Raw genomic sequence first — 576,716 nt, 5'->3', positions numbered from 1 at the left:
CTTTGATGCCATAGGAATATAGAGACAAGGCAAGCATCTATGTACTGATTTAATACATTTGATGTGGAAATTTTTGTTCTTTTTCTTTTAACTTGCAAGCAGAGAGAGAGACAGAATGGGCACACCAGGACCTCCAGCTGCTGCAAATGAACTCCAGATGCATATGCCACTTTATGCATCTGGCTTCATGTGGGTACTGCAGAATCAGACTCCGGTTGTCAGCCTTTGCAGGCAAGCACCTTAACCACAGCTTACCTACTAAGCCATCTCTCCAGCCCTTAGCTATGTACTGATTATTCAGTGGGAATACAGCTGTGAGGAAAACACTTGCTTCTATTTGTAGTTCAACAGAGTTTGTGCTTAAAACAGAATGCAAAAAATTCTATGCAGGTTTGTCAACTTGAGACTTTGATCTCAAATTACAAGATTTGGAGAAAGAAAATAAAGATTGCAGAAGTCTTATTTAAAAATTTTCACATGGAGTTGGAATGGGATGCCTGCTGAGAAAGCCTTTGGGTGAGGACAAGGGCACTGCTTCTAGTCTTAGCTGTAATGCAATGCTTTCCTAGTTAGGATGAACTCCTTGCTGTGTAAAATTAGTTAATTTTCTGCTAGTTGATCCCATGGCTTTAGGGTTGTTTTTGTTTGTTTTGGGATAGAGTCCCATTATAGCACAAGCTAACCTGGAATTCAGTCTCAAGGTAGTCTCAAACTCATGGCAATCCTCATACCTCTGCCTCCCAAGTGCTGGAATTAAAAGCATGCACCACCACACTGGGATTTTGTTGTTGTTTTGTTTTTTAAGGTAGGGTCTGGCTGTATCCCAGGCTGACCTGGAATTCACTATGTAGACTCAGGCTGGCCTCAAACTCACAGTGATCCTCCTACCTTTTCCTCTGGAGTGCTGTGATTAAAGGCATGTGCCAACATTCCCAACAAGTTCTACTTTTAGACAAAAAATGTTATTTATTTGCAAACAGAGAGAGATAGTGAGAAGAGATACAGAAAGAAAATCGGCATACCAGCACCTCCAGCCTCTGCAAATGAACTCTAGATACCTACACCATTTTGTGTGTCTGGCTTTATGTGGGGTACTGGGAATTGAAACAAGGTTGTTAGGCTTTACAGGCAAGCACCTTGATTGCTGAGCCATCTCTCTGAAAGGACTAAGCTAATAATAAACTCCATTTTGTAAGCTGACCATAGGAACTCCATTTTGTTAAACATTCTCCATATTGTTCATGCACTTTTGTTAAAGGTATTTCTCTGTAGCTCAGCCAACCAATAAAACATCAGATCCCTTCTCTGAATACCCTCTATACTTGCCAACATCTTGAAACCAAAACCACCTAGTTCCTTAACTATAGTTACAAGGTCATAATGTATTTCTCTACCTGGAACTCACCAATCCCGTTAAAGGTCATCCCACTCCTCCCCTGGCTGTACATTGTTTGCCTAGTACCTGGTTGTGTTTCTCCTGGTTGTGATTTTTCTTTTAAAAGCCTGTAAGAAAAAAAAAAAAAAAGCCTGTAAGCAACTCCTTCAGGGTCGCAATTCCAGCCCTTCGTCCCTGATTGATCAGCTGTGTCATGCCTTTTTTTCTGGTTTTTGTTGAGCTCAAACAGTCTCTACCTCACTGTTTGTGCAAACTCCTGACCCAACACTCTCCAGCCCCAAGTTCTGCTTTTAGATATTTCATTTAATCATATTTAAGCAACTAAGTCACAGTCTTCTTTTTTGTAAATGCTATTTATTTATTTAATATGTGTGGACATGTCAGGGTCTCTTTTTTTAAAATGCTTTATTTATTTATTTACTTATTTGAAAGATAGAGAAAGGAGAGAGAGAATGGGCACACCAGGGCCTTTAACCACTGCAAATGAATTCCAGACGCAAGTGCTAGTGAAAGGCCCAAGAATTCAGAAGCCCAGAAATACTATCACGCTCCAAAGGGAGCTTAAGCGGGCCCCTGCATACCTCAAACTCCAGGCTTTACTCTCTGTTGGAAGCAAGTAAAGAATCCCTCTTCTCATTATATCAGAGCCCGCTCCTAATATAAAACTAGGTAAAAAGGGCATGAGATAGCCCTCAAGGATGGGAAATGAGTAATGAAGTGAACCACTTATTTGGTTTCTGTAAATAGCCTGCACCATAAGCCTTACACTATAAGCCTTAATAGCCCACACTGTTAGCCTTAGTAGCTCGCACCATAGGCTGTAGCAGCCTGCCTCAGACCACCAAGGTCATAGGAGGCTGATACCATACTCTGCTACCCCCACCTAAGGAATTGCGCAAATGCTGACCTCCAAGGTCATAGGAGACTGGTACCACACTCTGCTACTCCCACCCAAGGACCTGCGCAAATGCTGACCACCAAGGTCATAAGAGAATGATTGGTCCACGAGGGGTTTGAACAAATTAAACTAATTGGCTCAGAAACTATGGGGTGGCACAAACTGACTGGCTCGCACCCTGCGGGCTCCTGATATTAAAAAATGATTGGTCTAATGCACAGGCTTTGTTAGAAACCCTATAAAAGCTGTCCCGTTCCTGCATTCGGGGCTCTGCAGTCCTCTACCCCTGCGTGGTGTACAACTGTGGGCCCCAGCGCGCTTGGAATAAAATCCTCTTGCAGTTTGCATCAAGACCGCTTCTCGTGAGTGATTTGGGGTGTCGCCATATCCGGGCAGAGCGTGGGGTCCCCCTACTGGAGTTTCTACACTAGCTTGTGCATCTGGCCTATGTGGATACTGGGGAATTAAACCTGGATCCTTTGGCTTTGTAGGCAAGTACCTTAACTGCTAAACCATCTCATAAACCCCTGTTTGTTTGTTGATTTATTTATTTGTTTGTCTGTTTTGCTAGGTAGGGTTTCACTCTAGCCCAGGCTGACCTGGAATTCACTATGTAGTCTCAGGGTAGCCTTTAACTCACAAGGATCCTCCTACCTCTGCCTCCCAACTGCTGGGATTAAAGGCAAGCACCACCACGCCTGGCTTGTTTATTATTATTATTATTATTAATTTTTTGTTTATTTATTTATTTGAGAGCGACAGACAGAGAGAAAGAGGCAGATATAGAGAGAGAATGGGCGTGCCAGGGCCTCCAGCCACTGCAGACGAACTCCAGATGCGTGCACCCCCTTGTGCATCTGGCTAACGTGGGTCCTGGGGAATTGAGCCTTGAACTGAGGTCCTGAGGCTTCACAGGCAAGCGATTAACCGCTAAGCCATCTCTCCAGCCCTTGTTTATTATTTTTGACATACTGATTTAAACTGGGGTCATGCCAGGAATCATTCCAGGTGTAGTAGAGATTTAAAAAACATTTTTTGGGCTGGAGAAATCGTTTCGAGGCTCGATTTCCCAGGACCCACGTTAGCCAGATGCACAAGGGGGTGCATGCGTCTGGAGTTCTTCTGCAGTGGCTGGAGGCCCTGGCACCTCTCTCTCTCTGCCTTTCTCTGTCTATCGCTCTCAAATAATTAAAAAAAAAAACAAAACAAAGAAACAATAAAAAGATTAAATAGAAACTCTTAATTTTTTTTTCCCTTTCCCTTTTCTTTGCTAAACAGTGTTTTGCAAACACCTCAGATTCTAAACTAAAAGGAATTCAGGGGCTGGAGAGATGGCTTAGTGGATAAAGCCCTTGTCTGCAAAGCCTAAGAACCCAGGTTCAATTCACCAGTACCCATGTGTTGGGTCTTGAGAGGCCTTGGCGTGAGGCCCAGTGGGACTTCCTGAGCCTAGCTAACCTTTGGGGACCTGTCTCTGGCCAGCTAGGACTCAGCAGGACACCTAATGGCTTCTGGCCTGCTACTTCCACATAGGAGTTGGAATTCCCGCGCACGCGCATGGCACCAATCATTTCAAAAGTCGCAATATGCAATTGGCCCTCCACCTCATCCTTTCCTGAGATCCCCGCCTTCATTCTCAACATCACATAGGCACCCACCTGTAACAATAAAGCGAGTTTCTGCTTCGACAAGACTCCCGACTCAGTGTGGTTTTTCTCCCGTGACTAGGAGAGGTTCTGAGTCATCCGAAGTTCACCCTCTTCCTCAACCCCTTGGGAGGAACCAGGGGGCCTGGTCCTTCCTCAGCACTACCCACTGGGGGAGCCAGGCACCCATGTAAGCCAAATAAATACATGGAGTTTTTTTGTTTTTTGTTTTTTCTTCGAGGTAGGTCTCACTCAAGCCTGAGCTGACCTGGAAGTCACTCTGTAGTCTGAGGCTGGCCTCAAACTCACGGATAAAAGGTGTGCGCCACCATGCCCTGTGCTTCTGGAGTTCTTTTGCAGTGGCTGGATGCCTTGTTGCACTCATTCTTTTTCTTTGATATTTTGTTTTGTTTTGTTTTTTTCGAGGTAGGGTCTCACTCTAGCTCAGGCTGACCTGGAATTCACTATGGTCTCAGGGTGGCATTGAACTCATGGTGATCCTCCCTGAGTGCTGGGATAAAAGGCACGCACCGCCACGCCCTGCTCATTCTCTTTCTCTCTGTCTGCCTCTCTCTCTCAATAAATAAATAAATAAATAAAAAAACATGGAAAATGCTAATAAAAATTTTTTTAAAAGCCCTAGGAGTGGCTGACTAAATGTGTATATTATGCTCAACAAACTGCCCGGTAAGCACTCTCCAGCCACTGCAAACTCCAATTTTTTTTTAAATTTTTTTATTTGAGAGCGACAGACACAGAGAGAAAGACAGATAGAGGGAGAGAGAGAGAATGGGCGCTCCAGGGCTTCCAGCCTCTGCAAACGAACTCCAGACGCGTGCACCCCCCTTGTGCATCTGGCTAAGGTGGGACCTGGGGAACTGAGCCTCGAACCAGGGTCCTTAGGCTTCACAGGCAAGCACTTAACCGCTAAGCCATCTCTCCAGCCCTCCAATTTTTTTTAAATTTGTATTTATTTATTTGACAGAGAAAGCGATGGGGGGATGGGCATGCCAGGCCCTCCAGCCACTGCAAACTCCAGACGCATGCGCCCCCTTGTGCACCTGGCTAATGTGGGTCCTGGGGAATCGAACTTGAGTCCCTTGGCTTTGCAGGCAAACATCTTAACCACTAAGCCATTCCTCCAGTCCCTGGTAAGCACTCTCTTAATATCCCTACCCATGTATTAATACTACTCTCACTTTTGGTAGAGAACCTTCTCTTTTCATATAGCAGTGATCTTGGGATGACTCAGAAGGCATCATGATGCTGAGAAGAAGTGACAGAGGAGTGTTCAGCACTGCAATATCTCTATCACACCTTCTAAGGTCAGGCTCCATTGCAGAAGAGGTGGTGGAAAGAATGTGGGTAGAACTCTTTACAACATGCTCCCCCCAGACACAAAATGGCCTGGATATCAATGACCTCACAGTGTCTGACACTACCTACACAAGACCATCATAAGAGGAGGAAAAGATCATGACATAAAAATAAAAGACAAACTGATTGAGAGGGGAAAGTGGAGTTGCAAAGGGGAAAGTGAGGAGGAAATTCCCAGGGTTTATTGTCATAATTATGGAAGTTGTCAATAAAAAGCAAAACATATATAAATAAATAAGTTTGTTTTAAACTGGCCGTGTGGTTCACGCCTTTAATCCCAGCACTTGGGGGCTGAGGTAGAAAGATTACAAAGAGTTTAAGGCCACTTTGGGACTACAGAGAGAGTTCTAAGCACTGTGGGCTAGAGAAAGACCTTACTTCCAAACAAACAAAAAAAAAAAGGTAAACCTCTAAAAGTATGAGGAAAGACTAGACTAAAAATATTTTACAAAAATGAGAGATCTTTCATTAAACCACAAAATAATTGCCTAGATCACTGTCCAAGATTAACTGATTCAACATTTAACAAATATTGCCGTGCGTGGTGGCGCACGCCTTTAATCCCAGCACTTGGGAGGCAGAGGTAGGAGGATCACCGTGAGTTCAAGGCCACCCTGAGACTACAGAGTTAATTCCAGGACAGCCTGGACCAGAGTGAGACCCTACCTCGAAAAACCAAAAAAAAAAAAGTATTCTATATTTCCAAAGAAATGCTTACTATTGCAAATGAACTCCAAAATCTAGCCTTAAAATTTATAGCATGATATTTTGAAATCTTTTACATCTATCTTCAGTTTGATGAGATAGAAACTAGCACAATGAAGATTTTTCCAGCTGAGTCACAATTCCAGTTCTATTGAGGGTGATGCTTTTCTGGTGACTTTATATCACTGTATGACACATATTGAAAATATTTGGCTACAGTTCTCTGGAACAAACTCTATGGAAACTATTATGGTCGCTTGTTAAAATTTTCCAGCATATACATGCAAATACTGTGATTCATAATTGGCTTGGTTTACAGAACTGTTAAAAGAAATTTAATATTGTGTTCATTGCCAGTGATTGTTTGTTGTACCACTGAGTTTTACAAAGTTTTACTGTGCTATTAACTATAAGATTTTTTTTTAAACCAAAAGTATGTAATCATATTTATGGGGTTTCTTACAGACATCTTGCTGCATGTGGACAAAATTTGAAACTTTGAGACAGAATAAAGCTTATTTGTCACTTAGCTAGACAGATGTAAAGTACTATTACTTCTTTTTTGTTTGTTTTATTTTGTTTTTCTAGGAAGGGTGACCTGGAATTCACTATGTAGTCTCAGGATGGCCTCAAACTCATGGTGATCTTCTGACCTCTGCCTCCTGAGTGCTGGGATTACTAAAGATGTGTACTACCATACCAGGCTCCCCTGTTTTTTTTTTTTTTTTGGAAGCAGTATCTCACTGTAGCCTACTCTGACCTAGAACTCACTTTGTAGCCTGGGCTGGCTTCAAACTCACAATGATTGTTTTACCTCAGCCTCACAAAGGTTGGAATTAAACCATACCCAGCCCAAGCTTATTTAAACTTTTTTTTTGTGTGGGGGGTGGATTTCAAAGCAGTATCTCACTCTAGCCCAGTCTGATGTGGAATTCACTACATAGTCTCAGGGTGGCCTCAAATTCATAGCAATCCTCTTACCTCTGCCTCCCAAGTGCAATTTAAAGGCTTTTTTTATATTTAATTAATTTATTCATTTGAGAGAGACAAAGAGAGAAAGAGAGAGGGAGAGAGAGAGCGAGGCAGATAGAGGGAATGGGCACGCCAGGGCCCCTAGCCACAGCAAACTAACTCCAGACAAATGTGCCACCTTATGTACCGGCTTTACATTGGTGAATCAAACCTGGGTCCTTTGGCTTTGCTGGTAAGCACCCCAAACACTAAACCATCTCTCCAGCCTGAAACCTGAAACTGAGGCTTTTAAAGAGGGATTTGAGTAAAGCTGCATGCACATGGACATCTCACTTAAGTGAAACTGAGGCTTTTTAAAATTTATTCATTCAAGAGAGAGAGAGAGAGACAGGTAGAGAGAGAATGGGTGCACTAGGGCCTCTACCCACTGTAAATGAACTCCAGAAGCATACACCACCTTGGGCATCTGGCTGTACGTGGGTACTGGGGAATTGAAATGGGGACCTTAGGCTTTACAAGCAAATGCCCTAACTGCTAAGCCAAATCTCCAGCCTTTTTTGGGTCCAAAGAGAGAATCTGAAGGGAACTCTTGGCAGAAATGGAACTCTGTCTGATGGAGACTGATCTACAGCGCCCCTGCATGACTCATTCCTCCTATGAATCTCTTGACCTCTGCTTTGATACCTGCCTTCTCATTTTTTCCCTTAAGCCTTACTGTCTGTACTCTTCTCTAAAAACACATGGCATATGCTCCTAAATTCTACTTGCCACGTGCTAACAACTTTGCTTTTTCTCTAAAGCCCTAAAATTCTCTAAATGTGCCTTACAACTATGCAGAGTTTCCACAAGTTTCTTGCTTCCAGCATGTTTATGACTCTTCTAGCTCCCAATCTTTAAATAAGCCCCACAATTTGGCATTTCTCCCTAAATAAACTTAATAATTCACAACTTATCCTTCTTTTATTCTATTTATTTATTTGAGAGAGAGAGGGAGAAAGAGAATGGGTGCACCAGGGCCTCTTAGCCACTGCAAACAGACTCTAGATACATGCACCACTTTGTGCATCTGGCTTACATGGTTACCAGGGAATCAAACCAGGGTCCCTTGGCTTTGCTGGCAAGCTCCTTAACTGCTAAGTCATCTCTCCAGCCCCATGCCTGGCTTTTATTGGGCTCTGGGAATCTTATCTCAGGTCTTCATGCTTGTATGACAACCTCTTCTCCCATTGAGTCATCATTACCTGGCCCAAAATAGTTAGATTTTTTATTTTATTTTTGGTGGTGTTTTTTATTCTTTGCAAATTTTTTTATTAACAACTTCCATGGTTATAAAAAATATCCCATGGTAATACCCTCCCTGCCCCCACTTTCCCCCTTGAATCTCTATTCTCCATCGTATCTCCTCCCCCTCTCAATCAGTCTCTCTTATTTTAATGTCATGATCTTTTCCTCCTATTATGATGGTCTTGTGTAGGTAGTGTCAGGCACTGTGAGGTCATGGACATCCAGGCCATTTTGTGTCTGGAGGAGCATATAGTAAGGGGTCCTACCCTTCCTTTGGCTCTTACATTCTTTCTGCCACCTCTTCTGCAATAGACCCTGAGCCTTGGAAGGTGTGATAGAGATATTGCAGTGCTGAGCACTCCTGTCACTTCTTTCCAGCACCATGGTGCCTCCTGAGTCATCCAAAGGTCACTGACATCTGAAGAGAAGATTCTCTACCAAAAGTGAGAGTAGCATTAATATACGGGTATGAACATTAAGAGAAGTGCTTACTGGGCAGTTTGATAAGCATAGTATATACATTTAGCCAGACAGCAGCAGACATTACTAGGGCTCATGACTACCCCGTTTTAAGTGTTCAGTATTAGGGATGTATTCACTCCCATGAAGTGGGCCTCCAGTCCAATTAGAGGGCAGTTGGTTTTCCCCATAACAGATGTGCCACTATTGCACCTGTTGGCTCATTTGGCCTGGCTGGCCAAATATAAGGCTTGTAGTGTCCACTGTTGAGTATCTTCACTGGTGTTTTCTCTTTCCCCCATTGAACTGCATGCAGCGTGGCTTCTTCCAGCTTTCTGTCAGCTGGTTTACATGGAAGAGGTTATCAGCTCAGTTCCATGAGGATTTCTCAGTGACCTTGCAGCCCAAGTATGTGGAGTCTTCAGCAATAGGGTCTTACCGTCTATTGCAGTTGGGAAACCAAGGGCCTTGGCAATGGCCTATAATGTTTTGGGGGCATCAGGGACCTCCCTGTCCAATAACTCACTGGAAATTATTCCATACCTAGCACTGAAAATTTTCTAGCAACAATCTATGGCTCCTGCATGTTCCATTGTCCAAAAAAGTAGGTTTCCATATGATTTATTTATATCCTCTTAGATTTTGATTATCCCTCCCTCCACCTTTCCTTTATGTTTTTATTTTGTTTGTTTGTTTTTTGTTTTTTTTGGTAGGGTCTCACTATAGCCCAGACTGATCTGGCACTCAGTCTATAATCCCAGGCTGACCTCAGATTCACAGCAAGTAATCCTTCTACCTCTATCTCCTGAGTGCTGGAGGCCCAACTAGAAAATTTTAATTCACAGTCAGACATGGTGGTACACACCATTAATCTCAGAACTCAGGAGACCGAAGTGTTCAAGGCCAGACTGAGACTACACAGTGAATTCCAGGTCAGCCTGGGTTAGAGAAAGATGCTACCTCCCTACGTTGAAAAACCAAAAAAGGGCTGGAGAGATGGCTTAGCAGTTAAGCGCTTGCCTGTGAAGCCTAAGGACCCCGGTTCAAGGCTCGGTTCCCCAGGTCCCACGTTAGGCTGATGCACAAGGGGGCGCACGCGTCTGGAGTTTGTTTGCAGTGGCTGGAAGCCCTGGCGTGCCCATTCTCTCTCTCTCCCTCTTTCTGTCTTTCTCTCTATGTCTGTCGCTCTCAAATAAATAAATAAATAAATAATGAACAAAAAAATATTTATAAAAAGAAAAACCAAAAAACAAAAAGAAGAAGAAAATTTTAACACATAGACAATATTATCAAATGATCTAATGGACTGCCAACAAAACTGTAATTGAGGAATATTTCACTTATGCTGATAAATTTAGATTTTCTCTCCAATCATGAAGCACACCTTTAGATATTCAGAGACTAGGACTGAGCTGATACAAATTAGTGAATTTACTGAACTTGAGCTGGTATGGTTTTAGAACTGTTCATGCTCAGAAACCACACCCCAAAGAAAAGCCTCCTATTTTACCTTTAAATCTCCTCTAGGGCAAGACCTAGAAACTATAATTCCTTTTTCTCATGCAAAAGTTACAGAAAAGAGAAGCCCTTTTTTCCCAAAGCCAGCCATAAAACTTAAAAAATGTTCCTTTAACTGTCCCCTCCCTGTAAGAGCTGACTATAAAGAAATTCTTTAAGGGCTGGGAAAATGGCTAAACTGTTAAAGAAATTCTTTGATTTACCTTTGTTTAATAGTAGGTCATGATTCCACGAAGTCTTGCCTGTTCCTGGAGAACATTTCTGTTGCAACTTCAAAAAAAAGAAAAAAGCCTGGCCTGGTAGCCCACGCCTTTAATCTCAGCACTCTGGAGACAGAGATAGGAGGATCACTGTAAGTTCAAAGCCAGTTTGAGACTACATAGTGAATTTTAGGTCAGCCTGGGCTACAGCAAGACCCTACCTGGAACAATGACAACAACAACAAAAATGTTGCAGTTTGCCTGGTGTGGTGGCACATACCGTTAGTCTCAGCTACTGGAGAGGCAGAGGTTGGAGGCAGGATCATGAGTTCAAGGCCAGGCTGAGAATACACAGTGTATTCCAATTACTCTGGGCTACAGGGTGACTTTATCTCAAAAAACCAGAAAGAAAATAAAAAGTTTTAACTGAGAGACCAGGAAGAATTTGAATAGACAAGCCTAGGAAGGTTTCCCTTCTACAGTTACCAATATATATATGTGTATATATACATATATATTTAGAGAGAGAGAGGCGCAAGCCCAACAGACTGGCCTTTTTTATGTGAGGGAGTGAGAGGGAGAGAGAGAGAGAGAATTAGCATGCCAGGGCCTCCAGCCACTGCAGTTGAACATGTGTGACCTTGCTTGCTTTTGTCACTTTGTGCATCTGGCTTATGTGAGACCTGGAGAGTCGAACATGAGTCCTTAGGCTTCCTAGACAAGTGTCTTAACTGCTAAGCTCTCTCTAGCCCTCATACCCTTTTCTTGTTCAAAGCATGTTTATGCCAGTTGTAGTTAATTCATAGAACATAATTGTAAAAGTACATCATCAGCCAGGCAGGGCAGCACAGGCCTTTAATTCTAGTACTCCAGAGGCAGAGGTAGGAGAATTACTGTGAGTTTGAGGCCAGCCTGGGACTACATAGTGAATTCCAATTCAGCCTAGGATAGCCTGAGACCCTACCTCAAAAAAAGTGTTAAAGGCTGGGAATGATGGCACACACCTTTAATCCTAGCACTTAGGAGGCACAGGTAGTTGGATGGCCATAAGTTTGAGGCCACCCTGAGACTACATAGTGAATTCCAGGCCAGCCTGGACCAAAATGAGACCATACCTTGAAAAAACAAACAAACAAAAAGTACTAAAAATCAAATTCTAAATGGATTAAAGACCTCAAAAGCCAGGCTTGGTGGCATACACCTTTAATCCCAGCACTCTGGTGGCAGATGTAGAAATATCACCTTGAGTTAGAGGCTACCCTGAGAATACAGAGTGAATTCTAGGTCAGCCTGGGCTAGAGTGAGATCCTACCTCGGAAAAACAAAACAAAACAAAACAAAACAAAAAACACCTCAATTTAAGACCAGAAACTCTTAAACAACGGGAAGAAAAAGTAGTAGAAGAAATTATAGAGAGAACTCTCCACGATATGGAAGTGGGGAAAGACTTCCTGAACAAAAACTGGTAGCCCAGGAAATTAAATAATCACTCAACCAATAGGAACTCGTAAAGCTAAAAACCTTCTGCAAAATAAAATAAAATAAAATAAAAAAGGCTGAAGAGATGACTTAGCAGTTAAGGCACATGCCTACAAAGCCTAAGGACCCAGGTTTGATTCTCCACGTTCCACGGTGATGCATGTGTCTGGAGTTTGTTTGCAGTGGCTAGAGGCCCTGCCGTGCCCATTCTCAGTTTCTTTCTGTCTCTCTCTCCCTTTCTCTCTGTCTCTAATAAATAAATAAAAATAAATCTTATAGAGCCAGGCGTGGTGGTGCACGTCTTTAATCCCAGAACTCAGGAGGCAGAGGTAGGAGGATTTCTGTGAATTCAAGGCCACCCTGAGACTACATAGTGAATTCTAGGTCAGCCTGGGCTAGAGTGAAAAACCAAAAAAAGAAAAACAAAAAATAAAAATAAAATAAATCTTATAATCATGGAAGTTGTTAATAAAATTTTTTGAAAAAAATCTTAAAGATATGTATATTTTTTTAAAAAAAGGCTTTGCATAGACAAATGTACAAGAAAATCTTGGTCAGCTATATCACTGACAGAGGCCTAATATCTAGAATTTACAAAGAATTCAAAAAAACTAAGCAATATGGGCTGCAAAGTCACTGAGAAATCCAGCTGGAGCTGATCTGAAAATCTCCTCCCTGTAGACCAGCTGACAGAAAGCTGGAAAAAGCTATGCTGCAAGCAGCCCTATGGTAAAGAGAAGTCATCATCAATGAAAACAGTAGACACTGTAAGCCTTAAGTTTGGCCAGCCAGGACAAATGACCAATTGGGTACAGTAGTGGCATGTCTGTTATGGGGGAAAACAAACACACTAATTGGACTGGAGGCCTGCTCCACAGGAGGGAATGCATACCTGATACTGAAAATTTATGATGGGGAAAGTCCTGAGTCCTGTAATGCCAGCTGGTGTCTAGCTAAATGCATATATTATGTTCACCAAACTGCCCTGAAAGCACTACACTTACTGTTCATATTTATATATTAATGCTACTCCCACTTTTGGTTAGAGAAACTTCTCTTTTCAGGTGGCGGAAACCACTGCCATGATCCAAAAGGCACTGTAGTGCTGAGAAGAAGTGACAGAAGCATATTCATCACTGAAACATTTCTATCATTGCAGCATAGGCAGGACTGCTTACAATGCAATCATTCAGACAGAAATTGGCCAAAATATCCATGACCTCAAAGGGCTTAGCTCTTGAGAATAGGAGGGATATGATGGAGAGTGGATTTGTGAAGGGCAAAGTGGGGGAGGGGGAGGAACTATCATGGTTGTATATAATGATGGATGTTGTCAATAAAAATGTTTAAATAAACAGGGCGTAGTGGTGCACTTCTTTAATCCCAGCACTCTGAGGCAGAGATAGGAGGATCACGGTGAGTTCAAGGTCACTCTGAGATTACATAGTGAAATCCAGGTCAGCCTGGGCTACAGTGAGTCACTACCTCGAAAAAAAAAAAAAGTTTAAATAAAACTAAGCAATAAAAAATCAGGGGGCTAGCCAGGCAAAATGGCATATGCTTTTAATACCGGCACTTGGGAGGCAGAGGTAGGTGGTTCACTGTGAGTTCAAAACCACACTAAGACTACATAGTGAATTCCAAGCCAGCCTGGGCTACAGTGAGACTCTACCTCGACAAACAAAAACAAAACAAGACAAAACAAAAATCAGGGGGCTAGAGAAATGGCTTAGCAGTTAAGGTGTTTGCCTGCAAATCCAAAGGACCCAGGGTTCATTCCCCAGGACCCATGTAAGCCAGATGCACAAGGTAGTGCATGTGTCTGGAGATCATTTGCAGTGGCTGGAGGCCCTGGTACACCCATGCTCTCTCTCTATCTGCCTCTTTCTCTCTCTCTCTCAAATGAATAAATTAAAAAAGTAAAATAAAATCTTTTAAGAAAAGATCCACTCCCAGCCAGGCATGTTGGCACATGCCTTTAACTGTAGTACTCAGAGGGCAGAGGTAGGAGGATCACCATGAGTTCAAGGCCACCCTGAGACTACACAGTGAATTCCAGGTCAGCCTAAACTAGAGTGAAACCCTACTTTGGAAAAACAAACAAATAAGCAAAAAAGCCGGGTGTGGTGGTACATGCCTTTAATCCCAGCGCTCAGGAGGCAGAGGGAGGAAGATCGCCATGAGTTTGAGGCCACCGTGAGACTACATAGTGAATTACAGGTCAGCCTGGACTAGTGTGAGACTCCTACCTCGAGGAAAAAAAAAAAAAAGAAAATAGGTTAGTCTTGATCCTACCCTCTCCAGTGTCTTGTGGTTCAGGTGTTTCCTGTAAGGGTCTAGTGAAGGTTCTACATCTTCCCTTTCTCCCTCTCCCCCTCTCCCCTCTCTCTCTCTCCTCTCTAAGTCTTGTATATTAGTTATGTTTTTCCTCAATTTCTTAGTGGGCATTGACCTGTAACCCCCACTACCAGCTTGGGGCAACCATCCACAATGAACTTTTGATCAGAGAAACCTACAAGGTTTCCCAAAAGAATGACAGATTACTGTCAGAGTACTTGATGAGCCACCAAAGGCCAGTGGTAAGACCCTATTGCTGAAGACTCCATACGCAGCTGATACACAAAATGGAACGGCATGGCTGGAAGCCAGGAGAGAGTCAGTCCCCAGACAGTCAGTGTGTCTAGTGCCAGAAGGTGCTACATGGGCGACTGGAGGAAATGACCAATATCTGTCCAAGCAACTCATTGTCTAACCTAATTAGCAACAAATAACCTGATGTGATGCCCACACAAGTGCAATAGTGGCACACAGCCATGGTGGGGAACCAACTGCTCTTGATTTGGCTAACTGATCCCCTCAGTGGTACGAGACCCATAGCTGGAGCTGGGAAACAAGTCAGAACCATCCCCAAACACAAGCCCACTCTACAATATCAAGCTACCATCAATCATGGGCTACAAGAGGGCCTACACCCATCAAACTCTCTATCAAAAAAGTAATTGTTATCTCAATTTTCCAGGTGCTAACATACTCTCCGTTGGAGAATCTGCTTCTCTTTTTCAGATAGATGCAGATCCTAAGGAGAGAGCTGCCCCAACATACCTCAAAAGGGGCCCAACTGAAACTAAGGACAACTGGCGAAATAAGCAAGGGTGATGTTTTCCTGTGAACCGGATACCAGCACAAAGGGGAAGGAGACCAATGCAGAGAAAAATCAACTCCTACCAAATCAGAGAGCCAGAGCCTCAGAGGCCCCCAACACCTCAGCACTGAAGCAGACCAAAAATGAACCCAACATGGCTCATGGAAATTTTGCGGAAGAGGGGGCGGAAAGAATGTCAGAGTCACATGCTGGGTCATGATTTGCAGAGACATTTATTGTACCAATAACTGTGGGCTAACACCACAATGCACGACCCATTACAAGGAGGGTCCAATGGAGGGGGTAGATCATGGATGAGCCTAAACAAACTGCCTGTATTTGCTGAAAAGAAAACTAATAAATTAAACTAAAAAAAAAAAAAGAAAGAAGGAAAATATTTGAAGCCAGGCATGGTGGTGCACGCCCTTAACTCCAGCAGAGGTAGAAGGATCTTTGTGAGACCGCCCTAAGATCACATAGTGAGTTCCAGATCAGCCTGGGTTAGAAGAAAACTCTACCTTGAAAAATAAATAAGAAAGAAAATACTCAAACTGCGTGTGGTGACCACACCTTTAATCCCAGCATTTAGGGGGAAGAGGTAAGGGGATTACTATGAATTTGAAGCCACCCTGAGACTACATATTGAATTCCAGGTCAGCCTGGGCTAGAGTGAGACTGTGGTGGTTTGATTCAGGTGTCCCCCATAAACTGGTGTTCTGAATTCTTACATTCCCAGCTGATAGCAATTTGGGAATTAAATCCTCCTAGAGGCAGTGAATTGTTGGGGATGGGCTTATGGGTGTTATAGCCAGCTTCCTCTTGCCAGTGTTTAGCACACTCTCTTGTTGCTGTTGTCCACCTGATATTGGCCAAGAGGCCATGCGCACCCTCTGCTCATGTCATCATTTCCCCCTGCCAGCATGGAGCTTCTCCTCAAGTCTGTAAGACAAAATAAACCCTTTTTCCCACAGGCTGTTTGTGGTTGGGTGTTTTTTTTGCCAGCAATGCAAACCTGACTGCCATGGAGACCCTACGTGAAAAAAAAAGAAAAAAAGAAAATGCTGACACCCTTAACTAATGAGGTAAATGCAAATTAAAACAACCATGAGATTTAACAATGGCAATTATTAAAAAATGCAAACAATAATAAATGTTGGCAAGGATGTGGGGAAAGAGGGACCCTCATTTACTATTGGTAGGACTGCAAAGTTGTACAACCACTATGGAAATCAATATGGAGGCTCCTAAAAAAGATGAAAATAGGGTTTTGCAGGCAAGTGTCTTAAGTGCTAAGCAATCTCTCCAGCACTTCAATCATTTAAAAAAATATTTTATCTTATTATTTACGAGAGAGAAAGAGAGAGATAGAAAGGGAGAGGCAGGTAGAGAAAGAGAGAATGGGAGCACCAGGGCCTCTAGCCACTGTAAATGAACTACAGATGCTTATGTCCCCTTGTATATCTGCTTATGTGAGTACTGAGGAATCGAACCTGGGTCCTTAGACTTCACAGGCAAGTGCCTTAACTGCTAAGTCATCCCTCCAGCCTCCTTCAAGCATTTTTAAAATTTTTATTTATTTTTGAATTAATTTATTTTTATTAATAACTTCCATGATTGTAAACAATATCCTATGGTAATGCCCTCTCTCCCCCACTTTCCCCTTTTAAACTCCATTCTCCATCATATCCCCTTTCTGTCTCAACCACTCTCTCTTTTATTTTGATGTCATGATCTTTTTCCACCTATTATGATGGTCTTGTGTAGGTATTATCAGGCACTGTGAGGTCATGGATATCCAGGCCATTTTGTGTCTGGAGGAGCACATTGTAAGGAGTGCTACCCTTCCTTTGGCTCTTACATTCTTTCTGCCACCTCTTCTGCAGTAGACACTGAGCCATGGAAGGTATGATAGAGATATTGCAGTACTGAGCACTCCTATCATTTCTTTCCAGCACCATGATGCCTTCTGAAACCTGCCACCTGAAAAGAGGCAGGTTTTCTACCAAAAGTGAGAGTAGCATTAATATATGGGTATGAACATTAAGAGAAGTGCTAACTGGGCAGTTTGATGAGCATAGTATATACATTTAGCCAAACAGCAGCAGACATTATACTCTTAGGGCTCATGGCTACCTCTGTTGTAGGTTTTCAGTATCAGGTATATATTCCCTCCCATGGAACAGGCCTCCAGTCCAATTAGAGGGCACTTGGTTTCCACCATGACAGACATGTCACTATTGCACCTGTTGGCTCATTTAGCCTGGCTGGCCATCAACCATTTTTTATAGTTGCTCAATTCATAATAGCTAAGAACTGGAATTAGCTCAGGTGCCCATCATTGGACAAATGGATAATGAAGTTGTGGTACATATACACAATGCAATTCTACTCATCAGTATGAATAAATGATACAATGTGCCGGGCATGGTGGTGCATGCAATCTCAGCACTCACAAGGCAGAAGTAGGAGGATTTCTGTGAGTTCGAAGCCACCCTGAGACTCCATAGTGAATTCCAGGTCAGCCTGGGCTAGAGCAAGACCCTACCTCAAAAAAAAAAAAAAAAAAAGAATAAATGATACAATGCAATTTGTAGAAAAATAGATGGAGTTAGAACTCAGTAAACACAAGCACAGAAAGACAAATGCCACATGTTCTCCCTCATCTGTGGTTCCTAACCTGGAACAGCTTGAGTTACAGACATACATGACATGCAACTCTAGAGACGGATAATAGGCATGTAAGAGTTTGGGGGTAGGGGAATTGGAGGGTATGGAGAGATACTCGCAAAACTAAACCCTAAGTGAATGGGAACCATAGAAATCTTTCTCCTGGATCACAGACTTAAGGATATAACCCTTAACAGGAGTATACAGGAATTGTCTGGTAAGAAGAGCCCTGCAGAGGGTGGTATGAAGCCTAACACTAAAACATTTGGCTCTGGCTTATAATTCTCAATACCAGAAATTGGTTACAACCCACATAGAGTGGTTGATTGGAGATACTTACGAGGTCACCAAAACAAGAGGTGCTTCTGTCAAAGCACTTGATTACCCACCTGAGGTAAAAGATAAGACCCTATTGCTGAAGACACCACATGCTGCCAACACAGAACACCGAGAGATTTGGCTGGAATCTGGAAGGAAGCCAGTTCCCAGATGTTCTGTTCATATAGTGCTGCAAAGCACTACATGAACTTCTGGAGGAAAGTGGCCAACAATGTTGTGAGCAAGCAAGGGACATTGCTATACAAACACAACCAGCCTGACAAGATGTACACATCTGTGTAATGGTGGTACCCAGCTTTGGTGGGTAACCAATGGCTTTCTGATTGGCGATCCACTCAGTGGAAAGGAACTGGGAACCAAGTCAGAATCCTAATGATACCCAGATTATTGTCTCCAATGACAAGCTTACAGTAGTTTTTGGTCCAAAGAGGGCCTACGTCCAGAAAAATATCTCTAATATAACAATGCTCATCCCCTTTAACCTATGCTGACCTCACCCTCCATCAGAGAATGTTTTTCTTTTTCAGAAGGCAGCGAGAAGTGAGGACAACAAAAATCTATAAACAAGGCAAGAAAAGATAGCAGACTCCCTGGCAGGAGATGAAATACCTCTCGCATATCAACTTGAGCCTAGGTGAAACTACAGAGAAATTGATGAGATAAGCAAGAATGCTGCTTCCATGGTGATCCTGACAATCTGCACCAGGGTGATGGAGAAAGACACTGAGTATACTCAAAATGTATCTGTGTGGTTTGATTCAGGTGTCCTTCATAAATTTAGGTGTTCTGAATGCTAGGTTCCCAGCTGATGAAGATTTTGGAATTAACACCTCTTGGGGACAGAATGTTGTTGGAGGCGGGCTTATGGGTATTATAACCAGTTTTCCCTTGCCAGTGTTTGGCACATTCTCCTGTTGCTATTGTCCACCTTATGTTGGCCAAGGGATGATGTCTACCCTTTTCTCATTCCATCGTTTTCCCCTTCCATTGTGGAGATTCCTCTCAAGTCTGTAAGCCAAAATAATCTCCCACTTTTTCCCCCACAAGCTGCTCTTGGTTGGGTTATTTTTGCCAGCAATATGAACCTGACTGCAACAGTACCAAAGCAGAAATCCAGAAGTTTCCGAGGGCTCAACACAGCTTAAAACAACCACTGTAGGGCTGGAGAGATGGCTTACTGGTTAAGGCATTTGCCTGTGAAGCCAAAGGACCCAGGTTTGATTCCCCAGGACCCAGGTAAGCCAGATGCACAAGGTGGCACATGTGTTTGCAATTTGTTGGCAGCTGCTGAAGGTCCTGGCATGCTCATTCTATCTCTCTCTTTTTCTCTCAAACAAACAAACAAACAAAGAACACTATGCCTCAGGGAATTTCACAGAAGAGGGTGCAAAAAAACAACAAAAAAAGTGAAAAACAAATGGAAGAGAGGGTAGAAAGATTGTAAGAACCACAGGTTGGGAGGGAATATCCAGAGGCATTGTCTTCCCCCCACAATGACTGCCTGCTGCTCTCTCATCTCATAATCCATGACCCCATGGGGAATACCAGCAATCCCACTGAGGAGGGCCCTCATTGGAATGGGGGAAGGTAGGAGGGTAAAAGATGGTGCCAACACATGAGTCCATACAAAGTATATACTTAATAAAAATAAGTGCATAGTCCAGGGCTGGAGAGATGTTTCTGTAGTTAAAGGTGCTTGCTTGTGAAGTTTGCCAGCATAGGTTTGATTTCCCAGCATGCATGGAATGCCAGATACACAAAGTAGTGAATGGACATCTGGAATTTATTTGCAGTGGCAACATACCCTGGCAAGCCCAGTCTCTCCCTCTCTCTCCCTCTCCCTCTCCCTCTCCCTCTCCCTCTCTCTCTCTCTCTCCTTGAAAACAAATTAATATTTTTTTGCTTGATTTTTGGAGGTAGGGAATAGCCTAGCCAGACCTGACTATGTAGTCTCAGGCTGGTTTCAAACTCACAGCAATCCCTCAACCTCATAAAAACACTTTTCTATGCTATTTTGTTCATGCTTAAACATTTCCAGAATTTTTAATTTAATTTATTTTTTTATTGGAGAGAAAGAGAATGGGCATACCAGGGCCTCCAGCCACTGCAAAAACTCCAGATGTATGTGCCACTTTGTGCATCTGTCTTATGTGCATCCTGGGGAATCAAATCTGGGTTCTTTGGCTTTGTAGGCAAGTGCCTTAACTGCTAAGACATTTCTCCAGCCCCCAAAATATTTTTTTAAATTAGTGTATATTACAAACTAGGCCTTTAGCTCTTTAATCTGAAGGTGCCCATATCTCTGATCAGTTAAATTTGCTCTACTTTATTTATTTTCTTGCTATCCTTTCTTTTGTTATGAGGTGGTGACCATGAGCAGGAAAGAGATCATGTTTTTTTGTTTTGTTTTACTTTTATTTATTTATTTATTTGAGAGCAACAGGCCAAGAGAAAAAGAGGAAGAGAGAGAGAGAGAGAGAGAGAATGGATGCATCTGAGCCTCCAGCCACTGCAAAAAACTCCAGATGCATGCACCACTTTGTACATCTGGCTTACGTGGGTACTGGGGATTCGAGCCTCCAACTGGGATCCTTGGGCTTCATAGGCAAGCACTTAACTGCTAAGCCATCTCTCCAGCCCCGAGAACATCTTTTTTAAATATATTTTTTATTGATAACTTCTATAATTGTAAACAATATCCCATGGTAATTCCCTCCCTTCCCCCACTTTCTCCTTTTAAACTCCACTCTCCATCATATCCCCTCCCCCCTCAATCAGTCTCTCTGTTATTCTGACGTCATGATCTTTTCCTCCTATTATGATGGTCTTGTGTAGGGAGTATCAGGCACTGTGAGGTCATGGATATCCAGGCCATTTTGTGTCTGGAGGAGCATGTTGTAAAGAGTCCTATCCTTCCTTTAGCTCTTACATTTTTTCTGCCACCTCTTCTGTAATGGGCCCTGAGCCATGGAAGGTGTATTTGAGATATTTCAATGCTGAGCACTCCTCTGTCACTTCTTCTCAGCAACATAGTGACTTCTAAGTCATCCAAAGGTCACTGACATCTGAAAAGAGAAGGTTCTCCAACCAAAAGTGAGAGTAGCATTAATATATGGGAATGAACATTAAGAGAAGTGCTTACTAGGCAGTTTGGTGAGCATAGTATATACTTTTAGCAAGACAGCAGCAGACATCACACTCTTAGGGCTCATGACTGCCCCTGTTGTAGGTTTTCAGTATCAGGGATATATTCCCTCCCATGGAGCGGGCCTCCAGTCAAATTAGAGGGTGGTTGGTTTCCATCATAACAGATGTGCCACTATTATACCAGCTCTTTTGGCCTGGTTGGCCAAATATAAGGCTTGCAGTATCCACTGTTGTATATCTTCACTGGTGATTTCTCTCTCTTCCATTGAGCTGCATGCAGTGTGGCTTTTTCCAGGTTTCTGTCAGCTGGTCTACATGGAGGAGGTTTTCAGCTCAGCTCCAGCAGCGTTTCTCAATGACCTTGCAGCCCAAGTATGTGGAGTCTTCAGCAATAGGGTCTTACCATTTATTCCTGGTGAGAAACCAAGACCTTGGCAATGGCCTGTAATGTTTTGGGGGCATCAGATCCCTCCCTGGTCTACAACTCACTGGAAGATATCTCATCCCTGCACTAAAAATTTTCTAGTAACCATCTATGGCTCCTGTGTGTTCCATTGTCTAAAAAAGTAGGTTTCCATATAACTTATTTATATCCTCTTAGATTTTGATTAGCCTTCCCTCCACCTTTCCTTACTTAGTCTATTTCCCTGACCACACTTAGGCCTTTCATCTCCTATTAGGTCCTCCCTCCCCTCTTTCTATTCCTTTTATACCTCCTTTCTAGCTTACTGGCCTATGCTACTGAGTTTTCTTCCTACTCACACAGAAGTCCAGTCATATGTTGCTAGGATCCACTTATGAGAGAGAATATGCAACATTTGGTTTTCTGGGCCTGGGTTACCTCATTTAGTATAATCCTTTCCAGATTAATCCATTTTCCTGCAAATTTCATAACTTCATTTTTCTTTACCACTGAGTAGAACTCCATTGTATAAATGTGCCATATCTTCATTATCCACTCATCAATTGAGGGACATCTAGGCTGGTTCCATTTCCCAGCTATTGTGAATTGAGTGGCAATAAACATGGCTGAGCAAGTAGCTCTAAGGTAGTGAGACGAGTCCTTAGGATATATGCCTAGGAGTGCTATAGCTGGGGTCACATGGTAGATCTAATTTTAGCTATCTTAGGAACCTCCACACTGATTTCTACAATGGCTGGACCAGATTGCATTCCCACCAACAGTGTAGAAGGGTTCCTCTTTTTTTGCAGCCTCGTCAGCATTTATGGTCATTTGTTTTCATGATGGTAACCAATCTGACAGGAGTGAGATGGAATTTCAACGTAGTTTTAATCTGCATTTCCCTGATGACTAGGAATGTTGAACATTTTTTTTAGATATTCCGAGATCATCTTTTAATAATCCTGTTTTCCGTCCTACAGAATGAAGGACCTTTTCCTTCAAAGTCACATTAATTCTTTTAAAAAATAGCTATTTTTATAAATGAGGATGCAAATATTGAAGGAAATGATTTTAGCTGCTCAACTCAAGTATCCTTAGGATTTCAGAATCTGAAGAAAGATGGATAAAAGCAAACATTACACCTTTTGAGTTAGAACTCAGAAATGTGAGCAGATTCACCAATGAGCGATGGTGAGCAATTGTAACAAGGGAAGGCCTTTGACAGATGTTTTAAAATTAATTTATTTATTTTTATTAAAAACTTCCATGATTATAAAAAAATATCCCATGGTGAGCCGGGCATGGTGGCGCACGCCTTTAATCCCAGCACTCGGAGGCAGAGGTAGGAGGATTGCCATGAGTTCGGGGCCATCCTGAGACTCCATAGTGAATTCCAGGTCAGCCTGGGCTAGAGTGAGACCCTACCTTGAAAAAAAAAATATATATATATATATATCCCATGATAATACCCTCCCTCCCCCCACTTTCCCCTTTGAAACTCCATTCTTCCCATCCCCATCTCAATCAGTCTCTCTTTTATTTTGGTGTAATAATCTTTTCCTCCTATTATTATGGTCTTGTGTAGGTAATGTCAGGCACTGTGAGGTCATGGATATCCAGAGGGCCTTTGGCAGATTTAACATGATCTCATTAAGGGGATGTAACTATTTCTCCCTCCTCTTTAGTAAATCTCTCTGTGAGGCATGGTCTCTTGGTTAGATGGTCTATAGCTTAAATTGGATTAACTCTTAAGGGAAGGGACCATAATACTGCTTAGGTGTTTTTTGTTTGTGTTTTTATTTTTTCACTCTAGTCCAGACTGACCTGGAATTCAGTATGTATTCTCAGGGTGGCCTCCAACTCACAGCTATCCTCCTACCTCTGCCTCCTGAGTGTTGGGATCAAAGGGGCGTGCCGCCATGTCCAGTTTATTTATTTATTTTTCCTGAGGGAAGGTGTCACTCAGTTTGGCCTGGAACTCAAGGGCCTCTTCCTATATCAGCCACCTGAATGCTAGAATTGTAGGTGTGGGCCACCAAGCTAGACTTCATATGGTATTTTAGAATTAGAAGGGGTATTTTTAATATTTTATTTACTTGCAAGCAGAAAAAGAGGGAGGAGAATGGTGTATCAGGGCCTCCTACCTGTGCAAACAAACTCCAGATGCATGTGCCACCTTGTTCATCTGGCTTTATGTCAGTACTGGGGAATCAATCCCAGACCATAAAGCCCTGCAAGCAACCACCTTTAACCAGCCTCATGATATTTTAAATCGTATGGTAGAGAAATTGTGATGTATCCCTTTCTAATAGGAAACAGGAGGTTGGGTCTATCATTCAATGACCTCCAAGCATAATGTATGCCTCAACATCTATCATTGATTTTTTTTTTTGCATGTGTGTGTGTAGTGTGTGGGGTATTTGTGTGTGTTGATGCATGCACACGTATATACAGATGTGCCTTTGCTTGTGCATGTGTGCAGAGGCTAGAGCAGAATGGTGGGTGTCCCCCTCCATTGCTCATCCACGTATATCTTGGAGATGGAGCCTCTTCTCTGAACCCAGAGCTACTGTCTTCACAAGCCCCAGTGATTCTTGGGTCTCTGCTTGCCACAGAACTAGGGTTCTAGGCATACATGGCTATGTCCGGCTGTTCACAAAGATGCTGGGAATCTAAACTTTGTCATTATGGGCAGTTGCTCACAGATCTCTCTAAAATACTTCATTAATTGTTAATTGTTACATGTGCTGAAAGACTAATTAATATTTTGGATATATAATGAAAAAATAGTGTATATGAACATTATCTTCACTGTCTTTTTACTTTCTTTTTATACCCTTAATCTTAGCCAAAAGGCCATGAAGTACTTTGTTTTGTTTTGTTTTGTTTTCAGGGTAGGGTCTCATTCTAACCCAGGCTGACCTGGAATTTACTCTGTAGTCTGAGGCTGGTTGCAAACTCAACATTGATCCTCCTACTTCTGCCTTCCCAGTGCTGGGATTAAAGGCTTGTGCCACCATGTCTGGCTTATTTCTTCTTCTTTTCTTTAATGTGGCTACTAGAAAAAAAAATAAATTAGATGTACGTCTATGTTGGATCACATTGTTCTGCATCAGGCAATGCAAATGTACTTATTTGATAATACAACAGTGAAAGAGCATGGATATCATATCAATTTACTTTTAAAAATATTTTTATTTATTCATTTGAAAAGGAGAGAGAAAGAGGTACACAGGAAGTGAGTATGGATGTGTCAGGGCCTCTGCCACTGAAAATGAACTCCCAATGTATGCATCACTTTATTTTTTTTTTATTTTTTTGTTTTTCAAGGTAGGGTCTCGCTCTAGCCCAGGCTGACCTGGAATTCACTATGTAGTCTCAGGGTGGCCTTGAACTCATGGCGATCCTCCCACCTCTGCCTCCCCAGTGCTGGGATTAAAGGCGTGCGCCACCACGCCCGGCAATGTATGCATCACTTTATGTGAGCACTGGAAAATTGAGCCTGGGTTGTCAGGTTTTGCAAGCAAAAGCCTTTAAAGGCTTAGCTATCACTCCAATCTTCATGGAACACTTTTTTTTAAAGTACATTTTTTAATTTTTTTAATGTGACAGAGAGAGAGAGAGAGAGAGAGAGAGAGAATGGGTGTGCCAAGGCCACCAGCCATTGCAAACAAACTCCAGACACATGTGCCACCTTGTGCATCTGGCCTATGTGGGTCCTGGGGAATCGAATCTGTGTTTTTCTTTTCTTTGAAGTGTTACAGGCTTTTCATTCTGTGAAACATCCCTTATTTGCATTCGTCTGATGTTTCATCATGATTAGACTCATGGTGTGAATTTTAGCAAGATCACAGAATGGAGGTTGGATGCTAGGGGTCCATTTGACTAGTAATCATACTATTGCTTTGCTGTAATAGACGACTTTTGTTATTGTTGTTTGTTTTTCAAAGTAGGGTTTCACTTTAGCACAGACTGACCTGGAATTCACTATGTAGTCTTTCTTCAGGCTGGCATTGAACTCATAGAGATCCTCCTACCTCTGCCTCCCAGTGGCTGTAAGTAAAGGTGTGTTCCACCACGCCCCGCTTTAAGAGAGGGCTTTTAATTTTTTTTTCTCATTTAGCAAGCATTTTGCATTGCAGTAAAATTTCCTTTTATTATTTATTTATTTATTTGAGAGCGACAGACACAGAGAGAAAGACAGATAGAGGGAGAGAGAGAGAATGGGCACGCCAGGGCTTCCAGCCTCTGCAAACGAACTCCAGACGCGTGCGCCCCCTTGTGCATCTGGCTAACGTGGGACCTGGGGAACCGAGCCTCGAACCGGGGTCCTTAGGCTTCACAGGCAAGCGCTTAACCGCTAAGCCATCTCTCCAGCCCCATTTTTTCTTTTAAAAAAGTTTTGTACTTTATTTATTCGAAAGAAAGAGAATGGAACTCTAGATGCATGTGCCACCTTGTGCATCTGGCTTTCGTGGGTCCTGGGGAATCGAACCTGGGTCCTTTAACTTTGCAGGAAAATGCCTTAGCCACTAAGCCATCCTCCAGCACAAATCATTTTTTCTTTAAAAAAAAAAAGTTTTGTATTTTATTTATTTGAGAGAGAGAATGGAACTCCAGACGCATGTGCTACCTTGTACATCTGGCTTACGTGGGTCCTGGGGAATCGAACCTGGGCCCTTAGGCTTCTCAGTCAAATGCCTTAAACACTAAACCAACTCTCTAGCCCCCATTTTCTTTCTTTTTAGGATAAATATTATAATATGAAGCTTCTAAATCATAATTAAAAATTTTTGGAAGCTGGGCATGGTGGTGTACGCCTTTAATCCCAGCACTCGGGAGGCAAAGGCAGGAAGATTGCTGTGAGTTCAAGGCCACCCTGAGACTACAGAGTGAATTCCAGGTCAGCCTGGGCTAGAGTGAGACTGTACCTCAAAATTCAAAAAAAAAATTTTTTTTTTTTGAGACTGTATTTCTCTGTGTTGCCTTGCTGGCCTTGAATTCCAGGACCCAAGGGATCTGTCTGCCTTGGCCTCCCAAGTAGTTGACATTATAGCTGTGTACCATCAATTTGAGTTTTATGGGGGGCGTGTTCTGGTAACCTTTTTTGTGTTTTCTTTGAGGTAGTGTCTCCTACTAGCCCAGGCTGACCTGGAATTTACTATATAGTCTCCGGGTGACCTCAAACTCATGGCAATCCTTCTACCTCTACCTCCTGAGTGCTAGGTTTAAAGGTGTGCACCACCATGCCTGGCAACTTTTTTTTTTAAGTAAACAAGTTTAAAATAATATACATTTGTATTTACTTGTGGCATTTTTATTTTTATTTATTTGAGAGAAGGAGTGGGGAATGAAAGACTGTGGGTACAGTAGGGTCTCTTATTGCAAATGAATACCAGACACATGCACCACTTTGTGCATCCGGCTTTTATGTGGGTACTGAGAACTTGGACCTGGGGCCAGCAAGCCTTCCAAGCATGTACCTTTAACCGTTGAGCAATCTCTCCAGTCCACTTACTTGTGGTATTCTAATGTCATCAAGTATACTTTGAAACAAAATCTACTCTTTTCAGATAAAAGACACACATTAAAAAGTTTGAAAAATGAGCGGGTACTGGTGGTGCACGCCTTTAATCCCAGCCCTCAGGAGGCAGAGGTAGGAGGATCGCTGTGAGTTTGAGGCCACCCTGAGACTCCATAGTGAATTACAGGTCAGCCTGAGCTACAGTGAGACCCTACCTCGAAAAAAAAAAAATCAGGATGGCCTTGAACTCACAGCGATCCTCCTACCTCTGCCTCCTGAGGGATGGGATTAAAGGCGTGTGCCACCACGCCCGGCTGAAAAATGATATTTTAAATTATTTTAAAGCCCTGGAAATAATGAATACATTTTAAAGCATTAATGTTAACATATCTTTAAAGTGTAGGACTTCTGTGATTAACAATTTTACATGTCAGGCAACATACAATATTTCCAGAAAAGACTTATAGGGTATAGGAGAAAGAGTTGTCCTTTGTGTAGTTAATCCTAGTAGTAATTACATCAGGATTTTAGGCAGACTCTCAGGGCCTGGCAGAAGGAGTCATAGGACTGGTTGTGCCAAAGAGAAGAAGTTGAAAATGAAGCCAAAGAAAATTTTAAAGTAAGGGTTGTGTCAACATGCATACATTTTCTCACTTTGAAGGAGCTGCAATGGGATCCAAGAACAGGAAGAAGAATATTTATTGTTTTGACTTTGCATGCCAAAATATAATCTCTCTACCTTCTCCTTAAAACAATAATGGTTTACATGTACAATGAGTGTGTTTTATATGAAACATTCAATGCTCTTTTTTTTTTTTTTAGTTTTCGAAGAAGGGTTTCACTCTTTTGTTTCAAGAAGTTTTTTTTTCTTTTTTAATTAATTTATTCATTTATTTATTTGAGACAGAGAAAGAGGCAGAGAGAGAGGAAGAGAGAATGGCATGCCAGAGCCTCTACCATTGCAAATGAACTCCAGATTCATGTGCCACCTGGTGCATCTGGCTTTCATGGGTATTGGGGAATTGAACCTGGGTTCATAGATTTTGCAACTGTTGCAGTCAGGTTCACATTGCTGGCAGAAATCACCCAACCAAGAGCATCTTTGAGGAAAAGAGGAGTTATTTTACCTTACAGACTTGAGGGGAAGCTCCATGACAGCAGGGGAAAATGATGGCATGAGCAGAGAGTGGACATCACACCCTGGCCAACATAAGGTGGACAATAACAACAGGAGAGTGTGCCAAACACTGGCAAGGGGAAACTGGCTATAATACCCATACACAATACACTGATGCCAGGACGCATTAATTCCCAAATGTCCATGAGCTGGGAACCTAAGATTCTGAACACCTAAGTTTATGGGGGACACCTGAATCAAACCACTACAACAGCCAAGCACCTTAACCGCTAAGCAATTTCTCCAGCCATCTCTCTCTTTTTAATTTTTTTATCTATGTTTATTTGTTTATTCATTTATTTATTTGAGACATAGAGAGGGAGAGAAAGAAACAAAGAGAGAATGGGTGTGCCAGGGCGTCTAGCCACTGCAGACGAACTCCAGACACATGTGCTTCAATGTGCATATGTCTTACATGGGACCTGAAGAATCAAACCTGGGTCCTTAGGCTTTGCAGGCAAGTGCCTTAATCTCTAAGCTATCTCCCCAGCCTTCTCTCTCTCTCTCTCTCTCTCTCTCTCTCTTTCTAATAAATAAATAAAAATAATTTTTTGCTTGTTTTTGGATTTTTTGAGGTAGGATCTCACTGTAGCCCAGGCTGACCTAGAATTCACTATGTAGTCTCAGGGTAGCCTTGAATTCATGGTGGTCCTTCTACCTCTGCCTCCCAAGTGCTGGGATTAAAGGTGTGTGCCAGCATGCTAAGATATTTCTTTAACAAGCAAAGTACCTTGAAGATCTAATTGCCCACATTTTACTATCCTAACTGCAGCGTAAAGACAGCCATCAAGACTGGTTAGGAAATGTACTTTTTAAAAAATAAACTGGGTTTTAAAATTTTTTATTTATTTATTTGAAAGTGACAAAGAGAGAAAGGTAGATATATATATATAGAGAGAGAATGGGCGCACCAGTGCCTCCAGCCACTGCAAAGGAACTCCAGACGCGTGCGCCCCCTTGTGCATCTGGCTAACATGGGACCTGGGGAATTGAGCCTCGAACTGGAGTCCTTAGGCTTCACAGGCAAGTGCTTAACAGGTAAACCATCTCTCCAGCCCTGTACTTTTTTTTTTTTTTGGTGGTTTTTCAAGGTAGGGTCTCACTTTAGCCCAGGCTGACCTGGAATTCACTGTGGAGTTTCAGGGTGGCCTCGAACTCACGGTGATCCTCCTATCTCTGCCTCCCGAGTGCTGGGATTAAAGGCGTGCGCCACCACGCCCAGTATAGCCCTGTACTTTTTTTGTTGTTGTTGTTTTGTTTTGTTTTGTTTTTTCGAGGTAGGGTTTTACTCTTTTCACGCTAGTCCAGGCTGACCTGGAATTCACTATTTATTCTGAGGCTGGCCTCGAATTCTCAGCAATCCTCCTACTTGTGCCTCCCGAGTGCTGGGATTAAAGGCGTGTGCCACCACACCTGGCGGGAAATGTACTTTTTGCAGCCTTCAAACAGAAGCAAGAAGCCAATCACTGTGTAAGACAAAGCCATGCAGTATGGTTTAGAAAGGCTGAGTCTCTTTACCAAGTTTAGTTTACACACCTCAGTACTGCTAAATAAAAGAGAGAGAGAGGGAGAGAGAGAGGACACAGAACACATCTCTTGAAACACGGAGAAAGGATCGTTCTTTTGGGATATCACTGGGCTCCGGATCGGTGTGCCCCACTTCTGCTTCCATAACACCTGGGACAGAAGCAAGAGTTAAACTCTTTTTTGCCTTCCCTGCTGCCTCACTTCCAGCCTTGTTTTTGGTGTTGTTCCACAGGTCTGCTCTTCCAGGGGCTGTTCTGCGCTGGATTCACTACTGGCCACCCTGTATCCACAGGGCCCCCCCTTTCTCCAGCTAGATCTCCCCCATCCATAGCCCTCACTGCTACTGTACTCACCTCTGTGAGTACTTTTGCAGCTACCTCCTCATGTGTCGCTTCTTTATTCTTACCTTCTAAATTGCCATCTCCTACAATTTCTAAATCAACAGCCTCATTGGTGAAAGAGTCTTTATCCTTAAGATATTTTTTCCAGCATCTTCACAGTATGCCTGTTCAAAACACGTGGAGGCTTGTTTTCCTGAACTGTTCGGCAGCTAGCCTGCCGTTGTGGTTGTGGTCCACAGAGTGCAGATACCACTGCAGGAGCTGGTGCCGTGCAGCAATCGTCAGTCACAGGCCAGGCAATGTGCAGCTGCAATTTTTTTTTTTTTTGAAGTGCTCCTGCCCAGTCCCTTTGAATGGATCTGGTTTTGGTTTGGGGCTTTCTCTATCAATTCTTGATGGTGTTTATCAATTTTCTCATTCCCGTTCATGATATACTCCTGGAGAAGAAACTCCACTGTATTGTCAGGCAGCTAAAAATTATATATATTAGCCGGGCATGGTTGCACATGCCTTTAATCCCAGCACTCGGGAGGCAGAGGCAGGAGGAAAACCATGAGTTCAAGGCCACCCTGAGATGACATAGTGAATTCCAGCTCAGCCAGAGCTAGAGTGAAACCCTACCTCGGGAAAAACAGAAAAAAAAAAGTATGAAATAAAAATTATAGGGCTGGAGAGATGGCGTAGTGGTTAAGCGCTTGCCTGTGAAGCCTAAGGACCCGGGTTCGAGGCTCGGTTCCCCAGGTCCCACGTTAGCCAGATGCACAAGGGGTCGCCCACGTCTGGAGTTCGTTTGCGGTGGCTGGAGGCCCTGGCGCGCCCATTCTCTCTTTCTCTATCTGCCTCTTTCTCTCTCTGTCGCTTTCAAATAAATAAATTAAAAAAAAAAAAAAACCTTTAAAGCCAGGGGTGGTGGCACACGCCTTTTAATCCCAGCACTTGGGAGGCAAAGGAGGATCACTGAGAGTTCGAGGCCACTCTGAGACTACATAGTTAATTCCAGGTCAGCCTGGGCCAGACAGAGTGAGATCCTACCTCGAAAAACCAAAAAAAAAAAAAAAAAATATATATATATATATATATAGTTTTTCAAGGCAGGGTCTTACTGTAGTCCAGGCTGACCTGGAATTCATTATGTCGTCTCAGAGTGGCCTTGAACTCAAGGTTATCCTCCTACCTTCTGCCTCCCGAGTGCTGGGATTAAAGGCGTGCACCACCACCCCCAGTAAAATATTATTTATTTATTTATTTGACAGACAGAGAGAGAGAGAGAGAGAGAGAGAGAGAGAGAGAGAGAGAGAGAGAGAGAGAGAATGGGTATGCTAGGGTCTCCAGCCACTGCAAACAAACTCCAGATGCTTATGCCCCCTTGTGCATCTGGCTAATGTGGATCCTGGGGAATCGAACCCGGGTCCTTTGGCTTTGCAGGCCACTAAGCCATCCCTCCAGCCCAAAATATTTTTTAAAATCACAGATAGGGCTAGAGAGATGGCTTAGAGGTTAAGGCTTTTGCCTGCAAAGCCAAAGGACCTCGGTTTGATTCCCTAGGGCCCACATAAGCCAGATGCACAAGGTGGCACATGTATCTGGAGTTCATTTGCAGTGGCTGGATGCCCTGGTGTGCCCATTCTCTCTCTCTCTGCCTCTTTCTCTCTCTCAAATAAATAAATAAATATAAATAAAATATTTTTTTAAAGTCACAGATAAACAGGGCATGGTGGCACAGGTCTTTAATCTCAGCACTCCAGAGGCAGAGGTAGGAAGATCACTGGGAGTTTGAGGCCACCCTGAGACTACATAGTGGTGAATATCAGGTCAGCCTGGGCTAGAGCAAGACCCTACCTCAAAAACAGGGGGGTTGATAAAAAAAAAAAGTCACAGATACTGAATGCCTGCTGTAGCATGTTAAGTCCTGTGAACACAAAAGTAAAAAGGAGTCTAGATGCTTGGCGTGGTGGTACATGCCTTTAATCCCAGCACTGGGAGGCAGAAGTAGGAGGATCACCACCATGAGTTCAAGGCCACCCTGAGACTACATAGTGAATTCCAGGTCAGCCTGGCAAGAGGGAAACCATACCTCAAAACACCAATAAACAAAACAAAACAAAAAGCTAAATCCAGGGTTGGAGAGATGGCTTAGTGGTTAAGGTGCTTGCCTGCAAAACCAAAGGTTCTAGGTTCATTTCCCATGGACCCAGGTAAGCCAGATGCACAAGGTGGCGCATGCATCTGAAATTCATTTGCAGTGGCTGGAGGCCCTTGTGTGCTCATTCTCTCTCTTTCTCTCTCAAATAAATAAAGTATTTTTTAAAAAAAATATGGGGGTTGGAGAGATGGCTTAGTGGTTAAGGTGTTTGCCTGCAAAGCCTAAGGACCCGGGTTGGATTCCCCAGTACCCATGTAAGCCAGATGCACAAAGGGGGCACCTGCGTCTGGATTTGTTTGCAGTGGCTGGAGGCCCCGATGCACCCATTTTTTTTTCTCTTTCTCTCTCAAATAAATAAATAAATAAAAATAAAATACAAGGGCTGGACAAATGGCTTAGTTGTTAAGGCACTTGCCCATGAAGCAAAAGAACCCAGCTTCCATTCCCCAGGACCCATATACACAATGTGATGCATGCATTTGAAGTTTGCTTGCAGTGGCTGAAAGCCTTGGTACACCCATTCTCTCTCTGTCTCTCTCTACTTCCCTCTTTCTATCTCTCCCCATAATATAAATAAAATATAAAAGCCAGGTATGATGGTGCACACCTTTAATCCTGGCACTCAGGAGGCAGAGGCAGGAGGAACACTTTGAATTCAAGACCACCCTGAGACTACATAGTGAATTTCAGGTCAGCCTGAGCTAGAGTGAGATCCTACCTCAAAAAAACAAAAAACAAAACAAAAAAAATAAATAATAAAAAAAATAATATTTTTCCAATTTTTTATTAACAACTTCCATGATTATAAAAAACATCGTGTGGTAATGCCCTCCCATCCCTATATAAAATATTTTTTTTTTAAATTATGGGCTGGGGAGATAGTTTAGCAGTTAAGATACTTGCTTGCAAAACCTAAGGACCCAGGTTTGATACCCCAGTACCCTCATAAAGCCAGATGCTCAGGATGGTGTATTTATCTAGAGTTCACTCCCTATCTATCTGAATTTTTCTCTGTGTCACTCACAAATAAATAAATAAAAGTATTTAAATTTAAAAAGAAATTAGGGCTGGAGAGATGGCTTAGCGGTTAAGCGCTTGCCTGTGAAGCCTAAGGACCCCGGTTCGAGGCTCGGTTCCCCAGGTCCCACGTTAGCCAGATGCACAAGTGGGCGCATGCGTCTGGAGTTCGTTTGCAGAGGCTGGAAGCCCTGGCGCGCCCATTCTCTCTCTCTCCCTCTCTCTGTCCTTCTCTCTGTGTCTGTCGCTCTCAAATAAATAAATAAAAATTTAAAAAAAAATAAAAAAATAAAAAAAATAAAAATAAAAAGAAATTAAAAATTTGTATCAGGCTGGAGAGATGGCTTAGTGGTTAAGGCGTGTTGCCTGTAAAGCCAAAGGACCCAGGTTCAATTCCCCAGGACCCATGTAAACCAGATCCAGAAGGTGGCACATGTGTCTGGAGTTCTTTTGCAGTAGCTGAAGGCCCTTACACACCTATTCTCTTCCCCTTCCTCTCTCTTTCTACCTCTTTCTCTCTCTCTTAGATAAATTAAAAAAAGAAGATTGTGTCTGGTTACTTTCCCATTTGATTCCTTTTGGTCTCCATGGTCTCACCTATTCTGGACATATCATACACTAGAAATAGGATCATGCAATAGGTGTTTGTAACAGAGCTTTCGAGTTTCATTCTTTTATTTTTATTTTTATTTTTGGTTTTTGGTTTTTCAAGGTGGGGGTCTCAGTCTAGTCCAGGTTGACTATGTAATCTCAGGGTGGCCTTGATTTATCAGGACTTCATTCTTTTTTTGTTTTTAAGTTTGCCAAATTTTATTTATTTTTTTAAAATTTTTTAATTTTTATTTATTTATTTGAGAGTGACAGAGAGAGAAATTGAGAATGGGCACTCCAGGGCCTCCAACCACTGCACACAAACTCTGGACGCATGCGCCTCCTTGTGCATCTGGCTTACGTGGGACATGGGGAATCGAGCCTCGAACCAGGGTCCTTAAGATTCACAGACAAGCTGTTAACTACTAAGCCATCTCTCCAGCCCCCAAATTTTATTTAATGAATTTAAAATCCAAGGAACCCCTTGATCTCACCCAAAGTATCATAAATATGGACAGCAATACTTCATTCTTTTTAAAACATTTTAAAAACATTTTATTTTTATTTATTTGACAGAGAAAGAGAGAGAGAGAATGGGTGCACCAGGGCCTCCAGCCACTGAAAGCAGGCTCCAGATATGTGTGCTCCCCTGTGCATCTGGCTAATGTGGATCCTGGAGAATCGAACCTGGGTCCTATGGCTTTGCAGGCAAATGCCTTAACTGCTAAGACATCCCTCCAGCCCGACTTCATTCTTTTTTTATGTTCTATAGCATGAATACATCATATTTCATTTATGTATCATCTAGTCTTTAAAAAAATAATTTTTTTAAAAAATTTTTTATTTATTTATTTGAGAGCGACAGACACAGAGAGAAAGACAGATAGAGGGAGAGAGAGAGAATGGGCGTGCCAGGGCTTCCAGCCTCTGCAAACGAACTCCAGACGCGTGCGCCCCCTTGTGCATCTGGCTAACGTGGGACCTGGGGAACCGAGCCTCGAACCGGGGTCCTTAGGCTTCACAGGCAAGCGCTTAACCGCTAAGCCATCTCTCCAGCCCTAAAAAAATAATTTTTAATTTTTTTAGTTATTGGAGAGAGAGAGAGAGAGAAAGAGAGAGGAAAAGACAGATATATATAGAGAATAGGTGTGTCAGGGCCTCCAGCCACTACATATGAACTCCAGATGCATGTGCCACCTTGTGCATCAGGTTTACATGAGTCCTGGGGAATTGAACCTGGGTCCTTTGCCTTTGCAGGCAAGCTCCTAAACCACTAAGCCATCTCTCCTGAAACTCCCCCTGCTTTCTCTCTCTCTTTCTCTCTTTTTTTTTTTTTTTTTTTGATGTAGGGGCTCACTCTAGCTCAGGCTGACCTGGAATTCACTATGTAGTCTCAGGGTAGCCACCAACTTATTACCTCTGCTTCTCGAGTGCTAGGATTAAAGGTGTGTACCACCATGCCCATCACAGCAGTCTTCCTACCACCTCTGCATCACCATTATTTACTTTTGAAACAATCCTAAGGTACTGGCTGTACCTTGGGCTACCTCTGGGTGGTGCTAAGGTTAGGGGCCATGCAGCAGCGATGTATTTTAAAGTACCCTGGTGGTCCCAACTGTGCAGCTGAAATTGTCAATTCATTGTGTCAGAGATCCAAGCCACTTTCTCAGTTATACATTTTGATTACTTATTTTTATTTTATTTTTGACAGAGAGACAGAGAGAGGGAGAAAGAGGGAGAGAGAATGGGCGCACCAGGGCCTTTCAGCTACTGTGAATGAATGCCAGACACGAGCACCCCCTTGTGTGCACATGCAACATTGCACACTTGAGTCACTTCTGTTTCTGGCCATTCGTGGGACCTGGAGATCGGAACAAACGTTCTTAGGCTTCACAGGCAAGCACCTTAAATGCTAAGCCACATTTCCATCCCTTATTTATTTATTTAGATGAGAAAGAGGCAGAGAATCAGCCCACCAGGGCCTCTACCACTGCAAACGAACATGCACTGCCTTATACATGTGGCTTTATGTGGATACTGGGGAATTGAACCCTGCTCCTTTGGCTTAGCTGGTAAGCACCTTAACCATTAAACTATCTCTCCAGCGCCCCTACACACACACTTTATTTTGTTTTTTTGAGGTAGGGTTTCACTCTAGCCCAGAGTTACCTGGAATTCACTATAGTCTCAGGGTGGCCTTGAACTCATGGCGATCCTCCTACTTCTGTATCTGGAGTGCTGGTATTAAAGGTGTGTGCCACCATGCGCGGCTTCAGTTATTCATATTTATTTATTTATTTTCGTTTTATATATTTATTTGACAGAGAAAGAGGGAGGGGGGAGAGAGAGAATGGGCGTGCCAGGGGCTCCACCCGTTGCAAACGAACTCCAGACGCGTGTGCCCCCTTGTGCATCTGACTAACGTGGGTCCTGGGGAATCAAACCTGAGTCCTTTGGCTTTGCAGGCAAATGTCTTAACCACTACACCATCCCTTCAGCCCTTATTTTGGTTTTTGAGGTAGGGTCTCACTTTAGCTCAGGCTGACCTGGAATTCTCTATGTAGTCTCAGGGGGGCCTTGAACTCACAGTGATCCACCTACCTCTGCCTCCTGAGTGCTGGGAATAAAGGTGTGTGCTACCACATCCAGCTTTAGTTAAACATTTTTATATCAAAAATTTAAAAATTGTGTTTCAATAGCTGGGTGAGTCCCACATTTATGTGGAAAAATGGTGTGGGAGTGATCTAAATTTTTGACAACCATTCTAACCCTCATAGCCAATGCCAAGTTTTTTAAGAGAGGAAGTGATTTCACCACAGCTGCACACAGAAGGCAGGGAGGAGGAATGTCTCTATGGGTCCCAAGCAAAATGGTGAAAAAAAAAAAAAAGAACAAAAAGCAAATGACTTTGGCTGGAGCAGCTGCTAAGGGCTGACAGCTTCTCCTACTCGTACCCTATTACCCTTTATAAGGAATGGTTGAGACAACAGCATAATGGACAGCTTCCTGGTGGTTCTTAGAGCTTGTGGATGTTTTTAGTAAGCACACTAGCTTCCCCTCCACTGGCACCATCACCACCTTCTCTTTTTAAACAAAGGGGTGTTTTTCTGCTTCTGACTTCCTTCTTCTAAGCAGTTTCTGTTGCTTTCTGCAGGGCAGTGCAACTCTTCCTCTGAGTTTATAAAAACTGTGCCTAGCCAGGCGTGGTGGCGCATGCCTTTAATCTCAGCACCTGGGAGGCAGAGGTAGGAGGATTGCCAAGAGTTCAAGGCCAGCCTGAGACTACCTAGTGAATTCCAGGTCAGCCTGAGCTCGAGTAAGACCCTACCTTGGAAAACCAAAAAAAAAAAAAAAAACCAAAAAACAAAAAACCTGTGCCTAAATTGGGCATGGTGGCACATGCCTTTAATCCCAGCATTTGAGAGACAGAAGTAGGAGGATGGCCATGAGTTCAAGGCCACCCTGAGACTACAGGGTGAATTCCAGGTCAGCCTGGGCTAGAGTGAGATGCTACTACAAAAAAAAAAAAATGCCGGGCATGGTGGGGCATGCCTTTAATCCCAGCACTGGGGAGGCAGAGGTAGGAGTATCACTCTGAGTGATGAGGCCAGCCTGAGACTACATAGTGAATTCTAGGTTAGCCTGGGCTAGAGTGAGACCCTACTTCAAAAAAGAAAAAAAAAAAAAAAGAGAGAGAGTTTTGGAGTACAGTGATACCTAACACTAAGCAACATTTTGCTGAGCAGGTCTTCTGTTTTTGTTTTTTTTTTTCTTTCTTTCTTTTATATTTTTGAAGCAAAGTCTCCAACTAGCTCAAGCTCTGTAGCCCAGGCTGGCCTTGAAATGTTATCTGATTTTCACTCTAAATTGATTTGCTCCCTCCACCTTCCCAGGCAAGATCTTACTGTAGCCCAGACTGACCCTTCCTAGTGTTGGGATTAAAGGTGTGCACCATCATGCCTAGCCAACTCTTAATCTTTTTTTTATTTGTAAGCAGAGAGAGAGAGATAGAAGAGAGACAGAGAATAGGCACACCAGGGTCGTCTCTAGTCACTGCAAACGAACTCCAGACTCATGTGTCCCTTGTGCGTCTGGCTTACGTGGGTCCTGGGGAATTGAACCTGTGTCCTTTGGCTTCATAGGCAAATACATTAACCACTAAGCCATCTCTCCAGCCTTTTTTTTTTTTTTAAGTAGGGTTGCTCTTACTCTAGCCCAGGCTGACCTAGAATTCAATTCACTATGTAGTTTCAGGGTGACCTTGAACTCTGGGCAATCCTCCTCCTACTTCTGCCTCCTGAGGGCTAAGTTTTCTCCTCCTCCTTCCTTTTGGTTTTACAAGGTAGGGTCTAACTCTAACCCAAGCTGGCCTGGAAATTCACTATGTACTCTAAGAATGGCCATGGGACATCTAGTTTGTTAGTTTATTTATTTATTTATTTTGGTTTTTCCAGGTAGGGTCTCCCTCTAGCCCTGGCTGACCTGTAATTCACTATGTAGTCACAGGCTGGCCTTGAACTGAACTCAGAGCAAACCTATCTCTACCTCTTGAGTGGTGCTTGGATTAACGTCATGTACCACCATGCCCTGTTTTTTTTTTTTTTTTTTTTTTTTTTTGAGGTAGGGTCTCACTCTAGCGCAGGCTGACCTGGAATTCACTATGGAGTCTCAGGGTGGCCTTGAATTCACAACGGTCATACTACCTCTGCCTCCCAAGTGCTGGGATTAAAGGCATGTGCCCCCATGCCCTGCTATTTTTTTTAATAAAATGAAAAACTTTAGTTACAATTTTATATAAACCACTCCCATTACTTGTTGTAATTCCCCATCTTTCTCCATTGAACTTAACTCCCACTTTTTTGGTTTTGGTTTTTTGAGGTAGGGTTTCGCTCTAGCCCAGGCTGGCCTGGAATTCACTGTGTAGTCTCAGGGTGGCCTTGAGATCACAGTGATCCTCCTACCTTTGTGTCCCCAGTGAGTGCTGGGATTAAAAGCCTGTGTCAGGTGGTTTGGAAGAATAGCTAAGGAAGTCAAGCATTGCTTTGGGTTGGATGCTGCCAGGACAGGACTACTTTTGTTGTGGTAGAAGTGAGGAAACTGGGGCCAGACTTTATCTGGGGTTGGTAGAGAAGCAGCAGGCCCTTGCATCAACAGATTGGGGATGTATGATTACACTGGGATTTCAGATTGGTATTTCTGTGGTTTTTAAAAATATAATTTATTTATTTGAGTGAGAGAAAGAGGTAGAGAGAGAAAGAAAGAATGGATGCACCAGGGCCTCCAGCCACTGCAAAGGAACTCCAGATGCATGTGCCCCCTTGTGCATCTGGCTTACGTGGGTTCTGGAGAATTGAACCGGGATCCTTTGGCTTTGCAGATAAATACCTTAACCACTAAGCCATCTCTCCAGCCCCCTTCTGTGGTTTTTAGAGGTAGGGTCTTACTCTATACCAGGCTGGCCTGGAATTAACTATGTAGTCTTAGGCTGGCCTTGAACTCATATCAACCCTCCTACCTCTGCTTCCCAGTGCTAGGAATAAAAGTGTGTGCTAACATGCCTGGCTTTTTTTCCAAGTAGATCTCACTCTAACCTAGGCTGTCCTTGAGTTCACGATTATCCTCCTACCTCTGCCTCCACCTCTACTCTCCCAAGTGCTAGAATTAAAGGTGTGCACCACAACACCTGGTTAGGCTTCTTTGATTTCTTTGAACATACTTACAATCTATTTAAGTTTTATTTATTTATTTATTATTATTATTTTGGTTTTTCAAGGTAGGGTTTCATTCTGGCCCAGGCTAATTATCTTTTTAAAACCATTTGATTTATCTATTTATTTATTTTTTAAAACTTTTTTGTTGTTTATTTTTTTCTCAATTTTTATTAACATTTTCCATGATTATAAAAAATATCCCATGGTAATGCCCTCCCTCCCCCCCCATATTTATTTATTTATGAGAGAGACTGTGAAGGGTTAATAGCTCCCCCCCCCAAATCAGAAGGAACTAAAGAGTTAATAACTATCTCTAAGACTAGAAAGTCTTAAAGAAACATCTGAGGCATTCAGCCCCAGACAAGCCTGACACCTCCCCTGATTGATGTTCTCCTTTAAGTAACAGAAACCATCTGGGGTATCCTCTCTTAGACAATTCTTGCTAAAGAAGCTGATTCTGAGCAAGGACACAAGTAGCTACAAGTTCCTTATCTACTGTACCTTGGTACAGTCTATTTTTCTTAGGCTCCTCCTTATAAGCTTGAACCCCAGCCTCGCTCAGGGCTTCAGCCTTCATCCTGCAGAAGGGCTGGTGCCCCGCAGTGTACTTCAATCAACTGTCTGTACAGATCAAGTCCGGTGTTCATTTTCACTTTTCTCTTACACTTTACAGAGAGACTGAAAGAGGCAGACAGAAAAAAAAACAGGTGTGCCACGGTCTCTAACCACGGCAAATTAACTTCAGATGTATGTGCCACCTTGTGCATCTGGCTCACCTGGGTACTGGGGAATTGAACCTAGGTCCTTAGGCTTTGCAGGCAAGTGCCTTAACTAAGCAGTCTCTCAAGCCCAAATATTTTATTTATTTGGAGATAGAGAAAGAGGGAGGGAGGGAGGGAGAGAGGGAGAGAGGGAAGGAGAGAGAGAGAGAGAGAATGGGAATGGCAAGGCCTCTCTCTAGCCCCTGCAAATGAAGTCCAGATGCATGTGCCACCTTATGCATCTGGCTTATGTGGGTACTGGGTACTCCAGCCCTTACAACCATTCTTTTGAATTATCTGTCTGGCATTTCATCTAAATCAGTCAGTCTCAATGTTGGTCATTTCTTTTCTTCTTTTTTTTTAAAATTTTTTTGTTTGTTTATTTTTATTTATTTGAGAGCGACAGAGAGAGAGAGAGAGAGAGAGAGAGAGAGAGAAAGAGGCAGAGAGCGAGAGAGAGAGAATGGGCTCGCTAGGGCTTCCAGCCACTGCAAACGAACTCCAGACACATGTGCCCCCTTGTGCATCTGGCTAACATGAGTCCTAGGGAATCGAGCCTCGAACCTGGGTCCTTAGGCTTCACAGGCAAGCACTTAACCGCTAAGCCATCTCTCCAGCCCTCTTTTTTCTTTTTTTGAGGTAGGGTCTCACTCTAGCTCAGGATGACTTGGAATTTACTATGGAGTCTCAGGGTGTCCTCAAATTTATGGCGATCCTCCTACCTCTGCCTCCCAAGTGCTGGGATTAAGGGGTGCACCACCATGCCTGGCTTCTATTTATTTTGGTTTTTCAAGGTAGGGTTTCACTCTAGCCCAGGCTGACCTAAAATTCACTATGAAGTCCCAGGCTGGCCTGGAACTCACCATGATCCTACCTCAACCTCCTGGGTGCTGGGATTAAAGGCCTGAACCACCACACCTAGCAAAGATTTATTTATTTCTTTTTCGGAGGTAGGTTGACCAGGAATTCACTAAGTAGTCTCAGGTTGGTCTCAACCTCATAAGCAGTCCTTTAACCTCTGTCTCCAGAATGTTGGGATTAAATGCTTGCACCACCATGCCTAGTTTTTCTCTCTCCAAATAAATGAAATATTTGGGCTGGAGAAATTGAACCCAGGTCATTAGGCATTGCGGGCAAGTGCCTGAACTGCTGTTCCATCTCTCCAGCTGTGCCTCCTGAGTGCTGGGATTAAAGGCATGCGCCACCACGCCTGATTCACATTTTTGTTCTTTTTTTTAAGGTTTTGCTTTAGCTCAGGCTGAACTGTAAATCACTACATGTATTCTCAGGCTGACCTTGAACTCACAGCGATCCTCCTACCTCTGCTTCCTTAGTACTGGGATTAAAGGAGTGTGCCACCACATCGTACTAACTCCACTTTTTTAAGTTTTTTTTTTTTTTTTGGTAGGTAGGGTCTCATTGTAGCCCAGGGTGACCTGGAATTCACTATGTAGTCTCAGGGTGTATGTCACAGCGTGTAACACAGCGATTGATCCTCCTACTTCTGACTCCCCAGTGCTGAAATTAAAGGCCTATGCAACCACGCCCGGCTTTGTGTGTGTGTGTGTGTGTGTGTGTGTGTGTGTGTGTGTGAGAGAGAGAGAGAGAGAGAGAGAGAGAAAGAGAGAAAGAGAGAAAGAGAGAAAGAGAGAAAGAGAGAAAGGGGGGGGTATCTCTCTAGCCCAGACTGACGTGGGATTCGTCCTGTAGTCTCAGGGTGTATGTATGTTCTAAGTGCAGTTATGAAGGTGCATGTGTTCACAGACCTAAAATGAATATAGCCACTACAGCAATTCCTGCAGCTATGAGAGGCACAGAAGCCTACAGAATGGTGGAAGCATTTGCCTGGGAATATTGCCAGTGCAATAGAGGAAGCCTTTAGTCCAGACACTTTAGCTATCTCTGTTCTCATGTTGTTGAACACTATTAACTCAATGTCAAAAATACACATGAATAGAGGCACCATGGGGGGAGGAGTCATGGTGGAGGAGCTGCAAATCTGGAACTTCTTTTTCAGTTCAATCTTAGCGACAATGCTATCCTTCCTGTTTCTTACTTATTCTCCTCTCGTATTTTGCATGAAAAACATAGATTACTTAACCAAGGAGAGAGTACTCTAATCTGTTCTCAAATACTACTCGTTACTAATAGAAATGGTAAGAAAAATCCTCATGGGTTTTATTGTAGCATCGCAATAAAAAGGCAAGCCGTGCTTTCAGATTACAGGGGTGACATTTTATTTTTATTTTAGACTTGGCCACAAAGTACCAGGGGCTTTGGCTGGGGGGGACAGACATACAGGGAAGTGTCTAGGGTGCCCCCCCGGAAGTAGTTCTGCTCTGTTTAAACCAAAGGTGATCTAACGGATGGCGGGAGTGCAGGCCAGAATGTTAGTGCAGGGCGCGGCCATTGGTGACGCATGCTGGGGAGCACGGCGCCCACGTTTCCACCATTAGCGAGGCCTCACGCCCAACGCTCCAAGTTCGGGGCTGGAGGCGTCTCTGCTTCCTCCCTCCTGGAGGCGGGCCGGCCCCACCCCCGCTCCCCGGGTCGCTGCCGGCGGCCCCGCCCACCTCCTACTCTTGGCCTCCCCGGGCGCAGCGCACTCCCCGCCGGCCGCAGCCAGACACGCCGCGCGGTCCCCCAGTCTCCCGCGGTCGCCTCCCCCAGGCATGGCACAGGGCCTCGCCTCACTATGGCAGCAGCACGGCACAGCACGCTCGACTTCATGCTCGGCGCCAAAGGTGAGAGCGCTGGCCAACACCTGCCCGGCCGTGGCGCTACGGTCCCCGCCGCCCCGTCGACGGCGGCTGGGGCCCCCGGGCCAGGCGCCGGGGAACGCGCGGCGGACCGAACAATGCGGGCGACCGCGCGGCGCCTGCGTCCCCCGGGCAGCGGATCGGGGCGCGCTGCGGGGCCTCGTGCACCGGCGGCGGGCGGAGGCCGCGCTTCTAGCTCGCGCTGCGCCCCTATCCCTATCTCCGGTGCTCGATCTTGGCCACGGTACCGGGCCTGGAGGGACCGCGAGGGTGTCCGCCAGGAGCGCCGCCTCCCCCGGGCCTGGACCGTCGATCCGCTGGAGCTCCCTGCTCCCCACGCTCCACTGCGGTGCTGGGGGGTGGGGCGGGATCCCTTTCAGGCTGCTTGGCGCGGCCGATCCCCTTCTTGGGGCAGGAGCGTGGTGGAGTGGGCAAGGCATGACCCGTGAGGCTGGCCTGAGCTGGGCGTGCGCGGCGCGGGGCTGGCAATGCCACCTTTTCCTGTGATGGGGGCCTGCAGATTTCCCTCCTGGGGGTGGGGGTTTCCCCTCCAGGGGAGCTCGGGCTGGAGAAGCATCGTGGCTACGCAGCTCTTGCAGGATTCTGAGCCCACTGCGTAGCGGACCGATCCCCCGGAAAGGGAATAGGGTGGGGGGGAGGGAAAAGGAAGCGATTATTATTATTGGGGGTGGGGAGGGTTGAGATCTGGGCGCGGGAATTATAACTCCCCTAATCGGGGAAGCTTTGAAGACAGAGCAGGTCACACCACAGAAGGCTGGGAAAGTCCGGGCTGGGTGCAGGAATTTTGAAGGGGAGGGATTCTTTGCAGGCAGCTTTTCTTTGGGCGCCTCTAGTGTGGGATGATGGGACAGGAGGGATAGGGCCTTTAAACCTGTGACTGCAGTGGCCTGGACCTCTGCACTTCCCGTCCCTGCATTTACAGTGTGTTGCCAACACCTTTCATTTCCACTGTTTCTTCCAAGTAGATGGACCTTAACATTAACTTTATTTCTTCTAGAACTTCTGAGGACTCAGGTTGCATTTTTTCTTCAAACATCCAGGATCTCAGAAAGCATAAGATGGGTAATTAAAAAAAGAATTTAGGATTTGGAGCCACAACCTGGGTTTGAGTCGTGAGTTTTCTGCTTAGCTCTTCATGTGACCTTGCGTTTATCTCAATTTTTTTGGCCCTCAGCTTCCTTCTTGGAGGGGGGTGGAGTGAAACAAAAGGAAGGGACTGTGCACACCACTTAGGGCTTTTCCTGTATTACTGTGAACTATAGGGACATGTTAGGGTGACCTGAAGTGACTTGGAGAAAATGAAGCATCTTTCAGGTACCACGTATGGAATGTGAGATGAGGGAAGGGGAAAAGGTTATGGAGAATCTGGAGATAAAATGGGACTTGGATGGTGGAGCTAGGAGAAGTATAAAATCACCAAGTTTTGCTGACAATTACTTTGCCAGGCCTCGGGGCTGAATGGTGACTGAAAGTTCTAGCACACTAAATTTAGTGATGGGAGTATGAAGCCTTGTGGGTGAGTGGACCAAGGACACCAAACTGCTAAGTGCTAAGCCTGGGAAGTGTTCCTGGTGTAAGCACTAAGGGAACATTCTTTTTTTTAAAAAAATTTTTGTTTATTTTTATTTATTTATTTGAGAGTGATAGAGAGAGAGAGAGAGAGAGAATGGGCACGTCAGGGTCTGCAGCCACTGCAAAGGAACTCCAGACACATGCGCCCCCTTGTGCATGTGGCTTACGTGGGGACTGGAGAATCGAGCCTCGAACCAGGATCCTTAGGCTTCACAGGCAAGCCCTTAACTGCTAAGCCATCTCTCCAGACCCGGGAACATTCTTTTATTCATCATGTGTTTTCTTTTTCTTTTTCTTTTTCTTTTTCTTTTTCTTTTTCTTTTTCTTTTTCTTTTTCTTCTTCTTTTTCTTTTTCTTTTTTTTTTTTTTTCTTTTCTTTTTCCGAGGCGGGTCTGGCTCTAGCCCAGGCTGACTATAGTCTCAGTCTCAGGGTGCCTTCCAACTCTCAGAGATCCTGGTTCCTCTGCCTCCCCCAGCACTGGGATGAAAGGTGTGCACCACCATGCCCTACTTCGAAGAACTCGGGTACTGTCTTGTCACCCCTGTTACTTCATTTGGGGTAAAACATCACTCTTGCTATGCAATTTCACTTTTTTGTTTGTTTCTTTTTTCAAGGTAGGGTTTCACTCTAGCTCACGCTGACCTGTAATTCACTCTATTCTCAGGGTGGCCTTGAACTCACGGTGATCCTCCTACCTCAGCCTCCCGAGTGCTGGGATTAAAGGTATGTGCCACCACACCTGCTGCAATTCCACTTTTTGAAAATGAACAGATCTAACTAGAGGGATTTCCCAATTTATACACTTTTCAGCATGGGGTACTTGATGAGAATTCCATGTGTGAGGTCTCTAAACACATTTATCTTAATTGTTGATAATGAGTCAAAAGGCATTACTCTTGGCATGTGAGTATTGGATGTGACTCAAGAGTGAGTCAAATGCCTGTGGAGCCTGGATGCATGTTCTGTTTTCCCATTTGTCAGTAATCCTTTCTAATGCAGCAGTTCCATGATGTGATTTTCTTGGAATTAAACTTGAGCCACTTAGTTTGGGTACTATTTTGCAATTCCATATAACTTAGTTACCCATGCAAGCCCGCAGCAGCTGACACCAAGAGCAATCTTGGGTCTGGTGTTGATGTTTAGTGCTTTGGCTGATGAATTAACCCAGAAAACTATTTAAAATTTTGTTTGTTTTTCCAGGTAGGGTTTCACTTTAGCCCAGGCTAACCTGTAATTCAGTATGTAATCTCAGGGTGGCCTTGAACCCAGGGCAATTCTTCTACCTCTGCCTCTCGAGTGCTGGGATTAAAGGCATGTGTCACCATGCCTGGCTTTTTACAAAATTTTTATTTTTATTCATTTTGTTTTTTTTGAGGTAGGGTTTCACTGTAGCCAAGGCTGTCCTGGAATTCATTATGTAGTTAGTCTCAGGCTGGTCTTGAACTCATGATGATCTTCCTACCTCTGCCTCCCAAGTATGGCATGAGCCTCCATTCCTGGCCCAGAAAATTATTTTTGCTAAAACAGATCTTTTTGGTTATGCTGTAAGTGAAATATAGGACTATGAGGACTCTTGAGCCCAGAAAACATTATGTAATTTTTTTTTTTTCCAGCTTGAGGATAACAAGAATAAACTGGTCCCATGGTGATATACTTTCAGGGTATCTTGGGACTGGTTGAAAACACAAGTTGTTCCCAGTCCAGCACTTTAGTCAGGGTGCAGGCTATGTAGAATTGAGTGAGATGTTACTTCCTATCCACCCCTCCATCCTGTCTCTTTCTGTATACACACACACACACACACACACACACACACACACACACACACACGTGTATATTTGTTTTTTGAGGAAGGTTCTTGCTCAGGCTAGCCTGGAATTCACTATGTAGTCCCAGGGTGGCCTTAAATTCACAGTGATCCTCCTCCTATCTCTGCTTCCACCTCCCAAGTGATGGGATTAAATGCAAGTGCCTCCATGCCTGACTTGATTTTCTTTTTTTTTTTTGAGGGGGGGTTGAGGTAGGGTCTCACTGTAGCCCAGGCTGACATGGAATTCACTATGTACTGTCAGGGTGGCCTCGAACTCACAGCAATCCTCCTACCTCTGCCTCCCCAGTGCTGAGATTAAAGGCATGCACCACCACAACTGGCCTGACTTAAATATTTTTCAAAAATATATTTATTTGCAAGCATAGAAATAGAAGAGAGACAGACAGAATTGGGTGCCCCAGGGCCTCTAGCTATTGTAAACAGACTCCAGATGTGGGTACAGGGGATCAAACCAAGGTATTTAGGATTTGCACGCAAGCACCTTAACTGTTGAGCCATCTCCAGCCCTTATTTCCTGTCCTTGCCCTTGCCCTTTGGAGCAGATAGTGTCTGGCTGACCTGTTCTGGAAAGTTGTGGCAGTCTGGCTTTCTATGTTCTTCCTCCCACCACCTTGAGCAGGCTGGCATCCAGGATTTGTATGTTTTTCAAGGTAGGGTCTTGCTCTAGTCCAGGTTGCAGGCTGGCCTTGAACTCACAGTGCAGCCACTTTTTTTTTTTTTTTTTTTTTTGGTATTTTTGAGGTGGGAGCCACCACATCTGACACACAAATTAAATTTTGTTTTGTTCTTTTCAAGGTAGGGTTTCATTCTAGCACAGGCTGGCCTGGAATTGACTGTGTAGTCTCAGGGTGGCCTCAAACTCATGGCAATCCTCCTACCTCTGCCTCCCAAGTACTAGAATTAAAAGCATGCGCCACCATGTCCAGCTACAAATTATTTTTGCAGCAGAAATGTTGCTTAATTAAAACAAGACTGCTTGAGAAATATAGGCTTAGCTAAAAAGGTTTGCGTGGTCTTTTTGTATCATTGAAGCTCAGCAGGGAAAGTCTATGGATCACTTTCTTTTTATTTTCAAATCAGGATCTCACTCTAGTTCAGACTGACCTGGAACTCACTCTGTAGCCTTGGATGGGCTCAAATCCAGTGATCTTCCTCAGTATGGGGATTAAAGGTGTGAGCAGCCACACCTGATGATCACTTACTACTTATTTCCTGGTGCTAAGGATGGAATCTAGGCACTGAAGCCTGGTAAGTAAGCAGTGTTACACTGAGCCACATTTCCAGTACCTCCTGAATTTTTTTTTGTTTTTGTTTTTGGGTTTTGATGTAGGGTTTCACTTTAGCCCAGGCTGACCTGGAATTCACTATGTAGTCTCAGGGTGGCCTTGAAATAGTGGTCATCCTCCTACCTGTGCCTCCCTAGTGCTGGGATTATTAAAGGCATATGCCACCACGCCCGGCCCTCTGTTCTTTTTTAATATTTATTTATTTATTTAGTTTTTTTGAGGTAGAGTCTCATTCTAGCCCAGGTTGACTTGGAATTCACTATGCAGTCTCAGGGTGGCCTCAAACCTCCTACATCTGCCTCCCAAGTGCTGGGATTAAAGGCTTGTGTCACCATGCCTGGCTGAAGAATCTTTTTTTTTTTTTTTTTTTAAATTCTTTTTGCTTTTTCGAGGTAGGGTCTCATTCTAGCTCAGGCTGACCTGGAAATCACTCTGTAGTCTTAGGGTGGCCTCGAACTCATGGCAATCCTCCTACCTCTGCCTCCTGTGTGCTGGGACTAAAGGTGTGCGCCACCACGCCTGGGAGAATATTTTTTTTTTTTTTTTTTGGTTTTTCGAGGTAGGGTCTCCCTCTAGCCCAGGCTGACCTGAAATTCATTATGGAGTCTCAGGGTGGCCTCGAACTCACGGCAATCCTTCTACCTGTGCCTCCCGAGTGATGGGATTAAAGGCGTTGTGCCACCATGCCTGGCTTAAGGGAGAATCTATTTTTAAAGTATTTTATTTTTATTTGTTTATTTGACAGAGAAAGAGGGAAAGAGAGTAAGAAAGAGAATGGGCGTGCCAGGGCCTCCAGCCACTGCAGACGAACACCAGACATGTGCACCCCCTTGTGCATCTGTCTAACGTGGGTCCTGGAGAATTGAATCTGGGTCTTTTGGCTTTGCAGGCAAATGCCTTAACTGCTAAGCCATCCCTCCAGCCCAAGAATCTATTTTTAATTGACTATAAAGGCTTGTCTTTGTGCCACTATACCTGGATTTAGCCTTCTTGTTTTGAGCCAGATAATTGATAAGTAGTGTAATGTAGATTGGTCTTGTACTTGGATTGATGACTGGCACATTTAACCACCTCTCCTTGAGGTTTTTCAACATTTTTTTTGGTGGGGAGAGGGGTTTGAGGTAGGGTTTCGCTCCAGTCCAGGTTGACCTAGAATTCACTATGTAGTCTCAGGCATCACAGCACTTGGGAGGCAGAAGTAGGAGGATCAAGCCCGGTGTGGTGGCTGACCAATGCCTGTGATAACTGGCTGCCTAACAGCCGGTCACTGTAGTGAAAACTCTAAATGTCAAGAGCAACCTGGGTTTAAGTTGTAGCTAGGCATCTCAGTAAACTTGGTAGTAAACCATGAACAAAAGTTCCATGGTTGTTTTTGGAAGGATACCAGGGAGGGAAAATGGACCCTACCTTCCTCCAAGGTGTGAGGAGCTCAGGGTTTGGAATTAAGGTGATATGTAACGCATTCTTCATGATTTCCTGAGAGGCAGGTTTATCCAACTGAAAGGACTGCTTGTTCCTCACAATCACCCTTGTGTTTGGTGACCTGCTTGCTTTTCTTTTCTTTTTCTCAATTTTTATTAACATCTTCCATGTTTCTTTTCTTTTCTTTTCTTTTCTTTTCTTTTCTTTTCTTTTCTTTTCTTTTCTTTTCTTTTCTTTTCTTTTCTTTTCTTTTCTTTTCTTTTCTTTTCTTTTCTTTTCTTTTCTTTTCTTTTCTTTTCTCTTCTCTCCTCTCCTCTCCTCTCCTCTCCTCTCCTCTCCTCTCCTCTCCTCTCCTCTCCTCTCCTCTCCCCTCCCCTCCCCTCCCCTCCCCTCCCCTCCCCTCCCCTCCCCTCCCCTCCCCTCCCCTCCCCTCCCCTCCCCTCCTTTCTTTTCTTTTCTTTTCTTTTCTTTTTCAAGGTAGGGTCTCACTCTAGCCCATGCTGACCTGGAATTCACTCTCTAGTCTCAGGGTGGCCTCGAACTCATGGTGATCCTCCTACCTCTGCCTCCCCAGTGCTGGGATTAAAGGCGTGCGCCACCACGCCCGGCTGTCCTTTCCTTTTTTTTTTTTCTTTTTCTTTTCTTTCTTTTATTCTTTTTTGGTTTTTCATGGTAGAGTCTCACTCTAGACCAGGCTAACCTGGAATTCACTGTGTAGTCTCAGGGTGGCCTCAAACTCACAGAGATTCCACCTACCTCTGCCTTCCCAGTGCTGGGATTAAAGGCATGCACCACCATGCCTGGTATAAAAAAATACATATACATTTTATTTGAGGTGGGGGGCAGATAGGGAGAGAGAATGCATGGGCCTCCAGCTGCGGTAAACAGAGTCCAAGCACCTCCTTGTGATCTGGTTATGTGGGTATCAAACTTGGGCCCTTAGGCTTTTCAGGCAAGAGCCTTAACAACTAAGGCATCTCTCCAGTCCTGGTAAGCTGCTTTCTGAAGGGAACATGCCTTTGTGTGATTTATTTTATTTTATTTTTGATTTTTTGAAGGGTAGTGTCTCTAGCCCTGTCTGACCTGGAATTCACTATGTAAGTCTCAGGCTGGCCTTGAACTCACAGTGATCTGTCTACTTCCACCTCCCAAGTGTTGGGATTGAAGATTTGTGCCACACATTCTTTTGTTTTTTTGGGGTGGGTTATTTTCATTTATTTATATATATATTTTTATTTATATATATATTTTTAATTATTTATTTATTTATTTGAGAGCGACAGACACAGAGAGAAAGACAGATAGAGGGAGAGAGAGAGGATGGGTGCGCCAGGGCTTCCAGCCTCTGCAAATGAACTCCAGACGCGTGCGCCCCCTTGTGCATCTGGCTAACGTGGGACCTGGGGAACTGAGCCTCGAACCGGGGTCCTTAGGCTTCACAGGCAAGCGCTTAACCGCTAAGCCATCTCTCCAGCCCTTTTTTTTGTTTTTTTGAGGTAGGGTCTCACTATGTAGTCTCAGGTTGGCCTCGAACTCACAGCTATCCTCCCACCTCTGCCTCCCACTGCTCCCACTGCTGGGATTAAAGGTGTGGGCTACCACTCCTGGCATGCCACACATTCTTTATGTGATTTAAAGTATTTATTTATTTTTTTATTTGCGAGAGTGAAAGAGGCTAAGAGAGGGAGAGAGAGAATAGGCACACCAGGGCCTCTAGCCACTGCAAATGATATTCCAGATGCATGTGCCACCTTCTGCATCTGGCTTACGTGGGTCCTGGGGAATTGAACCAAGGTCCTTTGGCTTTGCAGGCAAACACCTTAACCACTAAGCCATCTCTCCAGCCCCTCTTTATGTGATTTAAATAGCTGTTATAGCTGTTATGAAGTACAAATCCTCAACCAGTTTTGATTGCGTTTAGTTTTTTTTTTTTTTTTTTTTTTGCCTTTAGGTTCTTTAGGCCTTCTGCATATTCATCATAAACAATGCTTGCAGGTGCTTAGTGGCTTTGACAATAGGATGTTTTGGAAACTCATGTCAGGAGACTATGTAATGTGAACTTCAGCCCCAGCCTACATTGACTGAGTCAAAGTTTGGGATGTGTATGCATTCAAATCACAAGGCAGTCTAGCATGGTGGAGCCTTTAATCCCAGCACTCTGGAGGCAGAGGTACAAGGATCACTGTAATTTTCAAGGCCACCCTAAGACTATGTAGTGAATTCCAGATCTGCCTAGGCTAGAGTTAGACTCTACCCTGAGGCAATATGAACAACAGAATCAACAACAACAAAAACCCTGAAAAGCTTTGAGAGGGGCATTTGCTGTTGAAAACAATTAGCACCTTTAATTGCAGCACTTGGGAGGTAGAGGTAGGAGGATCTCCGTGGGTTCGAGGCCACCCTGAGACTACACAGTGAATTCCAGGTCGGCCTGAGCTAGAGTGAGACCCTACCTGAGAAAACCAACAACAACAAAAAATAAAATTGATTCCATAGGTTAGGCACTGGCAGTGTCCCTGCTCTTGTTTAATCAAAGAGTCAACTTAAGTCTGTGTGAGCCATTAAGGAGAGGGACTTGCAGTTGAATTATTGTAAGGCAATTTTTTTGTTGTTCATTTTGAGGTAGGGTCTCATTCTAGCCCAGGCTGTCCTGGAACTCTCTGTCCCAGGAGGCCTTGAAAAAAGACTGTCCTGGCACTTTCTTTGTAGTCCCAGTTTGGCCTTGAACTCACAGTGATCCTCCTACTTCTGCCTCCCCAGTGTTGGGATTAAAGATGTGTGTCACTACCCCTTGCCCTTAGAAAACTTTTTGTGATTTGTTTCTTTTTCAAGGCAGGCTGTCATTCTAACCCAGGCTGACCTGTAACTCAATCTAGTTCAGTCTGGCCTTGAACTCAAGGCAGTCTTCTTGCCTTAGTTCCCAAGTGAGGAGTTTGGAGATATATATATATATATTTTTGGCATATATTTGAGAAAGAGAAAGAATGAATGGGCATGGCAGGGCCTTCAGCCATTGTACACGAACTCCACGTGCATGTGCCACCTTGTACATCTGGCTTACATGGGTCCTGGGGAATTAAACCTGGGTCCTTAGGTTTTGCAGGCAAGTGCCTTAACTGCTAAGCCATCTCTGCAGCCCGAGAATTTGGCTTCTGCATTGGAGGTGATAGCAATTTGGAACTCTCTAATCCCCTCTGTGTACTGTAAACTTGGCTCTATTTGAATTGGAGTCTGCAAGCCTTTTGCTGCCTTCTTAGGAGGTGAGAATGGATGCACCAAGGGATTCAATAGCTTTGAACCTCAGAGATTTTGGTTTTGGAACTGGTATCTGGAAGATTGAAATTAATTGTCTTTAGCATATATTTATTTATTAAAAAATTATTGATTTTTATTTTTGGGTTTGTCTCACTCTGGCCCAGGCTGACCTGCAATTCACTATGTAGTCTAAGGGTGGCCTCGAACTCATGGTGATCCTCCTACCTCTGCCTCTCTAGTGCTGGGATTAAAGGCGTGCACCACCAAGCCCGGCTGATTTTTAATCTTTACAAAACTTTTATTTGAGAGAGAGAAAGGCAGATAAAGTGAAGGAGAGAATTAATGGACTCACCAGGGCCTTGAGCCACTATAAATAAACTCTAGGCACATGTGCCACCTTGTGCATCTGGCTTACATGTGTCCTGGGGACTAAAACCTGGGTCCTTTGGCTGCTGCATCACAAGTTCTCATTAAGAGAAAAAAAAAAGTACTGGATTGTGGCTTACTGATTAAAAATGTATTCAGGGGCTGGAGAAATGGCTTAGCAGTTAAGGCACCTGCTAGCAAAGCCAAAAGGACCCAGGTTTGAATCCCCAGTACCCATGTAAGCCAGAGGCACAAAGTGACACATGTTTCTGGAGTTTGTTTGCAGTGGCTGGAGACCTTGGTGTGCCCATTCTCTCTATCTGCTGCTTTCTCGCTCCTTTGAAATAAATAAACTCTTTAAAAAATGTGTTCAGTACAGTTATTACTGAGTTTAGTTTCTGGAGCCAATTCTTATTCCAGGCATTTTATTTATTTAAATATTTTATTTATTTATTTATTTAAGAGAAAGAGGCAGAGAGAGACAGTGGGTACACCAGGGCCTCCAGCCACTGCAAACAAACTCCAGATGCATACGCTCCTGTGCCTCTGGCTTATGTGGGTCCTAGAGAATCTAACCAGGGTCCTTTGGCTTTGCAGGCAAATACCTTATCAGCTAATCCATCTCTCCAGCCCTCCAGGCATTTAAATCCACCATTTCACTGTGTTTGTAACCCAAACCTATTGGTGTGTCCTGCAGCTTCAGCCACCATTTGATAGTTTAATTCCAGGCTCCGTTCTATAGAAAAATGATGAAACCTCTTCATTTGACTCTGTAAATCAAGTATGTAAGTCATACGTAAATGCTCTTTTAAACTGTTTAACAACAAGGCTTTATTCCAGACCCCAGGACAAACAACTCTGCTGTGTATGTATATGTGTATGTGTGTAATGAGTCTGAATTTGATGAAATGGAGTGTCACCTGCAACCGTAGAACAGCCACTGAGGCATAGTGCCAGCAGCTTCTTCTAGATTCTTGAGCTGACTTGACTCTGGATAGTTTAGCATGCAGTGTAATTTCTTTCTCTTCTATGCAGGCACTAATGACATCAAAATCCCACACACTGTGTTCTTGGATGGGATGGCCAGTAAAATGTTTGGAACAGTGTCAAATACTACATAAAATACTGAACACTAATTGCAATACTTAGGGCTGAATACTTTGAAATTGTGCCAGTGGATAAAGATGCTCAGATACAAAGAGGTGCAAATTTAACTTACTGAAAGATTTGGAAAGTTGTGCTGGCAAGAGAAGATGTGAAAAAATGATGGGGTGCCTTGTGATTTATTTTATATAATTATTTTATTTTCCAAGGTAAGTTCTCACTCTATCTTGGCTGACCTGGATCTCCATGCCTGGCTGACTTGTGATTTGAATGCAGGGTTTTTTTTTTTTTTTTTTTTTTTTTTCTGAGGTAGGGTCTTGCTCTAGTTCAGGCTGACCTGGAATTAACTATGTAGTCTCAGAGTGGCCTTAAACTCAAGGCTATCCTCCTGCCTCCTAAGTGCTGGAATTAAAGGCATGTACCACCACGCCCAACCTTGTTTATATTTTTAAGTAGTTTTTAAATTACAAAAAAGTATTTATTTGGGAGAGAGAAAGAGACAGATAGAGAAGGGGTGCAGCAGGGCCTGTAGCCACTCTAAATGAACTCCAGACACATGAGTCGTCTTGTGCATTGGCTTACGTGTAGGTACTGGGCAACTGAAATTGGATCCTTTAGCTTCCAAGGCAAGCACCTTAACCGCTACGCCATCTCTGTAGCACCATATATTTTTATTTAAAAAACACTTTTTTTTCCCCCAGAGGTAGGGTCTTGCTCTAGCCCAGGCTACCTGGAACTCTGTAGTCTCAGGCTGGCATTGAACTCACAGAGATCCTCCTACCTCTGCCTCTGGGGTGCTAGAATTAAGGGCTTTTACCCCCCTCCCCCTTGAAACAGGATCTCCGTTTAGCCCAGGATGACCTAGATAGAACTCACTCTGTCATCCTTTTTGTTTATTTTTCGAGGTAGGGTCTCACTCTAGCCCAGGCTGACCTGGAATTCACTATGTAGTCTCAGGGTGGCCTCGAACTCACAGTGATCCTCTTTCCTCTGCCTTCCAAGTGCTGGGATTAAAGGCGTGTGATACCATGCCTGGCTAGACTTTTTTTGAATATTAGTTTCTTTTTTTTTTTCTTTTTGAATTTTTTTAAAATATTTCTTTTTGTTCATTTTTTATTTATTTATTTGAGAGTGACAGACACAGGGAGAAAGACAGATAGAGGGAGAGAGAGAGGATGGGTGCGCCAGGGCTTCCAGCCTCTGCAAACGAACTCCAGACGCGTGCACCCCCTTGTGCATCTGGCTAACGTGGGACCTGGGGAACCGAGCCTCGAACCAGGGTCCTTAGGCTTCACAGGCAAGCGCTTAACCGCTAAGCCCTCTTTTTGACTTTTTGAGGTAGGGTCTCACTTTGGCCCAGGCTGACCTGGAACTTACTATGTAGTTTCAGGGTGGCCTTGAACTCACAGCGATCCTCCTACCTCTGCCTCCTTAGTGCTGGGATTAAAGGTGTGTACCACCATGCCCAGATTGAATATTAGTTTCTTTTTTTTTTTAATATTAGTTTCTTGAAATACCTGTCACTTAAAGAAAATGCCTTTAATTTGAGGGAGGCAGAGGTAGGAGGATCGCTGTGAGTTGAGGTCACCCTGAGACTATATAGTGAATTCTGTATCAGCCTGGACTAGAGTGAGACCCTACCTTGAAAAACCAAGAAACCAAAAAGGAAAAAAAAAGTCTTCTTTCTGGAGAGATGGCTTGGCAGTTAAGGTGCTTGCCTGCAAAGCCTAAATAACTCAGGTTTGATTACCCAGGACCCACATAAGCCAGATGCACAAGGTGGCACATGCATCTGGAGTTCCTTTGAAGTGCCTGTTCTCTCTTTCTCTCCCTCTCATATAAGTTACTATACATAGTGAATTCCAGGTCAGCCTGGACTAGAGCGACACCCTACCTCAAAAATAAAAAAAAAACAACAACAACAACAAAAAAAAAACATGCTGGGCTTGGTGGCACATGCCTTTAATCCCAGCACTTGGGAGGCAGAGGTAGGAGGATCACTGTGAGTTTGAGGCCATCTTGAGACTCCATAGTGAATTCCAGGTCAGCCTGGGTTAGAGTGAGATCCTACCTCGAAAAACCAAAAAACCAACAAACAAACTAAATCTACAGAGTGATTTCCAGGTCAGTCTGGGCTGCAGCAAAACCTTACCTTGGGAAAACAAGCAAACAAACAAGAAAAAAAGAACCAGTTTTTTTTTTTTTTTGTTTTTGTTTTTCTTAGTCAGCCTGGGCTAGAGTGAGATACATAAAAACAAAATAAAGAAAAAAATAAATAAAAGAGTCCTTAGTTTCATACATTATTAGCTGTTGTTTTCTTTAATATTTGATTATTCTAGTCTTAAATTCAACAATATCACTTCTAGAAATCCAGGGTATAAAAATTAGAGCTTCATGTTCTTTTTGGTTAGGACTTTAGAGCTTGAAAAAGTCTAAAGTCCTAGGGGTCAGCAATCTAAAGTCATTGGGCCATGTTCTGCTTAGTTGGCCTGTTCTTACAGAACCACCATCTAAGCATTTTTAAAGGGCTGTAAAACACAGATCAAGTCACAGACAATAACCTAGGACCTGATTGGTCCACAAGGCCTCAATACTTTGTTTTCCTTTACAGAAAAAGTTTGACTACCTCGCAGCCATTAACTGTGGAAACCCAGTGAGGTTGGTTGCCTGCTTCTGAGTCATGTGGAAAATATTTTGAAGTACAGGTTCCCAGGCCGCTCCAATGGCCTTTTCCCCATCTGGAATCTGTCATAGCACATGGCCTTCTCCATGTTTAGATTGTTTTGACTTGTGTCTTTGTCTTTTATCTCTATTTAGTTCTCCTCTACCCTCCTAGTTTCTGAGAGCTCCTGGTGGAAGTCCCTTCTAGGAGGGTCCTTAGCTACCACTTTCCTTCATGTCTTCATCTCAGAGGAGTGGGCCAAAGATGCGGAATCAATTTCCTTCAGCTCCATCCAGAAAGGTCAACACTAAATGGAAGCACTGGCCATTTGACCTAGTGCAGACGCCCTTCTTTGAAGTCTTCTAACCTGACTCAGCTCTGTTCTTTTTTTTTTTTTTTTTCCTAAGGTAGGGTTTGTAAGGTTCAGGAGTGACCAGGACCACGGAGACCACTCTGAGGCAAAGATGAAAGATTTATTCAGGGTGGGGGGTGTGGGGGGGAAATACACGAGCTTCCAGGACTGAATCTCAAGAGCAGAGCAGTCAGCTTTGAGATCCGCAGATAGTGTCCTTTATACAGCTCTGTAATCGAGAGAAGGTGAGGAAGGGAAGGATTTTTTTTTTTTTGGTTGTTAGGGCAGTAAATCTCTGTTCTTTACATTAGCCATAGGGTGAGACCAGAAGTGACCAGGTGAGAGATAAGGAGGAGGCAGTAAATACAGACCTGGAGCGTTGTTAGTCAGAGTAGGAATAATGTCTGGGTAATTTCTTGAGGAATGTGGATGACCTACTTCCTTATCTCTGTGGCTCTCCTGCTGTAACTCCATTTTGTCCTGATTTACCAGGGTTACACTCTAGCCCTAGCCCAGGCTGACCTGGAATTCACTATTCACTGTGTAGTCTCAGGGTGGCCTGAAATTCATAGCAATCCTTCTACCTCTGCCTTCCAAGTGCTGGGATTAAAAGCATGTGGCATGGACTGCTGTGATTGCTTAGTGGTTAAGGCACTTGCCTACAAAGCCAAAGGACCCAGATTTGATTCCCCAGTACCCATTGAAAGTACAAGGTTTCAATCTAGTCCAGGCTGACCTAGAAATCACTCTAGTCACAAGCTGACCTCAAATTCACAGCAATCCTCCTACCTCTACTTCCAAAGTGCTGGGATTAAAGGTGTGTGCTGTCATGCCCTGTTTATGTACCCTGTTTTCTACGGCATCTGACTAGAGATGAGACTCTCCCATTGGTTAGATTGCAAGGGTGTGAGGCCAGGGTACAATCAGGATTATTTGATAACTATCAGCTTGCTGCCCTTTTGGTTCCAGATGAGCCCAGCCAGTAAGGGTAAACCTAGGCTTGTCTCTATTTTTAGGTTCCTTGTCTTAAGAAGAAAATGTACTTACTAGGAAGGAAAGGGTAGAATTTTGAGTTAGCATTTTGCTCCTAAATCAAAGAGGGCTTAGAAGTATATGCCATCAATCTTATTTTTATAAGATCTACTTTCATTTCACTCATGGAGAATCAAGATTGTTGTTTTGGGTTGGATAGATGGCTTAGCAGTTAAGGCTTAAGGACCCAGGTTCGATTCCCCAGTACCCAGGTAAGCCAGATGCACAAGGTGGTGAATATGTCCTGGTGAGTCCCTTTATCTCTTTCTCTAAGATAAATAAATGAATAAATAGGTAAAATACTTTTTAAAAGATAGATGGAGGGCTGGAGGACTGGCTTAGCGGTTAAGGCATTTGCTGCAAAGCCAAAGGATCCAGGTTCAGTTCCCCAGGACCCACATTAGCCAGATGCACAAGGGGGTACACGTGTCTGGAGTTATTTGCAGTGGGTGGAGGCCCTGGTGCGCCCATTCATTCTCTCTTTCTCTTACTCTCCCCCTCGTTCTCTGTCAAATTAAAAAATAAATAGAAATAAAATATTTAAAAATATTTGAGAGAGCACGAGAAAGAGAGAGGGGGGCAGACAGAGAAAGTGGGTGCGCCAGGGTCTTCAGCCACTGCAAACAAACTCCATTCACATTCATCTGGTTTACGTGGTCCTGGGAAGTCAAACTGAGGTCCTTTGGCTTTGCAGGAAAACATCTTAACCACTAAGCCATCTCTCCAGTCCCAAAGATAGGTGTTCTTTTAAAGTCCACCAAAAATCTCCTGCCTACCTTCAGGTAGGTTTTAGGATAGTGACAGGAACTAGCCCTATATATTGTTGGGAAATGTCCCTTTTAACTGCTTTTCCTTGTGGAAATGAGAAGGCAGTGTACTGAAATAATCTGTTATGATATAACTTAGTGTGTCTTGAGTTTTAAGAAACACTTATTGTGGTTTCTACTCTATAAACATTACCATCTGGCTTTTCTTAATGCATGTTTGCATGAAAAGAGCTTGGGTGTTATTTCTGTGTTGGTGTTGTATGCCTGTTGATCCAATTTCAGTCTGTCTCCCTCTCCATCTTTCCCCTTTTCTGCACTTATCTTTCCCAGTTTGGTTTCTCTTTGTGAACATCAGAAACCGTACTCTAAAAACAAGCCCTTCAGTCGGGCATGGTGGTGCACCTTTTAATCCCAGCACTGAGGAGGCAGAGGTAGGAGGATCACTGCGAGTTTGAGGCCATCCTGAGAATACATAGTAAATTCTAGGTCAGCCTGGACTAGAGTGAGACCCTACCTTGAATTGGAAAACTACAAATAGATAACAAACAAAAAAAAAGTCCTTTAAATTGCCTATCCCATTGTTCAGTGGTACAGTTTGCAGTCATACCTCAGTGCTGTGATTTGAACAGCGGCTTGAGACTGTGGCTGTAGGAGCTTTGGCAGGTTGCTGTATAACAACTGCTCACTGAGCTCCTTATAGCCTCCCATGAACATTAGGGAGGGTGCCTATGCACTGCAGCCATTTAGAAAAGATTGGGTGCGTTCAGGGTGCTATGGCTTTAGACACAGCAGCCATTTTAGACATTTACTATTGGGTGATGAGAAGGTACAGTAGAGAACCTGGTGTGTGCTGCATCTGTACCTGAGCCAGACGGGAGTTTGTAGAGGGCAGGAAGCCAATTTCTAGGACTTTCTCTGTCTTATGTTGTTAACTCTGAGTAAATGAGAATGTGAATGCCCAGTTTGTTTGTTTGCTTTTATTTGGACTGCTTTAATGAGTTATGAGTCACATTTTAACAAGCACTTAAAAGCTGCTTTTGCTTAAAGGCATTGACTCCTTGCTTGGATCCACGAGGTAATTAGGACTAAAGTGTGGCACCTCTGCTTTTGTTTTATGTCCATGGCCTTTACTTTGGGGTCAGATTCCTTCCTATGTGACTGCTTAGACATGATAATCACTAAGGAGTGTCTGTCGTCTTAACCTACCTCTTTCCCCTTTAAGGCTGGTAAGAGTCTTTATCCTAAGCCTATGGTCACCTTGGATTCCAGCAACAGCAAGGCCTCCCAGGCAGGACACAGCCACCCTCAAGATGAATACTATTATTTATGATGGAGAAGGGTAGCAGGCCATCTTATAGGAACCAGTTTGGTCCTTTTAGGCTGAGAATAGTGATTGGACGTCTTGCAGGACTACCTTTCAGGGCTTGAGCTGAGACAGCAAACCACACCTTGACCAGGGCTGCTTCATTGGGCATACATACCTCTTGCCCCTGCTCTTAATTCTTCCTCTATTCTGAAGCTCCTTTTAGTACACCAAGAGGAGCTTGGTCACCAGACAGCTTTATCTGATACCCATCCTAGTGCACATCTATTAAATCTCCTTTCTTTGCTTTCTACCCATCCTGATAACCTTTTTGTTTTCTTTTGTTGGTTCGAGGTAGGGTCAGGCTGACCTGGAATTCATTGTGTAGTCTCAGGCTGCTCTCAAACTCACAGTGATCCTCTTAGCTCTGCTTCCCTAGTGTTGGGACTCCTAGTTCCAGTTACAATCTAGACACTTCCTTGAGATTACAGTGCTTTTGAGTGCATTCACATATGTGTTACCATCAGCCCAATTCCTTCTGTTTCTTCATTTTCCATTTCTGCTCATTTCTCAGAATCTCTGTGGTCCTCCTTTGTACCTGACTTCTTTCTATTAGCATGTTTTCAATATTTGTCCATGTTGAATGTTGCAAATATAAGTACTTTTCTCCACTTAAGGCTGAAAACACAGTGTGTGGTATGGATATACCATACTTTGCTTATCCATTAATAACATGATTGGTTCTACTTTTTGGCTATTATGAGTCATGCTGCACTGAACGTTCATGTCCGCTCTGGTTTTGGGCAATCAGTCATCATGCAGCTGTTGTGTAAAAAAAAAAAAAAAAAAAAAAAAAGACTGGATTTGGAAATATGAAACCAAGCCTGTACTTGGCTGTAAGGCAGGACCAGGCACCACCTGCTTGACCTTCACTTTAATCCCTTGAAATTCATTAGGCCTTTGAATGTCTGAGAAGTTCCTGATAACCAAACTCCATGCCCCCCCCCCTTTGGGAGGTTTTTCGAGTTAGGGTCTTAACTGACATCACAGGCTGACCTGCATTTGGCTATGTAGTCTCAGGCTGGCCTTGAACTCAGTGATGAACCTCCTACCTCTGCATCCTGAGTGCTGGGATTAAGGGTAGCCACCACACATGGCTTCCTCCTCCTCCTCCTCCTCCTCCTCTTCTTCTTTGTTTATTTTTCTAGGTAGAGTTTCACTCTAGGCCAGGCTGACCAGAAACTCACTGTATAGTCTCTGGGTGGCATGGAATTTGTGGCAATCCTACCTCTGCCTCCCAGGTAGATTAAAGGTGTGTGCCACCATGCCTGGCCTGAACACATTTTGTCTTGTTTTATTTTTCAATGTAGGGTTTCACTGTAGCCCAGACTGGCCTGGAATTCAATATGTAGTCTCAGGGTGGCCTTGAACTCACAGCAATCCTCCTACCTCTACCTCCTCAGTGCTGGGATTAAAGGCATGTGCCAACACTCTCGACAATATTTTTTTATTTACGAGAGAGAGAGAGAGAGAGAGAGAGAGAGAGAGAGAGAGAGAGAAAGAAAGAAAGAGAAAGAGAGAGGGAGGGAAAGAATGGGCTCTTCAGGGCCTCCAGCCACTGCAAACCAACTCCAGATGCATGTGCCACCATATGCATGTGGCTTACATGGGGCCTGGAGAATTGAACCTGGGTCCTTAGGCTTTGTAGGCAAGTGCCTTATCCGATTAAGACATCTCTCCGGCCCCCGACAAATATTTTTATTTGAGAGAGAGTATGGGCATGCCAGGGCTTCTTGTTGTTGCAAATTAACTTTAATTCCAGATACTTTGTGCATCTAGCTTTACTGGATACTGGGGAATCAAACCTGGGTCCTTTAGCTTTGAAGGCAAACGCCTTAACTGCTAAGCCATCCCTTCAGCCCCCATGAGTGGATTTTTAAAGCAGCTATTTGAGAGATTTCAAACTGGGATTGCATTTTGATGTCCTTTGTCCTCTTTTAGGTTTAGAGCTCTGTCAAGAAAAATTCTGAAAGCTGCTTTATGTACAGCAGCCTGGCTCTTAGGTTCTCTAACAATAAAGTGAGTCTAGGATCTGGGGGAAAGTACTCCTGTGTTGGTACTTCTTGCAGGCAATTACAGATGCCTCTAAGTGTCAGGGCACAGAGCTTTGCAAATAGCAGAAACAGGACTGTGGAGTGACTGGGCCCTTATGTTGCTTGAGGAGTGGGCTTCTGTCTAAGGTTCATCACATCTGGTCTGACAGTGATGATGGGAATAATTAGCCATCCACTGGAGCTGTTAGGCAAAGCAGTGACTGGGGGATTAAGGGTGAGATTTCCAGACTTCATAATTAAAAATATTCCCAGCCAGAATTCAAATTCATTCTCTAATTTCAGAAGCCAGATGTTGCTGGAATGTGAGAGCCGGAAGGAATGTGGACCAAAAAAAAAAAAAAAAAATTCTGTTGCAGCCCTCTCCTTTCATGGAGGAGTTGTGGTCCATGACAAGGCACGTAGGCTGAGTTGGCCATGGAGGGCTCTGTCCAGAGGGTATCTGTTCACAAGACATTTGGGATTGTGTGCTTTTAGGAGCTGGGCATATCTGCCAGGGTGCCTGCAGCCATAGTTTTTCTAGCTGAGTTTTTTTTTTTTTTTTTTAAATCCATTTCTGAGTGTGTGAGAGAGTGTTTGTGCATACCAGGGAATCTTGTCACTGTAAAAAAAACGGTAGACACATGCACCACTCTTTTGGTTTTTAACTTTTTTTGTTTATTTTTATTTATTTATTTGAGAGTGACAGACAGAAAAAGAGGCAGAGAGAGAGAATGGGTGCGCCAGGGCCTCCAGCCACTGCAAATGAACTCCAGACACATGTGCCCCCTTGTGCATCTGGCTAACATGGGTCCTGAGGAATCAAGCCTTGAACTGGGGTCCTTAGGCTTCACAGGCAAGTGCTTAACCACTAAGCCATCTCTCCAACCTGGTTATTAATTTTTTTAAAATATTTATTTATTCAGAGAGAGGCAGATAGAGATAGAAAGAATGGTAATTGGTGTGCCAGGGCCCCCAGCTACTGCAGTTGAACCCGACACATGCATCTTCTTGTGCATCTGGCTTACGTGGGTCTTGGGGAATCAAACTGTGGTCTTGTGGCATTGCAGGCAAGCACCTTAATGGCTAAGCCATCTCTCCAGCCTTATTTATTTATTTATTTATTTATTTTTGTCTTTCAAGGTAGGGTCTCACTCTAACTCAGGCTGACCTGGAGTCTCAGGGTGGCCTCAAACTCACAGCGATCCTACCTATGCCTCCCAAGGGCTGGGGTTAAAGATGCCCACCACACACCTGGATCAAGCCATATTTATTTTTGAGGTAGGGTTTCACTCTAACCCAGGCTGACCTGGAATTCACCATGTAGTCTCAGTCTGGCCTTGAACACTCAGCAATCCTGCCTCTGCCTCCCTTGTGCTGGGATTAAAAGTGTGTACCACCACACCCAGCTTGTACTTGCATTTTGACAGTGATTCCTTATATAAGGTCTGATGTTGCTTATGGTATCTTGTGGGTACTCAAAAACCCTTGTTGCAGTAGTTTGTATTTCAGCCCTTCAGATTAGGGGGTCTTATCCTGTACAACCAGTGGAAGTAGAGATATCAAGAGCCCAATGGTGATTTCAGACTTGTGATGGAAGTTTGTGAGCAGCAGCATAGGAGGCGAGGTCCAGCTGCATGTACAGATCTGGGCTTTAGCTATCTATCTGGAGTTGATGCTTAAGGTCAGAGGAATGAGCTTCTCAGAGTTGGGCTTATAAATGGATCTTTGATATAGAAAACCAGACAGGAATATGACATTTAAGCCTTGATTCCTGTCTTCCTTTATTTTGGCAATAGTGTATTTAATGTGGACCAGTTAATTGTCAAACAAAGAAAGTGCTGAACTGGAAATGAGGACATTGTGTTGTTCTTTAAACAAAAGATAGATTTTATCCAGGGATAGGCCGCTGTGTTTGGGTGCCCTTTGGAAGGTTCTTGGTAACATATTGGTTATAATACATCTTTCTTGCCCAGCCATTGAAATGAGTTTTCTAAGAACGTCTGCCAAATAACATTTTACTGGCTTAGTTTGGATTGCTATGTCCACTTGAAAGTGGTGTATTTATCTCTGAGACTTTGAGTCTGCTTTCATATTTCTTCTGGTTTGTAGACATTTATGATGTTGTTCTCCTACCTTGTTACCCCAAATTTGGCCATACTCTGATCCCAGGCTCTTATTTACCATGGGGAGAGTATTTAGTAGCTCTCATGGGATTGTATTATCTTCCCTACTCTGTCCTTTCTGCCTTGGGCCAACTGAATATTTTGGTTTTATGAGGTAGGGTTTCATTCTAGCCCAAGTTGACCTGAAATTCATGATGTAGTCTTAGGCTGGCCTTGAACTCATGGCAAACTTCCTATCTCTACCTCCCAAATGCTGGGATAAAGGCATGCGCTACCACCCCCCCCTTTTTTTTTTTTTTTTACAAAGGGGTTCATCATAGTAGTAATGGCTGGGGCTGCTAAGGTCCTGAGAGAGACAGAACAGTCCTTCACACCACATTTACTGTCAATCTCACACCAACATTGACACTGCTAGAGCAAAATCAGTTTTTTTTTTTTTTTGTCTTTTTATGGATACAGGATTCCGTGTAACTCATTCTGGAGTGAAACTTTCCATGTATAAACTTATGATCCTTTTGGCTCCACCTCCTGAGTAATTGGGGTTATAGGCATGCACTGGCCATGTCCAGTTTATGTGGAGTTCAAACCCAGGGCTTTGTGCATGCTAGGCAAGCACTTTACCAACTGAGCTATACCACCAGCCAGTTTGTTTGAACATGTTTACATGCTATGGACTAGACAGGCATGAAAGTTGAAGCTTCCTATAATTTCAAAGCATTTTCTGGGACGTTTCATGGGTTACCAGTGGTTTCAATTAGTAAAGAATTTAGACTTGTTTTTTTCCAAATAGGGTCTCACTCTAGCTCAGGCTGACCTGGAATTCACTATGTAGTAAGTATCAGGGTGGCCTCGAGTTCACAGCAATCTACCTCTGCCTCCCGGGTGCTGGAATTAAAGGTGTGGGCCACCACGCCCAGCTAGACTTAATTTTTTTTAAATTTTATTTATTTATTTATTTATTTATTTATTTGAGAGCGACAGACACAGAGAGAAAGACAGATAGAGGGAGAGAGAGAGAATGGGCCAGGGCTTCCAGCCTCTGCAAACGAACTCCAGACGCGTGTGCCCCCTTGTGCATCTGGCTAACGTGGGACCTGGGGAACCGAGCCTCGAACCAGGGTCCTTAGGCTTCACAGGCAAGCGCTTAACCGCTAAGCCATCTCTCCAGCCCATGGCTCTTACATTCTTTCAGTCACCTCTTCCACAGTGGATCCTGAGTCCTGGAAGGTGTGATAGAGATGTTTAGGTGCTGAGCACTCCTCTGTCACTTCTCAGTACCATGGTGCCTTCTGAGTCATTCCAGAGGTCACCACCATCTGAAAAGAGAAGCTTCTCTAACTAAACGTGAGAGTAATATATGGGTATGAACATTAGGAGAAGTGCTTATCGGGCAGTTTGATGAGCACAGTAGTCAGACACCAGCAGATATTACACCATGACTTTCAGAATCAGGCATGTATTCCCTCTGATGGAGCAGACCTCCAGTCCAAGTAGAGAGTGGTTGTTTTCCCCCATAACAGACATGCCATTATTGCACCCATTGGCTCATTTGGCCTGGGTGGCCAAATTTAAGGCTTGTAGTATCTACTGTTGAGTATCTTCACTGGCAATTTCTCTCTCTCTCCCATTGGAATGCATGCAGCATAGCTTTTTCCAGTTTTCTTTCAGCTGGTAAATTTAGACTGTTTTTGAGGCCTCTTTCCTCGATCATTTTGGTATGGATTCCCCCCCCCCTCAGGTAGGGTTCCCCTGTACCTCAGGCTGACCTGGAATTCACTATGTAGTCTCAGAGTGGCCTTCTTAGTAGTGGGGATAATACCCAGGGCCTCACATATGGTACAGCCACACTTTAACACTGAGATACACCTCCAGCCCTTTTTTACACCCTCTGTTTGTGGTTTAGATCAGTTATACATTGGAATTTCTCTGGAAGTTTTTTGTTTGTTTGTTTGTTTTTGTTTTTGTTTTGAGGTAGAGTTTCACTGTAGCTCAGGCTGACCAATTCATTATGTAGTCTCGGTGGCCTTGAACTCATGGTGATACTCCTACCTCTGCCTCCTGGAGATATGGGATTAAAGGTATGCGCCACCACACTGGCTTTTTGGAATTTCTCTGAAAGTTTTTAAGCATATTGATGTGGGCTGGAGAGATGGCTCAGCTGTTAAAGACACTTGCATGTAAAGTTTGACAATCCAGGTTTGATTCCCCAGTACACATGCAAAGCCAGATGCACAAAGTGGCACATGCATCTGGAGTCCTCTTGCAGAGGCAGGAGGCCCTGGTGTGCCCATTTTCTCTCTTTGTCCCTCTCTCAAAAAAAAAAAAAAATTAAAAATACTGATGCCTGGGTCCTACCCCCAAGATTTTTAAGTAATTAGTCTAGCAATTGGCATTGGTATTTTTTTTTTTGACTCCCCAGGTGATTATAATGTATAACTTAAGGGTTTTTTTTTTTAATTTGTTTTTGAGGCAGGGTCTCAATGTAGCCAGGCTGATCTGGAACACATTCTGTAGTTGCAAGCTGGTTTTGAATTTACAGTGATCTGTTTTTAACAAAATATTTTTTGAATCATTTTTACTTATTTACTTGACAGTGACAGAGAGATAGAGAGAGACAAAGAGGCAGATAGATAGAGAGAATGGGCGTGCCAGGGCTTCCAGCCACTGCAAACAAACTCCAGGTGTGTGTGTGTCCACTTGTGCATCTGGCTAACGTGGTCCTGGGGAATTGAGCCTTGAACCGGAGTCCTTAGGATCACAGGCAAGCACTTAACCACTAAGCCATCTCTCCAGCCCTACGGTAATCTTTCTGTTTCAGCCTCCAAGTGCTAGGATTAAAGGTTTACACCTTTAATACCTTTAATATTTACTGTTTTAGATGTTCTGGAAACTATGCAAAGGGAGACTAGTAAGGATTATGAATTCAACTAAATTCTTACTAATCCTACACCGGAGATCAAGATGACTAAACAAGCACACTACCACTTTAAAAACCAGTAGAGGGCTGGAGAGATGGCTTAGCGGTTAAGCGCTTGCCTGTGAAGCCTAAGGACCCCGGTTCGAGGCTCGGTTTCCCAGGTCCCACGTTAGCCAGATGCACAAGGGGTCGCACGCGTCTGGAGTTTGTTTGCAGAGGCTGGAAGCCCTTGCGTGCCCATTCCCTCTTTCTCCCTCTATCTGTCTTTCTCTCTGTGTCTGTCGCTCTCAAATAAATAAATAAATAAATAAATTAAAAAATATATATGTATTAAAAAAAAAAACAAACAGTGGAGCAGGGTGTGGCACAAGCCTTTAATCCCAGCACTCTGGGAGGCAGAGGTAGGAAGATCACTGTGAGTTCAAGGTCAGCCTGAGACTACAGAGTAAATTTCAGGTCAGCCTGGTTTAGATAGAGAGCGAGACCTTACCTTGAAAAACTAAACAAAAACGCCCCCCCCACCATGAGGCTCAGAAGTTTCAGTTTTTTTACATTAAACCTCTGGTTCTGGCAAAGAGAGACCAGGGAGTTGGTTTACCTCCAGTCCTCATTTCTGGGGTGTTCAGAGCCAGGGAGGAGCAGGGGTGACAGGGGAGGCTTGAAGTCAGTAAGAAGTGAAGTGGCTGGTAAACAAAATGAAATGATTGCAATAGCTTCCTGAAGACACCTTCCTGGCAGGACTGGCCCACTCATACATGATCGGGGACCAGGCACCACACAAACACTGGTCATACAAGTGAGTGAAAAATCTGCTTGCCAGAAATTCATTCAGAGTTGCCAAGTTTTATTTACTGAATTGGTGGGGAGGGGTATGCCCACAGTGTAGAAACAAATAACACTTCAAATTGGATTTCTTTTCTACCTTTTGGTCTTTAGCTTGAAACCTGCCCAGAGGACTTCTTTTAGCCCATATGGTGCCTTTGTGCTAATTGTGCCAGTGAGAAAAAGAGGATGGCTGCCATGCTGAGCTTGGCCTGTAGTCAAGGTTTTTGTATGGTCCAAGTGGCTGAGTTACCCCCACACACAGCTCAGTTTCCCATGCCAGGTCCCTGGTCACTGCCTGGGTTGTTCCCTTCATCAGCAGGGTGGATTTGTGTTGTTTTGTGAGAGGAACCTGATGACAGCTACACTACAGAAACCCATTGGTGTTCTTTTGTAATGAGTCTACTCTTGAGAGATCATTTACTAGGAGTGATGATTTTATAAGCCCTCAAAACAGAAAACATCTGGTGTAGTGGGGAAGGACTACAATTACGCAGTGGTTTTCACATTTAGTGTAACTTTGGCTGTGCTGGGTGTACTTTTCTCTCCTGCCCTGTACTGTTTAGTTACCTGCACAGTAGTAGGCTGACCCATCAGGCTTTGGTACCAGGCACAGATCGATACACACAGGTAGTTCATTTTCTCAATTTTGAAAATGAGAAACACTTGCTAGGGAGGTGGATTTTCAATCTTAAAGGCTGTAGTTCCTGAGATGTAATTCAGGCCTTCCCTTGTTAATTTCCTGAAAGAATTTCAGAAAAGCAAACCAAGCTAGTTTATTTCTGCCATATGAATTTCCCAAAGGCCCTGTGTTGTTAGGAGTGAATGAGAATTCAATGATCCATTGGGCTGTTGCTTATATTCCTTCCTCCTTACGTTGGGATGTGGAGTCTGTGCCCAGGATGTTGCTCTAATGTGGGACTTTTGTTTGGAACTGGCCTTAGTTCTGTCACTTTGGCTAGCAAATCACCTCCCCTTCTCCCTACTTCTTCTCCTCTTCTGTCTCTTTTTTTCCAAAAGATATTATTATTATTATTTTTTTTTGTTTTGCTTTGTTTTTTGAAGGTAGGGACTCCCTGTACCCCAAGCTGACTTGGAATTCACTATGTAGTCTCCGGGTGGCCTGAAACTCAAAGTGATTAGGATTAGTGATTCTGACTCTGGGGTGCTGGGATTAAAGGTGGATGCTACCACACCCAATTTACTTTTTCTTTTTTTGTTTTTCAAGGTAGGAGTTCAGTCTAGTCCAGATTTTGTTTTATTTTATTAATTTATTTATTTTATAGATTTTATTTTATTTTATTTATTTATTTTGATTTTTCAAGATAGTGTTTCGTTCTCATCCAGGCTGACCTGCAATTGACTTATGTAGACTTAGGATGGCCTTGAACTCACGGTGATCTTCCTACCTCTGCCTCTTGATTAAAGGGATTAAAGGTGTGTGCCACCATACCCAGCATTGTTATTTTATTTTTAAAATAATTTAAAACATATTTATTTGAGAGAGAGAGAGAGGGAGAGAATGGGCATGCCATGGCCTTTGGCCACTGCCAATGAACTCCAAATACATGTGTCACCTTGTGCAACTGTGTTCTCTATTCAGTTTCATTTACCTATGTGTCTGTATTTGTGCCATCACCATGCTGTTTTTGTTACTGTGGCTTTGTAATATAGCTTAAAATTAGGTATGGTGATACCACCAACCTTATTTTTGTTGCTCAGTATTGTTTTGGCTATTTGAGGTTTTTTTGTGATTCCACGTGAGTTTTAGGATTGATTTTTTTTTTTTCTATTTCTGTGAAGAATGCCATTGGAATTTTGAATGGGATTGCATTAAATGTGTAGATTGCTTTTGGTGAGATTGCCATTTTCACAATATTGATCTTCCAATCCAAGAATGTGGGATGTCTTTCTATGTCTTAGTGTCTTCTATAATTTCTCTTTTGAGTGATTTAAAGTTTTCATTATAGAGATCCTTCACTTCCTTGATTATGTTTATTCCAGGGTACTTTATTTTTTGAGACAATTGTGAATGGAAATGATTCCCTGATTTCATCCTTGAACACATAGTGCTTGAACTCACAGTGATCCTCTTAGCTCTGCCTCCCGAATGCTGGGATTAAAGTCATGGGCCATCACTCCTGGCTGATTTTCTAACTTTCTTTTGTATCTGTTCCTTTCCTTTCCTTTCCTTTCCTTTCCTTTCCTTTCCTTTCCTTTCCTTTCCTTTCCTTTCCCTTTCCCTTTCCCTTTCCCTTTCCCTTTCCCTTTCCCTTTCCCTTTCCCTTTCCCTTTCCCTTTCCCTTTCCCTTTCCCTTTCCCTTTCCCTTTCCCTTTCCCTTTCCCTTTCCCTTTCCCTTTCCCTTTCCTCCCTCCCTCCCTTCCTTCCTTCTTTTTTTTTTTTTTCCGAGGTAGGGTCTCACTCTAGCCCAAGCTGCCCTGGAATTCGCTATGTAGTCTCAGGGTGGCCTAGAACTCACATCAGTCCTCCTACATTGCCTCCCGGGTGCTGGGATTTAAGGTGTGTGCCACCATGCCCTGCTTTCTTTTTTAAAAATATTTAATTTTAATTCATTTATTTGAGAGAGAGGGGGGTGGGCACACCAGGGCCTCTAGCAGCTGCAGATGAACTCCAGATGCATGCACTACCCTGTGCATCTTGTTTATGTGGGTCCTGGAGAATGGAACTTGGGTCCTTTGGCATTGTAGGTAAGCACCTTAATAGCTAAGCCATCTCTCTAGCCCTCTAATTTCTTTTTTTCTTTCTTTTTAATTTTTTAAAGCCTTCTAGTTTTTTAATTCGGGCCCTAAAGCTATGAATTTCTCTCTTAGGATTGCCTTCATTGTGCCAGAAAGGTTTTGATATATTGTGTTATTATCACTTGATTCTATGAATTTTTTGATTTCCCTTTTGATTTCTTCAATAACCCATTCATCATTCAGTAGTATACTGTTTAGTTTCTATGATTTTGTGTATGCTGTAGAGTTTTTCTTGCTGTTGATTTGTGGTTTCATCTCATTGTATCTGATAGAGTTTAAGGAATTATTTTAATTTTCCTGTATTTGTTAAGATTTGCTTTGTGTCCTAATATATGCTCTATTTTAGAGAATATTTCTTGTGTTCCTGAAAAGAATGTGTGTTCTGCAGCATTTTGATGGAATATTCTGTAGATATTTGTTAGGTCCATTTGTTCCATGACATCATTTAATCCAGGTATCGCTCAATATATATATATATTTTTTTTTGCATGGATGACCTGTCAATTGATGAGAGTGGGATATTGAAGTCACCCACTAAAATGTGCTTGGTGTTATCTGTGACCTTAAGTCTAATAGTGTCTTTGTGATGAAATTTGGAACCCCTTATGTTAGGTGCATATATGTTAATGTCATCCCTCCTGTTGAATGATTTCTTTATTCAATATGAATTGACCTTCTTTATCTTTCCTCACTAATGTTTAAAGTCTATCCTGTCAGATATTAGGATAACAATACCTGCTTGTTTCTTTTTTATTTATTTATTTAATTTTTATTAACATTTTCCATGATTATAAAATATATCCCCTGGTTGCTTGTTTCTTATACATACTTGCTTGGAATACCATTTTCCATCCTTTTACCCTAAGGTAGTGCCTGTCTTTAGTGGAGAGGTGCATTTATTAGAGGCAACAAACAGAAGGATCCTGCTAATTATTTATTTATTTTTATTTTTATTTATTTACTTTTTCCGAGGTAGGGTCTCACTATCTCAGGCTGACCTGGAATTCACTATATAGTCTCAGGGTGGCCTCGAACTCACAGTGATCTTCCTACCTCTGCCTCCCAAGTGCTGGGATTAAAGGTGTGTGCCACCATTCCTGGCTTGATCCTGCCTTTTAGTTCAGTCCACAAGCTAGTGTCTTGTTTGGGGCATTAAGGCCATTGATGTTAACAGTTATTATTGAAAGGTGTGTATTTATTTTTGCCATTCTTCTAGTTTTGTAGTGCTTCCTGTTTTTCCTTTACTCTGTTGTATTAACTATTATTTTGAATATGGTTTATTTTTCTTTCCTCATGTGTGTGCTTTGCTTTCTTTTCAGTGTGAAGGATCCCTTCAAGTATTTTCTGTAGAGCTAGCTTAGTGGTCATATGTTTCTTTAGCCTTTTTTGTTGTGGAATTTCCGTATTTCTCTGTCAATCTAAATAGTTAGCTTTGCTGGATAAAGTAATCTTGGTTGACAGTTGTTATCTTTCCAAACTTGGAATAAATCATTCCAAGCCCTTCTGACTTTTAAAGTTTGTGTTCAGTAATTTGCTGTTGTCTTGATGTGCTTGCCTTTATGTGACTTGTGACTAACAATTTTCTATATATTTTCTGTGGTTTGTGTGTTTAGTAGATTAATTATTATTATTTTTTTAAAATATTTTTTTATTTGTATTTAATTGACAGAGAAAGAGTCAGATAGATAGAGAATGGGCGCGCCAGGGCCTCCAGCCACTGCAAACAAACTCCAGATGCGTGTGCCCCCTTGTGCATCTGGCTAACGTGGGTCCTGGGGAATTGAACCTGGGTCCTTTGGATTTGTAGGCAAATGCCTTAACCACTAAGCCATCCCTGTAGCACTAGTAGATTAATTATAATATGTCTAGGAGAGGTTCTTTCCAGGTTTTGTCTGTTCTAAAAGCTTTCTATATCTACGTTGGCATCTCTTTCCCTCTTTGTTGGAAATTTTCTTCTATGGTTTTTTTGAAAACACCTAATATGTCTTTGGAGTAAAATTCTTCTAGGATACCCTGATTTTTTAAAAAAGTGTTTTATTTTTATTTATTTGACAGAGAGAGAGAGAGAGAGAGAGAGAGAGAGAGAGGGAGGGAGGGAGGGAGGGAGGGAGGGAGATAGAGAAAGAATGGGCACACCAGGGCCTCCAGGCACTGCAAACGAACTCCATATGCATGCACTGTGTTGTGCATCTGGCTAACATGGGTCCTGGGGAATTGAACCTGGGTCCTTTGGCTTTGCAGGCAAACGGCTTAACTGCTAAACCATCCCTCTAGCCCTATACCCTGAATTTTTAAAAATTCTTTTTTTTAAATTTTTTATTTATTTATTTGAGAGCGACAGACACAGAGAGAAAGACAGATAGAGGGAGAGAGAGAGAATGGGCGCGCCAGGGCTTCCAGCCTCTGCAAACGAACTCCAGACACGTGCGCCCCCTTGTGCATCTGGCTAACGTGGGACCTAGGGAACCGAGCCTCGAACCGGGGTTCTTAGGCTTCACAGGCAAGCGCTTCACTGCTAAGCCATCTCTCCAGCCCTAAAAATTCTTTTTAAGAGTTTGAGAGAGAGAGGTGGAGAGAAAAGAGAAAGGGCATGCCAGGGCCTTCAGCTTCTGCAAACAAACTGCAGACACATGAGCCCCCTTGGGTGCATATGTGATATTACATGCTTGTGTCATTGTGCATCTGATGTATGTTGGACCTGGATATTTGAACATGAGTTCTTAGGCTTTGCAAGCAAGCATCTTAACCACTAAGCTCTCTCTTTTGTCCTATACCCTTAATTTTTATGTTTGTTCTCTTCAGTGTCTGAATGTCTTGAAATTCCCATTCATACCTCCCTAAGTCTTCTTGTTGGATTGTATTAGAACTGCTAACTTGTCTTCTAGTTTAGATACTATATTTTCAGGCTGGAGAGATGGCTTAGTGGTTAGAATGTTTGCCTGCAAAGCCAAAGGACCCAGGTTTTATTCTCTAGCACCCACATAAGCCAGATGCACAAGGTGGTACATGGATCTGGAGTTCATTTACAGTGGCTAAAGGCCATGGTGCGCTCATTCTCTCTCTCTCTCTCTTTCCTCTCCCTCCCTCTCTTTCTATCTCTCAAATATATCTCAAATATCTCTCACCATTCTATTGGTAATATTTTCTAGGGTTTTGTTTGTTTGTTTATTTTTTGAGGTCGGGTCTCACTCTAGCTCAGGCTGACCTGGAATTTACTATATAGTTTCAGGGTGGCCTCCAACTCATGGTAATCCTCCTACCTCTGCTAAGATTAAAGGCGTGCGTCACCACACTCAGCCTCCACTGCTCGTATTTCTGATTGTTTTTTCTTCAGTATTTGTAAATCCTGACTCATGTTTTGTATTGATCTCCTTGTTTTATTAATTTGGTTTTCTGTGTTCTCCTTTAGGAGTTTGTTTTCTTTCTATCTATCTTTCTTTTTTTTTATTTTATTAACAACTTCCATGATTATAAAAAATACCCCATGGTAATACCCTCCCTTCCCCCAATTTCCCCATTGAGATCCCATTCTCCATCATACCCCCTCCCCATCCCAATCAGTCTCTCTTATACTTTTGATGTCATGATCTTTTCCTCCTCTTATGATGGTCTCATGCAGGTAGTGTCAGGCACTGTGAGGTCATGGATATCCAGGCCATTTTGTGTTTGGGGGGAGCACGTTGTAAGGAGTCTTACCCTTCCTTTGGCTCTCACATTCTTTCCGCCACCGCTTCCACAATGCACCCTGAGCTTTGGAAGGTGTGATAGAGATATTGCAGTGCTGAGCACTCCTGTCACTTCTTTCCAGCACCATGACGCCTTCTGAGACATCCCAAGGTCACTGCCATCTGAAAAGAGAAGAATCTCTACCCAAAGTGAAAGTAGCATTAATAAGGAGTTTGTTTCCTTGAGACTACAGAGTGAGTTCCATGTTAGCCTTGGCTAGACTGTGAGAGCCTGCCTTGAAACTGACCCACCCAGCAAACCAAACCAAAACAAACAAAAACAAATAAATGAAACAAAAATCCAAATATTCTGGCTTTCAAGTGAACTGTGAAAAGAAAAGCCTTTTTTTTTTTTTTTTTGAGAGGGTCGTATTTTAGCCCATGTTGGTCAGGAACTCATTATGTGTGGCTGAAGGTGGCTTTAAACTCAAGGCAATCTTCCTGCCCCAGTCTCCAGAGTGCTGGGATTATAATCATAACCTACCATGTTTGTCCAGTTAAAGACACCAAGAGTTCTACTTTGGAGGATAAGGTGTGAGGTGGGGTAGGGTGGGAAAGAAGAAATAATCACAATAGAGCAGTTTTCTTATCTAACATGATTTCCACTATTTAGAATTATGATTCTGAATGTATCCTTTAATTTCTTTTTTTCCCCTATTATATAAACAACATACCTTTTTATACCACATCTAAAAAATAATTTTTTAAAAATATTTCATTTATTTATGAGATGGAGGCCAGGGGAAGAATGGGTGTCCCAGGGCCTCTAGCTACTGCAAACAAACATCAAAGGCATGCACCACCTTGTGCATCTGACTTACGTGGGTACAGGGAAATTGAATTTTGGGTCCTTTGGCTTCACAGACCAGTGCCTTAACCACAAAGCCATCTCCCCAGCCTTTACAATGAATTTTATTTTTTTTATGTTTTTTGTTTTTGAGGTAGGGTCTTACTCTAGCTTGGAATTCACTATGTAGTCTCAAGGTGCTCTCGAACTCACACTGATCCTCCTACCTCTGCCTCCCGAATGCTGGGATTGAAGGTGTATTAGGTGATGAGGATAGAACCCAGGGCCTCAGTCATGCTTAGCAGACACTATTCTACTGAGCTCCAGTCCTTAGCTTTCCTTCTGAATGTTTTTTTTTTTTCTGATCATTTTGCCTTCTTTACTATCTTCTAGCTGATGGTGAAACCATTCTAAAAGGCCTCCAGTCCATTTTCCAGGAGCAAGGGATGACGGAATCGGTGTATACCTGGCAGGATCATGGCTATTTAGCAACCTACACGAACAAAAATGGAAGGTAAGGCAGCCTCAAGGACTCTTGCTCAGATTCAAGATCCTAAAGATGGGACAAAGTAGGGGCTACAGTGGTGTCCAAGCACTTTTTCCACTTTGGCCATCTTGTAGGAGGGTCTTCAACACTTCTTAACCATAGCTATATGTCAGAATCATCTGGTAGAACTTTCACAAAATACTCGTGCTTGATTATCTCTCAACCCCAGAGAATGAGACCAGTGGGCCTGGGCTTCTGTATTTCATTAAAGCCCCAGTGATTCTTCTTTGTGGCCAGGACACAGACCCCAAGCAGCATAAGCAATGTGAAATGCTTTTACATTCTAAGAGTTTCTGCTGCAGTAAATCTGGGACAGGGTCCCACCCCCTTGCATTTCTGATAAAGCACTTGGATGTTGTTGCTGCTGGTTGGAGCTGCTGGTTGGTTTTTCGATGCAGGGTCTCACTGTAGCTCAGGCTAACGTGGAATTCACTATGTAATCTCAGGGTGGTCTCAAACTCATGCTGATCCTCCTACCTCTGTCCCCCAAAGTGCTGGGATTAAAAGTGTGTTTCACCACACCTGGCTTTTAAAATATTTTTACTTGACTCTCTCTCTTTCTCCCTCCTTCTTTCTTTCTGTCAAATAAATAAAAATATTTTTAAAAATGTTTTATTTTAGAGTGAGAGAAAGGTAGATAGAGAGAATGGGTGTGCTAGGGGCCCCACTGCAAAATATCTCCAGATGCATGTGCCACCTTGTGCATCTACCTTACTGTCCAGCACTCAGCGGTGAAGGCACTTACCTCTGAAGCCTAAGTCCCCATGTTTGATTCCCCAGTACCCAAATAAGCCAGATGCACAAGGTGGCACATACACCTTGACTTTGCAGAGGCTGGAGGCCCTGGCGTGCCCATTCTCTCTCACTTTGTCTTCATTGTTCTCTCACTTTCAAATAAATAAAAAAAAAGATTTGTAGGGCTAGAGAGATTGCTTAGTGGTTAAGGCATTTGCCTGCAAAGCCAAAGGACCCAGGTGCGATTTCTCAGGACCCAAGTAAGCTAGTTTCATAAGATGGCACATGCATCTGGAGTTTGTTTGCAGTGGCTGAAGGCCCTGGCGCACCCATTCTCTCCCTTCCCTCTCTTTGTGTGTCTGCCTCTTTCTTTTTTCTCTCTCTCAAAAAATAAAATTAAATTAAAATTAAAAAGATTTGTATAGAGATGATTCTGGGCTGGAGAGATAGCTTAGTGGTTGAGGTGCTTGCCTATGAAGCTTGTAACATCCCGGGTTCAATTCCCCAGTACCCATGTAAGCCAGATGCACAAGGTGGCACACATCTCTGAACTTTGTTTGCAGAGGCCTTGTATGCCCATTCTCTCTCTCCTTCTCTCATAAATAAATAAAATGTTTAAAAAATAGAGAGATGATCTACTACTCTTAGAGCACAGTAAAAGGAAGAATGGAAATCAGCCCAACTCAGAAAAACAAATACTACATGTTGTCTCTCATATAAGAAACTCAAGTTTAAAAATTACATAAAACGAGCGCATTTATATATGTGTATAGGTCAGGGAACTAGAAATATGTGTTATTTATTTAAAATTGTGAACTACTAGGTTTTTTTTTTAAGATTTTATTTTTATTTATTTATTTATTTATTAGATACAGAGAGAAGGAGAGGTAGAGAGAGAGAGAATGGGCACGCCAGGCCCCTAGCCACTGCAAACGAACTCGAGATGCATGTGCTAACATGTGCATCTGGCTTATGTGGGACCTGGAGAATCGAATCAAGGTCCTTTAGACTTTGCAGGGCTGTGCCTTAACCGCTAAGCCATCTCTCCACTCCCTTCCCCCCATTTTTTGTTTGTTTGTTTTTTTGAGGTAGGTCTAGCTCAGGCTGACCTGAAATTCACTATGTAGTCTCTAGTCTCAGGTTGGCCTTGAACTCACAGCGATCCTCCTTCCTCTGTCTCCTGAGTACTGAGATTAAAGGCATGTGCCACCATGCTCGGCCTACTATTTTTGATGGCTTTTATTAAATTCTGCCAATTGGTACAACTTATGGTTCTAGTTGCTCTATTACAATACAAAGTGATCACTTCTGTGATCATCCAGAGTCATCGGTGACAAAATGTAGTGAGACAAGACTTGAGGTGTTCATTCTTTTTTTTAATTATTATTTTTAATTTTTATTAGCATTTTCCATGAGGTATTCATTCTTAATAGTTGGTATTGTTTTTTAAATGGTTTTTGGAGGTAGGGTCTCCCTTTAGCTCAGGCTGACCTAGCATTTGCTCTGTAGTCTCAGGCTGGCCTCAGCAGTGCTGAGATAAAGGTATGAACCACCATGCCCTGCATATTTTCTTTTCTTTTTTTTTTTTTTTTTTGGTTTTTCGAGGTAGGGTCTCACTCTGGTCCAGGCTGACCTGGAATTAACTCTGTCATCTCAGGGTGACCTTGAACTCATGGCGATCCTCCTACCTCTGCCTCCTGAGTGCTGGGATTAAAGGCGTGCACCACCACGCCTGGCTCGGTACTGGGGTATTGAATCTTGGGTCTCAACTGCTAAGCCCTCTCTTCAGCCCCCAAATAAGTTTTTAAACTAAACATATTCCATTGCTGGGGAGATAGCTCATTGGTAAAGTGCTTGCTGTGTTTGGATCCCTAGCATTTATGTAAAAAAATAGGAGTGGTGGTTTAAATCCCTGTAATCCCAGCACAGAGGAGGCAGAGACAGGAGAAATCCCAGGGTTTCCCAGCTAGCTTGTCTAGTCCTGTTGCTGAGCCCTGGGTATAGTGAGTGACTGAGTAAGACACCAGACATTAGATCGCTATACACTGCTGCATACACATATGCCCACATGCATATGAACACACACACAACATATAAACTGTTCTTTTTAAATTTTATTTGGAAGAAAGAAAGAGAGTTCCTCTGAGTAGGTTAGCACCACGAGTGAACTTCAGATGCATGTGGGACATTGTGTGTCTTGCTTTACATGGGTTACTGAGGAATTAAGTCCAGGCCATCGGGCTTTGCAGTCAAGTGCCTTTAACCACTAAACCATCTCTCCAGTCCCAAATGTTAAGTATTTTGAACCTTGAAGCAAGCAAGGATGACAGTGTTCTGGCTTGAATTTTGAAGGTTACTGGGAAGACCCCAGTTTTGACCTTCCCTCACTTTCCTTCCTCCTGGCTAACTAAACCTGACAGAGCCACTGTTGCAGTTAGTTCCATGTTACTTGCAGAAAACACCTGACCAAGAGCAGCTTGTGAGAGAAAAGGGTTTATTTTGGCTTACAAGCTCAAGTGGAAGCTCCACGATGGGAGGGGGGGGGACAATAGCATGAGCAGAGGGTGGACATCACCTCCTGGCCAACATCAGATAGACAACAACAACAGGAGAGTGTACCAAACACTGGCAAGCAGAAACTGGCTATAATAGCCATAAGCCAGCCTCCAACAATACACTGCCTCCATGAGGCTCCAATTAACATTGCCACCAGCTGAGGACCTAGCATTTAGAAGTTTATGGGGGACAGCTGAATCAAACCACCACAGCCACCTGGGGAAACTTTTTAAAAGTCAAGTGCTTACCTGGTGTGTGTGAAGCCTAGGTTCAGTTGCCATTGTGCCCCCCCTCCCCTAAAGCTAGATTCACAGAACTTCTGACTCAATTTCTGAGCCCAAGAACCAAGAAACAGTATTGAAAACCATAGTGCTTGATGTTGCCCTGTAATTCTTCCACAAGGGCACCCCACTCCACCCTACCTCCCACCCCGCTACGCCACCCTGCCCTGAAAAGAAAGCTAAAGAAAGAGTTAACTCTCACTGAAGGAAAAAACCAGGTCTCTTTTCTTTTTTTTAATTTTTATTTATTTATTTGAGAGCAACAAACAGAGAGAGAAAGAGCAGATAGAGAGAGAGAATGGACGCGCCAGGGCCTCCAGCCACTGCAAATGAACTCCAGATGCGTGCGCCGTCTTGTGCATCTGGCTAACGTGGGACCTGGGGAACCGAGCCTCGAACCGGAACCGGGGTTCTTAGGCTTCACAGGCAAGCGCTTAACTGCTAAGCCATCTCTCCAGCCCAGGTCTCTTTTTTTAATTGAACCTCTCTTTGAAGTACTGTGATAACAATTTCTAACCTTAAAATTATGATTTCTTTTGTAGCTTCGCCAACTTGAGAATTTATCCACATGGATTGGTGTTGCTGGACCTCCAGAGTTATGACAGTGACATACAAAGCAAAGAAGAGACTGACAGTGTGGGTTTTCACCTTTCACTTACCTTTTCAAACAGTTTTCAGTGGTATTTCCTCTTATGTAAGGATTGCACAGTCTGCTGAGCTGAATGATTGTTGACTTCCCAGTAACACTTGCCTCCATGCCTGGGAGCAGTTTTAGAAACCATTCCTTAATGGGCTTTGGAAACATGATTGTCAGCTTTCCCTTAAATTTTCTGGGTACAAGACGTTCTACTTACTGGATGGATTGTAGCACGTTTATCAGATTTGTACCTGCAGTATCCTTTAGTCTTCCCCTTCCTAACTTTTCTCCTGCTAACTCAGACTGAGCTTAGGGGAGTCCCTTGACAGCGTGGTTATTGTGGGAATGTGGAATCTGGCCAGGCCTGAAGGTCCCTGTAGGGATGGAAGGGGCAGGTTTATGAGCCAAAATCACACAGCTGTTAGCCTGGCCTAAGTTAAGCTGTTCTGTGAAATGTATAAGTACATTAATTTCTCTTCTTTTCATTGTAGCTTTTGAACAAAATAGAAGAAAAAATGAAAGAACTGAATCAGGACAGTGCTGGGCGGGTGAAGCGGTAAGTCCATTTACTCATGAATGCCCTCCTTAAAATATTTTACTTGTTTATTTATTTGTTTGAGAGAGTGAGAAAGAGGCAGACAGAGAGAGAGAATGGGCACACCAGGGCCTCTAGCCGCTTTCAATGAACTCCAGACACATGTGCCAGCTTCTGCATCTTGATTATGTGGGTACTGGAGAAGTGAACCTGCGTCCTTTGGCTTTGCAGGTGAGTGCCTTAACTGCTATCTGTCCAGCTCCTTATATTTGTTTAATTGTCAAAATAACCAGTATGGCTAAGATAAAATGTATAAAAACAGATGGGTGGGGAGAGGCTAGACACAGTGAAATAGAAAGGAACTGTGTGGAGCAGAAAGTGAGGCAGAGACAGACATGGAGGGAATTTACCAAGGTCAAGTGTCATCATGGATGATCATAAGACTGGTTTTTCTACTTCATGGTGCTGTTTGCAGAAGAGGGAATCCTTAACTGGCAAGGGATAGGATGTTTAAGTACTTAATGACTCACACTGCTTAGTTTGATCAGCCCATAGGAAAGCTCCAGGGCAGATGTAAGATAAATAATGATTTACCCTTTCATGGGTAGGTAGAAAGAGAAGTCCCAGAGTACTGGAAAGAACCCACCTGGCTGCAAAACTAGACCATTTTTTGAAATATGAGCACACCAGCATTTTTTTTTTTGTAAGGGAGGGTTTTGCTACAGCCCACCAACTTAACTTTTTGTAAGGTAGGGTCTCACTCTAGCTCAGGCTGACCTAGAATTCACTCTGTATTCTCAGGTGGCCTCAAACTCACGGCAGCCCTCCTACTTCTGCCGCCTTAGTGCTGGGATTAAGGGCGGACACTACCACGCCTGGCCAACTTTTTTTTTTTTTTTAACCCTTATCCAAGTTCATTTTTGGAGAACTTGGCTATGTTGCTTCTCCACAGTCACATCACTTTCTGGACACCTCATCTTTCTTTTCTGCTTGCAGCTTTTCTTTATCCATCTTGAACTGAACAAATTCTGTCTTTATAGGAAAATGAATTGGCTCACTCTGATTTTTATCAGAGCTACTTCTAGAAGTAAGTAGTATTTCAGGGCTTCTGCATTCATGAGAACTCTTTTATCTCTGGAATGTTGTAAGGGAGACTGGTTAAGATTTAACTTTTTTTTTGTTTTTTTTATAAACTGTGAGCCTTATTTTTTGCTTGCCAAAGGTCTTTCTACTCCTTTTTAAAAACTAAAGAAGAAATGAGTGATAATTTGGAAATAAATTGGTATAGGCCCTTTGTCTTTGATTTCCAATGGACAAGGATTGTACTTTTTGGCTTAGAGACTGACACTGTTAGAGATGAAATCAGATAACTTGGTAACATTTGAAATTGCTGTTCCCTTTTGGGTAATGGATATTCAAAGTGAAGGTTTGAATAAGAAGCCATGGAATTTATCTGGAAATTTATATTCTATATTAGAATGAAAAGAAACAAGAATAGAAACACAAATTCAATTTCAGTTTTTAAGAAAAAGTCTTACAGTTTGCACAGTGCACTTGAAGCACCAGATATATTCTACTTGACCTTCTGTGAGCTTTGGATCCGGGAAGGTCAAAAAGCATTTTGTAGCCCACTACAGGGAACTGCACTTGATGATGGCTTGAGCATTCCTTAAGGTAATAGCTGCCACATTCTGGTCGAGACCCTCCTTCTTTGTCAGTCTTTAAAATGTACTATGTTGCCGTGGAGAAGAGATTCCTTCAACAACCAAGGCACTGTTGACCAGGTTGAGAATCAGCATTGTTTATTTCCAGTTGTTTTCAGTGCCTCTTTAGTACTGCCTAGTATTATCTGGCTATCAATCAGGGAAATTCCTGTCCTGAAATTCTTGACTTTGTGTTCTGTATTTGTAAGGATTTATTTTGTATGTGAAGGAATTTTCTAAGTGAGATTATTTAAGTCACTTATGCCACAGGTGTCTGGATTCCCTCCCTTCCTGCTGTACTAGTTACCATTTACCAGGGGTAGAAGAGGCTTCCTTTGATCCTGTTTGTGTCCTGGGGCTGTTTAGACTGAGCCTTCACCTTGTATAAGAAATATCCCTGGTTTATTGGAAAGCTGACTTTGTGAAAGATGAAGTGGCTAAATCCAGTGAGGGTTTGTGGTAACTTTGTCATTCCCAATGCAGTTTAGAGATATTAGCTTTTACTCCAAGGAAGTCTAGTTGGCTTATTCTGAGGAGAGAAAAGCAAAGGTAGTGTGTTCCAACACTGTGGTGTCTACAGCTGTTATGTACAGTCATTTTACTGTTGAACACGACTGTGAATACAATTCACATACTCTTTTCTTTTGCTTCCTGTGCAGTGTGTACTTAATTTCTTTGTGTTTGAGTTATATTTACCAAGCCTCTTTTGGTCTGTTTTCTCCTGTCACTTAGTGTCCTCTGCTGGTAGATTTTAATATATTCACCAAGCATTCGAATCAGTGGTAGGAGGATTGCCTTGAGTTTGAGGCCACCCAAAGAATACATAGTGAATTCCAGATCAGCCTGAGCTAGAGTGAGACCCTACCTCAATGCCCTCCAAACCCCTCCCCAAACCAAAAATAAACAAACCTTGATTGGTCTGGAGAGATGGGTCAGTGGTGAAGGTGCTCGATTGCCATGCCTTGGGTTCAGTTCTCTAGTACCCACACAATGCCAAATGCAACAGGTGGTGCATGCATCTGGAGTTTGTTTGGCGTGGTTGGAGGCCCTGACACCCTATTCTCTCTCCCTCTCTTGTTTGCAAATAACTAAATAAGTATTTTAAAAAGCTATTTGTTGTTGGATAATAATGTTGTCATTTTGCCAAAGGATTTATTTATTTATTTATTTATTTATGTTTTTGAGGTAGGGTCTCCCTCTAGCCTACGCTGACCTCAAACTCCCAGTGATCCTCCTACCTCAGCCTCCTGAGTGCTAGGATTAAAGATATGTGCCATCATACCTGGATAAATTGTCATTTTTCAGTTACTGTTATAATAATTTAGGTAAGAAGTTTCTACATGTCCAAGGTACAGAATTGTTGATAATTACTGTTTCTGTGGATCAAAACCACAGCCTGCTTAGTGGTGGCAAAGTGTGAAGACTGATTTGCAAATGGACAGAGGCCCAGCAGATCTCCCTGTAGCCCAGTGACCACATACTTTACATAGGAGCACAGATTATTTTGTGTTCTGAAGGAACACGTGTACTGTATGCCAGCCTGACACATCATGAGATAAGGTACATCTGCATGAAGGATGCTTGCAGAATGCCTGATCTTTACTCTTTAGGGACATCAAAAACCCCACCAGAAAGCAAAAATAATATTCTAAGTGAGATGAAGGTAAAAGAAGAAAAAAATCAAGAAAAATGCAGTGCATGGTCCTTTATGCCAAAGAACAGTTTTAAATGTCATAGCTAGGGCATTTTTTTTTTTAAATGATTCTATACTAGATTATGGGATTGCGTACATGGGAATTTATGGAACTGTGATAGTGTCCCTGTTGTTATGTAGGTTGTTAGGGATAAGTATTTTGTACAGTGTACATTTGTTCCTTTTTTTTTTGGAGGGGGTTTCGAGGTAGTGTTTCACTCTAGCTCAGGCTGACCTGGAATTCAGTATGGAGTCTCAGGGTGGCCTCGAACTCATGGCGATCCTCCTACCTCTGCCTCCCGAGTGCTGGGATTAAAGTCGTGTGCCACCATGCCCGGCTCTTTTTTTTTTTTTTTTTTAAGGTAGGGTTTCACTCAAGCCCAGGCTGATCTGACATTCATTCTGAATTCCCAGGCTGGTCTTGAACTCAGTGATCTTTTTACTTCTGCCTCTCAAGTGCTAGGATTAAAGGAATGTACCACCACACCCTGCTCATTTTTTTTTTTGAGGTGGGGGGTCTTGCTCTAGCCCAGGTGGGCCTGGAATTAACTATGTAGTCTCAGGGTGGCCTTGAACTCACAGTGACCACCTACCTTAGCCTCCCGAGTGCTGGGATTAAAGGTGTGTGCCAACATGCCTGGCCTTAAATTTATATTTTTTTATTAGGGAAAATTGAAAACATACAAGAAAGGGTTTTACAAGTCATGGCCTGGGGAGATGGCTCAGTGGCTTGCTGCAAGGATGAGGTCCTGAGTTTGCATCTCCAGTACCCAAATAAATGCTGGATGTGGCAGCTTGTGTCTATAATCCTAGCTTTGGTAAAGCAGAGACAGGGAGTCCCTGAAGCTTACTGGCTAGCTAGACTAGCTCAATTGGTGAGCTCGCGGTTCAATGAGTATCCTATCTCATTCATGCTCACACACATGCATGTGGATCTTCATGCTAATATAACCAAATATGCATATACACAAATGCACATCACACAAACACATGTAAAAAGACCCGAAGTAAACTTCTATGTGTAACAGTTGCTAGGTAGTAACTGTGTAAAAATCAAAAGCCCCGATGTATGGGGAGATGGCTCAGTAAACATGCTGCCCTGAACTGGAGCCCCCCCCACACACACACATGTAAAGCCAGATGCAAAGTAGCACATGTTTCTGTTATTCCAATATGACTATGGCAACAAGAAGAAGAATCTCAAGGCTTGCAGGTCAGCTAGACTGACTTTCCGTGTGGCAAAACAAAAGAGATCCTCTCTCCTTTTTAATGGTTTTTTGAGATAGGGTTTCTCTCTAGCCCAGGCTGACCTGGACTTCATTATGTAGTCTTAGGCTGGCCTGGAACCCACAAAGATCCTCCTACCTCTGCCTCTCGAGTGCTGGGATTAAAGGCGCAGTGAGAGACCCTATCTCAAACACAGTGGGAGGTGAGGACCAGTACAATGCACTGTGGCATGTATGTACCCACACCCACCCACGCAAAGATATAGACAAATATATGTCATACATAAACACAAATAAATAAATTGATAAAAGCAAGTGCCCAAACTTAGGGTTTATTTCTTTTATTTTCCTCTTTCGGTTTTTTGAGGTAGAGTCTTGCTTTAGCCAAGGCTGACCTGGAAGTCACTATATAGTCTCAGGTTGGCCTTGAAGTCATGAAGATCCTCCTACCTCTGTCTCCTGAGTGCTGGTGCGCCACACCAATCTTCCTTGTGTGTGTGTTCCTAAGGAGTTTGCCTGTAGCACATGGTCTTCTTTTGCCCAATGTTCTTTAAAGGCTCATTGCTGTCTCCTTCTTTTTAGTTTACCACCCATTGTTCGAGGAGGGGCCATTGACAGATACTGGCCCACTGCTGATGGGCGCCTGGTTGAGTATGACATCGATGAAGTGGTGTATGATGAAGATTCCCCTTATCAGAACATTAAAATTCTACACTCCAAGCAATTTGGAAATATTCTCATTCTCAGTGGGGATGTTAGTAAGTATTCCACCCTGCCCTGATTATGTAACAAGATGGTGGTGTGCTGGAAGAAGCGTTTTTTTCCTGAGAAATACCGCTGTCATGGATTTAGCCCAGGCTGACCTGGAATTCACTATATAGTCTCAGGGTGCTCTTGAACTCACAGGTGCTGGGATTAAAGGTGTATGCCACCATGCCCAGCTTTCTTAAAAATTATTTTGAAGCAGCTCCCAGATGTCTTACCATTTCACCTCTAAGACTTTCACTTCTTTTATTATTTTTATTTATTTACTAGAGAGGGAGGAAAAGAGAAAGAGACAGATAAGTTGAGAATGGGAATGCCAGGGCCTTTGGCTGCTGCAAACAAACTCCAGATGCATGTGCCATCTTAGCATCTGGCTTATGTGTGTTTTTAGGAATTGAATCTGGGTTCATTGCTTTTCAGGCAACTTCTAAGCCATCTCTCCAGCCATCTTTTAAACACATTCCTAAAGACTGGATTTTCTTCTCACTAACTTAGGTCCATTTGTCCTATATGTCAGATGAGCAGTGTTCATGAAAATGCTGCAATCCAAACAAAGAACCCTGTACATTACGAGCAGGTTTAAAGTTTGAAACTTTCCTCTAGGTTGGTGATGTCAGGTGGTTTATGTATTTGGATAGTCACCACTTGAATCTTTTTTCCTTCCCAGATTTGGCAGAGAGTGACCTGGCATATACTCGGGCCATCATGGGCAGCGGGAAAGAAGATTATACCGGCAAAGATGTCCTGATTCTGGGAGGTGGAGATGGGGGCATATTATGTGAAATAGTCAAACTGAAACCAAAGATGGTCACTATGGTAGAAATATCCTTTGCTGTATGAGCACAAACTTATTTTAAGCTTCCTTCATTTAGTGTTTCAAGACTCAAGGTACACATGTATTACAGAATACCATGAACAAACATTTCAATATAGGCTTTGTATGTGGCCACCAGTGCAGGAACAGAGCTCATAAACATAGTCACAGATGAGAGAGCAAGTGGGTTTGGTGCCCTGTCTGCTACTGCTGCTCAGTGGTTGTCAGAATGTCTTCCATAGCATTTCATAAGAGAGAAAAAAAATCTCATTCCACTTGAATATCCTTAGTGTGAAAATAAAATCACCAACACAACTTTTTACTTATGGTACTCATGTTAGATTTACAAATTTGTCTTAATCTCTTATTATTAGAGAAGTGTTACTAAGGGGATGGAGGGATAGATTAGTGGCTTAAAGGCACTTGATTGCAAAGCCTCACCACTTGGGTTTGATTTCTCATTACCTTTGTCAAGCCAGATGCACATTCTTTTGCACATCTGTCTGGAGTTCATTTGCAGTAGCAAGAGTCCCTTGGCATGCGAACACTCTCTCTCAAATAAATGCATACATAATAAAAAAAAGAAAAGTTAAAAGAAGTGTCAGTAGTTTAGTATTGTTTGGTACTTTCAAATTCTTCTTAACTTGTTTCATACATTGACCAAATGGTGATTGATGGATGTAAGAAATACATGCGAAGAACATGTGGTGACGTCTTAGACAATCTAAAAGGAGACTGCTATCAGGTAATTATGTTTTCCTGGTAGGTATCATGTATATATATAGTTTTTTTGAGGTAGGATCTTGCTGTAGTTCAGGCTGACTTAGAATTAACTATGAAGTCTCAGGGTGGCCTCAAAATCATGACGATCCTCCTACCTCTGCTTCTCAAATGTTGACATTAAAGGTGTGAGCCACCACACCTCGCTCCGCTGTAACATTTAAAAAAAAATTTTAAAATACTTCACTTACTTAGTTATTTATTTGTGAGTAGAGAGAGAGAGACATAAAGAGAGAAAGAGGGAAAGAGAATGGGTATGCCAGAGAAATGAACTCCAGATGCATGTGCTACTTTGTGCATCTGGCTTTATGTGGGTACTGGGGAATCAAATTTAGGTCATTAGGCATTGTAAGCAAGCACCTTAACCACTGAATCATCTCTCTAGCCTTCCATACCATTTATTTTATTTTTTTATTGTCATATTTTCATTGACAACTTCCGTAATTGTAAACAACATCCCATGGTAATTGCCTCCCTTCCCCATTTTCCCCTTTGAAACTCCATTCTCTATCATATCCCCTCCCCCTCTCAATTAGTTTCTCTTTTATTTTGATGTCATCATTTTTTCTTCCTATTATGATGGTCTTGTGTAGATACTGTCAGGCACTGCGAGGTCATGGATATCCAGGCCATTTTGTGTCTGGAGGAGCATGTTGTAAGGAGCTCTACCCTTCCTTTGGCTCTTACATTCTTTATGCTATGTTTTCCGCAATGGACCCTGAGCCTAGGATGTTGTGGTAGAGATATTTCAGTGTGGAGCTCCTCTGCACTTCTCAGTACCATGGTATCTTCTGAGTCATTCCAGGGTCACTGCCATCTGAAAAGAGAAGCTTCTCTAACCAAAAGTGAGAGTAGCATTAACATTAGGGTATGAACATTAAGAGAAGTGCTTACTGGGCAGTTTGATAAGCATAGTATATACATTTTTCCAGACATTAGCAGACGTTACACCTCTAGGACTCATGACTACCCCTGTTTTAAGTTTTCAGTATCAGGATGCATTCCCTCCCATAGAGCAGGCCTCCCATCAAATGCGAGGGTGGTTGGTTTCCCCCATAACAAACATGCCACTATTGCACCCATTTAGCCTCCCATAACATTTTTTTTTTTTTTCCGCAGTAGGGTCTCACTTGGGTTCAGGCTGACCTGGAATTCACTATGTAATCTCAGAGTGGCCTCGAACTTAAGTCAACTGATAATATACTTACATAAATTATTGCTGGTCTTGGTGGTGCACACATTTCATCCCACTTAGGGGCAGAGGTAGGAGGATTCCTGTGGGTTCTATGCCACCCTGAGACTATTTAGTGAATTCCAGTTTAGCCTAGGCTAGAGTGAGACTCTACCTCGACCCCCTCCCCCCAAAAAATGATTGGAACTTTTCCCTTTTTTTGTTGGTTTAGTTTTATTTATTTATTTGATAGTGACAGAAGGAGAAAGAGGCAGAGAAAGAGAGAGAGAGAGAGAAAATGGTCATGCCATGGCCTCTAGCCACTGCAAACAAACTCCAGATGTGTGTGTGACCCCTTGTGCTTATAGCTAATGTGGGTCCTGGGGAATTGAGCCTTAGGCTTCACAGGCAAGCGCTTAACTGTGAAGCCATCTCTCCAGCCCCCCTTTTTGTTTTTTTGAGGTAGGGGGGCACTGTAGCCTAGGCTGACCTAAATTTGGAATTCACTGTGTAGTGTCTGTATTTTGCCTTTTAAAACAGTTTTTGGTGGGGTGGGGCGAGGGCAGAAAGATGGCTTAGCAGTTAGTGGTGCTTACTAGCAAAACCTGGCAGCTTGAGTTCAATTCTAAAGCCACTCATATAAGCCAGATGCAAATGAAGTGGTGCCTGTGGTGTATTTCTGACCGTAGGCCTTGGTGCATGCACCCAGAGACACATACAGAGCTTTTCATATAATTGGCTGAGAAAATGGTCTCTCTCTTTCTCTCTTTGTGGTTTTTCCATATATAGGGTGGCCTTGAACTCACAGTGATCCTCCTACCTCTGCCTCCAGAGTGCTGGGATTAAAGGTGTGCACCACCACGCCTGGCTTGTCTTTGGTCTTTTGAGCTATGATCTCCCAGCCCAAGGTGACCTGAAATTCACTCTGTAGGCTCAGGGTGGCCTCAGACCCACAGCTGACAGTAAAGGCATGTGCCAAAATGCCTGACTCGCTTTTTTTTTTTTTCTTTTTGGTTTTTGCTGCATAGGACTGGAGAGATGGCTTAGTGGTTAAGGTGCTTGCCTTTAAAACCCAAAGACACAGGTTTGACTCCCCAGAACCCACATAATCCAGCTGCACAAAAGGTGACCCCTGCACACAAGGTGACACAAGTGTTTGGAGTTTCATTACAGTGGCTAGAAGCCCTGTTGTGCCAAATGTCCCCACCCCCATAAAAAAGTGAAAAAAACCAAACAAATGATTTCATGGACTGTTTGGTTTTGTGAGGTAGGGTCTTACTCTAGCTCAGGCTGACCTGGAATTCACTATGTAGTCTCAGGCTGGCCTTGAACTCTCGGCGATCCTCATACCTCTGCCTTCTGAGTGCTGGGATTAAAGGCATGTGCCACCACACCCTCCATGTACTGTTTTATGATTTGCCATATATAGCCTTTTGTCTCTCCAACCTAAAAAATTTCTTGGAGTTTTGGTCTTTCAGAGAGAATACAGATATTAATTGATTGTTGTTCATTAAAATGTAGGTAGGAGCAGTTTCTTGTTGTAAATAAGCAATTTCTTTTCTATTCTAAATTGTACTGTGCTTAAAAGTTGACCTATTATTCTGATGTGTGGGGATCCATGTGTGGTCCTTTTCGGTAGGAGGACACGTTTATAGCAAGATACTCAAAACAAATCCTATTGGGACAGGATCTTAAATATGTATCTCCAGATTTAAAGGTAATTTAAATGAGTGCTTTACTATTTAACACCTCCTAAATTTAAGTTTGTGATTATGGTACATGCATGTTAATTTGGAAGAGGAATTCTGTCTACTTTTAAAGTAATTTATTTATTTATTTGAGAGACAGGGAGAGAGGGAGTAAGAGGCAGATAGAGAATGGGCACGCCTTGGCCTCCAGTCACTGCAAAATAACTTCAGATGCATGTGTCACCTTGTGCATCTGGCTTACATGTGTGTGGGGAATCGAACCTGGGTCTTGAGGCTTGCACAGGCAAGTGCTTAACCGCTAGATTATTTCTCCAGCCCCTCTGTCTACCTTTAAAATGCAGTTGTGTTTGTTTTTTTAGGCAAAAGGGAAGAGAGATTAAATTTAAGTGGAATTAGACTCTTCAGAACATTGGCTGAACTGTTGTACAGTGAATTAAAAATTACCATAGTTGGGCGGAGCGTGGTGGCACACACCTTTCTTTAATCCTAGCAGAGGTAGGAGGATTGCCATGAGTTTGAGGCCACTCTGAGACTCCATTAGTGAATTCCAGGTCAGCCTGGGCGAGAGTGAGACCCTAACTCAAAAAAGCTAAAAAAAAAAAAAAAAAAAAGTTACCATAGTTGGCAAACAAGGGTGAGCCCCACAAACAACCCCATGCCTGCTGTATGTTTAGTCCCCACACCTGGAACTAGTAATTAGTGTCTAATACATGAATGGAAATGAAGCTTAGAGACTTTAAATGGTTTTTATTCAAGGTTATAGGGACACTTTAGATGAATGTTGGGGGTGGGAGGTACGCTGAACTCCATCCTCCTGGCTTGTGTTTACCTGCCATTCTTAAATGGTTCTGGCAAAGACCAGATGCACAAACCTGGAACAGTGGTGCAAATTGTTGACTGCTGAAATTGGAGGATGGTCTATGGAGGAAGACTGACCAGTGGCCTGGAAAGCAGCCTGTTAACGTGAGGAGGGCCTGATGGTGACCAGGGTAGATATATGAGGCAAGGGTAAAAGACTTTTTATGACATTTCTCTCTCTTTATTTATTTATTTATTTATTTATTTATTTATTTATTTATTTATTTATTTATTTATTTATTTGCTGTAGGTTCTTACTCCAGCCCAGGCTGACCTGGAATTTACTATGTAGTCTCAGGCTGGCCTTGAATTCATGGCGATCCTCCTACCTCTGCCTCCTGCGTGCTGGGATTAAAGGCGTGTGCTATCATGCCCAGCTATGGCATTTCTTTTGGTGTATAATTAATACCTGTTGAAAAAAAATATGAATGATACTGGTAGATCTACGGTTTAGGAATGCAGTAATGACTCCTGAGGTTGTTGATGCTTATTTCAATAGCACAACCACCAGGGGGAGCCTGAAAACCTGTTCTGTGGATGAGAGTTCTGAAGCACTCCAGGAGTGGAGGGGGCTGTAGGACTTGTCTGCTGAAGAGAGACCTACCTAACCACCCTACCAGAGGCAAGCAAGCCTCTTGGTCACTAACCAGATAGAGGGTTATTTATATTATATTTTGTTTTATTTCTTGCTGTAGCCCAGACTTAACTTTGAATTCACTATGTACTCTCAGGGTAGGCTCAAACTCACAGTGTCTTACCTTGACCTGGGATTCAAACAGTATGCCACCATGCCTGGCTAGGTAGAGATTTTTGCAGCTATTTATCATTTGAAAAATATTTAGCATTTGTTTAGAAACTGTTATAAAGGACCGCACATTCCCTTTATAATGATATAATAACCTTAAACCTTCCTCCTAAAATCAAAATACTATTCTAAACAGGTCATGATGGTACATACCTTTAATCCCAGCACTCCTGAGACTGAGGTAGAATGATCACCACGAGTTTGGGACAAGTCTGGGGCTAGAGTGATTTCGCATTGCTGGTAGAATTCACCCAACCAAGAACAGCTTTTGGGATAAAGAGGTTTATTTTGGCTTACAGGCTCAAGGGGAAGCTCCACAATGGCAGAGGAAAATGATAGCATGAGCAGAGGGTAGACATCACCCCCTGGCCAACATAAGGTGGACAATAGCAACAGGAGAGTGTGCCAGACGCTGGCATGGGGAAACTGGCTAGAACACCCATAAGCCCGCCCCCAACAATACACTGCCTCCATGAGGTGTTAATTCCCAAATCTCCATCAGCTGGGAACGTAGCATTCAGAACACCTAAGTTTATGGGGGATACCTGAATCAAACCACCACATTCTGCCCCTGGCCCTCATAAACTGATAACCATATGTGATATAAAATGCAATCCATTCAGTACAACTTTAAACATCCCCATAGGTTTTATAAATTCAAATGATATTTATACATTCCCATAATGCAAGGTCTTTGGACTGAGCCATAATACCAAAAAGAAAACCTCCAAAAACCCATCATGGCACAGAATAAACATTCACACTGCAAAAGATATTTTTGGGCATAGCAAAGAAATATTTAACCAATATAAGATTTAAACAGGGCAAACATCAAACTCTTTAGCTCTCAGTCCAACAACTCTAGTCAATGACAAATCTCCAAGTCCTTGGGTAGGTGGTTTGGAGTTTTATTATGCTACTCACAATAGCACCCAGGTTAAAACCCAAGAATTCTTTAGTTTTGAGGTTTTGCATTGGATTTATTCAGATTGAGGTTGGCCAAGGATAACTGGACGCATGGATATTGGGTGTGTATAGGACCCTGATGAGACATCCAGCCCTTATCTGCTGTTCTCCATGCTTTGATGACTCTTCTAAGATGGAAACTAGTGTTGATAGCACTATTTGAATATTGAAAGCGTCCAGTGTTTAGTATAAAAGAAAAAAATGGTGGAAGAAAATAATGATTGGCTAGATTAGCCTTGGATCAAAGTTAAGAGAATGAACTTTAATTTTTCTAGAAAAATATTTGCAAGGGAGCGAGGGAGAGAGGAAGAGGGGGAGAGAGAGAGGGAGGGAGGGGGAGAGGGAGGGAGGGGACACAGGGCCTCCTGCTACAGCAAGTGAACAGCAGATGAGTTCACCAGTTTGTGCATCTGGATTTACATGGGTACCGGGGAAATTGAGCCAGAGCAGCAAGCTTTGTATGCAACTGCCCTTTAACTGTGAGACAGTTCTTCAGAACTCAGATTGTTTTTGGTGTCTGTCTCCCTTTCTGATTGGGTGCAGCCTTTTTTTTTGTTTGTTTTGTTTTTTTTTTTTGTTTGTTTTTTTGAGGTGTAGTGTTTCGCTCTAACCCAGACTGACCTATTCACTGTGTAGTCCCAGGCTGGCCTCAAACTCACAGTGATCCTCCTACCTCAGCCTCCTGAGCGCTGGAATTAAAGGCATTCACCACCACGCCCAACAAATCTCTTCTTTAAGTAAGGTTGTTTCCCCATTGGTGAAATGGGGGCAACTGATGAAATGAGAAAGGCCTACAAGACATATGTTGAATACTTACTTGCTTTGGATAGGGATGAAGGTATTTTTTGATTTTTCAATTAGGGTTTCACTCTGGCCCAGGCTGTCCTGGAATTTATTCTGTAGTTTCAGGGTGGCCTTGAATTCACAGAGGTCCTCCTACCTCTGTGCTGGGATTAAAGGTGTGCAACACCACACTCAGGCTGAAATTATCTTTTGTTGTGTGTGTTGCTGTGGCAAGTGCTATGGGTTTAAGCCCCAGCTTGTATTTTCCCTTCCTCTGTAAGTATGCTCATGTGTCTCGTCTGTTCTCTGTGAAAGGTCCTCATAGAAGACTGCATTCCAGTACTGAAGAGGTACGCCAAAGAAGGGAGAGAGTTTGATTATGTGATTAATGATTTGACCGCTGTCCCAATTTCTACATCTCCAGAAGAAGGTAAATTGTTTGTGATTTTAAAAAACTTTTATTTTATTTTACTTATTTGTTTGTGAGAGAGAGAGAGAGAGAGAGAGACAGGCAGGCAGGCAGGCAGGCAGATAGAGAAGGAGAAGGGGCATGCCAAAGCCTTCACCTGATGCAAATGAGCTCCAGACACATGTGCCACCTTGTGCATCTGGCTTACATGGGTCCTTTGGCTTCGCAGGCAAGCACTTAACTGTTAAGCCATCTTTCCAGTCCTGTTTACATACATACATACATATATACATACATACATACACACACACACACACACACACACACACACACACACACACACACACACATATATATTTGCAAGGAGGGAGGGAGAGAGGAGATAGAGTGAGGGTGAGAAAATGGGTGTGCCAAGGCTTCTAGCCCACTGCAAACTAATTCCAGATGAGTGCTCCACTTTGTGCATCTGGCTTTACATGGGTATTGGGGAATGAAACCCAGATTGTTAGGCTTTGCAATCAAGTGCTTTAGCCACTAAGCCACCTTTCCAACTTGTTTTTTCCTTTTTCTTTTTGTTTTCAAGGTTGGGTTTCACTCTAGCCCAGGCTGACCTGGAGTTTGAGAGTAGCCTCAAACTCATGGCAATCCTCCTACCTCAGCCTCCCAAGTGCTGGGATTAAAGGTGTGCACCACCACGCCTGGCTGGTTTTGTGCTTTTAAAAATTATTTTAAGTATTATTTTTGTTGTTATTGTTTTTTTCGAGGTAGGGTCTCACTCTAGCCCAGGCTGAACTGGAATTCACTATGTAGTCTCAGGGTGGCCTTGAGTTTACGCCTCCCAAGTGATGGGATTAAAAGTGTGCACCACCACACCCAGCTCTTAAATATTTAAATATTGGGTGTTTTGTGTCTTGTTTTTTTTTTCCAGGTAGGGTCTTGCTTAGCCCAGACTGACTTTGAATTCACTATGTTGTCTCAGGCTTGCCTCAACTCATGATGATCCTCCTACCTTGACCTCCTGAGTGCTGAGATTAAAGGTGTGGCCACGATGCCTGGCTCCAATTCTTTTTCTCTCTCTCTCTCTCTTTTTTTTTTTTTGTTTTTCAAGGAAGGGTTTCACTCTAGCTCAGGCTGACCTGGGATTCATGATGTAGTCTCAGGTTGTCCTCAAACTCACAGCAATTCTGCCTCTGCCTCTGCCTCCTGAGTGCTGAGATTAAAGGCATACACCACTATGCCTGGTGCTTTCTCGCTCTGTTTTGTTGGATTTTTGAGGTAGGGTCTCACCCTGGCCCAGGCTGAGCTGGAATTTACTATGTAGTCTCAGGGTGGCCTCAAGCTCGTAGCGATCCTCCTACCTCTACTTCCTGAGTTCTTGAATTAAAGGCACGTACCACCAAGCCTGGCTCATTTTTTAAAAATTTTATTTACTAGACACAGAAAGGTTGGGCGGGGAGGAGGAAGGGAGAGAAAGAGATTGAGAATGGGCACACCATGGCTTCTAGCCACTGCAGATAAACTCCAGACCCATGCACCACCATGTGAATCTGGTTTACATGGGATCTGGAGAATTGAACCTGAGTCCTTTGGTTTGCAGGTATGTGCCTTAACTGCTAAACCATCTCTCCAGCCCACTCTAATTTTTTTTAGAAGGAGTTGAATTGGTCCCCATGATGAGAAGATAGCTGGGTTTAAATTTGGCTTTAATCTCTTTCTGGCTGTTGACACAAAACTACAACTCTCATGTTAGAGGGGCTAAGTGTTTATTTATTGTGGAGCCCAAAACATAGTTTTAGGTTATCTCAAATACTGTGTTCCAACCCGAAGTTCCATGAAGTCTTTTTTTTTTTTTTTTCCCCCCCGAGGTAGGGTCTCACTCTAGCCCAGGCTGACCTGGAATTCACTATGTAGTCTCAGGGCGGCCTCGAACTCACGGCGATCCTCCTCCCTCTGCTGGGATTAAAGGCGTGCGCCACCACGCCCAGCTTCTATGAAGTTTTTATGTGAGAGAACAAAAATACTGTTTTCAAATATTGATCATGAAGTGGAGAATCTCTGCAATAAGCTTCAGATGATATTATCAGTCATTAGGTTTGTAGAATCTAGTAAATTCTAAAAGGATTTTCCTAATATTCACAGATGTTTGAAGTAGGCAAGGAAGGGTAAAGGTAAGCCAAGGTGCTTTGGCTCCAGACCTGCAGCATTCTTTTTTTTGATCCTAGGTAGGGTCTCACTAGCCCAGGCTGACCTCAGACTCACAGTGATCCTCCTGCCTGTGCCTCTCAAGTGCTGGGGTTAAGGCGTGCGCCGCCCCTCCCGGCAGACCTGCAGCATTCTACCTCTCCACCGACAATCAGAGTTCTCATCAGCCAGTCAGCCTTGTAGAATTTGGGAAGTTCAGATCATATTGCTATTAAATGAGTGGATTTACTCAGTCATTTGAAGCAAATTTATTATTATTATTATTATTATTATTATTATTATTATTATTATTATTGTTTCTTCATGGTAGAGTCTCACTCTAGTCCAGGTTGACTGGAATTGTGGCAATCTTTCTACATCTCTGCCTCCCCAGTGCTGGGATTAGAGGTGTGTGCCATCACCCTGGCAATGCTTTTCTTTCCCCTATGAACTTGACTTCCTGCTGTGCTTGCAGATGACCCTTGCTCTTTCCTTGGGGTTAGTGCTGCTCCCCCCCAAGCTGACTTCATTTGAATTTCTATCACAGCCTTTGTATTTTTTTTTCTGTGGAGGAGGGGTCTGGGGAATGGAACCCAGGACCCTTCTGCCTATAAACAAGTTCTTTCAACCTTCTATGTTAAATCTTTATTGGTGATGTGAAAACGCTGGATACATTTTTGATCTTCACTGAGGTGTTTGTGTTGGTCTGTGTATAGGACACCAGGCAAAATGTTCATTACTGTTCTTGAGTAAGCTTTTTTTTTTGAGGTAGGGTCTCACTCTGGTCCAGGCTGACCTGGAATTAACCCTGTAGTCTCAGGGTGGCCTTGAACTGACGGTGATCCTCCTACTTCTGCCTCCCAAGTGCTGGGATTAAGTGCGCCACCACGCCCGGCAAGCTTTTCAGCTCTGGTGGCGGCTCCTCCTCATTCTCTCCTCCCTCCACCCTAGCTCTGGGCTCCCCTCTTCCTTCTCCTTCTACCACTTCTCCGGTGGGTGTCTCCTCTTCCTCCCTCTCCCTCTCCCTCTCAAGTGCTGAGATTCCTTCTGTTCCTTCTCTTCCACACCTCCCACTTCCCAAGTGCTGGAATTACAGGAATGAAGTACCACATATCCATATTGTTTCATATTGTTGAATATATGTGAATATTTGATACATGGTTTGGATGCATGCAAACCCATATTTATAAAATTTTATATTTTTCACATCTAGATTCCACATGGGAGTTTCTCAGACTGATTCTTGACCTTTCAATGAAAGTATTGAAACAGGATGGAAAATATTTTACACAGGTAGGCTACAGAAAATTTTATTCTATCCCCCAAACTCTGTTTTGAAATTTGAATACATATTTGTGAAATATACATCTGTTAAGGAATAGAATAGCACCATTGGATTATAGTCTTTTAAACTGTAGGTTTCTAAACAGTTTAGCTACTGACCTATCATCACTTTGGAATTTAATGAGCTGGAAGCAAAATTACCCTGATTTATTCACCCTGACTGTAGTATGAGCTTTGGCCAGCAGATGGAGACATTGACCGTGTTTTTTTTCCCACAGCCTCTAGATGCTTTTTTTTTTTTTTAGGTAAGGTCTCTCTCTAACCCAGGGTGACCTGGAAATCACAATGTAGTTTGAGACTGACCTCTAACAGCAATCCCCCTACCTTTGCCTCCCTAGTGCTGGGATTAAAGGCATGTGCCACATCTGGCCAGAAGCTTCTTCATTGAAAAGCCCACTTGGGAGTACACACTTGATTAACAGCTTTGCCTGTAGTATTAACTGCTGCCACCAGATGGAAATATTTTCTTTTTATAGTTTTTCAACGATAGTATAAAAACATAATTTTGATATTTATATAAAACATGTATGTACAAAGCCTATCAAAATCCTTCATAAATTATTTGAGACAAAAAACCCATAATAATCCAATCTCCTTACTTGGTACAAAAATTCCTTAATTTAGGGCTGGAGAGATTGGCTTAGCAATTAAGGTGCTTGCCTGCGAAGTCTAATGACACAAGTTTGATTCGCCAGTACCCATGTAAGCCAGATGAACAAGGTGGTGCATGTGTCTGGAGTTTGTTTACAGTGGCTAGAAGCCCTGGTATGCCCATTCTCTATTTGCCTCTCCATCACTTAAATAAATAAAAATACAAAAGAAGTCAGGCATGGTGGTGCATGCCTTTAATACGAGCACTTGGGAGGCAGAGGTAGGAGGATTGCTGTGGGTTTGAGGCCAGCTTGAGAATATGTAGTGAATTCTAGGATGGCTTGGGCATGAGAGAGACCCTCCCTTGAAAAAGCAAAAAAACCAAACAATAACAACAAAAAATTCTTGACTGGTGTGGTGGCGTGCCCCTTTAATCTCAGCACTTGGAATGCAGAGGTAAGAGGACTACTGTGAGTTTGAGGCCACTCTGAGGCTACATAGTGAATTCTATGTCAGCTTGGACTAGAGCAAGACCCTACCTCGAAAAAATTAAAAAAAAAAATCAGCATGTAGGTAGTATTGCAGGATGGTTTCTAATTAATGCTGAGTTTACTACAGAATGTAATCCTTACCACATAATACTACATTTTTTTCAAAAATCTTTGAGGCAGGGTCTTACTCTTGTCCAGGCTGACCTGGAACTCTCTCTGAAGTTCTAGGGTGGCCTCAAACTCAGCGATCCTTCTACCTCTGCCAAGTGCTGAGAATAAAAGCATGCACCGCCACGCCCAGACTTTTTGCTGCTTTACCAACACACAATAAATACTGGTTGGGTCAAAAACTGTCATAAGCCTTAGTGTGTCCATAATCTCCATCACTTGAACTCTTATCGGTGGCCAACTTTACAACTAACAGTGTGTTGTAATTGGGTCTCAGAAATTCATTTCATTAAAATTAAAGTTAAAATTTTAACTTGAAATTATTTTCACTCATACAAAAATATGAAATTATAATATTCATGTGGTACCATGTAATGTTCACATACATGTGTACATTGTTAAAAGTTACATCTGGTTAAACATTTATCTCAAGCATTTATCACTTCTTTGTGCTTTGTGGAGAAAATATTTAGAGTTCTTTTTAAATTTTTTTTTTTTCATTTTGTTCTTTTGAGGTAAGGTTTCCCCTCTAGCTCAGGCTGACCTGGAATTCACTATGTAGTCTCAGGCTGGCTTTGAACTCATGGGGATCTTCCTACCACTGTGCCATCATGCCTGGCTATTTAATTTTTTTAAAGAAAAATCTTATTGTGTGTGTGGGAGAGAGAGAGAGGGAGAGGGAGAGGGAGAGGAAGGGAGGGGGGCCTCACCAGGACCTCTAGCCACTGCAAGTGAACTCCAGATGCATGTGAGTTTCTTGAGATTCTGGCTTAAATGGGTATTTGGGAACTAATTGTACCTAGATCCTTAGGGTTCCCAGACAAGCAGCTTAACTGTAAGCCATCACCCCAGCCCAAAATGTTTTTATCTGTCTGGAGAGAGAGAGAGGGAGAGAGAAAGTGTTCCAGGGTCCGCTTCCACTGCAAACAAACTCCAGATACATGTGCCACTTTGTGCATGTGGCTTTTTACATGGGTAATGGGAAATCATACCCCTGCTTTCATGCATTGCAAGCAAGCACCTTTAACCACTACGCAATCTCTCCAGCTCCTAGAAATGATTTTTTTTTCTTCTTTTACCAAGGTAGGGTGTCACCCTAGCCCAAGCCGACCTGGAATTCAGTCAGTAGTCTTAGGTTGGCCTTGACCTCATAGCCATCCTCCTACTTCTGCCTCCCAAGTGCTGGAATTAAATGTGGGTGCCACCAAGTCCAGCTAAAAATGATTTTTTAAACATATTTCAGACTTGATTCTGTTTAAAGCAGGGATCTGTACACTGTGGGCCAAATGTGGCTTCCTATTAATATTTTTATTATTGAGAACATTAATGTATGAATATCCAGTAATTCAATCTTGTTTCCTGCAGTTTTTGTAATTTGCTGGGTAAACAGCTACACCCTCACATTATGCATGGGTGGTCTGTGGCTGCTACTGTAGCAGTGAGGAGTACCAATGTAGGGGAAACCTTATGGTCTTCAAAGCCTAAAATATGATCTGTTCAACCTTTTACAGAAGAACTTTGCTGGCCACATGTTTTCTTTCTTTTTTTGGTGACATCTTCCATAATTGTAGACAATAAACCATGGTAATTCCCCTCCCCCACTTTACCTCACCCTTAGCAACTCCACTTTCTATTATATCCCCTTCCCCTCTCAGTCTCTCTTTTAATTTGATGTCATCTTTTCCTGCTATTATGATGGTCTTGTGCAGGTAGTGTCAGGCACTGAGAGGTCATGGATATCCAGGCCATTTTGTGTCTGGAGGAGCATGTTGTAAGGAGTTCCTTTTTTTTTTTTTTTTGAGGTAAGGTCTAACTCTAGCTCAGGCTGACCTGGAATTCACTATGTAGTCTCGGGATGGCTTCAAACTCATGGCAATCCCCCTTCCTCTGCCTCCCAAGTGCTGGGATTAATGGTGCTTGCTTACAAATCTTTGTCCCAGGTTTGATTTCCCCAATACCCACATAAAACCAGATGCACAGACTGGTACATGCATCTGAATGGAGTCCATTGCAGTGGCAGGTGTCACTAATTTCTCTCCCCCCCCCCGTTTGCAAATAAATAACAAAAATAAATATTTAAAAAATGCATTCTGAGGCTGGGAGATGGCTCAATGGCTAACATGCTTGCTTTGCACGCATCAATATGTAATTTTGGATCCCCAGAACCCATGTAAAGGGAGGACACTGGAATGGGATCATCTAACCTCAGTGTTAGATGGGGAATAAACAAGGCAGAAGAAAGAGAATACATTCAAATTAACCTCTATATGCACACTGCAGAATTTGTTGGGGGGGCTGGGCTCACACACTCACATGTACATGCACAAAGCAAAATTCATTCTGTACCCTTTTAAAAAATAGTTTTATTTGCGGGCCTGGAGGCAGAGGTAGGAGGATCACCCTGAGGCTACATAGTGAATTCCAGGTCACCCTGAGCTACAGTGAAAGCCTACCTGAAAAAACAAAAAAGAACAAAAAAAGTTTTATTTATTTGCTTGCTTATTGGAGAGAGAGGAGCAGATAGAAATAATGGGCATTCCAGGGTTTCCAGCTACTGCAAACAACCTCCAGATGCATTTGCCACCTTTTGCATCTGGCTTACGTGGGTACAGGGGAATGAAACCTGGGTCGTTTGGCTTTGCAGGCAAGCCCCTTAACTGCTAAGCCAACTTTCTAGCCTTTATGCCCCTTTAAAAAAATACAGAAACAATATATGGTAACTTAAGTTTCAAAATGGAAAATAGTACAGAAGTATATAAAAGAAAAAAGCAATTGTCGCCTACTTATATTTAACATGGGGCTAGAATTTTCTAGAACTGAAATTGCTGACCTGCAATTGGGCCCCCAATTATGCTCCCATTCCTTGTCCTAGCTTTCCTCCTCACCTTTAATGCATGGTTAATTCTTTGGTAGTAGAATTTTGTCCTTTTTAAATATATTTTTTTAATATTTACTATTTGCAAGTTGAAAGAAGAGGAGGGGAGGAGAGAGCAAGAGTGAAAGAATGGGCACACCAGGGCCTGTAGCCATTGTAAATGAACTCCAGATGCCTGCGCCCCCTTGTGCATTTGGCTTATGTGGGTATTGGGGAGTTGGTCCTTAGGCCATCCTTCTAGCTCTACATTTTTGTTTCTTAACTGAAAAGAGCTAGGAAGTTAGTTCAGTGGTTAAGTCTAGGGCCAGATGCCAAATTCCACTCATCAGAACCCATGTCAAATGCTGGGCATGGCCATGCAATGGAAGCTTGTAATCCCAGTCTACAGGAGGTGAAAATCAAAGAATTGCTGGGGCTTGCTGATGGACAGACAGCAGCTCTCCATTGAGGGTGAGATACTGTCCCAATTGATGAGTGCTAAGATGACCTTCAGTGTTCTTCTCTGGATTCCACCAGCACATTCATGGTACACATGTGCATGCACCACTCATTATACCTATCATAGCACACATGTGTGCAAGGGAAAAAATGTTCTATTTAAGTAGACAGGAAAGTGAAATATATCATGTTACTTTTTTCTGGGAGGGGGTAGGTCTCTATTTGTGGAGTTTCTTTCCATTTTTGCTTTTTAAAAGCTGTTTCTTGACAATGTTGGGAAAGAGCAAATTGAAACCTTCCCATTTCCTTACCACATTCTCTATAAGGAGGTCCGGTCCTCCCATATGTCCTCTATAAAGTGGCAACAGGGTGTCAGTTTTAAGATGGCAGACAATCATTGGTGGTGTTTCTGTTCTATATAGCTTCCCCAGTGGCGATGTGTTCTAAAAACAACTGCACAGTGTTTGCTATTTACGAATCGTAAATTACACGTGTGGTGTTTATATGCTCTCATGGTGAACTTGATGTTGAAATCAAATTATATACTGGATAAGGGCACTTTGACCAAATCCCACTGCAGCACGCTAGATGAAAGGTTATTAAACAGGCTGGCCCTGAAGGATGACATCATACTAAGCATTTGTGCTTTGTCAAAACCACCAAGACCAGCTCTTGGAATAGTTCTTATAAAAATTATTGACGGCTGTTGAAATGGTTTAATGGTTAAGGTGCTTGCCTGCAAAGCCAAAGGACTCAGGTTCAATTCTCCAGGACCCATGTAGGCCAGATGCACAAGGGGCCACATGCGTCTGGAGTTTGTTTGCAGTGGCTGGAGGCCGTGGTGCACCCATTCTCTCTCTCTCTCTCTCTCTCAAATAAATAAAAATAAAATATTAAAAAAATATTGAGAACTTTAATATGAATATAGCGTATTTGATTGAGTTTCTATCCCATCATCATCTTTGTTCTGTTCGCCTGTCCTCTGAGGACCCTTCTCCGTCATGGTGGTGCTTTCTCTGTTCTGTTGTTTCTGTGTGCTCCTGTCCATGGCTGACTGGCTGGTTGGTTATGAAATGACATTCTCAGAAGTTCTGCCACTATATATAGGCTGTCTATTTGAATAGTTTTTTCTTTCAAAATTTCTGTGTGCTTAGGTGTATGAGTTATATATATAGAGAGAGAATGGAAGGGAGGGAGAGGGAGAGAGATGTGTACCGTGATGTGTGTGTGGAGGTCAGAAGACAACTTTTGGGTCAGTTTTTACCTTCCTACCTTATTTGAGTGAGGCAGTGTTTCTCTCTGAATTTTACGTTCCTGTTTTTTGTTTTTTTTTTTTTTTTTCTTTTTTCGATGTAGGGTCTCACTCTAGTCCAGGCTGACCTGGAATTCACTAGTCTCAGGGTGGCCTCGAACTCATGAGGATGATCCTCCTACCTCTGTCACCTGAGTGCTAGGATTAAAGGTGTGTGTCACCATGCCTGGCTTCACTTTCCTGTTCTGTACTGTGCTGGTCATGAGCTTCTGGGAAATTCTGTCTCTGCCTCCTTTTTCACTGCCAGTATGCTAGGATTAGAAAAGCTGCCACAACTTCTGTCTTTTTACATGGTGTCTAGGAAAGATCAAATTTAGGTATTCAGGCTTGAGCAGTGAGTACTTTATCCACTTATCTTCCTTCCCCCTCCCCAGCCCATTTTTGGTTTTTAAAAATTATTTATGAGAGAGAAAGACAGAGAAGGAAGGAGGGAGAGAGAAACAGATACAGAGAGAATGGGCATACCTGGTCTTCTTGACACTGCAAACAAGCTCCATATGTATTTGACCCTACATGGATACTGGGGAATCAAATCTAGCAGGCTCAGCAGACTTTGCAGGCAAACACCCTTAACTGTTGAACTATCTCTCTAGCTTGGGTGTTTCTTCTTAAATATTTAATTTATTTGAGAGAGAGAGAAAGAGAGAGAGAGAGAGAGAGATATTAAGCTGGTGAACTTGGTATACCATGGCAGACAAACTCCAGATCCATGTGTCACTTTGTACATCTAACTTTATGTGGATATTGGGGAGTCGAACCCATTCCATCCATTGAGTTATCTCTCTAGCTCTAGGTTTGTTTTGTTTAAAATATATATTATTTTATTTTATTTTTTGGGGGGGTTGAGGTAGGGGCTCACTCTAGCTCAGGCTGTCCTGGAATTCACTGTGTAGTCTCAGGGTGGCCTTAAACTCACAAGGATCCTCCTACCTCTGCCTTCCAAGTGTTGGGATTAAAGGCATGTGCCACCACGCCTGGCTTATTTTATTTTTGAGAGAAAGGAGAAAGAGAGGGAGAGAGAGTGCCCCAGGGCCTTCCAGCTGCTATGAACAAATTCCAGACATTTGTGCCCCTTTGTGTTGCATGTGTGACATTGCACTCTGGTGTTGCTGCATTTAGCTTATGTGGGACCTGTAGATTGACACATGGGTTCTAACACTTTGCAGGCAAGTGCCTTAACTGCTAATCCATCTTTCCAGCCCTTGTTTGTAAAAATATTTTTATTTATTCTTAAGCATAGAGAGATAGAAGAGAGTCAGAGAGGATGGGTGCATAAGGGCCTCTAGCTGCTGCAAACGAAGTCCAGATGTATGCACTACTTGGTGCATCTGGCTTTATGTGGGTACTGGGAAATCATACCCACCTAGGTCGTTAGGCTTTACAGACAAGTGCTTTAACCACTGAGCCATATCTCCAGCCCTTGTTTTTTTTTTTTTTCTTTTGGTTTTTGAGGTAGTGTCTCACTCTAGCCCGCTGACTATGTAGCCTCAAGGAGGCCTCGAATTCCTGGTGATCCTCATACCTCTGCCTCCCGAGTGCTGGGATTAAAGACGTGTGCCACCACGCCCGGCTTCCTTGTTCTTTAAAAAAGATATTTTATTTATTTATTTATTTACTTGAGAGACAGAGGGAGAGGCAGAGAGAAAGAGAGAGAATGGGTGCTCCAGTGCCTCCAGCTACTGCAAATGAATTCCAGACACGTGCACCCCCTTGTGCATTTAGCTAATTGTGGGTCCTGGGGAATCGAACCTAGGTCCTTAGGTTTTGAGGTAGGGTCTTGCTGTAGCCCAGGCTGACCTGGAATTCACTCTGTATTCTCAGGATGGCCTCAAACTCATCACAAAACTCCTATCTCTGCTTCCCAAGTGCTGGGATTAAAGGCATTTGCCACCAACACCTGCCTCCCCCCCTTTTTAAGTGTCATATAGTTCTTGGCTGTTTTGAAGCAAATGAATAGTTCTTAGGTAGAAAAATTGGAATCAACACATGAATTCAGTAGTCTTTAGCGTGTTCCCTCTGACAGTTAAAAGGAAGTAGGTACAAGACTATGGAGCTGACTGACAAAGGAGAATTCCTTTGAGTTTGAGGCCAACCTCGGCTACATCGCAATACCAAAGTTAGCTTGGGCGACAGCAGAAATGTCCATATTTTCAATCGTGTAATATGGTGTTGTCATGTACAAATGGGTTGGTTCTCATTCATAGCTATCCTGGGACATATGAGACCTATAAGCTGCAGGCTGAATACATTTGGCACAGAGTATGAGACTCTGGCTCAAAAAAAAAAAAAAGGAAAAAGAAAAAAAAAGAGAGAGAGACTGTATTAAATAGCCACCTTGTTTTCTGACCCTACATGAGTACTTGGAAATCAAATGGGACTCTGAAATGAAAGCACCAAGGCAAATGCTGTTCCAAAATAATGATGAACCCTAACCCAGAATGGAATCCAGTATTTTTACAAGATTCCCTTTGATAAATATGAGAAACATTACTCTAGAGCTAGGCAGATTCTGTGCCCATTGAGCAGTTCCACAGTGTTCTGGAAGAATCTCTGATTCTCATTTACGCTTTCCCCCTCATGGTCACAGGATGGCTGCTAAAACTCCAAATGCCACATCCAGGTTGTAGGGCAGGTGCTGGCCACTCTCTCTTCTTGATAGTCAGAAGCTTTCCCAGCAGAATTCTGCTTTGTGTCATTGACTACCCCAGCTGCTGCAACAATGAAATTGAAATCAAGAGAAACTTTCTTCTTAAAATTATTTATCTATTTGAGAAAGACACACACACACACACACACAGAGGAAGATAGTGAGGGAGAATGGATATGCCACGGCCTCCAGCCACTGCCAACGAACTCCAGACATATGCGCCACCTTGTGCGTCTATCTGGCTTACATGGGTCCTGGTGAATTGAATATGGGTGCTTTGGCTTTACAGGCAAGTACCTTTCCATCCAAAAAATTGTTTTTACAAATATTTTATTTCTTTATTTTTTGAGAAGAGAGAGGGAGAAGCAGATAGAGACAATGGATGCGACAGGGCCTCTAGCCACTGAAAATGAACTCCAGATTCATGGGCTATCTTGTGCACCTGGCTATATGTGGGTAATGGGGAATCAAACATGTATCCTGAGACTTCATAGGCAAGTACTTTATCCCATAAACCATCTTTCCAGCCCTCAAGAGAAAGTTGTTTTTTTTTTAAATTTTTTTTTTTAATCCCGAAGTAGGGTCTCATTCTAGCTCAGCTGACCTAGAATTCACTATGGAGTCTCAGGGTGGCCTCAAACTCACCGTGATCCTCCTTCCTCTGCCTCCCGAGTGCTGGGATTAAAGGCGTGCGCCACCATGCCTGGTGATCTGTGGTTTTATATCCTGAGAAAGGTTTGATAAGACTACAACTAGGAGATAGCCTACATGTACACAAAACCCCTATCAACTTGTCTTAATTTTGGGGACCATATGATATGTGACTATATAGTTCTATGTCAGCATTTTGGAATCGTAGAACAGTTGGAATGTAAACCATTTTGCAAAGCAAGAACATTGTCTCTTTCTCATTTTTAACACAGTAGTGACCATTATTGGGAAAAAAAGAACTTTGAGTCGATTATATCTATGTGTCTTTGCTAAATTGCATGGTGTGGATACAGTGAACTGTGTCACTAATGAGAAATTGGTCTCACTGCATTCTATTGCTTCATACTCTAATAATTTGAAATGGCTTTGTAAATGAAGTAGGAGAATGAACTAATGAGTCTATAAATAGAATTCAATGCAATTTTTGAAAGTACAGAGGCCTTATCTCATTTTTCAAGATGGACTTTTATCTCAAGCTAGAATTGTTCTCCTTTATACGACCTTCAAATAAGTAGAACCTAAAAATCTCATTGTTTGCTTTTCTCTCTTTTGATTTAGGGGAACTGTGTTAATTTGACGGAAGCCCTATCACTTTATGAAGAACAGCTTGGGCGCCTGTATTGTCCTGTGGAATTTTCAAAGGAGATTGTCTGTGTCCCTTCATATTTGGAATTGTATCCTTTGGCCATGGCATCATGTGAGAACATACAAGCTCTGTAGCATATACAACCCTGATTTTCAAACTTAACTGGCTCTTTCCCAGGAACTTTAAACAATATGTGGTTTCTGGATAGTTCATGGTATGGTTACTACGGCTTCCCAGCCACTTTGTATTATCAAATGCTAAGGCCCACCAAAGCAGTAGTTCTCAAAGGCAGACCCAAGGCAGGCACTTCACCTGGGAACTAGTTAGCTATCCAGATTCTCAAGTTCCAATCACAAACACTAGTGTTGGGGCCCATTGACCTATTTCACTTTCTTAGAAGACCTCCATGTCCCTAAAACTCTTGAGAATAAACTCACAGGCTAAAATGTTGCCCCACCTATGACAGGTAGAAATTTCAGAGATACTCACCCGACTCACTAATATTGGTTTTTACACTTTACTTGATGCCAATTTATAGTGGAAGTCAAGGAGTGAAATCATTGTGGGGCTGGAAAGTCAGTGTTGATGTTACCCTAGTACTCCATTTAATCAGGTTAGACCAGGGAAGAAAAAAACAAAACAAAACACTGATTGACACCAAAAGAACATTGTTGTATTTTTTTTTTTTTACTTTCTTCCCTCATAAAAAGGTGGACTATAGTTTGCACTCAATAGCTTCTTTTTGTCTCCTACAGGTTGCCATGACAATATCATCCATCCCTCAGTCGCTGCTGGCCCACAGCAAGGCTAAATTCTGCTTGCAGGCAGGCAGCTGAGGCTAGAGCCTGGCAACAGAGAACTGTCTTGAGTCCTCTGCCTGAGGGAGGAGGAGGTTTTTCTGCTTGCTGAGCCACATGTCCTTCTCCAGCTTGGGAGAGATTTACCATGTCCCCTACCCCAACAGCCCCTCAGGTTTCTTGTATAAGCTTAGAGGATTGAGAACTAGGGATAATGTAGAAGCTTCTGGTCCTGGGTTCTTCTACCCTTGCCTCACTTTCCTTCCTCTTTTTCACAGCTACCCACCTGTCCCTCACTGCCTTCTCTGTTATTCTTTCTTTCTTATACTAACTTTTGGGAGGCCTTCAAAGCACAAGCTGTAGTAAGTCAGTCTGCTCCTTCTAACGTGTCAAGTAGTGGCTGTCCCAGGCTGCAGAGTGGCGTTGTTCAAAAGCCTTCCTTCCCATCCCCCTAAACATCGACCCTCTTCGCCTGTCTTCCAGTTTGTAGGCCAACATTCAAAGCTTAAGTGGCGCTGATTCTCCCTGCTGTATTCCTTGACTCACTAACCAGGTGGGTATTTTACACTGTCTGGAAGAAAGCTAAGCCCTGAAGATGAGCGTCCCCTAATCACCTGTGCTGCGAGCAGCCTTTCTGACCGCCTTACGCTGTACATGCCATCAAGACGAGTCAGGCAACTGATTGTGAATTCCTTCAAGTTTTTCTTTCTTTTTTAATTATTATTTTTAATTTAAAAAAGCCAATGGAAAATGTATATTTTGATGAACTAGGGTGTTAATTTTTTGAAAGTCAGCTGAAGGACAATTAGACAGCACAGCAAAGACTATGAAATGCACTGACCCGCCCCCCCCCCCAGAATGTGATTTTTATTACTTTTTATTTCTGTGTGGGTTTTTTTTTTTAATTTAGTTTTGTTTTGGTTTCACTTGACCTTCGAGTTAGACATTTGGAGGAATGAACATCATTGTTTTGTTCTGGAGGGAAGTGCTTGATGGTGTTTCTTCCCTTCCCTAAAATTTGATTTAGATTTTAAAATTTGGTGCTTTTATGACAGATAAAAAATGACTTAGCAGTACTTCAATTAAAATTACAAAAGAGACATTTGATGTGTTCTGTTGCTTTATTTCAGCCCAGTGCCCCCTTTCTTCCATTGGTGGCTTAAAACAAAGTTAGGTCCTAGGCTGTTTTTAGTCCTGTTTTAGCACTCTGTGTCATTTATCTCTTTATAATAGGATGGCCATGTGGCCAGGTGTTAAACAGTAGTAATGACTTCATTTACCGCTGTGGTGAGCAATCCACAGCCTATTTTACATTCACCACCTCTGAGGATAGCAGAAGATTTTGCCTGATTATAAAATAGAAAGTCATAAGCTTATTTCTGTTCCCATTCTTACTGGCATATTAGATGTAGACACAAATATCTTTATGGGTAGATGCTTTGAAACTTTGAGAAGATTCTAAGATGTGCAGATATAGGCTAGTCTATGGAGAGACCTGAAACAAAGTGCATGTGAGGGGCTGGGGAGATGACTCAGTTGATGGAGTATTTACCTTGCAAGCAGAGCAACCCAAGTTATATTACCAGAACTCACATAAAAACCTGGGTTTAGTGGTATGTACTTTTAATCCCAGCACTGGGGAGGTAGAGACAGACAGGTCCCTGGTGTTCACTGGCCAGCCAGTTTTGTCTACTTGATGAGCTCCAGGTCAGTGAGAGACCCTGATTCTAAAAAAGGTGGTGTTAATGTTGCCTGAGAAAAAAACATTTGAGGTTGTCCTCTGGCCTCCACGTGCTAACATGAGCACAAAAGGACGTGCATGTGAACATAAACTTGACATTTCATTGTGGATAACAACACATAATCCACTTGACTTGTTAGATATCACTGAGCTTTATAAAATCCTTTATAAAATATTTGTAGAATTGGTTCATCTATGGTAAATTTGCATTAAAAACATTGAAAATATTCAGTAAGATAATCTGTATCACAAAACATTCTTCCTCTCGGTTTAAAAGTATGATATAATACATGACAAATGTGTTTTACAAATGAGTGTAGACCTTTTCATTGGATTAGCATGGAAAAGGAAAGGATACAATAACATAGTAACAAGAGTCATGTTTGAATTAGATAGACTCTGTGTATGTGTAGTTTACAAACAGCATCAGTGAACATCCCATTGCTTATGTTTTTAAATATTTTTTGTTTATTTTTATTTATTTGTTTGAAAGAACAGACAGAAAGAGGCAGAGAGAGAGGAAAAAAAATGGGCATACCAGGGCCTCCAGCCACTGCAAACGATACTCCAGATGTATGTGCTACCTTGTGCATCTATCTGGCTTATGTGGGTACTGGGGAATTGAGCCTCAAACTGGAGTCCTTAGGCTTCACAGGCAAGAGCTTAACCACTAAGCCATCTCCATTGGTTGTTTTTTTCAAACTCTGCTGTAACACTCTGCAAATTCTCTTTGTGCAGTATATGATTTAGTTTGATTTTGCTGATTCTGACAGAATACTGGTTGGGGCCAGTTTTTTGGGGGGTGGATTTCGAGGTAGGGTCTCACTGTAGCCCAGGCTGACCTGGAACTCACTCTGTAGTCTCGGTGGCCTCAAACTCATGGTGATCCTCCTAATCTCAGGTCCTAGACTGCTGGGATTAAAGGTGTGCACCACCACTCCCGGCCTTAAAATTATTATTTTTTCTCTTTATTTCAAGGTAGGGTCTTTCTCTAGCCTAAGCTGACTTGGAATTCACTATATAATCTCAGGCTGGCCTCGAATAGTGGATCCTCCTACCTCAGCTTTCCGAGTGCTGGGATTAAAGGCGAATATCACCATGCCCATTATTATTATTATTATTAATTTTATTAAACAGGTTCTCACTCTACTCTAATCTGGAGGTTGCTTTGTAATCTAGGTTTGCCTGAAACTTTTTTTAATGCATCTGCCTACTGAAGACTGGGATTACACCACCATACAGATAAAGTGATATTGTATATCAGCTGTTCAGATATGGTATTGCTAATGTGCAGGCATGATGTGGTACTTGAAACTTATAAAATCTGGTACTGCAGGTCCCCTGAAACTGGGAGGTAGAGATGAAGAAATCAATTTGTGCAAGGCTACATACAGAAGATACCTTTGGGAGAAAATGAAGTGATATGGGGGTGGTGAGAAAGGACCTTTAAAAATGCACGTATGCATGCATATATTAAATATGTGTGTTTGTGCCTGTGTGAGGAGGTCAGAGGATAAACTCAAGGGTCATCCTGAAGATTTGTTTTTGGCATGGAGCTCATTTGTTTGGCTATAGTGTTTGGCCAAGGAGCTTCCAGTTTCCACTTCTCCAGTGCTAGGGATACAGGTGTGCATAGCACTTTATGTGGGTGCTGGGATCAAACTCAGGTCCTAATGCATGCAATGCAAGCACTTTACCAACTGAGCTATCTTCTCAGCATGGAAGAAAAGATTTTTATTTTGGATTATAATAGTGAATTCAGACTTGACTGGTTTCTCTGTATTGTATAAAAGATGGCATCTGATTGTTTTTGAATATCTTTGTTACTGTTTTTAAACAGAATCATGCAAAGTGAACTCTGCCAGCAAAGGAAAAAAAAAAAAAAAAGATAACCTCTGCTTTTCCTGCCTTTTAAAGAATTTGTTAAAGGTCTAGCTCTCTTGTTTTATTTTAATGGCTATACTGTCAGATAGTATTAAACAAGTTTCCTTTAATAGTGACGTATACAATAGTGTCCTGTGGCTGCTTTTTAATGAAAGACAAATAATTCAGCATGTCAGCAAATATTAAGAAGTGATTTATTAAAGCATGAAATGGTACTTTTTCTTGGAAATGTGATTGAATATTTATAAAAGTTGATTAATGGTGATCCAACTGGGCTGGTGGACGGGGAGGTTGGCAGCAGTTTTAATGGGCTAGAGCACTGTTGATGTCAAAATAAAAATGTGCTACTCCTTCCTGCGTAGCTTGAATAGTCATGTCTTTGTTTCCATTAACTCTTGTTGACACAAGAGTTTGCATTTCCCCCTGTCTGTCAATAAATTGATCAGTTACATTCTGTTCCCCTGACTACTGGGAGAGAGCAAGGAATTATGTGTGAACGTGTTGTGTTCTATGTCCTTGGCCTCCATTTGAGGCTTTTGCAGTGTAGCTCAAAGTGTGGTCCACCAGCCAGCTCTTTGTTTTCTAAGCGCTTTACTGCAGCTGAACTTTTCAAGGCAACAGCAGTGTACTCATTTTAACTGTGGCACAAACTCATTATCTTTGGACAGCATTTTGAGTCCACATTGCTCCAGAGGCCAGTTGGGCATTACTTTATACCTGGTTATCAGATATGACATGCTATGTGAACTTGAAGAAACACTTGCCCTTTGATCACTGTCTTGCCTACTCTGCTGCTAGATATCTTTATTCCCAGTAATCACTATGTTGTGAAAGAGATTTTCAAATTGAGTAGGCCATCAGTCAGAGAGAAATGTGCCCAAGGGTCCCATAGCCAATTTAGTGTATAGAAGCTTCTATCCATTTTTTGGTGATACTAGTACTGGATATTGTACCAAAGGACACATGTGTGCTGTGCAAATGCTCTACCATGAGACTATCCCTAGCCATCTTAACTTTTGTGGTTTTTTTGAGGTAGTCTCTTGATCTAGCGCAGGCTGACCTGGAATTCACTATGTAGTCTTAGGCTGGCTTTGAACTCACAGCTATTCTGCCTCCTCAGTGATGGGATTAAAGTCATGTGCTACCATGCCCGGTGCCTGACCCTTTTTTATTCTTTTTTTTTTTTTTTTTCGGTTTTTTTAGGCAGGGTCTTGCTGTGGTCCAGGCTGACCTGGAATTCACTATGTAGTCTCAGGGTGGCCTCGAACTCATGGCAATCCTCCTACCTCTGCCTCCCGAATGCTGGGATTAAAGGTGTGTGTCAGCATGCTTGGCTCCTTTTTTATTCTTTTATTTCTTTATTTATTTGAGAGAGAGAGAGAGAGAGACAGACAGACAGAGAGAATGGGTGCACCAGGGCCTCCTAGTCACTGCAAACAAACTCCACATGTATGTGCCACATTCTGCATCTGGCTTACATGGGTACTATGGAAATGAACCTGGGTAGTTAGGCTTTGTAGGAAAGCTTCTTGACTGCTAAGCCATCTTTCTAGCCCTAGTTCTTTTCAAATATTTTATTCTTGTTTACTTGAAAGAGAGAGAATGGGTGTGTCAGGGCCTGTAGCCACTACAAATGAACTCCAGATGTATGTGCAGCCACCTGGTGCATCTGGCTTGTGTGGCTACTGGGGAATCAAACCTGGGTACTTCGGCTTCCTAGGCAGTGCCTTAACTGCTCAGCCATCTCTCCAGCCCCTGGTTATTTTTTTATTTTTTCAAAGTAGGGTCTTACTCCAGCTCCCGCTGACCTGGAATTCACTATGTAGTCTCAGTGTGGCCTTGAACTCATGGTGATCCTCCTACCTCTGCCTCCTGAGTGCTGGGAATAAAGACGTGTAACACCACTCCTGGCTCCCTGTATTTTTTTTTTTTTTTGAGGCAGGGTCTTGCTGTAGCCCAAGCCGACCAGGAATTCACTATGTAGTCTCAGGATGGCCTCGAACTCATGGTGATCCTAACTCTATCTTCCAAGTGCTGGGATTAAAGGCACGCAACACTACACCTGGCTTCTTTTCCTGGGCAGCTTAATCTTTATTATTGCTTTGACTTTGGGAGCTGCCTAGAAAACTGAACTCTGTCAAAAACATTTTAAAATATTTAATAATTTTGTTGAGAAAGAGGCAGACAGAATGGGCACACCAGGGCCTCACGCTATGCAAAGTAACTCCAGGTGTACACACCACCATGTGACTCTAACTAACATGGGTACTGAGGAATCAAACCTGGGTCCTTAGGCTTCACAGGCAAGCACCTTAACTGCTAAGCCATTTCTCCAGCTCATCAAAACTTTTTTTTTTAAATGTATGAAGTAGATAAGATAACAAGGTGATCACTTATTTGTTTTCTTAACTTCTTACATAGGTGGGTCAAGTACTGTAATTTGGCCAGTAGCTTTAAGCAGAAATATTTATAAGATCTGTAGCAACTGAAATGCGATGAGGAGCCTAATTTCTCTTGCTCACAAAGCCATAGGAACTGCTAGTAATAATATGGTTTGTCTCTTACCTTCATGCTTAAGGGAAGTGCTAAACTTAGCGATAGGTTAGCAGAGAGCTTTGTCATTCAAGTTTATGGCTTCAGAAAATTAGGTCCAGACCCCAGGTAAGAGAATCCCTGTCCTTCATGCTTCCAACGTTTTATTGTGTCTGGGTGGTAGGGAAGGTAGGTGGGTTCTTTCACCCCTTTTTTTTTTTTTTGGAACAACAAATCAACTTTGACAGGTCAGTTTTCCACAGCCCGAACCATTTAAAATCTCAATTACCTGATGCAGCCATTCCACTGATTTCTGCTTTACTCATTATTTCAAAAATGAGAAGTAGAACATGAGCAAGAAATAGCCCAGTGCTTTTGGAAAGCTTTTTGAATAGTCTTGGTTGTGATTTCCCAGGGAAACAAGATGATTAATGTGACTGGACGGGTATACTTATCTCTTGTTACCTGGGGGTCCTGGGATGCTTAGGCTGACTCATTAATGCAGACAGTTTTCCCAGGCACTAACCAACTATGTGATCGTTTCAGTGAGCAATTCCTTCATGATGAAACATTAGGGAACAGGCCTCTCTGTCTGCAACTTGACTGAAGAATGTAAATGAGTCAGGCTCTCCTGGGGAAGGAGGCAGGCCAAACCAGCCTATTGACTGAAGGCCTCCATCCCATTTCCTAGAGATAGAAAACCCAACATAGTAAAGACTTGTAAAGGACAGGCCTCTGTACTGTTTGGTCTTAACCCCAGAGTTATTCTAATTAGAGGCTGTTTTCAGTCCCACCTACTAGGAAATGCATTTTTCTTGAGTTGGTTCTTTACATTTTGGTTAATGACTTTGGTGGAGCTTAGGTTCTTATTGATTCTGACTGCACACACAGCTCCACTACATTTCGTGTCTTCTACTTAATAGACATTCTGCCTTGGCTTCCTAAATTACTTAGCTGTCTATCCTCTCAATGCTAGACATATCTCATTCATTGCCTAGGCCCTCCACACTAAGCATTTCAAGTTTTCTCTACAGCCTCTTTTAAGACCATTTTTATTTACTTGAGAGAGAGAGAAAGAGATAATAGGTGTGCCAAGGCCTGCACCCACTGCAAATGAACTCCAGACCCAAGCACCACCATGTGCATCTGGCTTCCATCTTGGGAATCCAACCTGGGTCCTTAGGCTTTGCAGGCAAATGCCCTAACCATGAAACCATCTCTCTCTCTCCAGCCCTCGTTATATAATCTTAACATGTTGTATCTTTTGTTCATAGCTCCTTAAGTGTTTTATTCCTTCCATGACAGTGCCTTGTAGGAGGGTAAAGCAGATAGTTCAGGGCAAGTATTTGAGATGGAGTTGGCCCTGGGGACTGCTTTTTTTTTTTTTTTTTTTTTTTTGTCCCATTCTCTGTGCATGGAGTAGGTATGTACTTAGGAAATATTTCTGACATTGGGGGATGGATGAGACATTCTTTTTTTGTTTCGTTTTGTTTTTTGGGGGTAGGGTCTCACTCTAGCTGAAATTCACCACGTAATCTTAGGGTGGCCCTATAGCTATCCACCTACCTCTGCCTCCCAAGTGCTGGGATTAAAGGCGTGCACCACCACAGGCCAAACGTTCTTACAGTAGCTTTTTCCACGTAGAATGTGGAGGGAATAGGCTGGTGTGAAGTTACTCAGGGTTGGACTTGTTCAAGAAGCATGGGTTGGAGAGATGGCTCAATGGTTAAGGCGTTTTTCTGCAAAGCCTAATGATTCAGGTTTGATTTCCCAGCATCCACATAAAGCTAGATGCACAAAGTGGCACATGCATCTGGAGGTTGCTTGTAACTGTTAGAAGCCCTGGTGCACCCATTCTCTTCTCCGTCTCTTCTTGGGGGAAAAAAAAATTTTAAAAAAGAAGAGAAGGGCTAGAGAGATGGCTTAGCAGTTAAGTAAGGCACTTGCCTAAAAAGCCTAAGGACTCAGGTTTGATTGCCCAGGTCCCTCATAAGCCAGATGTACAAGGTGGTGCATGCCTCTGGAGTTTGCAGTGACTAGAGGCCCTGGTGCACACACTCTCCAATAAATAAATAAAATACTTTTAAAGAAGAAGAGCAGTCTCTGCTGTAGCCTGTAGCGAAGGTGGAGTCCTTAAACTGCTGAATGGAAACTTCAAAGCCTGTGCTTCACCTGCAGGTTTCCTTCTTGGTTCTTCTTTGGCTGAGAAGGATCAGAAACTCGAAAGGTGTGCAGGGGTAGACTGGAATTCTAGAGCAATGCATCAGGTATAAAGGCAGCCCTTTGAGCTGACAGCCACTTCTGTGACTGAGTCTTCTTCTTCTTCTTCTTCTTTTTTTTTTTTGCTTTTTTTTGTTGTTTGTTTGCTTTCCATTGGCCTTGCTCTTGACTATCACTATCCTCCCCCCATGTTGAGCTCCCATACCAGGTGTTCACCTGGGTCCTAGAAAGCTCGGGGAAGAATGTGATGACTCACGTGCCAATGCTAGCCAGGCTACAGAGACCATAGTAGAGGGTTCCACGGCTCATTCTGGCTCCCACTTAATGAACCCAGATATATAGTAGCAGATTATAAGCCATTCAAAAACGAAGTCTTGAGGGGTATGTGGACAATATAAAAGTAAAACGGACACAAGTACACTAATGGGTAAAGTTCTTTTGCAGAATGTGGAATATGAATTAAGGTGGATGAGTGTAAGGTGAAAAATTAGCATGTTATTGTTACTGGAAGACTGAGTCAGGCAAGAACCATCCATTGGTGTAAAATCCAGGGGGAAGTATTGACAATGTGAGCATATTTATGTAGCATTAAATGCTTCTATAGATTACCTATATGGCTTATGTTCAGTTTCCTGTTGCTCCTTTTGGCAAATTACTATAAATGAACTTTTCTAAAATAACAGTTCTGGAAGTCGAAAGTGTGTATGAAAATATACAATTTAATCACAATATCTCATGAAGAAAAATCTGAACGGAGTCTAATAAGGCTAAAACTATGGCAGAATTTCCCATTTAAGTGCACATGCATCTAACTTGAGGATCTTGTGGAAGACAACATTTGATTTGCTATGCCTGAGTTATGGCCCAACAGTCTCAACTTCTCACCACCAGGTGTATGCTCATAAGACAGCCAGGCTGGACTACTTTGTGTTTTCTTCGTCTTCAAAGTACGTTCTCCTTCTGGCTCAGGCTGACCTGGCACTCACTCTGTAGTTCCAGGCTGCCCTCGAACTCACAGCAATCCTCCCACCTCTGCCTCTGGAGTGCTGGGATTAAAGATGTGCTCAGTCTAGACTACTTTTTTGTACTGACTAATGGAAAATCTGATGGACCCTTTTGCTAAAAAAAAATAAAAAAAAGTGGAAAGTGGTATTCCGAGCCACTGCTGAATTCAAATGTTTCAAATGTCAATGTATTGTAATAAGTTGCCTTGAAAATAATAGGTGTTGGGCTGGAGAGATGGCTTAGCGGTTAAGCGCTTGCCTGTGAAGCCTAAGGACCCCGGTTCGAGGCTCGGTTCTCCAGGTCCCACGTTAGCCAGATGCACAAGGGGGTGCACGCGTCTGGAGTTCGTTTGCAGAGGCTGGAAGCCCTGGCGCGCCCATTCTCTCTCTCTCCCTCTACCTGTCTTTCTCTCTATGTCTGTCGCTCTCAAATAAATAAATAAATAAATAAATAAATAAATAAATAAATAAAAAGAAAATAATAGGTGTTGCTATGATTAGTAATGTTCTCATGGATATTAAAATATCAGGACTATGGGCGTGGTTAAATGGCAGAGTGCAGGCCAGCATGTGCAAGTACCTGGGTTCAATCTCCAGCACTAAAAAAGAAAGGCAATTTGATGAGCCACTAATATAGGACTTGCATATAAACTTGTAGTATTCCCCCCTAAAATACTGGTATTCCAAACATTTCAAATATTAACAAAATAGTGGTAGGTAGAGGCCCATTAGTGAAGACATTTTCAAGTTTGTTCAAATCTGAAAGAACACAGAAGCCTGTTCAGCATACAGTTATTGTACACTGAGAGTTCTGAGCACAGGATACGGGATTATACTCTTGACTCTCCTAAACATGTAATTTGCTGCAGCTTGGATGGTGCTTTGATTTCATGGGTTTAGGTGAGTTTATTTATTTCTGTGGAGAGTAAAAACTGGAACAAATTTCAATTTGTGCTCAGGCCTTTTGCAGGTTTATTGAAAATACAAAGAATAATAAGGGAAAAGATTAGAGGTTATGATTCCATTTTGATATTTGAGAACGGCTCTTAGGAGCACTTACTGGACCACTTCTGCTGGAACTTCTGTATAGGGGGTCAGGGGAGACAAGCTTTGAGATATAGTCAGGCAATGTGTAGAGGAAAGAACATGTGGGCAGCCTCTTCAGCAACAAAGAAAAAGAAGCATAAAGTACCATCCACAATAACAGGGCATTGGGAGGGCTACTGGAAATAGAAGCATGAAGGGGAAGTGTAGGCTTAATAAGGTGAAGGCTATACAGAAACCACATGCATTGTAGTTTAAGGGATGTGCACGGGTGGAAGGGATTTGATCTGCATGTCTAAAAAACAATCTTAATGTTTGGAAGTAAGAGTGATCCTAAGACACTTTAGCACACTATAGGAAAGTAAATCCTTTCCTAATTACCCAAGAGCTATCAAACCTTTCCAGTCTTTAAAAAAAAATTGTTATTTTTATTTATTTATTTGAGAGTGACAGACAGAGATAGAAAGAGACAGAGAGAGGGAGAAAGAATGGCCACGCTAGGGCCTCCAGCCACTGCAAATGAACTCCAGACACGTGCGCCCCCTTGTGCATCTGGCTAACGTGGGTCCTGGGGAATCGAGCCTTGAACTGGGGTCCTTAGGCTTCACAGGCAAGCACTTAACCACTAAGCCATCTCTCCAGCCCACCTTTCCAGTCTTATTTCAACCTCACTTCCAGAAATATCTGGGATGATGTTGTGAGTTGAATTGTGTTACCCCAAAAGATGTTAGTCCCAACTCCCAGCATCTTGGAAAGTGACTTTCTTCGGAAATTGTATATTGCTGGGTAATAAAATACAGTCCTTTTGGTGGATCTATTTTTTCTGGTATGTGTAATGTCCTTATAAAATCGGGGATTTCAACATAGAGGTTCTGTGAAGATGTGTGGAGAATGCCACTTGTAAGCCTAGGAATGCCCAAAGCCACTAGCAGCTGAGGGGCGTTGGACTGATTTTCTTCCCTTGGTGCCTTCAGAGGAAACCAGCCTTGTAATCACTTTGATTGTTCTAACTTCTCAAGCTGAGAAAATAAGTTGTGTAGGCCACCCAGTTCATGGTCCTTCCTTACATCATTCCTAGGAAATGAGTACAGTTGCCCTTCAGAATAATTAGTTTGGCATGGTTTGGATGCATGTGTTCCAAAGGTCCACATGTTGGACTTGGTCCACCGGGTGGCACTATTGTGAAGTGCCATGGATCTTTGAAAAGTGGGGCCTAGGGGCAGTTTTTAGGTTGTGGGTATGTACACTTAAATGGGTAGTTACCCCCCCCCCCTCGTTATCCTGCTCTCCGCTTCCTGGTTCATGATATAAGTGGTTTTACCTGCTATGTTATACCATGATGTGCCATCCTTTGCAGAAGCTCAGAGTTAGGGGGCACCAGATTGTGCTCTATGCCCTTCACATCAATGAGAGAGACCAAACAAACCTTTCTTTCATAAGTTAATTGCTTTGAGTATTTTGTTATTGTAATGTGAAGCTGACTAATAAAGAAGATTTGTATATCAAGAGGAATTACTGCTGTGACAATACTGCCCAGTAACGAAGTGTCAACAATATATGGCAACAAGTATTGGTTTCTTTCTTTCTTTTTTTTTTTTTGGTTTTTCGAGGTAGGGTCTCACTCTGGTCCAGGCTGACCTGTAATTAACTATGTAGTCTCAGGGTGGCCTCGAACTCATGGTGATCCTTCTACCTCTGCCTCCAGAGTGCTGGGATTAAAGGTATGTACCACCACGCCTGGCTAAGTATTGATTTCTTAACCATTTTTGGGTTAGTCTGGGGTTCAACTAAGGTGGGTTGGAATCTGCTCTAAGCTGTGTGTTGTGTCTACATTTTTTCCACATGTCCCTTCTCCTCAGACTCAATGTTATGCAGGTCTTTTGTAGGAAATGATAGTTACTGTGAGGCATAAACACAATGGCCAGTTCACAACCAGAAGACAATGCCTCAAAGCACTCTCCACTATCCTCTGGTTCCCATATTCCATTCACCCCTCCTCCCCAGTGGCCCCCAACTAGAGATGTGTTATTGAGTGCTGAGCAGTCATTCAGCACTCCCTTATTCTCAGTACTTTAATGAGTTTTGAGCTTCCCTAGTAGACCCTACCTTTGGAAAAAAGAAAAAAAGAAAAAAACACTTCATATGCAAGACAAGGTACTCATTACAAGCAACACCAATTCCTGTAAAGACTATTTATGGGATGCAGGATGTAAAAGTGGTTTTAAGCAAAGGCTCTTGACATAGACCACTGGCTCTGCCACTTCATACATAGGATCTTGGCCCACTGTGTGTATGTACAAGATAGGAATATCATAACAACAGCTCCATGTGGATTGTTGGGGTCAAATGCAATAATCTTTTTATTTATTTATTTATTTATTTTGTTTTTTGAGGTTGGGTCTCACTCTAGCCCAGGCTAACCTGGAATTCACTATGTAGTCTCAGAGTAGCCTTGAACTCATGACATTCCTCCTACATCTGCTCCCAAGTGCTGAGATTAAATGTGTGCGTCACTATGCCCAGCTTGTTTTTATTTATTTTTATCTTATTATTATTCGAGGTAAGGTCTCACTGTGGTCCAGGCTGACCTAGAATTCACAATGTAGTCTGAGGCTAGCCTTGATCTCACTTCCTGAGGGCTGGGATTAAAGGCAGGCGCCACCACACCCAGTTTATCTTAGTTTTTTTTTTTTTTAATTTTTATCTTTTAATTTTTTTTTTTTGTTGTTGTTGTTGTTTTTCGAGATAGGGTCTCCCTGTAGCCCAGGCTGACCTGGAATTCACTCTGTAGTCTCAGGTTGGCCTTGAAGTCATGGCAGGCCTTTTACTTCTGCCTCCTGAGTGCTGGGATTAAAGGTGTATGCCACTATGCCCAGCTTAACTTTTTAGTTTTTAAAAATATTGTGTATTTATTAGACAGAAAGAAGCAGGAGCATATGGGTGTGCCAGAGTATTCTGCCACTGCAAACAAATTCCAGATGGATTTGCCACTTTGTGTATCTGGCTTTACATGGGTATGGGGTAATCAAACCCAGGCCAACAACTACTATTTAAAATTTAAAAAAAAAGAATATTTGTTTGCAAGCAGAGAAAGAGAGAAGACAGAATAGGCACTTCAGGGCCTCCAGTCACTGCAAATGAACTCCAGGTGCATGCATCACTCTGTGCATCTGGATTTATGTGAGTACATTTTCTTTTAAGGTTGTGCCTCTTGCTCTAGTCTAGACTGACCTGGAATTCACTATGTAGTCTCAGGGTGGCCTTGAACTCATGGTGATCCTCCTACCTCTGTCTCCTGAGTGCAGGGATTAAAGGTGTGTGCCACCACACCCAGCTCTTCTTTAAAAAAAAATGTTGTTTATTTATTAGAGAAAGAGAGAGAGGGAGAGAGAGAGAGAGACTGAATGGGGGTGCTAGGGCCATTTTTCAAGGTAGGGTCTTACTCTAGCCCAGGCTGATCTGGAATTCACTCTGTATTCTCAGGGTGGCCTCAAAACTCATGGCGATCCTTCTACCTCTGCCTCCCGAGTGCTGGGATTAAAGGCGTGCGCCACCACGCCCGGCTTTTTGTTGTTTTTTTGAGGTAGGGTCTCACTCTAGCCCAGGCTGACCTGGAATTTACTATGTAGTCTCAGGGTGGTCTCAAACTCACGGCGATCCTCCCACCTCTGCCTCCCAAGTGCTGAGACATTTTTTAATTTTTTCAAAATAATTTACTTATTTGAGAGACAGAGTCACATAATGAGAGGGGTTGGGGAGAGAGAGAGAGAAAGAAAATGGGTGCCTCAGGGCCTAGTGCCACTGCAAACAAACTTCAGACACATGCGCTGCTTTGTGCCTCTGGCTTTATGTGGGTACTGGGAAATTGAACCCAGGCCTTCAGGCTTTGCTAGAAGGTGCCTTTAACCACTGAGCATCTCTCTAGCCCTTAAGGTTTGTGTTTTTTTTCTGTCATGTTGTAGAAACCTTACTAGCATGATTTTCCATCTATATTTTTTCAGTGTCTTAAATGTTTGCTTTTCATAATCAGGGTTTTCATTTATCATTATTCCTGTTTACTTATTTATTTATTTTTTCTGGTAGGCAACAGACAAAGATTTGGTTACTTTGGCATGCTACTTGCTACTTGTGAGCATCACTTGTCCCAGTAACTCTGGCCTTATTGTCTATTCATTCCCTAATGATTGAAATGCATTTGGTATTCTGTTTGTGGTCTTTTTTTTTTTTTTTCCAAGGCAGGGTCTCGCTATAGTCTAGGTTGACCTGAAATTCACTATGTAGTCTCAGGGTGGCCTCAAGCTCACAACAATCCTCCTACCTCTTCCTCCCAAGTGCGAGTGCATGCGCCACCACACCCGGTTAGATGCTTGGGGTTTCTAATTAACTGCAGTATTCTTAGATGTGTAAATCTTTCAGGTAGGAGCCTAAGGTGCCAGGTGTAGCTCTTAAATGATTCTCAGAGTAATGAGTGGCCCTTGGTGTTGGGTTTCCTGCTTTGCAAGTACTCTAGTAGGCTGAATGGAACAAAATACAGGCAAAATCTAAAATTCAACTGAAAAATACACAGATTCAATTAAAATCAGCATGGAGTATTTATGTAAGAGTGGGTGTTAAAACAAATAGATCATCTAACAAAGTTAAAGTCCCTAGAGATGTGTGTTGCCTCACATCCTTAATCCTGTTAGCCGGGAGGCTGTGATTTCTGGTCTGCAAAGCATTCCAGGTCAATCTGTAGCTCAGTGAGACCCTGCCCCCCACGAATGGCAGAAGAGACAAAGGCACTATAAATGAGGAAGCAAAAAATGGGCAACCCCATGCCGGGCATGGTGGCGCACGCCTTTCATCCCAGCACTCAAGGCAGAGGTAGGAGGATTGCCGTGAGTTCGAGGCCACCCTGAGACTCCATAGTGAATTCCAGGTCAGCCTGGGCCAGAGTGAGACCCTACCTTGAAAAACCAAAAAAAAAAAAAAAAAAAGGGCAACCCCAAAATATAGCTTATTTAAGAATGGCAAATAGGACCATCCATCAAGATTTAACACATATCAAATGGGAAAGTGGGGGTAGGGAGGGTATTACCATGGGATATATTTTTTATCATCATGGAAGTTAATAAAAATTTGAAAGAAAAAATAATTTAACACATAACTTGCTCTGACATAGGTGTGATTAACACTTCCAATGCAGGCCAATATATCAGGCTGTTTTGGTGGGTAGTAACCTGGTGAAAGTAGGCCCTGTTATCTTTTGGGATGGCTTTGGTCTCAGCTATGTGGCATGTCCGCTTGGGTCCCTCTTTACTGTGCTGTGGGCTCAGCAAGGCTGGCTGGGTCCGTGGGTCGCTGCTCTGATCAGTGATGCTGTGTGCTGTGTAGCTGAGTTCCCTTCCCCAGGTCTCCAGTCCTTATTGGCACTAGTGGTTGGGGAATGGGAGGCTGTGGAGGGTGCCTGAAGTTCTACCAGAGTTGCGTTGCTCTTCCCTGTGATCCTCTCCCTCATGAGCTGCTCAGTCGGTCCATTCTGTCTTCTTCAAGTTTCTTGAGTTTGCCAGTGTGCTAGTGTGAGTGGAAAATCCCTGAACCAGGTTTCTCCTGTGGCTCAGGCTGAGGCTGGTGGCCGCGTGGACCCACACAGTTGCTAGAGCTTCTTCTGCCTGCTTCTGTGGTCTCTGGAAGCTCTGGGTCTCTCCTACTTCTCTGCTGTGGTTGATAATTTCTTGTACACCTTCACTTTTTGGTAGAAGAGTGTATTTTGTTGTTTTTCTGCTTCTTTCCCCCCTAGGCTGTTTTTGAGTAGGTCTTACGCCACCATCTTACCCAGATGTTATCTGAATTTTTGATTCTCAGATTCCAAAATATATATAAGTGATACATTAATTCATTACCGTGATGGAACAGACTCAGACATTCTTTTTTGTTGTTGTTGTTGGCAACTTTATTTATTTTAATATTTTTTTATTGACAACTTCCATAATTGTAAACAATACCCCATGACAATACCCTCCCTCCCCCCACGTTCCCCTTTGAAACTCCATTCTCCATCATATCACCTCTTCATCTCAATCAGTCTTTCTTTTATTTTGATGTCATGATTTTTTCCTCCTCTTATGATGGTCTTGTGTAGGTAGTGTCAGGCACTGTGAGGTCATGGATATCCAGGCCATTTTGTGTCTGGAGGGAGCACGTTGTAAGGAGTCCTACCCTTCCTTTGGCTCTGACATTCTTTCCACTACCTCTTCTGCATTAGACCCTGAGCCTTGGAAGGTGTGATCGAGATGTTACTCAGTACTCCAGTCACTTCTTTCCAGCACCATGATACCTTCTGAGTCATCTCAAGGTCACTGCCATCTTAAAAGAGAAGAATTTCTACCCAAAGTGAGAGTAGCATTAATATAAGGGTATGAACATTAAGAGAAGTGCTTACTGGGCAGTTTGATAAGCATAGTATATACATTTAGCCAGACAGCAGCAGATGTTATACCCCTAGGGCTCATGACTACCTCTGTTTTAAGTTTTCAGTATCAGGGATGTATTCCCTCCCATGGAGCGGGCCTCCAGTCCAATTAGAGGGCAGTTGGTTTCCACCATGTCGGACTTGCCATTATTGCACCAGTTGGCTCATTTGGCCTGGCTGGCCAAATATAAGGCTTGCAGTGTCCACTGTTGAGTATCTTCACTGGTGATTTCTCTTTCTCCCATTGAACTGCATGCAGAATGGCTTCTTCCAGCTTTCTGTCAGCTGGTCTACATGGAGGAGGTTATCAGCTCAGTTCCAGCAGGATTTCTCAATGGCCTTGCAGCCCAAGTATGTGGGGTCTTCAGCAATAGGGTCTTACCATCTATTCCTGGTGGGAAACCAAGGGCCTTGGCAATGGCCTATAATGTTTTGGGGGCATCAGGGACCTCAGACTCAGACATTCTTTATGCCAGAATAACACTCAATACAAATTGAATATTCCTTATCCAAAATGCTTGGGATGAATTAGATTTTGGAATACTTGCATGTATTTGCATGAGACCAAAGCCTAAACATGAAATTTACTTTTGTTTCATACACATATTATGCACATAGCTTAAAGGTCACCTTTAAGCTCACTTGTCAATCTGACAGGATTTAGAATTGCTATGGAAATTGCTGGACATATTTGTGAGGGGTGGAAAGATCCACCCTAAATGTGGGTGGTGTCATTCCCATGGGCTGGGGTCCTAGACAGAATAAAAAGGAGAAAGGGATCTGAATACAGGCATTTTGTCTCTGCTTGCTAACTGTGGATTGAACATGATTAACTGCTTCATGCTCCTGTTGGAGAATTGATCCCAGGTCATTAGGGTATGAAGGCAAGCACCTTAAGTGCTGAGCCATCTCTCCAGTCCTAAAGTCCTAAAGGAGGTGGGGAGGAAGAGAAAGAGAGAGTGCAAGAGCGAGAACATGGGTGCCTCCGAGCCTCTTGCTACTTCATACAAACTCCAGACACATACTCCACTTTGTGCATCTGGCTTTACATAGGTACTAGGGAATCAAATTCATGCCATCAAGCTTTGCAAGCAAACACTTTACCTGGTGAGCCATTTCCTTGGCCCGGTGATTTGAATTTTGCAGCATTTTGGATTTCAGATATTTGAATTAGAGATGTTCAACCTGTATTACACAGTTCACAATGACCACAAGGTGATCATTTATTTATTAAGTAGCATCCATAGCCCTTTATGTTAGGCCTTGGGGTGTTTACTAAAGGAACCAAGGTGATTGAAAATCCTCAAAATATCTACCCCTACTTGGGGAGAGTGACTCAGTGGCCTGAAACTGTGGGCTGCTGTTTTATGATCCTGCATAGTTTGCCCATGGCTCTTTGAGTCTTGCTACCTTCTGAAAAAGAAAAGCAGATTCTCCAATGTAGAGTGAAGTAAGCATAGGTTAAATTGGGTAAGCATTATTGATTTAGAAAGTTTTTTTTTTAATTTTTCACTTTTTAAAATTTATTCATTTGAGCCGGGCGTGGTGGCGCACGCCTTTAATCCCAACACTCGGGAGGCAGAGTTAGGATTGCCATGAGTTCGAGGCCACCCTGAGACTCCATAGTGAATTCCAGGTCAGCCTGGGCTAGAGTGAGACCCTACCTTGAAAAATAAAAAAATAAAAATAAAAATAAATAAAAAATAAAATTTATTCATTTGAAAGAGAGAGAGAGTGAGAGAAGAGAGAGAGAGATTGGGTGCATCAGGGCCTCCAGCTGCTGCAAACAAACTCCAGACACATGCACCGCCTTGTGCATCTGGCTTACATGGGAAATCGAACCTGGGTCCTTTGGCTTTGCAGGCAAATGCCTTAACTGTGAAGCTATCTCTCCAGTCATAATTTAGGATGCTTAAGCTGGATGTAGACCCTCTCTTAGATAAAGACTAGTGGAAGCTTGACATCGGGGAGCATAATCTTTGTCTCCATAGGATTCATTCCTGGTTTTCAGTTCCACTAAGCAGATCTCTTAGTCAATTAGAAAGCCACTGGTTACCCACCAAGGCTATGTGCCACTGGTGTGTTCTTGTCAGGCTGATTGCTTCTTTCTAGTTTAGACCCCTGCTTGTTCATTTTCTTTCCTTTTTTTTATTATTATTAGTTATGTACATAGTATGTATACAGTCATGTTGGTAACATCATTAGCCTCCTCCGTAACCTCCCCCCTCCTAAGGAACCCTCCTTGTTGGGGAATGTGGGTCATGCATTGTGGGGTTAGCCATCAGTTATGGGGAAGAGGCAATGTCTCTGTGCATAATGTCCCAACATGTGGCTCTAACAATCTTTCCACCCACTCTTCTGTGAATTTCCCTGAGTCATGTTGGGTTCGTTTTAGTTCTACTTCAGTGATGAGGTCTTGGGAGCCTCTGTGTCTCTGGGTATCTAGTTTGGAAGCAGTTGAGTATTCTTTGTGTCTGTCTCCTTCATTCTTTTGCTGGTACCAGGTTCATGAAGAAAGCAGCATTCTTGCTCATTTCCCCACTTATTCCATGGTTTCAGCTGAGGCCCTGGTGAGGTGCAATGGGTTGAATCTCTCCTCAGGATCTGTGTCCAACTGAAAAAGAGAAGCAAATTCTCCAATGGAGAGTGAGGTCAGCAGTTTTTTTATTCATTATCATTTCAGATAGAAATGCTTAGGGGAAACAGTAGGGAAGGGCTTCCAGGAGCATAGCAATTTGGTTTACCAAGATCATTATATTTAGTACTTTAATGTCTAGCTTTTAACGTGGGGGGTGAGGGGTGTTGATTTTTTTTTTTTTTTTGAGGTAGGATCTCACTCTAGCCAAGGCTGACCAGGAGCTCTGTAGTTTCAGGCTGCAGGTTGGCCTTGAACTCAGTGATCCTCCTACCTCTGCCTCCCTAGTGCTGGGAGTAAAGGTGTGTGCTACCACACCCAGCTCAAGGGGTAGTGACTTTAAGAAAAAATAAAGTTATTTTTTTACAAAATGGATTATAGTAAGTATATCCATTATTTTCTTTTTATTTATTTATTTATGAGAGAGAGAGAGAGAGAGAGAGAGAGAGAGAGAGAGAGAGAGAGAGAGAGAGAGAGAGAGAGAATGGGCACACCAGGGTCTCTAGCCACTGCAAACAAACTCTGGATGCATGTGCCACCATGTGCATCTGGCTTACATGGGTGCTGGGGAATCGAACCTGAGTCCCTTGGCTTTGCAGGCAAGCATCCTAACCGCTAAGCCATCTCTTCAGTCCCCCAACAGTTCTTAATTATACTATGACATGGGTCTTTTTGTGCTAGCCTCAAAATCATAATACAGCCTTTCACCATTATAGGAGCATAGCTATTTAAATAAAATTGATCATCTGAATGGCTATGATTGGGAGTTATTACCATTAAATAATGCTAAGCTTTTGAGAGTTAACAGTAAACTCCGAATGGAATTCATGGCTAATATCAGTAAAGCAGTCTATTGTGTAATTCAGCATTTATCACCTCCCTAGAAAGACAAATGATCTTTTCTGTTTACATAATGTATTGTTTTTGAGATTCATATATCATCTGATATATTTTATATCATAGTAACACAATAAAATGTTCTGAGAATTTGACATGTTGAAAAACATTGTCTCCCTAAAGAAATGAGCTTGCATAAATTACTTTAAGAACTTATAACTGAGATCTTTTCTTTTTGCTTTAGTTGTCAAGGCTTTTGGTTACAATTGATCTCTGAAATTTGTTATCTATATTTCTCTGCTTAAAAATAATCTTATAGTTTAAATATATTTGGATAGGATTGATGGAAAAGGATTTACTATTGTGAGTTATGTGATAGGCAGCTACAGCTTTACTTTTAGTTCTAGGCAAGTGAGATCCTGCTCTTGGTCCTAGCTTCCAGGGGGCACCACGCTTGCCCTCCTTGCAAATGCTCCTTGTTATGGGATGAAGGATCTTCAATGCCAATAGGACATATTTCTGTGTCCTCTCTAAAACACAGTTTGTATCTTCAAGTCTTGAAATTTCCTGCCTAAACTTGTTCATAACAAACTTTTAAGGCCCACTGTAGTTTCTTTCTAAGTTTAGCATCCATCACCCTAAGAAAAGATTGCCTAGGCAGTGTGAGTTAAGAGAGGGGAAGTTGAAGACCAGAGCCAGCTCTAATACATTTCTGGCTACAACTCCATAGAATCTGACAATTCTTAGTTGAGGCTTCTGTTTCTGTTCTTGTCTGAGACCCCATGTAGTGATGGGCTTAAGGAGTTGTATTACTTTTTTTTTTTTTTGAGGTAGGGTCTCACTCTAGCCCAGGATGACCTGGAATTTACTGTGTTATCTGAGGGTGGCCTTGAACTCTTGCTGATCCTCCTATCCTCTGCCTCCCAAGTGCTGGGATTAAAGGCATGTGCCACCATGCCCAGCTGTATTATATTTTTAAAAACCATTTTTATTTATTTATCTGCAAGCAGAGAGAGATCGAAGAGAGACAGACAGAAAGAATGGGTATGCCAGGGCCTCCAGCCACTGCAAATGGACTCCAGCTGCATGCGCTACTTTGTGCATCAGACTTTATGTGGGTACTGAGGAATTGAGCTTGGCTCATTAGGGAGAGAGAGAGAGAGACAGAGTGAGAATGCCAGGGCCTTTAGCTGCTGCAAACGAACTCTAGATGAGTGTGCCACTTTGTGTATCTGGCTTTACATGGGTACTAGGTAATCAAATCTGTGTCATTAGGCTTTGCAGGGAAGCACCTTACTCATTGAGCCATCTCTCCAACTGCATACTTCTCTCTCTCTCTCTCTCCTTTTTTTTTTTGGTCTTCACAAGGTAGGGTCTCACTCTAGCTCAGGCTGACCTGGAACTCACTTTAGGCGCAGGCTGGTGATCCTTATACCTCTGCCACTGGAGTCAGTTCTGATATTGCCAAAAAATATGGCTGGTGAGTACTTACTAAGGTATGGCTGGAAGGCTAGTAGGAACTATTACATTGCATCAAACAAGTTCTTTTAGTGTTGGATACTTTCATATGTATTACTAAATGGAAACTATTGAGTTAAATCTTAGACATCTTATCTTAGTTTCTTTTCCCCATTTGTAAACATTACCTTATTTTATACTCATCCCTTTTTTTCTATCCAACTGAGTATTTTACTGGGAAAAAGTTCTAGAAAAAAGGAATACGTCTTGCTTTGACCAAAACCAGACTTGGTCAAGGGTAAATTATTAAAGAAACTCATGAGAGAAGTGAACAACACTGTGACTCCTATCCTGAAGGAAAGCATTTATGTTTATTTGTTTGAGAGAGAGGAAGAGTGATAGAGAGATATGGATAGAATGGGTGCTTCATGGCTTCTTGCCACTGCAAACAGACTCAAGACACATGGGCCACCTTGTGCATCTGAGTTACGTGGGAATCAAACCTGGGTCCTTAGGCTTCACAGGCAAGCGACTTAACTGCTAAGCCATCTCTCCAGCCCCATGAATTGAATCTTTAAAGATGCATGCAAGTTTCCTGAGGAAGTGGTTTTCCAGGCAAAAGATCTTTTCTAAGGACCCAACCTGGCAGAAGTCTGGTTGAGAATGAGGTTTTAACTACATCAGCCACAATCCAAAGAATGTTTGAAACTTGACTCCGATCTGCAATTCAGTTGGTTCTTTTTTTTTTTAAAATATTTTTAATTGTACTTTTTTAGTTTTATTATTTTAATATTTTTTTCAAATTTTATTAACAACTTCCATAATTGTAAACAATACCCCATGACAATACCCTCCCTCCCCCCACATTCCCCTTTGAAACTCCATTCTCCATCGTATTCCTTCTCCATCTCAATTAGTCTCTCTTTTATTTTAATGTCATGATCTTTTCCTCCTTTTATGATGGTCTTGTGTAGGTAGTGTCAGGCACTGTGAGGTCATGGATATGCAGGCCATTTTGTGTCTGGAGGGAGCACGTTGTAAGGAGTCCTGCCCTTCCTTTGGCTCTGACATTCTTTCTGCCACCTCTTCTGCAATAGACCCTGAGCCTTGGAAGGCATGATAGAGATATTGCAGTACTGCGGTCACTTCTTTCCAGCACCATGATGCCTTCTGAGTCATCCCAAGGTCACTGCCATCTGAAAAGAGAAGATTCTCTACCAAAAGTGAGAGTAGAATTAATAATATAAGGGTATGAACATTAAGAGAAGTGCTTACTGGGCAGCTTGATAAGCATAATATGTACATTTAGCCAGACAGTAGCAGACGTTACACCCTTAGGGGTCATAACTACCCCTGTTTTAAGTTTTTAGATTCAGGGATGTATTCCCTCCCATGGAGTGGGCTTCCAGTCCAATTGAAGGGCAGTTGGTTTCCACCATCATAGGTGCACCACTATTGCACCTGTTGGCTCATTTGGCCTGGTTGGCCAAATATAAAGTTTGCAGTGTCCACTGTTGAGTATCTTCACTGGTGATTTCTCTTTCTCCCATTGGACTACATGTAGAATGGCTTCTTCTAGCTTTTTGTCAGCTGGTCTACATGGAGGAGGTTATCAGCTCAGTTCCAGCAGGATTTCTCAATGGCCTTGCAGCCCAAGTATGTGGAGTCTTCAGCAATAGGGTCTTACCATCTATTCCCGGTGGGAAGCCAAGGGCCTCGACAATGGCCTATAATGTTTTGGGGGCATCAGGGACCTCCCTGGCCAACAACTCACTCCCATCCCTGGCACTGAAAATTTTCTAGCAACAATCTATGGCTCCTGAGAGTTCCATTGTCCAAAAAAAGTAGGATTCCATGTGATTTATTTATATCCTCTTAGATTTTGATTAGCCCTCCCTCCACCTTTACTCAATCTCTTCCCCTGACCTCACTTTGGGCCTTTTCACCCCCATTAATTTATTCTTCTACTTACATATATACAATAACATCTTATTAAGTGCCCCCTTTACTTTCTCTTCCTTTTATATCTCTTTTCTAGCTTACTGGCCTCTGCTACTAAGTATTTTCCTTCTCACGCAGAAGCCCAATCATCTGCAGCTAGGATCCACATACGAGAGAGAACATGCGACTCTTGGCTTTCTGGGCCTGGGTTACCTCACTTAGTATAATACTTTCCAGATCTGTTGGTTCTTACCAGTTAAGGAAGTGGAACCTCTAAGAGGTACAGCCTTGTGTGAGTTTTCTTCCCAGTCATTGGGGATTAGACCTTAGAATAGGATTTGGAATCCCAGTCATTTCCTGCCTCTGATTTCTGAGTCATAGCCTAGACAGTCTCATCTCATACTTCTGCAGCCATTGTTAAATACTGAAATGCTTCTTTACAAACTTGCTCTTAGAGCCTCATCATGCCAGCCCTTCTGGACCTCTCCATATCTATAATCTAAGAGGTAATGTTGGGCACAGTAGAAGCCACTGAAATTGGCCCCTGACCTTTGATATCTCAGTCAAGTTTCCATTTATATAATAAAATACCAGAGATATTAAACTTAAAAAGGGTAAAGGGGTTTAATTTGGTTCACAGTTTCAGGAATATAGACAATGATCAATTGGCTCTGTCACTTTGAACCTGTGGTGGGGCAGTAGTATGTCATGGTCCAGAGTTCATGATGAGACTGTTTACTTCATGGCTGGGATTCAAAATGAGTGACAGGAAAGTACTGAGATCTCAAATTCCACTCAATGGCCTAAACCCCAATGATTGTGACAATAAAAATACTCACATTAAGTCTCTGGTAGGTTTCACTTTCTTCCAGTAATGCCCTGGGCTGGGAACCAGGCCTTTAACACATGGTACTTGAGGGGACACATGCAAACCATAGCACCTGGTCCGTGGCAAGCCACACTGGTTGTTAGATATTTAGAATGGCATCATTGGGTTCACTACAGTAGCTCAGTGTTTAGTTTGGATGGATTTTAAGTTCAGTTTGCTACATTATTATAAAGTGATTTAATGGTTCTTCTAAGCCACTGGTTCCCCAAATGTGGCCTGCATACCAAGAGCATCAGCTGCATTTGGGAGGTGGTTAGAATGTGAATTTCAGCCCATCCTGGACTTACTGAATTAGAACCTCCAAGGCTGTAGCAATGTGTGTTTTAATCAGCCCTGTCAAAGATTGTGCCTACTCCAACTTCAGATCCACTTCTCTGGGCCTCTTGTTTCATAAACATTAAAATAAGATTTTTGAATAATTAGTTGTTATTTGTCAAAGCCATAATTTTTTTTTTTTAGGGGAGGGAGGGTATTACCATGGGATATTTTTGTTTATAATCATGGAAAATGTTAATAAAAATTGAGAAAAAAAACTTTTTAGGAAATGTAACTGAGAGGTCAGAGTGGCCCAATTCAGTACTAGTTGGATGAAAAGTTATTCCATTAAAAAAAGTCTAGTAAGAAATAAAAATAATCGGGTGTGGTGGTACACTTCTCTAATCCCAGCACTCAAGAGGCTGAGGTCCGATGATCGCTGCAAGTTCAAGTTCAGCCTGGGCAACAGTGAGACCCTACCTCAAAAAAAAAAAAAGAAAGATAAAGAAAAAAAAAAAAAAACAAGGGCTAGAGAGATGGCTCACCAGTTAAGGCTCTTCCTTGCAAAGCCTAACGACCAAGGTTCGATTCTCCAGTATCTGGGTAAAGCCAGCTGCACAAAGTGGCACCTGTGTCTGGATTTCATTTGCAGTAGCTAAATGCCCTGGCTTGCCCATTCTCAATGTCCTTGCAAATAAATAAATGAATAAATAAAACATTTAAAACAAACAGTTCTAAGAAGTACTATATAGTGGAATTCTTTGGGAAAGGTATAGGTTTGAGAACTGTATTATTGTGTTTATATATAATTTTTCTTTATGAGAGACAGAAGGGGGGAGAGAATGGGCACATGAGGGCCTGTAGCCACTGTAAACGAACTCCAGATGTGTGTGGCATGCACATCTGGCTTACGTGGTATGTGGGCAATTGAGCCTGGGTTCTTAGGTTTCACAGGCATTGCTTTAACTGCTAAGCCATTTCCCCAGCCCGTTTCCCCCCCACCCCCTGTATTTTATGATACTTGACATCTTAGGACCTTAAAATCTCTGTAGTGACTGTTCCTCCCACACTTAGCTATTTCCTGAAATGTTAAAAGGCTTGCCTGGGTCTTTGATACCTTTGATAGGACAATCTTGAGTTCATATTCCCATCTGTCTTCTTTCGTCAGGATCTCAAAGTTTGGAATACTATTCTTTTGCTCTCAGGCATCAAAGCGCTGGGTACTAACACACAAGAGACCATTCCCATGGACTGCAACCTGCTGAAATGATCCAAATGATCTAATCTTCAACGTGTTGAGCTGCTTGCACTGCCCCACTCATCTCTTTCCTTTGCCTGTGGTTTCCCTTCACCACTTCTGCCCTCTGGCTAAACTGGTTCATTCCCATGTGTTTGTGTGAGGCATGAATTGCCCTTCCTCTTGGAAACTAGAATAAACTTCTTTCAAAAGTTGACTCCAGCCAAGAGGCCCTTGCTGGCAGAGCCGGGCCCCGGGGGCCCCTCCAGCTCGGGCAGCCGCGCGCGCCCGCGCCCTTCCTCCTCCTCCTCGGCCACCGCCGCCTGGGTTGCCGCCGCCCGCGCCCTCTGCTCGCCGCTGAGCCCGCGCCGGGCCTTCCCACGCAGGCGACGCCAGCCCTGAGAGGGGCGCCCGGAGCCAGCCGAGCAGCGTGCACTGGGGGGTTGGTTTTGCCTCGTATGGGCCGTGCATGGTGGACCTGAGCTGGAACCAGAGCGTCTCCTTGGGCTGGTGGGCCACGTCCTAGGAGCCCTTCTCCTTTTATGGGGACATCATCGCTTTCCCTTTGCAAGATTACAGTGGAATCATGGCAGGGCTGGGCTCCGATCCCTGGTGGAAGAAAACCCTTTACTTGACCGGGAGCTTTGCTGGCCACAGCTGCGTATCTGTTCCATTAGGAAACAGCAAGAGCTTGACTCCAAAGATGTTATTATTTTACATCAGTTTGCAAGACCTAACAATGGTGTCCCCAGTTTATCTCCTTTTTGTTTGAAAATGGAAACTTATTTTCGGATGGCTGATTTACCATATCAGAACTATTTTGGTGGAAAGCTGTCTGCTCAAGGGAAAATGCCTTGGATTGAATATAATAATGAGACAGTGTCTGGCACAGAATTCATAATTGACTTTTTGGAAGAGAAACTGGGAGTGAACCTGAACAAGAACCTTGGCCCTCATGAGAGAGCTGTGTCACAAGCCGTGACCAAGATGGTGGAGGAGCACTTCTACTGGTGACAAGAAGTACATCATGGGACCCAAGCTTTCCACTCTTGGTGCCACCATCTTTGGACACCTGGCACAAGCAATGTGGACTTTACCATGGACAAGACCTGAGCGACTAATCAAAGGTGAACTGATTAACTTTGCCATGTACTGTGAGAGGATCAGGAGGAAATTCTGGCCCGAGTGGCACCTTGATGATGACAATACCATCTATGAGTCTGAAGAGAGCAGTGAATGCAGCAAGACCCACACACCCCTGCTGGATTTCAGCTTTTACTCAAGGACAGAGACCTTTGAAGACGAGGGAGCCGAGAACAGTTTTTCCAGAACCCCAGACACAGATTTCACTGGATACTCGCTCTTCGATTCTGATGTGGACATGGATGAATACACGGGCCATGAACAGTGCAAGTGACAATGGCCTCGCTGACCCTCTTCCTTGGGAGCTGCCACTCCCTGGGGTCAGTTCAGTTTCCCAGGTAGAAATCTATCTGAGATGGGAGGAGATCTTTGAGCTTGGCCCAGTTTTCTTATGCTAACTGGACTATAAACTGCCTTATTTCTTTTTTGTACAAATAAAACAGAACCATTCAGATGGCTACATTTAAAACAAGCAAAAAAAAAAGTCAGCATGGTTTCTGAAATCCATTTTTGTTTTCATTGGAAAACTTATACTGTGTGGTAGGGCAGGTAAATGAGTGAGTTGTGAACTGCCAGCATTTACGATTCTCTTTAGCTGAGGACTTAGTTGTGAGGTGAACATCCTTCTTCAACCAGGGATTGAAGTTCTGAGAGGTAAACATAGGAGATGAATGTCCTTTGGTGGGTGTTGTATTTTATGTGTGTGATTATATGTTGATATGAAGTTAAATAAAGTTGACAGATATTCCATGAAAAAAAAAAAGTTGACTCCAAGGCTGGGAAGATGGTTTAGCTATTAAAAAGTGTTCCCAGCACTCGGGGGGTAGAGGTAGGAGGATTTCCATGAGTTCGAGGCCACCCTGGGACTACCTAGTGAATTGCAAGTAATCCTGGGCTAGAGTGAGACCCTACCTTGGAAAAACCTAAACAAAAAGTGCTTGCAAACTTGTACAACCACTATGGAAATCAATATGGAGACTACTGAGAAAGATGAAAATTGAGCTACCAACTGACCCAGCCATTCCTCTACTGGGCATCTACCCTAAAGGCTCCACTCTGCAGAGATAATTGCTCAACCATGTTTAAAGCTGCTCAATTCACAATAGCTAAGATTTGGAATCAACCCAGATGTCCGTTGTTTGATGAATGGATAATGAAGATGTGATACACCTACACAATGGAATTCTACTCAGCAATAAGGAAAAATGATATAATGAAATTTGTAGTAAAATGGACAGATTTAGAACAGACCATATTCAGAGAACTCACACAAGTACAAAAAGGCAAACATTCCATGTGCTCCCTCATCTGTGTTTCCTAAACTGGAACAGTTTGAGTTACAGGCATACCTGACAGACAGCTAGAGAGACAGACAAGAGCGATGAAAGGGTTTAGGGGGTAAGGAATGAGAGAGAGGGGGAGATATACATAAAACCAAATTAAAAATGAATTTGTACCATAGAAACCTTCCTAGATAGTAGACAAAAAGATATAACCCTCAGTAGAAGTATGGAGGGATTTTCAGGTAAGAAGAGCCCTCAACAGTGTGGGATAAAGCCTTACCCTAAAACATTTGGCTCTGGCATGCAACTCCTAGTACAAGAAATTGGTTATAATCCATGTTGAGCTGTTGATTGGAGATATTTACAAGGTCCCCAGAACAAGACAGACTTCTGTCAGAGCACTTGATCAGCTACCTGAGGTAAAAGGTAAGACCCTATTGCTGAAGACACTGCACCCTGCCAATGCAGAACATTAGGAGATCCAGCTGAATCTGAAAGGAAGCCAGTTCCTACATGGTTGGCTCATATAGTGCTGTAAAGTGCTACATGAGCTGCTGGGAGGAAATGGCCAACAATGTCACGAGCAAGCAGGGGACACTGCTATATGAAAACAACCAACCTGACAAGATGTACACACCTGTGCAATAGTGGCACACAGCCTAGGTGGGCAACCAATGGTTAAAGATTGGCTATGAGTTCTGCTCAGTGGAATGGAACCCATAACTGGAACTAGGAACTAAATCAGAACCCTATGGAGACCAAGATAATGGACGCCAATAAGAAGCTCCCACTACCCTTTTTCCAAAAGTGAGGATATACCCATCAAAATCTTTCTAAAGTAGCCGGGCATGGTGGCGCATGCCTTTAATCCCAGCACTCGGGAGGCAGAGGTAGGAGGATCGCTGAGAGTTCGAGGCCACCCTGAGACTCCATAGTGAATTCCAGGACAGCTTGAGCTAGAGTGAGACCCTACCTTGAAAAACCAAAAAAAAAAAAAAAAAAAAAAAAAAATCTCTCTAAAGTAACAATGCTTACCCACTTTAACCTATTCTGATCACACTTCCTGTTGGAGAATCTGTTTTTATTTTTCAGAAAACAGTGAGAACCTAGGATAACCATAATCTGCCAACAAGACAAGAATAGAGAGCTGACTCCCTGACAGAAGATAAATTGCCCCTCACTAAACAGGAAGGGCCCAACTGAAACCACAGAGGAACTGGCAAGATGAGTAAGGGTGCTGTTTCCATGGTGAGCCTGATAACCTAATGGAGACAGACACTGAGGACACTCAAAATACACCAAAGCATAAACCCAGAACCTGCTGAGAGCTCAGTACTAAAGTAGAGTTTAAAGCTCACCCACCAAGGTTCAGAGAAGTTTGTAGAAGAGGGAATGGAAAGAATGTAAGAGCCACAGGGTGGGAAGGAATATCCAGAGGCATTGCCCTCCCCCCAATGACAAATTGATGCTCTCATAACTCATAACCTACAACTCCATGGTGAATACTAGCAATCCCACTAAGAAGGGCCCTCAGTAGAGTGGGGACGGGGATGGGAAAATGATAGCATCAACATATGATGTGTCCAAACAAGCTTTTTACTTAATAAATTCATGACCTCACAGTGGCTGAGGCTACCTACATAAGACCTGCATAATAGGAAGGAAAAAAAAAGATGACATCAAAATGGAAGAGAGACTAGTTGGAAAGAAGGAATACAATGGAGGAGGTACTCAGGAGGTGCCAAAAGAAGGGTGATGGGAGGGGATTATGATCACAGTGTATTGTCTGGATGTACAGAGTTTAATCAATAAAAAAATAATATAAGATACTCTGTTGCAAAGAAGGTGGAGCAAAGACACCTTGATGTTGTCCCCGATCCTCCATGCATGTTCTGTGGCACACTACACCCCTCACACAAATAATTTTTCAACAGCTGTTTGGTACTTGTCATCTTCCATACTCAATAAAAACAAACTCCAAATGCGAATCAGATAGAGTTTATTTATTTTTTTTTTTATTTTTATTTATTTGAGAGTGACAGACACAGAGAGAAGGACAGATAGAGGGAGAGAGAGAATGGGCTCGCCAGGGCTTCCAGCCTCTGCAAACGAACTCCAGACGCGTGTGCCCCTTTGTGCATCTGGCTAACGTGGGACCTGGGGAACCGAGCCTCGAACCGGGGTCCTTAGGCTTCACAGGCAAGCGTTTAACCGCTAAGCCATCTCTCCAGCCCTCAGATAGAGTTTAATTCCCACTGGCCTCTGTCATGTATCTGTCATCTGACCTAGGGAATATTGTTTATCCTTAGCCAACTTTAGTGTCCTTTTCTATTGAACACAAGAGAAGAGTTCCACATTGTAGAACTGATGATAATACACCTAAAGTGAATGAGAACAGAAGAAAGATATATGGCAAAATAGTTAATAGATAATCAGGGAATAAAACTCCCTTTTGTCCAAAAATAACTAAGTACATTACACAGAAAAACCTTTCAGGTTTGTACATCCTTGCTAACATTCCATTTGTTACCAACAGCAACAAATTAGGAGATATTATTACCCATACTGCTGGGTATATTTCCCAAATGAAACCCTTTTTCCTGACAATAAATGATGGCTGCTGTCCCAGTTCAGAAAATGAAATCTGATAATTAGTCCCATAAACAGGAGAATTAAAAGAAGCATAGTTTATCCTCTTTTCTCTCCTCAAGTGCCATTTTGACATGCTACACCTACCCTCACTAATTACCTGATAAGCACACTTATCGGGTAATAAGAGAGAGAGGCAGGCATTTGGGATTGAAACCATGCTAGTCTTCAGATCAATGCAGCCTTGTGACCTTCAGCAAATCACTTAATAGGTCTAAACTTCAGTTTTCATATCTGCAAAAGGAGATAGTACCTGCATAGGAAAGATGTTTAAATAGATCAGATACAAAGTAAGTAATGTATCACATTAATGGAACATCTGGACTTTGAACCTCACAGGTCTGAGGTCAAGCCAACAAATAACCAGGTCTCTAGATCAGAACTTTCACCAGTTAGCTCTTCTACCTTTCTCCCTTCTCTCTTCCCTCTGCTTTCCAGTGTCCAGATGAAAAAATTTTTCAGGATTTGCATCATTTCCCTCTTTCCTCACTGAAATTAGGGCCCACATGAGATTTTCATGCTTGAAACATAAGACCCTTGTACAACCAAACAATGACCAGATCCATTCTTTTTTCTTTTTCTTTTCCTTCCTTCCTTCCTTCCTTCCTTCCTTCCTTCCTTCCTTCCTTCCTTCCTTCCTTCCTTCCTTCCTTCCTTCCTTCCTTCCTTCCTTCTCTTTCGTTCTTTCTCCTTTCTTTCTTTCTTTCTTTCTTTCTTTCTTTCTTTCTTTCTTTCTTTCTTTCTTTCTTTCTTTCTTTCTTTCTTTCTTTCTTTCAGAGAGAGTGAGAGAGCGCACCACGGCCTCTAGCCACTACAAATAAACTCCAGACACATGCATCACCTTGTGCATCTGGCTTGCGTGGGTACTGGGTTCTTTGGCTTTGCTGGCAAGAGCTTTGACCAGTAAGCAATCCAGCCTACTACAACAAAGACTGGCTTCAGCTGCCATCCCAGCCAATGTTGGAGCTTGTATTGAACTTTCTAGATTCAGTTATTTCAGATAATAATCTTTCTTTTTGTGTGAGATAAGGTCTCAGACTAGGTTGGCCTCAAACTCACTGTATGTGGCTAAGGATTACTTTTCTCCTCTTGAAAATTGACTCTTTCTCCCATGTATGGGGGTTGCAGGCATACATCACCCACCATACTTGGCCAAGACATACAATTTTACCTGTTCATTCTAATAGGGTGAGTGGGAAATCCTCAAATAAGCCCAATCTTGAGGTGGAGCTTGGCCCATATACAAACTTACCTTTCTGCTGTCAAGTTGCCCATTCTTACAGACTCTTCTTCTGGAAGTCTTCTCAAGAAAGCTGTCACTCAAATCTCAGTTTCTCTGAAAACCGTCCTTATGGCCAGGCCTGTGTGCTGTGACCAAATTGTCAAGGTGTTTTTTTTTTTTTGGTTTTTCGAGGTAGGGTCTCATTCTGGCCCAGGCTGACCTGGAGTTCACTATGGGGTCTCAGTGTAGCCTCGAACTCATGGCAATCCTCCTACCTCTGCCTCCCGAGTGCTGGGATTAAAGGTGTGCACCACCATGCCTGGCACAAGGTGTGTTTTTTAAGGATTTTCATGCCTGAGTCCAGTCCTGAACCTCTAGGTTGGCTCCTGGTTTTCCCTCATAAGGACAGACAATCAAGGAATGCTGAAGAATTTCTTTTGATTTTCTGATTGATTTCAGTAAATGTCCAAGATGGCACTGGGTATTTTTATTTGAAACATCTGAGTGGGTGCTCATCACACTATTAACAGATTTAACTCATAGAATGATTTGCCAATTGACTTATTTTATGAACTTTGGAGAAGTAATCTTTTTGAAAAATCCTCATTCTACTCTCTCAATCAGAAGAATGACCTCACTCCCATACCCACAGAATAACGTGCTTTAGTCTCAACATTACAGTTTCAGGCAAAGATGTATTACTTTCTCATTGCCATGAACAACTGCCTGGACAGAAGCACCTAAAGAAAGAAGAGTTTCAGCTTACAGTTTGAGGTTATAGTCCATCATGGCAGGGAAGTCATGGTGGCATGAGCATGAAAAAGGTGGTCACATTCAATCTTTAGTCAAGAAGCAGAGAGTAATGAATGCTGGTGCTCAGCTCTCTGCCCATTTTATGCAGTTCAAGATGCCTGGATCATGGAGTGGTGCCACCTACATTTAGGGCAGGTCTTTCCACCTCACATAACCTAATTTAGAAAATCCATCACAGACCTGCCAAAATATTAGTTTCCATGGTGGTTTTAAATCCCATCACATTGACAAGATTAACCATCACAGACACAATAGTTTCTATTCCAAGAATATAGAATAGAAAGAAAAAATTAAACTTTAAATAATGTATTTATTTGCAAGAGAAATGTATTTATTTGAAAAGAGTCAGACACCGAGAGAGAGAGAGTGTATATGGGCATGCCAGGGCTTCATACTACTGTAAACAAACTGCAGATGCATGCACCACTTAGTACATCTGACTTTATGTGGGTCCATGGGCTTTACAGGCAAGTGCCTTAAAGGCTGAGCCATCTCCTAGCCCAGAATACATTTAAAAAAAAAATTCTTTATACACTTGGGGTTGGATACAAATTCTCAGGTGAAAAGAGAGTTACAAAAAGAGAACAAGAAGTTGTGCTTTAAATCACAAAAAGAAATTATTTTTTTATTTTTTATTTTTTTATTTTTGAGGAGCTCCACCAACAACAGCAGGATGCTGGGTCTCCTTTTTTTTTTTTTTTTTTTTTTTTGGTTTTTCGAGGTAGGGTCTCACTCTGGCTCAGGCTGACCTGAAATTCACTATGTAGTCTCAGGGTGGCCTCGAACTCACGGTGATCCTCCTACCTCTGCCTCCCGAATGCTGGGATTAAAGGTGTGCGCCACCACGCCCGACAAGAAATTCTTTAACAACTTTAAAACAGTATAATAAGCACATGACAGTTCTACTTGTTTCTTCTTGCCTTTCTTTTTTTAAATTTTTGTTTATTTTTATTTATTTATTTGAGAGTGGCAGAGAAAGAGAGAGGGAGTGAGAGAGAGAGAGAGAGAGAGAGAGAGAGAGAGAGAATGGGCACACCAGGGCCTCCAGCCACTGCTAATGAACTCCAGACGCGTGCGCCCCCTTGTGCATCTGGCTAACGTGGGACCTGGGGAACCGAGCCTCGAACCGGGGTCCTTAGGCTTCACAGGCAAGCGCTTAACAGCTAAGACATCTCTCCAGCCCATTGCCTTTCTTCTTTTTATTAGTTGCATACACAGTGTGTATACAGCCATATTGGTACTATCATTAGCCTCCTCCCTGTCCTCCCCCCTCTGCAGGGACCCTTCTCATTGGGGAATGTGGGTCATGCATTATGGGGTGGCCATCAGTTATGGGTAAGAGGCAATGTGTCTGTGCATAATGTCCCAACACATGGCTCTAACAATCTTTCCATCCCCTCTTCCTCAAATTTCCCTGAGCCATGATGGGTTTATTTTAGGTCTACTTCAGTGATGAGACCTTGGGAGCCTCTGTGTCTCTGGATATCTGGTTTGGTAGGAGTTGTGTGTTCTCTGTGTCTATCTCCTTCACTCTTGTGCTGGTACAAGGTTCACCAAGAAAGCAGCAATCTTTCTCATTTCCCCAATTAATCTTGGTTTCAGTTGGGGTCCTGGTAAGGTGCGATAGGTTGTTCTCTCCTTAGTATCTGTGTCCATCTGAAAAAGAGAAGCAAATAGTGTGCCACTATTGCACTTGTGTGAGCATCATTTCAGGTTGATAGCTGATGAGTAGCTTAGACTATGAGTTTCTTGGACAGAGGTTGGTCATTTTCCCCTAGTCGTTCATGTAGCACCTTCTGGCACTAGACGAGCTAACTGTCTAGGGACTGACTCTCTTCCAGATTCTAGCCAGGTCACTACATGTTACATGTCAACAGCATATATTATGTGTCTTTGGCAGTAAGGTCTTACCACTAACCTTTTGTGGGCCATCAAGTATTCTGGCAGAAATCTGTCTTCTTTTGGGAAACCTTGAAGGTCTCTGATGAACAGCTTATTGTAGATGTTAACCACATCCTGGTACTGGGGTTACATGCCAGTGTCAAGGACAAGAAGGAAGAAAAAGACAGGTAATATAAAAGAGATAGAAAAGAAAGAAGAGGGATAGAGAGAGAGAAAGAGAGGGAAACAAGATTAAAGGTGGTATTCATCATACCTTCTCCAGGGCCCTGTGATTCAGGTATTCCCTCTAAGGACCTGAATAAGGTTCAACCATTTAGTCTGTCTTTTAGGATGCAGAATTTTTTTTTTCTAATTTTTTTTTTTTAATAAGCACCGTCAAAGCAGCAGCTCTTTTATTTTTTTTCAATTATTTATTTATTTATTTACTTGAGAGAAACAGACACAGAGAGAAAGACAGATAGAGGGAGAGAGAGAAAATGGGCGCGCCAGTGCTTCCAGCCTCTGCAAACGAACTCCAGACGCGTGCGCCACCTTGTGCATCTGGCTAAGGTGGGACCTAGAGACCCGAGCCTTGAACAGGGGTCCTTAGGCTTCACAGGCAAGCGCTTAACCGCTAAGCCATCTCTCCAGCCCTTTTTCTAAATTTTTATTAACATTTTCCATGATTATAAAAAAATATACCATGGTAATACCCTCCCTCCCCCACCCCACTTTCCCCTTTGAAATTCCATTCTCTATCATATCCCTTCCTCATCTCAATCAGTCTCTCTCTTATTTTGATGTCATGATCTTTTCCTCCTCTTATGATAGTCTTGTGTAGGTAGTGTCAGGCACTGTGAGGGCATGGAGATGCAGACCATTTTGTGTCTGGAGGAGCATGTTGTAAGGAGTCCTACCCTTCCCTTGGCTCTTACATTCTTTCTGCCACCTCTTCCACATTAGACCCGGAGCCTTGGAAGGTGTGATTGAGATGTTACTCAGTACTTCAGTCACTTCTTTCCAGCACTATGATACCTTTTGAGTCATCCCAAGGTCACTGCCATCTGAAAACAGAAGATTCTCTACCCAAAGTGAGAGTAGCATTAATATAAGGGTATGGATATTAAGAGAAGTGCTTACTGGGCAGTTTGATAAGCATAGTATATACATTTTTCCAGAATCAGCCGATGTTTCATCCCTCGGGCTCATGACTACCCCTGTTTTAAGTTTTCAGTATCAGGGATGCATTCCCTACCATGGAGCGGACTCCAGTCCAGTTGGAGGGCAGTTGGTTTCCACCATGACAGACGTGCTGCTGTTGCACCTGTTGGCTCATTTGGCCTGGCTGGCCAATTATAAGGCTTGCAGTGTCCAGTGTTGAGTATCTTCACTGGTGGTATCTCTTTCTCCCATTGAACTACATGTACAATGGCTTCTTCTAGCTTTCTGTCAGCTGGTCTACATGGAGGAGGTTATCAGCTCAGTTCCAGCAGGATTTCTCAGTGGCCTTGCAGCCCAAGTATGTGGAGTCTTCAGCATAGGATCTTACCATCTATTCCTGGTGGGAAACCAAGGGCCTAATGTTTTGGCAGCATCAGGGACATCTCTGGCCAACAACTCACTGGAGGTATCCCATCCATGGCACTGAAAATTTTCTAGCAATGATCTACAATTCTTTAGTGATCCATTATCTGAAACCAGAGGATTCCAAATGATTTATTTGCACAGGATGCAGAATTTTATGGTACCATTGCCACTTGGGTCCACTTTTGTGTCTCTTGTTCCCACATTTACCCTCAATTCCTGCCCCACCATCCCTATTGTCTGGTCCTCGAGGTGCTTATTAGGTATGTCAGCATCTTGAGCAGTTTCAGGTTAGGAGCCAGATGAGTGAGAGCATGCACAGATTATCTTTCTGTGATTGGGTTAGTTTGTTGAGAATGATCTGTTCCAGGTTCGACCATTATTCTTCAAATTTCATGTCATTGTTCCTTACTGCTATGTTGAATTCCATAGTGTATATATACCACATCTTGGTTATCCATTCATTTAATGATGGACATCTGAGTTGATTCCAGCTCTTAGCTATTATTAATTGAGTAGCTATAAACATGGTTGAACCTTTAATCCCATCACTTGGGAGGCAGAGGTAGGAGGATTGCTGTGAGTTTGAGGCCAGCCTGAGACTCCATAGTGAATTCCAGGTCAGCCTGGGTTACAGTGAGACCCTACCTTGAAAAAAAAAGAGAGAGAGAGAGAGAGAGAGAGAGAGAGAGAGAGATACTAATTGGAAGGGGGAGGGGATTTGATGGAGGATAGAATTTAGAGGGTGAAATGTGAGTGGAGGGAAGGAATTATCATGGTTTTATTGTCTATACTTGTGAAAGCTGTCAATGAAAAGTTAAAATAGAGCCGGGCGTGGTGGCGCACGCCTTTAATCCCAGCACTCGGGAGGCAGAGGTAGGAGGATCGCCTTGAGTTCAAGGCCACCCTGAGACTACAGAGTTAATTCCAGGTCAGCCTGGACCAGAGTGAGACCCTACCTCGAAAAACCAAAAAAAAAAAAAAAAAAAAAAGAAAAAGAAAAGTTAAAATAAATTGGTTTTGGTGGGGAAAAAAAAACAAAACAAAACATGGTTGAGCAAATCTCTCTGAAATGAGGTGTGGAACTTTTAGGGTAAATGCCCAGTAAGGAAATTAACTGGGTCTGTTGGTAACTCTATAGTCAACCTTTGTAGGAGTTTCCATATTGTTTTTCATAGTGGTTGTACCATCTTACACTCCCACCAACAGTGAATGAAGGCTCCTATTTTTCCACATTGTCACGAGCATTTGTTTTCACTTGATGATGATGATGATGATGATGATGATGATTTTGATTTTTCAAGGTAGGGTCTCGCTGTAGCCCAGGCTGACCTGGAATTCACTATGTAGTCTCAGGGTGGCCTCGAGCTCACGGCAATCCTCCTACCCCTGCCTTCCGAGTGCTGGTATTCACTTGATTTTTTTAGTGTTTGCTATCCTTACTGGGGTGAGGTGGAATCACATGTTTGTTTTAATTTTTTAAAATTAATTATTTATTTATTTGAGAGCGACAGACACAGAGAGAAAGACAGATAGAGGAAGAGAGAGAGAATGGGCACGCCAGGGCTTCCAGCCTCTGCAAACGAACTCCAGATGCGTGTGCCCCCTTGTGTATCTGGCTAATGTGGGACCTGGGGAACCGAGCCTCGAACCGGGGTCCTTAGGCTTCACAGGCAAGCGCTTAACCGCTAAGCCATCTATCCAGCCCATTTGTTTTAAGTTTTATTTCCCTGGTGATTAGGGATGGTGAAGATTTTCTTAAGTGAGTGTTTGCCATTTGTCTTTCTTCCTCTGAGAAGTCCCTGTCCAGTTCTTTTCCCCATTATGTGAGTGGGTTGTTTGGCTTTTTATTGTTTAGGTTTTTGAGTTCTTTGTTGATTCTAGAAATTAGGTCTCTGTCAGTTGCCAGCAAAATATTTTCCCATTCTGTGGGTAATTATTGGCTCTGCTTATTGTATGTTTGTCCTTGAAGAAACTTTTCAGCTTCATGAGATCCCAATGGTTGAGTGATTGTTTAAGTTCTTCAGCTACTGGGGTTTTGTTCAGGAAGTCTTTTCCCATTCCTGTATCATAGGAAGTTCTTCCTATATTTTTCTTCCAGTAGTCACAGATTTTCTGGTCTTATATTGAGGTCTTTGATCCATTTGGACTTGATTTTTGTGCATGGCAAGATGTGTGGATCGAGTTTTGTTTTCCTGCATATGGTTATCCAGTTTGTCCAGGACCATTTGTTGAAGATGCTGTCTTTTTTTTTAAAAATTTTTTAAAAAATTATTTATTTATTTATTTGAGAGCGACAGACACAGAGAGAAAGACAGATAGAGGGAGAGAGAGAGAATGGGCGCGCCAGGGCTTCCAGCCTCTGCAAACGAACTCCAGACGCGTGTGCCCCTTTGTGCATCTGGCTAACGTGGGACCTGGGGAACCGAGCCTCGAACCGGGTTCCTTAGGCTTCACAGGCAAGCGCTTAACTGCTAAGCCATCTCTCCAGCCCAGGATGCTGTCTTTTTTTCCAGCCTACATTATCAGGGCCTTTGTCAAATTTCAAGTAGCTGCAGTTAATTGACAAAGTCTGGGTCCTTGATTCTGTTCCATTGCTCTATACTCCTGTTTGTATGCCAGTACTATGTTGGTTTTATTATTGTGGCTTTGTAATATAGCTTTAGATCAGGTATGGTGATGCCTCCAGAGGTGTTTCTTTTGCTGAGGATATGCTTAGATATCTGAGGCCTTCTGCCATTACATATGAATTTTGAGATAATTTTTCCTATCTCTGTGAAGAAAAATGTTGGGATTTTTATTGGTATTGCATTAAATCTGTATTTTGCCTTTGGAAGGATTGCCCTTTTCACAATGTTAATTCTGCCTATCCAGGAGCATGGGAGGTCTTTCCTTTTTTTTTTTTTTTGGTTTTTTCGAAGTAGGGTCTCACTCTGGCTCAGGCTGACCTGGAATTCACTATGTAGTATCAGGGTGGCCTCGAACTCTCGGCGATCCTCCTACCTCTGCCTCCCATGTGCTGGGATTAAAGGCGTGCATCACCACGCCCAGTAAAAGGTCTTTCCATTTTTTCAAACCCTCCTCAATTTCTTTCTTGGGTGTTTTTATGTTTTCATTGTATGTGTCTTTCACATCCTTGGTTAATTTTATTCCAAGGTATTTTATTTTGTTTTGTTGCTATTGAAAATGGGACAATGTTGCTTATTCCAGAATACAATGTTGAGTTGTAGATCAAGGTGGATAAACATTTGGCTTTGTGAACATGTGTCACATGAGTAAATTTTATGTGTAATGGCCAGAGAGTAAAGCATTCCAAAATTCACAGGCCAAAATATCTATCACAAAACTACATGACTTTGCTCTTATAGCATGAATGTAGTCATCAAAAATCCTACAAGACTTTAGTTAAAAAACAAGTGGTGACGTATTAGATTTGGCCCATGCATGTGCCCTCTTTTGCAGCCGTCTTTGGGCTTTATATAAGTACTCATTAGTTCTCTGTCCATTTAACTTCTATATTTTGCCTCAATGTTTTTTTTCTGTGCTAATTTATTCTTAAGTGCAGTTATTTTTGAATGCAGAGGTAATCACAATCTCCCAAAAGGTTGAAAACTTAATGCAGAAAATGACATAGGATAAAGAATATACATATAGTGAATGATTCACTTACTGTTTCCTCTACAAAATCCCACCTACTCTCAAGTGTTCCTTCTTTCTTTCTTTCTTTTTTTCCTAGGTAGGGTCTCACTCTAGCCCAGGCTGACCTGGTATCCACCATGTAGTGAGTCCACATGCTTGGACTGCAGGGTGGCCTTGGACTCATGGCGATCCTCCCACCTCTGTCTCCCAAGTGCTGGGATTAAAGGTGGGCGCTACCATGCTTGGCTGTGTTCCTTATTTCTTTGGCGAGTAAAAGAAAACCTCATTATATTACATTAAATTGTATGAAGAAACTACTCAACATCTTGAGAGTTGTTTTTACTTGGATAGACTTATTTTCATGAAATGGTTAATGTATTTCTTCTTTAAAACCTTTTTATTATCAACAACTTCTATAATTATACACAATAAACCATGATAATCCATTCCCCCTTTCTCCCTCAGAAATCTAGTCTCCATCATATCCCCTCCCTCTCTTAATAAGTCTCTCTTTTATTTTGATGTCATCATCTTTTCCTCCTACTCTGAAGGTCTTGTGTATGTAGTGCCAGGCACTGCGAGGTCATGGATATCCAGACCATTTTGTGTCTGGAGGAGCACGTTGTAAGGAGTCCTACCTTTCCTTTGGTTCTTACATTCTTTCCACCACCACTTCTATAAGAGACCCTGATTATTGGAAGGTGTGATAGAGATGTTTCAGTGCTGCACACTCTTCTATCACTTCTCAGCACTATGGTACCTTTTGAATCATCCCAGAGGTCACTGCCATCAGAAAAGAGAAGCTTCTCTAACCAAAACTGAGAATAGCATTAATACATGGATATTAATGTTAAGAAAAGTGCTTACAGGGCAGTTTGGTGAGCATAATATATGCATTTAGCCAGACAATAGCAGGCATTACATCCCTAGGGCTTATGACTTTCCCTGTCACAGGTTTTCAGTATCAGGCATGTATTCCCTCCTGGGGAGTAAGCCATCAGTCCAATTAGAGAGCAGTTGGGTTCCCTTATAACAGACTTGCCACTATTGTACCCATTGGTTCATTTGGCCTGGCTGGCTAAACTTAAGGCTTGCAGTGTCCACTGTTGTTTATATCTACTGATGACTTCTCTCTCTCTCTCCCATAGGGCTACATGCAGAATACCTTTTCCCAGCTTTCTGTCAGCTGGTCTACATGGAAGAGTTTTTAGCTCAGCTCCAGCTTGATTTCACAATAACCTTGCAGTTTTCAGCAATAGAGTCTTACCATTTATTTCTGGAGGGAAACCAAAAGTCTGTAATGTTTTGGGGGTGTCAGAGACCTCTGTGATCAACAACCAACTGGAAGATATCCTATCCCTGGCAATGAAATTTTTCTTTACTTTTTTCGAGGTAGGTTCTCACTCTAGTCTAGGCTGACCTGGATTCACTATGTAGTCTCAGGGTGGCCTCGAATTCATGGCCATCCTCCTACCTATGCTTCCTGAGTACAGAGTGTGATTAAAGGTGTGTGCACACTCAGTGCAACGAAAATTTTCTAGTAACAATATATGGCTTCTGGATCTGCCATTATATAAAAAAGTAGGTTTCCTTATGGTTATTCATAATATCATAAATTTTGATTAACCCTCCCCCTACCCTGCCTTTACTCAATCTCTTCCCCTGACCTTTCTTAGGTCATTCTACCCCCAATAATCTGCTCACCTATTTGCATATATACAATAAAATATCCTTAAGTCCTCCCCTCTCCTTAATGCCCCCTTCTAGCTTACTAGCCTCTGCTACTGAGTTTTATACCATCTCACATACATGTCTAAACAGTTGTAGTTTAGATCCATACATGAGAGAGAACATGTGGTGTTGTCAGTGAATACAGCCAAGTTGGTACCATTGTTAGTCTCCTCCCTGTCCTCCCCCCTCCACATGGACCCTCCTTGTTGGGTTTCGTTTAGGGTAGGAGAAAATGTTTCTGCATGTCATAACCTAATGAATGTATGGCTCTGACATTCTTCCCGCCCTCTCTTCTGTAAATTTCCCTGAGCCATGTTGGGTTCACATTAAGTTTTCTTCTGTGTTGAGATCTTGGGTGTCACTGTGTCTCTGGATATCTGGTTTGGTAGTGGTTGATTGTTCTCTGTGTCTATCTCCTTCACCTTTGTGCTGGTTCCCGGTTCACCAAGAAAACAGCATTCTTGCATGTTTCCCCAATTATTCTTAGTTTCAGCTGGGGCCCTTCTGAAGTATAATGTGGTGGTTCTCTCCTTAGGATCTGCATCTATCTGAAAAAGAGAAATAGATTTTCCAATAGAGAGTAAAGTTAGCACCAAGTGAATGTGATAACCATTGTTTTATATAGAGAATTTAGTGGAGAGCAGGCTCATTTTTGGATATGGTTCTTTTTTCCCAGCTCCAGCTATGGGTTCTGTTCCACGGAGCAGATCAATTAGCCAAATCAAGAGCAGTTGGTTTCCCACCATGATTATGTACCACTATTGCACTTGTATGAGCATCAAATCAGGTTGTTTGCTACTAAGTAGGTTAGAACATGTGTTGCTTGGACAGATATTGGTCTTTATCTCCCAGTTGCTCATGTAGCAGCTTCTGGCACTAGACATACTAACTGTCTGGTGACTGACTCTCTTCCAGCTTCAAGCCATGTCGCTCCATGAAACATACCAACAATGTATGGGTGTCTTCAGCAGTAGGGTCTTACTACTAACCTATGGTGGGTCCTCAAGCTCTGACACAAATCCGTCTTCATTTGGGAGAGCTTCTAGGTTTCTGTGATCAAAAGCTCATTGTGGATGATTACCACCTACTGGTATTGGGAGTTACAGGTCAGTGCCCAAGAGGAGAAGGAAGAACAGGATAAGTGATATAAAAGAGATAGAGAGATGCGAGAAAAGAGGGAGGGAGAGAGAGAGAGAAGCAGAAATAGGAGATATTTATAGTTTTTGTCATACCCTCTCCAGGGCCTTATGAATCTGGTGTTCCTTCTAAGGGCCTGGTGGAGGTTCAACCATTTGGTCTGCCGTGATATTTGACAAAGACCATAACAATATAGGCTGGAAAAAAGACAGCATCTTCAACAAATGGTGCTGGACAAACTGGATAACCACATGCAGGAAATTGAAACTTGATCCACACATCTCATCATGCACAACAATCAAGTCCAAATGGATCGAAGACCTCAATATAACACAAGAAACTTGGCTACTACTGGAAGAAAAGTTATAAGGAACATTCCATGATTTAGGAATGGGAAAAGACTTCCTGAACAAAATCCCAGTAGCACAGGATCTTAAACAATCACTTAACCAATGGGATCTTATGAAGCTGAAAAGTTTCTTCACAGACAAACACAATAAGCAGAGCCAATAGTTTACCCACAGAATGGGAGAAAATATTTGCTGAATATCCAACTTACAGAGGCCTAATTTTTAGAATCTACAAACAACTCAAAAACCTAAACAACAACAAAAAAGTCATACAACCCACTCACAAAATGGGGCAAGTAACTGGACAGACATTTCACAGAGGAAGAAATATAAATGGCAAACACACACCTAAGGAAATGTTCATCATCCCTTAATGATCAGGGAAATGCAAAGTAAAACTACTATGAGATTCTACCTTACCCCAGTAAGGATAGCAAACAAATGCTGGTGAGGATGTGGAGAAATAGGAACCCTCATCGACTACTGGTGGGAATGTAAGATGGTACAACCATTTTGGAAAGCAATATGGAGACTCCTAAAAAAAAAAAAAAACTGACTATAGAGTTACCAACAGACCCAGTACCTTACTGGGCATGTACACTAAAAGCTCCATGCCTCAGCTCAGAGAGATTTGCTCAATCATGTTTATAGCTGCTCAATTCATAATAGCCAAGAGCTGGAGTCAACCCAGATGTCCATCATCAGACGAATGGATAACTAAGATGTGGTGTATATAAATGATGGAATTCTACACAGCAGTAAGAAAAAATGACACAATGAAATTTGAAGAAAAATGGTCGAGCCTGGAACAGTTTATTCTCAGTGCACTCACCCACTCACAGAAAGATAATCACTGCATAGTCTCACTCATCTACAGCACCTGACCTGAATCTACCCAAGCTGCCGACATACCTACCAAGCATCTCGAGGACTAGACAATAGGAAGGGAGGGGAGGGTAAGGGGGGGGGACACAAAACTGTACCCAAAGGCAATGGTACCCTAAAACTCTACGTCCTAAAACAGTTTATTTTTTATCCTCTTGCCCCGGCTCTTGTTACCCTGGGGGCCCTCCTCAGTGGGGTTATGGTAGGCACTGTGGGGTCATGAAGACCTCATCAATCCTTATGGGGTATCAGGAGGACTGTGTGAGGCTGATGTTTTTGTTTTTTTCTTTTGTTTGTTTGTTTGTTTAACTACTGATAATGGGGGTGATTTTCCTTGCTCTTCTCTTTAGGGCTGAGTGTTTTTGGGGATATAGCATTTAACTTTATAGACATGGTCTTGGATGTCAAGGAGCTTACTGCCAATGTATTTATCTAGTCAAGTACAAATACTTCAAACACTCTATGACATCATAATTTGGTCAAAGGCTTATTATGCCCTTCTGAGTTTGGAGTGACATGAAATGAATAGAAAAATAAGATAAGATGTGTTATGAAATAAATTTCAAAATGTGGGGGAATCCCATGCTGTGAGCCTAAGGTGTGGCCAAGTCTAGCCAGATAGAAGTCTGAGCATGTGGCCAGGTTATACTGCACTCACAGGCATCTGCCGACGTCTGGGCACCACTCCCAAACCCGTGTGTGAAAGTTTTATTATAATCCTCCTCCCCCACTGCCACTACCTCAAGACCTCCAGCAAGGCAAGAACAGTAGGTAGTAACTGTGTTGCAATTAATTATTATATGTATCATTAAGAAATAAAATCCAAATTATTTTGGTAGTATTAAAAGACCAGCTGTCCTTCACCATGAAGGAAACAGATATTCATAATTTGTAGCATTATCACAATCAAAGAAATCAAAGACCAGTGATGAATCAATCTGTCCAGTGAAACCAAATGAGTCTGAATTCATCTTGGGGAATATGCTGAAATAAAAACTTTAGAGAAACACAAAGAAACATGCTAACCAATGACTGCCTTGAGGGACCTAGAAGACAACATACTTGGGTGCCACTTTTATCATCACTTGCAGAGAAAATATTTTGCCATATCTTTTGTGGTTGCTAATAAGCTTAATTCATATACTTAGCTGTCTTTTGTACAATTCTTAGCAACACCAAGAGGAAGTGCTTTTTCTTCTCGCTTAAAAATACCATTCCAGTCCAAACCATCAGCCTCTGTAGGTTGTCTTAATTGCTACTTTGCACTGCACTGGACGATGACTCTGATTTTTGGCACATGCTATCATACACAAAGTTCCTAAAATAAAATACTCCAGGATATCCTAGGAAGTCTTAGAAGGCTTTAAAAAGGGACTCTCACACTGAAAGAAGTAACTTTGATGAAGACAATTCAGACAAGCAGAATGATTATTGCAGCAGAATTATGTGACTAATTGAGCTCTTGAAGTGAGTCCAGAGTGTCCTCGTCATTTAACTTATCATGGTTGGGGGGAGGTTGAGAATCCAGTTTTGATAAAGATAATTGTTTTTTTTTTTCCTCCCCAAGTGACTATACATTTAAATAGCTAAAACATCTGCAGCAACCTAGTAAAACTTGTATACTCTGAATGCTTGAGGGAAGAGCCTGCCAAACAATCAGTTGAGGGGACTTTGCTGAGGGAGAGCACCAAGATAAAGCAACTGCTGTTTGTTTTGTCTAGTTGAGGAAGAGCCAAGGCAACCAATATTTTGAATTTCTTTTATTTCATTTGTGAGGGATTATTTGAGAAAGGGTGGTGAGGGGAGGTTTCTTGACAGGAATTTTTTAAGCTGTCCATTAGCAGAACAGCAAGAGAGTCTTGGATGTCAACACCTAACAAATTCTTGAGACCAGCTACCAAACTGCAAAAAGTGACTTTCCTCCCGAGTGTTCTCTCTGGTCCTTCTGATGGAAGCAGAAACCAGGAGCACCATGGAGACCAGAAAGAGGGTCAACCGAGGCACTCGAATTGCTCTGGCCCTGTTCGTTGGTGGCACCCTGGTGCTGGGAACCATTCTCTTTCTAGGTAAGTGGAGCTTCTGAGGTCAGGGGTACTGGAATGCTTCTTTGTGCTTTATTCTAGAGAAATATTGTTATAATGTAGGTGGATAGGTGTTTGCTTGTATCAGTTTCAGTCCAATATGTAAATGAAAAAAGTTTTGTTTTTTTTTTTTTAGTATCAAACATATTCCAGGATGCAAAACTGGTAGATTCAGTTGTATTGATGCAAAAGTCATGTATTACATTTTGCGAATTGAGTGTTTATGAATTCATAGTCAGATATTTTTCATTCATTTTGTGAGGAAAGACTTTATATGGTGACCAAAACCATACTGAAATTTATTTTCATTTGACTTCTGTTTATGTTTTCTTGAACATATTACAAAATGTAATTCAACAATACAAACCAGTCCTTCAAAATGCACCTTTAGTAGAATTCTTTGACTTCTTTCTTGACCCAGAAAAAAAAAAATCAGCATGATGGAAAACAGAAGTTTTCCTCTCAAGATTTGAATGGTATCATGAGTTAATTATTTTAATGAATAGTGGCGAGAATGATGAGCCTAGGCAGTATGTGGTGACAAAACCATATTCCTAGGAAAAAAGATCAAGTCTATTAAAAGGGAAGAGAGGACCTAAAATTTTACGTTTTTAGAATGCTTAGCTATTGCCATTTTTATTTTTTCTTAGATAACCCATAATATTTCATTAGTTTGAAATTTACCTAAAAACAAGTCCTATCATTATGAGATTCTAGGTGCACTTTGAAATGCAGCAAGCCTGGAAACAGTCCGTGGCATATACAGGATGCAGGAGGCAGTGTTTATTTTGGCAGGGAAAAATCAGTCATTAAACTTTAAAAAAGTTAGGCTTGTGTGGTTGAGAACTCCGCTAAAATGAGCAAACCATCTTTCCATGTTGTTTGTGGCTTAAGATTTAGAAAATTAGATGAGCTTATTACTTTCTGGTGAAGTTTGACTAGACCTCCTACTCCTTTGGTTGAATCTGTGGCTCCTGAAAACTGCTGTGAGATTCCTCAACACTGAGGGCTTAGATGAGTGTACTCTCTTGAAATTCAAAACTGGAGGAGAAATTCCATGGGCACTCCAAGGGACTGCATGCAATGTGGGAAATAACCACAAGGTTATGTTTTGCAAACATTTCTATACCTATAAATCCAAGTTATCATCCTGTATGTCAAGGCATGCATTTTTCTTTCTGGCATGTGCATGGGTGTTTAGTATGGATGGTGGTGGTGGTGATGTGTGTGTACACTTGTGTGTGCAGATGAGCATGTCCTGTGAGCATGGGTGCAGAGGCCAGAAGAGAATGTTTGATGTCCTCTATTTCTCATATTCATTAATTTCAGAGCTTGCTGAGCCCCAGTGATTCTCTGATTTCTGCTCCCTACGATTCTTGGATTATAGACATGCATGGACATAGCCAACTATTCATGTGGGTGCTGGGGAATCATACTCAGGGTGTCTCAGTCCCTCTCAGGTCCTCATGCTTGTGTAAAAAGCACTCTTAACTGCTGATCCATCTCTCCAGCCCCCCAAAATGTATTAGTTTCAGTGATGTTAACAGGGCTTGCAACTTTTCCATACTCCATTTATATATTCTCAGGCTATATCATATTGGAAGATTCTCTGTGGCAGCAAATCTTTGTTCTTCAAGAGAAACTGACTCTTTGAAAGGAGGACTAAAATTTTTAGGCAAAGTAAAATCCACTAAGTTAGTCAATGTTATTGTAGATAAAGCGACATGCATAAAATAGAAGATAACTTCTTAGCATGTCTAACATCTAGCATTCGGCTTTATGTCTCCTCTGTCTTTGAGGGTCGTCTAAACCTTCATGTTTCTACAGTAAGAATGGTTGCTAGGGATGGGGTGATTGCTCAAAGGGTAAAGCACTTGCTGCATAAGTGTGAGTACCTGAGTATAATCCAGGACCAAGGAGATGGAGGTAGATGAGTCTAATCGAATTGGTGAGCTCTGGGTTCAGTGGGAGAGATCCTGTCTCAAAAAATAAGGTGGAAACTAATCGAGGAGATACCTCATGCAAGTCTCTGGCCTCCACATGCATGGGCACAGATGTGTGCACACATCAGTATGGGCATGCACACAAAAAATAAATAAAACAGGGCTGGAGAGATGGCTTAGCGGTTAAGCACTTGCCTGTGAAGCCTAAGGACCCCGGTTCGAGGCTCAATTCCCCAGGACCCATGTTAGCCAGATGAACAAGGGGGAGCATGCGTCTGGAGTTCATTTGCAGTGGCTGGAGGCCCTGGCGTGCCCATTCTCTCTCTCTCTCTTTCTCTGTCTGTCACTTTCAAATAAATAAATAAACATAAAACAAACAAACAAAAAAACTTAAAAAGTTAATAAAACAAAAGAAAAAGACTGGTTGCTATGGCCTTACAGTTGTTTCAGAGGTCTTAGAGGCTTTAAAAAATAAGGTATAACTATACATTTAGGACCAGTTGATTTTCAATTGTCCTTTGTTTGTTTGTTTGTTTATTTATTTGAGAGAGAGAGAGAGGGAGGGAGAGAAATGGGCGCACCAGGGCCTCCAGCCACTGCAAGCAAACTCCAGATGTGTGTGCCCCCTTGTGCATCTGGCTAACGTGGGTCCTGGAGAATCAAGCCTTGAGGTCCTTAGGCTTCACAGGCAAGTGCTTAACTGCTAAGCAATCTCTCCAGCCCTTGTTTATCTTTTTGAGGTAGGATCCACTCTAGCCCAGGCTGACCTGGAATTCACTCTGTATTCTCAGGGTGGCCTCAAACTCAGTGATCCTCCTGGCTCTCAAATGTCCTTTCTTCTCTCTTTCTCTCTCTCTCTCTCTCTCTCTTTTTTTTTTTCATTTTTCCTCCCCACAGTCTCTTTTTCAAATGCAGTGATTGGTAAAGTTTTGCTGTCAAGGCAAGCTAATAGATATTTTTGGCTCAATGTATTATACAGTCTTTGTTGTAGTACTCAGCTGTGTTATAACACAAAAGCATCTACAGACAAAATGTGCACACAGGGGCATTCCTGAGAGCCAGGACACTAAAGTTTGAATTTTATGTACTTTTGATACACCATGAAATATTATCTTTGTTTTGATTTTTTTTTCCAACTGGAAATGTTGATGACCATTCATAGAAACAGAAACAAATAATTTGGCCTGTAGACTGTAGTTAGTAGTTGGATGACAGTGACCTCTGCTGTATGGTCCTTCTCATGCTTTTTGTTTTATCTTGTATTCAGTGCTGGGCATAGAATCCAGGGATTTGCACAAGCTAGGTGAATGCGTTACTCCTGAGCTATGCTCCCAGCCCTCGTTCTCATACTCTTTTAACAAATATTTTTAAATATTTGCAAGCAAGGAGAGAAAGAGAGAGAAAAGGAGGATCAATTCATACTTTCTAAAAATATTTTTATTTATTTATTTGAGAGGGAGAAGAGGCAGACACAGAGAGATAGAGAGAGTAGGGTCATGCTAGAGTCTGCTGCCACTGCAAATGAACTCCAGACACATATGCCACTTTGTGCATATGGCTTTATATGGGTATTGGGGAATGAAAGCTAGACCAGCAGGCTTTGCAGGCAGGCATCTTTAACTGCTGAGCCATTTCTCCAGGCCCCATTCTCATACTCTTGTATTTTTTTTTTTTTTTTGCAGTAGGGTCCCACTCTAGCCCAGGCTGACCTGGAATTCACTATGTAGTCTCAGGGTGGACTCGAACTCACGCCAATCCTCCTTCCTCTGCCTCCTGAGTGCTGGAATTAAAGGCATGTGCCATCATGCATGCCTGGTTCAATTTTCATACTCTTTAAAAAATTTTTAAATATTTTATTTATATTTGAGAGAGAGAGAATGGGCACACCAGAGCCTTCAGCCACTACAGATGAACTCCAGAAGCATGCACCACTTTGTGTATCTGGCTTATGTGGGTCCTGGGGAATTGAACCATGCCCTTTAGCTTTGCAGGCAACTACCTTAACTGCTAAGCCATCCCTCCAGCCCATTCTCACACTCTTGATCTGTGATGAGCTCCACTGTATGCTGAGGGGGCTTTAAAACGAGAAGCTAAACTGCTCTTTGATTTTTTAAACAGTTTTCTTTGTCATTTTTATGTGATTGATGTTTAATTGTGTATGTGTATGATGTATGTGCATATATGTGTGCACACATGGCATGTGTGTGAGTGCAGGTAGAAGTCAGAGGCCAAATTCAGGTGTTGGGCCTCACTTTCCCCACTGCTTGGAACAGATTCTCATTGTTCACTGCTGCAAATGCAAGGGTAACAGGTTGGCAAGCATCCAGGGGATCCTCCTGTCTTCACCTCCCTTCTCGCACTAGGTGTGCTGGAGTTACAAATGCTTCTGGATTTATGTTGGTTCTGGAGATCCTAACTCAGGTACTCATGCTTAAGCATTTTATGCATGTATATAATGTATTTTGATCCCATTTGCTCCCATGACTTCTCTTGTACCCCTTTAGCTCCTACTAACGGAAGTCCTTCTTCAGACTGTTTCCCATTGATACATTGATGTTTCTTTTTGGGGGAGGGGGATGACCTACTGAAGTTACGTGAGGATGCTTACATGAGCATGAGTGGGGGTCATTTACTAGAGCATGAGCAACTCACCAGTGGCTACACCAGCACTCTTTTGTTTGGTTTTTCGAGGTACGGTCTCACTCTGACTCAGGCTGACTTGGAATTCACTATGTAGTCTCAGGGTGGCCTCGAACTCTCAGCTATCCTACTGTCTCTGCCTCCCAAGTGCTGGGATTAAAGGTGTGCATTACCACGCCCAGCACCAGCACTCTTTAAAGGCCAATAGTTCCTCAAGGAGGGAGAGGAGCTTCATGAGCCCCTCCCCTACCCAATCTTTTGCAGATCTTGTGCAGGCACCCAAAGTTTCTGCAAGTTCGTGAGGGCAACAACCAAGTCCTATCCAGGAGACAGTGTTCCACAAAAACCATCTGCATCCTTCTGATTTTACATTCTTTCTTCTCCTTCTTTTTCAACAATGTTCTATGAGAGTTGGAGGAAGTGATATAGAATCCCATTTAGGGTTGAACATTCAACAGTCAATCATTCTCAGCACTTTGGCTAGTTATGAGTCTCTGTAGTAACTGCTGCCCACTGCTAAAAGAAGCTTTTCTGATCAAGATTAGTGCAGTATTAATCTATGGGCATGAACATAAATATTTAGAAGACATTTTAATCGATAGAATATGTCCATTTGGCCAAACAACAGCTACCTCTCTAGGGCCTATGAACTCCCCAAGGCATGGACTTTTGACCAATTTTTATAGAACTAGGAGTGAACTTCCTTCTGTGGAGCGGGCCTTAAAGTTCCTAACCAGTAAAACAATGCTAATTTTAATTTTATTTATTTATTGATAGGGTGTCATATGGCCCAGGCTGGCCTGAAACCCTCGATCTTCCTTCTTTATCTCCTACGTGCTAGGATCAAACTCAGGACTTCATGCATGCTAAGCAAGCACCCTAGTACCTGAGCAGCCCTGTTTAATTTTTTTATATTAAAATATTTTATTTATTATCTCTATTTTATTGATTTACATTTTCACCTTATCTAGTATTGTTGATACTTATTCATTTTCAGGACCTTAAATCCCATGGATATAATGTTCTTACTTCAGGAATTGGGTCTGTCTGTGTTCTAACTAATTAAATTTACAACCTTCCTTATACTCATTGTCAGATAAAAATAACTTGAATTAGTTCTAATTCCTTAGAGGTTTGTGTCAATATTTTTTTTTATGAAATGAATGTCTTTTTTTGGAGAGGATTTGAAACAGGGTCTCATGTAGCCCAGGCTGGCCCCAAACTCATTATGTAGTCAAGACTGGGCTTGGACTCTTAGTCCTCTTGCTACCACCCTTAAAGTTCTGGGAAGGAAAAGTTCATAAGCATTTCATAAGATACATTTAAAATAAAGCTAGTGACAAGAACATACTATCCAGAATAATATGTGTACATATTGTTATTTAGAATTATATTTTCCATTTTAAAACATCATATACTCATTAAAGAACATTTGACAAGGGGCTGGAGAGATGGCTTAATGGTTAAGGTGTCTGCCTGCAAAGCCAAAGGATCCTGGTTCGATTCTCCAGTACCCACGTAAGCCAGATGCAAAAGGAAGTGCACGCATCTGGAGTTTGTTTGCAGTGGCTGGAGGCCCTGGTGTGCCCATTCTCCCCCCCCATCTCTTTTTCTCTCTCAAATAAATAAATACTTTTTAAAAAGAACATTTGATAAATATAAAAAAGTAGACTGAAGGGAAAATTCCTCCCATGGTTCCATCACCAAGGCACATTGGTATGCCACACTAATTTTATGTTGCCCATATATATTTGCTTTATGTTTTTCTATTTGAAGAAATCAAAATACCCCTTTTATGCTAAGAGACTTCTTTTCTTGAAGATAGCTCTGAGATATTATGGTGGCAGGTTTCTTGAATTTATAATGTAACACAGGTAAAAACGGCTGTTTGGAGGATGGCAGCAGAAAACAGAACAAAGACAGAGCCAGCTCCTCTGAGGATGTGAGTTAATAAATAATGAGACTTTCCATGCTGGCAGGTGATCTGCAGGTCTGTCATCTGCAGCAGAAATATAAGCGCTTCCAAGCTTCCTGATTCTGTTTCTCTGCTGAGGATGTCATGCAGAGGCTTGGTCCCTACTAGGTGCCCATGGACCATTTCCTCACAGCCCTATCTTGAAATGGCTCCTTACCACTGTTCACAGAGAATAGCAATAATAAATTCCACATAACGACCCTAACTATTAAGGAAATTTTTTCAAATATTGTTCAAATTTTAAATTCACGTATATTAATGCCTAGTTCCTACCTGTAATTCACAAGGAAATAGTGCATCCTCCCATACTTTAGCCGAAATCCACATAAGTGCCAGACAGATGGAAAAATTAAATGTAGGGGAAAGTTATTTCAATTGTACACTTATTTATTTGTGTATGTGTGGGGGGTGGTAGTTCTGGGGTTTTGTTTTCTGAGGGATGTGGGAAAAGTTGTGATCTTGGTCCTCAAAGTTGCATCTGGCAGCTAGGTTGAATCTGATGGGAACAAGATGCATGATTGTAGGGGAGACAAAGCATGATTGCTGTCAGATGATTGAATTCTATGCAGAATATTTTTACCATTTTTCTCCATCTTTTGGTCATATCTATACGGATGGTTTATGTAAAAGAACTCTAAGCCTGACATATACTATATTTGTAATTCTTTTCTAGAATTTCTCCAAGTAATATTTAAAAAATATTTTAATTTCCCCATCTTTAAGACAGAGGTGGAGTTTCGGGCTGGAGAGATGGCATTGCGGTTAAGCGCTTGCCTGTGAAGCCTAAGGACCCTGGTTCGAGGCTCAGTTCCCCAGGTCCCATGTTAGCCAGATGCACAAGGGGGCGCTCGCGTCTGGAGTTCGTTTGCAGTGGCTGGAAGCCCTGGCGCGCCCATTCTCTCTCTCACTCTCTATCTGCCTCTTTCTCTCTCTGTCACTCTCAAATAATCAAATAAATAAATAAAAATCTTAAAAAAAAAAAGACAGAGGTGGAGTTTTAAAGAGTGAAGGGATGAGACTTGGAGAACAATGGTCCACTCACTTGAAGTCTATCAGCAGCCCCTGCAGACTCTCATGAAACACAGATGGGGTTGTATGTGGCTCAGTGGAACAGCCTGCTGGGTCTATGAGGTGTTCTGGGTTTAGTCTATGGCACCTAAGCCAAAACCACACAGACGACTGTCACCCATCTCTAAAGTTTCCAAGGCGGGATGTCTGGAGCGCAGGTGCTGCTGTGGCTCTGGTGACATCACTCCAGTATTACTCATTCATTCACTTGTCTTCCATAAGAGAGAACAAAATTTGAGAGGAACCAAGGGTCTTAGTGAGCTACTTAGGTATTGAAAGTGGTTCTGTGGCTTTGATGAGCTAACTGGGTTTTGACTTCCATGCCAGCATTGAGAAGGAGGAACAAATGTCTTGCATATGTGTCTGATGGTGGGTTACACAGTGGGGGTCTGCTTACAAGTCAATCATTTATTTTCATCTGTTTTTTTTTTTTTTCAGTGAGTCAAGGTCTTCTAACTTTCCAAGCTAAACAGGAGTACTGCCTGAAGCCAGAGTGCATCGAAGCCGGTAAGTCTGTTTTCCACCCTGTGTTAAGTTATAATTATAGTATCTTGGGGAGTGGAAGAGAAAACAGGTAGTATTTTTAGTATTCTGTTTGCTTGAGGTTTACCAAATATGAAATGCAATTTTGAGGACATTTTAAGTTTGCTTTCAAAGTTCGATGTAAAATAGTGGAGCTTAGGTTTTCTGTTTATTTCCTTGCCAAAAAATCAGCTGTATTACATTCCAAACCTCATGATAAGGAACTTAGGAAGGAGCTTGGAAGGCTTGGCCTCTCTGAAGACCCACATGCAGACCTTCCACGGCTCAGCTGTCTACGGATTACTATTTATCTTAAGCATCTTTTGTGTATCTTCTGGTTGTCAAATGTGAACTGTCTGCCTCTAAGTAGGGATCCTATGTGAATCCATGCTTGAGCTGTCACCAGTCACCAGGAATCCCCTTGGGATAAATTTCTCTTAAGGTGAACAGACTATGTATCAGTACAAACATAAAGATTCCTGCTTAGGGCTGGAGAGATGGCTTAGCGGTTAAGCGCTTGCCTGTGAAGCCTAAGGACCCCGGTTCGAGGCTCGGTTCCCCAGGTCCCACGTTAGCCAGATGCACAAGGGGGCGCACGCGTCTGGAGTTCGTTTGCAGAGGCTGGAAGCCCTGGCGCGCCCATCCTCTCTCTCTCCCTCTATCTGTCTTTCTCTCTGTGTCTGTTGCTCTCAAATAAATAAATAAATAATTAAAAAAAAAAAAGATTCCTGCTTAAAGTTGCCCCAGTTGTGTGGTTTCTTACATCCTACCTGCCCAATAAGTGAGTTAGAACACAGATATGCAGGAGCCAAATCATTGGCCACCTGCATTCTTTTTAAAAATATTTTATTTATTTATGAGAGAGAGAGAGAGTCGGGACTTCCAGCCACTGCAAATGAACTCAAGATGCATGCACAACCTTGTGCATCTGGCTTACGTGGGTACTGGGGAATCGAACCTGGGTCCTTAGGCTTTGCAGGCAAGTACCTTAACTATTAGGGCATCTCTCCAGCCTTTACCTGCATTCTTTAAGTGGGCAGGACCTTAGAGCATTTCTCAAAAATGAAGTTGTAGGATAAGTCAAATATATAGTCTTTTCTACTTGAAGAAATGAAATTATTGAATTCACCAAATATCACAGTAAGCACTGAGTTAAGTTTTGGTTTATATATGGTTAGGTTAATATATCATTGAACCAGGTAGAGGAAGAAAAGCAATCAAAAACCATGCAAAAAGAGCTAAAGATGTAGCTCAGTTAGTAGAGTGCTTGCCCAGCATGCATGAAGCCCTGGGCTTGATCTTTAATACCACATAATCCTGATGTTGTGGTGCATCCTGCAATCTCAGCACTCCGAGGTAGAGACAGGAACATTAGGAATTCAGTTTCATCCTTGGTTACATAGTAAGTTCTAGGAAAGCCTGGCTACTTGAAACCCTGTCTCTAAAACCAAACTATAAGGTGATCAGTGATCAAGGATTTAAGCTAGTGGTATACTATTCAGATTACACAGAGAATTAAAATATCTGCTCCACGTCTTTAATCCTAGCACTTGGGAGGCAGAAGTAGGAGGATCATGAAATCAAGGCCACCCTGAGACTACATAGTGAATTCCAGGTCAGCCTGGGCTAGAGTGAGACCCTACTTAAAAAGAAAAAAGAAAATTATCAAAACAGAATAATGTGTTAATAAGTGATAGGGAGGCTAAATTGAAAGGTCTGAGTAAATGATACTCAAGGTGACTTTGAATAATGAGAAGAGAAGTGCTGTGCAAAGATCAAGGATTTTCCATGTGGGGAAAAGGTATCACAGTTCTTGGTAGCTTGAGAGATGGTGGAATCTACTAGATAAGAGACATAGTAAAGGTGGTGGTGCTCAGTGGGTTACCCAGAACCATGAGTCTGGGGTTTTTGTGCTTAAGAGTCTGTGGATGGTTTTAGGAGAGAACATATGAATATTCAAGATCTTTCTAGCCAGTGGTGTTCACACCAGCACTCAGGTGATGAGAGCAGTACATTGAGTTGTGGAAAAAGCCAGGAATGAAGGATGATGCTTAAATGTTAAGTGGTCATATTTATTGCGATGGAAGAGACTTAGGTGAAAGCAGTCATAAACCCTGAGGACTTATACAAAGATAGTCAATTGAACTGTTATATTATAGTACCTTTTCCCCATTCTTGAGTGATCAACATAGTTTTTTTAAAAATTTATGTATTTGAGAGCGACAGACACAGAGAGAAAGACAGATAGAGGGAGAGAGAGAGAATGGGCGCGCCAGGGCTTCCAGCCTCTGCAAACGAACTCCAGACGCGTGCGCCCCCTTGTGCATCTGGCTAACGTGGGACCTGGGGAACCGAACCTCGAACCAGGGTCCTTAGGCTTCACAGGCAAGCGCTTAACCGCTAAGCCATCTCTCCAGCCCAGATCAACATAGTTTTTAACCAAGCTTATACTTACAATTTCCTAAAACCTCCTTAAGAACCCTAAGAAGTTGAAGCCTACAGATGGATGATAGAATGTAGGTTTCTAGAGGCAAACCAACTTTCTCAGGGTCACATCCTATGTTGGAGCAGAGTTGAGCTGAAAATTAAACATAAATGGGCTCTCTTCCATTTTTTCCTTGGTGCCATGCTAAGTAACTCTCTTTGCTCAAGGACCTCCATTTTTCATGATACTAGCCTTAGTAGAATTAGTTTCAGAATATCCCTGAAAAGGTGATTCTTTTTTCTCTGGAATGTGGAAATTTCAAGACCCTTCCCTGCTCCTGACCTGAGAAGTTGGCCTGGGGGGAGGGTCTTTGCTAGTGAAGAGACTAGGTTATGGAGTAAGGTAAGGGACCAGGTGTCACAATTAGATGGGAACTTTTAAGTTTCTTGATGTCTAGTTGCTTTTGCTGTGGTAGAGTTCTTGCAGATGTGAGAAAATAAAGCATTTGAATCATTAATATTCAATTTATGTTTAGACAATATTAGGTATGAAAGACCACTTGTTTCATGAATTTTGCTTATTATGTCATAACGCCAGAGGAAAACATATAGAGTAATGTATCATGATGTCATCTTCTGCTATCTAGTGTATTTTGCATTGCTGTCCTGCTTTTATTTTCACATTGGTAAATGCCTTTATAATGGGTGGGAAAATAATGATTTTGCTGTTCCTATAGTGGAAGACTCATCAAATCTACAGCTCTCTGGTATTCAGCATTAGAATCAGTATGCAAGAGGTCTGGAGAACAGTTGTTGAGTGAACATGGCAAGAGAATTGGGCCAAGCTTGGTCTTACTCAAGAGCTTGTATGTGAGTGGGAGGGGGGAGGAATATGAGCACAGGTGCACATGCTGAAAGTTCAGGAAAACTTTGCTATTTCTGATCAGGTGGCAATCATTTCTGAGATGGGTCCTATATGGATTACTTTCTCATTGCTTGGACAAAATGCCTGACCAGAATCAGTTTAAAGAAGGACAGGGTTTGTTTCGGCTTGCAGTTTCTAGGGAACGTTTCATCATGGCAGGAAAACATGACAGGTGTAGAAAAGCCAGCGTCACACACATGACAGCAGCCTGGAGGACGTGGAGAAAGGGCTGAATGCTGAGTGCTCAGCTGCCTTCCTCCTCTTTTTTTTTTAAAGTATTTATTTATTTATTTGTAAGCAGAGACAGACAGATAGATGGAGACAGGATGGACAAGCCGGGGCCTTTAGTCATTGCAAACTAACTCCAGATGCATGCACCACTTTGTACATCTGGATTTATGTGATATTGGGGAATTGAATTCAGGCTGTTAGGCTTTGCAGACAAGCACCTTAACCACTGAACAATCCCCCCAACCACCTCCTCTTTTTTTCTTTATTTTTTTTTAATTTTTTTTGTTCATTTTTTCTTTATTTATTTGAGAGCGACAGACACAGGGAGAAAGACAGATAGAGGGAGAGAGAGAGAATGGGCGCGCCAGGGCTTCCAGCCTCTGCAAACGAACTCCAGACGCGTGCGCCCCCTTGTGCATCTGGCTAACGTGGGACCTGGGGAACCGAGCCTCGAACCGGGGTCCTTAGGCTTCACAGGCAAGCGCTTAACCACTAAGCCATCTCTGCAGCCCTTTTTTTTTTTCTTTAAACAGGAAACAGTCTTACGTTCCTTTTCTTTTTTATTATTTAATTATTTATTTGCAAGCAGAAAGAAATAGAAAGCAGAAAGATGGAGAGAGAATGGGCATGCCAGGGCCTCTAGCCACTGCAAGCAAACTCCAGATGCATGCACCCCTTTGTGCATCTGGCTTTGGGCATCCTGGGGAATTGAACCTGGGTCTTTGGCTTCTCAGGCAAATGCCTTAACCATTAAACCATCTCTTCACCTCATCCACCTCCTTTTAAAAATATTTTATTTTTATATATTTATTTGACAGAGAAAGAGAGAGAGAGAGAGAGAATGGGTGTGTGGGCCTCCAGCCACTGAAAATAAACCCCAGATGCGTGCGACCCCTTGTGCATCTGGCTAATGTGGGTCCTAGGGAATCGAACCTGGGTCCTTTGGCTTTGCAGGCAAATGCCTTAACCTAAGCCATCTCTCCATCCCCCACCTCCTTTTTTTGAGGCAGGGTCTCACTTAGAGCAGGAATTCACTATGTAGCCCAGGCTGACCTTGAGCTCATAGTTATCCTCTTAACTCTGCCTCCCAAGTGATGGGAATAAAGATGTGCATTACCACACTTGCTTTATTTTCCTCTTTTTTATACAGTCTAGGAACACAGCCAATGGATGGTGTAGTTCACAGTTAGGGTGAGTCAAGTTGACAAGCAGAAATTAACCAGCACACCTTCTTTGTATACCTTCCCGCTTTTTAGTTGTCTCCATGTACTCTGGTCTTAACCTCTCTTTCAAGATGCGTCAAGGACAGGACTTGCTAATGATAATGGATAACTGCAGATGCACTGACTTATATTTGAAGCAAGCACAATCTGACCACATGAGTTGGGCTAAATACATAGCCATCTTCAGCTTCAGTTTCATCACCTGAGAAATAGGAATAACAGATTTTAACTTTTATAGTAGTTGTTAGAATAAAAGAAAACAATGATAACAATAGCAACCCTGACCTTCAAAGCTCAACTTCAGAAAGCATTGTAATTCTCAATTGGTAAGACCTAACCTGACCTCCAAATTTTTTTTTTTTTTGGGCAAGATTGGGTCTTAACTCATGTGAAGCTCCTTTAGACTTTATGGATCCCACTCATGAACACATTCATTTTCCTGTACAGAAATGTTAATGTGTTTGCTTTAGTGGTTATCAGTCCAGTCGTTGCTGAGGCATTGTATGATCTTTGGTTATGTGTGCTGTATTTCTTTTCCAACATCTGAAAATCCATGACCTCTGGGAATCTAGCCTTATTTACAGATGAATGTTTCTGGAATTCTAATAGAAAATATATGTATGATTCTCAGCTTTAGCTAAATACATACATACATTATACTCAGTTAAGTTTGAATGCAAGTATACAATGGTGACGACTTTTTAAAAATAAATATGCATGTCTCATGTAATATTTTGTATATACTTATTCAAAAAGTAGCTGTTTATCTGAAATTCCATTGGGCATCTTTCATTTCATCTGACAACTGCATTTACATGACAATGTGCTCACACTCATTTAATCTGCATGACAGTCCTTGTTATCACTGTCCCCATTTTACAGTTGAGGAAACTAGCAGGTAACCTGCCTGAGGTTATTTATCTATTGCATGGTGTTGCTGTCATTTTCTCACAAGTGTTCTCACTCTAGAGTTTGTAAGAAGGCTGTGTTGCTTGAAAAGAATTCAGCCTATAGTTATTGACACAGAGGAAATGATGTGAGTGATTTGATTATTTCATAAAAATAACAAGATTTAAGCCTTTATAAAACTATCTCTTAGCCAGGCATGGTGGTGCACACCTTTAATCCCAGCATTTGGGAGGCAGAGGTAGGTGGATCACCATGAGTTCAAGGCTACCCTAAGACTACATAGTGAATTCCAGGTCAACCTGGGCTAGAGTGAGACCCTACCTCAAAAAACCAAAACCAAAAACAAAAACCAAAAAAAAAAAAAACTATCTCTTATCATGACATCAAAATAAAAGAGAGACTGATTGAGAGGGGGAGGGGATATGATGGAGACTGGAGTTTCAAAGGGGAACGTGGGGTGAGGGAGGGCATTACCATGGGATATTGCTTACAATCATGGAAGTTGTTAATAAAAAAAATAATAAATAAAATTTTAAAATTGTAATATGAAAATGAACTATTTTTTAGGTTGGAGAAATTGCTCAGTGGTTAAGGTGCTTGTCTGCAATGATTCACAACCTGGGTTCGATTCCCCAGTACCCACGTAAAGCTAGATACACAAAGTGGTGCATGCATCCACAGTTCATTTGCAATGGCTGGAGGCTCTGGTGTATCCATTCTCTCTCTCTCCCCATGCAAATAAGTAAATAAATAAATAAACAAATAAAATATCTTAAAAACCTCCCTCTTGAGTCCTGATTAAAACTAAAAACTCGTGCTGGAGAGATGGTGTAGCATTTAAGCGCTTGCCTGTGAAGCCTGAGTACCCCGGTTCGAGGTTTGATTCCCCAGGACCCATGTTAGTCAGATGCACAAGGGGACGTACACTTCTGGAGTTTGTTTGTAGTGGCTGGAGGCCCTGGCACGCCCATTCTCTCTCTCTCCCTTTCTCTGCCTCTTTCTCTGTCTGTCACTCTCAAATAAATACATAAAAATGATTTAAAATTAAAAAAAAAACTACCTCAAGAGGGTACATGGAGGAATGTCTACACCTGTACCATGTAAAGAAATGGGAGCCTGCCTAACTATTAATCTCATGTGCAATGCTTGAGAGTGTAGCAGCCTGAACCTTCACAACTTCCCCTCACAACCATATTTCTTTTATTAAAACAAGGCTCTTGACTTTTTCCATGGAGCTGAGAAGGGGGAAAGGAGTTTTGGTATCTTGACAATTACGGTCCCTTGCAATTTGAAGTCATACTTCCCCTGCAGAAAGTGTAGCCCTGTGCCCAGCTGTGAATCATGAATGATGAATTGCAAGGCAGAGAGAAGAGTTTTCTCTTTCAGCCGGCTCCTTACCAACTTTTCTATCAGGACTGAGGTCAGAGCTGACCTTGCAGTTTTCCACAGTACCTGTAAGAAAATCAAGGAGACGGAGAGGATGCATTTGAGAATTGGGGGCCAGGGACATTAGGGAAGGAAGCCAGAAAGCAATGAGCTTATGTGAGTAAAAGTGTGTGAGGGCTCCCTTGTGTGACTGTAAATATTGTGTGAGACAGAGACTGTGTGATCCATGTCCCTGAGGTGTCACTTAGCAGATTCACTCTGCGGCTGCATAGACTAACTATAAATACAAACTGGGAGGAAGATTCTAGTACATCTGTAGTACATTTGAATACCAATAGTAATGGTAAAATTGTAGTGGCAAGCAAAAATGTAGTCAAAGACAACTACATTAGTTTTGAAAAAGGAAACACGTTAAGCCAACTTGAAGCTGCTTATTTTAGAAAACAGAGGTTGAAAATGGTAAGGATTTTGAACTCTTATAGAAATTAGGTGCAAGACATGGTGGCTCATGTTTGTAATTCTGGCCCTGTAACCAAGAGGCAGAGGCAGAGGCAGAAGCAGAAACAGAAGGCTCACCATGAGTTCCAGTCCAGCCAGTGTTAACTAGCAAGAACTTGTCTCAAAAAAAACAAAACAAAACACTTAGGTTGTTTGCTTATTCACTTCAACAAGGAACAAAGGGCAGTTTGAAATTTCCATAGAAAGTGTAGGTTAGGGCTGGAGAGATGGGTTAGTGGTTAAGGTGCTTACCTGTGAAGCCTAAGGACCCATGTTGATTCCTCAGTGCCCACGTAAGCCAGATGCACAAGGTGGAGTATGTGTCTGAAATTTGTTTGCAGTGGCTAGAAGCTCTGGTGAACCTATACTCTATCTGTTTCCCTCTCCCTTCTCTCTCTAGTAATAATAAAATAAAATATTTTTTAAAAAGTAAGGGGCTGGAGAGATGGCTTAGCAGTTAAGTGCTTGCTTGTGAAACCTAAGGACCCTTGTTCAAGGCTTGACTCCCCAGTACCCACGTAAGCCAGATGCACAAGGTGGCTCATGCATCTGGAGTTCGTTTGCAGTGGCTGGAGACCCTGGTGAGCCCATTCTGTCTGTCTCTCTGCCTCTTTCTCTGTCTGTTACTCTCAAATAAATAAAAATAAACATTTTTTTTTTAAAAAAGAGAGTAAGGCAGCCAGGCATGGTGGCACATGCCTTTATTCCCAGCACTTGGGAGGCAGAGGTAGGAGGATTGCCATGAGTTCGAGGCCACCCTGAGACTTCATAGTGAATTCCAGATCAGCCTGGGCTAGAGCAAGACCCTATCTCAAAAAACCAAAAGAGAAAAAAAAAAAAAAAAAAAAAAGAAAGTAAGGCAGTTGCCTTTAATTTTAAACTGAGAAGAATCACATTTGTAACCAACCATATGATGTATCAGTAAATTTATATAGATTGTACTTATAGGGGGAAATTCATTTTTATTTAGCTGATGGCCCATTGGATTTTCATTCCTTTGCATAGAAATGTATTCTGGCATTAATTAAGGCATGAAAATTACCCAGAATGTCATCATTCCAATGTCATTAAAATATTGGCTGCCTTTTAGAAAAATCAGTTGGTACGTATCTTTGTGCCAAAATGGTAGCCAACAATTGTACTGCAGCTGCAAGACAATTGGAATAAGTATTAGGAATTTTGGAATGAACGATTTTCTTTTCAGAATGCATAGATACACCCAAGTTTGGTGGCTCACACATAGAATCCCAGAACTTGGGAGGTGGAGAATTTCTGTGAGTTTGAGGCCAACCTGGGCTATAGAGTGACATCTTGTCTCAAACAAAAGTTCACAGGGGGCTGGAGAGATGGACAAGTGGTTAAAGAGACTTGCTCACAAAGTCTGATGGCCTGGGTTTGATTCCTCAATACTGACATAAAGCCAGATGCACAAAGTGACACATGCATCTTGAGTATGTTTGCAATGGCAGGAGGCCCTGGCACACCCATTCCCGATCTTTTATTCTCCCACTGTCTCTGTACCCCTTTCTTTGCTTGCAAATAAAAAATATTTAATAAAGTTCATAGGTATATATTTCTCGTGTACATGTCCTATCTACTGACTATCTTTCACATATAGTTGTATATGGGCTTATGAAAGAGGAAAGTAATGATGGCTCCATATATTGTATCTTTCTGTTAATTCAATGGACTACTTGATAGACCTGGCCTCTCACTTAGAACACTGTACTTTGGACCTGTGGCTGTTGTTCCATCCAGCCGAACAATTAGTTTGTAAGGTCAAGTCTATAGCCCTCTTCTACATCCTAAAATTGTCTGGTAAGTAGCCCCAACCTTTATTTCAGGCTTTGTGTTGGCATCTTCATAAGATTTCATTCCTCTTAGAATTATGCTACATGTCAAGGGGCTAAAGAGTTCATGTATGGCTTTATAGGATTAAACCATATTTGAAATATTTCTTTTTTATTTTTGTTTTTTCAAGGTAGGGTCTCACTCTATCTTAGGCTGATCTGGAATTCACTATGTAGTCTCAGGGTGGCCTTGAATTCATGGAGATCTGACTACCTCTGCCTCCCAAGTGCTGGGATTAAAGGCATGTGCCACCATGCCCAGCCATATTTCAAGTATTTCCTTAAATTATTTAGGATGATAACAAGTGGGCCAATTATTTACCCTTGGCTCTAAAACAGGTCACCTAAACCATGCAGGCCTGAAGCAAGAATGAGTCAATATGTCTCATGGTTGCATGGGTTTCGTGGGTGACTTCTTTGTAGATACTGTACAGGATCCTTTGTAAAGCTAATTTCTGCTGAAGGGTCACTTGGGCTGTAAGGCCAGTGGTGCCTTCAGTTGCATGTGTGGCAGTTGGTATTGGCTTGATTTTTATCAGAGAGGCCTCTTTTTTTCCATGAGACTTCTTCAAGGATGGCCCCAGAGCTCCATTTGAAAAGACTTAGCATGCAGTAGGAAAGGCCTCCTAAGTGCCTAGTTTAGAAACTCTAAAGAAACCATACATGCTGGCACACACCTTTTATCCCAGCACTTGGTAGCAGTAGGAGGATCTCTGTGAATTCAAGGCCAGCCTGAGACTACATAGTAAATCGCAGATCAGCCTGTGCTAGAATGAGACCCTACTTTGAAACCCCCCCGCAAAAAAATTTTAAAGAAGTGATTTCTGCCAATTCTATTGGCCAAAATAAGTGTCAAGGAGAGCCCAGATTCAAGGCAAGGGAAATGGACCTCATTGCCTCATGGGAAAAGTGGCCAAGTCAGTTTACAAGAGTATATGTGGGACAGGAGATAGTCACTTTTTTTTTTTTAAATTTGCTGACCATTTGCCACATACTCCATTTGTATTCTTATCCTACCCCCCACGCATATCAGGGACAATCCAACAAAACCAATAACAGCAATCCCACTAAACTTTTACCTATCCATTCTAAATGAAGTTAATTCAGAGAGGCATTTGAGGGGAAATGTTGAAGCCAAGGCTTGGCAACTTGCTGATAGAAATTTATTGTTTAATTTGGAAAAAAAAATATACATAACATTCAGTACTGGTTTTTTTAAAAATATTTTTTGTTTATTTTATTTGTTTGAGAGTGAGAGAGAGAGAAAGGCAGATAGACAGAAAGAGAGAGAGAATGGGCGTGCCAGGTCCTCCAGCCACTGCAAACGAACTCCAGACGCGTGCGCCCCCTTGTGCATCTAGCTAACGTGGGTCCTGGGGAATCAAGCCTTGAACCAGGGTCCTTAGGCTTCACAGGCAAGCGCTTAACCACTAACCCATCTCTCCAGCCCTCAGTACTGGTTTTTAATCCTATGATTTTCTTTTTAAACAGCTGCTGCCATCATGAGTAAAGTAAATCCGTCTGTGGATCCTTGTGATAATTTCTTCCGGTTTGCTTGTGATGGCTGGATCAACAATAATCCAATTCCTGAAGATATGCCAAGCTATGGGGTTTATCCTTGGTTGAGACATAATGTTGACCTCAAGTTGAAGGGTAAGTTTCTATTGGAGTTTTGTGATATATTTCCAGAGAGCAATATTTGACAAGGAAAATAAAGTTTAGGGTTTAAAGCATGATTACTCACCTTTAACTATACTAAAATCATCTCTAAGAATTATGGTTTTTAAAGATATTTTAATGTAGCTTGTAATTTGTTTATTCATTTATTTATTTGAGACAGAGAGAAAGAGGCAGACAGAGGGAGTGAGCATGGGCGTGCCAGGGCCTGTTGTCTGGTATGCAACGGACTCCCAATACATGCCTCACCTGTGCATCTGGCTTACTTCAGTACCGGGGAATAGGAACTTGAGCCATCAGCGTTTTCAAGCAAGTGTCTTTAACCTCTGAGCCATCTTTCCAACCCTCCAATAATTGTTTTAATAGAAGATAAAAACCTTTACAGAATTTCAGTTTTTGGTATTGTTTTGAAAATATTTTTGTATTTATTTATTTGAGAGAGGGGGAAATAGAGAGGAGAGGGAGAGAGAATGGGCGTGTCAGGGCCTCTAGCCACTGCATATGAATTCCAGCTGCAGTCTGGCTTACATGGGTACTGGGCAGTTGAAACTTGGTCCTTAGGCTTCACAGGCAAACACCTTAACTGCTAGGCCATCTTTCCAGCCCTGATATTATTTTTTTTTTGAGGGAAGTCCAACCGACTGGCTTTTTATGCAAGAGAGAGAGAGAGAGAGAGAGAGAGAGAGAGAGAGAGAGAGAGGAAGCGAGAGAGAGAGAGAGAGAGAGAGTGAGAATGAATTTGTGTGTCAGGGCCTCCAGCCACTGTAATCGAACACCAGAGGCTTGTAACAACTAGGGTGCATCTGCAACATTGTGTGCTTACATCACCTTGTGTGTCCAGCTTATGTGGGACCTGGAGAGTCAACCATGAATCCTTAGGCTTTGTAAGCAAGCACCTTAACCACTAAGCCAGCTCTCTAGTCCATTTTTTTTTGATATTTCCTTAACACAACTCCAATAAAGATTGTTAGGATTTTATTTGATGAATCAGTGATTTTTACTGCAAAATGTTAAAAACAAAATTGAGGGGGCTGGAGAGATGGCTCAGCAGTTAAAGGCCCTTGCTTGCAATGCCTGACAAACCTGGTTCAATTTTCCAGTACCTCACAAAGAGGCACATGTATCTTGAGTTCGTTTGCAGTCACACCCATTCCTTCTGTCATTCACTCTCTCTGCTTGCAAATAAATAAATAAACAAATGAATTTTAAAAATACATATTTAAAAAACAAAAAATATATATTTAAAAAAACATTTGATTGCAACAGAGAACGTAGGAAAAATTAATGATCATCATGTTATATTAATAAACTTGTCATTTAGAGCAAACCTCATTTTTTGCTTATTGTGTCCTGAATTTTCATGGCTTACAAAATGTAACACTTCATTAACACTTCATTGCCTGTTTAAATCTCTTTTTAAAATTTTTATTTATTTGAGAGAGAGATAGAGGGCAAGAGAGAGAGAGGGAGAAAATGGGTGCTCCAGGGCCTTCAGCCACTGTAAACGAACTCCAGACGCATGTGCCACCTTGTGCATCTGGCTTATGTGGGTTCTGGGTAATCTAACCTGGGTCCTTTGGCTTTTCAGGCAAGTGCCTTAACCATTAAGCCATTCTCCAGCCCATTTATTTTTTTTATTAAGAGTATGCTTTGTATGGACACATCATGTGTCAGTGCCATCATTTCCTTCCTCCCTGCCCCCAATCCACTGAGGGCCCACCATAGTGTGATTTCTGGTATTCTCCATGGGTTTATAGGTTATGTATTGTGAGAGCAGAAGTCAGTCATTGGGGGGAATACTTCTGGGTATGCCCTCCCCACCTGTGGCTCTTACATTCTTTCTGCCCCCACTTCCTCAAAATTCCCTGAGCCATGGTGGGTGTATTTTAAGTGAACTTCAGTATTAAGCTCCCAGGAGCTTTTGGCTTTCTGCTTTGGTGTGTGTTGAGTAGCTTCAGCATCTGTCTCCATCACCCTGGTGCAGATTGTCAGGCTTTCCATGGAAGCAGTACTCTTGTTCATCTCACCAAGTCCTTTGTGGTTTCACCTGAGCATTGCATGAAGTGCGAGGGGTGATTTATTTCCTTGGGTCTTGCTACCTTCTGTAAAAAAACAGATTCTCCAATGGAGAATGAAAGCATAGTTAAATGGTATAAGTATTATTTATTTAGAGAGATTTTGATGGCTTTAGCCCCTCCTTTAGCCAAAGACAAGGAGCTTATTGTTGGAGACCATAATCTTGGTCTCCATAGGATTCTGACCTGGTTCTCAGTTCCAGCTATGTGTTCCTTTGCACTGAGCAGATCTCTTAGCCAATCAGATAGTCACTGGTTACGCATCAAGGCTATGTGCCACCATTGCACAGGTATGTGCATCTTTTTAAAAAATTTTTATTTTTTAAGTTTTTATGAGAGAAAGAGAGAGAGAGAAGGAGAGGGAGAGGGAGAAGGAGAGAGAGAGAGAGAGAGAATTGGTGCACCGGGGCCTCTAGGTCTGGCTAATGTGGGTTCTGGGAAGTCAAACCTGGATCCTTAGGCTTTGCAGGCAAGCACATTAACTGCTAAGCCATTTCTCCAGCTCAGGTGTGTACATTTTGTCAGGCTGGTTGCTTTTGAATAGCTGAGACCCCTGCTTGCTCACAACATTGCTGGGCACTTTCTCCCAGTAGCTCATGTAGTATTTTCCAGCACTAGATTGGCCAAGTATCTGGAGACTGGTTACCTCCCTGATTCCATCTGGGTCTCTTGGTGTTCTGTGTCAGAAGCATGTGGTGTCTTCATCAATAAGGTTTTACATTTTACCTCAGGTGGGTAATCAACTGCTTTGACAGAAGCCTGTCTTATTTTGGGGAGATGGTAGGTCTCTCTAATCAACAGCTTAATGTGGGTAGCAACCAACTTCTGGTACTGGGAGTTACAGGCCAGTGTCAAATGTTTTAGACATTCATCCCACCCTCTCTAAGGCCCTTCTTACCAGAAGATCCCTCCATACTCCTGTTGGGGATTATATCTTTTAGTCACCTATCAAGGAGAAAGGTTTCTATGGTAGCCCATTTTGGTTTTAGTTTTGTATTTATTCCCTCCAACCTCCCATTCTCTTCTCCTGACCCCAGAATTCTCAAAAGACAATGATCCCAGACAATAGGGATGGAAGGGGTTCATTGTCTTTTGACATCACTTTTGAGAACTCTAGATGACTTATGGTTGCCATATTGTTTCTGCTAACTTCTCAGTTAGCTCTAGGGAGGTTCACTTTTTTCCATTGGCCTCTCCATCAATGAGAAGCTAGTCACATGTGCATATGTTCACATATGCTCATATGTACTTGTGTTTCCCCTGGCAAATTTGGAAATGCTATTACTGTTTGTATTGGATCTATGGATCTAATTTTTATGGTACGGTGTTAGAGAAAACCATATCAGGATAGTAGGAAGATTTCAAAGCCAGATAAAGTAATGATTTTGAGAAGACAGAAATAATACTTTTCTCTCTCTCTTTTTTTTTTTTGGTTTTTTGAGGTAGGGTCTCACTCTAGCCCAGACTGACCTGGAATTCACTATGGAGTCTCAGGGTGGCCTTGAACTCATGGCGATCCTCCTACCTCTGCCTCCCGAGTGCTGGGATTAAAGACGCGCGCCACCACGCCTGGCTCTGTTTGGTTTGTTTTGTTTTGTTTTTTTTTTTTTGGTTTTACTTTTCTCTTTTTGACAATGATGAAGCATGTCATGTAACTTGAATTTAGTAACACAAAGAATTTTTGATCTGTGAGAAGAAATATAGTTTATATAAGAAATATATTTCTTTATTTCCTATTTTTCTTTTCTAGTACATTTTTCTTTTCTTTTCTTTCTTTCTTTTACTTTTTTTTTTTTTTTTGGTCTTTTGAGGCAGGGTCTCAGTCTAGCTCAGGCTGTCCTGAAATTCACTGTGTAGTCTCAGGGTGGCCTTGAACTCATGACAATCTTTGTACCTCTGCCTCCCTAGTGCTGGGATTAATGTGCCACCATGCCCAGCTTTACTTTCCAGTATTTTAAGTGCATGAAAATTAAATATATATTAGTTTTTATATATATTATAATGTGGAATCATTGGAAAACTGATTTATATGGTCAATTTTAAGGAAGAATGTAATTTCACAAATAGATATAAATCACATGGACTTATACTTTCTATTAGCACACTCAATTTTAGTATTCTAAATTATGAATAAGTATTTTTGTTTGGTTTTTCGAGGTAAGGTCTCACTGAAGCCTAGGCTGACCTGGAATTCACTATATAGTCTCAGGGTGGCCTCAAACTCATGGCCATCCTCCTACCTCTGCCTCCCGAGTGCTGGGATTAAAGGCATGTGCCACCACACCTGGCGTGAATAAGTATTTTTGAGAATATCAGAGTTTTCTGGTTTTCTCTTGTACTGTCAAGCCTTAAATAAGAACTTGAGGAGTGAGTTCATAAAATACTACTTATTTCCTTATAAGACACTAATTAATTCATGTTGGTCCTTCACCTTGGCCATTTTCCATATTCTTATCTTTTTTTTTTTTTCTTTTTCTTTTGAGGTAGGGTCTCACTATAGCTCAGGCTGACCTGGAATTCACTATGTAGTCTCAAGGTGACCTCGAACTCACATTATCCTCCTACCTCTGCCTCCCAAGTGGTGGGATTAAAGGTATGTGACACCACACCCAGCTATAACTTAAGTTTTGATGTGTATAGTCAAATTACCTTTTGGAAATTTTATTCCTAGATTTTTGTCTTTTCCTGCTGTTTTAAATAATTTTTACCATAAACTATTTTTATTTGTGTATGATGTGAAGTAGAGGTCAGCAAGCTATGACCAGGATTACTTGAACACATCCATCATTAATCAATGGCTGTAATGATAAAGTTGAGTAGTTGCTACAAAGACTATATGACCTGCACCACCTAAAATACTTACTAACACTTATGGACAAAGATTCACAACTCCTGATGCCTGGAGTAAAACATAGCCTTGTTATATTTATGTCAGATCTCATTAGAACTGTTTTATTAATTGCTTTTAGTGGCTTCTTTGGGATTTATATATAATAACAAAGTTAAAAATAATTACAATTCATCTTCTCTCTCTCATTTAGAATCTCAAGAATGATGTTGAGTAATAACAAGCACAATTTTCTCATTCATACTTTGGATAGTAATGCCCCCTGTTCCCCTCTCATATGTGTGTGCATGAGTATTCTTTTCCTGATAGTTATTATTTTTTTAGCCTTTCCTCTAGTTCCTAGTTTGCAAAGAGGTATTCTCAAGAAAAATGTCTCTTTGACATTTATCAAGAGACTTGAATCATCTTTTAACTTCTTTAGATTTCCTTGTGTAGAACTAAACTAATAACTTTGAAATAAATCCTACCTTTGAATGATTTATTTATTTTTTAAAATATTTTTATTTAATTTATTTGAGAGAGAAAGAGAGAGAGAGAGAGAGAGAGAGAGAGAGAGAGAGAGGGAGAGAGAGAGAGAATGGGTATGCCAGAACCTCCAGTCACTGCAAACAAACTCCAGACGCATGTGCCACCTTGTGCATCTGGCTTACATGGGTCCTGGAGAATCGAACCGAGGTCCTCTGGCTTTGCAGGCAAGCGCCTTAACTGCTAAGCCATCTCTCCAGCCCTTTGAATGATTTATTTTAAGATATACTTAGAATTAAAGAAGTTATTATTTTGTTTCATACACTTGTGCTTTTATTTATGATTCACATGTGTCCATGTCATTTTTGTGTGTGTGTGGTAGGTTTGTCACATTCTGTTGTCAAGGTTGTGTTGGTCATGTGAAACAAAATGGCAGGTTTCCTGTATAATTCTATGCTCTAGAAAGGTACAATTCAATCCTAAATCCTTCTGTGACAAGTGCTGTAAACTACAAACTTACAAAGTGATCATGGAACTCTTGCCTCAAGTGTTACAAAGGGAGAACAAATGGTGGAGAGAGGACTCCTTTTAAGTTGCCATCTGTGGTAGTTTAGATGTGATAATGTAAATGTATGGCTTCACAGATTCAAGTGTTTTATTAAAATTGAATTTGAAACTTCAGCCCCTAGCAGGCAGATTCCTGCTATGGTGGGGGGATGTCAATGGGGGCAGATCTTAGAGTACAGCCCTAAGATGTATTTGGGAGCAGATTTGATTCCAGCCCAAAGTGAAAAGAGCAGTTTGAGTTCTGTGCTTTCTTGCTGGTTTTGGTGTTGTTGGCTGTTTGGTGGTTTCTCTCTGTTTGGATCTATGAAAGAGAGAGCCAACTTCTTTCATCTTTGATGGAACTTCTCTTGGATCTATAAGCCTGAAATTCACCCATTCCTCCTATAAACTGTGTCTGGTTGCATGTTTGTCACAGGAATGTGAAGGTGACTACAATAGCATCATGTTTTATTGGGCATATATATTTTAAATATACAATGTCTGTTAGTTCTTTAAGCTTTTTATTTTGAGATAATTCAAACTTAGTAAAGTTAAGCATATGGCACAAAGATATCCCATATATCAGATTTTCCTATAGTTACCATGTTGTTATATTTACTTTAGCATATTTCTTACTGTCTGTAAATGTATAGATATTGCCTCCTTCTTTATATAGTAGTTCATGGGAAAACAACAAAACTATGATGTTAATGTTGGATCTACTAATACAAACATATATCTTTCTTATCTCTGCCAGTATGTTACAAATGAGTAGCCTTAAAGCATATAACTTGGGATTTATGAATGTCAAATGTGATAGCAATTTTCATTTTTTGAAGTATTGGGTCTTTACATTTTGTCTTTATCTCCTTGTATATTCTATATCTATGTGTCTATCAGACTATCTGCCAACTATCTATCAATTCAGCATTCCAGGGACAACCAGCTTATTGTAGACTATGTCTAAACAACAGGAAAAAATGCTTTGAATCCTACTACTCAGTGATAACTTTTTAAGTGCAACTATACATATAAAAGTATGTATTCATAAAGGCTTATATATTTTGGTTTTTATAATTTCTTTTTACTTTATATGATGTGAATACTTGTCAGTAAAAGTAGGTCTATATCATCATTTGAGATGATTGGTTTATGTTGTGGTACTATAATGTTTATAATTAATGTCAGTGTTATCATTTAGTCTCTTTCCAATTTTTTCTTCATTATAAACCACTCAGAGGGTTGAATCATCAAGAAAAGTACATGAATCCTGATTGCCTTTCATTTATTCTTTGCCTCACTTTGGAAAAATTATTGGTCTTTTGGTTCAGTTTTCTCATCTTTAAAACAGAATAGAAACACCTTCATTATGGGCTTTTTGTGAAGACTGGAGATGATCTGTATAAACTATCCATTCTAGTCCTTGGTATATAGCAGGTCCTAAACAAACACTTGTCCTTTGCTTCTCCCTTTTGTCTTAAAAATAGTTCTAATGTTTATGAAGTAATGTCTATCAAATGATTGAAGTTATGTTCTGGCCTTATTCTGCATAAATATCACATGCTTCCAAAATTTTAATACTGTCAAGATTTTTACTCATCTTTGATAAAAAGAGAGAAAATTCAAAAGTAAAATCCAATATTACCAACCAAAAGAATACCATTTTCTCATGGCTGGCAGAGAACACATATTCGGCTGTCCAATTTGTGAAATAAAATGGATTTGACAGACCTGGCTGATGAAAAATTGTCCACGATTGATGTTAGCAACCTGGCTTTGTGATTTTCCTCTTTAAATGGAATATAAGACTCAGATTTCTACTTAGAAAATACATTTATTTCTTATTTTCTTCAAAAAGGAAGATTGTTTTCCAGGAGAGAAAAGCCTAAATGTAGTGATATGGTTGTCTTAAAATTTCCTTCCTGTAACCTTCCCCAATCTGTCTTCATGTGACCACAAAGGCAGTGCAGCAGACATTGCTTATGAATGAATATATGGAAATTGAGCAAATGATCACTTCTGAAACATGAGACAATGAATGAAATAGAACCCTTGTGTCAGGTAGAAGACAGCTGACTCAAGGTGTGGGGCAAGATCTTCTCTACTATGGGATAGCTATCTTTTTTTGTGGGGGGGGTAGCCATATTAACCAATATTTTGTGAAGAAATGCAGAATATTATTTTCAAACACAATTGTATCAGAACTGCAAGCTGAAGTGGGGCTATACATTTAATGTACAGATAAAGATGATCATGATTCTATATCAATTATGTATAAATACCTACTGACTGAAATCTAATTGATTCTCATAATTATATTCCCCTCCACTTTCCTTTATAATCATTTTTTTTTTGAGGTAGGGTCTCGCCCTAGCCCAGGCAGACTTGGTATTCACTATGTAGTCTCAGGGTGGCCTTGAACTCATGGCGACCCTCTTACCCCTGCCTCCCGAATGCTGGTATTAAAAGCATGTGCCACCACGCCTGGCAATAATCCTGTTCTTTTTTTTTTTAAAGAAATGATCCTAGTTAAATCATCTTTTGTAGACAATAGAATTCTGAGAGCTTTGTTTCAATTCCTATAAAATTACTTCCTAATTAGGAGGTCCAGATTGTTGATGATATGGTAAACTGTGTCATTTTTCTCAGACCATGCATATACAATAATGATGTATCAAATTGAGTCTTGACTTCATTAGGTTTGTTGAAACAAATGGCATCATACTTTTAAAAGTGAAAATGTGTTAGGAAGGTATTTAGAATCAACGATCTATTGTTTTGTGTGTGTTTTTTTGAGGTAGGGTCTTGCTCTAGCCCAGGCTGACCTGGAATTCACTATGTAGTCCCAGGCTGGCCTCGAATTTCTAGCAACCTTCCAACTGCTGCCTCCTGAGTACTGGGATTAAAGATATGCTCCACCATGCCCGGGTGGTCCTTTTTTTTTTTTTTTTTTTTTTTTTGAGACAAGTTTAGCACAGGCTGGCTTGGAATTCAGCAATTTTATTTTTCAGAACCTGGCCACCAGGAAGTACTGAATTACCAAGTGATGCATACATCACAGTCAATCCTGTCTTACATTAAAGACTCGCAATTTGAAATGGAATCATTTTACTTGAAGTTTGTATTCTTCTAATTGTTTCTCAAGTCAAAGATCATTTGAGTGTGGTATATAGTATGTGTGTGTATGGATAAGAAGTTGTCCAACAATATTCGCAGTTGCTAAGATATAAAATAATTTCTTTCTGTTGACTACAGAACATATGAGAGCATTGCGAGGCTAAAATATGTCCTCTTTCTTTCTCTCTCTTTCTCTCTCTCTTTTTTTTTCCCTGAGGCAGTCTCACACTAGCCCAGGCTAATCTGGAACTCACTCCATAGTCCCAGGCTGGCCTCAAACTCATAGTGACCCTCCTACCTCTGCCTTCCAAGTGATGTGGCTAAAAGCATGTGCCACCATGCCCAGTAGATATGTCCTTTTTCTTTGGGATGGAGAGATTGTTCAACAGTGGTTAAGGCACTTGCCTGCAAAGCCAAAGGACCAAGATTCAATTTCCTAGGGCCCATGTAAGCCAGACGCACATGATGGCACATTGTGTGTAGTTCATTTGCAGTGGCTGAAGGCCTTGGTGTGACCATTTTCTCTTTTTGTCTCTATCTGTCTCTTCCTCTCTCTATCTCAGGGAGAGAAAGCAGGATAGAGAGAATGGGCACACCAGGGCCTTCAGCCACTGCCAACAAACTCCAGACTCGTGCATCACCTTGTGCATCTGGCTAACATGTGTCCCGGGGAACTGAACCAACTGCTAACCCATCTGTCCAGCTTAGATATATTCTCTTGTAAATAGTGAAATGAACTGAAGAGGCCCTGATAATGGCCAGTGAGTAGAAAAGCTGCTGTTCCAGCAGCTGAGACATTTTGCCCTTTTGGTTTTCTTCTTATGTGTCTCTTTCTATGGTTTCTATGTCCATTGCATGCACTTGTCTTACTTTGTGATTACCTGCTGTAAGCATTTAATTTTAAGATGTGATATGTGAAGACCCCTATCTCATTGGCATAGTTTTCATTCATTAGTAGCTCATACAAGTATCTTGGATATGTGTGAAAGGAACCGGCATTGTTAATTGCATTCACTTGAGTTGTTTGAGATTTAGTTTTTGGAAAATAAATAGATTTCCCATAGAATGAAATGCATAGTATTTTGATTGCACTAATTGATCTGGGAACCTAAGACTATTTACTGAGCATTTACATTTTTCCTTGCATGAATTGCAGTGAACTACATGTAACAGAAATTGCAACTCAAACTGGTTTAAGAAATAAAGGAAATATGATGGCTCGAGTTACCAAAACTCTAGTAACTTTTAGACTCCAGGCAAGAGTTGATCAAGCCACTAAGATATACCATTAAAGGATCACCTGTATTTCTCTCTCTATTCTGACTTATACTTTGTCATGTTTCTTTCTACATCTGTTTGGCTATAAAATGTTGCTAATAGCAACCAAATTTTATGTTTTCTTATCGTATTCAACCAGAAGTGTTCTGTTAGACATAGGAAATACAAAAGCACAGGGATTAATAAGGCCTTAGGTTATTTATTTATTTTTTTCGAGGTAGGATCTCACTTTAGTTCAGGCTGGCTGACCTGAAATTCATTATGTAGTCTCAGGGTGGCCACAGACTCACAGTGATCCTCTTACCTCTGCCTCCCAAGTGCTGGGATTAAAGGCGTGCGCCACCATGCCCGGCTGCCTTAGGTTATTTTCATGGAATTTATGTCTGCACATAATGTAGTGTTCTAGTAGGTATTATAATCAAGATTCTAGAGCTACACTAATCAATACAGTAGCCACTAACCACATATGGCTTTTGAACATTGGAAACATGGCTAGTTGAAATTGAGATGTGGGATAAGTGTAAAATATACACCAAATTTAAGTTAAAAACTGTAAATTCTCTCATATGTAAATTGACACTTTATAATGAATGAAAAAAATATTTTATTTTTATTTATTTATTTGAGAGAGAAAGAGGGAGAGGGAAAGAGAGAGAAAGAGACAGAGAAAGAGCATGCTAGGGCCTCCAGCCAATGCCAACTAACTCCAGATGCATGGACCAACTTGTGCATCTGGTTTATGTGGGTCCTGGGGAAGCCACTCTTCCACCCCTGATTACATTTATAAATGGCCTTTCAAGGTATATTAGCATAAACAAAATATGTTATCATATATAAAGACAGCTATTTATTTTTACTTATTGATTTATTTTTTTAATTTAAAAAATTATATATTTATTTGAGAGAGAGAGAGGCACAGAGAGAGAAAGTGAATTTAGGCATAACAAGGCCTCCTGCACTGCAAATGAACTCCAGATGCATGCACCATTTTGTGCATTTGGCTTTACGTGGGTACTGGGAAATTGAACTCAGGCCATAAAGCTTTGCAAGCAAGCACCTTTTATCACTGAGTCATCTCCCAGCTCCCCCCTTTAATTTTTTTGACAACTTTCATAAATATAAACAATATGATCACAATCCCTTCTCACCACCTTTCTTTTACCTCCGCTCAAATCCCATCTCCACTGAATGAATCCCTTCTTCTTTCTAACTAGTCTCTTTTCTATTTTGATATCATAACTTTATTTTCCTCCTATATTTAAGGTCCTGCGAGGTTATGAATATCCAGGTTACTTTGTGTCTGGAAGTCAGCATTGTAAGTTCTCTGTCCCTTCCTTTGGCTCTTACATTCTTTCTGCCACATCTTCCACAATGGTTTCTGACCCTTGGAGGGTATGATAGAGATGTTTCAGTGCTGGATACTCCTCCGTCCTTTCTTCTAAGCACTTTGGTGATTTTTTTTTCATATTTTATTTATTTATTGATGAGAGAGAGAGAGAGAGAGAGAGAGAGAGAGAGAGAGAGAGAGAGAGAGAGAGAGGGAGAGAATGAGCATACCAGGGCCTCTAGTCACTGCAAACAAACTCCAGATGTATGCACCACCTTGTGTATCTGGCTTACTAGGGAATCAAACCTGAGTTTTTAGGCTTTGCAGGCAAGAGCCTTAACCACTAAGCAATCTCTCCAGCCCTTTGGTGAGTTTTTTTTTTTTAAATCTAAAGAGACTTTATTAGATTATGAGGGAGAAGTATCAAGAGCTCTTCCCAAGTGACAGGTAGGAGTGGGTAGAGAGCCCACATGGGGAGTAGTCCCCCCAATGGGGGGAGGAGTTACGAGAGCAGGGACCTGGAACTTCAGGAGAGACAAATAGCCAAAAGAAGCCTTAACCTTTAGTAAGTTTTGAGTCAATCCAGTGGTCACCACCATCTGAATAAAAAAAGCTTCTCTGATGAAAAATGGGAGTAGTATTAATATATAGGCATAAAGCCAGGCATGGTGGTGCACACCTTTAATCTCAGGATTTGGGAGGCAGAGATAGGAGGATTACTGTGAGTTTGAGGCCATTCTGGGACTACAGAGTGAGATCCAGGTCAGCCTGGGCTAGAGGGAGATACTACCTTGAAATGTTAATATCTGTATGCATAAACATAAATATTCAAAGGCAGTTTAGTGGGCATAATATATGCATTTAGCCAGACAACAGTAGTTGTCTCTAGGGCTTATGACCTCCCAAGCTATAGGTTTTTGATTAGGTTTTCAGAACCAGGCATTAATTGCCTCCTGTGGAATGGGCCTCAAGTTCAATGAGACAGCAGTTGTTTTCCCCCATAACAGACATACCATCATTGTACCAGTTGGTACATTTGGCCTGGCTGGGCGTCCATAAAGCTTTCAGGGTCCACTGCTGGTTAAGAATATTGATGACTTTTTCTCCCTCAACAGGCTGCATAGCTCTTTCCAGCATCCTTGCAGCTAGTCAACAGGGAGGTAGTTTTCAGCTCAGCTCCAGCTTGATTTCTTAGTGACCTGCAGCCCAAGCATGTGAAGCCATCAGCAATAAGGTCTTACCATCCATTTCTGGTGGACAACCAAAAGCCTTGCAATAGTATATAATGGTTTGGAGGCATCAGGGACCTCTATGGCTAAATCACTGGAAGGTATCACAGCCCTGGTACTGAAAATTTTTCTGTTAACAATGTATGGCTTCTGGGTACAACATTATACACCTCCATAAGATACTTCTGCCCAAGTTCTCTCTCTTAACATGCATATATACATATACTCACACATATATCTAGCAAAGAAGTAGGTTTCCATACGGTTTATTCATAAATCTTAAAACCTTCCTCTCATCCCTCCTTTCCTCCAACCCCTCCACTTAGCCCATTTCTACCCCTCTACTTACATATATAATATACCCTTCCCTTAAGCCCTCCCATCTTTTTCTTCCCTCATAGCCCACTTTTAGCTTCCTGGTCACTACTACTGATTTTTTTTTATTCCAACTCATACAAATCTAAACATTTATAAATCTGGGAACCACATATGAGAAAGAACATGTGGCATTTGACTTTCTGAGCCTGGGTTACTTGACTTTGTATAATCCTTTCCAGATTCATTCATTTCCCTGCAACTTTTTTTTTGAGGTAGGGTCTCTCTATAAGAAAGTTAAAAATTACACATGTGGCTTGGATGATATTTTAATCATACAATGAGTGCTAGTCTGGAACCTTGAATATGACATCAGAAAGTCATTAGGTAGGAATAAACCCAAATGGAGTCAGTGCTCCAGAACAGTCAGAAAACATTTTATTAGAAATATGGGCTGAGTGTGTACCTCCTCAGTGGTAAAGTGCATGCTTAGTATGAGTGAAGCCCCGGGATCCACCCTAGCATACACACACACACACACACACACACACACACACACACACACCCTTTATCCAATCTCCAGGCCCTCTGTATTTGTGTCTTTGTGATACTTCCTTAACCATCTGAAATTATCTTACCTATGTGCTTGCTTGTATGTTTTCATATCTCTACCCATTATTACCCCTATACATGGGCAGCTCCATGAAAGCCAGAGGCAAAAGCACACAGGAGGTGCATAGTAAACATTTGATGAAGGAGACAAGGACTGTTCTCTCTGGGTGTGGCTAGATACAGTGGTAGTGACTGACTGACTAAGATGAGGTGATGCTGTTCTTTTTCTTCACTTATATCTATGCCTGAGGCTCTTTAGACTGCTCCAGAAGAATCCTGAGATGAAACTAGAGCTTGACCCTGACAGGAGGGGAAGTGGAATTGTCAGACACTCTCCATTGCCACAGGGAGCTTAGGTCAGGGACACTGGCAATGAGATAGTCGCAAGCCCTTTCAAAATTCCTTATCAGTGTGATCTTTTACATGGTACAGATGAAAAAAATAAGAATTCGCAATGTGTGGCTCAAGTTTAGGCTCTGAAAGGTATTAAGATCCTGCCATAAACTATATGACTAGAGTCTCAGTTTCTTATCTGGTGATACTGTCAAATAAATTAGTTGAGCTGCATGGAAATTCTTTTGCATAGGATTAAACAAATGGAATATTCTCCTATTGCTTTTTCCATAAGAATCAAGTGAGTGTTACTAAAAAAACTCGTAATATGTAGTAGATGCTTAAGTAATGAAAATAGCTTTGATAGAAAAAAACTTTTAAAATACCGAAATAAAATATTGTGGCCTACTATTTCTCCAAAATCTCTTTTGTTTTACACTTTATTTATTTGAGAGAGAGAGAGGAAGAGAAAGAAAGAGAGAGGATATAGGCACACCAGGGCCTCTAGCCACTGCAAATGAACTCCAAATGCATGTGCCACCATGTACATCTGGCTTACATGGGTTCTGGGGACTTGAACCTGGGTCATTTGGCTTGGCATCAAGTGCCTTGACTGCTAAGCCATCTCTCAATTCTCCCCAAATATCAATATGTCTGTAAATAAGGAAGCTGATTCTGAATAAGACAAGTCTGAGATGCGAGTATGTATGTCTCAGTCTATTGTATGCTGCTGTAACACAATACCACAGACTTAGTAATTTGTATACAATGGCACTTTATTTGACTAATGGCTCTGCAGAGGTATTAACCACTGGTGAGGGCCTCCATATTGCATAATAACATGGCAGAAAGGCAAACAAACATAGGAGACAGAGGAGAAATGAGACCAAACTCCCATGATTACAAATCCAGTCCTAAAGTGATATCAATAATCAATTCATGAAGGCAGAGCCCTCATGGCCTAATCATCTCTTAAAGGTCTTAATCTTTGGGATGAGGACTTATGTCATTGGTAGAGTGTTTGTCTAACATGATTAAGGAATTTGCTACATCCCTAATAAGTAAATAAATAAATGAGACCAATAGATTTCTTCATACCATCATGATGGCAATTAAGTTTCATGAGTATTGAAGGAGACATTGAAGCCACAGCAACATACTTGTTCATAGTCTCCACTTATATTACTCCAAACCATAGAAGATTTTGGCAGTCTAATTGGTAGGACACAACATGTTTAGTGGAGGGTCAAATGTCTTTAATCCACTGCTAGAGGAAGTGAGAAAAGAGGAGAGGATCCTAGGCTGCTCTAGATCCTCTCTAGATGCCAACTTTTTTTTCACAAATATTCTATTCCTCTCTCTTTACTTTTCCTCACCCCTTAGGAACCTGTAACGTGGGTCCATAGGCTCCCAAGAGAACTGTTGACAGAATTCAAAAACTTGTATGAGGAAAAAAGATCAACTTTTATTTACATTCATCTGTGGCAGATCATAGCAGTGCTTGCGATTTTGTTACTGGTTAGCATTAATAGTTTTCAAACTCTACAGATGTGGCAAATATCTTGAAATGCTATCTGCTTGCATCACTGTTTCAAAATGATGGCAGTTAGGCTTAGTGATAGGTCCAGTAATTTAATGAGTTAATGAGTAGCTTGGATAGTATGAATCATATGGCAAGCCAGAAAGGGTTTTGTTACCTATGCTTCAGAATACCTGCTTTCCTTTCTGAACTATATTTACAAAGCCCAGAGTTTTTGAACAGTCCACTGTCTAGACTCCCTGGGTAATGAGTACATTACTGGCAGTTAATGTGTGTTTCTAAGGATATTTGATGAAACTGGAGATTTGAGTTCAGAGCTTTGTGCCAATAGCAATCCTGAACTAATGAAGGGATTGCCTAGGCCATAGAATTAGTATTTTTCAGGGGAATTTACTGTTGTCACATGCTTATTATGAAAGCAGGGAGATAAAGATCAACTCTAAACTACAGATGATGCAGCTTTTGTCAGGTTGTAGTTAAAATACTAATGACTAATACTAATGGTGTGAGAGGATAATTTATTAAGTAGAGTGTTCATTCATAAGCACTATGTAGGAAGAGCTATCTTGTTGTCTGGTCTTAAAAGCAGGGATTAGTGATTGAATTTGGAATAATGGGGTTGGGAGCAGGGTAGGGAGACTATAATTCTGGAGGTGCTGAGAGTGAAGTTTCAAGGATAAGACATATAAATTTGTTGGAAAGAAGAAATAAACAGGGACTTATTGGGGAGAGATGACAGGAGTGAGATGGATGGATGAAGGATGTCGAAATCCATTTTTGAGATTTTTAAACTTGTGGCAGAGAATGCGGAAGTTTTCGTAAAGTGGAGCGACAGCCTCAAAATGCTAGGCATGGGTATCTTGATGGCAAAAAGGAGTGGGAAAGTAGACAAGGTGGCATTTCGTAGCATAAATATTGCAACACATTATGAGAAGTTTCCTGTGAGATTGAATGTCAGAGGAGGAAGGAAGAATTTTACTTTAGAAGATCGTTGACTAAATTTAGGTTCTTTTGACTAAATATACGTTCTTTGGCATGACTAATGACACAGGATATGTGCATCCTGAGAAAGCTGTGCACACCCCAGGCGGCTTCTCCACCTGCCCACACCCAGGTTTTATTTTGCATGGTTAGTGTGTACAAGTGGATTTTACTTTACAGTTGTACCGAGAAATTGCATATTTTTGCTAAACCACTTCCTGAAAGAGGATGACTGCTTGGCAAGGGACAAAACCCCCAGATGGCTTTGTTGGTAGTAGTTGGAGGCATACCCATCTGATCTTGGGAGGTTAGGATTCCTGAAGATTCTCTAAGTAGCCACGTGGTCTTACTGTTGGTAGCCAGCAGCTGGAATTACAATGGAGTTAGAATGTGGGATTCTTTTTCCAAGGTAGGGTCTTGCTCTCTAGCCCAGGCTGACCTGGAATTCACGATGTAGTCTCAGAGTGGCCTCAAACAGCGATTTTCCCATCTCTGCCTCCCAAGTGCTTGGATTAAAGGCATGTGCCACTCCTTCCAGCAGAATGTGGGATTTTTGTGAGACTGTCCAAGGACACATAGACTTTATAGCCAACATAGAGAACTCAGGTTTCCCTTACCTTAAAGAGATGGGGAACTCTCTTACCTGTGTGATCATCCTCAAGGGTCAAGGGAAAAGTGAAGATGCCAGAAAAAAAGTAAACAGTAGGCGCATGATAAGATGCATAGCAGAACTGAATTGAAAATTTGTACTTGCATTTCAAGATTCTCTGATTTAGATCACTTCTGAGAATTTTTGGACTATAACTGGAGGTGTAGATAGGTCAAATATCTGTGCAATGTGACACGATCCTTATTTCTCCCCTGATTTCATATTAACAGAGACGTGAGCCTTAAGTAGATTTTAAAAACTTTGAAGAGTACATTGCGCAGGGAATTCAAGTTGCTTGACCCTTACTTAGCATTAGGGAAAAGCGCTAAAACCTAGGTAGGTGCTATTATCCCCATTTTACAATTGTAGAAACTGATTCTTAGAAATTTTAAGTGATTTATCCATATTCATTTTACTAATGGCTTATAAAAATATGAGTCACAAATGGAAGTTGTGTAGGACTATGTTTTATCATCATCACAAGAGTGACAGTTGAGCTGGGCATGGTAGGGCACACCTTTGATCCCAGCACTTAGGAGGCAGAGGTGGGTTGATCACTAAGAGTTCAAGGCCACCCTGAGACTACATTGTGAGTTCCAGGTCAGCCTGGGCTAGAGAGCAAGACCCTACCTCAAAAAACAAAAACAGGGGGCTGGAGAGATGGCTTAGTGGTTAAGCGCTTGCCTGTGAAGCCTAAGGACCCCGGTTCGAGGCTCGGTTCCCCAGGTCCCATGTTAGCCAGATGCACAAGGGGGCACATGCGTCTGGAGTTCGTTTGCAGAGGCTGGAAGCCCTGACGTGCCCATTCTCTCTCTCTCCTTCTATCTGTCTTTCTCCCTGTGTCTGTCGCTCTCAAATAAATAAATTAATTAAAAAAAAACCAAAAAAACAAAAACAAAAAACAAAACACAAAAAGAGTGATAGTTGAAATGAAATAGCACATCTAACATAACCAAAGTTGTCATTGCAGCATGCCATCGGCATGGAAACTTATTTGTAAGATAATTTTCATTCTTTCTTTCCTATGAAGTCTCTGAATTCTGGAATGTGTGTACCACTGGCAGAACAATTCCATTTGGACCCCTGTGTTCTGAGTGCACTGTAGCCCGAGTGAGAAGAGTGAGAATTAGCTTTTGTTCTGATTATCCAACCTCATCTGCATGATGTGTCTTGGGGAGCTTACAAGATACAGATGCCCGAGCCACCCTCAGAGATTCTGATTGGCTCTAGGATCTTAGCCCCAGTACTCATCACCAAGTGATAACCCAATTGACTAGTAGAGTACTGCAGCCATCATTCATTGGAAAACATCTCTGTGAGCTGTGTGACACAAGAACCACTCCAAAGTGACCACTCTAGGCTGAGGAGATTACTGCTCTATCAGTATTATTTGCTAGTTGACAGTAAAAAATGCCAGATAATACCTTAACTAATTCATTAATTTCTCTCAATTTACATTTCTCAACATTTTGTTCAAGTCCCTGGCATCATGTAAGAAAACACAAGACATTTTTTTTTCTGCCTTCTGAGCTACACATTGCTCTGAATACACACCAGTGAAAGTAAATTGAGATGTAAAATTCTGTGCTGTTAATTGAAGTCAAAGGTGTTGCTGCCAGTCTGGAACCTCTGAGCTGTGGAGATGAAGAAGCGGGGAGTTGAAAACTTCAAGCTGTTGCCAGAATGCGATGAGTCTCGTGGGAATATGTGGGAGGTGCTGGGTGAGGAGAAGGAGCAATTGTGGTTTCTGTGGACTCACCGAGCCTCAGAATTCTCATGCGGCTGTTCTTGCCAGCAGCCTCATACCCTGCTCTTCACTTGCCAAGCTTGTATTTCTGTCTCAGAAACCTGCATGTGAAATCCAATATTCAGAAATTAAAACATCTCATCTCACTCAGGGGTTCAGTTGTCCTTAAAATGCCTTTCAAGTCATTTAGAGTAATTTTTACACTGGTGTCTTTTACTTAAATCCAAACAGAGCTTTAGTATTCCTGATGTATTTATTATTTCTCAGAATGAAAATATTGGTTCTTCTGAAGTGGTAACTCTTTAGTTACGTGCAGTATTGTTAGTTCATTTATTTGACTTAAAATTAAGCCACTGAATACACAAACACTGTGGTCTTCCATGGCCTTAATAAAATTAATGCCATACTTCATTGAATCAAAACTATTATCAACTGTATGATTGCCATTATTTGTTGTGTGCCAAGAAAAATCAAGCTATGATACAATGTATTCTTTTTATTTATTTATTTTTTTGAGGTAGGGTTTCACTCTAGCCCAGGCTGACCTGGAATTCACTATGGAGTCTCAGGGTGGTCTTGAACTCAGGGCTCTCCTCCTACCTTTGCCTCCCTGCCTCCCGAGTGCTGGGATTAAAGGCGTGCGCCACCACGCCTGGCACAATGTATTCTTATTAGTTGGAATTTACTTTTTCCCTTTTGACATGTTTTCTTCTGTTTTTGTTTTATTAAGAACATACATTGATCGTATGTTGGTACCATCTTTTCCCTCCTTCCTGCCCCCATTCCACTGGGGCCCTCATCAGTGGGGTTGCTGCTATTCCCCATGGAGTTGTGGGTTGTGCATTGTGGGAGCCATAGTCAGTTATTTTGGGTGGAGACAATGCCTCTGGGTGTGACGCCTATGGCTCTTACAATTTTTCTGTCTACTCTTCCAGAAGATTCCCTGAGCCATGGTGGGTGTGTTTTAAGTCTACTTCAGTGATGAGCTCTTAAGAGCCTCTGGATTTCTACTTTGGTATGTGTTGAGCATCATCAGTGTCTGTCTCCTGCACCCTGGTGTTGATTGTCAGGCTCACTGTGGAAGCGGAACTCTTTCTCTGTGGTTTCACCTGGGCCTTGGCTGAAGTGTGAGGGGTCTAAGTTCATTCTGAAAAATAAAAACCAGATTTTCCAATGGAGAATGAAGTCAGCATAGGTTAAATGGGATAAGCATTATTAATTTAGGGAGATTTTGATGCATGTAGCTTCTCTTTTAGTCAAAGTCTAGTGGAGTTTGTCATAGGAGAGGATAAACTTGGTCTCTGTAGAATTCTGACCTGATTCCCAGTTCCAGCTGTGGGTTCTGTGCCTCTTTTTTTTTTATTTTTTTTAAATTTTATTTATTTATTTATTTGAGAGCGACAGACACAGAGAGAAAGACAGAGGGAGAGAGAGAGAATGGGCGCGCCAGGGCTTCCAGCCTCTGCAAACGAACTCCAGATGCGTGCGCCCCCTTGTGCATCTGGCTAACGTGGGACCTGGGGAACCGAGCCTCGAACCGGGGTCCTTAGGCTTCACAGGCAAGCGCTTAACCACTACGCCATCTCTCCAGCCCGGTTCTGTGTCTCTTAGTGGATCTCTTAGACAATCAGAACTGGTTACTCACCAAGGCTGTGTGCCACCATTGCACAGGTGCATACTTCTTGTCAGGCTGGTTGCTTCTAAGTAGCTTAGACCCCTGCTTACTCACAGCGTTGCTGGTCATTTTCCCCCAGTAGCGTATGATGTTCTAACCATCTGGGGACTGTCTCTCTTCTTCTAGCTGGGTCTGTCAGTGATCTGTGTTAGCATCATGTAATATTTTTACCAATAGGGTCTTAGCTTTTACCTCAGGTGGGTAATGTAATCAAGTGCTTTGACAGAAGCCTGTTTTGTTTTGGGGACCTCGTAGGTCTCTCTGATCAACAGCTTAATGTGGGTAGAAACCAGTTTCTGGTACTGGGAGTCACAGGCCAGAGCCAAATGTTTTAGGGTTAGGCTCCATCCCACCCTCTCCAGGGCCCTTATTACCAGAAGATACCCCCCTCAAACTCCTGTTCAGGATTAAAGCTTTTAATCAACCTTCAAGGGGAAAGGTTTCTATAGTTAGTACCAGTTTAGTTTGGGTTTAGTTTTGTATTTATTTCCCCCAACCTCCCCTCCCCCAAACCCTTCCCTATCCCTATTATCTGGGCCTTGAGTTGCCTATATGGCATGCCAACAACTAAAGCTGTTCCAGGTTAGGAACCACCGATGAATGAGAACATGTGACATTTGTCTTTCTGTGCTTGTGTGAGTTTGGTGAGTATGATCTGTTCCAAGTCTTTCTATTTTCCTATAAATTACATTGTATCATTTTTTTCTTACTGTTGAGTAAAATTCCATTGTGTAAATATACCAAAACTTCATTTTCCATTCATCCAATGATGGGCTCTTGGGTTGATTCCAGTTCTTATCTATTGTGAATTGAATAGCTATAAACATGGATGAACAAATATCTCTGCAGTGAAGCATATAGCAATTAGGGTAAATGCCCAGTAGGGGAATAACTGGGTCTATTGGTGGTTCTGTTTTCATCTTTATCAGGAGTCTCCATATTGATTTCCATAGTGGTTATTCAAGTGTACATTCCCACCAACAATGAATAAGTATTACTCTTTCCCTACATAGTTGCCAACATTTACTGTTCGATTTTAATTTTTTTTATTATTATTATTAGTTTTGCAAGGTAGGGTCTTACTCTAGCCCAGGCTGACCTGGAATTCACTATGTATTCTCAGGGTGGCCTTGAACCCATGGCGATCCTCCTACCTCTGCCTCCCAAGTGCTGGGATTGAAGGCATGCACCACCATGCCCGGCTTATTGTTTGATTTTTAATGATTGACATCCTGACTGGAGTAAGGTTCAGTCTCATAGTTGTTTTAATTTGCGTTTCCCTGATGGTTAGGATGTTGAACATTTCCTTAGGTGAGTATTATTCGTTTGTTTTTTTCTTCCTCTGAGATCTTCCTATTCAGTTCTCTGCTCCATTTTTATTTTTTTTATTGACAACTTCCATAATTGTTAACAATATCCCATGGTAATTCCTTCCTTTCCCCCACTTTCCCCTTTGAAACTCCACTCTCCATCATATCCCATTCCCCCTCAATCTATCTCTCTTTTATTTTGATGTCACAATCTCTTCCTTCTATTATGATGGTCTTGTGTAGGTAGTGTCAGGCACTGTGAGGTCATGGATATCCAGGCCATTTTGTGTCTGGAAGAGCATACTGTAAGGAGTCATAACCTTTCCTTTGGCTCTTATTATTTCTTATTATTTCTGCCACCTCTTCTGCAATGGACCCTGAGCCTTGGAAGGTGTGATAGAGATATTTCAGTGCTGAGCACTCCTCTGTCAATTTTTTTATTTATTAATTATTAAAAGAGAGAGAAATAGACAGAGAGAGAGAGAGAGAGTCAAAGAGAGAGAGAATGGGTGTGCCAGGGTCTCCAGCCATTGCAAATGAACTTCAGATGCATGCGCCCCCTTATGCATCTGACTTACATGGGTCCTGGGAAATTGAACAAGGGTCTTTTGGCTTTGCAGGCAAGTGCCTTAACTGCTAAGCCATCTCTCCAGACCTCTTCTGTCGCTTCTCCTCAACACCATGGTGCCTTCTGTGTGTTCCATTTATTGTGAGTTGTGTTTTTATTGTTTAGTTATTTGAGTTCTTTGTAGATTCTAGATATTAGGCCTCTCTGTCAGTGGTATAGCTGGTGAATATTTTCTCCCATTCTGTGGATAATCTATTGGCTCTGATTATAGTATATTTATGTGTGTAAAAGCTTTGTAGCTTCACGAGACCCCACTGGTGGAGTGATTGTTTAATTTCCTGGAGTACTGGGGTCTTACAGGAAGTCTTCCTCACTCCTAGTGGAGAGTTCCTCCTATTTTTTCTTCTCATAGTTGAAAAGTTTCAGGTTTTATATTGAGGTATTTAATCCATTTGGACTTGATTTTTACATATGTTGAGATGAGTGGATGTAGTTTCATTTTCTACATGTGGTCATCCAATTTGCACAGCATCATTTGTTGAGGTTGCTATCTTTTCTCTAGTCTACGTTTTGGGTGCCTTTGTCAAAGACCAAGTAGCTGCATTTACTTAACCTAATGTCTGGGTCTTCAATTCTATTCCATTGGTCTATATGCCTGTTTTTATGTCAGTACCATGCTGTTTTTGTTACTACGACTTTGTAATATAGCTTTATATCAGGTATGGTGATACATTCAGTGGTGTTTCTTTTGCTGAATATACATGCAAAGGTACATGCAAGACTTGCTGCCATTCCATAAGAAGATTTTTTGAGGTAGGGTCTCGCTCTAGCTCAGGATGGGTTGGAGTTCACTATGTAGTCTCAGGGTGGCCTCACCTTAAGTTCATTTATCTTTCTTTTGAGGTCTCTGTGGTTTTTGTCAATGAAGTTAAGCCTATTGAAGACAGCTTTGTTTGTTTCATTTATGTGATTAAAAATATGGAACAAAAATATGGAACACTCAAGAATTTGCATGCCATATAATCTTCTCTATCATTCCAATTTTAGTATATGTCTTGCTGAAGTAAGCACTTGATGTTTTAAATATATGTTATTTACTTTTTTATTTAAGAGGGAGGGAGGGAGGGGGGATGGGCATGCCAGGACCTCCAGCCACTGTAAATAAACTCCAGACATATGTGCCACCTTGTGTATCTGACTTAAGTGGGTCCTGGGGAATCAAACCTGGGTCTTTAGACTTCACAACCAAGTGCCTTAACTGCTAAGCCATTTCTACAATCCCATTTTGACATTTTTGTACATGTATATAATATATTTTGTTCCTACTCTCCTACTATCCTCAACCTCCTGTAGCACCCTTCTTTTTCCCCATTAATCACCATCTTACTTTCATGCCCTGTTTGACCCATTGAGTTAAATTTTATACCCATTGAGTTTGTGTGTATGATCATAGGTGGAAGGTTACTTACTGTGGAATGGGCAACTTACCAGTGGCTACTTCACTAATGAATGTGATACCTCCTCTTCCAGCAACCATTAACTGCCAATATCTAGTTGTTTTTTTTTTTTTAAATTTTTTAAAATTTATTTATTTGAGAGCGGCAGACACAGAGAGAAAGACAGATAGAGGGAGAGAGAGAGAATGGGCGCGCCAGGGCTTCCAGCCTCTGCAAACGAACTCCAGACGCGTGCGCCCCCTTGTGCATCTGGCTAACGTGGGACCTGGGGAAGCGAGCCTCGAACCGGGGTCCTTAGGCTTCACAGGCAAGCGCTTAACTGCTAAGCCATCTCTCCAGCCCCAATATCTAGTTTTGAAGGTCTGGGGTCTCATGTATTCTTCCCTTATTGGTGGCAAACTATTGAGAGGCTCAATCTTGTGCTGGAAACCACAACTGCTGTGAGTTTATGAAGTTACTACTATATTCTCAAACATGACAACTAAACCATCCAAACCTCAAGGAACCTTGTAGAAGAGCAGCCATGTTGGTACCATTGTTAGCCTCTTCCTTGTCCTCCCCCCTCCGCAGGGACCCTCCTTGTTAGGGAATGTGGGTCATGCACTGTGGGGGTTATGGGTAAGAGGCAATGTCTCTGTGAATAATGTCCCAACATGTGGCCAAGAATTCTTTTGATTTTGAGTGGTTTTTAGGTTTTCCATAAAATACTGTCTTCTTGCTTATGAAGAGCAGTGGTGATTCAACATTTCTTGAAAACTCTTCCTCAATTGTTCCAGGATTTTTCCACAAGAAGTTGTTCTGGACTAAGCTGTAAGCTTTCATTTCACAGACCTTCTAAGTCATACTTTAACAGCTTTGCAACCAACTCGTTTGAAATACTGACTCTAAGAACGGTTTTGACCAAGTTTGTAAATGAGATGGCAATGACACCTACATTATCATAGGTATATATTTTGTCACTAGGACAGGTAGGTTATAAGATGAAGTCCAGTTTCAGAGCTGTTAAGATGTGAAAATTATTCATCTTTTCCTTCTTTTCTTTTCTCTTTCCTCTCCTTTCTTCTTCCTTTTTTTTTTTTTTAAGGTAGGGTTTCACTGTAGCCCAGGCTGATCTGGAACTCATTCTGTAGACCCAGACTGACCTTGAACTCATGGTAATCCTCCTACCTCTGCCTCTTGAGTGCTGGGATCAATGACATGCACCACCATACCCTGTTTTCTTTTTTTAATTTTTTTTTATTAATTAGCTTTGTATTCAGCAAGTACAATCAGTTTGGTACCATTATCAGGCTCATCCGTGACCTACCCCTTCCCCATTGGCCCCTCCTTGTTGAGGTATATGGGTCGTGCATTGTGGAGTTAGCCCATAGTTATGGGTAACATACATGTCTCTGCATATCTTGAAACACCCTGATTTCTTTCCTCTCTTTTTCTTTTCCTTTCTTTTTCACTTTCCTTTCCCCTCCTTTTCCCCTTCTCTTTTTCTTTTTTTTCATTCCCTTTTGTCTCAAACATGCTAGACAAGTACCTTACCATGAGGTACGTCTTCCACCCATTTTGGTAACCTTTCTTTCTTTCTTTCTTTCTTTTCTTTTCTTTTTTTTTTTTCAACGTAGGGTTTCACTCTAGCTCAGGCTGACCTGGAATTTACTATGGAGTCTCAGGGTGGCCTTGAACTCATGATGATCTTCCTACCTCTGCCTCCCGAGTGCTGGTTAAAGGTGTGCACCACCATGCCTGGCTCTTTTCTTTTCTTTTCTTTTCTTTTCTTTTCTTTTCTTTTCTTTTCTTTTCTTTTCTTTTCTTTTTTTTCTTTTTCTTAATGTAGAGTCTTACTACAGTAAGACCCAGGCTGACCTGAAACTCACTCTTGTCCTAGGATAGCATTGAACTGCCACTGATCCTCCTATCTCTACCTCCCAAGTGCTAGGATTAAAAGCATGTGCCAGCATGCCTGACTAATGTTTTTTTTTTGTTTGTTTGTTTTTGTTTTTTAAGAGACAGTTACACTAAGTCGCCTAAACTGGCCTTGAACTTGCTTTATAGTCCAGGTAGACCTTGAATTTGTGATTCTCTTGCCTTAGCTTCCCAAGTATCTGGAATTATGGACCTGGCTAAGTAGTGTTCCTGGTAGTTGCCAACTGCTTGTGAGCTCCACCATGCTCATATGCTTTAAACAATTTGAACCTTGTGTGATGTTTCCATCTCAACACACATCTGCCTTCATGTCTTCGAATGGATAAGCAGATATTCCGCACTTCTTTCTTCTATTTCAATTTTCAGCTAAAAGCTATGCTTTTATATGCTTCGTCCCAACCTTGATTGTACACAGAAATCCCCTCAGAATTTTGTTAAAATGTATATTCTGATTTAGTAGATTTGAGAACGAACCTGAAAATGTACAGTTCTGGCACATTTTCAGATGCTACTCATGCTGCTAGTCTCGGTACCACATATTGAGTAGCTGGGCTTCAGTACATCAAAGGAAACAATGTGTCATGGAAAAATTCAGTACCTATCTAGGGTGCATGGATGCTTTAGTTTTTCTTCCCTTCCTATCATTTTGATGAAAACTTGTGTACTGCAAATGTCATCGTATTGAGTAAATACAAAGATTTCTTACAGTATAAAAAGAAAACAAGAATGTTGTTCTTATGGCGTAGGAAAGGAAATTTCCTTCCCTTAATTTGTTTTGTGAAAGTATTTTTTCTATTTCAAAAAACCTGGGAAACTTGAATATATTAGGAAATCTATATGTAATTGCAGGTTATTAATGTACCCATTAATACCACATTAGTTCATCATGATTAATAGCATCTATGTTAATCCTTAATGAATTAGTAATGACAGACAATTTGCTTTAAAGTGCCAAGAAAACATTGTAAAAAAGGCACCACACATAACAAGAAAATTAATTATATGTTGGTTAGATACTGGCTTGTCACAAATAAGATATGTTCATTTGGAAAGCCTCATTGGTATTGATAGTTGCATATTAAGAGATGCTTTTTATATTCATAAACCTTTTATAAAATTAGAAGAGAATTTTATTTAAGGTAGATGGAGGAACTGATATTCATGACAGATAAAAATGTACAAAAATACAAATATGTGATCATCTACTATTTTGCCTATGTGACTTGCCAGAGAGACTTCCTACAGTGGCCATTTCGATTAAATTCCAAATTGAACTGCTTCTGCTGCCTGCTGGTCTATTCTAAATTCAGAAATTCATTTCCCCAAGACCCAAGCACTTCTTGTTACTGTTTACGGTTTTAGAGAATCATTTGTTTTTGCCATCAGTCTTCAGTCTAATTCTGTGATGTCGGCAGGCATCGTTTATTTCTGTCTTTGCCCTACATCCGAGGAAGCGAAGGTCAAGGAAATTATGTGACTTGCCCAAACCAACCCAGCCATATAATTTGTCCCCCACAGATTATGGGTCTACCATTTTAAATGTCTCCGATTTTAACCCAGGCGGAAAGAGCTGCAGGAGCAGAGGTTCTGTCCAGCTGGTGCCTTTGAGGAAACCCAAGTGAGATTGGAGCTCTGACTTGGAAGGGAAGAGGGACAAAAGACAATACTGCAGAGAAGAACAGGGCCCAGGGTATGCAGGCCTTGTAGGCTGTGTAAAAAGATTTCATATTCTATCCCAGGGCAATGGGAAGCCATTTGTAAATGTCATGTCCAGGGACCTGGTGAGTGATGTGTTTTGCTGGAGCGCACTGGCTGCCTGTGGAGAATAGCTTGGAGGTGGAGGCTGATGTATTGGAGATCTGTTCAGCAGGCCCCATTGAGCCCATCCAAATAAAGGCAGAGTTAGTTGCAGAAAAATCTGAAGCACATCATTTATCCCTTTCTCTATTTTCTCCTTAAGTCAGCAGAAAGGGTCATTGCCTCACCTCCATTGCAACTGGCTTCTATGAATTCAGGAAGTTCCAAGCACTCCTGGTAAGGGGCAGAATCTGTTAGGGAAGCCATCACAGCAGCCAGTGGGCAGAGCAGTTAACACTCCTTCACCCAGTTTATTGCCTGTTTGAGTTTGCTGCTTATGCCAAAGGAACTATTTGGGGGAGAAGGTTCTGGATCCAGAAGCAAAGACAGCCAGCTTATTTTCCAATACCCAAATGTCAAGATTCCAGTTCTAGAGGGTCACTCTCCCTGTTAAGCACATTGTGGTCTGGAAAGCTAGGAATAGAACCAGTCTATCTCTCCCCTCCTCATGGAAGGTGGGAGTTAAAGCAGAGGTTAGTTGAGAAATGGCTTTTTAAACCTATGATTAGAGTGTCCTGATGCTGCTTTCACAGATGAAGGAGGACTCATGAAGTCTGGAGCTCAGATTTTTTTCAGGATGTTGGGGATGTAATGTTTGTCCCAGTCTTTTATTCCTTAGGGTGTGGCATAAGTTGGAATTGAAAATAGATTTCCCGTGTTATTTATTATTTTTTTTGCCCATTTTAGAAATTATCTGGGTACAGTGTAGACCATATCCCACCCTCAAGCCAGTGGATCAACCCTTACCTGAAACCCCTATTTGATTTTTTTAAGTTCTTTTGCTTTTTCGAGGTAGGGTCTCACTCTAGCTCAGGCTGACCTGGAATTCTCTATGGAGTCTCAGGGTGGCCTCGAACTCACAGCGATCCTCTTACCTCTGCCTCCTGAGTGCTGGGATTAAAGGCGTGTGCCACCACACCCGGCTTTCCTCTTAGATTTTGATTAGCCCTCCCTCCACCTTTCCTTTACTCATCCTTAGAAAACAATGGCACTGAACTAAAGTGGAGTTGTAGATCTAGAGCAGTAGCTCAGTTGATAGAGTGCTTGCCTAGCATGCATGAAGACCTGTGTTAGAGCCCCAACACAAAATAAGGAATGTCTAGTGTTCCAGGAGGTGGAGGTAGGAGATCAGGAGTTCAAGACCATCCTTAGTAACATAGGGATTTTGAGGCCAGCCTGGGCTAGAGATCCTGTCTTTAAAATAAACAGAACAAGCAAAAACAAAACAATAAGAAACCCCAGGAAACAGCAAAACTGGAATTGCAGAATAAGCAAAGGAATACCAAAAAGTGCTTACTTGATTCTTTGTAGAATAGGAATGGGGGAGAGAATTGGAGCTAGTGATATTTCTTGCTAATACAAATATCAAGAAAGACTAGTCAAGCCAGGTGTAGTGGCTTACTCCTTTAATCCCAGCACTTGGGAGGCAGAGGTAGGATGATCACTGTGAGTCTGAGGCCAGCCTGAGACTACATAGTGAATTCTAGGTCAGCCTAGGCTAAAGTGAGGCCCTACCTCAAAAAAAAAAAAAAAAAAAAGCAAGGCATGGTAGCACACACCTTTAATCCCAGCACTCGGGAGGCAGAGGTAGGAGGATTGCTGTGAGTTCAAGGCCACCCTGAGGCTCCATAGTGAATTCCAGGTCAGCCTGGGCTAGAGTGAGACCCTGCCTCAAAAGCCCCCCACCACCACCAAAAAAAAAAGACTAGTTAATGCTATTGGTTTAATTTAACAATTGTCAACTGTATGTTCTCTTGACCTGAAACATCAGCCTTACCTAGGCATTTCTTAAAAGTGTTATTTATTTATTTATTTATTTTTGAGGTAGAGTCTCATTGTAGCCCAGGCTGACCTGGAATTTACTCTGTATTCTCAGGGTAGCTTTGAACTAACTCATGGTGATCCTCCTACCTCTGCCTCCCAAGTGCTGAGATTAAAGGCGTACACCACCATGCCCAGCCCAAAAGCATTAAATTTAAAGCCATATCTACCAAATCAGACATGCAGGAAGGACCCAGCCATCTGAACTTTAAGCTCTTTTGATGGTTCTTGATGCCAACTCAAGTTTGAACAGTACTGGATTAGACTAGATCATAATGTGAAGGAGAGCCTTGAGGACAAGCTAACTTTGTTCTCCAATTTCACCAGCTCTCCCACCTCTGAGTAGGTGCCTCAAGAATCTGTTCCTGTTTGTAGGTGAAATGCCAGGGCAAAGGGACTGGAGGGCTCATTCCACCACTGAAAAGCAAGGCTTGATATAACCAGGAAAGGCCTTTCTTCCACTTATGGTTGAAGGATCTGTTAGGAAATCCTACAAGGGCACTGATGTCTCTGGCTTAACCACTGTGGGCTTTGTTATCTCACAGGAAAGTAATTTGTGATTTTTTTTTCTAGGAACCTGATGGTCAGATAATCAGGAGTCACAGAGATGGTTCTAACTTTAACTAGCTGAGTTTCCTTGAATAAGTTTTTATAATGCCCTCACCCATACTGCAGAACAGGATTACTGATGCATGCCTCTTAGGGATGCTTGGGAAGTTAACAGAGGTCATGTACAATACACTTGACATAGAACAGATGCCAGATGCTTAATGATGAACAGTATCAATTTTGGGTCATTTAATATCTCAGAATTGCTGAGGAAGGATCACCATTGCAGGGAAAAACTGAAGATGAATTTTTAATTACTTCAAGTTCAGAGCTGGGCTTACATTGAATTATCTGCTATGGTTCAAATTATCTAAATATTAAAGCTATTTTTCTGAGTTTAAGTACCATATCAAGAGATTCATTGTAATGGTCTGCTATTAAGGAGCAAAGTTAAAATTTAAATTATTTTAAAGTATAACCTTGATAAGTATAATCCTTATAAATTAATTCACTTGTAAATGAACATAATAAAAGTTACTTGCTATTATATTTCTGTAATATCTGGCAGTTTTATAAAATTGATTTTATGTTGGACAAAGAGGGCTTTTGTGTTAAAAGGAAGTTATTATTGTGTTATTTGGTAACCTATGATTTAGATGAATGAGTTAGAGATTTTTAATCCCTCTAAAATCATCTTTGCCTCTTTCCCTTAAGCTGGTCCTAACCAACAATTATATTTTATAAGATGATCATAAAAAATGAACAGATAAAATTATTCTGACAGCTTCTGTCCTTATGTTTAGGTGGGAGTTTTCTAGAAGAATGAAAAATATCAGTTCTTATTGTCTTTTCAGTATGTCAAACACACTCAGTTCATCCCATGCTTGACTGCCTATGAGTCTGAGGAACTTTAAGGCCATGTGTCATGCAATTCATGTAAAAATATATGAGGGTTATGGGTGTCCCAGACTATGACTTGATTAACTTGTATTTTCCTTTTTAATGGGAATAACAACGGGCTTTGCAAGCTAATATAGAATCTCCAGGTTTAACTGCATAAGACTTTAATACTCATGCTGTGTGAGTTAGAAAAAAATGAAATTTTTTAGTACAGTAAATAAACCAAGTCATTTGGGAGCCAAATTGAAGTCTGCAGCCTAGAAAATCAACAAGGACTAAAAATAGTAAGATTAAAGGTGGCATTCAACCATCCAAAGGTGGTTTTTAAGTATCACCGAAGAAAAAGCCAGGCCATGGTATGATGGGCTTGAAAAATATATAGGCGTGGGGAACATTATTTACAGTGTGTAGTTGTAGAAGCTTCAAGTATAGATTTGGTGGTGCAGAGTTTTGATTTTTCACATTCTTACACTCAGTAGAATTAAGAGTGCACTCTCTTTGATTTCTAACAGAGAAGTGTTTGCACAATCTAAATGACATTGAAAACTGATCTCAATGATGTTGATGTGAAAGTTTTAGAGAGCAATTGCTGCTTCCATTGAGCAAACTGAGCAAATAGTTCTAGCATCCATTGGCCTCTCAGGCTTCTCTTCACAGCCAGCACAGGAGGTGTTGAAAGAAAAGAAGAAAGAACACAGAGTTCTCTAGCCATCTCATTTACCTGGTGTCAGCTGGGCACCGAGGTTCTTGGTAGAATTTTGCTCATATGCTTGAAATGACACCAAGTGGAATTTAAAAAACATATCAAGCTTTCAGGGCCTACATATTGAACAAAGAACAATAAAAGTTTAGGGCTTCAGGGATGACTCAGTGGCTAAGGTACTTGTATGCAAAGCCTAATGACCTGGGTTCAATTCCCCAGTACAGTGGTGCATGTATATGGAGTTTGTTTGCAGCAGCTGGAGACCCTGGTAGCCCATTCTCTTGCCCTCTCTCCCTCCCTCCTTACCTCCCTCCCTTCCTCTCTTCTCTCTCTGCTTACAGATAAATAAATAAAAAATATTTTAAGGGCCAGAAAAATAGCTTAGTGGTTAAGACACTTGATTGTGAAGGCTAAAGGCTCAGATTCGATTCTCCAGGTCCTATGTAAGACAGATATACAAGGTGGCACATGCATCTGGAGTTCGTTTGCAATGGCTAGAGGCCCTGGCATGCCCATTCTCTCTCTGTCCCTCCCTCTATCTCTAATAAATAAATAAAAATAAATTTTAAAAAATTAAAATAATATTTTATTTTTATTTATTTATTTATTTAAGAGGGAGGGAGAGAATGAGGCAGAGAGAGGGGGAGAGAGAAAGAGAGAATGGGTACAAGAGGGCTTCTAGCCACTGCAAATGAACTCCAGATGCATGTGCCACCTTGTGTATCTGGCTTATGTGGGCCCTGGGGAATTGAACTTGGGTCCTTTAGCTTTGCAGGCAAGCACCTTAAACACTAAACCATCTCTCCAGCCTTAAAAAATATTTTTAAGAACTAGAAATGACTAGCCACAGCTACATGTAGATATTGTGAAATTCTTTTTACAAAATATTTTTATTAATTTATTTTTAAGGAGAGAGAGAGAATTAATAGGTATGTGTGCACTACATCATGCTTCTAGTTTTACCTAAGTACTAGGTTATTGAACTTGGGCTGTCAGGCTTTGTATGCAAGTGCCTTTAACAGCTGAGCCATCTCTCCAGCCATTGAACTGATGCCCGACATGCCAATTCCCTTTTTATCCTTTAGGAAAAAACGTCAAAAAAAATTAAGCAGATGAATGGAGACTTGGATGACACAATGACTGGAATGTGAAAAATAAATTCTCAGAGATTATGTTATAAGCGTGGTCAGGATATTGCTAGTGATAAAAAGAAATTATAAAAGTAGTCAACTAGCTTCTCATAGTTCCTTTGTGATTAGATGAAAAATTCTCCCTCAGATTTCCTTGTCAGGTATTCAACTCAGCCAATATTTGCTAAGCGCTAGCTTTGCCTGCCAGCTCTAAGCCTTGGGTCTTCAAACTTGAATGTGACCCAGCCCTTGCTCAAAAGACAGTTCAATCTAATGGAGACTAGCCATTTTTAATGCCAGATGTGCATGCCAAAATATTTTTGGTGACATTATTTGAAATGCAATGACCAAAATACCTTATTTATTAAACTTCTTACATAATTCATCCTTTGTAGGCCATATTTGGCTACCCACACCATGAGCAAAAAAGGTTAAAAAATTCTAGATGGACTATAGAAATAAATATAAGGCAATAAAGATTCCAGATGAAATGGTAGTCTGTCTTCATGACTTTGGGGTAGGCAGAGATATTTTTTAATTTAGGCAAGGTCTCACTTTAGTCAAAGCTGACCTGGAACTCATTCTGGAGCTTAGACTGGCCTTGGATTCATGGCAACCCTTCTAGCTTAGTCTCCTGAGTGTTGGGATTAAAGGTATATGGAGCTACATCTGGCAGAGATTCCTTTATCTGTGTATATGTGTGCCAAGACATATGTGTGGAGGTCAGAGACAAATTACAGGTTGGTCCTCACCTGTCTTCTTTATTTGCTCTGTTTTCTTGCTGTGCTGTACTTTCCTGCACTTACTATGAGATTCTGGGAAATTTTCCTGTCTCGGACCCCCATCTCACTGTCAGTATACTGGGATTACAGAAGTTCACTACAGCTTCCAGCTTTTTATGTGTGGTTTGGGGATTGAACTCATGTGCTCTAGCTTGAGCAATGTATGCTTTATTCACTGTACCATCTCCCTAGCAAACAACAGAGATATTTTTTTAAAAAATTACTTCTTTATTTGAGACAGGGAGACAAAATAAAGAAGGGGAGAGAAAGAGAGAGAGACAGAGAGAGAGAGAGAGAGAGAGAGAGAGAGAGAGAGAGGGAGAATGGGTGTTTCAGGGACTTCTGCCACTGCAAAGAAACTCCAGATGCATGTGCCACTTTATGTATCTGGCTTTACGTGGGTACTAGAAAATTGAACCCAGGCTGTCAGGCTTTGCAAACTAGCACCTTTAGCCAGTGATCCATCTCTCCAGCCCCAGAAGAGGTTTTTTTTTTTTTAATAACAAAATATAAAACCATAAAGAGGGTTATCATAAATAACATGAACTACATTCAAATATGGAGTTTCACATAGTCTGCTACTGAAAAACCCTAGTGTCAGAAATGGGTCACACCCCACAGTGAGCTACTGGACAGGGAGGCTCATGAAAACCCAAAAACAAATGCAAGGCATTGCCAAAATGCTTAGTTTCACACCAGAATTAGATGGTGAGACTCAATTGCTTAAGATACCAAGGGCTGCTGTTGTATGACATTGAGAAATCAAGTTGGAACTGAAAATGAAGCCACCTCCCTTCTGGCTAGCTGTCTTGTGCTGAAAAGTGCTGTAAAGGCTGCTGGGAAATAAAATTCATCAACAATGTGAACAAACAGTGTATCTGTACCCACCAGTGCAATAGTGGCATATAAGCTATTGGGGTAATCAACTACTCTCAGCTTGGATCTGAGGCCTGCTCAATGGGAAGGAATTCATGTCTAGTACTGAGAACCAAGTTAAAGGCTTGGATAGTCATAGACCCTAGAGGGCAGCTTCCACTTTTTTTTTTGGCTAAATGCAGAGTTAATGCTCATAAAAAAGCTTTCTAGATGCATGTTAATCATCATTGATCACTGCTGCTCTTATTCTTGGTTAGAGAACCTACTTTTCATAGATGGTGGCAAATACTTAGCAGAACCAAGACTTATCAAAATGACAAGCAGAGAAAGCCTATTGCTAGCATGAAACAAGTCACCTCTATTACCTCTTTCCAGCCCCAGGAAACATTACAGAGGAAGTGGCAGATTAAAGATCAGTGCTGCTCTCACTACTAGCCAGAAATCTTTCTTTAGGGAGATGGCAATAGATACTGAGGAGACTCAAATCTCTTCACAGCAGAAAATGAGTGGCTGCTGATAGCTCAACACTAAAGGAGACATACCCTCCAAAGCTCAGGGAACATTGTGGAAGAGGGGGTAGAAAGAATGTAAAAGCCATAGAACCAAGTGGAGCATTTATGAACGCACAGAGATTATATATACCCTCACCGAGAAGGGCCTTCAATGGAATGAGGGTGGGGGAGAGGGGATAAAAGATAACCTGATGGGAATTCAACCAAATTACAGTATGGTCATATATTAAAGTTCCTAATAAAATTATATAAATAAGAACTTTGATTAATCACAAGGAAAAGAATGGGGAAGGAGGAGCAGCAAAAAAAAGTTATGTTTGAAAATGCCAAAATGAACTCTAATCCTTTGTATGATACTAAAAAATGGAAAACGAGGTCTAAGAATGGGAGAAGTCTTTGCAATACACATATTCTAAAAAGACATAAAGAACTTCTAAGAATCAAACAAAAAACGTAGACTATGTGAAATAGATTTGAGTAAGCACTTCACAAAACAGGATGTTAGAATGGCTTGGGGGTTTAGTTCAGTGGTAGAGTGCTTGTCTAGCCCTACAACGTCCTGGGTTCAACTCAAAGCCACACACACACACACACACACACACACACACACACACACACACACAAAATCAATCAAAGAGGATGCTAGTTGTCTTGGTGGGGAAAGGGTACCACAGGGTTTCTAGGACTTTTATAATAATATTAGTTACTTCTGTGTGTTTACTTTGTGGAAATCTTTCAAATTAGGATCTATGCTTTTTTTTTTTAACCGTGCTATATATATTACACTTGCATTGAAGAAGTTTATGTATGAGGAACCTGGTAAAATCATTCAGAAGTCTCCACTGATAGCAAAATAGACCTCAAAATTTAGCCTTTATCATGTGCATATTTTCTTTCTCTTTTTTCTTTTTTTTGATTTTCAACATAGGCTATCACTCTAATCCAGGCTGACCTGGAATTCACTATGTGGTCTCAAAGTCACCTTGAACTCCTGGCAATCCTCCTACCTCTGTCTCCTGAGTGCTAGGATTAAAGGCGTGTGCCACCACACTTGGCCTTTCTTTTAAAATATTATTCATTTATTATTATTTGCAGAAAGAGAAAATGAGTATGCCAGGGCCTCCTGCTGCTGCAAACCAACTCCAGATGCATGCACTACTTTGTGTACCTGGCTTCATGTGGGTCCTGGGGATTTGAGCCTGGGCCATCAGGCTTGCAAGCAAGCGTCTTAGCCACTAATCCATCTCTCCAGCCCATCATATGCATATTTTCTGAATTAGAGGTTTTCAGTGCATTAAAGTGTTAAAAGCTTCACTGTATTCTGGGAGGTATGTAGTATTATTATCCAGATTATATATGAGGAAATCAATGCTTCAATAAGTTTTTTTTTTTTTAAATTTAATTTATTAGTTTTCATTTCAGTGAATACAGGCAGTTTGGTACCATTATTTAGGCTCATCTGTGATCTACCCCCTCCCATTAGACCCTCCTTGTTAATGAAAATGGGTCGTGCATTGTGGAGTTAGCCTCCAGTTATTAGTATGATAAATGTCTCTGCAAATCATGACCCAACATGTAACTCTGACATTCTTTCCGCCCCCTCTTCCGCAAGATTTCCCTGAGCCATGTTGGGTTCATTTTTGGTCTGCTTCAGTGCTGAGGTGTTGGGGGCCTCTGAGGCTCTGGCTCTCTGATTTGGTAGGAGTTGATTTTTCTCTGCATTGATCTCCTTCCCCTTTGTGCTGGTATCCAGTTCACAGGAAAACATCACCCTTGCTTATTTCGCCAGTTGTCCTTAGTTTCAGTTGGGCCCCTTCTGAGGTATGTTGGGGCAGCTCTCTTCTTAGGATCTGCATCTATCTGGAAAAGAGAAGCAGATTCTCCAACGGAGAGTAAGTTAGCACCTGGAAAATTGAGATAACACTTACTTTTTTGATAGACAGTTTGGTAGGTGTAGGCCCTCTTATACCCCGTGATTGATGGTAGCTTGATATTGTAGAGTGGGCTTGTGTTTGGGTATGGTTCTGACTTGTTTCCCAGCTCCAGCTAAGGGTCTAGTACCACTGAGTGGATCAGTTAGCAAAATCAAGAGCAATTGATTCCTCACCATGGCTGTGTACCACTATTGCACTTGTGTGGGCATCACATCCGGTGGATCAAGACTGACCTAAATCTCCTACATCTTCCCTCCCTCCCTCTCCCCCTCTCCCCTCTATCTCTCTCCTCTCTAACTCTTGTATATTAGTTATCTTTTTCCTCAATTTCTTAGTGGACACTGACCTGTAACCCCCACTTCCAGCTTGGGCCTACCATCCACAATGAGCTTTTGATCAGAGAAACCTACAAGGTTTCCCAAAATAATGACAGACTTCTGTCAGAGTACTTGATGACCCACCAAAGGCCAGTGATAAGACCCTATTGCTGAAGACTCCATACACAGCTGACACGTAAAATGGAATGACATGGCTGGAAGCCAGGAAAGAGTCAGTCCCCAGACAGTCAGCGTGTCTAGTGCCAGAAGGCGCTACATAGGCGACTGGGGGAAATGACCAAGATCTGTCCAAGCAACACATTGTTTAACCTAATTAGCAACAAATAACCGGATGTGATGCCCACACAAGTGCTTCAATAAGTTAACTTGCCTAAATTGTAACTAGGAGGTAGTAAAAACCTACAACTGTTACTCAAGTCTGTGGGATTTGGAAGCCCACCCTTTTGATATGCCTGTTATGTTGCCTTATTACTTAATTAACTAATTAATTAAATATTTTGGTTTTGGGGACTGTACCTCATCTTTAGTCCAGACTGGCAGGAACTCTTGTTTCAGCTACCAAGTGATAGGATTGTAATCATGAGCCACCATTCCTGGCTGCCTAATTTTTTAAACCAATTTATTTGAGCATAATGAGGAAAAGAAAAATATTTAACATATACAGTGTTCAAATTAGTTCATGAGATTTTTATTATTATTTATTTATTTGCGAGGAGATAAAGAGAGAGAGAGAGAGAGAGAATGCACAAATGGACATGCCTGAACCTCTACCCACTGCAAACAAACTCCAGATGCACATGCCACCTTGTGCACCCGGCTTTAGGTGGATACTGGGGAATCAAATCCTGGGTTTTAGACTTTGCAGTCAAGTGCCTCAACCACTGAGCAATCCTTTCAGCCCAGATGAAAAGATTTTTTTCAATCCAATTTTAAAGTCTGAGGTTTGCTGCACTGTAGGTTTTTATGAATTGGTGCTTTCTTTTTCTGTTGGAACATAATAAGAAATGAGAAGAAGGGTTGCAACATTCTCTATCAAACAACATGGACTATGCTGGGAATAGCCTGCATGGGTGACCTATGAGCCCATCTCAACACTTTAGGGACATTTTAATGATCTGAGTAATTACTTGTGATCAGCAGACATTGTTTTATGCTTATTAATGACTCTTGAGGATTGATTTCATTCCTCTTCTCACTAATTCACATGCAGAGATATATAAAATGGATGCTGCTGGGTGATTTCCACATCACTGTCTGCATAGCAATGTTCTCTTGCCTGCTTGGATACAGAGAGAAAGTGGAGAAGGGAAGGAACAGCTATTACAATGAACCTATGATAGATAGATGAATGTGCTTGAAAAGCCAAATTATGGTACAGAGACTAGAATTTTGACCTATGTAAAATTTTGGTGTTTGCACATGGTTAGGATTTTGGGATTGCTCTACTTTAGCATACACAAATCCTCTTTTTTCCCTTCTTATGAGCTACAGATTTGGTGACTTGTTTTTTGCTTTCTTTTTCTTTCTTTCTTTCTTTCTTTCTTTCTTTCTTTCTTTCTTTCTTTCTTTCTTTCTTTCTTTCTTTCTTTTTTTCAAGGTAGGGTCTCACTGTAGCCCAGGTTGACCTGGTTCAGGGTGGCCTCAAACTCATGGTGATCCACCTACCTCTGCCTCCCAAGTGCTGGGATTAAAGGTGTGTGCCACCATGCCTGGCTGGTGACTTGGGTTTTGTTCCTTAGGGTACTCACATTTGCAGCCTGTGGGGTATTTACAATATCAGAATATCATCACAACCATAAATGAAATTTAGACTATTTACTTCCATGTGTCTCCCCACTGTAATGACTGCATAAGCAATATGGCAGAAAGACATGTGACAGGATATGAATGGAATTATGCATGAATAGGATTTTAGAGCTTTCTGCTTGTTGAAAAAAATCTTTCTTTATCCCTAGAGCTAGTTATCCCACTCTTATTATCTATTTATTTTTATTTATTTGAGAGAGAGAGAATGAATGGGCATGCCAAGGCCTCCAGCCACTACAAATGAACTCCAGATGCATGTGCCCCCTAGTGCATCTGGCTTGCGTGGGTCCTGGGAAATTGAATCTGGGTCCTTTGGCTTTGCAGGCAAATGCCTTAACCACTAAGCAATCCCTCCAGTCCCCCACTCTTATTTTTTAACATATTTATTTATTTGAGAGAGTGAGATAGTTAGAGAAAGAGACAGACAGAAAGAGAATGGGTATGCTAGGGCATCCAGCTGCTGCAAACTAACTCCAGATGCATGGGTCACCTTGTGCAACTGGTTTACATGGGTTCTGGGCATTTGAATGGGGGTCCTTTGAATTTTCAGGTAAGTGCCTTAACTGTTAAGCCATCTCTCCAGCTCTAGTTATCTCACTTTTATTGCTGTGATGATACATGAGAAAGAAACACCAAAAGTACAAGAGATAATTGAAAACGCCCACTTTCAACCTAACTTTAGTTTGCTACAATCCATCTAGTTATATAGAATTGTTTTCTTTCTTTTTTATTAATAACTTCTGTTATTATAAACTATATCCATGGTAATGCCCTCCCTCCACCAACTTTCTCCTTTGAATCTACATTCTCTACCATATCCCCTCCTCCTCTCAATCAGTCTCTCTTTTATTTTGATGTCATGAAATTTTCCTCCTATTATGATGGTCTTGTGTAGGTAGTGTCAGGCACTGAGAGGTCATCCAGGCCATTTTGTGTCTGAGGGAGAACGTTGTAAGGAGTCCTACCCTTCCTTTGGCTCTTACATTCTTTTTCCACCTCTTCTGCAATGGGCCTTGAGCCTTAGAAGGTGTGATACAGATATTGCAGTGCTGAGCATTCCTGTCACTTCTTCCCAGCACCATGATTCCTTCTGAATCATCCCAAGGTCACTATCATCTGAAAAGAAAAGATTCTCTACCACAAGTGAGAGTAGCATTAATATAAGTGTATGAACATTAAGAGAAGTGCTTACTGGGCCATTTGATAAGCATAGTCCACATTTAGCCAGACAGCAGCAGACGTTACACTCCTAGGGCTCATGACTACCCCTGTTTCAGGTTTTCAGTATTAGGGATGTATTTCCCCCCCCATGGAGCAGGCCTCCGGTCCAATTAGAGGGGAAGTTGGTTTCCACCATGACAGATGTGCCACTATTGCACCCGTTGGCTCATTTGGCCTGGCTGGCCAAATATAAGGCTTGCAGTGTCCACTGTTGAGTATCTTCACTGGTTATTTCTCTCTCTCCCATCAAACTGTATGCAGAATGCCTTCTTCCAGCTTTCTGTCAGTTGGTCTACATGGAGGAGGTTATCAGCTCAGTTCCAGCAGGATTTCTCAGTGGCCTTACAGCCCAAGTATGTGGAGTCTTCAGCAATAGGGTCTTACCATCTATTCCTGGTGGGAAACCAAGGGCCTTGGCAATGGCCTGTAATGTGTTGGGGGCATTAGGGACCTCCCTGCCCAACAACTCACTGAAAGGTGTCCCATCCCTGGCACTAAAAATTTTCTAGTAACAATCTATGTCTCATGAGTGTTCCATTGTCCAAAAAGTAGGTTTCCATATGATTTATTTATATCCTCTTCATGGAATTGTTTTTTAGATATAAGAACTTATAAAAACACTAAGTGGAGAAGATCTCTGGGTGGTAGCTTTTGTAATATAGAACTTTTTATTTAGATGTTGGTTCCTCTTTTGGGAATATGTAATCAGTTTGATTAGCATTGTACATTGTGTCTTGCAGCTCTTCAGAGAACTGTAGGAACATCTGCTTCACTGTGATTTTGTAGGTTTGTTTGGTGGTTTCCCCAAATGCCTTGACAAGAGCAATTTAACATAGTTGAAATAGGTAGTTCCATGGGGGTACAGTTACTATAGGGATTTTTCAGCTTTGCTTCATGTTGGAAAATTGATCCTCTCAAGTATATTCAAGGTATGGTCTTTGACAGAAGTCTATTTCCACTGAGTCCTGGCTTTCTCTACCTTCAGAAAATCTTAGTGATTTTTGTAAATAGAAAATAATTTTCCAAATAAGTCTGGCAGGCCTCATTGAAATTGCCAAGACTTTGCATGTGTAAATGGGCAAGTTTTCAAACAATTTGGGTTGGCTTTCTAAGCTCAACTTTCTATTTTCTGTCAAAACAACGTCTTCCATGTCCACAACATGTTTATGCAATATTGAATAAAACTTCTAATAGGGAATTTTTTCCAGGTGACCTCCCTGAGAGGTTGGGCTGTGAAGAAATCTTAAAACACTCGACCCTGATAAAATTTCTTCCATTGAGAATATTACTTGCTACAGAAACAATGGACTGAATTCAGTTATTTTTGGTTTTTGAATAAATGAATTGTGCTTCCTTTTGTGTAGGTGGCAGAAGAAATTAACTCCTACAGAAAGTCCAGTCTTAGTTGGAAATTGAACTTTGGGTATTTTTTTTTTTTTAAGTTAGGAGAGCCTCAGATCAGACAATGTTAAATTGTTTTTGTTTGGATCTCAAGCAACTTGGAATCTCGTCTACTGTCTGAACACCTTTTATAGAACTATATTTTCCAGGGTTGTCTGTTTTTATATTTATTTTTTCTGGATGCTGAAACTATGACTATTTACTGACCTCCAACTTGGCACTATGTGTGTGGGGATACTAATGAATCTTTTCTTAACCTTCCTAGCACTTTTGGAGAAATCAGTGAGTAGAAGGCGGGACACTGAAGCCATACAGAAAGCCAAAATCCTTTATTCATCCTGCATGAATGAGAGTGAGTAATAAAGAAAATAAATAAAATATTGATAACCCTTATCCTTCAGAATTCTATTAATGTTTAAAGGTATTTTTAAGGAAGAGTACTGATGTTATATTAATGTTAAAGGTGTTATTTAAGGAAATAAGCAATTCTCAATGACTAGATTTCTTTTTTTTTTTTTTCAAGGCAAGGTCTTGCTCTAGTATGGGGTGACCTGGAATTCATTATGTAGTCTCAGGCTGGCCTCAAACTCAGTAATCCTACCTCTGTTTCCCAATTTCTTTTTATTTTTTAAAAATTTTTTGTTCATTTTTATTTATTTGAGAGTGACAGAGAGAGAAAGAGGGGGGGGGACTGAGAATGGGCATGCCAGGGCCTCCAGCCACTGCAAACAAATTCCAGATGTGTGTACCCCCTTGTGCATCTGGCTAACATGGGTCCTGGAGAATTGAGCCTCGAACCAGGGTCCTTAGGCTTCACAGGCAAGCAGTTAACCGCTAAGCCATCTCTCCAGCCCTGCTTCCCAATTTCTGAGACTAAAGGTGTGTGCCAGCATACCTGGGACCAAAACTACATTTTGATGATTTTTTTTAATTTTTAAAAAGTATTTTCATTAATTTATTTGCAAGGAGAGAGAGAGAATGGGTGCACCAGGGCCTTTAGCCACTGCAAATGAATTCCAGCTGTATGTACCACTTTGTACATCTGGGTTTGCTTGGGGAATTGAACTTCAGTTGTTAGGCACTGTGGACAAGTGCCTTAACCCCTGAGACATCTCTCCAGTCCTTGATGAGTACTCCTAGTCTTCTCTGGTTGTTGTGGCCAAGAAAATGATATATTTTTTTCTACAATTGAGATTGTTTGGGTCTAAGGAACTCTATAAGAAATTTGGGTATTGCAATAGGGCAATCCCTACTGCACTTGGTACAAACACCTGAATGGAGATGTAGGTCAGTTGTTTGAGAAAGAGGCTAGAAGGGAGTATGCTTGAGAGGATTGTTATGTTCTATAGAAACCACTGGAACCTAGAGAAATTCAGAGTTCCAAGCATGTCACTGTAGGTAGTACTGATAGGAGACAGAAACCTTAGGTCTCTCTCTATATATACCTTTTGTCTTCTTTCTCAAAACCATTACAGATTTGAAGCCAGTGCTTTTTGGTACTCTAGATGGAGGCAGTAAATGATTGAAATCTGAAACATTCATTCATTGGAGAGTGTTTAGCTTCATTTAGACATGTTGTTTTTAGTTAGGGTTGTTCCTTGGTGCCAACAAGTATCATCACCTTAACTTTATTCACTGGGTGGGGTCAATGTAGTGAGCATTTCTTCATTGTAGAGAACATTCACTGATTCCTCGTTTAGCTTTCCTGGCCAAACCAGAAAGTTTAGAAAATTACATCGAAGGGTGGTGATAGGTAGTTCTGCCTCTGTGAGTATGTTCAATCCACTCTACCTCTTCCCTCTTTCCTTAATAGCTAATGTTTCAATATGGAGACTTCTCAAGTTTTCTCTTAACAAGACAAACTTGTGTTCTTGTTTGGTGATTCAGTTTGCAAGTTTCTTTTCTTTTTTGAGACAGGACCTTACATAGCTTAGGCTGGCCCCAAACTCACTAGGTATCAGAAGACAACCTTGAACTCCTGAACCTCTTGCCTCCATGGTGCAGAGGCTATAGCATGAACCACCACATCTGGCTTCCAGATTGCAGTTCTAACTCTTCCTTTGTATCTGCTCCATTTCAGAAGCGATTGAAAAGGCAGACGCCAAACCACTGTTGCACATCCTGAGGCACTCACCTTTCCGCTGGCCTGTGCTTGAAGCTAACATTGGACCTGAAGGGGTTTGGTCAGAGAGAAAATTCAGTCTCCTGCAGGCACTTGCAACATTCCGTGGTCAATATAGCAATTCGGTGTTCATCCGTTTGTATGTGTCCCCTGATGACAAGGCATCCAATGAACATATTTTGAAGGTATAGTCAGGGCTCTTTATGTAGTCCAATATTAGGTTGTTTTAGGGAGCTTTCTTTTTTTTCCCTCAGGCGGGGTCACACTGCAGCCCAAGCTGACCTGGAACTCACTTTGGAACCCAGGCTCAAACTCACAGTGATCCTCCTACCTCAGCTTTCTGAATACTGGGATTATAAGTATGAACCACCATATCTGGCTCCTTTATTATTTTTTTTAAATTTAACTTTAAAAAATTTATTTATTTGCAAGCAGTATTTGGGGGCAGGAATGGGCATAAGCATGCCAGGGCCTCCTGTCACTGCAAATGAACTCCAGATGCATGTGCCTCTTTGTACATCTGGTTTTACGTGGGTACTGGGGAATTGAACCTGGGCCATCAGCTTTGCAGACAACTACCTTTAACCACTGAGCTATTTTTTCAACCTTGACCTAGAACTTCTGATCCTTCTGTCTCTACCTCCCAAGTGGTGGGACTGCAGGCATGTGACATACACCTGGTTTATGCTGGTGCTGGGAATCAAGCTGAAGGCCTAAGCAAACACTCTACCAACAGAGCCCCATGCCACCTAAGGCGCCTTTCTGGGGAAAGAGATTCATGCTGCCTTAGTGAAAAAGTAGGGCAAAAATTCAGCTGAATTTTAGGAACTAGATTCTAGAATATTCTCTACCCTAAGATTTGCAGAATGTAGATCATTAACAGAGACTTTTCAGGAAGCCTTTAAGGTTCAAATATCTGTGATGTGACTCTCAGATGCCTATTCTGAACATGTATGGGGCCTCTAACTTCTAGTTGGGAGAGGGCTCTGGTTCTCTTGTTTTAAAAGAGACTTTCTGGGCTGGAGAGATGGCTTAGCGGTTAAGCGCTTGCCTGTGAAGCCTAAGGACCCCGGTTCAAGGCTTAGTTCCCCAGGTCCCACGTTAGCCAGATGCACAAGGGGGTGCACGCGTCTGGAGTTCGTTTGCAGAGGCTGGAAGCCCTGGCGCGCCCATTCTCTCTCTCTCCCTCTATCTGTCTTTCTCTCTGTGTCTGTCGCTCTCAAATAAATAAATAAAAAATTAAAAAAAAGAGACTTTCTGAACTCTGCTCTTTCCTTCACCTCCTCATACCTCTCACAGAATGGAGAACACTTTCCATGATTCCTTGTTCTCTTTTCATGAACATGTTCTTGAGTATATGCCTCCTGCCTCATTGTCAAGTTCAACCTAAGTCTCTCATCTTTCCTTTCAAAATATGAAGCAGAAATTGTTCTAAGTGCATTTTCTGTTGGGAGAGTAAGTATCTCTTCTAAATGAGTAGGTAGGATGGATGTGCCTGGAGATAGATTACACTGGTAAAATCTGTAGGCTGTCAGAAATTACCAATGACAAAAGAGTCATCAATAAGAGGGTTGTAAGAATTCAAAGAACACTTCCCAAATCATTTTATGCTTTTATCCTGCTGCATTTTTCTTCTCTAGGTACTTTGACTAATACAGTCATTGAACATTGATTTTATTTACTTCTCACTTTTTTATTTACTTATTTATGAGAGAGAGAACAGGCACACCAGGGCCTCTAGCCACTGCAAACGAACTCCAGATGCATGTGGTACTATGTGCATCTGGACCTCGTGGGAACCAGAAAATTGAAACTGGGTACTTCGGCTTAGCAGGCAAGTGCCTTAACCACTAAGCTATCTCTTCAGCCCCTACATTTGTCTTTTGTTAAAGCAGAAATTATTAATGATATATTAATATTGAAATTATAGAAGCATAGAGTCTATTTCCTCACTCAATATAAGTCAATGCTCCAAAATCAAAACCCTGGAGTTTCTCTTTTGAATTAGGTAAGAGATTGTCAATTTTTTTTTTTTGTTGTTGTTGTTGTTTTGTTTTCTAAGGTAGGGTCTCACTCTAGCTCAGGTTGACCTGGAATTCACTATATATTCTCAGGGTGGCCTCGAACTCTCAGCGATCCTCCTACCTCTGCCTCCCGAGTGCTGCGATTAAAGGCGTGTGCCACCACGCCCGGAATTTTTTTATTTTATTTTATTTTATTTTTTTACTGAAAATGACCAGATGGCATATATTTCAAGTTTTGCAGGCCATCTGGTCTTGGCGCAACTATTGAGCTCTGCCATCATACCTGGGAAAGCAGCCTTAGAGAAAGAATGCATGTGACTATGTGGTAGGCTGGTCTTACAGGACTCTAGGAAAGTCTTTGATCATTGAAAGAATTCCAACCTACTCAGAAACACTCAGTTCCCAAGACAGCTGTCTTTCTGTATTAGGCAATGGAATGATAACATGTTATTGAACTATTTTCTAATGCTAATGAGGTAAGATGTGCTATGTGAGACTCAATGATGGTGATGATCCAATCAGTTTCTGATTCATGTAGATAGATTACTTAGTGTTTTTTGTTTGTTTGTTTTTTCAAGGTAGGGTTTCACTCTAGCCCACACTGACCTCAAATTTACTATGTAGTCTGAAGGTGGCCTCAAACTCACAGCAATCCTCCTACCTCTGCCTCCCAAGTGCTGGGATTAAAGGCATGAACCACCATGCCAACATGATTACTCCGTTTTTAAAATTTAAAAAAAATTATTTTTATCTATTCATTAGAGAGAGAGGGAGAGATAGAGAATGGGCACACCAGGGCCTCTAGCCACTGGAAACAAACTCCATATGTATGCGCACCATGTGCAGATTACTCAGTTTTTTTTTAAGTTTTTTTTTGTTTATGTTTATTTATTTATTTATTTGAGAGCAACAGACAGAGAGAGAAAGAGGAAGAGAGAGAGAGAAAGAATGGGTGTGCCAGGGTCTACAGCCAGTACAAATGAACTCCAGATGCATGCATCACCTTATGCATCTGGCTTACATGGGTCCTGGGAATCGAGCCTCAAAACGGGGTCTGTAGGCTTCACAGGCAAGCACTTAACCCCTAAGCCATCTCTCCAGCCCGATTACTCAGTTTTTAAAACCAGGTTTTAAGATTGTTATTCTCGATTTCTTAACTATTATGGTATTTTTCCCAATACTTTTACAGTAAACTGAAGACTGTCATTCAAACTTAAGTTTGAATGTGTACAAGGTTTAAGCAGGGCAAACATCAAACTCTGTAGCTCCAAGTCCAACAACTCTAGTCAGTGACAAGTCTCTAAGTCTGATAATTCTCACCAAAGACAAGTCTTTGGAGTTCCAATTCTGCCCCTCCAGCTAGGCTACCCACAGTCCTGGAAAACTTCATCCAGGGCCAGCAATTTTCCTTAATAGCCATCTTGTGGTCCCAGCATCACAGCTGTACACCACAGAATGATAGAAGAATTTAATTTATGTAATGATAGATAATTGTAAATGGTAGGTATTGTTTTTCTTGCAAACTTCTGGACATAATCAAATGGTTGAACAAATTTTAAACATTTTATCATTGAGAAAAGTACCCACAAAACAGTAAAAAGAATAAAACAATAAACTCCCATGTATTATCAACCCAGCTTCAAAACATTCAACTTCGTGCTATTCTTACCTTATTTAGATGCCTCCTTTTTGGAGACCAAAACTTTATAGTATAACAAAAACATATTATTGCATGGTGAGTATGGTGGTTTGATTCAGGTGTCCCCATCAACTTAGTGTTCTGAATACTAGGTTCCCAGCTGATGGAGATTTGGGAATTATTGCCTCCTGGAGGCAGTGTATTGTTGGGGGCGGGCTTATGGGTATTATACCCAGTGTCCCCTTGCCAGTGTTTGGCACACCCTCCTATTGCTGTTGTCCACCTGATGTTGGCGAGGGGGTCATGTCCACCTTCTACTCATGACATCAGTTTCCCTGCCATCATGGAGCTTCCCCTTGAGTCTATAAGCCAAAATAAACCTTTTTCCCCCACAAGCTGCTCTTGGTTGGGTGATTTCTGCCAGGAATGCGAACCTGACTGCAACAGTAACATTGGTATGGAGAGTGGAGTCATTTGCTGCTAGATACCTGACTGTGTGGTTTTGGCCTTTTGGAGCTGATTCTCAAGAGGAATGTGGAAGAATTTGAAACCATGGCCTAAGAGATGCCTTGCAGTGCTGTAAGTACAGCTTGATGGAATATTCTGGTCAGAGTTGAAAGACCTGAATGCAATAAGATCTATGGACTATGAGGTTTGGCTTATGAGGGTGAGAAAGAGATTTGCTTGGACTGTGCTAGAGGCAGTTTATGTGAAAACCTTGCTGTTATGCCAGTGTCCTGAGAAGTTGTGCAGGGTTGCTTTGCATAGAAATGAACTGGTGTGAGCAGAGGGATATGGCACACACATACAAAAATCTTTGGGTGAATTGTTGCCCATTCAGCCACAATTGAGAGATTACAACCTTTGAGATTGGGCCAGCTGATCTGCACTAGGGCAACAGGAAGAATGTAGACTCTTTTGAAGGGGCCTGAGTGCTCAAGGAGTGTCTTGTTTTTCAAAGTCTGCTTTATTCCTCCCTGGATTAATAAATTGGCACTCAACCTTGTATTGTGGAATATAATAAATGCAGGAAAGAGAGGGTCATTGAATTTGCAACACCATCTTGTGGTTTGGAAATGACGATGGGCAGTGTGAAGCAAGTTTGCTGGATGCCTGCATGGAGACCCAATGGAGCCACGAGGAGGAACCGTGGCTTGCAATGGAGACCCAGTGGAGATGCTGGGACCACAAGATGCCTATTAAGGAAAATTGCTGGCCCTGGATGAAGTTTTCCAGGACTGTGGGTAGCCTAGCTGGAGGGGCAGAATTGGAACTTCAAAGACTTGTCTTTGGTTAGAATTATCAGACTTAGAGACTTGTCACTGACTCGAGTTGTTGGACTTGGAGCTACAGAGTTTGATGTTTGCCCTGCTTAAACCTTGTATTGGTTGAATATTTATTTGCTATGCCCAATGCCATCTTTTGTAGTGTGAATGTTTGTTCTGTGCCATTATGGGTTTTGGGAGGATTTTTTGGTATTACGGTTTAGTTAAAAGACTATGTGGATGTTTGAACATCATTAAGATTAATGAAAAATGTGGGGACTTTGAAAGTTGGACTGAATGCATTGCATTTTCTATCATGTATGATTATCAGTTTATGGGGGCTAATGTGGTGGTTTGATTAAGGTGTCCCCCATAACTTAGCTGTTCTGAATTCTAGGTTCCCAGCTGATGGAGATTTGAGAATTAATGTCTTCGGGAGGCAGTGTATTGTTGGTGTGTGTGTGGTGGGGGGGGGTGTAGGGGCATTATAGCCAGTGTCCCCTTGTCACTGTTTGGAACACCCTCCTATTGCTGTTGTCTGCCTGTTGTTGGCGAGGCGGTGATGTCCACCCTCTGTTCATGTTGTCATTTTCCCTGCCATCATGGAGCTTCCTCTCGAGCCCATAGCCTAAATAAATCTTTTTATCTTACAAGCTGCTCTAGGTTGGGTGATTTCTGCCAGCAATGAACACCTGACTGCAACAGTGAGAACTTTCTTTCTTTCCACTTTTTTGAATTATTTTTGATAAGTTTCATAATTACACACAATAAACCATGATAATACCCTCCACCCTCTCCCCCACTTTCCCCTTTGCAACTCCACTCTCCATCACACGCCTTCCCCCTCAGTGAGTACATTCTTGCTGAAATCTTGTAAAAGATTCTTATCATAACCAAAATGTAGCTATAATTCCATAATTACCATCTAAGGCACAGTTAATTTTCAATTTTTATGATTATTATGTGCATGCTCAGCAAGTATGCTGCCACTGTGCACTGAGCTACACCCCCAACACTCAAATATGTCCTTAAAAACCTACAGCCAAAAACAGCTGTTTTATTTCTTTTCAATTTTTTTTATTAACAACTTCCATGATTATAAACACTATACCATGGTAATGCCCTCCCTCTTCCAACTTTCCCCTTTGAAACTCCATTCTCCATCATATCCCCTCCCCCTCACATTCAGTCTCTCTTTGATCTTGATCTCATGATCTTTTCCTTGTATTATGATGGTCTTGTGTAGGTAGTGTCAGGCACTGTGACGTCATGGATATCCAGGCCATTTTGTGTCTGAGGGAGAACGTTGTAAGGAGTCCTACCCTTCCTTTGGCTTTTACATTCTTTCCGCCACTTCTTCCGAAATAGACCCTGATCCTTGGAAGGTATGATAGAGATATTGCAGTGCTGAGCAGTCCTTTCACTTCTTTCCAGTACCATGATGCTTTCTGAGTCATCCCAAGGTCACTGCCATCTGAAAAGAGAATATTCTCTACCAAAAATGAGAGTAGCATTAATATATGGGTATGGACATTTTGATAAGTGATTACTGGGCAGTTTGATGAGCACAGTATATATGTTTAGCCAGACAGCAGTAGACGTTACACCCCTAGGGCTCATGACTACCCCAGTTTTAAGTTTTCAGTATCAGGGATGTATTCCCTCCCATGGAGTGGGCCTCCAGTCCAATTAGAGGGCAGTTGGTTTCCCCTATAACAGACATGCCACTATTGCACCCGTTGGCTCATTTGGCCTAGCTGGCCAAATATAAGGCTTGCAGTGTCCACTGCTGAGTATCTTTACTGGTGATTTCTCTCTCTCTCCCATTGAACTGCATGAAGAATGGCTTATTCCAGTTTTCTGTCAGCTGGTCTACATGGAGGAGGTTATCAGCTCAGTTCCAGCAGGATTTCTCAGTGGCCTTACAGCCCAAGTATGTGGAGTCTTCAGCAATAGGGTCTTACCATCTATTCCTGGTGGGAAACCAAGGGACTTGGCAATGGCCTAAAATGTTTTGGGGGCATCAGTGACCTCCCTGGCCAACAACTCACTGGAAGGTATCCCATCTCTGGCACTGAAATTTTTCTAGTAACAATCTATGGCTCCTGAGTGTTCTATTATCCAAAAAAGTAGGTTTCCATATGATTTATTTATATCCTCTTAGATTTTGATTAGCCCTCCCTCCACGTTTCTTTTACTCATTCTCTTCCCCTGACCTCATTTGGGCCTTTTCACCACCATTAATTTATTCTTCTCCTTACATATATACAATACCATCCTATTAACTGCCCCTCTCCCTTCCTTTCTCTTCTTTTTATATCTCTTTTCTAGCTTACTGACCTTTGCTACTGAGTTTTCTTCCTACTCACACAGAAGTCCAGTCATCTGTAGCTAGGATCCACATATGAGGGAGAACATGTGGCACTGGCTTTCTGGGCCTTGGTTACTTCACATACTACAATCCTTTACAGATATATCCATTTTCCGGCAAACTTCATACCTTCATTTTTCTTTACCGCTGAGTAGAGCTCCATTGTATAAATGTGCCATGTCTTCATTATCCACTCATCAGTTGAGGGACATCTCGGCTGGTTCTATTTCCCAGCTATTGTGAATTAAGCAGCAATAAGCATGGTTGAGCAAGTATCTCTAAGGTAACAGGATGAGTCCTTAGGATATATGCCTAGGAGTGCTATAGCTGGGTCATATGGTAGATCTATTTTTAGCTGTTTTAGGAACCTCCATACTGATTTCCACAATGGCTGGACCAGATTGCATTACCACCAAAAGTGTAGAAGGGTTCCTCTTTTTTCACATCCTCACCAAAATTTATGGTCATTTGTTTTCATGATGTAGTTTTAATCTGCATTTCCCTGATGACTAGAGATGTAGAACATTTTTTAAGATGTTTATATGCCATCTGTATTTCTTCTTTTGAGAACTCTCTATTAAGTTCCATAGACATTTTTTAATTGGCTTGTTTGATTTCTTATTATTTAATTTTTTGTGTCCTTTGTATATGCTAGATATTAGTCCTCAATCAGACGTATAGCTGGCAAAGATTTTTTTCCCATTCTGTAGGTCGCCTCTTTGCTTCATTCACAGTGTCCTTTGCCGTACAAAATTTCTGTAATTTTGTGAAGCCCTAGCAGTTAATCTGTGGTTTTATTGCCTGAGCAATTGGGGTTATATTCAGGAAGTCTTTGCCAAGACCAATATGCTGAAGAGTTTCTCCCACTTTTTTCTCTAGCAGTTTCAGAGTTTCAGGTCTGATGTTAAGGTCTTTAATCCATTTGGACTTAATTTTTGTGCATGGAGAGAGAGAATAATCTATTTTCATCTTTCTACAGATAAATATCCAGTTCTCCCAGCACCATTTGCTGAAGAGGCTATCTTTTTCCAATGAGTATTTTTGGCATTTTTATTGAATATTAGGTGGCTATAGCCACCTGGACTTGCATCTGGATCCTCTATTCTGTTCCATTGACCTACATGTCTGCTTTTGTGCCACTACCATGCTGTTTTTGTTACTATGGCTCTGTAGTATAGGTTAAAATCAGGTATGGTGAAACCACCAGCCTTATTTTTGTTGCTCAGTATTATTTTAGATATTCAAGGTTTTTTGTGATTCCAAATGCATTTTTAGATCATTTTTTCTATTTCTGTGAAGAATGCCATTGGAATTCTGATGGGGATTGCATTAAATGTGTAGATTGCTTTTGGTAAGATTGCCATTTTCATAATACTGATTCTTGCGATCCAAGAACAGGGATGCTTTTCCATTTACTAGTGTCTTCTGCAATTTCTCACTTGAGTGGTTTGAAGTTTTCATTGTAGAGATCCTTTACTTCCTTGGTTAGGTTTATTCCAAGGTACTTTATTTTCTTTGATGCAATTGTGAATGGGAGTGATTCTCTGATTTCATCCTCTGTGTGCTTGTTGTTAGTATATATGAAGGCTACTGATTTCTGTGTATTTATTTTGTATCCTGCTACATGGCTGTAGGTGTTTATCAGCTCTAACAGTTTGCTGGTAGTGTCTTTAGGGAACTTTATGTGTAGAATCATGTCATTTGCAAATAATGATAACTTGATCTCTTCCTTTCCTATTTGTATCCCTTTTATGTGCATCTCTTGCCTTATTGCTATGGCTAAGACTTCCAGTACTATATTAAATAAAAGTGGGGACAGTGGAAACCATTGTCTTGTTCCTGCTTTTAGTGGAAAAGCTTCCAGTTTTTCCCCATTTAGTAATATGTTGGCTGTAGGCTTGTCATAAATAGCCTTTATTATATTGAGATATGTTTCTTCTATTCCCAGTCTATGTAGGACTTTTATCAGGAAGGGATGTTGGATTTTTTCAAATGCATTTTTTTTGCATCCAATGAGATGATCATGTGATTTTTGTCCTTCAGTCCATTTATATAATGTATTACATTTATTGATTTGCATATATCGGACCATCCCTGCATCTCTGGGCTAAAGCCTACTTGGTCAGGGTGAATGATCTTTTTGATATATTCTTGTATTCTGTTTGCCATTAATTTGTTGAGAATTTTTACATCTATGTTCATGAGGGAGATTGGTCTGTAATTTTCTTTTTTTGTTCTATCTTTGCCTGGTTTTGGTATCATGGTGATGCTGGCTTCATAGAAGAAGTTTGGTGGGATTCCTTATCTATTTCATGGAAAAGCTTAAGAAGCAATGGTGTTAGCTCTTCCTTGAAAGTCTGGTAAAATTCACCAGTGAATCCCTCTGGGCTTGAAATTTTTTTTAGTTGGGTGATTTTTGATAACTGCTTGGATCTCAATACTTGTTATAGGTCTGTTTAAGTGATTAATCTCATCTTGATTTAATTTAGGTAGGTCATATAAATCAAGGAAATCATTCATTTCTTTCAGATTTTCATACTTAGTGGAGTATATGTTTTTATAGTATGTCCCTATGATTTTTTTGAATTTCTCTGAATCTGTTGTGGTGCTGCCTTTATCATCTCTAATTTTATTAATTTGCGTCTCTTCTCTCTTTCTTTTGGTCAGATTGCTAAGGGTTTATCAATCTTGTTTATCCTTTCAAAAAACCAACTCTTTGTTTCATTGATTCTTTGGATTGTTCTTCTGGTTTCAATTTCATCAATTTCTGCCCCAATCTTTATTATTTCTTCCCTTCTACTGATTTTTGGTTTGCCTTGTTCTTCTTTTTCCAAGGCTTTAAGGTGAAGCATTAGATCATTTACTTGAAACCTTTATAATTTCTTAATATAGGCACTTAAAGCTATAAATTTCCCTCTTAGGACTGCCTTCATTGTGTCCCAAAGGTTTTGGTATGTTGTGTTCTCATTATCATTTGATTCCATGAATTTTTTTGATTTCCTTCTTGATTTCTTCATTGACCCATTCATCATTTGGTAGTGTGTTGTTTAGTTTCCATGATTTTTGTGTGTTCTCTTTAGCTTTTCTTGCTATTAATTTGTAGTTTGATTCCATTGTGATCAGATAGAATGTAAGGAATTATTTCAATTTTCCTGTATTTGTTAAGATTTGCTTTGTATCCTAATATATGGTTTATTTTAGAGAATGTTCCATGTGCTGCTGAAAAGAATGCATATTCTGAAGCATTTGGATGAAATGTCCTGTACATATCTGTTAGGTCCATTTCATCTATGACCTCATTTAATCCAGATACCTCTCTGTTTATTTTTTCCCAGGATGACCTGTCAATTGATGAGAGTGGGGTGTTGAAGTCACCCATTGCAACTGTGTTGGGTGTTATCTCTGACCTTAGTTCTAATAGCATTTATTTGATGAATTTGGGATCCCCCATGTTAGGTGCATATATGTTTAGAATTATAATGTCCTCCTGTTGGAGTGGGCCTTTAATCAATATAAAGTGACCTTCCTTATCTTTCCTAACTAATGTTGGACTGAAGTCTACCTCATCAGATATTAGGATAGTAACCATTGTTTGTTTTATAGGCCCATTTGCTTGAAACACTGATTTCCAAACTTTCACCCATAGTGAAAAGGATAGTGCCCATCCTTTGTAATAAGTTGTGTTTCTTATAGGCAATAAATTGAAGGATCCTGCTTTTTAACTCAGTATGAAATCCTATGTCTTTTGGTTGGGGCATTGAGGCCATTGATATTAAGAGATACTATTGAAAGGTGTGTATTCATTTTTGCCATTTTTTTTGTAGTTCTTCCAATTTTACCTTTGCTCCCTTGTGTTAACTAGTATTTGAGTATTGTTTGTTTTTTCCAGGTTCCTTATAAATGTGATTTTCTTTCTATTCGGCATGGAGGATTCTTTCAAGTATTTTCTGTAGAGCTGGTTTTGTCTTCAAATATTCTTTTAGCCTGCTTTTGTTGTGGAATGTCCTTATTTCTCCGTCTATTTGAATGGATAGTTTTGCAGGATAAAGTAACCTTGGTTGACAGTTGTTATCTTTCATGACTTGGAATACATCACTCTAAGCCCTTCCTTCTGGCTTTTAAAGTTTGTGTTGAGTAATCTGCTATAATCCTGATGGGCTTGCCTCTGTAGGTTACTTGATTTTTCTCTGTAACTGCTTTCAATATATATTTGGTTTGTATGTTTGGTTGTTTAATTATAATATGCCGGGAGAGGTTCTTTCCAGGTTTTGTCTGCTTGGTGTTCTAAAGGATTCCTGTATTTGCATTGGCACCTCTTTCCCAACTTGGGGGACGTTTTCTTCTATAATTTTGTTTAAAATGCCTACTATGCTTTTGGATTGAAATTCTTCTTCTTCTACTATACCCTGAATTCTTATGTTTGATCTTTTCATAGTGTCCCGAATATCTTGAAATTCCCATTCATACTTTCCTATTAGTTTTTCTTTCTCTTTGCTGGACTATATTAAACCTGACACGTGGTCTTCTAGTTTAGATATTCTGTCCTCTCCTTCATCCCTTCTACTGGTGAGATTTTCTACAGAGTTTTTTATTTCATTAACTGTGCTCTTCATTGCTAGTAATTCTGTTTTTTTCTTTATTATTTCTATTTCCTTATTTATGTCTTGTATTGACCTCTTTATTTCGTTAAATTGGTTTCCTGTGTCTTCTTTGATTCCTTTGATTTCCTCTTTGACTTCTTTGAGTATATATATAATCATTCTTTTGAAATCTTTCTCAGGCATTTCTTCTAACTCATTCTCACTGGAGGTCATTTCTGATGCATTAATACTTTTTGGTGGATTTATATTGTCTTGATTTTTGGTGTTTCTTGTGTTATAATGTATATATTTTTGCATCTTGAATTAATTTAATGCTTGGATTCTATAGTTAGCTGTAGTATTATTAGATGTATCAATCAATCTGATGTCATATATCTTCAGGATAGGAACTTAAGGTGCTAGGTGTACCTCTTAAGACTCTCATCGTATCTACAAAAGTGACCTTAGGTGTTGGGTTTGCCTGCTATGAGAGTATTCAAGTAGGCTGAGTGGAACAAAATATAGGCAGATTCTAAAATTTAACTAAACAATGTACACATTCAATAGAAAACAGCACAGAGTATTTATGCAAGAGTAGGTATTATGACAACCAGATCCTCTAACAAAGTCACTGTCCCTTATGGAGTGTGGTTTCCCCCATCCTTAATCCTGTCAACTAGGAGGTTAAGATTTCTAGTCTGTTGAGAGTTCCAAATCAGCTTGTGACCACATGAAACCCTTCCCTCATGTATGACAGAAGAGGGAACAAAGCTACTATAAATCAAGAAGCAACAAATAACAAGCCCAAAATATAGCTTATTTAAGAATGGCAAATCTGATCATCCATAAGATTAACATATAATTTATCATCCTGATATGGAAGGTACAATTAGCACTTTTGGTTCAGGCCTATATACCAGGTTTATTTGGTGGGCACTGACCTGGTTTAATCCCAGTTAGCTTTTGGTATGATTTTGGTGTCAGATATACTGTGCTTCTGCTTGGGTCCCTCTTTGGTGCACTGTAGGTTCAAGTAGGCTGGCTGGGTCGTTGGATCGCTGCTCTGGTCCCTGGTGCTGGGTACTGTGAGCTCCCATTCCCCCGTCTGTGGTGCTTGCTGGCCTTGGCAGTGGGGGTGGGGAGGCTGTGGATGGTGGCTCTAGTTCTCCTGCTGATCCACATGATCTTCTATCTTGTGATCTGCTCCTCTGTTGTTCACTGTGGTTCTTCCTTCATGTTTCTTGAGTTTTTGAAGAGCTCTGGTGTGCTGGAAAATCCTCTCACCTGGCTTTTCCTGTGGCTCAAGCTGAGCCTTGTAGATGTGGCCCTGTGGACCTGCTGCCCCTGTGGACCTGGTTCCACCACTGCTGGAGCCGCTTCTGCGTACCAATGTGGGGTCTGGATGCTCTGGATCTCTCCTACTTCTCTGCTGCTGTGGTCATTTCTTATACACCTCACTTTTTAGTAGAAGAGTGTACTTTTGCTGGGTTTTCTTTGGATTTTTCTCCCCTAGGCTCCTTTGGCATGGTTCCTTCACTGTCATCTTAACTGGAAGTCCAGAAACAGCTGGCTTTTGATTCAGGATAAAGTCTATTTTAATCTGTAACAGCTCCACTTCTTTATTGTTGTTGTTGTTGTTTTTAACCACAATTTATTTGCTCAAGAAACTAGATTGTTCTATATATCTTTCCACATTCTGGATTTGATTGATTTCAATATAACCTAAAAGCTGATGAGACAAAAGTTCTTATAGGAAAGCCATAGCTTAAAAATCAGGAGAGAGGACCAGGGAAATGTCTCTGTGGTTAAGGCACTTGTTTTCAATGCCTGACAGCCTGGTTTCAACTCCCTAGTACTCATGTAGTGCCAGATGCACCAAATGATGCTTGCATCTGGAGTTTGTAGTGGCAAAAGGTCCTGGCATTCTCATTTGTTCCCTTTTCCCTCCTCTTTCTCTCTCCCTCCCTCCCCCATCTGTCTTTCTCTCTGTTTGCAAATAAATAAAGATTTAAAATATTTTAAGAATCAGGAAAAATAATAGGATTTAATAATTACTATTTTAAAAAATCTGATGAAGAATGAATCTAGGCAACTACTACAAGTAACTGCCAAATTGCTAGGTAAAGGTTTGATGGGGAAGTTTGTGATAGATCAGTCTCATATCATCTGATCCCAAATCTCAGTGGTAGTATTGCTAAAAATGGGAAAACCAGATATGGTGTGCCTCTTTTAAAATTTAAATTTATTTATACGAGGAGAGAAAGAGAGACAGAGAGAGAGAGAGACAGAGAGAGAGAGAGACAGAGAGAGAGAGAATGGGCATGTCAGGGGCTTTAGCCACTGCAAATGGACTCCAGATGCATGTGTCACCTTGTACATCAGGCTTATGTGGGTACTGGGGAATTGAACCTGGGTCTTGCTTTGTAGGACAGCGTCTTAACTATTAAGCCATCTCTCCAGCCCTTGTGCACCTTTTGATACTAGTTAGGAGCATGCACCATCACCAAAGATGTTGTGCCAAAAAATGAAATTTTATTAAGTCTCTAACTTTCATAATAATCAATGAAATATGAGGGAAACAGAGGTACATGGCAACAGCTTACCTTGTACACTTAATATTCAATTATAGTGATCCTAGAATCTCTAAGCTGTCAATAATAGAATACTTTCCAAATGTAAGGAGACACTCATGTACTTATTATTGCTTTCCTTTGCCAAGATGGCAGCTTGTTCCAAACTGAAGTGTTTGAGCATTACTTGGCATTTGAATGCAGCACACGTTGGCTTTAGCTTTGTCTGTTTGTGCCATGTTACATGAGTGAATATTCACACATCTGAGTTAACCTCATTCCCCCAAACAAAATAGAGCCATAATCTTCCTAGTCGTGATACAGTTACAAGTACATGTTTAGAGATGGCAGGGGAAGCTTTGTTCTGAGATATGCCTGAAATTCAATGTACCTGACAAAAGTCAGTATATTGGCTGCCAAAGCCACAGAATTTATATGTGTATTGGTCTTTTATTCACTTAAAAATTTCAATTGGAAAAAATAAAATGTATATGTTCTTTTACCTCTCTGTCTTGCTTTCTTCATGCAAAAGGAAGGTAAATTATGATTTCCTTATCACTGTTGCTGTGAGGTTTGTATGACTTAAATTTTGTGAGTTTCCATGGTAGATTCAGGTCCATGACAAGAGGCTCTCTTGTCTGGAAGCATGGTCCAGGAACTAGTCTGTACCATTGGACTAATGCTAGTCTTCAATTTGTGTACATAGCATGCCTGTTGGTCCTATGATTTGATTGGTAAGAAGCAGACATGGTGGCACACACCTATAATCAAGCACTCAGAAAGTTGAGGTGGGGGATCCCCATAAATTCAAGGCCAACCTGGAATTCAGAGTGAGTTCCAGGTCAGCCTGGGCTAGAGTGAGACCCTGCTTTAAAAAACAAAAAGAGAAAGAGGGGCTGGGAAGATAGCTCAGTGGTTAAAGCACTTGCTTACAAAGCCTGCTGGCCCACGTTCAATTTTCCAGTACTCGTGTAAAGCCAGATACACAAAGTGGTGCATGCATCTGGTTTGTGTGCAGTGACAAGAAGCTCTGGTATGCCCCATTCTCTCTCTCTCTCTCTGCCTCCTCACAAATGCATTTAAGGAAAAGAGGTACAGTGCTTTAAAAAGAGTTTAAAAAGAAAGAAAGTATATTGTGATAAATAGAGAAAGGAAGCCCAAAATATATTGCCATACTCTTCTAATAAATAATGAGATGATTTATTAATAAAAAAGAAAAAGAGGCCAGTAAGTTTAAAAGGAGATATAAAGGGAAGAGAAAGGAAGGGAAGAGGGTACTTAATAGGTTGGTATTATATATATGTAAGTACAAAGATTGAGATGGGGAGGTAATATGATGGAGAATGGAATTTCAAAGGGGAAAGAGTGGAGGGGGGAGGGTATTACCATGGGAAATTTTTTATAATCATGGAAAATGTTAATAAAAATTGTGAAAAGAAAAACAAAAAGAAAGCAAACTGTGTTGCAGAAAAAAAAAATAGAAAAAGGTATATGGTGCCTGTGGGTGCATAAAAATGCACTCCCTCCAGTGGGCAGATATGTTTCTGTCCTCAGGATCTGCATTTTAGCCCACATAAAGGCCTTTGGAAATGCTCCCCCATGCTAAGGTGGCACAGGATTTGCCATAGGCTTAAATGGTAGAAAGGGAAGTATAAAAACAACTCCCCTGAAAAAGATAAAGAAAACAGAGTGATTACCCAAAATCATTATCTTGTTACATGTGTTTGGGATTATTCTGTGCCTGGAAATAGTAATAGGGATAAAGAGAGACTGGACTATGTAATCCCAAAAGTCCATTTAGAAGGCTGGGGCTCTCCTATATAAATAACACTTCAGAGTCATGATTACTTAGTGGTTCTCATTTTTCTGATTCTCAGTGAAATTAATGATGGCAAGGAGAGATTCTTAGAAATTAAAATTTCCCAATTTTTTGTCTTTCTTTTTCTTTATAATTTGTCAGATTTTTTATTGCTAATTATTACTACTTTGTCTCCTAATACAAAGTTTATTACAATTGGAATCAACTGTAATTGGAAAAAAATATATTTTCAGTTCCAAATATCTAATTTCCTCAAATTTTTTCTGTTGTTTTTTTTCTTCTCCTGAAGAGAGGCTCTCCATGTAGCCTAAGCCAACCCAGAATTTACTCTGAGCACAAATTGGCTCCAACTCTCTATAGACCTATCTCTATCTCCCAAGTGCTGGGATTAACATTTTATTTTATATTTGCTTATTCACATCAGTTGTAAATTCAAGTAATAATAATAAAAAAAAACCTTTGGGGGCTGGGGAGATGGCATAGTGGTTAAGGCGTATGCCTGCCAAGCGAAAGAACCCAGGTTTGCTTCCCCAGGACCTACTTAAGCCAGATGCACAAGGTGGTGCATGCATCTGGAGTTTGTTCACAGTGGCTGGAGGCCCTAGTGTGCCCTTTCTCTCTCTCTCTGCCTCTTTCTCTCTCTCAAATAAATAAATAAAAATATTAAAAAAGAGCTGGGTGTGGTGGTGCACGCCTTTAATCCCAGCCCTTGGGAGGCAGGGATAGGAGAATCACTGTGAGTTCAAGGCCACCCTGAGACTACCTAGTGAATTCCAGGTCAGCCTGAGCTAGAGTGAAACCCTACCTTGAAAAACAAACAAACAAACAAAAATCCTTTGAGTAATACCATATACTACTGTGGGTTTCTTGAGAAAGACTGCCTCCAGAGTTTGTATGTTTCTAATAAGATTTAGTTGAATGACCTACTTTAGTTTGGTGGTATCTTTAAAATTGTCCTGGAAAACAAAACAAGATGAAGGTTTATTAAAGGTCTGGTAACCTCACATGAATTATCTAAACTTTTACCATATGTGTCTTTAGCTTCTTTTCTTGAGAGGAAACATTAGCTTTCTTGATATTATCTACACAGTTTCCTTTCCTATGTGACTGAAATTCAAGTCACTAAGTTGTCCAAATTTAATTGAAAGCCAAAGCGTCTTAATCAAAATATTTTGTTTTATGATCCTGGATTACTTAATTTTTTGAAAAATCAATGGTAGATTGGGAATTATAGAAGTGTGAAGCTAGGGTAACTTCTGAATTAGTTGTTTTAGGACAATTAGATAAGATTGAACAAGATAATTTGAGGGTTTTAGCAATAACCAGAGACTAGATAGATATTTTGAAAAGCATTTTACTCCCAAAACAATAGCGACATTTCTTCAAAAATTTTGTTAATAATATTACTACTAATTTGTTGTTGTTTTTTGAGGTAGGGTCTCACTCTAGCCCAGGCTGACCTGGAATTCACTATGGAGTCTCAGGGTGGCCTTGAACTCACGGAGACCCTCCTACCTCTGCCTCCCAAGTGCTGGGATTAAAGGCTTGCGCCACCACGCCTGGCATAACTTGGCCTTTTATAGGATTTGTTACATGTGGAGGGAGCTTTCATAGAAAATTATAATATCATGTATACTCCATATATTAAAAAATGGTAAGAGAGATAAAACTAGAGGGCAATGGATAAAGTAATGATATGGACATACATGATTCCATTTTTATTCACATCTTCCTCATTTTTGTTAGTTAGATTTTGTATATGCTTAATTTGGCTTAACTTTTTATTTATTTATTTTTATTGGTTATGTACACAATGTATACAGCCTTGTTGGTACCATCATTAGCCTCCTCCCTGCCCTCCCCCCTCTGCAGGGACCCTCCTCATTGGGGAGTATGGGTCATGCATTGTGGTAGTTTTCAAGGAAAGAGAAAGAAAGACAGAGAGAGCAAAAGCGAGAGCAAGAGAGAGAGAGAGAGAGAGAGACAGAGACAGAGACAGAGAGAGAATGGGTACACCAGGGCTTCTTGCCATTGTAAATGAATTTCACACATATGTGCCACTTTGTGCATTTTGCTTTATGTGGGTACTGGGAAATTGAACTCAGACTGTCAGGTTTTGCAAGCAAGCACCTTAACAGCTGCTGAACCATCTCTTCAGCCCATGGCTATACTTATGCAAGTCAGAGATTTAAATGAGAAATATAGTGTGAGTGGAATCTATTTTATTCAGCCTTTATTCAGTTGCTGATAATCAAGAAACAAAAAGCCATAAATTTAGAGCAGAAGCTGGAAGGTTCAAAAACATAAAACAAGCCAGGTTTATGATATTCATGTCTGTAACTTTTTTGATAAATTTTAATTAATTCATTGAGTCATATAATTACCACCATAATCAATATATATAATAGTTCCATGAACCCCCTCCCAAATTACTTACTGTTGTCCCTAAATAGTTAATTCATCTTCCCATTCTCAAACCCTGATAGCCATGACTATTCTCTACCCCTATAGGTTTTCCCTTTTTTTCATAATGTCAGTAAAATTTGCACATGTTGTTGTATGTCAGTAGTTCATTCTTGTCTGTTGCTGAGAAGTAGTCCACTGTGTATAACAGTTTATCCATTTACAAATTGAAAGGCATTTGGGCTAATACCTGGTTTTGATGATCATGAATTCAAGTACATACAGATTTTTCTTTCAGCAAAAGACTTTCTTTTTATTTCTAATTTATTTATTAGAGAGAATGAAGGAGAGAGAGAGAGAGAGAGAGAGAGAGAGAGAGAGAGAGAGAGAGAGAGAGAGAGAGAGGGGGAGAGGGAGAGGGAGAATGAATGAATGGGCATGTCAGGATCTCCAGCCACTGCAAACAAACTCCAGACACGTGCCACCTGTGCTTACGTGGGTACTGTGGATTTAAACCTTAGGCTTCTCAGTCAAGTGGCTTAACCACTAAGCAATCTCTCCAACCCAAGATTTTCTCTTCCCTTCCCTTTTCTTCTCCCTTCCTTCCTTCCTTCCTTCCTTCCTTCCTTCCTTCCTTCCTTCCTTCCTTCCTTCCTTCCTTCCTTCCTTCTTTCTTTCTTTCTTTCTTTCTTTCTTTCTTTCTTTCTTTCTTTCTTTCTTTCTTTCTTTCTTGTCTCTCTTTCTCTTTCTTTCCTTCCTTCTCCTTTCCCCTCTCTTTCTTTCATTTCTTAAAGTTAGGATCTCACTCTAGCCCAGGCTGACCTAAAGCTCACTCTGTAGTCTCAGGGTGGCCTCAAACTCATGGAGATTCTCCTACCTCAGCATCCCAAGTCCTGGGGTTAAAGGTGGGTGCCACCACATCTGGCTCAGCACAAGTTTTCTTTTCTCTTAAATAGATATCTGGAATGGGATTGATGGGTTATATGTAAATTTATGCCTGACTTTAAATGTAAGAGATATTTTATATCTTAATATATTGAGCATGTTTTCAGGTGCTTATTTTCCATTTATATATCTTCCTTGGTGAATCAGAAAAATGGGTGGGTCTGATACTTTAGGCCTGTCATTGCCAAACTGCCTATTTGTGTGCAGTTTTGAGTGGAATGAATTATTTTTGTAATGATGACATTATTTCAAAATATGGCCAGGGTGCAGATGGTTGCATGACACTTGTGATCCCAGTACATAAGAATTGATAATGCCAATAGCATGCTTTGTGTTTTTGCTTTCACAGCTGGACCAAGCAACCCTCTCCCTAGCTGTGAGGGAAGACTACCTTGATAACAGCACGGAAGCCAAGTCTGTAAGTTTTATTTATGTTCCACTATGTGCCTGTTCAGGCTGCTGTTTGGTTTATCAGTTGTTTTAAGAGGCCTGCTTCTTTACTGAAAATGAACCATGTGACTATTCACTGACCATTTCCTAGTGCAGGAAGGAAAGACCCTTTATTAAGACAGATAATTCTTCCTCCCTCATAGAAGTTGGGGCATTAGGACTGTATAAGTTCCTTGCTTAGTGTCCTCATGAATTAGCTGGGGGCCGGGTAGCATGCTTGAATGAAGTAATGAAGAAATAAGTTGGAAGTCATTACTCAGAAGAGCCAGCTGCTCACTATGCTTTGCAGAAGTGAAGTATACTGAGGAACATTCAAGAGACCAATAATACTCAGAATTGTAATGCTTAAAGTTGGGCTGGTGGTGCATGCATTTAATCTCAGCACTTGGAAGGCTGAGGTAGGAGGATTGCTGCCAGTTCGAGGCCAGCCTGGGATTGCAGAGTGAGTTCCAGGTCATCCTTGACTAGATTGAGACCCTACCTTGAAAAAAATTGTGATGTTTAAAAATCACCTGGGAAGATTCTAGATTGTGTGAAGTATCTGACTTAGCAGACTAGAGATAGGATCTGGAAATCTGTATTCCATTTTAAACGAACTCCAGATGCATGTGCCACCTTGTGCATCTGGCTTACATGGGTCCTAGAGAATAGAACTGGGATCCTTTGGTGTTGCAGGCAAACCACTAAGCCATCTCTCCAACCCACTGGAAATCTGTATTTTTAATAGATGGCCCTGGGTTAATGAAGAATAATCAGAACTGAAGGAGAATCAGGCCAGAATTCTTGGCTTAACTTGGAGACCTAGTAGTTTCCTGGATATTGGAAAGAGCTGGTTTATCTGTGACATTTTCGATTCATTTTGGAAACTTAGTAAACTTTACAAAGAGCCTCACACTCAGGTCTCATGGCTGATACTAATCTCTATCTGTAGAAGGCTCAGCAGGTGAACTTAAACCCTAGTCATCTTTGTGGATGATGATGCTCATCAAAGGGGGTTGACCAGTTTTCCTCCTCCTTCCTTTTTTAAAAATAATTTTTATTTATTTATTTATTTTATTAGTTTTCTATTCAGCAAACACAGGCAGTTTGGTACCATTGTTAGGCTCATCCCTAACCTACCCCCTCCCCATTGGCCCCTCCTTGTTGAGGTATATGGGTCATGCCTTGTGGAGTTAGCCCACAGTTATTGGTACGATTGATGTCTCTGCATATCCTGACCCAACATGTGGCTCTGACATTCTTTCTGCTCCCTCTTCCGCAAAATTTCCCTGAGCCATGTTGGGTTCATTTTTGGTCTGCTTCAGTGATGAGGTGTTGGGGGCCTTTGAGGCTCTGGCTCTCTGATTTGGTAGGAGTTGATTTTTCTCTGTGTTGGTCTCCTTCCCCCTTGTGCTGGTATCCAGTTCATCAGGAAAACACCACCCTTGCTTGTTTCACTAATTTTCCTTAGTTTTAGCTGGGGCTCTTTTGAGGTATGATGGGGTGGCTCTCTCCTTAGGATCTGCATCTTTCTTTCCCTGGGATTTGCAGGGCAGCTAGGTGGTCGCCATCTTGGCCGGAAGTCCTTCCTTTTTTTTTTGAGGTAGGGTCTCATTCTTGCCTATGCTGACCTGAATTTGCTATGTAGTGTCAGGCTGGCCTCGAACTCACTGTGATCCTCCTACCTCTGCCTCCTGAGAGAGAGAGCAACTGGCTAGTGTTCCTTCTAGAATGAACTTCTGATGACCTGGGTACGTTTACTTCTGCCATGATATCAGCAACCAGGCTTCTCTTCTCCCTTTAAGCAGTCAAGTAATTTCACCTTTACAAAACTCCTGTAAGTACCTGGTCACATCCCTGGTCACTTTTGCTGTAACTACAGTAAGTAACCTTATAACTGACACCTCCACTTCATTTTATCCACTCTTTAGCACCAAAGTTCTGTTCTTAAGGCACCTCCCCCAGTATGTCTTGATTTTGAGACAGGGTCTAAACTCCCTTGATGGAGTGAAACCTCTTCATAGCTTGATTTTAATCCATCTTTCCCAAGAAATCTACCTTTGTTCTTATCTCAACAAGAAGATCTTGTCTCTGCTCACAAACCCACATCCTTTACATGGTATGTCCCCAATTTTTCTAGGCTGAAATTCTCCAGATCTTCAGTTTCCGTGCATGTAACAACTGTATTAAGAAACATTTTTTTAAAATTATTTTTTAGAAGAGAGACTAGTTGGAAAGAAGGGCTTCAGTGAAGAGGGTGGGGCTAGGGATAAAAAATAATGAAAAGGGATTATGACCAAAATGCACTATGCACATGTATAAAATTGCCAATAAAACAAGCTAAAAAGAACCTCATTTTAGTTTCTCTTATGTTTTTTCTGGTAATTATGTCCTTACCTTTTTCACTAGACCACACACTGATAGCCAGATGTAGATATTATTTAGTTTTTTCATTTGTAATACCATTCCCCAACATATGTGCAGAGTGCCAAGCAAGCCACATGCATGTGCATTGAGCTAGTTGGATATTTTTTGAATTGTCTTGGGAAGGGGACAAAAAGCTTTCTAATTAGATCATTAACAAAGCTTAGTTACTGACTGAGATACTATTTATCAAGGGACTTGATTATATCAAGAATAGTGTAGATCTTGAGGTCAGTCACATAGAATGGATAGTTTATAGGGTCAAAGTATACCTTAGAGATGAAATTCTGAATTAACTATTTGCTAGGGTTCTCTTCATCTTTTCTCTCCTTTTTTTTTTTTTTTCTTAAGCCAGGGAGGTGAACTTTGTAGAAACTGTATAAAACTGAAAGGACATGGGACTTTAATCATCTTTTATTTCTTAGTGCAAAGCAGGGTATATTGAGCTGGATGAGAATAAATCACACTTCCCACTAGTGTTCATGGATCAGGTCTCCTGCTTTTAGAAACAATTCGTTCTCTTTATTACATTAGGGCCTCACTTGCCTGGAAAGAGCACACCTGCTCTCCATCTTTCTATTATGGGCTCATCTGGAGATGCTTTTTGTATCTATAGTATGACTAGTTACCACAAAACTAGTTTACTTGCTACTTGATATCTTGATATCTGGGCATTTCTGTCTGCCATGGAAACAGTACCCATGGGTATCTATCACTCTTTTTACTTTACTCTGAAAGTGGGTGGCTAGCATTGCATCATGCCTGTACTGTATTTTGAGTGATGAGAGAAAATGAAGGAAAGTTTATTCCCACCTACTCTTTCTGCTCTTTGGTATCTCTGAAACATACTTCCTTGTAGGCTATTGTCATGGTCACATGTTTTTGCATTTCTTACAGTATCGAGATGCCCTTTATAAGTTCATGGTGGACACTGCTGTGCTTTTAGGAGCTAATAGCTCCAGAGCTGAGCATGACATGAAGTCGGTGCTTAGACTGGAAATTAAGATAGCTGAGGTAAGTGTCAGTTGAAAACCTCGTTTTTCCTTGCCATTTCCTCTTATGTTAAAAGCAATGTATCCTGAGTGAAAATATAAATGGCAAAATTCTGGGCCATTGCCTTTTGAGTCCAAGGCAAAAGCAATAGCATCTCCTTTGGGAAGTAATAAGCAGAAGAACCATGATAGTAACTAGAGCTCTTCATTCCTTTCACCTTCTTTGTATAAGTCTGTGCTGCTCTGCTATGCCCCAAAGAATGCGACAGAGAAACTTCTGTTTTCCAAGAGAAATTCTTCTATGTCTCAAATAGAAGAAAGATACTTAATAAATCTTTATTTGTTTGAGTGATAGGACACATTTTTGTGGTGCAGAGGGTTAAACCTTGGACCTTATACATACTAAGTGTGTATACTACCACAAAGCTACACCTCAAATTTTGGAAGGTTATTTTGAATACAGTCTACCTTTTTTTTCTTTTTTAGGTTTTTTGAGGTAGGGTCTCACTCTGGTCCAGGCTGACCTGGAATTAGCTCTGTAATCTCAGGGTGGCCTTGAACTCATGGCCATCCTCCTACCTCTGCCTCCCAAGTGCTGGGATTAAAGGTATGTGCCACTATGCCTGGCCAGTCTACCTTTTGTACCAGTCCCACTCACAGTAAGTCTGATATAAGACTTGAATTCAGAAAAGTTTGTCTATCAATACTAGATAGAAATTTTATGTAGGGTTAAGATGATCTTCTGGTGCTACTTTGTATCATCTTTCTTTTGCTTTTACATTCCTTTCTGATGCCACTTTAATGAATGTCATTGTGCTATACACTATATTCTAAATAAGTCATAAGTTAAATTCTTTCTGGTTCATGATAGAGACAAAAAATGTGTAGGAGAATAATAAGAAACTCTAAATATGACACTGTTTATAGAGTAACCTTTTTTCTAGAAAATGCATATCCCCTAAATATTCTCATGTTCAATGAAAACAAATCCAGTGACATTTGCTTATATGCAGACCTTGTGATGAAAAAATAACAATACTTGCGTTAAGAAACTTTGCTATATGGATTGGTTATGATTAAAAAAATACTTTTACTTATTTAGTTGCAAGCAGAGACAGATAGAGAGAAGAGAAACAGAGACAGAGACAGAGACAAAGACAAAGACAGGGAGAAAATTAGTACACCAGGGCCTCTAGCTCCTGTAGAACTCCAGATGCATGTATCACTGTGTATCTAGCTTTACATGGGCAGTGGGGTTATTAGGCTTTGCAGGAAAGCAGCTTAACTGCTAAACAATCTTTCCAGCCTAGTTGGTTATCTTTTAAAACTTCTGAGGTGAATAATTTCAAGTGCTTATTGGTTTTGTTTCTGGTAAAGTCATAGTAGTATGTTCAGGTATGGAGTAGTGGTGAAGGATAGGATTAAGGAATTTAGTTTTCTCCTTGAAGTGCTTATATCCACATACACATTTCTCTAATTCCTACCCAAAACACACACACACACACACACACACACGTGTGTGTGTGTGCTCTCCCCCCTAGTAATTCTGTTTTGTGAAGCTTGTGTCTCACTGTCTCTGTTTATTGAATCTTTTCTTCATGCACTTCACCTTTGCTTTAAAAAATTCATTATTGCATGTTATACCTTTGAAGATTGGGAAAATTGCTGCATATATGCCTCCAAGCCAGGTCTACAAGCTGTCTGATCCCCTTTCCAAGCAAATATGAGGCCCTGAATAGTATTTTGGACTGAAGTTGTGATATAGCAGGAAAGGCCTTGCCATGAGTCAGGGAGTTGGACCAAAAATGGATCTAAAAACAGCTGGGCTGAGGCAAGACTTGGAACTGTCAAGAGGCTAAATGAAGTGACAAATCCATTGTGTGGAGGGAAGTAGTTGGCAGAGAGGTACAAGCAGCTTTAAGGCCAAAAGGCTCCAACCTGGGGCTGTGAGCCTGAGTTGAGAGAGGAGGTGGGAGGGAGGGAAGAAGAGAGGAAGAAAGAGAAGGAGGAGGAGGAAGAGGGAAAGTCTCACAGGTATTCTGTGAAGTAATGATTAATGATTCACATACAGCCTGGGGAACTGTAAAATACATGTGGCCTCTCCTATGGACGACAAGGAGGGAGAAGTTAGGAACTTAGAAGTGCCTTAGAGAACAAGGCATATATCTGCTGCTCAGCCCTATGTGACGTTGTCTTGAACTATCTAAGATGTATGAATTTTGGTTCTAGTAAGAATAACCCCCTCACTACCTTGCTCTACAGGTAGTTGACTATGAGCATCCAGCATTAGTGAGATACATAGTTTTAGGGAAACTTCTCAGGCTAAGGAGGCAGAAGAGTACATCAAGTAAATTAAGGTAGCCATGAAGTATAAATTTTGCCAATCCCTTCCTCCAGAGACTGTGCACAAGGAGAGGTTATGAAGTAACCATGGGGATTGGAACCAAATGAAGTTTGCAAAGGCTTTCCATAGGAAAGGAATCTTAGGCAAAACCTTCATCACAGTTCAAAGCATAGAGGTGGTGATGGTGGATAGGAAACATGAGTGATAGAGAGTTGTGTGCAAAGTGAAAGGTGTCAAGTTTAATGCAGGGGGATTGAGTGATAGAAAGCCCTTAAGCAAAATGAGGATGTGGTTCAAGAATTGGTACACTATCTGTCAGTCAGTGGAAATGATTAAGATGATCTTTGAGGAACAGAGTCATTCCTGTTCTTGTGTGTGTGTGTGTGTGTATGTGAACATATTTATATGGGTAGGTGCTAGTGCATGTGTGTGTTTGTCTGTGTGCATGCATGCATACCACAAGTCATTATTGGGTGTCCTCAGTCACTCTTGCGCCTTGTCTTTCACAGTCTCTTATTGAACCCAAAGTTCACCGATTTGGCTAGGTTACAAGGCAATAACCTCTAGGATCCTCATATCTGCCTCTCAGGGCTGGGATTACAAGCACATGACATCATACCCAGATTTTATGTGTGTGTTGGGGATCAAACTAGGCCCACAAGTTTACATGGCAAACCTTTAATTCACTGAGCTGACTAGAGGCTTCTGAAGCAAGGCTGTAGGAAGTGAATTAATCCATATCCCCAGTAGTGGAGCTAAGGGAATCTCAAGGTCAAAGAAAGAGGGAGAAGTCAAGGAAGGAGCTGATGATAAAGTGATTGAGGAAAGAAGTGGTGGTAAGCTTCGTTTGTCATTGAACATTTGCATCTAGAGGTGTAGGAGTTGAGGAGACAACAGGTAAATGTGGAGTGTTTCCCTCAATTGTGCAACTTCAGCTTGCTTGTCAAAACTATGCCAGCAATGAACTTGGCCCATCTGCATGACAGAGGAGAAAGGGATTCTGGGAGCTTCTTTTTGTACTGGGGACAATCTTTCACACTGAAGAGGATGTGTAAGTTTCTTTTTTATTTTCTTTATTCTGTCTAAAATGCTGTTTTTATTGCTTCTCCCCACAGCTGGGCATCACACCAGTCTTGAAAAAATATAATAATATTATACAGATGTTTTGGCACATGTGGAAAATATTTATGCAGTAAGAAATGATTCATTTTTTTTCTTTCTGACAGATAATGATTCCACATGAAAACCGAACCAGTGAGGCAATGTATAACAAAATGAACATTTCAGAACTGAGTGCTATGGTTCCCCAGGTTGGTAAAAACTATCCAGGAAAACTTGTATTATCTGATCAATTTTAAGTGATTATATTTCATGTGTGTGTAAGACGTTGTAAATCCTACCAACAATCTATTTGGTTTTCCTTATTCTTTTCAACTATCACATAAAATAGCCCTTGTATGTGCACTGCAGTGTTTTCTATTGCAGTGTACTGACAATCTTTCAGATAGTGGTTGAAAATTTTAAAGGCTGTTTTCTTACAGCAGAATTCCAGGCATAGGTGGTAGTTGGTGATACTTCATCTGTTTAACCATGTTGTGAAAGATTGGGGTTTTGACTTCATGTTTGATAACTCATGGTTGCAAAGTGACCACTGTAGCTTCATATAGCATATCTGCCTCCAGAGCAGGAAGAAGAGGGAAGGGCCAATGATGATCTGCCTTTTTTAAAAAACCAGAACAAACAAACAAATAAACAAAAAACCCTTTTCCCAAATAGCTTTAGATAACGTGATTTTATTTCTTTTTGAGTAGAATTGGGTCATGTGACGATCCCTAGCTGTGGGGGAGTGGGTGGAAGGAGTGGGCACTAGACAAGGAAATAACTGGTTTTCCATTTCACTGGTGGAGGCAGACAAGGGAGAAAAGGTTGGCTTTTAAGAGAGGCGATCTAAAACACCACACTGTGTCTGAGGGAACATAGGGGTACTGTGAAGAATGGAGGTGTTTCTCATTTCTCACTATTGCCATTTGTTTCCTCTTGGTTAAGAAAGGCTATGCCAGGGGAAGACCAATAATGTTCTGAGGTTATGTGTGTCTGTGTGTAGGGGAGCAGAGGAGACCAGAGCACAGAGCGGGCAGGGGAGGGAGCATACAAGTTAGAAGGAGAATGCTGAGAGAGGATGTTCAGGAGGTGAGGGAAGGATGAGAAGCTAGATTAGAGGAGAAATCCAGATGAGGGAACAGGATAGAGAGAAGATGGAGGGAGGAGCAGGCTGGAGTTGCTGAAGGAGCATACACAAGGCTGTTTCTTGTCAGAAGTCTGTAGTACAGAACAAAGGCTCTATCTGTGATGCACATCATAGGTCTGGTGGCAATGATCAGACTTTTTCTCCTTAATAGGCAAATGAGGGGCAGTTCCATCTTTAATGACTTTGGTAGAATGGCACAAATAGGTTGTGCTAGGCCTACTCTGTTTAAATGCCTTGCATCTTAGTTGGTACCTAACAAAGATTTCCCTTTTCTTTTTCTTTCTCTACCCTCAGTTTGACTGGCTGGGCTACATCAAGAAGGTCATTGATGTCAGACTCTATCCTCACTTGAAAGACATTGGCCCCTCTGAGAATGTGGTGGTCCGCGTCCCACAGTACTTTAAAGATTTGTTTAGGATCTTAAGCTCTGAAAGGAAGAAGTAAGAACTTTCTTATGCATTTAACTGTGACTTTTGTTTTCCCTTTAAATTAGAAGGGCTTCTCTTTTCATGTGTTTTGAAAATTGCTTTTAAAGAAAGTTATAGCAAGAGTCATTGGGAAAATCATGGGGCCCTTTGTGACAAATTGGTCTAAATCATTGGTATAATTTACTTTCTGGGAGAACAACAAATACAGAGTGATTTTGCCCCTTATTTCCAGTCTTTCTCCATACTGTTCCCTCTGAAAGCCTAAATTGTTTATTAGTTTTGGGGAACTAGTTATGTAATGATGTTATTTCCTGAGATTTCTGTATAAGCACATTTTTTTTTCTAGTTCATTTGTGGCCTTTTTGCTGTATTTTTTTTCTGTTTTGCTTTTAGTTAGTAAGTTATTTTCTGCAAATAGGCCAAAGTACCTATATTGAAAATCCATAAGACCACTTTGAGACCTATAGGAAAATCGCACTAATGTGGCAACTTTAGGAACTATCAGGTTTTGCTTATTTTAAAGAATATTTTAGAATATGTGGCTGTGCTAATATGGCACTACAAAGAAGAGAAAACCTATAAATGTTGAGGAGAAGAGAAATTCATATGTTCATTAAGCCACCCACATTTAACAACAGAAAATGGATCACATAAAGTTGGACAAGTTCATAAAAATAATTCACTAAGCTAATTATTGGGTCACGATTAAAATTCTCTCTCTCTATATATATATGTAATATCTTTTTTTTTTTTTTTTTTTTTTTTTGGTTTTTGAGGTAGGGTCTCACTCTGGTCCAGACTGACCTGGAATTAACTATGTAGTCTCAGGGTGGCCTCAAACTCTCAGCAATCCTCCTACCTCTGCCTCCCAAGTGCTGGGATTAAAGGTGTGCGCCACCACGCCTGGAATATGTAATATCTTATATATAAGATATTATATATATAATATCTATATATGTAATATATAGATATTTGGATTCTGGCTATGTTACCATGAGTTATATTTTTAAAATATATTTTATTTATTTATTTGCAAGGAGAGAGAGAAAGCAAGAAAGAAAGAGAATGAGAATGGGCATGCCATTGGAAATGAACTCCAGATGCCTGAGTGACTTTGTGCATCTGGCTTTTTGTGGGCACTGGGGAATCGAACTCAGGCCATCATGCTTTGCAGAAGAGCTATTTTAATCACTGAGCTATTTTCCCAGCCATGAGTTAGGTTTTATTATTGAAAAGGCACTTCTTCCACATGACAAACAAAATAAACCACTGGCAAATGTTATTTAAAAAAATAAAAAGGCACCTTGGCTGGGCAGATGGCTAAGCTGGTAAAGTGCTTGCCTTGCAAGCATGAGGACCTGAGTTGCATCCTCAAGACTCAAATTAAAAAAAAAAAAAAGACTAGGCAAGGAGCTCTACAACTTGCAATTTAAGCACTGGGGAAGTGGATACAATCTGATCCCTAGGGCTTCTTGGCCAGCTAATCTAACCTACTTGGTGAGTTCTGGGCCAGTGAGAGACCCTGTCTCAACAGAAGTGGTGGATATTACCTGAGAAGAATACCAGAGGTTGTCCACGTGTATGAGTACCCCCCACATACCAGAACACACACAAAGGCACTGTAAAAATTCTAGAAACACATTTGATCCCCTTTGGAAACACTTAGATGCCCAAAGAGCTAGCACATTCTAAAATATATGAACCATTTTTTTTTTAAAATTTTTTTTTAAATTTATTTCTTTGAGAGCGACAGACACAGAGAGAAAGACAGATAGAGGGAGAGAGAGAGAATGGGCGTGCCAGGGCTTCCAGCCTCTGCAAACGAACTCCAGACGCGTGCGCCCCCTTGTGCATCTGGCTAACGTGGGACCTGGGGAACCGAGCCTCGAACCGGGGTCCTTAGGCTTCACAGGCAAGCGCTTAACCGCTAAGCCATCTCTCCAGCCCTATATGAACCATTTTTGAGTAAAGCTTACTGACAAGACAAAGAAGAACTTTCAATTCTACCATTTTGAGATGTGAGGATATTTTGAAACTTTTGAAAGTCACAATAGCAGCCAATGGTAGATAAGTGTGTGTATGAAGCTAAGCCTTGCTATTTCAGGGTGTTACACAGGCCCATTGTTGCAGTCAGGTTGGTGTTGCCAGCAGAAGTCACCTGATCAAGAGCAGCTTGTGGGAAGAAAAGGTTTATTTTGGCTTACAGACTTGAGGGGAAACTCCATGATGGCAGGGAAAATGACAACATGAGCAGAGGGTAGACATCATCCACTCATCAACATCAGGTGCACAACAACAATAGAAGGGTGTGCCAAACACTAGCAAGGGGACACTAATACACTGCCTCCAGGAGGTGTTCATTCCCAAATCTCCATCAGCTGGGGATCTAGCATTCAGAACACCTAAGTTTATGAGGGACACCTGAATCAAAACTACCACACCTGTGATGCCAGCAACCTCAACTAGGACCCTTGTTAAAAATATAGATACAGTGTCGGTGGGGGGGAGGGGGGAGGGAGGGAATTACCATGGGATTTTTTTTATAATCATGGAAAATGTTAATAAAAATTAAAAAAAAATTAAAAAAATAGATGCAAAGGCCTATCTCCATAGAGTCCAGTGCAATAGACCTGGGGAGAATCAGGAACCTAGAGATTTTCTAAAAAAATATTTTATTTTTATTTATTTGAGGGAGAAGAAGGTGTGTGTGGTAGGAGGAGAAAGAGAGAGAGAGAGAGGAAGAGAGAGAGAGAGAGAGAGGAAATGGACATGCCAGGGCCTCCAGCCATTACAAACAAACTTCAGACACAAGCACCACCTTGTGAATCTGGCTTATGTGGGTACTGGGGAATCAAAACTGGGTCATTGGGCTTCACAGGCAAGCACCATAACCTCTAAGTCATCTCTCTAGCTCTAGATATATACTTTTTTTTTTTTTTGAGGTAGGGTCTTACTCTATACCAGGCTGACCTGGAATTCACTATGTAGTCTCAGGGTGGCCTGGAACTCATAGCAACCCTCCTACCTCTGCCTCCTGAGTGCTGGGATTAAAGGCATGCACCACCATACTTGGCTAGATATATGTTTCTTGAAGCAGGGTCTCACTCTAGCTCAAGCTGACATGGAACTCACTCTGTAGCCCAGGGTGGACTTGAAGTCATGGTAATCCTCCTACCTTAGTTTCCTGAGTGCTGAGATTAAAGGATACCCATCTGGGGGCTGAGAGATGGCTTAATGGTTAAGGCCTATGCCTGTGAAGCCTAAGGACCCAGGTTCGATTCTCCAGGTCCCTCTTAAGCCAGATGCACATGGTGGCTCATGCATCTGGAGTTCATTTGCAGTGGCTAGAGGCCCTGGCATGCCCATCCTCACTTCCTCTATCTCTCTCTCCCTCTTTCTGTCTCTAATAAATAAATAAAAATAAAATATTTTTTTTAAGAAAAGGATACCCATCTGGAATCTGTATTTTAAATGAACACCCCAGGATAGTGTTATGATTAGCTTTGGGTGGTACAGGGAAGAGGGATGACTGCATTAGAAAACTACTTCATAACGATTTCCTAGGTCTGGAATACATGTTGAGATCCCTTGTTCAACCTTTCTGACACTTGGGGCCAAGTAGTTTTAGATTTCAGTTTGTCTTATAATATATCTTGGGGATGGGACCCAAGTCTAAACACAAAATTCATTTATGTTTCATATGTAACTTAATACATGTAGCCTAATGAAATTTTCAGCTTCTGTAGCACACATGCATTTTGACAATGACCCTTTACATAAGGTTAGATGTGGAGCTTTCAACTTATGGTGTAAAGTTAATGCTAAAAATGTTATGAATTTGGGGATATTTTGGACTCCAGATATTTTTTAAAAATGTATTTATTTGAGATAATGAGGCAGAGAGCGAGAGAATGGGCACACCAGGGCCTCCAGCCACTGCAAATGAACTTCAGACACATGCACCCCCTTGTACATCTGCTTTACGTGAGTCCTGGAGAGTCGAACTGGGATCCTTTGGCTTTGTAGGCCAATGCCTTAACTGCTAAGCCATCTCTCCAGCCTAGGATTCCAGACTTTTAAAAACATTTTTATTCATTTATTTATTTATGAGAGAGAGAGAGAGAGAGAGAGAGAGAGAGAGAGAGAGAGAGAGAGAGAGAATAGGTGCCTCAGGGCCTCTAGCCACTGCAAATGAACTCTGGATGTGTGTGCCACCATGTGCTTACATGGGTTCTGGGGATTTGAAACTGGGTCCTTAGGTTTCACAGGCAAGTGGATTAACTGCTCAGCTGTCTTGCCAGCCCAATTTCAGGTTTTTAAGCTTCTTATTGACAAATTCAATAAATATACATAATAGACAATATACTATGATCATAATCCCTTCCCACTACCCTCTTTCTTTCTCCCAAAGGATTATTCCATTGAATGCCTCCTTCTTTTCAACTTGTCTCATTTCTATTTTGATATCATCATTTTTTTTTCCTCCTAGTATACAGGTCATCAGCCACTGTGAGGTCATGCATATCATGGTCACTTCGTGTGTGGAAGACAGTATTGTCAGTTCTCCCCTTCCTTTGGCTCTAATATTTTTTCCACCACCTCCTCTTCCACAGTGGTCTCTGATCCTTGGAGAGTATCATAGAGATGTTTTACTACTACTAAACACTTCACTGTCCCTTCTTCTCAGCACTTTTGTGAGTTTTGAGTCACCCTAGTGACCACTGACATCTGAAAAGAGAAGCTTTTCTAACTAAAAGTGAGAGTGGACTGGGAGTGGTGGCACGTGTCTTTAATCACAGCACTCAGGAGGATTGTTGTCAGTTTGAGGCCAGCCTGAGACTACATAGTATAGTGAATTCCAGGTTAGCCTGGGCTAGAATGAGATACTACTTTGAAACCCCCACCAAAAATGAGAGTAGCATTAATATATGGGCATAAACATAAGTATTTAGAAGGCGGTTTGGTGGGCATAATATATGTATTTAGGCAGACAAAGTAGTAGTTTCCTCCCCTAGGATTTGTGACCATATGCTTGATTAGATTTTCAGTATCAGGCAGGAATTCCTTCCCATGGACCCATCCTCAAGTCAAATTAGAAAGCAGTTGGTTTCTCCCATAACAGACATGCCACCATTACAACAGTTGGTGCACTTGGCCTGGCTGGCCAGCAATAAGGCTTACAGTTTCCACTGCTGTTTAATAGCATTCATGCCTTTTCTTCCTCAACAGACTGCATAGCTTCTTCCAGCATCTTGACAGCTCGTCAACAGGGAGGAGGCTTCTAGCTCAGATACCGTTTCATTTCTCAGTGACTTGAAACCCAAGCATTTGACTCCAGATTTTTTTATTCAGGTTGCTCAACCTGTACTATAAAATAGGACTGAAATGCTTTTTTTTTTTTTCTTACTACTATATAGAATTGAACTACTGAGTATATTTTAGATTTTGGTGGTGATTTCTGTTGAAAGAGGGAGCTACATACTGTATACCTTGTCTAGCACCTCTTGCATCAGATTTCTTTTCTTGAGACTCTGTGACCTTCATTATAAAATGGTAGGTACTTTTGAAAATTATATTAACTATGTTTTACCTCATTTACAACCAGTGGACAGATTGGGCTTTGGTTTTACTGTATTAAAAAAAATATGGTGCTCGTTATACTATAGAATTGTGGGACTTTTCATAATAGTAAGTAATACGAAAACTGAGTGGAGGAATATTTTATTTTAGTTCCTGTCAAATTGATAACTTAGAATGCATACCTTCTCTCCCATCCCAACTTCTTCCCTTCCTCCCAACTTTCCTACCTCTCTCTCTCTTTTAAATTAGTTATGGATATACATAGTGTGTAAAAAGCATATATTGGTACTATCCTTTCCCTCATCCCTGCCCCTTTTCCAGAGACTCTCCTTGTTGGGGATCTCCTTTTCCCTTTTCTGTTTCCTTTGTTTTGTTTTTCTTTCCCAGAACCTTGTTTGGTTCTGAACACATACTATATCTACTATGATCTACATTCTCTACTGATCATAATCAGTCCTCACTGTGTAACCTTACTAGACTAGTTGGCGAAAGGTCATCTTAGAGCCCCATAGTTACTGTATCAGCCAAGAAATGCCAGATGCTATAACTAGAACCTCTAAACTCTCACTGGTATTTATAATAAAAATTATATTCTCTGTTTATGGAACAGTCCAACATGGGTGTGCTGGCAAGTCATCTTTCTTCTGAGTACTATATTATGAACCCAAAATCCTTCTGCCTTCCTTTAGGTTTTTGGGGCTAGTGAAAAATGGTAGGTAGAAGATTGTGGGAAGGTCTAGAAGTAGAATAAGTTTCTTCTACCCATATTCCATGGGTCAAAACTCAGTCTTGTAACAAATCTAACTATAAAAGAGGCTAGAAAATAGAGTTTAGCTGTATATTTCAAAGCAAAGGTTTTCCCTAGATGTACTTCTATCAAAGAACTTACCTTGTTATTTATTTATTTAGGAGAGAAAAAGAGAGAGAGAGAGAATGAGAATGGGTACACCAGGGCCTCTAACCACTGCAAATAAACTCCAGATGCATGCAACATCTTGTGCATCTGGCATTACGTGGGTACTGAGACATTGAACTGGGGTCCTTTGGCTTTGCCAGCAAGTGCCTTAACTGCTTAGCCATCTCTCTAGCCTTTTTAAAAAAATATTTTATTTATTTATTTACTTAATTCACTATGTAGTCTCAGGGTGGCCTTGAACTCATGGCGATCCTCTTACCTCTGCCTCCCAAGTGCTGGGATTAAAGGCGTGCGCCACCACGCCCAGCTAGAATATATATATATTTTTAATGGCTACTTTTCTTTCAATTCCCACCCCTGCCATAACACAGGAAACGCACCTGATTTTAAACACATTTGAAATGGCTTTTGTGTTTTATTTATTTATTTTTCTGAGGCAGGGTCTCACTCTAGTCCAGGCTGACCTGTAATTCACTCTGTAGTCTCAGGGTGGCCTCAAATTTACGGTGATCCTCCTACCTCTGCCTCCTGAGTGCTGGGATTAAAGGCGTGCGCCACTATGCATGGCTTGAAATGGCTTTTGTAGGTATGAGTCCCAGCATAGACACTTCTTAAAAATTTCTGGAAATTAACCAGATGTATCATCAACATGATAAAAAAAAGGTAACATATGAACAGAACCTTGGATAAAGAGTTGTTCTCCATGCAAAGGAGGGAGGAAAAGGGTAGTGTTAAGCTTCTAAGGTAGTGGGACTCGTATGAACCCAGATGTTGCCTTTAAGGCAAGAGTTTAGAGCACTGACAGCCTGCTTTGGTCTTGGGATGCGTAGAGAGAGTGCCTCAGCTTACCATTCTAATCATCCTCTCACCTGTCCTCTGGAGATACAGTTGAAGAAAGAGCTAGTAGGTCTTTACATGTTGTGTCTTTGCACCACTTCTGTTCTGAGAATCTACTGACAGGTCATTATGATGTTAATCACCATTAAGATTAACCTTAATGAGCCTTGGTCCTATAGAAGGTCTCTGTGTTGCTCCCATTTTGCAGATAGGGAAGGTGGGGTTAAACAATTTAACCAAGGATACACCTCAAAGAAGTAGAGCTGATATTCTAAATTGGGTTGCCTTCATGTTTATGACCCGTCTCTTTGTTCTATACATGTCACTCTATGGAAAAATAAATAACACTCTTCAGACAATTCTTTGCTGATTTTGGAGATGCTGATTGGATATCACATATCCAGCAAGCTTAATACTAGAAGTGATTTAAAATTTTGATTGTTTTTTCCCCAACATTTATAATATTTGCATGGACATGAAGAACTATCTTAGAGATGGGACCTAGGTCTAGATACAAAATTTATTTCTTTGAGGTAGGATCTCAGTCTAGCCCAGGCTGACCTGGAATTCACTGTGTAGTCTCAGAGTGATAGTCTCAGGGTGGCCTCGAACTCATGGCAATTCTCCTATGTCTGCCTCCCAAGTGCTGGGATTAAAGATGTGTGCTACCATGTCTATCCAAAACTCTTTTTTAAAATTTTTTAAATTTTTATTAACATTTTCCATGATTATAAAAAAAATCCCATGGTAATTCCCTCCCCCCCCCCCCCAACACTTTCCCCTTTGAAATTTCATTCTCCATCATATTACCTCCCCATCACAAACATTGTTTTTGAGGTAGGGTCTTGCTGTAGCCCCAGACTGATCTGGAATTTACTATGTAGCTTCACAATGCTCTTGAACTCATAGTAATTCTCCTCCCTCTGCCTCCCAAATGCTGGGATTAAAGGTGTGCACCACCACGTGTGGCTTTAAAACTTATTTTTATTTTATTTTAATATCTTTGGTTCTTCAAGGTAGGGAGTCACTCTAGACCTAGACTGACCTGGAATTCACTCTGCATTCACAGGGTAGCCTTTAACTCATAGTTCTCCTCCTACCTCTGCCTCCCAAGAGCTGTGCCACCACACCCAGCTCATTTTTAATTATTTTACTTATCTGTTTTTGACATTATCATATATATATATATTACATTTTTTTCTTAAAGATTTATTTAGTTAATTAATTTATTTATTAGAAACAGAGAGAGGGAGAGATGGAGAGAGAAAGAGAGAGAGAGACAGGGAGAGAGAATGGGCATGTCAGGGCCTCCAGCCACTGCAAATGAACACCAGACACGTGCGCTCCCTTGTGCATCTGGCTTATGTGGGACCTGGGGAATCAAACCTGGGTCCTCAGCCTTCTCAGGCAAGTACCTTAACCACTAGGCAATCTCTCCAGCCCCATATATATTATATTTTGATCATATACAGCCCATATTTTCCTCCCTTATGCTCCCATTCCTGTTGTACCCTTCTTTTTTCTACCAGGGAAGAGAATGTCTTCCCCTTTTCCAGCAACCGCTAAGTAACATTAGCTCCTCATGGATAGGAGTGGCCCCATAAGCCCCTCCCCTCCCCATAACAGAAAGCTGACTGAGCCCATCATGTGCAGGTCATCACAGCTGCTGTGAGTTCAGATGATAGAGCTCCATGATGCTCCTCCCTGTCCTCTAGCTCTTACATTCTTTTCATCCCCTTGTCTGCAATGTTCCCTTAGTCCTGGAGGGAATGATGTAATATTTTTGAGTACTCATCAATCACTTATTTTCAGCTCTTTTACCATTTATGAGTCTGTGCATTGTCTTCTACTGTACCCTTCCCCCCCAAAAAAAATGAAAGAAGAAAAAGCTTGTTTGACAAGGGCTGAGAGCAGAACTAATCTGTGGATATAAAAATAAACGTTTAGAAGGCAGTTTTACAACATGTCCATTATCCAGACAGCAATAGTAGGTTCTCCCCTAGTGTTATCTTCTCCCCAGACATGGGCTTTTGACCTGATTTTAGTACCAGGTATGAATTCTCTCCTGTGAAATGGGCCTCAAATTTAATCATGGAGCTTTTGGTTGCCCCCATAACAGTCTTGCAATTATTATACTGGAGGGCACATCTTGTTTAGTAGGATAGTATAGTAGAATACAGGATTCACTGCTGGGTGGTCATGTTAATGATTTTTCTCTGCCAGCAGCCATCATATCACCTTTTGGCACTATGAAATCTAGCCAGCAGGAAGGAAGCTTCACCCTGAGCTTCAATTTGATTTCACTAGGTACTGCATTGGTCAATGGGTGTGGTGTCTTTAGTAATAGGGTTTTACCTTTCAGTTCTGTTGGGAAGCCAAGAGTAGTGCTCCAATAGCTTGTATTGTTTTGGGTTTTCCCTGACCAACAACTCACAGGGTGCTATCCCGCACCTGGCTCTGATATTATTGTTTGATAACTATGGCTAGGAGGAATAGTATTATCCAACTGTATGCATTTGTAAGTTTACAAAGTAGTTTTGGTTAGCCCTCCCCCATTCTCTCTTTTCTGCTAACCCCCACCTTTACCCATGCTTAACTCTTTCTAACCCCAGTATTCCTCCTCACATGCTATTTTCATATTACTTATGTTCTACTAACCACTCTCCTTAAGGTTTTACCCCATCCCGTTGGCCCTGGGTCTAGACACAAAACTCATTTTGTTTTATATATGCATTCTACACATAGGCTGAAGTTAGTTTTATGCAATATATTTAGTCTGCCTGAATTTGGACTGTGTCCTGCGATATGACATCATGTAGAATTTTTTTTTTTTCTTGTAGCCTTAAAGTTTCAGATTTGGGGGCATTTGGGGATTTGCATTTGCAAGTAAAGAATTTTTAACCTACTACACTAGCATATATCCAGTTAAATACTGCTACTTCTGAAAATTCTTCTGCTATTTTCAGGGTTCTAAAGTCACCTTGAGCTGACATCAATGGCTTATTTCCTGACTGCTTCTTCTATCCTTTGGTCAATCCTACTATTGGCCTAGTAGGACGAGTCTTTTCTTCTGAATGAATGGCTATAAGGACAGTAGTACTAACTTTTTGTGGTGTACTACACATTGAACCAAAGGCCTTGAGAGTGTTAGGCAAACACTGTAATATTGAGACACATCGGCAACCCCTGATTATTTGGGCCAAAGCTAGAACAATGAGAACCCTTACAGGTGGTGATGTCAGAGGCTGTATTGGCTTTTGGACCTTAGGGAGTAGCTGGCCAAGGTGAGGCTGTTGGAGGCATAAGCTGGTAACTATTGTTGAGAAAAGATGCTAGATCCTTTAACTCTTCCTTATTCCATGTTAAGTCATCTCATATCCACAAGGTGAAATCAGCTGTAGTGGGAGTTCTATATATAACATAGATTAACAAATGCTTCAAATCATTTTTTTCCCCTGGAAAGGCAGTTGATAAATATTGACTAGCATGTCACAGGGTGTAGGAAACTGACTTTCTAGTTCCCTTATCTCCTATTGTTCCTCCACTACTCCTGACCTAAGGTTGCCTCAAATTTTCTATTTAATTTGGCCTGAAGAGCAAGAGACTCTGAATCCATATATGTGTCTCTATGTATGAAAGACAGAGAGAGAGAGAGAGAGAGGGAGGGAGAGAGAGAGAGAGAAAGAGGGAGAGGAATAAAGCTATATAAAGTCCTTTTTATAAGGTTACTAATGTCCTCATAAAGTCTTCCCCTCGTCACCTTCATTTAAATCTAATGAACTCCCAGAGGCCTCTTATCCCAATACCAACACATTGTGGCTGGGGGTTTCAACATATAAATCTAGTGGGAAACAGAATTCAATCCATAGTACCAGATACTTCACATATAATATAGGGCTGGAGAGATGGCTCAGTGATTAAAGCAGTTGCTTGCAAAGCCTAATGACCCTGGTTCAATTCCCCAGTACCCATAAAAAGCCAGATGCACAAGGTTGTGCATTTGTCTGGAGTTCATTTGCAGTGGCTAGACACATGCTCATTCTCTCTATGTGCTTCTTTCTTTCTCCTTCTTTCTCTCACTTAAATAAAAAATAAATAAATTAAATAAAAGAAAATATAGTACAGAGGAGTGGTTACAAAGGTGATGGGAGGGCTGGAGAGATGTCTCAGTGGGTAAAGGTGCTTGCTTACAAAAGTGATGGGAAAAGATAAGAAGCTGAATAGGAGACAATACGCCAACCTAGAGATTATTAACATGAAGAAGTCAGCATCACCCCTAGACAACAAGACAATGAGAAGTTTGGTGTTACCTTAGCCCAAATCTGAGGTCTGCCCACCTAAATTGAAATGCTGTGAGATTGCCGTACAGTAACTGATACCACAGTAACTGATACCACTGAAGATGGAACTCTATGAAAGAGTATAAGCCAAAGGGAAGGCAAAGCTACTATTAGAAACAAGAAATGAGAGAGAGAGAGAAAGAAAGGAGGAGAAACAGAGAGACATACAGATAGGCAAAGGAAGAGTGATCTCAAAGAGCATTGACTTGGGCTTTTCTCCTTGGCAAAGACTTGTCTTGTCTGCTCCAACATTTTCAGCAGGTTGATACCAAGCAAATCCTTGGGAGTTTTGCCAAGCTCCTGTAGTTTTCCTGCCTTTAGTTTTATTTTAACATAAAGCAAGCACAGTGCACATGAAGATGATCACTATTGGACAGGTGTGGTCAAAGGTTCATCTAGAAAGTGTTCTGTTATGTGGACCTCTCATGTGTTCAGCTTTTCTGAATGCAATCTAGGATCTTGTTCTTCAGACTATGGTCTACAGACCATAGTATGGGCCTGACCTGAGAAGGAAGAAAAAGATAACTAATATAAAAGAGTTAGAAAGAAGAGAGAAGAGAGAAGAGAGAGAGAGAGAGAGAGAGAGAGAGAGAGAGAGAGAGAGAGAGGCAGTTAAGATTAAGGTCAGTCTTCACCGTGTCCTTTCCAGTGCCTTGTGGCTGAGGTGTTCCCTCTAAGGTTCAACCATTTGATCTGCCTTTTAGGATGTAGAAGTTAATGGTACCATTGCTGTTTGGGTCTAGATTTGTGTTCCCCAACCCCTCCCTTGCCCTCCTCTCCCTCCCCATCTACCCTATTATCTAGTCCTTGAGATGCTTGCTGGGTAACTAGCAGTTCTTGACCCTGGCATATATCCAGTGAAAGACTTGTTAAAATCCAGATTGCTGGACATCATACCCACAGTTGCTAGTTCAGTAAGAGTGTGTGGGGGAGTCTACCAAGTCTAGGGACTCACTGTGATAAATATTGTCTTAGACATATGTCTGGGTAGCATATAGGATTTAGGAAGCTCTTGCTTGGTCTTGAGAAACTCCCAGAAGAAACTTTATGGCTCACTTCAGATAGTATATATGATGAGGAGGAGCAGAAACAAGCTTGAATCTGAAGATATAATGTTAGCCCTGGATTGAACACTTCCTTGGAAGTTCCTAGACCTCTGACCTTTGTTTTATCCAGCTGAAAATAATCACCACCCCATAGCACTGTCCTGAAGATCAAAGAATGTATTTTAGGACCTCATAAGCATAATATAAATGTAAACTACCACTAATTGAGAACAAAGGGTAGCAAAAGCTTCTTAAAATATCACATCTTCTGAGTCAGAGGCTTTGGGGGAATTTTTTAGATTGCTGTCTTAGTGGTAAGCTCTTGCCAGGGATGTTTTGCTTGTCTCTACTTTATTTATTGCCATTTTGGAAAATTACTGTATTGCTGAAATTTTTTTTTTTTGGAAAAAAAAGATATTATGTGTTATTTTCAAGGACTGTTGCTGAGTCTGATTTTTTTTTTTTTGATGTATCTGAGCATTAGGTGGCAGTGATTCAGTCATTATGGTGATATCTGCTCCAGGAGTAGTGGTATTAGCACTCCTATGCTGTATTCCATAACATCCTGTCAGCATATTTATAACGCATTGGAGCAACTCATCAGTTCCATTGTCTCACTGTGTGAACTTCCCAGCATTCCATCTTCCAGCTCTCAGCAGAGGTCTTGATGTTATGTTATCACCTTAGAAATGCCTTAGCAAGGATGGCTTCACTGTTCCCCTTTGGGACCCATGGGTTTCTGCAAAGCACCTTTGTTCAAGTATTTTGGGGTCTCTGACTGGCCAAGAAATTTTAACTGAATTAATGGTTTACACGCATTAGCACATGGTGTAGAGAAAAGCATACAAGCTTTAGAGTTAGCTACACCTAGCACTTATCTAGCCTGCATGGCTTATTATGGTAGCTCTCATGTACAGTTGCCCTGGGCTAGTCTGAGCATCTGGACTTAGAAAAACTCCCTAGCTGGGCTGAGGAGATCAATCAGTAGGTAAAGTACTTGCTTTGAAAACATGAGTTAGATCCTCAGAACCCACATAAAAAGGCCAGGCTTGGTGACATTCACTTGTAATTCCAGTTCTGGGGAGACAGAGATAAGTAGATGTATAACAATTGTTGGCTGTAGCATTCCTGAGGAATAACACCTGAGTTTGTCTTCTGGTATCCATACACACATGCATGAACACTTTCCCACATATATGCTCATACCCACATGTATTAAAACAAAACAAAAACAACAAACCTAAAACTTCTCCAAGTTATTTTACCATTTTGAGGCCCACTGACTGTTTGATGAGGAGATTACTTAAGAATTCTAAACCTCAGTTATCTATACTATACTCAGCTAAAAGCTTTAGGAGCTCAGACAGAGGCTGTATTTTCCTCAGCTTTCCATATCCCCAGCATATAGAACTTTTAGTCCACATTGGGGTGCTCATGATCTGTTGAATCTGATGTGTTGAGAAGGATCTTTTATGTAATACAGTGTGTCCTTTCAATTAAGAAAACAATTGTAGCTGGCATGGTGTTGCATGCATTTCATCCCAGCACTTGGGAGGCAGAAGTAGGAGGATTTCTGTGAGTTCGAGGACCACTTGAAAAGGTCAGACTAGCCTTGAACTCTGAGTGCTCTTCCTACCTCTGCCTCCCAAGGGCTGGGATTAAAGGTGTGTGCCACCACACCCAGTTCTCTCTGATATATATATATATATGACTGGAGAGTGAGTTCAGTGGGTAAAGTGCTTGTCTTGCAAGCTTGAGTACCTGATTTTGCTCCCAAGTACCCATCTAAAATGCCAAGTGTGATGGCATGTGTTTGAATCCCAGTGCTGACAAGACAGAAAAAGATCTTTGGGGCTTGCTGGCCAGCCATTGTAACCTAATTAGTAAGCTCCAAATTACTGACAGACCTTATCTCAAAGAAGGTGGATCCTGAAGATGGCACTTCTGGTTGTCCTCTGGCCTTTACATGCATACACACATAAGTACACATGCATCTACACACTTGAACATGCATTGACACATGCACATACACACACAAAATATTACCACTATATTAATCTGTATATAAATTAAAATGAACATCTATATACTATTGGTGCAAGTACTGAAAACTATTTTGTTCACTGGAGTGCATTTCCAATGTTATAGGAAAGTGCAGGTTGTTCTTGGTGGGTTGGTTAGTATCATGTCACACTGTTGTTACATTTCTAAATGACCCAAGGGCTATCTTAGGAATGTGTGTTATTAGTCACCATGGTAATGGTGCAGCTGAGAGGGAATGGGTCATTAAAAATTCATCATTATTACTGGGTTAGAAATGAACACAGACCACACATCCTTCTGAGGTCAGGGCAACTTTTGTTTATATGAAAAGGCAACCCTTAAAATATAACAGATTTTTGAAAATTTGCCTCATGTGCATTAGAGAAGCATATGAGAACCTTCATATGTTTGTAAATCAATAGCAACTTAGGAATTCAATCTATTATATTGTTGTTTATTTTAATCTTGCAATCACCTTGGGAGGTAAGAATATTCTCCTTGTGTTACAAATAGAGATAAATCAGAGAGCTGAGGTGACTTGCCATAGCTCCTATATTTAGGAAGAATGTAATGAAGGTACAAATTTGGATGGTTGGTATTGATCAATATTTTCTTTTAGTTTCTGAAGGCCAATCATACATAGATATTAGATCAAGTCACCTATAACTTAAGGCATTCATGTTTCCAGAAATGGAAGGCTGGACAACAGGGGACTCTATATCTCAGGAAGGAAAGCAAAATGTTCACTCTTAGGCCTAGTACTGGAATTTTCAATCCAATTTTGGTTGCATTTGTTGACATTGTATTATCTCGTGTCATTTCTCAAGTTAAAGTGTTGCATTTTATAAGAACAAGGATCTCTTCTTGGTGCTTTGGAACAGTTTTTTCTAAATGTGCTCTGCACAGCATCAGGTATCAACCTAAAATCTAATAAATGTACGTTTCTCTCTATTAACAGGACCATTGCCAACTACTTGGTGTGGAGAATGGTTTATTCCAGAATTCCAAACCTTAGCAGGCGCTTTCAATATAGATGGTTGGAATTTTCACGGGTATGTTTACAGAGATTGCAACTTTACACCACTGGATGATTTTCCATTTCAGAACATTTTGTTTAATAAATGATCCAATAAAAAAAAGAAAACATCTTTGGTGATGGAACATAGGGAGTTTGAAGTTAAGCTCTGCTTTGATTGTTTTTTTTTTCTTTTTATTCAGGTATAAATTATAAATATATACACCAAAACTATATTCAAGCTCTACTTATATATGCAGCAAAACTGTACTCAAGGCAGATAATGATATTTGGGTGATATTTAGGACCATCACATTGTTTCCAGTCATCTCAATCATCTATTTTTCACTTTCCAAGTGTTTTAACTGGGTCTCTATAATGATAGTTTTAACATGTTTTAGTGATATATCTATACATTCTTTAAAAATAGCATTCATTTATTTTTCATTTTAGTTTTTTTTTTTTTTTTTTTTTTGAGGCGGGTTCTTGCTCTAGCTTAGGCTGACCTGGAATTCAGTATGAAAACTCAGGATGGCCTTGAACTCATGTTGATCCCCCTACCTCTGCCTCCCAAGTGCTGTGTTTAAAGGTGTACAGAACCACACCTGGCCATATTTTTCTTTAATTTTTCAAATTTATTTTTATTGACAACTTCCATGATTATAGACAATAGCCCATGGAAATCCCCTCACTTCCCCTACTTTCACCTTTGAAACTCCACTCTCCTTCATATCCCTTTCCCCCTCTCAATCACTCTCTCTTTTATTTTGATGTCATCATCTTTTCCTCCTGTTATGGGGGTCTTCTGTAGGTAGTGTCAGGCACTATGAGGTCATGGATATCCAGGCCATTTTGTGTCTGGAGGAGCACATTGTCAGGAGTCCTACCCTTCCTTTGGCTCTTACATTCTTTTTCCACGTCTTCTGCAATGGACCCTGAACCTTGGAAGGTGTGATAGAGATATTTCAGTGCTGAGCACTCCTGTCACTTCTTTCCAGCACCATGGTGCCTTCTGAGACATCCCAAGGTCACTGGCATCTGAAAAGAGAACTTACTCTAACCAAAAGTGAAAGTAGCATTAATATATGGGTATGAACATTAAGAGACGTGCTTACTGGGCAGTTTGATGAGCATAGTATATACATTTGGCCAGACAGCAGCAGATGTTACACCCATAGGGATCATGACTCCCCCTGCTGTAGGTTTTCAGTATCAGGCATGTATATCCCTCCCATGGAGCAGGCCTCAAATCCAATTAGAGAGCACTTGGGTTCCCTCATAACAGATGTGCCACTATTGTACCTGTTGGTCCATTTGGCCTGGTTGCCAAATTTAAGGCTTGCGGTGCCCACTGTTGAGTATTTCCACTGATGATTTCTCTCTCTCCCATTGAACTGCATGCAGCATAGCTTTTTCCAACTTTCTGTCAGCTGGTCTATAGGGAGGAGGTTTTCAGCTCAGCTGCAGCAGGATTTCTCAGTAAACTTGCAGCCTGAGTATGTGAAGTCCTTGGCAAGAGGGTCTTACCATTTATTCTTGGTGGGAGTCCAAGGGCCTCGTCAATGGCCTATAATGTTTTGGGGGCATCAGGGACCTCCCTGTCCTACAACTCACTGGAAGGTATCCCATCCCTGGCATTGAAAATTTTCTAGTAACAATCTATGGCTTCTGGGAGTTCCATTGTCTCAAAAAGTAGGTTTCCATATGACTTTTGTTTCCCCATTTTTTGAGGCAGGGTCTCACTCTAGCTCAGTCTTATGTAGAATTCACTATGTAGTCCCAGGGTGGCCTTGAGCTCATGATGACCCTCCTACCTCTGCCTTCTGAGTGCTAGGATTAAAGATGTGAACCACCATGCCTGGCAACTTATTTATATCCTCTTAGATTTTGATTAGCCCTCCTTCTACCTTTCCTTTACCCACTCTCTTCCCCTGACCTCACTTACGCCTTTTCACCCTCATTAATCTGTTCTAGTTACATATATATGATACCACCCTATTAAGTCCCCCTCTCCCTCCCTTTCTATTCCCTTTATATCCTGCTTACTGGCCTCTGCTACTGAGTTTTATTCCTACTCACATAGAAGTCCAATCATTTGTAGCTAGGATCCACATATGAGAGAGAACATGTGATGTTTGGCTTTCTGGGTCTGGGTTACCTCACTAAGTATAATCCTTTCCAGATCCATCCATTTTCCTGCAAATTTCATAACTTCATTTTTCTTTACTGCTGAGTAGAACTTCATTGTGTAAATGTGCCACATCTTCATTATTCACTCATCCATTGAGGGACATCTGGGGTAGTTCCATTTCCTAGCTATTGTGAATAGAGCGGCAATAAACATCTCTAAAGTAGTGGGACGAGTCCTTAGGATATATGCCTAATAATGGTATAGCTGGGTGATATAGTAAATCTATTTTTAGCTGTCTTGGGAACCTCCACGCTGATTTCCACAATGGCTGGACCAGACTGCATTCCCACCAACAATGTAGAAGGGTTCCTCTTTTCCCACATCCGTGTCAGCATTTATGGTCATTTGTTTTCATGATGGTAGCTATTCTGACAGGAGTGAGATGGAATCTCAACATATATATATATATATATATATATATGTTTTTATATATATATATATATATGTATATATATATATATATATTTTTTTTTTTTTTTTTTTCGGGGTAGGGTTTCATTCTAGCTCAGGCTGACCTGCAGTTCACTATGTAGTCTCAGTGTGGCCTCAAACTCATGGTGATCCTCCTTCCTCTGCTTCCTGAGTGCTGGTATTAAAGGCGTGTGCCACCATGCCAGATTCAACATAGTTTTAATATGCATTTCCCTGCTGGCTAGGGATATAGAATATTTTTTAGATGTTCATGTGCCATTTATATTTTTTTCTTTTGAGAACTCTCTATTTAGTTCCATAGCCCATCTTTAAAAATTTGGTTGATTTCTTAGTATTTAGTTTTTTTGAGTTCTTTGTATATTCTGGATATTAATCCTCTGTCAGTTGTGTAGCTGGCAAAGATTTTCTCCCATTCTGTAGGTTGTCTCTTTGCTATATTCACAGTGTGCTTTGCTATACAAAACCTTTGTAATTTCATGAGGTCCCAGCAGCTGACTGATGGTTTTATTTCCTGAGCAATTAGGGTTATATTCAGAAAGATTTTGTAAATACTAATATGTTTATGAGTTTCCTCTGCTTTTTCCTCTAGTAGCTTCAGAACTTGGGGGCTGATATTAAGGTCTTTGACCCATTTGGACTTAACTCTTGTGCATGGAGAAAGATAAGGATCTATTTTCATCCTTCTACAGATACATATCCAGTTTTCCCAGCACCATTTGCTGAAGAGGCTGTCTTTTCTCCAATGAGTATGTTTGCCTTTTTTTTTTTTTTGTCAAATATCAGGTGGCTATAACTACCCGGGCTTAGTTATGGATTCTCTGTTCTGTTCCATTGATCTCTATGTCTGTTTTTGTGCCAGTACCATGCTGTTCTTGTTCAAATTCAAGGTTTTTTGTGCTTCCAAATGAATTTTAGGATTGTTTTTCTCTATTTCCATGTAGAATGTAATTGGAATTTTGATGGGGATTGCATTAAATGTGTAGGTTGCTTTTGGTAAGATTGCCATTTTCACAATATTGATTCTTCCAATCCAAGAACATGGTATGTCTTTCCATTTCCTAGTGGCTTCTGCAATTTCTGTCTTGAGTGTTTTAAAGTTCTCATTGTAGAGACCCTTCACTTCCTTGGTTAGGCTTATTCCAAGGTACTTTATTATTTATTTATTTGTTTGTTTGTTTGTTTTTCTGAGGTAGGGTCTCACTCTTGCCCAAGCTGACCTGGAATTAGCTATGTAGTCTCAGGGTGGCCTTGAACTCATGGTGATCCTCCTAACTCTGCCTCCCAAGTGCTGGGATTAAAGGCATGCACCACTATGCCTGGCTATTTTTTAAATGCAATTGTGAATAGGAGTGATTCTCTGATTTCGTCCTCTGTGTGTTTGTTGTTAGCATATGGGAAGGCTACTGATTTCTGTGTACTTATATTTTGTATGTTGCTACATTGATATAAGTGTTTATTAGCTCTAACAGTTTGCTGGTAGAGTCTTTAGGGTCTTTTATGTATAGAATCTTATCATCTGCAAACTTGATCTCTTTCTTTCCAATTTGTATCCATTTTATGTTTCTCTTGTCTATTGCTATGGCTATGACTTCCAGTACTATATTAAATAAAAATGGGGACAGTGGACACCCTTGTCTTGTTCCTGATTTTAGTGGAAAAGCTTCAAGTTTTTCACCACTTAGTACTATATTGGCTGTAGGTTTGTCATAAATAGCCTTTATTGTGTTGAAACACATTCCTTCTATTCCTAGTCTCTGTAGGACTTTTATCATGAAGGGATGTTGGACTTTGTCAAATGCTTTTTCTGCATCTAATGAGGTGATCATGTGATTTTTGTCCTTTAGTCCATTTATATAGTGTATTACATTTATCGATTTGTGTATGTTGAACCATCCCTGCATCTCTGGGATAAAGCCTACTTGGTCATGATGAATGATTTTCTGATATATTCTTGTATTTTATTTGCCAATATTTTGTTCAGAAGTTTTGCATATATGTTCATGAGGGAGATTGGTCTGTAATTTTCCTTTTTGTTCTATCTTTGTCTGTTTTTGGTATTATTATGGTGCTGGCTTTGTAGAAGGAGTTTGGTAGTGTGGTGGTTTGATTCAGATGTTCCCTATAAACTTAGGTGCTCTGGATGCTAGGTTCCCCAGCTGATGACAATTGGAAATTAAAGCCTCCTGGAGACAGTTGGGGGCAGGCTTTTGGGTATTATAGCCAGTTTCCCATGACAGTGTTGGGCATACTCTCCTATTGCTATGGTCTACTTTATGTTGGCCAAGGGGTAATGTCCACCCTCTGCTCATATAGTCATTTTCACCTGCTATCACGGAACTACCCCATTGAGCCTGTAAGCCAAAATAACTTCTTTTTTCCCACAAGCTGCTCTTGGTTTAGTGATTTCAACCAGTGATGTGAACATCACTGCAACAGGTAGGATTCCTTCCTTTTATATTTTATAGAAAAAATAATTTTTTTTTGGTTTTTTGAGGTAGGGTCTCACTCTAGCCCAGGCTGACCTGGAATTCACTATGGAGTCTCAGGGTGGCCTTGAACTCATGGCAATCCTTTTACCTCTGCCTCCTGAGTACTGGGATTAAAGGTGTGCGCCACTACGCCTGGCTTGGAATTTTTTTTAAAAAATTATTTATTTATTTACTTTTGTTTTATTTCATGAGCTCTAGCAATTCTCCTGTCTCTGCTCCTCACAAGACTGGGGTTACAGTCTTGTTTGGCCACAGTTAGCCGTTTTTGTAGATGCTAAGGGAATCAAACTCAGGTGATGTCAGGTCTCCTCAGGCCCTTATGCTTGCGTAGGAAACACACTTAATCTCTGAGCTCTGTCTCCAGCCACTCTAATCATTTTTACAGCATTATATTATGCACTGCTACCAGATACACAATGATAAGTTTTTTTTTTGTGTGTGTTCCATATTTTCAGAAGCATGTTACAATGTATTGGACACATTAGATTCTTTGTTTGTGAATTATCTGTTTAAGTCTTTGTTCTAATTAAGAATATGCATTGTATGGACACATCTTGCATTGGTACCCTCATTTCCCTTCTCCCAATCCATTGAGGTCTCACTTGATTGGGGTTGCTGGTATTCCCCATAGGGTTGTGGCTTGTGCATTGTGAGAGCAGAAGTCAGTCACTGGAGAGGGGAATACCTCTGGGGATGCCCTCCTGACCGGTGGCTCTTACAATCTTTTCGCCTTTCTTCTGCAAAATTCCATGAGCCTTAGTGGGTGTGGTTTAAGTCTACTTCAGTGTTGAGCTCTTAGGAGCCTCTGGATTTTTGCTTTGGTAGGTGTTGAATGTCCTTAGTGACTGTCTCCCTCATTGTGGTGCAAATTGTCAGGCTTGTCATGGAAGCAGCACTCTTGTTCATCTCACCACCTCCTCTGGATTCCCTTGGGCCTTGGCTGAAGAGTGGAGGGGGTGGGGGTTGGGAGGCAGGGTTCATCTCCTAGGGTCTTGTTGCCTTCTGATTCAGTCCATGACAAAACTGCCTCCATCAGAATACATCACCAGATCAGGGTCCAGTCAAGCCACATCTGTCAGGTCTGGGCGGAGTCCATGGAAGGCAGAGGGTATTTCTAGGCAGTCATGCAGAGGGGTTGATGCCTCACCAGTTTATGGCAGCAGGGAGGCTGGCTTCAAAGCCTTGGTTTGGCAAAACTGTATCCTTGGTTGATCTAAGAAGAATGCCAAATAAAGGAGGGGACTGGCAGTCCTGGGCAAAAGTTCCTCGCCAATGGCTGGCTACCAACTCCAAAACCAGGAACATGCAGACGGATGGAGATATGGTTCTCAGGCCGAGATTAGAGGTCCTTCCCTGGTTCAGTTGCCCCAAAGTAGTAGAGGGAGGTCTTGACATGTGAATCCCAGATAATCCCCCAAGATGTTATGGGATCTCATGTTGCACAAGTAAGACCATTGACCCACAGAATGTGAGGCAAATTTTTATTTGGTAAAAATAAAGAAAAAGAGGAAAGCTGGTGCATCAAGTCTGCATCTCAGAGTTCAGGATCTTTTTTTTTTTTAATTTTTATTAACATTTTCCATGATTATAAAATATATCCCATGGTAATTCCCTCCCTCCCCACCCCCACACTTTCCCATTTGAAATTCCATTCTCCATCATATTACCTCCCCATTACAATCATTGTAATTACATATATACAATATCAACCTATTAAGTACCCTCCTCCCTTCCTTTCTCTACCCTTTATGTCTCCTTTTTTTTTTTTTTTTTTAAATTAATTTATTAGTTTTCTTTTCAGTAAATACAGGCAGTTTGGTACCATTATTTAGGCTCATCTGTGATCTACCCCCTCCCATTAGACCCTCCTTATTATTGAAAATGGGTCGTGCATTGTGGAGTTAGCCCCCAGTTATTAGTATGATAAATGTCTCTGAAAATCATGACCCAACATGTAACTCTGACATTCTTTCCGCCCCCTCTTCCACAAGATTTCCCTGAGCCATGTTGGGTTCATTTTTGGTCTGCTTCAGTGCTGAGGTGTTGGGGGCCTCTGAGGCTCTGGCTCTCTGATTTGGTAGGAGTTGATTTTTCTCTGAATTGATCTCCTTCCCCTTTGTGCTGGTATCCAGTTCACAGGAAAACATCACCCTTGCTTATTTCGCCAGTTGTCCTTAGTTTCAGTTGGGCCCCTTCTGAGGTATGTTGGGGCAGCTCTCTTCTTAGGATCTGCATCTATCTGGAAAAGAGAAGCAGATTCTCCAACGGAGAGTGAGTTAGCACCCAGAAAATTGAGAAAACACTTACTTTTTTGGTAGACAGTTTGATAGGTGTAGGCCCTCTTATACCCCGTGATTGATGGTAGCTTGATATTGTAGAGTGGGCTTGTGTTTGGGTATGGTTCTGACTTGTTTCCCAGCTCCAGCTAAGGGTCTAGTACCACTGAGTGGATCAGTTAGCCAAATCAAGAGCAATTGATTCCTCACCATGGCTGTGTACCTCTATTGCACTTGTATGGGTATCACATCCGGTTAATTGTTGCTACTTAGGTTAAACAATGTGTTGCTTGGACAGATCTTGGTCACTTCCCCCAGTCGCCTATGTAGCGCCTTCTGGCACTAGACACGCTGACTGTCTGGGGACTGACTCTCTCCTGGCTTCCAGCCATGTCATTCCATTTTACGTGTCAGCTGCGTATGGAGTCTTCAGCAATAGGGTCTTACCACTGGCCTTTGGTGGGTCATCAATTACTCTGACAGAAGTCTGTCATTGTTTTGGGAAACCTTGTAGGTTTCTTTGATCAAAAGCTCATTGTGGATTGTAGGCCCAAGCTGGATGTGGGGGTTACAGGTCAGTGTCCACTAAGAAATTGAGGAAAAAGATAACTAATATACAAGAGTTAGAGAGAAGAGAGATAGAGGGGAGAAGGGGAGAGGGAGGGAGGGAAGATGTAGGAGATTTAGGTCAGTCTTGATCCTACCCTCTCCAGTGTCTTGTGGTTCAGGTGTTTCCTGTAAGGGACTAGTGAAGGTTCAGTCATTTGGTCTGTCTTTTAGGAAGTAGAATTTTATGGTACCATTGCCGTTTGGGTCCGGATTACTGTTTTCCACCCTTTGATTCCCTCCCCGCCCTCCCATCCATCTTATTGTCTAGTCCATGAGGTACTTGCTGGGTATGTAAGGCATCTTGGGCAAAGTCAGTTTAGGTGTTGCAGATGAGTGAGACTATGTGTCGATTTTTTTTCTGTGATTGGGTAAGTTCGCTGAGAATGATCTGTTCCAGGTTCAACCACTTTTCCTCAAATTTCTTTATGTCGTTTTTTCTTACTGCTGTATAGAATTCCATTGTGTAGATATACCACATCTTTGTTATCCATTCTTCTAATGATGGACATCTGGGTTGATTCCAGCTTTTAGCTATTACGAATTGAGCTGCTACAAACATGGTTGAGCAAATCTCTCTGGCTTTTGGTTTGAAGGTTTTAGGGTACATGCCCAGTAATGGTATAACTGGGTCTGTTGGTATTTCTATAGTCAGCTTTTTCAGGAGTCTCCATATTGCTTTCCAAAGTGGTTGTACCATCCTGCATTCCCACCAACAGTGAATGAGTGTCCCTGCTTCTCCACATCCTCGCCAGCATTTATTTTCATTTGACCTTTTGATATTGGCTATCCTTATTGGGGTAAGGTGGAATCTCATAGTTGTTTTAATTTGCATTTCTCTGATGATTAGGGATGATGAACATTTTCTTAGGTGTGTGTTTGCCATTTGTATCTCTTCCTCTGTGAATTGCCTGTTTAACTCTGTGCCCCATTTTGTGAGTGGGGTATTTGTCTTCTTATTGTTTAGACTTTTGAGTTCTTTGTAAATTCTAGAGATAAGGCCTCTATCAGTTGGATAACCTGCAAATATTTTCTCCCACTCTGTGGGTATTCTATTGGCTTTGTTTATTATATGCTTATCTGTAAAGAAACTCTTCAGCTTCATATGATCCCAATGGTTGAGTGACTGTATAAGAACTTGAGCCACTGGGGTTTTATTCAGGAAGTCTTTTCCCATTCCTATATCATGGAAAGTACTTCCTAAATTTTCTTCCAGTAGTTTTTGAGTTTCTGGTCTTATGTTGAGGTCTTTGATCCATTTGGATTTGAGTGTTGTGCATGGTGAAATGTGTGGATCAAGTTTTAGTTTCCTGCATGTGGTTATCCAGTTTGTCCAGCACCATTTGTTGAAGATGCTATCTTTTTTCCAGTCTATATTGTTTGGGCCTTTGTCGAATATCAAGTAGCTATAGTTGCTTGGCCCAAAATCTGGGTCCTCAAGTCTATTCCATTGGTCTATACTCCTGTTTTTATGCCAGTACCATGCTGTTTTTATTACGATAGCTTTGTAGTATAACTTTATATCGGGTATGGTGATGCCACCAGAGGTATTTCTTTTGCTGAGGATATGTTTGGATATGCGAGGCCTTCTGCCTTTCCATATGAAATTTGAGATCATTTTTTCTATGTCTGTGAAGAACATTGTAGGGATTTTAATTGGAATTGCGTTAAATCTATATATTGCCTTTGGTAGGATTGTCATCTTCACAATGTTAATTCTGCCTATCCAGGAGCATGGGAGGTCTTTCCATCGTTTCAAGTCCTCCTCAATTTCTTTTTTGAGAGTTTTTATATTTTCGTTGTATAGATCTTTTACTTCCTTGGTTAACGTTATTCCAAGGTATTTTATTTTATTTTTTGCTATTGAAAATGGGACTATGTCCTTTATTTCTTTTTCTGTGTCTTTGTCATTTGCATACAGAAATGCTTCCGATTTTTGTGCGTTGATTTTGTATCCTGCTACTTTGCTATAGGAGTTAATCACCTTCAGGAGTTTTGGGATGGAGTCTCTCGGGTCTCTTACATATACAATCATGTCATCAGCGAATAGAGCTAACTTAACTTCTTCCTTTCCAAATTGTATCCCTTTTATTTCCTTCTCCTGTCTTATTGCTTGAGCTAGGACTTCCAGAACTATATTGAAAAGCAGAGGTGAGAGAGGACATCCCTGTCTTGTTCCTGATCTCAATGGGAATTCCTCCAGTCTCTCTCCATTAAGAATTATTTGGGCCTTTGGAGCTTTGTATATTGCCTTTATTATATTAAGATGTGAACCGGCCATGCCGATTCTCTCCAATGTTTTGATCATGAAGTGATGTTGTATCTTGTCAAAGGCCTTCTCTGCATCTATCGAAATGATCATGTGATTTTTATGTTTAAGCTTGTTTATGTGGTGTATTACATTGACAGATTTTCGTATGTTGAACCACCCTTGTGTTCCTGGGATAAATCCCACTTGGTCAAGGTGGATAATGCTTTTGATGTGTTGTTGGATTCGGTTTGCGAGAATTTTGTTGAGGATCTTTGCGTCTATGTTCATTAGGGAAATAGGCCGATAGTTTTCTTTTCTTGTGGCGTCTCTGCCTGGTTTTGGGATTAGGGTGATACTAGCTTCATAGAAGGAGTTGGGTAGTTTTCCCTGTTCTTCAATTGTGTGGCACAGTTTTAGGAAGATTGGTTTGAGTTCTTCCATGAAGGTTTGATAAAATTCGGCTGGGAATCCATCTGGTCCTGGACTCTTCTTTTTTGGGAGGTTTTTTATTACTTTTTCAATCTCCATGAGCGTGATGGGTTCATTGAGGTGGTTGATCTGCTCTGAGTTTAGCTTTGGTAGATGATATGCATCCAGGAATTTATCCATCTCCTCCACATTTTCCAGTTTTGTGGAGTAGAGGTTTTTGAAATAAGTCCTGATGATTCTGCCGATTTCACTGATGTCTGTTGTAATCTCTCCTTTTTCATTTTGAATTTTGTTAATTTGGAGTCTCTCCTTTTTTTGCTTGGTCAAATTGGCCAGAGGTTTGTCAATTTTGTTTATTTTTTCAAAGAACCAGCTCTTTGTTTTGTCAATTGCCTTAATTGTTTCCTTGGTTTCCAATTCATTAATTTCTGCTCTGATTTTAATTATTTCCTTCCTTCTGGAGCTCTTTGGGTTGGATTTTTCTTGTTTTTCCAATGCCTTTAGGTGGATGGTTAAGCTATTGATTTGGGATTTTTCTGTCTTTTTTATGAAGGCATTGAGTGCTATGAATTTTCCCCTGAGGACTGCCTTCATTGTGTCCCACAAGTTTTGGTATGATGTGTTCTCATTGTCATTCAATTCCAGGAATTTTGCAATTTCATTTTTTATTTCATCCACTATCCATTTATTGTTTAAGAGTGTGCTATTCAGTTTCCAGTTGCCGTTTGGGCTCTTGTTGGTTTTTTTGTTGTTGATTTCTAGGAATATAGCATTATGATCTGATATCATGCAGGGAATTATGTCGATTTTCCTAAATATGTGGAGGCTATCTTTGTGACCCAGTATATGGTCTATTTTAGAGAATGTTCCATGGGCTGCTGAGAAGAATGTGTAGTCTGTGGATTTGGGGTGGAAAGTTCTGTAGATGTCTGTTAGGTCTAAGTGCTCTATGGTTTTGTTGAGCTCTCTTACTTCCCTGTTGAGCTTCTGTTTGGATGATCTGTCTATTACTGATAATGGTGTGTTAAAGTCCCCAGCTTTGATGGTGTTGGTGGTTATTTCTGTTTTATTGTCAAGTAGGTTTTGTTTTATGAACTGCGGTGCCCCTGTGTTTGGTGCATACAGATTTATGATTGTAATATCCTCTTGATGGATTGTTCCCTTTACAAGTAGGAAGTAGCCTTCTTTGTCTTTTTTGATTGTTTTTGGTTTGAAGTCAACTTTATCTGATATTAATATAGCTACACCTGCTTGTTTCTTAGTCCCATTTGCTTGGAATATTGTTTTCCACCCTTTCACCCTGAGGAGGTTTCTGTCTTTAGTGGTAAGGTGGGTTTCTTGAAGGCAGCAGATTGAGGGGTCTAATTTTTTGATCCACCCTGTTAGCCTGTGTCTCTTGATGGGTGAATTAAGGCCATTAATGTTTAGGGTGATGACTGTGAGATTTGATTTGATCCCTGTCATTTTGTGGTGGTAGAGGTGTGTTGGCATTTCCATGGAATTTTTTTTTTTTTTTTTTTGTATCTACTCTGGGTTTGATTGCTGTGATCTTCTTCTTGTAGGCATTTGTGTTTGGTTATTTGTTTCCTCTCTGTGGAGAATTTCCTGGAGTACTTTCTGTAGGTTTGGTTTTGTGTTCATATAATTGTAAAGCTGAGTTTTGTCATGGAAAGTTTTCCTTTCACCATCTATTATAAGGGAGACTTTTGCTGGGTAGAGTAGTTTAGGTTGAAAGCCATAGTTTCTTAGCGTTTGGAGAGTATCATTCCAGGCCCTTCTAGCTTTCAGGGTTTCCATTGAGAAGTCTGAAGTAATTCTGATGGGGTTTCCTTTGAAAGTGGTGTGCTGTTTTTCCCTAGCTGCTTTTAGGATTTTTTCCTTGGTGTCAATGTTTAGAGTCTTAATGATAATATGCCTTGGGGAGTTTCTCCTTTGGTCTAGTCGGTTAGGAGTTCTGTTTGCTTCTTGAATCTTGATGGGCCTTTCTTTTAAGAGACGGGGGAAGTTTTCTTCAATTATTGTGTTAAATAAGTTCTCCATGCCTTTGGTCTGAAATTCTTCTCCTTCTGGTATTCCAATGATTCTAATATTAGGACGTTTAAGTGTATCCCACAATTCTCTCATGTTCTGTTCACAGGAACTTTTGAACTTACTGAAATTTTTGGACTCTCGAACTGTTTCTTCCATCCTGTCTTCCAGATCAGAATTTCTATCTTCCACTTCGCTGACTCTATTCTTGAGAGCCTCTAGTGAGTTTTGGACTTGTTCAATTAAGTTTGCATTTTCTACTACTTTCCTATGTATCACTTCCATCGCTTTGTCCAGCTCCCTTTTTGTCTCATTTTCTGATTTTCTTGCTGATTCTTGGAAATCATCCTTGCATTTCTTTATGTTTTCATTTAGTGTGGCCAGCTGATTTTTAAGGTCCTCTTTTTTTTCATTCTCCCTCAACTCTCTTAGCTCTCTTTGAATTCCTTCCAGTGTCTTATCATATTGCTCTAGCTTAGTGATGGTAGCATCCATACGATTATCTATCCTTTGTAGCTTTCCTGTCAGATCTAGCAGTAGTTTGGTCAGGGTTGCATTGTTCATTGCTTCCACTTGATGTTCTGATCCTAAACACTCTTCTATGTTTTGGTTTGTTGTGATCCTTGTTGGACTGGGTGATCTGTCTGGATTTTCTTCCATTTTATTTTTCGTGTTATTTCTTTTGCGCTGTGGTCTATCCATGTCAGTGTATGGGCAGGTAGGTGGGTGGAGCAGCCTGGGATCTAGCTTAATGCAAATCCAAGGCAGCCTGGGGCAGTTGTAAGCAGCCTGGGTTTTTGCTCACTCTTGCCAAAGCCGCCTACCTATAGCCTGACAGGGGCACCAAAGTTGCCTGAATTCTCACCCAGTAATGCACCTAAGCTGCCTGCCTTTGAGCTTGAAAAGGGACTGAGGTAGCAAGCCTTGAAGGTGCCTAGATTCTGGCTGGGTACACTGGGGTCTGTAAACAGTCTGTGCTCTTCCGCCTCAGGGGAGTGGGGGATGGGTGGCGATGTACAGGTAGGGGATGGCACCTGCGCTGGCGCTAGTGACTCAGTGTGGACTTATGTGGCTCTTGCTGTGGGACTGGGCCCACTGCACGTGCAATTGTAGTGCAGAGGCAGATGATGTGGGTACGGAATCAGGACACAGCAGAAACTGACCGGCGGCAAGTGATGTGAGAACAGCAGGGCGTGAGGGGAGGGGGGGCAGCTAGGAGCGTGGGGCGCTGTGGGATACCGTGGGGTGCTCTGGACTCGCAGGGGGGGGAGGGGGCGGATCGCGCGGGGGAGGGGGCTGAGGGGGTCCAGGGGGTCGCGGGTAGCGCAGGGGGCGTGGAGCACGCTGAGGTAAGATGGAGTGCTGGATGCTGTGGGACGCTGCGGGGCAGTCTGGGCGCGGCGGTGGTGGGGTGCACGGGGCGGGGGCTCGAGGAGCGCGGGGGTGGGGCGCGGGGAGTCTCGGGGCACGCAGGGGGATCGGGGGACACCTGGGCACCCGGGCGCTGGACGCTGCGGGGCGCTTTGAGCGCGCCTGTCGCGTGTGGGTAGGGAGCGTTGGGCGCGCTGGGGGGGGAGGCGGGGATCGGGGCGCGCGGGGGGGCTCGAGGCGCGTGGGGGTGGGGCGTGGGGGTCTCAGGCGCGGGGGGCGCGGGGGTGCAGGACACGCCTGGGCGCCCGGGGCGCGGGGCGCTTGGGCGTGCCTGCTGTGTGTGGATAGAGAGCACGGAAGGCGCGGGGGGTAGAGCGTGCGGGAGGGTGGGGCGGGCGTGGGGTGGTCTCTAAGCACGCGGGGGTGGGGCGCAGGGGTCTTGGGCACGCACGGGTGCGGGGCAGGCCTGGATGCCCGGGGCGCGGGAAGCCTTGGTTCGCTTGGGCCGCGTCTGCCGTGTGTGGATAGGGAGCGTGGGGCGCACTGGGGGGGAGGGGCGTGCTGGGGGGGTGCGGGGGGTGCGGCGGGTGTGGGGCACGGGGGTTGTGGGGTGCGCTGGGCTGCCGGGGCGCGTGGGGCTTGGTGTGCACGGGGCGCCGGGCAGCTGGGCGCGGGGCCGCGCCCGATGCAGTTATTCGCGGCGGGCGGGGTGGCAGGGCGTGGGTCGCGGGGGTGTGTGCTTCCCTCTTTTATCCCAATCTGTGCCCTCCCTCTTCAGAAAGTTCCTAATTTCCCTTGAATACTTGCCTTTTTTTCCCTCGTTGTTTGTAGTGCAGCTAGGCGGTCGCCATCTTGACCGGAAGCCTTTATGTCTCCTTTTAACTTACTGGCCTCTGCTACTAAGCATTTTCATTCTCACGCAGAAGCCCAGTCATCTGTAGCTAGGATCCACATATGAGAGAGAACATGTGGCGCTTGGCTTTCTGGGTCTGGGTTACCTGACTTAGTATAATACTTTCCAGGTCCATCCATTTTTCTGCAAATTTCATGACTTCATTTTTCTTTACCGCTGAGTAGAACTCCACTGTATAAATGTGCCACATCTTCATTATCCAATCATCTGTTGATGGACATCTAGGCTGGTTCCATTTCCCAGCTATTATAAATTGAGCAGCAATAAACATGGTTGAGCACGTACTTCTAAGGAAATGTGATGAGTCTTTTGGATATATGCCTAGGAGTGCTATAGCTGGGTCATATGTTAGATCAATCTCTAGCTGTTTTAGGAACCTCCACACTGTTTTCCACAATGGCTGGACCAGATTGCATTCCCACCAGCAGTGCAGAAGGGTTCCTTTTTTTCCACATCCCCGCCAACATTTATGATCATTTGTTTTCATGATGGTGGCCAATCTGACAGGAGTGAGATGGAATCTCAATGTAGTTTTAGTCTGCATTTCCCTGATGACTAGTGACGTAGAACATTTTTTTAGATGCTTATATGCCATTTGTATTTCTTCCTTTGAGAACTCTCTGTTTAGCTCCATAGCCCATTTTTTGATTGGCTTGTTTGATTCCTTATTATTTAACTTTTTGAGTTCTTTGCATATCCTAGATATTAATCCTTTATCAGATATATAGCTGGCGAAGATTTTTTCCCATTCTGTAGGTTGCCTCTTTGCTTTTATCACTGTGTCCTTTGCGGTGCAAAATCTTTGTAATTTCATTAGGTCCCAGTGGTTAATCTGTGGTTTTATTGCCTGAGCAATTGGGGTTGTATTCAGAAAGTCTTTGCCAAGACCAATATGTTGAAGGGTTTCCCCTACTTTTTCCTCTAGCAGTTTCAGAGTTTCAGGTCTGATGTTAAGGTTTTTAATCCATTTGGACTTAATTCTTGTGCATGGCGAGAGAGAAGAATCTATTTTCATCCTTCTGCAGATATATATCCAGTTTTCAAAACACCATTTGCTGAAGAGGCTGTGTCTTCTCCAATGAGTATTTTTGGCATTTTTATTGACTATCAGGTGGCTATAGCTACTTGGGCTTACATCTGGGTCCTCTATTCTGTTCCACTGATCTACAGGTCTGTTTTTGTGCCAGTGCCATGCTGTTTTTGTTACTATGGCTCTGTAGTATAGGTTAAAATCAAGTATGGTGATACCACCAGCCTCATTTTTGTTGCTCAGTATTATTTTAGATATTCGAGGTTTTTTGTGATTCCAAATGAATTTTTGGATTGTTTTTTCTATTTCCATGAAGAAAGCCTTTGGAATTTTGATAGGGATTGCATTAAATGTGTAGATTGCTTTAGGTAAGATTGCCATTTTCACAATATTGATTCTTCCAATCCAGGAACAAGGGATGTTTCTCCACTTTCTAGTGTCTTCTGCAATTTCTCGCATGAGTGTTTTAAAGTTCTCATTGTAGAGATTCTTTACTTCCTTGGTTAGGTTTATTCCAAGGTACTTTATTTTTTTTGATGCAATTGTGAATGGGAGTGATTCTCTGATTTCATCCTCTGTGTGTTTGTTGTTAGCATATATGAAGGCTACCAAATTCTGTGTATTTATTTTGTATCCTGCTACATTGCTGTGGGTTTTGATCAGCTCTAACAGCTTGCTAGTAGAGTCTTTAGGGTCCTTTATGTATAGAATCATGTCATCTGCAAATAATGATAACTTGATTTCTTCCTTTCCAATTTTTATCCCTTTTATGTGTGTCTCTTGCCTTATTGCTATGGCTAAGACTTCCAAAACTATATTAAATAAAAGTGGGGACAGTGGACACCCTTGTCTTGTTCCTGATTTTAGTGGAAAAGCTTCCAGTTTTTCCCCATTTAGTAATATGTTGGCTGTAGGCTTGTCATAAATAGCCTTTATTATATTGAGATATGTTCCTTCTATTCCCAGTCTCTGTAGGACTTTTATCATGAAGGGATGTTAGATTTTGTCAAATGCTTTCTCTGCGTCTAATGAGATGATCATGTGATTTTTGTCCTTCAGCCCGTTTATGTAATGTATTACATTTATAGATTTGCGCATGTTGAACCATCCCTGCATCTCTGGGATAAAGCCTACTTGGTCAGGGTGAATGATCTTTTTGATATATTCTTGTATTCTGTTTGCCAATATTTTGTTGAGAATTTTTGCATCTATGTTCATGAGGGAGATTGGTCTGTAATTTTCTTTTTTTGTTCTATCTTTGCCTGGTTTTGGTATCAGGGTGATGCTGGCCTCATAGAAGGAGTTTGGTAGAATTCCTTCTTTTTCTATTTCCTGGAAAAGCTTAAGAAGCAATGATGTTAGCTCTTCCTTAAAAGTCTGGTAAAATTCAGCAGTGAATCCGTCCGGGCCTGGGCTTTTTTTAGTTGGGAGATTATTGATAACTGTTCAGATCTCCATGTTTGTGATAGGTCTATTTAAGTGATTAATCTCATTTTGATTTAATTTAGGTAGGTCATATAGATCAAGGAAATCATCCATTTCTTTCAGATTTGCATACTTTGTGGAGTATATGCTTTTATAGTTTGTCCCTATGATTTTTTGAATTTCTCTGGAATCTGTTGTGATGTTACCTTGTTCATCTCTGCTTTTATTAATTTGTGTCTCTTCTCTCTTTCTTTTGGTCAGATTTGCTAAGGGTTTATCAATCTTGTTTATCCTTTCAAAGAACCAACTCTTTCATTAATTCTTTGGATTGTTCTTTTTGTTTCTATTTTATTAATTTCTGCCCTAATCTTTATTATTTCTTCCCGTCTACTGATTTTTGGTTTGCCTTGTTCTTCTTTTTCCAAGGCTTTAAGGTGAAGCATTAGGTTGTTTACTTGCGACCTTTCTAATTTCTTAATATAGGCACTCAAGGGTATAAATTTACCTCTTAGAACTGCCTTCATTGTGTCCCAGAGATTTTGGTATGTTGTGTTCTCATTATCATTTGTCTCTATAAATTTTTTGATTTCCTTTTTGATTTCATTGACCCATTCATCATTTAGTAGTGTATTGTTTAGTTTCCATGATTTTGTGTATGCTCTATAGCCTTTCTTGCTACTGATTTGTAGTTTAATTCCATTGTGGTCAGATAGAGTGCAAGGAATTATTTCAATTTTCCTGAATTTGTTAAGATTTGCTTTGTGTCCTAATATATGGTCTATTTTAGAGAATGTTCCATGTGCTGCTGAAAAGAATGTATATTCTGCAGCCTTTGGATGAAATGTCCTGTATATATCTGTTAGGTCCATTCCTTCTATGACCTCATTTAGTCCAGATGCCTCTTTGTTTATTCTTTCCTGGGATGACCTGTCAATTGATGAGAGTGGGGTGTTAAAGTCACCCACCACCACTGTGTTTGGTGTTATCTGTGACCTTAGTTCTAATAGTGTTTGTTTGACGAATTTGGGAGCCCCCATGTTAGGTGCATATATGTTTAGGATTGTAATGTCCTCTTGTTGGAATGTGCCCTTAATCAATATAAAGTGACCTTCCTTATCTTTCTTGACTAACATCGGACTAAAGTCTACCCTGTCTGATATTAGGATAGCAAACCCTGCTTGTTTTCTAGGCCCATTTGCTTGAAACACCATCTCCCAACCTTTCACCCTAAGATTATGTCTATCCTTTGTAGAAAGGTGAGTTTCTTGGCGACAACAAATTGTAGGATCCTGCTTTTTAACCCAGTCTGCAAATCTATGTCTTTTCGTTGGGGCATTGAGGCCATTGATATTAAGAGATCTTATTGAAAGGTATGTATTTTTGTTTGCCATTTTTGTGTGTGTGTGTGTGTTTCTGGTTCTACCTGCGCTCTCTTCTGTTAACTAGTATTTGAGTATTACTTGTTTTTTCTAGGTTCCTTATATGTGTGCTTTTCCTTTTCTTCAGCATGGAGGATTCTATCAAGTATTTTCTGTAGAGCTGGTTTTGTCTTCAAATACTCCTTTAACCTGCTTTTGTCATGGAATGTCTTTATTTCTCCATCTATTTGAATGGATAACTTTGCAGGATAAAGTAACCTTGGTTGACAGTTGTTATCTTTCAGAACTTGGAATATATCACTCCAAGCCCTTCTGGCTTTAAAAGTTTGTGTTGAATAATCTGCTGTAATCCTGATGGGCTTGCTTTTGTAGGTAACTTGATTTTTCTCTCTAACTGCTTTCAATATTTTTTCTTTGGTGTGTGTGTTTGGAAGTTTGATTATAATATGGCGAGGAGAGGTTCTTTCTGGGTTTTGTCTGGCTGGGGTTCTAAAGGCTTCCTGTATTTGCATTGGCACCTCTTTCCCAATTTGGGGAAATTTTCTTCTATGATTTTGTTGAAGACACCTACTATGCCTCTGGAGTGGAGTTCTTCTCCTTCTACTATGCCCTGAATTCTTATATTGGATCTTTTCATAGTGTCCCGAATATCTTGAAATTCCCACTCATACTTTTCTATAAGTTTGTCTTTCTCTTTGTTGGACTGCATTAGGTCTGCCACCTGGTCTTCTAGCTTAGATATTCTGTCCTCTCCCTCATCCATCCTACTGGTGAGATTTTCTACAGAGTTTTTTATTTCATTAACTGTGTGCTTCATTGCTAGTAATTCTGACTGGTTTTTCTTTATTATTTCTATTTCCTTATTTATGTCTTGTATTGCCTTCTTTATTTCATGAAATTGGTGTCCTGCATCTTCTTTGATTCCTTTGATTTCCTCTTTAAGTTCCTCTTTGACTCCTTTGATTTGTTCTCTGACTTCTTTAAACATATTTACAATCATTCTTTTGAACTCTTTCTCAGGCATTTCCTCTAACTCTTTCTCACTGGAGGACATTTCTGATGCATTAATACTTTTAGGTGGGTTTATATCGTCTTGCTTTTTAGTGTTTATTGTGTTATAATGTATATATTTTTGCATCTTGGATTAAGTTAATGCTTGGATTTTCTAGCTAGCTGTGTATTCTTAGCTGTATCAATTGATTTGATGTAATATATTTTCAGGGTAGGACCTTAAGGTGTTAGTTGTGGCTGTTAAGACTCTCAGAGTATCTACAAAGGTGTTCTTAGGTGTTGAGTTTCCCTGCTATAGGAGTATTCAAGCAGGCTGAGTGGAATAAAATACAGGTAGATTCTAAAATTTAACTAAACACTGTACACATTCAATCAAAAAACAGCCCCATGTATTATGCAAGAGTAGTTATTATAACGACCAGATCCTCTATCAACAAAGAGGTTAAGATTTCTGGTCTGTTGAGGGATCCAAGTCAGCTTGCGACCAAGTGAGACCCTTCCCTGGTGCAATCCCAGTTACCTTGGATGATTTTGGTCTCAGTCAAGTTGCTGCCTGGGCCGCCGGGCTGCTGTTCTGATTTCTGGAGCTGGGCACTTGTGTTTCCTGCGGGGCAAACCGAGCCTGGCAAGTGTGGCCCTGCAGATCAGCACCCCTGCTGCTGGAACTGCTGCTGCTCAAGCTGCCCCTGGTGGGACTATAGCCACTGCTGCTGAAGGTGTTGCTGCTGGACCCACCACTGCTGCTGCCTTTGCTGCTGCTGTAGCTGCCACTGCTGGAGCCACCACTGCTGCTGAAGCTGCTGCTGCTGTGTCCACTGCCACTGCTCCCCCTGAAGCTGCTGCTGCCGAGTCTTCCACTGCTGCCACTCCTGGGTCTGCTGCTGCTGGGGCCGCTGTTACCGGTGCTGGAGCTGCTGATGTTGCTGCCGAACTCTGCTCCTGCTTGGGTCCTGCTGTTGGCGTGGCCGGCTCCTGGGCTGTTGCTCTGTTCGCTGGAGCTGGGCTCAGGTGGTGGGGGAGGGGAGGGAGCCGCAGCTGCTCTGGTTCTCTTGCTGCTCCAAGCGTTCTTCTACCTCGCAGTCTGCTCCTCTGTTGCTCGTTGCTGCTCTCCCCTCATGTTTCCCGAGTTGCGGAGAGCGCCGGTGTGAGGGAAAGCTCCGGTACTTGGCTTTTCCTGTGGCTCGAGCCGAGTCTGGTGGCTTTCTGGTGTGCCGCGGCCGCAGTGGTTGGCCGAGCTGCCGGAGCCGCTTTTCCCACCTGTGCAGGCTCTGGATGCTCTGGAACTCTTCTACTTCTCTGCTGCTGCTTCAATTTCCTATACACCTCACTTTTTAGTAAAAGTGTGTGTTTTGCTGAGTTTTTTTGGTCTTTTTCCCCCCCTAGGCTGCTTTGGCGTGGTACCTACGCTGCCATCTTAACCGGAAGTCCCGAGTTCAGGATCTTAAGATGCAGCTTTTATGGAAAATTTTGAGAAGCATTGGTGTTAGTTCTTCCATGATGGTCTGGTAAAATTCACCAGTGAATCTATCTGGGCCTGGGTATTTTTAGTTTGGAGATTTTTTTATAACTGCTTGGATATCTGTACTTGTTATAGGTCTATTTAAGTGGTTAATATCATTTTGATTTAAGTTTGGTAGGTTACATAAGTCAAGGAAATCATCCATTTCATTCAGATTTTCAAACTTAGTGGAGTATATCTTCTTATAGTATGTCCCTATGATTTTTTGAATTTCTCTGTTGTGATGATGACTTTATCATCTCTAATTTTATTAATTTGTGTCTCTTCTGTGTTTCTTTTCGTTGGGTTTGCTAAGGGTTTATCAATCTTGTTTATCCTTTCAAAGAACCAACTCTTTGTTTCATTGATTCTTTGGATAGATTTTTTTTTTCATTTCTATTTCATTAATTTCTTCCCTAATCTTTATTATTTCTTCCCATGTACTGATTTTTGGTTTGCTGTGTTCTTCTTTTTCCAAGGCCTTAAGGTGAAGCATTAAGTTGTTTACTTGTGTCCTTTCTAATTTTTTTTTTTTTTTTTTTGAGATAGGGTTTCATTCTAGTCCAGGCTGAACTAGGATTCGGTATGTAGTCTCAGGGTGGCCTCAAACTCAGAGTGATCTTCCTACCTCTGCCTCCTGAGTGCTTGGATAATTTCTTATTATAGACACTTAAAGTTCTAAATTTCCCTCTTTGAGCTGCCTGCATTGTGTCTTAAAATTTTTGGTATGTTGTATTCTCATTATCATTTCATTCTATTAATTTTTTATTTCCTTTTTGATTTCCTCATTGACTCATTCATCATTTAATTGTATATTATTTATTTTCCATGAATTTCTGTATGCTCTGTAGTTTTTCTTGTTGCTGATTTGCAGTTGAATCCTATTTTGATCAGATAGAGTACAATGAATTATTTCAATTTTCCTGTTTTTTTAAGATTTGCTTTGTGTCCTAATATATGGTCTATTTTAGAGAATGTTCCATGCTGAAAAGAATGTGTATTCTCCAACATTTGGGTGAAGTATTCTATAGATATCTGTTAGATCCACTTGTCCTCTGATGTCATTTAATCCATATGCATCTCTTTTTATTTTTTTTGTCAGGATGATCTGTTAATTGATGAGAATGGGATGTTGAAGTCACCCAGTACAATTGTGTTTGGTGTTGTCTGTGACCTTAGTTCTAATAATGTTTGATTGATGAAATTGGGAGCCCCCATATTAGTTTATACATATATGTTTAGGATTGTAATATCCTCTTTTTGGAGTGTTCGTGTAATCAATATAAAGTGACCTTCCTTATCTTTCCTAACTATTGTTGGTCTTAAGTCTACCTTGTCAGATATTAGTATAGCAACCCCTGCTTATTTTCTAGGCCCATTTGCTTGAAACACCATTTTCCAACCTTTCACCCTAAGATGATGTCCATCTTTTATGGAAACGTGAGTTTCTTGGAAGAAAAAATTGAAGCATCCTGCTTTTTAACCCAGTCTGCAAACCCATGACTTTTGGTTGGGGCACTGAGGCTGTTGATATTAAGAGTCATTACTGAAAGGTGTATATTTATTTTTGCCATTTTTTCTTTTGTTTTGTAGTTCTTCAAGTTTTACCTTTTCTCTCTTGTATTAACTAGTATTTGAGTATGGTGTGTTTTTTCCAGGTTTCTTATATGTGTGCTTTTCTTTCTCTTTAGCATGGAGGATCCCTTCAAGTATTTTCTGTAGAGCTGGTTTGGTCTTCATATATTACTTTACCCTGCTTTTGTTGTAGAATGTCCTTATTTCTCTGTCTATTTGAATGCGTAGCTTTGCAGGTAAAGTACTGTTGGTTGACAGTTGTTCTTTCAGAACTTGGAATACAGTATTCCAAACCATTCTGGACTTTAAAGTTTGTGTTGTATAATCTGTTATTATCCTGATGGGCTTGCCTTTGTTTGTGACTTGATTTTTCTCTCTACCAGCTTTCAATATATTTTCTTTTGTTTGTGTGTTTTATAGTTTAATTATAATATGATGGTGAGAAGTTCTTTCCCGATTTTGTCTGTTTTGTGTTCTACAGGATTCCTGTATCTGTATTGCCATTATTTTCCCTACTTGGGGGAAGTTTTATTCTATGATTTTGTTGAAAATACCTATTATGCTTTTGGAGTGAATTTTTTCTCCATCTACTATGCCCTGATTTCTTAGATTTGATCTCTTCATAGTGTCCTGAATGTCTTGAAATTCCCATTCATGCCTTCCTATTAGTTTGTCTTTCTGTTTGTTGGACTGTATTGAATATGCCACTTGGTCTTCTAGTTTAGAAATTCTGCCTTCTCCTTGATCCATTCTACTGGTGAGACTTTCTAGAGAGTTTTCTATCTGACTTACTTTGTTTTTAATTTATTATATTTACGATTGATATTTTTTTCACTATTTCTATTTCCTTACTCATGTTTTATATTGACCTACTTATTTCATTAAGTTGGTTTCCTGTGTTCTCTCAGGATTCCTTCAGGAGTTGGTTTTCTTCATTGATTCCTTTGAACATAGATATAATCATTTTCTTTGGGAAATCTTTGTCAGACATTTCTTCTAAAGCAGTCTCACTGGAGATCATTTCTGATGGATTTATAATTTTTGGTGGGATTGTATTGTCTTGATTTTTTGTGTTTCTTGTATATATAGATTTTTGCATATTGAGTTAATTTCATGCTTGGGTTTTCTAATTATCTGCAGTGTTTTTAGCCATGTAAATCTAACTTTATATATCTTCATTTTCAGAGTACAAGGTGTCAGGTATAGCTTTTTAACAAGAGAAAGAGCAAAAGTGACCCTAGGTTTTGAGTTTGCCTGATATTCAAGTATTGTAGTAGAATGGATGAGGAAAATTACTTGCCAATTCTAAATTCAATTGAGCAATATAGACATTCAATAAAAAAAAAAAAACATAACAGAACCCAGGCATGGTGATGCACACCTTTAATTCCAGCACTTGGGAGGCAGAGGCAGGAGGATCACTTTGAGTTCAAGGCCACCCTGAGACTGCATAGTGAATTCCAGGTTAGCCTGGTCTAGAGTGAGGCTCTCTCTCAACCCCACCCCCAAAAAAGCACAGAGTATTTTTACAAGTATGTAGGGATTAAACTAAACAGATAATCTAGTAAAGCCAAAGTCCCTAAGGGTACATATTGCCCCACACCTTTAATCCTGTCAACTAGGAGGTTGAGATTTCTAGTGTGAAATGGGTTCCAAGTCAGTCTGGGGCCAATTAGTCCTTGTCCCCAATAGCCAATGGCCCTAAAAGTCAGGAAACATCAAAGGCAACAATAGTCATCACCAAAATCCAGTTTATTTGAGAAGGGTCAAGCCAACCAAGAATATATTATTCAAATGTAATAATAATATTTTCTGACATGGAAGGAGAGATTAGCACTTCCAGTGCAGGCCTATGTATCTGGCTTTGTATAAGCAGGCCCTGTTACCTTTTGGGATGGCTTCCAATCTCACCAACATTGAGTGCCCACCTTGATGTTTCTCAATGCCAGGCAGACAGAGGTGAATGAGTTCTCTGGAGGTGTATGGCCCTGATGGTTGGGGGATCAGAGACTATGCAGGAAGCCTGGAGTCATACCAGAGCTGGTCATTTGGTCCCATTTGTATTCTCCTTGAGCGGCTGCTCATCTGGTCTCTGCTGACTTCCTTCCTTCCTTTTAAAAAGTTTTATATTTTTATTTATTTATTTGAGAGTGACAGGCAGAGAGAGAGAGAGAGAGAGAGAGAGAGAGAGAGAGAGAGAGAGAGTGAATGGGTGTGCCAGGGTCTCCAGCCACTGCAAACAAACTCCAGATGCATGCGCCACCTTGTGCATCTGGCTTACATGGGTTCTGGGGAATTGAGCCTTGAACCGGGGTCCTTAGGCTTCACAGGCAAGCGCTTAACCACTAAGCCATCTCTCTAGCCCATCCCTTCCTTTTTAATTAGAAAAAAATTATGATAATTATGTATACTTATGGGGCTACAGTGTGATATTTTGGTCTATGTCTTCATTATAGAAAGATTCAATCAAGCTAAACACCCATCACTTCAACAATTGAATTACTTTTTTGTTGTTATTTTTCAAGGTAGAGTCTCTTGTCTAGACTGGCCTAGAATTCACTATGTAGACTCAGGGTGGCCTTGAACTCAAGGTAATCCTTCTACCTATGCCTCCCCAGTGCTTGGATTAAAGGTTTGTGGCACCCCATCCTACTTAATTACTTTTTTGTGTTGAGAATGTTAACAATGTATTTTAGCAAAAGCAAAATATATAATACCATTAACATCAACTATAGTCACCATGCCCAGTATGACAAATACCACATAATTTTACTTCAGTATGGAATCTAAAACAGTTGACCCTTTAGGAATAAGTCAGGATGGTGGTTGCTAGTAGCTGTGGGAAGAAGGGATGGAAAAGAGGAGATATTCATCAAAGGGCACAACATTTCAAACTGGAAGAAAAATGTTTGGTGATCTATTTCACCTTAACTTTGGTTTTCAAGATTATGGATGTTTAAAATGTACATGGTATATGGCATATGTTCTAGGAAGTATAATCTTTGCTTTTAATTTGGGGATAATGTCTCAATTCTACCTTGATCTTCAATCTTAAATATATCCTGATTCTGCTAGCCCCACTCAAGTTTTATCTTGTTTGAGATATTCCCATCAAATAGCAGAATCCATTTTTTTTTTCCCACTCACCTGGCTCTTGAGCTTTTCTCACTCACCTCTGTTTCCTCTTAACTTGCAGATGTTTCTTTGGCATTTGTGACACTTATGCCACCACTAGAGGATTTAAGAATGGGGTGGCTTTAATTTTTTTTTCTATCAATTAAAAATTTAGTGAATAGGGGCTGGAGGGATTGCTTTGTGGTTAAGGTGTTTGCCTGCAAAGCCAAAGGAACAAGGTTTAATTCCCCAGGACCCACGTAAGCACAAAGGGGCACACACATCTGGAGTTTGTTTGCAGTAGCTGGAGGCCCTGGTGTGCCCATTCTCTCTCTCTCTCCCTCTTTCTCTGCCAAATAGATAAATAAAAATAAAATATAAAAATTTAGTGAATAGCAAATCTTACAAGCTCTGATTTCAGTTAACAGATGTTTTAGCTGTTAAAGAAAGTGGAAGATACAGAAATTCTTAGTGAGCCATTACACTAGAAGAATGATGCAGTTATTTTGGGTACCTTTTGACCATTTAAAGTGAGTAGAATATAAAGTTATTTTTTTGAAGACAGAATAAAACAACTTGTAATATATTTAGGCCATATCAAATGGTTAAGATACAAAACAAGTAGATATTTCTGGTGTGAGTATATTTTTAACTCCTATGGATCACATAAAAGATGATATCCAGCTGCTTCCCACCCCTACTGTGAAGAGAATGAGAAAGAGGTGTAAGAAGTAGTGTGTGAAAATTTGAGGTTAGGTATTAGGGGGTGTTTCTTGAACATGAGGTGCTAAATATATTATTGTATTGCCGAGGAAGGTTGTAGGATCTCATTCTCAGGAGGTTTTAAAAGTAGCTTTATCCCTTACCTCTGAGAGGGGTCATATTCCCAGAAAGCAGAGGAAGGAGAGATGAATTTATGCATTAATCCACTTTGCCCTGCTCTTATAGCTTGGCATTGTGAAAGGAGTCTTTCAGGCCACCATTCTCATATCCTCACTCCCTCACTGCCTGCCTATATCCTCCAGAAGTTAAATGGTATTTATTTCTTTCCTTTCATCCCAAAGAGTAAACCTTTGAGTCTTTCAAGTCCTGCTTTCAAAGTTCCTTACTTGTTTTGTAAATGCTTTCTTATGATGGGATAATGGGGACATGGGTGAAAGGCATTTATGCCTTCATTTCACTTGTTTACCAGTGTATTCTTTGCTATGACATAATATAAATAGTCATTATTGCAATCAGCTTCATGTTGATGGTAGAAAACACCCATCCAAGAGTAGCTTGTGGGAGGAATGGGTTTATTTTATCTTATAGACTTGAGAGGAAGCTCCATGATGGCAGGTGGAAATAATGGCATGAGGAGAGGGTGGACATCACCTCCTGGCCAACATAAGGTGGACAACAGAAATAGGAGAGTATGACAAACACTGGCAAGTGGAAGCTGGCTATAATACTCATAAGCCCACCCCCAACAATCCACTGCCTCAATTACCAAATTGCCATCAGCTGGGGACCTAAGCATTGAGAACACACAAGTTTATGGGGACACCTGAAGCAAACCACCACAGGCATCCTAGCTTATTCATGGTGGGCATGCTCCTGGTCTCCCTATTAAGTGTATTATCCAGAGGAAGGAAATTCTTGCTAGCAGGGACTTTGATCACTTATGATTCTAGACCTATCCTGAGGTAACTTAAGCTCTCAGTAGATAGTAAGTACTATCTGGACTCCTGAGTAGCATCCTTTCATGTCTCTACTGGCTTGAGAAAAGCTATGCCATGACCTAGATCATTTGTTTAATGGAGAGAATTGGAAGACTAATGTGAAAGTGTGAAATACATTATTTTTTACTGTAAAAACTCTCATTAGCTTTAAATATATCCAGAGATAACCAGAATTTTATTTTCTTCATCTGATTTCATCTTTGCCTGACCCTCTGACACACATATGTGGATTGGAGTGTGCCATGTCTTATTGATTGTTTTTTTTTTTTGTTAGATTTCTTGTACTTCTTTTTCTTTAAATTTATTTTTATTAGTTATGACACACTTAGTATGTAAACAACACATGTTGGTACCATCCTTTCCCTTATCCCTACCCCTTTTCCGAAGCACTGGGGATGCCAGTCATTCCCATGGGGATTGTGGGTTGAAAAATTATTTTGTTTTACTTATTTGAGAGACAGAAAGATACAGATAGAGAAAATGGGCACACCAGGGCCTTCAGCCACTGTAAATGAACTCCAGACATATGTGCCACCTTGTGTATCTGGCTTACATGGGTCCTGGGGAATCAAAGTTGGGTCCTTTGGCTTTGCAGGCAAACACCTTAGCCACTAAGCCATCTCTCCAGTCCTGTCTTGCACAACACTGTTTTATCTAAATGAAACTCAAACTGGATCAATTTCTCCCACAGGTAATCCAAGGGACCACAACTTTGCTACCTCAGTGGGACAAATGTGTGAATTTTATTGAAAGTGCTCTCCCTTACGTTGTTGGAAAAATGTTTGTAGATGTGCACTTCCAGGAAGACAAGAAGGAGATGGTAAGTGAAGCTCTGCAGCTGTTAGAATCAGTGGCAGTCCAGCCAGATCTGACAAAAATGTAATAATCAGCTGTCCATTGTTAGCTTTTCAAAAGATAGAGATCTGAGTGTTTGCTTTGGGTTCTTTCCATTTCTCAGGGAAACAGGAAGAAAGCTCATCAAGTGTGAAGATATTGAAGGTTGGACAAGAGAAAAGGTGTGACATAGCTGTTCAGAGGATTGGGCTAGTGACTGAGGACATTTAATATGGCTACTCAGAGGCAGGCAAAATGTAGGTTTAGGTGAGGTTTAAGGTCATGAATTTAAAGAGACTCATCACCATGGCAATATATTCTTTGTTTCATCTGTATCAGAGGATAAGATACATTTTTCTTCCAGCTTTAATGCAGAAGATTTAATACAAATTATATATTCCAGGTATGCAATGTGATGATTTAATACACATAATGATATGATTACCATAATGAAATCAATACTTCTATCACCCCTCTTATTTTGTGTTTGTATGTGGTCAGGACACTTAATATATCTGCTCTCTTGGTGACTTTCAAGTATACAATTCATTATCAGTTCTTAAAGTCATCATGGTGTCCATTAGACTAGCAGAACTTATTCATTTTATAATTTAAAGCTTGTATTATTTGATGGACATCACCCCATTCTCAGTCCCTGGTGATCACTGTTCTATTTTCTGCTTCTATGAGTTCAACATTTATTTTTGGATTCTACAATAAGTGAGATCATACTGTTTTGTATTTCTGTGTCTGGCTTATTTTAATTAGCACAACGTCCTTCAGGTTTATCTATGTTGTTGCAAGAAGTAAGACTTCCTTATATTTCATAGCTAAATATTAAACACCCACACACACACACCACATTATTTATCTACCTGTCTATCCATTGATTCATTTCTAGGTTGATTCTATATCTTGCTATGGAGATAAATACTCCAATGATCATGGGGATGCAATTGAGTTGTCTCTTTTTTAAACATTTTATTTATTTATTAGAAAGAGAGAGAAGCCGGGCATGGTGGTGCACAACTTTAATCCCAGCACTCGGGAGGCAGAGGTAGGGGGATTGCTGTGAGTTCGAGGCCACCCTGAGACTCCATAGTGAAAAACCAAAATACCAAAAAAAAAAAAGAAAAGAAAAGAAAGAAAACAAGAAAAGAAAAGAAAAGAAAAAGAGAGAGAGAGAGAGAGAGAGAGAGAGAGAGAGGAGGGAGAGGGAGAATGGGTATACCAGGGCCTCTAGCCACTGCAAATGAACTCCAGATCCATGTGCCATCTTGTGCATCTGGCTTTATATGGGCACTGGGGAATCAAACCTGGGTCCTTTGGCTTTGTTAGCAAGTACCTTAACTGCTAAGCCATCTCTCGAGCTCCAAGATGTCTCTTAAAGGTACTGATTTCCTTGCCTTGCCTTGCCTTCTTTCCTTCCTTCCTCCCTCCCTCCCTCCCTGCCTGCCTGCCTACCTGCCTGCTTTCTTTCCCTCCCTCCCTCCTCCCTCCCTCCCTCCCTCCCTCCCTGCCTCCTTCCTTCCTTCCTTCCTTCCTTCCTTCCTTCCTTCCTTCCTTTCTTTCTTTCTTTCTTTCTTTCTTTCTTTCTTTCTTTCTTTCTTTCTTGACATAGCATGTTGCTCTAGCCCAGGCTGATCAGAGATTCATTCTGTAGTATCAGGATGGCCTGTAAGTTATAGTGGTCCTCCTGCCTCTGCCTCCCAAGTGCTTGATTTCATTTTCTTTGGAAACATACCTGGTAGTGGAATAGCTGGATTGTTATGGTATTCTTATTTTTAACTGTCTGAGTATCTTCCATACTATTTTCCATGATGGCTGTACCAATTTGTATTTTGACCAACTGTTTCCAGAGGTTCCATTTTTCTCACATGCATGTATCTTTTGACTCTTAACAGCAGTTGTCCTAATAGGAATGAGGTGATATTTCAGTGTGGTATTGATTACAGTGTTGGTGATTATAGTTTAGTGTTATGTAGATTATATAGATATATAATGTATTTTCATATACCTTTTAGCTATTTTTCCTTATATTTGGAAAATATCTACTCAAGTCTTTTGTCCATTTTTCATTCTTAATTTTTCACTTGGAATTTTAAATTAAGAGCATTATTGTCCATTTAAAATATTTATTTATTTGCATATATGTGTGTGTGTATGTGTGTGTGTGCACACTTGTGCTCTAGGGTCTTTTGCCACTGCAAATGAATACTCATTCAGGTTTATATGAGTGACTGGGGACAATTGAACCCTGGGCCAGAAGGCTTTGCAAGCAAGCACACTGAACTGCTGAGCCATCACCCCAGTCACCCTTTTGTCCATTTTAATTAGCTTATTATTACTGATATTTTTGCTATTAAAAGGATGTATTTTGAATGTAAATTTTGATTTAGCCAGATTTTTGTGTGCATTGTTTTTTAGTGTGTTATGTTTTGCAAATGCCATGAAGCAAACTATACAAGTATGATTCTCTGATAAAACACCATATAATCAATCAGATATAAATATATAAGCATATTGGACACAGGTAGTGAGTAACTATTGAATTTAAATGCAAAGATAAAACTTTTATTAAGCCATAATGGTTCAGTTGATTGAAGTAGTGATGGACAATAATATCAAATAATGAGTAATGTGTGTCATGAAATAGAATTTACTTTCAAGTACAATAAATCTAAATATATCCTTGTATATTAATCTGTTTTTACTGATTTTGGATACTTTGGAAATTTTCTGAAAAGTTTGAGTCTTTATATTTGAAACAGAAAGTTATTTTCTGAATAAGTCCACTGGAAAATTAATGCCTTGTTTCCAAACACTCAGTATTGTCCTTGTATGTTTTCCTTTGATCCTTGGTCAGAGTAAATGGATGGAAAACTTACCAAATACCCACAGAGGTAACACTAAAAGCTCTGGCAAGCATATAAATGCAATTACCGAATAGTGGAAATAAAATATATGTGAATAGCTGGGCATGGTGGTGCATGCCTTTAGTCCCAGCAATTGGGAGGCAGAGGTAGGAGGATTGCCATGAGTTTGAGGTCAGCCTGAGACTACATAGTAAATTACAGGTCAGCCTGGGCTAGAGTGAGACCCTCCTTTGAAAAACCAATACAGAAATGTATAGTGGGAAGTTTGGGGCAGTAGAAATATTTTAACTAATATGAAAATTATGTGGGTTGTTTTTTTTTAGTTTTAGTGAACATGTCCTCTTTCCATGTGTCATGTCATCTTTTCATGTATAATGTCATTTTTTTGTCATATTTTAAAATGTGACTGTTTTTTTTTTTTTTTTTTATGTGAGGCCAAGTTTTATTGGGTAGAAAGAAAGAAAAAGGAAAGCTGGCACACCAGGTCTGCATCTCAGAGTTCGGGATCTCAAGATGCAGCTCTGATCTGTTGGGAGTGTCAGCTTTTATTGGAAATATTATGTTTATAATAAAAATAGGATCATGAGTTAAACCACAAAGTTTCATACTTTTAAACAAGGGAGGGGTATTACAAGAAGTCACAAGGTTACATAGGTCATATAGGTGGAACTGAGGCAAGAATCATTTATGCTGTGTAATCACAAAGATCTCTAGAAACAAAGAGATACTGGAAGGTCATGATACATTACATAGAGGGATCATCCCATTTCTTAGGCAACAGTTAGCATCTGCATTGCATAGAGGGCTCTTCCCCTTCTTTTCACATTCCATTTCCTATTTCCCCCTTTGATTTGACAATAAGTCAAAATCTTTGACTTGTGAATAACAGTGTGTAGGGTCTTTTCACCTAAGGGGGTGTACTGTGTCCACAATACCATGAGTTTAACAGAATTTATTCTATTCTTTATATATCTACTTAGAGCATTAATAATGCAGGGTCCTATGGTAAGGCCTAAGAGCAGCAGTATCAGGGGGTCAGCAATACAAAGACAAGGGAAGTTAGCCATGGAGACCAACTAAACATAGACTGAAACCAATTACTAGTGGCTTGTCTCTGAAGTTCTCTTTCTTTGGGATTTTCCTCTAACTAAAGCCAGTGCATTTCAGATTCTTTCTGACTAACTGGCATAAAGGCAACAAGTTTTACCTAAAGCCATACATAGGCCCCCTGATTCCAATGTCCCAATGCAGTGTCTCTTTATCCAAACTCTGTCACCAAGCTGAAAGGGATGGGGGCAAACAGGTGTGTCTGAAAAACAGTCTTGATTAAAAAATGTGACATTTTAAAATAAGTTAATTTTGGCAATTTCTTCCCTTATTTTGTTATACATGAAGAAAGTATATTAATTATGCTGCTATTTATCTTTCTTACATAGAATTATCTGCATCCCTTATATCCAAGCCACTTGCCTCAGGGAATACTTAAGTTGGAAATTTATAAGAGAAAAAAAAAATACGGCTTTTTATAGCTTTGTTTCAGGGCTCCCATCCAAGAACCACCTGGAGCCACTGATTTACTTGCAAAACATTCTGTATTATTAGCTACAGTTTAAAGACAAAGAAAAACAGAAAGATCCACATCAGGGTAAATTCCAGAGACTCTAATTCAGACTGAAAGGCTGCCATTGTTTGTTTACCAGGAAGAGTTTGTTAAGCAAATGAATATGAGCAGAAGGTTAAACTTCAGGCACTTCTACAACCTTAGTGTGTACATGAATTACACAAGTTAGATCTTGTTAAAATGCAGAATCTCATAGCAAGATGTACAATTCACTGCCTTTTACAAAGGGCCTTTTTAAACTTGGTTCAGAATAGGGTCCAAGAAATTTGCTTACCAAGTTCCCAGTTAGTGTTTCTGCTGCTGTCACAGAGACAGCAGTTTGAGGAGTAAGACCTTCACCTCCATCATTGGAAAAGAGTTGTGATCAAAAGCAGAATCCCTGCTGATTCTCTGGAGTGGGAACAGGCCAGTTGACTGTGCATAATTTTCAGATCATTGAAAATGTCTGTCATTCAGACTGAGTCAAATCCTATAGGAGGACTTTTGAATTTGCTTCCTGCCCAAACTCCAGACTATTTAGTTTGCCTTTAAAACCTACCATCTGGGGCTGGAGAGATAGCTCAGCAGTTAAAAGCACTTGCTTACAAAGCCTATAGGTTTGGGTTCAATTCCCCAATACCCATGTAAAGCCAGATACAGTGGATCATGCATCTGGAGTTCATTCGTAGAGGGAGGAGGTCCTGATAAGCCCATTCCTCCTTCTCTGTTAAATAAATAAATTTTTTTTTTTTTTTTGGTTTTTCGAGTTAGGGTCTCACTCTGGCTCAGGCTGACCTGGAATTCACTATGTAGTCTCAGGGTGGCCTCGAACTCTCGGCGATCCTCCTACCTCTGCCTCCCGAGTGCTGGGATTAAAGGCGTGCGCCACCACGCCCGGCAAATAAATATTTTTTTAAAAATAAAGTAAAACCTACCTTATGAGGTTTCTGAGGGACCTTCTGCTCCTCGTTGATGTCTGTTTCTATAGTCTCTTCACAGGAGGGTCAGCCCAGCTGTTTCTGATGGACAACCTTTCTTATTCTGTTATCAGTAGTGACTAAGAGGGAGCAAGTAGTCCTCGGGGATTTGTTTATGGAGGGAAAAACACCTTCTGCTGCCATAGCTGTTTAGATTTCAGTAACCTATTTATCTGCCAGAGTTCTTTTTCACTGGGATAAAAGTCGCATAATTACATGTTACTGCTTCTTTTTAAAATATTTATTTATTTATTTGAGAGAAAGGGCAGATAGAGAAAGAGAATGGGTGTACCAGGGCCTCTAGCCACTGCAAGCAAACTCCAATCACATGTGCCACCTTGAGCATCTGGCTTTAAGTGAGTACTGGGGAATCAAACCCAGGTCCTTAGGCTTTGCAGGCAAGTGCCTTAACCACTGAGCATTCTCTTCAGCCCTTCTGTTTCCTTTTAATATTTCATGAGCAAGGGTGCATGGGCATATGCAGGTACACAAACCCCACTCCCTTTCCCTGAGTGGAGGCAAAAGTCAGGGGAAATGTAATAATAACTTGAACTTTGTGTCTAGGACATAATAGATTATAGCATATTAACTAAGCACCTAATAGGATACTTTTGTAGATGATTATACATAACATAGAAAGTGTGATTCCCCCAGAGAACTGATGAAGTATTGTCACCATTGATAGAGATGATGTGCTCTCATTCTGCTACAACAAACCTTTTAATCCATATGTTCATAACCTAAATAATGGCAGAGAAGATTAGGTATGTGTGGGGAAAGTATCTAAAGTTATCATTCACACCAGGCGTGGTGACAACACACCTTTAATACCAGCACTTGGGAGGCAGAGGTAGGAGGATCATTATGGGTTTGAGGCCACGTTGAGACTATCTAGTAAATTCTATAACAGCCTGAGCTAGAGTGAGACCTTACCTCAATAACAACAACAAAATAAACCTAATGTTATCATTCTTATTTTCCCTTTTGTTTACTTATTTGTTATTAATTATGATTAATTTCTTAAATTTGTAAGTAAATACTTCAAATAGACTTTTTTGTTTTGTTTTGTTTTCTGAGGTAGGCTGACCTGGAATTCACTGTGTAGTCTCAGAGTAGCCTGAAAGTCTGTGATTCTCCTACCTCTGCCTCCTGAGTGCTGGGATTAAAGGTGTGCCCCACCAGGCCCAGCTCACTTTATCACACTTGATTGGTACCATCCTGAGAAACAAACCTGTGAGATGTTTCAGTGCTGGACCGTCCTCTGTCTCTTCTTCTCAGCAATATGTTGCTTTTTGGGTCATCCCAGTGGTCATCACCATCTGAAAAGAGAAGCTTCTCTAACCAGAAGTGAGGTTAGCATTAATATATGAATATGAACATTAAGTGTAGTGCTTTCAAGACAGTTTGGTGAGAATAATATGTACATTTATTAGACAAGAGCAGGCTTTATACCCCTAATACTCATGACCTCCTCTGCCATAGGCTTTTGATTAGGTTTTCAGTACCAGGCAACTATTCCCTTCCATAGAGTGGACCTTCAGTCCAGTTAGAGATCCGTTGTTTTTCTCCAGAGCAGGCATGCCATTATTGAACTTGTTTGGTCATTTAGCCTTTTTGGCCAAACTTGAGGTTTCTAGTGTCCACTGTTTTCACTACTGATGACTTCTGTCTCCCATAAGACTGCATACAGTGCATCTTTTTCCAGATTTCAGTTGACTGGGCTACAGGGAGAAGGTTTTCTACTCAGCACCAGCTTGATTTCTCAGTGACTTTACCTCTCAGGCATGTGAAGTCTTCAGCAATAGGGTCTTACCATCTCTTTCTCAAGGGAAACCAAGGGCCTTGGCAATAGCCTGTAATGTTTTGGAGGCAACAGGGACCTCCCTGACTCACTGGAATGTATCCCATCCCTGCACAGAAAATTTTCTAGTAACAATCTATGGCTTCTGGATGTGCTATTATTCAAAAAAACGTTTTCATATGTCTTATTCAGAGTATCTTGAATTTTGATTGACCTCCCCCCCCCTTCTTTTACACAATTTCTTCCCCTGGCCTCACTTAGACCTTTACCCTCTGTTCTTCTACTTACATAAATACAATACCATCCCCTTAAGTCTTTCCCTCTCCTCCCTCCATTATAATCTTTTTCTAGCTTACCTTCCTCTGCTACCGATTTTTGGTTCCAGCTCACACACAAGTCTATACATTTGTAGGTAGGATCCACATATGCGATGTTTGGCTTTCTGGGCCTGGGTTACCTTACTTAGTATAATACTTTCCAGATCCATCCATTTCCCTGAAAATTTTGTAATTTTATATTTCTTTGCCACTGAATAGAACTTCATTGTGTAATTGTATCACATATTTATTATCCATTCACCTGTGGATGGACATCTATGCTGGTTCCATTTCCTAGCTATTGTGAATAGAGCAACAATAAACATGGTTGTGCAAGTATCTCTAAGGTAGTGAGAAGAGTCATTAGGATATATGCCTAGGAGTGCTATAGCTGGATCATATGGTAATTCTATTTTTAGCTGTCTCAAGAACCTCCACACTGATTCCATGATGGCTGTACCAGATTACATTCCCACCAACAGTGTAGAAGAGTTCCTCTTTTTCTGAATCATCACCAACATTTATTGTCATTTGCTTTCTCTTTTTTTTTGCAGTATATTTTATTTTACTTTTTAATTTTTATTAGCATTTTCCATGATTATAAAAAAATCCTGTGTTAATTGCCCCCCCCCACTTTCTCCTTTGAAATTCCATTCTCCATCATATTACCTCCCATAACAATCATTGTTTTTTTTTTGTTTGTTTGTTTTTCGAGGTAGGGTCTCACTCTAGCTCAAGCTGACCTGGAATTCACTATGTAATCTCAGGATGATCTTTATTTTTTTTAATTTTTAATTTAATTTTTTTTTATTTTTAAATTTTTATTAACATTTTCCATGATTATAAAATATATCCCATGGTAATTCCCTCCCTCCCCACCCCCACACTTTCCCATTTGAAATTCCATTCTCCATCATACTACCTCCCCATTACAATCATTGTAATTACATATATACAATATCAACCTATTAAGGATCCTCCTCCCTTCCTTTCTCTTCCCTTTATGTCTCCTTTTTAACTTACTGGCCTCTGCTACTAAGTGTTTTCATTCTCACGCAGAAGCCCAATCATCTGTAGCTAGGATCCACATATGAGAGAGAACATGTGGCGCTTGGCTTTCTGGGCCTGGGTTACCTCACTTGGTATAATCCTTTCCAGGCCCATCCATTTTTCTGCAAATTTCATAACTTCATTTTTCTTTACCGCTGAGTAGAACTCCATTGTATAAATGTACCACATCTTCATTATCCACTCATCAGTTGAGGGACATCTAGGCTGGTTCCATTTCCCAGCTATTGTAAATTGAGCAGCAATAAATATGGTTGAGCATGTACTTCTAAGGAAATGAGATGAGTGCTTTGGATATATGCCTAGGAGTGCTATAGCTGGGTCATATGGAAGATCAATCTTTAGCTGTTTTAGGAACTTCCACACTGTTTTCCACAATGGCTGGACCAGATTGCATTCCCACCAGCAGTGTAGAAGGGTTCCTTTTTTTCCACATCCCTGCCAACATTTATGATCCTTTGTTTTCATGATGGTGGCCAATCTGACAGGAGTGAGATGGAATCTCAATGTAGTTTTAGTCTGCATTTCCCTGATGACTAGTGACATAGAACATTTTTTTAGATGCTTAAATGCCATTCATATTTCTTCCTTTGAGAATGCTCTATTTAGCTCCAAAGCCCATTTTTTGATTTGCTTGTTTGATTCTTATTATTTAACTTTTTTTTTTAAATTTTTTAAAAATTATTTATTTATTTATTTGAGAGCGACAGACACAGAGAGAAAGACAGATAGAGGGAGAGAGAGAGAATGGGCGCGCCAGGGCTTCCATCCTCTGCAAACGAACTCCAGACGTGTGCGCCCCCTTGTGCATCTGGCTAACGTGGGACCTGGGGAACCGAGCCTCGAACCGGGGTCCTTAGGCTTCACAGGCAAGCACTTAACCGCTAAGCCATCTCTCCAGCCCATTATTTAACTTTTTGAGTTCTTTGTATATCCTAGATATTAATCCTTTATCAGATATATAGCTGGCGAAGATTTTTTCCCATTCTGTAGGTTGCCTCTTTGCTTTTTTCATTGTGTCCTTTGCGGTGCAAAATCTTTGTAATTTCATGAGGTCCCAGTGATTAATCTGTGGTTTTATTGCCTGAGCAATTGGGGTTGTATTCAGAAAGTCTTTGTCAGACAAATATGTTGAAGGGTTTCCCCTACTTTTTCCTCTAGCAGTTTCAGAGTTTCAGGTCTGATGTTAAGGTTTTTAATCCATTTGGACTTAATTCTTGTGCATGGCAAGAGAGAAGAATCTATTTTCATCCTTCTGCAGATATATATCCAGTTTTCAAAACACCATTTGCTGAAGAGGCTGTCTCTTCTCCAATGAGTATTTTTGGCATTTTTATTGACTATCAGGTGGCTATAGCTACTTGGGCTTACATCTGGGTCCTCTATTCTGTTCCACTGATCTACAGGTCTGTTTTTGTGCCAGTGCCATGCTGTTTTTGTTACTATGGCTCTGTAGTATAGGTTAAAATCAAGTATGGTGATACCACCAGCCTCATTTTTGTTGCTCAGTATTATTTTAGATATTCGAGGTTTTTTGTGATTCCAAATGAATTTTTGGATTGTTTTTTCTATTTCCATGAAGAAAGCCTTTGGAATTTTGATAGGGATTGCATTAAATGTGTAGATTGCTTTAGGTAAGATTGCCATTTTCACAATATTGATTCTTCCAATCCAGGAACAAGGGATGTTTCTCCACTTTCTAGTGTCTTCTGCAATTTCTCGCATGAGTGTTTTAAAGTTCTCATTGTAGAGATTCTTTACTTCCTTGGTTAGGTTTATTCCAAGGTGCTTTATTTTTTTTGATGCAATTGTGAATGGGAGTGATTCTCTGATTTCATCCTCTGTGTGTTTGTTGTTAGCATATATGAAGGCTACCAAATTCTGTGTATTTATTTTGTATCCTGCTACATTGCTGTGGGTTTTGATCAGCTCTAACAGCTTGCTAGTAGAGTCTTTAGGGTCCTTTATGTATAGAATCATGTCATCCGCAAATAATGATAACTTGATCTCTTCCTTTCTATTTGTATGCCTTTTATGTGTGTCTCTTGCCTTATTGTTATGGCTAAGATTCCAAAACTATATTAAATAAAAGTGGGGACAGTGGACACCCTTGTCTTGTTCCTGATTTTAGTGGAAAAGCTTCCAGTATTTCCCCATTTAGTAATATGTTGGCTGTAGGCTTCTCATAAATAGCCTTTATTATATTGAGATATGTTCCTTCTATTCCCAGTCTCTGTAGGACTTTTATCATGAAGGGATGTTGGATTTTGTCTAATTCTTTCTCTGCGTCTAATGAGATGATCATGTGATTTTTGTCCTTCAACCCGTTTATGTTGGAGTGTGCCCTTAATCAATATAAAGTGACCTTCCTTATTTTTCTTGACTAACGTTGGACTAAAGTCTACCCTGTCTGATATTAGGATAGCAACCCCTGCTTGTTTTCTAGGCCCATTTGCTTGAAATACCATCTTCCAACCTTTCACCCTAAGGTAATGTCTATCCTTTGAAGAAAGGTGAGTTTCTTGGAGACAACAAATTGTAGGATCCTGCTTTTTAACCCAGTCTGCAAACCTATGTTATGTCTTTTCGTTGGGGCATTGAGGCCGTTGATATTAAGAGATATTATTGAGCCGGGCGTGGTGGCGCACGCCTTTAATCCCAGCACTCGGGAGGCAGAGGTAGGAGGATCGCTGTGAGTTCGAGGCCACCCTGAGACTACATAGTGAATTCCAGGTCAGCCTGGGCTAGAGTGAGACCCTACCTTGAAAAACAAAAAAAAAAAAAAAAAAAAAAAAAGAGATATTATTGAAAGGTGTCTATTTATGTTTGCCATTTTTTTTTTTTTTTGTGGTTCCAGTTCTACCTGTACTCTCTTCTGTTAGCTAGTATTTGAATATTGCTTGTTTTTTCTAGGTTCCTTATATGTTTGCTTTTCCTTTTCTTCAGCATGGAGGATTCTATCAAGTATTTTCTGTAGAGCTGGTTTTGTCTTCAAATACTCCTTTAACCTGCTTTTGTCATGGAATGTCCTTATTTCTCCATCTATTTGAATGGATAACTTTGCAGGATAAAGTAACCTTGGTTGACAGTTGTTATCTTTCAGAACTTGGAATATATCACTCCAAGCCCTCTGGCTTTAAAAGTTTGTGTTGAATAATCTGCTGTAATCCTGATGGACTTGCTTTTGTAGGTAACTTGATTTTTCTCTCTAACTGCTTTCAATATTTTTTCTTTGGTGTGTGTGTTTGGAAGTTTGATTATAATATGGCGAGGAGAGGTTCTTTCTGGGTTTTGTCTGGCTGGGGTTCTAAAGGCTTCCTGTATCTGCATTGGCACCTCTTTCCCAATTTGGGGGAAATTTTCTGTGACTTTGTTGAAGACGCCTACTATGCCTTTGGAGTGGAATTCTTCTCCTTCTATTATGCCCTGAATTCTTATATTGGATCTTTTCATAGTGTCCCGAATATCTTGAAATTCCCACTCATACTTTTCTGTTCTCTTTGTTGGACTGCATTAGGTCTGCCACCTGGTCTTCTAGCTTAGTTATTCTGTCCTCTCCCTTATGCATCCTACTGGTGAGATTTTCTACAGAGTTTTTTATTTCATTAACTGTGTTCTTCATTGTTAGTAATTCTGACTGTTTTTTTTAATTATTTCTATTTCCTTATTTATGTCTTGTATTGCCTTCTTTATTTCATTAAATTGGTGTCCTGCCTCTTCTTTGATTCCTTTGATTTCCTCTTTGATTTCTTCTTTGATTCTTTTGATTTGTTCTTGACCTCTTTGAACATATTTATAATCATTCTTTTGAACTCTTTCTCAGGCATATCCTCTAACTTGTTCTCACTGGAGGACATTTCTGATGCATTAATACTTTTAGGTGGATTTATATTGTCTTGCGTTTTAGTGTTTCTTGTGTTATAATGTATATATTTTTGCATCTTGGATTAAGTTAATGCTTGGATTTTCTAGCTAGCTGGGTATTCTTAGCTGTATCAATTGATTTGATGTAATATATTTTCAGGGTAGGAGCTTAAGGTGTTAGGTGTGGCTCTTAAGACTCTCAGAGTATCTACAAAGGTGTTCTTAGGTGTTGAGTTTCCCTGCTATAGGAGTAATCAAGCAGGCTGAGTGGAATAAAATACAGGTAGATTCTAAAATTTAACTAAACACTGTACACATTCAATCAAAAACAGCAATGAGCATTTATGCAAGAGTAGTTATTATAACAACCAGATCCTCTACCAACAAAGAGGTTAAGATTTCTGGTCTGTTGAGGGATCCAAGTCAGCTTGCGACCAAGTGAGACCCTTCCCTGGTGCAATCCCAGTTACCTTGAATGATTTTGGTGTCAGTCAAGTTGCTGCCTAGGTCGTCGGGGCTGCTGTTCTGATTTCTGGAGCTGGGCACTTGCTTTTCCTGTGGGGCAAACCTGGCAAGTGTGGCCCTGCAGATCAGCACCCCTGCTGCTGGAACTGCTGCTGCTGAAGCTGCCGCTGCTGCTGCTGAAGCTGCTGCTGCTTGTCCCACCGCTGCTGCTGCCTCTGCTGCTGCTGTAGCTGCCACTGCTGGAGCCACCACTGCTGCTGAAGCTGCTGCTGCTGTGTCCACTGCTGTTGCTCCCACTGAAGCTGCTGCTGCTGGGTCTGCCGCTGCTGCCACTCCTGGGTCTGCTGCTGCTGGGGCCTCTGTTACTGGTGCCGGAGCCACTGATGTTGCTGCCAAACTCTGCTCCTGCTTGGGTCCCGCTCTCGGCTCAAGTTGGCGTGGCCGGGTCCAGGGACCGCTGCTCTGTTCGCTGGAGCTGGGCTCAGGCAGTGGGGGAGGGGAGGGAGCCGCAGCTGCTCTGGTTCTCTCAGTGCTCCACGTGTTCTTCTACCTGGCGGTCTGCTCCTCTGTTGCTCACTGCTGCTCTCCCTTCACATTTCCTGAGTTGCGGAGAGCACGGTGTGAGGGGAAGCACCCGCACCTGGCTTTTCCTGCGGCTGGAGCTGAGTCTGGCGGCTTTCTGGTGCGCCGTCACCGCGGTGGTTGGCGGAGCTGCCGGAGCCACTTTTGCCGGCCTGTGCAGGCTCTGGATCTCTTCTACTTCTCCGCTGCCGCTTCAATTTCCTATACACCTCACTTTTTAGTAAAAGTTTGTATTTTTCTGAGTATTTTTGTGGTCTTTTTCCCCCCTAGGCTGCTTTGGCACGGTACCTACGCTGCCTTCTTAACCAGAAGTCGTTATTTGCTTTCTTGATGGTAGCCATTCTGACAGGAGTGAGAAGGAATCTCAAAGTAGCTTTAATTTGCATTTCCCTGATGACTAAGGACGTAGAACACTTTTTTAGATGTTTATATGCCATCTGTATTTATTCTGATGAGAACTCTTTCTTTAGTTCCATAGCCCAATTTGTTTTGTTTTGTTTTTTTCTTTTGGTTTTGGTTTTTTGAGGTAAGGTCTTGCTCTAGTTCAGGCTGACCTGGAATTCACTATGTAGTCTCAGGGTGGCCTCAAACTCTCAGCTATCCTCCTATCCCTGCCTCCCAAGTGCTGGGATTAAAGGTGTGTGCCACCACGCCCAGCTCCCATAGCCCAATTTTTAATTGTGTTGTTTGATTTCTTATTGTTCTGGTTTTTGTGTTCTTTGTGTATTCTGGATATTAATCCTCTGTCAGATGAATAGCTGGCAAAGATTTTCTCCCATTCTGTAGGTTGTCTCATTGCTCTAGTGTCTCAAAGTGTCCTTTGTTTTTCAAAACCTTTTTAATTTCATGAGATCCCAGTGGTTAATTAGTGGTTTTATTTCCTGAGCAATTGGGGTTATATTCAGAAAGTAATTGCCTATGCCAATATGTTGAAGGGTTTCCCCTACCGTTTCCTCTAGCAATTACAGAGTTTCAGGTCTGATATTAAGGTGCCTGATCCACTTGGACTTGATTCCTGTACATGGAGAAAGACAAGGATCTATTTTCATCCTTCTTCATAAAGATATCCAGTTTTCCCTGCAGCACTTGTTGAAGAGGCTATCTTTTCTCCTATAAGTACTTTTTGGCATTTTTGTCAAAGACCAGGTGGCAGTTGGTATCCAAACTTGCATCTGAGTCCTCTATTCTGTTCCATTGACCTACATGTCTGTCTTTGTGCCAGTACCATGCTATTATTGTTACTATGGCTCTGTAATATAGCTTAAAATCAGATATGGTGATATCACCAGCCTTCTTTTTTGTTACTCAAAATTGTTTTGGATATTTGAGGGTTTTTGTGCTTCCAAATGAATTTTTAGGATTGTTTTTTCTATTTCTGTGAAGAATGTTATTGGAATTTTAATGGGGATTTGGTTAAATGTGTAGCTTGCTTTTGGTAAGATTGACATTTTCACAATATTGATTTTTCCAATCCAAGAACATGGGATGTCTTTCCATTTCATTGTTTCTTCTGCAATTTCTTGCTTGAGTGTTATACAGTACCCATTGTAAAGATCCTTCATGTCCTTGGTTAGGTTTATTCCAAGGTACTTTATTTTTTGAGGCAATTGTGAATGGGAGAAATTCCCTGATTTCATCCTCTGCATGTTTGTTGTTAGTATATAGGAAAGCTACAGATTCTACAGGAAAGCTACTGATTTCTGTGTGTTTATTTTGTATCCTGCTATGTTGCTAAAATTGTTTGTCAGTGATAACAGTTTGCTGGTAGAGTTTTTAGGGTCCTTCATGTGTAGAATCATATCATCTACAAATAATAATAATTTGATCTCTTACTTTCCAATTTGTATCCCTTTTATGAGTGTCTCTTACCTTATCGCTATAGCTAAGACTTCCAGTACTATATTAAATAAAAGTGAGGACAGGCTGGAGAGATGGTTTAGCAGTTAAGCACTTGCCTGTGAAGCCTAAGGACCCTGGTTCAAGGCTCGATTCCCCAGGACCCATGTTAGCCAGATGCACAAGGGGGAACACACATCTGGAGTTCGTGGCTGGAGGCCCTGGTGTGCCCACTCTCTCTCTCACTCTCTCTCTGTCACTCTCAAATAAATAAATAAAAATAATAAACAACAAAAAAGTGGGAACAGTGGACACCCTTGTCTTGTGAATTTAGTGGAAAAGCTTCAAGTTTTTCCCCATCTAGTATTATATTGGCTGTAGGTTTGTCATAAATAGCTTTTATTATGTTGAGATATGTTCCTTCTATTCCCAGTTTCTGTAATACAACATGGAGGGATGTTGGATTCTTTCAAATACCTTTTCTGCATATATTGAGATAATCATGTGATTTTTGTCTTTCAGACTATTTATTTTATTTTATTTTTTTTAAACATTTTCCATGATTATAAAAAAATATCCCATGGTAATTCCCCCCCCCACTTTTCTCTTTGAAATTCCATTCTTCATCATATTACCGCCCCATCTCAATCATTGTACTTACATATATACAATATCAACCTATTAAGTACCCTCCTCCCTTCCTTTCTAGAATATTTATATGATATATTACATTTATTGATTTTTTTGAGTGTTGAACCATCCCTGCATCCCTGGGATAAAGCCAACTTGGTTGGGATGAATAATCTTTTTTGTTGTTGTTTATTTTTATTTATTTGAGAGCAACAGAGAGGAGGGAGAGAGAAAAGAGAGAAAGGAAGAGAGAGAGAGAGAGAGAGAGAGAGAGAGAGAGAGAGAGAGAGAGGGAGAGATTGGGAGCGCCAGGGCTTCCAGCCACTGCAAATGAACTCCAGACATGTGCGCTCCCTTGTGCATCTGGCTAATGTGGGTCTTGGGGAATCAAGCCTTGAACCAGGGTCCTTAGGCTTCACAGGCAAGTGCTTAACCGCTAAGCCATCTCTCCAGCATATATTCTTGTCTTCTGTTTGTCAATATTTTGTTCAGAATTTTTGCACCTATGTTCATGAGGGAGATTGGTCTGTAATTTTCTTTTTTTGTTGTTCTATCTTTGCCTGGTTTTGTTATCAGTGTGATGTTGGCTTCATAGGAGGAGTTTGGGGGATTTCTTCCTTTTCTATTTTATGGAAAAGTTTGAGAAACAGTGGTGTTAGTTCTTCCATGAAGGTCTGACACAATTCCCCAGTGAATCCATCTGGACATGAACTTTTTTTAGTTGGGATACTTTTTTATTACTGCTTGGATCTCCGTACTTGTTATATGTCTGTTTAAATGGTTTAGTTCATCTTGATTTAATTTTGGTAGGTCATATGTGTCAAGGAAATTATCCATTTCTTTCATATTTTCAAACTTATTCTTAAAATATTCTTAAAGTAGGTCCTTATGATTTTCTGAATTTCTTTGGTATCTGTTGTAATGGTACCTTTTTCATCTTTAATTTTATTAATTTTTGCCTCTTCTCTCTTTCTTCTGGTCAGATTTTCTATGGGTTATCAATCTTGTTTATCCTTTCAAAGAACCAACTCTTTGTTTCCTTGATTCTTTGGATTATTTATTCCCATCTACTGATTTTTAGTTTACCTGGTTCTTCTTTCTCCAAGGCTTTAAGGTGAAACATTAAATTGTTTACTTGTGAACCCTCTAATTTCTTTCTTTCTTTTTTTTTTTTTTTTGGTTTTTCAAGGTAGGGTCTCACTCTGGTCCAGGCTGACCTGGAATTAACTGCAGTCTCAGGGTAGCCTTGAACTCATGGCGATCCTCCTACCTTTGCCTCCCTACCTCTGCCTCCCAAGTGCTGGGGTTAAAGGCATGCGCCACCACGCCCGGCTCCTTTTTTTGGTTTTTCAAGGTAGGGTTTCACTCTAGCTCAGGTCTAATTTCTTAATATAGGCACTTAGAGCTATAAATTTCCCTGTTAGAACTGCCTTCATTGTGTCTTAAAAGTTTTGGTATGTTGTGTTCTCATCATCAATTGATTTCCTTTTTTATTTCTTCAATAACCCATTCATCATTCAATAATGTACTGTTTAGTCTCCATGAATTTCTGTATGCTCTGTAATTTTTCTTGTTGCTGATTTGCAGTTGAATCCTATTGTGGTCAGATAGAGTACAAGGGATTATTTCAATTTTCCTTTATTTGTTGACATTTTCTCTGTGTCCTAATATATAGTCTAGTTTAGAGAATGTTCCATGTGATGCTGAGAAAAATGTATATTCTGCACATTTGGATGGAATGTTCTACGTATATCTGTTAGGTCCATTTGTTCCATGAAATCATTTAATCCAGGTGTCTCTCATTTTATTTATTTATTTATTTTAGGGGCTGGAGGGATTGCTTAGAAGTTAAGGCATTTGCCTGCAAAGCCAAAGGACCCAGGTTCAGTTCCCCAGGACTCATGATAGCCAGATGTACAAGGAGACACATGTGTCTAGAGTTCATTTGCAGTGGCTGGAGGCCCTCTGCATGCTCTCTCTCTGTCTCTCTTTCTATGTCAAATAAGTAAATAAAAAGTAAGGGGCTGGAGAGATGGCTTAGCAGTCAAGTGCTTGCCTATGAAGCCTAAAGACCCCGGTTCGAGGCTCAACTCCCCAGTATCCATGTAAGCCAGATGCACAAGGTAGCACATGCATCTGTTGTTCATTTGCAGTGGATGGATGCCCTGGTGTGTTCATTTTCTCTCTCTCTCTCTGTCTGTCACTCTCAAATAAACAAAAAAACTTAAAAAATAAAATATATTTATTCTTTGGTTTTTCAAGGTAGGCTGACCTGGAATTTACTATGTAATCTCAGGATGGTCTCAAACTAACGGTGATCCTCCTTACCTCTACCTCCTGAATGCTGGCATTAAAGGCATGTGCCACCGTGCCTGGCTCTATTTTTTCTTTTTCCTGGGATGACCTGTCAATTGATGAGAGTGGGTATTTAAGTCACCTACTACAACTGTGTTTGGTGTTATATGTGACCTTAAGTCTAATAGTGTTTGATGAAATTTGGAGCCCCTATGTTAGGTACATATATGTTTAGTATTGTAATGTCCACCTGTTGGAGTGTTTCTCTAATCAGTGTAAAATGACCTTCTTTATCTTTCCTCACTAATGTTGTTTTGAAGTCTATCCTGTCAGATATTATGATAGTAACTCCTGCTTGTTTCCTAGGCCTATTTGCTTGAAATATTGTTTTCCATCCTTTAACCCTAAGATAGTGTCTATCTTTTATTGAGAGATGAGTTTCCTGGAGGCAACAAATGGCAGGATCTTGCCTTTTAATCTAGTCTGCAAGTCTGTGTCTTGTGGTCTGGGCATTGATATTAAGAGTTATTATTGAGGGCTGGAGAGATGGCTTAGTGGTTAAGCGCTCGCCTGTGAAGCCTATGGACCCCAGTTCGAGGCTCGGTTCCCCAGGTCCCACGTTAGCCAGATGCACAAGGGGGCACATGCGTCTGGAGTTCGTTTGCAGTAGCTGGAAGCCCTGGCGCGCCCATTCTCTCTCTCTCCCTCTACCTGTCTTTCTCTCTGTGTCTGTCACTCTCAAATAAATAAATTCAATTAAATGAACAACAACAACAAAAAAAAGAGTTATTATTAAAAGGTATGTATTTATTCTTGTCATTCTTTTTATTTTTTAGTGCTCCCTATTTACCCTTTACTCGCTTTTTAAAAACTGTTATTTGAGTATGGTTTATTTTTTGCCTATTTCCTCCTGTGTGTGTTTTGCTTTTTCTTCAGCATGAAAGATTCCTTCAAGTATTTTCTGTAGAGCTTTTTTAGTTGTCATAAATTCCTTTATCCTGTTTTTGTTGTGGAATGTCCTTATTTCTCCATCAATTTGGATAGATAGCTTTGCAGGATAAAGTAGTCTTGGTTGACAGTTGTTAACTTTCAGAACTTGGAATACATCATTACAAGCCCTTCCAGTTTTTAAAGTTTGTGTTGAGTAATCTGCTGTTATTGATGGGCTTGCCTTGCCTTTGTAGGTGACTTGCTTTTTCTCACTAACTGCTATATATATATATATATATATATATATATATATATATATATATATATATATATTTGGTTTGCATGTTTAGTAGTTTAATTATAACATGGCAAGGAGAGGTTCTTTCCACATTCTCTCTGTTTGGTGTCCTAAAATCTTCTTATATTTGCATTGGCATTTTAGGGGAAATTTTCTTCTATGTTTTTGTTGAAAATGCCTACTGTGCCTCTGGATTGAAATTCTTCTATTTCTACTATACCCTGAATTTGTGTGCTTGCTCTTTTCATAGTGTCCCGGATATCTTGAAATTCTCATTTATACCTTCCTATTAGCTTGTCTTTCTCTATGTTGGACTGTATTAGGTCTGCCACCTGGTCTTCTAGTTTAGATATTTTGCTCTCTCTTTCATCCACTCTAGTGGGGAGACTTTCCACAGAGTTTTTTTTTATGTTAATTTTTTTTTAATTTAATTTATTAGTTTTCTTTTCAGTGAATACAGGCAGTTTGGTACCATTATTTACGCTCATCTGTGATCTACCCCCTCCCATTAGACCCTCCTTGTTAATGAAAATGGGTCGTGCATTGTGGAGTTAGCCCCCAGTTATTAGTATGATAAATGTCTCTGCAAATCATGACCCAACATGTAACTCTGACATTCTTTCCGCCCCCTCTTCCGCAAGATTTTCCTGAGCCATGTTGGGTTCATTTTTGGTCTGCTTCAGTGCTGAGGTGTTGGGGGCCTCTGAGGCTTTGGCTCTCTGATTTGGTAGGAGTTGATTTTTCTCTGCGTCGATCTCCTTCCCCTTTGTGCTGGTATCCAGTTCACAGGAAAACATCACCCTTGCTTATTTCGCCAGTTGTCCTTAGTTTCAGTTGGGCCCCCTTTGAGGTATGTTGGGGCAGCTCTCTTCTTAGGATCTGCATCTATCTGGAAAAGAGAAGCAGATTCTCCAACGGAGAGTAAGTTAGCACCCGGAAAATTGAGATAACACTTACTTTTTTGTTTATTTCACTGACTGTGTTCTTCAGAGCTAGAATTTCAACCCAGTTTTCAATATTTCTATTTCCTTACTCATGTCTTGTAATGACCCTCTTATTTCATTAAGCTGGCTTCCTGTGTTCTCTTTCAGGAGTTTGTTTTCTTCTTTGATTCCTTTGATTTCTTTGAGTATAGATACATTTATTTTTTTGAACTCTTTGTCAGGCATTTCATCTAAAATAGTCTCATTGGCGATTATTTTTGATAGAGTTATAGTTTTTGGTGTGATTGTATTGTCTTGATTCTTTGTTTTTATGTATTATAATGCAGAGAATTTTGCATACTGAATTGGTTTGATGCTTGGATTTTCTGCTTATCTGCAGTGTTCTTAGATGTTGAGATCCACCTTTATATACTTTCAGGATAACAGTTTAAGGTGCCAAGTGTAGCCCTTGTACCCCAATCCAACTGCAGAAGTAATTCTAGGAGCTGAGTTTGCTTGCTAAGCAAGTATTCTAGAGTTCTGGGTGGAACAATTTACTGGCAAATTCTAAACTTCAACTGAGCAATATACACATTCAATAATAACCAGCACAGAGTTGCCATTGTGGGGATTTAAACAAACAGATAGTCTTATAAAGCCAAAAATCTATTAGGGTGTGTGTTGTTCTACACCCTTAATCCTGTCAGCTTATAGGTAGAGTTTCTGTTCGGAATTGGGTTCCAGGTCAGCCAGGATCTGAATCACTCCCTGCCCCCAATAATGACAGAAGCTCTATAAATATGAAAGCATAAAAGGCAACGATATTTAACCCCCAAATATAAGTTAGTTGAAAATGGTAAAGCCAACCATGAATATTTATCTCATAACCTGCTGAGAGATTAGCACTTCCAATGCAGGTCTATGTACCTGCTTTTTTTTTTTTTTTGGTTTTGTTGTTGTTAGGCATTCTCATTACCTTTTCAGGTGGCTTCCAATCTCACCAATGCTGAGTGCCCACCTTGATCTCCTCATGTTTTGCTGTGGAGCTGGGGTTCTGACCAGCTGTGCTGGATGTGTTGCCACCGGGTGCTGAATGCCAGAGGTTTAGGGCTCTGATGATTGGGGGATGGGAGAGTGCAGAAAGCCTGCAGTTGCTCACACAGTTCTGCCTGTATACCTTTCAGTACCTCCTTAGTTGTTTTCAGTTGTTTTTCCTACAAATTTCTTGACTTTGCAAGGAGGCTGATGAGGTTGGAAAATCCCCTTGTTCGGTCTCTGCTGAGGCTGCAAGGCAGGCCTTGCGGGTGGTGCTGGGTGGGTGCAGGGATCGTGTGGATCAGTGGGCTGAAAGTGCTTCTGGTGGATCTTGGTCTCTCTTGCTTTTCTGCTGTGTCTAAGAATTACCTATACTCCTTCACTTTCTCAGAAGAGTGTATTTTGCTATGGTTTTGCTTAAATCCCCCCCCCCCCCCCGTAGGCTGGTTTGGCATAGCTCCTATTCTTCCATCTTACCCAGGAGTCCCCAAAATTTTAGTTGTTGTTCATACACTTCTCAGAAGAAAGACAGAATCATAAGAAGCAAGGTGTTGTTAGAGTTTTGATTCAAGACTAAATTTATAGGTATATTTTGGCTATGTGTACAGCACAATTTCCAATACTTCCTTCATATATGATTTTAAGGAGTGAATTTTGATATTTGGAGTGGTGGCCTAAGGCACTGTAGAATTCTTTTTCAAGAAAAGTATTTTTTTTGTTAGTCTTTATTAATGTTTACCATTCTCTAGCTACTAAGGCAGAAATGACACACATATATGAAAGAACAGTATTTCTATTTTGTTTCTGCAGAAAGGTCTTTTGCTTTAAAATAGTTTATTGAAAATTCAGCAATGTTGGAATCCCGTTTTACTATTTTGGCTGAATTAAATCATATCTGGTTTAATTTCATTGTATGCACTATGTACCCAAATGAATTCTCATATTCATATATCTCAGCTCTACTAGTAGACTTTTTTTGGCTACTTCCACAAAATTTATTATTTTTGTTATGCAATGACCATATTAAAGAAAAAAATGTCTTTTAAAATTTTATTTTTATTTATGAGAGAGAGATAGAGAGAGAATGGGCATGCCAGGGCCTCCAGCCACTGCAAATGAACTCCAGATGAATGCTCCACTTTGTGCATCTGGCTAATGTGGGTCCTGGGGAATTGAACCTGAGTCCTTTGGCTTTGCAGGCAAATGCCTTAACTCTAAGCCATCCTTCCAGCCTGAAAAAAAAAATGTTTTGATGCTTATTAAACTAGTAAGGAAAACTTTATTCAGTACCATTACAATAGATGTCAAGTCTTTTACAACATGAAAGATTTAGTTCAACTCCAAATATAGTGACCATAAGACCTAAATCCAACAAGCAGAATGATGGAGTCATTGGAAAGGAAATTACTAGGATGAGACACCAAGAGCAGGTGGGAATGTAAACTAGTCTAGTCACTATGAAACCTAGTCTTTAAGGTTCTAAAAAAGTACAACTCCGCCCCCCTGCAGCTAACAATAGGTCTCTCATAAGACCCAGCTATTCCACTCCTGGTTATATACTCAAAGGACTTTGAGTCAGCATAGCAGAGAGATACTTGCTATGAAGTTTTTACTGCAGCACTATTCACCATAGCCAAAATATGGAGCCAACCTAGGTGTCCACCAACAAAAGAATGGATAAGGAAAATGTAGTACATATGCATAAGAGACTTTCAACCATAAAGAAGAATAAAGTCATGTCATTTGCAGGAAGACGGATACAGGTGAAGATAAACATATTGATACCTAGGCCAATCTCAGACAAATAATATGTTTTCTCTCATTTGTGATTCCTAGGTTTTATACATATACATATACATATACATATACATATACATATACATATACATATACATATACATATACATATACATATACATATATATATACATATACATAAAATCATTTATTTATCTTTCCTTTTTTAATGTCCTTTTTATTTATGAGAGAGAGGAGAGAGAGAGAGAGAGAGAGATACTGAGAAGCAGACAGAGAAAAATAGAATGACTGGGCAGAGAGAATGAATGAACATACCAGGGCCTCCTGCTATTGCAACTGATCTCCAGATATATGTGCCTCTTTGTGCATCTTCCTTTTTGTGGGTACTGGGGAATTGAACCCAGGCTGTCAAGCTTTGTGAATGAGTACCTTTAACCACTGAGCAATCTCCTTAGTGTCATTATTTAGTTATATATGTTATAAAAGTAGAAGTAAAAGCTGGGTGTGGTGCATGCCTTTAATCCCAGCATTCTGGAGGCAGATGTAGGAGGATAACCATGCATTCAAGGCCACTCGGAGAATACAGAGTGAATTCCAGGTCAGCCTGGGCTAGAGTCAGACCCTACCTTGAAAACCAAAACCAAAAGCAAAAAAAAAAAAAAAAAAAAAAGGAGAAGTAAAACTGTATAGGGGGACAAATGGGCCTAATAAGAGGGAGAAAGGAGTGAGAACATGGAGGGCAGTAGGGTATGAGGGGGGATAGTCTCAACATATAATATAAACAAATATGAAAACTTAAAAAAAACTAAAATGAGAAGGGAAATTTTTGTTAAACATATTTAAAAGAATTTTTGCCACAGGTAGGCCAGAGTGATATGTTGACATAAGAAATGAAGAATTTGGTTGGATGTTATGAGTGATAAGAAATTAAAGGTTGAGGATACTCTCCAACTCTATTCAGGAGGATTCTTTTTTAAAAAATATTTTATTTATTTATTTAATTGAGAGAGAGAGAGAGAGTAAAAGAGGTAATGAGAGAGGGTGAGCACGCCAGGGCCTCTAGCCACCGCCATGCTGCAAACAAACTCCAGATGGATGTTCTGCTTTGTACATCTGGCTTTACGTGGGTACTAGGGAATCAAACCTGGGTCCTTTGGCTTTGCCAACAAGTTCCTTAACCACTACGCAATATCCCCAGCCCCAGGAGGATTCTTTCTAGAAATTGGCAGGGCAAGTCTGGTGAGGATGGTTGGGGGGGGAGGGCAATGACAAGATCCACTTGAGAACAGGGCTCAGAGGAGTCTCATAAAAGGTTTGTCAAGCAGGGAGTCTTTGCTCAGATCAAAGCTAAATTCACTAGAATTTTATTGTATAGTAAACAATTCTATATGTTGAAGACTTTTAGGTATAGAATTAAAATTTTACTCACTATATAGTATATTTCTTTAATTTCGCTTGTATTTTAGTAGCTTTATGTTCCTAAATAATGCCATAAATGACCCACATTGTCTTCCATTTGTCTGAGCTGCTCTCCACATGAATAATTGCAGGGTCATTCTTATTCTATGAACAGAATTCTCCTCCTACCTCATACTGATACAGCTGGTGTGGAAGACATAAATGCCCACAAGAGTCCAATTGCAGTGGTGGAATTTGAACTTACAACCCCTATATACTAGGAATTCACCTCATTAGTGAGACAAGATAATTGAATTGATGTGGTGCCATTAATATTCTTTAAGTTTTCCAGTTCCCTTGTTCACCATTTCTTCCAGTGATTGAATAAGTGAGATGTAACTATTACATTGATAGCAGAAGTTGCATGAAAGTCAGTGTCATGAATTATAGCACAGCCCTTAACTGAGTGGTTCTTCATTCCCTACAGATGCAGTTGGTCATGAGAGTTGATGTCAGTAAGACCACTATCACTGTCTGAATGTTTGTATCAGATGTTCCTTTTGATACAAGTTTTTTTTTTCTTTTTCTTTTTTTCCGAGGTAAGGTCTCACTCTGGCCCAGGCTGACCTGGAATTCACTATGTAGTCTCAGGGTGGCCTCGAACTCATGGCGATCCTCCTACCTCTGCCTCCCGAGTGCTGGGATTAAAGGTGTGTGCCACCACGCCTGGCTTGGTACAAGTTTTATAGAGGTTGTTCTCTTGCTACCAAGTGTCCTTGTTCTGTTTGTCTACTAAATAGTACCAACTATTATCAAGACCAGTTTACACAAAAAACTTTGCACATAAATTGTTTGAAAGTATTCACTCAGCACTAAACATGATGCCTAAACCATACTCTGCAGGGCTCAGAAAAGAGGGATGGAAAAATGTAAGATCAGGAAGATGGGAGGGTAACTGCAGAATATTGTCTTCTAATACCACATGGCCATTGTACTAACAAACACACAGCAGCTATGGTTTCCTGCACAAGGGTGAGCCTGTCAATATTTCCACATGGATGAGGGAAGGGTTCATGAGACCCCACACATCCAAGAGTAGGTAGTGGCAACTGATGATTGCTGGGAGAGGGGAGTCATGTCTTTCAGTCATATAACCACAGATGAGTTGCCTATTCTCCAGTAAATAACTCCCTGCCCATGATCATATAAGTGACCCTAATTTAACTCAGTGGGTCAAAAATTAAAACGAAACAAGGCAAGAATGGGGATGAAATGGGAAGAAGAGATTAATGAGACAGTGAGAGGATAAGAATGGGTAATTGAGGGGGAGTGGGATCAAAAATGCACTGTTTACATGTATCAAAGTATCAAACAAAATTAAAAATATTGATGTTATAAATTATATCCAATTTTCTGTCAAGTTGCATTAGTATCTCATAACTGAACTCTGAGATTTCTTAACAATTTGGGCAAAGTAGTTAGCCGCTTTGAACCCATTTTCTTGCTGTGTAACCATCAGTCACAAAACCTGATTGACATTCAGCAGTAAGCAGTTACTGATGATGCTTCTGGAGTCAGTGGTGGTCACCTCTACAGATGATTTTGGCTGTCCTTGCTCAGATGTCTAGAGGTTGGCCCATCAGGATTGGCTCTGGCAGAAGTGACTGGGACAAGTACGCCCTGCTCCATGTGTCTTACTTCTATAAGCTGGCTAGTGGGGACATGTTCTCATGGTGATGGCAGAAGTGCAAATGAGCAAGCAGAAATATGTGAAGCTCAGGTTCAGAACTGGAATACATGTCAGGATGGGTAACCTTTATTGTGAGCTTGACTAGATTTAGAATCACCATGGAAGCACACTCTGGGTATGTCTATGAGGACATTTGCTTTTCTTTTTTTTGAGGTAGGTACTCTAGTCCAGGCTGACATGGAATTTCCTATGTTGTCCCAGGGTCTTGAACTCACAGCAATCCACTTACCTCTGCCTCCTGAGGCTGGGATTAAAGGCATGCACCATCATGCCCGGCTCTATGAGGGCATTTTCAAAAGGTTTAATTGAGGAGGAAAGACCCACCCTAAATGTGGGTGGCAGCATTCCTTGGACTGGAGTCCTGGACTAAAGAAAAAGGATAAAGTGAATATTAATCTCTCTCTGCTTCCAGAATGCAAGTGCAATGAGATCAGCTGCCTTACCCTCCTGTCACCTTGTCTTTCCCACCATAACATACTATACACCATTGATCTATGAGCCAGAATAAACCCTTCCCCCCTTTAGTTACTTCTTGTCAGGTATTTTGTCACAGAAACTGGAAAAGTGACTAATACAAGTGGTATGTCTGTATTCTGTTTTCTAAAGCAAGTCACAAGTCCAGTCCAGATTTATAGAGCAGGAAAATTTATAGAGCAGTGTTTTAGCTATAGAGCCGGGTTTTAGTGAGATGATTTGTCATCAAATAGGAAAGATGTGGGTAGAGAAAAGACTGTTGAACTAAAGCCATGATTGCAGTGTATCACAGATAGGAATGAAAATAGTATCTGCCTTTCTGGTAAGGATCAACTAAGTTAACCCTAACTGTAGGCTCCACACAATACCTACTTTATAGGAAGGAAGTACCCAGGAAATGTTAGCTCTTGTTTCTGCTCTGTGTCATGCCTAGTATTATTAGTAGCATTCATAACATCAAGGTTTGACCTAGGCTCTGGAAACTTCTGCATGGAGATTGGCTTTAATTTATTTTAGAAAGAATGGAGGGAAAGAATGAGGGAAGTGCAGGGTAGGGGTTGCTGTCTTCCATGTATGCCTAGCTTAGCAATAGCTTCCAGTTGGAATAAAGATCTTTTTAAAGCTACTGGCCTGGCTTTAGTCCAGAACCTTCCCTATCATTTAACACTAAGTTTGGCCTATAGGAGAATCTCATGAAATTACTCAAGGAGCCAATTATAAGTTCTATAACAGATCCAGGTTTCACACCTCTCTATAGGCTAAATTTTACATCAAATACCCTCAGACCCCAGTTCTGACAGATCATTTATGCAATCCTTGATAAAATAACATTCAGCAAAAGAAGTAATTTGGATAGTTCATTGGGAATTCTTTATAAAAAAGTGTGGCCTGGCGTGGTGGCACATGCCTTTAATCCCAGCACTCGGGAGGCAGAGGTAGGAGGATTGCCATGAGTTCAAGGCCACCCTGAGATGACAGAGTTAATTCCAGGTCAGCCTGGACCAGAGTGAGACTTTACCTTGAAAAACCAAAAAAAAAAAAAAAAAAAAAAAGAAAAAAAAAAGAAAAAAGTGTGGGCCCTACTTTTGGCCTTGTCATTGAGTGCACTGCCATGATTATGACACATTTGGCCCACCTTTCTTGTTTGTTGTCTACATCTTTGGTTGGGATTGGGCAGTTTTGCTTTTGCCACATTTTATCAGCTGTAGTCTTGTCAAGCAGATTGGCTCAAACATGTGTAGTATGAAGATCCTATACTGTAGATTGATATATTAAAAGAAAGCATTTCAATCCGATCTGAATATTGAGAGTTACTGGAACATAGTTACTTGCTGGAGTGGGAGAGGAGGACAGTTACCACATGCAAGACTAGACTTGTTAACTTACAAATATTATCCTAGTTTCTGATCCATTTCCTCTGAGTGGGAAGTGGGAAACAGAGCATGATGAATTATAAGTACATGGATTGTGTGTTCATATCCACCGAATATTGTTTTCTTTCTTATTTCTAGGCCAATCTTATGGGTATTTGCTTTTTTGATGAAAGAGCATGGTAAACTCTTGTGGCACTAGACTAACATACTTTATTATTTTTTAAACAAACATTTTAATATTTATTTAGGTGCTATTCAATTAACATATAAATACAAATTGTATTTATAATTTTCAATAGGGAGGTCTTACAGATTTGTTGTCAAAAATTTCCTAAGTAATTTATTTTATTTTTGAGACTAAGTCTCACCATGTTGGCCAGGCTGGCCTTGACCTCTTGCATTTGAGTGTTCCTCCTGCCTCAGACTCCCATGTAGTTGGGGCTATAGGCAAGCTTATTTAAAAATTTAATGCTGGGCTGGGGAGATGTCTCAGCAGTAAAAGGTGCTTGCTTGCAAAGTCTTCTGGCCTGGGTTCAATTCCCCAGTACCCATGTAAAGCCAGATGCACAAAGTGGTGTATGCATCTGGAGTTTATTTGCAATGGCAACAGGCCCTGACATACCCATGCTCACTCTCTCTCTCTCTCAAATATATAAAAGTATCTTGAAAATGTAATGCTATTGTGAATGGAATAATTTTATTTTTGAGGCAGGGTCTCACTTTGTAGTCTCAGACTGGCTTTGAATTCATGGCAATCCTCCTAGGGCCTCAACCTCCCATGTGCAGGCATTGAAGTCATGCGCCATCACATCAGGCTTAGAATAATCTCTCTATATATTAATGAGAGAGGATCTCAAGACTAACATACTTTATAGTATAACTTGGGTCACCCTTCCCCCAACTTGGCTATTCTTTGCTTTTGCCAATATGTCCAATAGCCATGCAAGTTTGCTAGTCTGGACAAACTGGTATGATTTATTAGATTACTTGGCTGCCAGAACTCTCAGTGTTTATGGCTTAACAATTTTTTCTACCTTCATGAAGGCCTTTTCTTTTATTTCTTATTGTAATTCCATTAGTATATTTCTATCACCACCCAGACTTATTTGTATAGCTATCTATAGCATAATGAATCAGTGGATAGTTAATATTAACTAGTGCATTTACTTAATTTATTTAATTGTAGCAAAATAACAATTACCAGGAAAAAGCATCTCTTTTCCTGAGAATATAGCCTACTTCTTCAGGGTTAATTACAAACATCATTAATAATGACTTCCATTCTTTGCTTTCACTAATCAGGTGGTTTCAAGTCAAGCAATTTTGTCCTGCTCTACATCAATGGCATGACTGGAGACATTCTAATCTTATGCTTTATTAGATATTAGTTAACTTCCAAATATATTAAAGAAGAAACCTTTACTTACTATTATGACTTTTGGTTAAGAACTCTATGAATATTACATTAAGATTGAGGCAGTCATTCTTGGTAACTTTTTCAGAACCCTACCATCCTGTCCTCCTATAAGTATTTCTTTTTTTTTTTTTTTTTTCTTTTTCCAGAGGCTGAAACCCACACTGTAACCCAGGCTGTTCTCAAACTCATGGCAATTCTCAGCTTCCCAAGTGCTAGGATGGGAGTAAAGGTGAATACTACCATTCCCAGCTTCCTATAACTATTTATACTAGATATATAATATATTTCTTGTTATGAACCATTCTTAGCCCTTTCTCCTAGGTGATATTGACAACAATAACCTCAGAATGGACCAGGCTAACTTTACTGAGTTGTTTTCCATTGAAGTTTGTATTTGGCTATGGACTGTAGCCATTCCCGAGACATTTGCTTTGAATCTCCCTTCCTTAAATCAAGATGGATATACTACTCACTCAAGATTTCCAGAGATGGATTCAGACTTTGAATCACTAAATCAGAATATCTTTCTGTTTTCAAAAATGACTTTACACAAAAGATACCATAATTATTTTTTATTTTATTATTTTAACATTTTACTGAGAACTTTCATAAATATAGATAATATACCATGATCATAATCCCCTCCTACCACTCTCCTTTGCCCCTACAAAATTCTCCCTCCACTGAATCCTTTCTTCTTTTCAACTAGTTCCTATTTTGATGTCACTATTTTTTTTTCTTCTTATTATGCAGGTCTTGTGTAGGTAGCATCAGCCACTGAGATCATGAGTATCAAGGCCCTTTTGTGTCTGGATGACAGCATTGTAAGCACTTGTCCCCTTCCCTTGGCTTGTACATTTTTTTCTGCCATTTTTTCTGCAATGGTCCTTGAGCCTTGGAAGCTGTAATATAGATGTCTCACTTAGTGCTGAATACTTCACTGTCCCTCCTTCTCAGCACATTGGCATGTTTGGAGTCACCCCAGTGGTCACTGCCATCTGAAAATTGAAGCTTCTCTAACCAAAAGGAAAGTAGCATAAATATGTGGGCCTAAACATACATATTTAGAGGGCAGTTTGGTGGGCATAATATATCCATTTAGTCAGACAACAGTAGCAGTTTTCTCCCTAGGGCTTATTACCTTCTCAGCCATAAGCTTTTGGTTAGGTCTTCAACACCAGGCAGGAATTCCCTCCAGTGGAGAGGGAGAGAAAGGAAAAGAGAGAGAGAATGAGAGAGTCTATGAGCATGCCAGGGCTTCCTGCTGCTGCAAACTCCATATGCATGTGCCTCTTCTTGCATATGGCTTTACGTGTGTATTGGGAAATTGAGTTTGTGCATTTATTCTGTACACTGTAATGTTAATGAATTTATAAATTCTGATAGTCACTTGATGGATTCTATGGTTTTTCTATATATGTGATCAAATCATCTATAAAATAGGGATAATTTTACTTTTTTCTTTCCTGCTTATGAGCTTATTTCTTTTGTTTGCCTAGTTGCTCTGGCTAAAGATTTCAGTGGAGGGTTTTAAGAGCATAAAGTGATCAATCTGTCTTTACCAAATAAATGATAACAGTATTAGGTGTGATCATGAGACATAAAGCTATTATCATATAAAAATTTTAAGCTATCCAGTCATAAAACTATGGGATATCAAAACATAAAAATTGAAGAATTTTTTAATTTTTATTTATTTATTTGAAAACAACAGAGCGAGAGAAAGAGGCAGAGAGAGAGAGAGAGAGAGAGAATGGGCACGCCAGGGCCTCCAGCCACTGCAAATGAACTCCAGACGCATGTGCCCCCTTGTGCATCTGGCTAACGTGGGTCCTGGAGAATCGAGCCTCGAACCAGGGTCCTTAGGCTTCAAAGGCAAGCGCTTAACCACTAAGCCATCTCTCCAGCCCAAAATTGAAGAATTTTTAAGTTTTAAGTTTCAGGATACTTCCTTTTAGTTTGCTTATATGTCCATGTTCTCATTTGATCCATTTCATGATTTATTTCCTCAGTATTTATAGATATTGTTGGGGAAAGTAATCAAATATAATAAATGGAAAGACAATCAAACATATTTGCATTGTTCTGATTATAAGCCTAATAAGAAAACTGAAAAGGAACTAAGATGTCAGTATGGGTTTAAGATTTTTGAATTCATGTGTGTGAGACAGGAATTCAAACCTGAATTTGTAGGAATTCTTTATAGCCAGAGATAAAACTTTGAAGGAAACTACAGCTGACCATAGAGTGTACTGAATCTCCTTCCCACAAAGCACTGTTAGCACATGTTCCTTCAAATGCATTATCATGACTTATTTATATAAAAGAAAAATTTTCTATGTCCATATGAGGGGAGAAAGTGTATGGAAAGTGCAAAAGAGGAGTGGATAAGATAAGATGGTCTCTCTTCATTTTTAAAATATTTTATTGACAACTTCCATAATTATAGACCACAAACCATGATACTTCTCTCCCCTGCCCTCCCCAACTTTCCCCTTCACAAACCCATTCTCTATCATATCTCCTTCTTCTCTCAATTAGTTTCTCTTATTTATTTATTTGAGAGAGAAAGAAGTAGAGAGAGAGAGAGAGAATGTATATGGGTGTGCCAGGGCCTCCAGCCACTTCAAACAAACTCCAGATGCATGCACCATTTTGTGCATCTGGCTTATATGGGTTCTGGAGGATCAAACCGGGGTCCTTTGGCTTTGCAGACAAACGCCTTAGCTGCTAAGCTATCTCTCCAGCCCCAGTTTCTGTTTTATTTTGATGTCACCATATTTTCCTCCTATCATGTAGGTCTTCTGTAGGTAGTACCAGGCACTGTGAGGTCATAGATATGGAGGCAAATTTGTGTCTGAAAGATTGCATTGTAAGCAGTGCTACCCTTCTTTTGGCACTTACATTCTTTCCACCACCTCCTCTGCAATATACCCTGAGCCATAAAATGTGCTGAATACTCCTTTGTCACTTCTGAGCACTATGGTGCCTTATGGGTAATCTCAGTGGTCACCACCATCTAAAAAGAGAAGCTTCTCTAACCAAAAGTGACAATAGCATTAATATATGGGTATGAACATTAATAAAAGTGCTTACAGGGCAGTTTGGTGAGCATAATGTATGCATTAGTCAGATAAGAGCTGGCTTTACACCCCTAGGGCTCATGACTTCTCCTGTCATAGGCTTTTGATTAGGGTTTCAGTACCAGGCATGTATTTCCTTCAGTGCAGCAAGCCTCTGGTCCAGTTACAGAGTGGTTGGTTTTCCCCATAACAGACTTGGCACAGTTGGATGAACTTAAGGCTTGAAGTGTCCACTGTTCTTTATTTCCACTGATGATTTCTCTCTTCTATAGGGCTGCCTGCAGCATAGCTTTTTTCCAGCTTTATGTCAGCTGGTCTACATGGAGGAAGGTTTTTTTTTTGTTGTTGTTGTTTGTTTTGTTTTTGTTTTTGGAGGTAGGGTTTCACTGCAGCTCAGGCTGACCTGGAATTCAGTATGTAGTCTCAGGGTGGCCTTGAACTCTTGTAAATCCTCCTACCTCTGCCTCCCGAGTGCTGGGATTAAAGGCGTGAACCACAACGCCCAGCTTATGGAAGAAGCTTTTAGCTCAGCTCCAGCTTGATTTCTCGGTGACCTTGTAACCCAAGCATATGGAGTCTTCAGCAATAGGGTCTTACCATCGTTTTCTGGTGGAAAACCAAGAGTCTCTACAATGGCTTGTAATGCTTTGGAGGCATCAGAGGTCTCCCTAGCCAATAACTTACTGGAAGGTATCCGATACGCACTACAAATTTTCAAGTAACAATCTGTGGCTTCTGGGTCTGCCATCATCTAAAAAATTGGTTTCCATTTGGCTATTCAGAACTTCTTAAATTTTGATTAGCCCTCCCCGACCCTTCCTTAACATTATCTCTTTCCCTGACCTCACTTAGGCCTTTCCATTCCCAGTAATTTGTTCATCTACTTGTATATAAACAATCCCATGCCCTTAAGTCCCTACCTCTCCTCCCTCCCTTATAGCCCATTTCTAGCTTACTGGTCTCTACTACTAATTTTTACTTCAAGTCACATACAAGGCTGAATGTTTGTAGCTAGGATCCACATATGAGAAAGAACATGCAATATTTGGCTTTCTGGGCTTGGGTCACCTCATTTAGTACAATCCTTTCCAGATCCATCCATTTCCCTGCAAATTACATATTTCTTTACTCCTGAATAGAATTCCATTGTATAAATGTACACATCTTCATTATCCACTCATTAGTTGAGGGACATCTAGGCTGGTTACATTTCCTAGCTATTGTGAATAGAACAGCAATAAACATAATTGAGCAAGTATCTCCAAGGTAGTGATAAGAGTCCTTAGGGCACATGCCTAGGAGTGGTATAACTGGGTCACATGGTAAATTTATTTTTAGCTGTTTCAGAAACCTTCACACTGATTTCCACAATGGGTGTACCAGATTACATTCACAGCAACAGTGTAGAAGGATCCCTGTTTTTTTTTTTTTTTTCTGCATCCTCACCAGCATTTATTGTCATTTGTTTTCTTGATGATAGCCATTCTGACAGGAGTAAGATTGAATCTCAAAGTGGTTTTGTTTGTTTGTTTGGTTGGTTGGTTGGTTGGTTGGTTTTTCGAGGTAGGGTCTCGTCTAGCCCAGGATGGCCTGGAATTCACCATATAGTGTCAGACTAGCTTTGAACTCACAGTGATCCTCCTACTTCAGCCTCCCAAGTGCTGGGATTAAAGTTGTGCACCATCATGCCTGGCAGAAAGTAGTTTTAATTTGCATTTTCCTGCTGGCTAAGGATATAGAACATTTTTTTAGATGCTTTTATGCCATCTGTATTTCTTCTTTCAAGAACTCTCTATTTAGTATCATACCTCATTTTTTAGTTGGGTTGTTTGATGTTTTATTATTTAGTTTTCTGAGTTCTTTGTATATCCTGGATATTAAACTTCTGTCAGGTGTATAGCTGGCAGATCTTCTCCCATTCTGTAGGTTACTTCTTTGCACTATTCACAGTTTTCTTTTCTATACAAAAGCTTTTTAATTTCACGAGTTCCCAGTGGTGGATTAGTAGTTTATTTCCTGACAAATGGGATTAGATTCAGAAAGTCATTGCCTATGTCAACATGTTGAAATGTTTCCCCTACTTTGTCCCTCTAGAAGTTTCAGAGTTTTAGGTCTATTATTAAGGTCTTTGACCCATTTGGACTTGATTCTTGTGCATGGAGAGAAATAAGGTTCTATTTTATTTTATTTTTTATTGACAACTTCCATAATTGTAAACACTAACCCAATGTAATTCCCTCCCTCACCCCACTTTCCCCATTGAAACTCCACTCTCCATCATATCCCCCCCTCTCAATCAGTCTCTCTTTTATTTTGATGTCATGATCTTTTCCTGCTATTATGATGGCCTTGTGTAGATAGTGTCAGGCACTGTGAGGTCATGGATATCCAGGCCATTTTGTATCTGGGGGGAGCATGTTGTAAGGAGTCCTACCCTTCCTTTGGCTTTTACATTCTTTCTGCCACCTTTTCTGCAATGGACCCTGAGCCTTGGAAGGTGTGATAGAGATATTGCATTACTGAGCACTCCTCTGTCATTTCTTTCCAGCACCATGGTGCCTTCTGAGTCATCCCAAGGTCACTGCTATCTGAAAAGAGAATGTTCTCTACAGAAATTGAGAGTTGCATTAATATATGAGTATGAGCATTAAGAGAAGTGCTTATTGGGCAGTTTGGTGAGCATTATATACATTTATCCAGACAGCAGCAGACGTTTCACCCCTAGGGTTCATGACTACCCTGTTGTAGGTTTTCAGTATCAGGGATGTATTCCCTCCTATGTAGTGGGCCTCCAGTCAAATTAGAGGGCGGTTGAGATAACAATCTATTTTCATCTTTTTACATATAGATATACAGTATTCCCAGTACCATTTGTTAAATAGGCTGTCTTTTCATCAATGGATATTTTTGGCATTTGTGTAGAAAATCAGATGGCTGTAGATGCCCGGATTTACATTGGGTCTTTGGTTCTGTTCCCTTGATCTTTGTGTCTGTCTTTGGGCAATTACCATACTGTTTTTCTTACTTAAAATCATTTATGGTGGTAGCACCAGGCTTATTTTTGTTGTTAAATTTTTTTGGCTCTTGGAGTTATTTTTTGTGATTCCAAATGAATTTCAGGATTGCATTTTCTATTTCCATGAAGAATGTCATTGGAATTTTGATGGGGATTGTATTAAATGTGTATATTGCTTTTGATAAGATTGACATTTTCACAATATTGATTTTTCCAATCCAAGAATGTAGGAGTCCTTTCCACTTCCTAGTGTCTTCTCCAATTACTCTCTTGAATGTTTGAAAGTTTTTATTGTAGAGATCCTTAACTTCCTTGGTTAGGTTTATTCCAAGGGACACTATTTATTTTGAGGCAATTAGGAATGGGAATGATTCACTGATTTCATCCTCAGCAAGTAAGTATAGTGCATATTAATATATAGGAAGGCTAATGATTTCTCTGTGTTAATTTTGTACCCTGCTGTGTTGCTAAAAATGTTTATTATCTCTAATAGTTTGCTGATAGAGTCTTTAGGGTCCTCTATGTATAGAATCATATCATTTGCAAATAATGATAATTTGATTTCTTCCTTTCCCATTTGTATCCCTTTTATGTGTGTCTCTTGTCTTATTGCTATAGCTAAGACTTCTATCTTAAATATTAAATAAAAGTGGGGACAGTGGACACCCTTGTCTTGTTCCTGATCTTAGTGGAAAAGTTTCAAGTTTCTACCCATTTGGTATTATGTTGGCTGTAGGTCTATCATAAGTAGTTTCGATAATGTTGAAATATGTTTCATATATTCCAAGTTTCTGTAGGACTTTTACCATGAAGATATGTTGGATTTTGTCAAATGCCTTTTCTGTATCTACTGAGATGATCATGTGATTTTTATCCTTCAGTCCGTTTATATAGTGTATTATATTTATTGATTTGTATATGTTGAACCATCCCTACATCTCTGGGATGAAGCTTACTTGGTTGAGGTGAATGATCTATATGATATATTCTTGTACTCTGCCAATATTTTGTTGAGAATTTTTACATCTATGTTCACAAGGGGGATTGGTTTGTGACATTTTTGTTGTTGTTGTTCTGACTTTGACTGGTTTTGGTATCAGAGTAAAGCTGGCTTTGTAGAAGGAGTTTGGTAGCATTCCCTCCTTTTCTTTGAAAGGTATTATTTATTCTTGCCATTCTTTTTATTTTGTAGTGCATCCTATATTTCCTTCACTCTCTTGTATTAACTACTATTGAGTATGATTTTCTTTCATGTATGCTCATGTCTGTGCTTTTCTTTCTGTTCATTGTGAAGGATCCCTTCAAGTATTTTCTGTAGAGGTAGCTTAATGGTCGTATATTCATTTAGCCTGTTTTTGTTGTGCAATGTCCTTATTTCTCTATCAGTTTGGATGGATAGCTTTGCTGGATAAAGTAATCTCAGTTGTTATCTTTCAAAACTTGGATGACAACATTCTAAGCCATTCTGGTTTTTAAAGTTTGTCTTGAGTAAACTCCTGTTATCCTGATGGTCTTGCCTTCATATGTGACTTGATGTTTTTCTCTTAACTACTTTCAATATATGTTCTTTGGTTTGTGTGTTTAGTCGTTTAATTATAATAAGATGGGGAGAGGTTATTTCCCATTTGTTTTTCCTGTTTGGTATTCTAAAGTCTTTCTGTATCTGCATTGGTATCTCTTTCCCTATTTGTGGGAAATATTTTTCTATGATTTTGTTGAAAACACTTATTATGCCTTTAGAGTAAAATTCTTTTCCTACTATATCCTGAATTCTTATTTTTGGTCTCTTCATTGTGTTCCAAATGTCTTGAAATTCCCATTCATACCTTCCTAATAGTTTGTCTTCCTCTTTGTTGAACTGTATTAGATCTTACACCTGGTCTTCTAGTTTAAATATTCTGTTCTCTCCTTGATCTGTTCTATTGGTGATACTTTCTAGAGAGTTCTCTATTTGACTTACTCTGTTTTTCATTTCTAATATTTCTGATTAGTACTTTTTCATTATTTCTATTTCCTTACTCATGTCTTGTGTTGACCTCCTTATTTCATTAAGTTGGTTTCCTGTGTTCTCCTTTAGGAGTTTGTTTTCTTTTTTTAATTAATTAATTAATTAATATTTATTTGAGAGCAACAGAGAGAGAAAGAGAGAGATAGACTCCAGACACATGTGTCCCTTGGTGCATCTAGCTAACGTGGGTCCTGGGGAATTGAGCCTCCAACCCCGGTCCTTAGGCTTCACAGGCAAGCCCTTAACCGCTAAGCCATCTCTCCAGTCCTGTTTTCTTCTGTGACTCCTTTAATTTCTTTGAACATATTTTAAAATTATTCTTTGGAAATCTTTGTCAGGGACTTCATCTAAATCAGTCTCATTGGAGGTCATTTCTGATGTTTTTATAATTTTGGCAGAATTATATTGTCTTGATTTTTCCATGTTTCTTGTATTATAATGTAGAGATTTTTGCATCTTGGGTTAATTTGATGCTTGGTTTTTATAATTATCTGAAGTATTCTTAGACATATAAATCTGACATTATATATCTTCAGTGTAGCATATTAAGGTGCCAGGTGTGGCTATTATATTATTTCCAGAGTTATAGAAGTGACCCTAGGTGTTGAATTTGCCTGCTATGCAAGCATTCTAGTAGGTTGGGTGGAGTATAATACAGGCAAATTCTAAATTTCGACTGAATAATATACACATTCAATCAAAACCGGCATGGAGTATTTATGTAACAGTGGGTATTGAAACAAAAACATAATCTAACAAAGTCCCTAAAGCTGTGTGTTGCCCCACACCATTAATCCTGTCAAATGAAAGGCTGAGATTTTTGCTCTGTAAATGGCTCCAGGTCAGCCTGGGGCTGAGTGAGAACCTGCCCCTATAATGACAGAAGAAGATGACAAAGGCATGAAGCAACAAGGACAGCCCAAAAATACAGCTTATTTCACAATGGCAAAGCTGACCATAAGCAGTTCTAACACATAACTTTCCCTGACATTGTAGGTGTGAATAGCACTTCCAAAGCAGGCCTACATACCAGGCTTCAGGGCAGGTACTGACTTGGTGTAAGTAGGCCCTGTTACCTTTAGGGATGGCTTGGGTCTCACCTATGCTGCTTGCTAACTTGGGTTCCTTGTTATTGGGTTGTGGGCTTGGATAGGCTGAGTTTGTTACTCTGATTGACTGTACTGGGTACTGCATAGCTGAGTTCCCTACCCCAGGCCTCCAGTCGTTGTCGGCGCTGGCAGTTGCAGGAGGGGAGGCTGTGGAGGGTACCTGAAGTTCTACTAGAGCTGTGTAGCTGGTCCCCGTGATCCTCTTCCTTAGAATCAGCTTAGTTGGGCCCTGCTTTCTTTTCCTTCAAGGTTCTTGACTTTGCAATGAGGCTGCTGTGTGTGGAAAACCCCTTCACCTGGCTACTCCTGCAGCTCAGGCAGAGCTGGGTGGCTATATGAACTGGTGCTGTCAGGAGCTGATTCTGGCTGCTTGCTGCTTTCTGGAAACTCTGAGTCTCTCTTGCTTCTTAGCTGAGGTTGATAATTCCTTTTACAACTTCATTTTTTGATAGAAAAGTGTATTTTGCTGTTTTACTGCTTATTTCCACTCCTTGACTGCTTTGCATAGCTACTACACTGCCATCTTACCCTCTAACTCTTAAAAATCTCTTTTAATTTTTTGAAAAATATTTAATTTATTTATTTAATTTTGGTTTTTCGAGGTAGGGTTTCACTCTAGCCCAGGCCTACCTGGAATTTGCTATGTAGTCTCAGGGTGGCCTTGAACTCATGGTGAGCCTCCTACATCTGCCTCCCAAATGCTGGTATTAAAGGCGTCCACCACCATGCCTGGCCTCTTCTCAGTTTTTTATTTATTTATTTTTTTTAATTTTTAATTTTATTTATTTGAGAGTGACAGACACAGAGAGAAAGACAGATAGAGAGAGAGAGAGAGAATGGCCGCGCCAGGGCTTCCAGCCTCTGCAAATGAACTCCAGACGCGTGCGCCTCCTTGTGCATCTGGCTAACGTGGGACCTGGGAAACTGAGCCTCAAACCGGGGTCCTTAGGCTTTACAAGCAAGCCCTTAACCACTAAGCCATCTCTCCAGCCCTCTTCTCAGGTTTTTTAAAGCCCTGGATAAATTTATGACACTACACACACACACAGACACACGCACACACACACACATGTATCACACACAATATATATGGGGTGTGTGTGCGTGTGTGTGTGTGTGTGTGTGTGTGTGTGTGTGTCTTCAGTGTAATTGGATATTCTTGCAAAAATCTTAGTTTTTTTTTTCTTTTTTAGTTTATTTTGAGAAAGAGAGGGAGAGAGAGAGAGAGAGAGAGAGAGAGAGAGAGGGCGAGCGAGCATCTTTGGCTACCGTGAATGAACGTCAGATGCATGTGCCCTCTTGTGTGTATGTGTGACACTGCACACTTACATCACTGTGTGTCTGGCTTACGTGGGACCTGGAGATTTGAACATGAGTTCTTAGGCTTCTCAGGCAAGTGTCTTAATTTCTAAGCCATTTCTTTAGACCCACTTTTATTGAGAAAAGGTACTAACAACTGCCATAGACCAACTGAATGAACTGTGTTTTTACAGTGTTGATTCATAAAATCTGAAATAACTAGATGTTTACCAAAATGTTTCTTTGCCTCAAGGGCCCTTACTCTGAATGTCACAGACTTTTACCACAATAACACTTTAGTTAATTCTTGTGTGTTATATTTTGATCTTTGACTCCAAGTAAACATTTTGTATGGATAACTTAACCTGCTGACTCCTACTTTAAGTGATTTCTCATTAATGCTCTTTGATGGCTGGTTGGGATGTTAGGTCAAGGTTTGGTGTAGAAATACTATTTATATTCTTTTCTTTATTAAAAATGATGTTAAACATTTGCTATCTCAGGGAATATGACTTGACAGAAGGCAATGTTATTTTGTGATTCCATATAGTAGTCTAAGGATAAAAATTAGAAGTGTTCAGTAATTTATCTTCCTACTTTTAGCATGTTAAAATCATTATTTCTCATATTTGCGCTGACAAGCCAACCAGTAGCATTAATCACCTTCAACGATTTCCCTTGTTCTTGACATCTGCTGGGGTAGTTCAGCACCATTTCACAGAAAATGTTATACAATAAATCTGTAAAGTCTGGAGGTGAGAGAGAGGAGGTAGAAGGAGAGGGAGAGAAAGAATTAGGACATGAGTGAGGATGAACTAGAGATGGGGTGTGTCAGGGAGTTGTCTTCATGGGCAAAGAAAGGTCAACTGAGACTCATGTGAAAACAAAAAGGGAAGTGTTACTTATATTTTGACATAGATGAAAGCTACAAAAAAGTGAGGACTCAAAGTACTGATTTAGGGAAGATAGAGGTGATGAGGTCAGGGGAAGGAAGAAAAGGCAGAAGAAAAAGAAAGCTGTAGATGAGTAAACCATTAGTCATTCTTCATATATACTATGAACTATAATCATTTTGTTTCTGTGTATTTCCATTTAGAATGCCAATCATTAAGAACTTGTAAAACCTATGCAAAATGCTTAAGTCTTTAATCAATTTTTTAAAAAAAATTTTATTTATTTATTTGAGAGCAACAGACACAGAGAGAAAGACAGATAGGGGGAGAGAGAGAATGGGCGCGCCAGGGCTTCCAGCCTCTGCAAACGAACTCCAGACGCGTGCGCCCCCTTGTGCATCTGGCTAACATGGGACCTGGGGAACCGAGCCTTGAACCGGGGTCCTTAGGCTTCACAGGCAAGCGCTTAACCGCTAAGCTATCTCTCCAGCCCAAGTCTTTAATCAATTTTTAAAGAGAATTTTAATTTACATTTACACCTCTATTTATTTATTTGAGAGAGACAAAGAGGCAAATATATATTGGGAAGGAGAGAGAGAGAGAGAGAGAGAGAGAGAGAGAGAATGGGTGCTCCAGGGCCTTCAGTCACTGAAAACAAATTCCAGATGCGTACACCACCTTGTGCATCTTGCTTACATGGGTACTGAAGAGTCCTTTGGCTTTCTAGGCAGGTGCCTTATACATTAAGCCATCTCTCCAGTCCTTGTTAATAAATTTGATAGCCATTATAATGCCTATGAATGGGCAGGATGGCTTCTATGAAACCAGTCTTCTTAGCGAGAAGTATTTGAGAGCTGGAAAGAGGTTCAGTGGTTAGGGTGCTTGCCTGTAAAGCCTAAAGACTCAGGTTCGATTCCCCAGTACCCACAGAAAACCAGATGCACTAGATGGTGCATGTGTCTGGGGTTCCTTTGCAGTGGCTAGATGGCCTGGCACCTCCATTCTCTTTATATACCTCACTCTGTATCTCTCTACTTGCAAAGAACACATAAAATATTTGTTACAAAAGAAGTATTTGGAACTACTCAGACATATATATAATCTTTAAAATGCCACTGAAGAGAATATGAGCAAAATGACCATAAGATTCAATGTAGGAATTCAAAAATTTGAAAACTTGCCAGAGATCACTTTACTTAGACAGTGCTTATTTTGGTCATTTAATTGACAAACCCATCACAAAAGGCTAGTTGTCACAATCATCTAACCCCAAACAAATATTTAACTTGGTGATGTTCAGCTTTCTAGATATTTCCTATTATTATGTGCTGACCAGGGTATGTATTGAAAGGAGATCTTATTATTCTTTATTGCTTATAGGTACTCATTCTAACTCTGGCTGACCTGGAATTCACAGAGATCCTCTTAGCTCTGCCTTCTGAATGTTGGGATTAAAGGCGTGCACCTAGAGATCTTTTATTGTTTTCTTTTTATATGTAAATTTCCCTTTTCTAATAATGGTATGCTCTGTTTTTTTTTCTTCGAAGTATGGTCTCTCTCTCTAGCTAGGCTGACGTGGAATTCACTGTGTAGTTTCAGGCTGGCCTAAAGATCATAGTGATCCTCGTACCTCTGTCTCCCCCCGGGATTAAAGGTGTGCTTCACCATGCCTGGCTTGTATGCCCATTTTGACAGGATGTATATAGCCATGTGTAAAGGATTAAGCAATAGAATATTGTTTTTTTTAATATTTTTAAAATTTATTTGCAGGCAGAGAGAGATTGAGAGAGAGAGAGAGAGAGAGCGAGCAAGAGAGAGCGAGAGCAAGAACGCATGCCAGGGCCTCCAGCTGCTGCAAACTCCAGATGCATGCACCATTTTGTGCATCTGGTTTTACGTGGATATTGAGGAACTGAACCCATGTTGGTAGGCTTTGCAAGAAAGTGCCTTAACCCCTGAGAAATCTCTCCATCCTGAATAGAATATTTTTAAGAGAAACTCCTTTTGCACATCTCAGCTCTATTTCATGAAGAAAACATGTGACTATTTGTGGACCCACTCAACCTTCTCTCCTCGAATCTGTAGGCTCCTTTGCATGCCTGTCTATCATTTTATCCTTTCCTTCTCTCATAATCCTGCCTCATAAGTAAGTTAGTGAATCTTTCAGTATAGATCCTATCTCTCGCTCTGTCTTCTCAGAGACTATTTATTAGTGTTTCTCTTCCATATTTTCAACCTGTTCCTTCCCAATAGATCCTTTCTATTGGTTTGGAAGCACAGATATTTCAGATTCTGAGCAACAGAACTAACAAACATGTATGAAATCCACCCCTCAGACCACTCCCTTAACTCTACCTCTACTTTTGTCCTATCTTTGCATTCTTTATTTCCTAGACAAACTTCACTTCTCAACTGCATTGTCCAGATCTGTTGTCTATACTTCATGAACTTCTCATTCCACTGTGGTCTGACTTCTGTCACCAGCCTCCTTTCTTTTCCAACATTCCTGTCTTAGAGAATGACAGCCACTGAGTTGCTCATGCCTATAGACTAGGAATTAATGACTCCTCAAATTTCTAAATTCTCTGTCAGCAGTATGGGGGCAGAAGCACAACTTCCCACTTTCACCCTCATCAGTCTGTGGAATTTCCTTAATCTTAGGGACCTTGATTTAGGCAAACCTAGAATCTCTCAACTGTAGGCAAACCCAGGATCTGTGGCTTCAGTATGGAAAGGATTTGCAGGACTAGCTAGTATGAAGCACAGTTGAGGTTTTATTAAAATACTTTATTATAATGGCACGCTCTTGTGCATGGGTGTGGGCTTCTCTGAGAGCATCACACACCATTGTCTTAATAGTCATGTATAGGGTGTTGGTATTTTTTAAATTTTTATTACTGATAACTTCTATAATTATAGACAATAAACCATAATAATTCCCTCTCCCCTTTCCCCTTCACAACTTTACTCTCTATCATATCCCCTCCCCTTCTCAATCAGTTTCTCTTTTATTTTGATGTCATCATCTTTTCCTCCTATTATGATGGTCTTGTAAAGGTAGTACCAGGCACTGTGATGCCATGGATATCCAGGCCATTTTGTGTCTGGAAGAGTACATTGTAAGCATTCTTATCCTTCGTTTTGATCTTATATTCTTCCTGACACCTCTTCTGCAATGGACCCTGAGCCTTGGAAGGTGTAATAGAGATGTTTCAGTGCTGAACACTCCTCTGTCACTCCTTCTCAGCACTATGATTCCTTTTGAATCATCCCAGAGGTACTTCCATCTGAAAATAGAAGGGGCTCTAACCAAAGTGAGATTAGTATTGATATATGGGTATGAAAATTAAGAAAAGTGTTTACTGGGCAGTTTGGTGAGCATAGTAAATACATTTAGCCATTCACCAGCAGGCATTACACCCCTAGGGCTCATGACTTCCCCTGTCATAGGTTTTCACTATCATGCATCTATCCTTCCCATGGAGTGGGCCTCCTGTCCAAGTGGTTGGTTTCCCCCATTACAGACATGCCACTATCGTACCCATTGGCTCATTTGGCCTGGCTGGCCCAACTTAAGGCTTGTGTTGTCCACTGTCATTTATCTCCACTGATGACTTCTCTCTCTCTCCCATGGAGCTGTATACAGTGTAGCTTTTTCCAGCTTTCTGTCAGCTAGTCAATAGGGAGGAGGTTTTCAATTCAGCTCCAGCAGTATTTCTCAGTGGCCTTGCAGCCCAAGTATGTGGAGTCTTCAGCAATAGGATCTTACCATCTATTCCTGATGGGAAATCAAGAGCCTCATCAATGGCCTGTAATGTTTTGGGATCATCAGAGACATTTCTTGGCCAACAACTCACTGGAAAGTATCCCATCCCTGATACTGAAAATTTTCTAGCAACAATCCATGGCTTATAGATGCACTATTGTCTAAAAATGTAGGTTTTTGATGGGGTTTGAAGCTTAAATGAGATTACAGGATGGTTCCCAAGGGGTACCTGACAGGATTACAATTGCCATAATCATTAAGGTGCAGTAAGGTAGGATGTCTTCACTGCAAATGATGTTAATAGAGTTGCTTGAGATTCCTTGAAAATGTTGAGGAAAGGAAAGAACTTAAGCCTGGCTCATTTTTATTTTATTTATTTATTTAAAAAATTTTATTTATTTATGTGCAAGGAGAGACACAGAGAGAGAGAGGGAGAGAGAGAGAGGAGAGGAGAAGAGAAGAGAAGAGAGATAGACACAGAGAGAATGGGCACATAAGGGCCTCTAGCCACTGCAAATGAACTCCAGATGCATGTGCCCCTTGTGCATCTGGTTATGTGGGTCCTTGGGAATTTCTCTAGCCCCTTTTAAATTTTTATTTATTTATATTTTATTGTTATTAATTTATTTGACAGAGAGAAAGAGAGGGAGGAAGGAAGGAAGTAATAGGGTGTACTAGGAACTCCAGATGCTGCAGATGAACTCCAGACTCGCTTGCCACTTTGTCCGTCTGGCTTACATGTGTCCTAGGGAATCAAACCTGGGACCTTTGGCTTTGCAGGCATGCTCCTTAACTGCCAAGTCATCCAACCAGTCTTCTCATTTGTATTTTAATGGAACATATTTATATATGAAAGGAATGTTACTTTTAAGCCAGTAACCTTCATAAGAAATATTAGTTTGGCTGAAATTCTTGCATCTCCACCACTAAGAGAGGCTCATTCCCATCTCATTTCCCCATGATTTTCCTTGGCTTTCTATTGTGCCTCATTCCTACATGTAATTTATCACCTGGTTTCATTATCTCCATCTCCAGTGTCCCTCCCTAATTTGTGAAGATAAGCTTGTTTTTTCGACATGAGGTGAGGTGTTGCCTCCATTCAGATTGCCCATACGTGGTTAAGAACTGCTGACTTAATGATTTCAAAGGACTTTTGCTCTCACATCATATCATGTTTTTAATTACGCCCCAATTTCAAGTTGACGTTTCTCTTCTTTCAATGTTTTATACCAAGTTGGGCAGAAATAGCTGTGAAGCCCCCCCCCCTTCCATCTGCTGTTTGTTCTTATTTACATACGATGGAACCCAGCCCACTGATTTACAGTTCTGGTTCCCTTACAACTGTTATTGAACTGAAAACATAGCTGAACACTTATTAAACAGAAAGAAATGATTTTAAACTTCATGTTGACAATTCCTCATAGAACAAAGGGAACAGTTAGACTCTTTTCATTCTAGAAATAATATTAACCTCTGCCAGTAAATGGAATCTTGCAGAGTATGTCCTCACACAGCAAGGCCTCCTCACCTCATTGTGTGCCAATCCTTCCCTTTATTTGCCAGCAGAAGCTGGCATCAAAGAAGAGGTGAATGTGTCCTCAACATGGATGTGGTCTCACTCTTCAAAAACTTGGGAATAGGTCTTTGAAAAGACTGCTTTTCTGGAGTTGTTCTCTTTCTACCCACCATTATCTCTCTGAAATAACAAGAGTTTCCTGAGACATGAGGGAGGAGAGAGGCCAGTAAAAGCATGACAGAGAATGGCCAAGAATTTGGTTTAACAATTGGCACCAAACTTGTAAAGTTCTGAGATCTTGACACAAATCTGGTTCATGTTGGAATAGTGTCTTTTAGGATATTGGCTCTCCCTGCTTGTTTCTGTGTTAAATGTATCTCTTTTGAATGTTATTCACTTTCTTCTGCAATGCCTATCTGTGGTGTGTTGAATGTAAAATGTCCACTTCATTTGTTTAGAATACTGGGTTCCAACCTGGTGGAAATTTGAAAAAACTGTGGGAGGTAGTGCCTTGGAGGAAATATATCACTGGGGGCAAACCTTGACCTTTTTAAATCCAGACCTACTTGTCATTGCCAGTAAACTCACTCTCACTATTTGCTCCCTGCTTATATGTGATAATACGAGCCAGCTTCCTGTCCGTGCCATGGTGAAACTTTACTTTGAAACTGTAAGCTGGAAGTAAACCCTTCCCTTCCTTAAGCTGTTCTGGCCAGATGTTTTGTCTCAGCAATGAGAATGTAATTGATGCACCACCTAAATTGCACAGCCTATGCCTTTGCTTGGCACTCCTACTAAACTTTTATTTATGTGGTGATGGAGATAGGACCCAGGACCTTACATTTGTTACTCCTGAATTCTACCACTTTGCTCTTATTAAGCTATTGAACTTGGATAGAACGGTTTAGGAGTTACACACAGGTAAGTTATTTGCTAGTGATGACTGCTTGCCAATGCCTTTCCTCCATATAATCCTTTCATAGCTGGGCCATCAAGTTATTCTCATGGAAAGAAATGGCTAGTTATCTTCTAGTGGTAGGGGAAAAATGTTGACAGAGCAAAGAGTTGAGCTGAAAGTACCTCTCTTTTGCCTATACTCAGCTTTGAAGTAGTTTTCATGTAAGCTGATTATGGTCCAGAAAACTTTGCCTGATGGTTCCTGCTTTGATGTAACTTCTTTGGGTATTTTCTTGTAGATGGAGGAATTGATTGAGGGTGTTCGCTGGGCCTTTATTGACATGTTGGAGAAAGAAAATGAATGGATGGATGCAGGGACAAAGAGGAAAGCTAAGGAAAAGGTAAGGATTCTTTCCTTTTAAAATTATTTTTATTTATTTGCAAGTGGGGAGAGACAGAGGGAGAATGGGCATGCCAGGGTCTCAAGCCGCTGTAAACGAACTCCAGATGCATGTGCCATTTTATACATTTGACTTTACATGGGTGCTGGGGAATCAAACCTGGGTCATTAGACTTTGAAGGCAAGTGTTTTAACTGCTGAGCTATCTGTCCAGACCAAGATTCTGTCCTTTTAATGAAAAAAAAAATGTGGCTTTTGGTTTAATGAATTTTCATGCTTGACAATGACTGTGAAGTTGATTTTTAAATTGACCAAGCTGTTAGCTACAAATGACCCCAGAATTCAGTGTGTGCTTTTTGATGAACACATGGATTTCATCACCAGGAGGTAAGAGAAAATAGCATCTGACTTCTTCTTTTCTAACTACATTTTCCAACGCAGTGTAATTCAGCCCTTCCTTCTGTCTTAATTGCTCTCTGGAAGAGCCACATGGCTTACTGCCTAGTGAATTTTCCTATAAACCGTCATTGGATATGGCAGAATGTAGATCAGTGGGGATCCGTGAAAGCAGCTGGCAGAAGAGCCCTCAAGATGCAAAGAAGAAAACCCCACTTTGGTCATATGTCCTTCTGCTCTGTTGATGGTGTGTGCAATTGTCCTGAGGCAAGTCTTTTCTTGGAATGAAGCAGATTTACTTCCTAACACATTTTGCACAAATGGGCTAAAAAGCATGAGTGGTTTGCCACTATGTACTAATACAAAAATATTTCATGACACAAATGGATATTTGCTAGGCCTTATAAAAATTTCTTATATTATTCAACAATATAAAAGAATAAATGAGGAAAGTATGAACAGCTGTGCTGTTTAAAAATAAAGAAGGGGATTGGAGAGACAACAAGTCAGTAATGACAAGGTTCCTACGGAGCTGAGTTTGATTCCTAGAATGCATGTGAAAAAAAAAAAAGCTGGGCATGATGTAATCCCAGCTCTGGGAAGGAGGAGATAGGTGGATCCCTGGGTCTCACTGGCCAACTTTTTGGTGAGCTCCAGGCTAATGAGAGAACGTATCTCAAAAAAGGTGAGTGGTACCTAAGAATGATACCTGTGGTGCTATGCACCTTGTACAACACATGCACCTGCACACCTCTATGCACCTGAACACACAGTCATGCATATGCACATATGTACCCACACATGAAAAATAAAGGTGTCCATCACAAATTCTAGGTACTAATATGGAGCTGAACTTTAGATGGGTAGGGCACACCCTCATGGATGCCACCTTGTAGCTTGAAGACTCTGAAATTAAGAACAATTCTTCTTTGAGATGTGATTTTTGAAACCTTCCTTATGCAGTAAGCTGGGCTTCCTGGATGTGTAGTTTGTCTGTTTTTGTGGATCACGAATGAGGTCTTTATCAAGCCTTTCCTGGGGGCATTATAATTAGGTTGGCTGAAGAACCTTGTTTAAAGCAGCCCAAGACATACTGAGCACCAACATTTTTGCTTTATGGTCAATAAACAAAGAGGATATAGCCATGGGAATGCTCAGCCTTATTGAAATGGGAACATTGAGAAATTTAGCAAAGGTTCTTGTTAGAGCTTTAATGCTCCTGAAATGGATAAGCCTCATCATAGATATTTATGTCAGTAGCCATGAAAGGCATATCAGTGTTAATAATGAAGAAAGAACTTGGAACAGTGTGTGTGTGGGCAGGGGGTTGGAGAAGACAAAGGGAAATGGTGAGAATTTGTCCCCCTCTAAAATCTTTCAGAGCTGTTTTAGGTCCTGTAAGGCACAAGCTGATGGAGGCAGGAGCGTAACAGGAATTGTGTTGGGAAGCTCTCCAGAGGGTAGATGAAACTTTTGTCACCAATATATTGTTGTTTCTTGAAAGCTTGGTTTATTTCCAGTACTAGCTTATGATTTGTGGGACAGAATTATGTGTACTGCAGTGGGTAGTTAAGTCCTCATTGTTCTAAGTGGAGCCCTCATGGATCAAAGGATGCATTATGAAGGAGCACAGGATCAGTGGGAGAGGGGAAGGAGAAGAGGAGAGGAGAGGAGAGATGAGGAGAGAGATAGAGAGAGAGAGAGAGAGGAATTGAATGAATAGAATAAATATGAATGTTTTGGGGCCTGAAGTCTGTTGTTTGAGAAATATGGATTGAGATCACCTCAAGAGATCTTTTGATTTCTATAAGGGAAAGGGTGCCTTACAGCTTTGTGCTCTAAACAAGTGGCCCATGGGTCCTTCTTGAAGGAGAACTATTCTTAGCCCTTCTAATATTAAACATGTTCCTATTTGCCCTCTGAGTTTCTCTCCACTCTCCTTTTTGATTTCAATGAAAGCGGTCAGCTATTCTTCCGAAAGTATTCTTTGAACACTCTGCTTTCTTTGAGCTGAGTTCAATCTGCCAGGAACTCTGCTACTTCCTCAACAGGTTCAAATATCAAAGGCAATTGTCCTATTGGACCTCACTAGGTTACCCGAGTTTCTGTCGTCTTTCAAGGTTCAAAGAAATTACTTTAATGAAAAGTAAGAACTAGGGATGTTGTCCAAGAATTCCCTTTCAATTCTCCCGGGCAGGACTGGCCCTAAACCCCAGAAAATGTCGGTTTTCTTTTCTCACATGGAATGTACTTGAAGATCTATAAACAACCTGTAGGTGGCGCTCATAGTACTCACAAAGAAAACAGAAGCTGAAGTTTTTTATGCAGCTTTCTACCTTAGGGCTGTTTTTGAAAAATTATTATTTTTTCGTGCCTTTTTTTTTGCTGCTGTACTCAATTTGATTGCCTTTTAATAGTCAACAAGAAAGGAGACACACTGCCTAATACTTTCTTGAATTTTAGACGGAAATCTCTGACTATCTCTGGGCTGTGCCTTTCTGATATGGAGTAGCCCCTGCATTAAGAAAGGATTTGCCTGCAGTTGAAGCGGAGGTGAATAATTCGCCTTCTCTTCCGGGTATGAGTTGGCACTGTTCTTTGGGCATGTGTTGTATGCAGTATATCACCCAGGCGGAAGATTTCTCATCAATAATAGTGCCCACACCGGGCCAATGCTGAGTCACTTGACAATCCATGGGGAAAGCTGAAAAAAAAAATGTTCTGATTTGTGAGGGGCCTAAGCTTTTCTTTTCCTCCTCAAGAAGCTCAGACTGCAGCTAATTAAAACACCTCCTAGGAAGTGTTGACCTCAGCCTTTAGTCGTGACCAACTTTCCAAACTCAGTTTTTGGAAGACTCAGATACAGTGGTCTGAGGCCTAACCTCCTGACTTTTGTGGCAGGCGCCCTGTCTCAAGATGGAAGTGTGTGGATGTCACTTTGTTGTGCTCCTCGCTAGGGGTGAGCACTGTAAAAGATAAATGACCATGATGTCTATGCTTCCGTGAAGGATAAATTTGTTATCTGTCACCCTGCTTTGTTTCTGCTCATCTCTTAGGAGGTCACTGATGCTTTTGTGTTGTGAAACCCACTGTGTTGGATTCAAGTGGAAATTTAATATTGTGAAATAAGCACCAGTTTTTGTTTAGGATTCTGTGTTCCCTGCAAGTATGTGCTCTTTTTGTAAACAAGCAGCCACGGATAAGAGGCCTGGTATTTTTCTGGTTGCCATAGCCATTGTATGAGAGTAAGGTGGTCAGCAGATGACTGGGGGTGGGGGATCTTCTGGGGGATTCACCTTTTTCTGAGCAGAGGAGGTTGCCAAGGTCAGTAAATAATAATTTGGAGGCCAGGCTGGAGAGGGATTCAGAGCACTTTTGGCCACCCTGGCCAGCTCTGAGTCAGATCAGGGTGAACAGCTTTCTGGGAGAGTCTCAAGCTTGTCTCTAGCTTAATTCAATCATGTAGCTCAAAAGTTCGATCCCTCCTGAACTGTTCCCTTGTGCTCTTTGTACCTGGGACCTAAGCTTGTCAAACCATACCCAGAGCAAAAGCATCAGGACGGAGCTCATGGGGAGGCAGCACCCTGAGGGTGATGTGAAAAAGTGTCCTTGGCCACAGAAGGTACTGAGAAGTGCCCTTCATGTTCCCAGCTCCACAGGCAGGTGACAGCCACACGTGGGCTTTGACTGAGGTAGGAAGAATTCTCTTACAGAGAGCAAAGCACAGGGTGACTCACCTATTTGCTTTTGCCTCCTAAATTTTGCCAATCGCAGGCATAGCATTACCCACAAGCATGCAGTCTGTAAGGGACTAGTCCAGGCCACCTACTACCAGCTGAGCCAGTGGTTTCCAAGGTGTGGTTCTAGACTTTTCACAGCTGGCAGCTTTAGTCGTGCAAATTTTTACCACTGGCCTTAAGATATAGGGGTTAGGGGAAACTCTAGGTGATTCTAATGCATGGTAACATTTGGAAACCATTGCTTTTGTCCTTACTACTTAAGTGCACAACTATCTGACTTCTAACTGCAATCTGCCCTAGAGCTTTCTCGGCCTCCTGGAGTCTGCTGTGAGTGACAGCCTACAGGATCACCACACCTTCTCCAGCAACTCCCAGCCAACTAGGAGCAACTCCTAGCCAACCATGCTTCCTCCTGTCTCTTGTGTTTTCCATGCCTGCTTCTTGGGCTTCTCCAGTGGGCTTGAGACACAGGAGTGCAATGGATGCAGGGCAGATCAGGGCAGGGGGAGATATTAATATCCCAGTGATGTAAAGTGGTCCTTGCATCCTAGAGGAGGAGGATTTTTAGGAACCTGGACATGCTGTGCTCAGGGCATCTTATTCCAGTAGTGCCCACCCTACCTTCCTTTCTTCCTCTATCATAGCCTCAGACCCTATTACTGCCCATGTCCTCATAGCCCATGGGCAAGGATTCTTCTGGGATCTTCTGCACTTGCTAATGGGAACAACTCTGCATTCAATAATTGCTTTATTTTGGTACCTTTGCTCCTGTGATAAGGTATGTATTTACTTGGAGTTGGTTTGGAGAAGAGAGGAAAGAGTTTGATCAGAGTCTCTCCTGCTCAATCCTATGACAGATTCCATGCAATTTTATTTTTATTTATTTATTTTTTTATTTATTTGAGAGCGACAGAGAGAGCGACAGAGAGAGAGAGAGAGAGAGAGAGAGAGAGAGAGAGGGAGAGAGGCACATAGAGAGAGAGAGAATGGGCGCGCCAGGGCCTCCAGCCACTGCAAACGAACTCCAGACATGTGCACCCCCTTGTGCATCTGGCTAACGTGGGACCTGGGGAACTGAGCCTTGAACCGGGGTCTTTAGGCTTCACAGGCAAGCACTTAACCGCTAAGCCGTCTCTCCAGCCCGCAATTTTATTTTTGAGGTAGGGTTTCATTCTAGTCCAGGCTGACCTGGAATTCACTATGTAGTCTCAGGATGGCCTTGAAGTCTTGGCAATCCCCCTACCTCTGCCTCCTGAGTGCTGGGATTAAAGGCATGTACCACCACTTCCAGGTTGCATGCAATTTTTAAAATTGCTAAAGAATGTTGCCACCCTACCTCCTACATCCACTTCAGTGCTCTCCAGGGACACCACGGGACAAAGGATATGAAAATTGCTTCCTTGCTGTGGATCCCTGCTCTTCTCTGGCTTCTAGTGCCTATGGATGCTGAGTTTGGACCCACCCTCTCTCTGTCTATCAGTCTCTCTCTCTCTCTTTTATTTATTTATTTTTTTTTGGTTTTTCGAGGTAGGGTCTCACTCTGGTCCAGGCTGACCTGGAATTAACTCTGTCATCTCAGGGTGGCCTTGAACTCATGGCAGTCCTCCTACCTCTGCCTCTCGAGTGCTGGGATTAAAGGCGTGGGCCACCACACCCGGCTTTCAGTCTCTTTTATAAACAAACATACAGAACAAGACAGCGCCTATCACACTTGTATCTCCTTTTTCTCACTGCTGCAATACAAAGATGGTATAAACATTAGGAATATGAATTATGCAAAGACTGCCTAAATTTTAAGCCAACTTCTTATCCCTTAGCATGTAACTTCTTGGAGATTACTTACCCTCTCTCCCCCTCCCACCCCAGTTTTCACATCTATAAGGTGGTGAGGCCAGTATCCAGCTGTCTCAGAGCTCACAGACTAGCTATGAGGATTGAAGGAGTCCATATTCTAAAGTACTCAGGAGCATACCTGAAGTGAAGGGATACTTGTGTGTTGGTGGCAAGGGTGGCTTCTACCAAACTGTAATCCCTCCAGAAACAGGGATGTTTTGGCTGGAGTGGCTGAAGGGAAGTGAGGCTTAGTTTGTGCCTGTGGGTCGTTTGGCTTTCCTGTGGGTTAAGAAAGGTGGGTAACCTGAGTCCATTGTTCTCTGTGATGCTCCTTTGCCATGTGCACTCTGCAGGAGTATAATAGCAGCCACTACTGAGAGGGTCATGGGAAAGTGGTTGATTTGCTCTGGAGTTTAGATTTTCTGGTTTGAACAAACTCACTATTTGTAAACTAAAGTTTCCAAAAAGCACTGCTTCTACTTCGAGCAAGGCTGAATGGACTGATAGAACTCCTGTGATCCCAGAGAGATGGAATGTTGCAGGATCAGAGCCGTGTTATCTTGGGCTGCCTTTAGTCCCCAAATAACCATTTATTGGCCACCCCTGTGTCTGGCCTGACATCCTGGTGACTATCAGTTGATTAGGTAAAATATTTTTGTAGTGTACTAACAGACTATCAGCTTCTACCAATCCAAATGCTACCATGTAAGGCTATAGCTGAGATTTCCCTGCTTTGCTGGATCCTGCTTACCTGATCTTTCCATTAACACACTTTCAAAGGACCTTGGTTTACGACTTTCTTTTGTTCTATAACTATAAAGCCTTCATGCAATTATTAACAGGTCAGAACATGGAATTTGTTGTAACTTAAATTTGTTCCCAGGCCATGGTAACTCTTATTTGGCTCCATAATCAACTTTTCTTATTATCTTTGGTGTGAAAGCTGTATTTTCCATTGACATATCATTGTGAGATATATATGGAGTATATATCTCGCAAAGCAATATCTGGTGTTAGTAGGATTTTGTTTATTTTACCAAAGGCATACTCCAGTCTCATGCAAATTCTGTTAGGAGTTACCTTAGGTCAATCATCCTCTCATACTTGAGTGTGGGTCAGCACCCTCAGGAGAGCTCATGGAAACACAAATTTCCAACAACAAATACTCCTAGAGTTTGTGTTAGTGGGCCTGAGGTGGTGAGCCCTCAGATGATAGTGATGCTGATAGTACTCTGGGTGATTACACTGGATGATTTCCTCCTACCCAGGCTATGTTAATAGAACTGGCTGGCATTTATGAAGAGAGTTCTTTATCTGACTCCTTACATGGGTCCTCTTTTCACCACAGGCAAGTTACTCACAGGTGAGTAACTGAGGTAGTTGGAACACTCAAAAGTTACCTAGAGCAACTACTCCATGCTGTTTCATTTGCCAAAAAATTCCTTTTAGAGACCTAAAGTTTTCTTCTAGGTCCATACTTGAGTTCCTTGCCTCGACACTTGTTTTTAGAAATATGTAGATCAAATTTTTCACATAGAAGTCTTACTAATTATTAAAGATCCCAAAACATTTTTTTTCTATTTCAGATGAAGCATCTCTACTATTCCTCATATAAATTTGACTAATATTTTTATATGTCAGGTTAGATGTTCTAACTGCTTGATAAACACTATGTCAGTGCCACAATACCACTGTGAGGAAGATGCAATTATCTCTTCATATAGATGAAGAGACTGAAGCAAAATTAGCAGCTTGCTAGAAGTCACTCATCCAGTCAAGTATCAGAACTTCATCCCTGGTCATCTGGGTTTACAATCTGTTTTTATCGCAATAGCAGTGCAGCTTCAAGTGTGGTCCTTCAGGCTAGCAACATTGGTATCACCTAGAAGCTAGCCAGAAATACAGATCTGTGGCCACATCCAGGGTCTATAGGATCAAACTCCAGGGAAGGATGCAGGAACTACATTGTAGTCAACCCTGCAGGAGATTCTAATACAGCCAGAGTGTGAAAATCTGTGTTCTGTTCTGGGCTTCTGATGCCGCACACTGTTGGCTGCTCTCCAATTTTCAACACTGTTTTGGAGCTCAAGTTCAAGGCTGAACATAATAATCCTAGATATAGTCCAGCGCATCCAACACAATGGGAATATTATTGCTGTCTTTGTTTTGCATGCAGATTATATTAAGGAAGCTGAAGTTGATAATATGGCTATCTTTCCCTCTCAGCCATGCATGTTACTATTGACTCATAGCATATTTCTTGGCTTGTCCCCTCCCTTCCCTTCTCTTTCCTTTCTTTCTTTCTTGCTTGCCTCCCTGTCTGCCTGCCTTCCTTCCTTCTTGTTTTTTTTTTTTTTTTAATCATACAAAAACTATTGTTAAGTCCGGTTGCTCTAGTCCTTGATATTGTTTTAAACCTTTGTCTTAGAACTTAACATTTATTCTTTTTGTTTGTTTTCAAGGCAGGCCCTCATTCTAGCACAGGCTGATGTGGAAGCTCACAGGGATTTCTCTCTATATGTACTATTCAAAAGACATTCTTTTTTCTTTAAAAAAATAATGCTTTATTAAGCACTTACCCCTGACTATAAGTCTTTTTAGTATTCTTTTTTTTTTTTTTTTGAGGTAGGGTCTTGCTATTATAGCCCAGGCTGACCTGGAATTCACTACATAGTGTCAGGCTGGCCTTGAACTCACAGCTATTCTCCTGTCTTTGCCTCCTGAAGCTGGGATTAAAGGCAAGTGCCACCACACCTGCCTAGTATTTTTTTTTTAATATTTATTTGCAAGCAGAGAGAGTTTTAAAGAAGAGAGACAGAAAGAATGAGTGCTACAGGAACTTCAGCTACTGCAAACAAGCTCAGATACATGCACCTCTTTATGGATCTGGCTATTTATATGAGTACTGAGGAATTGAACCTTGGTCATTAGGCTTTGCAGGCAAATACCTTAATCACTGAGCCATCTCTCTAGTCCCTAAAAAATTCTTGAGCAATATTTTACATATAAGTCTGATTCCCTTTCTGTAACATGTATATGTATTTCTCCTGTTAGTCCATAGTATTTATTGACAAATATTCACAATTTTTACATATTTTGGTAGCTGCATAAATCACTTAAATATGTCTTCATAGTGGGCTATAACTGAGTATCTGTTCTAGATACTGATATTTCAAACATGTTTTCACAGCATTAGAATTAATTTAACAGCTTTTTTGGTGAACTGGTGAATTTACAGAACATAGTGAGGAGATACTTATAGGAGTGTGGATGACTTAAAGGTAGCTGCATCACCCCAAAGTCCCATCCTATCCTGGATGTTGACCTCATGGCAGCCATATCATGGGGCTCATTGTACAATCAGCAGCTGCTGTGTAACTGCTTCTATAACCTGGCCTTGGGGAGTGGAAAAGGGGGGTCTTGGGATTCTTGGAAGTTTCAGCTTTATCTCCTAAGTCTCATGAACCTCCAGGCTCTCTCCAGGAGGGAATGATTCCATTTGGAGGACATTGCTATGCAACCAGTGTATATTTTCAGATTGGACTTCATTCTGATTGGTCCTGGTGCCATTTGTTTACATTGATGTGATCAATAACTGAGACAAACACTTTAAAGAAGGGAAGATTATTTTGACTCATTATTTCAAAATGTTTCAGTCCATGGTGTGCTGTAAGCCTAGGGCCAGATTGAACATCAGAGCAGGAAGCCTGAGGTGGACCAGGTAGCTCACCTCATAGCAGGCAGGAAGCAGAGATGGGAAATAGAGGGGCCCAGGAGAAGATAAAGCCTCCAAGGACATGTCCCTATAATCTACTTTCTCCAGATGTGCCCACCTCAAGTTTCTAGAACCTCCCCCAAATGGTACCACCAGCTGGGAGCCAAGCCTTCACAGCAGAGCCCGTGGAAAATATTTCATATTCAGTATTATAGTTCTCCCTATTATGTAATGTCCCCTGAGGATTTAAGCATATGACCCCCTCATGCTCATTTCTGATTAAGTAGTTAAGAAAACCATTGTCAGCTAAGAATACCTCAGACCTAGACAGGTTATTGCTGAGCAACCTGTAATTAGTAAGGGACAGATATATTCTACACTTGAAGTCCCTTGATGATGCACTTGATTTCCTACTAAAACTCCAGTGATTGCATTGTTGGGACAAACACAAAATGTTTACTGTTAGCCACTGGTGGTGGTGGTTTTGTTCTTTCCAAGGCCTAAGTGCAAGTTACCTCATTCCGTGGGGTATAGCCAGCCATTCAGACAACTTTATTTAATATCTTTTAACATTGAACTATACATAAATGTGTTCACAACAAACCCATATGTCCTTATCACTCAGACATAACAGATCATGATATTTTGCCACTCTAATTTTATCTTTTCCCTACCTCATCTGTTTTTTTTTTTCTTTCTGTTTTTGGTTTTTCAAAGTAGGGTCTCACTCTAGCTCAGGCTGACCTGGAATTCACTATGTAGTCTCAGGGTGGCCTCGAACTCATGGTGATCCTCCTACCTCTGCCTCCCAAGTGCTGGGATTAAAGGCATGCACCACCATGCCCGGTGTCATCTGTTTTTATGCTTGAGAATTTTAAAGTTAATTCCATCCATGGTGATATAGGTAAAGTTTTTAGCATAAACACCTCATATCACCAATGGATAAAGAACTTAAACAAAACTAACCACAATTCATTAATATATCCAGGAATAGTGACAATAATTTCTCATTTATTAGCATCTAGTCTGTGTACAATTTTCTGCAATCATGTCAATAATATTTCTACAAGAATACATATTGTAGTTTTTAAAGATGAAGTTGGAAACTTTGTGTTGTTCCAAGTATGTTTTTTAAAATTTTACTTATTTATTTTAATTTTTTTTTAAATTTGAGAGACAGAGAAAGGTAGGAAGGGAGGGAGGGAGAGAGGAAGGGAGGATGCACACCACTGCAACCAAACTCTAGATGCATGTGCCACCTTGTGCATCTGGCTTACATGGGTCCTGGGCAATTGAACCTAGGTCTTTTGGTTTTGCAGGTCTTAATTGTATAGTAGAATTACCTGGGGTGGTGTTTTTTTTTTTTTTTTTTTTTTTTTTTAAATCCACATCCCAGCCCAACTACAGTAGGCTCTCTGGGAGTGGGACATAGTCACTTTCATTTTCTAAGGTTACCTGGAGAAAATGGACAGCTGACATTGAAATTGCTGACATTTTAGTGATGATTTGTAGCATTGCTAGATACATGATTCTGTTAGGATTTTCAAGTTCTTTCTGCATTTATTAGCTAGAATTTTTTCTATAGAAAGGATTTCCCCCTTTATTAACCACTTGATTACCCCAACATACAGTTTATACAAAAAAGTATAAATGTATATGTTTTTATTAATTTTTATGAGTTAGTACCTTAGACTCTTTAGAAGTATCAAAGCAGTTTTTTTCCAGTGTCATTATAAACTCAGGAACTGAAAAATGTATTTGATATGTTTAAATTAAGTACAATTCTTTTTGAAGCTAAAGTTGTTTCATCTGGGCCAACTTGCAGTATCTTCCTTTAGGGAATTTTGACATGATTCTAGTGATTTTGACACTGTCTTTGCTTTCTGGCATGACAAGATTTCCTCTTTAATGTTTGACTTCTATTTAATACAAAGTTGTTTTGAGCAATTTATAAGTCAGTGTCCTAATCAATTCTTCCACTAATGAGCTATATGTTCATTTTTTTCCATTGGAGAATGGAAGCTGTTTTCTAAATGGAAATACAGAGTTTCAGTAATAAGGAAGTTTGAAAGTATTTGTTAAAAGTTGGTGTTGCCAGGTGTGGTGGCACATGCACATACCTTTAATCTCAGCACTCAGGAGGTTGAGGTAGGAGGAACTCTGTCAGTTTGAAGCCAGCCTGAGACTAATTCCAGGTCATCCTGGGCTAAAGCAAGACCCTACCTCAAAAACAACAAAAAAAGGTTGGTGTGAATTATATTTTATAAAAATCATTATCATGTAAATGGACATTCATTCATGTAATATATACTCAATGTTTTTTGTTGTTGTTTTGGTTTGGTTTCGGCTTAGTTTGGTTGGAGGTAGGGCTTTACTCTAGCCAAGGTTGACCTGGAATTCTCTATGTAGTCTCAGGGTGGCCTCAAACTCATGGCGATACTCCTATCTCTGACTCCCAAGTGTTGGGATTGAAGGTGTGTGCCGCCATGACCAGCCTACTCAATGGTTTATTTTTAATTAATTAATTTATTTATTAAGAGAGAGAAGAGGCAGATAGAATGAGAGAGTGGGCACACCAGGGCCTCTAGCCACTGCAGACAAATTCCAGACACATGCATTACCTTGTGTCTCTGGCTTTATGTGGGTACTAGGGAATCAAACTCAGGTACTTAGGCTTTGCAGGCAAGCACCTTAAGTGATGAGTCATTTCTCCAGCCCCTCAATGGATTTTGAAGGCTTATATATTTATCATATTATATTTCTTTTTGCAGTGTTTCATTCTGAATGTTGACATAAATAAGTATATATCTAGTGTATGCCTGTGTTACATATTTTTAAAAACAGAATTTCAGTGTCAGGCTGGATGTGTAACTCCATAGGAGTGTGCTTGACCAGCATGTACAATACTCTGGGTTCCATCCACAGCACCAAAAAAAGCACAAAAATTTCTAGAATTTAGGAATAGGACTAGTTTGAAATATTGAGCTATATTATGGAGAGCAATGAGACTATTAAGTAAGGAAATTTAGAAGAGTAAATAGTAAAATAAATTGACATAAGACACAAGCACCAATAGATCAATCATATACTAAGAAAGTGTTTAGTTTTTCAAGGTATGTTTAGGATTATTTTGGATAAAGAACTAATTGGTTGTAGGACCTCAGAAAATTCCTCAGAATAGAATTTCAGAGGTTTAAAGGAAAGAGCTGTTTTTGAAGAATTATACAGAATTGTGTGACTTTTCTTAGTGTACTTTTTAACATTTATTTTTATTTGAGACAAAGATAGAGGGAGAGAAAGAGAGATAGAAAGAATAGGCATGCCAGGGCCTCTAGCCACTGCAAACAAACTCCAGACACATGTGCCACCTTGTGCATCCGGCTTACGTGGGACCTGGAGAATGCATCTCTCCAGCCCTATTAGTGTACTTTTATTAGTGGGCAGGTGAGGTTTGATGTCTTAAAACTCTTTTGGGGGGATCCAAATTCAACTTGAGTATATTATGATTTTATATAAAAATAGATGGTAAGTTTGGGTTGCTTACCAAAAAATCAGTTAATTTCATGAGAAAGTAATCATTTGAGTTCTCTATGTAGATTTTGTGGTGTTCCTTCCCTTCAGTCCAAGATGAAACTAATAGCCACAATGCATCTGCTTATCTGCTATCTCTGGAGCTGAGTCTGCTGCTGTCAGCTGCTCCCTTGTTATCTGGCTGCTGGTCCTGCTCAGTCAGTTGTACAGGAATGTCAGTTCCATTAATAACCTGAGGGCCGGACAGGCAGATAGTGGAAAATGGGTGAAGAGAGAGAAATTGTATTTAACCTGTCTTCTGAGTTGTCATTTTCTAGACTCTAGCATAGCTGGGTAAAGGCAGGCTGAGGGTGTGACAGCAAATCTATTTATGATAGAAACTCACATAGAAACTAGAGAAACAGCCTGATGCCAAGAGAAGAAATAGTAAAAGGACCTTGTCAAAAGGTCAAGATTTGGAGTTGGAAAGCCAGAGAAAGCAGTACTAGGAAAAAATGGCATGACCAAAATATTCGGACAGGGGCACTGACAATTTTGTAAAATCCATTTCACTTTGACTTTATGTACTATCACTGCTAGTGATTACATAGAAAATATTTCTTTAAAAGGAAATAGATTTGTGAAAGGCTTCATCCCTCCCAGAGAACTTTTTAGTGTTGTGTTATGTTTGTTTTATATCAGTAAATGGTCAGAGGGAAGAGAGGGACTTTATGATTTTTTTGGTGCGGGTGGGCGAACTCAACTACTGGAGTTCTCTCTGTTTGATTATTTACTGCTGTGTAGCCATCCACCTCAAAACTTGCTGGCTTACAATGAGTATTATGCCATCTTTTATGAATCTGTTACTTGGCTTGGCTTAGCTGGGTGGCTTTTGGGCTGGTCTTACCTTGAGTTTCTCATGGAGCTGCAGATGGACATTGTGCTTGGAAGTCCATGGAGGCTACTTCACCCAAGTGTCTTCTTGTTCCTTATGACTTTCCACACAGGGTAGCTAAGGGAGAATGAAAGGAGGAAGCAGATAGTACCAGTTTTGTTAATGTTTGTGCTCAGAATTTCCAAATTATTTCTTGTGCGCCTGGTTAAGGCAGGGACAAGGGCAGCCCTTACTCAAAGGAAATGGAACATACACCATGTCTTGTGAGAAGTAGATGAACACAGAGAGAGAAGAAATTGTACTTACATTCTCTGTATTTCTTATCTTCATTGTTTTTGTGATTGCATTAGACAATTATGAACTAGCCCTGCCATCTTCTTTGGACACCTGCTCAGTGAATGTTATTAAAACATTAAATTTCATTTATTTATTTATGTATTTGACAGAGAGGGAGAGAGAGAGAATGGGTGTGCCAGGGCCTTTAGCCACTGCAAACATGCTCTAGATGCATGTGCCACCTTGTGCATCTGGCTTACTTGGCTACTGGGGAATTGAGCCTGGGTCCTTAGGCTCTGCAGGCAAGTGCCTTAACTGCTAAGCCACTTCTCCAGTCCAGTGAAAACTTTTAAAATGTTTTATTTGTAATTGAAAAATAATAACTGTATATATTTGTGGGGTTACAATGTATTGCTTTGATTTATGTTTATATTATAGAAACAGTCAACCAAGGTAATTAACACATTTAACACCTATTAGTTTATTCTCTCTCTTTCTCTTTGAGATAAGAACTGTTGCGGTTTGAATGTGAAATGTCCCCTGTAGCCTCATGGATTTTGAATGCTTGGTCTCCAGCTGGTAGAGTCTTGGCGGGGGGTGGGGGGGACCCGTGCTGGAGGAGTCATGTCACTGAGTCCTGACCTTGAGGCTTATTCATCTACCTTGCTAGCTCATTCAGACTATTTCCACTCAGATATGTGACAACTTGCCCCTGCCATGCTTTTTTTTTTTTTTTTTTTTTTTGCCATGATGAAGCATCCCTTAAAGGGGATCCAAATTAGACCCTGAGCTGCTTCTGGTTGAGTTTTTTGTCCCAGCAACTAAAAAAAACCCACTAAAAATCTATTCTTTTAGAAAACTTGAAATATATTATTAATTGTCATCACCATGCTGTGTACCAGATCACTAAAATGTACTCCTCCAGTATAAGGAAAATCTTCTACCCTTTATCAACATTCACTTTTCTCTTTCCTCCCTTCTACAACCTTGTTAGATTCTACACATGAGTGAAATCATACAGTATTTTTCTGTTTGGCTCATTTCACCTTGAATAACTTTCCTTCCTTTCTTCTTTCTTGAGTGAACTATGATTATTTTTTTGTTCAGGACAATAAATACATAAAACAGTTTGAGTAACAGAATTATTGCTGAATGGTGATGAGGAAAGAACTCAACCTAAGACCATGTGACCCTCATGCACAGGGCTCAGTAAGAAGTTCCTATTGCTTATAAGGCCTAGGTCTGGACTAGGCCATAATGACCTAATGTTATCATAGTAGGAAAATCATTCTTTTGCCAGTTATACACTTGAGTCCCTAAGTAAACCAAGTTAATTTTCAGTAGCGACAAGGGGCTTCTGTACTCCATACACAATGACTGTCAGCATTGGAGAGGATCAGGCTTCACTCTGTGTTTGTGCTGAACGAGAGAGAGCGTAGGCTTGCTGCTACCTTTGGAATATTCCTATGTTCCCAGCACTGGCGGTCACAGGGCAGGCTAATGACAACCTACTTACAGGGATTTGTAAGGATTAAAACTAATGAGTGCAATGAACCTGTCACAGAACAGAGTGGAGCCAAGGACAGCAGTAAGGTTGTGTCCTTTGGGGCCACAGAATATAACTTTTATTCAATTCTGATGCTAGGTCATAAAGCTAATTTGTAAGTTTATGGAACCATTTGGCTTGTTCTTCCAGGCTTCTAAAAATGAAAGTTAAGGTTTGGCAAAGTGATTTGTGTAGCTCACAGAAGTCATGTTCTAATGAGGTCTTATGAGTTGTTCTAAGACATTGCTGATTTACATTGAAATTCAGTCACAAAAATAAGCACAGCAGGGGAATATCTGTGAGGTATTTTCTAGATTAGGTTCAGGTGGGAGGACCCACCCTGTGGGCATATCCATTTCATGGGCTGGGGTCCTAGACTGAATATAGAGGAGAGAGCTGGGTGAACACCATCATTCATTGTTCTTTGCTTCTTGACTACAGACATAACGTGTCCAGCTGCCCCATGCCCCCGCTGACATGCCTTCCCTGCCACGATAAGCTCTAATCTCAAATCTCAAACTGTGCACCAAAATAAATCCTTCCTTCAAGCTGCTTTTGTGAGGTATTAAGCTCATAGAAACCTGAAAAGTAACAAATACAGTAGTTTTAGGTGATATGTGAAGAAATAGATGTGTGACAGTAAAACTTTCTTTTCAAAATCAGGTAGCAGCCTGAATTTGACCTGTAAGAAGTCATAGTTTGCCAATCTTGTCTGGAGCTTTACTTGTCTAAAGTTTTTGACCAAGAACTTACACCTTTCTTCCTTTATTGGTATAAGAATTAAGTGGTGGGCTGGAGAGATGGCTTAGCGGTTAAGCGCTTGCCTGTGAAGCCTAAGGAGCCCGGTTCGAGGCTCGATTCCCCAGGACCCACGTTAGCCAGATGCACAAGGGGGCGCATGTGTCTGGAGTTCGTTTGCAGTGGCTGGAAGCCCTGGCGCATCCATTCTCTCTCTATCTGCCTCTCTCTCTCTCTCTTTCTCTCTGTCACTCTCAAATAAACATAAAACAAAAAAAAATTTAAAAAAAGAATTAAGTGGTGTTATAAGAAGTTCATCAGTGATTTTGTTGAATGATGAATACTTGATAATGACATTTAGACTGTTGATTACAAACAGCTGTGTGCTCCTAGGCTGTAGCTTATTGTTTTGCCTTGAGTATAGGTAGACTTTTGGATTTGCCTCCTTTGACTGTCTGTACAGAGGTGGATCAGGGCTTATTTCAAAATGTGGCCCATGGATATCTCAGAATAAATAACTAGGTTTGAGCTGTGGAGGAAGGGGTGGCTTTGAGATGAACTTTCTTGACTTGTGTCCTGTCCTTCACATTTGGAGGTGAGTCTGGTGCTGGTATCCTGGCTATCTGAGAGATAGAGAGGCCCATGCCCATGTGATTTACACTGAACTATGTTGTACCCTAGATGTGACTATTATGGCAACAGAGAACAAAATATTGCTGAAAAATATTCTTATAAGTAAGTAATGTGGGAGCAAAGTTGTCAGAGTTTAGGGGGCCATGTTTTGTACTAAGAACTCAAAGCTTAGAAAGGTCACACTCCCATGTCATGGTCTTACAAGGCTTAAGGTTCCTGGTCTGCTCCTCATGATGTATTCCTGCATCTCAAAATCAACATCAGGTGGGCCAGGTGATTCTTCTTTAGAAAAAGGAAGGTAGGGGCTTGTCAGTGGACCCGCAGTAGAGAAGGACAGCTTTCTTTCCCTGAAGCCCCATTCCTGGGAATCCCTAACCTTCCCTCTGCCACACAAATTCAGTGTGCCTTAACTCATTGACTGATCTGCCACAGAAATAGTCTGATTGCTCCAGACTGGGAATAGCCCACCCCCATTCCTTTTAACTTTTTGTTATTCTTGCCTTTACTTTTTGGACTTCCTTTCTTGGCCAAGCTTTGATTTGCCAGGAATTCTGAAAGTTGAAACCACACATTTCCAGAATTAAAAATTCAGTGGTATAATTATTAGGTAAAAGGGATGGAGAACTTCTTCAAAGTATAATTAAAACTCTTTGAATGTGTCCTGCCATTCTTATAGGCAAAAAATTTATCTTGGCATGCTGAGGAGGATGCAGAGGAGGTCTATTCCTAATACAATATTAAATTTATTTGGGTTTATAAGAATGGATGATATTTATATAGTAGAACATTGGTTTTCATCCCTCAAACATGGTGGGTATTAGAAGGATATGGGCTTTGAAGTTAGACTATGGTTTAGCACATTTGGGTGAGGAACTGCTTTGGGCCCTGTGTGACTTGAGGTGAATTATTTCTTCTTTCTGCATCTTGGCTTCTCAGCTTTGAAGTGAGGATGATCTGTTGCCACCTTGCAGAGTAAAGAGATGATTTAGATCGGACGATGAAAGGACACTCTCAGCACAGTATCTGATACATGGGGGGGGCATCATTTTTGTTATCATTAAAATGTTTCTACTGTCTCTGTTTGGCTCTGAGACATCTTTGAAGTTGACCTTTTCATAAGGCTCTTTCCTTTTTACTGTATTTCTTCCTATACTCTACATTCTTCTGTTGGGTTTCCTTTCATATTCTTCACATAACCCACCATGAACTTTTTAAGGATAACAGTGTAGTTTAGTTAAACTGTGTTTCCATTCTTGCTATAGGCAACACAGATGAATGCCACAGATGTATTGTTCAATGGAAGATGTTAAATACATAATATAGACTTTGGGGGAACTTCAAGAACAGTAGAGAGGGGTCAAAATAGTGATCACCTTAGATCTACAGGGGTTATTGCCTAGGAAGTTGATTAAGAGAGTTTTCTAGGTGGTAGAAATGCATTCAATCTGTCCTACAAAATTATTCATATGTATGTATGTGTGAGAAAATTATTTTATTTTATTTTTTTGGCAAAACTTTTTATTTATTTATTTATTATTTTTTTCTTTTCACAATTTTTATTAACATTTTCCATGATTATAAAAAATATCCCATGGTAATACCTTCCTTCCCCCACACCCGCACTTTCCTCTTTGAAATTCCATTCTCCATCATATTACCTCCCCATCTCAATCATTCTACTTACATATATACAATACCAACCTATTAAGTACCCTCCTCCCTTCCTTTCTCTTCCCTTTATATCTCCTTTTTAACTTACTGGCCTCTGCTACTAAGTACTTTCCTTCTCACACAGAAGCCCAATCATCTGTAGCTAGGATCCACATATGAGGGAGAACATGTGGCGCTTGGCTTTCTGGGCCTGGGTTGCCTCACTTAGTATAATCCTTTCCAGATCCATCCATTAGAAAATTCTTGATATATCATATTTGTGCACTTATCATGTACTAAGAATCAACAAAAATATAAAAAAAGAAGCTGGTTGTAGTGGTGTGTGCCTTTGATCCCAGCACTTGGGAGGAAGAGGTAGGAGGATTGCCATGAGTTAGAGGTCACTCTGAGACTACATAGTGAATTCCAGGTCAGCCTAGACCCCACCTCAAAACAAACACAAACAAAAAACAACAACAACAGCAACACCACCAAAATAAACAACTATGAGCTAAAAATATTTTTAAAAAAGATGTTTTCCAGTAGGCAGAACTTATATGTCCTATAGTGTTCATTCTTCAAGAGACCAAACACTTGCTGGGTGTGGTGGTACACACCTTTAATTCCAGCACTTGGGCGGCTGGTAGGAGGATCACTGTGAGTTCGAGGCTAACCTGGACCTAAACTGAGATCCAGGTCAGTGTGATAGTGTGAGATCCTACCTTGAAAAAAAAAAAGAGAGAGAGATCAAATACTTAATTGAATGCAAGTATGAAGAAAGTTGCTAATTTTAATCCCTATGTGAATAAGGTTAAATTTTAAGGTATAATATATATTTGAAAAACACACTGGTGATGATTCATAATTCATAGAGTTTACATGACTATTCATAATATTGATTGAATTTTTACCTGTTTCAGAATACTATATATAAAATGTGATTGGAAGACTTTTTATTTGTAGGTCTGTATAAGTGACATAGCAAGGGATATAGAAGAGAGAGGGCTACCGTCACATTAGTTTGGAGGTAAACTTCATTTTTATACTGTTTTGGGTACCTCTACCCCTCCTGTCACACTATTTCTTTATCTTTTTATCAATTTTACTTTGAAATGAAATCTTCTTTTCTAATAGATGCTATTAACACTTGTGCAGCAAGTCTACCATATGGCATTCGAATCTCGGGTGTTCTATGAAAAATGGAGAGACCCAACACATGTACAAATAAACTAAGGTTGAATTAATCTTTATAATTAAATGGAATATTACTCTGCTATGACTGATTTTAGCTTTCAAACTAGATTGTATGCTAATTTTTCAGTGAACTGTAATTGTATTAGGGTGGCTTTTTAGATGCCTCAAAGTACTTAAAAATAGATTTGTGAAGTTACTGAAAGTAATTAAAGTTTTTTATTCTAAACCTCTCTGGGATCATGAGATCTATTTTCATCATGATTTCACAATTGTTGATTCTTTGCCCCTTATCATCCTGGGATTTAAGTGGAACAGGCCAGAAATTAGGTTGACTTGCAAATGGCTGATTGGTGGGAGGAAAGATGTACGCTTAGTATCATGATAGAATAATAATTAGAGAATGGATAATAGAGTTATGGGTTCTTGGCAGTGGACCAGGAGTCTTAGTAGGTACCGCAATCTAAAGCAGAGAACTTGTTAAACTTGATCATGCAAGGAACATCCTTTATAGAAATGGTTCTGACCCTGAAGATATGACACCCCTACCTCAATGGCAGGAAATAATTTTGGCAATAACTAGGGATGGGATGTTAGTGATATTTAGTAAGAAGTTTCCAGGGATGCTGATAAACATCCTACAATGCCCAGGATGACCTCAAAAATCCTGAGTGGCAACCCTGCATTATGGTGACAATTTTTATAATGTAGATTCCTAATATATTCTGACTCAGTGGGTTTAGCGTAGTTCTCTGAATTTGTACTTTTAGTAGATTACCACATGAGTCTGCCAGTTGAAAAGTAGAAGATGCTGATGCCAAAGAACAAGTAGCACACAGCAGTGGCTGTTGGCATCTGTCTGTCTTTCCAAAGCTCAATCTCATATGTACCTTATTTGTGTGTTTGTTTTGGGCAGAGTCTTGCTGAAAGGACTGGCCTTGAGCCAAAAACTCCTCTTTACTTTGTCTCCAGAGTACTGGGATTATAGGTGTGTGCCAACATATTTAGCCATATTATCCTAACTTAATAGTTCGCCAAAGTTATCTCATTTGATCTCCCCCTACCTTATCAGGGAGGTTGTTTAGAAGCATTTTAGGTAGTAAAACATTGTTCCTATCATAGCTACATCATTCTAGGAAATATAATAGTCCCTTCAATTGAACTGTTGATGAGAGAAGGGGATGTGTTTATTTAAGTTAATCTCCAACTTGCCTCATGTTTAAATAAGTAATTTAATGATTGAAAGAGGATTAAGTAGCTGATTAAATTTTTCTGAGCAATGTAAGGTGTTAGGGCCTAGGTATTGCAGATGCATTTCTAAGCTCTTTGAATCTTGACATTTAAAAATGCTTTTTAATCATTTGGCTTTTTCCCCTTCTTCCAAAAAATTGCATTGATTTTTTCCATGACATTTATTTCCGGTTTTAGTTAATATTTGTATATTGTCTCTGTATTAAAGCTCAGATATTTATCTCAATAAAACATGAATAATTATTGTAATGAATTATACAATTAATTAAACAATAATTGTTGAATCCCCTGCTTATATCTTGAAACTTATGGGGAAAATATATCAATCATATCTTATTTTTCCCTTGCTATCTTTACCAACAAGTTTCAAAAATTTGGTAACCTTTTGCATGGATGAGGAGTTGGTAACTTTTTCTGTAAAAAGCCAAGTAGTAAATGTTTGAGGCTTGTGAAGACAATATGGTCTTTGTTATACCTACTCAGTTTACTTTTATAGCATGCAAGTGGTCACAGGCTATGTATACATGAGTGTGGCTGTTGTTGGGTAGACAAACTTTTTTTTAATATTTATTTTTTAAATTAGTTTTCTATTCAGCAAATACAGGCAGTTTGGTACCATTATTAGGCTCATCCGTGACCTACCCCCTCCCCATTGGCCCCTCCTTGTTGAGGTTTATGGATCATGCATTGTGGAGCTAGCCCACAGTTACTGGTACGATAAATGTCTCTGCATATCCTGACCCAACATGTGGCTCTGACATTCTTTCCGCCCCCTCTTCCGCAAAATTTCTATGAGCCATGTTGGGTTCATTTTTGGTCTGCTTCAGTGATGAGGTGTTGGGGGCCTTTGAGGCTCTGGCTCTCTGATTTGGTAGGAGTTGATTTTTCTCTGTGTTGGTCTCCTTCTCCCTCTTTTTCAGATAGATGCATATCCTAAGGAGAGAGCCACCCCATCATACCTCAAAAGGGCCCTGGCTGAAACTAAGGAAAATTGGCGAAACAAGCAAGGGTGCTGTTTTCCTGATGAACCAGATAGGCAAACTTTTCCTCCTCTACCCCCTTAGGTTTAGTATTTTGGGGGTGTGAGTGTGAATTGTACTGACAATAATACTAGCTATAATATGAGCAACTAACAGAGCTGCCAGGCAGTGTAGCCCAAAGAAGTCATTTGAATTTGGAGCTTCTATGCCACTTTAAGAATAAGAAGGGGCAGACTAAAAGTATAGGTCAGTGGTATAGGTGGCATAGCACTTGATTACTATATGCAAAGCCTTAGGTTGGATTCTCAGTGTTTCCAGTATGTGTGTGTGTGGAGGAAAGTGGCATACATAGTGGTAGATGACTGAGAAATATGTAAGGAGCCTAATGGAAGATAAAGTTGGTTCAAGAAAATTCTATTCTTACATGTTTTCAGCCTGGAATGAACTGCTTATGTCTGACAGTAGGAGTCCCTCTTCTCCCTGGTATAGGAAGACTTCCTTAAAGGAAGCGTGGTGGTGGTGGGGAGGGGTGGTTTGATGGTGATGGTTGAATTGTTTTGGAAAGCTCTGCTTTTAGGCAGATAAGGGGAATGCAGAAAGCCTCTTACTGTTTCTGTCGATTCTCAGATGCCTTCAGCTCAAAATAATCCTTTTCCATAGTAGCACAGTTTGGACCAATAAACCTGTCTTCACAAATCCAGATGGTAGGCTGGTTTGGGCCTGCAGATTATAATGTGCTGACCCCTGATGTTGAACGTTGTGCATGAGACAGAGAAAAACATAATTGACTTTGGCTTTGGTAAAAGCCTAACTATGATATAGGATTTTCTTAGCCCTTGTTTTTTTTTTTTTTTTTTTTTTTTATCATTTGGCTCTGGGAAAATGAGATTTAGGATTTTAGGATGTTCATGTGAATGAGTCTAGTCAGCTGTTCTATTTGTTAAAAAAAAAACGTTGTGAGTTGTTTGCTATGTACACTTAAGCCTGATAACAATATTGATTTTTAAAATTTATTTATTTATTTGAGAGAGAAAGAGGAGAGAGATAGAGAAAGAAAGAGAATGGCCACACCAGGGCCTCCAGCCACTGCAAATGAACTACAGACACATGTACCACCTTGTGCATCTGGCTTACATGGGTCCTGAGGAATCAAACCTGGGTCCTTTGGCTTTTCAGGCAAGTGCCTTAACTGCTAAGACAACTCTCCAGTACAATAATGATTTTTTGTTGTGGCCACTCTCTTGTTCAGTTTTATGTACATCTGACTTTATGTGGATGCTGGGGAATGAACCTGGGTGGTCAGGCTTTGCAAAGAAGTACCTTTAGCCACTGAGCAATCTCTCCAGCCCTATTCAATTTTAAAGAAGATTCATTTTATTTATTTTAACAGGTTATACATTTTAAAAATATTTTTATTAACTTGAGAGGGAGAGAGAGAGAATGGGTGTACTGGGCCCTCTAGCCACTGCAAATGAACTCTAGACTCACACACCACCTTGTGAATCTGGCTTACTTGGATACTAGAGAATTGAACCTAGGTCCTTAAGCTTTGCAGGCAAGTGTCTTTACCACTAATACGTCTCTCCAGTCCAGATTATACACTTTTATTCCTTAGGGTTATGGATTCACTGGGGGTCTTGAAGACCTCAGTCTTTCCCAATAGGATAGTGGAAGAACACTGTCTCTGGATATTCCTGCCTACTCTGCAGCTCTTAGAATTTTTCCACCCCCTCTTCTGCAATGTTCCTTGAGCCATGGCAGGTTCATTGACAATCTGATTTAGTTTTGAGTTCTTTGTAGCCTCTGAATTTCTGCTTTGGTAGATTGTGCTTGATCACCGTGTCTGCCACCATCACTCTAGAGCTGGTTGTCAGGCTAGTAATAAGAGCAGGGTTCATGGTGCCGCTTCCACTGAGAGTTTTCCTGGGCCCTGGCAGATGTGGAAGAGGTGGCAAGTCTTATGGTAGGAAGTTGGTTATCTTCTTATCAGTTGATCTCAATTTGTCTCCATTTTCTCTGCCATCTATAAAATGAAGCAGATTCTCCAACCAAGCATGAGAGCATCTTGGGCTAAAGGGGATGTGCAAAGTTATTTGAAAGATTTTTGGTGTGCAAGCCCACTCTTCCTCTCCAGAGAGCAGTTGTGTCTTCTCTCTGAAGTACATGAGTTTCCTGACTATGGGAATATGACATGATTTGCAGTGCCAGGTATGAGTTCCTCCCACTGAGTAGGCCTCATGTCCAATCAGAGAACAGTTGATTATCCCATAGAGGGAGGCCGTGTGCCACTATTGCACAAGTGTGCACTTGGCCGGCTGGTTGGTTTTGTAGTCTGTAGGGTGTTTATGCTTATTCATGCTGTTATGACCAGTTTCTTCCAGCTGGAAAGCACTATAGGAGCTATCCAGGAAAAACTTGTTTCCCTTTTGGTTCCAGCATGGTATTTTGATGTCTTGTGACCATGGCCTGTAATGTCTTCAGGAATAGGATATGATCTTTTAACTCTGGCAGGTAATCAAGTGTGTTGGCAATGACCTACATTGTTTTGGGGACCTCTTGGGTCCCCGTTGGCCAATAGCTCACTGTAGGGGGCAACCCAACTCTGGGAGTTACCAGCCAGAGACCATGGTTTTAAGAAGATTAAGCTTTTTCCACCTTCTGTCTGGATTGTGCTCCCTCCCCCTTTATTGGTGGGTGTATCTTGTGGAATGCTAGTCATAATTAGGATTTCTATGGCACTGGTATTCATATTGTCTTAACTTTGTGTAACTCCCTCTCCACCATTCCTAAACCCATCTCTCCAAGATACCACCCAAATATTCTGCTATCCCCAAACTTGTCAGGTAACTCCTCCTCTCCTTTCTCCCTAGTTCTTTTCTATTAGTCTCATTCTAGTTTTATAACCATACTTCTGGTACTGACTACTGTTTGCACTCATATCTAATTTATCCCAGTTAGGAACCACAGATGAGAGAGTACATACAGCGTTTGTCTTTCTGTGCCTGTTTGACTTCACTTAGGATGATTTTTTCCAATTCTATCCATGTACCTACATGCACATTTTATTATTTTATTATTCCTTACTGCTGAGTTGAGTTCCATAGAGTATATATACAACATCTTCATTATCCTTTCTTCAGTTGATGCGCATCTGGGCTGGTTCTAGTTCCTACCTATTGTGAATAGAGCAACCACAAACATGGCTGAACAAGTATAATGAGATTAATTTTTAAGGTAGTATTGCCCCACATAACAAGATAGGTGTGTGTGTGTGTGTGTGTGTGTGTGTGTGTGTGTGTGAGTGTGTGTATTTTATGGGTTATTGCTAGGGTTGTTCTGGGTTCTGAATTTTAATGGTATACTCACTCATAGTAAAACTCAAATATTAGTTTATTTCTGTTTTACTGAGAATTTTGGTATATGAACATACTGAAATTTGATCACAATCACTTCCCACTATCCTCTTTTGTCACTCCTCACTGAACCTCTCCCCTTTTCAAGTACCCTTACTATTTTTATTTTATTTGTTTTGCCCTTTTTCATTACAGCAAAATGGAAAACAGGCCTTACATGTGTGAGAGGAATGTCACAAAGATCCAAGGAAGTGTTTTGTGCTAGTTTGGCTAAATTCTGTTTCACTTATACCTGAGTAGTTTCATCTGACAGGTTGGAGAAATTGATCACCTACAAGCTCATGGATGTTAGGAGACAGGATGGAAGGGCTTGCTTATTATTTAGAATCTCCTGCATTCCTTGAATGTTGTGGAAAATAGTGGAAAGAGAGTGGCCACAACACTAGGGAATTACTCATTCAAGGTTAGGGATGGAGAAGCAGAAATCTGAGTATTTCTGCTTTCTGGCTCATACAGAATCAGAACTGTGACTTGCATTTCAAAAGCTCTCTGATTCATGGGGTCATTTATCTTTCTCTATCCCTGCATGATGCATCAGCTTGTGAACCACACCCAAAAGCAATCTGTAGAATTAAAATTTTGAAGACTCATAATAAATCACTGTCATTGTTATCAAGAGGATAAAATTTGATTTGTTAGATTACTGCCTTGTTATTATTTTGGGATCCTGATAGCCCCAAAGGATATTAAAATTGTTCCCCAAGCTAATTTTCATCAGTACCATTAGCTCTGCTTAGAGGAGGATTTCCAGCCAAGACATCTACACTAGTCAATCATATGTTTGGCATTATGGAGACTGCCTTGATTTTGGAGGATAGTATAATTTCTGTACAGTTTCCTAAACTACCATGTACTTTTGCTCAGCATTTTGATTGATGTTTAATAGTTATTACAGAATTCATCAGAGAAAATGAGGCCTTGGCATGGTTAAGCCTGACTGAAGCTTTTGAAGGCACTGAAAGCTTAAGAAAGTTGCTCTTTAAATTGTTTGTGAAAGGGCAGTGAGCAGTTATTCCATTTTTTTCTTATGTTGGTTAAATTAATAAAAAGAAAAAAAATATGCTAAGAGACTTAACCATGTAGACTAAACACAAAGCTGTTTAATTAAGTGATTAAAGTGATCCCTTTGATGTAATACATGCAAGACATTTGAGAATTTACCTGACTTTCCTAAATAGCCAAGTCAGTGGGGATTAAAACAAATGAGCTTTCCAATCTTGCTTTCTGTAGATCAGCTTAATACTCAGTGGCTTTGAAAATTTAGGAGTAAGGCAGTCTGCCAAACCAATCTTTAAATCAGTTTGGTCATCTGAGTAAAAATTATATGCTATTTCAGAGCTCACAGCCAGATAAAGCAGGATTATATTTGGTTGTATTCTTCCCTCCAGCAGTATCAAGTTGTAGTGTACCTTGTGGAAAATTCTGGGAAGGCAGGGGTGACTTGAGAGTTTAAACCACATTGTGTATTAAATTTTCAGTGTTCATTGGTTTTCTGAGTTAATTTGTGATGTTCATTGTCTCTCTCTTAGAATAATAAACTTTACTTTATGAACTGTCTGTTGTTTTCATAGAAATTACCTATAGTACTAAAAGCTTTAGCTCTAACACTGTAGAGCAAGGAATAAATTGTCAAACAACTAAGACTTGTTGCATGTACATGGTAGTAATAGAAAAGAGCAAAGCAGGGCTGGAGAGATGGCTTAGCGGTTAAGCACTTGCCTGTGAAGCCTGAGGACCCCGGTTCGAGGCTCGATTCCCCAGGACCCATGTTAGCCAGATGCACAAGGGGGCACACACATCTGGAGTTCATTTGCAGTGGCTGGAGGTCCTGGCACGCCCATTCTCCTTCTCTCTATCTGCCTCTTTCTCTCTCTGACTGTTGCTCTCAAATAAATAAATAAAAATAAACAAAAAAATTTAAAAAAAAAAGAGCAAAGCAAAGCAAATGAAGAGTTTAGTAGCTATACACACACATATATACCACCACCAGCACCACACATACATACATACTAACCACACTGTTGAGTGTGTGTATACAACAATGTGAAGGTTTTATATATATGCATATATATTATATTACATATATTATATATTATATTATGTATTAATATATAATATGTTACAGTGATGAGAGGAAGTTTCATGAAGGCAGGGGACAGCATGACATGTGCAGAGGCTGGACATCACCTCTGCCACAGCAGGTTGAAAACATCGCAGGAGAGTGAGCCAGATTCTAGCAAAGGGTGTTATTTATAACATCCTTAAGTCTGCCCTGAACTTCCTCTAGCAGGGCCCATCTCCCAAATTGCCACCATTTGGAGACCAAGGATTCAGAACAGATGATTTTTTCGGAGGGGGGAGCATCTGATTCAACCACCACAATATTAATGTGGGAAACTTTGTTAAACATTTGCTGTATAATAGGCCCTATGACACAAATTTAGGCCACCTAATGAACCGTTGTCTATGTTGGTCTGTCAACTATGGTCTTTTGGCCACATTTGGGATACTATCTGTTTCTCTATAGTTAAAAAGCTATGACTGATTTTTACATTTTTTTGAGGTAGGGTCTTACTCTAGTCCAGGCTGATCTGGAATTCACTATGTATTTTCAAAGTGGCTTTGAACTCACGGATATCCTCCTACCTCTGTCTCCTGAGTGCTAGGATTAACAGTGTGTACAACCATGCCTGGCCAAATTTATACCTTTAAACTTATTGACAACCTCTGTACATACAGACAATATACCATGATCCTTATTCCCTCTTATCACACATTTTTGCCCTTTCTGAATCCCTCCTCCACTTCTTTCTAACTAGTCTCTTTTCTATTTTTTAAAAATTATATTTACTTATTTATAAGTAGAGAGAGATAGAAAGAAAATATGCATACCATGGCCTCTTGTCATTGTAAACAAACTACAGATGCATATGCCATTTTGTGAATCCAGCTTTATTGGGTACTGGGGAATTGAACCTGGGTTGTTAACCTTTACATACAAGCACCTTAGTTTCTCCATTTCTCCAGCCCTCTTTTATATTTTGATGTTATCATTATTTCCTCCTGTTATGCAGGTCTTGTATAGGTAGCCCCAGCCATTGTGAGGTCATAAGTGTCACAACCACTTTGTGTCTGGAAGACAGTATTGCAAAACAGCCCTCCCCTTCCTTTGGTTCTTATGTTCTTCCCACCACCTCTTTCTCCATGGTCCCTGAGCCTTGGAGTGTGTGGTGGTTTTATTCAGGTGTCCCACATAAACTTAGGTGTTCTGAATGCAAGGTTCCCAGCTGATGGAGATTTGGGAATTAACACCTCCTAAAGGCAGCGTGTTGTTGGGGGGTGAACTTATGGTTGTTACAGCCTGTGTCCCCTAGCCAGTGTTTGGCACAATATCCTGTTCCTATTGTCCACCTGATGTTGGCCAGGGAGTGATTTCCATCCTCTGCTCATGCCATCATTTCCCCCTGCCATTGTGAAGCTTCACCTCGTCTGTAAGCCAAAATAAACCCTTTTTCCCAACCGATGCTCTTGTTTAGGTGATTTTTGCCAGCAATGCAAATGTGACTACAAGAGTAAATATGGTACCAAGAATGGGGTCATTTGCTGCTAGACACCTGACTGTGTGGTTTTGGCCTTTTGGAGCTGATTTTCAAGGGGAATGTGGAAGGATTTGAAGCCTTGGCCTAAGAGACACCTTGCAGTGCTATAAGTACAGCTTGATGGGCTATTCTGGTCAGAGTTACTAGACCTGAATGCAGTAAGAACTATGGTCTGTGAGATTTAGCTTATGAGGGTGAAAAGGAGCTTTGTCTGGACTGGACTAGAAGCAGTTTGTGTGAGAGGCTTGCTGTTATGCCCGTGTAATGAGAATTTGTGCAGGATTACATTGCATGGAAATGGACTGCTGTGTGCAGAGGGATATGACACAGAAATAAATATTTGGGCTGAAACTGCTGCCTGTTCAGCTGTAATTGTATGAGCAATTACAACCATTGAGATTGGGCCAGCTGACCGGCACTGGGGCAACAGGAAGAATGTAGAATCTTTTGAAGGGGCCTGAGTGCTCAAGGAGTGTCCTGTTCTTCAAAGTCTGCTTTATCCTCCCCCTCCCCGATTGACAAATTGGCACCCTACCTGTTATTGTGGCTCTTATGTTCTTCCTACCACCTCTTTTTCTATGGTCCCTGAGTCCTGGAGGGTGTGGTGGTTTGATTCACAGGTGTCCCCTTGTTCTGAATGCTAAGTTCCAAGCTCATGGAGATTTGGGAATTAATGCCTTCTGGAGGCAGTGTGTTTTTTAGGGGGTGGGCTTATGGGTGTTATAGCCAATGTCTCCTTGCCAGTGTTTGGCACACTCTCCTGTTGCTATTGTTCACCTTATGTTGGCCAGGGGATGATGACCACTCTCTACTCATGCCATCATTTTCCCCTGCCATCGTGGAGCTTCCTCTTGAGTCTGTGAGCCAAAACTAAGCCCCCATTTTTTCTCCAAATCTGCTCTTGGTCAGGTGATTTCTTCCAGCAATTTGAACCCGACTGCAACAGAGGATATGATGTATGTCTCACTTATTGCCAAACACTCCACTTTCACTTCTTCTCAACTTTGATGAGTTTTGGATCACCCCAGTGGTCACTGCCATCTGAAAAGAAAAACTATTTAACCAAAAGTGAGAGTAGCATTAATATATGGGCATAAACAAGTATTTAGAGGGCACTTTTGTGGACATAATATATGCATTTAGCCAGAAAATAATAGTAGTTTCTCTCCTAGGGCTTATGACCTCCCCAGTCACAGGATTTTGTTTAGACTTTCACTACCAGGCATGAATTCCCTCCTGTGGAGTGGGCCTCAAATCCAATCAGAGAGTAGTTGTTTTCCCTCATAACAGACATTGCACCATTGCACCATTTGTCATATCTGGTCAGGCTGGCCAGCCATTAAACTTGCAAGGCCTACTGCTGGTTAAGACTGTTGATGACTTTTCTCCCCTTACAGGCTACATAGATAGCTCTTTCCAATATCATGCCAGCTAGTCATCAGGGAGGTTTTCAGCTCAGCTCCAGCTTGATTTCTCAGTGTGTTATAGCCTAAACCTGTGTTGTCTTCAGCAATAAGACCTGATCATCTAGGTCTGTTAAGCAACCAAAAGCCTTAGAAATAGAATGCAATGTTTTGGGGACATCAGGAGCCACCCTGACCAACAACTTCCTGGAAAGTATCCCACCCCTGGCACTGAAAGTTTTTTATAGCAATCTATGTTTTCTGTGTACAGCATTATCCATACCCACAGGGTACTTCTTCCCAAACTCTCTCTCTCTCTTTCTCTCTCTCAAAGGTACACCAGGGATTCAAGCCACTGCAAACAAACTCCAGACACATGTGCCCCCTTGTGCATCTAGCTAACGTGTGTCCTGGGGAATCGAGCCTCAAACTGGGGCCTTTAGGCTTCACAGGCAAGCGCTTAACCGCTAAGCCATCTCTCCAGCCCTCAAATTTCTATTTTTTTAAATTTTATCTTTATTTATTTATTTGAGAGAGACAGAGAGGGAAAGAGGGAGGAAAAGAAGGGAGAGAGAGAGAGAGAGAGAGAGAGAGAGAGAGAGAGAGAGAGAATAGGCATGCCAGGGCCTCCAGCCACTGCAAATGAACTCCAGACACATGCATGCCCCCTTGTGCATCTGGCTAACGTGGGTCCTGGGGAATCGAGCCTTGAACCAGGGTCCTTAGGCTTCACAGGCAAGAGCTTATCCACTACACCATCTCTCCAGCCCTCAAATTTTTCACCTCACAGTAGCTGACACTACCTATAGAAGACCTGCATAATAGAAAGAAAAATGATGACATTAAACTAGAAGAGAGAGTTTCTAGCCAGGTGTGGTGGTGCACGTCTTTAATCCCAGCACTTGGGAGGCAGAGGTAGGAGGATTGCCATGAGTTCGAGGCCACCCTGGGACTACATTGTGAATTCCAGGTCAGCCTGGGCTAGAGTGAAACCCTACCTCAAAAACAAACAAACAAACAAACAAAAAACAAAAAGGAGAGAGACTAGTTGGAAAGAAGGAATTATGATCATGGTATATTATCTAAAACATTTAAAAAAGAAATTGAAGAAACAAATAAATAAAGATACAAGAGAATAAAAGCTATATATATTTTCCTCTTAAGACTGTCTTCATTGACTCCCATAGGTTTTGGTATGTTGTATTTTTATTGTCGTTTGATTTCTGGAATGTTTTGATTTCCTTCTTGATTACTTCAATGACCCATTCATCATAGAGTAGTGTATTGTTTAATTTCTGTGAGTTTGTGTATGTTCTGTAGTCTTTCTTGCTTTTGATTTGTAGTTTAATTTTATTGTGATCAGATAGAATACAAGAAACTATTTCAGTTTTCTTGCATTTGTTAAGATTTGCTTTGGTCCCAATATATGGCCTATTTTAGAGAATGTTCCATACAAAAATGTATATTCTGCAAAATTTGGAAAGAATGTTCTGAATTTAGATGGAATGTTCTGCAGATATCTGTTAGATTCATTTGTTCTAAAATGACATTTATCCAGATGCTTCTCTGTTCATGTTTTGCCAAAATTATCTGTCAATTGGCAAGAGGAGATATTGAATTTATCCACTAATATTGTGCTTGAGGTTACCTGTGAATTTACGTTAATAGTATTTGTTTGGTGTATATATGTTTAGGATTACAATGTTCTGTTGTTGGATTGTTCCCTTTGTCAGTATAAAAACAACTTTATTTCTTCTAACTAAGTTGGTTTTAAGTCTACCTTATCATATATTAGAACAGCAACATCAGCTTGTTTCCTAGGTCCATTTGCTTGAAATACCATTTTACATCTTTTGTAGTCAGCTTCACATTGTTGGGATGAACATCTAAGCCAGGCACAGTTAGGGGAGGAAGGGATTTATTTCAAGGTTACAGTTCTAGGGGGAAATTCCATCAAATGGTAGAAGAAATTGCTTCCATATATCCAAGTAGAGAGAAACAATCAAATAGACCATAAAAAAAGCAGCAAGCACAAATGGGCAGCAAGGACCTCACCATAAGTGCAGAGTAGCTCAGCCAGAGACCCAAGTTATAATTTTTAACAAAATACCTGACTCTATGGAGGACATACATTTAAATTACCACACAATCTTTTCACTCCTAGGTAGTGTCTGATATTTATGAAAAGATGAGTCTCTTTGCGGCAAAAAAAAAAACAAACACAAAAACAGAAGGATCCTGCCTTTTAATTCAGTCTGCTAGCCCGTGACTTTTGGTTGTGGTATGAAGACCAATTATATTGAGTTATTATGGAAAGTGTGTCATTCTGCTTGATTTGTAGCACTTGCTATCCTTCTATTAATCTCCTGATTAATCTTGTAATAGTAGAGCATAATTTATTTTTTCTGTGATCTCATGCATGTGCTTTTTTCTGCTCTTTAGTCTGAAGGAACCCTTCAAGTATTTCCTATACTGCTGGCTTAGTGGTTGTAGTAGACAGCCTCATGCTGCTGGGATGGACCTTCAGATTAGACACAGTTTGTGGGAGGAAGAAGGGATTTATCTGAAGCTTAAAGTTCCAGGGGAAACACCTCATCACTGAAGCAGACCAAAAATGAATCCAACATGGCTCAGGGAAATTTTGCAGAAGAGGGGGCAGAAAGAATGTCAGAGCCACATGTTGGGTCAGGATATGCAGAGACATTTATCCTACCCATAAATGTGGGCTAACTCTACAATGCATGACCCTTATACCTCAACAAGGAGGGGCCAATGGGGAGGGGGTAGGTCATGGACGAGCCTAATAATGGTACCAAACTGACTGTATTTGCTGAATACAAAACTAATGAATTAAAAAAAAAATAAAAAAAAAAGATCCAGGGGAAGATCCATAATGGCAGAAGTTGGCCCCCTTTCACAGATCCAAGCAGAGAGAAAAACAAAACAAAAAGTTACTACCAGCACCAGCAAGAACAGAAAACAAGGCAGAACCCCAGCAAAACTCTAGCACCTTAAATATCTTAGGTTGGAATTCCTGGTCTACCCCCACATCTTAGGGCTGGACCCTAGGATCTGCCCACAGTGACACCAAGTCACAAGCTTTAATAAAACTCCTGAATCAATTGGGGGGCATCCATTCAAACTATCACAGTTGTCATGTATTCCTTTAGCCTGTTGTTTTCTTCTTGTTTTTTTTTTTTTTTTTGAGTTAGGTTGTCACTCTAGCCTAGGGTGACCTGTTATTCACCATGTAGTCTCAGGGTGGCCTCAAATTCACAGTGATCCTCCTACCTCAGCCTCCCAAGTGCTGTGATTAAAGTCATACACCACTATTCCTGGCTGGCCTATTTTTATCATGTAAAGTTCTTGTTTCTCCTTCAATTATGACATATCTGCTAGATATAGTTGTTTGGATTTATAGTTGTTGTCTTTCAGAGCTTGGAACACATCATTCCAAGCTCCCATGGCTTTTAAATTGTGTGTTGAATTATCTGCTGTTATCCTGATGGGCTTGACTTTATAGATGACTAGGTGTTTCTCTCTTACTGCTTTCAATATATTTTCTTTTATCAGTAGTTTACCTATGGTATGGGAAAAGAGGTTTTTTTCTGGTCTTATCCGTTTGGTCTGTCCTGTTTTTGTACTGGCATCTTGTTCCCCATTTTTGTGAATTTTTATTCTTTGATTTTGTTGAAAATACTATGCCTTAGATTGAAATTCTCTAATGGATAGTGAAGTCAGCATAGGTTAATTGAGATAAGCATTTAGGGAGAATTTGATGGATGAAGCCCCTCTTTTAGCCAAAGACTAGTGGGAGCTTGACATTGGAGAGCATAATCTTTGTCTCCATAGGATGCTACCCTGGTTCTTACATACAGATATGAGCTCCTTTCCAGTCAGTGAGAGGATCACTTAGCCAATCAGACAGCTATTGGTTACCCACCAAGGCTGTGTGCCACCATTGCACTGGCCTGTAAATATTGTCAGATCCACCCTCTCTTTCATAACATTTTCTGAGTCTTGGAGGGAGTTATATAGATATACCATTTAAAAATAAAAATAGAGTGAGGGTATTGATCATATTATATGTTTTACATGTTTCTTTTGCATTAAAGGAGAGTCCTAAACCTAAAATGTATGCTCAATAAGTAATTGTTCAGTGATTCAATGAGTTTAAATAGCACCATGTATACATGGAGGTTACATTCCAAGAACCTCAGTGGAACCTGAAGTCACATATAGCACTAAATTCTGTGTATAATATGTATTTTACTATACATGGCATACCTGTGATGTCAATTTATAAATAAGGACATTAAGAGATGAACAACAAGAACTAATAATAATATGAAGTAATAGGCATCTTATTTTACTATACTAATCCTTCTTGTGATGATTTGAGATGATACAATACCTGCATGTTGAAATGAGCTGATATCAATAGTGAATTAGCCATTCAGACAAGGGGCTAAGCTATTACTTGATGATTGAAACACAGGCACTATGATACCATGACAGACAATTTGATAACTGAGAGAACTCATATGTGACTAATGGGTGGGTAGCATATACAATATGAATATATTGGGCAAAAGGATGATTCACATCCCTTGGGGGAACAGAGCAGGACAGTGTAAGATTTTATCATATTATTCAGAATGACACATGATTTAAGAGTTATGAGAGATTTTCTTGGCACTGATTTTTCTGTAGCAGTTACATTGTCATTACTTGGAGAAAACATCCAACCATAGAAGTTTATGGGAGGAAAGGATTTATTTTAGCTTTATAGTTTGGAGGGGAAACTTCATCATGGCAGAGAAGCATGGCAACTGGCTCAGCAGCACGGTGGGAATAGTCTGAACAAGCTAGCTCTGAACATCCACTGAGCTGGACTAGTTAATCCCAAGGTCTTCTCCCAGCAATAAATGTCCTCCAAGACTCAATCTCCCAAAGGCTCCATCAGCTGGAGACTAAGTAGAAAGTTTAATCACATACACTTGAGGCTGTGGGGGACATTTTACATTCAAACTACCACATTGTTTATTTCTGGAGCTATTTCTCAGGGTTAATGCATTGGATGGTTCTCACATTTTATTATAAAAACTTAGAGGTCCCAGTGACAGATAATGGATTGGCTGTCTTGAAGGAATAATAGTTTTGATAGATACAGAGGGCTAGAGAGATGACTCTAGAGTACAGTGCATTATCAAAGAAAAGACAACTTGGGTATGATGGGAAAGTAAGTAGTATGAACACCTAGAGCACAATGGATGTTTAGAGAAGCAGGAAATAGAAAGGAGTAAAATGTAGAAACTAAGATGGTGAACACTAAAGGCAGCCTTGCTTTTTATTGGTATATATTCATTGCACATAGTGCTGGGCTTTATCAGAACACTTTCACACAATTATATAATATACTTTGACCATGCCCTTCCAATGCTATCCTTCTTCCATCTTCTTAGTCCCCTTAATCACAGTAGCACTTCTACTTTTATATCATATATCCATATATGATTATATGAATCTATATATAATCTAGAATCTATAAATGTGAGAATATGAGATTTGTCTTTCTGAGTCGACAACCATATTTTACCTTTTCCAAAGCTAGATATTTTTTTTGGTTTTTCAAGGAAGGGTCTCACTCTAGCCCAGATTGACCTGAAATTCACTATGTAGTCTCAGGGTGGCCTCGAACTCACAGTGATCCTCCTACCTCAGCCTCTCTCAGCCTCTCTAGTGCTAGGATTAAAGGTCTCTCTCTCTCTCTCTCTCTTTTTCTGTGTGTGTGTGTATGTGTATGTGTGTGTGTGTGTGTGTGTGTGTGTGTGTATGAGAGAGAGAGAGAGAGAGAGAGAGAGAGAGAGAGAGAGAGAGAGAGAATATGGGCATAGTACCAGGGCCTCTAGCCACTGCAAATGAACTTCTTGCCCATGTAATCAGTAGGATAATAAATTTGAAACTCATCAAAACTGTGCCCATCACATGTTGATGCTTCATCTCTCTCATTTTGAAAATGTTAGAAGGTCACAATTTGCCTTAGACCTTAGTCAGGAAAACAGACACCTTTCTAAGCTCATTAAAGACAAAGATATTGAAGACAGGGAATTAGAGGGTTATAAAACAATTATAGGTCTGAAAATTGAAAGAAAGAGGGTACTGGTGATCTCTGCTGCCTCTGCTCCAAAACCTTCTTCTTGGAATGCTTGGATGTTGATGGAGAGGTATTACATACATCTGCTGTCTGCAGATGTCCATGTGCCTGACCAAGGGTGGCCAACAGTGAGTAAATAGCACCCCTATCTGTTCCACCTTTAAAGGACCTGTGTTTTCTCACTGGCAGTCTTATTTGGGGCCATGCTTCATGGGATTGTGAGAGATGTAGTTCTATAGCATCTCAAGGAAAAGTGCAGAGTTGAGGGTAGGTAGGATGCTGAGAAATAGAGAAAAAACTGGAAGAACAAACATTTGAGTCAGAATACAAGCATGCATACACATTTGTAAAAATAGAGTTCTCGTAGCAGCGATGGCTGAGTGGTTAAGGCATTGGACTTGAAAATAGAGTGCATTGCTAAAATTATTACATCATGTGTGTGTGTGTGTGTGTGTGTGTGTGTGTGTGTGTGTGTGTGTGTGTGTGTATTTGAGGGGGGAGAGAGAGAGGGAGAGAATAGGCACACCAGGGCCTCCAGCCACTGCAAAGAAACTCCAGATGCATGCACCACCTTGTGCATCTGGCTTATATGGGTCCTGGGGAATCTAAACAAGGTCCTTTGGCTTTGCAGGCAAGCGCCTTAACCATTAAGCCATCTTTCCAGCTCTATTTGTGTATATTTGATAGGGGAATATGCACTCTTTGTATCTCTGCTCTGATTCAGTTCATGTCATGGTGATGTTAAAGAAGTAATAAGAAAGGATTCAATGTTATGTATATACAGTGCAGAAGGTAATATATTCTATGAGACTCAGTTGTGCAGTGGGATCCCAGAGCATGGAGTTTGAAAAACAATGCATGATTCACCAGCATGTTCTTGAAAGGCCAGTGTTCAGAAAGCAATTCTGGGTGACTCAGCTTATCTTGTCATTTCTTTTGGAGGTGTGTGCTGGAGATTATTATCTGAAATTCTGTATTTGCTATAGTTATGCATATGACTTGTGAGTTGTTAAAATACAGTGAAAATTAACTATAATAGGCAAAGTAACTAAATACTTCAGAAGTAACTTGTAAGCATATGACATTGTTTTGTGTTGAGGGGGAGAGTTTTAACCTGTAGCTATTTGCTTTCTGAGTAACCTCAGGCTTTTAGTATAACATTCAGGGCTTTGAAATTAGCATTTAGTTTGTGATATATTTGAGTTTCAGGAACAGCAAAACCCATTATGACTTTGTCCTACAGCACTTGTAAATTCGCAGATTGCAGGTTTCTGCTGATATTTAATATTTGAATTATCTCAAGGAAGATAAAGGAAATGTACTATCTTATTGCATTTATTTCTTGAGTAAGGTGAATTGAAAGGGACTATAGGGAAAACTCATTACCAAGAGCAGTATGCAGAGGTCACTGGTTTTGCATTGCTGGTTTGCTGGAATATAGCCAATAGGGCTGGGGTTTGCCTGGGTCTTATACTGGGTCATCTGGATGCAGATTTGGAGATGCCAACCCATGTGCATGTGATTTATGTAGCAAATATTCACAAAGGAAACCAGCAAGGGGGTGAGCAAAGCTAGACAGCGAACGATGGAAGAAGCAGAGGAGAGTGCCATTTCAGAGGACATCTCAGAAGGAGTCTGACCCTGTGGGCAAGTCTGCAAGTGCAATTATAGCTCCAAGCTGGTTGTGAATTGAGGTTGAAGAGGCTGGGCTTTCATGGCCCTGCCACATCAGTCATCGGCTCAGGGTTGCCTGTGAGGAAGGGGAGGTCAGATTGGCAGAAGGCAGATCAATGCCCAGAACAAGCTGTTCTTGTGTAGAGACTAGGAGTGTTAGTGGCCCTAGGGCAGGCCTTTAAGCGTTTCAGGTACTGGCCATTAGAAAAGACAAGAACCTGAGAGGGTCTTATAGAAGTGATTAAAAAGAGCATCAGGGTGGAGCTTTGACAGTGTACTCACACTCCTTTATTTTTGTGAATCCCACCTAAAATCTGGGGAGAGGAGAGAGAATTTCACATGGAGCCACTGTAAAGTATCTCTAAAACAAAGGCAGGCAAACTCTTTCCCAATGGCCCAGATGAAACATCTCAGGCTTTGTAGATGCCAGAGTTTCCTTTGAAACTACTCAACCCGAAATTACAGCACACAAGCAGCCATAGACAATGGGTAAATAAATGAGGGACACTGTGTTGAAGTACAACTGTGTGAAAACAGGCTAGAGAGGAAGGCTGAATTTGGCCTACAGGCCATAGTTTGCCAGACTTTGCTCTAGAGGCCGTTTATATGCACAGGACCTGACTTTTTATCTTGGTCCATTCCTTATATGCTGCAAAGCTGAGGATAATTGTTAGTGCACTTGTTCATCTAAAGGATGACTGTAGTGTGATTACCCTAAATTATCCTGGACCCCCTGCCTCTAATCTTTCTGGCATTCTAACCATTATGCCTAGTGCTGCATGGATAATCTTCCTGAAGCACAACTCATCTTTCTTGCTCCTTCACTACACATTTGGCTATACTTAACCCTCTCTTGTCTATAAAATAAACAAAAAGACTTGTTAGCACAGCATTGAGAAATCCATGTAACCCATGTATTTCCTGTATACCTGTATTTTCTCATATTCATCTAAATTGCAAGACAACTTTTGACATGTCTATGGTACACCCAAGGATGTTTTATTGTATGTATACATTGTAGAATGACTAAGTCAAGCTAATGGCATATGCATTACTTCACATGCCTATCTTTTTTTTTTTCTTTTTTTGAGGTAAGGGCTTGTTGGAATTTACTCTTTAGTTCCAAACTGGCCTTAAACTCATGGCAATCTTCCTACCTCTGCCTCAATAAAGACTAAGGTGGGATTAAAGGTGTGTACCACCATGCCCAGCCCTTCCCTCCCTCCCTCCCTCCCTTCCTCCCTCCTTCCTTCTTTCCTCCTCCCTCTATTCTTTCTTTCTTTCTTTCTTTCTTTCTTTCTTTCTTTCTTTCTTTCTTTCTTTCTCTCTCTCTCTCTCTCTCTCTCTCTCTCTTTCTTTCTTTCTTTCTTTTTCTTTCCTTTCCTTTCTTTTCTTTCTTTCTAATGGATGTGAGTGGCTGTGTGTGTCCATGTGTGCATGTTTTTATGTGAGTACAGGTGAGTGCATGCTGTGATGCACATATGGAGGTCAGAGGACAACTTCAGATGTTGGTCCTTGCTTTCCACTTTGAGGCAGTGTCTCTCATTGTTCAGTGCTATGTTTACCAGCATAGCTGGCCATGAGCTTCCAGGAGATTCTCCTGTCTCTGCTGTAGGTATGCTGGGAGTACAGATTTATACTACAGCTATGGTATCTGGCTTTATGTGGGTGCTGGGAGTCTAGACTCAAGTACTCATGCTTGCATGTCAAGTACTTTATCTACTGAGCCATCTTTTCAGCTCTACATCTATCTTTTTTGTGATGATAATATTTAAAACCTATTCTATTACCATTTTTCAATTTTATAATTCATTGCTTTTAACTATTGTTTCTTAATGTATAACAGATCTGAATTCATTTATCTCTAACTAAGACTTTATTTTTTAAATTAATTTTTGTTACTGTATGAATGAAGCAGAGGCTCAGTATTGTAGCCCTGGCCAGGCTGGTTGCACTCTCAATCAGGGTGGCCTCGATCACATGGGCCATCCTCCTGTCTCTATCTCCCCAGTGGTGGGATTATAGAAGTGGCCCACTATGCCTAGCTCCTAACTGGAATCTTGAGCAACATCTCCCAAAGGCCCTGAACCTCTGGTAATTACCATTTTACTTTCTGCTTCTGCACTGGACAGTTACAGGCTCCACATGTGAGTGAGGTCTTGCAGTAGTTGTCTTTCTGTGTTTGCCTTATTTCATTTAACATAATGATCTCCAGTTCTATCATCTTTTTATGCCTGAATATTATTCTACTGTGTATGCATCTATGAATGTATACCACATTTTATACATACATTCATTGATGAACACATGAGCCATTTCTGTTTCTTAGCTACTGGAATAGAGCTAAAAGGAACATGAGAGGAGAGATGTCTCTGACATATTGATTTCATTTTCTTTGGTTGCCTGTTATCTATTGCTCCACTCCAAAGCGGAATTGTTGGATGTTCTAGTAATCCTATTTTTAGGCTTTTGAGTAACCTTTATATTACACTGTCTTCTAAAGTGACCATAATAATATTGTAGAAGTGTTCTGTTTTATCTACATCCTCACCAACACTTTCAAACTCTTGTCTTCTTTATAATAGCCAGTTTATCATGTATAAGGTAATATCTCTTTGTGGTTTTAATTTGTAGTTCCCAGGTGATTAGTGATATTGAAATATTTCTTTTTACATACCTTTTCACATGTATATCATCTTTTGCAAGATGATTTTTCAGATAACTTGCTAAGTTTTAAATCCAGTTACTTGTTTTCTTGTTATTGAGTTATTTGGATTTTTAAATGTATTTTGGATATTAATCCTTTAAATATATGGTTCTACTCTGTCATTGCCTACTTATTGTTTCTTTTTGTGGAATGTTCGTCCTCTCTGAAATGCTGTTCTTTTTAAACTTGCATTTTTTCATATAAGAAAGTGGTCTCTTTTATGAACTTTAATAACAATGCCATATGCTTTCATTAGAATTTTTATTTTTTATATTAGGGCTTTTTGTTGTTGTTACATTCTCTGCACTTTGGTATAGTGAGGCCAGGGACTTTTTTTTTTTTTTTTTTTGTCCTTCACAGTGGCTTTTCCATAGTAGATTTCTGGTAAATGGAGGTTTTGAATGAAGATCGCATTCCTACAGCCTTTGATTATTCATGATTTAAGTGCAGAAACTCTGACATCATTTTTCTTATTTTCCTTTTTATAGGCAAGAGCTGTTTTGGCAAAAGTTGGCTATCCTGAGTTTATAATGAATGATACTCATGTTAATGAAGACCTCAAGGCAGTAAGTACTAAATTTACTGTATTTTTTTTTCTGGCAAGTTTTATTGGCTTTGTACCTCTTAACTAGCCCAAGACTAAGCAATTAAATGTGGTGATGCCAGAATGTACCAACTTTTGATTAATTCCTTGACTATATATGAGCCTGAATTTGCCAGACATATCACAAGATTTAGAGCAGATTCAAAATAAAGGAAGTGTCAGAGAGAATGCTTAGTTGAGTAGGCACCATAAAATAAATGGACTTGGATTTGTCCTAATATGAGCATAAAGGAAAGAATTAACCAAATTGAGGGTTTTATAATTAGTGGCCATGTTCTAATGGTGTATGCGTCGTGTTTGTTGTTAAATACTTGATTTGCTTCATTCATATTAAATGAATAGTCATAAATCTGCTTGCTGGGAGTTAACTTCATTAAACTTTATGAGTGTTTTGGCAAATTACGTGCATATAAATATGACTCTATAATTTATCATGTATTGGACTCTCTTTGCAATAAGTTACAGATGAAGAATATTAATAATTCATTTTTATTTCAATATTTTGAGATACATATATATATTTCATTACAGACCCTTTTAATCATAACCACTGTTACTTCCTTTCCCATAAACAGTTCTGAAGACAAATTTTTCTGCCTTATGAAAACCACACACAATTTTCACTATTCACTGGACTTTCTTGAAAAATTTAGTCTTGAATTTTTAAAAATAACTGGTCTATAGGAACATAGCTCTTTCCTGAAGCTGTTGTTTGACCAATGTTCTATCTGTAAGTAGTGCTAGCTTTATGGATGAGAGTATCAGAATTTTATCAGACCCTTCAAATATGAGGGAAAGTTCTAATTTAAAACTTTCTTTAGTGGGATCCAAAATATGGCTCCTGAATATTGACCAGTTCCTATGGAAGAAAATAATTATGCCTCCCAGTATCTTAAAGCTAAGATAGTCTAACTTCTACACTTAAAAATATATTTTATTAGCCAGGCATGGTGGTGCATGCCTTTTATCCCAGCCCTGGGAGGCAGAGGTAGGAGGATCACTGAGAGTTCGAGGCTACCCATAGTGAATTTCAGGTCATCCTGGGCTAGAATGAGACCCTACGTTGAAAAACCACAAAAAATATTTTATTTATTTGAGACAGAGAGGGAAAGAGAGAGAGGGGGGGGAAGGAGGGAGAGAGAGTCAGAGACAGAGAGAAAATGGTCATATCAGGGCCTCCTGCCACCGCAAATGAACTTCCAGACATATGTGCCATTTTTTGCATCTGGATTTACATGGGTACTGGGGAATTGAACCCAGACCATTTGGCTTTGTAAACAAGTGCCCTTAACCACTGAGTCATAGGTTCAGCCCAATTCTACACTGTCTTCATGATGCTTAGCACTGTGTTATCATTATGATAATAAAAATGTTAAGTACTTGCTATATTAATGTACATAATATTTTAATCCTTATATTCTCTGATCCTGGAAATATGAAGTATTTATAACCATTTTACAGAGACGGATGTAGAGTCTCAAAAATGTTGGGTAATTGCTCCCATTCCACATAGAGTGTCAGAGCCAGGACTGGACCTCTGGGCTTGAGCACTGACTACAATCAGAGAAGGGGCCCTTGTCTGGCTTTATCAGGATGCAGTGCAGGAGGAAGGGAAGAGTCAATGTGGATGAGACAGAAAGCAGCAGAGAGAAAGGTCAAGGGGCTAAGAGCACATTCTGTAGATTCCTGACTCTGGATTTGATTTCTTTCTCTTCCACTTCTTAGCTCTTTGAGCTTGTGTAGATCACTAAGTTTCATTTACTTCCCCATTGAGTCTCTGGACATAAGTATAATAACCAACTCAGTATTTTGGGGAAGATAAGATAAGAGTCTACAAATATAAAAGCACTTAGTCTAATATCTGACACATAGTAGGCTTCCTATAAATGGTAGTCTTGTGCAAGAAGAACAGTTGCTACTAAGAATGATATAACCAGGGTGAAAAGTATCCTGCAAGAAGAACCTGGATAATTATTTGGATAATTATGCATCATTGGTAAATATTTTGTTAAGATATGGAATAGGACGTTTGAGAGTGTAATGATTATGAATATGAACCCTGGAGTCAGAATGCTTGTAGCAAAATCATCAGTCTGCCACTTAGTATTTGTGAGAGCTGGGTAGATTATTTATCCTCTATGTACCTCAATTTCCTTATTTGCAAGATGGAAGATAACAACCTCTCCCACAAAGGACTGTCATGAGGATCAAATAACATAAAGTGTTCAAGATTATGCTGGCATATAAACACAAACGTCAATGCTATGACTGACATCGTCAATTTGCGCTTATGATAGTGGGTTTTTTTGGTCTGGAAAAGTCATCATGAATTAACTCATGCAGTATCCAGGTCCTTCAAATTGATTTAAAAGGCTATATAGATGGAACAGTCCCAGGCTCTAATCCAATCAGGTAACATCAGGGCTTGCTCATGATATTTAGTTGATCAAGTTTTGTTGGCAGTCTGCCGCTGTCCAAATCAAAAGCTCCAGATTTAAGGCCCCACTCAATGTGGTATATTTGTGAAAAGAAACCAGATGCCAAATGGGATGCAGTGTTGGATATGCTTCTTCATTTATTCAGGATCTCAACTGAAGCCATCAGGCTCCAAGATTTTTAAGCCTTTTGGTGAAGAAATTGTTTTCAGCTGACTCATTACTAAAACAGATGTAATCTCACCCAAGAGTTCTTAATAGTTTAAAAAACCAATGGTGAACAAAATCCAAATACATATAGGAAAAAGACATTTGTGTTCAGAAACTGATAGAGAAAAATTTATAAAACCCAAGCTGAGAATAGAGTAAGGATGATATGATATATTTTAAGAATGCCATTGAATTTAATAGACTCTCATCAGCACACAATGGGACTGTGTTTTCAGTTTAATAAACAAGTAGATAAGAACTACTATAGAACCTATGAGAAATTTGTACAAACTCTGAGCATGGGAGGCTGTTAGAAATGAAAAGCAGCTTGCTACATTTGACCCAAGTTAAGATAAGTTTCCTCAGGCACAAATACGGAAGGGAAGAGGAATGAGTTTAGGAATGGATCAGATGAAGGTCAAGGAGAAAGGTTGCAAACTGTTGAGTTCACATGGAGATAAGAGCAAATGAAAAGGATTGACAGGCAAATGTGAAAATGCATATTTTCCCGAGATTATGATAAGGTAAAGTGAGATACCCTACAATGACTGTAGTCTTTGGGAAGAGCAAAAAGAGTGCCCTTTATTTAACATATAAGTATGCAGGAAAGCGTGTTAGGTTGAAAAGATGTTAGATAAGGTTGCAATCAACTTTTATAAAGTATCTGTTTTATTTCATTGATCCTTAATGGATATATGCTAAAAAGGGTGTTTATATAAGTTTTGAAGAGATGGTTGTATCAGCCACAAGAGTAAAGACAGATAGAGAAACAAACAAAAATAAAAACACTAAGTATTTCAAGCATGGGATTTAACAGAAAAAATAGATTGGAAGACAAAAAAGGGTGGGAGAGGTGAGATAAACCATGGATTAATATTTTTTAGGTTTTGGACTGTTCTATTCAAGGGTGTGTGTGTGTGTGTTTGTGCGCACACGCGTGCGATCTGGGATGTTATTACAAGAATGTGATGCTTTTAGGAATAATCCAGAAAAGAGGCCATGAGAAACCTTAGAATATTTCTGTACTATATGTTTAAAAACAAAGAATAATGCCCTCAGCAATCACAAATAACTCTGGTTCCAATGGGAGGGGTCAAGACAAAGTACTGGAGATGGGGTGCCTTGGTACACTCAAATTTCTAGCCAGGCCTCCTTATTTCTCTCATACTAGTCTTCACCTGGAGTTTTCTATTGGCCAGAGTAGAATAAGTGGAGTTAGTGTAGTTCTAGTGCTGGTACGTTGGCTGGAGCTCTCAGTTGTCATTATATATATGCTTATGGGAAGCTCATTTTCCCTGGCATATCTTTTTCCTTTTCAATGTAGGGCCTCTCTCTAGCCCAGGCTGACCTGGAATTCACTATGGAGTCTCAGGATGACCTCGAACTTATGGCAATCCTCCTACCTCTGCCTCCCAAGTGCTGGGATTACATGCCCGGCTTCCATGGTATATCTTATGTATGGATGGTTTAACGCTTTAAGAAAAAAATACGGGCTGGAGAAATGGCTCAATGGTTAAAGGCACTTTCTTGCAAAGCCTAAATGTCCTGGGTTTGATTCCCCAGTACTCATGTAAATCCAGATGCAAAAAGTGGAGCATGTTCATTAACAGTGACAAGAGTCCCTGGTGTGTGCCTATTCTCTCTCTCTCTCTCTCTCCCCATCTCCTTGCAAATATTGAAATAAAAATATTTAGAAAAGAGAAAAGGTAGAAGTATGAAATCTGGTTTCCATTAAGCATTCAGAAATTTCTTTGAGAGCCTCACATAAAACCTTTTAGATATTTGGATATATCTCTATCTTTAAATTGACTTAATTTAAATGAGAAATGTCTTAGCATCTATACTTCCATTGACATATATGGTGTTTTATAAATACATCCTTAGTTTTTTCTACAAGAAACTGAACACATTTCCTTGCTCTGCCTTATTCTGTTATTATATGTTCCTCATCTTTTTTTTTGTTGAGGGCCAGAGGAGGCAGTGGTCACTTTATTCTTTCTCTTATCCTGTGACATTTGGTACTTTGCATTCAGGAAAGCATTTCCAAGAAGGGAAATCCAGGTTTCCATGAATTTTGTAATCTGGACAGCTGCTCCTAGGAAGTGACATGAGAACCCAATTAGTCCCTCAAAGGTCACTCAATTGAAAGGTCAAGATGGAATAGATTGAAAGTCATTATCAACTTGACCTAGATTTTCTTCAGTAACTGAAAGGACAAGAGACTTTTGAGCTAATTATGTTCCTTGTAGAGCCTGTAACTTTTTTTTTTTAATTTTCATTTATTTATTTGAGAGCGACAGACACAGAGAGAAAGACAGATAGAGGGAGAGAGAGAGAATGGGCGCGCCAGGGCTTCCAGCCTCTGCAAACGAACTCCAGACGTGTGCACCCCTTGTGCATCTGGCTAACGTGGGACCTGGGGAACCAAGCCTCGAACCGGGGTCCTTAGGCTTCACAGGCAAGCGCTTAACCGCTAATCCATCTCTCCAGCCCAGAGCCTGTAACTTTTTGACGTATTTGTGCACATTCATTTTTGTTTCTATCTGCACATAAAAGAGAACATTTCCAAAGGCTGATGGACTTCAAGTTTTTTACTCTTATATAGGCCTTTCAAAATAATGTAAATTATCAAAGCATTTATCACTTGGGAACTAGAGAAAGGAAACAAAAAAGTACATATAATGTTGATACTTGAGAATAATAATACACATTTCCATTAGAGTATGTTATTTTATTTTCTATTTCTCCATAGACCACTCAGCCAACCTAACATGCTCTGTTTTCTACAGTTATAATTTATGTTTATATATAATCTTTCATCATTCTTTTTTCTTTTTGGTTTTACAAGGTAGGGTCTCACTCTATTCCAGGCTGACCTGGAATTCACTCTGTAGTCTCAGAGTGGCCTCAAACTCATGGTGATACTCCTACCTCTGTCTTCCGAGGGCTAGGATTAAAGGCGTGTGCCACCATGCCCAGCTTTGCATCATTCTCTATAGTTAACATACTCCTTTTTCCATTGTTTTAACCTAATTTGCTTATATTTTATTTATATATTTGAGAGAGAGAGAAAGAGGGAGAGAGAGAGAGGGAGGGCATGCCAGGGCCTCCAGCCACTGAAAATGAACTCCAGATGCATTTACCCCCTTATACATTTGGCTTACATGAGTCCTGGGGAATCAAACCAGGATCCTTTGGCTTTGCAGGCAAGTGCCTTAACCGCTAAGCCATCTCTCCAGCCCCTTTTACCAGTCTTTATCACTAGTATTTTAATAGCTATATGGTATTTCATTAGGAGAGATGTATTATGATTTACTTACTACCAATTCAAATCCACTTCACTTGTCTTGTTCTCTCTTTGTTGAATCACTGGGTTTCCTATTAGAACCAATGAAAATAACATTGAAGCAGGGGTCAAAATGATTTGGTCTATGTGGTGTTGTCCAGTTCCATAATCTTTATTTCCTGTCTATCAGATGAGAATAGCAGTAATGGTCCCTGTCTCAGAAAGAAATATCAAGATTTGCCCCCCTATTACTTGTGGTTTCCATTAAATTAGTGGAATTCATCAATTAAACCATCCAAAAATAATAAATGCTCTCAGCTTAAGAATTAAAACAATATAAGATTATTTTTCCATACATAGATAAACTGTGGTAAATTGTAATTTGTTACCTTGGAGTTTTGTTTTCTATGATCACTTGTTCATTTTCATGGCTAAGATAGAACTTTGTCTATTGATCATATTTTTTAGACTTAGTATGTTTTAGAGATGAGGTCTCATTATGTTGTTCAGGCTAGCCTCAAAATTATGGTTCAAGTGATTCTCCTGCCTCAGCCTCCCAAGCAGCTGACAAGTGTATATCATTGTGTCTCTCTCAGGTGTATATTACTGGTCTCTCTCCCTCTCTCTCTGTCTTACACACACACACACACACACACACACACACACACACACACACACACGCACACATCCTAAATGAATGAAACAAGTAAATTTAAAATTCAGTATATATATAAAATCTCCTTGCTCCATACCTATCTCCTACCCTGGATATAAACACTATCTTGAACTTAGTCTTACTTCTTACTTTGCATTTTTGTGTGCTTTTGTTTTGTGAGTATGCATAAACATTATGTGTATTTTACATACTTAAAAACTCATACAACTTGCCTTGTTCACCTTGTTTTTGAGATTATTTCATATTCATGCATACAGCACATTCATTTAAACTGCTTTCCATTATGTGAATATGCCATGGGTTATTTATCAGTTTCCTCTTCCCTGCCTAAGTAGTTTTAGGAAGAGACAATTTAAAGTCACATCTTTACAGTTTGTTGGCCAAGCAGAACACCAATGATGCCAGGAATCTATAATTTTATTCCTGTCTTTCACAATGTGCCTTCAGTTAGTTTATGCCTTCCTTAATACTTGGGCCTGGCCACCTGGAAAGATTTTTAAGATGACTCATTAAGAAAATAATTTCTGCCCAAACACAACCAATACCCAGTTTGTGTTAGGGAGGAGCTAAACATTAGCTAGACATTGGTCAGCAAATGTGTTAGATTTCCCATTGAGTACTCAACCATCAAGTGGTATATATATTTATATCTATAGTGCAATACTTGTTGGTTTCATTTACATTCATGTGATTTTATTTTAGTTAATAAATTAATCAATTTGTGTGTGGGGGTGTGCCAACATCTCTTGCCATTGAAAATGAATGCCAGAACCATGTGCCACTTTCAGTCAGGCTTTATGTGGTACTGGCAAATTGAACCCTGGTTAATAGGCTTTGCAAGCAATTGTCTTTAACTGGTGAGACATCCTTCCAGCCCCTTAACTTTTACTTTTACAAGACTATGGTTTAAAGTTATCAAAAATTTACTCTTGGGGACTGGAAAGATGGCTTAGCGGTTAAGTGCTTGCCTGTGAAGCCTAAGGACCCTGGTTTGATGCTCGATTCCCCAGGACTTACATTAGCCAGATGCACAAGGGGCTGCATGCGTCTGGAGTTTGTTTGCAGTGGCTCGAGGCCATGGTGCGCCCATTCTCTCTATCTGCCTCTTTCTCTCTCTGTCTGTCACTCTCAAATAAATAAAATTAAAATAAACAAATTTTTAAAATTACTCTCAGTAATTTACTTTTACAGATGTGCTTTTCTTATTTGCCATAATGATATACCTATTTTGTGCTTTTATTTGTTTTGCAGTAAGGTATTTTAAAAATCAGAACATTAGAGGTCATTACAAACTATTGTTTTACTTGTGCAGGTATTATTATAGTATGTAGGTGAAGTATTCCTAGTTTTATAGGAATGTGACATATTAAAACTTTCACTCTCCAGAAAAAAAAGAAAAGGGAACTTATCAATTATGTCTGTTTCCTTGTTTTCCTATTTTATAGATGACATTGTTTTGAGCCCTCAACTTGCTACATTCCCATGAAATCTATAAATTATCTCTGTAATTTCATTATTTTATCAGAACTTTTTAAAGATAAATTCTGTTAATAATTATTCTGGTGACTTCATTGTACTTAGGGTAGAAAATAGATCTCAGAATTACTTTCATTTTCCCCCTTTGTGACCAAATGCTGATTACGGTAAATTGGATTTTAACATTTGACTAAATCATCATCTATAAGCCAAATGAGGTTTCAGCTGACTAAACTGAATGTTTAGAAAAGATCAAGAACTCGTGAGCCAAGAAATTTCTAACCTAAGATAATAAGTTTTGTAAAGGTTAAAGTAGATTTTTCAATTATAAAGTAAATGAAACACATTGTAAGTGACTGAAGCTGCTCTTGTTTTTTTTTTTTCCCCCTGTGATCTAGAAATGGACATATTGATTTTTGGTCTTTTTTATGTTTAAAGAAAATCACTGAGATTAAATTTCATGGCTTTGTGAATCCTGGGTTAACTAGTAATGGCTGAGAGATGTGAGAGTTGCAGCTTCTCTTCTGGTTGCTTCTTTGTGGGCTGAAATCTATTTGAAGAGACAGGAAGAGACAGCTCTTATCTTCACTTAGAACAATGATGTGTGTTTTTTTTTTCCAGATCAAATTTTCAGAATCGGACTACTTTGGCAACGTTCTACAAACCCGCAAGTATTTAGCACAGTCTGATTTCTTCTGGCTAAGAAAAGCTGTTCCAAAAACAGAGTGAGTATTTTTTTTTAAGTGAAATGGATACATACATTGGTGAAAAGTGCAATCTGTTTAAAACTTTGTAATTCTCCTCAAGTCAGAGTATCCAGCATGTCAGTAATTTTGTTTTAGCAAAATCTGTATTATGTTTTGCCAACTCTTCTTTTTTTCTGATATGCAATTTAAATCTTCAATTTATTATAGGTATTCCGCTCCTAGCATCAATGCATGTTGGAATCAGGCTTATCAGAATGCAAACGTTGAAGTTACTTCTAGCTCTAGTTATAAATAAGTATATGGAATTTTTTCTTTATATTTTCACACTCAGATAGAAGCATATGGAGATTATAGAAAAGGATAAATACTTAGTTTCTCACTGCTATGAACAAATACCTGACCAGAAGCAGCTTATGGAAAGAGAAGGGGTTACATCAGCTTACAGTTTCAGAGGTTACAGTCCACCATGGTGGGGAAGGCTTGAGGGGCCAGAGAGGGACCACTACAGTCACCTCAGAAAACAGGAAGCAGAGAGAAAGAAGAGAAAGCAGTGCTGGACTATCGAACCTCAAGGTCTGCCCCCAATGACGCACTTATTCCAGCAAGACTCCATCTCCTAAACGGCACCAAGTGTTCAGATACACGAGCCATGAGGGACATTTTACATTCAAACCACCACAGACATATAAAAGGAGTTTTTGTTATTTTTATTTATTTATTTGAGAGCGACAGACAGTGAGAGACAGAGGCAGATAGAGATGGGGAGAGAGAGAGAGAGAGAGAGGATGGGCGCGCCAGGGCCTCCAGCCACTGCAAACGAGTTCCAGACGTGCCCCCATGTGCATCTGGCTAATGTGGGTCCTGGAGAGTCGAGCCTCGAACCGAGGTCGTTAGGCTTCACAGGCAAGGGCTTAACTGCTGAGCCATCTCTCCTGCCCCTAAAAGGAGTTTTTAAAAAAAGCATTTTTATTTGCAAGGAGAGAGAAAGAGAGAGAGAAAGAGAGGGAGAAAGAGAGAGAGAAAAGAAAGAAAGAATGAGTACGTGATAGGGTGTTTAGCCACTACAAGTGAACTCCAGATGCATATGCCACATTGTGCATCAGGCTTTACATGAGTACTGAGGAATTGAACCAGAGCCTTTAGTCTTTGCAGGCAAACACCCTAACCTCTGAGAAACCTCTCCAGCCCAAATTGATTTATATAATGTGAAACAAATAGAAGGTATTTGTTGAGGTAATGCATATCAAAGAACTTGTGATGTATTAATTTAGTCCAATGGTAATTATGGTTTATTTGTCCTTTTCCTGTATGCCTATAGAAACTTTTTCTGTAAGTAGGAGAGTTTCCTTGAAAACTTTTGGGCTCAGCTCCATTTGAACACAATATCCTTCTTTAGCAAAATGTGGTTACTGCTGCTGCTGATAGCTGCTAAAATTATTATGCATTTATAATATTCCAGGAGGTACTTTACAATTTTGGATTACATTTATTCTCATGTTGGCTCTGGGATGTGTAGGTACTATTATTGCAATTTACAATTGATAAAAGGGCTTCCAATAAGAAATAATTCAGGCCAGGTTTAGATTACTTTCAGTGTGCCTTCCAGTACTTTTGGCTCCTAGTGCAAAACTCTTTTCCTCTTTGTTCTCCATATCTGATAATTTGTATTGATTTGTTTTCAACTCCAGAATTTCCATTTGTTTATGTTTTATATAGTTTCTGTTGAGTCATTGTCACCATTTTTACTATTCATTATTTTAACAATTTAATAATGGCCACTTTTAGTTCCTTGCCAAATGCAGTATCTGAACTAAATTAGACAAGGTTTCTATTAAGTGGTTCTCTTCCATATTTTGTATACATAATGTAATATTTGTTGTTGAAAATGTCATTTTAAACAATATTTTTCATAACTGGATTCCAGTATATTTCTATCAGTTTTTAAAAATTTTTTTTGGTTTATTTTAATTTATTTATTTGAAAGTGACAGAGAGAGAAAGAGGCAGAGAGAGAGAGAGAGAGAGAGCGCGAGCATGGGCGGGCCAGGGCCTCCAGCCACTGCAAAGGAACTCCAGATGCATGTGCCCTCTTGTGTATCTGGCTAACGTGGGTCCTAGGGAATCAAGCCTCAAACCGAGGTCTTTAGGCTTCACAGGCAAGCACTTAACCACTAAGCCATCTCTCCAGCCCCCTCTATCAGTTTTTTTTTAAAATGATGTTCCTAGACTTATACTGTAGGATATATTTCCTCTGTGGTGAGCAAGTGTGTTCCTCTGTTGCTCATCTGCATGTTTCCTGGAGATGGAATCTGTCACTGAACCTGGAGCTGCTATTTTTTGGTCAGACTAGCTGACCAACAAGTTCCAGCAATTCTTCAATCTTCATTCTGCACAAGCTTAGGGTTATAGGAATGTGTGACCAGTTGATAATAGGTACTGTGGAATCTATCTTAGTCTGTCTCGGACCCTCTCAGGCCCTCATGCTTGCACCGAAAACATTTTTATTACCCACTGAGCCATCACCTCCCTGTCCCAGCTGTGGATTTTGATGCTCAAATTTTCAGTTTTTTTTAATTTTCATTTTTAGGCTTACTTACAGGTGATTATCCCTGGGTACACACAGTTTAGTGCTGAGCCAAGGGTTAGGGCAGAGCTTGTGCTCATACATTTGAGCATGTAGCACTATTACTTTCTGCCAGTTATTCTGCGTCAGACAACAACAGCAGTGTGACTCCCTTAGATTTTACTTTCTACTGAGCTTTCTGTGGTCTCTCTCACACATGGACTTAGTTGCTACTTAGCCAGGGATGTGTGGAATGCTTTTTTAGCCCTTTTGTGGATCTTTCAGTTTCAGGATCTTCCTTGTAAATTTCTGACTGCGGTTTCCTTGCTTGTATTCTACCAAATTGGCCATTTTTAGCTGACCAAATTGGATATTTACTGTCATCTCTAAGGGTGTCCTTCCCCCTGGCAGCAAAGCTTCTGATTTTGGAGTGAGCTCTCTCCTGAAAAAAGCAATTCCCACTGTACTAAGAGGGATAGGAAGAAATGGTTCCAGGTAAGAAAGCCATACAATTCTGCTCTATTTAGTCACAACTTCAAGATTAAATGGTTTTTTTTAATTTAATTTAATTTTTTTTTTGCTGCCCTTGGTCAATTTCTCAGAGCCCTAAAATGGAGGTTTGTTGTCAGTTTTATTCACTTTCATGCTTGGTTTTGATGCAATGGAATTGCTATCATACCTGGAAGCCTAACCTATTTGTCTATTTTTAAAAATTTTTATGGACAACCTTTCTCTATATATACACCATGTACCCTGGTCATAATTCCTTCCTATCACCTTTTTTTGTACCCCTCCTGTATCCCCATTCTACTAAACACCTCTTTTTTTGGAGGCAGAGTGTCACTCTAGCTCAGGCTGATATGGACCTCACTCTGTAGCCCCAGGCTGGCCTTGAACTCTCAGCAATTCTCTTACCTCAACCTCCTAAGTATTGTGATTAAAGTTGTATATCACCATACCCAGTTCCCTTCATTTCAACTAGTCTCACTTCTATTTTGATGTCATCTTCTTCGTCCTCTAAATACTTCACTCTTATTTCTCATCACTTTGAAGAGTTTTGAGTTTCCCCAGTGGTCAGCATCATCTGAAAAGAGAAGTTTCTCTAATGAAAAGTAAGAGTAAGCTGGGCGTAGTAGTGCACGTCTTTAATCCCAGCACTTAGGAGGCAGAGGTAGGAGGATGGCTGTGAGTTCGAGGTCACCCTGAGACTACATAGTGAATTCCAGGTCAGCCTGGACCAGAGTGAGACCCTACCTCAAAAAAAAAAAAAAAGCAAGAGTAACAATATATGGCATAAATATTTAGAGGGAAATTTGATGGGAATAATATATCCATTTAGCCAAGAAACAGTTGTAGCTTCCCCACTGGAGATTATGACATCCTCAGCCATAGGCTTTTGATTGGGTTTTCAGTACCAACCATGGATTACCTCCCATGGAATTGTCCTCAAATACAATCAGAGAGCAGTTGGTTCTCCCATAATAGACATGCCACTATTGTACCAGTTACCATATTTTGCTTGGCTGGCCAGCTATGTAGCTTGCAGGAGTCCAAATGCTGGTTAAATCATTGGTGACTTTGCTCTCTCAGTAGGATACATAACACTTTCTAGCCCTGTGATAGTTTGTTAATAAGGAGGAAGTTTATAGTTCTACTCCAGCTTGATTTCTCAGTGCCCTGCAGGCCAACAATGTAGTGTTTTTAGTAGTAGGGTCTTGCCATGTAGTTCTCTTGGACAACAAAGTACATTGGCAATTGCCTGTATTGTTTTGGAGGTATGATGAGATCTCCCTGACCAACAACTCACTGAAATATACCATCTTTAGCACTGAAATTTTTCTGTAACCATCTATGTTTTCTAGGTGAAGCATTATACAAACTCCTTCTCTTGTTTGACATATAGTTTTAGCTAGTGAAGAAGTAGGTTACCATATGGCTTATTTCCTGTCAGGTGTTTTGGACAAGAAAAAGGCTGAGACTACTGTGGGGGTTCGACAAGAAAACTTTATTGATAGGCTTCAGTGGTATGACACTGTAGCTTTAAGGCGGTGGGGAAGAAGGCAGAGGGACCTGCCCAAGGTGTTCTGTAAAGGCACCAGAGGTGTTATGGGTGTGAACACTTGCAGGAGTGGGACCAAGGGAGACAGAGGTGTACATAAAGACAGAGAAGGAGAATATATACATATCTGTCTGAGCAAAGGGAGGAAAGAACAAGATGACAGGAATAATGTCATCAGGGCTTTTATATCCATGCTCTTAGGGCATGGAAGAATGGCCAATGGGAGGAGGTTTGCGAAGGTGGGAGCTCAAGGAGCCAGGTTGTCTTGTTCTCCATGGGGCAGAAATTGGAGGGACCATTTGGAGGAGGATTTCAGTTTTTAGCTAGGAGGGGAAGGAAGCCCTGAGACTATAACATCTTTAGTTTTGATTAGCCCTACTCTTACCTCTCCTCTCCTCTATACATGCCCCTTTCCTGACACCTCTTAGGCCTTACCACCCCAAATATTCTGCCCCTGTACTTGCATATCCACTATAAGCTCATCTTAAGTCTTCCTTTATCCACCCTCCCTTATGGCCCCTTTCTAGATTCCTGGCTGACCTGGAATTCACTATGTAGTTTCACGGTGGCCTTGAACTCATGGTGATCCTCTTCCCTCTGTCTCCCAAGTGCTGGAATTAAAGGCATGAACCATGATATGCTATTTTAAGTAATTATTTTTATTATTATGAACTTTATATTCTGAAAATATTGCATATTGGTCATATTCCCATCAGGTTATATATCCCCTTTCTCCTGCCCCCATCCCCCTGAGGGCCCTCTTCAGTGGGGTTGTAGGTATTCATTGTGAGGTTATCAACGTACCAATTAGTCTCAGTGGCAGGGGGACAATATCTTGGGATCCACCTTCCCACCCTATGGCACTTAGGATCTTTTCTCCCCCTCTTCTGCAATGTTCCCTGAGCCTTGGTGGGTATGTTAAAGGTCTACTTTAGTGTTGAGCTCCCTGCATTTTTTGCATTTCTGCTTTGGTGACTGTTAAGTCTCCTCGGTGTCTACTACTGTCTCCATGGAGAAGTTTGTCAGTTGCTATGCCTTTTGACTGAAATTCTTCTCCTTCTCTGTCCAGAATTCTTAGATTTGATCCTTTCATTGTGTCCCGAATGTTTTGAAATTCCTGCTCATAACTTCATATTTTCTTTCTCTTTAAGTGTTCCAAGTCCTCCACCTTGTCTTCAAAGCTAGATCTTCTCTCATCTCCTTGATCCATTCTATTGGTTGGATTTTGTGCAGAGATTTTTTTGTTTTTATTTCAAATATTTCAGATTTTTTTTTTAGTATTTCTACTTCCTTATTCATATCTTATATTGACCTCATTATTTCATTAATTAATATCCTGTATTCTCCTTCAGGAGTTTGTTTTCTTCTATGATTCCTTTTCTTTTAATTTTCTTGAACAAAATTATAATCATTCTTTTGAATTTTTTGTCTTGTATTTCATCTAATGAATTCTCACTGAGAGTCATTACTGTTGGATTTATAATTTTTAGAGGAGTATGGGTGCATTAATTTTTTTGTTTCTTATATTTTTGTGTTGGAATCTTTATAACGGGTTATTTCATTGCTTGGATTTGTGTTATTAGCTTTATTTTTTGGTATGTATGTCAGATGGTAAATGCTCATGGTAGAGCTCAAGGTACCAGATATGGCCTCTATTTTACTCCCAGAGTAACATCAGGATCCAGGCTGGAGGATATGTCTGCTGTGTGAATGTCCTAGTAGTGGTCCTTTGACTTCAGAAATTGCTGGTGGGTAAAGGTTCAAGGCTAGTCTGAAGTATGCTAGGCTTCTGGTTATATATACATGGGAGTGGTATAAGATATGCTAGAATGAGAACTAGTCTTAACTTTGAAAAAACTTGAGGTGACAAAAAGATCTGAGAGAGTAAAGTTGAAATACTGTTAGATTCCATAGATTTAAGAGTTTGTTAAGGCTATGGAAGATTTTAGCTATGTAAAATGGTGGGGATAAGGAGGAGGAAATGTAGAAAAGAGGTTGGAAATAAGGAAAGTATAGAAGTGTGTGTGTGTGGGGGGGGGGAGTGGTAGAGAGATTCCACTAATAGACTGGGTGAAGAAAAATACAGAATAAACCTAAAATCCAACTGAGTGACATACAAATATAAACAAAATCAGCACAGTATACATATGCATGAGTGGAGACTAAAAAAAAAAAGTTCTCATTGGGTGTAGTGGTACACACCTTTAATCCCAGCATGAGGAGGCAGGGGCAGGAGGATCACTGTGAGTTCAAGGCCAGCCTGAGACTACATACTAAATTCCAGACCAACCTGGGCTACAATGAGACCCTACCTAGCAACCCCCTCTTGCAAAAAAAGTACTAAAGTGGGTGTGGTGGCTCATGCCTTTAACTCTTTCGCTCAGGAAGCTAAGGTGAGAGGATCACTTTGAGCTCAAGGCTGGCTTGCTCTGCAGTAAGTTCCAGATCAGCCTGAGCTGGGATGAGACCCTAGCTCAAAAACAGAGCACTTAACAGGGCACTAAGATTAAGAAATAGCAAAAGTGACAAAAAGTAACCCTAAGACACATACTATTTTAAAAAGGCAAAGTATAATGAGAATGTTAGAGCCACATGTTGGGTCATGATACACAGAGACATTGCCTCTTACCCATAACTGATGGCTAACCCCATAATGCACGACCCATATTCCCCAATGAGGGAGGGTCCCTGTGGATGGGGAGGACAGGGAGGAGGCTAACGATGGTACCAACTTGGCTGTATTCACTGAGTACATAACTAATAAAAAAAGGCAAAGTATACTAAACCTACATCTGATCTAACAAATCTATTTCTGCCTTAGTGGGCAAGGTTTTGAATTTCTTTCCATTCTGTGATTTTTTTTCTTTAGTAATCTGCCTTCATATAGAAAGTACAGTTAGCACTTTCAGTCTAAACCTATATACCCAGCTTTGTGGTATGTATTGCCCCAGTGTAAACCAGATTAGTTATCTTTTGGAGGGAATTTTTGTCTTATCTACATTGAATAGTGATGCTGGTTCCTTCTTTGGTGCACTATGGGCTCAGCTCAGCTGACCAGGTTAGTCTTCTCTTCAAATCTGTTTTGCTGGATGCTGTGTGTGGGAGTAGTGGCTGGATGTCCTGGGATCTCCAGGGGTGTTCCCTGGTGCTGACATATGGGAAAGGAGAGGTTGTGGGATGCTGTCTGAGTTCTAGAGGTGCTCAGCTGGTTCCTGTTGTCTTCTCTATGGAGTTCTTTTGATTTTGCAGGGCAGGTAGGAGTGGGCTGTATCCCTTTCCAGTAGTTGCATTTGTCTAATTTTAAATCTTGATTAATATTCTGATTTCCATATATTTAGTGCACTTTTTAAATGCTCTCTTCATCTCTAGTTTCTAACTCTTTAAACTCTTTACTCTCTTCATGATTCTAGAAACTCTAGACCCCTGCATCTTTCCTTCTTTTAAGCTACGAATACCTCCTTTTCCTTTTCATGCTCCCATCTGGTTATCCTTGACTCAGCCTGTCAAACATTTTATAAGACATATCTACAAGGTAACATAAATTCTTGACTTTAAGGAATAGGCTTAAAGATGAGTCAGTCCTTTACCTATGCCTGAATGCAGCCAAAACCACAAAAGCAAGAAGCAGATGGCTTTAGAATTCTTTGGTAATGACAGCTAATGGTCTAAAGCCATCTGTTCCACTGTCCTTGGTTTTCTCCTCTCATCATGTTATTTCTCTGTCTATTCCATTCTCTTCTCAAACTAGTCAGTAGAAATTTTAGATTTATAGGTATAAAATCTGATGACTCAAATCTGATGACTTCAGCAAATGATTTTGAATATCTCTATGATCATCTACATACAGATATATGCAAATTATCCTTTAAGATCTCAGTTCAGTTCAAAATTTTTTGGTAACTTGTAGAAATTTTAAAGCTTTTACCAGCATTTTTTGTGGATCTATGTGGCCTTTAAAGAAGCTCCTCTAGGGCTGGAGAGATGGCTTAGTGGTTAAGCACTTGCCTGTGAAGCCTAAGGACCCTGGTTTGAGGCTCGATTCTCCAGGACCCACATTAGCCAGATGCACAAGGGGGCACATGTGTCTGGAGATGTCTATAGTGCCTGGCTGGAGGCCTGGCACGCCCATTCTCTCCCTCTCTCTCTCTCTCTCTCTCTCTCTCTCTCTCTCTGCCTCTTTCTGTCTGTCTGTCGCTCTTAAATAAATAAATAAATAAATAAATAAATAAATAAAAATAAAGAAGCTCCTCTAAAGCCGGGCATGGTGGTGCATTCCTTTAATCCCAGCACTCAGGAGGCAGAAGTAGGAGGATAACGGTGAGTTTGAGGTCACCCTGAGACTGCACAGTGAATTCCAGGTCAGCCTGGGCTAGAGTGAGATCCTACCTCCATAAACAAAACAACACAAAACTAACTAAATAAATGAATAAAAATAAAGCTGCTGTGTGCCATCCAACTGGTGATGATCTATTAGAGATTGCTTTCCACTGAAAGACCCAGTAAACCCTTAATGCCTTGCCTTTCTTTCCTGGGGATGTGTGGCACAGTTAGGCAGTCACCATCTTGGCCAGAAGTCTCTCTAAAATTCAAAATATTGTCATTTATTTGGTTGTGTGGACCTGGGTTGCTAATTTTAAAAATTCTAAAAGGGCCATCTTTAACATTATACTAAAGTATTGATGAACTGTCAGATTTTGGTGGTCTTGGATATTGCTAATATTTTATTCATGCCTTGGAAAAATGTTGGGTGAACTTGTGAGCTTAGACAAATTATTTTATTTGTATAGTTTTTCTCTGTCAATAGAAACCAAATACAGTTGTTCCTCAGTATCCATGAGGGATTGGTTTCAGGATATCTCAAAGAAACCAAATTTTGAGGATGCTCAATCAAGTTCCTTATACAAAATGATAGAGCATTTGCATATAACCCATATACAACTTCCTGTGTGAGTTAAATCATGTCTACATTATTTACAATACAATGTAAATGCTATGCAAATAGGCACTACATTGTTTAGAGAATAATGGCAAGAAAAAGTCTGTGCATGTGAAGTATAGCTGCATTATTTCCCACCTGTGGCTGTGAAGCCTGTAGATAAATAGAGGTGACTGTACTTCTTTCACAAAGGCATTAAATTGGTTAATGTTTGGGAAAAGTGCTCTAAGAATAAAAATCAGTATAATACTTATAATTCTTTTTTTCGTCAGACTATTTGAGAGAAAATAACATTGAAAAATTTAATGTCTTGTTTCCATGGTAAAGTGACATGACTGTCAAGTTTTCTTAAAAGAAATATCTGGCTAGTCCTTTTTAGGCATTGTAGGAAATTTTAGCTTCATGAAATCCACAGGCTTTAATTGACATCCTGTAGCTCTGAAAATTCATGAGTTAATCAAGTAGGGATGATTCTGGAGTAGCTCCTCTATACAAGTTTACTTTGAACAGCTCATCATGATTATAGTTCCAAAAAGCCCTGAAATAACATTTTGCTTCTTTGTGGGACTATGAGATAAATACCCTTTATATTTCTTCTCATGGAATCTATTTTAGCTGCACTAATATGCATTAAGAAGTTTCTAAGGCAATGGAAAATGTCAGCAAGAGTGAAATTAATTGGATGGTCATCCCTGAAGGTACATATTTAGGGATTGGTTCTCAGAATTGTCACTTCATTGCTTTGCTTAAAAATAGAGGATTTACTTTACTGCTTGGCTTGAGTCAAAAGTAATTTCTTTCCCTCAGGATCCTCTTCTTTTACAAAAATGATTTTAAACCTTCTTCCCTCATTCTACTATGAACAGAACTATCTGGATTCTCTTTCTCTACCTCTTGAAAAACATGTAAATATATATCAAATCTCTATGTAAATTACAATCTTGCCCCAAATTTTTGTTAGCCAAAGCATTTTGTACAGCACAGAATGCAAGTGCTACAATCTGTAGGTTATTAGTAAGAAACTAAAAGTATTCAATTTTTTTCCATTACATGTTCTGTAGACTACCTTTAAGAGTTGATAAGTAAAATGTGAAGCCTGATTTATATCTATTTCATATAGTCATAAGATTCAGAATATCAATGTGTTTCTTTCAGATTATTAAATTTTTGTCATTACTTTTTATCTGTGTCATTGTCTGGTATAATTTCATCTCCATATATTTTGGGATTTGAAGTTTATATTGGACTTCTCTCCCTTACCACATCTATTAAGTTCTCCTATAATTACAGATTACAGGAGCACCATCAAAACACAGCAAGAAGAATGTAAAGCAACTGGATGATCTTTTTTGGTTATTAAATAAATTTAGTGGACTCAGAATATACCACTTGAACAGCAGTCTTACTTCATAAGGAGCTTAAAATCTTATTGTGAGATAAATTCTACAATATCAAATTCCTACAGTGTTCTGTCAGTTAAGAAATGGCCATTTTGAGGCTGAAGAGATAGGTCAGCGGTTAAAGGCACTTCCTTACAAAGCCTAGAGGCCTGAGTTTGAGTCCCAAGTACTCACATAAATCCAGATGCACAAAGTAGTGTATGCGTCCAGAGTTGGTTTGTAATAGTAGCCTTGGCATACCCATTCTCATTCACTCTTGTGCTCTCTCACTCGGTCTCTCTGTTTGTATATAATAAAAATAAAAATAAAATAAAAATGGTCATTTTACACAATTGTAAAGAATTAAGACCCTTGAAGAATGTGGAGAGCAAGTGATTAAACACCCTCCACTTAAAGCAGTTCTAGTTGAGTGATGCACCAGGGCCTCTTGCCACTGCAAATGAACACAAGACATGTGTGCCACTTTCTGCATCTAGCTTATGGGTGTGGCTTGGATATTGGACCCAGGTAGGCATTGCAATCAAGCACTTTTAATTACTCATCCATCTTCCCAACCTCAGCACTAGGATTTTAAGCAAGGGTACATTATAGAATTATGTCAATAAGGACCTGTTTTGATTTAAAAAAAAAAAAAGAATGGTGCTGGCCAAATAAAACAGTTTTCTGTTGAAGTCCATTCTATTAGGTAGGGCCTTGTTTAGAACAGACAACTTTTTAGTGCTCTGTTGTTGAATAACAAACAATTCCAAAATGCAGATAGTCCAGAATATCATAGTCATTTACTTTTACATCTCGTGATCCTGAGGGGGTCACTAGGCTCAGCTGGGTGGTTCTTATGGTCTCATGAGTAGTTATTGTAAGATAGTGGCTAGGCTCCCTCTCTTACATGTCTACTGGTTGATGGGTATCTCCTCTGTACATTGGGATTCTTAACAGAATGATGATTAATGAAGAAAGTTGAAATGCAAGTTTCTTGAGAAGGAAGGACAGGGATAAGGGAGGAAGGACATGCTTTCATGCACCAGAGAGAGGATATATTGCCCAGCCTTGGAAGTCACAAAGGGTTATTTGAACTGCATCTTATTCCTTAGAAGTAAGCCAGTAATGCTAGTTCATAATTAAGAGGTAAGGAACTTCAATATAATCTCTTAGTGGGAGTATATTTTAAAAAGTTTCTGAAAACTATCACAGGTAGGCTTATATCAGAGAATAATAAAAGTAAGTATATAACAAAATTGGACATAATAAAGGAGATGTACAAGATGTTGAACAGTTGGATTGGCATGGGCCCTGAACAAACAGATACAACATCAACAACTTGTAGGACCTGTGAGTGCAGGTGCTTAATATCAGTTCCAGTAACGAACAAAGCTCCAAACGGCCCTGAGAATTATCAAGTGCTCTAAGATAGGTGTCAGGAATGAGAAGATCATGGCTCAGAGGTAGGATATTTTATAAGCCCCTGCTGAAGTTTCAGATGTCCCATCAGGGGTTTCAGCCATGGGTCGTTTGATTTCTTTGTTTTCTGCCTATAAGTGGTTAGCAACATGTTCACTGTGTGGTTATACTTTTTTTAAAACAGTATTTTTATTTATTTACTTATTTGCATGGGTGTGTGCATGTGCACATGAGGGTCTCTTGTTGCTACAAATGAGCACCCATCAAGCTTTATGTGAGTGGTTGTATAATTGAACCCATATTGGCAGGCTTTTAAAGCAAGTGCCTTTAATGCCTAAGCTATCCCTCCAGAACCACTGTATAGTTCTTATCTGATATTTCGAAGTTTGCTTTTTGCTAAAGGGATGAGGTGGTTGAGCAGAGAAGGGCAATCTCTTGGAACATGCATTATTGTTAGTGTACATTGTGGTACTTCCTTGCATATGGCCTCTATAACCTGAGAGCCAGCAATAGTATGCAGAATCCTTGTCACCCAATCTCCCTGACTTACTAGCTGCAAGCATCATTTCTGACTTCTAGTCTTCTGTTGCATCTGTCTGATTCTGGACAAATAAAGGTTGGCTGCTTTTAAGGACTCATGTGATTGGGATAGCCTACCTGGATTATCCAGGATAGGTTTCCTAGTCTCAGATCCTTAACCTTAATTACAACAACAAAGTTTATTTGGTGCATAATGTAACATATTGTCAGGATCCCAGACATTAGGATGTGACCACAATTTTGTTCACTACATGTAGTAAGTTAGGAGTCAGTAAAGATACTCCTCCTTTACCTGTTTCCTAAGGGAAAATATGTCAGTCAGTAACTTTTTGCTAAATACCAGAGCTTACTTGAACTAATTGTGCTAAATTTGAAGGAAAAGGATATTTTTTGTGGGAATAAGTCATGTGGTCAGGTTTTTTTTTTTTTTTTTTTTTTCAAGGTAGGGCCTCAGTCTAGCCCAGGCTGAACTGAAATTCACTATGTAGTCCTAGGCTGGCCTTGAACTCATGGTAATCCTCCTACCTCTGCCTCCTGTATGCTGAGATGAAAAGCATGTGCCACCATGCCTGGCCAAGAGTTCAGTTTTTTTTTTAATGAGGATTTTTTTCTTTTATGTTATTATTATTATTTTTCTTCAAGGTGGGGTCTTTCTGTAGCCCAGACTGACCTAGAATTCACTTTGTAGTCTCAGAATGACCTTGAACTCATGGAGATCCTCCTACCTCTGCCTCCTGAGTGTTGGGACCAAAAGTTTGTGCCACCACACCATGCCTGGATCAGTTTTGACAATAGAAGAGGTACTTTCTCTCTTGATTTCTGGGACTGTCTCTAGGATAATATAGGGCCTGTTGAGGTCAGCTACACACAGCTAGGATGAACCTCCAAACCACAGTTTATGGGAGGAACAGGATTTATCTCAGGCTTACAGATCCAGGGAAAATTCTTTTGGTGGCAAAAGAAGCTGGCTTCCTTTTCTGAGATCCATAGAGGGATAAGTACCACCAGTAGCACAACAAGCAAGCACCAGATCACAGGGAGCTCACTCTGCATACCTTAGGCTAGAATTCAGATCTGCTCTAAGTGACATGCCCCCTTTCCCCTCAAGCAGGAGTTTCTCTGCTAGGAGCAGAGGCTGCAAACTCTTTTTTTTTTTTTTTTTGAGGTAGGTTCTTGCTATCTGGAATTCACTATGTAGTCTCAGGGTGGCCTTGAACTCATGGCAATCCTCCTATCTCTGCTTTCCAAGTGCTGGAATTAAAGGCTTGCACCACCACACCTGGCTTGTAAACTCAATTTTAGCAATACCTGAGACTACTGGAAGACAGATTCAAACTACCACAGGGCCTAATAGAGTTCCTTTGGAGTGAGACAGATAAGACTTTGTGCAAGTACATGATACTTCTAAGTTTCATCATCCTTTACTATGAACGGGTTAATAATAATGAACTTACCATATAGTAAGTTCTCAATGAATGTTGGCTAACAATCATAAGAATAGGGTCACATATTCATCCACTTTTTCACAGGGAAGGAGAAGATATGAGTGGAACAAAGAGAATCACCAGTTGGGTTCCCTACCCATAGCAACTTGATATAAATTAAAATCAGTCTGACATAAATTTTCTTTTTTTTAAATTTTTTAAAATTTATTTATTTATTTATTTGAGAGCAACAGACACAGAGAGAAAGACAGATAGAGGGAGAGAGAGAGAATGGGTGCGCCAGGGCTTCCAGCCTCTGCAAACGAATTCCAGACGCGTGTGCCCCCTTGTGCATCTGGCTAACGTGGGACCTGAGGAACCGAGCCTTAAACCAGGATCCTTAGGCTTCACAGGCAAACGCTTAACCGCTAAGCCATCTCTCCAGCCCTGACATAAATTTTCTATAGACATAAATGAATAAAATGATTATATTTAAAAATATTAATTAAAACATAATATATAATTAAAATATGAGCATGAGATTTATTTGTGTGTGTGATGCTGGGAATTGAACCATGATCCTCATGCATGCATATCACTAAGCAACACTCCTAGCCCTATACAAATTTATTTTTGAGAATTTTTTTTGATTTTAATCACAAAAGACAGTGACTGGGCTAGATCTTGACTGCTGCCCATTTTCTTATAGCCCATAGTCAAGAATGATGCTTAGATAGAAGGCAAGCCTATCAAGATCACAGCAGATTACTCAACACAAACTTTAAAAGCCAGAAGGGATTGGAATGATGTATTCTAAGTTCTGAAAGATAACAATCGTCAATCAAGATTACTTTATCCTGAAAAGCTATTCATTCAAATACATGGAGAAATAAGGACATTCCACAACAAAAGCAGGTTGAAAGAATATTTCAAGACAAAACCAACTCTACAGAAACTACTTGAAAGGATCCTCCATGCTGAAAAGAAAGAAAAGCACGCATATGAGGAACCGGGAAAAAACAAACCATACTCAAATACTAGTTAATACAAAAGAGCAAAGGTAAAACTGGAAGAACTACAAAACAAGAAAAATGGCAAAAATAAATACACACTTATCAATAATAAATCTTAATATCAATGGTCTCAATGCTCAAACTAAAAAAAATATTAAAAATTGGTCTGGTAATAGGAAGCAATAACTTTGAACCCCAAATAAGCAAAATGTTATCCTAGCCTAAACTAATTCCATGATCCTGTGTTATAAAAATTGTAACTGATGGTTATTATATCAGTAAACATTTGTGGAAATTTTGCTTTTAAATATGTATATAATACCTTTAGTTTTTCTAGCCACCCCAAAAGTCTAAAATGTCTACTCTCTGTTTACATAAAAATAATAGACAATTCCTGTTAACATAGAATGCCTTTAATGTGAAGGGATAGGCTGTTTATAGCTGTAAGGGACACATAGACTTATCAGGTTTATTGCAGTAATGACCACACTTCTCAGTACTAATTTTCTTGTTTTTAAAATTTTTTTGTTTATTTATTTATTTGAGAGTGAGAAAAAGGCAGAGAGGGAGAGAGAGAGAGAGAGATAGAGGGGGGGGGAGAATGGGCACTCCAGGGGCTCCAGCCACTGCAAATAAATTCCAGATGCGTGTGCCCCCTTGTGCATCTGGATAACGTGGGTCCTGGGGAATCGAGCCTTGAACCGGGGTCTTTAGGCTTCACAGGCAAGTGCTTAACTGCTAAGTCATCTCTCTAGCCCAGTACTAATTTTCTGTATTAGTTCCTTTCTCATTGCTGGGACAAAATAACCAAGTGGAAGCAGGTTAGGGAAGCAAAATGTTTATTTTATCTTACAGTTTCAAAGGGTGAAGTCCATTATGACCAGGAAAGAATGGCCAGAGCAGGAAGTTGATTTCACATTGTCACAATCAGCAAAGAGAAAGATAGAGAAGGAGAATAGCAAGTGGAGCTGGGCTTTAACACCTCAAGGCCCACCCATACTGGCCCACTCCACCTGCAAAGTCCTACCTCCTAAAGTTTCTGCAAGCTCCCTGGACAATTGCGGATTAAGTATTTAAACATATGAGTCTATGGGGGACATTTTACATCCAAACCATCCTACTCCTAATGTGATACCTTCACTTTATAGCTACAACCAAACCCTGGGAAGATTGATGGCTATTTCAACAAAACTCAGCTAGTTAGTAATAGAGTTAGTTCAATCTTTTGACCCTTAAATTGTTAAACTTTCTACCAAAGTAGTCAGACCCTGTGGGGAATGTGAGGGCACATTATTCATGTCTCTTTAAATGGATCTATTTGTTGTTGCCACCAATCCAGACCTTTTTCATGGATATGTCAGAGATGATGCATGATCCTGGCCCATGGATCCACTAAGCAGAGCCTGGGAAGCACCAGCAAGTTGTGTTTCAATATCCAGAGAGGACATTTAATCAAAAATATTTTATTATTTAGTTATTTATTTGAGATAAGCATGCGTGCACACACACACACACACACACACACACACACAGAGAGAGAGAGAGAGAGAGAGAGAGAGAGAGAGAGAGAGAGAGAGAGAGAGAAAGGGTGCAGCAGGGCCTCCAGCGACTGAAAATGAACTCCAGACACATGCGCCTCCCTGTGCATTTGGCTTATGTGGGTACTGGCGAATGAAACCTGGGTCCTTAGGTTTCACAGGCAAGTGCCTTAACCACTAAGCCATTTCTCCAGACTGAGCATTTTTTATTTTATAATTTATTAAAACTCATCCAGAAACACTCATGTTGATATTTTGTTTGTTGTTAGTAACAATGAATAACCAGACATGTTAATATATTCTTTTGTGTATACATGCCGACATTTTTTGAGACAGGGTCTCTTATTGACTTGAAGCTCATCAAGTTGGCTGTACTGGCTGACCAGCCAGTTCTACGGATCCACCATTCTCTGCCTCCCAGTTGTGATTACAAGCATTTACTGTCATGTCTGGTGGTTTTTTCCCCCTAAGTGTGTTCTAGGAATTGAACTCAGGTCTTCATGCTTGTATAGCTGTAGCCCCGGTACCATCTCTCCAACCTCCCATGCTAATGCATTCTTGCCAAACTATGTTCAACTTGTGATAAGATTGTTCATTGAACAGGACAATAGCCCTGCCTGAGCTAATTTTTCCACAGGCCAACATCCTTATTGTTCTATGATTACCTTCTAATAAATGTGGTCATATTATATTTGTCTTTGCTGCCCTCCTATCTGGATAAGGATAGCCAACCTGTGGTATTTGTCTCTTTCTGCAGGTGGTTTACAAATCCAACAACAGTCAATGCTTTCTACAGTGCATCCACTAACCAGATCCGTGAGTACCAGCTCCCTGTCTTTTTGTTACTCTGGTACCAAATGGAAGGAACTTTTCATTGCATAAAGTGAAGGGTAGGATATTTATTCATTATTTGCCACCTACAGTGACCAGGTATGTGGAAGAAAGAAGTTTATGTTCCTATTGATATGACCAGTTTTTCTTACTCCATTTACCTTATTTTTTTAAAAGAGCCTTATGCCACTATTGTTTTAATCTATAAAATTAAGACTGAAATGTTTCACACAAAGGAACACACTTACACTTTCCTCTCATATTGATTTTTACTAATTTTGTCCATACTTTTTTTCAAGGTGGAATCTCACTCTCACCCAGGTTGACCTGGAATTCACTGTGTGGTCTCACGGTGGCCTTGAACTCATTGCAATCCTCCTACCTCCTCCTGTCAAGTGCTGGAATTAAAGGCAGGCACCAGCATTCCCAGCTTAATTTTGTCCATATTATCCTAGGATGGTTGAGGAAAATGGCTGGTAACTGGGGATGATCTGTATATAAGAAAGAATTTTGGCTTTATTCTAATTAAACAGCATGTAATGTCTGAGGACTTCTATGTGTTGGGTACACGTAATTATAAATGTTATGATAAATTTAAAAATTATTAAAGGTCAGATGGGCACAAATTAAAATTCTGACAGGTTCTTGCATCAACTGTAAAGACACATACTAGTGATGGAAGTGTAAATTGAGCCGCCCACTTTGCAAGGAAAGATGATAATATGCAGAAAAGCCAGAGAAGTGCCTGCATACCTATGATCATGATTGGCATGCCTGGCTTGTGCCTGGTATTTTGAGTTTCAGTCATTTTTGGACCAACAGTGAAAATGTCATGTAGGAATTTGTCAGAAATGCAAATTATGCTAGGCGTGGTGGCCCACACCTTTAATTCCATACCTCAGGAGGCAGAGGTAGGTGGATTGTCATGAGTTTAAGGACATCCTGAGAATACATAGTGAATTCCAGGTCAGCCTGTGCTAGAGGGAGACCCTACTTTGAAAAAAAAAGAAAAAATAAAAAAAAAGAAATGCAAATTATAGCTGGACACACCTTTGATCCCAGCACTCAAGAGTTAGAAGCAGGAGGATCACTGTGAATTCGAGGTCAGCCTGGGAGTACAGAGTGAGTTCCAGGCCAATGTGAGCTACAGTGAGACCCTTCCTGGGGGAAGGGGGAGAAATGTAAATTCTCAGGCCCTACCACACACACACCCACACACACACACACACACACACACACACACTTTGAATGTGGGCCTTAGAAACCTGTTTTAATAAAACTTCTGGGTGATTTCAATGTATGCTAAAGTTTGAGAACAGCTCCTTCTGAGAACTTGCAAAAGGAAGCCAAAATGAGAATGCTTATAGCAGTGTTATTGATGACTGAAGAAAAAGGGGGATGGTCTATGCATCTATTTGCTGGAAAATAAATACAATGTGCTTGGCACATTCATATAAAGAATATCATACAATAGTGACAGAAAGATGACCAGTGTGATACTTACCAACATGGTTGAATTTTAAAAATATTAGGTTATATGAAAAATAAACAAATTGGACACATATGTGAAGTATGTCAGCATATAAATAAAGTTTAAAATTATGCAGAACAATTTTTGCTATTGTTTAGAGGAATAGTGATTTGTATTAAAAAGGCAAAGGCATTCGTGAGAAGGAAAAACATCAGCGAATTGGTGATGGCCTTTCATGGGAAGACTGATCACATCGGCTCAAGCTCTTTCTGTGTTCTCCTAATCTCCTCTACCTTTCCATGGTGGTATGTCTTGGGGCTTGTTCTGTTCATCTTAGTCCATCTTCACTCTGATTCCATGGTTCCAATTTCATTCAACACCAGCAAATTCAGGGAATGGAATTTATAAGCATTACTATCTTTGTTCATGTGACCACCATCTCCTAGCTGGATTGTGGGGAACAGCTGTTTTACACATCTCACTGTTTCTGCCTTCATGCCTTCCAGACCGTCCTAAATACAATATTTTACCCATTTTAAGATGCTTTGTGATCATACCACGTGAACCCCTTGTTCAAAGTCTCATATCGGTATATCATTTTACTGATTGTATGAAGCCAAATTACTTGCAATGGCCTGGAGGACAGTCATTTCTGCCTTTACTGCCTTCTGTACTGTCATCTCTCTCTGTATAGCCATACCTGTTTCCTTTCCCATTCCTAGATGCTTTAGGACATTTATATTTGGGGTCCCATTTGCCTTGGAGACTTCCCCAAGTGATGTACATGGTTCATGTTCTCAATTCCTTCTCATCTTTACTCAAAAGACACCTTTTTCAGTGAGGTATTCTGCCTGCATTCTGGCCAGCCAGACAGAAGGCTATAGTTCCCTAAAAGGTGGACCTTGTCCTTGTGGATCTACCAGGCCAGAGGAGCAGCTAGAGGCCTGATTGCATACAAACAGAGTTTCACTCATGTGGATACTATTGGAAATGGAAGTCTCTGCAGGACTGGTCTTTGAGATTAATGAAGAGAAGTAAAACAAGCAGATGGTGCTAATTTTTGATTTATACATTAATTAATATAGCCAAATAAGTTGTTAAATATTTTGAATGCCAATGCTTATTGTATAAATATTCATTATCCTGAACATACTGTTGTTTTCTTAAGACCCTAAGCTCCAATTTGAGAGTGAAGCTGCATTTGTTACATGAAGACTTATATGATATTTCAGATGTTAATTACAACTAAAATTTATATTAGTTATTTAGGTATATTATAATATTTAGAAAGAAATGTTTTATTGTATAATATTTTGTACATGCAAACAAATATGTATAACATGTTGACACATGTCAAGCTATAAAATATATAAGACAACATCAAATCAATATGTGCCTATGAAATCATCCTTCAGTGAAAATGCCAAACAGCAGTATAATTAGAGTGCCCATCTTCCTTTAAATCTTGTTTTCTCCCTCAACACAGCAGTAACCACTGTGCTGATTTGTGTTTATATTTTTAAAAATTTATTTATTTGAGAGAGGGAGATAGAGAAAGTAAGAGAGAGAGAGAGAGAGAGAGAGAGAGAGAGAGAGAGAGAGAGAGAGAGAATGGGCATGCCAGTGCCTCCAGCCACTGCAAACAAACTCCAGACACATGCACCACCTTGTGCATCTGGCTTTATGTGCATACTGGGGAATCAAACCCAGATCTTAGACTTTGCAGGCAAGTGCATTAACTGCTGACCTATCTCTAGCCCCTATGTTTGTTTTAAAAGTAAAATATTAACAGTTTTTTGTATATAGCATAAATAATATATTATTTTAGCACAAGAAACATGTTATAATGCTACATACAATCTTAAGGAACTGTGTTTTCTCAATCAACATATTTTCAAGATTTATACATGGAACATGTGGCAGTAAGTTTTTTTTTTCTTTCATTTTACTACTCTACCTTCAGATTATTTATCTGCTCTCATTTGATCAAATCCTATGTCTTCTGCCTTTGTTTGGTTTGATGAAAGTACTGCTCTGAATATTCTCATGCATGTTTCCTGAAATAAGTCAAAGCTTATGCCTTGTAGTAGGATTCCTGGTTGGTCTACCAGACATCACCAAATGCTTTCCAAAGTAGCCATTCCAAATTCCAGAGGTTAAAAAAAATTATGTTATATATTTTATATCAGGTTATGCTCTTTTATCCCCTCATCCCTGCTACCATTACCCTGGGGGCCCTCCTCAGTGGAGTTGTGGTATTCGCTGTGGGGTCATGAACACCTCAGTTATTCCCTGTGGAGTAGTAGGGGACAGTGCTTCAGGGTATTCCTACCTGCTCTGTGGCTCTTACCATCTTTCTGCCTCCTCTTCCATGATGTTCCCTGAGGCATGCCATCCAGAGCTTTTTTTCATTTCATGTATATATATATATATATATATATATATATATATATATATATATATATTTTTTTTTTTTTTTTTTCTGAGGTAGGGTATCACTCTGGCCCAAGTTGACCTGGAATTCACTATGTAGTCTCAAAGTAACCTTGAACTCATGGAAATCTTTCTACCTCTGCCCCCCAAGTGCTGGGATTAAAGGCGTGCACCACCATGCCCAGCTCATTTTATAGTTTTAAAAATATTTTATTTATTTTCAAGCAAAGAGAAATAGAAAAAAGAGAGACAGACAAGACAGTGAATGGGTATGCCATGGCCTCCAGCTGCTGCATACTCCAGATGCATGTGCTTTGGCTTTATGTGGGTACTGGGAAATTGAGCCAGGGTTGTTATGCTTTGCAGGCAGGTAGCTTAACCACTGAGTCATTGCTTCAGCCCAAGAGTTGTTTTTTTTTTTTTTTAAATAATTTGAGCTGGTTGTGGTGGTGCATGACTTTAATCCTAGCACTTTGGAGGTAGAGGTAGGAGGATAGCCCTGAGTTCAAGGCCACCCTGAGACTACATAGTGAATTCCATGTTACCCTGGATTAGAGAGAGACCCTACCTTGAAAAATCAAATTAAAAAAAAAAAGTATTTGTATGTGTGTGTTCATGTACATGGGAGAATGTAGGCACACATGTCATGGTAAGCTTGTGGAGGTCAGAGAACAACTTTTGGGTTGTCCTCACCCTTCTACTCATTTAAGGAAGGGTTTCTCTCTCTGGATCTCACTCAGTTGTTGTTCTTTGCTATGCTTACTGCTGCGAGCTTCCAGGAAATATTCCTGTTTTCACTTCTTAGCTCACCATTGTAAGCATGCTAGGATCCCAGAACTCTGTTGTTGCATTCAACTCTGCATTGCTGGTGGAAATCACCTGACCAAGAGCAGTTTGTGGGAGGAAGAGGTCTATTTTGACTTATAGACTTGAGGGAAACTTCTGTGATGGCAGGGGAAAACAATGGCATCAACAGAGGGTGGACATCAGGGCCAACATCAGGTGGAAAACAGCAACAGGAGAGTGTGCCAAACACTGGCAAAGGGATACTGGCTATAATACCCATAAGCCCACCACCAACAATACACTGTCTCCAGGAAGATCCAACACCCAATTGCTGGGTACCTAGCATTCAGAACACATAAATTCATGGGGACACATGAATCAAAGCATCACACCTGCTATGGCTTCTAGCTTGTGCGCGTTATATGTTTGTTATGTGTGTGTTGTTAGTCAGTAAGCCCTACCAAATTTCAGGTCTCAGCTACCTATAGACTGGGGTTACAGATATGCATGGCTTTTTATGTGGTTTCCAGGGAAGTTGAACTTGGCAGTCTTTGGACTGAGAGACCCTTGTGTGTAAGGGGAAAGTGCTTTTAGCTGCTGAACCATCTCCCCAGTTTTGACTTCTGGCTTTTTAGGTGGGGTTTGGAGAGAATCGGACTTGGTCAGTACAGCTTGAGCACTGAGCCATCTTCCCAGCCCTAGAATTGTTTTCATTATAATTCTTGGCATTTGTAGACTTAATTATCACCACTCTAGTCTTGTTCTTATGCAAGAAAAGGTGATGTGATAGTTTCTTCACTAGTGTTCCATTTTCAAATGTCACCAAAGGCTTTGTGTTCTTTGAGGGACTTAAGTTTGGCTTAAATAGTTCTGCCTCCCGTTGTCCCCCTTCTTTGCCTTTTCTCGTCTATAAAGAGCTGAACCTAGTAGAAGTTTACTGAGAGAGAAGCCATTTCAGGGTAAGCTAGTGGCTTCTAGAAAGCTCATGGGCAAAGAAGTTTTAAAATGAACAATTTGAAGCAGTATTTTAATTAAGAGATTCAAGCTGTTTCTATTTTCCTAATGACCAGTGCCTAGTCTCATTGTAAATTACATTGCCAGGCAAGATGACAAGGAATCCTTTGGGTGACTTTTTTCTCCTCTTTCCTTTCTGATTTTCTGGACTATAAATTAAGACAGGTGGAATTTCATCTTACACATTTCTCCACTGGGTTTCCAGGGACTCCCCTTCCCCCTCCCAACTGCCTTCATTTTGCTTTGCTGAAGAAGTGAAAAATTGAGGTGATTTTCTAAAATGAACATCTTTATTGATTAGGGGCTAATTCTGACAGCATGTGGCCATCTGTTTAATTGGGTTCCACATCTACAATGTAACTATACTTAGTAACATGATTTATGAGAATTTCATTCAATTCTCATCATCATTTTCTGACTTACACCACTTAGTCTGTTTCTACATGTAGTACAGACTTGAGCAGAAAATACAAAAACATATACAGTTGTTAGTTTTCTCCAAATTTCATGCCTCTGTGAAAACTCCAATGGTTGTGATCATCTTTTGGTATTTGAGTTGTACAGGGTGCTACACTTAAGGTTTTACCCCTGTCCAGCTGGGTAGCCATGCCTTCAGACACAGAGTATAGTGTGAAATCATAGTGATTTAAATCTGCTATATGAGGAGTTATATTCAGGAACTCTCACAAACTTTAATTACATTTGAATTAGTAAGAGGGTGTATCAGTTACTTTCTCACTGCCGGGTCAAAATACCATAGCAGAAGCACCTTATGGAAGGAAAGGGTTTATTTCGGCTTGTAGTTTCAAGGAGTGGTGGGGAAAGCATGGCAGCCAGTATCACATCTTCACATCAGGGAGGAAGTAGAAAGTGCAAAAGCACCAAGTAGGGTTGGGTTATAAGACCCCAAAGCCTGCCCCCAGTGACACACCTTCTCCATCAAGGCTCCTCCTCCTAAATGATCTACAAGCGTTCTAGAAAGCATTTCCAGCTAGGGTATTCAAACAGATGACTCTATGGGGGACATGTTACATCCAAACCACCACAGATAAAGGAATGGAACTTGTTAGTACCTCTGCCTGTGCTTTCCTAACTTTGTCACAACTGCAAAACTAATCTCACTGCTTTTCAAAGGGACAAAAAGTAAGAGACTCACAAGGGATACTTGGTGTCCCATGGATATAAATGTATGTTAATGGTGGAGATACTTAGCTTTCTGGCCCTTAATTAAATTGTCTACTACTTGTGAGGTTACTTAGCCCATGGAGTATTGGGGGAAGATTTAATGCAAGCACAAACTAAGGTCAAGTCTTGTATTTGTAAAACTAGAAAGCTATACAACCCTAGAATAGCCAGTGCATTGCAGGAGAAACAGCTGAATATGAACGTTTTTGGGGAGGGATGAACTTTTGCTTTCAAATGAATTTGTAAATTAGGGCATTTTTCTATTTATAAAGTATAGCCAATTTAGAAAAGTATGTGTTGATACCTCCTACCTCCAGAAATTCATTTCTAATAAGTAGTTTATTATGTCTACCACAAGGCATGTACCAGAATATTCATAGCAGCTTTACTCATAATAATAAAAATCTGAAAAGAACCTAATATTCACCAACAGAAGAATATGTCAGTGCCTTATGCTTTAGTCATACAATTGAATATTACCCAGCAGTGAAGGTGAAGAAACTACTTCATTCTATTATATGAATATATATGATTGTCACTTCTGAATGAAAGAAGACAGGCACAAAGGTAGATACTGTTCTGTTCTGTGCATATAAAAACCAGGATAAGCCAACACACATGGTGTCTAAAGAAATAGGGTCTTGCATTCTAGTTCTGGTAGGGAACCAAGAGTACTGGCAGTAGCCTGTATTTTTGGTGGGGGAGGGAGGGGAGCTCATGGGCCTCCCTGACCAACAAGTTACTGTGAGGTTTAATACCTCTAGCCCTGGAATTTTCCTGTAACAAACCATGTCTTCAATTATATTTTTAAATTATCTAATAAATATGTAGGTTTGCATATGACTTACTCATATTATTTTCAGTTTTGGTTAAACCTCCCTATGCCAGTATGTTGTAATAGATGATAAAGGAAGGACAAAAAATTGAAGGGCATCAAAATAGTAGCAGGACTGGAGGAAGGGGTACAGTGGAAAGGGCACAGGCACAATGGGGATTAATAGGAGAGGATTATGAAAAAAATACATCATATACATATATAAAATGTCATTAAAAATTTACACAGTCCACGGGCTGAGAACAAATCTATGTGCTAGAAGCTAAAATAATATCTGTCTTATTGGGAGAATTGATTGAGAGTAGTGTGGAAATGACTGTGTCTTCCTGGGAGGTGATAGTACAAGTGGCACATGCTACAATTTCTGCCTTGGGTTCAGGGTGTAGAGCTTAGTGTTAGGGTACTTGCCTAGCATGTGGGACACCCTGGGTTCTATTTTCTAGCACCACAAAAAAGTTCCTTTACTCTGTGTTAAGTCATTGCTCAACATAAATAGTAACATTCATTCCCCTTTTCTCCATAAAAAAAACAAATGTTTGGAACAGCATATAGGAAGCAGAAATTTTGTGCTTATAATAGGTTGTGTCTGACTAAGTTTTCAGAGGTAAAGTATAGAAATTGGCAACCTGGTTCTGTAAAATACTACACTGTAAATACTATCATTTTTGTCAGCCATACAGTTTTAGTTGCAACTTAACTATGCCATTGCAATCACAGACAACTCATGAACCAATGAGCATGGCTGTGCCCCAATAAAACTTTATTTATTTAGAAAACAGACAGCATGCTGGATCAACCCACAGACTGTAGTTTGCTGATTCTTGATGTAGAGCCTATGAGAGGATTGGCTCCTGGGACCTACTGAGAAGAGTTCTGACCCAGCTTCCATATTTGTTTGTATCTAATCTGGTAGCAAGTAGTGGCTGGAAGAGTAAACAGTTCATGTATGATTTTCATTTCTAGTAATATGCAATGGTTTTTAGGAATAAAGTTTATTTAGCGTATTCAACTTCAGAAATGTGTTTGCAAAATTCCTCATTTCAGTATTTAGTTTTATCTTTGTATATCTCAAATCATATTAAAGAATTATTTTAAGCAAATAAAATCTTGACTTGAAAACAAACAAGCATGGCCTAAGGGCTAAACCAAATGATTTTATTATCTTTGCTGTTATATACAAGGGATTTGGTTGACTCAGTTTAATCACAGATATTGTGAGAAAGAAGATAAGCTTTTGTCCAGAGGCTGAATTTATGCTGGCATCAAACTATAGAATTAATCCTGAAATCAAGCATAGATTTGTTTTGCTTTTAAGTACATAACTATTTCAAAGTTGGAGAATGTCTTACTTTGTTGGCTATGCCTGAAACCATAAAGTGCAAGCCATGTTGGTATTTACTCACCTGTGGCTTCTATTGGAATTTAATGATATTAAAACCTTGAATCCACTGGATGCTCCCTTTGGGAACACAGGGAAATAAGGCCAACATCTAGAATTTGAGAATACTGTGCCATAATTTTGGACCTAGGTAGAGACCTAAGTAGTTACTTAACTCAAATTTCTCATTGTCTAGAACACAGCTTAACTGAATGCAAGAGTTAGGCAGGCTTTGGCAAAAGTAAGTTTTCTGAAAATGCAGTAATCATAATTCAATTCAAAATCAGATGTGTAATGAGTCCAAGGTATCTCTGGAATCCCTTGCCTGTGGTACATCCTGCTACTTCACTGTAGCCTTGATTCTGAACAGACAATGTGCACACTTTCTACCGTGTGTGCCATCTTGCTGTGAAGCATCAGTGAGCATTGCTTCAAACACCTTGGCTCAGAGTCAAGAATATCACTTATGAATTGTGTTTACACTACCCAAAGTTTTCTGCTCTTATAGCAACACAGTAGTTTAGTTATAGGCAATAAGCATTTTAAATATGTTTCTACTATTTTTTTCTTTGCATGCACGTGTCAAATCAGTGTAATTGGGTTGTGTTATTAGAATGTTACATTTAAAAAATTCTGTTTGAATTACTGACTTGAATTTCATAGAAAGTTGTTAAAACAGTTTTGCTTTAGGATTTAGAAAGAGCTGCCAACAATTTCTGAAATGACCATAGACATACTTCTGCCATTTTGTATTATATACTATTTTTAAAAGCCTTTTCAGTATTGATTATTATAAAAATCAAAGTACTGATCATCTGAAGTAGTTCAGATGTTTTATGTCCTATAGTAACAAATATTCAGCCAAGATTTAATTCTTTTTTTTCAATATTTAATTTTTAATGCAAAAATAAGCACACTCTTCTGATTATTATGCGAATTTGCTTTCATATTTAATAAATGGAAAAATTATATGCACACCAAATAATTTAAAAATTATATTTTTGTTTGATTTATTATTAATTAATGTTTGATTTGTATAGAAATTTTATGTGTGTATACATTCATACATCCAAGGTGACTGCACATATTTCTCAGATGAGAAGGAGTTAATTAGGGTTGTGAGTGAAAAATTTTTAATGATATCTAAATCTCTGTAGGTCAACTATAAAAAATTAAAAATTAAAAAGAAGCCCTCATCTATGTGTCTCAAACCTAGATCAGATCTTCATTGTTATAATCTACATTTTTACTTAATATTTGAAGAAATCTTAATGGTTCTCATTTCCTGACATCCTCACCCCTGTGTAGTTCCCTCCTATAGTGATCTGTCAAAAGATTGTACAGAAATGGGCTGGAAAGGTGGCTTAGCGTTTAAGGTGGTTTCCTGCAAAGCCAAAGGACTCAGGTTCGATTCCCCAGGACCCACATAATCCAGATGCACAAGATGGCACAAGCTCTGGAGTCCATTTGCAGTGGCTGGAGGCCCTGGAGCACCCATTCTCTCTCTCCTCTCTCTCTCTCTTTTTCTCTCTGTCTCTCAAATAAATAAAAATGATTTTAATAAAAAAAGAAAAAAAAAGATTGTACAGAAATGATAAATTATGGGTCTTGAGGCTAGGTCATAAAATGCATTGTGACTTCCACCTTGCTCTCTTGAATTTTTCACACAGGGAGAAGCCAACACCACACCATTAGGTCACTCAAGCAGTTTTTGAAAAGACCCACAAGTAAGGAAACACAGGCCTCCTGTCCATTTCTAATAACATGTAAATATGTCATCTTGTGAGCAGATTCTCCAGTCCAAGCTTTCAGACGGCAGTTGCCCAGCTGGACAACTTGGCTGCAAACTCCCAATAGATACTGAGACAGAGTCTGCCCAAGATGCTCTTTCCTTTTTCGTGGCCAGAGAAACTGTGAGATAGTAGATGCCTATTGTTTTAAGCAACTGTGTTTGTTACACAGCAAGAGATAACTAATACAGGCATTATGACATAACAGTGAAAACACCGAATTTGGAGCTAGAGTATACAACATGGTATCAGAGAGTAGTTAAGGGTGTAGGCTTTGAAGAGTGACAGTTTGACTTTTTGAATCCTAGCTTTGTTACTAATAATTTGTAACCTTGGACAAGTTTTGATTCACATCTTTTTTTTTATTTATTAGTTTTGTACCCAATGAATACAGTCAAGTTGGTACCATTGTTAGCCTCCTCCCTGTCCTCCTCCCTCTGCAGGGACACTCCTTGTTGTGGAATATGGGTCGTGCATTATGGTATTAGGCATCAGTTATGGGTAGGAGGCAATGTCTCTGTGCATAATGACCCAATGTGTGGCTCTAACATTCTCATTATACTTTGCCTTTTTAAAATAGTATGTGTCTTAGGGTTACTTTTTGTCACTTTTGCTATTTCTTAATTTTAGTGCTCTGTTTTTGAGCTAGGGTCTCATTCCAGGTAAATGGGATAACCATTGTTTTTCTAGAGAGAATTTAATAGGTGTAGGCCCTCTTGAAGCCCACAGTTGGTGGGAGCTTGATAATGGAGAGTGGGCTCAGTTTTTGGATATGATTCTGACTTGTTTCCCTTAAGGATAATCAGTTTAGGGCTGGAGAGATGACTAGGTAGTTGAGGCACTTGACTTTGAAGTCAGAGGACCCGGGTTTGATTCTCCAATGCCTATGTAATCCAGATTCAAAAGGTGGTATATGCATCTGCAGTTCATTTGCAGTAGTTAGAGGCCCTGACATTCTCTCTCTCTCTCAAATAAATAAATAAATAAAAATATTTTGAAAAAGATATAAGTTTAATTTTCTGTAAGTTGGTAGCACTAATTACTCTATATGATTGTGTGAACGAGACATGAGATAATGGATATTAAATGCTTATAAGACAGTTTGGTTCAAAATAAGTGCACAGTAGATCTTAGCTATTACTAGTGTTTGCTTTTTAGAAGTTGGATGAGATGCTTGTTACCCGGTCATTTAGAGGACACCATACTGAGTGTACAATGTATTCTGGGAGCCACTGCAGAGGAATAATTAAATCTCGGGGAGTCAAAATTGAATTTCCAGTGAAAGTGATGTTTAATCAGGCTTTTCAAGGAAAAAAGAAGTTCTCTAGGTACAGAAGGAAAGTTGGGAAATGCAGAAAGATGCAATTGATACAAAGGCAACAGACTGAGCAAAACATATTGCAAGAATGGACTGTGAGATGGGCATATATGCTAGATCACTTACTGTATGGGTGTCTTAGAGCAGAGACAGCAATGATATTAAATGAAAGAAGCCACTGACTACCTTAGAGAGTATGTTGAGGAATAGGCAAAACAGAGTAAATATAATGTATTTTGGGCAAGCAAAAAAACCTTATTTCCTTAGTTTTATTTTTAAAGGTAATGGCTTAAAGAGTGAACAGACAAAGGCCACTTGGACTAGCTAGAAGTTCTGAAAATGGTACAAGAAAGGGAGCAGGAAGTGTCTAAACTTGGATAACAATGGTGGTAAGAGAGGGTAGGGAGTAGATACACTAAGTCGCAGGAGATCACTCTCGAGTAACTGCATAGCAATAATCCAGATCATAATTTTCAACTGTTTTCACTCCTCAATTGAAGGACTCATATCAAATACAAATTATGATTATACCATGCAGCTGCTTTTTGCTGGGAAACCATTAATGTGGTGAGTACTTGAATATCTGTTATTTCTTGTCTTCATCATATAGTTCTATAAGATCAAAATCAAGACATAATGATGTTAGAGTAATCATTATACATATTTTCACAAATTTCACTAGTGAGGACATTGTTTCTGGTTGATATGGGGTGATTGTAGTTTGTTGGGTCAGCTAGAATATAGGTGAGGATCTGAAGGTTAGATGATACCTAAGTCCTGCTGATTCCAGCTCAGAAAGGCTGTAATACTGAACATAGTTCACTATTACTTCCTTGAAGCATGCTGCTCACTGCAAAGGCCCTTAGTTAAGCCCATGGTCAACTTGGGATAGGGTGGGGGCAGTGGAAGGTAGATTTTTTGAATGATGACATAAAAAAGAATATTGAGAGGTACTCTCCAGAAATGGAGTTAAGACAGATGCTGCAAAAGCGACAGGTGATATACTTAATGAGACTGTGTGACACCTGCTATAAGCATTTTAAGATGGCCTATTCTTGGTCTAGTTGAGGACTCTGTAGGTTCTCATATAGGCTCTTGGTCCTGGAGGGCTGACCAAGGAGACACCTAAAACCAGTATTCTGTGTAATCTTCAAGAGCCCACAAAGGTGTCCTTAACTGTGAAGTCTGGCAGTCTCATGGAGTCCCATTACTTGGTGAGGCCCAGGAATAATGCCTGTAGTGCTTCAATCTGCTGCCTGTGGAACATTTGTAGACTAGGTAGGTAGGGCTGATAGTAGAAAGTATGGGATAATTAACAAGGTCAATCTGATTAAAAAGTCAAAGTGTGAATGGGGTGCTGGCTGGAAAATTGCCTGAATGTGAGCCAGAGGGATCCTGGAACACAGCCATAGCAACAGGAAACAGGAAATCAGGAAACAATCACCAATTCATGTCCCTGCTTTCAGTTTCACTTGCCCTTCTTTTAAAATGTTAATTATCCTTTACCCTTATTATAAAAGTAGGCTCATATATTTTAAAAAACTAGAAAAATATAAATATGGAAACAAAAAGTTACTATCATTATACAAACAGCTATGGTTAATGTTTCTGTTGATTACTGCTCAAAGTTGTGTTTACTAGAAATATTTTTAAATTCCAGTTGAATGCAGGTACTGCTTTTTCTCATTTAACATTGTTACATTGCTTTATTTTCCATTACTACATATTCACCAAAGCCATCATGCATGTGTTCCATATAAGAAACACACTTAATGTCTCCGATTCCTTCTGAATGGACATTTATAGTGTTTTACTATTGTGGAAAAGAAAACGGAACTGGGGATCTATCTCAGCTCCAGAGCACTTGTATGTATGTGTGTGAGGCACTAGATTCTACCCAGCAACACAAAACAAGCAAGCAAGCAAGCACAAATGCAAGTAAACCTCTCTGGTGATATAGTGAGTGTCTACATATTTAAATGAGACTATTTCTTTAGTGAAAGTTTCTAGGAAGTGGAAGAGTTGCTGCAAATGTTAAACCCAGTTTAAGGACTCAAAAACATGCCATACCCACAACCTTTTGAGAAAAGTGATACCAACTTATATTCCTACTAGCATTTGGTGCACATATTAATCAGCTGCATCTTAAAGGTGCTACTTACTGCAAGGAGACAAATGAAGAAATTCATAATTTTTTTGTCTAATGGATATGAGAGAAATGATAGTCACATTTTCATTCTTGAAATCTTTATCAATTACCCAGGCATGGGTTAGTGGACCCATACAAGTATTTGTTAATCAACTAATATGGTCCCAGGACTAGGATGAGCATTACTAATGCTAGTCTCATTGTTTAATACCCAGGACTATAATAAAGTGTATGATTAGGGGGAATATTAGTGTCCTTTCACCAGATGTTGAACTAGAAATGTACTTATTGAAAAAGAAAATTTCATAGTTGGTACCAACAATTTGTATTTTAGCAAGATTTTAATCACCAAATGTCTTTGCAAGTGAAAAAGTTTGAGAACCATTGAGCTATAAAAATACAGCAAACAGGGCCTGAAGAGATGACTCCTTAGTTAAGGCACTTGTCTGTTAAACCTGCAGGCCTGGCATCAGTTCCCCAGTACCCACATAAAGCAGGATGCAGAAGTGGCACACGCACCCAGAATTTGTTTTACAAAGGCAGGAGGCTCTGATTTCTCTCTTTATTTCTCTCTCTCCCCCCTCCACCTCTGACAAATATATATATTTAAGTACAGCAAACATAAAAGAGTCCAAACTTAGTTGGATGATGATAGTCACTAATTTCTTCTAGTTTGCTTTGGATCATCCCCATTTTAATACTCAAAATCCTGCATCCCAGGTGTCTCTTCAGTCCTGAGCAAACAAGGATAGCTGGTTACTCTGACAAAGGAAAAGGATTCCCTTTGTTTGTAGCATAAGGTCAATTATGGCAGCATCAGAATAGAAGGGCCAGCAAAGAAGTCTTCAAGATGGAGGGCAGGTTTCTGAAGCTGCTTTCTGCTTGTCTGCTCTAGGCTGATAGATGTGGTGGCAGGAGGTTACCTACAGGAAGCCAGCAGATGGTTAAGACATCTTGCTGAATCCCTTGACAGGAGTCACAGATGTTGGAACTCAATACTTTCTGGAAAGGGGAAGGTTGGCATTCACCAAATTATTGCAAGATGCCAATTTGCAAATAAAAAAGCCATTATTAATCTTAGCAGTGGTGACAATGAAAACTTTTTGCAACAAAAAATAGCTAAAAGTGCTTTGCATTCGCAGCAATTTTCATGTTCTAACTGATGGCTCTTTAGTTTCTAGAAGAATGCTGATATAGCTTATGTGATTATAATATCTAATCCTAAATAAGACCTAACACCAATTCTCTCTCAGTGAGCACCCATCTTGGATTTTTCAATGTATTCCCCCCTTTAGTACAGTCCTAAATTATAGGTCACGTAATGGTTAGTTATGAAACCATACTCTGAAAAAATTGAACAAAAAACTTTTATCTCACATGTATGATGCTGTGGGGTTCCACTGAACAGAATAAGACAGAAGAGCCATTAGGGAATCAATTAACTTAAACATAACCAGTCCCTCATTGTTTGCATAGTGAAGTCATCTATGGGATTTATCCTGGACTTTATGCCTTAATAGATTGGAGCATAGATTGGGGAATGGGTACCTTTGCACAAAAAAAGGGGGATTCTAATTTGTAGCTGGGGTTGAAAATAGTTATCCTGATGTAAATTGGTGGGTCTCCACTTCTACATGCAATTGAATAACCCTGGTGGACTGGTTGAAATCCCACTCTTAGTGTTCATGAATGAGCAGGTCTTACAAGGAGTCCAATGTTCACAGCTCTAACAAGTGCCCAAGTGGCTACAATGTTGCTGATCTCCAGACCACACTTTGTAAACAAGTTTACCTCAAAAGCCAATTGATATTACAAATCATATCTTCTACCAGTTAGTGTAGGCATTTATATAATCTCTTCCTCCAAATCCTTCTTCATGTATACTGCCATGAATCTACTGTTTTTTTTTTTTTCTCTGCTAAGTTAAAAAAGTATACGTTAGAGAGGTTAGTATAGGTTTGCCTTCATATTTAGGTGTTGCAAAATAGGATTATCCAGTGATACCCTTTCTATTTTACTAGACTGTAGGTACTTTGAGGATGTTTGTATATTCAAACCTTACCCATGTGACTTAGAGCATCATATGAATGCATTAAATGTTAGTAGTCAGTGGAAATCAAATCATCATAACTGTATCAGTTATGTTCTCTTTGCTTGGACAATATACCCAATCAGAAGCAACTTATGGATAGAAAAGGGTTTATTTTGGGGTTGGGGCATGGGTTAGAAGCTACAGGCAAATCTGTCAGCCCAGTTTCAATACACTAGTACCCTCATACAGCCAAATGCACAAAGTGTCACATACATCTAGAGTTGATTTTCAGAGGCAAGAGGACCTGGTGTTCCATACACACACATGCATACACACACACACACACACACACACACACACACATACTCCTCCCTCTTCTCTGTCTTGTCTCATAAAAACATAAATGATAAATAAAAAAATAAAGCTTATTTTGAAGAACTGGATATGGGGATGCATGCCTTCATTCTCAACACTCAGGAAGCTGAGGTAGGAGTATCATTTTGAGGCTGAGGCCAGCCTGGGACTCAAGCAAGACCCTACTTTGAACCCCCAATAAATAAAAAGAGTTTATTATGGCTTAGAGTCCATCATTACAGGGAAAACATGGCAAGAGTGAGAAACTAGTTCCCATCATAACACCAGCAGGAAGGAAGTAGAGAGCAAGGACTCTTGAATGCTCAGTTAGCTTTCCGTTTGTTAAACAGTGCAGGAAACTAGGCCATGGGATGGTGCCTCCCACAGTTAGGGTGAGTCTTCTGACCTCAAAAATTTAATCTAGAAAACCCCTCACCCACATTACCAAAGATTTGTTTCTATGGTGATTCTAAATCTTTGACAAGCAGAGATTAACTATCACAATAGCCAAATCCAATAATTTCAATAATATTTATGAAGACTTAATTATACTGATGTCTCCATGTTTAGAATCATAAAATATATTGATGTATGAGTTATTGAAAACTAAAGCTAAAGTTATTAGGCAGAAGAAATGAAATACTCAAATATGTAAACAAAAGGTAACTATGAGGGAAACTCAACTAGAAATACAATAAAATTAATAAGATTATTAGCAATAACCCTGAAGTGTGGATTTATACATGTGTTGGTTCAGTAATACAAACATAATGTCTAAAACTGTTAAAAAAACTTTTACTTGGGCTGAAGAGATGGCTTAGCAGTTAAGCTCTTGCCTGTGAAGCCTAAGGACCCTGGTTCAAGGCTCGGTTCCCCAGGTCCCACGTTAGCCAGATGCACAAGGGGGCGCACACATCTGGAGTTCGTTTGCAGAGGCTGGAAGCCCTGGCGTGCCCATTCTCTCTCTCTCCCTCTATCTTTCTTTCTCTCTGTGTCTGTCACTCTCAAATAAATAAATAGATAATTTAAAAAATATTTTTAAAAAAAGACTTTTACTTGACAATTCTCATACATAATGTATTTTGATCATAGTCTCTTCCCATTACTTTCTTTTGCCTCCCCACCCCTTCCACTGGACCCCTATTTCTTTCTAATTAGTCCTTCTTTTATTTTGGTATTTTTTTCCCACCATCCATGAAGACATGTTAATGGGTCCTGTATTGTGCTGGTAATGGCAGCTGCTGTGAGATCATGAATGCCATAGCCACTTTCTATTGGGAAGACCGGGTTCCATAGCACTCATTTCTATTTTTTTGCACTTATATTTTTTCCATGTATTAGAATTAAGCCACATTAATGTATGTTTATAATAACTTCATGCAAAAGATTAAGTATTTTATTACTCAACAAAACTAATAATGAAACAGAATGTCTTGACAGTACCAGTCCCTTAACAAAAAATACCACCGACATTTACACTGAAATAGCACAAAGACAGCTGGAGAGATGGCTCAGTGGTTAAAGACTTTTGTTTGCAAAGCCCAATTGCTTGGATTTGATTCCCCAGTACACACATAAAGCCAGATGTACAAAGTGGTGCATGCATCTGGAGTTCATTTGTAGTGGAAAGAGGCCCTGGCACACTCATTCCCTTTCCCTTTCATTCTATCTCTTTCTTTCTCTCTTCTTGCAAATAATAAGTAAATAAATAACTTTTTAAAAAGAAAAATAAAGAACACAAAGTCTCAATAACTGTAAAAACAGGTATATTTCTCTATAAAGCAGCTATGGCAAATACGGAAATAGCTTTATTCAAGTTCAGTATGTACATCAGTTTACACATTCTTAGGTTCATTAGCTTTTCTTTTTGAATTTTTCCTCTGTTACTGTACTTGTGTATATGTGTTTGTATAGGTATGTTGGACTGAACTTTGTACTGAACTGTGCCACTTTGGTCCCAAAGGCTTCTAGAAGGATCCTAACCAAATAACTTCAATAATGCCAATTTCCTTCAAATAAATCAGAAAAGATACTGAATTTAAGAATTAAATACTTCTAAGTTTAGATGAGTTTGAGTTGCTTTGCATTGTGTTGAAAAATTAATTTGCTGAAGAACAAAGGAAAAAGCCAACTGCTTTGAGTTTTGAAGACCATTGATAACAGTTGAAACCTTTTTGTTTTGTAAAATATGAACAAACATGGAAACAATAGGAAATGATGTAAAAGTCTAACTCAAAGATGTCACAAAGCATCAATATGCATGTCAAAAAATTAAAACTTAAGTAAGAGAAACCTTTACATGATAGTGATTCCATACTATTTGATTTATGATGACAATCTTATGGTTATGTAACTTGAACTCAATATTGTACTTAAGAGAAAATAATAAAGAATATATGGAAAAGACATGATGTTAGAGTACTGCTCAGGGCCAAGGATCATTAATCTATGCACTTTTTTCTTTTTTCTTTTTTCTTTTTTTTTTTTTTAGTGTATGCCACAGACATAAAAAGGGACAGAAATCTACATTTTATTAGTTGTGGGGAAGGTAGTGAGGGTAAGAAGAAATGGTGTGGTGGAATTTACAAGAAACTGGGCAGGGCTTTTCAGTTTTCTCTTGTTTGCTGTTTGGTGTACAGTTTATCAGGAGAGCAAAATTTCTGGTCTCAAATCCCCACACTCTTGTGTGTGGAAGGAAAAGTAAAAACAGGCTTGAACATATTCTAGATCTGGCACTGATTATGGAAATTTTCAAGAAGTAATTCATTGCTATTACTAATTGCATCATTCAGTGTTTTAGACTTTGATTAATAAAAAGTACTTGTAAGTGATGTTTCAACTTCAGCCATCCCTTGGAGTTTCATAAGGTATAGATTCCATTGATTCCACATATTTTATGGAGTGCTTATCTTATATCAGACATTCTAACTCTGAGGGTAAAAGCATAGTACAGGCATATAAAAATCCCTTTTGTTGTAGAACTTGAAATTCTAGTTGTGGAAAGAAAAATTATTTGTTCAAATGTATTTTCTCAGAGGTATTACAGTGATTTGGTTTTTAAATTTTTTTGGCAAAGGAGATTTATTTTTCACAAAGGTGGAAAATGTTAGGGGAAGCATATTTGGGATTTAGTCTGGGCTTGCCTGCAAAGCAAAGGACCCAGGTTCGACTCCCCAGGAACCACATAAGCCAGATGCACAAGGGGGCACACACATCTGGAGTTCGTTTGCAGTGGCTGCAGGCCCTGGCGTGCTCATTCTCACTCCCTCTCTCTCTTTCTCTCTCAGTACCTGCCTATATCTATCTCTTTCTCTCTCAAATCAAAAAAGTAAAAATAAGTTAAAAGCATTGGAGGGAGTGCTAGGGTAATGGTTCAGAAATTAAACGCTCTTGCTTGCAAAGCTTGCAGCCCAGGTTTGATTTTCCCAGTACCCATGTAAAGCCAAATATGCAAAATGACACATGCATTTGGAATTCATTTGCAGTGGCAAGAGGTCCTGGCATGACCATCCTCTCCCCCCTCTCTCCTTCCTTTCTTCCCTCCCTACCTTCCTTTGCAAATCAATCAATCAATCACTGGTGAAAGCCCTAATGAAAAAGTGACATTTGAATAAATTCATGAAACAAAGTATACAGACAGTGGTGCAAAGAAGTTCTAGGTTGGGTAGGGAGGGACAGAGACAGAGGGAAGTAATTACTTTTTTCATATATCTCTATACACTGTGAATTTGCTAGCCTAGAGTATATTTATTTGTTTTTTTAGTGTGAGACAATGGACTAATTTTGTTTTCTTCTCTATATTTGTCTGTACTTAAAAATCAAATAATTGTGATTTTATAATAAAACAGATACTGAAGCTTCCAAATATTGAGACATGTAACTTCTCATTCAATGACTGCAAAAGTCAAATAGTTGAACTTGGAGCAATCTCCCACTAAACATAATCAGGTTGTTGACAATTATGCTGGAAAGAAAAGCAAAACACTCTGTATGTTTTATGATCAGCAATTTGTTAAACGCCAATTAGGTTAGTCAATATTCACTGATATGAGGGTTATAATGAGGAACAGCAGTGAAAATGAAATGTTGACCCAAGTGGAAAACGAAATGCAGTGCTCAGTGGCCTTCTGAGGTGCAAATTCGAAAAGGAGAAATTATTGTAATAAATAATGAGAGTATGACACATATAGATGCTAATATTTTCTTTCTGTGGAATTTTAGTCATTAAAATTATATAATATATAATGTAATTATTATTTTCTTGAAATAGGAATAGGTTGCTAATGTTATCAAGTACAAGAGCAAAATAAACATTATTTTGGGATAGTATTAGAAGATTTTTCTTTTTTATTTATTTTATTTGTTTATTTTTATTAACAACTTCCATGATTATAAACAATATCCCCCCCCCCCACTTTCCTCTTTGAACTCCACTCTCGGTCATATCACCTCCCCATCTCAGTCTCTCTTTTATTTTGATGTCATGACCTTTTCTTCCTATTCTGACGGTATTATGTAGGTAGTGTCAGGCACTGTGAGATCATGGATATCCAGACCATTTTGTGTCTGGAAGAGCACGTTGTAAGGAGTCCTACACTTTCTTTGGCTCTTACATTCTTTCTGCACCTCTTCTGCAATCGACCTGACCCTGAGCCATGGAAGGTGTGACAGAGATATTTCAGTGCTGAACACTCTTCTGTCACTTCTTCTCAGCAGTCATGAGCCCTAGGGGTGTAACATCTGCTGCTGTCTGTCTAAAAGTATATATTATGTTCACCAAATGGCCCAGTAAGCATTTCTCTTAATGTTCATATATTAATGTTACTCTTACTTTTGGTTAGATAACCTTCTTTTTTCAGATGGCAGTGACCTTGGGATGACTTTTCTGATTTTTCTGTAAAACATGCACCCACTTATTTCTAACAGTTAAACTTTAATTACAAAGGCCGATTACCTTTGAGTAATCAAGGTTAAAATGTTGATGTCCAAAGTCATTTTGACAACCCAATATCCAAATTTTCTTCAAAAAGTAATCATTGCAACCACTTTGATATGTATTTGACAGACATTTACTGTGACAATGTATAGACAGGAAAGTTATTAAAATGATATTTATATATTTATATCTATACGTTGTTTTATTCTAACATGTCTTGGAGACTTTTTTTTCATGCTAGGATTTTAGGACTGACCTCTTTTCATTACTGCATAGCAGTCCACATTACAGCAAAGTATCAATGAACCTCAGCTGCACTTGGACAAGTGCTTGGGTAGTGGCTGTCATATTGTGTCAGGTAGACCACCAGCAGCAATGTCCCCAGGAAACGTTTTAGAGATGTAAATTCCCAACACTGCTCCCAGCAATCTGTAGATTAAGAAGCCCCCTTTTACATGTTAGCACTTGAGACCAACTGGCAAGTGTGTGTGTAGACATTCACATATGCATGTGTGTATATAGTCCTGTTATACCCTGCCATGTGCATTCCTAAACAAGCATCACTGTATCAAACATTATTATGTAATAAAAGCCTTATGGAAAGGATGAGACTGGGGCACAGACAATTTTTTACATTTTTTGAGAGACAGATTGAGGAAAAAAGAGAGAAGGAGTGTTTGGCTGCAGCCAAACTCCAGATGAATGCTCCACGTTGTGCCTTTGGCTTTATGGGGTGGCTCGGGAATCAAACCTAGGTCAACCTGGGCTAGCAGGCTTTGCCAGCAAGCACCTTTAACTGCTGAGCCATCTCGCAAGTTCCACAATCAAAACCTTATCAGTGACACAGTTTAAACAAAACCTAGGAGCCTAATAGAAAAAAAAGATAGCATAGTTTAAATATTTTAAATGGAGCAAATACCAATCTTGTAGTAGAATGGCACTTTGATGTTCACTTTTGGCATCTGATGTTGAAGAGGTTGTCCATATGAGTTTTCATGTAATGGTGAGAGGAGTGTTATCTGATATTGGAAGAAGATTTTGACAGCAGCTGTGTGGACATGGCTTGTGACTCACAAAGTGAACCAAGTCAGTCAGTCAGTCATGTTGAGGTATGTATATATGAGCATGTTGTATATTCTCATGTAGCCCAGTACCTCAGTACAGGTGTTTTCTTAAATTTATTCACTGATGGAGATCTGCATAAGCACATGAAAGAAATGGGGTTTCACCCCAGATTTTCCCTGCTGAATCTACTATGTTAGAAGAAATTTGTCTTTTATATTATAGAATAAATTCTTTTGAAGCAGAACTTAGTATATACATTCGTGCATAATAACTTCATGCATATATCACACAAAAAGGACTCCATGCACGGGAGAGATGGCTCAGCTGTTAAAGACACTTGTTTACACAAAAGGACTCCAGACGCTGTGCTTTGTTTCATTTTAATTTTTCACTTAATATCTCTTAGAGCTTTTTCTATATCACCACACAAAGATTTACTCCTTTTAAAGATGGTATTTAAAGTATCAAGATATGAATACATTGATCTCCAAAATGTTTGTGACAACTTACCCTCCCACTAATGTTCTTACTGCTGGTCAATATTATCTATTATCATATTCATTCATTTTTTTGAAGTAGGGTCTTAGTGTAACCCAGGCTGACCTGGTATGCTCTATGTAGTCCCAGGGTACCCTTGAACTCTCAGTGATCCTCTTACCTATGCTTCCCAAGTGCTGGAATTAAATGCATGTGCTACCAAGGCCTGGCTAAATTCATTCTTTTTTGCCACCCAAAATTTCTCATTCACTGTCTCTGTGTGTTTCTCTTTCTACACCCTCCCCAACTCAACACACACATTTATACAGTGAGAAATGCTTCACATAAGCATACTGATAGAAAAAGGAGTTTAAAAGTATGAAACAGGTCTTGAAGCCATACTGCAATGGGTAAACACTGAAATAAAATGGATATGTGAGAAGACATAAGAGAAGCCTATTAAAAAAGGAGAGCAAAGACTTCCCATTTGGCTTATTTATTTTTCACTTCCACCTTTGCTAATACAACTGATCCACTTTGTGAGATAAGATATTGAATTGACCCTGTTGGGATTCCATCTATCATGCTAGCTAGTTGACTGTCTCCCAAAATGCAGCTTAAACTGTTAATCCATTCACTTCAGCAAAACATGCCCGAGGGCATCAGATTCTTCTGTTTATCAGTATTGGGTTTCTTGGTTCTGACAAGCTGAGAAGATATAGCTGCTGAGGTAATGTGATGGCTTCATGCTGGAGAGTGGGGACCCTAAAAGCAAAAGCTGCTGAAATGGAAGCTCATGCAGGTGTCAGATGTTTTCCTGTAAAGAGGTTGGCACTGGCCATAACTGCTTCCAGCTGGGCACATTATCAAGCAGGGAAGTCATCGTGATTTAATCATTAAATCACATTGGTTTATGATCATTGTTCTTATTAGGGAATCTCATTGTTTTTGGGTGATTTATTGTGTGAAACTGAATTTTCATATAAATACTGTGATTTGCATTTATATGTAGTGTATATTTGCATATATATCTAAATCAGAATGACTTCCTAAAAGTAATCAGCAAAAAGGATGGACTATTGAGATAAAGATGCCTAAGGTATTTAAGGAAATGTGGAAATTATGAAGATGAATGTAACATTGCCCCCTTGAAATTTAATCATGTTAGTTGTATTTTCCTTTGTTTGAAGCCAGCAGGAAGAGAGAATCACTAGGTAGATCCATCTCTGCTTTTGCAATTGAGTTTTTGTACCTTGAAATCTCAAACTATGGTATTATTAATAAAATTAAAGAGAAGAGTTTTATGAAATAAATATTTCATTTCTAAATTAAAGACTTGCTTTCCTGCCCTAATTTTCCCCAATAGTGTCCTGGAATGGAGGGGAGGTTGAAAGAAATTTGAGGAGAGAGAAGAGAACATTTGAACTAATAAAAGGACTTTCAGTCTCATGGGGCCTAGAGCAGCTGCTCTCAAGCAGGAAGGACATTGCAGAAAGTCTCCCACTTGCCCTCTCTCTTCCTCTCCCTCTGTCCTATTCTTTAAATGTTCAGCTCTAATGACTTACATGTACAAATTTCAGATCAACCCAGGACACAAAATTTGGTGTTGACTTTCAAGGGCAAAGTCAAGTGTTTCTTGCACTCATGTACATGCAGGGCCAGCTCCATAATTTGTAGGACTCAGTACATAATGAAAACATAGGGCCCCTTTTACACAATAGTAGAACAAATGTCATTAAGGGTGTTGAAATACAAAGTTGTGTCTTGTCTTTTATGTTCTCTATCTTTTGACTTGTCATACTGCTTTTGAAGCTATTTATTGCTGTTATATGAAAAAAACACATTTTATGGCATTAGCATGAATTTTACTGTCCACATTTTCTTTTCTTTTCTTTTTTTCTTTTTTTTTGGTTTTTCGAGGTAAGGTCTCACTCTAGCCCAGGCTGACCTGGAATTCACTATGGAGTCTCAGGGTGGCTTCGAACTCATGGTGATCCTCCTACCTCTGCCTCCCGAGTGCTGGGATTAAAGGCATGTGCACCATGCCTGGCCACATTTTTATTTTGTGAAAAAAGTTAGAAATGCAATACAAGAGCAGTTTACTTGTATGTGGAATTTTTCAAATGACACCATTTGTGTTTTGTAGCGTATACATGGAAATGATTTGCAGAATTAACTCAGCTTTTTTTTTTTTTTTTTTTTTTTTTTGCTGCTACTGCTACTATTGCTTTTTGATTTGGTAGCAGTTGGACTAGAGATTGAATTCAGGGCCCCACACATGCTGTGCAAATGCTCTTTAATTGAGCTATATCACCCACCTTTGCTTCATAGCTTTTAACAAAAGATATTTATTTGAGAGGGGGTGCAGATAGAGAATAGGTACACCAAGGCCTCTAACTACTGCAAAAACTACAGACACATGTGCCACCTTGTGCATCTGGCTTTATGTAAGCCCTGGAGAATTTAACCCAGGTCCTTAGGCACTGCAGGCAGGCATCTTAACCACTGAGCAATTTCTCCAGCCCTACCTCACAGCTTTTTGAAGCAAGATCTCACTCTAGCTTAGGCTGACTTGGAATTCATCCTGTAGCCCAGATTGACTTTGAACTTAGTGATCCTCCTACCTTAGCTTCCTGAGTGCTAGAATTACAGGCATGAGCCACTACACCCTGATTATTTCATTTCTTAATATACATGCCATCTATCATCACTACCTTTGGCTTACTAAATAAAGACTAAAAGGTCTATGACTATTACATTGCCCAATCTTTTCCTTTTCTTCTCTGTTATCAATTTTAGTATAGAAGATTGGGCCATACATGGTGGTAACCAGGGATAAGGATAAGACTGAGTTCTTAGAATAGCATTACTTTCTTTCAGTGTTCTATGCAAATTCTGATTTGCATTGGGAACATATTCTTTCGGGGCCATCTGAGCCCCCCACTCACCCAGTTCGGAGAACCACACTTGTTTGATAGTTGGGTTGTATCATCCTGGATCCCCTGATGTGTGAGGCCACTAGAATCCTGTGCTCTTGGGGTATCATGAGTTTGATTTGTGAGGACACCTTAAGAGCACTTGACATACATATCATGGGAATTTCCTCAGCTCATCCACTCTGGGTATAAAATACAGGTTAAGAGCTGGGGAGATGGCTTGGTGGTTAAGGCACTTACCTGCAAAGCCTAAGAAACTGGGCTAAATTCCCCAGTACCCATGTAAGACAGATGCACAAAGTGGAGAATGCATATGAAGTTCATTTGCAGTGGCTAGAGGCCCTGGTACTCTCTTTTTCTGTCTGTTGTATTTTTCTTTCTCTGTGTATGTCTTTATCTCTCTGGTTGCAAGTAAAATATTTAAAATATACAGGTTAAGAGGCTCAATTACTAAGAACTTCAAGACAGTGTCAGTAGAGTATTAAACCAAATGTACAATCTTTCTGCATGGCTTATATGTGTAGTCCACCAGCATGTATCCAGGAGGCTGGGATTTTATGCATCGGGAGAACCTGCTGGGTAGCCTGTAGCCTCATGTGCATGTGATGTGTGAAGAAGCCCAGTTCACTGCAGGCTGAACAATGTCAATAGTATATCTGAGCAAACTGTGTCCTGAAAATGATTCCATGTAGTTATTTCAAACACAGGTGAATTAATATTACTTAAAGATAGTTAAATCTCTTAGAGATACCCTGGTTCCACAAAGAATGGCATCAGATGCATATCTGGAAGCTTCAGACTGTAGCTAGACCCAAAAACTTACTATTGAATCAATTTCTTCTATATCCTTAACCATTGTTTGTCTTGTTCCCAGGATTTCCAGCAGGAGAGCTCCAGAAACCTTTCTTCTGGGGAACAGAATATCCTCGGTGAGTAAATAATAAAGAAACCAGTTACTAACAAGCTAGAAAGGAAAAACATGCCACTTTGGCGAAGGACAGAATAGAAAGTCAAAGAATCAAAATCAATGATTATTCAGTAGAAAGAGAACATGAAACCTGGAATGGGTTTGTTTGCCTTTTACTACTTTATATCCTTTTATTTTCTATTAGGTCTTTGTTTTATGATCCTTCTTATCAGAATATATCCATATATATAGATATATGGAAAGGCAACTTTATACTTAGGCTTGATTTTTTAACTATTGTGCATTTAATCACCTGAAGAATTGTAGTGATTTGAGTAAATGGAAATCATCAGAACCTTTACAGATGAAGAAACAATGTCATGAAAGAAAGGAAAATATTTATGGAATGACTAAGAGTCTAGCTTGGCTAACCCAAGTGGTAAACGAAGGGAAGTAGCGGAGAGATGTCTAGAAAAGACTGTGGTTTTATATTAGAGGGCTCTGAATTTCAGGTTAGGGACATAGGCAATAGAAAATACTGAAGGTTTTAAACAAGTGAGATAGTAAACATGGTCATTAGAAATACAAGTTGAATAGCTGTAGGAAAAGCCAAAATTGACAGTTTAAAGGTCATTAGCACTAACATATCATGGATTCATGTAATCCAGAATTTTCATATATAGTGGAGATTCTCATAATATCAATTGTAAACAGTATAGACACTTTTCTTTGCATGGTTCTGGTGCACTGCAAAAATGTAGTCTTGGCTTTAGAAATTGAGTCTCTTGTCTTCTGGTTTGGATATATAACAACTTTCCTAAAGTTTTATAGGTTAAAAAGACATAGGGCCATAAACATATATAAATCAGAGAAATAAAACTGTCATATTTTGATTTGGGCTTTGCAATGAGTTGCTCCTGTGATAAGGATTCAAGTGCAAGTAATTCTTTTGGAATGTGGTACTGGGAAACACAAAAAGGAGAGTGGGGAAGTGAGACAGGGAAAGAAGACAATATATGATGTCTTGTGAAATGAATTACCCCTGAAAACACATATATTTGTTAGCTTATCTTTGTATAATCCAACCTATCTCTCACTGGACTAAGATCAAGGTGTCAGCAGAGCTACATTTCTTTTTTGGAATCTCTAGCGAATAGCTTATTTTCTGATCTTTTCTAGCTTGTAGAGAGGGGCCTTCTTTCCTTGACTCATACCTTCTCCATCTTCAAAGCTGCATCCCCACATCTCCTTGGGTATTACTCTAGTAACATCATGTTACTCACGTTTGGTCTTACTCTAGTCCAGACTGACCTGGAACTCACTCTGTAGTCTCAGGCTAGCCTCAAACACAGTGATCCTCTGCCTCTTTTATTTTTAAGGACACTTGTGGTTACATTGAGCCTACCCACACAATCCAGGATGATGTCTGCATTTTGGTCAGCTACCTAGCAACTTTCTGTGACTTTAATTCCCCTTTGCCATGTAATACAACATATTCATAATTTCTAGGGATTAGTATAAGAACATTGCTGGGAAACCATTACTGTATTTTCCACATGTATGTTACAAATACAAAGCTAGTCATCATCCTGGACAACTGGAACTTAGTCTTGCTGGGGAACTATAGAACATGTATCAAAGACAAGGCAGCTATTATACATACCCCAGCTGATGCTTCACTAATAATTTAGGGTTGCTACTAGCGTATTGATTCCTGGGCAGTGTCCAGCTTAGTTAAGCTCTTTGATGGCTGGTTCAACTTCTTTGGGAGCTAGTTTTATGTGTTGCTAGTCACAAACAGTAAGAACAATGTGCTCAGATATGGTAACTGATGAGGGTGCCTGAGCAGGCATCAGTAAAGCCTGCTATAGGAAAACCCTATTGTTAGAATAAAGACAGGTTGTAGGGTTATGGTTAACCAAATACATTAATACTATCCTGAGCCTCAGGTACATCATTTTCTTTGGCATTCCGATACTGAAGAGTTTTTGATTGAAAAATAGAATTGAGATAACTTGGCTACATTTGAATGTGGGGTTTTCATATACTTTAAAAAATTATTTTATTTTATTTGCAAGAGAGAAAGAGGCAGATAGAGAGAGAATGGGTGTGCCAGGGCCTTCAGCCACTGCAAATGAACTCCAGATGCATGTGCCACCTTGTGCATCTGGCTTACATTTCCTGGGGAATCAAACCTGGTTTCTTTGGCTTCACAGGAAAATGCCTTAATTGATAAGCCATCTCTCCAACCCTCATATACTTTTTTTTGAGACAGAGTCTCAGGTAGACCATGCTAGCCTCAGAGTTGCTATGTAGCCAAGGCTGACCTTGAACTTTTGATCCTCCTGCCACCAACTTCTGAATGCTGGAATTATGGGCATGTCTAGATGTTTTTCATGTTTTGGAAAGAAAATTAAGGTCGCAGAGTGATTAACCATACTTAGAAAAGTCAGCAGCTATTCAACATTACATTGAAAACATAGGAAAGAATTTTCACATCAGCATTTGGAAGACTTCCTCTATTTAGAACCACCCAAAGAGGTAATGGGCTACCTTAGAAATGTGAACTCATGCTCATTAGAAGGAAATATGCAATCAGATACCTTACCACCATTTCAGTTTTTGTTTGTTTGATGGTTTTGGTCATTCGGGACCATGTAGCCCTGGGTGGTCTCAAATTTCTTATCAGCTTTCTAAATGCAGTACCAGGATTAGATGTATGTGCAAAGTTGCCCTGCCCTTTAGAAATGTTTTAAAGATAGGGTCTTCCTAAAATGTTTAGGCTGGCCAAAAACTTTTTTTTTTTTTTAAGTAGGGACTCATTGTAGCTCAGACTGACCTGGCATTCTGTAGTGCCAGGCTGTCTTTGAAATCCCAAAGATCCTCCTACCTCAGCCTCCCAAGTGCTGTGATCAAGGGCATGGGCCACCATGCCCCACCACTAGCCTCAAACTTTTTATTCTCCTGTATTAATTCTCAATGTGGAGACAAAGGACCTGACCAAAACCAGCTTAAGGGAGGATTTATTTCAGTTTACAGTTCAGGTTATAGTCCATCATGGTGGTGAAGGCATGGCAGCAGGAGCTTGAGGCAGCTTCTCATATTCAATCCATGGTGCGGCAGTAATGAGCAAATAAGAGTGCTCAGCTTGCTTTCTCTTGATTTGTTTAAGATTTAGAGAGATTTTATTAGATTAAGAAAAGGAGAGAGGAGAGAATATAAAGAATTTCTGCCCATGAGAAGGAAGGATGGATTATAGCCCATGGTTTCTCTTTCTTATTCAATCTGGGAGTGGAATGTTGTTGCTGATTATTATATAGCATCTTCACACTTAAATTAACCTAATCAAGGTAATTCCTCACAGGCATGTCCAGAAGCTAACCTAATCTACATAATCACTCATAGGTGATTACAGGTCTGGTCGAATTGACAATCAATATAAATGATCACATCTCCTATCTCAATCTCTCAAGTAGGAAGGGTCATAGGTTTGTACCATGAAGCCTGGAATTAACAAGTATCTATATTTGTGTGGGGGATGGAAAAAGTCAGACAGAGTATAACCCATTTTCTCTGAGACAGGACCTCTCATTGGCTTAAAACTCACCAGTTGGGCTAGACTGGCTGGCCAATGAAACCAAGGTATTTGTCTCCATCTTCCCAGCACTTGGATTATAGGCAAGTGCCATCATACATGTTTATTTTATGTGGGATCTTGGGATTAAGTTCAGATTGTTATGCTTATAAGGCAAGCACTTCACTACCTGAGCTATATTCCTAGTTCTTTAATAAGTTTTTTAGAGGGTCTTGCACCTCTTATAGAGGGTTAGACTTGATGATTTTACAACTACTTCCAACAGCTCAGAGAATTTTTTTTTATTTTTTTCTTTATACTTTTTTTATTATTTTATTTTACTTATTTGAGAGAAAAAGGAAGAAAGAGAGAGTGAGTGAGAGAGAGAAAGGGGCAGATAGAGAGAATGGATGCACCAGAGCCTCTGGCCACTGCAAATGAACTCCAGATGCATGAGTCACCTTGTGCATCTGGCTTACATGGATACTGGGGAATTGAACACGAGACCTTAGGCTTTGTAGGCCAGTGCTTTAACTGCTAAGCCATGTCTTCAGCCCTGCATTTTTCTTTCTTTTTTCTTTTAAGGTATATGTGTGTTTCTTTAGGTCAATGCTTTCAATAATTCCCACCAAGTCCAATATATGGCTGTGGGATCAGAACAACATGATTGGTTAGGTCATGAGTAAAATGTCAAAGTTTTCTGTCTCTGTGCTCCATTATCTACTGCTCACCCAAGCCACACACACATCCTTTTTATGTGTGTGTATATGTTAGTGTGTGTGCATGTGGAGACTAGTGGATAATCTTGGGTATTACTGCTCAAGCACCATCTAACTTTTTTAAAGACAGGGCTTGGCGACTGAACTCATGTCTTTATACTTGTGAGACAATCAGTTCACCAACTGGGCTATCTCTCCAGCACCCATACATGCATCTTTCTATATCTTTCCTTTGTTCCACAGACCTATGACCTTATGGGATTTTTTTTAAATTTTTTTTTAATTTTAATTATTCAAGATAGGATCCTGCTCTAGCCCAGGGTGACCTAGAATTCACTATGTAGTCTCAGGCTGGCCTTGAATTCACAAAGATTCTCAGCCTCCTGAGTGCTAGGATTAAAGGTGTGTGCTGCCATGTCCCATGAGAATTTTTTAAAAACATTTTTATTTATTTACTTAGAGAGAGAATATGAATAGGCACACAAGGGCCTCTTGCCCCTATATAAACAAATTTCTGACGCATAAGTCACCTCACATGGTGCACCTGGCTTTTCATGGGTCCTAAGAACTGAACCTGGACTGTCAGGCTTTGCAAACAAATTCCTTTAACCACTGAGCAATCTCCCCCAGCCCAGATTTTTTTTTTTTTTTTTTTTTGGTGGTGAGATTGAACACAAGGCTTTACATATGCTAAGCAAGCATTCTACCAGCAAGCTACACCTCCAGCCCCAAACACAAAGATTTTTTTTTTTTTTAATGTTGATCTGATTCAGGAGTATGGTAGTCCTTACTTGATAACACTGTGAGACCATGGTGAGTCCAAACAGCAGTATAGCTCTTTTGTATTGACAGAAAATTCCATGTATGTTTTAAATCCATGGGATAGTAAGAATAAAAAAGAAACTAAATGGTAGTAAAATTGCCATCTTCCCATTTGGAAGACTGTATCTTCAGTTCAAGAACTCTTCCATTTTCTCGACAGTTCATTCTAAGAGGCACATGATTATTTTTATGGCATTATAATTTAAATAGAATTCATTGGTAAACTGGAGGATGTGAAATTAGTATTATGAAACATTATTGTTATAAGGCTTGGCCATAGAAAAATATGTTTTCTTTCTCTCTTGTCCAGAGGATTGTGATTTTGTAGCTGAGAATTGAAAGTTACAATGATTCAATCATTTTTGGAATTCACTGTTACCCTTTGCAAATAAGAAGGTTGTTGGAATATTCCAGGTTAAGGGCATTTATTGCAGCATAATTTCTATAAGTTATCATTCATCCCTTAAATCCATGCAGTCAACAACACTGACTAAGAAGTTTGGAGGACTGAATACGTCACTCTCACGAAAGGTTGCAGGCTGAGCAGTGATAGCTACTGCTGCAAAAATTAGCACTATGTAAAATTACAAGTTTGTCCCACATGGCTATGATAGTTCTATGATTGAAATGCACAATTTTACTTTCACTTTTTTAATGAAGGTTTGCAATGATGGAAAAACAGTAGGAAGTATTTTTTTCAAGTGCAAATTACCTTTCTGGAAAGAACAAAGAAAAGAATTGCTATGAAGGGAAAAAATTAAGTCTTACAGCACTTCCTTGGGAATAGTTGAGACAATTAACATGTTAAGGATCATTATGTCCTGTAATAACATGTTGCTTCAAACATTTCTGTTCCTTCCAGTTATAGGTTCTATGTGTTTACTGAGTGATTTTGATGTTGCATGTCAGGAACCAACTGTGAAATATTTATTGCAAATCTCATAAAGAACCCGTGCAAGGGCTGGAGAGATGGCTTAGCGGTTAAGCGCTTGCCTGTGAAGCCTAAGGACCCCGGTTTGAGGCTCGGTTCCCCAGGTCCCACGTTAGCCAGATGCACAAGGGGGCGCACGCGTAGGGGGTTCGTTTGCAGAGGCTGGAAGCCCTGGCACGCCCATTCTCTCTCTCTCCCTCTATCTGTCTTTCTCTCTGTGTCTGTTGCTCTCAAATAAATAAATAAAAAATTAAAAAAAAGAACCCGTGTAATAGCCGTGCATGGTGGCACACGCCTTTAATCCCAGCACTTGGGAGGCAGAGGTAGGAGGATTGCTGAGAGTTCAACGCCATCTTGAGACTACATAGTGAATTCCAGGTCACCCTGAACCAGAGTAGTGAGACCCTACCTCAAAAAAACCAAGAAAAAAAAAAAGAAAGAAAAAGAAAGAAAAAAAAGAACCAGTGCAATAAAGATGCCAAATTGTCTATAATTCTCACCTACAGGTTAAATGGCTTAAATAAGTTACAAATAAGACCTGTCCCCTGCATGAAATGGTAAAGTTAATTAATCATCATGCATATCATTATTTATTTTTTACTGTGTACTAGGAATTGGGAATTTAGTGGTGAACAAGTAGGTGAGGGATTGGCCTTCATGGAAATTACAGTAGAGAGAAAATTCCATATTCATGCACACAGAAAACCCATCATTGGTTTCTTCATCTGGCATGGCTATGCTTTATTTTAGTTATTTGTACTGCATAGCATATTATCACTAAGCATTCATTTGTTGTCTCATGATTCTGCAATTTGGTCAAGGCAAGGCTGAGACAGTTTATCCTTCCTCCTTGCAGTGTTCCACAAGGTCTGGAACATCTAAGTTATACTCACTCCCTCACTGGGCTTCTCTAATGGGTACTTCCTAGGGGGTCCCCTTCTCTTCCTTCAGAGTCTCTTACATTTTGGACTCTCTCCTTTGCATCACTGGGCTTCTTTTGCTCCAAATGGGTACTCCATCTTAATTACATTGTAGCTAATTTCTAAGAAGGCTTGAAAATGAAAACTACAAGGTCTCTTAAGATCTACTCATAGAATCACATCTGGCCCCTTTCACTGTGTTCTGCTGATCAGAAATCCCAATGCCAGTCTAGATGCATGTACAAAGAAATAGATCACATCTTGATAGGAGGAAGGGAGTTATGCATTCAGAGGTAGGTGGAATTGTTGGTGGCTACTGTTGCAGATAATCCACTACATGCTTCTTTAGAGGTGAAGAGAAATAATATAACACTTTCCCTAAATCTGACTAATGCTTCACAATCTTTGCTATTCAGTTGTCAGCTTGTCTGCCACAGAAACAGAGGAACAGGTTTACCTTTAAAAACAGAATGATCCTTTTAAATCTCTATTCTATTTCATTTTTATGACTATGTTTGGAAAACAGTTTAACTTCTAAGATTATAGTGAGTTTTCAACAAGGTTTTCAGATAAAAAATAAATAGCATATTTACTGACAGGATATTTTCAAACCCTGGTTTAGGTTTTCATAAATATAAAATATCATTAGAATAGGTATAGAATCATAAAAGTTTTAGAGTGGGAAGGGACTTTAGCAATAATTAGTAGTAATTTCTTTCACATCCTTAATTTTAAAGGGTAAGACACTAAGGCCCATTCATACAAGGTCACAATGACAATGTTAGAATTTATACTTTCTTTGTTTTGATTAGATGGGTATATTGACATAATTTGTTTTAGAAATTTATGGGTATGATTATTAGAGTTTCATTACTATAGTTACTAGAAAACAGATTATCTTAGATTTTCACTAAAAGGATAATACTCTTAAATTCCTTCTTATAATTTTCTTCTAAATTGTGTATTTATAACATAGATCTCTGAGTTATGGTGCAATAGGAGTAATTGTGGGACATGAATTTACACATGGATTTGATAATAATGGTAAGTACTAGTTCATTTCATAAGCTGCTGCTTTTGTAATAATGTTGATTATATGGGTGTTAATTATTGTTATTATCTTTTCATGGTGGCGTCATCATAGATTGAAGATTATCCAAAGCAACATGATTGCTGATTGAAAACTTTTCCCCATGTCTTGCTGTGATAACTTAGAATAAATAAACAACTATTCTGGTTAGTCATAAGGATAGAATGAAAAACAAAATAAAACTCATAATTTCAGTAAAAATTCCCTTTGCATTTAGATTAGGGACGCCATAGTTGCTACAGTAGTTCCAGGAATTACACTGTAGCTTTCTCCCATTGTTTTTTTTTTTTTCCCTCTTATCATCTTGAAATGTTCTCCATGGAAGTGTGAGCTCTTGTCCAAAAATGATTTTACATGCTGCATTAAAACGTTAGGCCTCAGGAACTTGACTCATTAATTCTTTTATATAATTTCAAGGCTTATGCAATGCTTAATTTCTATTTGTCTTCTAATTGGCATATATTCAGAATTTGTTTTTAAATGGCTATGATTTCCTAGTAATGCACAATGTAGAATACATTATGTATCCTTATAGCATTGAAGCAAATGGAAAGAGCAAGATAGAGCCTAACTTAAGGAAATTATCATCTTTGAGAGTTCTTATTTTTAATTGCTGCCTCCTTTATTGTCACAGTATTATTTGAAAGACACACACACACACACACACACACACACACACACACACACACACACACACGGATGCACATGCACACACCCCTACCCCTTTGAAGTCACACCCAGATGCAAACAATGATTTATAGCTAGTCTCAAGAACCCAATTGTCTTAATAGGCAATGCTGCATAAAAGGGGACCTCTTTTTCTGTTGCTTGTAGTTCTCCAATATCCCTTTCTAGATGTAAACCCTTGGGTAAAATAAACCACTTGCTCTCTGTCTTCTACACAATTCTTTCTACATTTCACCAGTCTTCCTTAATCCTTTAGGGTTTTATTTTTTCCTCCTCTTCCTCCCTATTAAAATGTAACTGCCTTGTAATCACCTGAGTCCTCAGAGCTAGACTTTCTGCCTTAAGATGTTTAATTTATCTGAGAAGAGAGTCTGAACTAAGAAATAAAGGCAAGTAGTACTCAATTGATTCTAGGGCTTTCTTCAGAGGAAATTTAAGTATACTTCTCCAGAATCTTCTGGGTGGCTTCTGGAATCTTTCCCCAAGGACAGAATCTAATGGCAATTTCACTCTGTGACTAATATAAGTACATGCCTAGTAATTGGTATTAGTGGGTGGAGAACAGTGACTTCATTCTATCCCGGGGACAGTGATAGTAGCAGGCAGCCTTGTTGAAGACTGAATGGTTGCCTTGTAAGCTCTCTTTCTTAGGTGACTCTTGTGTAGGGGACTTTCTTACAAATTATTTGTATAATTAATTGATGCTTCTGATTCTAACTGTAACCTTGAAAATAGAAGATAGTACATGCATCCAAATTTTTGTTTGAAAGGGTGTAGAGAAAAAAGAGCAAGGGACTAGGGAGTAACAAATCATATGTTAACTGATATTTCCCCCAATCACATTTTGGAGATTTCCATTTCTGTTCCAAGTTCTCATTCTAGAGTAACCTTCCTTGACCAAGCAGGATAGATGGATCTTCAATCCACACTGTTGACTGTGGAATGATTCATAACAGAAAGTTTATTTGTCTCTTGGCTCCTGGCAACTTGGAGGAAGCAGGTTGCTTTAGTTCTGAGTCAGGTTCTCTGGTCCTAGAGTGTGGATGACTCACTGGGGCAATTCCTATGGATTCTTTGGAATTTCACTGGTAGTGGTGCTCCAGTTCCTTCCACTGGCTTTTTGAATGGAGGAATTTAATTTTATGATCAAGGGAGTATTTTGGGTCTGGTGAGGTGAAAATACAAGATTAGATAAGACTGGTGCATGCCTTAAATTTAAAAATTTTAAAAATACCCTTTGCTCTTTACATGTAAAGCAATTACCAATTCTTTTCTTCTTTTCCACACTCCCTCTTTTTGTGGTTAACTGTGGCATTAGAGAAGATGTGGGAACTACTTTCAGGAATTGTGTTCCATGATGTTGTAACTGGCTTTGAGATTATGTCTAAATGAAGGATAGGAAATATGAAAACTTTGGTTCCCATAAATAACATAGATTGCTTGTAACTTTCCTTTTCTCTAGGTAGAAAATATGATAAAAATGGCAACTTGGATCCTTGGTGGTCTGTGGACTCAGAAGAAAAATTTAAGGAAAAAACAAAGTGTATGATTAACCAGTATAGCAACTATTACTGGAAGAAAGCTGGCTTAAATGTGAGTACAACTGTGGTTAAGGTGGCATCTTGTGGGCCATTTGTCCTCATTTGGGCATTAACTTGCTTTAGACAATTGGTTCTCAAAGTATACATCTGAGATCAACAACATCTGCCTTCCCGGGGAACTTATTAGAAATGCAAATTTTTAAGTCCTGCCCCATGCCTGCTGAATCACAATCTCTAGAGGGATGGAGCCTGAAAGTCTGGCAGTCTGTCTGTTCACAAACCACAAACCGGCAGGTACTTCTAACATAAGCTGAGGTTTGAGAAACACCCAGCCCACACATTACTTTGTTTTCCTACTGTAATGTTTGGGAGTGACCAAGACCACACAAACCACACTAAGGCATAGATTCAAGCTTTCATTCAGGAAAATCACGAGCTGTCAGGGCTGACTCACAAGAGAGGAACACAGCCAACTTGAGTTTTCAGGTAGTGGTCTTCTTCTGTTGGGGGAAAGTGAGGAAGGGAAAAGAACTCATTTGTTAAGAGGAATAGAAAAGTTCCTTTAGGGGAGATCATTACATTCACCATTTAAAATAGCCAGGGTGTGACACCAGAACAGTAACCGTGTAGCTTATGAATTAAGGGGGCAGGAAACCATGTCCTGGGGCATTGTTAGGCAAGGAGGGGATAAGGACTGGGTGGTTTCTTGAGGAATGGGGATAATCCACTTTCCTATGCCTCTGTCACCATTCTGCTGGCCTTGGTGACTCCATTTTAGGAGCCCATCCAGATCTAATATTCCAACCTTTTTGTTAATGATAAGGGATGAAGGTAATTTCTCTTCTGTAGTGTCTTCATGCAGACTGTAGGGAGTGATGAGTTCTTATTGGAGAGGCTGGATGGGGTGAATGACTCTCCCTTTAGGGAAGTTTCATGGTGGCTAGAGGTAGCAGAGTGGTGAGATTGATATTGAGTCCCCTCCAACAGTGCCAGTGTAGCATGCTATTATGACTTGGTCCTGAGTGAAACAGAGACTTCTCTTATACCATCCCTGTATTGAGCTTGCTTTGGGACAGTCGCTGGCAACATCTGTTATAGAGAAGGTGAGGGAGATGGGTTCCACACACCCCATGAAAGGACAGAAGGAACAATTAAGGAGCGTGTTACCCTTGTCAACAGCTACAACATCAAAATGCCAGGTGTAAGGGGGTGGGGAGGAGCACTCAGAGGCAAAGGATAGAAGGCTTAGGGCAAGAGAGAGGAGGCAGAGGGACATCAGTGTATTCAAGAAGAACATTTTGGGATGGGGGAGAAGTAGGAATGTGAGAGAGTTTAAGTTTGAAAGGGCCCTTTGGGTTGGAGATATATTTATTCCTGGATAAAGTAGGGTAGAAGGAGGTGACTTGACTCTCTTGAGCTGAGACAGGTGTATCCACTTGGAGATGGCCTGAAGCTTTGTGGTCATGGGAATGATTAGGGTCATCAGATGAGGTCCAGTCCAGGGAGGCTTGAGTTCTTGTGGGCAAGACTGCTTAAGGTAGACTTGATTTCCAGGGTTAAGTGAGAGAGTTGTGGCTCTCTGTGATGACTGGAGAAGCAGGCAATTAGCATGTTCCTGGAGAAGGTTTTGGAGAAAAGTGAAAGTTGGTATGTACCCATAAAGAAGAGATTCTGGGAGTGGGTGAAGGTTGTTTAACATGAAGCAGCACCCATACATGAGTTCAAAGGACTAAGTTAGGAGGGTGCCCAAGGAGTAGCTTTGATTCTGGCTAAGGCAAGTGGGAGGAGCTGGGCCCAGGATAGGTGAAGTTCAGAGGTCGGTTTAGACGGGTGAGTTTTGAGAAAAGTATTTGTTTTTTAAGTCTCTGTGTGTGTGGTGGGGGGAGTGGGGGAGGACAGTGAGTCATTGCCCAAAAATGAACTTCTGTGCCTCTTGGGCCAGAAGAGCGGCTGCAGCAAGAGCACATAGGCATGGTTGCCAACTCTGGGCAGAAGGTTTTCGTTTTTTAGAGAGATAGGCTACAGGAGCAAAGGATGGACTCTTCATTTGGCCCAGAACTCCTGCTGCCATACCCCCTTTTTCTGTGGTATAAAAAAGAAATTCTGCTGAAGGTCTGGAAGTGCAAGGGCTGAAGCTTTCCAAAAGGGCATCACACAGGTAGGAGAAGGCATCATCTGTCTTTGACTTAGAGTCTAGGGGTTCATAAAGGGGCTTTGTCAGGAGGGCAAAGTTTGGAATACAGATTCTAAGGAACCCAGAAAAGCCAAGAAAAGAGAGGATTGCTTCCCTAGAGGTAGGTGGGGAGAGGGAGAGAAGATGTTGTTTGTGGTCTAGGGTGAGTTGTCATGAGGTGGGGGCAAGGAAAAAGCCAGGTACCTAAATTGGGTTACAGAAAATTGAGCTTTTTTTTTTTTTTTGGTGGTGGGGACTCGATATCCCTTAGATCTGAGAAAGCTAAGAAGTTTGTTTTTCTGTAGTTTAGATAGAGAAAGAGAGTGTGAGCAGAGCAAAAGATCATCTACATATTGTAAAAGTGTGTTGGGCGACAGATCCAAGGACAAAAGGTTGTGGAGAGAGCTTGACCAAATAAGTGGGAGCTATCTCTAAAAGTCTGGGGAAGGACAGTTCAGGTAAGTTGAGAGGCAGTATGTGTTATTGTGTTCCTCTTGGGTGAAGGCAAAGAGATCGTAAGAATTGCAATGGATAAGAAGGCATCTTTGAGGCCAATAACTGAAAAATGAGTAGTGGAGAAAGGGATGTGAGAGAGGAGAGTATAGGGGCTGGGGACTAATAGATGAATGGGCATAGCAATAGCATTGACTAGGCACAAGTCTTGGAGTAACTGGTAGGTCCCATTAGGTTTGATAATAGGCAAGATTGGAGTATTGCAAAGGGAATGAGTGGGACAAAGGAGGCCAGCTTGCAGTAAGCAAGAAATAATGGGGTTTGAGTCCTTGGTGATGTTTAACTGAGGTTAAATATTGAGAATGGCAGGGAAAGGATGCAGGATCATTGACTCTGATGAGGAAAGGCATGTGGTGAGATGATAGTGTCAGTGAAGAAGTGTCCCACACTCTTGGAACAACCTCAGAGACAGGGAGAAGGAAACTTGGATTTTTTGTAAGGGAGGAGCTAGTGTGAAGAGGAAGACAGAGTGTGAGTTATACATCAGAGAGAGAAAGATTTTGCATAAGATCTCAACCCAGGCGGGGGAATAGGACAAGAGGGTATTACAAGAAATGAATGAGAGAAGGGAGTGTCCCAGACTACACAGGGTAAGGAGAAGTGATGCATGGGGAGTGAGATAGAGCATCAATATCTGACAAAGAGATCAGAGAGGGAAGTCTTACCAGATTAGGGTGGCAGCACTGACCAACTAGCCCTCTGTATCTATAACAAATGAGAAAGGTCTTCCTGCCAGCTGGACTGTGACCCTGGGCTCCTCCATTCTGATATGGAGAGTGTTGGTGGGGGTCAAGGTCCCAGGGAATGATCAATCTTTAGCCACAAGGCTCAGAAGATCAGCAATTGGCTCTCATTGGGGATGAGGGCAAAACACTGGCCTCCCTCATTGAGGCAAGGAACAGTTGACCTTCCAGTGTCCAGCAAGTCTGCAGTAAGGTGGCAGGCATAGGTTGCAGCAAGCTTTTGCCCAGTGGCCAGTGTGGCCACATTTGAAGCAGGGTTCTGGTGGTGAGTGTTGCGGCCCCATTGTCTTCTTTGGAGGAGGCCTTAGGGCTGCAGCCAGGAATTGGAACTGCTGTCTATCTATGGCCACTCTCTCAGTCTGTTCCTGGTCCTCTCTGTTAATAAAAACTTTAAATGCCAGGTCAAGCAGATCTTCCTGAGGGGTTTGAGGGACCTTTTCTGGGAGTTTAAGTTTTTTCCTGATGTCAGGGGAAGATTGGGATGGAAAATGGGCATTGAGAACTATCATGTCCTTTTGGGAAACAGGGTTGAGGTGAGTGTATTGGGTGAGTGCCTCAATTAGGCATCCCATAAACTCAGCTGGATTTTCACTAGACCTTTGGGTAAGCAACCAGAGTTTTTCAAAATTGACAAACTTATGGGATACCTTTTGGAGGCCAGCCAGGAGGCAATGAACCATTCTACCATGGGCCACCCATCTGAGGGAGTTAGTGGGAGCATGGTATTCCCAGTCAGGGTCCTCTCTGGGAAAATGTTATTGGTTAAGTGAGCCTCATCAACATGGGCCTGAGTGGGCACCCAGACACATTCTTATTCCTCAGGAGTGAGAATGGAGGAAAGGACTACAAAGAGATCATGCCAGGTTCTGTCATAGGATTGGGTGAGGTAGCAAAATTCTTTGGTATAGAGTGTTGTATCCGTGGAGAAAGACACTAGACATTTCTCAATCTGGGATAAATCAGACATGGAAAGAGAAACATGAACATGAATGATTCCTTCAGCCCCTGCAACCTGATATAAAGGGTACATTCCATCCCTGTGAGAATGAGTATGCTGGGCAAGAAGAGAAAGAGAAGGAGAGGAGATGGGAGATGGGGGTGCCATGGAGCATGGACACAGAACAGGAGGCAGATGAGTGGAGGGAGGAGGGGTGTGGGCACCAGTCAGGGGGTCAGGTGATGCTGAGGGAGCTGGAGGAGCCAGAAGAGCTGTTGGGTCCAGGTCCTTTATGGCATCCAAGTCAAAAGCAGAGGGTGAGGACGAGTATGAGGGAGGGATTGAATTAAAGTGCATTCTGAGACCTTGGCTAGAGCACCTGGTGAGAAGAGATGGTGGAGCAGAGAGAAGGCTGTGCCTGCAGAATGAAGAGTGCCTGAACATAGGGTATTTCAGACCACCTGCCTATATGTTGGCAAAAGTTTTCTAAATCAGTGAGAATTTGGAAATCAAAAGTTCCATTTTCAGGCCATTTGGACCCATTGTTTAGCTTATATTGTGGCCAGGCAGAATTCAGAGAAAGATCAGACGATGAGGTTTTATGCTGTCCAATAGTCATAGAAGCGTTAAGTTCTTAAGGAGACAGGCCTGGAGGGGGGTAGCAGAAATTGGTTTAAAGGTTTTATTCCCCATGGAAGCCATGAGAGTATAGTAAAAGGGCTAGTAAGAGGAGACAGAGAAAGAGCAAAACAAGGGTGGGAGAAAGGAACCAATGTTTAATCTGGGTTTACACAGAATGCCAGTATGACCCCCTGGCCCATTAGGGTGAACAGGGCCTGCACCTCCCACGTGGGCAGAGGCCACACAGGTTGCAACTATCAGCTGTTTAGCCTACTAGTGGGCAAGGTGGGTGACTGTGCTCCCCATGGAATAAGTGGCTGGCAGTGAAAGATGAGACCTCAGGAGGTAGAGGGAGAGGAGGGAGGGGGAGAGTGTCCTGAGATGGTACAACGGAACCAAAAGGCCCCCCTTAGAGTATAATACACCAGAGAGCAAGAGGCCTGAGGTGTTGAGAGTGCGTCTTTCTTGAGTTCTGGGGTTGGGGCCCAAAAGTGGACAAGGGGTATATCCTGGTGTGCTGGCACAGTTTCCAGAAGGAGGGATTAAACCCAAGAGCAGGCCAAACTGAGAAGGGCACTTACTAAGAAGGAGAGAGGAGATGAAGAAGGGAGAATAGTGTGGCCAAACTGTGGTGGGTGTGAGAGCTTGTATGAGACAGAGATGGTCCAAAGCCCTCAGGGGGTCTAGTCAGGGGAACGGAGGTCTGGACATCCAAGAGGGAAACTAGAAGCCTCCTATCCAAGTCAGGGCACCAGATTTAAGGTTTGGGAGTGACCAAAACCATGCAAACCACTCTGAGGTAAATATGAAAGCATTTTTTCATTTCTTTTTTTTTTGTTTTTTTTTGTTTTTTTGAGGTAGGGTTTCAACTCTAGCTCAGGCTGTCCTGGAATTCACTATGTAGTCTTAGGGTGGCCTCAAACTCATGGTGATCCTCCTACCTCTGCCTACCTAGTGCTAGGCTAAAAGGTATGTGCCACCATGTCCAGCAAAGGTGAAAGCTTTTATTCCAGAATACCACAAGCTGCCAGGGCTGACTCACAAGAGAGGAGCACAGCCAACCTAAGTTTTCAGGTAGTGGGCTTTATAGGGCTTTTTAAGTTGGGGGAGGTAGGAAGGAAAATCAACTTATTTGTTAAGTTGAATATAAAAGTTCCTTTAGGGGTGAACATTACATTAATCATTTAAAATAGCTAGGCTGTGTAGTGAACATGAACAGGGACTATGAAACTTATGAGATAAGGGCACAGGAAACCATGACCTGGGGCATTGGCAAGGAGGGGATAAGGACTGTGTTAAGTAATGTGGATAATCCACTTTCCTATACCTCTGTCACCATCTGCTGGCCTTGGTGAGTCCATTTTGGGAGGTCATCTCAAACTAATACCTACATTCAAATTTATGTCAAAAATTCTGTGGCATAGCCTGGTGTGGTGGCTCACACTTTTAATCCCAGACTCAGGAGGCAGAGGTAGGAGGATCGCCATGAGTTCAAGGTCACCCTGAGTGAATTCCAGGTCAGCCTGAGCTAGAGTGAGACCTTGACACCCCTCCCCCCAAAAAATTCTGTAGCATGGACAAACAACATTCATTTTTTTAATTTTTTTGTTTATTTTTATTTATTTATTTGAGAGTGACAGACACAGAGAGAGGAAGAGACAAATAGAGAGAGAGAATGCGAGAAAGAGAGAGAGAATGGGCACACCAGGACCTCCAGCCACTGCAAACGAACTCCAGATGCATGCGCCCCCTTGTGCATCTGGCTAAAGTGGGTCCTGGGGAATCAAGCCTTGAACTGGGGTCCTTAGGCTTCACAGGCAAGCGCTTAACTGCTAAGCTATCTCTCCATCCCCAAACAACATTCTTATAATTCTTCTGTATTCCCTATTATTAAAGAAAATTCTTTCCAAACTACAGTTTGAATTAATTCATTGAAATAAAACCTTATTAATTTGAATTAATAGGTCTGATTCTGAGAACAGACTAAATTGAGTTCTTGGTTGTAGAAGTTTGAAGAGAAGGAATGTATTTTTATATGTTTATATTTTGTTTTCTATACATATGTAATCTTTCATAAAGGCAAAATATAACTTCCTATATGCTTTGTATAGGTGAATTTTTACTTTCTTTCATTTTTCTTGCTGTCATCAGCATTTCCTTCCCCTTTCCTTTTTATTATTCTTACCTTCTCTACCATATTTTGATATAGTCCATGTCAATAACCTTTATACATCTTCCTCATGTTCATGTAAAGATGGACATACAAATTGTTTCCAATGACTTCTAGAGTTCCTGGTGTGAATGTACTATAACATAGTTAACCAACCTCTTAGTACAGTGTATAATACTGTACCCATGGATCAACCTGTCCATTCCCATTCTCTGCTACTCTCCAACCTTAGGTGACTACTCTTCTACTTTCTGTATATATTATTTTCCCTTTAGGATATATTTCTACCATAATAAAGTTTCTTTGTAGAAATCTTATTTATACAAATGAACGATGAAAGAATGTTTCTCTATTGTACCTTAATTTTCTTGTTAATTTATGAAAACCTTTGAATATAGTAGAGATGTTAAACATTTTGCCCATTATTCACAGTCTGTGTATTTTTTCCTTGTGTGTTATCCTTTAAATTTTGTATACAGTATCTTTTGACACACAAATCAAAACATTTTTTATAAATTCCAAGATATTATCTTTTGCTCTCCCATTCTTAGTAATGAACATGTTCCCAACAACTAGATAATGTATGAAGTCTGCTAGCTTTTCTGGGAAGGTTTATATTGTTTTGTTATTTTACATTTAAATGCTCATATATGTGAAATTTATTTTTCCATAGAGTTCACTTATAGCTTCTTCCAAAATGATAGCCTATTGATACAGTATCATTATTCGAAAGATTTCTTTCTTCTATCTTAGTAGAATATTTGTCAAAAATAATCAACCAGGGTTGGAGAGATGGCTTAGTAGTTAAGGGCCTTGCCAACAAAGCCAAAAGACCCAGGTTTGATTCCCAAGTATCCACATAAACCCTGATGCATGAGGAAGTGCATGGGTCTGGAGTTCATTTGCAGTGGCTAAAGGCCCAGGTATGCCCATTCTCTCTCTATTTGCCTCTCTCTATTTCTCAAATAAATAATTAAATATAATTAAAAATAATGAGAATCTTGAGGGTCTGGGGAGATGGCCTAGCAGTTAAAGTGGCTTGTTTGCAAAGCCTTCCTGTCCAAGTTCAATTCTTTAACACCCACATAAGATCAGATACAAAGTGATGCATGTATCTGTGATCCTAACATGCAATGGAAAGCAGAGCCATGAGGATCCAAACCTCCTGAGCCAGCTTGTCTGATGTTTACTTGCAGTCTGGCAGTTTGTTTGCTGTAACAAGAGACCCTGTTTCAAAAAAAAAAAAAAAGGTGGATTACTAACACCCCAAAATTGTCTTCTGATCTCCACAGACATCTCACCCACCCCACCCACCCACCCAAATAAACAAATTAAAAAGATAGCCTCTAAGGCTGAGAGTATAGGTTAATACTAGACTGCATGCCTAGTGTGCATGAAGTTAGCCTTGGGCTCCATGTCTGCTGTGAAAAATGAATGGAAACTTATAATTCATAGAAGGAATAAGTTCTTGTGTTCTATTATTCAGTAAAGTAAATCTAATTAAGAATAATGTATTGTTATTTTGAAATAGCTAAAAGAAAAGATTTTTAATATATTCAATATAAGGATACAATGAAAGCTTAAAGTGCTAAATATGTTTATAAGTGTGATTTGATCATCATACAATATGTATGAATTTAAATATGTTCAACCCCATGAATATGTATAATTACGCCAACGAAAGGTTAGAATCTCATATACACTGAGATAAATTTCTAGTTTTAGGAATGTGGATATGTTATTTAATGTTCCTGGGTCTTCATCAGTACAGTGGGAAAATATTTCTGAAGTCATAAGTATACTGTAAGAATTAAGTGAGTAAAGTAATGTAAAGCTTCAGTATAATGCCTGGTATGTAGAAATTTCTCAGTAAAAGGTACTTAACATTTTGGGTGCTTTGTGGAATTCTCAAAAGTACCCTAGAAGAAACTGAACCAAAGACTTTGTGGCTGTAAAAACAATAGGAGAACTGAGAGGAGAAAATAAATATTTTCTGGTGATTTTTATCTTTAGAACATATGTTAACGTTTTGTCTTAATTGAAATAAATGCAATCCTCATACTTATCTTGAGAGGTATACATATTTCAGGGTATGCATATTTCATATGTGAAGAAATTGAGGCTCAGAGAGCTGGTCTGCTCATGATCTAGTTTGGATTAGAGTTTCAAACTATATGACTACAGAATCATACTATACATGGATAATATATATGTAGACTATTCTTCAGCATCCATTTTGCCCAAAGTGTGAGATATTCAAACTTAATTCTGACAAATGTATACTTTTATTACAAGGATGATAGCAAGGGCATGTCTAACTCACCATAAATTCACATAACCATCAGAAATAAGTTCAATCTCATTTCCACAAGACTGTGTGTATGTGTGGGGCTTTTTCCTTTGTGGACAAAAAAGAGCCAGGCTTTATTATTATTATTTTTTGAGTTTCATTTGTAAAAACTAGTCCTCTGTGCCTGACACTTTCTTTGCAGTGACTGGGAAGGCGTATGGGTGGGTTACTACAGGTACAAAATGTCAGAAGCTAGTGAGTTTCTAGAGGCCAAACCTAGTGGTCATTTGTTCACTTAAATGGTAAAGAGTGTGAGAAGCCAGGGGCATGAGGCTACTGCAAAGTTTCTAATTTGGATATATAAAGCTTAGAAATAAATTCAAGCTATAAGTACGGCCAAGAAACATTGAGACTTGAGAAGGTATATATTGTAGAACAACTTCTTAGGAGACAAAAGAGTCTTGTGATTAAATCCCTGACAATGTGGGTAGTTTGCTTAGTTATTTTTTCTTAGGTGTGCTTTATTGCCAGCAAACACACAAGGAAGAGCTCCTTAGGCCAGTGATTCATTGAGGAAGTAGTTTTATGAGAAATTTGTAAGGAAGTGAGGATAAGATATTGGTTTCAGGGAAAATTTAGATTTGCCTTTATCCTAAAGATGGTTCTGAAGCATAAATTGAACCACATACATTGTTCAGCCCAGGAACAAGGGACTGGGAAGATTTACCTATATCAGAGAGTTACTGAAAAGTGAGGTGTGACCTCCAGCAATTTCCAGGTAAGGTAACTCCAATAAGCTGAGGTTAACTTCTTTAGCCTTGGCAGTTACAGGAATGGTTACACAATACTGGTAGAAAAGGAAATCATATTGGCTATCAACATCTGTTGTACAGTCTGAACTCCAAAATTCTCATTTGTTTAAAGGTAGTGATAATATCCCTTACCTCATAGGAGTGTAGAAGAAGGGAAAAAATGCATGTAAAGATGGAGTAGTAACTTCTTTTTATTAAAAAATAAAAAAGATTTTAGGGCCGGGCGTGGTGGCGCATGCCTTTAATCCCAGCACTCGGGAGGCAGAGGTAGGAGGATCGCCGTGAGTTCAAGGCCACCCTGAGACTACAGAGTTAATTCCAGGTCAGCCTGGACCAGAGTGAGACCCTACCTCGAAAAACCAAAAAAAAAAAAAAAAAAAAAAAAAGATTTTAGGGCTGGAGAGATGGCTTAGCATTTAAGGCACTTGCCTGCCAAGCCTAAGGACCCAGGTTCAATTCTCCAGGTCCCATGTTAGCCAGATGCACATTGTGGCACACACTACTGGAGTTTGTTTGCAGTGGCTAGAGGCCCTGGTATGCTCATTCTCCCTCCCTCTCTCCCTCTGTATCTAATAAATAAGTAAATAAAATGATTTACAAAAATTAAAAATAATTTTATTTATTTAGTTTTGCAAGCAAAGAGGGAGGGAGGGAGAGAGAGAGAGAGAGAGAGAGAGAGAGAGAGAGAGGGAGAGAGAGAGGGAGGGAGGGAGAGAGGGAACACCAAGGCTTCCAGCCACAGCAAACAAACTAACTTCACTTTGTAAAACTGGCTTTATGTGGGTACTGGGAATTGAATTTGTGTTGTTATGCTTTGCAGGAAAGCACTTTAACCACTGATCCATCTCTTCAGCCCTGAGGTGGTAACTTTTTAAAATAATATTTATTTGAGAGACAGAAAGTAAATGTAGAAAGGGGAGAGCAAGTAGGAGAGCACTGGCATACCCGGACCTCCCATCGCTGCAAACATGAACTCCAGATGCATGCACAACTTTGTGTGCCTGTATTTATCTGGGTACTGGAGAATCAAGCCTGTGCCATCAAGCTTTGCAAGCAAGCCCCTTCAACTACTGGGCTATCTCTCCAGCCTTGGCATAGTAACTTTTGAGGGCTAAAACAAAATGGGTCATAGGTGATAACAATGAATAATGTTTTCCAAAGATTTATTTTTATTTGATAGCATTGATTCATACATATATCAGCAATTGAGCTAGCCTAAAAGAAAAGTACAGGAAGGCTTAAAGAGTTTAGGGTAGAGTATGTGGGTTTCCTATTGCTGGTGTAACAAATCACTATAAACTTAGTTGCTTAAAAACACCACAGGGCTGGAGAGATGGCTTAGCGGTTAAGCGCTTGCCTGTGAAGCCTAAGGACCCCGGTTCGAGGCTCGGTTCCCCAGGTCCCACGTTAGCCAGATGCACAAGGGGGCGCACGCGTCTGGAGTTCGTTTGCAGAGGCTGGAAGCCCTGGCGCGCCCATTCTCTCTCTCTCCCTCTATCTGTCTTTCTCTCTGTGTGTCTGTCTCTCTCAAATAAATAAATTAAAAAAAAAATTAAAAAAAAACACCACAAATTTATTACCATATAAATCTGTATGTCAAAAGTGTGGCACAAGTCTCAAATCTTAAAATAAAAGTGTTAGCAAGGATGTCTTTCTTTGTAGAGTGACTAGGGAAGAACCTGTCCCGTGTATTTTCTAATTTTTAGAGGCTGCCTGCATTTCTTGTTTCATGGCTCCTTCCCTTCAAAGCCAGCAATGATTAGTACATCGCTCTGACTCTTTTGGCTTTCTTTTTGTCTAATAAGAACCACTATAATTACATTTGGCCCATCTGCATCATCCAGGATAATATCCCTATCTCAAGATCCTGGACTTCATCACATCTTAAAAGTCTGTTTTCTCATTATAGGGTAATATATTTCCAAAGCCCTGGGGATTTTGATGTAGGTAGTTTTGGGAGGTCATTATTCTACCCAGTACATAGGAGTTTGCAAACTTTTGGCTAGATTGTAAACACATTATGCATTATGGGGTGCATGGTTTCTGTTGCAATTACTAAGCATCCCTGTAGAAAGAGAGCAAATACATAGTATATGTTAATAGGTTTGTCTTTCCATAAAACTTGGTTTATGGACACTGAAATTTGGATTTCATATAATTTTTATTTGCCACAGGATACCATTTTTCTTTTTATCTCCCTACCCTAGTCGTTGAAAAGAAAGTGAAAATCCCATTCAAAACAAATGACAGGTTGGTTTTAGTTTGTGGGGTGCATAGATTTAGAATATTTTCATCCTAGCTCATTTAAGGTTTTAAGAAACAGTTGAGAAGTTCTTGACTATGCTTGGCTGGGTGTCATACATATTTCAAACCTCGACCTTGCAGTCTGTACCACTTCGATTTGATTTTTGTTCCCCAAGAGAATAACCCTCTTTTTAATTTTTCATGGAAATCGCTGAAGGCAAAATGATAATGGTTGATCTTGAAATCTGGTTCCTGTGTAGATGGCAAATTTTAGAAACAGAAGAACAATAAGAACACTCCAAATTATGTAAGTTAGTCAAGGAAAGTCATTTTTGTGTTGACGTTTCTATTTTTTTTCCCATTAAACCAGAGCCAGTGAGAATATTAACATTTTATTGGCGCTAGCTCAATTGGTGAGAATGAAGAGGTAGGTGAGAAAGTAATATAGAGTGTAATTAAGATTGAAATTACTATATTCAGAAACACCTTGCTGGGGTTAGTTTGCTGCCTCACAATATATTATGACTGCTTCTAATTTATTGGATATAATTTGCTCTTTAAAATATGACACATTTGCTTGATATAATATTTATATACCTTATGCTGAATAATAGTTGACCTTATATCTTTTTTAGTTTTGCTTTTGTTTCTTCTTAGGTGAAGGGGAAGAGGACCCTGGGAGAAAATATTGCTGATAATGGAGGCCTGCGAGAAGCTTTTAGGGTATGCACTGCTACATTTGTTGTGGTTTTAAAAATCAAGCCCTGGAGTGCTATGTGCATCACAATGTGTACCACAGGCACATTGATGAAGACCTGTATGTTCTGGAATCTCTGTAAATATGTTTGTATTTGTCCATTGACTCTGTTGCACTGTATTAGACAAATACAACTACATTTTTTTCTTTTGGGGTATAAATTTAACCTAAAGGATAATATTACCTAAAAAAATGTCAATTTAAAAGGTAATTCTCAAGGAATATACTGAAATCATATCAAGTATACTATAAGAATCTCCTTGGGGCTAAGTATATGTGAGTTTTTCTTAAGTATAGTTTTTTATTCTTTCATATCACTTTCTCTTCAAATATCAAACTTCTAACTTATGGTCTGAGGCTAGTTCTCATCTATTGGGGCAGGTAAGGCTCTATAAGAGTGTCTTCATCACCCTCAGGGTGTGGTAAAGAAAGAAACATGGAGATACTATGGAAAAGTATGTATAACGTTAACTGCATTACTTGAAAGATCAGGATGTTACTCCAGGGTGTTATCATCCCTATACTCTAGTTAAAATGTATTTGAGCTGGGAGTGGTGGCACACACCTTTAATCTCAGCACTTTGGAGGCAGAGATAGGAGGATCACTGTGAGTTCAAGGCCACCCTGAGACTACGTAGTGAATTCCAGTTTAGCCTGGTGTAGAGTGAGACCCTACCTCGAATAAACAAAAAAAAAGTATTTGAATTTATAAAATGATAATAGAAAAATAGTTTTTTTCCTGTTAGTTGGCAAAATAAAAAATAATATGTTGACCCAGATTTTTTGCTATAGAAATTATATATAGTGTCAGATTTGTTTGTCCAATGTTAAGATGAACACCTTGTTAAGAGTTGCTTAAATTTGAATTTTTGGCCTGGCTGTTTTGTTGTCTATGGAATGTAAGGCTTTTTTTTTTTCTATTTTTTGAGACAGGGCCTTACTCTGTAGCCTAGACTGGCCTTAAACTCATAGCAATACAACTGCCTCAGTATCCCAAATGGTCATGTTTGCCTGACACTATAAAGTAAACAGTTCTTTTACACAGGTACCTGAATTCACTTGCATTTCCAAGTAATTGTTTTCTTCTAGGAAAACTTGATACAATGCATTTTTCACATGGCAGGAATATGTAGTTAATATTTTGTGCTGTATGAGAAAGGAGAATACCTACCATTACAGGTATAATCTATTTTTCTTTCACTAGGCTTACAGGAAATGGATACGTGACAGAAGGCAGGGAGTGGAGGAGTCTCTCCTACCGGGCATCTCATTCACCAACAACCAGCTCTTTTTCCTGAGTTATGCTCATGTGAGTAAACTGAGGTAGGGTAGTCACAGATGAAACACAGGACATTAATGTGTGCACTTAATGGTTTGGAATAAAGGTTCAGTGGTATAACTTTGATTATAACCAAAATTTTGTCTTGCTGATTGTTTTAGAGATAAATTCCAAGGTATTTTTTTTCCCCTGTTTTTTAAGGTAGGTTGTTGCTGTAGCCCAGGCTGACATGGAATTCACTATGTAGTCTCAGGTTGGCCTTGACCTCTTGATGATCCTCCTACCTCTGCCTCTAGAGTAATGGATAAATTCCATTTTAACATCCTAGGGGTCATAAATAATTAACCAATTGAATCAGAATTTATGGATATTAACTAAGTGGGTTACCAGGCCTATGATAACTGACTTGATAGATCATCAATATATCTTGACTTCTTAATGTATGTAGCACTGTTGTAACCATTTCCAATAACATTCTTTGGCTTTCATGGATCTATTCTTTTCTACATTATTGCTTTTTATTTTGCTCATTTGCTGACTTTGTTCTCTCACCTTTAACCCATGGGGCACCCTCAGACTTTGATTACCAAATGTTAATGAATATGTAAGAACTATTGGTGCATAAAAAAGAACAGCAAAGGCAAGGAGAATCATGCCATTCTTTCTCAAGTTTAATCCTTTCATGGAACAAAACTGAAAAAAAAATGTGTGTTAGACACAATTCTGTGTTTGATTCTATTTGGTTAATGAGGCCAGTACCAATTCTATTACTGGTTATTGTACTGGTTTATATCATAAATGCACATGCAACATTTTCAAAGGAGTAAGGGACATGTTGATAAAGGTTCTAATGCATAGTGTCACATTTGGCTAATTACTATACATGTGCCCAATGCTAGACAAAAGTTTTGTGGGTTTTTTTTTTTTTTTTTTTTTTTTGGTTTTTCGAGGTAGGGTCTCACTCTAGCCCAGGCTGACCTGGAATTCACAGTCTCAGGGTGGCCTTGAACTCATGGTGATCCTCCTACCTCTGCCTCCCAAGTGCTGGGATTAAAGTTTTAATCAGCATAACCTTTTGTTCCCAAGTCTTTGTACTCATTCCTCAGTATACTCATTTATCCTCAAATGGTCTTCAATTGACTCTGGTTAAGGAATTCTCACCTGTTTGGGAGATTTTCTCTCCAAATAGTTTACAACAGTAAACTAATTATCATTTATCAACTTTATGACAACAAACTGCAGTCATCAACAAAATGGCTTTCTTTTTAAATGTTCCCATGCCCATCAACAGTCCGATCTTCCAGTATTTGTGTTTCTATGGATTCTTCGGTCTTCTTTATATGACCTCATCTTTGTGACATACATGACAAAAGCTAGAGATGCTTTCTTTTAAGTGATTTTAAGATGCAGCATCTAATTCTCTCATGTTTTAGGTAGTTCAGGTTGTAAAGTACCATAAACTGGGTGGCTTATAAACAACAGAAATTTATTTGTTATAGACCTGGGGGTGGAAATCTCACATAAGAATGCCAGCCAATGTGGGTCTGGTGAGGACTATCTGCTTTGTATGGACACATCATGTGTTGGTACCATCATTTCCCTACACCCTGCTCCCACTGAGGGTCATCCTCAGTGGGATTGCTGATATTCACAATGGGGTTGTGGGTTATGAGTTGTGAGAGCAGCAGTCAGTCACTGTGGAGGGACAATACCTCTAAATATTCCCTCCCATCCTGTAGCTTTTCCAATTTTTCTGCCCCCTCTTACGAAAATTCCCTGAGCTGTGATGGGCGTGTTTTAAGCCTACTTTAGTATTGAGCTCTCAGTAGTTTCTGGATTTCTGCTTTAGTGCATTTTGACTATCCTCACGGTCTGTCTCCATCACCCTGGCACTGGTTCTTAGGCTTGTCATGGAAGCAGCACTGTTGCTCATTTCGCCAATTCCTCTGTGGTTCCTTCCACCTGGGCTCTGGCTGATGTGTGAAGGGTCATTCATCTCCTACCAGGGAGTCTTGTTGATAGATGTTTTGGTTGTCCTGAGTTCACACTTCCTTCTGAAAAAGAAAAATAGATCTGTTTGGCTTCTTCTAAGGGCAGCAATTTTGTCCATGATGGCTCCACTCTTATAAACTAATATTCAAAGACCCTACCTCTGAATATCATCACATTGGGATAAAGGTTAATTTACTATAGGGATTCAAAAGAGACATAAACACTCAGCTCATACCATTCCCATTACCCTGTCTCATTTTTTCTAGGCTAAATTTTGAGATCTTATGCTATGAATTATTCCAACTGCCTTATGTCATGTTTTCCTGATTTCAGCAACTTGTGTCAATGTTTTACATTCCACTGAAATGCCACTTTAATTTCATTACTGACTTGCCAAAAGAGCTACAGTGTTTGCCAAATATCTACCACACTGGGGACAGAACTTCTATCTGACTTTCAAAGGTCTCAGCCTGATTCAACTTCATCTGATCCTTTTTCATTCCCCAGAGCTCCATTTAATGCCAGAATCCTCAGTCTTAGCCAGCTAGGTATCCCTGCTTCCATTTCATAATGTCACACTATTATTGTCTCTGTGGCCATGCTTCTGATTCTTTATGATGTGTCTTCCTTCCTACAATCTACAATTCCACAAAATTGTTTCATCCCATATCTTCCTTCAGGATTCATGTTGACCTTAGCCTCCCCCCTCCCCCATTTTACATGAACTTTTCCCTTAAGGACTCTAGTCCTTGTTATTTTCTTGTATCTCTAACTCTTACTTTTACCTTCATTGCCATGCAGTCGAGTACTTGATTGCTCTCAAAATGCTCAAGGCTTTCTGTTTTATCCCCACATCCAATCCTCCAGATTCTTATGCTTCTTATATGCTTCTACAACTCCCAGCAAAGAGGTTGGATGTACTGAAGATGCTTCATCTTTTTAGCAATTGCTTATAAAAGATAAGACTAACACTATTCAACTAAGGAGACTTTATTTTGTGTAAGTAGTGGGTCAGATATAAAAGTAAGCATCCAAAAAATACAAGATTTCTAGAGATAGAGTTGGCAAACTAGGAACACGTATGGTCTGCTGCCTTCTTTTAAAATAAACAATGTTTCATTTGAAAACAACCACACTCACTTATACATTTTCTATGGTTGGTTTTGTGTTATAACAGAGGATAAGGGTTTAAACATGGACCTTATGGTTTTCAAAGCTTAAAATATTTATCATGTGTCACTTTACAGAAAAGTTTGCTAACTTCTGATCTAGAGGATAATGTATAAATGTCCATAAGTTCTTACTATTTATATCCAGTCCATAACAACTGCATAAATGAAATAAAGTAATTGACAGTCATGCTGCAATTATAGGAGTAAAATGTCTTCAAATATAGCACTAAACCCTATGTGATTTATTTTAAGCTAAAGTTATTTAGGAGGAAAAGAACAGATCTATTTTTAATGCCTAATGAGAAATTTATCTTAGAACCTTTACCATCAATAAAATGAGATTTTTCAATCTTTTGCACATCGGAGTGATCTTCTTATAAGGAACACATTGTTTTCTGTCCTGGGAAGATATTAGAGAATAGTTAACAACCATAATGTGTTTTCAGAAAACTCTTAAATGACATTTGAAACAATGACAATACTATATAATAATGTAAGGAAAGTATAGAAGAAGAAATATATTTGAGGAAATTAAATGATACAAAAATACCTTTAATACCATATTTGGAAGCCCAATGACAGGTGGTTTATCTTTATTAAACCATAGCATCCCATCACCTTTCCCATTCCCTGTATCCCTGTAGTTGGTGTCTTCTTTACCCTTCTGGTTCTTTACATGTCCATTTTTACTTATTTAGTAGACAATAATTGCCTACAGATAATCTTGTAATTCATAATTTTCTCACTTCCCCTACCACTTAGAATGTCTTCCCACATATTTATGTGTCCTAGAGCTATTCATATTTTAAGATTATTTCATATTTCAGGATGTGCTTCACATCAGGATTCAGTAGGTTATGCTGTACAAACAACACCATGAAATTTCCTTTCTTGTTCTTGCCCCTTGTCCCACATATGCTAGTAGTAGGGGTCTGCTTATCCTTTCAAGGACATTCAAGGACATGGGGTTTTGAGTCTTTATCTTGACATGTGCTTCTACGGTCACCAAATGAATGGGAAAGAAATATGAGGAAACTGTGCCTTGGTCCTAAAGGTAGAATGTTAAATTCTTCTTGAAACTTAAAATTTTAGTCAGGCTATTAAAATTTCTACCAGGAACTATAACTTCTCATAGTCATTGGTCAGAATATGTTAGATAGTTATGTCTAACTTTAAAGGAAATGGAGACCTGTTTCAGTCTCAGACTAGTGTGAAGAAAGCAAGACACATGGGGGCATGAGAGTAACTTCTCCTGAATATACCCAATCACCAATGGCTGATTCATTTTATTGCTTATAATAAGTATGGTTAAATTTGATAAGGGTTCTTTAAGTCACTAAATTAATTGAATGAATTCACTGGTCAATTCCTCGACACATATGTGATTCTCTTGATTTAAATCACTTGTCTGAAAACCTTCCTAATTTTTTGAAATTGTGGGATTCATATTGATAAAATCTGCTGCTCTGAGGATTGGAGTGATAGATATTACTACTGATGAATGTTTTATCTGATGTACCAAAACTGTCATTCACTGATTCTAAAATTATGCATGAATATAATTTGGAACAATTAATAAAGTAGGAAGAAATGTATAATTGGAATGGAAGCATGTTTATGGGGATGGCTTTATCTTCTAGGTGAGATGCAATTCCTACAGACCAGAAGCTGCCAGAGAACAAGTTCAAATTGGTGCTCACAGTCCTCCACAATTTAGGTAAATGGGCAAGTGGATGATGCCAGATTGAACTGAGTATCTCCCCCTACCCCAGTCATCCCAGTGTGATGCCAGACAGGTGTTATGAACAAAAGCCTGCAAAGTGAACTGTGATTTTTCCATTTTGGAGACAATTAAATATGACCCAAAAGAAACTAAGGTCTTTTCTTTCATTAGTAATGACCTGGTCTTCTCAGTGTCTTTGCACCTAGATGCCTGCTGGTGAGCACTAGTGCTCACCTCTACTCAAGCATTGTATCAAGACATGTGTGAGGCTCCAAAAGTAATTGCAATATAAATCACAGTTTTAGTATCTGGTTGCATTTATTAAGTTCTAGCATTTGGAGGTCAGCAACCTATGGATGGCATAAATGCTTTAGAGGTATTCAGTAAATTGAAATACTGAATTGATCCAATCACCTGTTTTCTTTTTGGGAGGTGGCTGGGCCAATAAAAAAGACTTTATTGTCTGAGAAAAGGATGTGTTTGGGTCCATTCTACCTTAATACATATAGACCTCTGGCTTGTTTCCTGCTGAAGAAGACTCTATAGCATATCTCTTGTTTCATCCATACAGCTAGCCAACAAACATGAGCAGATAGATATCCTTTTTCTGAATAGTTCTGAACAAGGAAGATATATAGTGATATTTAGTAATTATAATTAATATCTAGAATCAGGGACATTGCATTTTAAATTTCATCTCACATCATATTTTGAAACAATTGCTTATATATGAAAGGAAAAGGATTAATTGCATTGTCAGAATATATAAAATATTAAGTAAAAACAAAATTAAGGTTGATATTACTTGCCCTGTGCTAAGTTCTATGAGAGAAATTTTCTATAGTAGAAGACAGTTAATTATAAAGAGAAATGCAAGGAGCCATAATAATTTATACTTATTCTTTTCTTAGAACATATTATACCTGTATATCTTTACATTTAATATTTAAATGAATTCATTAGCATATTGCGAGAAAGTCATCTAAAATTTGATCTATATTTTAAAATCTTATTCCTAAAACGTTGCCTTAGAAATGCTTCAAAAATTGACTATAAATTACCCAGTAGCATAAAAATCTAATCACTGTGTTGGAAATTCTCCCCCACTGGGCTAAACTGTCATGAAGGCTGACAGTTTCTAATGGAATAAAATGTGCTCCCACTGACAAATGGTGCAAATGAAACCACACAGTAGATTAATTACTCAACAGATAAGTTTTGGAACCTAATTTCCTTTTACTAACTAGTTGCCTGTAATGTAGGATTTTTGCTGATAATTTATAGAGTATGCTTACTCATCATCAACTATATTCTATTTTTAACACTTACCTAGGGTGAGTCACACTATGAAATATGTCTCCCTGCCCATATACTCCAGTTAAACACAAGAAGTTATAAGAATTTGTCGGATTCAGGCCATTACGTTCATTCAAATGCCTGTAGGTAACGGAGTTGTTAGAGAAGAAATAGTCAGTGACGAGAATGCTGAGTTTCTAGTCAATCCTTTGAATGTTCAGTTGAGTAAGAAATAGATGAGGGGTGGCTTCTTTTTTCTTTGCCCTGGCTTCTTACTGATGTCTGTGTTATGTATGGGTTTTAAGGGCAGAGAAAAATCACACAGTGGAAATTCTACTTCCAAAAGGCAGTTACAATCAAAGTGCTAGGCAGGAACATGCAGTTTTTGTTGCAGTTAGGAACTTGCAAGAACACTAGATTCTGGAGCTAAAATCCAGCAAGGAATGGCTGATCTGTAATAAGTAGATCCAATTCATTAGTTGTCTGTTGCGCTGAGCAAATTCTAGGTAAATGTGACCTCTAAAGTTGGGTAATTTAGAGAAAGTACTTTTTGTAGAATGAATGAATTATTTTAACATAATTTGAAATGTAACAACATGAATGACTTTTACCAGCATTATGATGAACAAAAGAACCTAACTGCAAAAGAGTACCTACTGTGCACTCCATGCATGTAAAGCACAAAGCAGACAAAGCTCTGGTGATAGAATCACTATGGCAACAGTTTTTGTGAATATTATTGGTAGGGGAAACTAGGAGGCCTTCTGAGTGCTGGAAATACCCTGTCTTGGTCAGCATGGTAGTAAAATGGGCACACATGAAAAAAATAGTGGCTTCCACATTTAACTAAGATGTGGATTTTTTTTTTCTTGGTGTTTCAAGGTAGCCCATTTTTTTGTCAGCCATACTTTTCATCAAAAGTGTGTTTTTAAGTTAGACAAAAACTAAGTCCAAGTCTTGGAGAAAATATAGTTTTCTAGGAAATTTTGAAGACTCTTGGAAGAATAATAAGAGTATTTGCCTGGCATTGAGGAGATGTTGGTTACAATCTTAGTGGTGTTCATTTCTTTGGAATTTACTTAATAATTTGGACTTCATGTGTCCCCCCTGTAAACAAGTTAAATAAATGCAAAGATCTCTTCTGGTATTGCATTATTTCATCCAAAACCTGTTGATGTGTACAAATTAAATAACATGTCCTTTGCCATATCTTTCTTCAGGGTTAATGGTGCCATTAGCAACTTTGAAGAATTCCATAAAGCTTTTAACTGTCCACCTAATTCCACGATGAACAGAGGCATGGACTCCTGCCGACTCTGGTAGCTGGAATGCTGAGTTCTTCTGTCCTGAGAGAGCTGCCCAGTGCTAGCAGAGGTGGCACTAAACACTCATCTACTCTTTTAGGCTTATTTTCCTTTGAGAACTTTTATTTTTAATGCATTTTTCATTATTTGGGTAGATGATTTGCTTGGATCTAAACAGTTTCTGTTCAAAGCCATAGGACTTAAAAAGATAATATAAGACATGAGCCAAATATGTTTCTTTAGAAAGTTAACCTAACAAAAATAAATTCTAGTCTACTTTCTTAAGTTGTTCTCTGATGGTATTGCTAATGTCCATTTAGTGGATTAGCCACAGCTAAGTTTATGTATAATTTCTATGTATAGCTTTGCAGAGGAACTACATAGACTGTATTCATAAAAAAAGATTTGTCTATGTAAGCTGTAACTCTCAGTGATGAAGATGTGTGGAAAATGGAAGGCCTTGCTGCCCTGTGGAATGCAGTGCTGGATTTCATAGACAATCCTTACCTAGCATTTCTTAAATCTAAGGTAGTTAAATTAGAAATATGTTGGATCTCTATTTTACAATTTTTGATGAAACTGTTATTCTTAATTTCAGAGTCTTTTAGAATGAAATTGTGCCTCAGAATTTACAGCTTGTGTAGCTAACTGCCCTGTTTAAGTCATTATGAACAAAGATAGCAGAAAGCCCACTAGGTGAAGAATTTGTATTTATCAAACAGGAACAAAAATATGAATCTTTAAGTTCCACAAGTATTAACAAAAACCCTCCTAGTCACAGAGCAGGGAAACAAGAAAATGAAAACCCTAAAATTTGATTTGGTCTCTATGGACATCAGTGGTTTGGGTACTGGACACTGCTTCTCCTCTAATTCCTCTTTAGTTCATTATGCTCATATGTGTGCAACCTGACTTTGGAAATGAGAGGCCTTGAGAAAAGGCTTTTCTGATTTCCCATCAGGGCTTTCATTTTCCTTAAGCACAAAAGGAAAAATACCATATGAGGGAGTAAAATGCTCTTCTACTTCAGCCCTTTTAAAAAATTGAAGACATCTTGGGATATATTGATTCAATTAAAAATTTCCCAAAAAGAATTAAGTAACATAGTTTTTACTCTTCAATACTTATAATAAAAATTCTGTAAGAAAGCAGTGCTGTGCTTTGGTCCTTGAAGCATTATCTTTTTAATGAACACCTGTGTCTTTTAATGTTTGTATGTTGAATAAAATGTAATGGCACTCAAATGTATATGTAGGTTAAAATTATAATGGCATTAAAGCGGCTACTTGGCATTTCATGTTTTTTTTTTTTTTTTAAATATGGGAATTCACCTATCCCCATTACATTATTCCTTGTACATGAGGTGCTGGGTTAAGTGGGCCAATAGAAAAAAATCTGAAAAGCAAAATGACAAAGTCAGATGAACCACAGGAGGTCATTTTGCATCTGTGTCATCATTTAAATACACACACACACACACACGCACATATACGTGAGGCATGTCCTTTAATAACCATAGGAACTTCAGGAGGGAGAAAAATGGAGGGGCACCATCATGAGGAAAACAATTATGCTGCATTAGTCTGAGAATGATTTTCTCCTTGACTTCCTCCTCTTTAAATGGATACACTTTTGAAGGGCAACTACCTTTCCTCCTTTTAACATGGTTTAATGTGACCTTGATTTGTATTTCTAAAAACAAACAGTGTTATGTCAGGAATGTTATAAATGTATAAATTTTCTCTAGAGTAAGTATTATGATTTGGTTTAGACATGTAAGATAATCCTTGTTTGAGTGCTGTGTTTAGATGCTTAAAAGTAACTGAGGTTTGTCATGATTTATATGAATAGTACTTCCTTTCTAGATTTCTTTTTAAAGATCCAAGTAAACACATCCCTGCAGGTCAGAGAAAGTGTTTGAAAAACCAAATAATTATTTGAAATACTATTGTTATTTATTGGTTCAGAACAACAGGTTGGTGATCATTTGGAGCTTTCACAGTTTCTGGATGACTGGACTCCTTTGTCCTGATTAACTTAACTTGATGTAACCTGAAAGCTTATTATTATTTTTTTTTTTCTGGTGGGATGGTCATTATTTAAAATCAAATGTAGCAATACAAAATAATTCCTAGGAGTTATGACTGTTTTCTAGAAGGATTGAATTTCCATACGTGTTAAAACTTTCAAGGTATACTCTTGTCCTTCTCTTGATATGGATTAAAGAAGTAGACACTGATTAAGTGACAGGGAAGACTAGATGCACCTGTATGGGACAAGCTAGGCTAAGGATGTGTCTATGAAAACAAGACAGTACTTTGGTAATCTCTGCTAAGCATATCCATTGGAGAAGAGCCATAAAGTTTTACAAAAATTATTATGGTACATTAAAAAGAAATTAGATACTGGATCTCATACTAGGGTTGCAATAACACTACACTCTCTGACACATATACCAGGTGTTATGCCAGTAGACTCTTATCTGGGCATCAGAAAGAGTTTCTTTTGCATGTGAAATTCTCCTGGGTTAGTCAAGGATTCTATGTATTTAAAGTGGTATTGCTTAGCCTTACCACCATAGGCCAAAGTTTGCTGAGCTTTTCACCAAGTGGTTTGCATTGGCCTCCTATTTCCATCTTTTTCCTTTTTATGAGATGGACTGGGACATGACTAATGCAAGCTCGGGATTCATAAATTATTCTCAGGTTTATTTAGTGCCTTGCCTCAATGGAGCTTAAAGCATAGCACATAAATTTTTATCTTATTTAGCCCTGGAGCATCACTAAGAAGAAACTAGGAACTGTGGCTTGCCAGACAGGTTGTGCTCATGCCAGAGAAATGGAAAGGCTTAAAATCACTTGTCAAATATCTAAGAGTCAGGAAAGACAGTCTTTTTACTTTGGATTACTGACCTTTGGATTAACCTCGTCCCTTAGATTACTCTATTTCCTAATACATTTATTCAAACAGTGTTTGTATAATCACTTAGTATTTGATAGCCTTCTTATTTGATAATTTTAACAAAATATCTCAGTTATATCTTAAATTATGGAAGAATATCTTGTTGTTTCATACAACATCTTATTATCAGTGGCAATGACCCACTGGGTTAGAGAAAGTTGTTATTGAATCATGCCGTTTTTTGATATCTAAGACTAATTTGGTTGTATTTTCTTCCCTTGTGAAATAATGAGAACAATCATTTTAAGGATAATAAAGATTGATTGAAGATGTTCTGTTTCTTGTCTTCTTAAAAGTGATTAAAATCTATTATATCTATTGACCTTTAGGTATGTGTTAGACAATATTTGCTAAAACAAGTAAACAAAACACCATACTAGACTAGCTTTCTTGTCTTATGAAAGTAGGACTTGAATGAAGTAACTTTTTCCTTAGACATGGAGAAATTTGCAAAGTGGTCATTGTATTCTCTTCTAGAATATAAGTCATAAGATGCAGTTTATTGCCTCTGTAATAATATTCCTACTGAGAAAAGGATGTCTCTGAGAAAATCATCTAGTACAACAGGACTGGTGTCACAAAAATGACAATGAATATCACAGTTGCTATCAAACCAAAGAACCACTATGTGCTCAAAGAACCTCACTGTTCTTTAATAATCCAGTTCATTTACAGTTGTTCATTCAGCATGCAGTAACTGAGCACTCATTATATCTCAATCACAAAACCAGCTATGGTTATATGGATAATACACAGTCTTTGACTTTATTGCACAGTCTGATCTAACATAGAAGATGAATATCTAAACGGTTACAATTATACAATGGAGTGTTTAATGATATGTAAGTTCATTGGGGTGTGGGTTGGGACATAGGGAAGGAATTACTCAATTCTTTCCTGGTGGACATTGCTAGTGTACCTTCTTCTAAGATCTTAGAAAATCCCTTTGACTTGGAACCCTAACTCAGTTTCTGTGCACTTTTGTTTCTAACTGGTATGGTTCTCTAGAATAGCTACCCTCAGGCTACTAGAACTTCTTTTTGCAATGCACTTTCATAAAACTGGAATTGCTTGGTGACCCTGAGTGAATGACTATATGGTATAAGACTGAAAGTGATCACCTACCTGTATCTAGAAAAATCCATAGGTATGCTAGATTCTCAAAAATCATTGTAGACTGTTGTGTTAAGGCTGGTAAGACAAGTAGATTCCTCTGTTGATTATTATTATTTTTTTGTTTTTTTGTTTTTTCCGAGGTAGGGTATCATTCTAGCCCAGACTGACCTGGAATTCACTATGCAGTCTCAGGATGGCCTCGAACTCACAGAGATCCTCCTATCTCTGCTTCCTGAGTGCTGGGATTAAAGGCATCCACCACCATGCCTGGCTCTGTTGATTAATTCAATTGCATTTATGGCACCAATTTGTTTTAAAATATAGTGAAGAATCAGTTTGAAAGTTCCTAAGCCTGTCTACTGTGTAGTAGGTTATGCACAGAAAATAGAAATGAAATGCTAGAGAGTTAATTGCTATAAGTGGGTGAGTATGGCCTCATGGTATCACTTTTGGAGTTTTTACTCTGATTCAGAATTCTTATTTTATGAGCTTATCCACAAAGTAAGAATGCTTTTGTGTGGGGTAGTGGCAGAAGGAAAGATGCATAGAAATGAGTGTTTATCTCAGAGTATTCTCTGGGGCATGGGCAAGAAGAAGAGGCTTTGGAGGGAATGGAAGCAAAATGTGCAGAATTTCCTTCTAATGGTCTCTGTCATTTGGATTTTAGGAGGCCCAAGAGGTATTGGGTTTACTTAGATTTTTAGGTACATATCTGTGTGGATCTGATCAAAATCTAAAGGATGCTAATGATTTCAGCTAAGTTTAAGGAATTTACATGTTCCTGAAATTCACTTGCAGATAGATGATGATGATAGATAGATAGACAGATAGATATACAGATGATAGATAGATAGATAGATAGATAGATAGATAGATAGATAGATGATAGAGGCAGAGAGAGTGAGTATGGGTGAACCAGGACTTTCTTCCACTACGAACTCCAGAAATCTGTGCCACATAGTGCATCTGGATTTATGGGAGTACTGTGGAATTGAACCAGGGCCATCAGGCTTTGCAAGAAAGCAACTTTAATGGCTGAGTCATCTCTCTAGCGTTTAGTAATTCTTTAGTAATTAAGGTAATAATGGCTATAGATACAGATAACCTCCAAGGCCTAGCCAAATTTAAGTTGACTCCTTTGTCTTCATTATGTACATTGATTGGTATTAATAATTACTAAACTTTTCTCCGCCAACTGCTGACTTGGTGACCCAGACTCCTTCCATAGAGTAATTGCATTTTTTGAGTGCATGATTCACTACATACTTATCTGCAAGAAGCTGGTAGGTGGGACATATTGAAGGAAGATACTGAGTGGGCAGTTTGGGCTAGTTTGGGAGTGTTCTACATTGCTTCTGCTTCTATTTGCTTTGTTAGAAAGTCATGTAGCCAAACTCAGTTACAAGGGTGGCTGGGTCTTGTAGTTCAGACATGTGCCCAAAAGGCAGAGGAAATGGGCTGAACTTTCAACTAGCATTACCTGCTAGACTTTATAAAGTGAAACCCAGGGCAGAGATTTGGGGCTTTTCTGAATTTAGAAAAAATAAATTAAAAATATTTTATTTATTTATTTCAGAGAGAGAGAGAGAGAGAGAGAGAGAGAGAGAGAGAGAGAGAGAGAGAGGGAGAGAGAGAGAGAATGGGTATATCAGGGCCTCCAGCCACTGCAAAGGAACTCCAGATGCATGTGCCTCCTTATGTGGCTGCTGAGGAATTGAACCCAGGTACTTAGACTTCACAAGCAAGTGCCTTAACTGCTAACATATCTCTCCAGCCCAGAACATTGTTTTCTTTTTTCAACACAGTTGAATGAAAATTGAAAATTCCATTGGTAGCCTGCAGTTTATTCTGTAGGAGTCTTTTTAATTAACAGCTTAACTGGATAATTTAATCCCCTTTAGAATTGGAGATATGAAAATGAAAATGAGATACTCCCTATGATCTGACAATACCATTCTTTAATAAACACACCAAAGTGAGCCTGGAAATGAGCACCACAAAAGCATTACAATAATTTGTGATCAGTTAAAGAAATCCTGATCTATAATTTTAATTATTCCTAAATGGCTTAGATACTTGTTTCATTTGAATGTATATTTGTTTTTTTTAATTGGCTCAATTAAAAAGGTAAATGAATATAAGAATATGGAGCTAAGCCATAGATTTTCAAATACTCTAAATTTTTAGACTGTATCCCATTGAGAAAGTAAATAAAATAGCCTATGAAATAAGATTCTTGAAAGACAGTACAATATTGCTCAATATCTTTAGAGAACTTATGTACATGTTTTTCATTTCTCCATTGATTGTAAGATGAAAAATGTCAGTCACCCTATTCTGGTGTTCTGCTTCCTCTGCCTGAGTGAGACATTGAGGCCCAGAATCTTAGACACAAAATATGAGTGCTCATATATAGGCCAAAAAAGTAATGTTCTAATTAATTCTGAATTGAGACTCAATTTTACAGAGAAAGAACTAAATGATAAGGTTACAATTCCCAAATTAGAGCTACATGAAGTATTTGTATGTATGTTAGAACTTGACTGAAATGTCTTCAATTGTCCTAAACAAAAGAGAAATATATTTTACCATTTAGGAAGTATATTATAGTAATCTCCAATCTGATTTAGGAGCCAATGGAATCAATACCTAGATGACACACAACCCTCTTACTGCAATGACATTTTATGAGTGACAAAAAACATCCTAGAGCATTCTTATTTCAAAATTGAACACATTTTCATTTTCTTTATGTGTATGTGTGTGTAGTATGTATGTGTAGTGTATGCACATGTATGTGACCTTGTGGGATTCCATATGCTTGTGTGCTCGATTGTCATGGCCAAAGCAAAACATCTGGTATCCCACACCATTGCTCTTTTTCCTGTTGAACACATTTTTAATTGGAATTTGTTAATGATTGTTGTCTGCCTAGTAATAATCATGAAAATGTCTGCTAATGTGAGATTCCATAGTATAATGGTTAGAACTCTGGATTCTGAAAATGGCTTATGTTTGGTTTGTTGACACACACTATATCCAAGGTACTCTACAGGGCCTTGCCTGAATCATAGTCAATCTGCAGATATCATGCAGATAGTTGTTGATATTCCTACTGCACAGTCAAGAATACTTCTGGGACTTGGTAAGACCACATTAATAGTTGGGGGACAAAGAAATAAAGTCAGTTTGTCTGATTCTAGATCCTATTTTCTAATACTGTATTGGACATTGGACAATGTTCACAAGCATTATTTTGCCCTGCAAAATTATAGGCTGTATTTTCCTTTGAGAAAGACACACACACGCACGCGCATGTGTGCACACACAGTTTGGGGGGGAGGGAAATGGGTGCACCAGGGCCTCTTGCTACTGCAAAGAAACTCCAGATACATATGTCTCTTTGTGCATCTGGCTTTACATGGGCACTGGGGAATCAAACTATGGTTGACAGGCTTTGCAAACAAGCACTGTCAACTGCTGAGCTATATCTCCAGCCATAGGCTGTATTTCTGTTGTAATAATCTGTTAGAAAATAACAGAATTCACAGGAATTTGTACATGATGATAGTTTCATCATGAGTCCTTCAGAAAGGAATCTAAAACCTGTTCTACACCGATAATGCTTTCTACCCTCTATTGAGTATCTACCACGTGCTGGACATGTAATTAACCTTAAGTATTAACCTTAAGTATAATATCTAATTTAATAATTATAAAAAGTTGGATATATGTTGCCATCTATATTTTACAGATAAGGGAGCCAAGGCTTGATGAATTTAATAATACACTCATTATCATATAACTAGAAAGCAGCAGGGGAGAGCAGCTTCTGGCTCAGAGTTTGCTGGTCTGTGCCACTAGCTGGTGAGCATCTTCTCATCGGTGAGCAGATATCAGATTGATGCGGGGAGCCAGAAAAATGGTGGTGATGGCGCGAATTCAGCGGCCTGAGCGACAAGATTTTGTCTTTGAGGAAGAGGACCTTCCCTATGAGGAAGAAATCATGCGAAACCAGTTCTCTGTCAAATGCTGGCTCCGCTACATTGAGTTCAAGCAGAGGGCTCCAAAGCCCCAGCTCAATCAGCTATATGAGCGGGCACTCAAACTGCTGCCTTGCAGCTACAAACTGTGGTATCGTTACCTGAAGGCACGCCGAGCACAGGTCACTGTGTGACTGACCCCGCCTATGAAGATGTCAACAACTGCCATGAGAGGGCTTTTGTGTTTATGCACAAGATGCCCCGTCTGTGGCTTGACTACTGCCAGTTCGTCATGGGCCAGGGACGTGTCACACATACACGCCGCACCTTTGACCGCGCCCTCCGGGCTCTACCTATCACACAGCACTCTAGTATTTGGCCACTGTACCTGCGTTTTCTGCGCTCCCACCCATTGCATAACTAGAAAGCAGCAATGCAAATATAAATCCATTTCCCAGTTGGGGTATCCTCTTAGTTTACTTGGTAGGTTTCCTGAAATCCTCCTATGACCAGCCCTGTGATTGCTTCCATTTGTTCTCCTGAACCCACAGTGTCTTCAGGTCACTTTCTCCACAAAACAAAGCCTTAGCTGACAAAGTTACAGATGCTCTTATGGCATTTTTATATGTACTTCATTTTGGTTGATTCTCATACCTACTCTCCCTCATCTCCCTTCCCTGTTTCCCACTCTACACTTGCAGTATTCCACCTTTATTTTTTTTAATTTTTATTTATTTATTTGAGAGTGACAGAGAGAGAAAGAGGCAGAGAGAGAGAGAGAGAGAGAGAGAGAGAGAGAGAGAGAGAGAGAGAGAGAAAGAGAGAGAGAGAGACAGAGAATGGGCGCGCCAGGGCTTCCAGCCACTGCAAACGAACTCCAGACGCGTGCGCCCCCTTGTGCATCTGGCTAACGTGGGTCCTGGAGAATCGAGCCTCGAACCAGGTATTGCAGGCAAGCCTTTAATAGTTGATGTGTTCCATTGTCTTTCCCATTCTTTTCTCTTAAAAATTCTTTTTATCTAATTTCCTAGGCCTTTTTTCTTATTTCCTGGCCTTTACCCACATTTATTCTTGCCTAGATAAACATATTTAACAATTAGAAGCTATGATCAACACATGAGCAGGAATTTTGTATTTGTCTTTTTAAGTCTGTATTACCTTGGTTAATATGGTGTTTTCCAATTCTATTCATTTTCTTACAATTTCATAATTTCATTTTTTCTTATGGCTGAATAAAATTTCATTGTGTATATATACCAATTTTCATCTATTAATGGATATCCAGTCTGATCCTATTTCCTTTTTTGTTCTCTGAGGTAGAGTTTCACTCTAGCTCAGGCTCACCTGGAATTCACTATGTAATCTCAAGGTGGCCTCAAACTCATGGCAATCCTCCTACTTCTGCCTCCTGAGTGCTGGAATTAAAGGCATGTGCCACCATGCCCAGCCTATTTTTAACGCTATCATTGGTTCTGATAGTGTGTGTTTCCTGGGGCATCCTAATCTGGAGACATTTTTCTATTTTACAGGGTAAATCATCTTGCTTCTAGTAGAGGGGTCTATTATTTACCCATGTGGGCTTATACTCTCTCTCTCCATATATATGTGTGTGTGTGTGTGTGTGTGTGTGTGTGTGTGTGTGTGTGTGTATGAATGTATATCTGCATATAATTTTGTGAGAAGGGACGTCAATTTAGATCTGAGTATTCTACATTTAAGTGAAAATGCATTTTATAATGGGAAAGATAATAAGAATTTATTTTAAAAGAAATGCTTCTATGGGAAATATTCTATACTGAATTATTGCCTTTACTTAGCAATGTCTAAGAGTTTAAAGATACCTTTAAATTTTTGCATTTTAGGAGGTTGTATTTTAGGCTGAGGTCAATCCTATATTTCTTAGCTATTTTAATAAAACAAGCATGCATAAACATTTGGTATTTTCCATTTCTCATAAAGACATACACCTTAGTCCTTGGAGAATTCACTTGATAAGAAAGGAATGTATCTGTCCAACCTTCCAATATCGTATAGGGATATATCCAGGAGAATACTAGAGTGGATGTGTATGAATGCTCAGAAAATTTTACTTATCAACAAGGGCCAAACTCACTCCTTGGAGATTCACATTTAAACTCTCATTTGCACATGCATAAGGCTACTGTACAGATTGAGTATGAACTAATGCACATAGCTAGTTGTGAAGAAATCAATCAAAAGCTTTTTTAAGTGTAAATGGTTCTTTAGGAACTGAAAGCTTAGTCCTTCATTGTGAGCATAGAATAAAAACAAATTTAAAGCAATCAGCACACTAAAATTACTCTACAAACCATAGTAATAATAAAGGCACTCCCTCAAGCAAAGTTCACGGATGATATAAGTGAAGTGATACTTATTGAAGAATAAGGAACAAAAAATCAACTGTCGTTTAATGTCTGTCTGCCTACAACATATAAGGCCTGGTGCTAGTGGCTGTGTTGCATTTTGATTAACCCAGGATGGCATATTTATTCCTATGGCTCATTGAAATTTGGTTCCTTCACTATAGAGTATATCACATCACCTGGTTAACACATTCTCGATTCTAACTACAAGTGGTAGATTATCTTTTGTCCTACCTCCCCTTCTCTTTCATTCTTTTGCCCTTCCTTTTTCCCTTATCTTTCCTCCTCCCTCCCTTCCTTCAACTGTTTGTCCCCTTCTACCCTCTTGTAAGTTTCACAAAGTTAGAACTTTGTCTCATTCACTAGTGTATTTTTTCAGCACTTGAAACAGTTCCTAACACATTGTAGGTCCTTGAATACAGGTTGAGGAAATTTAGTTTTTCAGCACAAAAATCATTATTGATCATCTGTGCATCACATATCTTAGGGGCTGCTGAGGACATTGCAGTAGACAAACAGATACAAGTTCCTCATCACATAGAGCTCATACTTGGGAAAGATATAAATAAGATAAGAATGTGAGTTATTAGATTGTATTTGAGGTAGATGAGAGAAAGAGTTTGGAGGTCAGGGTATTGGAAATTTTTTATTTTTATTTTATTTCATTTGTATGTGTGAGCAAGAGAGAGTCAGAGAGACAGAGAGAATGGGCACACCAGGGCCTCTAGCCACTGCACATGAACTCCAGATGCATGTGTCACCTTGTGCATCTGGCTTTACATGGGTACGGGAAATTGAACCTGGGTCCTTTGGCCTTGGAGGCAAGAACCTTAACTGCTAAGCCATCTCCTCCTCCCATTATTATTTTTATTGGGAACATATTGAAAACTGGTCATATTCCAGTCTGGTTATCCTCTTTGGTTCCTTCTCTCCTGGCTCCATTCCAAAGAGGGCTCTCCTCAGTGGAGGTATCAGTAATCACTTTGGGGACATTAATGCCATGGTCAGTTCCTGTGGGAGGGAGGCTGATTCCTTCCCATCCTGTGACTCTGACATTCTTTCTGTCTCCTCTTCTGCATGTTCCCAGATACTTGGAGGACATGTTAGAAGTCTCCTTTAGTATTGAGCTCTTGGCAGCCTGTTATTTTGTGCTTTAATGAATTTTGAGTCTCCTCAAAATTTTTTGTTGCTATTGAAAATGGGACAGCCTCACTGATTTGTTTCTCTGTATATTTGTCCTTTGCATATAGAAAAGCTACTGAATTTGTGCATTAATTTTGTATACTGCCACTTTGCTGAAGGAATTTATCACCTTTAGAAATTTTGAGATGGAGATTTTCGGGTTACTTATATATAGGATCATGTTATCTGTAAATAGGGCTATCTTGACTTCTTCCTTCCCAATTTGAATCCCTTTTATTTCTTTCTCCTGTCTTTTTTTTTTTTTAAACTTAGTGTACAGGTTAAGATGGAGACAGGCATGGAGGTGCACGCCTTTTATTTATTTATTTATTTATTTATTTGAGAGCGACAGACACAGAGAGAAAGACAGATAGAGGGAGAGAGAGAGAATGGGTGCGCCAGGGCTTCCAGCCTCTGCAAACGAACTCCAGACGCGTGTGCCCCCTTGTGCATCTGGCTAACGTGGGACCTGGGGAACCGGGCCTCGAACCGGGGTCCTTAGGCTTCACAGGCAAGCGCTTGACTGCTAAGCCATCTCTCCAGCCCTCTTTCTCCTGTCTTATTGCTTGGAGTAGTACTTCTAGTACTATGTTGAAGAGCTCTTGCTGATGAATAGTCTTGGGTAAGACTGGATCAGATGCCAAGTTCTAGTTTTGCTAGTACAGGCAGAGTGGCATCTCCTGGTTCTTTCTTTGGGCTTCTGTCCCCAACTAACTACCTGTAAAAAAGCTATCTTTCTTCTGTTTCTCCTTCAGTATCCCACTCTTGGCATTTATTTTTTTCTATAGTTGTCTATGGCTCTGTGCTGCAGCAGTATCTACCTCCACAGGGTATTTCTGCCCAATCTTTCTCTTTTATTCACACACACACACACACACACACACACTTAGCAATTATGTGGCTTTCCATTTAGCTTATACATAATATATTTAATTTTTTGAGGTAGAATTTTACTGGCATTCACTATGTCGTCTCAGGGTGGTCTCAAACTCACAGAGTTCCTCCTACCTCTGCCTCCTAAGTGCCACACCTGGCTAACATCTTTAATTTTGATTAACTCTTCTTCCCCTGACTCCATTTAGACCATTCCATCCCCTTCTATTCTGTCTCTCTATTTACATAACTACTATAGCCTCCCCTTAAGCCCTCCCTTTCCTCCTTCCCTCATGGACCATTTCTAGGAAACATACTATTTTTGGAGTTTCTGTGACATCATTTATGCACTTCATTATTTATAGTTAGAAATTCTTGATTTCATTTTGTCATTACTATAAGTAATATTGACATAAATGTCTTACTGTATAGGGTTTTTACCCTGTCCTCTGTTTTTTTTAATAAGTACTTAATAATAAGGCTTGTTGATTATAGGAAGCATATGTATGTCTTATGGCTTATGGCTTTTGAGATGTACTGAAAAATAGCATACCCATAAGAGTGTATGGTGCTGAGGATGTTGCCTAATGGTAGAGTATGCCTACTAAATTCAAGCCTTGGGTTCCATCCCCAGCCAAAAACACACATACACACACACACATACACACACACATGAAAATAAAAATATATGTATGAGAAAATCTCTTTTACAATACTAAATCAGTAATAGTTCCTGCCCATATGAAAGTGTCCTTTGCCCATTAAGATCTTGATGTTTTTTCTCATCAATTATTAGTTTATTTAAAAAATATTTTATTTATATATTCATTGCAAGTAAAGATAGACAGATAGAGAGAGTGCGAGAATGGGTGTGCTAGGGCCTCTAGCCACTGCAAATGACCTCCAGATACATGTGCCACTTTGTGCATATAGCTTATTTGGGTATTTGGAAATCAAACCTGGGACATTAGGATTTGCAGGCAAACACCTTAACTGCTGAGCCATCTTTCCAGCCCAAGGTTTTTTTTTAAATCTTGTATTTTCACAGAAAAATTCCATTATAGTCCAATTTTCATATTTGTACATTTGTGACTAGTGGTATTCTTTTGTAAGGTAGTGAAAATGGAGGCAGATTTCTCCATTTTATACCACTTGCATGGCTAGAAAAACTTTATGCAAATGAATGAAAAAGAGTTAGTACAACACTAGGAAGACTATAATATTACACATATTTTAGTAAACTGAACAAATATTTATTGATCACTTGCTATATATTAATTAAGAGATGGGAGTACAATGATGATAAGAGTTCTGGTTCTCAACTGTATAACAGCTTAAAATGATTTTGTAATTCATATAAAAGACACATAAATGAAAATGTCAGAGGTGTAATATATAATTGAATGGAGGCAAACATACTGTTCTTTGGGAACAAGACTGGCTGAAAGTATTTAGAGAGTTAAGCAATGAAATAATTACAATGTCCTCAGCTGTGAAATCAAAATAGTAATAAAAATGAATGAGGTAGTAAACCAATAGAATGCTGGGCAAATGATTTTAAACTTGTTCATTAAAGAAGATAACTCAAATTATGAACACATATGAAAGGATGCTCAAAATCACTAGACATTAAGGAAGTGCAAATTAAGCCCACAATGTAATTCAGTTATACTCACCTCCCTCTCCAGAATGTCAAAAATTGACCAAGGCAGGCATCACTCTCATTTACTGCAGGTGGGAGTACAAATTGGTATGGCCACTTAGGTGGACTATTTTGTTAGTTAGATAATTGGAAATGAATCAGCTTTAGGTCATTGAGGATGAACTCCTACCACATTACCAGCTTTGCTTTCTACCTACTAGGGCCTTAGTAACAAACTAATTTTGAAGGTAAAAAACAGTGTTAAGAAAGAAGGAAGGGCCCAGATTGATGGCTTAGCAGTTAAGGTGCTTGCCTGCAAAGCCAAAGGACCCAGGTTTGATTTTCCAGAATCCTCATGAGCCAGATGCACAAGGTGGCACATGAGTCTGGAGTTTGTTTGTAGTGGCTTTCTGTCTCTTTCTCTCTCTCAAATAAATAAAATATTTTCAAAAATAAAAAAGAAAGGAAAAGTATTACAATTGCCCGTCCTTAGAACTAAAAATACCATGTGAAAGAAGGCAGAAAGCAACACCTTCACTCTTCTCTAAAACATAAAGCATGATATGATAGGATAGCTACACTGTAGACAATATGGAGGAAGGTAGTGGTAACAAGGCTTTGTTGAGGTTCATTAAAAGAATGCAATTTTCTCCTGGCAAAGCATTTCTATTTTTAAAGATTTATTTTTACTTATTCTTTCTTCAATTCTTTTTAATCTGCTGTGTTACACGATTTTGGATAAAAGAATGGGATCTGAGTTATATCTCTGACCTTGGGTGGAGACATGACATTCTAAAATGCATGTAAGATATTAAGATTGCTATCTAATAAGGAGGATTGCTGGGAAGAACAAAGATATATATTATTGCCCCATGCCTTAAGAGTGAATATAAAAGGACCCACCCATAACCTGGACAGGAAAATGCCCCTAGGGAAAACTGATTGAGCGACTTTGTGATAAGATAAGCTTCCATAAACATGTAGGTTGACACTATGGTCTTGCTGCTCCTTGAGAGAACTTTCCTTCACAGTGATCTCTGTACAGTGCCCATTCTCACCCATTGAGAGAGTCTCATATTCTGTAGTAAACTCTATCTTTGACACTTTACATTTTGTCTGAGTTGTTTTAACAGACATGGCAAGGGCTGAAGATCTGAGGGGTGTGGGCAAAGCAAGATCTCAGCAACATACTTTGGCTGTATCTTCTAAAGCTAAATATGCTTCTAACCTATGACTCAACAATTACACTCCAACATATTAAGTTGTCATTTTAGGCAAAACTATGGTTTAATATTGGAAATTTCATATTGTTCAACATAATGCAAAAGTAATGGACACTTGCATTCTTTTTTTTTTTTTTTTTTTGGTTTTTCGAGGTAGGGTCTCACTCTAGCTCAGGCTGACCTGGAATTCACTATGTAGTCTCAGGGTGGCCTCGAACTCTCGGCGATCCTCCTACCTCTGCCTCCCGAGTGCTGGGATTAAAGGCGTGCGCCACCACGCCCGGCTAACACTTGCATTCTTCAACGACATGGGGAAGAACAGGAAGAGCATAAAATACACCATTTATATGAGTCCATTATTGGGAAGGATTCAAATGCCTATCAACAGTGGAGTAAGCGAATAGTGAATACTAGTATATAGACACAATAATGAATAAATTACAGTTGCATGCAACAAGGAATGTGGTAGACCTACATAGTCTCAGTTTTTTTTTTTTAATGTACAAGTTTTACTTACTATATCTCAAGAAATGGGGAAAATAACATGAAGGCAAATAAGCAATGTGAAAAAACTTATTAAATTTATTTCAAAATGCAAAAGTGCTAAGTAAAGGAAGGAATTGTTTAAATAAAAATATAACACTCCTTTGGGAATAATATTTGATCTTAATTTATAAATAAAAAGTGTATGAAGTCTTAAAAAATTATATTAAGAACATATTTTGTATGGTTACATCATGTATTGGTACCATTTTTTCCCTCCTCCCTGCCCTCTTTCCAGAGGGGTCCTCCCTCAGTGAGATTGCTGGTATTCCTCATAGGGTTGTGGGTTATGCCTTGTTGGAGCAGCAGTCAGTTATCGGGGGATACAGTGCCTCTGGGCATGCTGTCCCAGCCTAACATTCTTATAATCTTTCTACCCCGTCTTCCAGAAAATTCCCTGAGCCTTGGTGGGTGCTTTTTATGTCTATTCCAGTGACGACATCTTTGGAACCTTTGGATCTCTGCTTTTGTCTGTGTTGAGTATCCTTAGTGTCTGTCTTCTTCACCGTGGTGATGATTGTCAGGCTTACCATGGAAACAGCACTTTTTATCCTCTCCCCACTTCCTCTGTGGTTTCGCCTGAACCTTGACTGAGATGCAAGGGGTCCTCGGGACTCACTACCTTCTGAAAAAGAAAAATAGATTCTCCAGCAGAGAGTGAAATAAGCATAGGTTAAACTGGATAAGTGCTAATTAAGGGACAGTTTGATGAATGTAGCCCCTCTTTTAGCTGACTAGTGGGAGCTTGACATTGGAGAGCATAATCTTTGTCTCTATGGGATTCTGACCTGGTTCCCAGTTCCAGACATGGGTTCCTTTCCACTGAACAGATCTCTTAGCCAATCAGAAAGCCATTGGTTACCCACCAAGGCTGTATGCTACCATTGCACTGGTGTGCACTTCTTTTTTTTATTAATTAGTTTTTTTACTCAGCGAATACAGTCAATTTGGTACCATTGTTAGGCTCATCCATGACCTACCCCCTCCCCCTGGCCCCTCCTTGTTGAGGTATGTGAGTCATGCATTCTGGAGTTAGCCCACAGTTATGGGTAGGATCAACGTCTCTGCATATCATTCTTTCCACCCCCTCTTCCGCAAAATTTCCCTGAGCCGTGTTGGCTTCATTTTTGGTCTGCTTCAGTTGGGGGCCTCTGGGTCTCTGGATCTCTGATTTGGTAGGAGTTGAGTTTTCTATGTGTTGATCTCCTTCCCCCTTGTGCTGGTACCCAGTTCACCAAGAAAATAGCACCCTTGCTTGTTTTGCCAATTGTTCTTAGTTTCAGCTGGAGCTTTTGAGGTATGATGGGATGGCTCTCTCCTTAGGATCTACATCTATCTGAAAAAGAGAAGCAGATTCTCTAAACGGAGAGTAAGTTAGCACCAGACAAACAAGATAACTCTTACTTTTTCATAGAGAATTTAATAGGTGTAGGCCCTCTTGTAGTCCATGATTGGTGGTAGCTTGATAATGGAGAGTGGGCTTATGTTTAGATATGGTTCTGAATTGTTTCCCAGCTCCAGCCATGGGTCCCGTTCCACTGAGAGGATCAGTTAGCCAAATCAAGAACAGTTGGTTCCCCACCATGGCTGTGTGCCACTATTGCACTTGTGCGGGCATCACATCAGGTTATTTGTTGCTAACAGGTTAGACCATGAGTTGCTTGGACAGATATTGGCCATTTTCCCTCAGTCTCCCATGTAGCACCTTCTGGCACTAGACATGCTGAATGTCTGGGAACTGACTCTCTTCCAGCTTCCAGCCATTCCGTTCCATTTTACGTGTCAGCTGCATATAGTGTCTTCAGCAATAGGGTCTTACCACTAACTTTTGGTGGGTCATCAAGTACTCTGACAGAAATCTGTCATTCTTTTAAGAAACCTTGTAGGTCTCTCTGATCAAAAGCTCATGGTGGATGATAGCCACATGCTGGTACTTGGTGGTACAGGTCAGTGCCCACTAAGAAAAGGAAGAATAAAAAGAGAGAAGAGAGAGAGAGAGAGAGAGAGAGAGAGGGAGGGAGGGAGGGAGGGAGGGAGGGAGGGAGGGAGAGAGGAAGGGGGAGAGAGGGAGAAAGGGAGAGAGGGAGAGAGGGAGAAAGTAGAAGATTAAGGTCAGTCTTCATCATACCCTCTCCAGTGTCTTGTGGCTCAGGTGTTCCCTCTAAGGGCCTGGGGTGGTGTGTACTTCTTGTTAGGCCTGTTGCTTTTGAGTATCTTAGACCCTCTGCTTGCTCATACCATTATTGGCCATTTTTCCCCAGTAGTTCAAGTAGTGCTTTCCAGCACTAGATGGGGCTGTCTGGAGACTGGCTCTCTTCCAGATTCCAGCCAGGACTCTCTGTGTTCTGTGTCAGCAGCATATGGAGTCTTTATCAATAGGGTCTTACATTTTACCTCAGTTGGCTAATCAAGTGCTTTGACAGAAGTCTGTCTTGTTTTGGGGGCTTCTTAGGTTTCTTTGATAAATAGCTCAATGTTGGTAGCACCTATTTCTTGTACTGTGAGTTACAGGTAAGAGCCATTTTTTTTTTTTTTTTAAGATTAGGCTTTATCCCGCCCTCTCCAGGGCCCTTTGTTTTGGGCATTCTGCTATACTCCTATTGAGGGTTATATCTTTTAGTCTACCTTCAAGGAAAAAGGCTTCTATAGTACCAGTTCATTTTGGGTTTAGTTTAGTGTTTATCCCCCCCACTCTACCCTTTCCCTTTCCCCCAGGACTCTTCCACCCCTATTGTCTGGGCCTTGAGTTCCCTATCAGGTATGCCAGAAACTCAAGCTGATCCAGGTTAGGAACTGCAAATAAGTGAGAATATGTGGCACTTGTCTTTCTTTGATTGTGTGTGTTTGCTGAGTATGATCTAGTCTAAATCCATCCATTTTCCTACAAATTTTATTATATTGCTTTTTTTTTCTTACTGTTGAGAAGAATTCCATTGTGTATATGTACCACAATTTCATTATTCATTCATCCAATGATGGGCACCGGCGTTGGTTCGAGTTCTTAGCTATTATGAATTGAGCAGCTGTAAACATGGCTAAGACAATATCTCTGTAGTAAAGCATGGAGAATTTAGGGTAAATGCCCAGTAAGGGAATAACTGGATCAGTTGGTGGTTCTATATTCACCTTCTTCAGGAAGCTTCATATTGAATTCCATAGTGATTTTACAAGTTTGCATTTCCACCAACATATTCACAAACATAACTTTTGGTTAAGTTGTGCTTTTATTATCATGCAATTTTAGAAATTTTACATATTTTATTTCTTCCATAACTCATTCATTGCTTAAAGGTGTGTTGTTCAGTGCTGGAGGGATGGCTTAGCAGTTAAGGTGTTTGCCTACAAAGCCAAAGGAGCCAGGTTTGATTCCCCAGGACCCACATAAGCCAGATGCACAAGGGGGCACACTCACCTGGAGTTTATTTGCAATGGCTGGAGGCCCTGAAATTTCTATTCTCTCTCTCTCTCTCTCTTCCTCTTTCCCTGTCAAGTAAATAAATAAATTAAAAAAAATAAAGGTGTGTTGTTCAGTCTCCAGGAGCTGGTTTCCGGATGTGTTGCTTCTTGTTAATTTCTAGCTTTAAAGCATTATGATCTGATATGATGCAGGAAGTTACTTCAGTTTTCCTGAATTTATGGAGGCATGATTTATGGCCTAATATGTGGTCAATTTTGGTGAAGGTTCTATGGACTGTTGAGAAGAATGTATATTCTGTAGAATTAGGATGGAAAATTCTATAGATGTCTGTTAGGTCTAGTTGATCTATGGTGTTGTTGAGCCCTATTATTTCCCTGTTGATTTTTGGCTTTGATGATCTGTCTATTGATGATAGTGGAGTATTGAAGTCCCTAACTATGATGGTGTTGGTGTTTATTTCTTTTTTGTTGTCCTGTGGGTTTTGTTTAGTAAGCTGTGGTTCACCTGTATTTGGTGCATGTAGATTTATGATTATAATGTCCTCATGTTGGATGGTTCCCTTGATGAGTAAGAAGTGGCTGCCTTTGTCCTTTTTCGTGACATTTTTGTTTTCATTTTGGGATTCAATTTCTGTTGTTTTCTCTATTATTTCATTGGAGGCTTCCATTGTGGTACTAGGAATCCCCTGTGGAAATCTCTCGGTTTTATGACTTTTTTGTTGTTGTTTATTGGGTTGGTTTCTTTGGTGGTCTAACCATCTTGGGGAAAAGTCTTATTTTATTGAGAAGGAAACAAGTATTTGTCCTTGTAGGATCTTCAGTGAGTGTTCTGTTTTACATGTGAACAAGATTGGTATAGAATTGGGTTATAAACAAAGATGGTCAGATTTTGGAGATTGCAAGTACATCAAATGTACCTGGGGAACTTGGAGATGAGGAACTGGCAGCTCTGGCCTACTCGCTCCACTTGTGCATACTCTGCAGCACAGGGGAACCAGAGATTGGGGAACCAGGAGCTGGGAAGCTGAGGAGCCAGGGGAAAGAGGGCAGTTTACACAGTGGCCCATGTACCATCTGGATCAGAAGAATAGGGATTTGGGGACCCAAGGGGCAGTCAATCAGGAAGCCAGGACAAAAGGCCTGCTTCCCTAGCACACACGCAGAAGGGGTAGTGGGACCAGGTAACTGGGAAGTGGGGTAGGAACCAGGAGCTCTCTCAGGTATTTCATTAAAGCCTGTAACTTGGGTCTACAGCTGCCAGCCTGGGGAAGGTGTCTCTGGAGACAGGTCCTGGGGTCCAGCTCAAATATGCATTTGGGGGTGAATCTGAATTCCAGCCTAAAGGTATGTGGAGAGGTTTGAGCTCTCGGCATCCTGCTTGCTGCTGGTTAGTGTTTACTGTTTTTGGTGTTTGCTGACTGTGTGTTTGTTTCTATCTGCTTGGATGTATGGAAGCAACATCTTTCACCACTCATGGATCTTCCCCCTGTGTCTGTAAGGTTGAAGTAAAGCCCTTCCTCCCATAAACTGTGTCTGGTTTGTATGTTTAACCAAGCTTCATGGAACTGGCTACTACAAAATGTACACTTACATTCATCAAAGACATGTGGAACAACAGGAAAAGCATAAATAGATACACCATTTGTAGGATTCCAAGATAGTGATGGATTCAAATGCCTATCAACAGTGGGGTAAGCAAATAGTGAATACTAGTCTATAGACACAAGAATGAACAAATTACAGTTGCATGAAACAATGTATGTTTATCACAAACACAATGTTGAACAAGAGGAGCAAAGTTCAGAACATGCCTTATGATTCCATCTACACAAAATATTTTAAAATGTGTTATGTTAGTTTTCCTGGGGAGAAAAAATGGCCTATTTACCCTAGATAGAGAGAGCACTGATAGTTCAAGAAAGGATTCTGTGCAAGTCCAGCTTTGTGAACTGAAGAGTTCATTGGATTTCTTCAAAGAGCATGGACAACTCAAAGGCAACTATATACTACAAGGAAGTCCCATTCTCAACATGTTTGACTGAGTCAAGGGCACTTGCACCAGTGGAGAGTTCCAATATTCCACCTCCTATATACACTTGCCTTCCCAAAACCATGTGTATCTATGGCAGGACAAGTAATGACTACACCTTTGGGTGAGGGTCTGTTGATCTTCCCTACTCCTTTCACTGGGGAATGTTAATAGCCTCCTTAACATTAATATGAACTCAGCAATCTAGCATATTTTTCTGTCCATTTTGTTGTTATGACTAAGGGCTAAAATCTTCTGTAAGTCACTGTAACCAATCTGCTTCATGATGCTGGTGATGACCATATCAAGCCAAAAGGAAATAGTGACTCTATAGTATAGTTTGCTGATAACGTCTTAAAAATAGCATAAACATAATAAATTCCAAGTCATTTCTTTTTTAAATATTAAAAAAAATATATTTATTTATGCTACTGGAGAGATGGCTTAGTGGTTAAGTGCTTGCCTGTGAAGCCTAAGGATCCCAGTTTTAGGCTCAATTCCCCAGTACCCACATAAGCCAGATGTATAAGGTGGCACATGTATCTAGAGTGGCTAGAGGCCCTGGTGTGCTCATTCTCTCTTTTTATCTCTGCCTCTTTCTCTCTCTGTCTGTCACTCTCAAATAAGCAAAATAAAAATATTTTATTTAATCGAGAGTGGGGGAGAAAGTGGTAGAGAGAGAGAGAGAGAGAGAGAGAGAGAGAGAGAGAGAGAATGGACATGCCAGGATCTCCAGCCACTGTGAATGAACTCCAGATGCATGTGACACCTTGTGCATCTGGCTTTCTTTGGTTCTGGGAAATCAAACCTGGGTCCTTACACTTTTTAAGCAAGTGCTAAGCCATCTCTCCAGCCCCCAAGTAATTTCTGATATTTGCTCTCCATAACAAATACTTTGATACTTTTTAAATTTTTTGTTCATTTTTGTTTATTTATTTTGGAGTGACAGACAAGGAGTCAGATAGAATGGGCACGCCAGGGCCTCCAGCCACTGAAAATGAACTCCAGATGCATGCGCCTCTTGTTCATCTAGCTGACTTGGGTCATGGGGAATTAAGCCTCGAATCAGGGTCCTTAGGCTTTACAGGCAAGTGCTTAACCACTAAACCATCTCTCCAGCCCCTACTTTGATAGATTTTATGTAAGATTTTTTTGAGGCAGGGTCTCATTATTGCTAAGGCTGGCCTGGAACTCACAATGTAGCCCACACTGGCATCTAACTTACAAGTTTTCGTCCTATCTCAGCTGTGATTAAAGATGTGCACTACAATATCCAGCTTTGGTGCTTTTTAAGGGAAACACTGAATATTGAGTTCTTTAAAAAATGTCTGAGCCCTTGCTTTGATGATATTATCAGGTAATCCTTTACTTGTTACTGAAGTGTAGGCAAGAGGCTAGACCTAGTATGAGATAATGATTAGGAAGCTTTCCTGAAAAAAGATAAAGGTGGACATTGATGCTGTTTTGATTTTTTACATAGTTACTTTTGTGCTGCTGCGGATGGAACCCTGACCCTTATACATGCTAGGTAAGTACTCTACCACTGCACCACATTCCCAATCCTAGAGCAGAATTTGTAGCATGCACTGGAGCCAGCCAGGAAAGAATAGTAGACCACAGACAGTTTAAGGCAGAATGTCCAGTCTGATACAGAGCACAAAATTGTAGTGGGAAGAAAAATACCACTAGGAAACTGAAGCTAGAGTTTGAAGGGCAGCCAAGGAGAGGCCAGTGATTAGCAAGAAAGCTTGGCAGTGGCCAGATAGAGAAGAGTCTTGAGGGGTCATTGCTACTTGGATTTCACTTTGGCCTTTTCTTTGTTCCCTGGCAGTTATGTTTTCCACTGAGTGAATTCACATAAGACACTTAGTATAGTGTAAAAGATAAAGTTCATTACAGAATAACATGAAGAGCTCTTAAGAAGAAGAGAGAACAATGGTCAGAGAGACCACTGTGAAGGAGACCATTGTGGAGTGAACAACGGCCATAGAGGCTATTGTGTTGACCTATATGTTTAGCTAGGCTTCATACTATTATCTTAAAGTCTTTAGAACTGTCAGCTTTACTGAGGGGTACTTGAATCTAAGTGATTGACAAGCTTATTTCAATTCTTTTTTGAAAAATATTTATTTATTTAATACAGAGAGGCAGATATATAGAGAGAATGGGCACACTAGGGTCTTTAGCCACTGCAAACAAACTCCAGACACATACAACACCTTGTGCATCTGCCATGGAAGAGCTCTGAACTTTTTTTCCAGAGCAACATGGTGTGTGTGTGTGTTTTTCTAGTAAAATATGGTGGAATATTCATCTAGCCTTCTTTACTATCTCTCTTTAGCACCTTTCTATAGTTGTATACATCAAGAAATGACATTGTGAAAACTTACCAAGTATTTGCCATTTGCTTTTTGGAATAAAAGCCCAAGAATAGCTTTTAACAGTTTTGTAGTGTAAGATTATGTAGGTCATCTTATGCACTAGCATCCTTGCTTCTTGATTTTGCCAGATGAATCAATTGAGAGGATATATACAGCTTATTGAAGTAGCTCTCTGTTAAAGCTTTGGAGATATAAAAAAAAGTGGAACCTATATATATGGCCATATATAATATATGTGTGAGTTTTCATGATTATATAGGTATACAAATATGCATACATATGAATATTCATATATGTATGCATATAGATACTAGAAGGCTACAAAGTGATACAATACCCTTGAGAATTTAGATAAAGATATTATTACAGTGTGTAATGAACAAAAAATTTTAAATATAAATTCACCTCCTTTTTAAGGTTATATTTAAGAGAAAGAAGATTCAGAGGTTATTTTCCTCCCTTGAATTACCTCATTGCTTTTCCTTCCTTTCAATTTTGTTTTTTTTATAGATGGGAACCCTGTATTAATCCATCCTAATTAAAAACCAGCCATGCAACCCTTCAGTTAAAGAAACAATTTTGTAGTTGACTAGGATATCATTTTGTCAGAAATTGCCTTTATAGCTTTTGGAATCATGACTACTGTGCTCTGGTGGTCACTGGGGCAATGGCTTTATTAACTGATTTAAAAAATATATATATCAAGAATTGGCCAAGAGAGCCGTTGCTCTGAAAAGAGTTCAGAGCTCTTCCATGGCAGTTTAACAGAGTGTGCAAATGTCTATTTGTACAGTAATATAAATGGGTGGGAGCTATGGAAGGAGCAACAGCAAAGTTCACCTCCTGCTTATCTGAAGAACACCTCCAGGTCTTCTAGACACTGGGAAGCTATGCTATTCTTAGCCATCTCCTGAAAAGGTAATTATACAAGCCCTTCTAAAACCCATTTCCACATTTGTTCAAGAAATTCTTTGAACTTATGTAAATCCCCCATGGTGTAACTAAACCCTTGGTCTGCCCTTGGCCAGATGGGAGAACAGCCAAGCTTCCTGTCTCCAGCAGAGCCCTTTTTGTACCTGAAGACAATTATCTCATCATCATGACTCCACGTCCCCCCCCTTCCTTGTTCTCCAGGTTGAAATTTTCCATCTTTAGAGTTTCCAAATTCTCTTTCTTGCCTCCCCACATTCCTTTTCTTTTTAACTATTGTTAAACACTATTCAGACTGTACCTAGTACTATGCAAAAGGCCCATCTGATCTTGCTCTCCAATTGAAGGGTACAAATTACACAGGGACAGCTGAAGGAGGTGATGCTTGTCCACAGTTGTGGAGGAAAAGTGAGCACAATTAAGTCATAGGTCAGAAAGCTGAGATGTGAATATTAAACTAAGCCTTCTTATCCAAGGTAGCAGCCTTAGAAATATAACTAAACTTCAATGTCACCCTAAAAGTACTTAGTGATGGGCACAGCCTGGATGTTGGCTTAGTGGTGAGCAAGGGTTGTTTTGTAAATAAACCCAGGACCTACTATCCAGTGGTTGGGAGGAACAGCCATTTTGCAAACAATTGAAGAGTTGGCCAGTGATAAGTTTTGTATATTCCTTTACCTTGTCAGGTACAAACAATCCTCCATGTCAGAAAACACAGGAGTTCTTTCTATTGGACCAGCACCAAACTCAAGAAGATGTAATGTGAACACATAATGTCCCAGACCAAATGGTTCCTATGTAATTGTACCATGGGATAGCCTCTTGAGCTTGAAATCTTTCAGTCTTCTCTCTTTCCTGCCATTTCATTTTCTTGGTTACCAAACTGTGACCCTTAAATGTCTCCCTTATGCTCATTACTATTGGCTTATGTTTTCACTAGTCAGAACCAAACACTCTCAATCCTAAAATTTAATTTTCTTCCTAATAGAACTTTCTAATTCATGTCCCAGTTTACCAATCTACCCTACAATCTGCTTGCTCTTTTTCATTTATTTTATTCAATGGTTTTGAATTGCCTGTAGGAATAAGCTTACATTCATTGGTCTATTCAGCCCTCCACAACTTGGCCCTAAACTGCTTTTCCCAGTGGTATTTCTCACTGCTTCCTTGAGCCCTCTATGGAGTTAGGCACATTGACCATTTCATGTCTATCAGTTAGCATTTGCTCTCTGCTTATTGAAGTTTTTTTTTTTTAATTTTGTTTGTGAGGTAGGCTCTCACTCTAGCCCAATGTGAGTTGTAGTTTACTATATAGTCTCAGGCTGGCCTCAAACTCACAGTGATAGCCTGCATATGCCTCCTGAGTGCTGGGATTAAAGGCATGTGCCACCATATGATTGTATACTCACTTGTGGTGGCCAGAGCAGTATATCTGGTATCCTGCTCCATTGCTCTTTATCCTGTTGACCATATTTTCCATGAGAGTCTGTTAAAGACTGTTTTCTGCCTAATAATCATAATGTAAATAGCTTCTAATGTGAGGTTCCATGGTTACCACTCTGGACTCTGAAAATGGCTTTTGTTGACACACACTGTGTCCAGGGAACTCTGTAGGGCCTTGCCTGCATCATAGTCAATCTGCAGATATCAAGCAAATAGCTGTTGATATTCCAACTGCACAGGCAAAGACTACTTCAGGGACTTTCTATGACCACATTAATAGTTAGAGGACCCAGAAATAAAGTCAGTTTTGTCTGATTACTGATTCTGTTTTCTAATACTGTATTGGACATTGAACAATGTTCACAAACATGATTTTGCCCTGTGAAGTACTGAAAATTATAGGCTATGTTTGGTAAGTTGAGAAAGAGAGACAGAGAGAAAGAGAATGGTCATGCCAGGACCTCTATCCACTGCAAACAAACTCCAGATGCATATGCTACTTTGTGTTTCTGGCTTAACATGGTGTAGAAGACAGCTTCAGGTGGTTGGGATGAACCTCCAAACCGAGCAGTTATGGAAGAAGGGATTTATTTGAAGTTTACAGATCCAGGGTAAGTTCCATAATGGCTAAAGAAGCTGCCTGCTTTCATAGGTCCAAGCACAAAAAGAAAAGCCACAAGCCACACCAGCATCATAAGCAAGCACAGTTAGAAACTCCAGGCAAAGCTCAGGCACTTTGCATATCTTTGACTGGCATACCAATTCCACCCCACACCTTAGGGCTGGACCCTAAGTCTCATCTGAGATTTAAGATTGCCTATTAGCTCTGTGTCCTGTAAAATTAAGCAAGTTATATACTTTCAACATATAAAAGCACAGAGTAAGCATTTTCAACTGCCATAAGGCATAGCAAGGAGAGTCTGGACAAAGCAAATTCAACTGCCATTAAGCAAACATCAGACATCTGCAATTCAAGTCCAATATCACCACTGACTGACAGTCTCTGGATTTTCCAACTCCACCCCTCCAGGTGGCTGAATAGACAGGGAAAACTTCCATCCCTAGCCGACAGCCTCTGTGGTAGCCCTTGCAGAGTCCTGGTATATCTAAAATATCTTGGTTCTATGTTCATCATCTCCACAGTCCATCTTCCAATGGTTTTGCCAGCTTCGGGGTCATCACACCCTGCCTATAGGCCACATCTCAGCAGTGGCTCCTGGAACCGTGTGTGCACTTCAAGACCCACTCCATGCATTTTCATGCTTCTGAAATCAATACCAGGTGTGCTGGACAAAGCTATATTCTTTTTTTTTTAATTTTTATTTATTTATTTGAGAGTGACAGACACAGGGAGAAAGACAGGTAGAGGGAGAGAGAGAGAATGGGCGCGCCAGGGCTTCCAGCCTCTGCAAATGAACTCCAGACGCGTGCGCCCCCTTGTGCATCTGGCTAACGTGGGACCTGGGGAACCGAGCCTCGAACCGGGGTCCTTAGGCTTCACAGGCAGGCACTTAACCGCTAAGCCATCTCTCCAGCCCCAAAGCTATATTCTTAATTCAGGGATGAAATAAATTGTAACCTTGAAAAGCAGCTTCCTTCTCCAGTCAACTCTTTTTGAAAAGAGTTTGCATTTCTATCATAGTCTTTCCTCAGGCATCCTTTCAATTATTTCAATGTAAGATATTTGGGCCATCTTCCTTCCAAAGGCTAATGTATTTGACAACAGCAGCTTCAGCATGCAGTCTCTGTGCAAGTAATTTTAAACTTGCTTGTGTTATTCTAACTTAAAATCTTAGAACTCTCAGTCCCCTATCTTTAGCCAAGCATATCTATTACAAATTTAATCTTGATCAACTCTCTGAGCATGGGTTGCAGAATGCAGCCAGCCCTTATGACAGTAGCTCAGTAACAACAAAGTTTTTTATAGTCTTTCCTCCCCCTTAGAAAGTTCATAATCCAAGCCTCCAAATACAATTTTCTCAGCACCTAGCATTTTCAAACTCTCATCAGAATAGTCTATAATACTTAGCTTGCTGCTCCAGGAGGTGTCTTCAGTTACAAGCACCAAGCTTACCATTCCTCCTGCACAGAAGTTCCAAAAGACAAAAATCCACATGGTCAGATTTATGTCAGCCACACACCAAATTATGGTACCAATTCCATAGTAGATAGGTTCAGATTGCTGGGATTAACCTCCAAACTAGGCACATATATGGAAGAAGGGATTTATTTGAAGCTTACAGAAAGAAGGAAAGTTCCATAGTGGCAAAAGAAGCTATCTTCTTTCATGAGTCCAGAGAGAAAAAAGCTGCAAGCCACACCAGCACTGTAAGCAAGCATACTTGGGAATTCTAGGCAAAGCTCAGACATTTTGCATATCTTTGAATGGAATTTCAAATCCACCCCTATACCTTAGGGATAGACTCTAGGATCTGCCCAATGACATCTCCTCCAGACAGGTGGCTGCAGATATAAATTACAAACTTTAATAAAATATTGTGTGCCATCCATTCAAACTACCACACATAGGTATTGGATGAATCGAACTCAGGTTGTTAGGCTTTATCTGCAAGTGCCTTAACCATTGAGCAATCTCTCCAGTCCCTTAAATTCTATTTTAAAGACACACATCCAAAGGATGAGTTTTATTCAGTGGTAGAGTGATTGTCCATCATATGTGGGGCTCTGGTGTTCATTTGCAGTGGCTGGAGGCCCTGGCATGCCCATTATTTTTCTCTTTCTCCTTCTCCCTCTCTTTCTGCTTGCAAATAACTAAAATTACAAAAAGAAAAAAAAAGTTGTTGAGAAGAGTGACATTGTTTTATTTTTCTGTGTGTGTGTGCGTGTGTGTGTGTATGTGTGTTGGTGAGTGCTGGGGATTCGATGTAGGGCCTTACTCAGGGTGGGTAACCATTCTATCACTGAGCAACATCCACAGCCCTTTCTTTACTTTTGTTTTGAGAAAGTTCAAGGCTACGCTGGTGTGCCTTGAACTAGTTCTATAGTTGTGTTAGACTTTATACTAGTGATCCTTTTTCCTTATTCTTTCAAGTAGTTATGATTATAGGACTGTCCAATAGGCCTAGCTTGTTTTATTTATTTATTTATTTATTTATTTATTTATTTATTTATTTATTGAGGTAGGGTCTCACTCTAGCCAAGGCTGACCTGGAATTCACTATGTAATATCAGCGTGGCCTTGAACTCACGGCGATCCTCCTACCTCTGCCTCCCAAGTGGTGGAATTAAAGGTGTGCACGACCATGCCCTGCTGCTTGTTTTATTTTTTATTTTTTCCTAATATCTTTCTTATAGAAGAAAACTGGATACTAATATATACTTCTGAATTCAACATCTTGTGATATTTGATTGTGGTGAAATAGAGTAAAAAACTCTGGATATATTATCCGGAAAAGGGGAGAGTGTTTGAATAGCTTTTCTAATAACTATGGATTTTCATCTTTGAAACAAAACCAAGGCTCAGTAAGTGATAGTTCTTAAAGGTCAGTTTCAATATGGAATCTGAAATATAACAATGAAATTTTCATGCTGGGTTACACTAAAATCCAATTTTCTGCCTTAAATGGGTCATTTAATCAGTCATGGTTTTCTAATACCAAGCAATTGGGTATTTAAAAAAAATATTGTCTGCCTGAGTTATGCAGATCTTCACAATGTTGACTCATTTCATTACACAAGTTCAAAAAAAATTAAGCTCATTAATAATCATCAGTGATCACATCAGATAAGTCTTTAGTTCAGGGTAGCTGTCACACTCATGGTTACAAGACAATCAAAATTCTAATTTTCATTCAATAGCTTCAATTTTAATGTTGGCAATAAATACTGTGGGGATTTTCTTCAGTAACTGGATAACTTACTTCATTTTTGACCTCTCTCTCTCTCTCTCTCTCTGTGTGTGTGTGTGTGTGTGTAGTATGTCATAGGGTGTGTATGGTATAAACACATGTGTGTATAGATATCTATGCCCTGTACACATGCATGTGGATGCCAGGGGAAGTCATTGAGTGTTCTAAGTGCTGGGGGGAAAAATCACCCAACCAAAAAAAGCTGATAGGAGGAATGGGTTTATTTCAACTTGTAGTCTCAAGGAAAGTTTCAGCATGGAGGGGAAAGGATGGTAGGGCATCTTGTCACAACAGCTGGTAAAAAGCAGCAAGAGTGTGCGGAATTCTGGCAAAGGGGAAGCTTACTATAACACTCCATAGCCCATCTCTAGCAACACACCTCCTCCAGAAAGGCACCACCTCCTGAATTCCCATCAGCTGGGAAACCAAACATTCCAATCTATGAGGATCCATCACAAATACATGAGACAATGAGGACACTTTACATTCAAACTAGCGCAGGTGTCATCTAGTTCTCATCCATGTTATTCCACTGAGAAAATATGTCATCAATATTTTGGTTACATTGGCTGAACAAAGAGTCCCAACAATTCTCTCTCTAAACTCCTATTGCTAGCCATGCCTAGACTTCTGTGTGGCTACTGAATATTGAAAGGACTGACACATTGTGTCTGGTCAAAATTGAGTATTTGGCTGATAGTTTCTCAAAAATGAACTTAAGAGGACTAGTAAGATGGCTCAGTGGGTCAGAGCACTTGCTATATAAGCATGAGGACAATAGTATCTCATGAAAAAATAGTTTGCCTTCCAACACGAATAGATGCTTTTTCTTAAGATAACCACTATAATTCAGTATGTAGCCAAGATACATTATGTGTGTTTTCCACTTTGTCAAACAAAATATGAAAAGAATGTAGTATGTTTAAGGGTTGGAATATCATATAATTGAGAATTTCTAGAGTATCATCAATGACATTTATAAATGAAACTAGTATTTTGTTTTCACTGTGTGGCATTAAGGAATAGTGCTACTAATTGTGTAATTTGGTATTATTGCCTTTACTCATACTCAGCATTTTATCCAACATTGTTTTTGGACTATTACTGTAAATGTCATCCTATAGTTTTGACCTCTAGGCCTATCAAAAAAGGGCCCTGGTTACAGACAAGCATACAATAAGCAAAGCCAATAGATTACCCACATAATGGGAGAAAATATTTGCGGGTTATTCAACTGATAGAGGCCCAATCTCTACAATCTACAAAGAACTCAAAAATCTAAACAGTAAGAAGTCAAACACCCCACTCACAAAATGGGACAAAGAGCCGAACAGGCAGTTCACAGAGGAAGAAACACAAATGGCAAACACACACTTAAGAAAATGTTCATCATCCCTAATCATCAGAGAAATGCAAATTAAAACAATTATGAGATTCCATCTTACCCCAAAAGAATAGCAAACATCAAAAAATCAAACGAAAATAAATGCTGGCAAGGATGTGGAGAAGTAGGAACACTCATCCATTGTTGGTGGGAATGTAGGATGGTTCAACACTTTGGAAAGCAATATGGAGACTCCTGAAAAAGCTGACTATAGAGATACCAACAGACCCAGTTATTCTCTTACTGGGCATCTACCCTTTAAACCACATCTACCTTTAAACCACAGGCCAGAGAGATTTACTCAACCATGTTTGTAGTGGTTCAATTCGTAATAGCTAAGAGATGGAATCAATCCAGATGTCCATCACTAGAAGAATTAATAACTAAGATGTGGTATATCTACACAATGGAATTCTACATAGCAGTAAGGAAAAATTACACAAAGAAATTTGAGGAAAAGGGGGTGAACCTGGAACAGATCATTCTCAGTGAACTTACCCAATCACAGAAAGAAAATTGCCACATATTCTCACTCATCTACAGCACCTAACCTGAATCTACCCAAGATAACTTACATACCCAGCAAGCATCTCATGGACTAGACACTAGGATGGATGGGGAGGGAAGGGAGGACATCAAAGGGGTGGGAAACACTAATCTAGACCCAAACAGCAATGGTACCATAAAATTCTACTTCCTAAAAGGCAGACCAAATGGTTGAACCTTCACGTGGCCCTTATAGGAAACACCTGAACCACAAGACACTAGAGAGGGTAGGATAAAGTCTAACTTAAACCTTCTACATCTTCCCTCCCTCCCTCTCCATTTCTCTCTCATCTTTCTAACTCTTGTATATTAGTTATCTTTTCCCTCATTTTCTTAGTGGGCACTGACCTGTAACTCCCAGTACCAGCATGGGGCTATCATCCACAGTGAGCTTTTGATCAGAGAAACCTACAAGGTTTCCTAAAAGAATGACAGATTTCTGTCAGAGTACTTGATGACCCACCAAAGGTTAGTGGTAAGACCCTATTGCTGAAGACACCATATGCAGCTGACACATAAAATAGAATGGCATGGCTGGAATCCAGGAGAGAGTCAGTCCCCAAACAGTCAGTGTATATAGTGCCAGAAGGTGCTACATGGGAGACTGGGGGAAATGACTAATATCTGTCCAAGAAACTCATGGTCTAACCTACTTAGCAACAAATAACCGGTTGTGATGCCCACACAAGTGCAATAGTGGCACACAGCCATGGTGGGGAACCAACTGCTCTTGATTTGGCTAACTGATCCCCTCAGTGGTATGGGACCCATAGCTGGAGCTGGGAAACAAGTCAGAACCATATCCAAACATAAGCCCTCTCTCCAATATCAAGCTACCATCAATCATGTGCTACAAGAGGGCCTACACCTATTAAATTCTCTATAAAAATGTAAAGGTTATCTCATTTGTCCTGGTGCTAACTTACTCTCCACTGGAGAATGTACTTCTCTTTTTCAGATAGATGTAGGTCCTAAGGAGAGAGCTGCCCCATCATACCTCAAAAGGGCCCCGGCTGAAACTAAGAAAAATTGGTGAAACAAGCAAGGGTGCTGTTTTCCTGGTGAACTGGATACCAGTACAAGGGGGAAGGAGATGAACACAGAGAAAAATCAACTCCTACCCAATCAGAGAGCCAGAGCCTCAGAGGCTCCCAACACCTCATCACTGAAGCAGACCATAAAAGAACCCATCATGGCTCAGGGAAATTTTGTGGAAGAGGGGGTGGAAAGAATGTCAGAGACACATTTTGGGCCAGGATATGCAAAGACATTTATCGTACCAATAACTGTCAGCTAATTCCAAAATGCATGACCCATATACCTCAACAAGGAGGGGCCAATGGGGAGGGGGTAAGCCACGGATGAGCCTAATAATGGTACTAAACTGCCTGTATTTGCTGAATAGAAAACTAATTTTTTTTTTTTTAAAAAAGGGTCCTGGTAATCCCCAGAGGTCTAGGAACCACATTTTGAGAACTGCTCTAAACTTTTGCAAAGGGCCAGCCCTCCCAGGACATAAAATATAATTACTAGTACATTTGAGAAAAGAGGTTAGATCTCCTTCACACAGGGCAATTTGCCTTACTTTTTGGTGCTGGAGATGGACGTTTTATTTCTTTGCAAAACTGAAGGCATCTGGCATGGGAATACAATTATTCTCCACTCACCTTTAAACTGCCTCAGCTATTACTAAGTCTCTGGCAGTGATATGTTGATTGTGTGAATTTAAAGCCCACAGGAGCCAGAGGAATGACAGATCAGATTCCCTTAAATGAGAAATAAAATCCAGGAGCCTGGCAGCGAGACATACGTCTCTCGCTCCTGCTGACCTTTGGTGTCAGTCTGGTAGAATGACTGCTTCTGGGCCAGATGGCATGTGGCTTAAACGGAGATATTTCTGCCTGTTTCCTTGTATTAATTTTGCATGGTAATACTCCTTCATTGTGTAATATGCAGGTCTTCATTGTCGGTTTCATTTAGATATTTTGTTTTGTTCTGTTGTAAGAGGCAGCCATATTACACGCCTCCATAAATCCAGGCAATTTCAAAAGGTCCATCTATTTATATCTCTAAACCTAAAACTTTTTATATCCAATCACTTTTACATGCTGACAGACACTGAATCTCCCTTTTGCCAAGCAAATGTAAGTCTAGCAATTGTTAAGAACAATGAGATTGAAGGAGTCTCTATGCCCTTAAAGGAGGTGGATGAATGAAAATCCATTTAATTTTTTTTAATTTAAAGGCAACAAGTAAAAATCAATTTGTAAAGGTAGCTTTTCAAGTGTAGCAAGGTTGCTTCTCAAATATGAAGATAAATCGAAGGCTAATGCCCTTTAACTTGTCAACACTTTCACCAAATAATAATTATTAAGGCTTTCAGGTTAGGCTCTTAGATATAAATAAGCAAATGCTCCAACCAGAGATATTGATTGCATCTAAAGAGGGAAGGTCCATGGGTGTGGAGTGACTGGACTAGAAACTGATATTGCCTGTCCATAGTAAAGATATTTACATCACTTAAAACCTGAACTTGGATTTGGATTAGGGACGAAGCTCAACTGGTAGAGACCTTGACAAAACTGCACCAGGCCCTGGCCTTGATTCCTAGCACTGCATATAACAGACATGGTGTAAAATACCTGTAATCCCAACCTTGGATAGGTGGAAGCTATACAATCAGAAGTCCAAGGCCATCCTTAGCTACAGAGAGAGTTTGGGGCCCGTTGGAAGTAAATGAGATTCTATCTCAGGAGGAAAATTTGAACACATAATTCATTTATAAAATAACTTGAAGTATATCCAATGAGTAGCTAAAGCAAATTTACCAAACAGATGGCTAAGCAGTTAAGATGCTTGCCAGCAAAGCCAAAGGACCCATGTTCAGTTTCCCAGGATCCATGTAAGCCAGATGCACAATGTGGCTCATGTGTCTGAAGATCGTTTGCAGTGGCTGAAGGCCCTGGTGCACTCATTCTCTCTCTATTTGTGCCCCCTCTCAAATAAATAAATAAAAGTGTTTAAAGAAATCTCTGTTTTGACATAAAAATACTGCTTCAATTGGTTGGGGAGATGGCTCAATGGATAAAGGTGTTTGTTTTCTTGGAAAGCCTGTTGGCTTGGGTTCAGTTACCCAGGACCCATGCAAATCCAGATGTACAAAGTGGTACATGTATTTGGAGTTTGTTTGCAATGGCAAGAAGTCCTGGTGTACCCATGTTCTCTCTCTCTCTGCTGGCAAATCAATCAATAAAAATATTTTTAAAAATACTACTTCAAGCCGGGCGTGGTGGTGCATGCCTTTAATCCCAGCACTCGGGAGGCAGAGGTAAGAGGATTGCCATGAGTTCAAGGCTACCCTGAGATGACAGAGTTAATTCCAGGTCAGCCTGGACCAGAGTGAGACTATTTCAGGGGCTGGAGAGATAGCTTAGTGGTTAAGTGCTTGCCTGTGAAGCCTAAGGACCCTGGTTCAAGGCTTGATTCCCCAGGACCCACACTAGCGAGATGCACAAGGGGGCGCATGTGTCTGGAGTTCGTTTGCAGTGGCTGGAGGCCCTGGCGTGCCCACTCCCCCTTCTCTCTCTCTGCCTCTTTCTCTGTCTGTTGCTCTCAAATAAATAAATAAAAATAAGCAAAAAATACTACTTCAATGAAAGAAGGGAAAATAAAATGTGGACGTTTGACAGAACTTTCCCTTTTTTATTCATGGTATTTTAATTATATGCATCTCACTAAAATGAAAATCTTCAACCATCATAATGAGCCTGGTAAGCTCTTCATCATAACCATAAAAGGAACATTTGTATATATTTTAGTGCTATAAATTTTAGTGTTTGCTCAAAATTCTTTTCCATTTTTCAGAAAAAAAAGTATGTTTCAAAAATAACCTTTGGCTTATAAAGTGTTGCATATATACACCGTGGAGCACTATTTAGCCACACAAAGGACAAAACCTTATCATTTGTAGCAACATGAGTTCCTATCTGGATATTATAATGTTAAGTGAAATATCCCAAGCATGAAAACCTGCATGATTTTACCCATACATAAGAAATAAGAATCATAAGAAAAGGTGGCATACACCTTTAATCCCAGCACTACCTTAAACAAACTAAAAAAATAAAAGCTTAGTTTACTGAAGTAGAGATCAGAAGAATGATTAGCAGAGTTCAGAGATGTGGGATGGATTGTTTCATTGGTAAAAAGTCACAGCCAAATAGAAGGAAAGTGTTCTGGTGTTACATTATAGACAGTGATTATAGCATTGTGTCACAGAATTCAAGAAAGCTAGAAAATAAGTCACTCAAAGGTTAGAAACTCATCATGAAGAAATTACAAATGTGTAAGTTGATGGGTAACCTAAGTACACTGAGTTGATCAATATACATTGTGTAAATGTACCAAGAAATCATGTTGTGCTTTATAAAGATATATAATAGATCTGCTAATAAAAATAGTGCTTTTAAAGTCAACAAAATTTCCAGCACTATGATTTAACAGTAACTGAGTCCTTGGTAGTAATTAAGAGCAAGTGACACTTTTAGAAAAATCTTAAGGCACTGAGGAATATAGGTCTGAAATGCTCTGCGGGCCTATCATGAAGTGAAATCAAGGAGGGCATAATATTATCTTCTTGGTCTCAGTAGTATCTTCAGGGGATATTGTGGCTTTGCTGGGTCCACAGTGACTTTTGGCATTGGTGAGCATTGATGCCTTTGGTGGCTTTCTGAACATTGTTGTGTTTTTACATGAGTGTAGTCCAGAATCAATAACTCAGTGTGCAGAACCAAAGAGAAAGAAAATGATCACTTCTACATGGCAATTGAATAATGAAACCAATATAATTCTCTGTCATCACATAAAACAATAATGGGACTGGGACAAGTTTTCTGTTTCTATGTTAACCAATTCTGAGGAAATTTTTTTTTCCGATTGTTTCAGGAAATATCTTTTTTTCTGAAAAATAAAACCGTGAGCCAATCTAGAGTTTATTTAATAAGAATAACATAGTCCCTTTTCTAAACTTGCTTCAATATTTTTATTTTCCTGTTTCAACCAATCTATAGATATCATGCCATAAAAGCTGCAGGATCTAAATTAGAAGCTGGCTTCAAGGCATACACTGATATCACCCAGCCTGTTTCCTAATATCCTAGTATCCTACCTTACCATTCCCCTTCTCAGACACTAAACCCTATCAAAGCAGTATCCACACATACCTCAGGAAATCAAAAACATTTTGCACTGTTTCATCAGTGGTTTTTTTTTTTTTTTAAATCTTGTCCCTTTCTCCCTCCCCTCCCCTCTCTTTCTCTCCCTTTCCCTTCAACCTGATAGGTGATATACCCAAGGGTTAATATCCATACATTTAGGAGATCTGTGAGTTCCTGGGTCCTTAGGCTGGCTGTGGTCCCCCAAGGTTTCCCAGGCAACCGCGGAAGTCAAGGTTGTGCTCACGTGAAGAGTGAAAGAATCACCCTCGAGAGACTGTTAAGCGCTGCCTATGAAGCTTAAGGACACCGGTTCGAGGCTTGATTTCCCGGCACCCACGTTAGCCAGATGCACAAGGGGGCGCACGTGTCTGGAGTTCTTTTGCAGTGGCTGGAGGCCCTGGCACGCCCATTCTCTCTCTTCTCTGCCTATCTGCCTCTTTCTCTCTCTGTCACTATCAAATAAATAAACAAAAAAACATTAAAAAAAAGAAACAGTGTCTGTGAACAGCTCTCCTTTTATTGTCAGGGAAATGGGTTTATAAGCAGTTGAGGTGGGAAGAGGGTCCTAAGGGGATTGGATATACAAGGATATTACTGATACCTAATTAGCATATGGGGACATTCTTTCCAGCATGTAGGCAATGGCACAGGGAGAGGGGTTGTGCAGGCAGGTTGTGCTGCCTGATACCATATAAAGAGTTTCCCAGGCAACTGGCCAAAGGTCACAGGTTTATGGGCAAAGCCTGAGTCTTATCTGAATGTCCAGGGATCCCATATATAGAGAAGGAGTGGCCTTACTTCCTGCCAATCTCAGGGTGTGAGATTTTGTCCGGGAGGAGGATCCTGGCTCACTGCAACTCTCCCCCCAGAAGCCAAGCGAGGGGGGGGGGTTCCTCCGCTGGTCTGGTTGCAGAGATATGATGGGTGGTGATTCAGGCTGCTGTGACCACTCCCTAGCCTGGGGCCTTTGTGTCAGAAAGTTTAGGTTTGCTTTAACCCAGGGCCCTCCTTTGTCTGACAGAGATTTAGGTGGTATTCTCCTGAGGTATAAAGATACCTGAATGGGGCAGAGACAGAAAAACATAATGTGTTGCTATCTTTGTGACCCCGTTTGTACTTGCAGGCAGATGAGACCCAGGGAACCCTGTAATATAACCATTTTTAAACAAAAAATAGCAACTATATAGCCTAATGAAGTTGCAATATTGACTATTTTTTATGTGATTCTTCCCTGATAATATAAATACAATTCTCTCTTCCTCCAGATAAAGGTGACTTAAAAAAATGTATTTATGAGAGAGAGAGAGCTTTGCAAGCTGAGCTATTTCACCAGCCCATGATTTTTAGACTCATCTATCAAGAAATCACACAATCTTAAAGGCATGTATTTTTGTGTATGTGTGCATATTTATGTATATGTGAATGTGCCACTACCTTTTTTCATTGAAAGGTTTAAGGTCTTTATAAAAATATGATAGTATAAAAATAAGTCACTTCTTGGGAGGCAACATTTCTACAGTGCTTGCAGGGAGCTTATGCCCATTCGTTCCCCTTAGTCTATTTCCACAGCAAATGACCACTTTCCTATTTTACACTAAAAAGCAGTCATAATAACCTTAATGTTTTCTATTCCTCTTCCCAAACGCCTTTGCCACAGTAATAGGTTAGAGCAGGTGAGCGGAAAAGGAAATGCCTTGAGCAAAGGCGTATCTTGGTAGGAAACTGATAGCACTTTTGCTTGTGGGAGGTTGAGAATTGCGCATGCGCACTGCTGGCGCTGGAGCTGACGCTATAATGGTTACTGGGCAGTCAAACATCAGGATTGTTGAGTGGAGTTTTGATGCTCAAAGATGAAATTACTTAACGTTCATTTCTGAGGAAAGGGAAAGGAGTCGTGTGTCTCACACTAAGGAGTATAAGCTGTTCACCAGCTGGTGAAGAACATGAATCCAATGAATGGCAGTGTGACTGTAAGGATGAACCACTGGGAAAAAAAAGAGAACCTTCGAAAGCCTTTTGGAGGACTGTAAGCTAAAACTTGCAGGTGAAAAGGATGATTTGCCAGTTCATTTTTGTGGCAAATGTGTTTGCTATTAAGATCTATGGGCGGATCAATCCATACAAGCATGCTTTTTGCTATGAGGGTGCTACTTCATATGGGAAGCACAGAGCTAAGATCTCTCCTGGCTGACGAAACCCTGTGTTAATAATTGAGGTGTACACACAAGGTTCTATTTTCATGTGTAACACTGTTCAGGGACCCAAGAAAACACATTTGTCTCAAAGAGACTTAAATGTTCATATCAACCTATTGCCACATTGCCACAAGGGAGCTGGAAACCATGCTACCCTTGCAAAACTTCTTTCTCGTAAACCTTCTCTAGCTAGTAAAGTTTCCATGAAGTCTAAAGAGCAACGCTATAAGGACAAAGACTGTCACGTTCCACTAGAGAACTATGCCATAATAACTCTGCCTCCTGTGGAGCACAGGCCTTATGAAGATACTGACACTCCTCAAGAAGAATTGTATACGTATCTACATCTGATTAATCAGAAAACCATTCACATGTCATCAGTAGCATACAGTTTAATAATTGCTCCTATAGAGGATGGCTCTAATTCTGATCCTGCTCAAGCACCAGTCTACCAGCAGCTTGAAAATCAAAGTCAACCAGTGGGATGGAATTCATATCCTCCAATGCAATATTATGCTCCATTCCTATATATCCTCCATCACCAGGAACACATCCAACATCATATCATATTACCCAATACCATATTATCCTGAGTATTCAGATTCTCACAATTTGGTTTCTGACCCAAACCAACTTTTATCCACAATGTATAGTCAGTCATCAGTAACCCCCTCATGTCAACATCTGAACAACCAGGAAGTATCACCTTATCTGCATTTCCTAGGATCTCCTGTACCTACAAGTGATGTACCATTTGGAACTGAATTCCCTTTTTACTATTACAGTTATGTTTACCCCAGTTAAATGAAGATCCTAAAACTGAGCCCTCCATTTACACAGATCGAATGAATTATGGTATAAAACCCGTATCCACAAAAGAAAGAAGAAAAACCCCAACACAACCAACAACTTTACCTAATACACTTTTCTCCTACCCTACTTCTAGTTCACATCATTCAAATTGAATGGGATAGATAACAGTATTTTGAACTGAAGTGCTGGTGAAGAATAATGATTTATAATCAACCTTTTTTTAAAAAAATATTTTTTGTTCATTTTTTATTTATTTATTTGAGAGTGACAGACACAGAGAGAAAGACAGATAGAGGGAGAGAGAGAGAATGGGCGAGCCAGGACTTCCAGCCACTGCAAACAAACTCCAGACACGTGCACCCCCTTGTGCATCTGGCTAACGTGGGACCTGGGGAACCGAGCCTCGAACCGGGGTCCTTAGGCTTCACAGGCAAGCACTTAACCGCTAAGCCATCTCTCCAGCCCTATAATCAACCTTTTAATTAAACTTTGATGGTTTGTGGAAGGAAAAACACCTCTTGAAGACACAGCTACAAGACAGTTCTCTCTTAAAAAGATTTTAAACCTTAACTTTATGATTTATTTAAAGCTTTATACTATAGTATGGATAAATGGCTCAGTTGAGCACAACTTTGTCCCTCTGTTTTGGTAAATTGACTCACAGGTGGGCTTCTGGGGTAAAATTGTTAAAATAAATTTGTATTGTTTCATTTTCAAAAAGCACTGCACATTTTGGCATTACATTTTGTTAAGTGTGTTAAAAGCATTATATTTCAATGTAGTTGTAAAATGTAATTTTATATGAATTTAAGCATAGTTGCATGCTGTTTCTTAAAAAAAAAACAACATGTTTTACCATTAATTTCCCAAAATACAATAGAAATCCTAGAAGCTAAAATCTACTAGGCTGTACTGGAAGACAGACAGCTAAATGGTAGAGAATTATCTTCCATGTTAGGAACTAAAAATTTGAGGTATAATAAGTATATAATATATGTCCCTTGGATGCCTTTTCATTTTTAGGCAGCACCAGAAACATAAAAATACACTGACATTTCAGAACTCTGATAGATTTATGTTTGTAATGTTAAAAGGTATCACCAAGTTATTTGCAAAGATATGCCCAGAGTAATTGACTCTGTAGGCTTTAATCTGGTGGGAATGCTGTTGTTGATGCCTTTTTATAGAATGATTGAAATCACATAATATACCATGCTTGTTAGTTTTAAGTAAAATTATTTTGTAATTTAGATGAAATATGTCCTACTCTGCTCATTGCCTTAAACTAAATACTTAGGGCTGAATAGACTTTATTAGAATTTTTCCATTCACTGTAGAGTTGTGATCCATTCTCACATAATTTCACCATATTGGATTATTTCTGTTTTTATTCATTTATTTATGAGAGAGAGAGAGAGAGAGAGAGAGAGAGAGAGAGAGAGAGAGAGAAACTGATAGTCAGAAAAAGAAAAGGCATGCCAGAGCCAATGTAAACAAACTCCAGATGCATGTTCCACCTTGTGCATTTGGCTTATATGGGCCATGGGGAATAGAACCTGGGTCCTTTGGCTTCACAGGCAAATGCCTTAACTACTAAGTCATATCTCCAGCCCTCATATTGGATTTTGAAGTACAATTTGAGTACCATGTACTCATGGTGGCTTGAAACAAATGTCTCCCATAAACTCATGTGTTTTGAATGCTTGGTCCCTAGCTGGTGGTGACTTGGAAGGTAGAGCCTTGCTGGAAGAAGTTATGTTGCTAGGGGTAGGCTTAGCAGTGTTATGGCCAGTTTCCAACCTGCCAGAGCTCATCTCACTCTCCTGCCACTTTCTGCCAGCTACTGTGGCAAGAATTGATGCCCAGCTTCTGCTCTAACATACTTTCTATATCATGATGAAGGTTCCCCTTAGGACCATAAGCCAAACTAAATCCTTCTCTTCCATCAGCTGCTTTCAGTAAGGTGCTTTGTCTCAGCAGTAAGAAAGTAACTACAACATTATGGATGAAGTTGAATAATGTATTAATGAGGGGAGTCTTATAGTCACAAACACACATTTCACACTTGTTTGGTTTCTTTTATTATGCAGTAAGATTTTTTTTCCTAGTTTTGTACCAAGAACTGTTCTTTCATGTTTCTTTTATTGGTGAAGCCATTAAAAATTGGAACATTTTAGTATGATATGAACTTTGAAAGCTATCAGCTGATTTTGTATTAGAGAAAAGAGAAAATATGACTAAATTATGAGTTTTAGTGATTTAGAATGTATCTTTAGAATTAGATTTTGTATAAGGACTTATCGTGTTATGGTCACTTATACTTTATCCAGAATTCATATATATAATGAATTGATGCAGTTGAGTAATATAAAATATTTTAATAACCTTACAAAGCTTTTTCCTTCCCTCAATGGTTTATAATGTAAACATGAACTATGAATATGTAAATATAGTTTATAGTATATAAACTTAGGTGATACTTCCTTTTGCAAAAGATGAACTGATTGCTAATTTCTTTATTTCTTTTTTTAATTTATTTAAGAGTGACAGACAGAAAGAGAAAGAGGCAGATAGAGACAGACAGAGAATGAGCATGCCAGGGCCTCCAGCCACTGCAAACGAACTCCAGACGCGTGTGCCCCCTTGTGCATCTGGCTAACGTGGGTCCAGGGGAATTGAGCCTTGAACCGATTTCCTTAGGCTTCACAGGCAAACAATTAATCGCTAAGGCATCTCTCCAGCCCCTGATTGCTAATTTCTATTGTATTGTTAAGGAAAAAAATCTAGTTTTGGCAGATCAGCTGCAAAAACACATCTGTAAGGTCACGTTTTAAAAAGTATAAATGGCCATTTTAACCTTGACCAGCCTAAACAAATAGACTTTTAAGAAGCGAGTGATTGTTCACACCTGACAACTTAAGTTTCAAGTGTTAATGCAATATTTCTAGTGAGAAAGCTTCATTATTAGAAAAATGGAACATGGTAGTGTGAAATGTCAGTGGTAAATGTTTCTGTCATATTGCATACCTGGACTGGTACGTACTTGATTTCTTACACAAACAGGGCCCTATTTAGGAGCTATGAAAATATTACTATTATAATACAATGCCATTATTTGTTTCAGGTAGCACAAAAGTAGCCAAGTTCACTTTATCAACTACCTATGAGGAGTTCTCCCATTTTTTAAAATTTTATTTTTTAATTTTTTAGTCCTTTTATTTATTTATTTATTTGAGAGCAACAGATGGAGAGAAAGATGCAGATAGAGAGAATGGGCGCACCAGGACCTCCAGCCACTGCAAACAAACTCCAGGCACTTGCACCCCCTGTGCTAACGTGGGTCCTGGGGAATTGAGCCTTGAACCGTGGTCCTTAGTCTTCACAGGCAAGGCTTAACCACTAAGCAATCTCTCCAGCCCACTCCCATTTTTAAAAAAAATACTTGATTTATATATATGAGCGAGAGAAAAAGAGAATGGGCATATCAGGGCTTTTAGCCACTGCAAACTAATTCCAATGGCATCTTGTGCATCTTGCTTATGTGGGGAGTATTGTTGAATCAAACCTGGGCTTCACAGACAATTGCTTTAACCACTTAGCAATCTCTCCAGTCTCACATTGTTTTATAAGGCAAGGTCTCACTCTAGCCCACCCTGACTTGGAACTCATTTTGTAGCCCAGACTGGCCTCAAATTCATGACAATTCTTCTACCTCAACCTCTTGAATTTTCCCATTTTAACATCTATAAGAATTGAATACTCAAGAAGCCAGTTAGATGATGAACTGGATGAAAAAGTATGAGTATCATGAGGAAATTTCACATGTTAAAAAAGATTTAAAATGATATATATTCAAATAAGCTTAATAATGATATTATCCAGATGAGTGTGCTGTAGCAGACAAAATGATATTAGGTGTGAAGTCATCCAGTTTCTATCTGAGTGATGGTGATGGGTAGTAAAACAAAATTAATATTAGTGTTTCTTTAAGAGTAAATTAATATTAATGCCCGCCTTACACCAGGAAGATTTTGAAACTGTGGTGGACATAAGTCCAAACTAAATGTACCTGGAATATGATATTTGCTGATGTAAATGGAGTCTCCAGGTTAATTCTTTAAAACTAGAAATTGGACATGTAAATACTAAAATATTAAATATTAGGAAAAGGGAATTAAGATTAATAAAAATAGTAAAATTGACCCCATGTATTTGAACCATTAAATCTTGAATTGACCTCTGTTAATAGTGGAAGAAATGTGTTAAAAGCAAAAGGTCGGGCTAGATAGCTTAGTGGCTAAGGCACATGCCTGTAAAGCCCAAGGACCCAGGTTTGATTCTCCAGGTCACAGATAAGTCAGATGCACATGGGGGCATACGCATCTGGAGTTCATTTGCAGTGGCTAGAGGCCTTGGCGTGCCCATCCTCACTCACTCTCTCTCTCTCTCTCTCTGTCTCTCTCTCTCACACACACACAACACGCACACACACACACACACACATATATTTGAGGATTGGGGAGAGGGCTTAGTGGTTAAGCGCTTGCCTGTGAAGCCTTAGGATCCCGGTTAGAGGATCAATTCCCCAAGACCCATATTAGCCAGATGCACAAGGGGGCATATGCATCTGGAGTTGGTTTGCAGTGGCTGGAGGCCTGGGCGTGCCCATTCTCTCTCTCTCTCTCTCTCTGTCTGAGATCTATATATATATGTATATATTTGAGAGAGAGAGAGAAAGAGAGAGAATGGGTGTGCCAAATTCTCCAGCCACTGCAAAAAACTCCAGATGTATGTGCCCCCTTGTGCATCTGGCTTACGTGGGTCCTGGAGAGTTGAACCAGGATCCTTTGGCTTAACACCTTAACCGCTAAGCTCCAGCCCTCTCCCTCTGTCTCTAATAAATTAAAAATTAAGTTAAAAAAGCAAAGGGCCAAGATAAAACCTGTAAGTTTCTCAGGAAGTGGAAGTCTCATACCTCATAAGTTCCCTTGTGTGTACTCATAAAATGGTCAGTGTATAAGATGAGGTAGTGATTCCAGATTCTGTTCTGAATGAATCTTCTGGAGATTCAGTTAAAAGTAGCATCCTTTGCCTTGTATAATTATATACATATTATAGTATTCTACATATAATCTCCTTGTCCCGGCTCTCATTACCCTGGCAGCCCTCCACAGTGGGGTTATGGTAATCACTGTCAGGTCATGATGGTCTCAGTCAGCTCCTCCATAGGATTCATGGCTGGGATTTAACAGTTGGCTCTTTCTGAAAGTATCCTAGGTGATTTGGAAGCAGCTGCCTTACCAATCTAGTCACTGATCAGCCTATTCTTACTGGCCCACCATCTATTCTAGATAATATAACTGAGGTAATTATTGTAGGATAGAAATTAGCTCTTAAATTTCATATTGCATTTCATGTCCAATTCCTTTTTCATGATTATATATGATTAGATTTTTGATGATTTTTTTCTCCAAACTCATGACCTACCTCTTCCAAGTCTCTTTATTCTAGCCATATAGCTTTAAAAAATATTTTGACCACCAAGCTCATTTCTGCCTCAGCAGTTTGAATTTTCTGAGTTTTCTGCTTGAATTATGTTCCCACAAGCCTCCCTAAAGTTGGCTTTGTCACTTTGTTTCTCAGACAACCCTGTGGCTAATATCACCTATCCCCAACCTCATTGTCACCCTTATCTCCTAACTTTGCTTTATTTTTCTCCATGCTTCATTACTACTTTCTATTATATAACTACTTATTTTCTTTATTTTTGTTTCTCCACAAGAGATGAGTCTTTGTACTGGTCCATCAAAGAAAGGAGAAGAGTAGTAGGTAATTTTAAAACAATTTTTTCTTCCTGTGGTTTCCTTCTCTTGTTTTACATTTTATGCTCCTATGGGTGAAAATTGGGGCCATCTTGTAGTTTTGTTCCACATTCATAGGTAACTTGAAAATGTGCTGGACAGCTAATTAAAATGTGCAGTCCAATGTGATGATCAGAATATGGGATTTAATTTGGAGTGAGGTCTTTCTCTGTTTCCCTCGATGTGCCCTGTGGAAGGCTACAAGTTAGTTAAAGGGAATGTTGAGATCAGTGTCTTATTTTACTTGTCTTTGATTTCTTTTCTCTTATTTAATGAAGTGGAGGCATTGGTGCTGCAGAGTTCAAATAGAAAAAATTGGAGAAGGAGAGGCAAAGTAAATCTAGTTTTTACTTGATTAGAACTCTATGAAAGCGGGTTAGTACTTCCTGGACCTGACTGCAAGTTTTAAGAATTGATTCTTTCATCAGCACTTTTGTGGTTTGTAAGAATTGCTTTCATTGATCTTGGATCTCTCTATAGTTTGCTTGATGAAGATGAATGTATCACTTTTCCAATTAATTCTTTATTTCTTCTTCAGCCCTGAGAATCTGAAGATACCTACAGCTTCTTTCTGCTGAGTAGTGTTCATGTCTCCCAGTAGCCCTCTAGTTTAAGACCTAAGATGACCAACACAAGCTTCCTCTAGTGAGGAGGAGTATCTCATCCATGAGAAACACACTTTTTTCTTCTTAATAAACTCTGTGTGTAGTGGTGTGACTATTTCCAGCTCCCTTTTTCTCAGCTGTCAGAGAAATTAGTCAGCTTGTGTCTTGCACCTTAGATTTTCCCAGACAACAGCAGTGTCCGTCATGCTCCAAAGGACACATTTCGCCCTCTGAATGGTTTTATTAAAGCAGCTCTCTCCTGGTTGTGATCTGATTGGTCAGTGCCCCAGTAATACTGTTTGTTAAGTATTTGATTATTACTCTAAGTCCATCTACTCTTGATTTGAAAATGGCTCAGGAACTTCAGATGGAGGAAATATCTGCTTGGGTGGTGTCTACCAAAACAAAGGGAAGAAATAAGCCATTAAATGGACAACTTAGAAAAACACCTATGTACTAGAATTTTCCAGGCAATGCTTGAGTATCTGAACCATCCTGAATAGTGTCAGAATTTAGCATATATCTCATAACAGTTCCAAAAGCATTATGCTGAGTAAAACACATTTTTGGAGGTATGGTCTTGCTCTAGCCCAGGCTGACCTGGACCTAGTCTCAGGCTGACCTAGAACTCACAGCAATCCTCCTACATCAGCCTGCAAAATGCTGGGATTCCAGGTGTGTGACAACATGTCCAGAAGAGAGAAAGAGAGAGTGGGCACACCAGGGTCTCCAGCCACTGCAAATGAACTCTAGATGCACGCACCACCATACATATGGCTTTATATGAGTACTGGGGAATTGAACTCAGGTCGCTAGTCTTTATGGGAAGTGTCCTAACCACTGAGTTATTTCTCCAGCCCTCAATATATTTTTCATTGACAAAATAATCAGTAGATATATATGTCCAATAGGAAAAACTCAGTCATATGTAAGCAGCTTTCAAAGACAGGCTTAGATAAAGATATGGAATTTACTCAGTTTCTGTTTTGCTAGAATACATTGAGGGTGCATAACTGCTTTCCTCTGCTGAATAAAAATATAGGTGTCTTGGGAAGAAATGGCCTGTTTATTTCATGGACTCATTGTGCTTACACTTTTCCCCTGAATGTCTGACTTGGTTATAATGTTTAGTTTATGAATGTAGTAAATGGTTACGCAAGTGGCTTCAGCACTTCACAGGTCCTCTTCTTAACAGGCAGGGTCTATTTTCTCACTTACTTGAAAATAACTTGACCTTGTGATTTGTTTTCTGACAATAGGATGTGGTAGAAGTATCTGAACCTAGAAACCTTGTATCTTACTTTTGTGTGTGTGTGAGAGAGCCCTGCCATCCTTAGTACAAACTGACCTACCTGAGTGAAAAAGAAGGAACACATTGAAGAGAACTCAATTTTTCTATTCTGGCTCTTCTTAAGACCAGTCTGTAGTCCGTCAACCACAAAACATGTGTTGGTAAAAATGAGCATATCTACCAACCCAACCCAAAATTGATTGAATGTAGACACACTGAAGTGGAATTCTGTGAGAAATAATATAAATGCTTATTGTTTCAAGTCACTGAAGTGGGATTGTGTTCTGTACATCAATAGCTAACTACTGAAAGCCATTTCACTGTCACTTTCGTCCTGCAGTTAGATAATCACAAACTTTCTTATTTATTTATTTTTTTCAAAGTAGAGTCTCTCTCTAGCCCAGGCTGATCTAGAATTCATTTAGGGTGGCCTCAAACTCACAATGATCCTCCACACCAGTTTGTCCTAAGGACAAACTATGCTATGATTAAAATTTGTTCTATGGCTGGAGAGATGGCTTGGTGGTTAAGTGCTCGCCTGGGAAGCCTATGGACCCTGGTTTGAGGCTCGGTTCCCCAGGACCCACGTTAGCCAGATGCACAAGGGGGCGCATCTGGAGTTCGTTTGCAGTGGCTGGAGGCCCTGGCGTGCCCATTCTCTCTCTCTCTCTATCTGCCTCTCTCTCTATCTGTCACTTTCAAATAAATAAATAAACAAATGAACAAAAAAAATTTAAAAATACTTTAAAAATTTGTTCTAGTAGGATGTGTTTTCTAAACACCCACCACAAATATTTGGTGTTCAGATGTAAGAAGATTTTACCTTCTGGAGGGTTTAAAATAGTAAACCTTCTCTTTAGGTTTTGTCATCTTAGTCTTTACTTCTCAGTTTTCTCATTAATATACACATTACAAGAACATTTAGCCTAGATAAACTACATAGTAACCTTGAGCAATTTGCAGGCTATTTAGCTTAAGCAGACATGAAATACATGTTCAGTGTTACCTAGAGTCATCGAATACATGCACAGTTCCATGCTTATCAATGTAAGCCCTTATTCTTGATAGTCTCTTCTCAACTGGTATCTTCTTAGCTCCTCTATGAGGGCCATTTGTGCACTAGCTGAGTTATAATGTCTCGTTCTTATTCTGAAGATTTAGCTTTATTTATTTTGCTCTATGATTTATGATTGACAGATCTGGATTCAGGGAGTATATAGAGCCATAGTCACTATAGGAAATATATATATTTTAGGTAGGGTCTCACTTTAGCCCAGGCTGACCTGGAATTCACTAGGTAGTCTCAGGCTGGCCTCGAACTCACGGCGATCCTCCTACCTCTGCCTCCTGAGTGCTGGGATTAAAGGAGTGCGCCACCACGCCCAGCTGGAAATATTCTTTATCTTTACATCTAAGGAGGGTCAACTGAGCAATGACTATCTTAGGAGAAACTCTTTAAACTGATCTTTTCATGGGCCCCAATAATCTGAAACAACTTTCTAAATTGATGTCCTAAAACATTCTTTTCCCTATTTATTCTAACCTTCCACCCTTGTTGATTAGATTTCAATTAGATATAAGCAAGCTATTAGCCTTGCAGCTGTGCATAAGTTTGCATATATGTCACCAAGACCTCACTTTGGATTCCATTTGGTTGTATTTTAGACAGTGAGAAGGCATTAAGGCAAGCATCTGATGTTCACATAATCTTAGGTTTTCAGTTTATAATATACTTTAAAAATATTTGTATTTTTGTTAAGGAAAATAGTTTTAAATATGTTTCACATTTTATTTATTGATTGATTGATTTTTCAAGATAGGGTCTCACTCTGGCCCAGGCTGACCTGGAATTCACTATGGAGTCTCAGGGTGGCCTCAAACTCACAGCAATCCTCCCACCTCTTCCTCCTGAGTGCTGGGATTAAAGGTGCACACCACTATGCCTGGCTTTATTTTATTTTTTACAGAAGAACATTTATTTTGTAATTTAAAATAATAGAATAAACAACATTACGTATATGGTCACATAAGACATTAAATCAAATTGATGAATAAATACATAGTAGACATTTAAATATGGAAAGGGGTTGAAATGGGACTAAGAAGGAAACAAAGTTCCAAATTCATTTGAAATTTTCTCCATCAAGTTTGTAACCATATACATATGGATAAATATGAAGCAAAATATCAAAACACTAGTATTTATTAAATCCGTATGTGGGTACACATGCATTTGTTACATTATTTTCCACATATATTTATGTTTAACTTTTCAAAGTGAAAATTTAGAAATTAATAAAGTAAAAATGAAGAAACCGGTTATGTGTTTTGCACACCACCCCTCTGGCTTTTCCTGAGGATGTCTATAGACACTGAAGCTGTGTAACATCTACAAGCAGGGACTGGGAGAGTAAGTGCACATATAATCCACATGCTTTCTTTTGGGGCCTCAGGGATTCAAAGGGACCATTCTAACTGTGACTGTATAAATAAGTGAATAAAGTCTATACAATAATCTAGGAATATGATAGAATTTTATGAGAGGAGCTAAAATTATTGATAACACTATTCATAAAGTCTTATGTGATTTATGTTATTTACTACTGAAATATTTACAAAAAAGTAGAGAGAATGAGACTTAAAGAACATGGTCAAACAACTAGAGTGAGATGTGAAAACCAAAAGAATGAAAATGCTATTAATATATGAGTTAAACTTCAGTTCTGAAAAGATTATAGCAAATTGTTCCAAACTTCAAGAATTTACTGTGATAGACACTTCAAAAGTTCATCTGCATACTTAACTTTGATTTAAACCAATCTTGCATGTAAATATCATCTCTTTTTTGACATGTGAGTTTTTAAAATTAATTTATTTTTATCAGATATGGACATATTTTGTATGTAAAAAACGCATGTTGGTACTATCCTTTCCCTCCTCCCTGCCTCTTTTCTGAAGAGGTCTTCCTCATTGGAGATTCAGGTTAACCCCATAGAGATTGTGGTCATGCATTATGAGGGCAGTAGTCAGTTATAGGGGAGAGGCAATGTCTGTGCAAAATGTCCTAACTTGTGGCTCTAACAATCTTTCTCCCCCCTCTTCCACAAAATTCCCTGAGCCATGTTAGGTGAATTTTAAGTATACTTCAGTGATGGTCTCTTAGGAGCCTCTGGATCTCTGTTTTGGAGGTGTTGAGTGTCCTCAGTGTCTATGTCCATCGTCCTGTGCTGATATCAGGTTCACTAAGAATGTAGCACTTTTGTTTATTTCCCCAATTCCTCTGTGGTTTCAGCTGAGGCTGGGGTGGAGTGAGTTGGGTCATTTATCTCCTCAGTTCCAGCTCCCATATAAGAAAGAAAAGCAGATTATCCAGTGGAGAGTGAAGTCAGCACTGGTTAAATGTGATAACCATTGTTAATTTAGAGAGAATTTAAAGGGTGTAGACTCTTTTATGGCCCAAGATTAGAGGGAGCTTGACAAAGGAAGGCAAAATCGTTATCTGGGTATGATTCTGACTTGTTTTCCAATTATAGATATTGTTTCCTTTCCTCTGAACTGATCTGTTAGCCAATATAAGGGCAGTTGGTTACCTACCATGGCTGTGTGCCACTATTGCACTTGTGTGAGCACCACATCAGCTTGTTTCCTTCTGAGTTGTTTAGACTTTGAGTTGCTCAGACAGATGTTGGCCACTTTCCAACACTCAACAGGCTAAACGTCTGAGGACTGGTTCTTTTCTGGATTCCAGCCAGATCTCTTCATGGTCCATGCCAACAGTGTCTTTAGCAGTAGGGTCTTACCATTATCCTCTGGTGGGTAATCAAGTGATCTGAAGTCTTTCTTGGTGTTTTGGAAGATCTGGTAGGTCTCTCTGATCAGCAGCTCATTGTGGATGTAAACCATATCCTGGTACAGGGAATTACAGGCCAACGCTAAGGCAAAAAAAAAAAAAAAAAGAAAGAAAGAAAGAAAAAAAGTGGGGGGGGGGATAAAGATCAACAGGACAAATTTAAGGTTAGGCTTCATCTCACCCTCTCCAGGGCCCATTGATTCATGGTGTTTGCTTAATATGATCTGTTCCAAGTTTGACCATTTTTCTACAAATTTCATTGTGTCATTTTTTTCTTACTGCTGAGTATAATTCCATCATGTAGATATATTACATCTTGGTTATTCATTTGTCCAAAGATAGGCACCTGGGTTGATTCCAGTTCTTAGCTATTATGAATTGGGCAGGTATAAACATGGTTAAGCAAATATCTCTAAACTGAGATATAGAGCTTTTAGGGTAAATGCCCAGTAAGGGAATAACAGCATCTGTTTGGAACACTCTATTTATCCTTTTCAGGAATTTCCATATTGATTTCCATAGTGGTTGTACCAGCTTACATTCCCACCAACAGTGAATGAGTGTTCCTATTTCTCTACATCCTTGCCAAAATTTGTTTTCATTTGATTTTCTTTAATGTTTGTTATCCTTGCTGGGTTAAGGTGGAATCTCTCAGTGTTTTAGTTTGCATTCCCTTAATGGTTAGGGATGCTGCACATTTTAAGTATGTGTAAGCCATTTATAATTCTTCCTCTGAGAACTTCTTATTCAGCCCTCTGCCCCACTTTTGGAGTGGGTTGCTTACTTTTTTATTGTTTAGTTTTTTGATTTCTTTGTAGGTTCTAAATATTAGGCTTCGGCCACTGGTATACCTGGTGAGGATTTTGTCCCATTCAGTGGGCAGTCTATTGGCTCTGCTCATGGTATGTTTGTCTGTGCAGAAGATTTTAGCTTCATGAGATCCCATTGGTTGAGTGCTTGTTTAATTTCCTTGGCTACTGGGGTTTTGTTCTAGAAGTCTTTTCCCAGTCCTATATCATAGAGAGCACCTCTTATTTTTTCTTCCAGTAGTTGAAGAGTTTCAGGTTTTTAATCCATTTGAACTTGATTTTTGTGTATGGCAAAATGAGTGGGTCTAATTTCATTTTTCTACATATGGTCATCCAATTTGTCCAACACTATTTGTTGAAGATGCTGTCTTTTCTCCAGTCTATATTACTGGCACCTTTGTCAAAGATCAAGCAGCTCTAGTTACTTGACCTAAGGTCTGGGTCTTCAATTCTGTTCCATTGGTCCATGTTTCTGTTTTTATTGCAGTTCCATGTTGTTTTTGTCACTATGGCTTTATAATATAGTTTTAGATCTGGTATGGCTATACTGGCAGAGGTGCTTTTTTTTTTTTTTTTTTTTCTGAAGATATGTTTGGATATCCAAGGACTTCTGCCATTCCATATTAATTTTAAGACACTTTTTTGAATCTCTGTTTAGAATAATGCTGGCATTTTTATTGGTATTTTGTTAAATCTCTATATTGCTTTTGGCAATATTGCCATTTTCACAATATTAATTATACCTATCCAGAAGCATGGGAGGTCTTTCCATCTTCTCATGTTCCTGTTGATTTCTTTTCTGAGTTTATTTAAGTTTTCATTATATAGGCTTTTCACGTCCTTAGTTAGTGCTATTCCAAGGTATTTAATTTTTAATTGCTTCTGAAAATGTTACAGCCTCACTGATTTCTTTCTCTGTATATTTGTCCTTTGCATATAGAAATGCTACTGAAGTTTGTTCATTGATTTTGTATCCTGCCATTTTACTGAAGGAATTAATCACCTTTAGAAGTTTTGAAATGGAGACTTTTGGGTCACTTATATATAGAATCATGTCATCTGCAAACAGGGCTAACTTGACTTCTTCCTTTCCTATTTGAATCCCTTGTATTTATGTCTCTTATCTTGTTGCTTGGGCTAGTACTTCTAGTACCATGGTGAAAAGCAGTGGTGAGAATGGGCACCCCGGTCTTGTTCTGAATCTCAGAGGTAACTACTTGAGTTTTCCCCCTTTAAGTATTATTTGGGTTCTAGGTACTTTATATATAGCCTTTGTTGTGCTGAGATATAAACCCTCCATGCCTATCCTTCCCAGTGTTTTCATCATGAAGTGGTGCTGTATTTTGTCAAAGGCTTTCTCTGCATCAATTGAGGTGATCATGTGGTTCTTATAGTTAAATTTATTTATGTGGTGCTTTATGTTGAAAGAATTTGGTATGTTGAAACATACCTGCATCCCTGGGATGAAGACTCCTTGATCAAGGTGGATAATGCTTTTGATGTGTTGTTGAATTTAGCTTGCAAAGATTTTGTTCAGGATCTTTGCATCTATGTTTATCAAGGATATAGGCCTATAGTTTTCTTTCCTTGTTGCATTTCTGTTTGGTTTTGGTATTAGGGTGATGCTAGCTTCATAAAAGGAGTCAGGGAGAATTCCCTGGTCTCCAGTTATGTGAAACAGTTTGAGAAAAATTGGTTTCAGTACCTCAATGAAAGTTTGATAGAATTTGGCTAAGAAGTCATATGGTCCTGGACTTTTGTTTTGGGGAAGGTTTTTGGTAACCTTCTCAATCTTCATGGATATGATAGGATTTTTAGGAGATTAATCTGCTCTGAGTTTACTTTTGGTAGGTGGTATGTGTCTAGGAAGTCATCCATTTCTTCTAGATTATTCAATTTTATGGAGGTAGAGGTTTTGGAAAAATGCCTGATGATTCATCTAATTTCATTTTTGTCTGTTGTGATCTCTCCTTTTTCATTTCTGATTTTATTAATTTGAGACTTTTCTCCTTTTTTGGCTTGATCAAATTGGCCAGGGGTTTGTCAATCTCATTTATTTTTTTTTTTTCAAAAAACAAGCTCTTTGTTTCATGGATTTTTTAAAAATTTTTTTTGTTTATTTATTTATTTGACAGCAACAGGCAGAGAGAGAGAGAGAGAGAATGGGCATGCCAGGGCTTCCAGCCACTGCAAATGAACTCCAGATGCATGTGCCCCCTTGTGCATCTGGCTAACGTGGGTCCTGGGGAATTGAGCCTCGAACCAGGGTCCTTAGGCTTCACAGGCATGTGCTTAACCACTAAGCAATCTCTCCAGCCCTGTTTCATAGATTTTTAAAAATTGTTTTCTTAGTTTCCAATTAATCAATTTCTGCTATAATCTTAATTATTTCTTTCTGTCTGGAGCTGTTTGGGTTGGGTTCTTCTAGTTCTTCCAGTGCCTTTAGGTGGACAGTTAGGTTTTTAATTTGGGCTCTCTCTGTCTTTGTAATGATGACATTTAGTGGTATGAATTTTCCCCTTATGACTGCCTTCATTGTATCCCATACATTTTGGTAGGTTGTGTTTTCATTATCATTCAATTCTAGGAACTTTACAATTTCTGTTTTGATTCCTTCCATGATCCATTTATTGTTTATAAGTGTTTTGCTTAGTCTTCAGGACCTTGTGTATTTCTTGATGTGTCTCTTGGTAATTTCTAGCTTTAAAGCATTGTGATCTGACATGATGCAGGAAGTTACTATACTTGTACTGACTATATGAAGACACACTTTTTGGCCTAATATATGTTTAATTTTGGAGAAGGTTCCATGGGCTGCTGAGAAGAATATGTATTTCATAGAATTGGGGTGAAAAATTCTGTAGTTGTCTGTTAGGTCTAGTTGATCTATGATGTTGAGCTCTATGATTTCCCTGTTGAATTTCTGCTTGGATGATTTGTCTATTGATGATAGTGGAATATTGATGTCTCCAACTATCATGGTGTTGGTACTTATTTCAGTTTTGTTGATGAGTAGATTTTGGTTTATAAACTTGTGCTCCTGTGTTTGGTGCATATATAGTTATGATTGTGATGTGCTCCTGTTGGATCATTTACTTGATGAATAAGAATTGGCCTGCTTTGTCCTTTTTGATTACTTTTGGTTTTAAGTCTATTTTATCATATATTAATATAGCAACACCCGTTTGTTTCTTATTTACATTTTCTTGGCATACCATTTTCCATCCTTTCACCCTGAGGAGGTGTCTGTCTTTAGTGGTGAGGTGGGGTTCTTGAAGATAGCAGATAGAAGGGTCCATTTTTTTTTATCCATTCTGTTAACCTGTATCTTTTGATGGGTGAGTTAAGACCATTAATATTTAAGGTTATTACTGTGAGGTTTGAATTATTCCCTATCATGATGAGGTGTTTTATGGGGTTTGTAGCTTTCTTGTATTTTGTAGTGTTTTGAGCCCAGTCTATTTTGGTTATTGTGATCTTCTTCTTGTCTCTTGAGATTGTTTATTTAACTATTCTGTGTGGAATATTCCCTCAAGTATTCTCTGTAGGTTTGGCTTTGTGTTCATATAATAGTAGACTTTTTTCATGAAGTTTTTCTTTCACCATCTATTATGAGGGATACTTTTGCTGGGTAGAGTAGCTTGAGGTGGAAGCCATAGTTTTATAGGCTATGTTCCATTCCAGGCCCTTCTGTCTTTCAGGATTTCCACTGAGAAACCTGATGTAAGTCTGATGGAATTGCCTTTGTATGTTGTGAGTTGTTTTTCTCTTGCTACTTTTAACATTCACTTTGTTTTCATTGTTAAGTGTTTTAACTATGATGCATCTTAGAGAGTTCCTTCTTTGGTCATGTCTGTTTGTGGGCTACTTGTATCTGGATGAGCCTCTCTTTTGAGAGGTTCAGAAAATTGTCTTCAATAATTTTATTGAGTATGTTCTCTAGGCCTCTGGCCTGGATTTGTTCTCCTTCTGGTATACCCATGATCCAGATGTTTGGTCATTTTAGGGTATCCCATAATTCCCTCATATTCTTTTTACTTGATATTTTTGAACTTAGCAAAGTTTTTGGCCTCTTGATAACTTTGTTCTGTCTTGTCTTGTAGGTCAGAGGTTCTGTCTTCCACATGAGTAACTCTGTTGGTGAGGGGTTCTAAAGAGGTTTTTATAACTTTTATTTGGTTTTTATTTTCTAGTGTGTTATTTTGCATCATGTCCATCTCTTTTTTGAGGTATGATTTCAGTTTGAGTTCTGATTTTCTTGATGCTTCATGGAATTCATTCTTGCATTTTATCAAGTCTTCATTAAGCTTAAAAAACCGCTTATTGAGATCTTCCATTTCTTGACTCATGTTAATCCATCCATATCTCTATTGAGGGTTCTAATGTTTTCTTCAATCAAGTTAAGGCTACTGTCAAAAGCTGAACGCTCTAAGAGACAATTCTGTTCAATTTCATTGATACAATTGTTGGCTCTTTGATGGTTTTCTTCCAGTTCAGTGATTCTTTTGATCATGGTCTCATTGGTTGTTGTATTTTCATTTTGGGAATGAATTTCTGTTGATTTCTCTATGATTTCATTGGAGGCTTCCATTGTAGGACGAGGCAACCTTTGTGACGATCTCTGTTTTCTGAATTTTGTTGCCTATTTGCATTGTTGTTATACCCATTTTAGGGAAACTCTTTATTTTATTGAGGAAGAAGCAAGTTTTTGTCCTTTAGCCTGTGCCCCTCTGATTCAGGTGAAAAGGGATGCTGGTACCCATTGGCTAGTCAGGATTACCAGAGCAAAAGTCCTGATTCCACAGCTCACACAGAGACCAGGCCTCCCTAAGCAAGGCACAATGGGACCTACCAGGACCAGGGGACTGGGAGAAGCCATGGAACAGGGATCTAGCCTACTTACTCTGTGCTATGCCTGCCTGTGTACCAGGATACCAGGTTCCAGGATCAGGGAGCTCAGAGGAGCAAGGAACTAGGGGTCAGTCCTACTCACTCCATGCCACTGTGCCTGTCCACACACAGTCCAGCCCAGGGAACCTGGAAAAGGGAACTGGGAGGAACCTGTAAATAAGGATCTAGCCTACTCACTCTGAAAAGTGCCTGCCTATATACTGTCTGGTGTAGGGAACCTGGACCAGGGAACTGGAAGGAGTCAGGAAGCAAGGGTCTGGCCTACTCAGTCCATGCCCTCCTGTGCACTTTCCTGAGACAAGGGAGTTGGGAGGAGCCAGGAAATAGGGGATTGGCCTACTCACTACAAGTTGTCATGCCCACCTGCACAGAAAGAAGAGGGTCATTGGATTTGCAACATGGGTTTGGTTTTTGGAAATGGCCATGGGTAATGTGAAGCAAGGCTGTTGGAAGACCCTATGTGAAGGCCCAATAGAGCCATGAGGATGATCAGTAGGTTGCAGTAGAGACCCAGTGGAGATGTCAGGACTATGGGATGGATGCCAAGTGATCTGCTGGCACTGGATGCTTTCCTGGACTGAGTCTCCTAGCTGGAAGGGTGGAATTGGAACTCCAGACTTTGTCACTGGTTAGACATATCAGACTTGGAGCTATGGACCTTGATGTTTGCCTTGTTTGTTTTTGATCTTGTATTGATTGAATTTTTTTTTTTTTTTGCTTTACCCAATGTCATTTTGCAGTGTTAATGCTCATTCTGTGTCATTGTGTGTGTGTGTGTGTGCTGATTTTATAAGCTAACAGTCAAGAAATATTGGGCTATGGGATGTATGGGAATGTTTGAACAACATTGGGATTGCTACAAACTATGGGGACCTCTAAAGTTGGACTGAATACATTGCATTTTATAACATGGGTGGTTATGATTTTATGATGGCCAGGGCAGAATGTGGTAGTTTGACCTAGTTGCCCCCATAAGCTCATGTGTTCTGAATGCCCAGGCCACAGTTGGTGGTGTTTGGAAATTGGAGCCTCCTGGAGAAGGTGTGCTATTGGAGGTGGGCTTATAGGTGTTGTAGCCAGCTTTCTCACCTGATGTTGGTCAGTTGGTGATGTCCAGCCTTTGTTCATACTATGATTTCCCTTACCATCATGAAGCTTCCCCTTGAGTGTGTAAGTCAAAATCAACCCTTTCCTCTCACATGCTGCTTTTGTTCAGGTGCTTTGTGTCAGCAAGGAGAGGGTTATTGCAGTATGAACCATCTTTATTACTCTTGACTTGGGATAGTCAGATATTCAAAATAAACCTGGTTCTTTTATTACATTATGCTATTTGCAAGTGTTCTATCTCTCTCTTTCTCTTTTTATTTTTATTTTTAAATAAAATGGTTGCACTCTTATCCTTTTTCCTCTCCCCTTTTGTATCGATGGTTCTCCTTGGTGGGATTATTGGTATTCATTGTGTGGTACTAAAAGCCTCAGTCAGTTCTTGTGGGGAGTGTGGTACACACAGAGCCTCAGGCTATTCCATCCACCCTGGGGCTGGTAAAATCTTTCTGCCCCTTCTTCTGCTGTGTCCCCTGAGCCTTGACAGACAAGTTAGAGATCTGATTTAATGTTGAATTCTCTGTAGCTTCAAGATCTCTGTTTTGTTGAGGCTTGAGTGACTACAGGGTCTGTTCCTATCTTCCTGAACTGGGTTTCAGGCTAGCCATGAGGGCAGTACTCATGACACCACTGTCTCTTTAGTAACTTCTGGGCCTGGGCAGATGTGGTGGAGGTGACCAGTCTCATGGTAGACAGTTGACTGTCTATTCTTGATATATTGAGGTATATTGGTTCTCCCCAGTGTTCTCCACTGTCTGTAAGAAAATATTCTCCAACTAAAAGAGAGAAGTTTGGATTAAAGGGGATAAGCATAGTTATTAAAGAGACCTATTGGTGTATATGGTCACTCATCTTAGCTAAAGAGCAGTGGTGTTCTGTCTGGAGTCTATTGGTTTCCTATCTGAGGGAATCTGACTTAGTTCTCAGAACTAGATATGAGTTCTCCCTCTCTGAGCTGATCTCATGCCCAATCTGTGAGCAGCTGGTTACTCGCATAGGCTATCTGCCACTATTGCACAAGCGTGTACTTCTTTCCCAGCTTATTGCTTTCATACCTGGCAGGATCTGCTGCTTATTCACTCTGTTCACAACTGTTATTCCCAGCAGCACCCATAGCACTTCCTAATGCTATGAGGGCTAGCCAGGAAGGAACTGGTTTCCCTCTCAGATCCAGCATGGTCTTTCTCAATGTACAATGCCAGCAGGGTATGGTGCCTTCATCAGTAGGGTCTTACATTTAGCTCTGGCAGATAACCAAGTGCTTTGGCAATGGCCTGAATTATTTTGGGGACCTCATGTTTCTCCCTGACCAACAACACACTGTGAGTGGCAGTCCAATTCTGGCCCTGGGATTCACAGCCAAAGCCCATAGTTTTAGGACTAAGCTTTCTTCACCTTTTATGGAACTCTTCTGTTCAGGATCCCTTCCCCTTGTTGAGGATAATGTCTTGTAGAATACTATCCAGGAATAAGGTTTCTATGGAATTTATTGATGTTGACATTTGTTTTGTGTAATTTCACCTACATCCCCTCTTTCTACAATCCCCAGAGACCTTTCCATCACCATCTTTCTTTTCTTTTTCTTTCTCTCTTTCTTTTTTTCTTTCTTCCTTTCTTTCTTTTTTTGCTGACCTTCAACTTATCAAGTAGCCTCTTCTCCCCCCCACCCTAGCTTTCCCCTTTCATAGCTTCACTCCAGTTCCATGTCCATAGTCTTGAGACTTATCAACTGAAGCTGATTTGACTTAGAAACTGCATATGAGAAATAACATGTGGCATTTTGAGCCTGTCTGACTTCGCTTAGTATGATTTTTAGTCCATTTTCCTACAAATTTCATTATTTTGTTTTTCCTTACCATTGAGTAGAATTCCATTTTGTGTAGGTGCCACATCTTCATTAACCATCCATTTGTTGATGGGCATCTGGGCTGTTTCCAGTTCCTATCTATTGTGAAAAGAGCAGTGATGAATATGGTGGAGCATGTGTCTCTGTAGTAAATAGTGGTCTTTAGGGTATATTTAGGGTATAATGCATCTAATGGAAGTTCTATTTTCAGGATTTTGAGGAGTCCCCATACTGATTTCCATAGTGGCTATATAAGTTTGCGCTCCCACCAGTAGAGTATGAGGGTTCCTCTTTCCCCACACCCCTGCCAGCATTTTCTGTCATTTAATTTTTTTTTTTTTTTTGGTGATTGCCTGACTAATGGGATCTCCATAGTCATTTTAATTTTCAATAGCTTTTTAGTTATTTGTTGTATAGGATCCTAGTGTATCAGACATCCCCAGGTGAATGTGTACCACAAAAATTTCATGCATGGGAGGACAAAATAAAGTCTGTAAATTTAAAAATTGTATATCAATAAGCTACTATTTAAAAACTACTTAGGAACTTAGACTACTTTTAAGTCTTTAAAAATATGGTGCAAATAAGATTTTATCAAATACTGCCTTTTTTTTTGCCTTTCGAGGTAGGGTCTCACTCTAGGTCAGGATGTCCTGGAATTTACTATTGTAGTCTCAGGGTGGCCTCAAATTTACAGCAATCCTCCTACCTCTGCCTCCCAAGTGCTGGGATTAAAGGCATGCACCACTACGCCTGGCTCAAATCTTTTTTTAACTAATATTTTTATTTTAAAAATTGGCACACATAGATGCCCTCTCCCCCACCTTAATTCTGCTGAGGTTTTGGTGGGGTTAATGGCATTCATTGTGGAGACCAAGAACCCTCAATGAGTCCCTGCAGGGATAGGGAAAACATGGTGTCTCAGGCTATACCCACTCAGCCTGAGGTTCTTACATTCTTTCCATACCACCTCTCTTCCAAGATTCTCCCTTATTTATATGCAAGCAGAAAGAGATAGAGAAAAGAAAGACAGAGAGAATGGGCACTCCAAGGGCTCCAGCCAGGGCAAATAAACTCTAGGTGCATTTGCCACTCTGTGCATCAGGCTTTCCATGGGTACTGGGGAATTGAACCTGGGTCATTAGGCTTTGCAGGTAAGAACCTTAACTATTGAGCCATCTCTCTAACCCCTAGAATAATTTTTAAATGCAATATATCTTCTAATGGAAATGAATAGTCCAGTAGAGACCTGTACTAGGCAATATAGAAAGGTATGTGTGTATGATGCACCAGTAACATGATGAGAAAGTAAATTACAAACAGAACAAGATTTCTCTTTCCTTAGCAATGGATTTATCCATTTCCTAGTGAGAAAGGTATAGCTAGAATCTGTAAGCCTTTCTGTGGCTATGCATGTTCAGTATATATAGTTGCCCTGTTTGTGAGATATTCTTAAGCATTGAGTTTATTCTGTACTGTGAGCTTAGTGCTTAATTTTTAGAATCCTTTTAAAACTGCACTGAAAGCTTCTCTCAGATATTAAGAACAACCTGCATTTGGTAGGAGCATCTGACATTTCTAGTTGTTTTCTAACATTAAAATGGAAAGACCTGGTAAATATCACCTTTATCCATTGAAATTAGCCAGAACAAAATTTCCTTTTAGTTTAATTATGTTGAAGATAGTAAGGATTGTGATTTATTAGCATAAAATCCCAAATTCTTAAACACACACGTACATGCACCCCCACACTTTTATTTCAAGGTAATAGATTCCTTTGTTCTGATCCTATGAGGCGTTTTCGCTTTACTTTGAATGTATTGTTGTAGCTAAACATGATTATTCAGGTAACTATTAATTGCAGAAGTTTTAGGAGCCACTGGAGTTGTGGATTTACACAAGCAATGTAAGACATGTAAGACATATTTCATGCAAGAAAAATCTAAGAAATACTACCTTGAATTCAAACCTTTATCACCTGGATGAAAAGGTACATAAATCAGGAAAATGGTATAAGAGGACACCAATTTCCATCATTTAAAAATGTTTTATTTATATATTTGAAAGCCAGGAGTGGCAGTGCATGCCTTTAATCCCAGCACTCGGGAGGCAGAGGTAGGAGGACCACCATGAGATACTACAGAGTACATGCCAAGTCAGCCTGGGCTAGAGTGATAGCCTACCTCAAAAAACAAAAAACAAAACAAATTTAAAAATTAAAAAAATATATTTATATATTTGAGAGAGAAAGAGGTAGAGATAATGGGTGCACTGAGGCCTCTAGCCACCATAAATGAACTCCAGATACATATGCCAACTTGTGCATCTGGCTTTATGTGGGTACTGAGGAATTGAACCCATATCCTTAGGCTATGCAGGCAAGTGCCTTAGCTGCTGAGGCATTGCTCTAGCCCCTCCAATTTTTCAAGGTAGGTCTCACTGTAACCCAGGCTGACCTGAAGACTGGCCACAAGCTCACAACAATCCTTCTACTTAAGTCTCCTCACTTCTAGGATTAAAGGCCTGCTTCACCATGCTGGATCTTTTCTTATATTTATTTTTTTAATCTTTTATTTTATTTTATTTTATTTATTTCTTTGAGAGAGAGATACAGAAATAGGCAGGGAGAGAGAGAGAGAAAGAGAATGGGTGCACCAGGGCCTCCAGCCACTGCAAACGAACTCTAGATGCGTGCACCCCCTTGTGCATCTGGCTTACGTGGGTCCTGGGGAGTCGAACCTGGATCCTTTGGCTTTGAAGACAAGCACCTTAACCACTAAGCAATCTCTCTAGCCCCTAAAATTTTTATTTGTATGTGTGTGTGTATGTGTGTATGGGCACACATACCATGACATGCATGTATGGAGCTCAGAGGACAACTTCATAATTTCTGTGCTCTACTTTCTTTGAGACACAAACTCTTGCTGCTGCAAACAAACAGCCAGACTGCAAAGTGAATGTCAAGCTAGCTGGCCCTCAAGCTTAGGATTCTTTGTCTCTACCTCCCATTGTCATAAGTAAGTTGTGATCACAGATATGTACAGCACTTTGCATCTGGCTTTATGTTGGTTCTGGAGAATCAAACTCAGGCCAGAAGGCTTTGCAAGCAAGTGTCTTTAACCATTGAGCAATCTACCCAGTCCCCTAATTTTCCATATTTCTATAGTCCTTTCTTCATAGGAGAAGACAGAGCAAGATGGCAAAGAAAATCCTATCAGCACAAGTTAAATAGCTCATCATGCAACAAACTATCTTCCCCAAAGTTAAGATACCTTAGTAATTGTTGTTAGTATAATAAAAGAAAATGATGGCACAGAAGAATGCTTGAAGGAAATGATTATCTACATTACTTCTTCCTCAAGTTCAGGTAGCTCAGAGTAAAGAGAAACACCTCTTGGGGAAGGGAAAAGAAAGTAAATCCAGGCCTAAAACTTGACATTCACTACCAAGTTCACCACCATACAAACTAGTACTATGAAAATCCCATATCTTCTACCACCAGGCCAACATCTGAAGACTATGCCCTTGTAACTGTGTTAGGTATGGTGGAAAAGAGACTGCATCATTAGGGAGAAAAGTGGGGGTGCAAGACATGAAAGCTAGCATAGGACTTTGTCTTATATCTTAAGTTCATCATGGTTTGACCAAGAACCCAGTATAAAATGGAGTTTTAGACACAGACTATGGCTCAGAGAGTTGTTCTAGAGCAGACCCAGAGTTAAGTAGATGGGTATGCACTGGTGGGGCAGACTTATATTACTGTTTACATCTTATTTGTCCTTAGAGTGTGTCTGGGGCACATCCCACCCATCCTTTCTTGCAAGATACAATAGATACAGGACCTATGCACACATGTTTCCTATCAGCATTGGTGGCCAAGAGGCTGTCTCCACACCAGTCCCCCAACCTCAATGAGAACATCTGTAGTTAAGTCAGTGCTTGCACACAAAGTTCTAGATTGGCTCTAGCACCAGTTACAGACTGGCACCCCAGTAGGATGGCCTTATACTTCACCCTGCTTCACTGACAATTGTGGCATAGGTGTCAGTGTGTCCCTGAAGCTGTGCAGGTTCTTGGGGCTGTAAGATTCAGATACAGCCCAGCTTAGTACCTTCTTAGGTGGGCAAGGGTTTGCTTTTATCAACACTACCACAACTTCAAGCAACATGGTATGGCACACAACCCCATTTACTGATGATAGGACCAGGTATCAGCATAAGATTTTGCCTTGGAATTTAAGGCTGGGTTGGTGAAATCTAATATGGAGCAAATCCCACCATCCCAATTCCCAGGCTTTCTGTGGAACTTCTAGAATAGCTCTAGCTCCAGGGGTGACATGACCCCAATGTAAAGAGTTGTAGTCCAGTTAGCATCACCTACACATAGTTGCAATGCTTTTAGGTCTTAAGGTTGCCACAGCAATAGGTAGCCCAGTGGGCCTTGGTCCTAACCATAACTATGTGGTCTGGTGGATTGTGGACTCAGTGTATAACAGAGTTTGGTGACAATTGTGGATAAAGATGTGACATTGGAGACTGGGCCTGGTACCTCTATGGTAATTACCCAAAGTCAAGCAGAATCCTGCAATAGCTGACCAAAGGTCAGCAACTGTAGATGTCACATACATGCCTACACTGGCCCCAGCAAAAGTCTCATGGCCACAAATGACTTTTTCTAAGTATTCTCCTTTCCTTTATTTAAGGTATTGGAAATTGAACCCAGGGCCTCACCTCACACATTTCCAGCCTCTTTTGGTTCTTTCTGACTAACACATAGATAATATATTTGGGACAAATAACAAGGATATGTAGGACACATTTTCTTTTTACTGAGCAGCTTTCATCTTTGTTCATGACTGTGTTTCTGAGAAGTTCATGCTTCTCAGAAATAACTCTTCCTTCCCAAGCTCCAAATGGAAACTTTTCAAGGCCTTAGTTGCTATAAGGATATTTATCTTAGAAGTTAAATAACTTACACTTTAATTCAACTGTCCTCTCACTATTGAGAATGGGTTATTTTCTCCAGGCAGCACCAGCAGACTCCTGTTTTAAAGAAATTGAAACGAAACATATTGCTTTCAACAGCCTCCAAATCAATACAGCTTCACCCATTGATGGAATGACTTTTTTATGCTTCTTATATGGGCTAAAGAATGGTGCCAACCTGAATTCCTACGTGATCATAATACTTAGGCTGAAGCCATTGCACTCTGGGGTATGAATGTGGCTCTTCTTGCCATTCCTGATTATGATGACCAAACTCTTGTATCACCACACAGTAATAATGGCTTTCCATCTCCTCATCTTTAGCACTTCTTTCACACTATATATTTAGGAACGAATCATTTAAGCATTGCAATTTACTTTTCTCCTCTCACCTTTTAAGCTACAACATAGTGAGACTCATAAGGCATTGCCAGTTAGAGCTCTTTCTGAGTAGAATAATTTGCATGACAAATATGGCTATATAGTATAAGGCTCTTGATAGTAGGGTACCAATATTTATTTAATATTCCTCTTTCTCTTAAACTGTAATTGTAGCTTACATAAAATACTAGCTCAGTGTATATCTATTGTGGTGGCTTGAATTTGGTGTTCTGAATGCTAGGTCACCAACAGGTGTCAATTTGGTAATTGGAGCCTTGCTGGAGGAGGTATGTTGCTGGGGACAGTCTTATGAGTGTTATCATCAGCTTCCCCTTACCAGTGTTTGGCACACTCTGTGGTGTTCTACCTGCTATGGCAGAGGTGGTGTTCAGCCTCTGCTCTACCATCTTTTCCCTGCCATCATGGAGCTTCCCCTTGAAACTGTAAGCCAAAATAAACAACTTTCCTCCCATCAGCTGCTCTTGGTCAAGTGCTTTGTGTCAGCAATGTGGAGGTAACTGCAACATCCATAAAATCAATTAATGAACAATTTCATATGTTAATCCTACCAAGATTATCCACTTGTTTTTGGACATAATATGAATTGGTGGTTGGAGAAGGACCTTGATTCTTTGATATAGTTTTCACCTCTATGATCCTCCAAATTGTTTTTGCTCTCTTTGATTTTGACAAACATTTATGTCAAGTCTTTGTTTGATAATCATCTTATCTTTTGTTATTCTGTTTCAGTTCTTTATCCTTAATTTATACTGTCTTGTTTCTGGCCTATCTACTTCTGTGTTCATGTTAGACAATATATTTAGAAAATTGTTGGTAGAAGTAATCTGAGACCCAGCATTGTGCTATTTTCCTCCAGAGAGAATTCTCAATTGCTTCTGTCAGATGCTTATAGGCACTAACAATTTCTATCACATTTGTTTGATATCAAAGGTTGAGTGGATTAGAAGATGACCTACAGTCTATGCAATAGCCCTTGTGCTATCATTCACACTAATATAGGATAGATCCAAGTCAAACTCAGGAAGGTTAATTGGCACTCCCTAAGCCCACGTTCCAGTCCTTAGAAGCTCTCTATGCCTTTGTGTGGTCCTTTAGATCCAGCAGGTTAATGAATTTTACTTAGCCTCTTGAATGTTTCCAATAGGACCATCAAAACACTTAGGAGTTGAGACTAAATACAGAGTTCATTTCTGAGGACACCATTCTCCCCTGAATTTTGACAATAATATTTTTTCAATATTACAAAGCTGTAAACTAGATTAAGATATTATATCAAGCCAAAAGCAGTGGTGTCCTCTTCTAACTCTAATTCCAGCAGTTAGGTGGCTCAGACAGGGGGATTATTGTGAGTTCAAGGCCAGCCTTTTTAACAACAACAACAACAACAACAACAACAACAACAACAACAACCACCACCAAAGAGAAGTGCTCAAACTTTGCCATCCTTTTCTACTGGTTCTTTGGCAGAAAGAGGATCCAAATTATATAATCTATTATCAACACATGCATACTTATTTGGGGTTATAATTGTTTTGTTTGGTTTATGTACTATAATTGTATTCTTTTATGTGTCTATTCTGACAATTGGAAGTATTCACATATTTGCCTTGGTGGCTGACTTTATAATTACCATATCATATGATGGTTCTAATGCTGTATTTCATCAGAAAGATAACAATTCATCTGTTATTTTAAGAAATGTTGAAATTAGTACACTCTTTTCTCACCTCACTATCCACATGATTTGAGCTGTATTTTATTTCTTAATTTTTATCATTGTCAAATGTTATTCTATTTAATTTTCAGTTTAAAACAGGAACACTTGACATAAAACCTTTAAAAAGGATGAGGTGTTTGTAATATATGTAGGACATGAAAATCAATGAGCCATTAAAAGTTTTAAGACAGGGCTGGAGAGATGGTTTAGCGGTTAAGGCATTTGTCTGCAAAGCCAAAGGATACAGGTTCAACTCTCCAGGACCCATGTAAGCCAGATGCACAAGGAGGTACATGCATCTGGAGTTCATTTGCAGTGGCTGGAGGCCCTGGAGTGCCCATTCTCTCCCTCCCTCTCTCTCAAATAAATAAATAAAATATATTTTTAAAAAGTTTTAAGAGATACTGGTTTGACTCTCCAGGACCCATGTGAGCCAAATGCACAAGGAAGTGCTTGCATCTGGAGTTCATTTGCAGTGGCTGGAGGCCCTGGCATGCTCATTCTGTCTCTCAGATAAATAAATAAAATATATATTTTTTAAAGTTTTAAGATGAAAAAATTACTAATGAAAGTTTAATTTTCATATCACATAAATATAGCCAATTAAGTATAATCAGTATAATCCTCTTACTATGATTGTAGATTTGTATAATGATTCTTATAGATATATATTTTTTGAGATAGGGTTTCATGCTAGCCAGGCTGACCTGGAACTCACTTTGTATCCCCAGGTTAGCCATGAACTCCTGGCAATCCTCCTACCTCAGCCTCCCAATTGCCACCATGCCCAGCTCTATTTCTCCTTTTAGTTCTGTAAATTTTTACTTTGCATGTTTTGTAGCTATATTTTTGACATATTTATATGTTTCTGGTATATTGACAATATTGTTGTTATACAATATCATTTTTTAAGGGAGGAAGAGTTTGTCCTTCCAATTTGAGTTATAGTCCACCATGGCAGGGAGGTCGTGGTGGCAGGAGCTTGAGAGAGCTGGTCACACTGTGTCAGCAATTGTTGGGCCTTCAGAGGCCCAGACGCGAGGCCTAGTGGAACTTCCTGAGCCTAGCTAAAGTTTGGCAAACTGCCCCCAGCCAGCTAGGACTCAGCAGGGGGCCAAATGGCCTCTAGCCTGCTACTTCTGTAAAAAAGTTGGAGTTCCCTCACATGCTTAGAACCAATCATTTCAAAAGTCATGATATGCTATTGGCCCTTACACCTCATCCTTTCCTGAGATCCCCGCCTTCTACCTCAACACTATATAGGCAACCGCCTGTAATAATAAAGCGAGTTCCTGCTTTGACAAGACTCCCAACTCAGTGTGGATTTTCTCCGTGACTAGGAGAGGTTCTGAGTCATCAACACTCACCATCCCGCTCAGCCCCAGGAAGAGAATGGCGGGACCGGCTCTCCTACAGCCCTACAAGCAATCAGGAGGCAGAGAACAATTAATACTCTACAATATCATTCTCAATCTCAAATACGGTTTTTACTTTATCTGATATTAATATAGTAACACTTTTGGTTAGCTTACATGGTTTAGATTTTTTTTATATATTTATATACTTTATACATTTTAATTAAACCTTTTACCATACCAGTATTTCGTTATTTTATAGGCAGCATGTATTTGAGATCTGTTTGTTTTTATCACTATCAAACTAGTTTTGGTATAATTATGGGTACATATAAACTTGAAAAAAATACATAATATATATTTGGGTTTGTGTAGTTCTTTATATAACTATGTTTTTCTCATTTACCTGTTTTATACTTTTTTTCTCTTTTTATGTTCCTTTGGATAACAATATATTTATTTATTTGCAAGGAGAGAGAAAGAGAGGGAGAGAAAAAGAATGGGCGCACTGGGGCCTCCAGCTACTGAAAATGAACTCCACATGCATGCACCACTTTTTGCATCTGATCTGGCTTTACGTGGGTACTGAGAAAGTGAACCTGGGTCCTTAGGGTTTAGCAGGCAAGCACCTTAACCACTAAGCAATCTCTCTAGTCCAGTATTATTATCTTTATTATTGATTTCTCTCCTCAATTAGCTTAATTCCTTCTTTGTCTTTTGTTTTCATATTCATTTATTTATTTATTTTAATATTTTTCTTTATTTATTATTCAAGAGAGAATGAATGGGTGTACCAGGGCCTACAGCCACTGCAAGTGAACTCCAGACACATGTACCACCTTGTGTATGTGGCTGATGTGGGTCTTGGGTAATCAAACCTTGGTCCTTTGGCTTTGCAGGCAAGTGCCTTAACTGCTAAGCCATCTCTCCAAACCCCTGAAGTTTTGTTTTAAGAAAATTATTTCTTTATTGACAATTTCCATAATTGTAGACAAGGTAGGGTCTCGCTCTAGCCCAGACTGACCTGGAATTTACAATGTAGTGTCAGGGTAGCCTTGGACTCACTGTGATTATCCTACTCTGTCTCCCAAGTACTGGGATTAAAGATGTGTGCCACCATACTCAGCTTTGCTAGTTAATTCTTATTGTTAGCTTGGTGGTTACTATAGAGACTATAGCATGGATTTCAGTTACCTTCTCATTGCTGGGATAATTACCTGACCAGAGGCAGCTTATGGGAGGAAAGGGTCTATTTCAGGTTTATAGATTCCGGGGGAAGCTTCATCATGGTTGAAGAAGCTGGCTCACTTTATGTACACCCATGGTGTGTGTGGGAGGTCTACTTGCTGGAAACTTAAGTATAAAGCTTAATCTTAATCAAAAATTCTTCAGCTTATGTTTAAATCACCACAGCACATTTCCTTCATTCATTAGATTAGTGCAGTTTTTACTTTACCTACTTCCCTGACAATGCTGGGATAGTAGAAGAGTTGAGCCCTATTCCTTTCCCTTTTGTCTTTGTGATGATATATGTCTAATTATACATATCTTTTCAGCTTAAAACAATAGGTTCATTGTTTGTATGTGATCAGTAATCATTTAGACATAACTTTTTGTTCTACTTTTCTTTCTATACTTCCATGTTTCTCTCTGAAATTGTTTCCTATTTCCAGGTAAATTCCTTTTAGTGCTTCTTGAATTGCAGGCCTGCTGCTGATGAATTATTTCAGTTTTGCCAGAAGACACATTTATTTAACCTACATTTCTGCTGAACATAATGACTTTGTAGTCTGAGTTCTTTTCACCAAGCACTTTAGAAATGTCCCATCCCATTACCCTCTTTTCTATCACTTCTTTAGAAAAGTTAGCTACAGGTATTAATATTCTTTTTTGTTTGTTTATTTTTGTTTTGAGGCAGGGTCTTGCTCTAGCTCAGACTGACCTGGAATTCATTATGTAATCTCAGGGTGGCCTCAAACTCATGGCGATCCACCTACCTCTGCCTTCCAAGTGCTGGGATTAAAGGTGTGAGCCACCATGCCCTGCGGTTCTTTATGTATTTTTACCCCTTATTTTATAAATTTTCTCTTTGTTTTTGATTTAAATATCTATCTACCTATTGTTTGCTAAATGTTTATAGAAGATAGGTGCCCAAGGATTCTGGCTAAGAATGTGGGCTATTCTGTGAAGCAACCACTCTACTGTGGTCAACTCCAATTTCAGACTACTTACCATGGAAAAACAAACCTCCCCTGTGTGCAAAATTTTGTTTTAGGTTCCCATTGCATACCACTTCCAAATTCATCAAATGGTTTTGGGGTGAACCAGTGAAGAACAAGACTCAAATATGTGTCCTTTCTCATTGGGACCTTAGACATTAAAAGCTCTTCCTCTGAGTAGAAATGTTCTCTCTAGTTATTTCTGATATTCTCAGCCTCTCATTCCATGGCTGAAATTGCCAATTGTCTTCAAGAGAAAGCACGTGGAGAATACTCGTGTCTCTGTAATTTCCTCATTTTAGCGTTCCCATTCTCCTTTCCTCCATTTCTCCCTCCTTCCCTTTTTCTCTCTCTCTTTCTCCTTCTCTATATCAATTCTTCCTTTCTCCCTCCTTTACTTTTCCATTTTAGGTTTTCAAGAACATAGCTTATTTTAAAATAATTTTTATTGGGAACTTTAATATATAAACATACTGCAAATGTGTCATATTAATATCCAATTATCTTTTTTTTTGTACCTTCTCCCCTGGCCTGATTCTACTGCGGCCTTCCTCAGTGGTGGTATTGGTAATCACCATGGAGTCATGAATGTACCACCTGGTTCCTGTGGGGAGGACAATGCCTCACAGATTGCCTTCTTAACTCCTCCCTCTTTTTTTCACATCTTTTTTCATTATCTCATCTGTCTTTCTTATAAGTTGGTATTCCATTAGTGTTCAGATTTATTGGACCATTTTCTTTTTGTGTGTGGATATGTGGACTGGAGGGGAGGGCAGGCCTGACCCAGGAGGGACCAAGATCTGTTTGGTTTGTGGACTCAGGATGCTGATGCAGAGAAGCTGATCTGAGAAAGAAGTTCCTGGTGGGCATTTCACTGTCAGCTATCTTGGATGAGACAGGATCAGGCACAAGTTTCAGTTTTGCTAGAGTCCATAGACTAGTATCTCCTTGTCCCCTGTTTGGGCTTCTGCCCCTAACTGCCTGTAAAATGCTACCTTAGTCTCATTTCTCCTTCATTGTGACCTTTCTAAATATTCATTTCTTTCATGAATGGTCTTCCAAATACAGTTTTAGGATATAATCTGTTCCTATGCCCTGAAGAGGGAGAGACTCATAACTGAACTTTCTAAACTCCTATTCCTTCTTTAGAAAACATCTGTAGTTTCATTACTTACTTTGTTAAAGGCATGGCCTCACTCTAGCCCAGGTTGAACTGGAACTCAGTTTGTAGTCCCATTCTAGCCTTGAACTCCATGCAGTCCTACTTTAGCCTCCAGAGTACCGGGACTAAAAGGTGGTTACCAGCACACCCTGGTTAATCAATTTCTTATTGTTCCGATAGTATATATTCCTCATTCTCTCCCATGATTGCTTCTTTCTTTCTTCCTTTCTTTCCTCTCTGTTTATTCTTTCCCTGGATGACCTGTCAATTGATGAGAGTGGGGTGTTAAAGTCACCCACCACCACTGTGTTTGGTGTTATCTGTGACCTTAGTTCTAATAGTGTTTGTTTGACAAATTTGGGAGCCCCCATGTTAGGTGCATATATGTTTAGGATTGTAATGTCCTCCTGTTGGAGTGTGCCCTTAATCAATATAAAGTGACCTTCCTTATCTTTCTTGACTAACGTCGGACTAAAGTCTACCCTGTCTGATATTAGGATAGCAACCCCTGCTTGTTTTCTAGACCCATTTGCTTGAAACACCGTCTTCCAACCTTTCACCCTAAGATAATGTCTATCCTTTGTAGAAAGGTGAGTTTCTTGGAGACAACAAATTGTAGGATCCTGCTTTTTAACCCAGTCTGCAAATCTATGTCTTTTCGTTGGGGCATTGAGACCGTTGATATTAAGAGATATTATTGAAAGGTGTGTATTTATGTTTGCCATTTTTGTGTGTGTGTGTGTTTCTGGTTCTACCTGTGCTCTCTTCTGTTAACTGGTATTTGAGTATAGCTTGTTTTTTCTAGGTTCCTTATATGTGTGCTTTTCCTTTTGTTCAGCATGGAGGATTCTATCAAGTATTTTCTGTAGAGCTGGTTTTGTCTTCAAATAATCCTTTAACCTGCTTTTGTAATGGAATGTCTTTATTTCTCCATCTATTTGAATGGATAACTTTGCAGGATAAAGTAACCTTGGTTGACAGTTGTTATCTTTCAGAACTTGGAATATATCACTCCAAGCCCTTCTGGCTATAAAAGTTTGTGTTGAATAATCTGCTGTAATCCTGATGGGCTTGCTTTTGTAAGTAACTTGATTTTTCTCTCTAACTGCTTTCAATATTTTTTCTTTGGTGTGTGTGTTTGGAAGTTTGATTATAATATGGTGAGGAGAGGTTCTTTCCAGGTTTTGTCTGGCTGGGGCTCTAAAGGCTTCCTGTATCTGTATTGGCACCTCTTTCCCAATTTGGGGGAAATTTTCCTCTATGATTTTGTTGAAGATGCCTACTATGCCTCTGGAGTGGAGTTCTTCTCCTTCTACTATGCCCTGAATTCTTATATTGGATCTTTTCATAGTGTCCCGAATATCTTGAAATTCCCACTCATACTTTTCTATAAGTTTGTCTTTCTCTTTGTTGGACTGCATTAGGTCTGCCACCTGGTCTTCTAGCTTAGATATTCTGTCCTCTCCCTCATCCATCCTACTGGTGAGATTTTCTACAGAGTTTTTTATTTCATTAACTGTGTTCTTCATTGCTAGTAATTCTGACTGATTTTTCTTTATTATTTCTATTTCCCTATTTATGTCTTGTATTGCCTTCTTTATTTCATTAAATTGGTGTCCTGCCTCTTCTTTGATTCCTTTGATTTCCTCTTTGATTTCTTCTTTGATTGTTTTCATGTGTTCTTTGACCTCTTTGAACATATTTATAATTATTCTTTTGAACTCTTTCTCAGGCATTTCCTCTAACTCTTTCTCACTGGAGGACATTTTTGATGCATTAATTCTTTTAGGTGGATTTATATCGTCTTACTTTTTAGTGTTTCTTGTGTTATAATGTATATATTTTTGCATCTTGGATTAAGTTAATGCTTGGATTTTCTAGCTAGCTGTGTATTCTTAGCTGTATCAATTGATTTGATGTAATATATTTTCAGGGTAGGACCTTAAGGTATTAGGTGTGGCTCTTAAGACTCTCAGAGTATCTACAAAGATGTTCTTAGGGGTTGAGTTTCCCTGCTATAGGAGTATTCAAGCAGGCTGAGTGGAATAAAATACAGGTAGATTCTAAAATTTAACTAAACTCTGTACACATTCAATCAAAAACAGCCCCGAGTATGTATGCAAGAGTAGTTATTATAATGACCAGATCCTCTATCAACAAAGAGGTTTAGATTTCTGGTCTGTTGAGGGATCCAAGTCAGCTTGTGACCGAGTGAGACCCTTCCCTGGTGCAATCCCAGTTACCTTGGGTGATTTTGGTCTCAGTCAAGTTGCTGCATGGGTCGTTGGGCTGCTGTACTGATTTCTGGAGCTGGGCACTTGCTTTTCCTATGGGGCAAACTGAGCCGCTGCTGCTGCCTCTGCTGCTGCTGTAGCTGCCACTGCTGGAGCCACCACTGCTGCTGAAGCTGCTGCTGCTGTGTCCACTGCTACTGCTCCCCCTGAAGCTGCTGCTGCGGGATCTGCCACTGCTGCCGCTCCTGGGTCTGCTGCTGCTGGGGCCGCTGGTACCGGTGCTGGAGCCGCTGATGTTGCTCCCGAACTCTGCTCCTGCTTGGGTCCCGTTGTCAGCCCAAGTTGGCCTGGCCGGGTCCCGGGCCGCTGCTCTGTTCGCTGGAGCTGGGTTCAGGTGGTGGGGGAGGGGAGGGAGCCGCGGCTGCTCTGGTTGTCTCGCTGTTCCACGTGTTCTTCTACCTTGCGGTCTGCTCCTCCACTGCTCGCTGCCGCTCTCCCCTCACGTTTCCCGAGTTGCGGAGAGCGCGGTGTGAGGGGAAAATCCCGCACCTGGCTTGTCCTGCGGCTCGAGCCGAGTCTGGCGGTTTTCTGTGCTGCTCGGCGGTTGGCCGAGCTGCCGGAGCCGCTTTTCCCGCCTGTGCAGGCTCTGGATGCTCTATAACTCTTCTACTTCTCCGCTGCCGTTTCAATTTCCTATACACCTCACTTTTTTGTAAAAGTGTGTATTTTGCTGAGTTTTTTTGGTCTTTTTCCCCCTTAGGCTGCTTTGGCGTGGTACCTATGCCGCCATCTTAACCAGAAGTGCCTCTTTCTTTCTTTCCTACCATGGCTGTTCTCTGAGTATCTAGTATATGCAGTGGTAGTTCTGCAGATACCACAGTGAACATAATTGCATCCCTGTAGTCTTACTGGAGAAGATACATGGACATTGGAGCTTGGAAATAAATAACATAGGATGAAGTTAACAGAGAATATAGGGAGACAGTGCTTCATTTGTATATTTGATAGTGAAAACAAACTTCCTCTAAGTAATCCTTGGAGGTGGAACTAACAGAAACTGAAAAAGGCAGGGTCCAGTTAAAAATCAAACTTAAATAAGTTAAATAGAATGTACTTGAGTTTAATCAAATAATATTTAGTGTATATATACCAGGCACAACTGATAATTGTCCATTTTAAATCCACAACTTGAATTTCGCTGGACATGATGCATTTTATACGGCAACTCTCTGAAGGAACTCTGGTAATAATCCAATCATAGATCTGGAGCTTTCAGGCAGAGGGATTGTCTTTGGGATATTAATTTTATGGCTACAAACGTGCTTGGAGCTAGGGCTATAGAAAATCAATGACAGTGTTTTGCCTCCTAACCAGTTTTGTTGTGTCACTCCTCTCCTCTATTCTCTTCCATCATGCCCCTTCTTTTCCCAAACCTTCAATGGCTTCTTGTATCACAGTAAAAAGGAATGTACTTAAATGGCCTTTGAAGATTTGGGTCAGTGCATCTCATATATTGGTGCATGTTAATTATCTGGAGAATTAAAAAAAATATTTTTAACAGCATACAAAGAAGTTTCATTGTGCACTCTTCAAACAACTTTTTCCCTTCTTTCCCACACCACACCCACCTTCCATTTTTGTTCCTCCACCACAACATAGCCTCCTTTCATAGTACATGTTTCCTTTTGTCCTCTCCCCTTTCTTGTCACTCTTTGTTCTCCTCTTGTCTCTTAGCTTCAATCACAGCCTATACTCACTTTTACATTCTTTTATTTGCATGCATACAAACATTAAATGCATCAGAGAAGTTTTGAAATATTTCCTATGCCTGAGTGGTACTCTCAGATACTGATTAAATTAGTTGTGCTGCAGCCTGGGATTTGAGCATTTCAAAGCTTTCCAGGTGAATTTGTTGCCTGCTGGAGTTTGTCTAACATGACCGCCATCTTCCTTCACTTCCTGGTCCTTCAGCTCCTCTAGCCCACACTCTTCCTTATATTTGCTGGCTTGGCTGTGGAGAGTTCTCTTTTCAGGACAGCCAGTGGTCTTCCCCTACACGTCGCTGGGCTCTCTGCTCAAACAGTACTTTAACAGCAAAGCTTTCCCAGATGATCACCCTTACCCTGATTATTTTCCACACCTTCCACAACTATCCCTTCCTCCCTTTATCCTCCCTCCCCCGTTTCTTTCTTTTTAGGTAAGGGCTCTCTCAAGTCCATGCTGACCTGGAATTCACTGTGTAGTCTCAGTATACCCTTTAACGCAGGACACTCCTCCTATGTCTGCCTCCCAAGTGCTGTAATTAAAGGCATGCACCACCACACCCAGCCTCTTTGTTCTTCCTTTTTTTAAAAAAATATTAACAGTTTCCATAAGTATGGACAATAAACCATGATAATTCCCTCCCCCACCCCATTTTTCTTATCTTGTAATATATTTGTCTTTCTTTCTGACTTCCTTCACCCCAGCACTAGCCTTATGAGGACAGAGTAGTTTGTTTTACTTTCTATATTTGTGTCTAGAACCATGCTTGATGCATAGGTTGAGCTCAGCAAGTCATGGTTTATAAAGCAGTGAAGAATGTAGATTAAAATTCAGACTCATACAAGTACATATAATATGAGTTGCACCATAATTAGAAATTTTTAAACAGAATTCCTTAGGGGCTACATTCCTATTGATTCTGGACTCTACCTCCTTTCTGTCCTTCTAGGTCATTTTCCAACTTTGTATTTAAACAACTCACTTTGCACAGCTTCCTTAGACTCTGTCTATAAATCTAGGCATGTTTTGCTCCCTAAACCCCTTAAAAGCTACCATTTTGTGAGTGTGGTAGGCATTGTATAAAAACTATCATATAGATTATCTCGTTTAACTTTAAAAATCCTGGGTTTTATTGTTGTTATTCCTATTTTACATATGAGGAAATTGAAGCACAGAGAAATTAGAAAACTTGCAGAAAGCAAGACAGATCTCTTGAAAATCTTTCAGTCAGTCTGTCATTTTCAGTTTTGTCAATGTGGTTTCTCCTCTGTCAGTTCCAGTGACATCTGACTGCGTTTCTGTCTTTGCCTCCTTGAGGCTGAATATAAGGCTGTCTTTCTCCCTTCCCATCATTCCACTTCCCAAAGTCCCTGCACTATTTGGGCCAATCATGTTAGGGTAGATAAGGCAGGCTTGTTACCGCTCTGGAAAGTCAGATAGACTATGAGATGATTGCTACAACCACATCCCCAAATACTTTGGACTTACTTTCCTACCCATGAAATGTTAGGTTTTTCCTTGATTTTTTTTTTTTCTGGAGGGGAGAGAACACCATGCATCCAGATGTGGGAGCTAGTCCCAAGAGGAGTGGTTGTTTGTTTCCTGCACATGAATGTGGAAAGGTAGGACTCTTCTTACTGTGTCTTCCTTTCCTCTTCAATGCACCACTTCCTTTCTTTGCCCTGTGAGGGCTTCAAATGTGGATCTGCCCTTGTTACAAAGTCACATCAGGGAACAACAGTTTTATGAGCTAGCTGAACCCTCCCCCCACGCTAAATGTCAATATAATTAGTGCCAGCTCTGACTAAAACCTGTGCTTTTTTTGGTCCCATTTCGAATCATGTTCATTCAGCTGTGTCTTCTAGATTCCTGCACATTTTGTTGATCAGCTTTTGAATTGTTTTGGAATTTCATTGTTTCCAATTCTTTGGTCCATCAGTGGAAATTGTGCATGTCACTGCAGATGGTTCCAGTAGCTGCCATCAAGGTTTTGTGTTTCTCCACAAGACAGGCTGCGATACCTCAGAGTTAATGCAAGGGAGGGACCCTTAAACTACAGGAGACAGGAATATGCAGATAAACACCTCAGCTTCCTTACCATCAGCTAGAAACTTCTGAGGTGTGATCCATGTTGTTTGGAGAGGGTTCCAGTGGTATGGTGCACCAGTTGTCCACTCCAGTAAACAACTCATTAATGTATGTAGTAATAGCAGCAGCATTTTTTTCTGTCTTATTTCCTCCTCTACTCAAGATCACATGCCAAATAACCTATTTGCATGCAAATCCTTGACTTACAGACTGCTTTTAGGAGATTCTGAACCCATATAATATTATACATTTTGAATTTTCACCTAAAGAACAGAAACAATCCTCCTAATCTACCAGTGGCACCCTCTTGGTTGCTACATGAGTTAGAGAGTGGATCAAGCCATTCTCGAGAGACCTCCTCCTGCATGGACAACCAAGTAGACACCTAGCTGCTTATACCAACCTTTTGTTGTACCACTGAAGTTGTAGCTAGTTTTACCAATGTCCTTTTATAACTGTTTTGAAAGTCAATTTTGGTATAATTGATTATGTTAACCACCCATTTGGCTTATAAAGATGGATGAAATTTTTGGTTGACCAGTGTGTAATCTGGGGATACTGTTGCCTCAGAAGCAGTCTGTGTGGGTGTGGAATTAAGGGTAATAGGCCTAATGTTATATATGAAAAGAGAACAGATTGCCTGGTAGAAGGAAGCACATTAGATTTTTTCAAGCAACTTGAGATGCCATTTAGTTTACTTGGAAGAGGCCATTTTCTAGGCAGACGAGCAAATGACTCAGGAAGAGATGTCTGACAATAGGGATTTCTGTAAGGGGATTTTCCATTGCTTTATTCCACCTTCTAGCTCTGATATAATTGTGAGGAAAGCTGTGGTATACATATGTACAGAAAAGATAGATGTCTGAGGAAGAAAGTATGGAACACATTTCTGAATAATCATGAAAGTGATTCTTCTGTTCCTTACTGGTTTTCTACTCAAAAGCAATTGAATGGAATATAAATTCTGTGTCTGCCCAGGTTGAGTGATTGAATAAGTATTCTGTACCTCTAGGAGGAAATAAAAATATAGTGTAGATTCAGATGTGTGTGTGTTGGGGGTGGGTGTGTGTGTGTTTTGAGCTTCTTGGTCTCGGTGGCACAGAGCAAGCACCATACTGCTGAGTGCATAAGGGACAGCATGAAGTGTTAAGATTTGTTCAGACAGGTTCAACACCTACACAACCTCCTGGATATGTCATCACTCACCTACATTTAAAGATGCTTTAAAAGGCATAACAGCAGGCAATCCATGTGGGATTCCATGGCATTTAATCATACGTGCAACTGGATTTTGTGGAAGATTACTGTCTTCCAGAGACTTTTAAACATCCCTTGAAGACCTAGGTGTTGATGCAGCAATCTCAAGAAATAAAGAGGTCCAAGAGATTCTGTGATAACATCTCTTCACATTGATAAGCTTTTTGATTAGGATTTCAAAGCTTACATAATGTTATCATCACTTCAGAGATTTTGTATCTAAAATTCTAATGTACCAACTGTAAAATACTCTTCCCATTCCTGCCTCATCATTTGTGACCTAGAAAAGAAATGCTAAACCCTTTCTGTGTTTTCTCCTCTCAAATGTCTTCATTTGCATGGCATTACTTCAAGCTTTTAGTATAGTGCACTGCAAGGACTCTTCCCGATAATCACCAGTAAATATGTGGGCATGCATTTTAAGGAAATGATTTGGTCCAGTTAAATATATTTTCCATTAAGAGATAAATTGAATGCATGTCAACATTTTGCTTATTTTAATTATTTAATGGAAATCTTTAGTAATGTATTTCCTTCTTCTTTGATTCCTTTATGAATCCTGAATGTAGTCTAAAGGTTTTGTATGATTGTGGATTATCATGTGTTACAATGGCTGTGCTCAGTTTTCAAGTTCCATTGATATAGTCAAGGTGCTTTTGTCCCCTACATGGCCTGCCATTATTGTAATTATCTCCAGAATATTACTTGAGTTTCCTTTTTAAAGGTTATGTGTGTACCCCACTGAGACTTTCTGTCAATTACCCATACCGCCAACACTTGAAACCTAAGACATTTAGTCTTGGTTTTATAAACATACTTGGCACTATTTATTTCAGTTGCCTAGATTTTCCTTATTTCATAATTATTTTTCTGCAGTTGAATTACCTAGATAGGTAAGTAAAGAAAAATAGGATAAACCTAGCTTCTTTCAGTTAGTTAAGGATAGAAACCCAAAGAATGAATCCATCTTGGTAAAACTGAAACTTGGGTCTGGTACTGTCTCTCCAAGATGGCTGCCAGTGACATGCCCAGCATGAACTTCCTGCCACTTCCTCAGCTTTGCCTCCCTTGTTTAGCCCTCTGAGTCCATGAATGGCTTAGATCTTGGGTTCTTAGTCCATGAACCAATCAGATCTTAGCCCCTCTAGGTCAGCCTTGAAGCCAAGCACATTGGTCTTTGTTTACATACCTGAGCCTGATGAAGAGGCTCACCCTGATTGGATATATGAACCTTATAAAGGAGGTTACCCACATGACCCAACCTCTTTCTTCTCTTCCTTTTGCCCAGTGACCTGGACTGACCATACAGGTGGGATGCCCATTCTTCCCAGCCTGGCTGGGACCAGCATGTCTGGGAAGGCAGGGATACTTACTTTGGCTTGGGTATTTTTCTCCTTACCTTATCTGTCCTGTCTTGGGGGGGGTACCCTCTCACTTCGGTTATATGTAAGATTTATCTTTGATCTGAGTTTTTCAGTGTTTCTTAATCCTCTCTGGTCTGTTATTAGGGGAGCTTCTATGTCTGATCTCCTGTGTGTGTGTGTGCCCCAGCTTTGTCTTAGATATATCCTCTAAAGAAACCTCACCAATTATGATTTCTCCCTAAATAAACTCAAGAATTCATAATTTTACCTACACAAATCCATTTTATCAATTCTTTGTTACAAGTAGGATAAGGACCCAAATTTGAAGTTCACAAGTTTGGAGGACCTCTCCCAAACCTCCAAATCCATTATCATATTGCCACACCAAAAAATTGTGCCCATTTTTGTTTTGAGATATTTTCCCCATTCTTTCTTCACATATTGCTCTTAGTTTAGAGCCATTTTTTCCCTAGCACTTCAGCAGTTGACTCTCCATTACATTTCTTCCCTCTTTACTGTTCAGCAAGACCTCAATTAAATGGATGGCTACTATGCTGACAGAATATTGTATACCAGATCAGGCTTACATTTGCAGAAGTATTTTCTTTGCTTTTAAGGTAGAGACTTACTCTTGACTAGTCTAACCCGGAACTCACTCTGTAGGCCCAGGCTGGCCTTGAATTAACACTTATCTTATTCCTCAGCCTCTCAAGTGCCCAGCCAGATGTTCTTTATTGTGTTTGTAGACTCACCTGAAAATACAAGATGATTGTGATAGACTTTCTGTTTATGGCTATTCGAGGTAGGGTCTTGCTCTAGCTTAGGCTGATGTGGAATTCACTATGGAGTCTCAGGGTGGCCTTGAACTCACCACGATCCTACTACCTCTGCCTCCCAAGTGCTGGGATTAAAGGTGTGTGCTACCACGCCTGGCATGATAGACTTTCTGATTGAGTTTTAGGGTCCCATTTGCTGCTGAGGCCAGAGACTTTAGGGACTCTTTCTTGGGCAATGATTATATCTCTGTTTTTTTTTTTTTTTTTTTTTTTTTTTTTTTTTTTTTTTTTAATCGAGCAAAAGAGCTGACCTGGAATTCACTATGTAGTTTAAGGGTGGCCTAAAACTCATGGCGATCCTCCTACCTCTGCCTTCTAAGGGCTGGGATTAAAGGCGTGCACCACCACACCCAGCTCTTCAGTTTCTTTTAATCAAGACTGTGAGCATGGTGATGCAAGAATTCTGAGATGAAATAATCAAGTTCTAGCCCCTAGATAATGACATAAATGAGACAAAAGTGGGTTCCAAATGAATTTTTTCCTTTTTTATAAAGTTACCTGTTCCCCTGCACCATAGGGTGTGTCCCTGGAGTGAGGCTAGAGCTCCCAGTTCATTTCACACCTCCCACCTCCCTGCCCCAGCACTCTTGCTGCTGATGTGGGGTGGCCTGGACCCGGCACACATACTGTGGGAGCAGGTCTTCTGCTCCGGGTTTCTAGACGACAAGCTCATGGGTCCCCAACTCCTTGTTCCTCTGTGCCAGAGGGTGTGCACATGGAGTGAGTAAGCCAGAGCTCTCTGTTTGTTCCCCAACTCTCAGTTCCCCAGACCTTGGTACCCCTGTTGCTGGTGGAGGATAGCCTAGACCCTGCTTGCTTTGCTTCAAGTGCAGGTGTTTTGCTCCTGGCTTATGGGTTGGCCAGCTCCTGGGTACCCAACTACCTGTTCACCTGTGTAGGAGGGTTCATGCTGGAGTGAGTAGGCCAGAGCTCCTGGTTTGTTTTCCAACTCCCACTATTCAGCTTCTGGTACACCTGATGCTGGCTTGGGGCAGCCAGTACCACGTGTGAATGCTGTAGGAACATGTCTTCTTCTAGTTGCCTAAATTTCCACCTCCAGGCTCTCTTGTGCCAGAAAGTGTGCATGCCACTGTGGGAGCTGGCCTTTAACTCCCAGGTTCCCAACTTCCTGGCTTCTGATTCTCCAAGCTCCTGTTCCCCTGATCTGAAGAGTATGCAAAAGCAGAGGTAGTAAGCCTGAGCTCCCCATTCCCCACCTCCCAGTTTCCCAGGTACCCCAGTCACACTTGCAACCTCTAGAAACTGTGCATATATGTTTATAAACCCCTCCTACTCCAATCTGGGTCAAACCTAAAACAGAACACTCACTGAAGATCCTACTAGGACAAATATTTGCTTCCTCCTTAGTAAGATAAGACTTTTACTCCATGATGGGTAGACCACAGTCCAAACACAAAACCAAACCAAACCAAACCAAAAAGCAATGAAAGACAGAACAGAGATCCCTTCCAAGAAAGCCTAGTCCCACAATTGAAACTTCCAATGAAAACACAGAAGAAACAACAGAAATTGACTCTCAAAATGAAAATACAATAAGCTATGTGACCCTGACAAAGCAAATTGCCAAACTGGAAGCAACTAATAATAAAAAACCAACAATTATAAAAATGAAATTGAGCAGAATCCTCTTTTACAGCCACAGCTTTTGTAACTAGTCTTAACATAATTGAAGAAAATCATAGAAGCCTCAAGAGAGATATAAATGAATTGATGGTAAGTCAACAAATGGAAGATCTCAATAGCCAGCTGATTAAGCTTAATGAAAACTTGATCAAATGCAAGAATGAATTCCAGGAAGCACCAAGATCATCAGGCTTTGAACTGAAGACATACCTCAAAAAAGAGATAGGCACCTCTGTCTCTCTCTCTCTCTCTCTCTCTCTCTCTCTCTCTCTCTCTCTCTCTCTCTCACACACACACACACACACACACACACAGCACAGAGAAAACAAAAATCAAATAGTGCTTTTAAAAACCTGTCTAGAAGCCGTCACTAACGGATTCAATAATGTAGAGGACAGAACCTCTGAGCTGGAAGACAAAACAAAACAAAAAAATGATTGGGAGTCCAAAAAGTTTGCTAAGTTCAAAAAATCATGTGAGAATATGAGGGAACTGCAGGATACCCTAAAATGACCAAACATCTGGATCATGGGTATACCAGAAGGGGAAGAGATACAGGCCAGAGGCATAGAGAACATAGTCAACAAAATTATTGAAGAAAAGTTTCCCAGTCTTGCAAAAAAGAGGTTGATTCAGATACAAAAAGCTCACAAGATACCAAATGGATACGACCAAAAAAGAAACTCTCATAACATAGTTAAAAGTGTAAACAATGAAAACAAATATAGAGCGCTAAAAGAAGCCAGAGGGAAAAAATTCATTACATATAAAGGCAATGCCATAAGAATTACCTCATATTTCTCAATTGGAAACCCTGAAATCCAGAAGGGCCTGGAATGGAACACTTCAAATTCTAAAACAAACAAAACAAACAAACAAACAAACAAAAAACATGGCTTGAAATCCAAACTACTCTACCCAGCAAAAGTATCCCTTATAATAGATGGTGAAAGAAAAACTTTCCATGAAAAAAGTCAACTCTATGATTATATGAACATAAAGCCAAACATACAGAGAATATTTCTTGAAATATTCCATACAGAAGAATTGATAAACAACCTCAAGAGCCTACAAGAGGATGAACACAGTAGCCAAAACTAGAGAAGGCATGAAAAGTTCAAAGCACCAAACCGCACAGAATGGCAAGGATTAAATCAAATCTCACTTTAATTATTAATGGACTTAACTCACTAATAAAAAGATGCACATTAACAGGGTAGATCAGAAAAATGGAACTTTTAATCTGTTGCCTTCAAGAAATCTACCTCACCATTAAAGATCAATACCTCCGAGGAAAAATGATTTTACAAGCAAATGGAAATAAGAAATAAGCCAGTGTGGCTATACTAATATCTGACAAAATAGACTTCAAACAAAAAGTAATTAAAGTGGACAAAGAAGGCCACCTTTTACTTATCAAGGTGATGATCAAACAAGAAAGAGGGCATCACAATCATAAATCTATATACACCAAACACAGGTGTGCCACTTTTTATAGAAGAAAGCCTACTTGACAACAAAACAAAAATAAATCCCAATACTGTCATAGTAGGGACCCTCAATACACTACTATCATCACTAGAAAGATCATCAAAGCAGAAAACTAACAGGGCAGTAATAGAGCTCAACACCACCATAGATCAATTAGACCTAACATACATCTAAAGAATATTTCACCCCAATTCTAGATTACACATTCTTCTCAGCAGCCCATGGAACCTTCTCCAAAATAGATCTTATATTAGGGACTAAAGCATGCCTCCATAAGTTCAAGAAAATTGACAAAGTTTCCTACATCATATCAAACCACAATGCTTTAAAATTAGAAATTAAGAGAAACAACAGAAAATGCACCAGCTCCTGGAGACTGAACAATATGCTACTAAACAATGAATGAGTCATGGAAGAAATCAAAAAGGAAATTGTAAAATTTCTTGAACTGAATGATATCACAAATACAACATATCAAAAGTTATGGGACACAATGAAGGAAGTCTTAAGAGGAAAATTTATAGCACCAAATACCTTCATAACAAAGGCAGAGAGATATCAAATTATCAACCTAACTATCCATCTAAAGGCATTGGTAAGACAACAACAATCCAACCCTCAGAGTTCCAGATGGAACAAAATAATTAAGATCAGAGCAGATATTAATGAGCTTGAAACTAAGAAAACAATTAAGAAAATTGATGAAATGAAGAGCTGGTTCTTTGAAAAAATAAACAAGGTTGATAAACCACTGCCCAACTTGATCAAACAGAAAAAAATGGAAGTCTTAAAATAACAAAATTAGAAATGCAAAGGGGGAGGCAACAGCAGACATCAATGTAATTGGAAGAATTATGAGCACATATTTCCAAACCTTTACTCCACAAAGTTGGATAACCTGGAAGAAATGGATGAATTTCTAGACACATAACACCTACAAAACTAAGGCCAAAGCAGATATATCTCCTAAGCAAACCCTTTACATCCATCCAGATTAAAAATATAATCACCCCCCCCCCCCTTACAGAAAAAGCCCAGTACTTGATGGCTTAATTCTACCAAACCTTTATTGAAGAACTAAGACCACTTTTTCTCAAGCTATTTCCCATAACCAGAAAACAGGGAACCCTCCCCAACTCCTGTGAAACTAGCATTACCCTAATACCAAAACCTAATACAACAAGAAAAGAAAACCATAGACCTATATCACTGATGAATTTGGCTATAAAAATCCTGAACAAAATCTTTACAAACCAAATTTAACAACATGCCAACAGCATTATCCGTCTTGATCAAGCAGGCTTCATCCCAGCAAGGCAGGGATGGTTCAACATAAAGAAATTGATTAACATAATACAACACCACATATATAAACTTAAACACAAGAACCACATGATCATCTTTTATTTTAAATTTCTTTTTTTCATTTTTTATTAACAACTTCCATGATTATAAAAAATATCCCATGGTAATACCCTCCCTCCCCCACTTCCTCCCTTGAAACTCCATTTTCCATCATATCCCTTCCTCATCTCAATCAGTCTCTTTTATTTTATTTTTTTAATTAGTCTCTTTTATTTTGATGTTATGATCTTTTCCTCCTATTATGATGGTCTTGTATAGGTAGTTTCAGGCACTGTGAGGTCATGGATATCCAGGCCATTTTGTGTCTGGGGGAGCATGTTGTAAGTTGTAAGGAGTCCTACCTTTCCTTTGGCTCTTACATTCTTTCTACCATCTCTTCAGCAATAGACCTTGAGCCTTGGAAGGTGTGATAAAGATATCGCAGTACTGAGCACTCTGATCACATCTTTCCAGCACCATGATGCCTTCTGAGTAATCCCAAGGTCACTGTCATCTGAAGAGAGAAGATTCACTATCAAAAGTGAGAGTAGCATTAATATAAGGGTATGAACATTAAGAGAAGGGCTTATTGAGCAGTTTGATAAGCATAGTATATACATTTAGTCAGAGAGCAGCAGATATTACACCCCTAGGGCTCATGACTACTCTGTTTTAAGTTTTCAGTATCAAGGATGTATTCCCTCCCATGGAGCGGGCCTCCAGTCCAATTAGAGGGCAGTTGCTTTCCACCATGACAGATGTGCCACTATTGCACCCGTTGGCTCATTTGGCCTGGCTGGCCAAATTTGTAGTGGCTGCTGTTGAGTATCTTCACTGGTGTTTTCTCTTTCTCCTATTGAACTGTATGCAAAATGGCTTCTTCCATCTTTCTGTCAGCTGGTCTACATGGAGGAGTTTTTCAGCTCAGCTCCAGCAGGATTTCTCAGTGGCCTTGCAGCCCAAGCATGTGGAGTCTTCAGGAATAGGGTCTTACCTTCTATTCCCGGTGGGAAACCAAGGGCCTTTGCAATGGCCTGTAATGTTTTGGGGGCATCAGGGACCTCGCTGGCCAACAACTCACTGGAAGGTTTTCCATTCCTGGCACTGAAAAATTTCTAGTAACTATCTTTGGCTCCTGAGTGTTCCATTGTCCAAAAAAGTAGGTTTCTATATGATTTATTTATATACTCTTAGATTTTGATTAGCCCTCCCTCCACCTTTCCTTTTCTCAATCTCTTCCCCTGACCTCACTTGGGCCTTCTCACCCCCATTAATCTATTCTTGTACTTACATATATACAATACCATCCTATTAAGTACCCCCTCTCTTCCTTTCTCTTCCTTTTATATCTCTTTTCTAGCTTACTGGCCTTTGGTACTGAGTTTTCTTCCTACTCACACAGAAGTCCAATCTTCTGTAGCTAGGATCCACCTATGAGAGAGAACATGTGACATTTGGCTTTCTGGGCCTGGGTTACCTCACTCAGTATAATCCTTACCAGATCTATCCATTTTTCTGCAAATTTCATAACTTCATTTTTCTTTTCATTGAAAAATCCTTAAATATTTCATGCTTTTATTTCTCCTAAGAGTAAGTATTCTAACAATAAATACAATTCTTTTACTGAGATATGGACTCAGTGTCAGAAAGAACAGTGTCAGAAAGAGCACATAATCATCTTGATAGATGCAAAGAAGAACAAAATACAACATCACTCCATGATCAAAACTCTGGAGAGAATAGGCATGAAGGGTTTATATCTCAACATAATAAAGGCTACATACAAAGCATTTAAAGCCCAAATCATATTATTTATTTATTTATTTATTTTTAAATATTTTTTTATTTAATTATTTGAGAGCAACAGACACAGAGAGAAAGACAGATAGAGGGAGAGAGAGAACGGGCGCGCCAGGGCTTCCAGCCTCTGCAAACGAACTCCAGACGCGTGCGCCTCCTTGTGCATCTGGCTAACATGGGACCTGGGGAACCGAGCCTCGAACCGGGGTCCTTAGGCTTCACAGGCAAGCGCTTAACCGCTAAGCCATCTCTCCAGCCCCCAAATTATATTTAATGGGGAATGACTCAAGGAGTTCCCACTGAGATCAAGATCAAGACAGGGGTGCTCACTATCACCACTGCTCCTCAACATAGTACTGGAAATCCTAGTTCAAGCAATAAGGCTTGGGAAAAATATGAAAGGATCCAAATTAGAAAGGAAGAAGTCAAATTAGCCCTATTTGCAGATGACATGATCTTATACATAAGCAACCTGAAAGACTACCATAAAACTTCTAACTTCTAATTCCTTCGGCAATGTGGCAGGATACAAAATCAACCCATGAAAATCAGTAGCCTTCCTATATGCAAAAGACAAATATTCAGAGAAAGAGGTCAGTGTGGCTGTTCTATTTTCTTTTTTTTTTTTGTTAAATGTTTATTTATTTGAGAAATTTGAAGAGGGCAAGGAGGGAGTGAATGGGTGTGCCAGGGCCCCTAGCCACTGCAAATGAACTCCAGATGCATGCACCACCTTGTGCATCTGTCTTATGTAGGTACTGGGGAATTGAACCTGGGTCCTTAGGCTTTGCAGGCAAGTGCCTTAGCCACTAAGCCATCTCTCCAGCCCCAGGCTGTTCTATTTTCAATGGCCACACACACAAAAAAAAATCAAATACCTTGGAATAACACTAACCAAGGAGGTGATAAACCTATATATTGAAAACATAAAACCATGCAAGAAAGAAATTCAGGAGGACATAAGGAGATGGAAAGACCTCCCATGCTCCTGGATAAGTAGAATTAATATTGTGAAATGGTAGTACTACCAAAAGTAATATACAGATTCAATGCAATACTATTAAAAATCCCAGCATCATTCTTTAGGTATAGAAAAATGATTTCAAAATTTATATGGAATAGAAGAAGGCCTCAGATATTCAAAAATATCCTCAGCAAAAGAAATACCTCTGGAGGTATTACCATACCTGTTCTAAAGCTATGTTACAAAGCTATAGTAACAAATCTGCATGGTACTGGCATAAAACAGACATAGACTGAATAGAAGACCCAGTCCTTTATTCAAGTAACCACAGCTACTTGATCTTAGACAAATGAGCCAACAACATTCACTGGAGAAAGGATAGCATCTTCAATAAAAGTGCTGGTCAAATTGGATAATCACATGTTGAAAAATGAAACAAGACCCATTCACCATGCACAAAAATTAACTTGAAATGGATTATAACCTCAACATAAGACCAACAACTCTTAATTTCCTGGAAGAAAAATAGGGGGAACTCTCCATGATGTAAGTGTGGGACAAGACTTCCTGAACAATACCTTCATAGCCCAGGAAATTAATCACTCAATCGGTGGGATCTCATGAGGCTTAAAAGCTTTTTTTAAAAAATTTTTATTTATTTATTTGAGAGCGACAGACACAGAGAGAAAGACAGAGAGAGGGAGAGAGAGAGAATGGGTGCGCCAGGGCTTCCAGCCTCTGCAAACGAACTCCAGACGCATGCGCCCCCTTGTGCATCTGGCTAACGTGGGACCTGGGGAACCGAGCCTCGAACCGGGGTCCTTAGGCTTCACAGGCAAGCGCTTAACCGATAAGCCATCTCTCCAGCCCTTAAAAGCTTTTATACAGACAAATATACAATAAACAGAGTCTACAGACTACCCACAGAATGGGAGAAAATATTTACCAGCTACACCACTGACAGAGACCTAATATCTAAAGTCTACAAAGAACTCAAAAAACTAAACAATAAGAAAAATAAACTGTCTACTCAAAAAATGGGGCAGAGAACTGAATAGGGAATTCTCAATGGAAAAATAAAAATGGCCAATACACACTTAAGAAAATGTTCAACACCTTTAACCATCAGGGAAATGCAAATTAAGACAACTATGAGATTCAACTTAACTCCAGACAAGATGGCAATCATTAAAAAAAAAAATTAACTGACAATAAATGTTGGTGAGGATGTGGGGAAAGAGAAGCCCTCACTATTTCTGGGAGTGCAAACTTGTACAACTACTATGGAAATCAATATGAAGACTCCTGAAAAAGATGAAAATAGAGTTACCAACTTACCCAGCCATTCCTCTACTAGACATCTGCACTAAAGACTCCATGCTTCACTGCAGAGATATTTGCTCAACAATGTTTATAGCTGCTCAGTTCACAAAAACTAAGAACTGGAATCAACCAGGTGTCCATCATTGGACAAATGGATAATGAAGATGTGGTATATATAAACAATGTAATTCTACCCAGCATAGAGGCAACATGATTCAATAAAATCTGTAAGAAAATGGATGGACTTGGAACAGAACATGCTAAAGAAGTCACAAAAGCACAGAAAACCAACGCTGCATGTTCTCCCTAATCTGTGGTTCCTAAACTGGAACACCTTGAGGGGCAGATTATTGTTTGTTGGGGAAGGGGAATGGGAGGAGAAATACACACAAAACTAAATCCCAGATGAATTTGTTCCATATAACCCTTTCTTCTGGATAGTAGACTAAATGATAGAGCCTTCAACAGGTGTTATGCAGGGGTAAGAATGGCCCTCAAGATGGTGGGATAAAGTCTAACCCTAAAACATCTGGCTCTGGCTTGTATCTCACAGTTCCAGGAATTGGTTACAATCCACATTGAGCTGTTGATTAGAGAGAACTATGAGGCCCCCTCCCCACAAAAAAGACAAGTTTCAGACAAAGCACTTGATTACCCACCTCAGGTAAAAGGTAAGACCCTATTGTTGAGGATACTGCATGCTTCTGACACAGAACACTGAGAGATCCAGATGGAATCTGGAAGGAAGCCAGTCCCCAGGTGGTCTGCCCATATAGTGCTGGAAAGCACTACATGAGCTGCTATGGGAAAATGATCAATAACTTTGTGTGCTAGCACACTGCTATACAAAAGCAGACAGTCTGACAAGATGGGCATACCTGTGCAATAGTGGCACCCAGCCTAGGTGGATAACCAACAGCTCTCTGATTGGGTAGGAGCTCTGCTCAGTGGAAAAGAACACTTAGCTGGAACTGTGATCTGAATCAGAGTTCAATGGAGACCAAAATCATGGATTCCAACAAGAAGCTCCTACTGGTCTTTAGCCAAAAAGTTGTCTACACCCACATAAATCTCTTTTAATTAATAATGCTTATCTTATTGGACTTATGCTGACCTCAATCTCCTTTGGAGAATCTGTTTTTCTTTTTCAGGAGGCAGCCAGACAAGGAGATAAGCCCTCGCCCCTGCCGCACATCAGCCAGGGTCTAGGTGAAACCATAGAGGAATTGGCAAGATGAGCAAGAGTGCTGCTTCAATAGTGAGCCTGGCAACCAACACCAGGGTCACGGAGACAGACACTGAGGACACTCATAATGCACCAAAGCAGAAATCCAGAACATGCTGAGAGCACAACACTAAAGCAGACTTAAAGCACACCAATCATGACTCAGGGAACTTGCGGAAGAGGGAGTGGAAAGATTGTTAAGAGCCACAGAGTGGAAGGGAATGTCCAGAGGCACTGCCTCTCCCTTACAATGACTGATTCTCATATCTCATAGCCTGCAAACCTAGGGGGAATACCAGCAATCCCAACGAGGAGGGCCCTCAGCAGAATGGGGGCATGGAGGAGGGAAATGATGGTCCCAACATATGGTGTATCTATACAACTTTCTACCTAATAATATGTATGTATGTATGTATGTATGTATGTATGTATGTAGTATGTATGCATGCATGTGTATAGTTACAGAGATCTTGGGCTAGTGTATATCAATAGTAAATTAGATGCCAAAGTCATAGGTATAGTTGAGATTAAGTAGTATGTGAGCAGGAGTCTTGTGGAATTATCATACTTAGTGGTTACCAGGGAAACTGCATTGTACATAAATAATACCTGGTGAGACATAAAGGAGAAGGGTTTTAAAAGAAAGCTAATAAAAAAGGAAATTGTGCTAGTTGTGTGAGGAGGCGCCTCTGCCAAATGCTATAGATGCCAGTAAGATATAAACTGAGGAGATTCATTGGGCTTTGTGGTAAATAGTTGATTAAGATATCACTCTTCTGAATTCACATTTCATATATTACTTTTATGTGTCTCTTTAAGTTCAATCCTTAAGAGAATCCTATATGAGCAATGTGATAAAGTACTAGAGCTATCATTAAAAACGAAGTAACTTCCTTAATGACACACAAATAAATTTTATAATATCTTATAGTTACTAAGTAAAAACTGAATACTTTTATTTATAACAGAAACAATTTATATTTAATAACTCCTTCCCTTTAATAAATATCATTTCTGTTAATATATTATCTTATTTAACTGTCAAAGGAACTTTATAAGTTCACTTTATTATTATTATTCCCAAGTTACAAAGAGGAGTAACTTATTACTAAGGAGTAGCTGATTTCCCTAAGACTGCATGGCTTGTACTTTGAAGTATTAGCTTATTTGATACAATGGACCATATTAGTTCCAAATTTCTGTGTCTTTTTTGCCTCTATCCAGTTGTATGAGAGAGAAGTATCTGTGGTTTAAACCTTAACAAAAAGGAAAACAACAACAACAACAAAAACGGGCACATTCTTCTCTATTTATCCCACACTTGAAAGATTAGGTAAATCTATAGAGACTTTTTTTTAGCCTACCAATATTTCCATGCACCATCATGGAGCAGTGTTTAACACTCTAGATTTATGTTAACAACCATCCTCAAGTGATTTATTGCAATTTCACTATGTATAAGAATTGTTTCAACTGTCTCATGTCACATTCTCTGTCACTGACACAAAAGAAAAAAATTCCTTGACATTAAAAAAATAGTTGCAAATAGAGAGAATGAGAGAGAAAAGTAGAACAGGACATGTCAGGGTCTCTTTGTGTATCTGGGTCTGGCATTACATAGGTACTGGAGAATTGACTTCCAGGTTGTTAGGCTTTGCAGACAAGCACCTTAATCGTTGAGCCATCTATTCAGCCCAAAATGAATTTTATTATCTAGTATATATGTAGTTCTTTAGTCACAGTGGCTCTTCCTTAGGATTTTTAGGTGTTGTAGAGGTAGCAAAAATACTTGTGAAGTACAGGAAGTTTTAATGGTGAAGAGATCCTTATCTGCTGTAGAATATTGGTAGGCCTATGCTCATCATAGTACAAATTTTCTAGTTGATTTAGTTCAGATTAGAAACTTCACAGAAGAGAGATGATCATGTACATAGAAAGAACAGAAGATGTAGGGGACCTTAGTAGAGCACCCTCTTGTACTTTTGATTCTGAGACAAGGATGAGCTTTCTGGACTTGGAGAGTTTCATTTTTTTTTTTTTTTGCTATAATGGAGTACTCTGTAATTGGTTAATGTGATCACCCAGAAAGAACTTCCATAACTGTGTAGTTTTAACAGGAAATAGTAATAAACATTTGGTACTGTTCTGGATATTGAATCAAATTCAAGCTCAATGATACCTTTTCTTGAAGCAAAACAAAGTATCTGGGATTCAGACTGCATAACACAGATTCAAAGCCTATTTGATTTTTGCATCGCAGGAAAATTTAGTTCTAACCTCTCTGGACCTCAATTTCCCATCCATAAAATAGAAATAGGAATAGTCCTTATTCAGAGTGTTTCTAGGAAGATTAAATGCATTGATATTTGTGAAGTCTTTAGAATAGTCCAGAATGACAATTGGCATAATATAAGGTCAGTATGTTTTAGCTCTATCATAGCATATCATTTCCATGCAAACCAAAAGTATGCTATATTTGAATAAGTAATTAACTTTAGGAAGGAATGCATAAGTAAAAGACCAAGCTTTGAATTTGATTTCTACTATTCTGGGAATATCCCCAGTTTTGTTTAGATAAACATACATGAATTGGGCTGGAGAGATCACTCAGTGGTTAAAGGCAATTGATTGCTAAGTATGAAAGCTTGAATTATATTCCCCAGTACCCACATAAAGCCAGAAGCACTAAGTTGTGCATGTGTCATTTTCAGTGGCAGGAGGCCTTGGCATGCTTTCATCTTTCTCTCTCAAATAAATAAAAATGTTTTTAAAAATGCATGAATTAAGCGGTGTCAACTTACATTTTGTGATCCAATTTCTATGAGTGATCTAACATACCACATCTCATAGAAACAAAGAGTGAAATAGTAATTACCAGCAGAAGTTGCTGCTTACTAGGTATATAGTTTCAATTATGCTAGATGGATATGTTCTAGAGTTCTTCTATAAAACATATTGCCTACAGTTACCAGTATTGTGCTGTGCACTTGAAGAATATGAGAGAGTAGATCTCATGTTAAGCATTTTTGCCAGAAAAAAAGCAGCAAAAAGGGAAACACAGATTTCTTGATGAGCTGTGTATAAATGAATACATGAGAAGTGTGTTGGGTTGAAAAATATATGTTTTATGCACACCATTTAATAATACATTCTCTTTGTTGTCAGAGTGTGTAATTTTCCTGCAAAGTGTCCTCAGTGGTCGATGCACCTTTTAAACTAAAATTTACAACACTGGTAGCATTAAGACACACTATTTGAAACTGGGACTTCATTTCCTCAGAAAACAAAAATGTATGGTCAATTATACTTATTTCTATGAGGTACTTGCCCATTTCATTAGTAGTTTATAGGAAATAGTTTTACAATATGACAAAGCAGTTATCTAATCTAAAATTTCTCAGTAATGAATCCAAAGTTAGAGAGTAAACGAGTGAGAAGTTTGAAGCTCAAAATATTTAAGTAATGTTTCCTGAAATGAATTACTAATGGATTTGCACTCAAAAGTTTTCAGCCCCTGAGGCCCATGGAAAAATATCTAACATCCAGTAAGCAATTTTCAGGAGCTGAGGTGATGGTTCAGGTGTTAAAGCCACTTGTTTGCAAAACCTGCCATCCCAAGTTCATTTCCTTAACACCCATGTAAAGCCAGATGCAAAGTGGCACATGTGTCTGTGATCCCAGCATGTCAAATGAATATGTGAGGCAGAGCCAGGAGAATCTGAAGCTCATGGGCTAGACCAGTCTGTAGTGCCAAAAGACCCTGTCTTAAAAAAAGTGGGGCAAGACAACTTTTCTGATCTCCACATGTGCACTGTGGCATGCATGCAAATAATACAAAAATTTTCATGAAATCATCAAACTCTTTATCATAATTAACAAGATATTTTCAGCAATTTTAACACCTCAACTACCACTGTGAGAATTTACTATTGGGGAGAATTACTGCAAAACAATTCTGGCCATTAAAATATTTTGGTAGTATGCATGCTAGATAGATACAGATATTACCAGGGTTAGCAATAGTTTATGATTAGAAACTAGAAACAAAAAGAACTTTATTATTTAATCATCCAAATCAATTATGAGGGAGTAATAATTGTGTAGTAAGTGTGTGGTTCTGTCATAAATGTGCTGTTAGAACTGATATAAGAGATGGGGAGCATAAGGGGTCACAGAAGTAAGGCATTTATTTGTCTAATGGAAAACTTCAAAGTCAATAAATCCTGTTTCTGATTTGGAAATTGTCACACTATGTTCAGTTTCTTACCCACACACGTGAACAGTCTGCTGTGGCTTTGCTGATGCTTTGAAAACTCCTCCTCATAAGATTGCCAGATAAACATAATATTACTTTAGTTTCTATTACAAGATAATTTGAGTCTAAATGGCCTCCTTTCATCCTCTTTCCCTGATTGCAAAAAAGAAACTTGCTTTATCTTACTTGGGGCACTTAAAAATGCCTACCATACCTGTATCCCTTCATATATTATTCCAGAGAGAGAGAAAAAAAATTAATTTTTATTAGCTGAGCACTCTGAGTCATTCTGGTAACTGGCATCACCAGCCACATCCCCACCAGACTGGCCTTTGGTGAAGACTCTAAATTTAGGAACTGAATGAGATTGCCTCTGGGTTACATAAGGAAGCAAGGAGGTTATTTTTAGCACACCATTATACCTAGAGAGCCCCGTGTGTCTATCTGATTTGTTAACCACAGGCTGAAAGAAAACGTGATTACTGATTCTCTGCATGTGCTGTTCAGGTGCAGCATCCTTCTGGACTAAATGACATTTGCAGTTTTGTTTACCTGCAGTTCTTAATGTTTACTTCATTTGTGCTGTAAACACACTGGAAATCAATTGTGCTTAAACAAAATGGCAATATTTTTAGTGGACCCTTAATTTGAGGAAACCTTCCCATTATACAATATAGCCATCCCCTCTGTCTGTCTTAAGAATGGAAGGGAAAGCATTTTGGCTTCTGCTTGTCTAAGGCTGTTGTCAAAGCTGATGATGGCACACGTCTGTTGAGACCAATGAAGCTTTGTTTGTATTTTCCTTGCCAGACACTTGATTTTACTTTCTTTTGCAAGGGGATTACTGCAACTGATTTGGAGAAATGAAAGTGGCAGGGTAAACATTAGGAGGCATGCTGTCATCTGGGCAGAAATGAATAGATGCAGGAATGGTCAGAGAGCAACTATGGACAGAGCAATGTTTAGCTTGTCAGTATGCCCTTTTGGTCCCAACACAATACCAAGAGTAGCTCCTTCTTATTCTTCTAGGTTTTATTTTAGGAATCAAAGACATCTACTTCCTGGGAATTTTAATGCACTGATAGCACATCTCTCTTATCTAGTTGTTTTTATTTTTGATCATTTTAAGGGATTGGATGGTCATAAAGCTAGTTATCTAGGAAATCTGTCAGTAATCAGTGTAGGTAGATGTGTGTCTTAGCTGGGATCTATATTTTTAAGATGGAGAAGTCAATAGTAGACAGTAGGATGATGTTGCTCCTTGCAGAAAAAATTAGAAATGCTTGCTGAAACTGTTCACTGAGATGTTATTAAAACATTTGCATTTCGCAGGAGTTCTGAGATACAGGGCATCGATTATATAGTAGCGACCAACAGAGCTCAATCAGGTGATCTAATTAATGAGCTAGCTGAATAAGTGCACCCTCTTTCTCCTAGTAGGAGTGTCTTGGTACCCACTTTTGCTTGATAATCCTTGCTTTACCATTGTTCATAATATCATTCTTGGAGACATAAATAAAATCATGTTACCTAGTTTGTTACAAAGCAAAGCAGCTATAATGATTCTTAAAATAATGAAGATAATCAATTAGCAATCAAATCAAAGAAACTTCTGGGTTTCTTAACAATGTGGTTTATGTAAGTAGAACCAACTATAGGATATATTAAACAATTATATTTCTCATAAATGGGAGGAGTGGTTTTTAAAATTAATTAATTAATTAGTTATTTTTATTGACAACTTCTATACCTGTAAAGAATATACCATGGTAATTCCCTCCCACACCCACTTTCCCCTCTCCCTCTCAATCAGTCTCTTTTTTATTTTGATGTCATTATATTTTCCACATATTATGATGGTCTTATGTAGGTAGTATCAGACACTGTGAGGGCATGTATATACAGGCCATTTTGTGTCTGGAGGGGCACATTGTAAGGAATCCTACCCTTCCTTTGGCTCTTACAGTCTTTCTGCCACCTCTTCCACAATGGATCCTGAGCCTTGGAAAGTGTGATAGAGATATTTCAGTGCTGATCCCTCCTCTGTCACTTTGCCTCAGCACTATGGTCATCCCAAGGTCACTGTCATCTGAAAAGAGAAGCTTCTCTAACCAAAAGTGAGAGTAGCATTAATATATGGGTATAAACGCTAAGAGAAGTGTTCAGTGGGTAGTTTGGTGAGCATAGTCTATACATTTAGCCAGACAGCAGCAGATGTTACACCCATAGGGCTCATGACTACCCCTGTTGTAGTTGTTCAGTATCAGGGATGTATTCTCTCCCACTGAGCAGACCTCCAGTCAAATTCTAGGGTGGTTGATTTTTCCCATAACAGATGTGCCACTATTATACCCATTGGCTCATTTGGCCTGGGTGGCCAAATATAAGGTTTGTAGTGTCCACTGTTGAATATCTTCACTGGTGATTTCTCTCTCTCTCTGCTATTGAACTGCATGCAACATGGCTTTTTCCAGCTTCCTGTCAGCTGGTCTACAGCTCAGCTCCAGGAGGATTTCTAAGTGACCTTGCAGCCCAAGTATATGGAATTTTCATCATTAGGGTCTTACCATATATCCCTGATGGGAAACCAAGGGCCTTGGCAATGGCCTGGGGGCATGAGGAACCTCCCTGTCCAACAACTACTGGAAGGTATCCCATCCCTGGCACTGAAATATTTCTAGTGACAATCTATGGCTTCTGAGGGTTCCATTGTCCAAAAATGTAGGTTTCCAAGACTTATTTATATCCTCTTAGATTTTGATTAGCCCTTTGTCTACCTTTTCTTTACTTGATCTCTTTCCCTGACCTCACTTAGACCTTTTCACAGGAGGGGTGATTTTTGACCCATCTTACTAAATATGATTCAAGTTAGTCAATGCCTTTTCTCCTAGAAGAACATTGTATCTAAGCTCAGCTTCTCTTTGTGCCCCATGATTTTGGCCAGTTGGCAACCCAACTAATACGGGGGGCAAATTCTGATAACTTAGTTCCCAGGAAAGGAGTATGTGGCCACTTTCAATCATATTTTCTCTAAGGGTGATAGATAGAAGGACTGAGCCTATATATTTTAAATAAAACCTTCTGTCTTGGCCTTGAAGTGTCTCTCTGTATGCCTAATGGGAGCATGTGACATGTATGCCCTCTTTTCTCAAGATTTTGGCTTTGTAAATGTATTCTTTCTCTATATAGCATAACATGGAATTCATTTTAAGACCTTTAATACAGAGGTAGTAACCACAAATGGACTCATCTGGCACATTAAGTGAAGGCACTTTCTGTTGATCAGCTGAACAGGGCTAGTAGGCTACTCTAGAGGTGGGAGAGATCCCTACTACGGGGTAAAGACGGGGCTAGAGATCAGGATAATTTGTGATGAGGGAAGACCACTGGTGATTAAGGAGATCTCAATCATCATAGCCAATGAAAGGCCAGGCCTGTTCATTCCAGGAGTATTAAGTACTCCTGTTTATATTGACCTTCAAAAGGTGACTAGGACTTGGATGAGTTGGTTATTTGGAAGTCCTGGAGTGGTAGGCTCACTGTGAGAGCAGAATTCTCTATGCTGAAGTGTCACAGGAAGTGTCTATATCAGCCCTCAGGCCACACTCCTAAAAGCCCTAAAGACTGAGGATGGAAAGAATGGTTCTACCATAGTATGCTATCTAGACAGCTAGAACATCCTAAATACCACTTAGTAGCAAAAGGATATTCAGAAAAGAAATCAATAAAGTAGCAATAGGATATTCCTGGGATTGCAAATCAGGTTCACTGTACACCAGCATTGCTAGTTCACTAGCTTGATATAAACTAGTTCTTCTAGTTACTAGTTCACTAGTGTCAGGTAAATGGCTGACAAATTGATTACTTGCTTCACTCTATAATTTTGAATGCTTGATACAGGGAGACTTTTCCTTACTTAAAAGCATTTATGAAGAGAATTTAATGTCCAGCCTCTTACTGAAAAACACATAGCTAGACTGAACATGTTAAATGTATCTTGTACCCGATGTCATATTTTCTTGGCTTACGTATCTTCTTGTGGTGGCAACCAACTAAGTGCAGGCAGAAATTAAACCTCTTATCTTAGTTACACTAATGACTGGATCTAAGGCTTCACTAAAGTGTCTGTGTTCTGAGGGTATGTATAAACCTAAAGGGATTTAACTCTCAAGGGAAAACCCTTGACCACTGGGGGATGACAGTCAATAGATACAAATTAGTCCCTAGGGGAGATACTTTTGAGGCACATTCTGCATGCTTTCTCAAGGGATTTCCAGAAGGTTAAGTTCCAATTACCCACACAACTGACAGCTTAATAATATGCCCTCAGATTAACTTTCTGTCTTTTCTGTTCACTCTTCCTACTATTTTCATTTCAGTTTCTTTGGCTCCCTTTCCATATTTGATCACCCTTTGCTCATGCCATGCCACATCATTGGAGCCTTTTGTCATGTTCTATTTATAGATGGAACTAAACTCAAGATACATTATACTTACCTTTCTTGTAGATTTGGGGTTCAAGGAAATGGAGCAAAGCTTTCTAAATTCTCAATTTACCTGGAGAAAAATTGCCATAGAGGAAATGTAGCTTCAATGCAGGATTTCTTAATTTTGTACTGGAATTTCAGATGTGATCCTTGTTTTAGGGTGCTGGCCTGTCCATTGTAGAATGTTTAGCATCATCTCTGACCTCTACTTCTGAGATACTAATGCATACAGCTCCAGGAGATACATAGACCCCCTGAAGACCATCTATGGACCTCCCTGATTAACTAAAAATCAGGTATTGCAGTCATCTTCTCATTGCTGGAACAAAGCCCCTGATCCAAAGTAGCTGATGGGAGCAAAGGTAATTTTTTTTTTTTTTTATGTTGGCTTACAGTCTCAAGGGGAAGCTTCATGTTGACAGGGAAAAGATTGTAGTGCAGAGGCTGGACATCATCTCCTTATCACAGCAGGTGGAAAACAGCAGGAAGAGAGTAAGTTAAGTTTTAACAAAGGGGAGATGGCTATTACACCCCAAACCAACCCCCAACAATACACCTCCTCTAGTAAGTTTCCACCTCCAAAATTGCTATCTTCTGGGGACCAAGCATTCAAGACTGATGAATTTTGGTACATGTGATTCAAACTGCCTACCAGGTTAATGATGCCTGAGTGGGTGGAGGTTTTCCCAAGAATGCATAACAAAGAATTTTTATTACAGAAAGTCTGTTTGTTTCACTTACTAAACTGAATATGTACAACTGGATTTTGAATCTTAAATGCTATTCCACTCAAGCAAGTGGTGCTCTGACAATTTAGATTTTCAACGTCTATTGAGAAAAATGTTTCTCTCAAAAGAAAACTCTTAGCCTGACCTAAATCATCTGCCATCAAATGCCTGCCTCAGCCTTAAAGCATTCTTCTTCTCTCTGATGTCACCATAGACTTGTATCTCTGACTGTCCCAGGGAGGATGGCTGATTTGTTCTGATGTAGCCTGGAAGAAATTACTTGAATTACTAAGCATCTAACACCCTGGTGAGACTTAAGTTCTATATTTGAAATTAGAGATTCAAAGGTCATGACATGTGGTAGAGCAGAGGCTGGGCATCACCCCCTTGTTATGGCAGGTATACTCAGCCATAATCTGACATGCTGGCAGGACTCTTTATAAGGAGATTTTAACCTCTTATTCATTCATTCATTCATTCATATTTATGGGTCAATGAAAAACGAATCATAGCCTTTGCCACTGTGAAACTTATAAAATCTAACATTTATTGCTTATCGTGATAAATGCATGCGTTTTCCACCAGGTATTTGCATTTTCCTTCCCATAGTGTAGTAGTATTCCTGCATAACAGCCATTTAGTTAAGGACTGCATATCCCAGGCACCTTTGCATCCACAGTGGCCAGTGAAATATAAATGAAATGATTTTATGTCATATCTGGGCCTAATCCTTAGGAAGCTCCAGTAGAATCCTCTACTCTTTCTCTTCTCCCATCAGATAGCTGAATGTCAACATCCTGAGTATTCTTGGAAGCTTCTTGTTGAAGAAGGCAAAAAAAAAAAAACCAAAAAACAAAAAAAACTTTAGTTTTGAATCTTGAAAAACTAGTAGAAAAGAGTATTATCCTTTTGTGCCTTTAATCTCTGATTGGACAGCTGGCAACCAAGTTTCATGACTTCTTAATGTGCGTTCATATGTTATACTGTTTCATCTTTCACGCAGTTAAAATACTTCACCTCTCTCGAATATTGGAACATCACATTAAGGTTTTATTTTGAGACACTGAAGAACATACTGCTATATAATAAGAGTATATTCATCCCCTTTCTCTACAAGACTATGCTGTTGTATGCTTTTCCTAGTATACATAGGTACAAATGAACAAAACCACCTCACAATTTAGATAAATCTGATAAAGACATTTATTCTCTGAGTGCAACTTTTAAGGATAGCAAAATTTTATAAGATGGAATGGATTATATCTCCTTTGTGGTAGTTTAAATATACTTATAAATTATTTAATATTTTTCAGATTGAAGTCTGAGCTCTGTATCCCCTATTCTTGACTATGGGCAAGCTCTGTAATTACTTTGTCCAAAAGAACACTGTGGAAGTGACACTATGGAAATGACAGTTTCTGAAATTGAGCCAGAAGAAGCTGGCAAGATGTACATCTTGTCCCTTGGGATGTTCCCTTCGAGGCCTGAGCTGCCAGATAAGAAATCGGGTCACCTTTAAACTGTCATGCTGTGAGAATCAAGGTCACATGGGAAACCACGGAGGTAACAATCTATGTGTGAAAAGAAAGACAGTGACAGGCAGAAATCATAAGTGTGAATAAACATGTGACTTTGAAAGTCCATCCTCTGACCCCCCTCCCTTGATGGTTTTTGATTGTTTGGGATATTAGGGGTATAGTCAGGACTTCTGACCCCCCTCCCTTGATGGTTTTTGATTGTTTGGGATATTAGGGGTATAGTCAGGACTTCCGGCATCTAGTATTTTACTAATGTGCTATATCCTGAGTCACTGTTCCTCCCTTGTTGGTATCATGTGACCACAAGTGACTTCTTGTGATGAGCCTTTTCTGAATTCCCCACATACAAACTTGTGAGGAAAAGAAAATCTTGGTTTTGAGCTGTTACATCCAGGTGAATTTGACTATGTCACAATTGACAACTAAAACACCTATAATAATGGCTACAATTTATGAAAAGACCAAACTAGGCTTGGGTTTTAATCAACAAAAGGTAGAAAATCTTTATGAAAACCCCAAGAATTTAAAGAAGTAAGGAAGTAAAAGTCATGAATGCAATTTCAGATAGTGCCCTGGAAGAGCATAGAAACAATAAAGTGTGGCCTGGACGACTGGTGGAAAGAGAGGCCACATTCCCAGAATTTTCATAGAAAATGAAAGGCAGGGCTGCGTTTTGCCCCCCCTTGGTTTGTTCTCCAGGAAAAGATTTTCACAGTCACACAAAGCCAGGACATCATTGTGGATATGTTGGGGCTGATTCATTAATATGAGCCCATTCGACTTTCCTATCGGTAGTGATGAGTCTCCCAGAAGAGTTACTTATGATTTCATATTTTCCACCAAGAAGATTTTGAAATTCTTGAAATTCTTTGAATTAAGTTTCTTGACATCTCAAATTATTTTCAGTCACCATAAAAGTCACCCTGTAATTACCACATTTTTTACTTTGAGTCATTGCTATCCCATTTATAATAAACGTGATAATAAACCATTTATATGTCAGAAGTATAAAACTTGAAATCTTTCAAGCACTAACACAGTTTTATTAGAAGTTTAAAAGGGCACAATAACAATCATAGATTGGAATATTATGCTGCTATTTAAGAAAATTCTCTGTCCTGAAATGGAAAGACTGCTAAGAAATATTGTGCAGTTTAACAAGTATTGAACAATGTATGATATCTTTTGTGTTAAACATGAAAAGCTGTAATCACATATTTCTATTTGTGCAAAGAAAACCTAGAATTCCATTCAAGAAATTTAAAAGTAATTACTTGTGGGTTGTTGGGGCTAGGAACTAGGTTGATGTTGAACAGAATGGGAGAGAGACATTTCATTTTCTATGTATATAAATATTGTATTAATATATAACCATATTATATAGGTGTACATATGTACATAGAGAGTAAAAGCATCACATCCATACACATTATATACAGCAAGGTTTTTTTTTTTTTTTTTTTTGGTTTTTCAAGTAGGTTTTCACTCAAGTCCAGGCTGACCTGGAATTCTCTCTATATTCTCAGGGTGGCCTTGAACTGATGGTGATCTTCCTACTTCTGCCTCCTGAGTGCTGGGATTAAAGGTATACTCCACCATGGTTTATATGAATGAATAATTTTAATCACCCCAAATCCATAACTTACAAATTCTATGGGTTTGGACAAATATATTATACATGTCCAACATTATATTATCATATCAAATATTATTGTAAAAACCTTATGCCCCTCCAATTAATTCCTCTCCACCATACCACAATCCTTGATAATCATCACATTTTTAATAACTCAACAGTTGTCCTTTACTAGAATGGGAGTTGAGATTATGTAGTATGTACCTTTTAAACACTGGCTTCACTTAATAATATGCATTTAAGATTCCTCCATGCCTTTTGATCTTGATAACTCATTTCTCTTAGTATATAAAAAATTTGCATTTTTTGAATGTACTACAGCTTATCCATCTACCTGCTGAAGGTCATCTTGCTTGTTTACAGGCTTGGACAATTGTGAATAAAGGTGTTAAAATATCTATTTGCAGGAGTTTTTGTGGACAAAAACTTTCAACTCCAGTGCTCTAGATTTTAATTTCTAATGAATATGTAGTGGTATCTTATTGTTGTTTAATTTGCATTTCCCAAATGATATATGATATAATGAATCTTTTCATGTACACATTTGACACCTGAATATCTTTGGTGAGAAGTATGGTAACATTGTTGGCCTGTTATTTTTTTAACTTTTTATTGACAACCTCCATACATATGACCAATGTACCCTGGTCATAATCCCCTCCCACCACCCTACTTGTTCTGCCTCTCCATCCCTGCTGCACTGAACCCTTTGTTCTTTCCAACTAGTCCTTCTTCTATTTTGATGTCATCACTGTTTTCTGGTTTCATATTTTTCAGGTCTTGTGTAGTGAGCAAGAGCAACTGTGAGGTCATGAATACAATGGCAACTTTGTTACGTCTGAAAGACAGCATTCCAAAGCATTCCCCCATTCTATGGCTCTTATATTCTTTCCTCCATCTCTTTATTTTTCATGGTCCCTGATCCTTGGATAGCATGACAGGGATATTTCACTTAGTGTTGAACACTTAACTGTCACTTCTCAGTATTATGATGAACTTTGATTCTCATCAGTAGTCACCTCCATATGAACAGTGTTTCTAAACAAAAGTGAGAGTAGCATTAACATATGGGCATAATGATAAATATTTAGAGGGTAATTTGTTGGGTATAATATATCTAAATAACAATAGAAGCTTCTCCCCTAGGGTTTATGACTTCTCCATCCATAGGCTTTAGACTAGGTTTTCAGTACCAGTCATGAATTCCTTCCCATGGAGCAGCCCTCATATATAAGTAGAATGCAGTTTATTACCTCTATAACAGACATGCCACTATTGCATTAGTAGGTGCATCGTGCCTATGTGGATAGTTGTATAGCTTATAGAGCTGACTGCTAGTTAAGACTTTTGATGACTTTTCTCTTCTAGCATTCTGCATAGCAATTTCCAACACTCAAGACAGCTGGTCACCAGGGGTAAGGCTTCCAGTTCATCTTCAGATTGATTTCTCAGTGTCCAGCAGTGAAAACGTCTTTAGCAATAGGGTCATACCATCTGGTTCTAGAATGCCTCCAATAGCCTTGGCAATAGTCTGTATTGTTTTGGGATGTTAGGGGCCTTTCTGAGCAACAACTCACCCAGAATTATACCATCATTGGGACTGAAATTTTTCTGTAACAATCTTTGGCTTCTAGGCATGGCATTATTCACCCCCAAGGGTACTTCTGCCCAAATTGTTTTCTCTTGTGTCTATGTGGTGTATGCATGTATGTGCCCTTGAGGCACCCCATGTATTCACCTATGACGGGGGTGTGCTCATCTGTAGTTGCTAGAATTAGGGACTGATTAGAGTAATGTGAGAAATACAAGAGGAAAAGAAAGCCAGCACAGACTTTTTTTTTATTATTGGAGGCACAGTAGCTTTCTTGGGATGAATCTGTCACTGCTGCGTTTGAATGGGAGAGAGTAGAGGTACGTAGGGTGAGAGATTGGAGGGGGTGGTCTTTGGGAGAGAAGAATGGGGGAAGTTAATGCCTTTTGTTTTGTTTATTAACTGCCTGGCCAGGTGGCTTGATAGCTCTTGAGGCCAGATCTTTGAGTTACTAGCAGACTTTTTAACAGAAGTTCCTTATCGTGCTATGGTCCTGGAAAGTTTTATGATCCACTGAGGTCAGTGGCCCTAGGCCAGTGGTTCATTAAGCCTTCATTCCAGACCCTGAAGATAAAAAAAGGGGAAGGGGGTCTATCCTCAGAGTTTGGAGTGAGCAGAAGTCACAGTTCAGTTGGTGGTTGTTGGCTCTTCTTTTGGCCAGTACTGAGATGGGGGAGTGAGACATTAAAAGGCACAAACTTTTCATAGGAAAAGGACAGGTACTTGTGGTGAGTGAGGGGCCAAAAGAGAGTCCCCCAGTGGTGCTATCAGGCCAATCAACTTGAACTCCTCTACCCCCATAGCCTGCCAGATAGCGGGGACAGTCTCCATATAGACTTTTTGGTGTTCAGCAGTACGATGTTGAATTTCTGAAAGTTGTTGATTCCAGACTCGTTTATAGGTATGGAATCTGGGAAGAAGAGCTTGGTCTTAGGGTCTCTGGAAGCAGTAGCATTATTCCTGAAGGAGGAGAGGTCGGGGTGAGCACGGCCTGGAAGGCAGTTTCAGAGTTCCTAGGGCTTCTCTAAAATCATTTGGAGTAGGAGCCATTGAAACAAGCGATATAATTAGACAGATAAAAGACTGACTTATGTGATTGGAAAATGAAAAGTGTATCAAAGGAAATAAGTAAGGTCTCACATATAAGTATATGTCTATTAGCCCAGAATAACAAAAATGTGGAGTTTAGAAAACCATGGAGATAATTTTTTGCATTTACGAAAAGTCATGTTAGAGCTATGATATTTCAGTCTTAGGTGGATCCTTGGCTTCTCAGATGAGTTAGCTCCAAGGGAGGGATGGTTCTCTTTCATCTAAGTAAGGAGGGACCTAGGAATCACCATAATAAAAGGCATTAAGCCTAATATCTCAGAGTGAAGCCTGAGTTTATTTATTTTTCCAGAAGGGGGTAGAAGCAACTTTTAAACTTTAATCTAGTCTTTCCAGTTTGGGAGGGGATGTATTCAAATAGAGAAAACGGTGGAGGGGGGGGAGGCCTACCAAAAAGCCTCATAACACAGTGATCCTTTAAGATGGAGCTGTGTTGGGAGAGCTTTAGGGCCTGTGTCTTGTCGGAGTAAAGAAATTAGCATCTGGAAACACAGGAGGCTAGAGAGGGGCCTATGAATACAGAATGGTCATCAAACAATAACTGAATCTGCTGGACCAGAGGCAAAGAAGCAGATAAGCTGGTTGTGGAGGAGCCCAATCATATAGGGGAATAAATTATGTCAGAGAAAGGATAGTTAACTCGAAGAGCTGTGAGATATTTTTTAAATTTACAGCAACAGATATCTTAGCTGGTCACAGAGAGAGGTCAGGTTATATACAGAAAAATAATATTATTGGCCATTAAAACAGTAATATAGCCCCAAGTATTATTGGCTCTGGATCAGTGACATTTATTTCTCCACAATTGCTGCAGTCCATCATTGAAGTTCTAGTCATAAGGTGTGGTTTCTGGGAGCTTCAGCTTTTGGATCCCCATTTGCCACACTTCACTTTGCACTTTGTGCACATAGCAGGCTGTCTCCTGTGTGGCTCTTATGAACAGAAAAGGAGGCAAATTTTCAGGAGAGTGACACTTATCAGAGCCATTATGAGAGAAACTCCTAGATCATAATTAATCCTATTAGCCATGATCTGGCCAATATATATCTATATGGGTTCTTTGTGTATGACATGACATTTACAGGTGACACAAATATTATATCTAAAGTTGAAAAATAATAACATAGGTAAGGAAGAAGGAATTGTTAATTTGAATAGGGAGTAAATTGGAATTTTTGGAAATTTGGCTTAGATTAAGGCAGGAAGTATAAGAAGGAAGTATAAAGCAATATTTGAAATATCTTAAACAATTTTAAATTTAAATATGATAGAGATTAAGGAATAAACTAATGTTGAAGTTTAGTCATCAGGTTAAAAGGTTTTTTGTAAGTCCTTAGTATAGAAGGCTTGTAGTTTTTACTTACTTGTTCCAGAGATCAAAAGGTCTTAGATTTAGAGGAACTAATGAAAGTATGTTAGGCTGAAAAAGATTAAAATTTTGTTAATTCTACAGGCACAATGAAATTTTATATAATTAGGCCCAGTCTTTTTAGAAAAAGTTTATAGCAAACAAACAAAAACATTGCATCCAATGGGAAAACATATAAGAGTACAACACTTAAGAAACCTATTGTAAACAGGTATTCTATACAACAAAATAAAGATGGAAAACATACAAGTTCAAGTTCAGCATTTGGACATAACTTAGTTAGTTATCTCAATCAGAGATTTAAACAACTCCCCCCACCCCCAGCTTTTATTTTCTAGGTAAGGATTTTTTTTTTTTCAAGGTAGGCTCTCACTCTAGTTCAGGCTAACCTGGAATTCACTGTGTAGTCTCAAGATGGCCTTGAAGTCACTGAGATCCTCCTGCCTCTGCCTCCCAAGTGCTGGGATTAGAGGAGTGCACAACCACGCTTGATTTACAACCCTTTTAATCTGTCAGCACATATTATATATTTTAAGCTTTTATTTAGGATCAGACCTCTCATTGGGAGGCAATGGCTTTTTTTCTCTTTAATGTTACCAGGGACAAAGGAAATTTAATGACTTCCAAGTCTAATGTCAGTGGAGAGGGACCCTAAGATTTTGGAAGATGGATGGTGAGTCAAATCTGACTTCTTCAAGCTGAAGTGGGATGGTGAAAATTTGGAAAATTTGTGTGGTGGGGAGTTCTCTATTCCTATTGGCTTTTAGGCCTTGGACAACAATTAAAAGAGGCCCAAATACTTGGAGTTAGTTTGCTATAGGACCCTCTGAGGTGAATTGGCAGAACTGTAAAGGTCTAAAAAGTCATTGACATCAAGCTTGTATTTATGACTTATTTTACATTTAGATTAAGCTTAAACAAAAAAAGCTAGCTACTTCATCTTGGATTAGTACTATTAGTGTTAAGTTTTAGAGTTCAAAGCCCTGGCCTAGTGCCAGAGACCTTGAGTATGAAATAGGCAAATTTTAAAACATAAAAAAGTGGTTAATTATGAGAGAGATGTCTGCAGCTACGTTATGGAGATTAGAAGAAATACAAGATGATCTTCAGTACAGGTCAGAAGCTGTAACACAAACAATGGCCTTGGAACAGTACAAAAGACACTATGTGTTAGTACAAAAGACTATGCAGTGTGGAGCATTACCAATACAAAAAGCTACTACAGTACAGGACCTAACTTTGGGTCAGGGGCTTTTAAATTTTCTCACCCCAATTTCCATCTCAATATAAAGCATGGCACTGTAAATAAATTTGCCAATTTATTATAGAGTTAATTTTGAATTAGATAAACAATTAAGGTGAGAGAAGTACAGAGAAACAACTTTTAAAATAATTACTTTTATTTGAGAGAGAGAGGGAGAAAGAGAAAGAGGGAGAAAGATAGACAGATATATAGAGAATATGGGTGTGCCAGGGCCTTTAGCTGCCACAAACATACTCCAGACACGTGTGCTACCTTGTGCATCTAGCTTACATGGGTCCTGGGGAATCAAACCTAGGTTCTTTGGCTTTGAAGGCAAGTGCCTTAACCACTAAGCCATCTCTCCAACCTTAAAAACAACTTTTAATGTTAACCCATTTTATCTTAACTGAAAACACCTTAACTGAAGACACACTTTCAGGCAGAACCCACTTCAGAGAGAGGGAGAGAGCCTCCATTGAAGCTCCATGCATGGAGTTCCCAAGCACTGATTGTGCTGGAGTTCCATATCCTTTACAGTCCTCTGTGTGAATTTTCCTGCACTTGTAGAGAAAAGAGATTTATGGTCTGTGAGGGTGAAGACATTCCTTTCTGTCAAATAAGATAGGTTCCTGTCTCCTGAGATAAGGTAGTTATGTATTGTCCAAAAAAGGGTCAGGCC

The 576,716-nt window shown here is 40.2% G+C and overlaps 2 protein-coding genes and 1 pseudogene across 3 annotated transcripts; all 3 read left to right on the top strand.

Moving 5' to 3' along the window:
• Positions 1 to 43,016: 43,016 nt before the first annotated feature.
• Positions 43,017 to 109,394, top strand: Sms (spermine synthase). The gene is made up of 11 exons (XM_045141026.1): positions 43,017 to 43,168; positions 75,778 to 75,898; positions 80,046 to 80,139; positions 80,632 to 80,696; positions 85,880 to 86,055; positions 86,730 to 86,884; positions 87,532 to 87,621; positions 94,264 to 94,378; positions 97,752 to 97,831; positions 107,674 to 107,789; positions 109,052 to 109,394. The coding sequence occupies exons 1-11, from the start codon at positions 43,120 to 43,122 to the stop codon at positions 109,089 to 109,091; spliced, it is 1,101 nt and encodes a 366-aa protein (XP_044996961.1). The 5' UTR covers positions 43,017 to 43,119; the 3' UTR covers positions 109,092 to 109,394.
• A 20,925-nt stretch (positions 109,395 to 130,319) lies between these two features.
• Positions 130,320 to 136,340, top strand: LOC101605574 (annotated as a pseudogene).
• An 18,049-nt stretch (positions 136,341 to 154,389) lies between these two features.
• Positions 154,390 to 467,791, top strand: Phex (phosphate regulating endopeptidase homolog X-linked). Of its 2 annotated transcripts, XM_045140796.1 has the most exons (23): positions 154,390 to 154,410; positions 154,788 to 155,009; positions 163,089 to 163,157; positions 174,110 to 174,271; positions 216,380 to 216,466; positions 218,195 to 218,421; positions 238,202 to 238,270; positions 241,603 to 241,719; positions 245,268 to 245,351; positions 246,584 to 246,729; positions 262,438 to 262,531; positions 290,925 to 291,053; positions 338,621 to 338,722; positions 380,517 to 380,594; positions 389,337 to 389,440; positions 407,050 to 407,108; positions 434,157 to 434,211; positions 442,132 to 442,199; positions 444,395 to 444,525; positions 457,634 to 457,699; positions 458,938 to 459,042; positions 463,817 to 463,893; positions 466,416 to 467,791. In XM_045140796.1, exons 2-23 carry the CDS (start codon positions 154,892 to 154,894, stop codon positions 466,516 to 466,518), a joined length of 2,250 nt encoding a protein of 749 aa, XP_044996731.1. In that variant the 5' UTR covers positions 154,390 to 154,410; positions 154,788 to 154,891; the 3' UTR covers positions 466,519 to 467,791. The 2 variants fall into 2 exon arrangements, with proteins under 2 accessions (XP_044996731.1, XP_004670060.2); XM_004670003.3 differs by having other exon boundaries at positions 154,396 to 155,009.
• Positions 467,792 to 576,716: the final 108,925 nt, after the last annotated feature.

The sequence above is a fragment of the Jaculus jaculus genome, chromosome X (assembly GCF_020740685.1).
Source record: "Jaculus jaculus isolate mJacJac1 chromosome X, mJacJac1.mat.Y.cur, whole genome shotgun sequence".
Taxonomy (NCBI): domain Eukaryota; kingdom Metazoa; phylum Chordata; class Mammalia; order Rodentia; family Dipodidae; genus Jaculus; species Jaculus jaculus.
The sequence above is the reverse complement of the archived record's forward strand: the minus strand, read 5'-3'. Positions and strand labels throughout refer to the sequence as shown.

Bases quoted from the DNA above. Each gene is read 5' to 3' on its own strand.
- Phex (XM_045140796.1), top strand. From the start codon at position 154,892: ATGGAAGCAGAAACCAGGAGCACCATGGAGACCAGAAAGAGGGTCAAC. The intron at 155,010-163,088 runs GTAAGTGGAGCT...TTTTTTTTTCAG, and splicing joins GGGAACCATTCTCTTTCTAG to TGAGTCAAGGTCTTCTAACT. The intron at 238,271-241,602 runs GTAAGTTTTATT...CATTTCTTACAG, and splicing joins ACAGCACGGAAGCCAAGTCT to TATCGAGATGCCCTTTATAA.
- Sms (XM_045141026.1), top strand. From the start codon at position 43,120: ATGGCAGCAGCACGGCACAGCACGCTCGACTTCATGCTCGGCGCCAAA. The intron at 43,169-75,777 runs GTGAGAGCGCTG...ACTATCTTCTAG, and splicing joins CTTCATGCTCGGCGCCAAAG to CTGATGGTGAAACCATTCTA. The intron at 86,885-87,531 runs ATATCCTTTGCT...CTTGTTTCATAC, and splicing joins AGATGGTCACTATGGTAGAA to ATTGACCAAATGGTGATTGA.